The following is a 531535-nucleotide window of genomic DNA, read 5'->3' on the forward strand; positions in this document are numbered from 1 at the left end:
GAAAATGTAGAAGCAACTTCTTATTCTTAGCAGATGCATGCATAAATATTTGATGATAAAGTGTCATGATGCCTGCAGCTTACTTTCAAATGATTCAGAATGCATGTATATATATATGTATATATATACACACAAACATATATACATATATAGCTACAAATACTTATAGACACATGGCAAATTTGAACTATTCTTCATTCAAAACATTGATTATAGCAAGTTTAAGCTTTAGAAAAAAATGTTTTTAATCCAGACTTTTCAGTTGTTCAGTACTGTGGACAGTTTTTCTGCTTACTTTAAGATATACTTATAGCACATTATAGATGAGTATAATTTTATTTTTAATTATTATTGATAAATGGTCTAGTTTTATAATTCATCCAATTATTTTTTTTATTTTTACATTTTTTAATGCTTATTTATTTTCGAGAGAGAGAGAGAGAGAGAGAGAAACAGAGCACGAATGGGGAGGGGCAGAGAGAGAGGGAGGCACAGAATCAGAAGCAGGCTCCAGGCTCTAAGCTGTCAGCACAGAGCCCGATGTGGGGCTCGAACTCACAGATCACGAGATCATGACCTGAGCTGAAGTTGAACACTTAACTCAGTGAACCACCAGATGCCCCAATTCATCCAATTATCTTAAGTTATTTGCTGTGTCCTTCAGAAAATAAGTTGTTAAAAACCAGTGTATGAATTTACCTTTAAAGAAAATAAAGTTAATGTTTCCATAATGTAGACTCTAGTTTATTGAAATGTGTTATAACTATATTGTGGAGTACATGATATATGTCAAAACATGTGTTTATAATTAATATAATTAACACCAATCTTTCAATAACTACATGTTTCCATTTATCACATTTTATTTGTTAGTACATATGTTATTCTTTTTACCTATTATTTAAAATTATATAATATTTAACATACTTATATTTATTTAGACAGAAATTGACTTCCATTTATTATAAACAAATAATATTATTCCAGTTTGGAATATTTTTTCCCATAAAAGTCTTTGCCATATATTTTTTCTCAATTTCCTACTAAGAGGGATGTGTAATTATTAAAAATACAGCAATTAATGGAAGAATAATGAGAAAGATTAATTAGAAATTATACTTAGAAATTTTCCTAATAATTTGTGTCTTTAGGTATTCCTCTACTACATGGCTATAGCTGTCGTTAGATAAAAATACTAAGTTCTCTGCTAAAAGTATAAAATTCAAATATTTTAAATTCCAAGTAAATAATCATTTCAGAAATAGAAATGACTTTAACGATAATTGAAAAGCTTAGTGAAGACAAACACATTGAGGTTTAATAATAAAGGACCTAAAATAATGAAACTTTGGTTATTTTTACTTCATATCTTACCTAACAATTGGTTTTTGACTCTTTGAGTTGTTTAATTAAAGTCGTATTTAATTTGTGAGAGATTGACTTCCTTAAAACAATCAATTTTACTCTCAGAGAGAGTACACTACATCTAAACAATATATTTTTGTGTCTCATTACTCTTCTTTTTTTTTTTAAATAATTCCGCAGATTGTACAACACACTTGAAGCCTTCAAGGAAAATCCATTTCAAATACCAGTGAAGTCATCTCTTTTCTCTATGAGTACCTGGAAAGTAGAATTCAAAACACACTGTATTCAAATAGATTCTGTGTTTCCACTGAAGAAGAAACACTCGGAGGTGAAGGAATGCCTTAGTTTCATTCTCGTGTTTTAAATTTCTCTTCGAAACAGTGACCAGCTAGAAGAACTCTTCTTTATTAAGAGGTGAGAATAAAACTCATGCAGAGTAATTCATATAATTGTAAAACAGTCAACATTCTTTTTTTTTAAGTTTATGTACTTATTTTGAGAGAGAGAGAGACCGCCTGTGAGCGGGAGAGGGGCAGAGAGAGAGGGGGAGAGAGAATCCCAAACCAGCTCTGCACTGCCCAGTGCAAAGCCCGATGCAGGGCTCGAAATCACAAATTACAAGGTCATGACCTGAGCTGAAGTCAGACGTTTAACCGACTGAGCCACCCAGGTGCTCCTGACACAGTCAACATTCTTAAAAACAAATAACTTCACAAATAATTTTAGATTAAAACAAAATAAACTACGAGTCTTGTTTTCCTAGTTGTTTTTAAAAGGTCAATATTAGGGCAATTTTAGGCACTATTTTAAATTCAACTTTTGTTCACTAAGAATTTAGGAGCAGCAAGATGGGCTAAGTAGTAAGGAAAAGCATGGATTCTGGAATCAGAATAGCCCTGTGAATTAGATGAGTTCTCATGCCAGTTTCCTCATTTCTTGACAAAGAGACACAACTGTGCCAACGTTCCCTACATGTTGTTTCCCTGTTGAACTTGGCAATGACTTAACTTCAATGTAAGAATCTTAAGTCACCCTTGGTTAATGCACACCTTAGTACCATCCCCGTGGTTTCAGCAGCTTCCCTCGCTCTCCACTTTTCCTGCTACATATCTCCTGTCCATCAGTACTAAAGACAAAGCTCTCCAAGGCCCAATTTATTTTTTTCTTTCTAACAGAGCTACTATTCTTAAAATGTTCATTCTGTTATCACAGATGAGCACTTAGTAGGTTTGACATTTAATGATTTTCCTATAGAGGTACCTCCAGATTTTCGTAAGTCAAGCTATGTGTATTGCGGAGCGACGTCCCTAACTTTCCTTTTATGGGCCAGCTTTGAACAATTTGTTCATTAATTAAGGTATGAATGTTTTATACTGTCACCTAGTGGTGATTGCTTGTCTACCAACAGCTTAATTTTGGCAGACTTACCATTGTTATACAAATGCTTGTATGATTATTTGAATACTCTAGTCAACCAATTTTTATTGAGTGGCTAGTATAAGTCAAGTTCTGTTCCAGACACTGGGGCTACGGTAGAAAAAGAAAAAAAAAATCCCTGTCCTTTGGAACTTACTATATGGTATTGCAATGTGTTCTCTTTTCTAAATACAAATGAGAGAAAAAATAGAAAAATAAAGAAATCTTTAATAACATGAAATATGAAAGACACATAATTTTATATAATTTTATATAACTAGTCACTAAAAGTGGAAAATTTTAGACCTAAATGGGGGATTATGGACCTGAAGATGTTCACCAAAATATATTAAATAGCAATACAAAATTCCAGAAACATGTAATTAAGTGAAAAACATTAAGGACTTTACAATATGTTTGTCTAAATGCACTATACACACAAACTCTAGACTGTAAATTTATTTTCTTTTAAAATTTTTTTTTAATGTTTATTTATTTTTGAGAGAGAGAGAGAGACAGAGACAGAGAGACAGGCAGGTGGGGGAGGGGCAGAAAGAGAGGGAGATGCAGAATCCAAAGCAGGCTCCAGGCTCTGAGCTGTCAGCACGGAGCCCTACGCGGGGCTGGAACTCACCAACTGTGAGATCATGACCTGAGCCGAAGTTGGATACTTAACCGACTGAGCCACCCAGGTGCCCCTGTGAATTTATTTTCTACAGAGGTATGTGTTAGCAATTCTGAAACTATGTGTATTCTGGAACTGAGAAAAAAGAAAGTTAATGTGGATAATGAGAGCCAGACTTCTTTTTTCCACGGGCAATAGTTATAAATCAGGAAGCGGTTATGGCTAGAACGAACCATGTAGTGTTTGGTTGGAAGTGGAGGTGTCAGTATTAACTATGATTTCATATGTACGTAGATAGAGCTAGATGTAGAAAACGACATAGGTGCATATATTTCTTACCTCTCTCCATTGAGACGGCCTAGAAGCAAGGGCACCTTAGTGGCAACAAGCATACCTCATGCCTAGATCTTACTTTCTAAATATTATTCTTCAAAAATTTTTTTTCATTTAGTTTTATCATCATGATAAGTATACTCTTCAATCCCCACCCCCTAAATATTATTCTCTAGTAAAATAAACTCGTGCCTTTTGGAGAAGCGACTGACAAGAGTTGGGATGGAGAAAGTACAAAATGAACTGAGAATAAGACGTCGTATCAGAAAGTAAGCAAATGTTCGAACAATGATGCCAGCACATTGAAAGGATACCGGAACCAACTTGGAGTTCCTGGTGGCTGCACCAGGACCATTTGAGCACCAAAGTAGGTAATGATAGTGGTGGAATATAACCTATAAAATAAAATAAATTTTTACGAGCTTATACTATACAAATATATAACTGAATACCCAGTAAAGGTAGGTAAGGGATAGCTCTTCGTTACAGTAGAATTGCAATTAATAAATGAACAATAAATGGAATTAAAAAATGACTATTTGGTGACAACTACGGTAATAATTATTGTAGACAAGAATCCTCAGGGGATCCTAAAATTAATGGAAAAAGTATCATGAGAAACAGAATATTTCCCTAATTACAAAGTATTTGTCCCATAAGGTACTTATTAATTTTAAAGGGAAAAAATAGTAACTTTACATGGATAAACCTGGAAAACATCACCTTAACCAAGTGATAAAGAGAACGGCACCCATAATAATATTGACATGATGCACTGAGGAGGTGTAATTCCATTGCAGGACTATTCTTGTCAAAAATGCAGGGCTTGAGTTTAATCACAAGAAAATACCTGACAAACCTAAATTGATGGATATGCTGCAAAATATCTGGCTGACCTACATACCCACTTCAAAAGTTTCAAGGTCATGACCAACTGTCCCGAGTTAGAGGAGACTGAACACACATAGCAACTAAATGCAGTGTATAGTCCTGGTTAGAGCTTGGATCTGAAGAAGGACATTAATGTAACAGTTAGTGAAACTTGAGCAAGGTCTGTAGGTGACTTAATGGTATTTTCAGTTTTCTGGTTATGATTATTGCAGTATGCTTATGTGACGTATTAGTTGTAGGGGTGGCTGGAAGAAGGGCATATTGAGATTGTTTGTACCATTGCAAGTATGAAATTATTTCAAGATGATAAGTCTAAGAAAAAAATAAATTGGTAAATGTTTTAATTAGCAAATATTTTACCTTAAAAAGGGAACCTTCCCTTTCAGTTTTAATAAGATGTAAAACTTGTAAATTTGCTATTCTGTTTTCACACATTCAACCCTTGTATGATTTTGGGAACTTATTTGGTGACTGCTTGAGATAACCTCCAGGGTAATAGAATCATTAATAACGACTAATTGAGTAACATTTTCTTTTAACAACAGGTACAAAGCTAACAGACAATTTAATTAGAAAATTATAACTGTATTCCAGTTACAACTGCAATTATAATTTAGTGTTGATCATCTGTAGTTTTCAAACTTGAGATAGCACCAGAAGTGCCTGGAGGGCTTATTAAAATGAAGAGTTTTGGGATCCACCCTCCTGAGTTTCTGATTCAGTAGATCTCAGGTGGCGGCTAAGAATGTGAATTTCTGACAAGTTTTCAGCTGAGGCTGATACTACTAGTCCTGGGACCAGACTTTGACAAACCCTGGTCTAGACAAGAGTTCAAATTGTAGAATTAATGTCTCACCACATCTCTGTTATTTCTAATGTATATAGTTACATATAAAAGGCTTTTTTTCACTCCATTTTAACCCAGTTGCTGATCTAGAATATAAATATTGCAGAACTACAAACTGCTTTCATGGCGACTTTAAAATTCTAATGCCCAAAGTCATGATATTCGTAGGTGGGGCTTTGGGAGATGTTTGAATCATGAGACTGGAACCTTCTTGAATGGGATTAATGCCTTATACAAGAGGCTCCAGAGAGATCCCTAGGCTTTTCCACCATGCAAGGACACAGTAAGAAGGTGCCAGCTATGAACCAGAACTGGGGGCCCTCATGAGAGTGTGACCATACTGGCACCTTGATCTTGGACTTCTCAGCCTCCAAAACTGTAATAAATAAATGTTTGTTGTTTATAAACCATCCAGTCTATAGCATTCTGTTATAGCTGCTCATATGGATTGGGACAAGGCTTGCTATGTAAGGTATCTGGAAATCCCCATCCTGTCCTTATAACAAGAAAAAGCTGGACAAACTGAAAATCAATTACTTCTTGGATCCATCAGAGAATTGAGGCTGCAGGACAAATTGCCAGCCTAAAAATCTGAAGGGACACTTTGATTCTGACTCAGGCATTGACCTTGCATCATGGTGCTTTAAAATAACCTTCCTTCATCCTGAAGAGAGCCATTTAAGAATAGGTCATAGACACAGACTATAGATTTTTTTGTTTAGTTTTGCTAAACATTTTTTTTTTCTAAACAATTTTTACTTCTTTTCACTTTCATATATCTACAGAATTCTCGAGATCTGTGTGTGATTCTAAGATTCTTATGGTGTCCAAAGACCATACAAACAGCATTTGTTTTTTAGTGATGATGAATACTGGAAAGGAAGTTATGTTCTTCTATCACTGGGGGAGCTGCAGTTTATTGACAAGTGGAGTGATGGAGGTAATTTAGAAGATTCTCTTAGTTTATTCATTCATTCACAAGGCACAGAGCATTTTACTGGCCAAAGCACCTTACTGGTCAGTCAAATTTTCCAGCTTTGGCCATCGGGAACTTTTGCAATTAGTCCCTGTATTCCTTTGATATGCCCATCTTTGTTTTCTTTTGTTTTTCTCTTACTTTTTGGAACTACGAGAGACTCCAGGGTTATATTTTCTATTTCCTGTTATATTTTCTATTTCCTGCTCCAGTCCAATAATAAGCCATCTCTCCAAGGAACGCTGGTTCCTTCTATTTTAGAAAGGTATTAAAACCAGCATGTGGATGTTAGGTATGCTCATTGCTACTGGGGTGTTGTTGTTCTAGGCCTTCTCAGATAACAGAACGGGGGAATATATACGTGTATATACTAACTTGTGTATATACATATCTATAAATATGTCCATACTACAAACATATGTGTCTATAGTAAGTTAAACATGAGCTCATATTGATGCCTTCAACTCTAATTCAATTAATCGTAATATACAAGTAATTCTAGCCTCACTTGTGTGTAAACTCCTACTCCAACAGTGAGACATTTGGCTCCAACAACCCAACTTAATTGTTAATTTAATTGGAATTTTTGTTTGTTTACTCAATTGTTAAATTCAAGTATACAGGTACAGAAGTATCAAAATTATTAACCCTTACCCTCAATGTGGTTATCAACCAGATAAATGATTTTTTGCCTTTAGTTTCATAGAATCCATTCATTTCCAAGGTTACTTAGGTCAATATCTCTTTCTCCTTTAGGGAGATTGTATTCATACTTTTGTAATACAGTTAGGTTGTTTTGTTGTCGTCCACATTTTATCCTGGGATCCCTTGCCCTCCGAAATGATTTAAAATTTGCATACATTAAAGTTCATTCTTTGTGTGGCAAAGTTCTATGAGTTTTCAACAAATGTGTAGTGTCTTGTATCCGTTCTTATACTATCATAGTGAATGGTTTTACCATCCTAAAAAATTCACCTATTCATACCACTGCGATCCCAAACACCAGGAAACCACTGACCTTTCTACTGTCCCTATAATTTTGCCTGTTCTAGAATGTCATACATTTAGGAAGAGACAATATGTGAGTTTTTCAGACTGACTTTCACTTAGCAATATGCATTTAAGATTTATGCCTTTTATTTTTATTTCTGAACAATATTCAACTGTACGGATGTTCATTTATAACATTTATAAAATGAAAGTTTGTTTTATTTATTTATTTATTTATTTATTTTTAATGTTTATTCATTTATTTTGAGAGAAAGACAGAGAGAGGCCGTGTGTGAGAGGGGCTTGATCTCATCAACTGTGGGATCGTGACCTGAGCTGAAATCAAGAGTCAGATGATTAACCCTCTGAACCACACAGGGGCCCCTGTTTTATTTTTGAGTCAAATTCCATCGTATGGACGTACCACTGTTTGTTTACCCTGTTAGGTATATCACCTATAAAGGGGCTCTTGGTTGTTTCCAGTTTGGTGTGATAAAGCTGGTATAAACTTTTCCAAGAAGTTTTTGTGTGTGGACATAGATTTCCAAATCAGTTGAGTAGAAGCCTAAGGATGTCTGTCATAGCTGAATTACATGGCAAATCTATGCTTTGCTTTGTAAGGAACTGTCAAACTGTCTTTCAAAATGATTGTACCATTTTGCAATCCCACCGGCAATAAATAAAAATTCCTGTGGCTCCCCATCCTCCCCAGCAATTAGTATTGTCAGATTTTTTAAATTAGCCATTCTAATAGGTGTGTAGTGATATCTTACTGTATTTCAGTTTACAACTCACTTATTATAAATGATGTTGAGCATCTTTTCATATGTGTATTACTTTCTTGGGTGAGATATATGGTTAGACTTTTGGTCCATTTTGAATTGGATTGTTTGTTTTCTTATCGTTGAGTTTTAAGTATTTGGGATGCAAGCCCTTTATCAGATATGGGTTATGCAAATCTTTTCTCCCAGTCTGTGGCTTGTCTTTTAAAAGTCTCCTAACAGTATTTTCATAGAGCAGAAGTCTTTTATTTTTAATGAAGTCCAAATTACATTTTTCTTTCATGGATTGTGCTTTTGTGTTATATCTAAAACCTCATTGCCAAACTGAAGCTTACAGAGATTTTTCCGTTTTCTTTTTCTAGACATTTTATAGTTTTAGGTTTTTCATAAAGTTCTATTATATATTTTGAGTTAATTTCTAAGTAAAGTGTAGATTTTGTGTCTAGGTTATTTGTGTGTGTGTGTATGAATGTCCAAGTGTTCCAGCACCATTTGTTGAAAAGAGTATCTTTTCTCCATTAAATTTCTCTTCTGTCAATATATTCTGTTGGGTGCATTTCTAGGGTCTATATTAATTGATCTATGTGTCTATTCTGTAGCCAGTACTATGCTGTCTTGATTACTGTGGTTTTAAAATAAACATTGAGATTGGGTCTTGTGTTTCCTACATCTTTTCTTTCTTATTATACTGTTGGATATTTTAGATCTTTTGTCTTTCTATATAAATTTTACAATCAACTTGTTAATTTCTACAAAATAACTCAGAATATTATACTTTTCTACATATAGATCATTTATATATTTTGTTACACTTATGCCTAAGTATTTCATAGATTTTTGGTGCTATTATAAATGACATTTTTAAAATTTTGAATTGAAAATGTTCATTACCACTTTATAGGAGCACTTGGCTTTTGTTTCTTTGACCTTGTATTTTGCAGTTTTATTATAATTGCTTATTTGTTCCCGGATTTTGGATTTGTAGATTACCTAAGGTTTTCAACACAGACAGTCTGCTATCTGTGGAAAAGACAGTTTTATTTCTTCCTTCCCAACCTGTGTACTTTATATTTGTTTCATTAAAAAAATCTTTGTATTAGATAAGACTTATAATGCAATGTTGAATAGAAGTAGTGAGATAGGACATTCTTGCCTCATCCTAAAACTTAGGAGAAAAGTGTCTAATTTTTCACCATTAAGTATGACGTTAGCTTTAAGGGTTTTGTAGATGTTCTGTATCAAGCAGACAAAGTTTCATTTATTCCAAATTAGCTGAGAGATTTTATTAAAACGGGGGTTGGGTTTTGTTTTATCTGTATCAATTAACATGGTTACATGATTTTTCTTTGTTAACCTCTTGATGTGTGATGAATAACAATGATTGATTTTCTAACGTAGAACCAACCTTCCATATGTGGAGTAAATTCCACTTGATTGTGGTGTATAATTGTTTTACATATTGTAGTAAGCAACTGCTAATATTTTGTTGGGGATATTTACATCCATGTTCATGAGATATCATTGGTCTCTAGGTTTTCTTTCCTGAGATGTCATTGTCTAATTTTGACATTGATGTAGTAATGGCCTCATAAAATAAGTTAGGAATTCTTTTGTCTTCTAGGTTTTAAAAAATTTTTTTTAAATGTTTATTTATTTTTGAGAGATTGAGAGAGAGAGAGAGGCAGAGAGAGTGATGGAGACACAGAATCCAAAACAGGCTCCAGGCTCTGAGCTGTCAGCCCCAGGGCTGGAACTCAAGGACCGGGACATCATGACCTGAGCTGAAGTCAGATGCTTAACCCACTGAACCACTCAGGTGCCCTTTTTCCCTTCTAGTTTTAAGAAGAGATTGTAGAGTTGGGATCACTTCTTCCTTAAATAGAATTCAATAGAATTTACCAGTGCAACCAGCTGGGACTGGTGCTTTCTCTTTTGGAAAGTTATTAATTATTGATCCATTTCTTTAATACATATAAGTCTATTTAGATTATCTATTTTTCCTTGTGTAAGCTTTGGTAGTTTTTGTCTAACAAGGAATGGATCCACTTTAAGTTATCAAATGTCTGGGCATGTGGTTGTTTATAGTATTCCTTTATTATCCTTTTAATGTACATGTGATAAGTATAATGACCTCTCTTCCATATTTGAATTTGGTAACTTATGTCTTGTATTTTTCTTGGTTAATCTTCTGGAGGTTTATTGCTTTTATTCCATTTTCCAAAGAACCAGTGTTTGGTTTGTTGAATTTCTTCACTGTTTTCCTATTTGCAATTTCATTTATTTTTGCTCTAATTTTGTGTTATGTCCTTTCTTCTTGTTGTTTTTGCTTAATTTGTGATTCTTTCTTAGTTTTCTAAGGTGGAAAGTAGGTTATTGATTTTAGAATTTTCTTCTTTTCTAGTGTATGTACTTAATGCTATAAATTTCCCTCTATGCGCTGCTTTTACTGCATCCAACAAATTCTGATGAGATATAATTTTATTTTCATTTAGTTTAAAAAGAACTAAAAATTTTTCTTGAACTCATCTGTTATTTATAAGTATTTTGTTAAATCTCCCAAATTTGGGGGTTTTCTAGCTCTCTGTTATTGATTTCTAATTCACTTCCATGTGGTTTAAATTTTTTTTTAATGTTTATTTTTGAGAGAGAGAGAGAGACAGAATGCGAGTGGGTTAGGGGCAGAGAGAAAGAGAGACACAGAATCTGAAGCAGGCTCCAGGCTCTGAGCTGTCAGCACAGAGCCTGATGTGGGGCTCAAACCCATGAGCTGTGAGATCATGACCTGGGCTGAAGTTGGACGTCCAACCGACTGAGCCACCCAGGCAACCCTCAAATCCATGTGGTTTGAGGACATATTTTGTATATCTCTATTCTTATAAATTTGTAAGTTTGGTTGTTTGGCCCAGAATGTGGTATACCTTGATAACTATTCCATGTGAGTTTAAGAAGAATGTGTATTCTATCTGGTGCAGTCATTATAGAAAACAGTATGAAGTTTCCTCAAAAAGTTAAAAATAGAACTACCCTGTAATCCAGCAATTTCAATACTAGGTATTTACAAAGGATATATAAATATTGACTCAAAGGGGCACATGCACCCCAATGTTTAGAGCAGCACTATCAACAATAGCTAAATTATGGAAAGAGCCCAAGCATCTATCGACTGATGAATGGATAAAGAAGATGTGGTGTGTGTGTGTGTGTGTGTGTGTGTGTATACACACACACACACACACACACACACTATGGAATATTACCCATCAAAACGAATGAAATTTTGCCATTTGCAATGATGTGGATGGAGCTAGAGTGTATTATGTGTATTAAATATGTATTAGGTATGTATTACTTACTAAGCTTAGTAAGTCAGAGAAAGGTGAATGCCACATGATTTCATTCATATGTGGAATTTAAGAAACCAAACAGAAGAACATGGCGGGGGGGGGGGAATAGAGGGAGGCAAATCATGAAAGACTTTTTAAAAAATATTTTTAATGTTTATTTTTGAGAGAGAGAGAGAGAGAGAGATAGAGAGAGAATGAGCGGGAGAGGGGCAGAGAGAGAGGGAGACACAGAATCTGAAGCAGGCTCCAGGCTCTGGGCTGTCAGCACAGAGCCCCACATGGGGGCTCGAACCCAAGATCTGTGAGATCATGACCTGAGCCCAAGTCAGACCCTTAACAGACTGAGCCACCTGGGTGCCCCAAGAGACTTTTAATTATAGAGAACAAACTGAGGGTTGCTGGAGGGGAGGAGGACGGGGGGATGGGCTAAATGGGTGATGGGTATTAAGGGAGGTACTTTTCGTGATGAGCACTGGGTGTTATAGGTAAGCGATGAATCACTAAACTCTACTCCTGAAACCAATATTACACTGTTAACTAACTAGAATTTAAATACAAACTAAAAAAAAAAAAAAGAATAATTTGCATTCTGCTGTTGTTGAATAGTGTTCTATAAATCTCACTTAGGTCAAGTTGAGTGATAATGCTGTTCAAGCCATCTCTATCTTCACTGATTTTTTGCTTGCTTTATATACTGGCAAAGAACTGTTGAAGTCTCAACTATACCAACAGGTCTCTTCATTTCTTCTTTACAGTTCTATCAGTTTTTGCCTGACAGTTTCTGATGGTAGGTGTATGTGCATTAAGGGTTGTTATGTGTAATTGGAAAAGTGATCCCTTTATCATTACATATGCTCCCCTTTATCCCTGATTTTTATTGTTCTGAAGTTGCACTGTTCAAAGTTAACACAAATCAGCTTTTGATTATGGCAACATGTTATATTTATCTCCATTCCTTTACTATTATTCAATATGAACTCATATTTAAACCCCATCTTGTAGACAACATACAATTGGGTCTTATTTTGTAATCCATTCTGACATTCTCTGGCTTTTAATTGGCATATTTAGACCATTCACATTTAAAGTGATTATCATTGGATTAATATCTATCAGGTTTATATCTTTTCAGCATTTTTTGTGCTAATTTTTTGTGTATGTGTGTTAGTTTTTCTGTCTTTCTGGTTTTAATTAAGCATTAATTGCCTTCTTTCTTAGCATATCAATTGTACTTTAAAAAATATTGTTAGCCATTGCTCTACACAGTTTGCATATTTATTGCTTTTTAAAAGTAAATTTCTTAATTGAAGATTAATATATACAGGGAAAAGTGCACTAATGACAAGTTTATAAATGAATGGATTTTCACAAAATAAACCGCCTGTGTAATTAGCATAGACGTTAGGAAACAGGATGTTACCAGCATTTTTAAAAACCTCTTAGTGTCCTCTACCAGTCCCTACAACCAAAGTAACTACTATCCTGACTTCACCTACCAGAGATTAATTTTATCTGTTTCTGTATAAAATCTTTGGAAGTTTACTTTTGTTGTTACTTATGCTGGCTTTTAAAGATGATATTTGTTCTTCTTGTACTTGGCCATTTCTAATTATATGCTCGTATCTGGTAGATCTTAATCTGAGATAAGCCTAGTTGCTCAAATTGTGGGTGTTTTTTCCTATGGAGAATTTATATTTACTTTTACTATGAGCTAAGTGGCAAGGAATCCTTCAAGGACCCGTCTCTGGCTTAATACAGGAGTTTTATACACAGACCCAGCACTGTCATCCTGATCAGCAGCCAGATGAGTCTTCCTGCTGCAATGTTGGTTTTTAGTTTGCTCATAAGATAATCTAGTGCTTTAGGTGTGTTGACTGCTCACTGTACCATTTTCAATAGAATCTTTTGGGGGGTATGGAGAGGGAGATGCTTTCTACACATCCTGTGAACCTAGTCATGCATTCAAACTTACCCATTATGCATTCTTGAGTTGTTTTCTTGAAGAACGTTCTCTTAGTTTCTAGTTAGCCATAGCACTAAAAGCTGAAATCCATTTTGTTCTTGAAATTCTTCTTATTGGGGCGCCTGGGTGGCTCAGTTGGTTAAGCGGCCGACTTCGGCTCAGGTCACGATCTCGTGGTCCGTGAGTTCGAGCCCCGCATCGGGCTCTGTGCTGACAGCTCAGAGCCTGGAGCCTGTTTCGGATTCTGTATCTCCCTCTCTCTCTCTGCCCCTCCCCTGTTCATGCTCTGTCTCTCTCTGTCTCAAAAATAAATAAATATTAAAAAAAAAAAAGAAATTCTTCTTATTGATTTAGCTCGAGCTAAAAAATCACAATTCATTAATAAATGGAATTATGTCACTCCCGTGCTGGTGCTCTGCTTTTCCAGGCCAGCAGGATGACCCAAGTGGACAGTTTACATTGAATTGCCAGAGGTATTTTTGCATTTTTGACTTTTATTTCTAAACTAATATAAACTATAAAAAGAAGGTAAAAATTTGGAAATTCTAAATGACTGTGCTGCTTTTTGATCAAGAAACCTAATTAAACAGTTTCCTAAAAACTTGGGAGATGTCCATTTTAACAGATAAAAGAAAAGAAAAATCTAGAACTTTTTTTTCTGTCTTGCTTTTTCAATGCCTATGAGATAGTCCCAGAGAAACTAAGGGTAGCTATTCCTTCGGCTTCTTCTTTCCAAAGGACAATATTTTAACATTGTTACAGCTATTTTATATATTCTGATGTTTGAACTTAGATGTCTCCCCTGTGAAAACTATTTATAGTCTGTGGTTTTAGCCAAGAAATCTTTGTGTCTTGTCACTTTTACTCTGCAAGTTAGAGAAATATCCTAGAAGGATTAATAATGTATTATAAATAAGATATAAAGGTTAGATGATGATGGTTAAGATATTAACTGGTTGACTCAACAGATATCAGAATAAAAAACTGGAAATCTGGAAAAGTATAATGGGAATTGGGCAGAAGGGATTGGAGAAGGAATTGCTCCCTCTCTCCCAAAGAGTTTTTATTTCCTATGACAGAATAACTATTCTAAAAATAATGTAGAAATTCTACAATAGTACTGTCCACTGAGTTGAAGATGAATATGTGGATTACTGTTTTAAGACATATATTTTGGAAGAAAAGACAAGCCATATGGCTAGTGGGAAATAAAGCAATATTTGGGGCCAGAAAAAATGTATTTTCTTCTCTTATACAAGGGACATGAACACCAGACTGTTAACTTTGGGCTTTATCATAGTTATAACAGCTAGATGAAAATGTTGGGTGGATGAATGTTGAATGAATCCATATGTGGCTATCACAATGTAAGAACTGACTGCGCCATGGACTTGCTTGTACAAAGATGTTAAAGGTAGTGATTAAAGAGAAATTCAGCGAATCCATTAGGTTGTCAAATCTAATTTGTTCTTAGTGTGCACGCTTTAGTATTTATAGAAATAAACTTCTTCCCAGTGTATCATGTTTAATGATGATCATACCAGGCATAAATATCAGTCAATTTGGGGCTGAACAACAAACATTAAATTTCTATACTTTTTTTTTCTTTAAGTTAGAAAATGGAATAAAGATACTGATACTATAGCTTACAAATAGAAAGAAATATTTTCAGCATCTTAGTAATGACAGCTATAAAGATCAGGACACTATTTTAACTCTCTCAAAAGCATTTCTTTTCTGGACCAAAGGACAGCTATAGCATATTAAAGATAGACTGTTTTCAAAATTATCTGGGAGAAGAGTCAATAGATGGAAGTCAACTAGTAAAATCAGACTTGCGACCCTTTTTTTTTTTAATTTTTAAAAAAATATTTATTTGTTTTTGAGACAGAGAGACACAGACCATGAATGGGGGGGTGGGGTCAGAGAGAGAGGGAGACACAGAATCCGAAGCAGGCTCCAGGCTCCAAGCTGTCAGCACAGAGCCCGACACGGGGCTTGAACTCAGGGACCTTGAGATCATGACCTGAGCCAAAGTTGGATGCTTAACTGACTGAGCCACCCTGGGGCCACACTTGTAACTCTTTTTATGCAGTCCCCAATTTCTCTATCCACAGGAGCTGTACATTCCTGGCTTTGTTTTTGCTTTATTTTGCAAAGTTACCATGCTATATGTTAATGAAGTTGCTGATTGAGTTGGCCATTTGCTTCCTTCACAAATTCCTGTCCCTGGAAGAGTTATTAATGGACTGTTAAGCATTTGAATACATAATGTTGTTCAGAACTTCCAGGTTTCAAAGTGACAAGTCATATCTATCACAATCTCTAGTACAGCTAAAGGGCTCAAATTCTCTTATGGACTCAACTCAAGTAACCCAAATCCCTATTCGATCCATTCAATGATAGATTTGCTCACAGACCATGCTCAAATTTTAGATTCCTATTTTGGCCCACCTCCAGCTCCTGATCTAATCTAGAAGAGGACTAATCCAATGTTTTCTATTTTTCCTTTTTTAAATTTTAGAGGATTTTTAAAGCCCCATCAATTTTGGAACTCACTAACAATTTGGGAAGAGTCAAGGATTGATCCAATGGCTTTGCGATATTTCTCAGACTTTCCCATTATGTGTATAGCAAAAGAAGCCAAGTTCTGCTGTTCAGTACCTGACATTCTATTTTAGCCATGGAGTATTAGTTTATAAAAAATCAATATCTAAAGATGAAGGTGTTTCCTTTTAGGGGATGGAGGAGTGTGGGTAGAGGTGATGTCATTCATTCTTATGGCTTTAAAATCCCTGTATTTATATCTTCAGCCCAGACTTTTCTCTGTAGTTCAAGCTTCTATATTCAAATGCCTACATGAACAACTCTCCTGGTATTTCAAATTTAACTTCTCTGAAATTAAATTCTTTCTTCCTGCCTCTCTACATCAACCTACTTCTGCTCCTACCTCAGCCTCCAACTCCAATCTGTTCCTCCTCAAACACCCCTCTCTAAGTCAATGGCCTCACAAGCCGTACTACAAAAGCCAGAAGCCATATGGTCATCCTTGACTCAGTCTTTTCCCTCACCTGCCACATGCAATCCCTCAGCGAGCCCTATCTTTAAAACCTATCTGCCACCCATCACGTCTACCTCAACTGCTACCTTCCTAATCTATCGCAGTGATACCTCACCGAAGCCACTAGAACTACTGCAAGTTTCCTAACTGGTCTTCTTGCTTCCACACTTGCTCTCTTCCAATCCATTCTCCTTCCGTTTGGCCAGAGAAACATACACATGCCTATCACGTCACATAATTCTCCTGCTTTAAATCCTTTATTAATTTTCTGCTGGATCAATAATATAATGCAAACCCTTTATCCTGGCAAGCACTGTCCCACAAGATCTGGCCACAGAAGACTACTCAGACCTTCATTCCCCTATTTTCCCTCCCAAACTCAGTAAGCTCCAGTTGCATTGACCTTCTTTCTATTCCTCGAATGTGCCACTAACTCTTGCGGTAGGACTTCTGCGCTGTGCCTATAGTTCCCCTTCCTGGCTCTTCAGATGGTTGCTTCCTTTGTATCCTTCAGGTCTCAGGATAAACATCACCTACTCAGAGATCTTCCCTGAGTTACCAGGTCCCTCCACTCTGCCATTGTTTTCTATTACAGCACTATTTCCCCCCCTCCTGGCATTCACCTCAAGTGCTATTTACTTCCTTATTTTCTGTTTTCCTGAGAAAAATTTAAGTCCCATTAGATGGGTACAATGCATATAAACATGCCTTGTTGGCTGCTTGAAACTTAAAGCCTATCAGAGTAATTGGTGCTCAGTAAATATTTGTTGAATAAAAGCATAATTATGTGATGACGTTTCTTTTACTCTTTGAACACAGGCTACAGGTTATATGTTGTTTGGATTGTAACATTTTGCTAATGAATATGTGGTGTTGCATAAACATTTGTGATTGATATTAAAATATAAGATTTTCCAGATTTTTATGTTATTTTTAAATGTTTTTATTTTTGAGAGAGAGAGGGATTTTGAGTGCATGCGTGTGTGTGTGTGTGTGTGCACGTGTGTGGGGAAGGGGCAGAGAGAGACAGGGAGGCAGAGGAAATGAAGCGGGCTCTCCAACTCAGAACAGTGAGACCATGATCTGAGCTGAAGTCGGACACTTAACTGAGCCACCCAGGTACTCTGTTGTTGTTTTTTTTAGGTTTATTTATTTATTTTGAGAGAGAGAGAGAGCGAGAGCAGGAGCAGGGGAGGGGCAGATCCATATTTTTAAAAATGTCATACACAAACTGACCCTGAAGTTGGAAGAAATTTTTCTTTCATAACAAAATCATGTTTATCGTAGGTCAAAATTTGGATAATTTGGACTATCTTTAATGAAAATATTATTTTCTGATAAAATGCCTTCTGATTTTCTCTCCCTATATATAGCAGACAGGACGCTGAGCAGGGATTAGGAACTGGTGTTCAGATATGGGGGTGAAAAGTCTCTTTTTGGAGAGATATGCTCTGCAGAGAGGCAAATCTGAATAATGTATCTTGGGGAAATGCCAAATTAAATTCCAAGCAGCCTGTCAGATGAATCATATAGCTGAAAGAAAGGGTCAATATGACCCTCCAGGTGGAGCTAGGAAGACTTGGTTCTAGAAAAGCAAAAAGGAGAGAAATGAGTCTAGAGTGAGTCGCTGAAGCGCATTTTAGATTTTTCAGGTGCGTGTGCCCTTAAGTAGGAAAGATATGGTTAAAAAAAAAAGTTGATTTAGATCGTACAATTAATAAAGAGTATAAGTATAGAACAGAGCACACTTTAGTTTTCACTGGAGGCATGAGAATCTTCATGGCTCTGAGAAGCTTGGCCCTAAAAGTCCTAGGACTCTAGGACTTCTTTAGCCCCGTGTGAATATTCTTTCCATAGTGATTTACTTTTTCCTTCTAAAAAAATGCACCTTCTATAATTGTTTAATCTTTGTGTGTTTTTTTCTTTCTTATTTATTTTATTTTTTGCTTTTATACCAAATCTAGCTAACACAGCTGGGTGTTGGTGACATATTTGCTTGTATACTATGAATTCTTTATATCTATAGTGTTTTATTTTCCATACATTAGAATGCCAAGTATAATCATAAATATAATGAACGCAGTGCATCGTAAGACCTTGGTATCTCATTAAGCGGGAACCAAACACTACCCAGCAAAAGCCAACAGGAATGGCTAAGGATTGTGCTTCCTGCTTATTTCTTCCTTTCCTCTCTTTCCCTTCCCTTTATTAACTCAGTATATATTTACTAAGCATTTACTATGTGCATTGTTCATTGTGGTGGAGTTACTCAGAACACCAGAAAAATCTAAACTCTCAGGGGTTTCCCAATCAAGATTCTATTTGAACAAACATACTCATGTGAAACTATGTTGTATAAGGAGTGGTATAGCTCATATGATCTAAAACAAGGTTTTCCACACTATAGGTTGCCAAGCATCCTTTGCTGCTTTATAAATTTATTGGGTTAGGACTGTTTATTGAGTTACTACTATTACCAAAGAGTAGTAATATTAGTAGTAATACTAATGATAATAATAATAATAGGAGAAAATGGGGTAGATATCAGTGTGTATTCCATGCAGTAAAATATATTTTTTTCATAACATTTTTGGAGGACAGCTGTATGAAGTGTAACGTATATGCCTTACTATGAGACAAGGTTAAAAAAATGGTTGAAAGACACTTCTGCAGAGGAGCATAGAGAGACAGACTGTTTTAAATTGAGTAGTCAAGGAAAGAAGAAGGCTTTATAGTTCCGAAAGTACTTGAATGAGGCTTAGAGGAGAAGAGGTGACTTTTTCAGATGAAAGAGCTACTAAAAAGAATTCTGAAATTGTGAATTAAGTTTTAACCATAAGAAAAAGTGAACTCTATAGAACCAGCTTACTCTTGAATGAATGACCACCCCAGGATCAACTATACTTCCAGAATCTTCTAGGAAACATTTCACTAACATACAACGCAATCTAGATCTCCCAACTTGGAATTACCCTCTATCTCTGATGCCACTAGATAAACTTTTAATAGTGTTCCTGTGAGGTATATCACTTATGAGAGTGATTCAAAATATGCTTCTGATTGCTTAGTCCACATATCTATTTAAGATACTAAAAAAATTTTTTAAATGTGAAAGGCCTAAAGATAAATACCTAATTTAAAGTGTTTTTTTCCTTCCTGCCACCCCCCCCCCCCCCCCATATTAGATCCACTTGTCACTTGTATTAGTGGACTCTGAGCTCTACTGGTCTAATATTTACTGGGCAAAAATTCAAGGACTCAGGACAACGGATTTGTTTTAGCATTTTTTAAAATACAAAATAAAGAAATAAAAAGAATAAAAGCAGTCAGGGTGGCCTCTGGAGAAGGGTAGCTGTTGTTGCAGGAATCTTGCAAGTTAATGAGAATTCACCCGGGACTCAAGAGCGACTGAGAGGGGAGAAAGGAGGAGATGGGGCGGGGAGGGGGGGGGGGAATAAAAACTCTTCCTTTGCAGCTGGCCCTCTCCCTCATTTGTTGCTCCAATAAGCAGTAATTAGGTCCTGAGCTAATGGTGTCAGCTGATCTGCTGTTTTTAGGCTAGACCCAGAGGAATCTCCATGGAAACCCTGCTGGAGTCGTCCCCCCACCTGGATGCTGAGTGCTCCTTTCCGCCACCTGGCTGCCGCCGCGCCCGCTGCTACCTCCTCCTGCCTCTAACCTGCAGCCTGCAGCATGCGCACTGCCCCCGGGATCCCTAAATGGGACAATTCTGCCCGTGACGTCAGCGCCCAGCCGTCTCCACAGAAACTTTTGTCCCATTGGCCAATCAGAGAGCTTGGAAGAGGCCAGGGAGGGGGGGGGTGGGAGGAGAGGGGAGTGGGAGGGGTAGGGGTGAGGGGAGAGGCGAGAGGTTTAGTGTGTGGAGCTGCTCGCGCTCCGCCCGGGCTGTCAGTCCCGGCTCCAGCCGCCGCGAGACCTTCCCGGAGACGCGCGCACACACAGCGCACCCCCCCCCGCACACCGCACACCCTCGCTCCCTTGCTCACACACACGCACGCACTCAGCCTGGCCGAGCAGGAGCCACTGACCATTTTGCAAGTGCCGGGACCAGCTGCGGCGCAGTGGGTACAAACACTCAGCGTTCCCATTCGGGGCTTTCGTCTGGGAGACGACGACGAGGGGCGAAGGTGGGCTAGGACGCGGACCAGGCGCGGGGCACTGGTCGGGCCGCCTTCCGGGCAGAGCCGCCTCCCGGGACGGGCGCGGGCCTCCGCAGAGAGTAGAATAAAGAGGAGCGGCCGCAATCGCACGCAGCGCGAGGAGGATGGGAACTCCCCTATTTCCAGCTCTGTAACCAACGGGTGGAAATCCTGAATGGAGAAGCCGCCGATTTCATTTGCTTGAGAAAATCGTCCAGAGGAACTCATATTTGGCTACTCTGAGCAGTGGAGGGGTGTCCATGACGTGGCAGGGGGAAAATAGATATACGAAACCTCCTGTGTGAACTGCAAACTGTAACCAAGCAAGGGGAAAATAATTTCTCTGTATATTTTAATTTCATGCAAAGGGTTGTAAGCATCTGTATTATAAACTTACTTCTATGCCTTGTACCCAGTCCAGCAGAAACCAGAGGAGTCCTGTCTGGGGACCCCGTCATTATCCGGGAGACCCGCCGCCCGCGGCCTGCCTTCGTTTACCCACATCCCCCTGGAGCGGCTATCTGTTTGGGGTATCACAGCCTTTCCTATAAAACTATGGCCAAATATCCACGAATGTTTTGTTAATTCTGGGACTTAACTCCTGGAACCTACCTGCAGGATTGGAATTTAGCCTAAATGCATATGAAGAAATGACATTTTAAACCATTAAAAAAAATACCTTAATGATTTCCTGTGTAGCAGGATTTGATAGGCTTAACAACATGACAGGTAAGAACTTTCTCTCTTTCTAGTCCCTTAACGCCCCACGCAGGGAAGGTCGAAGCGTAACGGGACCCTGGGGGAAGGAGAGCCCGGGGACCCGGGTGCCCTTCGGGGCTCACAGGCGCTCGGCCGGGCGGCTGCTTTCGAGAGAAGCTCAGCCCTCGCTCCTGCACGGTGGGGCCAGCGGCCAGGGAAGCTTCTGGGGCGCGCGCTGGGAGGCGGCGCGGCGCTCCACCTGCCTTGCCCCGGACACAACCCCGGGGTGAAGCGTCCAGGGACCACCCCAAGTCAATATTGGGATTTTTAATAAACCAAGGAATGGGATTTTAATTATTTAAAACCCAGCTCCTCTGGGCCAGATGCTGTTGGGATGGTCCTAATCACACAATATTAAAGAGACCCATCACTAAGAGGACGAGAAAAGCGTCCGAGACCAGCGTCCGAGACATCCGTTGCAATTACGAATGAACCAGAGACTTGGTAGCACGGGGCATTGATTGCTGGTGCCCAACCGGACCCTCCTCCCCTCTCCCCGTTCCTCCCCCCACCCGAGGCAGGCTCCGGCGGCGGCCGGGACCTCGCGTCCCTACATCGTGGCCGTGGCCGCATTTTTCATGAGCCCGGGGTGAACAGGTGCGAAGTGCGCTGGGAGCATCCAGCCAACGGCCGGGAACCGGGAACATGGAGAGCGAGCGCGACATGTACCGCCAGTTCCAGGACTGGTGCCTCAGGACTTACGGGGACTCAGGCAAGACCAAGACGGTGACCCGTAAGAAATACGAGCGGATCGTCCAGCTCCTCAACGGCTCCGAGTCGAGCTCCACGGACAACGCCAAATTTAAATTCTGGGTCAAATCGAAGGGCTTCCAGCTGGGCCAGCCGGACGAGGTCCGCGGGGGCGGCGGCTGCGCCAAGCAAGTGCTTTACGTGCCGGTCAAGACCACGGTGAGTGACTCCCCTTCCTCTGTTATTTGTCTGCGGGAGCAGCCGGCGGGGAGGGGAGAGAGAGGGGGGAGAAAGGGGGAGCCGTGAGCCACCGTTGGCTCGTGTGCCCCCCACCTTTCTCAACCCCCCTCCCCAAGTCGTCCCCACTCGCATGAGCCAGGCGCGTTTCCCCCACGGTGGAGTCTTTGTGGTCCTTTATTTTAAAGCGGCAGCGCACCACCAGAGCTCGCCGCCCTCCTCGCCTCCCAGGCTCCTGAACCCGCTCCTGGAGCTTCCATCCCCGGGTCGGGCGGCCTCCAGCGTCCTCGGGTCGGGCCATTGTCCCGTGTCCTTCGCTGGGCGCCTGGCGCGTGTCCCGCTTTTGCCACCAAGCATAAAGGCCACGCTGGAACCCCAGACGCACGCTCTGATAATAGACGATTCTGATCGATCGTCTACAGTGTCTCCTAACTGGCACAAAGCCCGGTTGTGGCGCTGGTCAGAGATGTGGGGTTCCCCCCCTCCCCCGCCCCCCGACACTATCCGGTTTTATTGTTAGACCGCCGCCCGGGAGACGCAGGGTTATCCGATCGCCTAGAGCACTCCCAGAGATCTTGCCACGACTATTTAGATTGTGGATGAGGTCCGGGAGATTCCTCCTCCCCGCCCCCCATTCCCTTCCTCACTTCCCCCTTTCACAAATAAAGCCGCCGCTACATGATGAACAACAAAGAGACATGGGTTTGGGCGCAATCAAATGGTATATGTGTTTGCTCCTCATTCTGGGATAGCTCTAGTCTCAGGGCCACAAAGCTCTAAGCCCAGGCGCAGCAAGGTGCTGGGCACTGAGAGCCTGGTGTACAGGGCAGAAGGCTGTGAGGCTGGCGAGCGGCAGCAGCGTCGATTGCCTTTTTAAGAAGATGGGAACTGTGGGCTACAAGTAGGATTGCAGATCAGATCCATAAGACCTCTTTCTCCGTCATGGAACGGTGGGTACTCGCCTGGAGTAGGGGTGGGGGAGGGTATCTGGCATCCTTTGCATTTTTGCCTGGCTTTGGGGTTTCTTGAGCATTTGCTCCTGTTCCACCCGCTCCCCCACCCCCCATACTGGCAACCCTTTCCCGTGCAGTGTTCCTGGAGGATGCTAGAAAGGAGATGTCTTGCAAGCTATTCTTCTGTCTCAAACGGAGGTATATGCAATTGGAAATCTGTGCATGGAAGGTTTTTCAGAGGATTATTTGGAGCGCTCTTTTAGGTTTGGAAAACCAGTTAGTGGTTTTCTGAGATTCGTTAGGGGTAGTTTGAAGGAAGTGTGTTTGTTTTGGAATGTATGTGGAAAACGGGAAACGGAAATAAAGGTGAAACAGAAACACACATGAAAGTTCTGGTTTTTTTCCCAAAAAGTACTGTTGTTGGGATTTTCTGGGAGGTAGATCTACAAATACAGCCTTCTCTTTGAACGTGGCATTGCTAAAGACAATGGTGAGATTACTGTCTTGCTTTACTAAATAATGAGAACTAGCTGGGTCTGGATTAGAACTGAGGTTTATTTACATCTGGATGAGCAGAAGTCTGTTGTAGAGAATTAAGTGCTTTGATTCATTTGTATCAGGAGTAACTTAACCTGATTTTTAAAAATAACTTATTGTTAGACAAAGTAAATTAGAATTCAGAACATAAGAATGTATTCTCCTTTAGGGGAACACTGGGCTAATTGAATAAATAAAATAATAATTTAAAGTATATTTACCTAAATATTTAATAATATTCTATATGTTTTTCGTAACAATTGCTAGCTGGGAGGTTTGTTTTTCATTCCTTTTACATTAAAGTCAGGTTCCTGCATTTACCTGTCAGATAGTTTCCACCCTGTATGAATTGGTCCAATTTATACTTTGGGTATATCCACTATATGCATAAACAGATGTGCCCTTTGAAAACATTAACAAAAAATTGTAAATAACACAAATTGTGTAATGGCTGTAGAGGCAGTAAGATAAATATGGATGCCAGTAATTCAAATCAGAATTCACATGTTCAGATACCGATATTTTCATTCAAAAATTTTTGCAGAGTTGATAAAGAATTATTGCTAAGACATCTATCAGAAAAACAACTTCAGGGTGAATACTAAAGTAACACATATTTCTCTTTTCAGTAAAGATTTCATATATTTATGGGAGAAAATGTAATTCATCAGGTGATATTCTTAGATAGTGGTTTCCATGTAGTAGTATTTAAGGGCTTTGCTCTTCATTCAAGCCTGTTTTGAAATGTTGAAGAGGTTTTTAATTCATGAACTCTTCTGTTGCTCTTTATGAAAATTTTATGCTGCTCCTCTCATAGAATTATAGGCTCCGCCTTCCCTGAAAGACAGCCAATCATCATTTCAACAAGTTAAAAAATAAATAAAAGGTTCCCCTTTTATCATGTGTTTCTCCGCATCTCAAATTATTTCTTCCTTAAGAATGAGTTTTTCCTTGTAGTAGCGGGAGTACAATCACCAGAAAGACAAAAAAAAAAAAAATTTTAAAGTCAAAGGCATATCTTGGCTGAAATAAAGTACTGTTTTTGGTATTTGTAAGTAGACGGAAGAATCATTCTAGCTGTTTGAGGTTTGAGGGTTTGCGGCTAGCTTTGCTGTCAGCGAGAGAGATTTGCGCCTGATGTTGCAGTAACCCACTGCTGCTGGTAATTAGACATCATTACTACCTTGAAAAGGGACAGACAGAAGGGAAGAGGACAGGCTGGGGCTAATTAACTGCTTGTGTTTAATGAAAGAAAGGGGGACTGATCGCAACTGGGAGGTCGTACCAGAACAGAGTAGACACAGCACATAGACTTAATAGAAACAGGACTAGCTTTCAGTCTGAAAGAAGCTTGTTTCTACCTCTTTTCTTAAACGAATAGCTGTAGCTTTGCAAATACTCTTTCCCCTAAAATCTAAATTTAATTGATGACAAAATCAAGCAAGTGACAACAGACTTCAAATGAAAATGTAGGATACTAGAAAGATAAACATGCCCTTTAATATTTGTCCTGGCCATGCCCAAAGCTGAGGGGGGCATATCTATCACTGTTTAGATTACTCTGTGGCTGAGGAGATACTGTGTGGTCGCCAAGCAACAACATCCTGCAACTCAGCCATTTTAGGTCTGGAGGAGGATCTGCGTGTGTGCCTGCATGCACGTGCACACACGTGTATATGCGCGCACGTGCAGTTTGTTGAGCATTGCATCTAAGTTTTGTTCACACCACCGCCATTATTTTTATGTGTTCTTTCATTAAAGATATCATAAATTTAAATGAGTGAAGTGAATAACTTAAAACAGTTCTGAAAAAAAATATGGCAAAGGTCTGATGTTGACTATAAAATATGTTTCATCAGTGATCATTTTAAATTAGTGTTACTTTGGTTATTCTGTTTTACATTTTTGGTAGTTTCAGTTTAGTTTGTTTTTAGAAGCTTTCCATCCTGGTTGACATTTTGGTTTTGGCCACAATTAGTTGAAACATCGACTTGTAATTCAAACTACCAAAACACATTATAGATACCACTTGGTAGTATGAAAGATAAACTTAGGAAATAACCAGAAAATTCATTATTTTTCTATTCGTATTGGATGAATGCATTATTGTGTATTTTTTAAAGGCCCGCCACATTGTTTAAAACAGGCAATTTGGCAAACTCACAATTTTATTTGTTTTTCTGTCTTAAGCAAACAAAGCAATGAATATCCAATTATGTGAGTATGTAGGATATGTATATGTATATGTAGGAATGGACACTTAGGTCCAATTTTTGCCTTCTGTGTATGTAGTCCACTAGGGAACATAAAATGAATTTTCATCCAGAAAGAAAAATGTATTATCTTTAGTTATGTCATTTAAAAATGATGATGTATTCAGTTCTGCAATCTGTAGACTCAGATTTCATTTTGTTCTTACTGTGTATACTAATTGATTAGTACATAGTGATTAGAATGAATATTCATGGACTGGTTTATGAATAGTTACTGCTTTCTTAGTTCTCTGTGGTTTTGGTTACAAATTCTCTATGCTTTATCAAGAGTGAAGGAAATAATTCCTCATAAGGAGTTCATATACATTGCTATCAGGCCTAACTTCACTCGTGAGGCACACATGCATATTAGGCCTTGATCTGAAATTTGCTACAGAAATTCCAGAAAACAAAACTGAATGCTAGCCACACATTAGGATACTTTATGTCTCTGACACAGACAAATCATAATAATAGTAATTAAGATATAAACAAAGTTTTGCTTATCTCCTATACTTTCAAGACAGGCAGTGCTGTTGATAACCAATGCATTTTTCTCTATATTCTGGTATTTTGGAGAACTCTATAGCAGAGGTCTTTGGGGGTCAAATAGATCCCAAGTACGAGTCTCAGCAATGTGGCTTATAAGCTGACTTTAGTGGTTCCTTGAGAATTGTGAGGAATAACTCATCTACATCAAAACGCTAGCACAGTGCCAATTAAGGCTGTCAAGAATAGTGGGTATACCCTTATAAGAGGCCAATTTGGCATGTGTATTTAGGGACAAGGGCTTGTAGAGATAATTCCCTTGAATTTATGGAGGAAATCAGACTCTGTTAATATATGAAGACTATCCCACACATATTTCCTAAAATACCAGTTCTTGACTCTTCCATTGGTTCTTCCTTGTCTTGTTAGTAAGTATAGTGGGCGGGGGAAGAGGGGCAACACTCAGCACTCATTTATTTTCCCTCAATAACCCTCCTAACCAGCTGAGATTCTACTTCTCAAGATTTTACACTCTAGACTTCATGCATAGTATAGAGGAAAGATGAAGAAGCAAATACAGGGATATGGCAGAACTTGTGAGAATTTCAATCTCCTGTCAAGACTACAAAGACCTTTCACTTATATCTGTTGTATTTATATAACACTTTATTTATACAACATAAAATGAATCTGCTGTGTTTTAGATTACATTCATTTTTGATAGTTCTGGGATAATAAGATAAACGTCATGAACAGCAATAGATGGCAGGAAACATGGCATAGTGGGCAGGGTATAGATTTTAGAGCAAGATTTAAATCCCGATTCAACATTTATGATAGCTGCAAGTAAGCAGAAGTTTCTTGACTAAAGACACTGTTTCCTCTTTGTAAATGCCACTAATAATACTTGTCTAACTACTTTTGGGTAAGAGTTAATAATAATTCATAAGCATATAGCATATGTAGTATCTGTCTGGCACATAGTAAATGCTAAAAAAAACCCCAAAAAACAGAAGCTCTTCTAAGTATTACCAAGAAAGCAAGGACACCATGATGTAATTATAATTAGGTATATGTTATAAACTCAAAATTACACTGCCACGAGGAGTTAAAATACATCTGTATGAATGTATATTTATTCAGATATTTATTTTTAAAAAAATAAAAATGACTTTATTTTGTAAAAGTGATACATTTTCAATATTTAAAAAAACCTAAGTGAAAAGGAAAGAAATTTTAAGTCACATTAAATCCCTCCATTCAGATTTAACCACCATTAGCTAATTATGAGCATCATTATAGATGTCTGTCTAAACATATATACCAAAAGAAGATTAGATATAGTGATTAATTGATACACTGATTGATATGGACACGCAGAAATAATTTTCCAAAACTGGGATGATAATTGTATGCTAATTTAAGTAAGAGGCATAAAACATCAAAATGTAACAAAGAAAAATAAAAACGTAAAATTAAAAAAGTTGCTAATTAATAAATGCTTCTCAGAGGTGTTTTTCCTGAAGTTAATAGAAAACATTAAGAGATTGAATTCCATTCATTGTTTTTAACAACAGATTTCAATTTCATTCTTATTGACTTTCTCCAATGGTAGGTGAAGAGTGAGCCTATTTCACTGTTCTTCTGTTTTGTTACATTTATTATATTGCCTGTATTTATTACATCTAATGTTATATTTATTGTAATTATATATTTTATTGTGTTATGTTCATTATATCATAATATACTATATTTGGTTTTATTGTTAAGGTTTTGTTATAGTATATAATTTGGTTCTCACAATTGTTTTTCCTTTGGTATATTTAAATACTTATTTATTCTTTTACCTTTTTTTTTTTCCTGAATTCTTTGATTGGATTCATCACTTGATTGGCTACAATTCCTGGTCATTTTTCTTTTTCTAAGGAAAGGAATATGTGTTCTATTCTTTGAGGTTTGTATGCAATTAAAAATATTTGCCTTTTGCCTTTGTAACTAAAGAACAACTTGACTAGGTGTGATTTCTTTATTTTACTTTACCACCAGAACATTGTTGATAATGTGTTTGTTACGTAAAATCCTAAGGCAAACCTATTTTTCCAAATTTCATGGATTGTTTACTTCTTTATCCTTGAAATCAAATAATTTAACTGGGATATGTTTTGAATACCTTTTTTCACTGAGTAATTACATTCATGTCCATGACTTCAGTTACATTTGTTTTGGTGACTTAATGCATTATCTTCTGAGGTTCAGATCTGAATTTTCATGATTTCTACTGGTTGTTTCTGCCAGGATATCCCAAAGCACCTCAAACTGAACATAACCCCAAATGACTTTTTCTTCTCTCCATTCCTTCATCCTAGGTCTTCCAAGCTGATACCTTTTTTCTTTTGTATTATCATTTTTAATAATTATGCTGAAATATATCCTATTATTCGACTGAATCCAGCTGAGCATTAAAATAGTTAACCAAATGACATATTTGGTTCCCAGAATAAATGACAGTTCATAAATCATTCATTGTAATTTCAGGGTGGCAAATAGAAATTAAAATGATTTGAAGCCATGCCATAATTTGAAAGACTTAGAAAAAGTTATTAGCACTGTACATTGGAAGAGGAACAGAAAAAAATGGTAAATTCAATACAATTTTATAATTTCCCTAAGCCAATACAGTAAAGTTTTACGAAAAAGAAGCATTTACTATTTTGCCTTTCTATTTTATAACTGAGTATAGCATTTAACATTGTGAATTTAGAGAACAGCAGAAATGTGACAAATGGTACATTTTTCTCCTGCTTAAAAAAAGTACCTGTATTTCTCTCCTTTGTTTAGAAATTGAAAGCACTAAAATAATAGCTTGCCTATGAATCATCCAATGGACACTCTGAAAAATGTAGAGGCTCCTTTTTATGATAATTTTCCTGGGAATATATTCCCTCCCCACCCCCACCCCCACCCCCGCTTCCTGTCTATATTTCATTAGAGTCATTGTGTCATTTATGTCCATTATTTGGTGCACAGCAAATGCTCCTTTAAAAACAGTATTGAATAAATGAAAGCATGAATATTTGTTGTAATCCCTACCTCTTTTTTAAGGATTATCTTTTTTTTCAATTGAGTAATAATTGACAGACAATATCATTGTAGTTTCAGGGGTACAACATAATGATTTGATATTTATGTACATCATAAAATGATCACAGTGTCTACTTACCTGTCAGCATACAAAGTTGTTACAATATTATTGACTGTTCTGGACACTATGTTCCCATGTCTTATTTATCTTCTAACTGGAAGTTTGTCCCTCTTAATCCCCTTGTCCTTTTCATCCATCTCCCTATCTCCATCTCCTCTGTCAACCATCAGTTTGTTTTCTGTATCTGAGTCTCTTTCTTTTTTGTTTCCTCAATTGTTTTGTTTTTGGGATTCCACATATAAGTGAAATCATACAGTATTTGTCTTTCTCTGATGTATTTTACTCAGCAAATATCTTTTAGGCCCATCCATGTCGGCGCAAGCAGCCAAGATTTTATTCTTTTTTATGGCTGAGTTTTATTGTATATTTATAGGTACATCTTTTTTATCCACTTATCTATCAATGGACATTCAGGTTGCTTCCATACCTTGGCTATTGTAAATAATGCTGTGATGAACATGGGGATGTATGCATCTTTTCAAATAGGTGTTTTTTTTTTTTTTTAAATAAATACCTAGAGGTGGAATTGCTGGATTATGGGATCCTATGGTATTTCTATTTTTACTTTTTTTGAGGAACCTCTATATTGTTTTCCATAGCGGCTGCACAATTTACATTTCTACCTATAGCACGTAAGCCTTCCCATTTCTCCACATCCTTGTCAACACTTGTTATTTCTTGCCTTTTTGATACTAGCCTTTCCAACAGGTATGAGGTGGTCTATCATTGTGGTTTTGATTTATATTTCCCTGATGATTTTTAATTGGATTTTGTTTTGTCAATACTGAGTTTTATGAGTTCTTTATATATTTTAAGTGTCAGCCTCTTATCAGAAATGTCATTTGCAAATGTCTTCTCCCATTTAGTAGATTGCCTTTTTGTTTTGTTGATGCTTTTCTTTGCTGTCAAAAGGCTTTTTTTTCTGGGGCGCCTGGGTGGCTCAGTCAGATGAGTGTCCGACTTCAGCCCAGGTCATGATCTCGTGGTCTTTGAGTTTGAGCCCCGCATCTGGCTCTGTGCTGACAGCTCAGAGCCTGGGGCCTGTTTTGGATTCTGTGTCTCCCTCTCTCTCTGACCTTCCCCCGTTCATGCTCTGTCTCTCTCTGTCTCAAAAATGAATAAACGTTAAAAAAAAAAAAAGGGCGTTTTTTGTTTGATGTAGTCCCATTTGTTTATTTTTACTTTTGTAAAAGGTAAATGTCAAAAAACTTACTGCTATTGTTTTCTTCGAGGAGTTTTCTGGTTTCAGGGCTTATATTTAAGTCTTTAATCCATTTTGAATTTATTTTTGTGTATGGTGTAAGAAGGTGGTCCGCTTTCATTCTTTCCCATGTAGCTGTCCGGTTTTCCAAACACCATTTATTGAAGAGACTATTTTTTCCCCATTGTATATGCTTGTCTCTTTTGTTGTAGATTAACGGACCATACAAGCATGAGTTTACTTCTGGCATCTCTGTTCTGTTCCACTGATCTATGTGTCTGTTCTTATGCCAGTATCATCTGATGGGATTGCTATAGTTTTATAGTATAGTTTGAAATCTGGGAGAGTGATACCTCCAGTTTTCTTTCTTTTTCTCAATATTGCTTTAGCTATTTAGAGTCTTTCCTGGTTCCATACAACTTTTAGGATTATTTATTCTAGTTCTTTGAAAAACACCATTGGTAGTTTGATAACGATTGCTTTGAATCTCTAGATTGCTTTGGGTAGTATGGACATCTTAACAGTACTTAACAATACTGATGTTTTGCTTTTTTTTCTAATTTTTTAAGGTTTATTTATTTATATTGAGAGAGAGCATGCACACAAGCCAGGAAAGGGCAGAGAGAAGGAGAGACGGCGTCCCAAACAGGCTATGCACCATCAGCACAGAGCCTAACATGGGGCTCGAACTTACAAACTCTGAGATCATGACCTGAGCTGAGATCCAGAGTTGGATGTGTAACCAACTGGGCCACCTGGGCGCCCCCTCTTCTATTTTTTTTCTAATTTGGATGCCTTTTATTTATTTTTCTTATTCAATTGCAGTGGTGAGGACTTCCAGTACTGTACTGAATAAAAGTGGTGAGAGTGGGCATTCTTCTCTTTTTCCTGATCTTAGAGGAAAAGCTTTCAGGTTTTGAGTTGTCATAGATGGCCTTTATTATTTTGAGGCATGTTCCCTCTTTACCTACTTTGTTGAGAATTTTCATCATAAATGGATGTTGAATTTTGTTAAATGCTTTTCTGCGTCTCTTGTGATAATCATATGATTTTTATCCTTAATTTTATTAATGTGGTATATATCATGTTGATTGATTTTGCAGATTTGCATCCCTGGAATAAATCCCACTTGATCATGGTGCATGATCTTTTAAATGTATTGTTGGATTTGGTTTGTTAAAGATGTTTGGGTCTGTCTTCATCAGGGATATTGGCCTATACTTTTCCTTTTTGTGTCTGTCTGGTTGGTACACCAGGGTAATGCTGGCCTCATAGAATGAGCTTGCAAATGTTCTTTCCTCTTTAATTTTTGGAGTTTGAGAAGGATAGGTATTAACTATTCTTTAAATGTTTGGTAGAATTCACCTCTGCAGCTGTCTGGTCCTTGCCTTGTGTTTGTTGGGAGTTTTGTGATTACTGATTCATCTTCATTACCAGTAACCACTCTGTTGAGATTTTCTGTTTCTTCCTGATTCAATCTTGAAAGAGTATATGTTTCTAGGAATTTATTCATTTCTTTTGGGTTTTCTAATTATTTGTTCTATAATTGTTCATAATAGTCTCATATTTTTGTATATTTCTGTGATATCTGTTATAACTTCTCTTTTTTCATTTCTGATTTTATTGGCCCCGGTCTTTCTTTTTCTTGATGAATCTTGCTGTAAGTTTATTATTTTGTTCATCTTTTCTTTTGCTTTTTCTTTTTAAATTAATTTTCTGTATGCATGACAATACAACTTATCTATCCAAAGGCAAAAATCAATGGGACATTTTTTATTTCCCCCTTTTCCTCCCCTTTCATAGTCAGTACTCAACAGAATACTATTAACTCTGTGAACTTAATATCTCTTGAATCTATCATATTCTTACCATACCATCCATACCAAACAATATAACCATTGCATAATAATTTGGTAATTTTCCCAAAAACCTTTGAAGGAAGGGATTTGATCTCCAGTGCTTGAATAATGTGTGCTGTATCCTTAGTGCTCAGTATAAATGGAATAAATGAAAAACTTCCTAGACCAGCACCACATGATGGGACGTTCTTATTTACCATCATACAATAGCTAGTTTCATAGCTAAATTGGATGCTTTTTTCACTCAATGTAATTAATTAATTAATTAAAATTCGTGTAAAAACGCATAACAAAAAAATTAATCATAACCATTAAAAATTTTTTTAAATATTTATTTATTTTTGAGAGAGAAAGAGACAGGGACAGAGAGACCGAGCAGGAGTGAGGAAGGACAGAGAGAGACACACACGTAGAATCGGAAGCAGGCTCCAGGCTCTGAGCTGTCAGCACAGAGCCTGACATGGGGCTCGAACTCATGAGCTGTGAGATCATGACCTGAGCTGAAGTCAGATGCTTAACTGACTGAGCCACCCAGGTGCCCCAATTATAACCATTTTTAATTGTACAGTTGAAAATATTAAGTACAGGGGCATCTGGGTGGCTCAGTCAGTTGAGCGTTTGACTTTGTCTCAGGTCATGATTTCACCGTTTGTGAGTTTGAGCCCTGCATTGGGCTCTCAGCTTTCAGTGAAGAGTCTGCTTGGGATCCTTTGTCCCCTCTCTCTCTGTCCCTCCCCCACTCATGCTCTCTCTCTTTCAAAAATAAATATATTTTTTTTAAAAATACAGTTTATTGTTAAATTAGCTAACGTGCAGTGTATACAGTGTGCTCTTGGCTTCAGGAGTAGATTCCCAAGGTTCATCGCTTGCATACAATGCCCAGTGCTCAACCCAACAAATGCCCTCCTCAGTGCCCATCACTAATTTTCCCCTCTCACCCACCCCCCCATCAACCCCCAGTTTGTTCTTTGTATTTAAGAGTTTCTTATGGTTTGCCTCCCTTCCTCTCTGTTTGTAACTACTTTTTTCCACTTCCCTCCCTCCATGGTCTTCTGTTATGTTTCTCAAATTCCACATATGAGTGAAAACAGAAAAAGAAAAGTATTAACTACAGACATATTATCATACAACAGACGTCCACAACCTTTTTATATTGTAAAACTGAAACTCCGTACTCATTAAGTAACAATTTCCTCCCCTTTCTTCCTTCTTCTAGTCCCTGGTAACCACCATTCTACTTTCTGTTTCTATGGATATGACTACGTTAGATACCTCTTATAAGTGGAATCCTACAGTATTTGTCTTTTTGTGATTGATTTATTTCACTTAGCAGAATGTCCTTAGAAGCCATCCATGTCATAGTATATGGCAGGATTTCCTTCCTTTTTAAGGCTGAATAACATGCCATTCTATGTATAGATCATATTTTCTCCATCTACTCATCTGCTGATGGACATTTGGGTTCCTTCACCCCCTTGGCTATTGTGACTAGTACTGCTATGAACATGGGTGTGGGAATATTCCTCAAGATCCTGTTTTCAATTCTTTTGGATATATAGTCTTTATATCTATAGGTAATAGATACTACCTATAGATATTTTCTTTTAGATCTGTAATTCTTTTTAGATACCCCACAAGTGGGATTGCTGGAGTAGTTCTATTTTTAGTTCTTTTGAGGAACTGTCATACTGGTTTCCATAGCAGTTGCACCATCTTGTAGGGCCACCAGCAGTGCACAAGGGTAAGCACTCTTCAAGACTGGAAACTGGTGACTTTGCTCCTCATCTAGATCTCTTCAGTGGACATGCTTCTTTCTTAGGCGATGCAAGTATTGAATGTATCACCATTAATAACAATAATAATAATGCCTCACATTTATCAAGTCCTTACCAGAGGTTAAGGATTAGGATAATCACTTTGAGGGAAATGTCCCCTTTAATGTTGGCAATAGTCCGATGGTCGTTAATGCTTTTTATTACACACTTGAGAAAATTGTGGTTTAAGATGACTTTTTATTGTATTATTTTCTAATGCTTGTTTTGAGAGAGCACGTGCATACTCACATGAGTAGGGATGGGGCAGAGAGAGAGAGAGAGAGAGAGAGAGAGAAAGAAAGAATCCCAAGCAGGCTCCATGTAGTCAGAGCAGAGGGATGCAGGCCTCCATCCCATGAACTATGAGATCATAATCTGAGCTGAAATCAAGAGTTGGACACTCAACCGACTCAGCCAGTCAGGTACTCCTAACGTGACTTTTTAAAGTCACATAACTTCAAAGTGTTCAGATGGAAGAGTTCAGGTGGAAACCATTTAAGTTGGATTCCAAAGTCCTTGACATGATCTTCAGACTTTGACAATAATGCACTCCAGTTGTTAAAAAAATGAACATGTCCCTGATATATATATTTATTTTTATAGGTTATGTAGATATACTACTGTATCAATAATTAACACAATAATAATTAAAATACTTAAAAATATAAATATATAGTACTGAGATAAAAGTTTTGGGCCGCCTGGGTGGCTCAGTCAGTTAAGCAGCCAACTTCAGCTTGGGTCATGATCTCCTGGTCTTGTGAGTTGAAGCCCCACGTCAAGCTTTGTGCTGAGAGCTCAGAGCCTTGAACCTGCTTCGGATTTTGTGTCTCCCTCTCCCTGCCCCACTCCGGCTTGCACTCTGTCTCTATCTAAAAACTAAATTAAAAAAAATTCAATGCATGTTTTAATATTTTCTTCTTCACCTGGGGTATGCATATACCAATTTATAAATAATTAATCTATAGTGCAATTTTGCCTCACGGTAGAACATTGTGTTTAAGAGCTTACCCTTCAACTAAATTATCACCTTTTTTATTACAAAGGGTGCCTCTGTACTTAACCAACACAACATAAAAATAATATCTTGGCTATACAAATCCTTGACATCCACAAAACAATGGTATGTGTTTGGTGTTGGTATGATGGGAGAGGTTGTTTCATCAAAGGCACGTTTAGGGGATGGTGCACAGTCAAGAATAGTTGAAGTGTAGGGTATGATGAAAGATGAAGTTGGGAAATTAGGCTGGGGCAAAATTATGGGACACCCCTATTGTCATGTTAAAATGTTTGGACTTCATTCTATAGGGAATGACAGCTCCCAAAAGTGTTTGAGCAGGGATGTCATGATTTAGGTCTTATAGGTAGAAACTTGATGTCTTTCAGCAGTTTATATTGTGGAATATATATCAGATGAGTAAAACAGAAGCTAAATAGTTCCTTTGACTCGCCACACTGTTTGAAATGTTATAGTTACAGATTATATAAGTATTCAAAGTATCAAGCAGTTTGTGATTAAAATTTAGTAACCTGATGTTATAATCGAATTATGTATAATTGAATCAGGCTGTACAAATCTCAGACAAGTCCAATCAAATGTTAAAAATAGAAATTATGAAATGTAAGAAAAAATTTAAAGGCACTAGTAGGAATATGAATCAAGCCATCTTATAATAAACAGGATTTTTTGTTTCTTTGCTCTTGGAGTGGAGGAGAAATGATTGTTCATCTTTTAGTTGTTACTATCTCCACAATTATAAAGACTTCCCAGAGAAATCCTTCTAAAAACCCAACTGGAACATTCTGTATAGAATACTTAAGAGGCACCTAGCTGGCTCAGTTGGGAAAGCACGTAACTCTTGATCTCAGGGTCCATGAATTCAAGCACATGTTGGGTATAGAGGTTACTTAAAAATCTTAAAAAAAAAAAAAAAAAAAAAAAAAGAATACTTATTCAAGCTCAGGCCTTTTCAAAGTCAAGCTAATGTTTCAAATATTTATTAAAATGGCCGTTATGCTTTAAAGCAGTATTTTAAATCTTGCTCATACTTCATTGATTTTATACCCACCTGCCTGTCTCTGCCACTGTGAATCTTCCCTGTTATCCTTTAATTTTTGTACACTGTGATAGGCAGGATTCTGAGATGACTTCCAAATGACCCTCACACTAGTTTAATCCCCTCCCTTTGTGAGTGCGGGTAGAACCTGTGAATATGATGAGCTGTGTCACTCCCACAGTTTTGTTATGTTATATGGTACTGTTGACTTTAAGAAAGAGGACTCTTTCAGTAGGTTTGACTTAATCATATTAGCCTGTTAAAAGCAGAGAGTTTTTCTTTGGCTCATTGCAGAAGAAATAGAGTTTCAATGTCTGAGATGGAGGGGACCATGTGGCTAAGAGCTGACAGCAGTCTCTAGGAGCTGAGAGCATGCATGCTTTGAAGACAGATAGGAAAACAACAGGGATTTAAGTCCTACAACCACAAGGGAATGAATTCTGCCAACAACCAAAGGAAACTTGGAAGTGAGCTTCGAAATGAGAATGTAGCTGGCTGACACTTTGATTTCAGCTTTGTGGGAACCTGAGCAGAGGACCCTTAAAATGTGCTGTACTTCTGACCCACAGAAATTGTGAGATAGTAATTTTGTGAAGTTTCAAGCTACCCGATCTGCAGGTTACACAGCAAAAGAAAACTTGTACATAGTTCCTTGGTACAAATCTTCTCAAAAGCTCATGCACAATTAAAAAGGTCAACTTTGGGGTGCCTGGGTGGCTCAGTTGGTTAAATGTCCAACTCTTGATTTCAGTTCAGGTCAAGATTTCATGGTGTGAGATTGAGCCCCACATCGGGCTCTGTGCTGACGGCCTGGAGCCTGGTTGGGATTCACTCTCTCCTTCTCTCTCTCTCTCTGCCCCTCCTCTGCTCATGCACATGTGTGCTCTCTCAAAATAAATAAATAAATAAAGATTAAAAAAATAAAACAAGTCAACTTTTTAAAAAGCATATTTGACTATGACTATTTATGGTTTAAGATACAGATGGGAATAATTTAAATGTTCTTTCCACCTATTGCCTAATGTCTTGCTATTTTTATGATTTTTGATGAGATGGTCCATAATTCAGTAGTAAAATACAAAATTCTAACATCATTTGAAAAATTTAATGATGGCTTATATTGTGAATATATACATATATGTTCCTAATAATATATGTATATATATGTGTGTATATATATGTATGTATATACACATATATATGTGTGTGTATATGTATATATGTATGTATATACACACACATATATCCATATATATTATTAGGAATATATATGTATATATTCACAATATGAGCCATCATTAAATTTACATATGTGTATATATATGCATATATGCATATATACATATATATAACTTTGCTTTTTCTCTTAATGTCTTTATTTTTAAACGATTTTTATTTCATTATATTTCATCTATCTCCTGAAGAGAATACAAGGTAGCTTACTGTTTTAGGTTTTTCATGGGAGGATCAAGACAGAACAGTACACATATCAGAAGAGATTATTATTATTTACATAATTATATTAATGTATGTTGAAGTATTTTTGAAAAAAATACACAGAAGATACAGCAAAACATAATATCCTTTATGAGGCATAACCATTCTATAATTTTATAATAATTATTTTAACATAATATGCATTTTATTTTATTAAAATTTTTTTTTACTGTTTATTTACTTTAGAGAGAGACAGCAGGAGGACGGGAGGGGCGGAGAGAGAGGGGGGACACAGAATCCGAAGCAGGCTCCAGAGCCTAATATGGGGCTCAAACTGCTGAACCTGAGATCATGACCTGAGCCAGAGTCAGATGCTTAACTGACTGAGCCACTCAGGTGCCCCAAATATGCATTTTAAAGGAGAACCACCTAGCAATTGTGGGCTAGGAAATAGGAAATAACACTGATAGGTATCTTCTGTTTTAAAGTCTTCCTGGGAACTGGAAATCCTTTTCCCTTCTCTATGTTGAGAAGGGAAAATCTTTGTTTTGATTTTCTTTCTTTCTATCTGAGGTTTATTCAGTGGGCTCTTAAGTTCTACTCTTCCTAATGAATCAAGTATTCATTTGTGGTAGTTTCTCTCACAGTTACAGATCTTACCACTGTTGGGAGCTGTTCGAAACTGGAAGGTCGAGAAGGAGATTCAGAAGATACGTTCAGTAACTGGGAAGCTTAGTTTTGGTAATAAAAAGGAATAACCTGTCTTATAAGCAGAGAGCTAGTGTTTTGTTACTAGCAGTTATTTTTCTTCCTTTTTAAAAGTTATCATGTCTTTTCAGGAAATATTACTTGCAGATGTATGAGTCATCATTATGTATAAAGGTAGCAGTTATTGGAATAAAGTTCAAATATTTTTGAAGTCTTATTCTCTGATGGAGTGCCAAGATGAGGGGGTTCAAAGGAGGATGCTTACATTTGGACCTAACTGTACTTGCCAGATGGCTAGAGGGCTTTAGAGGTTTAATCTAGAGTACAAAGCTAGGTGGCATATATGAGGATCTAATGACTAGCTGGGCCATATTAGCACCATGCTGTAACCAATTGACCTAATTAGATGAGATGTTCAAATCTAATATCAAAGGTTTGGTTGAATTGGAGATGTGGGTCATTGTTCCCTTAGTAGTCTCTGCTTACATACTCTTTGGTGTTTACCTGAGGTCATGAAGGAGTTTTGGTATATTTGTTTGAATTAATCTTGCTCTATAAAAGCTACCATTATAAAGTAAGTCATTTGATGATTTGTTTGGTTTCACTAATTTGGAATATGTTAATTTAAAATTAGAGTTAATGTGAACAGGGGTAGGATGACATTTACCTTGAACTACCTATTAAAGGAGGATTTATCTACAAATTCATAATTAATAAGATAGCAGAGGGGGCATGCTTATCTACTATAATGAGTAAAAACTTTTTCTTAAACCATCTCTATCCTCATATAAACAATTCATAGGTCCATTCCATTATACATGGATCTCTACTTAATAAAGGAGGTATTATGAATAAATACCCTTCAGCTAATTTGCATTGCTCTGTTGTTGATACATAGAGTGTAAGAGTAATAAGTCCCCTAGAATTTTCAAGTAAGGGAAAAAAGATCACCCTCTAGAACTTAAACTTTAAAATCAACACGGTTAATTAATATGTGATATTCAAAGTCATTTTAAAGTGACAGAATGGCAACTAAACTGTAAGACTAAGTGGTATTTTGCTTGAAAATATGATAAAAGATCTCATAATAGAGCCTCACTAGCTAATGAATTAACCAAAGCTCTATCGCTCTTCCCTCTATAACATACTGATTCCCAGGGTGTGAACAAACTTGTTTATAGTAGTCTACCCTGTAGTTACTTGTGCTTTGTGCTCATGAAATTGAATTGTATGCATATTATTGTTTATATGTTGTTCCCACATTCTTTTTTTTAATAACTTTTTAAATGTTTATTTATTTTTGAGAGAGAGAGAGAGAGATCGAGCAGGACAGGGGAAGAGAGAGAGGGAGACACAGAATCCAAAGCAGGCTCCAGGTTCTGAGCTGTCAGCATGGAGCCCAATGGAGGGCTTGAACTCATGAACCACGAGATCATGACCTGAGCTGAAGTTGGAAGCTTAACCAACCGAGTCACCCAGGTGCCCCTCCCACATTCTTTTTTGGTGGTTTCATTTGTTATAATCATGCGATTTGAATATTTTATAAACTGGTAAAGTGAGTACAGTAACTTAAATTCAGCACTTTATAAAGTCTCAAAATAAATGTGAATCGCTAAAAACAATGGGGAAATAAGAAAGAATCAGAAAACTTAGGTTTCTGCACCATCTAGTTTACTTTACAAGTAATGACTAACTCCTTTAACTTTAAAACTGGAAATCATAGACACATTTTCAAGGGCTTATACACTTGGGATGTTGATTAGTAGGTTCATACTTAAAGAAAAGATCTTTGTCCTATCACAAAAGTTTAGCAAATAAGTATAAATTAGCATGTATTAAATGAAAAAAAATTGATATTTACGTGTGTGTGTGTATCATCTACACCTTGCAGATTTAACTTTTTTTGTATACTGAGCAACTTCACAATGGCTGAAGAGCTTTATGTATTATTATAGAAAGTTACATATGGTATTTGATTAGCCACAGAAGTATGAGTTAAAGATGCACACATTGGTGATGCTGATAATATACTGTCATGAAGACAGAAGAACTTAGTGTTTCCTAAAGATATGTTCTTATTATATGCAAAAATGTTTCTATCCAGATGAGCCTGTTGCCACAACTTAATCACTTGGTATCATTATAACCTCATTCAGTCCATGTTTAGCAAACCACTTTTTGATTATTTGTATTTCCATGTGGCTTGAATAAAGAGAGAGAGAGAGAGAGAGAGAGAGAGAGAGAGAGAACACTGGTTGAACTGTTACCATTGTTGGGAATACTGAAGTTACATTTCTCAGTATAAGTTAGATGCTTTTAGGTTTTATACTATAATCTCTTGTGGGTTTTAGTTTAGTTCAGAGTCTAACCAACTTATATACACTGATATCTGCAAAAAATATTAGAGAGCTTGAGAAGGGGAGGGGATAATGGATACTAGAAAGGGAACAAAATGGTGTCTACCATAATCTGACTTATTTAGAACTCTTTCTTCTAATCAGCCATTCCTCTTGGTTCCGTTTCCATGACTTCCTGGTTGCTTTCTTCTGAGTTGATTATTTTCTAAAATATAGTAACTGGCATACTTTTTAGAGTTATAACAATAGTTTAATATAACTGTGAATTGTGCTTTTTCATTTAAAATTATTATCATTAACATTTCCCAATGTTACTAGTCTTGATTATTTTTGTGGCTTTACAAATACCCACTCAAACATCTCTACCATGATTTTCTTTACCGTTTCCATATGATCGATCATTTTATTTTATTTTTTTCTGTTTCAAGCTCCCCTTCCCACTGAATTATGATAATTATCTTTTTATTTTAAAAATACATTTGTTTATTTATGTGTGTTTGTGTGTTAGAATTTATATTTTGGACCTCATTGAAGGATTTGCGTGAATCTTCTTAGATTCCAAGACCTGTTTGAATCCTATTCCAGGGTTCTAGCTCAGGACATTTCTTCGTTTAATGTGCTTACTGGTTACCTAGGGAACTTGTTAAAATGAATTAGGGATTTAGGTATGGATAGGACTCAAGATTTTTTGTTTCTAAGATGCTGCCATAAACCTTATCATGGACTATCGCTGTCACTGATTACACTGAAAACTCTGGAAGCAGTATAAAGCACAACTGCTTGAGAACTCTGAAAAACAAACAATAAAAGGTAGCATGGGGTTGGAAGCGAACAACAAGCACAATAGTCCAAGGGGTGAGTGTTCAGGTTAGTTTTTCCTGCTGTTTTATCTCCTGGGTTTAATTGCAAGTTAGTCTCAGTCATGGAACTGCAGGATGACAGCAGACCATACAAATTCTAGGGTAACTTCTGGCCAGAAGATCAGAAAAAAAGGGCCCCTGCCACCTGAAGAATGTGGGGGAATCACTTTTTTCCCTTTTACTGAAAAGCCCAGAAAGCCCTACGATGGGGGCCGCCCCGGACATGGGACTGCATTGCTCTGGTAGAGGCAGTGCTTCCAGGGAGGGACCTAAAACTCTGAGTGGAACACCTGTCTCTTTGTCCAGAGGAACAAGGAAAACAGGCCCCTGTGATCCAAAGAGTGTGTGTGAGATACCATTACAATGTTTTATCTCCCTGTTTTCCTGATACCTTTTTCTGAAGATGGCCCCAGTTTCATGGAATTGCACATAGCGCAGAATGCTAAAGGAATCAGAAGGAAAGGGGGATTTAGGGAATAAGAGAATGTGAGGAAACTACCAGAGGGGAGATATCCTAAATCGTTGTGTGAGCTGAAGTCATTGTCAAGCTAGGAATGTGAAGAACCTAGACAACGCACCAAGTATTTGAGAGCTGAGGTATGATATAAACCACTGCCCAAGGCCCAGATTAACCCCTGAGCTGCCCATATGCAGAGCAGACCCAAAGAAGCATAGCAAAATTTGAAAATTGAACTGATTGTTGGCATCACTGTTGAGAAGGCAAGATGGAATTTGTGTTCTGAATCTAACAGGGTTTACTGCATGCTGTAAATATAGAACAATTTCCAGAAGATTTTAATAGATCCAGAGTCTCCCAACATAATATTCAAAATGTTCGGGCTACAGCCTGAAGTCACTTGGCATATCAGAAGACTGAAAATTGGATAATTGATTTTTTTAAAACATACTTGACATGCAGTGTTACATTAGCATTAGTTTTAGGTGTACAGCCTAGTGATTCAACTTTTCTATACATTAGCTACACTTACCACAAACATAGCTGCCATCTGTTACCATACAGTGGTATTACAATATCATTGACTGTATTCCCTGACCTGTGCCTTTTATTCCCATGACTTACTTTATAACTGGAAGCCTGTATCTCCCACTCCCCTTCAGCTCTTTTGCCCATCTCCCCATCCTCTTCCCTCTAGCACCCGTGAGTTCGTTCTCCGTATTGATAGGTCTGACTCTGCTTTTTGTTGGTTTGTCCATTGGTTTTGGTTTTCAGATTCCGCACAGGAGTGAAGTCATACGGTATTTGTCTTTCTCAGTCTGATTCATTTCACTCAGCATGGTACCCTCAAGGTCCATCCATGTTGTTGCAAATGGCAAGATCCTATTTATTTTTATGCCTGCATACTATTCCTGTGTGTGTGTATCACATCTTCCTTATCCCCTCGTCTTTCAATGAATGCTTAGGTTACTTCTGTATTTTGGCTAGTATAAATAATGCTACAATAAACATAGGGGGACATTTACCTTTTTGAATTAGTGTTTTCATTTTCTTTGGATAAATACCAGGTAGTAAAATTATTGGATCGTATGGTAGTTTAATTTTTAATTTTTTGAGGAACCTCCATATTGTTTTCCATAGTCGCTGCACAAATTTACCTTCTCAGCAGTAGTGCATGAGGGTTCTTTTTTCTCCACATTCTTACCAATACTTGTTATTTTTTATCTTTTTGATTTTAGCCATTCTAACAGGTATAAGGTGGTATCTCATTGTGGTTTTGATTTCTGTTTCCCTGATGGTTAGTAGTGTTGAGCATCTTTTCACGTATCTGTTGGCCATCTGGATGTCTTCTTTGGGAAAATGTGTATTCAGTTCCTTTGCACATTTTTAATTTTTTTTTTTTTTTTGGTGCTCAATTGTATATATATTTTTTTATATGTTTTGGATATTAGCTTCATCAGATTAATCATTTGCAAATATCTCCTCTCATTCAATAGGTTGTTTTCTTCTTTAGTTGATGATTTTCTTCACTGTGTAAAAGATTTTGTTTTGATGAGTCCCAATAGTTCACTTTTGCTTTTGTTTCCCTTTCCTTAGGAGATAATATCTAGAAAAATCTTACTAGAATTGATGTCACAGAAATTACTGCCTGTGTTCTCTTCAGGGGTTTTTATGGTATCACATTTAGGTTTTTAATCCAGTTTGAGTTAACTTTTGTGCATGGTGTAATAAAGACCAGTTTCATTCTTTTCTTAATTTTTATTTATTTTTATTTTTTGGAGAGCTCAAGCAGGGGAGGGCAGAGAGAGGGGGAGAGAGGATTTGAAGCGTGCTCTGTGCTGACAGGCTGACAGCAGTGAGCCTTATGTGGGGTCCAAGCTCATGAACCACGAGATCATGACCTGAGCTGAGACACTCAACCGACTGAGCCATCCAGGTGCCCCAGTCCAGTTTCATTCTTTTGCATGTAGATGCCCTGTATTTCCAGTACCCTTTACTTAAGAGACTGTCTTTTCCCTGTTGTATATTTTTGTCTCTTGGACAGATTTTAGTAGGAAAAAAATCAACAAATGCTAACTCTGAGTTGAGCTAGATGTTGGAATTACACAGAATTTTGAAGCAGCTATTATAACTGTGCTCTGTGCAGAAAATGCAAACCCTCTTGAAATTAATGGAAAAATAGACATTCTCAGCAGAAGAGGAACTATAAAAAAAGAATAAAATGCCAATATTTAAAGTGAAAAAAAAATGGAGTAAGTGATAAAAATTCACTGGGTGGGCTCAAGAGTAGAGTGGAGAAGGCAGATGAAAGAATCAGTGAATTTAAAGATAGATAAATAGAAACTATCCTGTCTAAAAAACAAAGTACAAAAAAGGTTGGGGGAAAAAAAAACCCAGCCCCTGAGTGATCTGTGGAACAATATTTATACAATATTTAATTTAAATATTAAACAATATTTAAACAATATATTAAACAAAAATATTTAATATTTGTGCTAATGAAATCATATAGGAAGAAAAGAAAAGAAATTGGTGTAGGGAAAAAAAAAACGGTTGGAAAAGTAATGGCTGAAAATTTCCCAAATTTGGCGATAGTCCAATTCAAGATGTTTAGTGAAACCGAAACAACGTAAGTTGAAAAAAATTATAATAGAACACAGAATAATGAAACTGCTGAAAGAAAACAGTCTTGAAAGCAGCCATAGAAAAACAACCCCTTATATGTAGGTAAACAAAAATTAAACGATTGCAGATTTCCCATCAGAAACCATAACGTGTTCTAGACAAGAGTACATTTTTTTAAGTGTTGAGAGAAAGGAATTGTATATCCGGTGATAATATCCTTCAGTAAAGGTGATATGAAGATATTCTCAGATGAAGGAAAACTATGAATGATTTTCCGGTAGACTTGCTCTAAAATAAATACTGAAAGATGTTCTTGAGGATGAAGAGGAATGATGCTAAAAAGAAATGTCAAGCTTCAGTAGTAAAGGAAGAGTGCCAGACATAGTAAATAGACTATTCTTTGTCTTCTAAATTCTTTAAAATGTGTGTGACCACTGAACGCAAAAGTTACAGCATTGTCTGCTGGGGTTTTAAGACTATGTAGATGTGATGCTTGTTACTATATGTAACTCACAAACGATGTGCTCTGACCACAAAGTATTTAAAAGTGCAAATCAATAAGAGAATGTTATGCGGTAATTCCCCAAGTACTTAAAGATTAAACTACATACTTTCAAATAATCTACAAGTGAAGGGAAACTCCAAAGGGAATTAGACAATATTTTGAACTGAATGAAAATGATAATGTAGCATATGAAAATTTATGGGATGCACCTAAAGCAAGGCTTTGGGGAAGATTTATGGTAGTAAATACTTACATTATAAGAGATGAAATGTCTCAAATCAATAATCTAAACGTGCACCTAAGGGACTAGAAAAAAGAAGCGCAAAGGAAGCCCAGTGAAAGCAGAAACTTAATTTTAGTTCATTCCTGATAATCTCATTAAGTCTAAAGAACTCCTTTACCTAAGGTTCTAAGGATTAAGGGTCATTCATGTAGTGTCACAACCTCAGAGTGCAGAGGTAACTAGGTAACTGCTGATGGCAGTAGGCGTCTACTGAGATGTAGATTTCTTCAATTTGCTGCTATCATGTTGATGGGTAATGTGGTACACATTGCTTCTGAATATACAGAATATGCAAGTAGGGGACCCTCTTCATGTTTTGGTGTCATTCTTGATGTCGTGGGATGAATTCACCTACTCTCCTGTGAGACCATTTCACACCAATATGCATTCAAGGCTAGTTCTCAGACACTCATAAATATATAGGTTATATTTTCTTCCTTCCATGTCTTTTTATACCAACCGAGAGAATTATCTCCTTGGAAGTGTGAAAACTGTTTATTACTTTACCAGTGTTTATTCAGGTCTGTTTTTTTTTGTGCATAAACATTATATGATGAGTTCTCCAGGCTTCATGTTCATGGAGCTCAAAAGCTCAGGCTTTACAACTCCAAGTAAATATCTGAAACTTAAAACCCAAGACTTAAACATTTGTAAACAATGTGTGCCACCATAACAACCTTTCTCTAGGGCAATGATGGAATGCCCTGACAACCTAGTTTGGGAACAAGGCCAGAATACACAGAGAAATGCAAATGAAAGAAATCAGTTAACACTTCAAAAATTCTCCCAACGTGTGTGAAATGAGAATAAATGATACTTATTTTACTTGGGTATTGTAATGATTAAATGAGTCAATACATATGATTCATATGTCAGTTTTGACAACTAAATATTGAAATGTAAATTTTCCTTTTTTTCTTTGTCATCATCACGTCTTCCTTTTTCTCAATAAATACAACTGGTATAAACATACAAATTCTGAAATATCCTCTCTGTGTACAGAGAACGTAAAGATGCCTTAGGGTTTATTCAGTTATCGATGAAACAATTCAGGGAAATAATACGCATGGAGAGAGGCTCAGGCCCATGGGACTAGAGGAGAACACAACTGGCCAAGGGGAGGGGGAGGGACTTCATTTTCCTTTACTCCTTCTTTTCTTATCCATTATCCAGTATGGATTTGGACCAAAAGGCATTTTAACAGTCTCTTCATGTAAACCAAATGATTACTTTGAAATGCAGTGTATTTAAAGTTATAAAACTCCAAGGATTAGGAAACTTCAGAATATTGAAATGAGGAGGAATGATATGACAAGTATTATAAAAAGCTTTATTATAAAGATTGCCTTAAGGAACAGTGGATTAAAAAAGATGCTTATTGTAGATCATATGAACTACTTACTGGCTAAGATTATTTGTGATAAAACATCTAGAACTCACTGTCAAAGAGTACAGATTCTCCTCTTATTGCAGAGACTATAGAACAATTAGATCATCAGAGGAATATCATGTATGCCGTAGGGTGTCATAGATGTGCATTTTGTATGCACATATTCAGGTTTTGTTGAGAACTATTTTAGGAGCAAATAGCACTTTGAATGAATCAAAACTATACAAGAGACATCAGATGAAGTAGTTTGTAATGAGGAGAGGCGTATACTGTCTATGACGCCTTATCAGCACTTGTCAGATTATGTTCATTTTTCAGACAAGGAGTTTATTTGTCTCTCATTCAAAGGGAGGTCAAAGACAGGTAGTCTAGGGATGACATGACAGAGCCCGAGTGTCTTAAGGGCCCAAGGCTCCTTCTGTTTTCCCATTTCCCATCTTTATTTGAAGTGTTCATCCCCACTTGCTGGAGTAGCTCTAGTTCTGGTAGACATAATGCTTTCCAGGCAGAACATTGTGTGTGTGTAAGAGAGAGACAGAGCCAAAGGATAGACTGCTCCAACTCTCTAATCGTTCTGTTCTGAATTGAAATTTTTATTGAGATTATTGTAGATTCACACACAATTTATGAAATATTACAGAGAGATCCTTTGTACCCACCACTTCCTACCAATGGTTAACATTTGCAAAACTGTAGTATAAGACATCCCGGGTAATTATATTAATATAATCCACCAATCTTATTTATATTTCCCCAGTTTTACCTTGTACTTATCTGTGTGTGTGTGTTAAGTTCTACACAGTTTAATTCTGTGTGTGGTTGTGTATCCAGTACCATACTAAAGATACTGAACATTTTAAACAATGCAAGGATCCCTCAGTCTACCCTTTTGTAACCATACCCACCTCTCTCCTGCTTCCCTTTCCTCAGGGCCCCAACCTTAACCCTTGGCAATCACTGATCTATATTACATTTCTAAAACTTGTCATTTCATGATGAAATTATGCAGTATATAACCTTTTGGAAATGGCTTTTTTTTTTCAATGAGTGTAATTCCTTGGAGATTTATCTAAGTGTAACATGTATCAAAAATTTTTATTACTTTTTTTTTTTTTTACACTAAATAGTACTCCATGGTATAGATGTACCACTATTTGCTTGACCACTGTTGAAGGCTATCAGGTCTTATTTCAGTTTGGGGTTGTTATACATAAAGCTGCTATAAATATTTGAATACAGGTTTTTGTGTGAACCTAAGTTTTTATTTTTCTGGGATAAATATCCAAGGGTGCAACTGATGGGCCTCAGAGTTATTGCATGTTTTGTTTCTTCAAAACTATGTTCCGGAATGTCTGTACCATTCTTCTTTCCTACCAGCTTGTGTACGTGACTTTCCTATCGTATCCATTTTTTAAAAATTTTTTTTAATGTTTATTTATTTTTGAGACAGAGAGAGACAGAGCATGAACGGGGGAGGGTCAGAGAGAGGGAGACACAGAATCCGAAACAGGCCCCAGGCTCTGAGCTGTCAGCACAGGGCCCGACGCGGGGCTCGAACTCACGGACCGCGAGATCGTGACCTGAGCCGAAGTCGGCCGCTCAACCGACTGAGCCACCCAGGCGCCCTTCGTATCCATTTTTTAATGTGATGGTAATAATGACTTATGTCAATAACAACATGAAGTCATTTTCTTCAAGCAATTATTTAGTGTTTGAAGGTAACTTTCACTGATACAAACACAACCATAGAGAGGTGTCGTTGTGATATTTTCTCAGTTTTTATTTTGAAAAAGTCATGGATATTTACTGAGTTTGTTCATCTTGCACATCAATATCTATTACCTAGAAGGCTGTGATTAACTTTCTTTGAAAAGTTTCCTGATAATGCTCTCCTATATAGTCAAGGTTAGAAACATTGACATATGTAAATAGCTAGCCAGCAACTATCTTCATAAAATGGGAGCTGTAGAAGCAAATACTTGTGGTACGAATGTTTATAGGCAATGAAAGGAAGGGTGTGATTTATAACTTTAGGACAAAGATACCAAAGTGAATAGTCTATATTACAATAAATTTTGCAGCCATGAAATTTATCACTTAACAATTTTGGTCTGGCGGACTAAGTAGGATTTGCCGGAATTTGACTCTCAAATGTATCTTTAAAACAAATTTTTTTTAATGTTTATTATTTTTTTTTCAACGCTTTTTAATTTATTTTTGGGACAGAGAGAGACAGAGCATGAACGGGGGAGGGGCAGAGAGAGAGGGAGACACAGAATCGGAAACAGGCTCCAGGCTCCGAGCCATCAGCCCAGAGCCTGACGCGGGGCTCGAACTCACGGACCGCGAGATCGTGACCTGGCTGAAGTCGGATGCTTAACCGACTGCGCCACCCAGGCGCCCCAGTGTTTATTATTTTTGAGAGAGAGACAGAGAGCAAGCAGGGAAGGCGCAGACAGAGAGGGAGACACAGAATCTGAAGCAGGCTCCAGGCTCTGAGCTGTCAGGACAGAGCCCGACACGGGGCTTGAATCCTCAGACCGCGAGATCATGACCTGAGTTGAAGTCAGTCACTCAACCAACTGAATCACCCAGGCACCCTGACTCTCAAACCTATCTTAACAGCAGCAACGCTTATATTAATCTTAGTATCCCTAGAATCTGTGTGGTGCCTCCTTCTTGGTAGCTATGTGATAAATATTTAATTGAAGAATAAAATTGTGGCAAAAGTAGGCTCTGGGCCTTTCCTTTTAGATCACTACAAGTCGAAGTCAACTTTGTTAGTCCTAAATCTGTAATTAATTATTAGACTCAGGACAAATAGAATTTAATAATGTTGTTTACTTTTACTTTTTTTAATGCTCAAAATTTTAAATAGGAAAATACACTTTTTGATAATAGAAAGATGTTCATACAAACCTAGTTAATTAGAAATGTTTCCATATAGCTTAAAGGCAGATCTAGATGAGAGGAGCAGTAGTTTATTTTTTTACTAGAACAGCATTATATAGAATGTTGGTATTCTCATGACACTAAATATAATATTTGTATTTATGATATAGATAAATTTAAATTATACGTTTAAATTAAAAATTTACAAATATTTTTAAAATGTAATTCTAGCCTTGAAAGAATTTTGAAAAATTCCAAGACACTGTTACTGAACTGAAAACCCAGATAAAAGTTTTTGAACTCAGACGTCTATTGGATATGGCCCAGCGTTCACTTGGGTGGGCTAACAGGTGCAATTGTAAAAGAATGACACAAATTTTATATCTAATGGAGAAAGGATGCTGAGGAAAAGTAGCAAACAATTAGGAGTTATTTAGTATACTTTTTATTAATGCTGTACAATCCTTAGGTGTGATTATTTTGCTTTTCTGATTCTTGGGGTATATAATTCCCGTGATTAATTCATGGTGACAGCAATGGTGGTGGTTAAGAGCATAACACTAAAAGTAGGTGACTGCCTGGGTATGCTTTCCAGCTCTCTCACGGATTAGCTGTGTGACTTTTGGCAAGTTACTTAATATCTCTGTGCCTCACTTTATTCATCTATAAACTGAAGGTAATACTTCATAGGATTTTTATGAAGATTAAATGAGTTAGTATTTGTAAAATGGAGAGATGCCTTGTTATGTAGTACATATTGTAGAAGTAATGGCTAACTAAAACTTTTGTATTTAGAAATGATAATGAAAAAGCTGAGTATCATTTTCGTGTGTGGGGGGGGGGTCTTTCTCTTCTGTCTCTGTCTCTCTGTCTGTCTCTCTGTCTCTCTCAATCTCTAATCATACAAAACATAACCCTATATCTAGATTGAAACTTAGAAGGGAAGTGTATTAGTAAAGTTAATAATTTCTTCAAGATAAAAGCGAACCTTTTGTTACAGGCTGATCTTCAGTTCTGAAATTTCCTCTACACGGTAAGAACTCTTCTTGTTGGTTACGTACGTTCTAGAAAAAAAAATTTCCTTATGGAATTTTTATCATCACGTGGAACTCTCACATTGAATACTTTCACTGAATTATCCACTTATAAAAATGTTTCTTATTTCTCTCTACTGGTCAACTCTCTCCTATTGGCAGCTGACTTTTGGTACTGTGGTGGCATGGCCTAATTTCTGACCTGAATGGGTTCAGATCCACTGTGTAATACATCAGTACGTTGCTCTCCCAAAAGAGGTTCCTGGAGACCTTTTCCTTTTATGGATTAGTAAATTAAAAAAAAAAAAAAAAAACAAACATTGAAACATGAGACCACAACTAATATACCACATTTTTGTTTTCCCGTGTAAGGATATAAGAACATTAAAACTGAATCAAACCACACCTCTGTCATCCATTATACCAACATTTTATAAAACAAGAGGCATTTTAACCTAAAAAACAACACAGCAACAACAAGGAAGCTAGGGGGGATTTAATCTGAGAATCAAAAACAGCTCATTAAATTGAGTTAGTATAAGTTGGTGGAAAACTCCCTCCATTTTTACTTTACTATTTCTCTTTGAATGGTGGGAACTACATCATGGATTAGTACCAGAACTTGATTTGTTTCTTTCTTTAAAAATTTTTTTTAATGTTTATTTATTTTTGAGACAGAGAGAGACAGAGCATGAACAGGGGAGGGTCAGAGAGAGAGAGGGAGACTCAGAATCGGAAGCAAGCTCCAGGCTCTGAGCTGTCAGCACAGAGCCTGACGCGGGGCTCGAACTCACAGACTGTGAGATCATGACCTGAGCCGAAGTCAGACGCTTAACCAACTGAGCCACCCAGGCGCCCCAAAGTTGATTTGTTTCTAAGGATCTAGTGGTTATAGAAGAAATGCCAGTGAAGTGCTATCAAATCAACATGGCTGTGTGCTCCAATTTATAAAATGGCAAAAGCCCTGACTCAAAATGAAGTTTCTAGAGAGCTCTTCTTCACAGTAGTGTTTTTCCCTTCTCTGATGAAAAGTAACACATTAATTTTCCCGTCACTTCTTAGTTTGCTTACTGCTGTGATGACACTCTGTAGATGGTGCCAGGAGATGAAAGACAACAATTACTAAAATCGTTAAAAACTGAAGAAAAAAGTAGAAATTGTAAATGGAAAGGTAAATATATACCCTTTCCCTCCAGTTTAAGACACTGCTGCTCTTATTGTTGGTATCTAGTGATGTGAATAGGCTGGAAGGAGTTCGTTGATAACAGCCATTATATACCATTGTGTATTTATAGCTAGCCTCCTCCTTCCTCTCCTGATTGTGCCAATTTGGTGTGAAACTATTTTGAAATGCATAATTAAATAAAAGCTTAGTTTTATTCATTGGCATTTTGTTTATAGGAAAACTTCTCACCTCCTAGAGTTAACTGATGTCACTGATACATATTTTTTACCTTTTGCCATAATAAGGGATTTTCCAGAATATCTAAGTCTTCTATGCACCAACCCAGTCATTAACCTTTGCCACTTATTTCTATACTTGTGTCATTATAGCTGCAAGTATACATTGATAGAAGTTTGAAGAATTCATCTTCCTGTGTTATGTGAAAGTTTTATGTGGTTTTTATGGTTTGGTCTAGTAGAGAATAGTAGTGGAAACTACTTTTAATGTTGTGCATACAGAGATAAATAAATCTAGATTTTTTTCCCGTAAGGAGCTCAATTGTTTTGTGTGTGGACAGGTAAACGTGATTATGCTTTAAATCCTTTTTAGAACATTCTTGCCCTTCAAATGAAATTTGAAGCTATCATTCTATTTTAACCAGATTTCACTACTTAAAGGTAGCTGCAGTTAAGCTAGAGTTTAGCATTTTAACATCTGTCTGTGGGCCAGGAGATAGGACTCATGGGTCCACATTATATGGTAAGAAGCTAGAATTGAAGACCTCATAAAGCTGAAACCATCAAAGAATTTAATTTTCAGTGAAGGATGAACAAGGATATAACAAGCGAACTTCTATATTTCAGATGTGGCTCTGGAAAGGAAAGAAAGTTTCTCATGAAAGCTTACTACCATAGATTCCCTACCACACCCCGCCCCCCCCCCCCCGCCCCCCGTATGTTGATTTGGGTTCACATCTCCCACAAGAGTGTGGTCTTGGAGATCCCAAACTAACAAATTAACATAAGTGAATGAAGGTTGTCCTCACTGAGGGGGACTGGCAGAAGCTAATTCACACTGTCTATGAAATGATGCACTGTCAACGCAGGCTTCCCAGGATTCCAACAGCGAAAGCTCAACTGTACTTGAATTTGTCAAAACTACATATTGTAAAACAACCACCTATAACTGAGAGCAGAAATTTTAAAGAGAAAAGTTAGATCTCCAACAACATAGGATATTAGAATTTTTGTGTATAGCGTGTAGGGGGAATATGTTTTAAGTGCCTTTCAAAATATAGGATCAAAATAGAAGAATGAAATGAGATATTTACATGAAAAAGACAGGAAGATTTTCAAAAGAACCAGTCACTTCCAAAAATGAAAAAAAAAAAAAAAACACATGAAAATCTGTACTAATTTCTGGAGGCTAGAAATCCTGAGTATAAGTGTCAGCAGAGGGTGAGTCCTTCTGACGTCTGGAAGGGGGAGACTGTCCCCTCACCTCGGCTGGTTTTCAGACACCTGCAAATCCTTAGCCATAGTAGCACACATCCTTCACAGAATGGCATTCTCTCACTGCCAACAAAGAAGTTAAATAGCAGATTTGACACAATAGAGAATTTGTGAACTTAAAGATAAGCTTGGGTAAGTTTCCTTATATTTCAGAGATGGCCATAGTGATAAAAAAAAAAAATAGGAAGAACAGGTTAGGACAGAGAGAGAATAGAATGTGAAGGTAAAAAAAAAAAAATGCATTTAATTAGGTTCCAGAAGCATAGCATAGGAAATAAGGGAAAACAAGCTTTTCTTTTTTTTTTTTTAAATGAAACTATTTTTTTATTTTTTATTTTATTTATTCTGAGGGAAGAGAGAGTGGAGGAGGGGCAGAGAGAGAGGGAGAGAGCAAAATCCCAAGGAGTCTTCACAATGTCAGCACAGAGCCTGACACAGGGCACAAACTCACAAACCATGAGGTCGTGACATGAGCACAGGTCAGGAGTCAGACACTTAACTGAGCCACCCAGGTGCCCCCGAGCTTTTCAAATATACATTTGATTAGAATTACCAAGAACCTTTGAAAGAGATGAACCCACAAATTCAGGAAGGACAGCAAATATGAAACAGGATAAATATCAAAGAAATCCCTAACATGGCCCATAATAGTGACATATAAAACCATAGACAAGAAGAAAAACTTTAAAAGTACATAGAACAAAAAGTGACTTAAGAATGATTTATTTAGGAACAATTAAGTAAACAGCTTTCTTTTTAAGATCAAATGACTTCAAAATACTGAGAAGAAAGAAGATGCAATGAGAAATTTTCACATGAGAGATGTTACTATTAATAGACCCTCACCCAAGGAATTTTGATGATATGATATGTTTAAGGAAAAAGGAATACAGGGATCTCAAAAGGAAGAATCAGGATCTCAGAGGAAACGGTGAACGTAAAAATGAGAAAACGTGAAGGCGTAGTAAATATTATGAAATGGTATTATTAATATGTTGATAGTGGGAAATGAAGAAAATGTGGTAGTAAAATTCTGGACAAAAGTAACATTTTAAATGAAATATGGCTGGGATTTAAAACAGTTTAAGCTTGTATTGAATAAAAAGAGGGCTGAAATATTGCTTAGGTTTGGACATAGGTATGCATTTAAAAGTATAAATTTAATCACTACAAGAATAGAAATAATGTTCAATTTGAGAAAAAAGTGAAATATGAAAGACAACTTCAGTACATTGTAAAAATGATATAAAGAGAGAAAAAGCATGTAAAGGAGAAAGAATAGCACAAAATGAGCTCATTGAATTAAGTTCAGGGGCACCTGGGTGCCTCAGTTGTTTAAGTATCCACCTCTTGATTTCAGCTCAGGTGGTGATCTCACAACTCATGAGTTTGAGCCCTGTGTCAGGCTCATGCTGACAAAAGGGAGCCTGCTTAGAATTCTCTCTCCCTCTCTCGCTTCTCCTCTTCCCCTCAAAATAAATAATAAACTTAAAAAAATTCAAATATATTATTAAATACAGTAAAATATATGAACTAAACTTGTTGGCTAAAAAGGAAAAATCAGCATGTTAGATTTAAAAACATGTGTGTCCAGCTAATATGCTTTTTACAAGGGGGACGCCAAATTGTAAAGTTAGAGGTTAAAATTAAAAGATTGTAACAAATATTAACATAGCAGGTAGATGTGTATTTATGCCAGACTAAACAGACATTCCTTATTCATAACCATGTTATTGTGGATATGATACATGTGGATACATGTTATGTGGAAACATAAAAAGGAAACATATTTCTAAACTTGTATGCTACTAATAATATAGCCTTTATTATATACAAAGCCAAATTTGACAGAATTGCATGGAACATTTGACAAAGCCACCGTAACAGTGGGAGTTTATCATATATCTCCCATTTAATTTTTGTCTGATTTGATTATATTAAATACATGATTTATTCCAACAGTAAACAGACATGGTCTAATGAATATATATTTAGTCTCTACCTAGCAGATACAGCATTCACGTTGTTCTCAAGAGTATATAAATCATTTGTAAAAATTGGGTATGCATTATAATGTAGGGACAGGTATCAGTTTCTAAAACTCTGATTCATATATGCCATTTTGACCAAAATTAAGTTAAAAATTGAAAGTGAGTTACTGAAACACATAGTTGGAGATTTAAAAACTTTTAAAAGTTAATAAAAGGAGGGACAGAGACAGTGTGAGTCAGGGAGGGGGGGAGAGGGAGAGAGAGAATCCCAAGCAGGCTCCGCACTGTCAGTGCAGAGCCTGACACTGGGCTCAATTCCATGAACTGTGAGATCATGACCTGAACCAGAACCAAGAGTGGAATACTTAACTGACTGAGCCATCCAGGTGCCCCCTAAAACTTACTTACTTTATTTATTTATTATTTAATGTTTATTTTTGAGAGAGAGAGAGAGCAAGCACACAGGTGCGGGAGGGGCAGAGAGAGAAGAAGACACAGAATCCGAATCAGTGTCCAGGCTCTGAGCTGTCAGCACAGAGCCCGATGTGGGGCACGAACCGTGGAGCTGTGAGATCATGACCTGAGCCAAATTTGGACACTTAACTGACTGAGCCCTCAGCCAGGTACCCCAAAACTTAAATAACCCACATATCAAAGAAAAACTCAAAGTGGAAATTAGAAAATATTTTAAACTAAATAATAAAAAACACCGTGTCAGAAATTTTGTGATGCACCTAAATTGGTGTTTGTCACTTTAAATGCTGCTTCTCTATATATAGAATCCAGAAACAGAAAATCAGTAAGATATCCTGTTCAACTTAAGAAGTTAGAAAAATAATTTAAAGGAAGTAAATAATAAAAGAATAGAAACTAATATTTTCAGAATGTTCAGAAGATACTTTTCCACTGACTACGAGCTTTCTGATGAGAAATTCAAAATAATCCAGTTGTTACTATTCTGTATGGAATGTGCTATTTTTTATTTAATTGTTTTGAAGATGATTTCTTAGTTTTGTTTTTCAGAAGTTTCACTATGATAAGACTATGTAGAGTTTTGTTTGTATTTCTTCTGTTTTGGGTTTGATGAGATCTTTATCGTCAAAAAATTTTTCATCTAAGTTTAGGTCTTTCACCAAATTTGAAAAGAAGTTATTGCCCATGATTTCTTGAGAACTTTTCTTTGCCACATCCTCTGTCTTCCTTCTGGGACTCCCATTACTCACATAATAGAACTTTTGATATTTTTCCATAAATCTTTGAATCTGTGTTCATTTTTTCAATTCATTTCCTCTCTCTCCGGATAAGGTGATTTCTAATATTCTATCTTTATTTGTATCCTTAAAATACTGATGCTCTCTCACCCAGAAAGCCTTTGCATATTCTGTTCCTGCTGCCAGGAACTCAAACCGCCCTCCATAACCCCTTTTACCTACTTTCCTATTCTGCATTCTTCAGGTCTCATCTCAAACAGTGCCTTTTTCAGAATTCAGTCTCATTCACATTCCTTCCTACCGTTTATTTCACTTTATGATAATGCATGTGCTCGTGTGATTAATTAAAGCTTGCTATTCCCATGAGATAAGTTTCATGAAACAAGCAGAATGTAAGTTTCCCCCACTATCGTTTAGCCCCTTGGCACAAAGCAAGCATACAATCAATGTGGAGTAAAAACTTACAGCTTTGTTCTTTTATATTATTATCAGCTCCCACACATATGTTTACTGTAGACAAATATTAATTTGCCTCTTTCTGACCTCACCTTGCTGAACTGTAAAATGAAGGGATTGGATTAGATTCACCTGTGTATCTGTTCAACTCTGAAATGCCATTTGTCACTTATTCTTGGTTTAAAAGGATAAACTTACAAGAAAAAGGACAAAGATCATAATTTTCAGGTTTCTTTCCATTTTCTTAATTGTTCAGGTACAATGAAATGGAATAGTATATTGCCTGCCCCTGAAACTTGTTTAATTCCCAATGTTATATATTATACTTTTATATGAGTTAGTGCTCTGTTGTATTGTTTTCTCCATCCGAGTAATGGATCTGCACAAATCCGTTATTATGTTCTCCGCTCAAAAAAACAACAGAGCTCAAAACCTTAGCCAGTTTCTAAGGACGTTTGAGAGACTGCAAGTGCAGCAGAAATCCACCTTCAGAAGCTCTAAAGTATCTGCCTATCAATTTAAAGAGTGTTATCAGAAACATCTAAGGAGATATATAATTTTTGTACCATATATAATTAAACTACAATCATTCAATTTGGAGGAAATATTCATTTGTTGAATACACTTTAAGGGTGGCTTCTTTACATGGAGAAGGCAAAAGATAATGGAAAATAAGGTAAACTATTGCAAGGGAAAAGTCCCTTCCTGTCAGATTCTGGAAATGCCAAATAATCTTTACACTGCATGAAAATTTGCTACACATTCATATGTTTTGCAATTGACAAAGTGTGAATAAATCTCCTTAAACATGTTTGCTTGAGGGCTCTCAAATCCCTGCCGTGAACATCTAATCAAAATTCATGTTTTACAGATCTTCTTCCACTTATGTACTGATAAACCCATCGTAAATTGAAGATATCCTAAGTCAAAAATGCATTTAATATGCCTAACCTATCCAGCATCATAGCTTAGCCTAACCTACTTTAAATATGCTCGGAACATTTACATTAGCCTCCAGTTAGGCAGAATCATCTAACACAAAGCCTATTTTATAATAAAGTGTTGAATATCTCATGTAATTTATTGAATACAGTACTGAAAGTGAAAAACAGAATGATTGTGTGGGTACAGAATGGTTGTAGATGAATTGGTTGTTTACCCCGGTGATGGTGTGGCTGAGGAAACCACAGCTCATTGCCACTGCCCGGCATCTTAAGAGAGGATCTTAGGACATACTGCTAGGCCAAAAAGGGATCAAGATTCAACGTCTTGTTTCAACTGAATGCCTATCACTTTTGCACCATTGTAAAGTTGAAAATTGTAAGTTGAATCTTCGTTAAGTTGGGGACCATCTGTATTGACAATAGTTTCGTAATGCCAACTTCACTTCTAGGACAGACCATTTACTTTTTTATGTACTGAATTATGTTGTGGGATAAAACCACTTGTGATTCTGATGCTGCATATTTTACAGTGTTGTTAATTTGTGTAGTTTCCAGTCCCAGATGGCTCTGTGTATATATGCATGTATATACATATATACGTATATGTATACATATACGTATATGTATACATATATATGTATATGTACATATATATGTATACATATACGTATATATGTATATATGTATATATATGTATTTTTTTTCAGTATCATGTAACTCACTTTTCCAACCATTTAGATAAATCAGCATGAGGAGAATTAATTTAGCTGCTGACAGTATGTTCTAAAACGACAAGGTTATTAGAACTGGGTGGAGATACACTCAAGTTTTTGTGGAATTTTTCTACTTTATCATGTATGTCCAGGGACATCTGAAACTGCATGCTATAATTATAGAGCCGTCTCATTAAGAAAACAGAGCTACAGTTGGGTTCTTGTTTCTGTGCTGTGATTTCAAGCTGATGTGTATTAGCATATTCAGAGATTTTTGAGCAATATCTCCATAACTTTTAATAACATGGTATACTTATGATTCAGGGGCCCCAATGGGCTTCTTTGGCTCTGTTAGTATATTTTTGTAATTTCACAAGTAACATTTTTGCATTGTGTACCAGGCCTACGCATAGAATACCATTTATAATTGCTTTAAAATACAAATTCCTATATAATGTACTGATCTGAATGATATCAGAGTACTTCTTTAGAGTGGGAAATATACAATTATAATAATATATAAAATAAGCTTAAAAGCATTGTCAAAACATAGTTATTTGTGTATTTAAATAAAAATATGAGTTAAAGTTTAAGCTATCAAACCTTAAAATTCTATTCAATATATTTGTATCTTTGTGTTGTCCCACTCAGTTCCACAAGGAGGGACTGAGTCACTTTAAACTGATAAATCCTACCAACAATTCAAAGCACACATTTTAATCATAGTGACTGGATAATTCTACCTTCATTTAGAAAGGACAGCACAAGATATAAACATAATAGAATTTTACTGAATTTATAGTTTAAAATTATATATAGAAAAGCATTTGGGAGATACATGAAATCGTATGTATGTATATATGTGTATATGCATTTATATGTAAATATGTATATATGTGTATATGTACATATAAGTATACACACATATACATAAGTATACACACATATATAAATCACTTGTCCAGTTTTATTACATCTTAAGAGACTATTTAAAAAAAAAATTTTTAGCGTTTATTTATTTTTGAGACAGAGAGAGACACAGCGTGAATGGGGGAGGGTCAGAGTGAGGGAGACACAGAATCTGAAACAGACTCCAGGCTCTGAGCTGTCAGCACAGAGCCTGGCGCAGGGCTCGAACTCATGAACCGTGAGATCATGACCTGAGCCAAGTCCCTAACCAACTGAGCCACCCAGGCGCCCCTTAAGAGACTATTTTAATTTAAATTTCAAGCTTTTATTTGCACATGATCTGTTACAGATGGCCTTTAGCCATTCTTATCAAGAGATAAGCATTCTCAGCTCTTATAAATTATGGTGAATGAATATCAATCAATCTGTTTTGCCTCTTTTTATAGACTATAATTCCAGACGGAAGCTTGCTGTTTATAAATCTGAATTCTTGCCAAAACAGAGATGTTGAAATTCATTTGGATATTATCTGTATGCAATGGATCATATATATGTATATATTTTCTCCCTACTAAATTATAACTGAAAAAGCCCACAGTCACCCAGTGTGTAGTTAGGATAGGCAACCTGATGAGGTCATAGCAACAAGCAAAAACCTCTTTAAAAATGTATCTCCAAGTCCAAATGTGAAAGTGAGTCTTCTGGGTTCAAATGTCTCACAGTCATATGGAAATTAAAAATATATGTTTATTCTGCAAATGAGGAATGGAAAGAAAGTAGTTTGAACATAGTTTAAAGGATTTTAGCCTTAATGTTTTCATGACTGATTTATTTCTAAACTACAATAAGATTAATTTAAAATATACCAAATGCCATATGATCCTGAAATATTATATTAGATAGGGGGGAAAAACTGAAATGTGTATCTTAATAATCTCTAACTTTATCATTATAGGAAGTGATTCTGCTCACTGTCTATTCCTTGTTTTGGAATAGTGCCTAATGTATAGTAAATGCTCAATGAATATTTGCTGAATGAATGAACTTTGAAAGTCAAATTGCCATTATTTAGGGGTTTTGGAGGTCTTGCATAGGACCCTTTAGTCTCTCTCAAAAAGTAACACTAATACAAACAAAGCACCAACAGTAGTACATTAAGGCCATGTCCCGTGGGCTCGCAAACCAATTTTGTGACAAGAAAAAGTATCGTCTGTGAACAAATATACCAATACATAGTCACAAAAATACAAAATTACTATAATTCTAGCAATGGCTGACTCTTGTATTATGTCTTAGACACCGCTGAGGCTGAATTCATCTTTCCAGTCAACTGAGACAGTTGTTTTTCATTTCTTTTATTTTCCCTCCCACGCTAGCATTTATTTAATAATTTTTCAAGGCTTTATATTACATTCAGTGGGTGACAAAAAGGTGAATAACTCTGGCTACCCTTAAGTCTACAATTAAAAGGGAGGTATAATGTGTACAAAAATAATTATTGAGTTATAATACTCAACATCATATGATATTCTGGAATTGCAAATTAAAACAACAAGGTACCGCTATACCCTATTAGAATGACAAAAGTCCAAAACACTGACAGCACCAAATACTCATGAGGGTGTGGAGTAACAGAAACTCTCATTCATTGTTGATGGCAATGCAAAATGGTATAGTTACTTTGGAAGACGGTTTGGCAACTTCTTATAAAACTAAACGTTCTCTGATCATATGGTCCAGCACGTGTGCTCCTTGGTATTTACACAAAGAAACAAAAATTTTACATCCACACAAAAACCTGCACATAGTTGTTTATAGCAGCTTTTTCAGAATTGTCAATACTTGGAAGCAACCAAGATCTCATTCAGTAGGGAAATGGTAAATAAACTGTTGTATCCCTTGACAATGTAATATTGAATATCAGTGCTGTAAAGAAACGAACTATCAAGCTATGAAATGACCTGGAGTAACCTTAAATGTATAATACTAAGTGAAAGAAGCCAATCTGAAAATACTAAATAGTGTCTAATTCCAACAATATGACATTCTGGAAAATGCAAAATTAGGGAGACAGTAAAGGATCAGTGATTCCTAGGGCTTATAAAGGAGGAAGGGATGAAAAGGTAAAGAAAGCATGAAGAGTTTTTTTTAATGTTTATTTGTTTATTTTGAGAGAGAGAGAGAGAGAGAGAGAGCACGAGTGAGTAGGGGAGCGGGGCAGAAGAAGAGAGAGAGAGAATCCTAAGTAGGCTCTGTACTGAGTGTGATGTGGGGCTCAATCTCACAATCTTGAGATCATGACCTGAGCAGAATCCAAGACTGAGACGCTTAACCGATTGAGCCACCCAGATGCCCCAGTGCAAAGAGTTTTTAAGGCAGCAAAACTACTCTGTATGATAACTATAATGATGGATATATATCATCATACATTTGTGCACACCTATAGAGTGTATATTTGTCCAAACCCAACAGTGAACCCTAATGTAAACTATGAACTATGAGTAACAGTATAGTTTCATCAGTTTTAATAAATGTACTACTCTGGTGGGGCGTGTTTGATAGTGGGTAAAACCGTGTATCTGTGAGGGCAGGGAGTAGGAGGGAAATATCTCTGTAACTTCCACTCGGTTTTGCTTTGAACCTAAAACTGCTCTAAAAATATATGAGTTTTTTTTTTTTTTAAAGCTACATTATAAAAGAAAGCTGGCAGTGTTCCAAGAAAAGCACACTCTACATGCTTTGGGAATGTGTGGAAGATAATCATTCTGGCTTAGAAAAATTTTATGAAAGATGTAACCATTATGTATGGATAATATTTTATTAGGGGTAGTAGTTAAATATTGCACACAGAGAAGAATGACAAGGGCAAAAACATTGGCAGATATACATGCAAAGTCCTCTTCTGTGGAATGGCACATAGTTTCTTTCCTTGGCCTGGAAACCAGGGAACACTTAGAGTAATGGAAGCTAAGATTTGGAAGATATACTTGTATAATTCTGCAGTTGGCTAGAATATTTTTTTTATTTACTCATTTCTGAATCTATAGATAAATAAGAAGGCCTAGAGGTATGATCACACTATTAGTAATAAAGAAGTTTGTTCACCTAATTGCCAGACCAGGTTTTCATTATTTAATGCTTTAGCAATGATAGAAGATTCTTGAACATTAAAATAAAGAGTTTAATTTTATTCAATGGGCCATCAGTGAATTTTTTTTTTTTTTATATGTTGGAGAGTGGCAGAATGGAGCATGATCTTAATTAAGATAAGTGTGATAAAAGTAAGCAGAATGGGTTATGGAAAAAGTGGAGAAATTCAAACGTGGAAAATATTGTCATTTTGTAGTGTAGTTGCAGTGGAAATGGAAAAGGGGACCTGGCATGATTTGGGGTTTGAAGAAGTCATTGTACCATAGACCAACCTTTAAGCACTGTGCAAAAGGAACAGGACATGGGCATTGGGGTTGAAGTATTAACAATTTTATAATGCAGCTTTGTATTGTATTAACTCTTAAAATAAGCCCGTAGTACATTTGTAATCTAAGGATAACTATAAAGAAAATAAGCATTTTAAAAAGGATAATAGGGCTTTAATATTGTACAAAGTGAGCAAAAATGTTACAAGTGGCAGGGGAAGTATGAGGCAGATGTGTGTCTGATGTTAAGCAGTACATAAGCATGAGTTTATTTTGGAAATATTACACTCGAAGATTTTTACCACATAAGTAAGACTTTTCTGGGGAGTAGCAGTAAGAGTTAGGAATTCAAAAAAGCCGAACTGGATTGGTAAGTCATGCTTACAGAAGTTGTGTTGTTGGAGAAAAAGGGATGTTAAGGTGAGTAAAAAAAAGGACAGAAGAAACATACACATGTAAGGACTGTGGACTTTTGTTGGGCATATATTCATTCTTAGATGGTCTAGGTATGTGACAGTCAATGGGTGAAAATCTTTGCCTTCAGGTAGCTAGTGAGACTAGTGAGTATTTCTCAAAGTAGTATCTTTGACCTACTTTATAACCTGGCTGAGCATCAAATGGCCCACGGGTAGTTTAGCTCTTCCAGAGGAAAAGGAAACACTTGTTAAAATACATTTAATAAATATGAAAAGCAAGATTAATTATGATGTAATTATAAGATTACATTCTTCACACATTCTCAATGATGGTTCGTGAGTATCATATACTTGATTGTGCAAGCACTATGAAGGAGATTTGGTCACTGGTCTTGGCAAATATTCAGCTAACAGGGAGCAAGTCAGGTTGGCTAAAGGGCTTTCATGCTACTGTTTATATTTGTGAAATTTGCATAATATTGTATTGAATTACATCCTCAATTCACAGAAGTGGTCCAGGAAATAAAATGATTTGTTGACATATAAAAGTAATATAATTCACAACGAAGTAGGCAGACTAGGGAATACAGGTATACATATGTAGAATTAATGGATTTGCAAGCGTAACTTTTCCACAGAGAAGCCCCAAAAGAAAAATTACCTAGAAAATATGATGATGAATATCTTAAAATTGGATTTGGACTGTTTATCTGTGTCCTCTTTCCCTTGCACATTGGCAATGATGAAACTTTTTATGTATGAATAATATTGTATGGATGTGCCAGATTTTGTTTATCCATTCATTAGTTGATGGACACCTTGGGAAGTTTCTACATTTTGTCTGTCGTGTTCTGCCATGAACATTTGTGTACAAATTTTTGTGTGGTTTTATGTTTTCAGTTCTCTTGGCTATATACTCAGATGTGGAATTGCAGGGTCTTAGGGAAACTCTGTTTAATGTTCTAAGGAACTGCCAAACTATTTTCCAAGTAGCTGTACCATTTAAATTTCCACAGCAATGTATGAGGGGTCCAAATTCTCCATATCCTTACCAACATTTTCATGTTCCATTTTTTGTATTGTATATGGAATAGAATCATCTTATGGCTAGTATTTCCCTAATGACTAATCTTGTTGAACATTATTTCATGTGCTTATTGGCCAGGTATATATTTTCTTTGGAGGAATGTCTATTCACATTCTTTGCACAGTTTTAAAATTGGTTGGTCTTTTTATTTCTGAGCTGTAAGATTTCTTTATATATTCTGGAACTACTCTTATCTGATATATTAAGAGTAAATATTTTCTTTGGGTTGAGTTCTTATCAAAGCATTCTTTGATATGTAAACATATTAAGTTTTGATAACGTCCAACTTATCTATTTCTCTTTAGTTGCTTGTGCTATAGGTGTCATATGTAAGAGACTGTTGCCTAGGGGTGCCTGGGTGGTTCAGTCTGCTGAGCATTTGTCTCTTGATTTCATTTCACGTTGTGATCCCAGGGTCATGGGATTGAGCCCCGTGTAGGGTTCCACACTCAGTGTGGAGCCTGCTTAAGATTCTCTCTCTTTCTCCCTCTGCCCCTCTCCTCTGCTTGTGTGCTTGGTCTCTCTGTCTCTCAAATGGAAAAAAAAAAAGAAAGAAACCGTTGCCTAAAGCAGAGTCATAAAGGTTTGCACCTATGTCTTTTCGTAATAGTGTTCTACACTTAGCACTTACTTTTAGGTTGTTCATCTATTTTGAGTTAATTTTTGGATATGTAATGAGATGGGTTATCTAGTTCATTTCTTTTGCATGTGCATATCCAGCTGTCCTTGCACCGTTTGTTGAAGAATATTCTTTCCCCAATTACATTGGCTTGGCACCTTTGTCAAAAATCATTTGACTATAGATGTATATTTACTTATGGATATTCAGTTCTACACCATTGTTGTATATGTCTGTCTTTAAGCTAGTTCCACGCTGTCTTGATTCTTGTACCTTTGTAATAAGATTTAACATTAAGAAGTATGATTTATCCAAGTTTAACTTTGTTTTTTAGATTGGTTTGGCTTTTCTGAGTCCCTTGAATTTCCATATGAGTTTTAGGATCAACTTGCCAGCTTCTAAAAGGAAAAATAAAAAAGGCAGTTGGAATTTTGATATAAATTGTGTTGAATCTGTAGATTAACTTTGGGAGTATGGCCATCTTAACAATATTGTCTTCCACTCCAGGAACCTGGAATATCCTTACATTTATTTGTCTTTTTTTTTTTTTTAAAGAATTTTAGCTCTACTGAAGTAAATTGACATACATACTTAAAAGATATTTAAAATGTACATCCTGGTAATTTGATATATGTATACATTGTGAGAGGATTCCTCCCATCTAGTTAATTAACACATCCATCAGGTCACATATTTATCTGTGTGTGTGTGTGTGTGTGTGTGTGTGTGTGTGAGTGACATAAGAAAACAGTTAAGTCCTATTACCTTAGCAAATTTCAATGATATGATACAGTATAATCAATCATGGTCACCATATTTTACATTAGATCCTTAAAAAATTATTATTTTTGAGTTATCTATTATACACTTCAATTCTGTTCATTTTTTCTTTTTGTATTTTGTGGTTCTGTTGCTTAGCATATGTATATGTTAATAATTGTTATACATTACTTAAAAATTTTTTAATGTCTATTTATTTTTGAGAGAGAGAGAGAGAGTGGGAAGAGAAGAAAGAGAGAGAAACACAGAATGTGAAGCAGACTCCAGGCTCTCAGCAGTCAGCACAGAGCCCTGTGTAGGGCTCAAACTCACAAGCTGTGAAATCATGACCTGAGCCAAAATCAATACTTAACTAAATGAGCCATCCAAGTGCCCCCATATATTACATTTTTTAAAAAAGTTTATTTACTTATTTGAAGAGAGAGAGAGGGAGGGAGGGAGGGAGGGAGAGAGAGAGAGAGAGAGAGAAAGAGAGAGAGAGAGAGAGTTTGGGTGGGGAGGGGCAGAGAGAGATAGGGAAAGAGAGAATCCCCAGCAGGTTCTACACTGTTAGTGTGGAGCTGGACGTGGAACTCAATCTCATGAACTGTGAGATCATGACCTGAGCTGAAATCAAGAGTCAGATGCTTAAACCACTGAGCCACCCATGCACCCCTAATTGTTATGTATTCTTGAAGGATTGACACTTTTATCGTTATAAAATGTCCTTCTTTGTTTCTAGTAATAATGTTTATCGCAAATTCTATTTGGTCTATTACTAGTATAACCTCTCACCTATCTTTTGCTTTCTGTTTGCATGCTATATCTTTTTCCATCCTTTCACTGTCAGCATTTTGTGTCGGAATGTAAAGTGTGTCTCTTGTAGATATACTTTTGGGTGATTTGTAAAATCCTTTCTGCCAAGGTCTGTCTTAATTGTTGTTTTTTAATCCATTTACATTTAATGCCACTACTGATAAAAAAGAACTTATTTCTATTTTACTATCAATTTCTTCTTCATTGTCTTCATTTGTGTTCAATAGTTACCTTCCGGGGTACCATTTTAATTTCTTTTTTTAAAACTATGTATTTTTGTGTTATTTTCTTAATGGTTTCTGTGGGGATTGCCATCAGTTTCTTACTATATAACAACATAGTAGGGGGGCCTGGGTGGCTCAGTTGGTTAAGCATCTGACTTGGTTTCAGCTCAGGTCATGATTTCATGGTTTTGTGAGTTCAAGCCCCGTGTTGGGCTCCATGCTTACAAGTGCAGAGCCTGCTTGAGCTTCTCATTCTCTCTTTCTTTCTCCCTCTCTCTCTGCCCCTCCCCTGCTTATGCTGTCTCTGTCTCTCTCAAAATAAGTAAACGTAAAAAAATAAAAAAAATATATATATATATATTGCATAATATATATATAATACAATATAGTTAGGACTTTTACAAACATAATTTGAATAGTATATAAAACTTTGCTCCTCAAGAATCTTACCCCTTATGCTGTTATGGCCACAAATTGTACCTCTATACATAGTGTCTCCATCAACATACATTTATAATTACTGTTTCATGCAGTTATATTTTAAATTAGGTAGATGAAAAAAATTACAAAAAAAATGCTTTTTCTGTACCTCTTTTTTATATGTATTTATATAGCTACCTTTACCACAGCTCTTTATTTTTTCATGTGGATTAAAGTTACTGTCTAGTTTCCTCTCATTTAATCCTAAAGAACTCTCTTCACTTTTTATTTTAGGTCAGATATGCTAGGAACAAATTCTTTGAGTTTTGGTTTGTCTAAGAACATTTTAATGTCTTCATTTTTTAAAGGATAGTTTTGCTGGGTATAGAGTCTGGTTGACTTTTTTTCCCTTTAGCACTTTGAATATATGGTTTTTGGCTTTCTTGGTTTCTGATTAGAAATCAATTATTTGTCTTACTAGGATCTCTTGTTTATTATGAGTTACTTCTTTCTTATGGCTTTCAATATTTTCTCTTTGTCATTGCTGCCCAGTTTGATTTGGTTTCTTGGCGTCTTAGTCTGCTTGGGCTGTCATGACTAAATACTATGGACTTTGTGGCTTAAACAACAAAATATTATTTTCTTACAGTTCTGGATACTAAAATTCCAAGATCAAGGTACTAGCATAGTCAGTTTCTAGTGAGAATTTCCTTCTTAGCTTATAGATGGCCACCTTCTTGCATGGTGGGAAAAGATAGCACATGCTCTCTGATCTCTCTTCTTATGAGGGCACTAATGTCATCATAAAGTTCCTACCCTCATGACCTCATCTTATTCTAATTACCTTTCAAAGGCCCCATCTCTAAATATAATCACATGGGTGTTAGAGCTTTAGCATATGAATTTGGGGCAGACACATCTACTAGGTGTGGATCTATCTGAATTTAACCTATTTGGAGTTGAGTGAAATTTCTGATTACATACATTCTGTTTTTTCACCAAATATGGAAAGTTTCCCCCCATGATTTCTTCAGATATTCTTTGTGCCCTTTTCTCAGTTCTTTTAGTCTGGGATTCCCATTATGCATTTGTTTGTATGCTTGATGATGTCCCACAGCTCTCTAAGGTTCTGATCATTTTTCTTTATTTTTTCCTTTTGTTCCTCAGAATGGATAATTCTGTCAACTTATGTTCAGTGATTCTTTTTTCTGCCTGCTCACATAGCTTCTGTCTTTTCTTCTCCTTTCTTCTGTCAAGCTCTTCTACTGAATTGTTCATTTTAGCAATGCTACCTTTCAAATCCAAAATTTTTCTTTGTTCCCTTCTTAAAATAAATTGTCTGTCTCATTATTGATATTTCCAGTTGGTGTGATATTGTCCTTATATTTTTCTTTGGTTCTTCATACATTATCTTCGTTCTTTAACTATGTGTAAATATTTTTAAAAGCTGATTTATTTTTTTTTCTAGTAAATCCAGTAACTGGATAACAGTTTCCTCTGAGATAGTTTCTATTGATTGCTTTTATTCTTGTGTATGGGCAATACTTTTTTGTTTCTTTGAATGTCAATTTCAACATCTTACTGAAAAATGGACATTTTAAATAACATTATATGGGAATTCTGGAAATGAGATTCTCTTCTTTTTTTTTCCAGGGCTTGTTGTTGATGCTTTTTATGGTTATAGATGTTTTTTGTTTAGTGGATTTTTAAAATTAATTCTGTAAAGTCTATGTTGCTTGTCAGATGCAGCCACTGAAGTATTTTTTCAGCTTAATAAAAAAGAATGGTTTCCTTAAATTTCTGGAACCAGCATTTGCTAAGGGGCTCTCTGTGTTAGGGTAAGACCTTTGACACTCAGCCAGTTTGCTTACAGCTCTTCCCTAGACTTTATTTCCTGCTTGTGCAGAGTCTCAAAGTCAGTTAGAGGTGAGACCTTAGGGCCTTCTTAGACTTTTTTGAGTGTGCAGATGCCTCTATGCATGTGTGTGTTGTCTTGGATTCCTAGGGAATATGTTAGAGCCTTTCAAAACTATGTGGATGTCTTTTTCCCTAGTTTTTACTTGTAGGCTTTTGTTTAGTCTATTGTTTGAATCAAACGCTATTCACTGTTGTAGGCAGCTGTGAAGATAGAACATTTTCCTGTAATTGTTTTCCATAAATGCTCATGAGGTGACGGCTTTTCACACTGGGTGAGTTCCAAGTCAGGTCAACTTCAGACAGCTTGTTAAGTGGGGTCTTCCAGGGAACCACTAGACGGGTAAAATAATGTGAGTATTCTTTGGGGCAAAAGCTTTGAAAAAGCTCAGGTTCCATTCTCTTCCCTCCGGTGGCTAACAGGCAGGTGTAATAATGTGGGCTGTTATTTTCAAGGCTACAGCAGAGCAACACATTAGGAGATGGAACTAGAGCAAGTTAAAACACCATAAATTTCACTGTTCTTTTCAATATTTAGCTCCTTTTCTGTGATAAGTGCTTGCTGGGTTTTTAAGGCTTTGATGAGCTTCCGGTATTTTATAAAAGTGGATTCTGACCATTTTACCCTTTCTTTCATGGCTTTTAAGAACAGATTTTCAGAGGTTCTTACTCAGGCATTATAGTTTTGATGTCACTTCTGTACACTGAATTTAAATAGTACAATTTAAGCTCCCTGCCAAAAGTTTTGGGTATTGGGCTGGAACTTTAGTTCAGGATCACTCTAAAGGGGCAAGCAAACTGGCAGGATGCTATTCACTGAATAATGCAAGGCAATTTTCCAAGCATCATCCACTCTCTTCATTGTTACATGGTGTTGTACTGTTGAGTTGCTCAGATTCACTCTGTGAGGTTGTGTGTTTCCCAAAGGATTTTTAAACTTTAATAAAAAAGTCTTAATTGCATTACCTTCCCAAATGAGGATATAGTCAAAAAGTATTATGATTGAAGTTAAAATAAATATTACCATTCACACTGAGATATCCCATATCAACATATCACCCAGGTTGAGAAGATACTTTTCCTTAGTAAAAGTGTTTACTTCTTTATTTTCACAACAAAAATTCTTTTTTTTTTAATATTTATTTACTTTTGAGACAGAGAGAGACAGAGCATGAGTAGGGAAGGGGCAGAGAGAGAGGGAGACACAGAATGTGAAGCAGGCTCCAGGCTCTGAGCTGTCAGCACAGAGCCCGATGCGGGGCTCGAACTCACGAACTGTGAGATCATGACCTGAGCCGAAGTCAGACATTTAACCGACTGAGCCACCCAGGCACCCCCAAAAATTCTTAAAATAACATTTTATATGATTTGGAAGTATGATGATTTTTTATTTTAATTAGCACTTAAAACTGGATAATTCAAAATTACATTAGTATTAGATTAATATTAATTAATATATTGATGTCATCCAAAAATATTTCATTCATTTGTAGTTATAATGCTGGGTGGTGACATAGATATGTGTTAATAATTTCAAATATATAACAGAACCTCACTCAGGTTGTCAAAAGTATATTATGTAATAATTTGATTATATATATTTATTTGTATAAATATATGTATGCATATATACAGTGTGTATATATACGTACAAAGACATAAACACATACATATATTCATAGATGTAAAATCCTAGGTTAGAGATGATTGGAGTTTTAAATAAAATATTTATCTCAGGGAGTACCTTATCCGGATTGAAAGAGAAAATATATATACTTTAACATCAGAACCATAATAAAGTAATGGATTAATTAAATGACAGGTGATATTATATTCTTAACCTCATCAACAGATCGAGGCCTTTGATTCTGGAAGGAAGGTCAGGATTGAGGAGAGCATGATAAAATGTAGTTTAGATGATTAATAACTCTTGAGCATTTTCTATATTGTAAAATACTATAAAACTCCATTCTTTTTATAAATCCTACCTAAGTTGTATTGCGGGCACAATGTCTGACAGAGAAAACAACATATAGTTTTGATATATGTTTGTGATAATTGTCTATCTGGCATTGATATTTCCCCTTAATGGCTTACCCAGTGCTTGAATTAGTAACCTGTTTAGATGTTTAAAACTAGATAAATAGAATAGAACACTAGCCGGCAATGTATCAAGAATAATAACCATTTTAGTTGCGACAAAGACGGCAGGCTTTATCTTCAGAGATTATTGATGCTTATTGACATTTGGCTATAAATGAACAATCTTAGAATTTTTCTTTTAATTATTATTTAGTATGTAAACTACACATGTTTCATAAAGTTTGTAATTGACAAAAGTTAATTTTACTTTGATATTTTCCTAGTGAAGTTATTTTATTTTTCCTAGAGTGCTTAAAAATAGCTTGACATGTTAGAAAATACAAAACCTATCTTCCTTTATTCAACAAAAATATTTGAGCACAGAATAATGGCCTCAAAAGATGTCCTCGTCCTGATCTCCAGAATCTGTGAATATGTTAAGGCAAAAGGGACTTTAAAGATGTGATTTAGGATTATAAAATAAGAAGAGTATCTTGAATGGTGGGCCCAAGGGTTTTTATATGAGGGAGGCAGAGGGCTTAGAGGTAAAGAAGGAGTTGTGAAGACGGAAGCAGTTTGGAATGATGCACTTTGAAGATCTAAGAACACATCATGAACCCAGGAATACAGGTGACCTTTAAAAGCTGGAAAAGCCAAAAAAAAAAAAAAAAAAAAAAAAAAAAAAAAAAAGATTCTCCCTGAGACCTTCGAGATGGAACCTGAAGAAATTGTGGGTGGGGTGAAGTGAAAGAAGAAGCATGTACAAAGACTAAGAAACAAGAGAGAAAATAGATTAAGAATTGAAAAAAGAGGAGTGCCTAGGTGGCACAGTCGCTTAAGCATCCTACTCTTGATTTCCTCTCGGGTTATATAATCTTACAGTTCATGGGTTCGAGCCCCATTTTGGTCTCCCCATTGACAGTGTAGAGCCTGCTTGGGATTCTCTCTCTCCACACCTCCCCTGCTCTCTCTGTTTCTCTCTCTCTCCCCCTCTCAAAATAAGTAAACTTAAAAAAGAAGTATTGAAAAAAGAATGGCATGGCTGGAGAGTAGAATAAAATGGGGAGACTTGCGACAGACGCTGTTCAAGATTTCACAGGGCCAAACCATGAATGCTTTGGCAGTTCATATTGATAAGTATGTATTTTACTTAAGTGTGTATTAAGTATAAAATGTAGCTAAATGTCCTTTATTCTGTTGAGGAAGTTTCCTTTAATTTATGCTTTTCTGACAATTGTTATTAGGAATGGATATTAGATTTTTCAAATGCTTTTTCTGTGTTATTAGGTGAGCATATTGTCTCTTAGTTTGTTAATATGGCAGAGTGACATTGACACTGACTGACATTGATTTTGAAATATTAAACCTACCTTGCATTCCCATCTTCCACAGTGTTAACATGGTTTATCTTTTTCCACTCTTTTACTTGAAAACTCTTTGTGACTTTAAATATAAAGTGCATTTCTTGTAAGTAAGCATATAGTTGGGTGTTGCTCTTTAAATACATGTCTTCCTTTCAATTAGGTATTCATTACATTTATACATAATGTGATTGGCGTTAAGTTTATTATCTTGCTGTTTGTTTTCTATTTGTCCAGTCTGTTCTTTGTTATTTTTACCCTTTTTCTGCATTTTTGAAGTAATTACATATTCGTAGTTGCATTAGAGCTTATAGTGTACATCTTTAACTTATCAAAGTACGTGTTAACTTATCTATTAACTTCAAGAATTATACCATTTGTATAGCTAAGAAGCTTATAATATTATACTTTCAATTCCCCCTCCTGACTTTTATGCTATCATAGGTTTTCTCTATAGATATGTGCTAAACCTCATAATACAGCATTTTGTTCGTATATCAATAATCCGCAAAGATATTTACATAATAAGAAAAATATTCTAATATATTTACCCATGTGGTCATCACTTGTACTCTTCACTCCTTTTTATAGATCCGTATTTCATTTGATATCATTTCCTTTTGCCCGAAAGACATTTCTGCCTGGAGGATATCAACATTTCTTGTACTGTAGGTCTGTTAGTAATGAATTCTTTTGGCTTTGTATGTCAGACAATGTATTTTGCCTTCATTTAAAAAGGTACTGTAATTATATGTGTCTATATATTTTTAATATACTTCAATTTTTTTTTTTTTATTTTAGAGAGAGAGTGAACTTGAGGGAGGAAGGGGGACAGAGGGAGAGAAAGTATCTTAAGCAGGCTCCACTCTCAGTGTGGAGCCCGAAATGGGGCTCGATCCCATGACCCCACCCGAGATCATGACCTGAGCTGAAATCAGGAGTCAGACTTACAGCTGACTGAGCCACCGAGGAGTCCTTATGTGTCTATTTTTAACATTCCATTTTTTGTTTTCTATTTACCTTGTTCTTTTTTAATGTTCCCTTTCCTACTACCTTGACATTTTAAATTATTTTTTTCCACTCACCTTTTCCTTTTGCTGATTTGGAATTTATACACTAGATTTATCTTAGTGATTGCCATTTAAATTTGATCATGCATAATTATTATATTCTACACCTTGACCTTCCTGCCTACCATATTGGACATGAATTACAGTCTTTTGTTATTGAGGGTTTGGTTTATAGCCTTTTATCTTTTGAACCCCAGAATGTAGACAGTATTATTGTTCTTTTATGTAATTATTTCCTTAATATATGTATTCTATATAACATATATTTATCTTTATTTTGTAGATCATGTTGCTTTTATACTATCTTCAAATTAATTAGTTTCTTTCTATATTTCTTATTCCAGTTTCTTAGGCTTTTTCTCTAGAGACATTTTTTCTTCCTTAAATTAGTGCTTTAGAAGTTCGTTTAGTTAAAATTCTGGGTGGTTAAGTTTCTTAATTTTCCAGGTGAAAATATTTTTACTCAGATCTGTTATTTTAACTTTTTAAATCCTTTTTTAAAAGGTCCTTGTGTTTTCCACATTATATTGTACCTCCTGTTGAGTAATGTGCTATCACTCCTATTGTCCATTCTTTGTAGATGATCTCTTTTTTGAAGGTGTTCAGGTCCCTCTCTTTCTCTTTCCATGGTGTTCTACAGACTTACTCCAATGTATCTAAGTGGAGATTTAAAAATCATTAGCCTGTGGCACCTGGGTGGCTCCGTTGGTTGAGCATCTGACTTAAGCTCAGGTCATGATCTCACAGTTTGTGAGTTCAAGCCCCGTGATGGGCTTTGCACTGACAACGTGGATCCTGCTTGGGATTCTCTGCCTCCCTCTCTCTCTTTGCCCCTCCCACCTCCTTTCTGTCTCAAAAATAAATAAACACTAAAAAATAAAAATCATTAGCCTTTCTGATATATATTTCTGAATTAATGACTTTATCAGTTGTGGAAAATTCTGTTTTTATTTTCTTAAATTGGAGGGAAAGAAATGATATAAAAGGGACTGGGCAGATCTAGAAAATACTTATTTTAAGGGAAAAACAACAAATGTGGCAAGTTAGGAACTCAAAGGTTTCAATAGAAATTTTGATAACATTAAAAAAAGAGTTGGTGAACTGAAATCTGGATGTGAAGATATTGCCCCCAGTGCAATCTTTTTTCCCCTATCATTCCTTTTCCTCTAATTCCTTGCACTCACATATCAGCTTTATTTACCCTATTTTGCCAGAATCCAAGGTTGAGTTTCTTTCTCTGATTTCATTGTATCATTTTAAAATTTGAATTTGTGGGTCCTGAGGCTTTCTCCTACTCATGTATAAAGTCAATAATACATTTAAAATATGTATGACAGAGAATAAGTTGGCTCAGATTTTCATTTTAGATAGATACTTTAGGACACTCTGAAAAGAATAAATTGTTCTACTCTGAGTAGAACAAGGAGTAATTGAATAAGTAATCCAAGCAAGAGATACAGGCAAGTGTTGGCAGACTTGAGAATAGCTTAAAAGCTATGCTTAGTAATTGGATATGTGGGAGGGATAAGAAATCCAAAATGACTTATTTAAAAAAAAATTAATGTTTATTTTTATTTTTGAGAGAGTGAGCATGGATGGGGGAGGAACAGAGAGACACAGGATCTGAAGCAGGCTCCAGGCTCTGAGCTGTCAGCATAGAGCCCCATGGGGGCTCGAACTCATGAAACGTGAGACATGACCTGAACTGAATGCAGATGCTTAACTGCCTGAGCCACTCAGGCACCGCCAAGATGACTTTTTTTTTTTTTTAATTTTTAAAAATGTTTTATTTTTGAGAGAGAGATAGAGACAGAGCGTGAGTTGGGAAGGGGCAGAGAGAGAGAGGGAGACACAGAATCTGAAGCAGGCTCTAGGCTCTGAGCTGTTAGCACAGAGCCTGATGTGGGGCTCAAACCCACAAACTGCAAGATCATGACAGGAGACAAAGTAGGATGCTTAACCTATTGTGAGCCACCCAGGCACCCCCAAGATGACTTATTTTAAAGCTTAACAGCACTTTAAAATGCAACTGTTCCATGACTGTTTTAATAACAGCCTAAGTGTTACAAATTTATAAGCTTTGGTTAGTATTGTTCTGTTTCTTTAGTGGACATTATTGTAGTTCTAGACATTTATTATCAGCTCAAGTTTAAATGATATGCCTCTGATATTGGGACAGTGGGGAAATAAACATAGACAAGTTTTTGTGTAATCTGTTTACTGTAAATGACAAACATCTTTCAAATCCTGCCTGCTTGCCTATGACAGAATGTTTATTTATTTCAAATCCATGTGCAACATCCATTTTCTAAACTCGCATACCTTGTTGCACTGGAAATTATAAGGTGGCTATTTTTATATTGTGTTCTTTTATTACTTTATTAATATCTTTCTATCAAACTCTTTAACTCCAGCTTATGAATTAGTTGGTACCTATTGGCCCAGGTAAGCTATAATGTGGTTAAATTCTGTTGGAGTAGTGGATAAAAACTGTCAGCTTTCGATCATATGATGCTTGGGAGGTTTGACAGTCTTATAACAAGGTTAATAAATATTTTAAATGTAATGATTTCTTGTAATATAATTGCTTAGTGAGTAACCTGGGTATGTACACATAGGTTTCTCTGGCTGTATTCTGTGTTAAGAATCTCTGAAATGTTCCCAACTCTTGGAAAGACATATTTTGAAATTTTTCATTCAGTTGGCTTTTTTTCCTGGAAAGATTTTAGACATTGAAAAAATATAGGATTGTTTGTCACAACTAATACCATTAAAATAAACTTATGCTTTAAAATTTTTATTTATTTACTGAGAGAGAGAGAGAGGAGAGAGAGAGAGAGAGAGAGATGGAAGAAGCAAGGGAGGGGCAGAGAGAGAAGGGGACAGGGGATCTGAAGTGGGCTCCGTGCACACAACAGAGAGCCCAATGTGGGGCTCGAACCCACAAACCATGAGATCATGACCTAAGCCGAAGGCACCCACTTAACTGAGCCACCCAGGCACCTAAAAGAAATGTATGCTTTTAGAAGTGTAGACATTTATCAATTTTAAAAATATTTATTATTATCTAATTAATACCTGCTTATTACAGATTTATTGAAAAGTAAAGAAAAACAAAAGAAAAAAACCCCTTTGGTTCTATTATCTAGAGACATGTAGCAAAAATGGCATACTGAGTGTATGATATATGCTTCTTTCCAATCATTTCTTAATTCCTCAATTCTCATTCCTCAATTCTAGCGTGTACTAACATTAAATGACCAGATAATTATTCACTTGGAAAGTTTTAGTTAGCAGCTCTGTATTATGTTCTATATTTTAATGCCCTAATGCGTATTGTACCTTGAGAAAATAGAACAATACTTGAATATGCAAAGATTGAGACCTAGCTGAAAGCATGCCAGACCTGCCGGGAGCTAATCATACCATGTGAAATAATAGAGTGAGCAGCTAGGTCTTTTCAAATGGCAAAAGAAGCAGTCCAGAAGTCCCAAAACTTTTCTGTTTACTTCGCATTCAGTGAAACCTCTACATACTGGAACATGAGGTACTCTGATCATGAGCCTTCTTCTGTGAGATCCTGATGATATAAAGTGACATGTTAAACATTAGTCCATATACATTCTATGACTTACATACAGACAGATCTAGCTCCCAAATGAAAGATACGTTTGCCTTTAATCAATGTGGACAAAAAAAGGCGCTAATTTGGCACTTGAGGGCATGGATAAAACTCAGTGATAGAGAACAAACTGAGGGTTGATGGAGGGAGGTGGAGGGAGGTGGGTGGGAGAGGGACAACTAGGTAGGTGGTGGGCATTAAGGAGGGTATTTGTTGTGATGAGCACTGGGTGTTGTATGTAAGTGGTGAATCACTGAATTCTACTCCTGAAACCAATATTGCACTGTATGTTAACTAAAATTTAAATTAAAAAAATCCTTAGGGAGATAGTAGAAACATGTCTGCCATTACAATAATAACTACAGTAATAGTTTGGCAGTTTGGAAGATGATTAAAGATGTATTGTCTTTATTGTTCTATTCAACTGTATCACATTTTTTTTTATTTAAAAAATTAAAAAAAAATTGTTTTTGAGAGACAGAGAAAGAGAATGAGCAGGAGAGGAACAGAGAGAGGGAGACACAGAATGCAAAGCAGGCTCCAGGCTCTGAGCTGACAGCACAGAGCCTGACGCGGGGCTCAAACCCATGAACCGTGAGATCATGACCTGAGCCAAAGTCAGTTGCTTAACTGACTGAGCCACCCAGATGCCCCTCAAGTGTATCACATTTAAAGTGAAATTCTTCAGAAGAATCATCCTTGGAAATAACTGCCTTGTAAAATTAAGTATTTCAGTGTAAATATACAAGGACATACCTGAATGAATAACCATATAACACTTCAGTTTGCATTTTAAGGCATATGACTAATCTCAGAACTCTAATTGAAAGATCCTTTATGTTTTAGTATCAAGTTTAGTATCCAAATATATATACATATATATATATATATGAAAATTTCTTAGGCAAAGTATTAAATCTCATTGAGAAATGCTGTTCATTTCCCTGTGAATTTTCTCCAGTTAAAGATTATCTTTGCCATAAGTTGTAAGTAACCAACAATTATTTAACAATATGCTGATTCATCAAGTAGCTCCATAAGTGTTTGGAAAAATCAGTGATACAACCTATATTCAGCAACAGATGTATTGCTTACAAATTTATTTTCAAATTTTGTGGATCTTATTTAAAAGGTATATATGAAAAGCCCTGGTTATAGCAATAACATATTATTGTTCAAGAAGAGAATAGATCCATATTGTAAACTATATAAAACTGTCCCGAAAATTTCAAAATTTCAACTATTTCTCCACCATGGTTCCTTTTGCTCCAGTAAATAAACACGTGATTCAGTTCGGTTTCTGTATGCAATTTTGTTTTATTTTATTTATTTATTTTGGAGAGGGAGATATTGTGCGCATGAGCAGTGGAGAGGGGTAGAGGATGAGAAAGAGAGAATCCCAAGCAGGCTGCATGGTCAGTGGGGAGAGGTCGGGGACTCGATTGGCTCAATCCCACGACCCAAACCAAGAGTCAGACGCTTACCTGGCAGAGCCACCCAGGCACCCGTGTGTGCAATTTTGAATCATGGTGCAGGGTGCCTCTAACGGACAAGGTTTATCTGGCGGGGGGCGGGGGGAGGGGCGGGCAGGGCACCGCCTGCTGACAACACCCCCTCCCCATGCCCCTCTCCTGGGAGTCCCAGGGCAAGCGGAGCTGCTGACCCTGGGAGAAGTCTGGGGTGCCCTAGGGTCCCTGGCTGCAGTGGCCGCCTTCTACTGAGTGGCTCAAAGGGAGTCTACTCTTCTCTCCCCCAAAGCCAGGAAAGGGCAGAGTAAAGGGCGAGGACTGGGTATCCCAGTGGTTGGAGATAAACCTAGGTGGGCGTGAAGGGCGGGCAGCGGGCTTTGCAAAGGGGTGGGAACGCAGAGTGAATGGGGGGAAAATGCCCGCAATCGGCGGCAGCACCCCCCGTAAGGTGCCTCGCCCCAGCTTGGATGTGGGGATGGCCTGGGGTGGGGCAAGCTTCCATCGTCTCTCGGACCTTTGGACGGTGGCACGCAGGACCCTCGCTCCTCTGGGTGACTGTGCCTCAGTCCCGAGAGAGCAGATGCCTCTCCTGGTCAGAGAGGGCGGGGCGGGAGAGCCTCTTCCCAGGCGGCTGAGGATCCAGGGCGGGTCTCCAGCCCCCGCCTACTTCTTCCAAGTGCACCACTAGGCCCAGCCCCCGAGGGAAAATGGCCTTCCCTCCTCACCCCCCCCCCCAACTCCCGCCCCCGCCGTTGCCCGGGCAACAGGGTGTTGGGCAGGCTGGTGCTGGGGAGGCTGGCGTGTGGAGTGTGGTGTGCACGTGGTTGGAGGACGAGACGGGACCCCGCCTGAGGTCTGGGGAGGCGGGGCGGGTGCTAGGGGGCCGGAGGGCACCTTTCTCACCTTCCCCCACTCCCCAGTGTTGCCATGGAGACTGCTCCGGTACCCTCACCTGTACTTGCTGCTGCGGGCACCGCAGCCTTAGAAGCTGCAGCTACCAGAGCTCTCCTTTGCCCCAGAGGTCTCTTCCAGGAACTCTAATCCGGCACCTGCCACAGCTCCCCTCCCACAAACAGGGAATGACAGGGCAGACTTCCAAAATTCTCCCGGGGTTCCTCCACCACGCCTTCCGTTATTCGGCTTTCCACCCAACATTTTATATATCTCAGTGTTTTGCACAGTTAAAGGTCTGGGGGATGAAAAAGTGGCTCCCTTTATACTGTGTCTGCACACATCTCTTCCTCTGACAAACAGTTTATTCCACAGAACACTGGCCTGGCCCAAATCTAATTATCAACAGAAAGAGATTTAAAAAGATTAATTAGATATGTGAAATTCCTGCTTTTTCTTGATAGGATATGGCTCATTTAGGAATGTCCTCTTGCTGAATTAACCACTCTTTGACAAGTGAGTGGAATAATTATGTGTTGGAATATCTGCGGACAGAGAAAGAATGAGCTGTTCAGAAGCCACTTCCCTGTGTTATTATTTATTTATTTATTTATTTATTTATTTATTTGCAGTCTGTATGCCAATCCAGTGCTAAAATGTCTCATTTCTGTGCTCCGTACAATCTATGTTTGAGATCAGTGTTTGGCTTTGCAGGGGAGGTTATTTAGCATGGGTCTGCCTTTGAACTGGGATGGGAGGTAAATTAAACACCCTAGAATATTTACACTTAGTTCAGGTTCAAGATTTAGTGCATGGATGCATCTCTACTGACTACCGGCATGAACGCGCTTAGGCAAGGAGGTCTCTCCCTGATTAGAGCAAGTTGAGGCATCTGTGATCTTGAATCGCCAGCCATACCCTGTCAAGCTCAATGAACAGCTGGCGGTCTCAACCCCTTGCTTCTCAAATTTCTTTAATGTTTAATGTGTATATTGTACGGCTTTCATTCCCTGGAAGCACCCTGGTAGTTTTTGCTACTGATAATCATGAGTTTCCTTACATAGTTCTGTGATTTTGAATAGACTAGCCTTTTCAACTGACTTTAATACTCCCTCTTTAGAAAATTCCAACAATGCAGGGTAACTATTTCTTTCCTAAAGCTGCTAGGTGAAGTACTTACTAATTTAGTTTTGCCACACTTGCTGTGTCATGGGGTTTTCAAAGCCACCAAAAAAGATTTCTGTGTAGTCCAAGCCCTAGGTAAAGCTATGGATTTGAAACACGTTTGTTTTCAGTCTCCTAATTTACTTGGTTGCAGCCTCTTGGGTTTCCTAAACACCAACTCTGAAACCCCCCTTTCATTTGTCTTCCTACTTAGCTTCTCCTAAGAATTTGACTCTCTTCACTTAACCTCTCCTCTTCCTTGCAAATCTGTCTCCATCTTCTTCTGCCTTGTCTCTGATCTCCTTCAAGGCTTTTTATCATGCTTTCCATTTTCCTCTTCCTTCTTTTATATTGCAGGTTGGTCTTCTGCTTTATCCATTCTTCATAGCTTCCTGGGCCTTCTCTTTCACATCCAAAACTAATCCTGCCTCATTATTCTCTCATCTTCTAAATCGGTGCTATTGTGTCCAATTTTTTTTCTCTAAATGCTAGACTCTTATTCCTACCTATGGACATTTCTACTGGTCTTTCCTTCAGGCATCTCAAATTCAACCTCTTCCTCACTGAACTATGTTCCTCTTCAAAACTTCCTTCTCCTTCTGTATTTCATATCTCAGTTGATGACCTTACTATCCCCCCAGTTACCCCAGATAAGAAACATAGAGTCATTTATTGATTTTTGCATTCATCTCATCAAATTTCTTATTGGTCTCTAGTGTATGCCAGGTAGACACCGTCACGAAGGTTAATTCTAGTGAGGAAGATAGATTAATACACTTATGCCTAAGTAATACAATTACAGCTTTTTAGAAAGTCTGCCACAGAAGTAACCAGGGTGGTATATGATAACGAAAAGTTCTTGTATTAAGTTAAAGGATGAGAAGAAGCCAAACATTTAAGTTTCTGGAGAAAGAACAGGTGAGACAGAGAGAATAGCAGTCACAAAGATCCTGTGGTAGAGAAGGACTTCTTGTATTCAAGGCATTGACATAAAAATCACCGTGCATAGTGAGAAGGGAAAGTGGGGAGCGGTGAGGGTGGAAAGAGAAGCTGGGGTCAGATTTTGTAGGACTTGTTGGGCCCTGAAAAGAAGGAGTTTGGAGTTTATCCTATGTGCAGTTGGAAGCCATGAAATGTTTTTAAGAAGACTGACATGAGCTGTTTTATAATTTAAAAAGATTATTCTGGCCACAGGGTGGAGAATGAACTAGAGGAGGTGACAGTTTAGAGATGGAGAGGAAATTGAAGACTACAGAAGTGTCCGTGGTTAGAAAATTAGTGATAGATAATGGCGGGGGAGGGGGTAGAAGTGGAGAGAGAGAGATGAGTGAACCGACATGAGGTATTTTCAATAGTCCTTGTCACTCAGATTGGGCCTCAATTTCATTTCTGTCTTTAGATTACACTATGCCATATGGGACTTTCCACATTTAGGTACTTACTACCAAATCCCAATTGTTATGATTCTTATTCTTTTATGGCCTTAACTGTCAGTGATTGTTACATGATAGCTGGCAAGGAGAATATACAGAACAACAGATATGGAAGAAGTTCTAGAATCAAGTTGCCTTGGTTCGTGTCCAAGATCCATGACTTACTAGTCATGTCACTTTGAGCAAATTGCTTAAGCTTCTCTTTTATAGAATAGCAATAATAGTGTAATACTTATTTTCAGGACTTTATAGGGATCAAATAATGCACATTAATATACAGTGCATGGCAAGTGCTCATTAAAAGTTAGATGATGATGTTGGTGCTGATGATAATGATACAGGACTTGATATCTCATTCTGATAAGGGTTTTTATGAAGGCAGTTGAGGGAAGTTTAGCAGCCTTTACTTATAACTCATTTGTAAATAATTCTAAGAATCAGAAAAGGAAAGGCATTTTGTCTAGTCTTGAGGGTAGGAAGAAATGGGAAATGTTTTGACAACCTTAGAGTTGCTACTCCTCAAATATCCCTTCTTGGGAAAATTCTCCTTGAGGAGTTTTCTGTTCTTTTTTTGATTATAAAAAAATTCCTTTCTTTAAGCCTATGTTTTGCCATTTTATCTTTCCTTGAGTGATTTGAAAAGAAAATGTATATGGTATTGTTAATCATGACAAGAATGATAAAATGCCTTTAAGTTGGGAAACATTGGGCCTTGCTGCTACTTCATGTGGTCATTATAGTAAAGACTAATTCCAAAGTAAACACTCTTCAGTAATTCAAAACTTTCATTTTCCTAAGTTCCTAAAACCAATATTTACTGCATTTTATCAAGTGTTCACTATCCTTCATAAATGGCCTATAACCCATATTTTTCTTAATCACTTATCAAGTCTTCTCTGTATTGAATAGATGAATTAATCCTTTGTAAAATATCTCTCCAATCTTTTTCCTTTCCTTTTTATTATCGTTACCCTCTATTTAAACTAGGCTATCACTATAAAATTGCATTATCAGGAAATATATATATATATATATTATCCTTTTAACATTTCTCTGCTTGACTGTTTCATATTCATGGCAGATGAATTTTCTCAAAACATAGAACTATTCTTGCCACTCTCTCATTCAAAAAATTCAAAAGCTGTTCACTGAGAAGAAAGTCACAAACTGGCAAAGGATTCATATTCAGGCTATCTATGGAGCTCCTATAAATTAAAAAGAGCACCCAATGAAAAACTGGGTAAGCAACTAGGAGAGATACTCAACAAGAGTAGTTCTCCAAATGACTAATAAATATAAGAAAGGGTCCTCAACCTCAGTAGTCATCAGACAAATGAAAATTAAAACCACTAGAATAGTCATCAGACAAATGAAAATCCCAACTGCCAGAATGGCTACAATGAAAAAGAATGACATTCCTAAGTGTCTGTGAGAATGTAGCGTAAAGAGAATACCAGTATACTTCCAGGGAGACAATACATGATACAGCTACTTGAGAAAAAAACAAAAAAAAACAAAAAAAACTATTTTGATTTACAAAAGTTGAACATAGGTATATCCTATGAAGCAATTCTACTCCTTGGGTCTATAGCCGAAAGGAATGAGTAATGGGTGCACCAAAAGATGCAAGGAAAACTGTTATAGCAGAATTATTTCTAATAGCTGAAAAGTGCTCCAACGTGGATCTTGAGGACAACAGTTAGATAAATTGTGGCATGTTCTAGAATGAAATACTGTGCAGCAGTAAAACACTAAAAAATCCTGCTACATACTACATGTATGAATCCCACAAACATGTCATGACAAGATAGGCAACACTAATCCATGTGGAGAAGTCAGGTAGTGGTATCTTTGAGGTGAACCAGGTTAGTGATTGGGATGGGCATGGAGATACTGGTGGGTGCTGAAACTTACATTTCTTGAGTTGAGTGATTCTCACATGGGTACGTGGATGTAAATTTAGCAGTCTGTACATTTATGATATGTGCATTTTGACTCTTACATTCCAATAAAAATACTTATTTTTAAAAAAGCTTTCGTTAACTACCATATTAAGTCACTCTCTCTAGATGGGCATTCAAACCTCCCCCAACTGGATTTTACACCTGCTTTTCAAGTCATTTCCTTATTACATCTTGGCACATGTCCTGTATTTCTTTCAGGTCTCACTAGTAAATGAGGCAGAGGTTTCCACTTTTTCATATTCATTGCTGTTTTTTTTTTTCTTTTTAAAAATAGGACCCTCTGAATTTCAGCTGGACACCTGACTGCCTTTGACCAATTTACTGACTACATTTTCTAGCTTTCTTTGCCTCTAGGGGTGGTCCAATGATTAAGTGTGGACCAATGCTGCATGAGCAGACTTGATGAATGCAGTTTGTTTCTTGTGTTTTCTCTTTCGCTTTTGCTTCTGGCTGAGAACTAGCGAAGTCTAGAAAATGCTAGGCAGTCACATGTTTCTGATAGCAAGACTACTGCACTTGCCAGCCCGCTGAACTATTAGATGGGAGGGAAATGCATTTCTATTTTTTTAAGTTACAGTATTTTGAGATCACTTTATTATAATATAGTCTCTGTTAGCACACCTAATCTTCTATAAGCATTGTGATTCATATTGCCTCTGCATTTAGTGAGGCTAGTTTATCCAGAGATGCCCTGACCCTAGGATTCTTCTACTGAAAGGGCCTCCAGGCTGTACCTTATTCATTGTTTTTTCTGTGGCAATGCATTACATTTCCTGTATATGTGACCATGGAGAATGAATTCATTTATCTGAGCCTCATATTCCTCACCTGTGAAATGAGAGTTGTACATGATTATTATGAAGATTAAAACATATAATATATGTGAAGTGTTTAGCACAGTTTGGGACACATATTAGGCACTCAACAAATATAAGCTTCTTTTCACATCCTAGCTTTAATATACATCAGGACACTATAGAATTAGCATAGCCATAGCATCAAAGATCAATGTAGGTTGGGGTAGATATCCAAGTTAAGGGTATTTTAAAAACTAGCTCAACTTGCTTTATGATTCCAGGCCTTCTAGGAATTTTTGATTATGTCATAAATATTGGAAGTTGTGCAACGTGAACATAAGTATACCTTATAAGTAAGCATTTCTGCTCTTAAGTTATATGTCCAAAATAAATAAACACATGGGTATATTAAAAATATGAAAAAAATATTCACAGAAGCATTATTTTTAATAACCAAATGGAAATAAATCACTTGTGTCCTAGATACAGGAGCAAAATTAATTCTTAATTTTGGCCTTTATCTTTTAACTGTTCCATGCTTCTCTTTCCTCTTAAATCTTGGGGGTAATAATTCCTTACTATTGACTTCTTAAGGATCTGACTTATCTATTAAAAAGTGCTTTGGGGAAAATTGCTACAAAATCTCTAATGTTACAAATAAATTATGCTTGTAATCTTAGTATTTCCTTTCCAGAATCGCCCAGCAATTTTCTTGAATCTCAAGTACTTCCTTTAAGTTCCCTTGATAAAGGTGGTAAATGCTTTTGGTTTTTGTTTCAAAGTTCATTCTTGAATGACAATTTACTTGATTATACAATTCTACATTAATATGTATTTCCCCTTAGAGCCATGAAACTATTATTCTACTGTCTTCTGAGTTTGTGATTATTGAGAAGTTTGCAGTCAGACAAATAGCTGGTCTTTAAGAGTAATAACATGTTTTATCTTTGTGGCCACTTGTTAATATGGTCAGTCTGTGGATATCCGCAGTTTAACTGAGATGTATTCAACAGTGGATTTTTAAAATATGAAATTATCCTGCTCAGAGTTCATTGTATTTCTTAAATCTGAATAGCTCTATCTAAATAGCTCTATCAATTTTTCTCCATTGTTTCCCCAAAGGTGAGACATTTTTTTCTCAATAAAGAGACAAATTAAAGTAAGACAAGTCACTTCGTCATCCCTGTTTTCAAATGGGCAGATTTTTCCTATTCCATTTTTTTTTGCTACATGTGTTGACCTTTTTTTGAGGGTCTTGTTTTTATGTGGAGGTTTCTGTCTCAAGTACTGTGCCCCCCACCACCCCCCCCACCCCCCCCCCCGCTCACGGGACCCTAGAAATTTGCCTTACTCTAAGAACTGTGTATTTTTTATTTTTATTTCTTTATTTAATTACTTATTTTGTAAACTCTTTTACTTTAACTCCAGTTAGTTAATATAAAGTGTTATGTTAGTTTCATTAGTTATATTAGTTTCAGGTGTACAATATAGTGATTTGGTGGTATTTCATACACCACCCAGGTGTATGAAACAACACTAAGTGCTGTTCTTATTTAATAAATCACCTATTTATTCCATTCCCCTACCCACCTCCCCTCTGTAACCATCTGATTGTTCTCTAATAGTTAAGAGTCTGTTTTGTGATTTGTCTCTCTTTTTTTCATTTGTTCATTTATTTTGTTTCTTAAATGACACATGAGTGAAATCATGTGGTGTTTGTCTTTTCTGACTGGCTTATTTCTCTTAGTGTTATACTTTGTAGCTCCATTCATGTTGATGTGAATGGTAAGATTTTATTCTTTTTTTATGACTGAATAATATTCCATTACACACACACACACACACACACACACACCCCACATCTTCTTTATACATCTATCGATGGACACTTGGTCTGTTTCCATAATTTAGTACTGTAAGTAATGTAGCAGTAAACAGAGCGGTGGGTGTGTCCTTAAATTAGTGTTTTTGCCTCTATGGGTAAATAGTAGTGCAAATATTTAGGGTAGTTATATACTTAAGTTTTTTAGAAACCTCCATACTATTTTCCACAGTGGCTGCACCATTTGACATTCCAAGAGCTGTGGATTTTACACTGTGGTTGCTATTAATCATTTCTAGTTATTTTATGGTAAAAAGTCTTTCTTTTTTAAAAGAATATTAATAGAAGTGAATGTTTTATATCCTTGGAAATTTTCTTTATTTTTCAATATGAACTATTTTAAAATATGAAGAAGTATTTTTTAGAAATACATCTAATTTGGGGCACCTGGGTGGCGCAGTCGGTTAAGCGTCCGACTTCAGCCAGGTCACGATCTCACGATCCGTGAGTTCGAGCCCCGCGTCAGGCTCTGGGCTGACGGCTCGGAGCCTGGAGCCTGCTTCCGATTCTGTGTCTCCCTCTCTCTCTGCCCCTCCCCCGTTCATGCTCTGTCTCTCTCTGTCCCAAAAATAAAAATTAAAAAAAAAAAATGTTGAAAAAAAAAAAGAATACATTTCTTTAAAAAAAAAAAAAGAAATACATCTAATTAAAAGAGATGTAATCGATTTTGTTATATTTTAATTTTTGTGAATTTTCAGTTGATTTTTTTAATTGACCAAGGGTATTTTGCAAAAAATTCCTTGAGCTGGTTTTTGGTCCACTTAAATATCTTTCCACAGTGGTTACACAAAGAAGCAATGCTTTCCTTCTCAAAACCAGTCCATGGCCTTTTCTTTTAAATAGACTTTGTTTTGGGGGCACCTGGGTGGCTGAGTCGGTTGAGAGCCCGACTTCGGCTTAGGTCATGCTCTCACAGTTCGTGGGTTCAAGCCCCTCATGGGGCTCTGTGCTGACAGCTCAGAGCCTGGAGCCTGCTTCCGATTCTGTGTCTCCCTCTCTCTCTGCCACTCCCCTGCTTGTGCTCTCTCTCTCTCTCTCAAAAATAAATAAATATTTAAAAAAAATTAAATAGACTTTGTTTTTAAGGTCAATTTTAGGTTTGTTTTATTGAGCAAAAACTACAGAGATTTCCCATATATGCCCTGCCCTCCCACATGTATAAGCCTCCCCCCTTATCAAAATCCCACACCAGACTGGTGTATTTGTTACAATCAGTAAACCTGTGCTGCCATACCATTATCATCAAAAGCCCATAATTTTACATTAAGATTCATTCTTTGTATACATTCTGTGGGTTTTGACAAATGTGTAATGACACATATTTACCAATACAATATTATAAATAATAGTTTGCTTTGAAAATGTTATATGCTTCATCTATTCATCCTTCCTTTCCTCCCTCCCTTCTTACCCCTGGCGACTGATCTTCATGACGGCAGCTGTCTCCATAATTTTGCCTTTTCTAGAATATTCATATATCTGGAATCATACAGTGTGTGCCCTTTTCAGATTGTCTTATTTCACTTAGTGATATGCATTTACATTTCTTCCATGTCTTTTCATGGCTTGGTAGCTCATTTCATTTAGCACAGGTTGTACCACAATTTATTTTCCATTCACCTACTGAAGGATATCTTGGTTGCTACTAAGTTGTGGCAATTCTGAATAAAGCTGCTATCAACTTCCGTGTGCAGGTTTTTGTAGCCGTAAGTTTTCAACGCCTTTGGATAAATACCAAGGAGCACAAGTGCTGGATCATATGGTAAGAGAATGTTTAGTTTTGTTAATAAACTGCCAAACCGTCTTCCTAAGTTGCTGTACCATTTTGCATTCCTGCCAGCAGTGAATGAGAACTTCTGTTGTTCCACATCCTTGCCAGCATTTGGAGTCGTCAGCGTACTGAAGTTATGCCACTCTAATAAGCGTGTAGTGGTATCTTCTAATTTTAACTTGCATTTTCCTAATGGCATATGATACAGAACATTTTTTCATATGCTTGCTTTCTGTCTGTACATCTTCCATGATGAAGCATTTGTTCAGATATTTCGCCCATTTTTAAATCAGGTTATGCATTTTCTTATTGTTGGAATTTCAGAGTTCTTTGTGTATTTTGGATAACAATATTTTACCAGATATGCCTTTTGCCAATATTTTCTTCCCATCTGTGATTTGCCTCATCAGTCTCTTGACAATGTCTCTCAGGGAGCAGAGGTTTTTAATTTTAATGAAGTCCAGCTTGCCAGTTATTTCTTTCATCCATAGTACCTTTGGTGTTGTGTGGAAAAATCATTACCATGCCTAAGGTCATCTAGATTTCTTACTGTATTATCTACTAGGAGTTTTATTGTTTTGAGTTTTACATTTAGGTCTGTGATCCATTTTGAGTTAATTTTTGTGAAGAGTGTATGGTCTCTGTCTGGATTAATTTTTTTTTTTTTTTTGCATGTGCCTATCTAGTTACTCCACCACTATTTGTTAAAAGGACTCTTCTTTATTGTATTGCCTTTGCTCCTTTTTAAAAATTTCTTTTTATTAAAAAAAAATTAATGTTTATTTATTTTTGAGAGACAGAGAGAGACAGCATGAGCGGGAGAGGACAGAGAAAGAGAGGGAGACCCAGAATATGAAGCAGGCTCCAGGCTCTGAGCTGTCAGCACAGAGCCCCAGGCGGGGCTCAAACTCATGAGCCGTGAGATCATGACCTGAGCCTAAGTGGGACGCTGAACCGACCGAGCCACCCAGCCTTTGCTCCTTTGTCAAAGATCAGTTGACTATATTTATATGGGTCTGTTTCTGCACTTCATCTTCTGTTTCATTGATCTGTTTGCCTTTTCTTTAGCCAGTGTGACACTGTGTTGATTACTCTAGCTTTATATTAAGTGTTGAAGTTGGGTGGTGTTAGTCCTTTGACTGTTCTTCATTAGTATTGTGTTGGCTCTTCTTGGTGCTTTTTATTCCCCCTTTTTTTTAGGAACCATACCCAAAATCCATCTCTTTATCTAAAAGGCTTACTCAGATATTTGAAGGACACAGATTATAATAGAGTTGAGTGCTTATTAAATTCCATGCATACTTCAAGTAAACCTCAAATCAAACCAATTGGATAAGTGCTATAATTATCTTCATGTTATAGATGAGGACACCAAGTCCCAGAGAAATATAAGGGAATTGCCGAAGGAAACTTAGGAAGTAAATGGAATATGGTAGTTTGCCTCAAAGAGGCATAACTCACCACTTACCAATACTGATAGCATGAGCCAACTGTTTGGCAAAGAGATTCTACAAATATCCTGGCTAGAGAGACACAAGCTATACCCTAATTGAATGTTTACTGATCAAGTATTATATACCAAAGACTACTGTAGGTATTACAATTTCAAAATAATTATCAAAAATAATTATCACCAAGCATCTTCTGTGGGTTCATTGTGCAAAGTAAGGATCTTATAGTGATGAGATCATTTAAAATACAACATAGTAGCTATTTTTATAATAGTGCCAAACTAGAACCAACCTAAATGCCCATCAACTGGAAAATGGGCAAAATATGGCTTAGCCATGCAAGGAAATATTATTCAGTAATAAAAAGAAGGGACTAGTGATATAAACAAAAACATGAATAAATCTCTAGATTATTATGCTAAATTCAAGACATGAGACATGAACAAGTACACAAATACGCATCTGTCATCTCAGATGACTTATATAAACATTTGGAACAGGCAAATAGTAACCTCTGGTGATTGAAATCAACGGTGAAGAGGTTGACAAAGAGTATGAAACGTCTATCTAGTGGAATGGAAATGTTTGTTGTTTGATGCATTTGCCTAAACTGGCTGAACAGTATACTTAAGATCTGAGCATTTCACTGTATGTAAATTATAAAAAAGAAAAAATGAACAAAAATAGCATATTAAATGCTAAAAACAGGAATGAACAGAGGGATATAGAAGCACAGGGGAATTAGTAGGTAACTTAGATTTAAGGGGTCAAAGAAAGCTTCCTGGAAGACTGGACATGTGAGTTGGGTTTTGAAGGGTAGACAAGAGCTTCCCAGTTGAAGAAAGACATTCTAGGGAGAAAGCAGAAAATGTTAATCTATTCACGTCTTAATTCATTCATTTTTCTGCTCAAAATTATAGTGCATTTATTCTCTGCTCGGTACAATTTTAGGTCCTTGGAAAAAGACAAATTCACTCTTTGCCCATAGAAAGCTTAGATTCTAATGGAGAAGTCATATCATGAGTTTTACAGCATTTTCAGGGTAAGTTGAGAAGGTTAATGTGATTAGAGTGTGTTGGAATGACAGGATATAGGGAAGTAGTGGTAAATAAATTGGGGCCAAATTAAGAAGACTTAAGTGTATAATAAGTTAAGGAGTTTGAGCTTTGTTTCATAGGCATGAGAGTCAAGTAGAAATTTATAAATCATAAGTTGGCGTAGTTATAATTTTTTTAATTTTTTAATTGTTTATTTTTTGATGTAGTTATAATTTTTAAATAAAGATCATTTTAGCAATTTGAGGACACATTGGAACAGTAAGAAATTAATGGAAAAATGATAAAAAGAATACTGTTTCCATAATCTAAGCCAGCGTTGGCAGAAGCTCAGTACATATGCCATCTCAGACTTTTGAGCCCGTGGTAGACAATACTAACCTAACCCATAAAAGCATTCTTTTCACCAAGCCAAAACGAGGCGTTTACATACTGGTAGCCAGTGTCAAAAATATATTTGGCACATGTAATGAAACCTATTTGTAATTCCTGGTTTAGGCTCCCAAAATCATTTCCTGGGCTAGTAAATAAGGAATCCAGTAGAAACAGGGACAAGAGTGGATTGGAGAGCCAGTACAGAAGTAAAATTATTTGATTACTAGATGAGAGAAAGATTCTGAATTTTAGATTGTGAATCTAGGTAACAATACCATTAATCAAAGTGATCATTATCATAATGATAGAGTAACACATAACATAGAATGTGTTTGGATTCTTGGGGAAGAATGATACTAAAGTTTTGACAAAGATCTCACACATCTCACTAGTTAAGTCTTCACCTTGACTTTTCAGTGGAACTCTTTTGTAGGTCTTCTGATCAAGTTAGAAGTGAAGAATCTTTCTCTCCAGGCTCTAATTCCTTTCCTTGTAATTAGGTAAAAAATTCTTACTTTGTGTCCATATGTACCTAACTCAATTACTATTCTTGGAATTTTCCTAAAACTAAGTCTTTCTCTCTTTATTCTGGGATTATGACTCACAAGATTGGCTTCTTAACTGTAGAGGCTTTACATTATTTTTTGTTGTCCTGTTAGCATCTCCTTACAAATATACTCATGCATTATAGGCCATTGGCCATGGGCACCATACATCTTTGATCTATTAATTGTTTAAATCAAGTTTGTAATGAGTATTAGAATCTCTAAAACTCATTTTTATTTGCCTTGCTCTGGTTGTTAGTACTAAAGGAATAAAAGGGATTTAGCAGTGTTAGGTAATGAATAGGTCTGCTAGTGAAGGAAAAATGCAAGAAGGTACTGTTGTGCTTCCCACTTACAACCAAGTACTGAATTATCCATAGTGATGACCAAAAAAGGTAGTGCAAATGATTCAGTCTTTGGATGAACCCTAAATTTATCTTGAACACATTGGTTTTCAAGGGGAGAAAATTAGTTTTTTACCTTTTTGCTCAAATGCTGCATAAATCATTAATGAGGGTAGTGCAGTGAAATAATCGAAAGCCAGGAAATAGGCAACCTAAATAATAACTGGTTAATCAGTACTTCAGAATCACAAGTTCTTTGTATTTCCAGGGCAACAGCGGTCTGGGTCAGGGAAGTGGTGAAAAGTCACTACTGTAAAAGAGTGTCTGACGAGTAAAGTTCATTTTGCCAGCATCTGAACATATGGCAAATCAGTGTTTTTCCAGACTTCTTTGTGCTGGCAGGGATTGGCCTCCTAGTAACTTGGATTTCTGTTTGTGCCAAAGAGAGGATGAATATTCTCCATAAATAATTGTAATTATCTTCTCATTGAAGCAACATAAACTTGGAATTCAGTACTGTTTTCTTGAATAGATCATCAATTTTGGAAAGAAGTGGAATTAAATTTTCTGTTTTTACAAATGAATTGCTGGTACAAAAATTAATAAATTTTGTATAGGTTTGCCTTTCCCAAAAACATATTTTTCAGTTGAAGTACTTTAGGTTGAAATACTACATTTTTCTCTTTATGCTGCTTTTATTCTGCAGTGGTTCCCCCCCCCCCCCACACACACAAATACTGTCCATTTAAAATTCTACAAGTTACCTTGTCTCCTTTTTAAAAATACAGTTAGTAACTTAAACACTTTAGAAGATGTTAAAGAATGCTGCAACCTAAAAGTTCTTAATTTGGGTTATAAACATTTTACTTAAAATTAGAGTGCATTTCTTCAGTAACTGATAAAATCAAAGTTTTGTGGAGTTTTTTGTTTTGGTTTTTTTTGTGTGTGTGTTTTGTTTTGTTTTTTTTGTTTTGGTTTTTTTTTTTTTTTTTTTTGGCTGAAGGTGTCTTACAAAGTATTTACTCTACCAGAACTTGTTTTTAAATATATGAGTGAACTGAAGAGGAAGAGGTGAGGGCCAAATAGCAGGATCTTCCCCTAAGGTTAAAAAAGGGAGGTTAGGGCTGCAGATGACCACTTTGAAAATTAGCACTTTGTGCTGGAATGAGAGTGGAAATGTATATTTCATGTCTCTTTCCTATTACTAGGGGATGACTGCTTGAGCCCCCAGCCCTGGATTTGTATCCTAGCACAACCTAGTGATTGGAGAAAGTTACTTATATTCCCAATGCCAGCTTTCCTGTATGTAAATTGGGAACAGTAACTGAGCCTGCCCCAGAGAGTTGTTACAAGGGTGAAGGACCTTGCTTACACCTTGCACCATATCAGCGGGGACTGCCTGAGCACAGGGACAGCTTCATGCACAGCAGCAGCTGTTGCTATCACTCGTTCCACTCCCACCTCCCATGCTGTCCTCAGCCTTGTAGTTCTTATTTCATCTACCAGTTTTACTCTTTCATTTTACTCTTTATTTTTCCCTTTTTTTTGGGGGGGGGGTCTCATTCATTTCTCTCCTTCGTAAATTCATTCATTGATTTCTTCAATAAACCTTCACATTTAGTCCCCAGGAATGGCTGAATTTTTCCTTCCCAAAATTTCTCTCACCTGCCCCTTCCCTTCCCCTCTTGTTACAATCGCTCTTATTTAATCTGGATATGCTGTACACGTTACTGTTATAGTAGTTGCTTTAAAGCACTGGTCTGATTTTGTGATTCTCATGTTGAAAACCATTGTAATGGTTTCTCACTACATCTTCGATAACGTATTAACTGAACTGACATCCATGACCACATCGGGTCTACCCCATAATTCTGCTTCATTCTTTTTTTTTGTTTGTTTGCTTCAAATGTTTATTTATTTATTTTGAGAGAGAGAGAGCAAGCAGGGGCAAGGCAGGGAGAAAAAAAGAGAATCTCACGCAGGCTCCGCAATGACAGCATGGACCCCAATGAGGGGCTCAAACCCACAAACTGTGAGATCATGACCTGAGCCGAAATCAGGATCGGTCCCTTAACTGACTGAGCCACCCAGGCGCCCCATGTTTCATTCGTATCTGTAACTAACTCCTCTCCTGATTTCTCAACCTTTACTGCATATTAGAATCCCTGAAGATGTTAAAAACTCCCTTGCCCAAGTGCACCCATGATCTGTTAAATCACATTCTCTGGAGAAAAGACCTAGGTATCAGAAATTCAAAGTTCACCAGGAGATTTCAATGTGCAGCCAAGATTGGGAACCAGTTTTAGAGCATGTTGGATTTATCATGCTCTACTTGTTATAGTCTCTTTTGACCTACTCATCTAAACTAATGGTAGACTGCAACCTCCTTCAGGAAGGGAAACAGCTTATGAGTTTTTCTTTGGAATTAGCTAAAGTAATCTATCACAGTATCTTGCACATAGTAGAGGTAATTTCTTAAAAAAAAATAAAAAGTTCTTTATCTTGAAAGAAAGATGGAGCATGAGCAGGGGAGGGGCAGAGAGAGAGAGAGAGAGAGAGAGAGAGACTGAGAGAGAGGGAGAGAGAGGGAGAGAGAGGGAGAGAGAGGGAGAGAGAGAGAGGATCCCAAGCAGGCTCTTGTACCTTCAGCATCAATGCAGAACCCAAGGTGGGGCTTGGACCCACCAACCATGAGATCATGACCTGAGCCAAAACCAAGAGTCTGACGCTCAACTGACTGAGCCACTCGGGCAACCCAGTAGAAGTAATTTCTTAAGCCTTGCCAATACTTTATACTTACTCATACTGCCCCACTCCTGGACTTTCTGATTGCATCCGTCCTGCAGAATTATATTCCAAGGGATCACCCTTAGGTAGTTACAGCAAGTTACGCCAAATTTGGGTCCCTTTCCATATTCATAGACTGAATCCTCCTCTTCTCCCATTCCCCCATTGCTTTATCTCAGCATAGGACAACAGACTTGCCAATGGAAAATGAACTTATACAGTCAACTGAGTAGAGTAGGAGCACAAGGGTACCTTTCAGTTTAGGTGGCACTTTGAAAAGTATTGGCAAAATTTCAATTTTTTGCAGATGGTCTCTATAAATCTTTGAGTTTAGGACTCTTGAATATTGAATGTTGGAACCCTTTTTTTCTTTATTATGTTGTTTTATTTGTTGTTTATAAATTGACAGAGCTTCATACTGCTTTTATTTGTAAATATTTCACTAAAATTGCCATCCCATCAAATTTATCATGATAATTTTGTCATTTAAGATAGCTGTTTGATAACAACTAGACTGAAGAAGGACAGGTGAGATCACTATTTTCACTCACTGATTCCTAAACAGTAAATGTGTTATATTGGCCTTAGTTTGAATTGTGTAATATAATTATGCCAGTAGATGTTTTATTTGATGTATCAAAAATTTGACTTTCAAATATTTTTCTTTAATGGAGCAGAAAATTCTCACAAATTATCTGAATATACTTGAGTGACATATTAGTGTCAATGTCTATGTGTATCTTACCAGAGCTTAATATTGGTGCAAGCAGATATACCCCTCTGTGGAGAATGGGAGTCAGGAAGGATTGCAGGAGAGAGATCCCTGAATGGTTGTGTTCCCATCAGTTCTTGTTTAGCTTCATAATGTAATTGGAAATGAGGAATTTCGAAAGAAGTTGAATTTGAAACTTAGGAATAGTGTTTTCTAAATAGCTCCTGTAAGGCCAAGAAAAGACATGAAAATCTTTTACGATAGTCTTTTAACATAATGGCATATTGATTTCACTATAATCATGTTAGTGTCTCTAAACTTTGTGTCTCTCATTTACCAAATTCACGTTTGCCTTAAATTTTTTTGTGTATGTATGTTATCTGACTGATGGGCTGTTAGTAAGCTAGCAGGAAGTGAAGTAAGGGTGATTCATTTTTGAGCTTAACTATTATCTTCTTTCAATAGCATTTTAGTGTGTTAATATAATACAATTAGGACATTGAATAAACCATAATTTTTTGAGCACAGACCTGCCATCACACATTCCATTTACAAATTTGATTAGTTTTGCTATCATGTTAACTTTAACATAAAATTTTTCCAATAGTACCTATGTTTTATAGCACCCTCAAGTGTTATGTTAGATTAGTTAGTTTTTTGAATTCTTGTTATCTAAGGCTTTTTATGTCAATGGTTGACTACAGGAACTGCGCTATAAAATATTCACTTAATTCGTTAAATATGTCACTCATCTTGAATGACATAAAAACAGTGGTATCCTGGGGCTAGTTTGTACAATTTGAGAGAGCTAATTGTTACATTTTCAGGAATTTTATAAGCCATTTGTGAAACAGCCATTATTAAACATTAAGGGATATGAACTTAGTAAGCTATTTACTCTGAGAGGTGGTAGAAACTCAAAATGTATCACTGCCTAGTTATGTTATTATTATTCATACTCTTGTTTTTTAAAGTTTATTTATTTTTGGTTTGAGGGAGACAGAGACAGCATGAGTGGGGGAGGGGCCGAGAGAGAGGGAGAGAGAGAATCCCAAGCAGGCTCTGTGCTGCCAGCACGGAGCCCGATGCGGGACTTGAACTCATGACACTGTGAGACCATGACCTGAGCTGAAATCAAGAGTCAGACACCTAACTGACTGAGCCACCCAGGCTCCCTATTATTCATATTCTTGAGGTAGCTTTTCTGGTCTATTATGTGGTATTTTCACCAGACTGCTATGCTGTCGTGCATCTCTTCCTAACTCTGGGCTCGGTGACTTCACACTGGTATCTTGAAATATTCTTCGGTGGAAGTACTTACGCCACGGAAATCAGCAAGTACCACACATCAGGGCTGGATTTATTGTTCTGCTTATGGCCATAGTGCTGAAGCTCAAAGAAGTCTCAGTTTAATAAAATTTATACAAGGGAGAAATAGTACAACAGTAAAGTACATCCCATGTCAAGTTACAAAAGAACTTATTAGGAAGAAGTCTGCAATGAAATTCCATTTGACATTATCATGGTTTGAATAAAATAGGCTGGTTTTGCTGACCAAGAATTGAACACAAGTCAATGAAAGCATTCTGTGAGAATTAGTTGTCTATATGGAATTTACAGTAAAAAGTATTACGTATTTTGCTATTATTTATAAGTTGTATGCTACACATCCTTATGTTATTAAAATTTATAAGAACCTTGTGTATGGGGCACCTGGGTGGCTCAGTCGGTTGAGCGTCCGACTTTGACTCAGGTCATGATCTCGCGGTCTGGAGTTCGAGCCCCACGTCGGGCTCTGTGCTGACAGCTCAGAGCCTGGAGCCTGCTTTGGATTCTGTGTCTCCCTCTCTCTGACCCTCACCTGTTCATGCTCTCTCTCTGTGTCAAAAATAAATGAACATTAAAAAAATTTTAAAAAAACCTTGTGTATACCAACGCACTGCTATAAGCCTTGGTGATTTAGCCGTTTCCATTTTCACTCTACATTTATGGGTGTGCAGACTGTTAGAATTGTATTGTATGAACTCCTTTTTTGATGTTTTGCCTCTTTGAAATTAAGGTTTTTTTTTTAATGTTTATTTATTTTTTAGAGAGAGAAAGAGCGTGAGAGGCGAAGGGGCAGAGAGAAGGAGTCACAGAACCCGAAGCAGGCTCCAGGCTCTGAGCTGTTAGCACAGAGCCTGACGTGGGGCTTGAACTCACGGACTGTGAGATCATGACCTGAGCTGAAGTGGGACGCTTAACCGACTGAGCCACCCAGGCGCCCCTGGCCTCTTTGAAATTAAAATCTGTGTTGTTGCAAATGGTAATAGACAGCATTACGTTAAGTGAAATAAGTCAGATTGAGACGGACAAATGCCATGTAATATCATTCATGTGCAATGTATAAAACAAAAGAAATGAATAAACAAACAAAAAGCAGAATCACACCTATAAATATGGAGAAAAAACTGGTGGTTGCCAAAGGGAAAGGGGTTGGAGAGATGAGCAAAATGGATGGGGAGAGTTGGGGCAGATACACGTTTCCGGTTATAGAATGGATAAGTTACAGGAATAAAAGGCACAGCATAGGGAATATAGTCAGTGATAGTGGAATAGTGTTGTATGGTGACAGATGGTAGCTACATTTGTGGTGAGCACAGTGTAATGTAGAGTATTTGAATCACCGTGTTGTCCACCTGAAACTAATGTAATATTGTGTGTCAACCATACTCAAAAATTTTTTTTTTATTATTATTTTTTTAACGTTTATTATTTTTGAAACAGAGAGAGACAGAGCATGAACAGGGGAGGGGCAGAGAGAGAGGGAGACACAGAATCTGAAACAGGCTCCAGGCTCTGAGCGGTCAGCACAGAGCGTGACGCGGGGCTTGAACCCACGGACCGTGAGATCATGACCTGAGCCGAAGTGGGACGCCCAACCGACCGAGCCACCCAGGCGCCCCTCAAAAATTTTTTTAAAATTTAAAAATGCATATTTAAAATACAATAAAATAAAACAAAAAAGAAATTAAAATTCAAAGCTATTGGAGACTGCGTATTTCCACGGTGTTTTTGAGGCATAACACACACCATGTAATTCATCCACGTAAAGTACACAATTTAATGTTTTAGTATATTCACAGGATATAAAACCATCACCAACATCATCTAATTTTAGAACATTTTGTCCCTACTAAAGTCCCTTCTTTGTAACCAGTAGCAGTCAATCCCCATACACTCCTCTTCCTAGTTCAAAGCATCTGCTTCACATCTGTAAATGTGCCTTTTCTGGACACTTCTTATAAAACGAATCAAGTAATAGGTGTCTTTTGTTGTGTCTGGCTTCTTTAATTTAGCTTTATATCTTCACATTTCATCCATGGCATAGCATGGATCAATACTTTATCCCTTTTTATGTCAGAATAATATTTCCTAGTATGCTTATACCACATTTTGTTTATATATTCAGTTCAGAGGCATTTTATTATCTCTATTTTTTTGCTGTAATGGATATGCTGCTGGATTTTGTACAATTTATTTTCTGTGGGCCTATGTTTTAATTTCTCTTGAATATATGTGTGTACTTAGGGCTTTTTCAGTCATCTGGTAAATCTGTTAAATTTTCAAGTTCCTGTCAGACTTTCCAAAGCACCTGCATCACTTTGCATATCCACCAGCAATGCATGAGAGGTCCAAGTTCTCCATATCTTTGCCTATACTTATGTTTGATTGTAGCAATCCTAGTCAATGTGAAGTAGTATCTCATTGAAATTTTTATTTATGTTTCCCTGATTACTAATTCTGTCGATCATTTCTTCTTGTGCTTACTTGCCATTGGAACATCTTCTTTGGGGAAATGTTTATTCAAAATCTTTACAATTTTTTTTGTTTTAGGTATACAACATAATGATTATGGTGTAGATATATAATGATTATATGATTACAATGATTATATGTAATGAGACATGTATCAAAATGATCACCACAATAGGTCTGGTTAATATCCACCACCACCCATAGTTACAACTCTTTTTTTATGATAGGAACTTTTAAGATCTTAGCAATTTCAAAAATGTAATACAATATTATTATCTATAGTAACCATGCAATATATTATATCCCCAGGATTTATTTATTTTATAGCTAGAAGTTTATACCTTCAAAATTTTGACCATCTTTACCCATTTAATCCACATCCTACTTCCTGACCCTAGTAACCACCAGTCTGTTCTTTGTATCTATGAGTTTGGTTTTTTGTTTGTTTGCTTGTTTTTTTACATTCCATATGTAAGTTAAATCATATGGTATTTGTCTTTGTCTTATTTCTCTTAGCACAGTATCCTCAAGAACCATCCATGTTGTTGCAAATAGCAAGATTTCCCTTTTTTTTTGTGGCTGAAAAATATTCTATGTGTGTGTGTGTATAATACCACAATTATGTGGTAGCACAAAATGTGGCTTATATACATATGACCACATTTTCTTTATCCATTTGTCCATCAACAGATAGATACTTAGGTTGCTTTCATGACTATTTTCTCCCAACACTCATAGCTATTGTAATGAAAATGAGGGTGCATGTATCTTTTTGAGTTAGTGTTTTTGTTACCTTTGGATAAACCCAAAACTGGAATTGCTGGATCATATGGTAGTTCTATTTTTAACTTTTTGAGGAATATCCATACCATAGTGTTTTTCATAGTTCTGCACCAGTTTACATTCCCACCAGCAGAGTGCAAGGGATCACTATTCTCCACATCCTCACCAACATTTGTTATTTCTTGTCCTTTTGATAGTAGTTATTCAAACATGTATGAAGTGATATCTCATTGTGGTTTTGATTTGCATTTACTTGATGGTTAGTGATGTTGAGTACCTTTTCATGTACGTGTTGTCTGTTTGGGTGTCTTTGGAAATGATGATTCAGATCCTTTACCTATTTTTGTAATTGGAATGTTTGTATTTTTAGCTATTGAGTTGAACGTGTCCTTTATATATTTTGGCTATTAACCCCTTATCAGATATATGATTTTCAAACATGTTCTCCCAGTTCTGTGGGTTATTTCACTTTTTTGATGGTACCATATTCAGCATAAATTTTTTTTAATTTTAATACAGTTCAATTAATTTTTCTTTTGTTGTTTTTACTTTTGATTTTATAACTTGGATAACTTTGCCTTACCTAAGTTTAAAAACATTTACTTCTCTGTATGGTTTATTTTTTAAAGAATTTTAAGTTTTAGCTTCTACATTTAGGTCTATGGTTCATTTTGACTTAATTTTTATGTATGGTGTGAGGTCGGGATTCCATGTCATTCTTTTGCATGTGGGTATCCAGTTGTTCCAGTACCATTTGTTGAAAAGACTATTTTTTCCCTGCTGCATTGTTTTGACACTCCTATTTAAAATGAATTGAGGGGCGCCTGGATGGCGCAGTCGGTTAAGCGTCCGACTTCAGCCAGGTCACGATCTCACGGTCCGTGAGTTCGAGCCCCGCGTCAGGCTCTGGGGCTCTGATGGCTCGGAGCCTGGAGCCTGTTTCCGATTCTGTGTCTCCCTCTCTCTCTGCCCCTCCCCCGTTCATGCTCTGTCTCTCTCTGTCCCCAAAAAATAAATAAAAAACGTTGAAAAAAAAAAAATAAAATAAAATGAATTGAAAATGAGTGTAAAGGTTTATTTCTGGAATCTCAATTCTGTCCCATTGATCTATATATCTGTTCTCATGCCCAGTACCATGTTGTCTATTATGTAAGATTTATAGTAAGTTTGAAGTCAAGAAGTATGAGACTTCCAAATTTCTTCTTTTCAAATATTATTTTGGCTATTCTAAGTAACTTGCATTGATATATAAACTTTGACTTGTCAATTTCTGCAAAAAACTAGCCAGAATTTTTAAATGGGGATTACACTGAATTTGTAAGTAAGTTTTTGGAATATTACCATCTTAACAATATCAAGCCTCCGCTCTGTGAGCATAGGCTATTCTTCCATTTATTTGGGTCATTAGAAGTTTTTATAACAATGTTTTGTATCTTTCAATGTATGAGGCCTGCACTTTTTTTTAAACTTTTTGTCTAAATTTATGTCTTGTATTCTAATTTTTAGATGCCATTGTAAATGAAATGATTTTCCAAATTCATTTTTGGGTTTTTTATTGCTAATGAACAGAAATGCAATTGATTTTTATATATTACTTGTGAACCTCAAATTTGCTGAACTCACTTATTAATTCTAACAGTTATTTGGTGGATTCCACAGAGTTTCCTATATACCAGATCATGTCATATACAAATAGAGATAGTTTTTTCTTCCTTCTTTTCAATCTAGGTGAACTAACTTTCTTTCCTTCCTTCCTTCCTTCCTTCCTTCCTTCCTTCCTTCCTTCCTTCCTTCCTTCCTTCCCTCCTTCCTTCCTTCCTTCCTCCTTTCCTTTTCCTTTTTCTTTTTCTCTTTCTCTTTCCCTTTCCCTTTCCCTTTTTCTTCCCCTTTTTCTTTTTGTTTTCCTTTTCCTTTTCCTTTTTCTTTATTTTGCCTAATTGTACCTCCAGTAAAATATTAAATAGCAGTGGCTAGAGCAGACATTCTTGTTTTGCTCCTATTCATAGTGGGAAAGCATTCAATCTTTCATTATTAAATATTGGTCATGGGGTTTTTATAGATGCCCTTTATCATGAGAAATTTTCTTTCTAGTTTATTAAGAGTTTTTCTCAGGAAAGTATGTTGGTTTTTGTCAAATGCTTTTTCTGCATCTATTGAAGTGATCGTATGCTTTTTGTCCATTATTCTTTAATATGGTGTATTACATTAATTAATTTGGGGGGCACCTGGATGGCTCAGTCAGTTAAACATCTGAATGTTGATTTAGGCTCAGGTCATGATTTCGGCTCAGGTCATGATCTCGCAGTTCGTGAGATGGAGCCCTGTGTTGGACTCTGTGCTGACAGCACAGAGCCTGCTTGGGATTCACTCTCTCTCCCTCTTTCTCTGCCCCTCCCCAGCTCCCACATGCACACACTCTCAGAATAAATGTATAAACTTTAATTAATTTTTATATGTTAAACCAATCTTGCGTACCTGGGATTGTCCTACTTGGTTATGGCAATTTTGAGTTTTAATGAGTGTGGATGTAAATTGAACTTCATCACAATTGCAAGCAGATCCATATGACAGAAGGATAATAGTTGATTTCCCTTCCCCAATGCATGTGATTTCAATATTATCTTGATTAACACTGATTTCTTGAAAGTATACTAAATGTTAACCACTGATGGTGAAGCATTTCCTATATATGTTCCCATAGCGCAATTTATACCTTCTGTACTCTAATTCTGTACTCTAATTCATACAACCTGTAGTTATATGATAGCCACCTAAAAATTTCAAGTCTTAATCCCTGAATTTTGTAAATGTTACCTTGTTTAGAAAAAGAGTCTTCAGAGATGCAATTAAGTTAAGGATAGCGAGTGAAGAGGTTACCCTGGATTATCTGGTTAGACCTAAATGCCTTCAGATAAAATGAGTCATTAAGAGAAAGAGACACACGGAGGAGAGACACATCAAAAAGAAGAAGGCAATGTGACATGGCCTCAAGGCATGGAATGCTAGCAGCCACAAGACTGGAAGAGACCAAGAATGGATTCTCCTGTAGAACTGCCCGAGGGGGTGCAGCTCTGCCACCATCTTTGAATTTGGACATCTGGCCTCCAGGCCTATGAGGAAATAAATTCTCTTGTTTTAAGCCTCCTATTTGTACTAATTTATTACCAAAGTCACAGGAAATCAGTATACACCTCTAACAATTATTTGATATTTTTTTTCTGTACTAGACTGTGAACTCCACAAAGACCTTGATCATCTGTCTCATACACATTGGTAATTTTAGTGCCTAGTAGAAGGCTTGGCGATGTATTTGGTCTTTCTGGGATAATTGTTGAAGGCGCGAGTAAGTAGGCTGTGATTCCTACGTCGCTCATATTTTATTAACTGTATACAGTCACTATGTTTCTGATTATCCAGCAAAGGAAACGAGAGGAAACTGTAAGTTTTATGAGTTGGAGAAAAGACAAAATTTTATGTGTGTTTTTGCTGGTGGGAAGAGCTAAAATTTGGATATCTAGCCTAGGAACAGTGGATGTTCTCTGAGGAGTGGGTGTAGGTTGGAGTGATTGGGGGATGGGCATCTGAAATGGTGCTTCCCAGGCACTGTACTCTAAGCTACCTCAGTTTTTCGGGGTAGTTACGGCCATGCTTCATGCAGTTTCTCTGTACTTTCACTACATATGCTGGTCTTGTATCACAAGACAATAAGGGATTATCCATGAGACCCAGTATAGAAGAAGAGATGGCTTAAGATGTTAAAGGAGATAAGTGAGAAAGATATAAACCTAATGAAGAATCACCTGCATTCTAGGTAACTGTGGAGGAGTGCTTCAAATTTAACAGATTGTGAAATACACAATCCACATATATTTGAATATATATGTATTTGAATATATATGTAGTTATTTAAATATATACGTATAGTTATTTAAATATACCATTTGACTCATTGACTGCATAATAATTTAGCTCAGATTAATCACTCTCTTATGCTGTATACCAACATTAATGCCTACATCATGTTATTTCAGATTATGCCTCGGGGTCCACGTAAGAACATTGTGTGTGTATGCACGTGTGTGCATGTCTGTGTTTGCAAATAGAAAACGCTTTCATATAAGATTAAATGTCTTTCTTGTCTAATTCCTAATTTCTTATTCTTTTCTTATGAATTTCTTACTTCTCATCATTTATGGGAGCTTTTTGCTACACTTTGTACCACCATGGCTTTTACCCTGTGTGAATTCCCACTCACATCAAATTGTGTTTCTTCCAAGAAGCTACCTCAGCCGGAGGTGATACCTTTATTCTTTCAACTCCTATAGTATGTTGTTTACATTTTTATCCCAATCATTAAAATGACAAGAGCTGCTATTTGTCAAGTGTTCACTATATGCCAACCAATTGGGTCACATCCTTTTCCTTTGTTACTTCATTTGATTACAATTCTGTGAAGCGGCCTCTATTATCTCTGTTTTCCAATTGAGAAAACTGAAATTTGAGAAGAGTGAAATTTAGGGGAATTTCAGTGATTTGCACAAAACATCCAATTTCTGAGTGGAGGGTCCAAAGTTCACACCTAGACTATCTCTAGAGCTTCCATTTTTAACTTGAACACTTAGTGCCCCTTAGTCTAATCTTAAATTATATGGTGTTTAAGGTTAGGGATTTCATATTATTTCTTTTATTTCTCTAATAACAGCTTCCAGTACCCAGCAACTCAATAAAATTGATTGGACGAATGAATCAATATTTAGAATGAAATTATTGTAATAAAAATTACTAAGCCTTAAAATATGTTTTAGAATAATTTAAGAATGTTATGCTGATGGCAAGAAATAAGTCATTATAAAACTTAAAAGATGTTATTTATGGGTAAGCATGATCACTATGCCAGATATCTTTTTTCATATTTCTTTTTTTTTTTAAATTTTTTTTTTTTAACGTTTATTTATTTTTGAGACAGAGAGAGACAGAGCATGAACGGGGGAGGGGCAGAGAGAGAGGGAGACACAGAATCGGAAGCAGGCTCCAGGCTCTGAGCCATCAGCCCAGAGCCCGACGCGGGGCTCGAACTCACGGACCGCGAGATCATGACCTGAGCTGAAGTCGGACGCTTAACCGACTGAGCCACCCAGGCGCCCCATCTTTTTTCATATTTCTTAAAGTTCTATATGTAAATGTGTGAAATTATGCAATATTCACTCACAAGTTTTTAAAGTTTCCTATCAGATGATTTGGCTCAGTTTATCAACATGTTTTTGTTTAACTACCTCTTTGTGGTGAATATATATTTCTTTATTAATTTTGTGTATTTTATTTATTTATTTTTTTTTTTGGTTTTGTTTCCAGGATGGTGTAGGGGTGGATGAGAAGCTGTCTTTGCGGCGGGTAGCTGTGGTTGAAGATTTCTTTGACATTATCTATTCGATGCATGTGGAAACAGGGCCAAATGGAGAACAAATTCGGAAACATGCTGGACAAAAGAGAACTTACAAAGCAGTAAGTTAAAAAAAAAAAAAAACACAGAAAATAGAAAGGCATGCATTTTGGAATTTGATATTATGTATGTTTGTTGAAAATGGTTTAAATATTTATAAATAGTCTATCTTTAGTATAAATTAGACCATATCATGGTCACACCCAACATGTAAACTATTATTATTACTGATTCTGTTTTGGTCGTATATTCACTAAGTCTGTTGCATATAATCTAAATCTGTCTCTAGCACTCTCATTTTGTTTTCTTTAAATATACGTAAAATGTGGTAGTCCCAGTCAAATGCCCACAAATGGAAAGATATATTTGTGTTACACATTCAATACATAATATATATTCAGATCATAAATATATGATATATGGACTGGGTCATATGAACTTTTGTACTACCACTATAGTCTTAACATTCCTTCCTTTCAAATCATATTGTGTATTATAAGTATTTCCATTTAATACTTATATTCACATGGATAAGAAAATTTGATGTACTTTTCTTGTGTCACCTTATATTAAATACATTTGTCCTGAAGAATATGCATTTCTTAATTTTCCGGAGTAGAGGATTAAAATATATGTGTTGTTTTCATAGATCCAATGCCCTTGAACATTTTAAAATGAAAATAGACAATTATGTATATCGTAAATTATGTGGAAAATAGATTTAATTAATTGTTAGATATTGCAATATTTTCAAAATGGAGTTATATCTTATTTCTAAAGTTTCTAATTATATATACAGTTTGACCTAGACATTTTAATCTAGCTTTTATTTAATCAAACATTTTATGAAATCATCTTATAGATATTTCATCCTTTCTGGGAAAATTGAACAGTAAATTATTCTTTTCCAATATGAGCAAAGTATACATCAGAAGTGTTTTATCAGCAATCAAAAATAATATCCTTTTTTAGAATTCTTATTGAACTTTGCTTTTGGCTACCTTTTTATTGACTGTTTTCAGCTATATTGATACACAATATCAGTCTGGATCCATTTTTTTTTCAGATACAGAAAAATGTGTGAAATGCTCAAAGTTTCAAATACAGGTACATATGTTTGAAAATTAGCTACTGAGCATAAGAAATAGCTTCTTTTCCATAACTATTTTTTGCTATATTTCCAGGGTCATATTGAATCTTTGTAGTTGCATAATAACCCCTAATACATGTTGTATTTATCTCTCCTTCTCTATGGTTTTGTTTCTTGGCTGTTTCCAAATTGCATGGTTTGTGGGCAGGCACTATTGTAAGTTTCCTTACATAATTCTGCCACATAAACTTTCTTTTGACTTACATATCCTAGGAGACATTCTTATCATGACTAATGACAATGGCCTAGCTTCTTAAAATATTTTTATGTAGACTAATATTACTGAACATACTCATTTTGCTTGTCTCCTAAGCCAGGGTTTTATCTTTGGATATTGGATATTAACAGGAAAAAATATACATCGATCTACTAATATCACTAACTGTGTACCCTTAAGATAATGCATTTTCATGAAATAGCTACCTGAACTTGATAGAACTTCGTACGGTAGGAATGGATAAGTCCAGTTGTGAAATGGAAACAAACGTGTCAACAAAAAAGTGGCTTCATTGTCAGTAGTAGTGTGGCAGCCAAATCCGTTTAGGTGCCAAAAGCAATTTAATATGATTTAATCTTTGAAGTGTATTTATTAGACACCTTTAACTGAAACGGAAACATGATGTAGACCCAACTCTCACCGTTTTCTTAGATGAAATGTAGGGAATGTGATCCCTTGCCATGATTCTTGCTAGACACTTCCAATAAATTGGTAAACATGTTTCCAACATGTATTATTTTGCATTAACATTATGAAGATATTGTATGCATTTTGGGGTGGAAATACCAACTTTGGACATATAAGTAGCACTGAAACATCATCCATTCCCTCTTGAGAACATCCTATTTGAAGATCCTTTCCCAAGTTTATTTTTAATTTCCACATCTAAGATATTTTCACCCTTCACTAATATCATGAAGATTCTTCTTGGCATAATCTTTTACCTCCTGCTTTCTCTTAATTGAATCCTAATTAGGAAAGATTTCCATTTTATAGAGTAATAATGCATCATAGAACAAAAAGAACCACTGCAATGCCAGCAAAACTGTGCATATCACTCTATAATAAATTAAGTCTAATGTTAAAATTTAATATAAATGTTCAACTAACAGGGCATAAAACTAAATGCAATTTGAAATGGAATGGTTTAGTGGTACTAGGGCCCTACACTGTTGGGTCAGTGTTTAATTCTCAAGACTAATGCTAGAATTGGCTAGTCATTGGTAGAATTAGCTAGATACCAATTGCAATTACAATGGTTCCCATTAAGTTTAAGATTTTTTTCTACTTCTAACACATTAGTCATAGCGCATGCATGATTATGTTTATTGACCTTTTTTCTCCCTTTTGCTACATGGCCAAGAAATCATACTTATACAACTAATCATTAAAGCGTTTCATATTGTTTTAATAATATTATCAATAGATTTAGTGATCATTTTATTTACTTTGCCTTTTTTGCAAATCTTTCTATGTTTTCACTCTGCAGGAAATGGTGGTCCTTTAATATTGGATTAACTTTTGAATGCTATTTGTTTTTATCTATCTGCGGTATTGTCATTCCTTGAAATATCTAGGCATTATACAACTTAACTGTTATCACAATCTGACCTGATTATAGATAAAATTGGAGGGTATGTGTCCTACTCATGAGCTCTTTTTAAAAATCCACATAAAATGACACATTTTAGGAATATGTAAAGGCTATCATAATTATTTTGTTCAGTCATTGGGGAATTCTAGTGTCTTTTAGGTCTTTGCTTTTTTTCTGCATTTTTCCTTGCATATACATGAACTATTATTGCTGCATTAAATGTATTTCCTTCCTTATATTTGACGATAGTCCACTCTTGATTATCTGTATTAACAGAATGGAGAGGAGGAATGGCTCATTCAAATATCACTTACATTTGAATTGAAGATAAATCTTAGTACTGAAAATTGAATGTTAAGTGTGTTTAGTAATTTGGAAGTTTACTCCAAAATTAATGACGTAACATTATAAGAAATAATTGTGAGATGTCTAGTCTTCTAGTACTTAGTTCTTCCCAACTTCTGCCCGCACTTGACCTTTGGAAATATGTCACTCTTCTTCAGTTATCTTTTGTCACTTGTGTTTTATCACAGGCTAAGCACAGCTGCCCTTCCAGTAATATTTCTTACGTTAGGGTCCAATTAAAGGGTTAAATTTCAAACTCTTTCTTCTACATGTAAAATAGGAGGAACTGGTAGAAATCTGGGAACTAAGGGGAAAAGTTGGTGTTTTCAACAGAGAGAACAGTCTGCATATAAATGTGTACACACACACACACACACGCACACACACACAATTTGTAGTGTGATACAGTAAACCTACATGTATTATTCACATACATAGCTGCCAATAATTACATTCATTTAATTCAGAGTGGAGAACATATGCTGTAGCTAAAAAAAAAAATAGGCTAGAAGCCAGACAAACTCAGTTTCACATTTCAAATCTAGCACTTCCTATCTGTATCAGTTTTGGCAAATTATTTACTTTTTTTTCTCCTCCTGTTTCAAGGGCGGTAACAATATGCATGGTGTGGCGAAATAAATCAGTTCATATGTGTAAAGTGCTTGGTACATGGTAAAGTTTGGAATAATATTATTTGTCCTTTATCCAATCACTACTCATGTTCCAGGTAGAAGAATAAGCAGGACGATTCCCATAGATCTGTCATTGCCTTAGTTACAATTATGGACATAATCTCCTCTGCCCGCCCCGATGCCTCTGTGTTGGGAGATAGGAATAGTAATAACTTTTCATGCATTCTTTTATGTCCCATTCTAGACATCAGCATTCCTGGAAGTCCACAGTGTAAGTTTTATCTGAGGTTTCACTGGGCAGAAGGGAGGCATGAAAGCAGGCCAGGGTTTCCATGTTCAAGAGGTCTCCTGCTTCATGGAAGTTTATGAGAATTCCATTCTTTTTATTTGCTCTTTCCAAAGTTTGAGTCTGTTAAGTTACTTTCAGATTAATTTTTTGAAAAAATTTTAAAACTGGCTCTCTTTAAGGAATGTGTTTTCAATATGAATTGAACATCCGTTTCTAGGGATGTACTATAGAAAAATAATGTATCGTGCAGAATGTATTGTGCATTCCTACTCTGAGAATTAAAAAGGTACATCTTTATTCTGTGAGACCTAGAATACTTAACCTTAGCTTTAATTAGCATAATTTTTGTTCTGTTCTTTTTATAAATACCTATTGGTTTGGTGTTTCCACTTCTGAATAGGACATCTTAACTTGCACCAGTTTCTCATGATATGTATGTAAAATTTTCTAGAATTCTTGTCAACTTATGAGACTAATGAGAAAAATTTGTAGCCAATCTGGTGTGAAAAAATAATACTACACTAAAATTTAAGAGTTCTAAACAATTAATTTAACCACTTTTTGGCTTAGGCTACAGTTTACTCAGATACGAAATGAGGGGGCTACATTTCAGGTTTCTTCAAACTCAAAGAATAACTCCAGTGTTAATGGTGTGTATGGGGCCGTCACTGTGCTGGAGACATAAGAGATAGTAACCAAAGTGAGTAAACTGGTTTGCACCAGAAATGTTCAAACATAGGGAATGTATCCTGCTGTTACAAAGGCAGATTGGCTGATAAGCGTAGAATAGAGATAAAATATTCCTGCTCCACTCTGATCCAGAAAATTCTTCTATAAATAATCATAATGATGATGATAAGAGCAATAATGAAAAGGATCTGTAGTCACTGGACTTCATATTTCCAGGAATTTAAAATAGTAATCAAAGGAGAAAGTCCATAAAATATTATCAGTGTCAGCAAATCTTCACTGCACTCCATTTTTGTTAAAAATTTTGCAGTAATCTGAATCATGTGACGAATGAGCAGCTCCTTAGTTATTATGGGATTTTAAGCTGCTGCACCACACATACGGCTATACCCCAATTGCATTTATTCTTGTCTAGAACGTGATGACTTTGCTATATATCCCTTTTGTTTATTTGTGGTTTTTCTTCTGTATCTTTATTGTGAACATGAATGATCGTGTGAAGACCAGTGTTACCTGTCTTACGGTCCTATAGTCTGAGACAGCGTTTAATAGGATTTGCTCAATCTTACTATTGAAATAGGGGGCTACCTATATACTTCTGTGATTAGTGCCGGAGAGGCTTTCCTCTCCAAATATTTTTCCCTTCCCTATCACAGTGCCTCAAGTTTTACAGTTAGGATTTAATTTACTTGGGTTAAACCATGGCCCCTGTATCTTTATACAGGCTTCAAATATCCTTGAGCAAGAAAAGCTGGAGAGTAAATTAGGCTTCGAGCAGTCATCGACACTTTGTGTGATCACTTTACACATTTGCCTCTGTCTCTCGTATCTAGCTGGGTTTAACTCAACCATAGAGAAGTATACTGGATGGGAATGTGTGTTGCCCTAAATTAATGTTTTTTTTTTTTTTAATTTTTTTTCAACGTTTTTTATTTATTTTTGGGACAGAGAGAGACAGAGCATGAACGGGGAAGGGGCAGAGAGAGAGGGAGACACAGAATCGGAAACAGGCTCCAGGCTCCGAGCCATCAGCCCAGAGCCCGACGCGGGGCTCGAACTCACGGACCGCGAGATCGTGACCTGGCTGAAGTCGGACGCTTAACCGACTGCGCCACCCAGGCGCCCCTTAATGTTTTGATATCTGGCACCCCAGGTAGCATAGGATCTGCTGGATTTTTGTATGAGCCCTTAGTGTGGCATTACACTTACATACAGCTTTTGAAACATGTATGATATTTAGAAGTTGAGATCTCATGTCATCAAGGCAAAGATGAAAAACCTTTACAAACCTCATTTGAAAATATTTTCCAAAAAGAGGATACCATTTATTTTGATATTTTTAGAACGTGAGAACAGTGTTTAAAAATATGTTAGAAAGGTTGGGGTGCCTGGGTGGTTCAGTCAGTTGAGCCTCCGACTCTTGATTTCAGCACAGGTCATGATCCCAGGATCGTGGGATCCAGCCCCTTGCCGGGCTCCACGCTCACAGCGTGGATTCTCTTTCTCTCTGTCTTTCCCTCGGTGCCTTTCTCCCTACTTGCACTCTCTCTCTCTAAAAATAAAAGAACGGAAAAAAGGGCACTTGTTGTATGAACACTGGGTGTTGTATGTAAGTGATGAATCACTAAATTCTACACCTAAAACTGATATTACACTGTATGTTAACTGGAATTTAGATAAAAATCTAGAGAAAGGAAAAAAATTAAAAATTGATGGGAAGTATTAGATTTAAAACTCTGAAACTTAAATCGGATTTTCTAGTAAAAAGTACTATCCAATCATGATTCACTATAATACAATAAAAAAGTGTATGCTTCTGTCTCTTCTCAATCCCTTTTAGTATTTTCAATTCTCTCCTTCCCTCTCACAGATTCAAGTGCATGGATAGGGTGTTACTGAAGCAAAGTGTTGAGGAAAATGTTCTCTGGGACCTAGAAGTTAATATTATGCTGATAAGCCATCTTCTTTGACTTAATGCAAAGAAATTTCAAAGCAAAGTAACATAGCAAATGAATATAGGTTCCTGCCTTGTTTATGCAGGGAACATTTTTTATTTCATTATTATAAACTACAGTGGCTTAAAAAATTTTTTTTAATATTTATTCATTTTTGAGAGACAGAGACAGAGTGCAGTCAGGAGTGGGGCAGAGAGAGAGAGAGAGGGAGGCCCAGAATCCGAAGCAGGCTCCAGACTCTGAGCTATCAGCACAGAGCCCAGCATGGGGCTTGAACTCACAGACCTTGAGATCATGACCTGAGCTGAAGTTGGACACTTAACTAACTGAGCCACCCAGGCACTCCTACAGTGTCTTAAATAAACAACTGTTCTGGATATCAGATAGAGATAGAAAAAAACCTTAAAATTATTCTAGCTTCAAATAATTTTGTAGACATTCTCTAATATTGAATTCAACGATGATATTATGAAATTATAACTAGTTTATCCTTGAGAGTTTATGAGTACAAAACATTTTCAATGATAGATATTTTATGCTACTTGGATAAGGTTCCTTTTTTGTTTGTTTGTTTTTGCGTTTTATGACTGGGTAGATGTTGAAATAATCACACAGTTCTTGATGATGGGGGCACCATATCTGTTTCTCATACCACTGTGTCAAAGAAGGCACTCACTTGTCGAAGGAATAAATTCTCCTTGTCTTTGTGAAGCCCTTGCCTTTTTGATACCAACTAAAGAGTATAAAGATGTTACTGTCACTGGGAATAATGAAATAAGATTAGCAGTGTATCCCATGGCTGTAAAGACTGTGGACTGCACAGCCCATGTTGACCTTGAAAAGAGCCCCAGATTTATGCAATTTTGTAGGTTATGAATAGGGTAAAAAAAAATATTTTAACACAAGTGCTTCTCATTTGCTTTTCAGGCAAAACTTGAATGCTCCATTAAATAATGCTATCATCTTTGGGGTGTCTGGGTGACTCAGTCAACTAAGGGTTGGACTCTTGATTTCCGCTCAGGTCATGATCTCATGGTTCGTGGGTTTCACCCCCGCATCGGGCTCTGCACTGATAGTGCGGGGCCTGCTTGAGATTCTCTCTCTCCCCCTCCCTTGTTCTCTCTCTCTCTCTCAAAATAAATAAACATAATTTTTTTAAATGATGTTATCATCTTTGAGGCAGGATATAAACACTACTTACTTTTCCAGACATTGGTTTATTTTTATCAGATACACACTTACACCTACATATTCCACACATACACACATATATAGGTTTTAGGCAGGTGATTTCTAAGTATTGAAAACATCTATTAAATTTAAACATGGTACACATGTTAGATCTACTTTTATATTAGAGCAGCCATACTATTGTTGAAAACTAAAAGTAATTTTCAGCCTAATAAGTCAGATGGGTGAAACATCTCAGAAAGAAAAAAAAATCAATGGCAAGGCAATTACAGTTATTATACAACCATTCTGAAACTGAATACTAGTGTACTGCCATTCATCAAAATTGATTTATTTCTCATATAGGTGTAGTTAAAATTATCACAGGTGGGCAGATTAATAGTGCAAATCCATTATACTCTGAAGCTGTCTTTTTGGTAGTGGAAATCGTCAAAAGACATAAGAACTCACCGAAACCAGTTAATCATCAACTAATGTCACAAGCGCTGTCGTTAACAATTTTTGTATTAAACGATAATGTCCCAGTGAGTAGATCTGTTCCTTGAAAGGGAATTAACCTTTTGGAGAAACTATTAACTCTTAATGTCCAGCCTGGTAAATTGCTACTTCGGCGCACCCTTGTGGTGAAAGTGAGCCAATGCAGCTTTACAACAGGATGATTAATGCCTACCAGCTGGTGATTCTCACTCAGATCCAGAGATTTAGGTCTTCCCTGGTGTGGTGATGGTATAACAAACAAAAATCTCCCGAGTTTCTTCAAGCATATGCATGGGTGCACCTATGTAAATACTTACATAAGTATTTAAAAGGGATAAACTATAACAGGAAGAAGAGACAGGATGTGGATGACTAGGATGAGGTAGTAGAGAGAAAATGGTTCCCGTTTTGATGTCAACCCGTTTTGTTTTGTTCTTAGTTTTATTTTTTTCTCTACTGTGAATAATGCTGCTCTAAGCATTTGTGTCAAGTTTTTTTGTTTGTTTATTTTTGAGAGAGAGAGAGAGAAAGCATGAGTGGGGAGGGGCAGAGAGCTAGGGAGACACATGATCCAAAGCAGGCTCCAGGCTCTGAGCTGTCAGCACAGAGCGCTACCTGGGCTCGAACTCACAGACTGTGAGATCAAGACCTGAGCCGAAGTCGGATGCGTAACCAACTGAGCCACCCCGGCTAAATCCCAGATTAGGTAACAAGTTGGGCTTGTATTATGTGAAGGATTTTTTTTTTTTTTTTTGAGGCTCAGAAATAATATATGTAAAAATTTAAACAGTAATTCCTTCAAACATGGTACTATATTGATATTGAAGGGAATGGAAACTTGTTTTTTTTTTTTTTTTGATGTGGAGTTTTTGTGGGGTGACAGATTCTATAAACAGCTTCTTTAAAAAATTATTTGTTTATTTAATTTATTGATTGAATGCAAGTGAGTGAGGGGGAGACAGAGAGAGAGGGAGGGAGAGAGAATCCCACCAGGTGCAGAGAGAGAGAGAGAGAGAGAGGGAAATAGAGCGTGGAGTCTGGAGCTGGGCTCCAGCTCACGTGAAGCGGGGCTCCAGTTCACACGATGCAGGCTCAAACTCATGAACCATGAGATCGTGACCTGAGCCGAAATGTGATGCCTGACTGACAGAGTCAAACAGGTGCCTCTACGTAGCTTCTTACTAACTAGATTTTGAAAGATCTTTTTCTTTGTATCATCTGTGCTCCTCTTTGGCCTATGGCTAACACTCCCCCATGTCTTTCATGCTTGACTTTCCCAGAATTGAGATTATGATTCACTGGCTTTATCAGAAACAGGTGTCCTTTCCTGATAGGTAAAAAAGAGACCAGCCTTCACCTATTCCTTGTCTGTTCACCTGCCCTACTCCTCCCCAGCCCCCTCTTTTTTCCGGGGAAGTCCTCTCCAGTGAGTACATGGCACAGCTGTACTCTACTCCTTGGCTACAGTAATGGGAAAGGAGGTGAATCCCAGAAGAAACTGACTTAGCTGCCACTTTTGAGAATTTGGAACTTTGACCAAGAAATCTCTCTCTTGGTATGCTTTTTCTCTTAAGTAGAGAACGGGTAAACATAGTATCTTTGACCTATGTATCCATTAGTTATTATCTGTATAATCTAAGACAACATTTCTCAGTCGGGCTCTGTAGGTCTTTCGGCGGGCAGTTGGCTTTGTCCAAATACTCCAAGCCATTTACTGTCCTTCACCCCTGAATGTTATGTTCCAGCAACACAAGCCCGGCTTCCTGTGAGAATCAGAATGCATCCCTATTCTCTATTTCTGGTCACCTCTGTAGCACAGTAAACACACCAAGTTGAGAGATGTTTTCTTCTTTGTTTAAAAATTTTTTAATGTTTATTTATTTTTGAGAGAGAGACAGAGCAAGAGTGGGGGAGGGCAGAGAGAGAGAGAGAGGGAGACACAGAATCTGAAGCAGGCTCCAGGCTTAGAGCTTTCAGCACAGAGCCCGATGTGGGGCTCGAACTCACAAACCATGAGATCATGACCTGAGCTGAAGTTGGACGGTTAACCAACTGAGCCACCCAGGCGCCCCGAGAGACATTTTCTGAAGGACACCATGTGGCCAGTTCTCTACTTAGTATCTCAGAAAATTGTTATCATTATTTGCCGGTTGTTGAGCAATTCAAGAATTCAGGCTATGATTTCTGCATCCGTGGCACATAGTTATCCTCTCATGACTGTGCACTTTGCCTGCACAGATCTTTGAGGGTGCTGTAACTTACTGGACTCCTGAGTAGTGAAGTCTAACCTTCTGCATTTATTCCCATTTCCCCTAAGGTGCCTAATTCTTGCCTGCTTTAAGTACCTGTGGCAGTGGTATTCTTAGGTACCTGTTTCAAAAGAAACACTGCATCCCCATTGACCAGCAGCACGTAGTAGTAAAGGTAAAGTTTAACAGAGGGGATTGCAGTCAGAACCAAGGGAGAGCTTGAATGTGCTGATGAATTCTAGACCAGGAAGTTTGAATTCTTTTTTTTTTAATGTTTTTTGTTTGTTTGTTTGTTTTTGAGAGAAAGCATGAGTGGGGGAAGGACAGAGAAAGAGGGGGACAGAGGATCCAAAGAAGGTTCTGAGCTGACAACCGCAAGCCAGATGTGGGGCTCAAGCTCACAAACTGTGAGATCATGACCAAGGGCCCTGGAAAGTTGAATTCTAACTGGTCTTTCCTAACCCCAGTAAATGCACTAATATTTCATATTATAAACACTTTTCAGAAAAAATCAAGAGAGGAAGTAAATTCTCCACAATTCCCATGTGTGTAATTGTGTATTTTAATGTAGCTCTTCGTACGGCAAGTAATTATATAAGCATTTGCTTTGCTGAGTCATTTTATTTACATGCAATATTTAGGGATTCTCTTTATTTTACTATTAGGAAATGTGCATGAAGAAAAACTTTTCACTGCCCATCTGCTCATTTTTTTTCATCTAATATAAGAATTCTCTGTTACGACAATCTGTTCCATAACAGGCAAATATTCTGACATAAGAAGTGACAAAAATAGCATTCACAACTTTAGAGATCTATCGCCAGTTGCTTATCTCTCTTTTTGATGGTGTCTCATTTGCTCAATTGATGATGACTATTTTAATTATTGTAAAAAATACAGCTCCAAATTAAAGATGTGCATCATTATAAGAGAGAGAAAACAGAAAGAGAATAAGGTTCTTTTTTCACAAAGCAATACAGCGAAGTTTGAACTGTAATCAATGAAGCAAAAACTGTTTCCAGGAAAAGTTAATGAATTAGAATTAAATTACATCGCATGCTACTTCTTTTTTTTTTAAAAAATTTTTTTTCAACGTTTTTTATTTATTTTTGGGACAGAGAGAGACAGAGCATGAACGGGGGAGGGGCAGAGAGAGAGGGAGACACAGAACCGGAAGCAGGCTCCAGGCTCCGAGCCATCAGCCCAGAGCCTGACGCGGGGCTCGAACTCACGGATCGTGAGATCGTGACCTGGCTGAAGTCGGACGCTTAACCGACTGCGCCACCCAGGCGCCCCATCGCATGCTACTTCTTGTTTGCCTATGCCTTGATCTCCTAGTGTGTGATGTTGTAGTGCCTCATTCATGTGCTTTGCCCTGGAATGCTGTTCCCTCTCTGCTTACCTCCTCAATTCACGTCAGGTGGCGGTTTTCTGTGCTTCTGCCCAAGCTGAGTGTCTTTGCCCTTCGCCTCTCATTCTAGCATCTCCCTGTCCCTGGAGGACACTGACTTCTGCCACTGTTCTGCCTTCACCATTCATTCCCCTCATACTACATCCGATGCATTTGCTTCTGGTTTTCAGATCACTTTGAGCTGTCTACAGGTTGACCTGAACTGTCTAAAAATATCCCTGCCTGCATTAGGCCTCCTTTGGATTTTCCAGCCTTCATTTTTAAATTTGACCGCCTATGCAGCATCTTCTCTCAACCCCATAACAAAAATCTTTGCATTGACAGACTGCATTCTTCTGCTTCAGACCCATTGTTTGCATTACCTATCACAACCCCTTAGTGAGTCATCAAGTCAATTTAGTGGGTTGTAAATCCTTTAAAAGGATAAAATGGAAGGAAACAGAAATGATCAGTTTTAATTTATAAATGTGTACATGTGCTAGCTTATCATATAAACTATATTTACACTTGTGCTGTTGGTCTTAAAAGTTGGAAAGCATCACTTTAAATGGGGACTGTGATTTCAAATTGCCTCCATACTTTCCAGTAATCACTTCCACTCCCCTTGGCTCTCACTTCAGCTCTCGGTACATTCTTATATTTTCCTGACGTAACAATTTGTTTCAAATTTAAAATCATCTTCAGGCTCTAACCCATATTTTCACTCATTTTAGATAAATGTATCCTGTGAGATTACCAGATTTAATGAATAAGACAGAGGATGCCCAGTTATATTTGAATTTCAGATACACACTAATTTTTAATATGTTTGTCCCAGTATTGCATGTTTATGTGGGATTTATATTTAGCTGGGCATGCTGTGTTTTATCCACTATCATTAATCCTATTTAAAAATCAACACTAGACCCTAAGGGTAGAAAAAATTGTGGTGCCTCCCCTATCTGTAATTAAAAATAAAAACAGTCATCGGGGCGCCTGGGTGGCGCAGTCGGTTAAGCGTCCGACTTCAGCCAGGTCACGATCTCGCGGTCCGTGAGTTCGAGCCCCGCGTCAGGCTCTGGGCTGATGGCTCAGAGCCTGGAGCCTGTTTCCGATTCTGTGTCTCCCTCTCTCTCTGCCCCTCCCCCGTTCATGCTCTGTCTCTGTCTGTCCCAAAAATAAATTAAAAACGTTGAAAAAAAAAATTTAAAAAAAAAAAAAAATAAAATAAAATAAAATAAAAACAGTCATAAGCCCCAGATACGTGTAAGGATGATCTGAATTTGCCATGTTACACTCAGTTGCCTTTTTTTATTAGAAATTAAATTCCTCCAGTTGTGAAAAATAATAAAGTAAAACAATCCTAAAACTCAGCACTAGATGTTCCTTTCTGGGCCATCCCATCCCCCTCAACTAAGTGAAAAAAGCAAGGGGAGCTGGTGAATGATCCAAGAAGAAAGAAAATGATCAGACAAGAAAGAAGGAAAAGGAAAAGCGGACCATGCTGTGACTGAAAATAGCAAATGATAACAGCACCAGAGTCGTAGCAAATCAAGCAATAGTGCAGGATTTATGGGAACTCAAAGCAAAACAAGAGATTCCTGTCGGGGAGCAGTGGTGACTTTGGGGATGGAGTGCAAGTGCAGCTTCAGCTGGTTTCAGTAGTGGAGACATTATTAAGGTACGGGGATTCAGCTGGTTGTTTAACAGACATTTAGGGGTCAGACAGATACAAGCTAGCACCAGATGTTTCCAAACATTACTGAGGGTTTTGACCCAAAAATTGTTGAGGTCCAGAGTGAATGCAGTTTTGATGTAGGTAAATGCCTACAAGCCAAATGCCTGGCTTGCAGTCTATTTGAATCTTACCACACATGCACTTTTTACCTAAGAGCATTTATGTTGAGTCCTGATGAAAGCATTTTTCAGGATGACTTTAGAATGAATCAAATAGTTACTAATAGGCGATTCCAATAATTTGATATATCCAGGCACATTAGTGGTATAGAACCAGATGTAGAAGTAGTCAGGGATAAGTTTACTATCTGTGCACTTTGGTAGGTATTTGTTGAATAAGTAAATGTTTAGGTGAAAGGTGAAGGATGTCTTCATCTTTGTTTTTTCTTTTTTTTTGAGAGAGAGTGTGAGCGGGGGAAAGGGGCAGAGGGAGAGAGAGAGAGAGAGAGAGAGAATCTTAAACAAGCTCTGTGCTCAGTGTGGAGCCCAGTGTGGGGCTCGATCCCATGACCCTGGGTTCATGACCTGAGCCGAAATGATGAGTCAGATGCTTAACTGACTGAGCCCCCTGTGTGCCCCATAAATGTCTTCATCTTTGAAAGACAGCTTCCATATGCACCTCTGCAAATTAATAATTATCTCTGTGGAAGTGCAATGATGCTCCTGCTCATCTTTTCTCATGCATAAAATGGGTAAAAGAGAATCCATATAAATATAAGAGCAAACCACTGGCTGGACATTTCAATTTCACAATACATGTGGAAAAATGTCTGAGCCAGGTGTTAGAGCATTTGCGGGATTTTTTTCTTTTCTTTTCTTTCTTTATTTCTTTTTTTAGCCTTAATTCCTTCCTTTCAAATGTGTTCAAAGATACACAATGTGTAAAGTAGATAAAGGCAGGGTAGCCCTTGTTGAATAGAAGATATTACCCCGAACTAAGGCTTCCCTTCTCCCAAAAGAGGTGTGCTGCTATTTCTTTATGAATCCGGACCTATGGGGTCTTCAGTAGCATTTAGAGTTATAGGCTTTATTCAATTATATTTCAATTTTATTTTATTTTTGGAAAATTTTATTTATTTTGAGAGAGAGAGAGGGAGAGAGAGAAAGAGAGAGAGCGTGCACACATGAGCAGGGGAGGGGCAGAGAAAGAGGGAGAGAGAGAATTCCAAGAAGGTTCCATGCTCAGCGCAGAGCCCACTGTGGGGTTTGATCTCATTACTGTGAGTGAGATCGTGACCTGAGCTGAGATCAAGAGTCAGACGCTTAACCGACTGAGCCACCTGGGCAGGCCTAAATGTTATTACTTTTTAAAACTGCAGTTTCTATAGTTGTATTATCCATTTCTATACATTGCAGGTGGTTTGTGATAGAGGAGCACAGTATTAAATATCACAATACCAAATATAGCAAGGTAAACAAATTTCACCAGGAGAAAACTTCTAATTTATTTTTTGTTCAGAATCTCAAGAGTGTTCATAAGAGAAAATAGCAAAAGTTTATCTCCGAGGGCAAATTCTTCCACAAGTTACTGCATGGTATTCAGCAACAGACATGGTTTTAATTCCAGTAAAATAAAAGTATTATTGCTACTCTCTAAAATCATTTTACAAAAAAGGCAAAAGTAATTTTAAAAATAGTATGATTAGGCCAGTTTTATTTCCTTCGAGACTCAGTATCTGAAATGGAGCACACTATACCAAGACATCGAGATGAGGAGTAATGTAACTTACGATGAAATTCAGCACTTGCCTACCAGTTTTCCAAATTACTGATACTCAGTAACATTAATTCTGGTTTGTTTTGTTTGGGAAAACCTTACTGAACCTAGGACAAAATGGTGTGATTTTGGTGGATAAATCGTTTGACGTTAGCTGTTTTGTTTTGCTTTAAGAAGTGTTTGCTAATGCTCATGATTTCCCAGCATCATGTAGTGTCTCCGTTTCAGCTCATGTGGCAGGCTTGAATCTTAAGCCAAGAATGCCTTCTCCACTGGTGAATTTCCTTCAACAGTTAGAATTCTTACTCCTTTAGAAATAGGCTACTCATAGTCCTTCTCGTACATTCTATTAAAAGCAGAAGCCCTATGCATTTTGTTCCCGGCTGTTAAATGTGACGGCATTGTCTCGAAGCCGTCACTTTAGCCATGGGTTCTGCTGAACAGCATGTTGTTCATTTCCTCCAGGTGGAGCTCTCCGTCGTTACTGCACAGTCTGATGTGTTTCTTGTGGAACTTTGTAACCTGAGCCAAGGTACAGAGAATTGGACTGCCCCCTGTATTCAGAATGTCACCTCAAACCAGTTACAGCATCTTAATATTACAAAGAACCGCACACTGGGGGACATGATAAATATTTCAGCATGTTAGCCTATGCAGTGACTAGGAATTAATATTCCAACTCTTTATGGATGAGACAGTCTCTCTCTATTTCTTTTTGAATGCTAATAAGCAGGAGAGGCTATATATACAGTGATTAAAAGGATCGTCTCTGAAACCAGATAGTCACCTGAATCCTGTCCCTTTACTTGTTTGACAAGTTGTACAACCTCTCTGGAGCTTAGTTTCCTCATCTTCTAAACAGAGACAGTAATCTCTTCCTGGGATCGTTGTGAGGATTAAAGTGTAAAATCCATGTAAAATCCTTACTTAGCATAACCAGTGCTTAAGGACTCAATTCATGGAAAACTTAAATGCACACGTATTGTTCAGGAAACATTTCCTTTTGTGTAAAACAGCAACAGTGAGTTATAGTTGGCATACATTGAATGATATCTTAATTTTGAGAATTGTCCACTCTACAATTTCAGGAACCAGAGTATTGCGGATATATGTACAAACTGAGTACATTTAGAGCACTTTTCTGCTGAAAATGTTCAGAAATTAAACGGTTAAAATTAGAGAAGAAGAGGCTTGGGACCGAGGAAAAGAGACATAGAACAAAGAGCCCTGTTTTAAAATCCTTCTCTGTTAGCCATGTTGCTGTCACAATTTTATGGCTCGCGTTAATGAGCTGAACTTGCATCCTATAACCGTGAGACACACAGTCTCAGAAACAACAGCAAAGCAGCAATTTATTATTAAAATGTTTTGATTAACTTCTTCCATTTTTCCAACTCAATGTTACTTCAAGTATTCAGATCTAGGTAGGAAAGATTTACTTCTGAAGACAAAGCTCTGCTCATCAAAAGTAAATGTAAGAAAACTTTAGGAATTATATACTATTGAATTTGTAAGATAATATTTGCAAATCAATTTATGGTTGATCTTTTAAGTTTTTTTTTAATTTTTAAATTAAATTTTTACTAAAGAGCATGAGCCAGGAGAGAGGAGCAGAGGGAAAGAGAAGGAGAATCTTAAGCAGGCTGCACATCTAGCATGGAGTCCGATGCAGGGGTCGATCCCACAACCCTGGGATTATGACCTGAGCTGAAATCAAGAGTCGATGCTCAATCGACTGAGCTACCCAGGCACTCCTATTTTAGTTCTTTTGGATCACTGACATTTTGACCTTAACTGAGCTGTGCTGAGAGGAAGCCAGAATTTGGCTTTATAGTTGTAAGGTTTTGAAAAAATGTGGTTTCTTCTTTCTTCAGAGTGGCAGGGACATTGGCAAAGTAAAATGCCCATCCTCTTTTCAATCATACAATTTGCCAGTAAACTTTTCAGAAATGTGTCCCGCATTTTTTTTTTTTTTTTCTGTTGTTGTTTTAACCCACAAGTGGAAGATTGGTAGCAGTGCCCCTTATGGCCCTGGATCATTAGGCCTTCATCGGGTAGATCTGTTTATCGTTAGATTACTAACGTCATACTATCTTTGCTATAGAGGCCGAGTTTATTGTATAATCCATCAAAAGATGCCTCAGTTCAATTATTTTTATGTAGAAGTATTACCATATTTTTTTGTTGTTGTTGGGAGAGGTCATTTCTATTCCTAATGTGTGATAATTTGGTTCATGATATTCTGCATTGTTGACGAAGTCCAGTTTTTTTTTTTTTTAAATATATGAAATTTATTGTCAAATTGGTTTCCATACAACACCCAGTGCTCATCCCAAAAGGTGCCCTCCTCAATACCGATCACCCACCCTCCCCTCCCTCCCACCCCCCCTCAACCCTCAGTTTGTTCTCAGTTTTTAACAGTCTCTTATGTTTTGGCTCTCTCCCACTCTAACCTTTTTTTTTTTTTTTTCCTTCCCTTCCCCCATGGGTTTCTGTTAAGTTTCTCAGGATCCACATAAGAGTGAAAACATATGGTATCTGTCTTTCTCTGTATGGCTTATTTCACTTAGCATCACACTCTCCAGTTCCATCCACGTTGCTACAAAGGGCCATATTTCGTTCTTTCTCATTGCCACGTAGTACTCCATTGTGTATATAAACCACAATTTCTTTATCCATTCATCAGTTGATGAACATTAGGCTCTTTCCATAATTTGGCTATTGTTGAGAGTGCTGCTATAAACATTGGGGTACAAGTGCCCCTATGCATCAGTACTCCTGTATCCCTTGGATAAATTCCTAGCAGTGCTATTGCTGGGTCATAGGGTAGGTCTATTTTTAATTTTCTGAGGAACCTCCACACTGCTTTCCAGAGCGGCTGCACCAATTTGCATTCCCACCAACAGTGCAAGAGGGTTCCTGTTTCTCCACATCCTCTCCGGCATCTATAGTCTCCTGATTTGTTCATTTTGGCCACTCTGACTGGCGTGAGGTGATATCTGAGTGTGGTTTTGATTTGTATTTCCCTGATAAGGAGCGACGCTGAACATCTTTTCATGTGCCTGTTGGCCATCCGGATGTCTTCTTTAGAGAAGTGTCTATTCATGTTTTCTGCCCATTTCTTCACTGGGTTATTTGTCTTTCGGGTGTGGAGTTTGGTGAGCTCTTTATAGATTTTGGATACTAGCCCTTTGTCTGATATGTCATTTGCAAATATCTTTTCCCATTCCGTTGGTTGCCTTTTAGTTTTGTTGGTTGTTTCCTTTGCTGTGCAGAAGCTTTTTATCTTCATAAGGTCCCAGTAATTCACTTTTGCTTTTAATTCCCTTGCCTTTGGGGATGTGTCGAGTAAGAGATTGCTACGGCTGAGGTCAGAGAGGTCTTTTCCTGCTTTCTCCTCTAAGGTTTTGATGGTTTCCTGTCTCACATTCAGGTCCTTTATCCATTTTGAGTTTATTTTTGTGAATGGTGTGAGAAAGTGGTCTAGTTTCAACCTTCTGCATGTTGCTGTCCAGTTCTCCCAGCACCATTTGTTAAACAGACTGTCTTTTTTCCATTGGATGTTCTTTCCTGCTTTGTCAAAGATGAGTTGGCCATACGTTTGTGGGTGTAGTTCTGGGGTTTCTATTCTATTCCATTGGTCTATGTGTCTGTTTTTGTGCCAATACCATGCTGTCTTGATGATTACAGCTTTGTAGTAGAGGCTAAAGTCTGGGATTGTGATGCCTCCTGCTTTGGTCTTCTTCTTCAAAATTACTTTGGCTATTCGGGGCCTTTTGTGGTTCCATATGAATTTTAGGATTGCTTGTTCTAGTTTCGAGAAGAATGCTGGTGCAATTTTGATTGGGATTGCATTGAATGTGTAGATAGCTTTGGGTAGTATTGACATTTTGACAATATTTATTCTTCCAATCCATGAGCAGGGAATGTCTTTCCATTTCTTTATATCTTCTTCAATTACCTTCATAAGCTTTCTATAGTTTTCAGCATACAGATCTTTTACATCTTTCGTTAGATTTATTCCTAGGTATTTTATGCTTCTTGGTGCAGTTGTGAATGGGATCAGTTTCTTTATTTGTCTTTCTGTTGCTTTATTGTTAGTGTATAAGAATGCAACTGATTTCTGTACATTGATTTTGTATCCTGCAACTTTGCTGAATTCATGTATCAGTTCTAGCAGACTTTTGGTGGAATCTATCGGATTTTCCATGTATAATATCATGTCATCTGCAAAAAGCGAAAGCTTGACTTCATCTTTGCCAATTTTGATGCCTTTGATTTCCTTTTGTTGTCTGATTGCTGAAGCTAGAACTTCCAGCACTATGTTAAACAACAGCGGTGAGAGTGGGCATCCCTGTCGTGTTCCTGATCTCAGGGAAAAAGCTCTCAGTTTTTCCCCATTGAGGATGATGTTAGCTGTGGGCTTTTCATAAATGGCTTTTATGAACTTTAAGTATGTTCCTTCTATCCCGACTTTCTCAAGGGTTATTATTAAGAAAGGGTGCTGGATTTTGTCAAAGGCCTTTTCTGCATCGATTGACAAGATCATATGGTTCTTCTCTTTTTTTTTTGTTAATGTGATGTATCACGTTGATTGATTTGCGAATGGTGAACCAGCCCTGCATCCCAGGAATGAATCCCACTTGATCATGGTGAATAGTTCTTTTTATATGCCATTGAATTCGATTTGCTAGTATCTTATTGAGAATTTTTGCATCCATATTCATCAGGGATATTGGCCTGGAGTTCTCTTTTTTTACTGGGTCTCTGTCTGGTTTAGGAATCAAAGTAATACTGGCTTCCTAGAATGAGTCTGGAAGTTTTCCTTCCCTTTCTATTTCTTGGAATAGCTTGAGAAGGATAGGTATTATCTCTGCTTTAAACGTCTGGTAGAACTCCCCTGGGAAGCCGTCTGGTCCTGGACTCTTATTTGTTGGGAGATTTTTGATAACCGATTCAATTTCTTCGCTGGTTATGGGTCTGTTCAAGCTTTCTATGTCCTCCTGATTGAGTTTTGGAAGAGTGTGGGTGTTTAGGAATTTGTCCATTTCTTCCAGGTTGTCCAATTTGTTGGCATATAATTTTTCATAGTATTCCCTGATAATTGTTTGTATCTCTGAGGGATTGGTTGTAACAATTCCATTTTCATTCATGATTTTATCTATTTGGATCATCTCCCTTTTCTTTTTGAGAAGCCTGGCTAGAGGTTTGTCAATTTTGTTTATTTTTTCAAAAAACCAACTCTTGGTTTCGTTGATCTGCTCTACAGTTTTTTTAGATTCTATATTGTTTATTTCTGCTCTGATCTTTATGATTTCTCTTCTTCTGCTGGGTTTAGGCTGCCTTTGCTGTTCTGCTTCTAGTTCCTTTAGGTGTGCTGTTAGATTTTGTATTTGGGATTTTTCTTGTTTCTTGAGATAGGCCTGGATTGCAATGTATTTTCCTCTCAGGACTGCCTTTGCTGCGTCCCAAAGCATTTGGATTGTTGTATTTTCATTTTCGTTTGTTTCCATATATTTTTTAATTTCTTCTCTAATTGCCCGGTTGACCCACTCATTCGTTAGTAGGATGTTCTTTAACCTCCATGCTTTTGGAGGTTTTCCAGACTTTTTCCTGTGGTTGATTTCAAGCTTCATAGCATTGTGGTCTGAAAGTATGCATGGTATAATTTCAATTCTTGTAAATTTATGAAGGGCTGTTTTGTGACCCAGTATATGATCTATCTTGGAGAATGTTCCGTGTGCAGTTGAGAAGAAAGTATATTCTGTTGCTTTGGGATGCAGAGTTCTAAATATATCTGTCAAGTCCATCTGATCCAATGTATCATTCAGGGCCCTTGTTTCTTTATTGACCGTGTGTCTAGATGAACCATCCATTTCTGTAAGTGGGGTGTTAAAGTCCCCTGCAATGACCACATTCTTATCAATAAGGTTGCTTATGTTTATGAGTAATTGTTTTATATATATGGGGGCTCCGGTATTCGGCGCATAGACATTTATAATTGTTAGCTCTTCCTGATGGATAGACCCTGTAATTATTATATAATGCCCTTCTTCATCTCTTGTTACAGCCTTTAATTTAAAGTCTAGTTTGTCTGATATAAGTATGGCTACTCCAGCTTTCTCTTGGCTTCCAGTAGCATGATAAATAGTTCTCCATCCCCTCACTCTCAATCTAAAGGTGTCCTCAGGTCTAAAATGAGTCTCTTGTAGACAGCAAATAGATGGGTCTTGTTTTTTTTATCCATTCTGATACCCTATGTCTTTTGGTTGGTGCATTTAGTCCATTTACATTCAGTGTTGTTATAGAAAGATACGGGTTTAGAGTCATTGTGATGTCTGTATGTTTTATGCTTGTAGTGATGTCTCTGGTACTTTGTCTCACAGGATCCCCCTTAGGATCTCTTGTAGGGCTGGTTTCGTGGTGACAAATTCCTTCAGTTTTTGTTTGTTTGGGAAGACCTTTATCTCTCCTTCTATTCTAAATGACAGACTTGCTGGATAAAGGATTCTCGGCTGCATATTTTTTCTCTTCAACACATTGAAGATCTCCTGCCAATCCTTTCTGGCCTGCCAAGTTTCAGTAGAGAGATCAGTCACGAGTCTTATAGGTCTCCCTTTATATGTGAGGGCACGTTTATCCCTTGCTGCTTTCAGAATGTTCTCTTTATCCTTGTATTTTGCCAGTTTCACTATGATATGTCGTGCAGAAGATCGATTCAAGTTACATCTGAAGGGAGTTCTCTGTGCCTCTTGGATTTCAATGCCTTTTTCCTTCCCCAGTTCAAGGAAGTTCTCACCTATTATTTCTTCAAGTACCCCTTCAGCACCTTTCCCTCTCTCTTCCTCCTCTGGGATACCAATTATGCGTATATTATTTCTTTTTAGTGTATCACTTAGTTCTCTAATTTTCCCCTCATACTCCTGGATTTTTTTATCTCTCTTTCTCTCAGCTTCCTCTTTTTCCATAACTTTATCTTCTAGTTCACCTATTCTCTCCTCTGCCTCTTCAATCCTAGCTGTCGTTTCCATTTTGTTTTGCATTTCGTTTAAAGCACTTTTCAGCTCCTTGTGACTGTTCCTTAGTCCCTTGATCTCTGTAGCAAGAGATTCTCTGCTGTCCTGTATACTGTTTTCAAGCCCAGCGATTAATTTTATGACTATTATTCTAAATTCACTTTCTGTTATATTATTTAAATCCTTTTTGATCAGTTCATTAGCTGTTGTTATTTCCTGGAGATTCTTCTGAGGGGAATTCTTCCGTTTGGTCATTTTGGATAGTCCCTGGAGTGGTGAGGACCTGCAGGGCACTTCCCCTGTGCTGTGGTGTATAACTGGAGTCGGTGGGTGGGGCCGCAGTCCGACCTGATGTCTGCCCCCAGCCCACCGCTGGGGCCACAGTCAGACTGGTGTGTGCCTTCTCTTCCCCTCCCCTAGGGGCGGGATTCACTGTGGGGTGGCATGGCCCGTCTGGGCTACCTGCACACTGCCAGGCTTCTGGTGCTGGGGATCTGGCGTATTAGCTGGGGTGGGTAGGCAAGGTGCACGGGGGCAGGAGGGGCAGGCTTAGCTCGCTTCTCCTTAGGTGATCCACTTCAGGAGGGGCCCTGTGGCAGCGGGAGGGAGTCAGACCCGCTGCCGGAGGTTTGGCTCCGCAGAAGCACAGAGCTGGATGTTTGTGAGAGAGCAAGTTCCCTGGCAGGAACTGGTTCCCTTTGGGATTTTGGCTGGGGGATGGGCGGGGGAGATGGCGCTGGCGAGCGCCTTTGTTCCCCGCCAAGCTGAGCTCTGCCGTCCGGGGCTCAGCAGCTCTCCCTCCCTTTGTCCTCCAGCCTTCCCGCTCTCTGAGCAGAGCTGTTCACTTATGACCTCCCAGACGCTAAGTCGCGCTTGCTGTCGGAACACAGTCCGTCCGGCCCCTCCGCTTTGGCCAGCCAGACTCGGGGGCTCTGCTTGGCTGGTGAGCCGCCCCTCCCCTCCGGCTCCCTCCCGCCAGTCCGTGGAGCGCGCACCGCCTCTCCGCCCTTCCTACCCTCTTCCGTGGGCCTCTCGTCTGCGCTTGGCTCTGGAGACTCCGTTCTGCTAATCCTCTGGCGGTTTTCTGGGTTCTTTAGGCAGGTGTACGTGGAATCTAAGTGATCAGCAGGACGCACAGTGAGCCCAGCGTCCTCCTACGCCGCCTTCTTCTTCAATCCTCCCGACGAAGTCCAGTTTTAATGGACTTAGAATGTAATATTTTCATTGTAAAAACAGTATTAATAATGTCCAATATGGAGAAGAATTAAGGTCTTTAGAAGGGGTAAGTAATGAAAAAATACGTTGTGCCCCAACATTCCCACCCCGGAACCACAAACTTAAGAGGAGTAACAACAAATCTTCAGCCATAACTCAAGTTTAAGGACGTTTCACAAGTGCTGACTTTGTCCTGTGAGACACTTTGAAATCTACAATTAAAAAAAAAAATCTATTTCAATGTTTCTGCTTTCTTTGGACCCCAAGCATTTGTCTGTCAGTCAGATAAGCTCATCATGGTCCGTTCAATTCATAGAGATAGACTAGGATTTGGGAGACCCAAAGCCCTCTGCTTTGTCCTTTGTTGCATAACAATGGCAACTCATTTCATCTCTTTTTTTTTTTTTTTCAACGTTTTTTTTTTTGTTTTTTTTTTTATTATTTATTTTTGGGACAGAGAGAGACAGAGCATGAATGGGGCAGGGGCAGAGAGAGAGGGAGACACAGAATCGGAAACAGGCTCCAGGCTCCAAGCCATCAGCCCAGAGCCTGACACGGGGCTCGAACTCACGGACCGCGAGATCGTGACCTGGCTGAAGTCGGACGCTCAACCGACTGCACCACCCAGGCGCCCCTCATTTCATCTCTTTATACCAGTCAATCCACTTATCAAAAAACTACTGTGAGATCTGTTCAGTTACCGTCTAACGTAAGGAATGCAAAAAGTCAATGAAAAATACAAAGCATTACATAAATCTAAGAAAACAAGTCTGGATTCATAGGAAAAACATCTTCTGAGGAAGAGATGCCTCACAGTAGTTTACATGAAAACTGATGTTTGGTATGACTTCGTAAGTTTCAGTGTGGCTAGGTTCTAGTCCTTCCTTTGGATGTTAATTTCTAGTATAAGCACTGTATGTGGTTTGTCATAAGGCAGTTGTCCTTTTAGTGTTCAGTGCAGAGAGAGCAAGACTAATATCCATTCATGTTACGTTTTGCTTCTTATTACCAAAAAGATGCAGTGTTTCCTCATGGAAAAATTCAAAGTAAATACTCTCTATCATTCCAAAATATAAATATAATTCTAAGAATACATTTTCAAATGACGTGTTATCCTCATCAGTGTTCTAGAAAATGTTCCATACTCGATTCAAAGTTCAATTTCTATCCTAGAAACAAGTAAGTGATTCGATTTGAAGACTGGGTCAAGGAAATAGACATTTATGAATGATTATAGCATTTCATATAATTAATTATAGTGTTAGTAGAATGGTATTTCAAGTGTCTGAATCAAAATATTTTTTCAATTTTCGTCCCTTCGAAGTTTTATTTGCAACTACTATTACATACTGCATGAAGGATGTTAGGACTTTGATGAATGGAGAGCCTAGAAGAACACATCCCTGTGTTTTATCACCATTTATGAATATCTATTTGAAGTTGGTTTAGCATTTCCAACATTCACTCCCAGCAAATGGAAACAGGGCCTTTCATTAGAGAAGGAGCCATAAGGGCATTTTGCCCCTGCCTCAGTTTCTAAAGAGGCTTCACATGTGGGCTTTCAATGTTATCTCTAAATGGGGTTACGGGAAGATACCGACAGGATCAAAAGACAGGGCTTTAAATGTGAAATGTATTTATTCAAATGTACTGTAATTTAAGAGCTTTTTAAGAGTATTTCTTCATTTTTACAAATATTCTAAGAACTTCAGCCATGAAGGTTGCCTAGGATCCTTAATTTCAAAGAGGCCTGGGAGGAAAAATTCTAGATAAGGAAAAAGAAATTATTTTCCTTCTTCACCTCCATGGCAGGAGAAATATCATTTCAGAAATAAGTGTAAGATGTGAAGAATCTGTTCTGAGGGTCTTTTCTCCTTGGGCTTAGGAAGACTCCGAGGTCTGTGTGCCCCAGTGAGCATGAGGTGGGGAAAAAGGATTCAAGGAGAGTGGGATGCCTTGCCTGGTCTCCCCATAAAGTGGATTCTGAACACCAAGAAAAGTACCCCCAAATAAATGCTTTTATCCACTGATATAACATGTGGTGGCATGGCAAGTGCTGTGCCAGCATAATACCACAGAGAATGATGTGATAAAATACTTGCTAAAATTTCCTTTCTAAGATACAAAGCAGGATTTTATATTTTTTTCCATGCCCACATGTACACATGAACACAAACATATTTGTGACCGTTACAGTTACCCATTTCTCAGAGTTAAACTATTAAAAGAAATGTAATGTGATTAATTACAGAGTTAAACTATTAAAAGAAATGTAATGTGATTAATAACGATTCTAAAACCATTGGTTTGGAGCTAAGTAATGCCAGGACAAGTAATATGATAATCCATATCCAGGACAAGTCAATGATAAATCCATCTAGAAGGGATTCCTACACAAGCGCCTGATTAGCATTGGGAAATGGGAAGATTGTGGAGAGCATCAGGATGCTGGAAGCAAACACAGGGTGTCTTCAACTCCACATTTACTCATCAGTTTTTCAATGGAAGGTTTGCCTTTTATATAAGTAGATAGGGTTGTAATAGAAATCCTCTGAAAATCAGTAGAACATTCTACTCAAATCCTGTTTGTTGAAGAATTTACTGGACAGCCCCATTAGTTCCAATGGACTATAACTTCATGTGAGTTAAAATATTAGGGCCAGGCATGCATCGTGGACATTTGTTTGTAACTTCTGAATTACTTTAACATAGGTTTTTGGAGTATCAGAAAAATGATCTCCAATCAGATTAATAAATCAGACAAAGGTGTGAGTTCCTTCTATAAAACAGATGAGTAATAATCAAAAGTGTGTGTGTGTGTGTGTGTGTGTGTGTGTGTGTAGTTAGGAAAATAGCATAAGAGAAAGGGAATGAGAATTTAACTTGTGTATGTATTTCCTTATTCAATAACTAATATAAAATAGTTTGATGGGGGGCACCTGGGGGGGGCTCAGTCGGTTGAGTGTCCAACTCTTGGTTTTGGCTTAGGTCATGATTCCAGGGTCGTGGGATAGAGCCCCACATTAGGCTCCACACTCAGTGGAGTTCTTCCCCTCTGCCTCTCTTCCCCACTCGTGCTTGCTCTCTCTCTCTCTCTCTCTAAAAATATAACATAAATAAAATAGCTTGATGAAATACTTTCAAGTTGTTCTGTTTATTTTTCTCTCAAAATTCTTTTGTACAGTATGAAGTATTTTTTTTTTTTAATTTTTTTTTTCAACATTTTTTATTTATTTTTGGGACAGAGAGAGACAGAGCATGAACAGGGGAGGGGCAGAGAGAGAGGGAGACACAGAATCGGAAACAGGCTCCAGGCTCCGAGCCATCGGCCCAGAGCCTGACGCGGGGCTCGAACTCACGGACCGCGAGATCGTGACCTGGCTGAAGTCGGACGCTTAACCGACTGCGCCACCCAGGCGCCCCTGAAGTATTTTTTTTAAACTGGACAACATCTGAATTTACAAATGATAGTAAATTAAAAACCCTAGTAAAGTTGAATTTTAATTACCTGTATATGGATCATCCATGATAGACTTTAATTGTGGGCCTGTGCCTTCTCTTTGGTATTCTTGTGGCTTTTTTGCCCTGATCTAGGCTAACTGATACAAACTGACTTTATTATTAAATGCAAGGCAAAGTTTGCTTTATAATTTTGGATTTTAGTGCATGGGATTTCTTCAATGTTGTGCTCTTTCTACAGCATGAATAAGTAAAATTTGACCCCATCATCATTAACAGAATTGGTGTAGAATTGTACTCAATTATACACAAGGTGCATATTTCCTTTCTACAAGCTTCAAGCGTGGTAGTGTTCATAACAGCTGTACATACACCTGAGAAATTTTCTTTGGCATTTATGTCTCACTTACAACTCACCTTGTTTATTCTTCTTCTTTCTGGTGTATTTCATGTACGAGTGTTAGTGCTGTGGTGGAAGATTGATGCCCTGCATCACACTTCTTAGTAGCACTGTCCGAGTCAGTGTCCGCTTTTATTTAGAGATATTTAACAATCTGTCAGCTTCACTTAAGTCATTGGCTTTGATGAGAGAAATACCTTGGATTTTTAAAAATTAGTATTTTAAAAATGACTGATAGGAGTATTGATTTCTAATGGGATCTAGATCATGATTCTGATAATAGAAACTCTATAGAGTGTACCGGAGAAGCTTGCTCTGCTAATCAGCCTGAGCTTTTGTGGACATAAATTTTGAAACACTGACGTAAAATAACAAATGAAATAAGTGGCCAAAATGCATTTCCAGGTGTGTCATTTTCTGTGGAAGGGATGATTCACTGTAGCAAATATATACATGAGTTCTCTTAGAATTTTCTGTTATTTTGACTTAAAATGTTTTAAAAAGCCATACTGAAGAAATGCTCACTAATGCAAAATCCAAAGTTTAGTGTTTCTAGTTGGGGCTAAATTTTTAAAAAAAATATATGTAAATTGGATAAAACTTTGATGGTGCTAGCAGTAAGTCTAAAAAACAATGTTGGCAATTTTTCATAGGAAAATTCACTAGAATATCTGCACACTGTGATTACGTTTCCTAAAAGAAATGCAGAAACCTAAACAGATATCCATCCAGATGTGGGTGATGTTTTGTTCTCCACATCACATTATTAGCTATTACTAAGAGACATGCAATCAAGTTGGATAGATATTTCTTGAAATGATGCATGGTACGCAGTGCATGCTTTCATTGTGCTTCCTGCCATTATGGAATAATGCGTCTTACTGGGAAATACAGTGATCATTTCTGTTGACTCATGTGCAGTCAGCTTATATAATAACACCTCTATTTTGTGAATCATTTCAGATTTCAGAGAGCTATGCCTTCTTACCAAGAGAAGCGGTGACACGGTTTCTAATGAGCTGCTCAGAGTGCCAGAAAAGAATGCATTTAAACCCAGATGGAACAGATCACAAAGGTAGCTGTGGTGTCAAATAGTGAGACTTAAAGTCATTTTACTCATAATGGCAGTTTATATCCGACATCTTTATACACATGTGGTAGACTGAAATAGTTCAACAAGTCCGATCGTCTCGTTGATTCAATCCAGAGGCAGTCAATTTTGAATATCCACTTTCAGAGTAATTCTGTGCCCATTCTCAGAAGAAAGGCGGTTTTGACTGTGGCAAATAACTTTTTTCCCTATAATAATATTTTAATTTTCACATATCATGTGTATTTCATGGGATGTTAAACATAGTTAGCAAGGAACCTGATGTTCCATCAATCTCCTTTTAAATCCACCAGTTCCTTATTTCTAAAAGTGAAGAGTATAGTATGGAGCTCCTCTGCTGAACATTTTCACATGAAAGTTATCATTTGACTTTAGTTCTCATTGAAAATTACTTATATGATTTTCCTAATCGTGAGTTTCTCTGCGAGTTTAAAATAATCTCAAAGAGACATTTAGATTAGTTCATTCCCGTGTGTTGGGGGATGACTAGACGCAGAAGAAAAAGATGAAAGGAAAAAATGTGCGAATTTCCTTTTTTACTCGAGTAGCACATAGGAACTGTAGGTGTGCAGCAAAGGAGAAAAATTCAAAACTACCAATGGTTGTGTTTAATCACTGTATTGGGTTCACCCTTTGCTACCAGGGTATCAAAAAGCTTTCCCGGGGGCGCCTGGGTGGCTCAGTCGGTTAAGCGTCCGACTTCGGCTCAGGTCACGATCTCGCGGTATGTGAGTTCGAGCCCCGCATCGGGCTCTGTGCTGACTGCTCAGAGCCTGGAGCCCGTTTCAGATTCTGTGTCTCCCTCTCTCTCTGACCCTCCCCCGTTCATGCTCTGTCTCTCTCTATCTCAAAAAAATAAATAAATGTTAAAAAAAAAAAAAAAGCTTTCCCGTAGTTAGAAATCACTAGTTTCTCCATAGCGTTAGTTTGTCCCATGTACCTTTGTATGGTTACTTTTTCCTACCATCCGTCCGTAATGCTACCAACCTCCTAAAGACTTGGTGTCTAGAACCGGATTTCAATTTTGACAACGTGGATCGCTCTGAAATTACAGGTGGAATGCAGTATCACTTTCACACCCATGAAAAATGTTTTATTGCAGATAATGGAAAACCTCCGGCTTTGGTGACCAGCATGATTGACTACAACATGCCAATTACCATGGCCTACATGAAGCACATGAAGTTGCAGCTGCTGAACTCACAGCAAGATGAGGTAAAATGGAAATGCCGACTTCCAAGTCGGAATGAAGTTTGATAACCATGACTATCGTATTAAGCGTGATGGCATTTCGAAGATGGCAATTTATTCTTTAGTGAAAGGAAGGTTACTGGCATTGCACAGATGGAAAAAACAGGCAGAAACTTCTAGTCCCCGACAGAGAGTCCCTGTCTCAACACATCTACCTCAGCGCTGGGTGGGAATGTGTTCCTTCCCAAGAAAGCTTCTTTTTCCTTAATGGACCACCATCAAGCTAGCCTTGGCAAAGTGCTAGAAAGTTCAGGGGAAAGTAATCCCAAATGAGTGAGTATCCAAGGAAAGTGTCCAGTAGTACTCAGGCTATTTTTCCTGGAAATCACAAAAGTCGATTTAATGGGCATTTCAAGTATAATCATTTCTCCACCATCTAAATCTTTTGTATGTTTTAAGGGTTTTTTTTTTCCATTATTCTCTATACCAGTGTGTATTTTCTAGAGAGAATTTGTTGCGATTCTTCCTAATTAGGGGTATTTTGCAAATTATCCTGTTTAATTTGTAGAGTAGAATCGAGATGTGCGCTTGCTGGCATGTATTAGACACAAATGCACACTTGTTGAATATTCTTTAGGATACTAATTAAGTGTTCAGTTTGGTGGAAGTATCTCGAAGGTAGGGACCAAGTTATATATATTCTGCCACCAAAACTTGTAGCAGTAGGGGCTTGGGAAATCCTTGTTAACTAGTCAGTTAACAAGCCGTTAATCAATAGGCACGTTCAGATGATCAGTATTAGGAGTGGTTTCTCAGGCTACTACATACAGTCCTTCTTGAAATTTCTCAATAACAGGAAATGTGGTTAAATATTTATTTTTCAAACACAGCGTTATTTGACGAAGTGTTATAAAATTCACTTTGTTGAGCTTACTTTATTTAATGAAACTCATATTTTTTGTTTTCCTCTTTATTTGAGCAGGTTTAATCTTAAAACTATATTATAAAATTGTTTTATCTCAAAAAACCATTGAGAGTACACTTTGTGAGAAGATCTGTATTTGTACAGTGGCAGACGTGGATTTCATATTATCAGGTGGCTACATATAAATGATTAAGTAAATAGTAATAAAATCTTTGGGTTAAAGATATGAAAGACAACTAAAAAAATACTAATGTCTATCCATCCGGGAGAATGGAAAGTTATTCTCCTGATTTATTATATAATTGGAAAAAAAAATTAAACCTCATAAACTAGTTGGAGCTGTCAAATTATTTGTAGGAAGCTCATTTAGATGTTGGTACATTTATTTCTAGGCTAAAAAGTAAGAAAATCAACTCTGTGCCAACAGTACAGCCCACACATGCCGAATCCTTCTGGCTTCGAAAACATCATAAGTATTTCACACAAAGGGAGTAGATCCTTTTAATTTATAACTGGATTAGGAAAATAGCTCTCATCCTTACATCTTGAAAATACCAATTGGATGCACACTGCCTTCAAAATATTCATATAAATGGCTAGATTATTTGTAAAGTTTTAGAAGTTGTGATTATTGAAAGATAGGAAGGTGATTAAGTAAATTACATTAAAACGGAATTCAAGTGAGATATTTCTTTGTGCTCAGTTATATTTAAATTTTAATGTGTTATTTCAATTAGTTCAACCAATATTTACTGAGTACCTTCTATGTAACTGGTACTCTTGTAGATAATGGAGATAAACTTAATAAATTGACAAAAATATTGCCTTTATTAAACTTCTAGTTGCAGGGGAGAAAATAAAGGACATAAATGATAAAAGTATGTATAGAAGAAGATGCTAAATGCTATTAAGAGAAATAAAGATGGCCAGGAATGAGAATCAAAATACTTTATCTAATGTAAGATCAGTTGACCTTCTTACAGACTGTTGATGGAGTTTGAACCAGAATAATCTTACAGGGGGAGAGTTTGGCAATAATTATTAAAAATTTTTCAATGTTACCCATATGCTTGACTAGAAATTTATACTAAGGAATGTGATGTATGGAACAACTCAAGTATTAGGATGTTTGTTGCATTGCTAATAGTGAATGATTGGAAATATTTTCAAGATCCAACAATGAGGAATTGTTAGATTTTCACTGCCCCATATGGTAGCCATTAGCCACATGTGGATATTTAAATTTAATCGGATATTAATTAAAATTACCTAAAATTAAATTTTTAGTTCTTCAGTTGCACTGGCCATGTTTCAAGTGCTCAATAGCCAAGTAAAGCTGGTAGTCACCTTACCGCATAGGGAATATTATAGAGTAATTCCATCAGCACAGAATATTTTTCTGAACATTACTGGCTACATAACCAACGTCAGGGGCACCCGCGGAGCTCATTGCATTGCATGTTGCAGAACCCCAGCCCAAGATTCTGATTCTAGACATAATGTGTGACACGTGGTGATCTGAATTTTTAACAATATCTACACTCATGCACACTAAGGTCTGAGGTGGTGCATTCCATAGAAAGGCTAATAGTATGGGCTTTGAGTTGGTTTGAGCATAAGGTAAGTGAAAAACAACAAAGATTAGATTGTGGGAGCGGGTTTCAAGCAGTCTTATGGAAAACCCTTAATGTTTGACTGAGCAACTTACACATTACTTGGTTGATTTGGATTGATGACTATAGCTGCAAATTTATGAGCAGAGAAGTGGCACTTTCTGAAGTGGAAAGGTTCATTTAGCAGTAGATGATGAACAGGACTGGTGGGGAAGAAATTGGAGGTGGATAGAAACCTAGGAGACTATAATTAATCATTCAGGAAATGGGAAAATGAGATCAGGACAAATAGCAATGGAAATCAGGAGTCGCAGGGTAGAGACCTCTAGAGGTAAAATCTGGAACTTGAAAACTAAAATAAAATATGGAATGGATCAGAGGATCTAAATTCCATGCAATTGTCTTAAAAGGAAAAAGACTGGGAATAAAATTATTTGTTACAGTAAAATATTTATTCTAATTTTTAAAAATTAAGCCTTAGGGAAGCAAATTCTATGGTAGTTGGCCATGGCTTTCATTATCCTAAGATTTTAATAACATAAGGAATAAAGTCAGATTGAAGACTCTCTTTCTGATTGTCATATAGAATAAAATACCCATAGGGGAAGAATTCAGATGAATGGCCTACAGATGATCATGAATAAAATAAAATACTTAATATCATATCAGTCAAGTTTTCCAGTTCTTCATTCTTAGAAATATTTGGTAATTTCTTCCTAGACTTAGCATTCCTAGACAATTAGCGTTGTCTCTCTGTTGATAATAAAAAACCGCAACATTAGGTTTTAGGCACTTTTTCCACCTCTTATCAAAGATAGTAATTTAATCAGTCAATAATTTGAATAGAACTCACAGAATGAATACATGCACTTAGTTTTGTTAAAGCTCTTTATAAATGTAAGCAATTGGATAATTTATATTCTAATAAGGAGTAGAATTGTGAAAAATAAAATGTATATCAGAGGAAATCATAAAGGAAAATATTTAAGATAGTCACAATCATTAAGACACCTATCATTAATAGAATGGTGATTTCTTTTAAAATTAAAATACACAGCAGGTACAGTTGGTTGTATAACCATTTAATTTGTTGTCCACATTTCTTAAAATATATACTTATAAGACTGTTACTTATTGATGATAAAATGTGTATTGATTATTCATAATGTGCTATAGCAGTTTATATAATCATTCCATGGATCAGATATTATCTCTTTGTATCTAGCTTTCCTTTAAACTCACACATACATTCTGACATGTACATACATTTACACACACACGTGTGAATACACACACACACATATATTTAAGATGGTATATATTAGAGATGAAATTTTACTGGACTATGTATATTTAGCTATTTTTAGTATATATAATAAGTGCTGATTCTACAGACTATGTTTATATAAAATACACAGCTAGTTTATAAACACATATTTAAATTTACTTTATATTTTATTTTATATTTATATTTTTTACTATTATATTTAATATATTTAAATGTATTTACTATTATATTTAATCTTTACTATTATATTTAAATTTATTTTTGTATGTGTTCATAAGTCCTATTATATACTGCAGAGTTTCCTATGTATTCTACATAAAAATATTAAAACAGTTTTGTACTTATTTATCTGACCTTGTCCTAAGTACTTTAAATATTAGTATATTTGCTTAACCTTTATATAGCCCTATGAGATTGATACTATTATTCCCATTTTATAGATGAAGAAATTGAGGCACAGAAAGGTTAGGTTACTTATTTAAGGTAACACATCTAAGTGGCAGAGCTGGATCTGAATCAGTCAGTCTCGCTGTAGAGAATGTACTCTAAAATGCCATCATGTCAGACACTATATATAGTGCATATAGTAAATATCTGTATCACCTACGTGTGTGCATATATATGTAGGTATATGTATATGGTACACACTGATAAGATTGATGTGCACATTGAATTCTGTTATTTTTTCCCTTTTTAACATATATATTTATTTCAGATGCTTTGGATTTTCTTAGAATTTAGAATTTGAGAAAACATAATGTACCAAGAGAGAGGGCATGCCGCTGGGAGAAGTCTATGTGGCTGATTGCCCAGAGGCCTCACAGGGTGGCATTTCCTTGCTGAATTAATGAAGAGCTAGTTCTACTCAGTATACCCGGGCATGATCAGACCTTTCGTAAAGGAAGAACACCAAAATCACCTTGACCTGACCTATGGATCAGAATGCCAATTTGTTAGTCTACTAGAACGTTCCTGTCCCCTAACCATAGCAACTTCTTTGCTGATACCAAGATGTCATTTAGGAAGCCAAGGGAACTCTTCCTGTTCAAAGAAGTTGTTTTCTCAAGCATGAGTGACTTCATATGAATCCCAGTTCTGGTGTATTATAGTGGGATGCATTCTTTAACTGCTCTGTGCCTCAATTTCTCAATCTGTAAAAGTGGATGAATCCTGGTACCCAATTCACAGGTTGTGATAAAGATGAAGTGAGTAAACAAGTGTAAAGAACAGTTACGTGTCACATAAATAACACTACTGCTATGGCGATTGCTGATTTTTATATTAATGCTAAACTTTGAGATCAGACATTTACAAATTAAAGTCAAACCTGGTGATTTTGAGTAAGTACTTGCAATATGTTACACAAGTTTCTCAGGCCTTTCTGCCTGCATAAGCATACCATTTGGCTGAAAATCGGTTCTCTAAAAGGAATTTGCTTCAGTGAAACGATTTACAGCAAAATATCTTAGACTTGGTTTAACTTAATTTGTGACAGGTTTTGATGAGTTGGGCATTTGGAAAACTGGCCTTTTGGTAATTTAGCCACTCGGCGAACTGGCTTTTGGTAAATGGATCTTTCACACTTCTACCTAGAACTTGTTTTTGTGGTTGCAGTACAGCATATATTCACTTATAAGGAAAGAAGGGAGGTGTTAAAATCTTGCTTTCAGGAAATGTGGATTTTCAATCTAGCCATGTAAGTTTGTCAATTATTAGAATCCGTCCTGTTTGCCAAGGAAAATTTTTTGTGTAAGGTTTTCTTATCGCATCCTAAGATTTTTGCTTATAATATTTTATTAGGTCATTTATTTTTGGACTCAAAACATATATTTCTCTATATTTTATGTTTTGTGACTGACTGTCCTAGGGAAGTTTTTACTAATTAAAAAAACCATTTTTTCATTGTTTAGGATAATTCTCCCAAGTACATCCTTCCTAAACATGTTATTTTGCCTTTTAAATCTGCCTGTACTTAGATACATTGTTTGATTTTTCACAAGCCTTGAAATTCCTTAAAGAGAGAAATTATTACATTATTTATTTCAAGTATCTATTAATATGTAACACAATTTACTGAGTTCTGTAAAAGCTAACTTACTGGCTAAACTCTAATTGACCCTGTAGATATAATGGTCACTATTTGAATGTGTTATATTTTATGATGCTTGATGATATTTTAAAACCATTTTCAGGATGAAAGTTCAATAGAAAGCGATGAATTTGATATGAGCGATTCAACACGGATGTCAGCCGTGAACTCTGATCTTAGCTCCAATCTTGAGGAGAGAATGCAGAGTCCTCAGGCTCTTCATGGGCAGCAAGATGGTAAGCCTTTCAAACTGAACAAACAAATCAACAAAACAACAAAAACCCAAGTCAGAGTTTATTTAAACAACAACCACCTCATGCTCTTGTGCGGATTGTTTTTTTATCTGTTCCTGTGGGGACTTTTCTGTAGACTCAGGTTCCATTATCTACTTCCTTATTTTTGGATTCAAGTACCTTGTTCAAAACTAGGGTGATAGACTGGTTTATAAACAGATGTTAGTTATAAAAATCCAAGCTTTCCCGTGTTTTGCTCCCTGAACTTAATTAAATGTGTTGTACCAGTGTAATTTGGGCTTCTGCAATGTTTCCTAGCTTTGGTTTCTCAGGCCATAATAGTAGAGTTTAAAATGATCAGAAGAGTAATTTGGATGTTTTGATTTTTCTAAAAGACAAAGTTGTAATTAAAAACAATTTATCTAAAAGAATAATTTTACCAGAGTGATTTTGCTGGGGTAAGAAGATTTTTGCTGGGATTTTGAGCTACTTTATAAAGCTGTAAGTGAAAAATCAATCATAATCTCTTATTCCTGGGTCCATTGAAAATTCCAGAATTATCCAGTTGTTGTTGGTAGGAAGAAAACTGGATAGGTAGAGAAAGTAGACCAGGCAGTTAATATTTTAGGTCTACTGTTTGCAGAGATCTTTAAAAGTTATCTTTGTAGATTTCTGTCTTTGTAAATATAAAGTTATGTATGGAAGTAAATGTGCCTTACTAAGGTAATTGTGAGTGAAAATTACGGGTTGTAAATAGAAGGCAGTTGGCCAATTTCATCCAACATTAGTTTATTATTCCTGTAATTAACAAGTTTACATGAACTTTTTGACTATATAGTTTTGTGCCTACATCTCTAGGTAGGGAAATGAAAAGTTTTCCTTGCTTTCTCTGACGCTTGCTATTAAAAACTGGTTGTAAAAGATTGCTGCATTTCTAGCTGCTGATCTGCTTTTGCTGTCAAAGTTTAAGAAATCCCTAGTTTTAGGTATACCCAAATTTCAAAAAAAAAAGGTGGCAAACATGTTTCTTGTTCACAATTCAGATGAGCCTAAAAGATTTTGGTGTCCTTGTTGGCATGAATTACAAGGAATGGCGCGTGCACTGATTGATCGGTGCCTTTAAAATCTTATTTTACCTACCACACAGTGGACTAGCTATTGTGGTAGAAAGGACATTTACTTGGGAAATTTGTTTCTTTTTTAATGCTTATTTATTTTTGAGAGAGAGACAGAGAGAGTGCGAACAGGGGAAGGGCAGAGAGAGAGGGAGACAGAATCTGAAGCAGGCTCCAGGCTCTGAGCTGTCAGCACAGAGCCCAGTGCGGGGCTGGAAGCCAGGTACTGCCAGGTCATGACCTGAGCTGTAGTCGGAAGCTTAACTGTCTGAGCCACCCAGGTGCCCCAACTTGGGAAATTTCTAAGAATGAAATTTTTCTGGTTTAGATATAGATTATCTTTTCTCTTTTAAAATCTGAGCAGACATCTTCAGATTTTGACTTTTTATTGGACATTGCATAGCACTGGGATCATAGAATAACTGAACTATATATCAGTGACGAATATATTTATATTTATGTATATATCACTCTACTAACATTTGTTCGTGTACTTTGCCTATTTGCACCATCGTCTTTTTTAGTCTATAATTTTGGAGCATGTACATAACAAGAGAATGTGTCTCACGATGCAAATTCATGGTTTTCTTGATTGAAGTTGTCAGTTGTGGATATTTTGCTAGGGGATAGCTGATGTGATATAAATCTACATTGATTCTAATACAATTCAGTGGAATAATTTCAAATACTGTTTACTCTTGGGAGAAAACACTTTCTCATCGTATATGGATGCATGCCTCAAGGATAAGGACATCGCTAGTCATTCCTTCTCCAACCTATCCCTAAGTCTTCTCTTATACAAATGCCTTTTCCTCTCACTTCTCATTGAGTTTTCTCTTGCAAGCATTTCTTTTGTTTTCCTGCATCATAGCTTTTCCCCAGGATGAATATATAAGCATGGTGTGATAAATGTCCTCTATACAAAGCTTCCGTTGATCCCATGGTGCCCTTCCATTCAGTGCCCCATTTCTCTGTACCATTCCCGCAATACACTTTCCAGAAACACTCATCTAAAGAGTTGTCTCAGCATCTCCACTTTCTCTCCTCTACTTCTTTTGCTCATCTCGGTAAGCTTCCATCCTTGCCACTCCCTGTTGGAGTGCTCTAGGGTGCAACCCGGAACTCTCTCCTTCCTTACACTTAACTCTCTAAATGATCACATTGACTCGTGTAGCACCCTGATGAATCCCAGATTTGCTTCTCTAAGTGCTGATATCTTTCCTGAGCTCAGGACTATCTCCCCCAAACACCTAAATTTTAGTATTCTTCAGAGGACTCACCGCTGTAGGAAGTATTATTTTTCGTATTTATTAGCTATTTCTCTTCTAGAATACAAATGCCATATTAATGGATAGATCTTATGCTTTTGATTTTCCTTTCAGTTGCTCTATTTGAGGTAGTTCTTAAATACGCCATTATTAAAAAAAAAATGAAAGTATAACTTTTTACCATTACCACGAATTTTTGCCTAAGTTTTACATATTTTTTTCTTTTCTCCTTTCCCCTGACAATAGCACTCCCATATGTAATCTTCATTGACAAACTACTGTATCATTTCATTTTTCTCTGTACTTACAGATAGATACATGCATCAATGAACATACCTAAGCATACAAACACATAAACAAAAATATGTACATACTGGGAAGGTTTGATCACCATTCTTTTATAAAAATATGTTCATTCTCTCTCTCTTTCCCTCCCTCTCTCTCTGCCACTCCCACTCTCTGTCTCTCAAAATGATAAAAAAAAAATAGTTCATATTATTTGCACTATACTGTATCTTGTTTTTCTCATCCAGTGTTACCTTTTAGAGCTTTCTATATGGTGCATATATATGTAGATGAAGGAAAAAAACACATGGTCCCTACCTCCATAAAACACACAATCTAAAGGAATAAAAGTATACGTGATACCACCCACATTTGATTACTGTTCAATTAACCAATGTGGGAAAATGCCAGTCTCTGTAAAAATAAGAATTCAATGTGGTAAAACCTGTAGTTTATGTCTACTTTTCTAAAGTCAGTGGGGACTCTGGGTGCTAGACCTACATTGGATCTGAGGGTATTACTTTCTTGTACCTGGTGTACGTGATATTTGGGAGTAGTCAGAAGGTAGGGACTTATGATACAACAAATCCACTTTTGGGTGGGCAATCCAGATGCACCTCCAACCTAGTCCCTCCCAAAATTTCTCAACTTGGGCACATCATTTGTGGTTGTGGGGGATATCCTGTGCATTGTAAGATGCTTAGCAGTGTCTCTGGCCTCCACTCACCACATCACTATTAAAACCTGTCTCCCAAGTTGTGACAACCCAAAATGTCTCAGACATTTCAAATGTCCTGTGGGGAGGGGCATAAAGTCCCTAAGTTGAGAACAACTGGTATAGGCAGAAAAGGCAAGTCTGGGTTAGAATCCTGTAAGATGGAGACTGAAGAGACCCAATAAAGAGAAGTTTAGAAGTGGAGTTTGGGGAGGAGTGAAGGAAGCGTGTTCAATCCACTTTCTGAGATAATGGAAATGTTCTGTATTTGTGTGTTTTATACTTGTGTTAGTCACCAGCCATGCTGCAACTATTGAGGACTTAAAATATTGCTGGTGCAACTGAGGGACTAATGTTAATTTAATCTGATTTCATTTTCATTAATGTTAATTTAGATTAAAAGTCACATGTGCCTAGTGGCTACTGTATCAGATGTGTAGGTCTAGAATATTGTTTTGCTCAGACTTGGCAGTTAAATTCCTTTCTCTGTAGCCACAGGTTTGATGTGTCTGAAGTTTTTGTAGAAATTGAGAAAAATCTTATATTTTAACAGTCAGCTGGAACTCTAGTTTAATATTTATAAAATATGAATAACAACATTTTAAATGTTAAGTTAAAAGGTTCCATTTTCTTTAATACAACATGATTAATTTATTATTGTAAAGAAATTAACATATCGTGATTTTAGAAATCCTTACCTATAAATATAACACAGGTAGGTACAACAATGTCTTTATTGGGCACCATATAAAAGGGAGAGTTAAAAATCCCTTTTAAGAGCTTTTTTTTCTCACTGTGGTTATGAAGGATTTGCAATATATTCATTAAGGGAAATAATGTAAATTCATTGGGAGATATTGTATATTATGTGTGTTGGAGAAAGAGAGGAAAAGGAGAAATGTCTTGCCACTGGGCTAGATAATTAGGTGAAGGTCAAATAAACACAACTGGAATGAAGAATTTAGAAAAGGAAAGATCGATGTATGATATTCAGCTTTTTTGTTTATTTTAAGCTTCTAGTGCTTTCCTAAGTCAACAAAAATATAAAGATAAAAATGTGCAGAAGCTCTGAATCTTAGCATAGTACTTAATCTATTTTACATTTGTTTGTTTGTTTTAAGTTTACTTATTTATTTTGAGAGAGAGCATGAGCATGTATGCACAAGCAGGGGAGGGACAGAGGGCGAGGGAGAGAGAGAATCCCAAGCAGGCTCTGTGTTGTCAGTGTGAACCCCATGTGGGGCTTGACCTGAGCTGAGCTCAGGAACCAGACGTGTAACTGACTGAGCCGTCCAGGCCCCCCAAACCTATTTTACCTTAAATAAGTGTGCAACATAATGGCTCGATATAGGTAGTTACTGTGAAATGACCACCACAATAAGGCTAGTTAACATCCATTACCATACATAGTTACAATTTTTTCTTATGGTAGGAACCTTTAGAATCTACTTTTAGAATCAACTTTGAAATATACAATGTGTAATTATTAACTATAGTGACTATGCTGTACATTATATCCCTAGGACTTATTTATTTTGGAACTGGAAGTTTGTATCCTTTGGCCACCTTCACTGGATTTTGGGTAAAATATATTAAGCTATGTAAAACTTTTTGAAAGACTTAAAATAATGCCTGTAGGTTAAAATCATTTAAAGATTGCATAATCCCTTGAGTTAATCATAAAAGCAGGAGGTCCTTGAAGCTATCGTGAAATATAAGTAGCTTATCATAAAAGAGGCTCTCCTGTGCCATGGTTGTTGTTTACAGAATTCCGAAAAGCATTCCCAGATCAAGAAGCTTAAAGATGTTCTGTATTCAGGTGTTTGTCGATTTGTAAGTGTCTAGTTCTGTCATTTAATTGGATTAGAAGTAGAACTGTGGTCACTTAGGCTTCTGTCCTTGAATCCAGATTCTAGAAATTCGTGGGAGCTTGTAATAGCTCAAGAAAACACTCTTTTTTCTTAATTATTTTCTTCTGAAGTTGTACATTCTATAAACCGCTGATTTGTTTGTTTTGTTGTTGTTGCTGAGGTTATTTATTAAAGGATGTCTGGCAAAAGAGAAGTGTCAGATTTAGAGACAGACTTGAAAGTTTCAGTTCAAAATAAACATTCAATTTCATTTGATAGACGTATACTTTTATAAGAACCATTTTAATTGCTTGTCTGAGTCAATACTATATTGTATATTATTGATAGTTTTGCCAGGGAATATTTGTACTTTATTAATCTCAAAAATATGTTTACATAAGAGCAAAGGATTTCTGTATTTTTGAGTCACAAAAAATTGTTGTATTTCTCCCTGTTGCCCATTTTCTTAAGATTGTTGGAGTAGAGGGGCACCTGGGTGGCTCAGTCGGTTAAGCATCCGACTCTTGATTCAACTCAGGTACTGATCTCAAGGTTTGTGAGTTTGAGCCCTGCATTGGGCTCTGCACTGACAGTGCAGAGACTCCCTGGGATTCACTCTCTCCCCTTTCTCTGCCCCTCTCCTGCTTTCTTTCTCTCTCTCAAAATAAACTGGAAAAAGATTATAGAGTACAAAGGTAAGTTGAGGTACCCCTTTAACTCTGCACATTACTTTAATCATCTTTAAAAGTAAGGGATTGCAATAGAAAAAATGTACACATTCTCTTCAGCCCTCATTTTTTTTTATGGTTTTGGTGGTGACATCACAGAATATATTGCTTTTAAGTGCGTGTTCAGTGTCCCCACATTGTTTCTTGACTCAGTGGAATAATAGAGACTATTTTAAGCATAGTTTTTTTTTTTTTTTGCAGTATTTGGTACTTCATTTATGCATCAAACAATGACTTCTTTATACATTTGAAACCTTAACAAATAACATCCAATGTACCAGGCAAAGGGCTATGATAATGTACAGAAACAAAAAAAGAGAGAGAAGGACTGCCTTAAAGAGTTCATTAACCCTTCAATGTCTACCCATGACGGATGGAAGAAGTATATTCAAGGCAACTTTTTCATTCAAGGATGTGTTCAATAACTCTGTTAGCACGTGGAAATACATAGTTGATTTGCTAGAATTTAACCCTCCCCCTCACTTTCTGCATAATATTTATATTCTAGAAATGTTTTGATATGTTTCACTCGGTCAGACTATTTTTGACAAACAGGAAAAATTTGAATTTGAATTTAGTGATAACCTGCATACAAATATTAAACTATTACATATATATATATATATATATATATATATATACATATATATATATATATATACACACACATATACACACATACAAACACACAGTCATCCTTAATTATAATAAACTGAAGAATTTTGGGTTTTACTTCACTGCTAAAAACAGGCCAATTGTTTACCATAAATATCAGTTTAGTGAAAACAAAAGAATTTATATAAGTTATAAATATCTTATAGGGTAACTAAATAATAGGTAAATGCTCTGCATTCTAATCATTTGAATTGCATACCTTTGAGTAAAATCATAATTACAAAAAAAATGTGGTTCTCAGGTTCTAAAGGCCAGAAGGCAGTTTCTGAAACTCAGAAAAATATCTTGTTTTGAATCTTGTTGGGAAAAAAAAAATTGAATCTCACTGATGTCCACTTAGTCTTTCAAACCGTAGTTTGATTAGAACAAATATCTCTCTGTAGAAGGTAGGGTTAAAATCAGGAATGCATAGATATTTTGTTTGATAACATATCAGTCTAGAACACTTTTCCTATATAACAATACATAGTGTACTGGTTTCCAAAGAATGTTAGCAAGAAACCCATTGAAATAACATTTCTATGTGAAATATTTTTCCAAAATGTTTTCAGCTCCTTTGGCTTCGTAATGGGGATCTTCACCTCTCACTAACACTTATATGATACAGCATTAACCCCCAAAAAGAGCCATATTCAGGAGCTAAGTAGACAACATGGAGGCACATGTCCCATTCAGGCATATAATTTTAATAAGTATCTTACATGGAGCCTTGAGCATCCTTAGGCAAGGGTAAGGGGTGAGAGACCCAGTATTTCATTATTAAGTCAACAAATACCTATTGAAACCTAGACTGAGCTACACAATGGGGTTATAAGGACAGACCTGACATGTAAGGTTGAACCATATGAGATTGCCAGATTGGTTCAACCTAATAGGTCAAGCTCTAAAATAAAGTAGAACATGAAGAATATGAAAAGCAAACTGTTTTTGAAATTGGGATTTCTGTTTCAGAACAATGATGCATACACATGGGCATTGCGTGTATCTTGACTTACACATTTGTAAAGACCAGACTCATGGGACCACCTCAAATGAGGTAACTAAGACAATCATAAGGGAAAGGTATGGAGCCAGTGTTCCAGCTGTACTTTTATTTTCCTCACATTTCTACCTGGAAGTTTGGGAGGGTCAGGATGGCAGGGGTCTAAAAGGTAGTGAGTCATGTGGGTATAGTCATGCTCAAATGCTGTCTTTAGCCAGTGTTACCTTCTGAATTACCTTCAGAGTGAGGATTGATATGCATGGGTTTCATGTAGCCCTGTTTTCTTCGTTAGGACAGCTGTTATATATTGCATTTCTTTAATATTTCTGAAAATGTTCCTCTACTCACCTACTAAATTTTACAATTTTTTTGCAGTCTTATTTATCTGAGTATCATACACATTTGAACTTAATTTTAGAATACACACAAACATAACACTCTTTTACTGCTGTATATACGTGAATAAAATTTTATTAAAAGTATGTTCATGACTAAAATTGCATCTAATTTAGCTGAATGGGATGGTTCCAAGTAATTATTAAAGCATATAAACTGGCAATAAAAGCAATAACTATTCACTATTTAATTTAGTTGGAAATCTAATAAAACGTGTTTTTAATAAAAATGATGTAAAACAGTATAGTTAATACAAAATTAAATTTAGTGTTTCATTTTTTATGATGTTGAGTTTTAATTAGAAAAGTTATTAACATTTTTTTAGGTGCAACACTAAATTCCCTATTGACCTATTGTCTTGCGTAAGTAAGGCACTTTCTTTGTTCCAAAACTTTGTTTTCCTTTAATACTTTATAATTGTTCAGGATATTTTGCATAAAGCAAAAAATATTGAAAAGAAATTTTTTGCATAAATATAATAAAATATTTTACTTCCCAAATTGAAACTGCCTTAATGGTGTTATTCTCAAATTTTAAGTTGCCATACACTTCTTCAAATACCTGAGAATTATACACTGGTGCTACTTTTTCTTAATCCAAGTTGTTGTAATGCCAAATTAAAAAAATAATTTACGTGAGAGATTCATTATTCTGGGTTGAGGTGGTTACACGGATATTTTTAAAAAAATTTTTAAATGTTTATTTACTTTTGAGAGAGGGGGCATCGAGGGGCAGAGAGAGAGGGAGACTGAGAATCCCAAGCAGGCTCCGTGCTGCCAGCACAGAGCGCTCCTCATGGGGGCTCTGAGATCATGACCTGAGTCAAGATCAAGAGTCAGGCGCTTAACTGACTCAGCCACTCAGGCGCCCCACACCGCTGAAGTTTTCAGAAAGCTTTCTTTTCATGGCGGTGGCTCTATGAATAATTATATCATAATTTTCAGAAATATAAAATATCTTTATAAATAAATGAAGACGGTAGATAATTAAATGGAGTGTTTCTATGAACTGGAGGAAATTTTGATTGCTAGGTTCTGTTGTAATATTATGTATGCTTGTGTGTGTGTGTGTGTGTGTGTGTGTGTGTGTGTATTTAATCATTTGAAATTGCTTTCAGACAGTTACTCGACGTCCAAAAGCAGAAGAAATAGCAATTTGGCTTACCTGTAAAATGTAAGTGTGGAAAAAATATGTTTAGTTATGTATTTCCTTTAAATGCTTTTGTAGGGAATATTTTCTTGTATTTAGAGTGATAATATTTGAAAGTTTACTTTCCTTTTAAGTTGAAATTCCACTTCTTCATATTTTACTCATATTGCATAAGTGGTTTTTCATGTAAGTGAGTGCTTGTTTACAAATTTAGCTTATTGATTTCAGGATAAAGCTTGCACACTCAGGACACCAGTCTAATCTTAGCTAGGTCCTAGATCTCTGGAAAATTAAGGGAAATTGGCTAGGCTCCAGTTTGATTTGGGGAGTCTAATCTGATCAGTGAAGGATGTCAGATTAATTTGGAATTTTACTTCTGGGGTAATTCTTTGTTTTGAAGTATTGTTCTTGTGCTTGGTCATTAACTTCGTGGCAATATTCACTGGTCCATGAATGATTACATGGATCCAACATTCAATATTTTAGCACCTCCAGGAGACGCCAAAATTCCGTTGGGGCTAAATAGCAGATACTAGACCCTTTAGTCCTTGAATATTGAGTTTTGCCTGCCTGATAAGGCATAAATAAGGTAAGAATGCACATGACACTGGAGAGATGTTAGAAAGCATTTATTCAAATAAATTTTGAGCCTATAAATTCACGTATCCAGCTATATTATAGAATCGTAACTGCTTGAATTGTACAAATTTGAGTCTAAGTAGCTAACTTTTTTTTTCTAAATTTTTGTTTTTACTGTCACCCCTTTTATTTTTTTTATTTATTTTTTAAAATTTTTTTAACGTTTATTTATTTATTAAAAAAATTTTTTTTTCAACGTTTTTTATTTATTTTTGGGACAGAGAGAGACAGAGCATGAACGGGGGAGGGGCAGAGAGAGAGGGAGACACAGAATCGGAAACAGGCTCCAGGCTCCGAGCCATCAGCCCAGAGCCCAACGTGGGGCTCGAACTCACAGACCGCGAGATCGTGACCTGGCTGAAGTCGGACGCTTAACCGACTGCGCCACCCAGGCGCCCCCGTTTATTTATTTTTGAGACAGAGACAGCGCGTGAACAGGGGAGGGGCAGAGAGAGAGGGAGACACAGGATCGGAAACAGGCTCCAGGCTCTGAGCTGTCAGCACAGAGCCTGACGCGGGGCTCGAACTCACAGACCGTGAGATCATGACCTGAGCCGAAGTCGGATGCCCAACCAACCGAGCCACCCAGGCGCCCCATGTCACCCCTTTTAAACTCTCACTATAAAGTCAACACCATGCTGTGTTTCTTTACAACTCTCTTGTCAGTGTGGGTCAGCTAGCTATTACTTAAAAGATAAACAAGCAAACAACTTTAGCCTTTGGATACAAATAATTTCAGGGATGAATTATTTCAGGGCTTTGAAGCTGGTGTTGCATAAGAGTTGTAGAGACAGAAAGCAGTTACAAAATGGTGCTAAACTGACCATAAAAATCTTTATTTACTAGGTTTACAAAGATCATAAACTGGATGATTGGTTCATGAAAGAATGGTCAGAGGATATTGAAGAAAACAGTTAAAAGGGTATTTCATTACATTCATTATAAATTTGTAGTATAGTTGCTTTCTTATCACTCTTACCTGTTTGACCGGCAGTGCCTGCAGGTGGGAGACCGTACATCTTCTGAATCCCTTCACCCTGCCTTTGGAGCCAAGAACAGTGTTTGACATATCGTAGAATGTAGTTTTTGAACTGAAATAGTGTTTGAAATTTCTTCTTCATCTGATTGCTTCGGAGGTGAAAGTGGACTCAACTCTTACACTCAGTCTTTCTCACCAAACATTAGACAGGCAGTGGATTTCCTTGCCCGTGAATGAATATTCTGTCCTTTCGACATCTCACTTTGGGGTTTCTGATGCCAGTTGCTGTCTTCCTCCCAAACCCAGTCAGGAGCAGTGGAACATTAGGAAGCTTTGAGTCCTAAAGTGAATTTATGAAGGAGGCAGCATGAACAATCTCTTAAGTTCAAATCTTGACACCTGGCTTCTTGTCCCAGCTCTTACAGTAAATGAGTCTTGCAGCCTTATTTAAGAAGTATTGTCTTCAGGCAACCGTTTCTACATCTGTCAATGAGAAGCTCAGATGACCTCTCTCTAAGACTTATTCTGGCTCCGGAACACTCTGACTGTGCACGGTTTTAGGATTCTCTCTTGGATCTGTAATATTTTCTGTTGTTTTCATCCTGACAAAACATTTTCCTTTAAAAGATATCATTTTCTATGTATCTTTAAACTGCTTTAAATGTTTTCTCAGGCTAGAGGAAGGGATTAAAGAGTGATGTAGACATCCCCGTCCTTCTCCCAGCTAGCACTTGGCATCTTTTTTTTAAGTTTATTCAATTATTTTGAGAGAGAGAGAGAGAGAGAGAATGAATATGAATGAGAGCAGAGGGTTGGGGCAAAGAGAGAGGGGGAGAGAGGGAATCCTCTGTGCTGAAGCCTGACACAGGGCTCGAAATCATGATCTAGCCGAAATCAAGGCACCCCCTAGCCCTTGCCATATTTAAACAGCCATTTTATTTATTGGCTTTTTCTTTCTTATTTAAATTCCAGTTAGTTATCATACAATATAATATCAGTTTCAGATATTGTAATTCCAAGGTACATGTATGAAGAGTACTTAGGGAATCAGGGTGATTGCTGACCACTTTCCCTCCAGTCTTGACTGCAAGAATCTTCCAGGGTTATTTTCTGTCTTGTTTTTGCTGCCAATCTTCCATGCCTTTGGCAAGAAACTGTAGTCAGCACAAAGGCTGGTAGGTATTGCCAATATGTGAAATGAATGCTCCCATTTTCCCCCCTCTTCTTCATGAACATCGTTCATAAGAACCCTTATCCCTTATTCCTTCCTAAATATATGTATATGTGTATGTACATATATATGTATGAGTGGCTGTGTGTGTGTGTCGAGAGAGAAAGGAAGGGGGGTAGTGGCTGTGTGTGCATGTGGAAGGGATGAGAGAGAGGGAGGGAGAGAGGGAGGGAGGAGGAGTTAGTTCTAGTACTTCCAACAATTATGATTATCTTCCTTCAAGCACTTTTCATAACATTTATCCTGAGCTCCTGAGGTACCGGAGGGTTTCCTAGGATTTCTTTTAACAGCAACATCATTGAAGCTTTGACAACCTTAACTGTCTGTATACATTTCAGAAACTTTGCGATTCTTGGCAGTCAGGTGTCAATCAGCCCATCTCTCAGTCTGGGGATTTATTTCACTAACCTATCATTATTGCCACTGCCTAATAACATCCTGGAGAATACATTCCAGCATCATACAGAATAAAAATTACAACTCATCACTGCTTATCTCTGTTCTTATTCAAATCTGTGATAAAGCAATCAAGAAAAATCAGATTAGCATTATAGGTACAGGGGAGTTTGGTATACCAAACAATGATGCCAGAGTTCTAACTTGGGCTCAGTGAGGACATGCTTACTCAATGCATGTCAGCGACATCAGCAGTTTGTTTATCTCAAATGTGATGTGCATAATTCTATTTTTGAATTGATGAAACACATCTAGACTCTCATCTGAATTTAACCATTGAAAATCAAATCGTGGTAAGATATTTCCAATAGAAAGTGAGGATAAGCGATGATGAGAACTGTCTTGATTGCTTCCTGTACATGGCGCTGCCCCAAGAATTAACTTTTCAGATTTTCACAGCAATCCTATGAGGCATGAAGTGTTGTTATTTTTATGGTAGAGGTGAGGACATGGAGGCTAAATAACTAGTCTGTCGTCACCCAGCTGCAAAGTAGTGGAAGAAGGATCAGAACACGGACATTCCGGATCTGGAGCCTGTCTCTCTAAAGATGAGTTTCTAAGTTGCCACAAGCCCACGTCTGTCACCACCGCATTTATCATATTCTGTAACTTGTGCTTGCTTAACGCAGATTATTTTATGCCAGACATGCTCAAGTGTCCCATCGTGTTCTTATTTTCCGAACAGGGAATTAATATTCTGGCTCGTGTTTTAGTAGTACCTGTGCCTTTAAAACTGTATAATAGCTACTTGCAGATGTTTTCTCATACTTTCCTATTTTCGTGCATGTAGCTTCTTTGTTTCTGCATTGTTATAAAGAAACTAAAATGCTATTTCTAGCCCTTGAAATCTGTTAGTTTCATCAGGAGTAGCAAACTCAAGATCTGTTTATTTCAATAACACCTCTTGACAATAATTGCCCTGTGTTTAAAATTCATATTTCCTTTTATCTGTTAAATGTGTAATTGACTTTTGACAATTTCTTTCATTTCCCCCTATTCTTCCCTTGTTGGAAAGGACAATAAGAAATTATGATTGACCTCCTCTGCTGCATTCATTATTTCAAATCTTCTCATTTTACTTTACTTTATTCTGAATAATAAGGCCAATATTTGGCAGAAAAGGGAAAAAAACCCACTTTTCATTCATGACCATCCAATTAGGCCAATAGTGATTTACCTTATAAGCTTTTTTTGGGTAACATTTCAGTTTTGCTTTGTGTAAATTAACAATAAAGTGTACACTTTTTGATGAAGAATACTGTTTTCCTGCATAAAGCATTCAGATGAATAGGCTCTTTTGAAAATATCAATCATACAAGGCACATCTTAAATTAACATACTTTATAACAATAATACTCATGTTAATGTAATAAAAACATTTTTGAAAGAATGTTAAAGGTTGCATAATGTGGAAAATATCCAGATTAAGTTAGGGAAACTTATATAATAATGGTATATTCAGCCATACCTAATGTGAGTAAGCTTTAAAAATGAAACAGCAAACTTCAAAAGAAGGCTTCTAATATTATGAATTGAAATTACTGTACTGCATTTGTGAAAAGAACACAACTAGACCCCATAAAGGTTATTAAATGCTGGTAAGATATTGTGGCTTTGAGAACTTACATTGAGTGAATTGAGGGCTAATAATAGAACCAGTTACCACTTGGGTGTATTTTTTGTCTAACGATTATGAATATCCCTACTTGTTCATAGGGCTTATTAACTGGCCAATCTGTAAATTGGCCAGCTTTTGCCTCTGCATCTAGAGATGAGGATCAATTCATATTTTCTTAAAAAGAAGACTATAAAATGTTACTCTGGAAATGAACTTTTTAAAAATAAGCTCCAGATAGACTAGGTATTTTGACTTTCTTTTGAAAGTGTTTCTGGGGCGCCTGGGTGGCGCAGTCGGTTAAGCGTCCGACTTCAGCCAGGTCACGATCTCGCGGTCCGTGAGTTCGAGCCCCGCGTCAGGCTCTGGGCTGATGGCTCAGAGCCTGGAGCCTGCTTCCGATTCTGTGTCTCCCTCTCTCTCTGCCCCTCCCCCGTTCATGCTCTGTCTCTCTCTGTCCCAAAAATAAATTTTAAAAAGTTGAAAAAAAAAAAAAGTGTTTCTTACCCCATTGTGGTGATATTTATAATAATGTCGTTCATTTTAATGATCAATATTACTCTCATTTCAAAATTAAACCTGTCTTTGGTTTTCTTTTCATTAAACCATGCTGCTTTTTTGTTACTAAAAGTATTGTTTTACCTTATTAAGCAAATGTTTTACTAAGAATTATTTATAAAGCCGATTCCGAGCCATTGTTAATGGTAACAATGGATAAGGATGTGGTATAATGGACAGCAGTAGGCCAAGATTCATAGGACCAAAGTATAGATCCCATTTCTATGACATAAAAATGTCCTGATGCATGTCATTTCATATATATTAACCTAAGGGTTAATTAACCTAAGGTTAATTTGAAGGTAATATTTGCCTTATTAACCTCACAGAGTCTATGAAGGGAACCAATAAGATAATATGACCATTTACAACAATTACTTATTGACCACCTACTGTATAAAGTGCTTGGAATTCAGTAGTGCGTAAAACATAAAAAAGGTCTACACTGTTGATGTTGATGTGTAGTCTAGGAGGGTGGGGACATAAGACTAAGTTTGTGAGTACAAATTGTGACAACCGCTAAGAATGGAAGGAGCCCCATTAGAGAGGATAGCAGTGGCACTGACTTAACCTGGCCATGGGAGAGCTGGAAATGCCTCTCAGAAAAAGTGACGTAGATCCAGAAGGTGCAAACCAGTTCATAGGTGAAGAAACGCACAAGAGCACTTCAGAAAGAAGCAATCGCATGTGCCAAAGCCATGTGCTTTATACACTTTTAGGTATAACGGGGCGATTATTTTGATGTTAAACTGTGTGTGCGTGGTTTTTCAAATCCTCTTCCGCTCACCACATCTCCTTTCAAGCAGAGTCCAGGGCTTTTCAATGAACTGCCCTCAGGCTAAGCATATTATAGAAAGAATAAAGAATCAATTGTTTGGCTTTTGAGGGCTTAAGTAGATATTTTAAAATTAATAGCATAGATATACATCTTTAAAACCATGGCTTTCACTGGCAAGATCCCAACATAGAGTAGAATTCTAAGAAATTCACTTTAAATAGGAGCAAAAGCCTAGAGGTCTGAATGAATACATTATAGAAAGGACGAGAATGCAAAATTGCACAAAACTTTTGTTTCCTCCCCAAAATTAACCTTCCTACTATATGTGGGAAAGAGCAATTTAGAGATATGAGCTGCAGGGTTCTCTGGGAAAAGCCTAGTGGCCATGGCCAGGGCAGCAGAGTAATCGGAATATGCTTCAAGGATAAAAGAACAGAGTCTCATTACCCAGGGTATATAGCTAGGAAGACTGCAAACCTCCCAGAGAAATGCCCTGTGTCCAACATGGCATCTGAAGAGGGCAGCAGGAATCCTGTGAAGTACTTAGGCAATAAGCTGAGGGAAAATCTCATAGACTCGCTAACATGGGGTAGGTAGAAAGAAGCAGCTGAGAGGTCTGGCGAACCAGAAGAATCTCTGAGGTTGGGGAAAAAAAACATCCTGATTCTACAATTTGGAAGCCCTCGCAGACTCATGGTCATCATCAGCAGACTCCACAAGGATAGGCATCTGATGAGAAAGTTCCTCTTTCCATGGAGGAAAGTTATCTTCCCATGGAGGACAGTGAGCACAGAATAAATTGGCCTCCTTTTTCTTCTCCCTTTTCCTGAGGAGAAGAATATCATGTCACTGAGATCCCTGGGAAAAAAGGGAAGGAATGCGTGTCATTAGAAACCTCATGAGTTCACAAGACAGAATGGTTCTACGACCAAGACTCGAGTTTTCACTGGAAATGACTGAACATCCTTCAAGTGGCATAGATTTCCTTCCCTCGCCAGGAGTGGGGCAAATAAACCGAATTCAATTTAAAAAGGAAAATGCCCCCTTTTTGTACACATGAGTTGGTGACCGTGTGGACTTAAACCAGTTCTACGTGGAATACAGATGTCAGCAGTAATCATCATTGAATTTGGGGCAGAGCTTGGAAGTTGATGTTTCTAAGGTACCCTCACAGTTGTCTTGAATTTACATTCCTGAGCAATGTCCTTCCTTTTTTAATACCTTGTAGGAAATTGGAAAGCAGGTTCATTTTGAACCTATGTTCTTTTTATAAGTAGTCACTAGACATTTCCAAAATCCTTTTTCAGATCAAAAGATGTTTTAAAACTATGCTGTTTTGATCCCATGTGAGTAATTGTTGAATTACTGTTGGCTTGTTGTTAGATATACACAGTTGGCTTGAACATGACTTATTAAATGTTTTATCTTCTCCTACACTTACCTATATAAAATGAATTATTCAAGGGGTGCCTGGTTGGCTCAGTCAGTTAAGCATCCGACTTCTGCTCAGGTCATGATCTCACGGTTCATGAGTTCGAGCCCCGTGACTGTGCTGACAGCTCAGAGCCTGGAGCCTGCTTCGATTCTGTGTCTCCCTCTCTCTCTCTGCCCCTCTCCTGCTCCCGCTTTGGCTCTCTTTCTCAAAAAGAAATAAATGTTAAAAGTGTTTTTAAACGGATTATTTGACGTGTACAAAAGAAACACATTCTTGTGGGAGGTAAGTTTTTAGTTATTGTTAGCGTGATATCATTGAGGGTGAGTGCCTTTGTCTCCTGGGAGTTGTTCTATGGCCACAACATGTACTGTCACCTGGAGAATGCTGCTGCTTGAAGACATCCTTTGCATTTTACCAATTGTCTTTATTAATAAGGGGCAAAAAGTCATCATTAACAAGAATGACTTAAATTGGGGAGAAGGAAATTGATGTCATCTGAGACTTTTCACTTTCAATTAGAATATAGTTTACATCTACCTAATGCGAATTTCTGTGACCTGACCAATGTTGAGAGGCTTATATCCATCATCCCCCAAAAGTGACATTTTCATTTTAATATAAAGAAAAAACATGTTATATATTGCCTCCCCTGCAAGTAAAATCATGTATTCACAGCTCACAGATTTGAATTTAGACTAAAACACCTTGACTAACGAAAATGGTCACATTTCAATTATCTGAGATGAAAAGCAATAACACATATGTGCACTGGATCCCTCTTTGCATGGAAATTATTTTACAATTAGAAAGGCCGATCTCTGGATTTAAAAGCCTATAATGGTTTTTCAAGTGTAAAAATAATACACTGTCTTTAGGTAATAGTTGGTGGCCAACCTACTTTGGAAGTTAGTTTTATATTTTTTATTTTGTTTTGCTACAGATATGAAAAGATATCTGATACTCTTTGCACCTTTGCCATTGAAAGTAATATCCTGGAACACTTGAACACTTCATGTTTTATGCTGAAAGGGGCAGTAATGAAAAATACTAAAATCACCAGTTACTCTAATGACCACTAGAGGTCTACTGATATCAAATTTCTGCCAACCTCCTTCATTTCTACAAATATTTAATTTCATACGAATTAAAGTAAATTTCCCGTTTTATTTATCTTTTTTTTCTGTGGGCTCCAATTCCAGTTAAAATTGAGGGTATTTGGTGGTTTGTGGTGTTTTGTTTTTGTTTGGGTGTTTTTTTTTTTCAAGTTAATTTGAGAGAGAGAGAATGGGCTCATCCATGCACACATGTGTACAAGCAGGAGAGGGACACAGAGAGGGAGGGAATGAGAGAGAATCCCAAGGAGGCTCTGTTCTGTCAGCACAGAGCCCAACGGGCGGGGGGCTTGAACCCTTGAACTGTGAGATCATGACCTGAGCTGAAGAAGTCAAGAGTTAGAGGCTCAACTGACTAAGCTACCCAGGTGCCCCTATGTGTTGTTTTTGTTTGTTTTGTTTTCCTCTGAAGTTGTATTTAAATACTATATCATGAGTATTAACTTTTAGGGAAAGTTAACTTTTAAGTGGTTAGTGTGTGTGTGTGTGTGTGTGTGTGTGTGTGTGTGTATGTGCATATATATCACATTAGTTCAAATGAGACTGGCTTACTTTTCATTCAGTAGATTTTATAAATTCCATTTGCAAGACTTTACTCCCTGGTATGACACATTTTCACAATGACTTGTGAGTACACCTTCAGGGAGTTTGCGGTCTGCATACATGTCAAACGTAAACAGAGTTCACTATTCAAGGACTCATGCTGTAGTCAGTCCTGCTGCTAAAAATAGATGGCTTCTATTTTGTTAGAAGCAGGTAAGTGTTACTAGCCACCATTTTGTAGAAAATTTGTGTCTAAGACCCCTGGAAGTATTCAATGTTGTGCTATTCAGATAATCTGCCTGCAATTTAAATCTGTGTGGAAGAACTAAGGAGCCCATCTCTAAGATCTGGCGCTTAGGAAGAGTTCCGTAAATGCTGTTCAAGTGACTTGTCTGTCTTGGACCACAGATGACATCTGGAACTCAGAAACACCCTATAATCAGAGAGTCTCCTGTATCTACAGTGCTTTAAAGAGTCCCAGCTCACAAAGATCAGTAGAAATGTCGAGTTTGTTATTCTCTCATTCCAACACATCCAGTTCTGGCTCCATTCTCTTGAAAGAAAGAATAGTGAAATTAGAAATGTGCAGTCATCTTGTTGGAACAAGGAGGAAGGGAAATGTGTGAGTTCTGGAATTTTCTTCTGATTAGTCAAAATAATTATGAATACATCTGCAATAAAGAGAAAACCTCATCTTGAGGAAACATTACATCTACACTTTTTGGAGCATTTAGTGAACTGCCCCCGAATTTATTTTCGGACAGCATTCTGTCTAGGAGACAGGAGTCAGATTACAAATGCGGCGAAGGGATGATTTTCATTCAGTCCAGTTGGTGCTAATGATTTTTTGCCATATGTTGTTGGGTAAGTGTATTTTACATCCGGGATGGCCCTTTTTTTTGAGTAAGCAGAATAGGGCTGCTGTTGATGTAAGGGATTTGGAGGATGCCAGAAATGGCTCCCCTGGGCTGCCGTGTGTAGATTTGAAGTGATCAAGTTTGTACACTCTCCAAAGGCTACTGTTGACCATGGGGCGAGTGAAAGCTGATTACAGGTCATCTTCTGCTCTGCCAAGCCAGATGTGCTGGTGCAAGCTGTATTCACCCAGAGGAATGGGCATCTTGTCATCTGACAAGACAAGCATGTCTTGCAAGTAGCCAAGGCCACTGTCGTTTGCTCAAGGCTTTCCCTGCCTGCCCCCTACTAAAGTATCACTCTCATTCGCCTGTCATGATATGTAAGACTTTACCATTATCTTTGGTATCTGAACTTTCTCCTGTTTCCCCCTTATACATAAAATCACATACACCCCTCAAAATATAACCTTTGCAACTGTGAAGGAACACCGAAATTTAAATTACCAACTACTCACTGGGAAGACTCAGGAGGAACTTAAAGGTTTTGAAAAAATTATGAAATGTATATGTTGTGTTACAATATATATTATATAGGAAATATGTAAAAATTTCAAACAAACACAAAAAGAGGAAATAGTGAAGTACGTATGTGTTTATAGTAGGATGTACTTACCACCCAGATTCACAATTATTTGCTTATAAACTCTTTATTTAAAAAATTTTTAAAAAATGTTTGTTTATTTTTGAGTGGGGGGAGGGGCAGAGAGAGAGGGAGACACAGAATCCAAAGCAGGCTCCGAGCTTTGAGCTGTCAGCACAGAGCCTGACACGGGGCTCGAACTCACAGACCGCGAGATCATGACCTGAGCTGAAGTTGGAGACTTAACTGACTGAACCACCAGGTGTGCTGCAAAGTCTAAATTGGGGCATGAAGAGCCCCAAAAGAGAACGTACTTTTGACTTTGGAGAATTCTGCTTCACTTTGGCCATGCCCTTCATGGTTTACATGGAGACTAATCCCTTCTCTCCTTTTGTTCAACTGTGATCTAATGAATGAAAATTTTTATTTCACTTACTACTTCTGGAAGCATTTCATAAAAATGATTGAGAAGCCTTATGATTGCTAATATAATGGGTTCAAGAGTAATTCATCCATTCTTCTTCAATTATTAAGCCCTTACTATGAGGCGGAAACTTTTTTTTAAGTTTATTTATTTTGAGAGAAAGGGCGGGGGTTGGGGAGGGGACAGAGAGAGGGAGAGAGAGAATCCTAAGCAGGTTCCATGTTGTCAACGAAAAGCCTGACACGGGGCTCAATCCCACAAATCTGAACCCTGAGATCATGACCTGAGCTGAGATCAAGAATCAGATGCTTAACGGACTGAGCCCTCAGGCACCCTGAGGCAGAAACTTTTTTACTCTAGGACCATAGCAATAAACAAGGCAGACAAGATATCTGTTACATTAGAATTTATATTCTAACAAAAGAAAGGCCTAGTTATATAAAATAAACTAAAAGACTAAATCCTATATATGAAAGGAAGCATGGACCATTAAAACAGCTTTTTTTAAAGAAAGAAAATTAGAAACAAGTTTTTCTTTTAAGAGGAAATTTATTTTTATTAAAGTTGTTTAATAACTAAGGGGGAAAAGTCCAATAAAGTATTTATTACAGTGTGCTCTGCTCTTTTCTAGGTATCTAAGAAACATCAATATTACTTGGTCTATGAAACTTGTAATTCTCATTCCCCCCCCACCATAAAATACACTTAATGACTCTTCATTCTTGAGTTAGTTTCATACTTTATGAAATATTGCTTACAAAATTAGGTAAGCTATGAAAGAATGACCATTGTAAAAACTGGTTATTCAAATGTTATCAGTTGAGGTAAGTAAAACTATGTAAGAACTTGGACTTCTTGTGGTTTCATAGGGTAGTTCATCCTCAAAGCTATAAAAAATACTACATACTTGTGATGGGCAAAAGGAACATGGCTACTTGGTATTTTCCTGCTGCAAAAACTAAAAAAAAATGATTTTGCTGTTGTTTTTTTCTGAACACCAAATATAAAGCTTTATATTTTGTTTCTTATTTTTTTAAAGCTGTTTTTTGAAGCAGTTTTAGTTTTGGACTTCCATATACATCCTGCCCCCACACATACATAGTCTCCACAAGAGAGGGAGGCAAATAAGAGACTTTTAAATACAGAGAACAAACTGAGGTTGCTGCAGAAGAGGTGGGTTGGGGGGATGGGTTGAATGGGTGATGGACATTGGGGAGGGCACTTTTTGGGATGAGCACTGGGTGTTATATGTAAGAGGTGAATAACTGGGTTCTACTTCTGTAGCCAAGACTACGCTGTATGTTAACTAACTTGAATTTAAGTTAAAAAAAAAAAAAAGAAGGTGGCACTTGGAAGAAGGTCATCTCCCAAAGAGGAGAAAAAAAAATCACCCACCAGAATGGTACATTTTTTTTTTAACCAAGGGTGAACCTGTATTAACTCATAATAATCACCCACAGTCCTTGGGGTTCACTCTTGGTGGTATATGTTCTGTGGGTTTGGATAAATGTAAAATGACATGATCCATCATTATAATATCATAGAGTGTTTTCACTGCCTCTGTGTTCTGCTCATTCATCTCTCTCCCTACCCACCCCTGACACACAGTGGTCTTTTATTGCCTCCACAGTTTTGCCTGTTCCAGAATGTTATGTAGTTGCAATAATACAGTATGAAGCCTTTTCAGATTGGTTTCTTTCACTTCGTAATATGCATTTAAGATTCTATCATATCTTTTCCTGACTTGATAGCTCATTTATTTTTGGCAGTGAATAATATTTCACTGTCTGAATGTTCCACAGTTTAATTCTCTTATCCACCTACTGAAGGCCATTTTGTTTGTTTCCAAATTTTAACAATTATGAACAAAGCTGTTATAAACATCCATGTGCAGTTTTTGTGTGTACATAAATTTTCCTTGGGATAAATGCTAGGGAACATTATTGATGGATTGCATCATAAGGGTGTGTTTAGCTTTTGGAAACCACCAAACTGTCTTCCAAACTGGCTATGTTATTTTGCATTCCCACCAGCAGTGAATGAGAGTTCCTGTTGCTCCATATCCTTATCAGCATTTGATGGTGTTGGTTTTCTGGATTTTAGCTATTCTAATAGGTATGTGGTTGTATCTCATTGCTGTTTTAATTTACATTTCCCTTATGACATATGATTTGGAGTATCTTTTCATGTACTTATTTGTCACCTGTATATCTTCTTTCTGAGACCTCAAGTCAGGTCTTTGGCCCAATTTTAATTAGTTTGTTTTCTTATTATTGACAAAATTTTAAGAGTTCTTAGTATGTTTTTGAATAATAGTCCTTTATTATATATGTCATTTGCATTTTTTTCCAGTCTGTGGCTTGTCTTATCATTCCCTTGATATTGTCTTTGGCAGAAAAGTTTTTTTTTTTTTTACTTTTAACAACTTGTCAGTTGTTTCTTTCACAGATCATGCCTTTGATGACTTGTGCGAAAAGGTCATCACCATACTCAAGGACATTTAGGTTTTCTCCTGCTTATCTTCTAGAAGTTTTCTAGTTTTCATTTTATGTTTAGATTTATGATTCATTTTGAGTTAATTTTTGTGAAGGGTCTGGGCCTAGATTAATTTTTTTTACATGTGGACATCAGTTGTTCCAGCACCATGTATTGAAGACACTGTCTTAGCTTCATTGTATTACATTTGCTACTTTGTCAAGATGAGTTGACTATTTATATGGGTCTATTTCTGAGCTGTCTATTCTTTTCCATTGATCTATTTATTTAAACTTTGGCCAATACCACACTCTCTTGATTCCTGTGGATTTACCGTAAGTGTTTAAGTTGGGTAGTGTTAGCTCTCCAACTTTATTCTTCTCCTTCAATATTGTATTGGCTGTGCTAAGTATTTTGACTTTCTATGTAAACCTTAGAATGGTTTTTCAATATCCATTAAATAACTTGGTGGGATTGTGACTGAAATTACATTGAATCTATAGATCAATTTTAGAAAACTGGCATCTTGACAGTATTGAGTCTTTCTATCCATTAACATGGGGTATCTCTCCATTTATTTATTTAGGGTTTTTTTTACTTTGCTCATCACAGTTTTGTAGTTTTCCTCACTACAGGTAGGTAGGTAGGTAGATAAGTAGGTAGATATTGTACATACTTTGTTAGATTTATACCTAAGTATTTCATTTTGGGGGATGGATGTTGTGTTTTAAATTTCAAATTCCACTTGTTCATTGTTGTTATATAGGAAAACAACTGGCATTTTACACACAATTTGTTTCACAACCTTCCTATATTCACTTAGTTTCAGGGGGCTTTTGTTGATTCGTCAGATTTCCTAATACACAATCAAGTCATCTGTAAACAAAGACAGTTTTGTGTTTTCGTTTCTAATATGTATATAATTTATTTCCTTTTCTTATTGCATTAACTAAAACTTCCAATATGACATTGAAAGGCACAGGTGATAGTTTATATTGTTTTCTTGTACCTGATATTATGGGAGAGCTTTCAGTTTCACACCATTAAGTATGATGTTAGCTATGGGTTTTTTTTTTGTAGACAGGCTTTATCAAGTTGAAATATTGCCCTTCTATTTCTAGTTTACTGAGAGTTTTTTATCATGATTAGCTTTTGGATTTTATCAACTGCTTTTTCTTGCTTCTATTGATATGATTATGTGATTTTTAAAAATCTACTGATGTGAAGAATTATGTTAATACACTTTGGAACGTAGAATTAGTTTTGTATACCAGAGATAAATCCCACTGGTCATGGTGTGTAATTAATTTTATGACTTTTTTAGATTCAATTTGCTAATATTTTGTTGCATCTATGTTTATGAGAGATATTGGTAGGTAGTTTTCTTTTCATGTGATGTATTTGTCTGGTTTTTGTGTAAGGAAAATACTGACCTCACAGAATGAATTAAGATGTATCCTCTCTATTTATGTCCTCTGAAAGAGATTGTAAAGGATTAGTATAATTTTTTCTTTAAACATTTGGTGGAATTCACCAATAAACATATCTGGTCCTAGTGCTTTTGTTTTAGAAGGTTATTAATGACTTATTCAATTTCCTTGATAGATATTGGTCTATTTAGATAGTCTGTTTCTTCTTGTTTGAGTTTGGCAGCCTGTGTCTTTCTAGTAATTGGTCCAGTTCATCTGTGGATTACCAAATTTGTGGGCATAGAGTTGCTTCATATTATTCTTTGTTATCTTTTTAATGTGTTGTTTTTTCCTCTCTCTCTTTCTTTTTCATTAGTCTGTTGAAGCTTATTGATCTTTACAGAAAATTATTTTTTGGTTTCTTTCATTTTTTTTATTGAATCCTGTTTTCAATTCCATTGGTCCCTTCTCTAATTTTTATTCTTCTCTTCTGTTGAATTTGAATTGAATTTTTCTCCTGTTTTACTTTCAGGAAGTGGAAACTTGTTAATTTTAGATCTTTCATATTTTCTAATATATATATTCAATACTATAAATTTCACCCTAAGCACTGCTTTCACTCTTTTCCACAAATTTTGATAAATTGTGTTTTAATATTCATCTAGTTCTAAATTTTAAAATTTTTCTTGAAATATCTTCTTTGACTTATGTGTTATTTAGAAGTGTATTGTTTTTGTGGCTCAGTCAGTTAAGCGTCTGACTTTAGCTTAGGACATGATCTCATCGTTAGTGCGTTCGAACCCACATTGGATTCTGTGCTGACAGCTCAGAGCCTGGAGCCTGCTTCTGATTCTGTCTCTCTCTTTCTCTCTGTCCTGTTCATGCTTTGTCTTTTTCTCTCAAAAATAAATAAACGTTAAAAAAAATTAGAAGTGTATTGTTTTGTTTTATTTTAAGTTTTTATTTAAATTCCAGTTAACAGAGTGTAATATTAGTTTAGTGATTCAACACTTACATACACCTGGTGCATAAGAAGTGCACTCCTTAATCCCTATCACCTGTTTAACCCATTCCCCCCCCCCCTGCCCCCACCTCCTCTCTGGTAACCATCAATTTGTTCTTTATAGTTAAGACCCATTAGGCTAGCTGCAAGGTTCTCAGGAAACATGGCAAGCCAGAAGGGACTGGCTTGATATATTCAAAGTGCTGAATGAGAAAAATTTGCAGCCATGAATACTCTATCCAGCAAGGCTATCATTCAAAATAGATGGAGATATATAGAGTTTCCCAGACAAACAAAAACTAAATGGGTTCATGACCACTAAGCCAGCCCTGCCAGAAGTATTAAATGGGGGACGCTTTGACTGGAAAGGATACAAATGTATTATTTAATTGTCACATATTTGGGTATTTTCCATTGATCTTTTATTGATTTCTAGTTTAATTCCAACATGGTCTAAGAGTATACATTATATAATTTCTATTCTTTCAAATGTGTTAAGGTATGATTTATGGCAGAATGTACTCTAACCTGTTGAATGCCCCATGTGAGCTTGAGAAGAGTGTATATTCTGTTGTTGTTGGACGAAGTAGCCTATAAATGTGAATTTAATCTAGTTGATTGTTAGTGTTGTTGAGATCAACTGTGTCCATACTGATTTTCTAGATGCTGGATCTGTCTATTCCTGAGAGGGAGATGTTGAAATCTCCAACTCTGATAGTGGATTCATCTGTTTGTTGTTCCTTACAGTTTTATCAGTTTTTGCTTAACATAGTCTGACACTGTTGTTAGGCACATACACATTAAAAATTGTGGAGAACAATTGTGGAGAACTTGGAGAACTGAACTCTTTATCATTATGTAATGCCCTTCTTTATTCCTGATAAATTTCCTTGATTTGAACTTTACTGTGTCTGTAATTAATATAGACCCTCTGCTTACTTTTGATTATTATTAGCATGGTAAGTGTTTTTTCCATCCATTTTCTTTTAATCTATATGTGGTTTTATATTCATATTTAAAGTAGATTTCTTATAGACAACATATAGTTGGATTGTGTTTTTTGATTCACTGTGACAATGTCTGTCTTTAACTGGTGCATGTAGACCATTCACATTCAAAGTGACTATTGATGTGGTTGGATTAATAACTAACCACATCTGTCACTCTTTATTCCTCTTGTTCCTTTTCTTTTTTTCTCTTCTACTCTTTTTCTGCCTTTTGTAGCTTTAATTGAGCATTTTAAGATTCCATTTTTCCTCCTTTTTAGTATATCAGTTTTACTTCCTTTTTTACATTTTTAAATGGTTTCCCTAGGGTGGACAGTGTACATTTATAGATAATCCAAGCCTACTTTCAAGTAACATGTACCACTTCACAGTAGTGTGAATACCTTATAATAATGTGTGTGTGTGTGTGTGTATGTATAACATATATGTGTATATGTGTGTATATACATGTATATATGTATGACATATGCTTTTTTGTGTATGTATATATAGATACAGATACACACGTGTGTGTATACAAAAACAGACATATTTGAAAAATTGTAGGAATTATTTTGTATAAACTGTTATCTGTTGGATCAATTAAGCATAAGAAAAATACAATTTTTTGTTTTACCTTATCTTATTCTTTCTTTGATGCTGTTTCTTCCTTTATGTAGATCCAAGTTTCTAACCTACATTATTTACCTTCTCTCCAAAGTTCTTTTTTTCTTTTCTTTTTTTTTTATTTTTTTATTTTTTGTAAGATTACTGAAAAAATATTCCCTCATTTTTTGTTTGTCTGAGGAAATCTTGGTTTCTCTTTCACTTTGAAGGATATTCGCAGGGTACAGAATTCCAGGTTGATGGGTTTTTTTCCTCTTAACACTTTAAATATTTTACTTCACTCCCTTCTTGCTTTCATGGTTTCTGAGAAGTAGGAGTAATTTTATCTTTGTTCCTCTATAGGTAAGGTGTTATTTTTTCCCCTCTGGCTTCTTTCAGAATTTTGTCTTTCATTTTCTATTATTTGAAAATGATATGCCTAGGTGTAGTGGGGTTTTTTGTTTGTTTGTTTGTTTTTAATTCACCCTTTGGTATTCATCTTGCCTGTTGTTCTCTGAGTTTCCTAGCTTTGTGGTTTAATGTCTGACATACATTTGGGGAAACTTTCAGTCATTCTTATTTCAAATATTTCCTCTCTTCCCTTCTCTCTTTCTTCTGTTTCTGGTACTCCCATTATGTGGATGTTATACCTTTTGTAGTTGTCCCTCAGTCCTTGAATATGCTTTTGTGTTTTGTTTTGTTTTGTCTTGGTTTAGTTTTTGTTCTCTTTCCTTTTTTTGTGTTTGAGGATTCTATTGATATATCTTCTAGCTCAGAAATTCTTTTATCAGCTGTGTCCAGTCTACTAATAAACCCATGTAATGCATTCTTCATTTCTGTTACCTTCTTTTTTTTATATAACCTATAGCTTTTCTTTTTGGTTCTTTCTTAGCATTTCTATCTCTCTGCTTATACTTCAGTCTGCTTTTGCACATGCCTACTTGTCTACTTTATTAACTAGAGCCCTTAACATATGAATCATAGCTGTTTTCCATTCCTGGTCTGATAATTCCAACACCCCTGCCATATCTGGTTCTGATATTCTGTCTCTTAAAATTGTTTTGTTTTTGTTTTTGTTTTTTGCCTTTTGGTATGTCTTGTAATTTTTTCTCGATAGCTAGACATGATATAATGGGTAATAGAAACTGTTACAAATAGGCCTTTAGTGATATACTGTGAGGTGGGGGTGGGGGGTGGGAAAGTATAGTCCTGTGATTAACTCTCAGTCTTTTAGTGGCCTTGTGCCCAGGTGTTTCTCAGTTTTCTTCTCCCTGCCCTTGGTGGGGCAGGATAGCAAAATAGGGCCGGATTTGGGTATTTCCCTTTTGCAGCAGATTTTACTCTGGTTAACTCATTTTTCCTGAGTGCAGGCTTTGTTTAGAAGAGCCTCTCTTTTATTTCAGAATGGTTCCTCTCCCTCCTGCTGCCAGATACCCAAGGGGATTTTTCTCTGGTATTTACAATAGGAATCTGGTTGAGCTCCATTGGTAAATCTCACAATATTGTGTCCCCCTCCCTACACCCCACCAGGCCTAGATCCTCCTGGAGTTATTCACTCTCAGAGTTATCAACACTGAGCCTCCAACAATTCATCATTTACAGTTCATGTCTTCCTACCCTGGCACTAGCTCCCGTGGCAGTTTCCTTTTATGTGTCCGTGTCCTGGTAAGCTAAGACTCCCTGCATTCACGTGTTGATTGTCCAGTCTTGGTGGCTGCTATTTGCCCTGTGTCCTGTCCCCTCTAGGTACCCAGAAGATTTGTTTATTTCAATCTTCTGGCTTTTTTCTCATTAGGACACAGTGGTGACTTCCAAGCTCCTTCCATGTAGAACAGGAAACTGGAAATGATTTCATTTTGTTTACTTCCTTTAGCTAAAAACCAAAAACCAAAAACAAACAACAACAACAAAATCCACAAACAAAACAAAACACAGTAGTTGTGAGATAAAAGACATACTCAACCCTCTAAGGAGTAAAATAACAAAGAAGAGCAGGTAACTAATATGAGAAAAAATTTCAAACTAATAAGTAAAAGAACAGAAACTAATGAAAGAATTATTTCCCCATCAAATTGGAAAATATTTTTAAAAGATAATGAAATTGTTATGGTATGATATAATTTTGTAAAGCAGACACTCTGTAACACACTGATATAATGTAAATTGGTACACTCTTTCTAAGACCATTTGCGAGTATGTTTCAAGAAACTGTAAAATATTTGTAAGTCTGAATTATAAGTGAAACTATAATTCCAAGAATTACTCTTAGAAACATAATCTAAACAGTAATTATAGGTACAAATAGATATATATTATCTGACAACAGAGATGTTTACTGAAACATTATCATAACAACAACAAGATAAATAAACCTAAATGATCCACTAATGGACTAGTAATGGATAGCAAATGCCTGTTTTTTCACTGATGTATCTCAAGTGCCTGATCATATTAGATGCTCATAAATATTTGTTTAATTAATGAATATTATTAATAGAAAATTATATCACCATTTAAAATATTAGCTTTGGGGGCGCCTGGGTGGCGCAGTCGGTTAAGCGCCCGACTTCAGCCAGGTCACGATCTCGCGGTCCGTGAGTTCGAGCCCCGCGTCGGGCTCTGGGCTGATGGCTCAGAGCCTGGAGCCTGTTTCCGCTTCTGTGTCTCCCTCTGTCTCTGCCCCTCCCCCGTTCATGCTCTGTCTCTCTCTGTCCCAAAAATAAATTAAAAACGTTGAAAAAAAAATTAAAAAAAAAAAAATAAATAAAAAAATAAAATATTAGCTTTGAAGACTAGTCAATGATATAGGAAAATATCCATATATAATTTTAATTCACAAATATGATTGTAAAATTTATATATACAGCATATTTCCAACTTAGTGATTTATTTTTTTCCTTATATGTTTATTATATGACATTACACAATATTACTACATATGAAGAAAGGCTAGCTCTAAGTTCTATTAAATATGATTCTTACCTTTAGACTTTATACTGTTTTTAAATGTATAATGAACTTATAGTATCTTAATTTGTAATTAATTTAATTTATATAAATAGTTTAAAATCTCAATTGTTAAAATAGCATGTACAAAAATATATCAATGCCTTACCTATTCTCTCTTCTTGCTTCACACAGGTAACTGCTTTCAAATATTTTAGTGGTTTCTTTTTCATTTCTAACATGTTTCTTAAAAAAAATTAATGTTTATTTATTTTTGAGAGCGAGAGAGAGAGGCAGAGTGTGAGCTGAGGGGAGGCAGGGCGGAGAGGGAGACACAGAATCCGAAGCAGGCTCCAGGCTCCAAGCTGTCACCACAGAGCCTGACACTGGGCTCAAAACCACGAACCACCAGATGGTGACCTGAGCCAAAGTTGAACCCTTAACTGTCTGAGCCATCAGGGCACCCCCATTTTTAAATAACCACTTCTTCTTGCTATTTCTTGATTTTTTTAGTTTACATTTTAGACATAATATATTGGTTTTCTATAGCACTCTCCTATCCTCTCTCTCCTGACACTTCCCAATTTAGTTACTTCACATTTTTTAGTTAAAAAATAATTGAATTTAATTCTCATGTAAATGGTATCCATAAGTGACCATATTTTCTTTCTTATAGAATTTTTTCTATTATTTCTTTCCTGGAGAAAATAAGTCCCTGCTTTTTTATTTGATTGTATTTCTAGACCTCTGTTATTTTGTAGATCCATTATTAAACACGTACATAGATATTTGGATTTATTATTTCTTTTTTGTTACAGTTGTAGTTCTAAGAAATGTATCTATTTCATCTAATTTACTTAATTTATTGGCTTAAATATTTAGAATATCACCTTATTATTGTTTTAATGTTTGTAGAACCTGCAGTGATGCCATTTTTCATTACTTATATTGATAATTTATTTTGATTTTTATTATTTTCATGAAGTTGTTCCAAGGGATTATGAATTTTATTAATATTGTCAAAGAACCAACTTCTGGAATATTACCTCTTCTCTATATTTTGTATATTTTCTACTTACATGATAACCACTGTGAATTTTTAATAATTTATTCTTCTTAGTTTTCATTTGTTTTTCATTTTCTAGCTTCTTAAATAATTTTAGCTTCTTCACATGCACATTTTGTTTTCATATTAGTTAAAATGAGTATATTTTTAAAATTTCCTTGTGATACTTGACCCACGGATTATTTGGAAGTAAATATTCAGTTCCAAATCTTTTGTGTGTGTGTGGGTGTGGATTCTTTTTTAGATTTTTAATTGTCTTCTATATGATTTGTGTACTTTTAAATTTACTTAGACTTGTTTCATGGTCCATTATATGATATGACTTGATGGAAGGTTCGGGTACACCTGAAAATAAGAATATTCTATACTTATTTTGTGTAGTATTCTATATATGTCAATTAAATCAATTTGGTTGATAGTGTAGTTCAAATCTATATCCTTACTAGTTTTTATCTACTTGTTTTATTAATGACTGAGGAACATATATTAATCTCCAACATAATTGTACATTTATCTGTTTTCTCCCTTTAATTCTGTCCATTTTGTGCTTCACATATTTTCAACCTTTGTTATTAGATGTATACACACATTCAGGACATCCCTTCTTGATAAATTGACCTTTTGTCTCTATAAAATGTAATTTTATATCACTGGTAATACATTTTTATTTTATTATATTACCGTTACATTTTTTGTAATGTACAATTTTATTGAAGTACATTTTATTATATTGAAATCTATTTTGTCTAATGCTAATATAGCAATACCAGTTTTCATATGAATGATGTACCATGTTCTGTCATTTTTCTTCTCACCTACCTGTCTCTTTAGATTTAAAATATAGCTCTGTATGACATATGTAATTGGTTGCCTCTCACTACCTCAGTCTCTCTAGACAGACAGACAGATAGGTAAGGAGGTACGTAGGTAGGTAGGTAGGTAGGTAAATAGACCTAACTCTAGATGTTGGTATGTATTTCCAGTCTGATAATCTCTAATTAGAATACTTTTAGTTCTAATGTTTTTTCACGGTTATCTGGGAACTTCAGTATGTGTCTACCATATTATAGCACACTTAGGATTAATACTTTGTTTTCATATGTTTTACTTCATAACTTAGAAACTCCATGTTTATATTACCATTTTTGCTTTTAATAGCCTTTTAAATAAAGTAAGAAAGATTAAAAATAGTCTATTTTCTACATGTTTATAATTTCTTTCAATTCTAAGCTGAGTTTCCAATTATTTACTTTTATACTGAAGGATTTACTTTATCATTTTGTTGTGCACATTCTGCTAGGGACAGATTCCGTCACTCAGCTGTTGCTTAGTGGATATATCTTTATTTTGTATTCATTTCTCAAGGACTTTTTCACTGTAGAATTTTAGGTTACGAGTATTTTTCCCTCCAACACTTTAAAGACGATGTTTTTTATGTTCTGGGTTGAATTGTTTATTATGTGCAGTTGGCAATCATTCTTGTTCTTCTGTACATTATGTGGAAATAAATGAAGACCAAATGAGAACAGGCAAAGGCTATTTATTCAGAGCTGGCTGTAGCAAGAGTCAGCCACCATTACTGATGTTTGCAGAGACTCAAAGACAGGCAGAGGAGAGGGAAAGCTTTACAGTGAAAGCAAAGGAGAGCCTTCAAGTAAACCCTGATTAGAAGCTGTTGGCCTGGGGAAGCTGGAAGTGGGCTAATTAGAAGTGGTACATTCTGTGCAGTTAGTTAGGGCTGCGTAGGGCTTTCTTTGGTTAGTCATAAGTTGGATGTGGGACAGAAATTAGGGAAGCTGTCAGTTACTAATCAGGTCCTGGCCAGTTTGGACCAGTTGTATAGAGGTTATTGCTGGGCTTTTTAGGCTGGTTTCTAGAGAAGGACATCTGATTGCCTCCACATCTGGCTTACAAAGTAGTCTGACTTTCTGGGCTAGTTACTGTAGAAAATGAGTTGGTTTCCTGGGATGGTTGCTGCAGATTGTGGGTCCCAGTTCTATTTTTGTATGTGGTCTGGCCATTATCTGTATGTATATTCATTCTTTCAGTTATGTGTATTTTTGTCTCTGTCTTCTCTTAAGATTATCTTATATTTTTGGTTTTCAGCAGTTTGCCTATGGAATGCTCAGGGGTGTGTGTGTGTGTGTGTGTGTGTGTGTGTGTGTGTGTGTGTGTAAATTCTGGTTATGGTTTGTTGAGTCTTTTAAAACTGTGAGTAGAGATTTCTTTCAGTTGCTTCAATTTTGCAGACTTCTCTTTTCCAAAAACATTTTCAGCCTCATTTTCCCTCTGATCTCCTTTGCAGATTTCAATTGCATGATTGCATGTGTATTATTGATATTATGTCACAGATCACTGACATTTTTACTGTCACTTTTTTCCAACAGTCTTTTTGCTTCTATGCTTTTAACTTAGATAATTTCTTCTCACTTGACTTCAAATTCACTTATCCTTTCTTTACCCATGTTAAGTCTTCTCTTAAACACGTCAAATGAACTTTAATTTCAGACAACATATTGTCTAATTCCATAATTTCTATTTAGTGCTTTTTTAGAGCTTCCTGTTTTCTGCTGAAATATGCTATCATTACACCCAATATATTAATCTTTTGCTATAAGTTGTTTAACATGTTAAACTTGTTTAATATGACTAACAAGTTAATAATGATTATTGTAAAGCCCAGGCATGCCAATTTCAATAATGAATTATCTATAGAGCTATTTATTTTGCTTTCCCTTTATTATGGGTAATATATCCCTCCCGTATCTTGTAAAGTTTTATTTTTTCTGGACATTGTTATAAAAGAATGGTGGAAACATTGTTTCGATTCCTTTCCCAGGTAATAAAACCCTTTCACTTGTCTAGTGGTTAGGGTAAGGGGCTAATCATTCCAAGTTCCTCTGATCGATGAGCCATAGTTTTAATTATATTGAGTTAATCTTTGGTTTGTCAGGCTACCACCCCTTTTTTCATCTTATCAGTATTTGGGCAGAGAGGGTATTGTATTGCAGCTCCAAGTTTGTTCACTCTTTAATTCAAATTGGAAAGCATTTTGAGATATAATTACTTCAAGAATGCTTAGGAATTAGCAATTTCTCTTTCCATTGTTCCTTCCTCCACTGCTGCTTCCTGGTAAAATTTGAGGAGGCGAGGAAGAAGAATTGACATACTCAGGTATTTGTTTTCACATTTAGGGCTCTTTTCAGTTTTTAAAGCATTCTGCAAGACCCAACTGTCGTCTAGTCTTGCCCGACTTGTCCTCATCTCTGCAGAGCCTCTCCATCTGCAGTGGGTCTGTACCTGCACTGACACATTCGTGGCCACCACCAGGCGGTGCATGGCGCAGGTGCAGAAACTGCAGCACCGCTTTGCTCACCTAGTTTATTTAACTCTTAGCTCACTGGCTTTTCCTTCTCACGTTGTTCCTTAGTTTTTCATCATTTCCCTTCTCTCTTAACTTTGTAGCACCTTGTGGCTCAGTGTTTGGATACTTCCTGTTTTCTGTGTGCAGTCACTCCTTTGGTGATAGCAGACTCGAACATTTGCATATCATCTGTGTAGTGACGACTCATAGTTATATCTCCGAACTAGGCTTCTACTGTTAACCCCAGACCTGTATTCCCAAACCCCCATTTGGCATTTCCATCCGGACATAAAATAAGCATCTTGATCCATCCACAATTTAGCTCTTTCTAAAATAATCAATCAGTCAATCAGTCTTGCTTCACCTGCATCCTCGTCTGCCTCAACTCCGTCCTCTTAGTTGCTCAGACCAGAATACCCGGAGTCAGGTATCACTTCCTTCTTTTTAGCATTCAGCATTCGATCAATCAGATAACTTTCTGGTTCTTTTATCTTCAGAGTATATCCAGAATCTGGACCCTTATCTCCCTTTCCAAACCTACTCTCCTAGTCCAAACCACCAACCAACATCATTTGCCTGTTTTTTTAAAGTAACCTCCTATCTAGTCTCCCTGCTTCCACTCGTTTCCTTTTCTGTCCTACAGCGTATTCTCAGCCTGGGTGATCCTTTTGAAACCTGGGTCAGATCATGTTATTCTTTTGCTCAAAACCACAGGCTTCCCCATCTCTCACTGTAAAATTTGAAGTCTTTGTATGGCCTGGCTACAACGAGCTTCCTGCTGTTCTTCAGACATGCCAGCTGTACACAGGCCTCAGGGTTCTTCGTGCTTCTTACTAACTTTGCCTGAAACTTTCTTATCTGCACATTTTGCCCCATTACCTCCTTCGAGGGTTTGCTCAAATATCATCTTCTCAGTGCATTATTAAGTGACCAGTTCATTTAAATAGCAAACTCGATACACTTCCCCCACTTTATTTTGCCCTATAACACTATTTTCTTCAACTATCTATGTAATTTACTTTAGTATTTTTTTTTTTTCTCCCCCACCATTGGAATACAAGCGGGGCAAAAGGGATTATTTTCCCTGTTTCGTTTATGCCGTATCCATAGAACAACGCCTGACACATAGAAGGTATTTTGGAATATTTCTGTATATTAGTAGTTGTTCTTTTGTCCCTTGGCTAGCTGTTCATATTGCCAGTTTTTGTCCTTTACATTATGACAGTCTAAAGGTGAAGAGATTTCTTTGTTTTACAGTGACCCTTTCCTTGTCCCCGTTATATATCGTTATATTGATTATTTTAGAGATCTGGGATTATTGTTACAATTAGAAAAAGCAAACACAATTTTCTTGAACAAAGGTTAAATGTTATACTAGGGAAACAGAACATATATCTGTATTCCGTCTTTGAAAAACTACTTTGCAAATATTAAAACACTTTTCAAATATAAGGAATTAAAATATTGTGCATAGTAGACAGCTTTTTAGTACTGATTTGACGTGCCAGCTCTCCACTAGCAACTACACGCTGCTTTTAAATATTGTGGAGCCTATGTAAAGTGTAAGTAAAGTTTGAATATTCAAATTTCATGTAAATAATTTAATATTTTTATAACAGAGTTCCAAAATACTTTTCCCTTTATAGCATATTCACGGCTATTTAAATTCATAGCAAAACCTATGCTCGTGGACCAATTTTAATCAGGTGTAAAGACTCTTAAATAATTGAAAAATCCAGAAAATTAAGAGTAACTGCTCATGTTTAATAACGGACTTACAGAGTGGAGGTGGGTTTGGCGATGGGTGAAATAGGCGAAGGGGATTAAGGGTACACCCATCATACTGAGCACTGAGTAATGTACACAATTGTTGAATCATTATATTGTACACCTGAAACTAATATAACACTGCATGTTAACTATACTGGATTAAAATAAAAACTTAATTTAAAAAAGAATGGAATTAAAGAACTTTGTATTTTAATGTAATAAAATGGTAAAATCTCTTGAGAGCTATTTTGATAATTCTCAAGAGTGAATGAACCATCTAAAATAAAGAGATGTTCTACCATTATAATTTTGTAATGAGTAAAAAGTATATCCCAAATTAAACTTCTTTTTTAGGTTAATTATTCATGACCACTATTTAAAAATTTATGCAGACATTATTTTAATCTCTGTGTAAATATCCCAAGCAAATTTCAAATTGTTATTTTTGTTGTTAGAATATATACATGAAATCAGTTTATCCTAAGAGATGGCTTATGTATTTTAGAGATTAATAATCCCCAAGTTAAGCTCTTTTAACAAGAGTTGTGTTTTGGAAATCTGTTTAGATATTTAAAACCACTCAAAGTGTTATATATCATTTAATGGCAAAAATTTGAACTTTTTGCTTAGAAATTTCCTGAAACATTCAAGCAGAGTCCTCAAAGCAAATAAACCAATGCTGTAAAATTTCCTACAAATTAACTACTTAGCATTTTTTATATCTCCTAATTTTTTATATCTCCTGTCAGAAATTCTTAGCCTTCATGACTATCATCAAACTACGTAGTTAACAATTTATTCAAAGTTATAAAACAGTTATTTTACTAATCAGGAAACATAGATGTGTATGTATCTTCAAATTAAAATATAAAATGACGAATCATAATTTTAGTGCATTTTATAGTATAAACATCCTTTGCAGAATATTTTTTAAGGGGAAAACTCATTTGCAGGCTGAAATCCTTGTTAGTATCACAAATAATAAAAGTTACGCATTTTAGCCTTTAAAAAAAGAAAAAAACCTCATTTCTTTGATGAAACTGTTGGGTATTTAATTTTAGAATGTCTGATAATTCAGCATTTCATTTCAGGATTTTAGAATGCATTGTGATATCACTTTAACTTCAGTGAACATGTGGGGAGAATACATGTAACTGAAAGAGATATAGAAAGCAATATATGTGAATATTAATAAACTGCTATTGGCTTTTAGTTGATTTTATAACTTTCAAACAAAATTGATAAAAGCTAAGTGTCAAAGATACACAATCAAATGGAATTATGAGATGATTAGCGATGTTTGAGAAAATTGTGTGTGTGTGTGTGTGTGTGTGTATGTGTGTGTGTGTTTTCTTTGACACATCTGCTTTCCCTTCTAACACTTCCTAAAAGTGCACTAAACTAGATTTCTAAGCTAATTTTTAATGAGATTTTACTTGTTTCTGTTCTAAAGAATGCAGTGATATCCTTATTTGAATAGTTTTTATCATTCAAGTTAATTGCCTGTTTCATTGAGTTGGTTTAGTAAAATCAAATAACTTTCTATGTAGATTGTGTTATCTAGCACGTGAGTAAATATTGTATATTTTAATTTTTTGCTGTAAAAACAAGATGTTTATAAATTACATGTATCCTAAAAACATCATGGGGAATAAACGTTAAAATTTTGGAAATTTTTATGCATTAGGATGGTCATAGTAGGATGCTTTTCAGGTAAACCATCTAGAATATGGTTGGAAGATTTGTAAGACTTGAATGAGTATTTTCTCTTAAAAATGTTTTTAATGTTTATTTGTTTTTGAGAAAGAGAGAGATAGAGTGCAAGTGGGGGATGAGCAGAGAGAGGGGGAAACACAGAATCCAAAGCAGACTCCAGGCTCTGAGCTGTCAGCACAGAGCCTGACGCAGGGCTCGAACCCATGAACCGTGTGAGACCATGACCTGAGCCGAAGCTGGACACTTAACTGACTGAGCCACCCAGGTGCCCCATGAAGGAATACTTTCAAGTCTAGGGATCAAAGTTACATAATGACAATCTATAGAAATGTATTTATGCTAGATTATATCATGACTAATAATACTATTGAATTATATTTCACATTTCAGAAGTAAAGCATATGTATTACATCTACTATTAATAATACCACCAATTTGTTTTCCATTTTGAAATTTCAAAGAGCAATTTTCATTATAATGATCCGGGAATGTGGATATTTCATAATTTGGAATGTGTGCTAATCTACCAAAATAAAATATGCTCTAGCATATGATCTTCAAAAACAGTTCTTTATGAATGGTTAGAAGTCAGACTGTGTAATTTCATTGACACTGCTTCTGATGAACTTAATAATGGAGATAATAGGATCCAAGGCTTTTATGATATTGTAGTATAAGTGGAGAGAAGAAAAGGACATGTGCCTTGGGGCTGTATACAGTCTCTATAATATAATACAGTGAGTATAATCATAATAATATTGTTTACATAAAGCATTGATGACAATTCCATATTACAGTCTTTATTTCTTTTTATTCCTTTGACCTGCTTCATTTAAGTTTCAACAAATAAGAGGAATTGGCAAAAGACACTGTGTAGTGTGTCCTGCTTTACTTTTCTTGGACTCATTTGATCCTTCACTGGTGCTCATCCTGCACTATGTTTTGCTATTCATAGGTGACAGTGTACTGATTGTATTCTGTAAATTGTACTTGACTTCTTATGATGGCCTTTGTGTCATAATTATTAATTCTTTCTAAACACATGAACGATTTAGTCACACCATTCAATATACAGCAAGGAAGAAAAAATGGCATTTTCCAATTATGTAAATAAAATTAATTGTTGTCTGTGCATAACAAAGTCTTCTGTAGAATTGCTACAATGTGTTGCTTTTGAGAGAAAATAATTGAGCTTTAGTGTAGCATTCAGTGATATAATATTGGTATAACTAGTTTATTAATTAATTACTGTCACATAATATGGCAACGTATAATGTCTGGAAACAATAATATTTGTTTACATTTTTGTTGCATTGGTTTATTAAATGCATTCACAGACATTATTTTATTTGGGCATGAAGGTAGACAGAAGGATTGGTTTTCTCACATGTCCACATAAAAGATGTAAAAGCTCAGACTTGAAGAGATGACTGTGTCCAATAACACACTACACATGCAAGAATAAAAGTCTCCATCTATTTATTTATTCTAATATCCAGTCTTTTTTTCTTTTAAAGCACAATTTCTATTATCAATTAGAAGTTTGCCAAATTTTGATATAAATAATTCCACATATGATATCATAAATGTATATTTGGGGGGAAGAAACAATGTAAGACAGTTAATGAGTAAAGTCTAGAACACAAAGTAAAAGGATGATAAAGACCAAAATTGTCACTTAATTTGTTTTTGGAAGTCAAACTCTTTGGTCAATGCTTACCCCTGTTAGGGAGTCATTGCACTGAAACTTTGGCTGGTGGTTTCACACTGCCGCTAATGTCAAGGTTGCTGTCTTTTCAGATTAATTTCCCATGGTCTGATCACCTCTGTTGGGTCAAATCAAGATATGACACGGCCTTTCTTCTCTATTCGTTTCATGTGGGTTTAGTTATCCATCTTTTGTCTATGCCTCACCCAGGAATACATGAGGAATGAATGAGAAGGTAAAAGTTACCAAACTGAACTGGTGGAATGGAATGGAAATTCACCAAAGGTGAATGACCTCTTTAGAAGCAAGGATCCATTACTGATATAAAGGGCAATATACTTTATAGCATAAAGTAACTTCTCTTTGTGTTTATATGATGTAGTTGATTGAAGGATGAATGGAATTTTACCTGATAAATTTAGTGATGATTAACCAGTTCTGTAAATTGGCTGTCTTTTTGGTTCGTGATTTGCATTTACTTCACGTATTTCAAACATCTCATTCTGGATACAGTTAATTTTTTTATATGAATATGCACTGTTGCTTTCTATTTACTGGTATCAAAGTCCAGATTATTTCATTCTGTGATCTCAAATTGACATAGTTTCAGTCCACCTGCCTATTTTAATTTTGATATATAAAATGTATATCTATGTATATATATATATATATATATATATATATATATATATATATTACATGTAAAAATGGATATTTGAGTATATTATTACTCTTTTAAAAAATTAGATGATCTCCCTTTGACACATTCTCAAACTTGATTAAACTTGTCTTTTAGAAATGTTGAGAATTTGGGGGCACCTGGGTGGCTCAGTGAACTGAGCTTCTGACTCTTGGTTTCAGCTCCGGTCATGATCTCCTAGTTCTTGTGATTGAGCTCTGCCCTGACAGTGTGGAGCCTGCTTGGGACACTCACTATCTCTCTCTCTCTCTCTCTCTCTCTCTCTCTCTCTCTCTCTCTGTCTCTCTCTCTCTCTCTCTCTGTCTCTCTCTCTCTCTCTGTCTCTCTCTCTCTCTCCTTCCCCCACTCACACTCTCTCTCACAAAATAAATAAATAAACTTAAAAAAAGAAATGTTGAGCATTTTAAGTGAGGAGTGGAATGGAAATAACAGGGACTACTACTCCAGCATATTACTTATATATGAAGAGAAGATAATGTTTATATCTTTAGTTCATTTATAATATTCTGGCAGAAGTATAGTAGAAGGCTTCTTTGGGAAAGAATTCATGCTTGTTGAGGTTCTGCCACAGCCTCTTCTTGCCCCTCAGGTGAGGTTCATGTATTTAACTGAAAATTAAGGTCCATCACCCAGTGCTATATTTTTATACCTATCTAAAGTATCTAGCTATTATCTTTCATTATCTGTCTTTTATGAGACATCTACAGATCTTTATCTTCTTTTGTCCCTTCAAATGGATCTTTAGGTTACTTATTAGCATTCCAGGCTTTGATATTTGTTATTTCTTATTTTAACCTCATTTTCTTCTTTTGCCCACTTTCCTTATCTCACATTTCTATTTGTCCCTGCTTTATCTGTTATCCAATTCTGATAGACTTAATGCCATTTCTGGTATGTATCATTCTAAATAATACATAATTAGTTGCTTTGGTAATTGAAGCAAGAGTTTCTAATAATGTATCCAGAGGAGTTGTAGCAACTATGATAAGCAATATTAACCCTCTTCTAACTGTTCACTCTTTTTACGTACTGTAAGATACAACAGTTATTTAAGACAGGATCCTTTCACCTAATGAATTTATAATATTCCTGGTTAAAAATTTCACATTACTTCCAAATAAAATAAACTGTTGATGTTAAAACAAACAGGCTATACTTTCTTTTCCTTCATTTGTGTATAGTTCTTATGAGTTACCAGTCCATTAATGTAGAGCTTATGAAAACAATGAATGTAACGTCCCCTCAGCCAACCCAACAGTGTGACTCCGGCAGACTAAGCCTATGTGCCTTGAAAGGATATGTTTAGAGAGACCACTGGTCAACCTTCTTGTAGAAGCATTTTAGCATCCTGGTCACCATCCCATAAGGTCACTTTGTACACGTGGTATTCTTCCAAAGAGCTCTTGAGCTGTGTCTACTTAGAATCACTATAATAAATAGTATAAGAGACTAATATGCTCTTCTCTCCCCATAGAGCTAGATCTGTAGGATTAGAATGTTGGTGATAACACCTCATTGAATTTTTCTCATTCACCATATCTTTTTTTTTTAATTTTTTAATGTTTATTTATTTTTGAGAGAGATAGAAACAGAGCACGAGTTGGGGAAGGGCAGAAAGAGAGGGAGACACAGAATCTGAAGCAGTTTCCAGGCTCTGAGCTGTCAGCACAGAGCCTGATGAGGGGCTTGAACTCACGAACTATGAGATCATGACCTGAGTCGCAGTCAGATGCTTAACCAACTGAGCCACCCAGGTGCCTCTCTCAGTCACCATATCTTGAAGAGTACCATTGAGGTAATTTATTATTGGGGTGGGTGGGTGGCTCAGTTGGTTAAGCATCCGACTTCATCTCAGATCATGATCTCAAGGTTTGTGGGTTCAAGCCCCACATCAGGCTCTGTGCTGACAGCTCAGAGCCTGGAGTCTGCTTCAGATTCTGTGTCTCCCTCTCTCTGCTCCTCCCCCACTCATACCCTGTCTCTCTCTTTCTCTCAAAAGTAAATTAAAAAACATAAAAAAAGATAATTTATTTTAATAATAAAGATTATTACAAAAATTATTGTATGGAAGATAAGTGTTTATTCATTCAACACTGATTCAGCAAACATCTTTCAAATATCTATTGTGGACTACTGACTAAGCTAAATACATGTGTGTACTCCTAGTTCTTAATTATATTTTCTCTGCCATTTTTATACCTTATATTCAAGTGACTGAAATCTTAGGATTTCTTTCTGCATGAAACTCAGGCCAGTTAAGGCATGTCAGCCTTGTATATTCCTTTAAGTTAGTTTGAAGTTCTGTTTTCTGAAGAAAAATACTAAATACCTTGACAACTTGAAATAGTCACACAACAAGGCATGATGTGATGTCTCCATCTACGTAGCACCTTTATCCTGAAGAGGTCAAGATATTTCATAAACATTTATCTCCTTTCCACCTAGAATTCCTTTCTGCACTAATTGCTAAAACATGGAGAAGTAAAATTTCTTGTCTTGGGTCATGTAGTCCTCTTCCTTAGACACCAACTATATACCTTCTCTATGTCCTGGTTTTCTCTACAGCATGGTTCATGAGTATGTCCAATTTCCTCCTAAAATAATGAATTAGGCCAACCAGCAAATATTGTACATCTGCTATTACTAGGCATTGTTCTAGGTATTCAGGATAAATTGCTAAACCAAACAGAAGAAAAAAAAAACCTTTCCTTGCCCTCCTGGCACTTATATTTTGATGGGAGGAAGGGAATAGAACAGGGAACAGAGACAATAAACTTCATAAATGAATAATTTATAGTATTTTGAAAAGAGAAAAATTCAAAGGCAAAAACAAAGTAGTGAGGAAAAAGTTAGACAGTGGGGTGGGAACATGTAAATAGATTAATCTGACTGGTGCAGAAATAATTTAAGTTCCCAACTATGTAAAGCAACGTCACTAAAAGTTGGCTCAGAATTGAAAATTAAGAGCTGGATTGTTTGGGGGTGGGTATTGCACATTCAAATGGCGGAGACTTGAGTTTACTAGTTCAATTTCATGAACATTTATGAGAACCATTCTGTACGAAGTACTTTTCTAGTGGTTTTGAGTACAAAGGTAGATATAGTGTGGCTTCTGCTCTCAAGCTGCTCAGACTTTGAAGGACAAGCTATTCTGGTATCTGTTTCTGCATAAAAACACCACCTCCAAGTACAACTGTTTAGAACAATAACCATTTTATTAGCTCATGATTTATTGGGTTGACAGAGTTTACCTGGTGTTGGTTCTCCTTCTTCTGATTGCAGTGGTCCGGGGGCTTGATTGGCCTGGACCATCAGAGGGGGCTCGCTCATTTGGTTGCTGCCTTGGTGGGGGAGGCCGGCAGGCTTATTTCAGGTAGGACATCATTGGGTCACTGAGACTGCCTGTGGGTCACTGTCAACACCTCCTTGCCTCTCAGATTGTACTGCACATGGTTTCTCCGCATGGTTCTTCCAGCAGGTAGTGAGACTTCTTATGTGTTGGCTCAAGGGTCCACAAAGTGCAAAAGTAGAAGCTGACAGATCTTCTTAATTGTTAGGTCCAGAACCTACACGGGGTTACTTTCTCTGCATTCAAGTGGCTAAAATGAGTCCCATGCCAACTCAGATTCAGGGAGAATATTTCACGAGGGGCAAACTGTGGGATACACAGATCATCTAGGGCCATTTTTGGAGATCAACAATTCCAGAAGACAGTGCTTACGATATGTGCAGGGTACTGTGAAAACCTCGACAAAGGGCACCTGTCAGTCTGGAGAAGCTCAGATGAGGCTTTCAATAACAAGAGAATGCTGCACTGGACCTTAAAGGAAAAATCAGAATTAGCCAGTGAATGAGGAACAGAAGGATATGCCAGGCAGAGAGAGAGAGAGCGAGCAAGAGAGAAAGCACGAGGCATTTTACAACACATGTTGTCAGAGGAGAGTATGATGTGTTCTGAGAACTTCCAGTTATTCGGTATAATAGAGTACAATCTTTTTTGGTAAATACTGAGAAAGACAGCTAAAGAGGAAGACGGTGCTTTGAACCAAGGGCATTTTATAAACTCTATCTCAGAAAGTTGCTGTGAGGTTTACATTATATCGAATATCCAGTGTGTGTGTGTGTGTGTGTGTGTGTGTGTGTGTGTGTGTGTAATGTGTATATATAATATGTATATATTCCATATACTAGGAATACTTCAATATACTAGGTAACTTCTAACACTTGTTTTGTGATGATGGGGGTTTGAAATTCACCAGGGAACTGATGGGAAGCCAAGTGTTCTTTTTTTAAAATGTTTGTTTATTTATTTTGAGAGAGAGAGCCAGAGAGTGAGTACAGAAGGGGCAGAGAGAGGGGGAGACTGAGAATCCAAGCAGGCTCCGTGATGTCAGCATGGAGCCCAATGTGGGGCTTGAACTCAGAACTGTGAGACTGTGACCTGAGCCAAAATTAAGAGATGTTTAAACGACTGAGCCACACAGGCGCCCCAAAATGATTCTGAAAAAATCATTTTGCTCTATGGAATTTACAACAGAGAATATTATATATTTTATTATTATTATTATTATTATTATTATTATTTATAACTTGTGTGTTACATAGCCCTTATATTCGTGAAATTTATATGCACACTTTTTTGGAGAGCTGGTTGTTAAACATTTACCAGCACATCACAGGTAATAAATAATTTGCCTGTTTCCTATATGTTCCAAAAAGTCATTTCTCTCCTTGTCATGCATTTAACTCACTATTTCATCCTGGATATTTTCTACTGATCTGTATTCCAGTTCACTAATCCTCTCTACTTTTCTCTCAAACTATTGTCAACAAATCTATCTTAAATGCCTAATTTTAATGCTCCCTTATTTAAAATTCTTGAATTTCCTTTTGATTCCCTTTTATAATTTCCAGTTGGGTGAAATTCCCACCTCTTTTCATCTGGCCACTTAAATATAATAATCACAGTCATTTAAAAAATTTACTTATGTATGTATGTATGTATGTATGTATGTATTTATGACAGAGAGAGAGTACATGTGCATGTGAGGGGGGGAGGGGCAGAGAGAGGGAGAGAAAGAATCCGAGGCAGGTCCTGCCCCTCCATCCAGCCCAAAGCCCCATCAGTACTCAAACTAAGGAACTGTGAGATGACTTAAACTGAAATCAGGAGTCGGACGCTTAACTGACTGAGCCACCCAGTTGCCCCAATATTCATCATTTAAAAATTTACTTCTGATGACTCTGGTAACTGGTTATCTGTGTCTTTCTATTGTCTGTTTTCTATAAAATGTTTTTTTCTCTTGATCCTGTTTCTTGGTATGCCTTACCATTTTTAACTAAATTATGGATATTGTGCATGAAAAATAATATGTGGTCTTAGGAGTGTTGTCTGGCTCAGAGAGAGTTTCCCTTATCTTCTAGAAAGGCAGATAAGGAGGCACAGATCATTTCAATCAAGTCAAGGATCAGACTGATTTGATGCTGCGTCTCAATTCTTATAATAAGCTGCTTTCCCCATCTGTTTTTCCTCCGGTGAAGGGTGTAACCTTCCAGAGGTCCCAGCTGATAGCCTGGATTATTTACAAAAAGTCCTTCCTCCCTCTGGGTCCTTGGGTTTTCAGTCCAGTACAGGACTACAGCAAACACTGTCATGTGTTTGCTTGTTTGTTTGTTTAGAGGTTTCCTGCTTATCTTCTTGGGCTTTTGCTGTGTGCAGCTTATAAATAGGCAGAAGTCTCAAGAATAAAACCACAAGTTGTGGTTTTGCTTCCATGCTACTACCCTTTCTCTGGGATCTTGACTACCTCACATCCTGGCTACCTTTTTCAATCTGAAATCCATTTTTTTTTTCTTTACAGCGTTATGAGATCTTCAAAAGTTCTACTCTTTTTTCTCTGCCTCTTCACAATGTATGCTCATATTCTTAGTCTCTCTCTTCACATGAATATCAGCATTTGCCTGGAGGAAAAAAACTGCTGCTTAGAGAATGTTGGTTCACAGTTCTCTGATATCCTTCTCTCAGGGATCTTGGGCTCTCAAATCCTGGTTGCTGTCTGATGACTTCAATCGGATTTCAGGCATACATTTTTTTTTTTAATGAGCTTTTCTGCCTATTCTCAGTGATAACATTGGCTTGCTCGAATCTTTTCCATTCTGGCAACTACACGCTCCTTTGATGATTTCATATGTCTGCACCAGGATAAAATTCTGTCCTAGATCCTCTCGTAGCATTCTGTACATAATTTTCTAATAATTATACTCTGTTGTGATAAAGACTTGTATACGTCTCTGTCTCTATTGCTTGACCATAAACTTCTAGAAGGCAGACTATCTCATTTTTCTTTGAATTCCCAATATCTGACACATGATTGCACTGAATAAATTATTGTGTTATAAATAATTTAGAAGTGGTTATGGATATCTATCTATATCTGTATATCTATATCTATCATCTCTCTCTCTATATATATTATAATTATATATAATTATATATATAATTATATTACATATATATTATATATAATATTTATATATTATATATAATATATTGTATATATATATAATATATATATAATATATATATATATTATATATATATATCTGTAGATTTCTGGGCCGATCAGGATGTCAATTATATGACAGGTATTTCAGAATTTGTTTTCCTCTATGTTTATTGTTTTTAAAATCTCAATTTGTTTTCCATGCTTTTACAACTTTATTCTCTTTAAAAATTTAAACCATCTGGAATTTATTTTGTTGTATAAAGTATAATAGAGTTATAATTACGTTTCTTAGTTATGTTTTACCTTAGGAAGATAAGAAGAAAATTGCTTTTTCAAAGTAAGGGGGAATTACTTTTGTAGATTAAACATATATTATTTCAGTTGCTAGAATAACATGTTTTTTGATTGTGAAATTTTTGAACATTCTAAACTCATAATAGTTAATGTATATTGCTCTTTTGACATATTTGAGTATTTTTAGATGTTATATATTCATTTGTTGTGTTAAGTATTAGACAGATGATAGAAAATACTGTTCAATACATAAATAAGAACTTTTATGTATTAATTTTTAATTTTTCTAGTTGGAATTTGACCACTCCTTCTATGAAGTCTTCACAGATTCCTTAGGGAAGAGTTAGTCATTCCCTTTTGTAGCTTCCCATGGTCCTATGTAGCTCTTTTATGGCTGTTACTAACTTGCATTATATGTATAGGTTTAAAATTTAAATCTTGTCCCTGTTTCTACCACCCTTTCTATTTTTCAACTTTGCTTTATTTTCCTCTCAAGTAGCTATATTCTACTTACATACTCACATTTCCCACATCTAACACACACACACACACACACACACACACACACACACACACACACACAAACATGGGTAACCTTGAGAGTAGACATTTCTCTCTGTTTGGTTTACTGCTGTATCTCCAGCACCTGGAACTGTGCCTCACACATAGCATATATGTTAAGTGGATATCTCTTTCCTACATTATATTGTGAACTCGCTGAAAACAGAGACCATGATGTAAGTCTTAGTACCCTGGTGTCTAGCATAATATCTACTAAAGCAAGTGCTAATACTTTTGCAATAAGTGATAACTCATTCTCTCATAAAACTAAGGGGATTATGGTGCTCATATTCAGATAATCCTACTTGCTGTGATCTGTAGCTGTTGTTCAGCAAATAGTTCCTAAACTAGAATTAGTATGCAAGAGGGCTACATATTGAAAATCTACTCCGTTCATTTCTTGAATAAGTATTTATTTACTTATTGAACTTTATAAAACCCATAATAGTTATATAGAGAGATTTATTATGTCTCTTCTGTCATATTTTAGAATCCTTAGATATTATATATTTGCTTTACTCTATTATATATTGAAGTCATACAGATGATATGAAAAATCATCTGAACATTTAGTGAATACATATCCTATAGCAGATACTGTGTTAGGAACAGGAGGAACAAAATGAATGATATTTCATCCCTGTCTTCAAAATCCTAAATGGTACTTAACATTTACATAGTATTTTCTGTATGCTAGGCCCTGTTATGATAACATTAGGTATCTATTCCTTGAACTTGTATGAGAATTCCATGATATAAGTAGTATTATTTTCCCCATTTTGAAAGTGAGGAAACTGAGGCACAGACTAGTGCAGTTTGTCATTAGAATCTGTACTCAGTGTCCAGCTAAAGTCTAGAGACTGTACCTAAGCCTTTGTACAAAAGGCAGCCTCTTCGAAAAAAAAGGTGGTTCTTGACCCACACTTTGCTCCCCTTGCTGTGGACTCCAGTATCTCAGTCTCTTTCCTCAGAACTGCCTTGGGGTTCATCTTCAAAACTTGTTTTGAGAAAAATGTTCCTTCCCCTACTTTCCCTATCTCTATTTCCCAAGACAAAGTTATTATTTTAGTTTAACAGACATACTGATTATTATGTTGAAAAATAGAAGCTCAAAAGTAATGCATAGGAGACAATCATAAAACTCATAAATTTCTGACAATAGTGATTTCTGGCATTCGTATTATATTGGTTGGCTATAATCTGCTTGCAAAATTCAAATTTAAGTTGTGGCACTCTAGCATGACCTACTTAAAATCTTTTTAAATTAATAATATTGGTTTTTTGGAGTGCAGGGTAACTGGAAAATATATATGATTGATCTCCAGGTAGTTAGTCTTAAAGGAATAGCAGATGGTAAACATTAGCTATTAGAGCAGGAAATTATTTCTTCAACATATTTTTTTTTGCTAAGAGATTCTTTGAAAATGAGTAATTCTGGTTGGTTGATTTTGAAAGTAAACCATATGTTGTTTACATGTTTTGGCATTTATCCAGTTTCCCTGAAGATGAGAGTGAAAATGGGGGGAAAAAGCGCCTTTTACTAATTAGATAATAATGAACATAATGAAAACAGGTGCCATAACTTCTTGAATTATGAGAATGTATCTTCAGAACCAGCTCTGGGAATAGGATCTTGAGGGAAGAATATTCTGTACATACCCATGATGTGAGCATATATGTGTCTGGGAGTGTATACCCAGGCACACATTAAATAAATTTAACTATTTTTTACTATGATAGAAATAAAAAAACATGGATCAAAATGTGTTTTCAAATGCCCTGTTCATTTTATATGAATTATTCAATATAAATACATGCATTATTTGCAATCAGGACGTCCTAGTTAATATCTTAAAGCTTTTCACACACATCTGAGTGAGAACCAAGAAGTAACTAAAGATAGCCTAATGATTCTCCTAGAAAGCCAGTAGGACATTGAATCCTTGTAACCTATAGATCCCCTCACTTCTGAGTGACAACAACACCCTTGAAGTTATATTCTCCCTCCACAATCAGAAGAATGCATGTAGGTGATGCAGATTCTATTGCTTCAGCCACAAAGGAGAGTAATTACAGCCTAGTGTGGGGGAAGGGTGGTGTGTGGTAAGAGCTGCTCCGGACATAAAGGATTGAGAAATGGAGGAGGTGTTGGGGAAATCAAGAGGAGCAGATAGAGTTTGGATGACTCTCTGGGTGAAAGCCTCACTCATGGTACGGTAGCAAACCGAACGTTTGCTGCTGAGAAAGGGAAACTTTTCCTGCCCTGTGTCTTTTCCTTCTAGTGGGAAAGATGGACATGTTTGAATTTATATGAATGCCTTTTGAAGAAAAACAAATATCCCAAACGGTACAAAGTTAGGACTATTAAAATGCATTATCAACTTTTAAAAATACACAATAATGTGCGTGTTAATTATTTTCCAAAAAATATAACCGCTGTGTTTGAAAATAATATGTGAAATCTGCCCTCATACGATATGACCCAATACTAGATCTCTTCTGCTGTTGAAAGGCACTTAAATTCTACTGGTGATTATTTTTCTAAATGATTAACGCTTATTGTGATTATTCTCCAGCTAATATATGTATGCAAAATGTGGCTGCAGGGATTTGCTTTTGTTAGCATATCCCCTCCCCCACCCTGAAACCTCAAGGCTCCAGATATTGATGCTGGAGAGAGAAAATGGATGTGTGTATGTGTGTGTGTGTGTGCGTGTGTGTGTGTGTGTATCTAACCTTCAAGTTGATACATTGGTGATGATATGCAAACAAACAAAAAAAGATAAAGCTTTCCCTTTGATAATGCCCTTCTCAACACATTAATATCATTTTCAAAAAACTTAACAGTAAGCAGAATGGTTTAAATTTAAGTGAGGCTAGTGTTCTAAAACAGCTATACAAAGCAGTTACAACTGGAAATTTAATATAACTGAGAATGGCACTTTTATTAAATAACTCTGTGATCTTCCAGCCATGTTCTTAATCAGTGATCTCCCTGTAGCAAAATGCATAGGTAATCAACAACTCTGTCAGTAAACTTGTTGGGGGATTAAATCCTAAAGGAAGGAGCCCATAGCCCTGGAGGAAAACTGAGTACATGTTTCCCTGAGTCTTTGAAGGCTCATCTCCGTAGTCCCACTGCTAGAATGTGCTCTGTTGTCATAGCAACACCATCTCCTGCTTCATACAGGAAAGATTAGCTCTTACTGTGCAGAGGAGAGAATTTAGGGGAAGTCAGACTAATCCCTGGGTGCACTTGGAGAGAAAGGTTGGACCTCGCCTGAGGGATGCTGTCTCTGCAATGATAGAATTGGCTGCCACAGACACTGGTATTTAAGTTGAAGAGCAGAATTCACAGTAAGTGTCAGCTCCTCCAGAGTAGAATATTGATGAATGAGGTTTGTCTAAGTCTTGTTGAAGACTGTCCCATGCAGCAGTGGAATGACAGCAGGAGACTCTGATAAGACTGCCAATGTTTTCCTAGTGTAGGTGGTATTTAGAGGGTTGACCACATCAGGAACTTGAAAATTTTTAGATACTTTTGAAACATCAATCTAAAATCCTGGCAGCATATCAAAATTAGATAGGCAAAAAATGTATTATATATTTTTGGCGCTAAATTTATTTACCCTAGATTTTTATGCACTTAGATTTAAAATTCCATAGAGATAAAGCAAAAAAAAAAAAACTCATGAAAAAATTTTATTATTTCTAAGCAAGTGTGTTTTTCTAACACCAAAAGTAATGAGATTTCATTTTAGAAAAAAAAAATGATTTCATTTTAGGATTTCAAATGTTTGTTTTCAATAATATACACTGTTTTTGAAAATTCTTTTAGAAGCCTACAAGTGGTATAATTCTTTTAAGATAGTTGGAATATGATAAAAAGATATTCTTTGGGGAAGATTAATTTATTTAGGTCTTTGGTGCTGTTGCTTCAACTTGTCAGCATAAAGCATGTGCAATGTATAAATCAGGATTTTCTACTGCTTGTCTCAAATGGATTTTGTTCTGGGGGGGGCTATGGGGTTTTATTTTGTTTTTCCCTCTTGATGTGTATTGGCACAATTTTTTCTATAATTAAAAGAGTTGTATGAATTTTAGCTTAAGCACTGGGAAACCTTGTTATGGGTTTGAAATGTTTGATATGGATATCTATTGTGGTGATATCTACTCATTGAAAACTTAATTACCTCAAAGTACACTTTAATCCACATCCAAAAATAAAAAGAATATTTCAGGAATATGTAGATTTTATGTACTGTATTAGTGATATGTAAACTGTGTGGTTTTGATGATCAGTGTGTATTTCCCTGAAAGTATGTATATTTTTTATTTAAAGTGTTCCTGGTGAAATTTGAATCATGCTGCATTGATCATGTTTTTCACTTGCTTTGATCATGGCCCTATATTTAAAATGTGTATTTAAAAACTGGGTTTTGGTGCCCATGTACAAAATCCTAGGCTACTGATGTACTGCCACACTGTAACTAACATTGCAGTCTGTGCTAAATATAGCCAATATCATAAAATATATTTAATTATTATTTGAAGTATACTGCTTTGATTTACCAAATGAAAGAGATTTGGGTATTGGCTGTCAAGCAGAGCGCAGATTACACATAAACTCCTTTTCTCTGAAACTTAATGTTAGAAGAGACCATGGGTCTTAGACTTGAATGAGCAGTTGTATTAAATGGCTACATAAAATTATTCTCTTCATATGTCAGGAAATGCACACAAAACCATAAGGGTCACAATTGGCTTAATAGCATTCAAATTATAACTACGCAGAAAGCCTGATGCTCTTAAGAAAATGGAGACAAAGCTGGAAGTCAGGGAGCCCCTCTCAGTGAATGATTGCAAATTATTACAGCAACCTCCTCTTTTCCAGCATTTCTGTCAGTTTAGGGTAGGGCCCTTAGAAATCACAAAGAGACAGAGGCACATCTGCTAATTTCTCCTGAGCCTCCTCCCCTTCCTTCATCCACCCCCCCCCCCCCCAAAAAAATAAACTGGAGTAACTTATTTCTCTTCATTTATAGACTTTGGGCAAAAATAAGGAAACCAATGAACTTATTCTAAAAAGGGAGAGAAACTTAGGGTTCACTATATGATGTGAGGCTCAGAATGAACAGAACAGAACTGGGAAAGGAGGAGGGCTGAGTCAAAATGGGCACCACTCACTGAAATAACAAAGTATGTAAATAGATAATAATAATTGAAAGGTAAGGCAGGGATTTAGCCCATTCACTACTTTAACTGAAGTTTTTCAAGAGGTAGTCCTAACTAGTTAAAAAAAAAACAAAACAACCTTGTTATATCATTTAGAGTTTTCCATTTTCTGTCTTCTGGGCTTATTTCTTTTGTAAATACAGTAATGATTGAGCCAAATGCTGTCAGCTGAAGACTTGTGGGGATTTATCACCTCCCTGAGGCAGTTTGTTTTGGGCTGCTAGAATGTCAGGGTCTTGCTTGGTGAGGAACAGGTCATATTCTAAAGCCTAATTATCTCTTGAAAGGCATTGCTTCAGGAATCTTTGAAAGAGCAAGTTGTTCTATTCTTGAACTGATCTCAGAGGTTTGGAATATCTTGTGGGAAGTGCAGAAGTCAGTTTAAGATTAAAAATCTTCAGGACATCAAAATCTTGGGGCTAGTAGGTGATCTGGAAATGGTCTGAGCTTTTGTGAGGAAAGCGAGTACAGAAAAGAGAAAGAGGAAGCAACGTCCTGGAAAGATCACAACACAAGCTTCTGCTAGGGAATAATCAGCAATCGCATGCATGGAAGGCATTGTTTTTATGATTGTGATATATGATATATGATCTAGTATATGATTTTGCATATGATATATGATTTTATAATGGTCAGTTATCATATATACTAAGAATAGCTTCTAAAACTACCTGGTATGGTTGATGGCTGACATGTACATAACAATAAATACTGAAGATAAAAATATTTAGCACAAAAGGTAATACTCTGATATAAACACTTTTTGTATTTGCTTTTAAATAGCAAATTAAGGGGTCGCCTGGGTGGCTCAGTCGTTTGAGCATCGACTTCGACTCAGGTCATGATCTTGTGGTTCATGAGTTCAAGTCCTGTGATGGGCTCTGTGCTGATGGCTTGGAGCCTGGAGCCTGTTTCAGATTCTGTGTCTCCCTCTCTCCCTGCCCCTGCCCTGCTTGTGCTGTCTCTCTCTCTCTCTCTCTCTCAAAATAAATAAACATTAAAAAAATTTTTTTAAATCAAGTTAAGATTCAATCTTGACTGTAGAAGTTTCAATTCTATGACACATTGTTGGGTTAGAGGCCACTTTAAAGAGCTGTAATGTAGCAATAATTCCTCCTTTTTTTAATTTTGGGATTTATGTTCATGTAAAAATATTCTCCTTATATTCTCTAAGTTTTACTCTATATGTCTCAGGACAAATATGTAAGATGCTAAATTTGTCTGTTTTCTTAGGATTGTCTGCAAGCAAATAGGTAGCATGATGTATGAGAAGGTGGCTGGAACAGTTGTTGAAATTGGGTTGTATGTAGAAAGACCAGAATATTCATTGGGGCTATGTACTTTTGGTGATATACACTTTTGAAGGCAGATGGGAGCCAATGGAGATTTCTGAACAAAGAGTGAGAAACAAGGAGCAGGACTCTGCGAAGATGTATCCTACAAACGTAGAGAGGACAAATAGATGATATGGGCAATAGTTAATGGAAGGTGATTTGGACTGAGAGCCTTAACTAGCATAGGAAAACTGGGAATTAAAGGTAGGGAACTGATGAGAAAGAAATCATAGCCATATAATCTGTGGAATTTCATGTATTAATTTATTCAACCAGGGTTTATTTGGCCACTGCTAAGATGGATGCTAAGAATTACAGAGCAAAATGCTTATGTTCAGGCATTCATTAAAAACACTCGGTCTGGTGGGAATGACTGAGAGATAGCAAATCAGAGTATCTCACGGTTAGAGGTGTGATAAAGCAAGCACTTGGCCATTGACTGGATAGCATTAAAGAACCTTCAAACCTGGAAGTTGATGGGTGCCATTACTAGACATAGAGAAAGTCAATAGAAAGAGAGGGTTTATGAGGAGAGCAGTGACAGTAATGGAGACAGCATTCAATTTGATTTTAGACATCTTGTTTGATCTTTAAGCCTTAAAAAACAAATACTGCATTTAATTATAAGAGTTAACCTACCCATTATGTAGTTTATTTTAGAAGGTCATGCAATGCCTTCAAGTTCATAGCACCTTTAGCATTTGTTTTACTACTCTCTATTTTGTTTCCTCTGTAATATTTGTAAATAGCAATTAGAGTATGTAAAAACTTGACATGTGTTTTCATGTTGAAGTACAACTTTTTAGTATGACCACAAAGAAGTTTATCTTTCATTCCTGGGGTCTGACACTTCCAAAATTTAATACTTTTTATCTTTGTATTCTTCTCTTGGCATTAATATAAGATAGAAATAAATTTAATACAAAGGAAAAATGAATATATTCAGCTGAAGTTTTGAGAAAACCACTTTTGTAAAACTTAACCCAATGAACTAGAGAGAGAACTATTTTATTGTCTTTTCTATCTGAACGATGGCATAATTTTCTATAGTCTTGAAATGATAATAGTTATAATGATAACAACAACCACATCAACCCTTACACTTTACATTTATAATTGTTGAGGCAATGAATACAACCCTGCCCCCTAAAGACCCCTCCATACATGTATAGAAGAAAGAGAGAAAACACTATTATAGTGTAGGGATGTATGGTGACATCAACGTGACTGCAAGGTCTGTACAGAATTTCACACGTTTATACAGGAAAGTAACATAAAGGACAATGACAACTTGTCTGTTTTCTTGAGAGATATATAGATGTACCTGATCATCTCCTATTTATCTTGTGAGGGAAAGCCTAAGCTAATTCTGGAGGCTCACATATACAAGTCTGAATGGTCAGAAGTCCTAATGCTGCAGTGGAAAATCAAAAGGTTGGTCCTGTTACACCTGTTCATTTTCAAGAGACTGTAAAGGGGATAGTAGGGAAGCAGCTCCCTGTCTCCTTGAAGAAAATCCATCGTTTTATCCTTGCACAGTGCACTTTTTCTATACATTATCTCATTTAATAATCACAATTCTGTTAGACACACATAATTACCATTATGTTTCAGTTTTACGATTGAGGAAACTCATGGTTGAAAAGGTCAGGGAATATTTTTAAAGTTGTATAACTAACAGCCTGAGCTTATCCAGCTCGCTCTTGATCTCACATTCTCATTTCCTAAATGAGGCATTGTAGAAACTCATTTTTGGATGCTACATGGAGAGGTAATGATAAGGAAACAATCATTTTTATTGTTCTTGCCTTAGGTGTCTGTGAACACTTATAAATAAGCAGGCCATTGGATAGAGTCTGATCCAATTTTTCTGTATAATAATTATTTCATGGAATTGTTTTGGAAATTAAAAGAGGTAAGTAATACAAAGAAACCTACACTGCACTAGGTGCTTAATAACTGATAAGTCACCATCACAGAAACTTATTCCACTCCAGGAAGAGGAGAATGATGGAGGCAATTGGAGCTTTAGTAAAAATAGTGCATAAGTACTCTTAAATACAGAGAGCAAACTGAGGGTTGCTGGAGGGGAGGTGGATGGGGGGTTGGGCTAAATGGGAGGACACTTGTTGGGATGAGCACTGGGTATTGTATGGAAGTCTTGAATCACTGGGTTCTACTCCTGAAACCAATACTACACTGTATGTTAACTAACGTGCGTTTAAATAATTTTTTTAAAAAAGAAGGAAAACCAATGAGTATCAAAAAGAAAAAAAAATGCTGTCCTGGAGAGTCAGATCATCCATCCATCCATCCATCCATCCATCCATCCATCCATCCATCCATCCATCTCTTCACTCATTATTCATTCAGCAAGCATTTAAAACCCTTTCCCTGGGCTTCCTTCGGCACAGACACATTGTAGGAAAATGAAGAAAACCAGAAGCTGCCCCTCCCCTCAAAGATAATGCTAAGCTCTTCCTTGTTATGGATTGGGTATGGGATTTAAATACTCTGCAAACATTAACTCATTTAATTGTATCAGTTATCCTCTAATGTAAATCCTAAACCTGCCCCTTTGTTCCTGTGGGGAAGCTTAGGTTCGGAGAGTGTCCAAACCACCCAACTTATAAGTGACAGACCTGGGTCTGAATCTAAGTTTTTCTAACTGCAACACCCAATCTCTTAACCACAGTTTATTCCCGCTGTTGCACACGTGTCAAAGGTGTTATGAGGAAGGGTAGTATAAGATACAGAGCTGTCCCAAAGGACAGTGGTGACAAAGTGGGGGTGGTCACATGGGGAGGCCTCAGAAGATACAATCTCTCTGTATAAGAACTGTTTCATGGAATTATTTTGGGAATTGAGGGAGCTAACTAACACAAAACACTTGCACGGCACTAGGCGCTGTACAGGCTAGCAGCCACTTACTTTCTGGCCAGCAGCCGGAACTGAAGTTCCGATTTCAATCTCAGTTACTGCTCAGGGTTTGTTTTTTTTTTTTTCTTTTTCTTTCTTATTTCTTTGATTGTTTCATAGACAGTCTGTCTTCTTCACTTTGTCTAACAGTTTGAGAGATGATTAAAGATTCAGAAAACAGAAAACTTTCCCAGCATTTGACCTTGACCTTCCATGTGTATCCATTAGGGTTCCTGTTTTCTGTCTCAATTTTTTTCTAACTTAACAGAGAGAAAGGGGCTTGAATATCATGAAAGTTTTTCGTTTTTTCAAGTAACAATGCCACTACTGGCTAGGGAGCTTGCCTCTTTCTCTATGCAGTCTTCATTCATAGGTTTCGTTGAATGTGTGGCAGAGAAAGGTAAGAAAATTAGTGCCACAGAAAGGAAGAAGCAGTGTTTATAATCAGGTCTTCAGAAGGATCAGTGGCTCAATATCTGAGTCAAAACATTAAAATACACTGAAGAATATTCACACTTTGTAACCTATAGGAAAAAGTTTTCCCATATTGGTCCTGAATGCATATCTATGTATATAACATTACATTGCAGCCTTTTAAATCACAGGCAAAACTTCACGCAACAGAAAACTCTCTGAAGGCTGTTAACTTTATCTGTGACAGCATCACTTATAATCTCATACCTTTTAGTAAAAGCTAACAATATGATTTTAAAGTTTAGCCCTGTATAATAAATATTAATAACATTCACAAATCAATATGAGCTAATACAATGATTTGTGGAACAAACCTAAGGTAGATTTTAAAAGGAAAATGAGAAATTGACTTTGACACTGCCTGTACCTTCTGACCTTGTCTAATAATAATCACATTAATTAGAAAATGAAAGAAAGAAAGAAAAGAAAGAGAAAGAAAGAGTCACATATCATGCTTTTCTAGTGCTTGGAAAGAAGCTTAGAAATTTAGAAAATCCCAGAAGCCATGACTTTATTAGAGAATGCTGCACATGTGTATCTTCTCTCTAGAAGTTGCTTTAAGCGAGTAGGGAATTTAAGGGTGATAACCAAGTTTTTTTTCTTTTCTGTAGCTAATAAGGTCTCAAGGGATGACTATCTATACCCATATCAGGAAGGAGGCATGTGCTTCTCTTAACTCTTGCCAATAGAGAATACTAAGGATCTTCTTAGCCTTTAGTTCTTTAGTCTGGTCGCCATCCTACACAGGGGGAAGTGGGGAGAAGAAAAGGCCCAAGACTTTGATTTTTCCTTTCTGCACATTTTTTGCTGCAAATTCTCACACTATTTTCCTTAAGTTCTCTTCAGATTTCTTTAGAGCTTAAAATTTTAACCTGTTAATTTAGCATTGTTTCTTCTTGACCCCAAGACATGGTTTTCTTAGTGGCCCCTCCTCTCTTAAAGCAAATGTCATAGGTTTTCTTTTAAGTTTCTTTATTTATTATGAGAGAGAGAGAGAGAGAGACAAAGAGAGAGAGACAGAGACAGAGAGACAGAGAGAGAGAGAGAGAGAGAGAGACAAAGAGAGAGAGACAGAGACAGAGAGACAGAGAGAGAGAGAGAGAGAGAGAGCTGGGGAGGGGCCAAGGGAGGGAGAGAGAGAGAGAATCCCAGACCTGTTCCACTCTACCAGTGCAGAGCCCAACATGGGACTTGATCTCACAAATCTTGAGATCATGACCTGAGCCTAGATCAAGTTGGATGCTTAAACAACTGAGCCACCCAAACGACCCACAAATATGGTTTTTAACTGGTCAAGAGAAAAAGCAGTACTGGGACTAGCATGATATTGTTAGTAACTTTCTAATTTTAAATATCTTAAGTATTGGGTTTGTTTTTTAAGAAATTATCAGTTACAAGCAAATTATATGTTAATGGACCTGTGGTTTAAAATTGGGTCTTTAATCTGGCAAATATTTACATTATGCTTTCTCCATCATAGAATATTTTTGGTTATCAGACAAAACTAACATGTGACCTTTGCCAACTTAAGGTGTTCTCTGTACCCATCTCTAACGTTTTAGAGACTAAATGAATCTCTTACTGAGATTCCCCCTCACACCAGGGGAAAAGCTTGGTAGGGTAATTAAAATATAAAATATACTTCTGACCAAACCTACTTGAACAATTTTGGCTCAGAACTACCTCGAATTCTGGGTTGTATCACTGTCACAGTTCATGCTTCACATGGTCCTTTTGTTGTGTATTTACCCCAGTGAGATATCTAAGTTAGAAATACAAGAAGATTCCATTAACTGATGCAATATAGTTATTTGTCATTGCCCTGCAGCATAAGGAAGTGGGAAGCTCAGACTTTGACCTTACACATATTTCCCTTGGAATCTCAGCCCTCTACCTCCAATGTAGTTCCCTCATTTATCTACTAAAGGGCTAAGAACATGCCTTACATGTTGCTCTATTTCAAAGTTCAATGGGTAAAGTAAGAAAATTTATTAATAAAATATTACACAATTGTTTTAAATATATATTCATGTTTAAAACATTTAGACTTCCTAGAATCACTTCCATCACCAATATGTTATTAATAAAATATTACATATTCATTTGGATACATATTCATGAGAATGTGTTTTTAAGGTACAGAAATCTATAAAGAAGGAAGGGTCTCCTATTCTCTACTCCTAATCTGCTGTATTCCCAATAGATAATTTCTGTTAACAATTTGGTATGTACTTTTCCAGAAAAGATAAATAGCTAAATGATAGCCCATTCAATAGATATCCTTTTAAAAGAAAGGGTCACCAAAATTTTGAATTTGGGTTTCATTTTTATCATTTTGAATCATTTGTTGAAAAGGACATTTTGTTAATGATTTGCTGAAGTCGTCATAGATTTTATGTTGTTTTTACACGAGCTCTTTTATACCAGTACTACAAAAGACATAACAATTTACAGACTAAAAGAAAAGTGGAATGGGATTGACCACCACCCATCTTTTGAGAAACATTATTTGTGGCAAGATCTCTTCTCTTCTGGAATGACAAGTAAATACACATCTTAACGTTATAAATACAGAAATGGATGCTAAGCCAAATTAAAGACTAGCTCTTAGAATATTGGTCTGCAAACGTCTGCAGAGCTGAAATGTGTAAATTAGAGATTCACTGGAGTCTGCTAGCCAAAAGCGAAAACGAAAGTGCTTACAGCTCGCTAATTAATGCCGCATGTCCAATTTGATTGCAGAAAAAAGAGCCACCGAGGCCTATGGGAAAAAGCAGTGGCCTGGCAGTCAAGAGAACTGAGTCCCCTTCTATTCTGCTACTCAGTGTGGGACCATCCTCGAACAAGCCTGTCCTTTGTCCTCAACGCAACCATTTAAAAATAACGGTCATATTCACCACCCTGTTAACTTCTCAGAACTGGCAATAAAACGGGGGGAAGAGAGAGATTGAATTCCAGAAAAACCATGATATAACTCTAATTTATTGCAGAACTGTTAATGTTCTTATGTCTGTATTGTTTAGGTATTTCACAAATTCTTAATGAGTTTCTACCACGTCAGGCTCTTCGAGGAGCACTTCGTGGACCTCAAAACTCTTACTGGTGCATGACAAGATGAAGTGCTTGGTTTGAAACCACAATTTTATGCCTGTAGAATTTAATAATAAATGGGTTTGTATTTTGTACGCTCTGTTTCAAGCTTTGGTGTTTGTTTTTACAAACTATTTGTCCGTGACAGATTGGAGATAAACAGATTGATTCTTCATCACACATGCTTTGAGAAGCACTGTAGTTGGGAATTGGAGCTGTGGGTAGATAAAGCAAAGAGCAAAAATTGACCTAATCACTGCTCTTTCAGAGCTGGAGGTCCTGGGGGAGACCCAGATATTAATCAAGTAACCGCATCTAAGTGATTATGTTATTCAAAGTGAAATAAATTGTTCTCCTCAACCACGCTCCTCCTCTCTCCTCTTCTCCTCTTCCCCGCCACCCCCTGCCCCCGCCGACTCTCTCTGCCTTCTTTCCTTCTCTCTTCCCCCTCTCTGCCTTCTCTCCTTCTCTCTCTGCACTCCCTACTCCTCTTTGCCCATTCACCCCTCATCCCTCCTCTCCCTTCCCCTGCTATGACTCACTGTCCCTACTGTTCCCTTCATTTATTTTCACCTACTCTGAATTCTATATCTGAGAACCTTTATCAATCTATACGGTAGAATAAATAATTACCTTGATATCAATCATAGTCAACAAGCAGAGCTCTTCAAATATTCCAGTTTGGGGGCAGTATATATATTTTCTTTCTGATTACTATAGAGTATGTGCTTACATCCCTGTGTGTTTCTTCCTCTCTCCTTTTCTTCTTTCCTTTCATCCTTTTAGATTTATTTAGATTATTTAAGTTTATTTAGAATTTGTTAAGCCCCTAGTATGTGGCAAGCATTGTGCTTTGCATCCCACTATATCCCTGCCTCCTATTCCCTATTCCTACCCCTAACATGAAAAATCAGCAAAAGTAATAAGAACTGGAAATAAAGATTCTATGAATATTTAACCTCGGCATGCGCTATCTTAGGATGTGTTCTTGTATGTACCCTTTAGAAAAAGAGAGATACTATTAAGATGAAGCATGTAGAAGTTGAAATTCAAAGCTTTTGTCATTAACAATATAAATACAATTGGCATGATTCCTTTTTGAATTCCAGAAAACTGTAGGCAAACTACAATGTCACTTAAGTCATTGCTTTCCTTTGCCTTTAGGATAGGATTCTTATGATAAAAAGGAAAAAAGAATTTATTTTCTGAGGCACGAAATCACTCAATCATAGTAGATTTTGCACTACTTAGTAACAGCTGTAAATAATAGCTGAAGTGATTTGTATGTGAATAAATGTGAAATTGTGCCCTGGTTTCATCCATTAACTTATTTTCAGTTGTTTTGTCACTGTTTACCCCTGCAGATTGGTCAGTATACCTTGGTGGCTGCAGGAAAAAGGCACATTTTGGGTGAAAATATATCTCCGTAGAGTAAGATAAAAAAATTTCCATGTCTTGGTTCAGTATAATCCAGAAAATAATTTTCAATCCATATCTGCAAAGCATCTGAAAAATAGAGCATAGCATCTGAAAAATAGAGCATAGTATCTTATAGAAAGAACTTCTCTGCCTTCAGAGACCATACATTTCTTTTTCCAAGGCTGGTGTCTGCACCATCACCAGAACAATTGGATGACATGAGATTATGTCCTAGAGAGGTTTGTGGGAGAGGGAAAAGGACAGTGGCTCTGGACTTAGCTTCCCTGAGTGTGAATTGGGCCTCGGGCCTTGTGGTACCTTGAAAAAGTCATTCGATCAAGATCCCAGAATATGCCTCTCTGATAGTAGATTAGCTGGGCCTGCTTTGAGGATTAGATATAATGAAATAAGTACCCAGCACATAATTTTAAATTATTTTTAATGGCAAATAGCACTAATTAAACAGTGTACTTCTTTGTATCAGTTACTTCAAATAATGAGGACAGAAGGGAGGTGTCAGTTTTTATAAGAATGATGTCACAGTAAAGGAGACAGTGATTTAAGGAATGCAAGGATAGGAAGTCTAGAACAAGCCTGGCCATGACTTAGCCTTGGCCTTATTGAGTTATATACAGGATTATCATGCAAGTTATTGTCCAAAGCAAAACACAGTTAGAGTCAAAGGGGGGATAATTAATAATTGTACTGATGCCAAGATGTGTGAAGCCAACCTGCCACATATGTAGTCCCTCTGTTGTATACCTTTTTTTCTGTGTCCATCTGTTACCCCCACTCCAGCCTCTGGCTTTCTTTGATGAATTTGGCTTGTTCACATTCCCTGGCAACCTCTTCAGTCCAATGCTCCCTTAATGGTTCTTACTTTAGCTGTGGTTACTAACCATGTTAGGAGTTTGGGCTTCTGAGATTTTTGTTATGCACAGGGATTGTCTAGAAGTCTTGTTAAAATGCAAATTCTGGGGGTGCCTGGGTTTCTCAGTTGGTTAAACGTCTGACTCTTGATCTTAGCTCAGGTCATGGTGTCACGGTTGTGGGTTCAAGCCCCACATTGGGCTCCATGTTGGGTGTGAAACCTTCTTAAATAGTATGTGTGTGTGTGTGCGCGTGTGTGTGTAAAACCTGTGTGTGTGTGTAAACCCATGATTTCTGATTCAGTAGGTTTGAAGTAAGGCTTGAGATTTAATAGTTTTAACAAGTTCACAGGTGATTTTGATGCTGCTCATCATTAGCCCACATGCTGAAGAGAAAGCTGTTAATTCAAATTCCAAGAGATGGAATTTTTTTGAGCTACTCACCTTTCTGATTTGACCATAGTGGTTGTGGCTTTGAACTCTTATGGTATGTTGGTTCTTTGGTCAGGTGCCTACCTTGGCAGATTGAGCCTGGGGAGGACATATGGCTACCAAGACAGTAGGTAGGGTAACTTGTTCTTGAAGGGAGTATAGAGAGGAGATTCATACACTAAAATATGTTCAATGTAATTAGTTGTCCTGTTTCTTTTCATGGAGAGCCAGAGGAAGGAGCTTGAAAAGGTGCCATCAGCACTGGATACCCCTCTAAACCAGGCCAGTCAAAACTCAGTAAACATTTCCTCTCTGCTAAAGTCAAGAAGCAATGGCTTTCAAACTAGAATCTACTGGGGCGCCTGGGTGGCGCAGTCGGTTAAGCGTCCGACTTCAGCCAGGTCACGATCTCGCGGTCCGTGAGTTCGAGCCCCGCGTCAGGCTCTGGGCTGATGGCTCGGAGCCTGGAGCCTGTTTCCGATTCTGTGTCTCCCTCTCTCTCTGCCCCTCCCCCGTTCATGCTCTGTCTCTCTCTGTCCCAAAATAAATAAAAAAACGTTGAAAAAAAAAATTAAAAAAAAAAAATAAAATGCGAAAGATCTAAAAATCATTCTGATTTCAAATATGTGTTAAAAAAAAAAAAAAAAAAAAAAAAAAAAAAAAAAAACTAGAATCTACTGTGCTTTATCCAAAGCAAGATTTTATGGATGGCCATGGTCGTGTAACATTAGTATAGCAGCATGAGACATTGGGGACAGGGAGTTTATTTTGAGCAGCTCTTGGCTAATAAGAAATAATCACACTGTTAGAGCTCTTATCTTGGTATTATTCAGAGAGTTTAAATTGGTATAGTCAGTACAGAAGTTTAGAGAAATTGGTTTTTTTAATGGTCAACCAAGATGGATTTTTAAATTTTGATTTCAGGAGAATTCAATGAGTTGCTATGATAGAAAAAGTATTAATGAAAATAAGCACATATATCACTAATATAAAAAGAATATAATCATTACCTGGGAATCCTTTCAATTCTGAGCTCATTTTTATTTTTTTCAAACTCATTCTGACATTACCTCCTGCCAATCCTTTTACTACGAAAAATAAAACATCAGCAAACCCAAAATGTTTTCTCTTCTTCTTTGAATTTTCAAAAAACATTATGTTTCTACTTGGTGGTTTTGAACTATGCAAAGCAAGAGGTTAGAAAACAGGATCAATGTAAACAGTGTTCCGTGGATATTGGTAGCAGTCGGTCTGTGAGAGTCTGTGCTCTAGAAGGAGGATTTGGGGCAAGATGGCCGCCCTGATGTTGCCCAGGCTGCTCAGGTAGAGTTGACCTAATTCCTCAGCCATCCACTATTTGAGAATTTGCTTGGTTTCAAACTAGGTGATGACTTTGAGAACGTTCATGTTCTCTTGAGCCATAATCCTCCTTTCCCCCCAAATCAGTGCTAGGACTACCTATTGGTTATTTAATTTGGTATTAACAAAATTAAATATTTAAACTGGCTCAAGTATACTGAGTTTGAGAAATGTAAAGTGTGGAAACAAGTCTTCCATCTTTACTATTTGTTAAGGTCTTGCAATTAATGTAGCCAAAGCAAGTACTATTTCTGTTATTGAAAATAGTTCACCTTTTATTCTTGGGTGGTGACAAATATCCAAATGCTATGTGGACTCATGATGTGTAGTCTAGGATTCTGCTATTATGAAAGCATTTCACTCTCAAAGTACCTGCTTTACAATTTCCTCTCTAGCAAGTGCAGTGCTTGCTATTTTTTTTTTTTTTACAGAGCACTTTATTTTAGAGTTGAGTAAGTAGTTCTTTCTTCCGTTCTGCCCATTTCTTCTGTATTTACTCACAGTCCTTTTCAACTTGGCAACTAGAAGTATATATGCACCTTATGCACTTATGAATACTCACACACAGAGATGAAGCCATCCATAGTCATTCAGATTCAGTCATCCTTTCCCATGAATGTGGCCATTAGCCCTTGTCTATCGTTCAGTTATGCTCTCGTGATCTGTGTGATGGGAAAGATGGGTGTGGGAATGTTAGTGGTATCAGAGATTTACTTACCCTTTTGGGATGGGCGTAGGACTCCTGGCTTCTTTGTGCTTTGAATAAACTAACTGTGGCCTATGAGTAACACCTTACTGATTTTTTTTATATTGAGGTATAATTGATATATACCATTGTATTAGTTTCAGGTGTGTAGCATAATGATTTGATACATTTGTATATCATGCAATTGTCAGTATGATAGGTCTAGTTAACTTCATCACCACACATAGTTTCAAATTATCTTTTCTTGTCATGAGATAAAATCACTTTTCAAATAGAAAAGCAGCAAATGTGTTACTGTTCTCTTTCAAGAGTAGGACTTTAATTTTCCATATCCTCCAAATACTGATGTTAATGTTAGCTTGCTTTTATCTCATATATTCGTAAATTGTGTTATTTTTTCTCCTCCTATTTATTTAAAGCTTTAGCACGTTTCCTAAAATGATATCATTTGATAGCATTCAGCCCTGAATGTCAAATACAGTTGTCTTTGGTTATAAATATCGTGTAATTGGTCAGCTTGTACTTATAATCATGGTGATATTGAAAGTTCATCTGCATCTATAAAAACATCAGAACTACTCAGTTTATGCTAATTGCAAGAAGGGTAGGCAGAAGGTCTTTGTTACAGAAAGTAGAAGGTGGTAGCAGGCTATTCACTGTGATTTCTGATTTTATGAAGTACTACAAAACAGGTAACCTCAGATGACATCTTTTAATTTAGTGTCTCTAAGAGCTCCCTAAATCCAAAGTTAACTTGTCCCCCCCACCCCCCTGCCTCCCCAGAGCATATTGCCTGTCTTTTACAGGCTCTTCTCTTCACAATACCTAGACAGGTGTTTCCTGCTGAGGTGTAGCTACATGATTTAGACAGACATTGGTCTGGAATTAAGGATAGGGTGTTTGATCCTATATTTGTCACTATCAGTGTGACTTGAGCAAGTTCTCCATTTTATGTTTATCAAGCTGTTTCAATTAGTAAAACTGGTAGTGTTATTTTATTCCTAGATCTGTTTTAAATATTGTAAATATTTAAATATGTAAATACCAAAATGATTTGTATAAGTAAAATGTATAATGAATGAAATCAATTGATATTATTCAGATGAATCTAGAATAAATTAGTCTTAGTTAGAAAGATATTAGTACTTTCACAAGTGTCTAAATAATAATGCTTTATAATTTGCCACCAAAACTCTTATTGGCTTAGAATCCTTTAAGATGACCAATAAATTCCGTGATACCACTGTTACTGATGATGATGGATTCAGCACCAGAGGTAGAAATCGTAAAGAAAGTTTGGTGCAAATCTGTTGGATATCAAACAGTGAATTAATATTAACAAGGAAAAAAGAAATCACAGAACATTTGCTATAATACTATCAAAGATGCTAGAAAACAGAAGTCTTGAAGCCAGAGTAAGGCAAATTGTATCAATTGTGATCCAGTCTAGAAAATCGAGGCCATTACAGGTTACTCATCAGAAAAACTTAATACTAGGCACTATTTATAATGGTGTGAGAAGAGCTCAAAGGCTAAACAGGATAGTAAAGCAATATAGGAATTAATAGCAGAAGGAAGCCACTGCTACAACTAGAGGTGGAAAAGTTGAGAAGGAGTTGGTGTTAGTAGAGCCCAAGAGCCAGAGGACCTACCTGGTTGCGTGAGATTCACAGAAGATACTTCCTGGCAGGATTTGGGATGTGGAGAAGATGCATCCTGAGCTAGAGACCTGAATCAGACAGGATGTGTATATAAAGTGGGGGTAGGGATACCCAGCCATTTTCTCTTTCTCCCATCCTCAGTCTTTGCCAGCATCTCCCATCATTTGATCTAAGCCATAAAACAATAAGCAAAGAAATCTAGGAAATGGTTTGCAAAGAAAGGGGAAGAAGAGATCAAACCAGCAAATGACCAAAGTGTAAGATGGAACGTATATAGAAGCCTTTCATTGTCCCGTTTTAGGATTTGTTCATTTTTTAGATCCAAGAAGTGCTTAGTGGCTCCGGTTTCTTGCCATCTCAGGATGTTGTGGATGAGATCTTCACTTTCTTTGTTGAATAGTCCTGGCTCACCCACTGCACTAGGGAGAGGAACTTACGGGGTTAGGAGGGCTTAGGAGAAAATATCATGGAGCATGCACTCTAACCATCAGCCTCTAAGTTACTCAAAAAACATGGGCATTAAATAGGTCTAGTATGGTTACAAGATTTCTCCCTTTACACACACTCCCAAAACACATTACACTTCTTCACCTGCTTGCTAATGGCTGAAAATATCAAGAGTAAAAGCCTTTCGTTCCACAATTAGAGATAAGATGTTTAAATTAACAAGTGCCTAGCTGAAATGATTTTTTTCTATGGGGAAATTTCAGTCAAAGATCAATCAACCAATCAATCAGTCACTCTCTTCCTCAGTAACATGACTTACAGAGAACCAGTGTGCACACAGCTGGAAGATTGACCATGAAGATGGGAAGAGAACATGAGGGACCCAGAGGAAAAACTTGGAAGGTTTTGACAAGTTTTCCTAGAATAGCACTGTTTACCTACTATATGAGCAATGATAACAATGATTGCAGCACATGCGAGCACACAGGTGATATGCAGCTCTGCTTTAGGGGCTGAGTAACAATTCTTGATTTCATAAACACGCACTTGACATTGGTAAAGATCTTCTTTCCTAGGAGTTTGCTAGTCAAAGTAATTGAGGTGATCTTCCCTGAAAGAATGCCTTTAGTTCTGCAGTTACATATTTCCATTCACTCTATGGGGAAAAAATCCTATTCTTTCCTGAGTCTTTTAAAAGTGGGGCCACACTGGCAATAAGTGTTCTTGGTTATTTGTTTTGATTAAGAGAGAATATTTGGCTTGCTGGCATCTTTTTCTGAAAATGTCCTAAAGATTTATTAAATGGGATTGAAATGGTAGATCAGTCTTACTAAACTCAGATTTAATATTCTCTTGACATCAAGAGTTCCCTCCCACAATTGCGTATGTCACCAGTTAGTTGTTGGAGATGATCTACATGAATTTCTCACATGTGGCCCCAAAACTCTCATATGAGAAATGCTTCTAGATGGCTGCCCCTTAAGATAAATTAAACCAAGGTTCCTGTGTTTTGTTGGGTGAGAGGTTTTTAGTGCCCAAGAGGATTTTCATTTTTAACAGTTTCCCTGGAAAATTCAGAAGCAATTGAAGTTTGAGAACCACTGATAGGTACCTATCATATGAAATATGCCTTGAATAATTTTGAGTGGTGTTACCTATCGTGAGCCACCATAGAAAATCCTTTATGTTTGTTTCTGTGTTCATTTCAGATTGCTGTATAACAAATTATCACACACTTACCAGCTTAAAACAACAGCTATGTCTCACAGTTCAATAGGTCAGAAATCTAGGCAGCCTCGACTGGGTTCAATGCTCAGGGTATCACAAGGGCAGAATCAAGGTGTCAGGCCGTCTAGCCTTTAAAATAGGGACTCTGGTAAATAATCCACCTCTAAGCTTATTCAAGTTGTTGGCAGGGCGTAATTCCTTGTCGCTGTAGAACAGAGGTCCCTGTTTCCTTACTGGCTGTTGGCAGAAGTCTCTCCCAGCTCTCTACAGCTGCCTGCATTCTTTCTATGTGACCTCCTTCATCTCCGGGCCATCAGTGGCAAACCGGAACCCTTTATGCTTTGTGTCTCGGTGACTTCTGCTACTCACCAGAGAAAGCCCTGTGCTATTAAATGCTCATGGGATTAGATCAGGCCCACCCAAAGAATCTCCCTCTTCAAGATCCACTGTGCTGCATGACATTTGTATAATCACAGGAGTGATATCTCACCATGCTTACAGGTTAGGGGAATTAGGGTATAGAATCTTGAGGGGGAAGGCACTATCTAGATTCTTCCTACCACAGTGCCCAGTGTACTAATGCTTTCAATGAGTAGCTCAGTAACATATATGAGGACGTAAAAAGATGTGATTCTTTTTAAAATTTTTTAAAAATCCTATGTTTTGAGCAACATTAAACAGATATGTGATTATGGCCTCCTGTGGTTACCTGGTTCAACAAATAGTTATTGAATATTTACTATGTGGCAATCATAAATTCATAAAGGAATAAGAACTAGATCTTTCCCTTCAATACCTCACATTTCATAATTAAACATCTCTGGAGATAGAGGAACTTCTTTGATATTTTGATAATGTGTCAAAATGTTTTCCCATATACTGATTCTGTGTAACTTCTAATCTTTGATCTTCTGACAGGTAAAAAAACACATTAATATTTTTCAATTTGATTCAACCATATTTCTCCTCATAATCTCTGACAGTGTTCTTTTCAGGTTTAGAATCCTCTTGTTCTTTGAGTATATTTTATTACATGATTTCAAGTCCCTTCCACATGTAAGTTATATTTTTAGTAAGACATAATCAAGTCACTTAACATTTCTGTTCCTCAGTTTTTTCAGAAGTAAAACAAATATTATGCATTAGTTAACATTGTTTTTTCCACGTTAAAAAATTATCTCTGGCTAAACTAAGTGAAAACAATGCAAAGAATGGGAAGCTAATGGAGAGGTACTGGAATTTCTGACAGAATCACAGAAAAGAGGTAAAAATTAAAAACAGCCTCAATTTTAGAGAAATGGTGATAACTCCAGTGATAACAATTTTTGTATTTTCTTTCTAGAGGTTAAGATAAAAAGACCTAGTTCCAATGACGCCCTTTTTCTGTCTCACAGCTCCAAATTGTTCTAAGGTAGGAAGGGATTATGGCTTCTAGAGCCTATATGCATATTAGCAGGGTATCATCTACCTAGGTTTCCATCCCATTGGGTGCTTGGTACATGCCATCATTTGGCTGCTAAAACACACACATACGTACCACACCAGTGCACATCACACATCACATTAACTTTTTCACATAGCCAAAGATAATCCTATTGAAAACTTACCACCTATTTCACATGAACCTCAACCAATCTCATTCTTCCCCAAATGGAATGAAACCTAAGCCCAGCTATTGCACTCAGAGATGGTGTTGGGGAGCCCCAGTTTCTCAGGCCAGATTACCCATGGATGTTCGTTTCTTCTTTCGTTCTGTAACCATTGAAATTATGTAATTAATGGACTAATTAGCATATTTATCTACCATCACCACACCATATATACACAATGGAAATAAAACTTCCGGATGCCTGGGTGGCTCAGTCAGTTAAGCGTCCGACTTCACCTCAGGTCATGATCTTGCAGTTGGTCCCTGTGTTCGAGAGCCCTGCATCGGGCTCTCTGCTATCTCCCTCACTCTCTGCCTCTCCACCCTCCCTCTCCCCGCCCCTCTCAAAAATACATTTGAGAAAAAAAAAATTAAAGAGACAAGAAACATGTTTTAATCTTCAGACACTTGACAGCAAAGAAATCCAGATAAATACTGCACTCCTAGTTTCTGCATCTGATTCCAAAGCCAAAGATAGTATCACTAGCCCACTCCACTACTCATTCCACGTTTTCCTTTCTTTAGCTGGCAGTTGGATTACTTGGAGTATTTTCCAGGTCAGATATCGGAGGGGAGGCGGGGGAGATGAGATTTTATCTCTACCTATAAGGATTACCTTGACAGTATTTTCCTTTTGGCAAAGTAAAATGAAAAATGCTTCAGGTACTCGTTTGGGCCTATCTCCCAACCCATTTTCTTTTTTTGATACCTTTCATTCCCTTGGTATTCAAGATGAGTGACCACGGCCCATACATAGCTCTCCTTTTGCCTGTTCCCGTAGTGGCCCACGTGGTGTGAAATGGTCACTTGTCTGCTGTTTTTCTGGAAGCATCCTTCTTACAGGCCAACAGAACGTAGAGCTGTAGAGAAGAGTTGTGAGAAGTGTCACTAGCATCTCAGAAAAGCCTTTTCAGACTGATGTTGTGGCTAAGAGAGAGGCAGCCCCAAGAGTCAGTAGCTGGTTTAGAGCATATATCACATCCTGAAAGGCAGCACCTCAGGCTCAGATTGTATCTTTCAGTGGCATCACGGCTGAGTTTTTTATTTTTATGTTTGTAAACATTTTTTGATGTTTATTTGAGAGAGAGAGAGAGAGAGAGAGAGAGAGAGAGCGACAGAGCATGAGCAGGGGAGGGGCAGAGAGAGAGAGGGAGACACAGAATCTGAAGCAGGCTCCAGGCTCTAGGCTGTCAGCACAGAGCCCAACATGGGGCTTGAACTCACAAGCTGTGAGATCATGACCTGAGGTGAAGTTGGATGCATAACCGACTGAGACACCCAGGCACCCTGGCATCATAGCTGAGTTTTTTAAATAATAGTTTATTCCATTATTTTATAAGGTACATAGTTTGTCAATAATGGAGTAGAGAATAAGAATAATAGCTCCATGGCAAATCTTCCACCTGTTTCATTTATTTTAGTATGATGTGATTTCCTTAATTAAAATTAATGTTGTGTGGGCAAAAAGAGTGGTATATACAACATTATGAAGTTCATATGTGGTGGTGTTGAAGGAAGAATGAGTGAGTAAAATGCAGGGCCAAGTCAAAAATAAGTGTCCATTCTGTTGAGGACAACTAACTACCCCCTCTAATTAGAGGCGTCTAATACAATTGCTCTGCCCTGGACTATTATGAAAGGTCTATCAATATCATCCTTCCTTCACCTTCTATTCAGAAGTCCTTCAGACATTCCTTTTCCAAGTATCTATACCATTTGGCTGCAGCCAAAGAGATACTAAAAACAACCTCTGAATATCTTTGTTTAAAGAGAATATATAACCAGACTTATTGCTAAAGGTCCTGTCCTTTTAGTGGATTTCATTCTTGTTTGGACCTATCCATGAAAGCAACTGTACCATTGCAGAGTGTTACAGGAAACCAGGCTGACATTTTTCATTCCCGATTTTTCAAAAAGAATTTCATTTAAGACAGGAGACAGAGATTTACAGAAGGAAATCTTGTATGGCAGATTGTGCTCATATGGCACTGGGGCATGAACAGGCTTGTATATTGCTTTCACTCAACAAAGGAGGGCTACTGAGAATGCACAGATTTAGCACCGAATGAACCAGGTGGTGCTCAGTTGGTAATGGTCAGTTGGATAAAGAGTCAGAGGCTGTTATCAAAAAGTCAAGTTACCCAAGGAAGAATGCAGTGCCCTGCACTAAATCTTGTTCTTTACTGACAGAATTTCTCCGGTTGGAGATGACCCCAAGCTCCATGCCCAATCCCGAATGGCTACAGATCTAGAGTACCATTTCATCTACTTTGTCTTCATGAAGGCCAAGTGGAAAAGCCACTCTCATTACAGTCTAAACCAGATGAAACCTACTTGGTGATGTGCCTTCTTCTTAGTGATAAACAGGTCAAGTTTTAAGAACTTCTCCTTCACTGGGGAGGGGGAAAACTGAATCTCTCTGTTACTTTCTTACCCTCAGTATTGGTTCTATCATTTTAAAATCAATGCTGTTTAATATTTTAGTAAGAGTCATACCTATATATACACACACGTATATTTATTTACATTAGTAAACTCCTTACTGTGAATGTTTGACTTCAAAATGTAGCATCATTTTTTGTACATGTTTAAGATAGCAATGGGGCGCCTGGGTGGCTCAGTCGGTTAAGCCTCCAACTTCAGCTCAGGTCACGATCTCACGGTCCATGAGTTCGAGCCCCGCGTCGGGCTCTGGGCTGATGGCTCAGAGCCTGGAGCCTGCTTCCGATTCTGTGTCTCCCTCTCTCTCTCCCCTCCCCCATTCATGCTCTCTCTCTGTCTCAAAAATAAATAAACGTTAAAAAAAAAAAAAAAGCATTACTAGGAATGCCTGAGTGGCTCAGTCAGTTAAGCACGTGACCTTGGCTCAGGTCATGATCTCATGGTTTGTAAGTTCAAGCCCCACATCAGGCTCTCTGCTGTCAGCACAGACCCTGCTTCAGATCCTGTCCTTCTGTCTCTCTCTGTCCCTCCCCCGCCCTCGCTGTCTCTCTCTCTCTCTCTCTCAAAAATAAATAAACATTAAAAAAATAGCATTATTAAATAGTATATAATGTAGATTATAGTTTTCAAATGCAAATAAAAACAGACAACTGCTTTTGCTGATTATCTTTTCAAAGATGTTTGTGGTGTTGAGGACTTGGAAGTGCAGGACTATTGTAATGAACGATTACAATTTTTGCGTATAAGAAAACAAAAGATAGAACAGGGCTGTTTACTGAAGTTAATAACAGTAATATAGAGGATGAGTAAAGTAGAAATAAAAGAATGGAAAAGTCATCAGAAGGATTTGAAGAAAGGAATTGAGAAAAATGAAGAAGGAATTTCTAGGTGACAACTGCAAATGGACAAAGGGTGATAAAGGCAGGAATGTGTCAGAGTCTTGGGCTGGGGGAGGGATGAGCTGCCCAGCAAAGGATCGATCAATCGATCTATCGATCACCTATGTATCTATTCATTTTTGTTTCAAGTTTTTATTTAAATTCTAATTAGTTAATATATAGTGTAATATTGGTTTCAAAAGTAGAATTTAGTGATCCATTATTTCAATATAACACCTAGTGCTCATCACAACAAGTACCCTCCTTAATACCCATCACCCACTTTAACCTGTCCCCACCCACTTCCCCTCCAGGAACCCTCAGTTTGTTCTCTATAGCTATTAGTTTCTTATGATTTGCCTCCTTCTCTTTCTTTTTTTTCTTCTGTCCCCTATGTTTATCTGTTTTGTTTCTTAAATTCCACACCTGAGTGAAATCATATGGTATTTATCTTTGACTGACTTATTTCTCTTAGCATAATACACTCTAGCTCCATCCACATGATTGCAGATGGCAAGATTTTGGCTGAGTAATACTCCATTGTGTGTGTGTGTATGTATATGTATATACATATGTATATGTATATGTATGCATATGTATATGTATACATATACATAAATATATACATATATATATGTATGCATATATACATATACATATACACACACACACACATCTTCTTGATCCATTCATTAGTCAATAGACATTTGGGCTGTTTCCATATTTGGCTAATGTTGATAATCCTACTATAAACATCAGGGTACATATGCCCCTTTAAGTCAATATTTTTGTATCTTTTGGGTAAATACTTAGTATTGCAATTGCTGGATCATAAGCTAGTTCTATTTTAACATTTTCAGGAACCCCCATACTGTTCTCCAGAGTGACTGTACCAGTTAGCATTCCCACCAACAGTGTAAGAAAGTTCCCTTTCTCTGCATCCTCAGCAACAACTGTTGTTTTCTGTGTTGTTAATTTTAGCCATTCTGACAGGTGTGAGATGGTATTAATTATAGTTTTGATTTGTATTTTCCTGATGATGAATGTTGTTGACCATTTTTTCATGTATCTGTTAGTCATTTGTATATCTTCTTTGGAAACTTGTCTGTTCCTGCCTTCAGCCCATTGCTTAACTGGATTGTTTGTTTTTTGGGTGTTGAGTTTGGTAAGTTCCTTATAGATTTTGGATACTAACACTTTATCTGATATATCATTTATAAATATCTTCTCCCATTCTAAGGTTGCCTTTTAGTTTTGATGATTGTTTCCTTCACTTTGCAGACGTGTTTTATCTTGATGATGTCCCGATAGTGCATTTTTGCTTTTGTTTCCCTTGCCTCCAAAGACGTGTCTAGTAAGAAGTTGCTGCCACTTATGTCAAAGAGGTTGCTACCTGTGTTCTCGCAAAGGATCCATTTAGACTGTATTACTTGCTTCATGTTGTAGAGTAGCCCTAGGGTGCTGTGGTATAAGATGTAGGGTATAAATCTATGATTTCACTCATGTGGAATTTAAGGAACAAACAGATGGACATGGCGTGGGAGAGAGAGGCAAGCCATAGAACAGACTCTTAACTATAGGGAACAAACTGAGCGTTGATGGAGGGGATTGGTTAAATGAATGATGGGTATTAAGGGGGGTTCTTGTTGTGATGATCACTGGGTGTTGTATGTAAGTGATGAATCACTAAATCCTATTCCTGGAACTAATATTACACTGTATATTAACTAACTGGTATTTAAATAAAAACTTGGAGGAAAATTAAAAAGATGTAGGGTATAGTCTAGCAATGAATGCACTTTCATTTTTTTATAGGGGACCCTAGGCTGGGAGAAGACTTAGAACAGAGGCCAGGAGTAACAAAGTGAGGAAGAAGGCTGGCACCTAAACTCCATTTTGCAAATAGATTTTGAAGGATTTTAAAAAAATCTACTTTTTTTGGATATTAAGGTACCAATCTTTTGACGTAAGGTTATTTACAGCTGTATTTTGGATTTAAAAGTTAGCTTTATGGTGAGATATCAAAGGGCAGTTTTCTAAGGCGGAATCAAAAGGCTAGAGGTAGAAGATTGTGGTGCATTTGAGGAAAAATGGTAAAAAGCTTTTTAGACCCTGTAAGCATCTGACCTGGATTTTAGGACTAAATTTCCAAATACTAATCTTAAAATGATTATTATATAAATTTTTTTCCTATTCATTTTGCCCAAGGCACTTGGCCTAAAGGCCATAATGAAGAGCTACCAAAAGTAAATGAATAAGAATGTAGGTCAGGTGTTTTGGGAGATTCCAAATATATATACATCACATTATGTTTATATAGAGAGATATAGATATGCACACACATATATGGATATTTATATACTTAAATACACACACATCATACATACTGTTATAGGTTAATTCTCTTTAAAAAATATGTTTTAATCATTTATTTTTGAGAGAGAGAGAGAGAGAGAGAGAGAAAGGGAGGGGGGGCAGAGAAAGAATGGGAGACACAGAATCCGAAGCAGGCTCCAGGCTCTGCGCTGCCAGCACAAAGCTCAACGCAGGGCTCCAGCTCAGGAACCACGAGATCATGACCTAAGCTGAAGTCAGAGTCTTAACCAACTGAGCCACCCAGGCGCCCCATTGGTTAATTCTCTTTATATGGAGAGAGATAACCATTGAATCTGGTTCTGATGCAACTGCTTCACACAAAAGGCTTGTGACGACATTAGACATAATTGAAACAAATAGTATTTCTAGAGTCTGTACCAATTGGTGGAGGGAGTGGGAGTAGGGAAGGAGAAAGAAGAAAATGAACAGCTTGCCATTAGGGTTAGTGTCACTGCACCTTACAGGCAAGAGTCGCAGCTGAGCTAACTTGGATGACCCTCTCCACAACACTAAATCCATCCCAGCAAAACTAACCACAAAGCAATGGAACCCAAACATCCATCAGCCTTCCTGATGTCACTGGATTGCCACACTACCTGTCATCACATTCCATGTTCTCTTCTGTTGCTAGGTACCCTGGGCACTCTTAATTTTCAAAGCTCCAGGTGCCGTTTTTTCCCTTGGTACTCACACATAGAGTTTTGGTTCCAATGCTATGGTGCCCAGGCTGAAATTTGAGAGAAGCACCATTGCTCTTGGCCTGTGAAGCTGAAGGCCATACCTACAGATCTCAGCACCATACCCTCTGTGTAGCAGCTCTCGACCTGCATGCCAGCAGCCACTTAGGATGGAGCAAACTATGTTGGGTAAGGAAGCAGATTTCCCCTTGAGAGCAATAAACTGCTGTGAGTCGATTATGATAAATAGAGGAGTCTGAGATTTGTGGTTTCAAATTCTGGAAAAGTATCTTCAAGGAGGAGAAAATACAAATCGTTAATATGGTTATGAGAACCCAGACAATCAAAAATGCTTCATTTAGTTTCAGTTTAATGTCTGCTCCCTCTTTCTGTTGAATTTTTCTAATATAGACAGCAAAACTTTGTTTCAAATTTTGATTGATAAAACAGTGGCATGTGACATTACTCGTTCTTTTACCATTTAAATGATAAAATGGTGTGAATATATATTATATACAAATAAGTAAATTATTCACTTGTTCTTTATGAAACATACCGATTTACTCAAGAATGAAATATGTAAAGCTGTGGAATTTAGTTACCTTGGTAACATCTGGAGTGAGGTACTCTGTCTAAAAATATTTTCTCCTTTATTGTTTATACTTTATACCAAAATTACAAATACATGAGTTTTATTAAAAATTATCCTGAGGTAATAATGTTTATCTTATTTAAAATGCGAATAAATGGTACACTAGTTACTAAATATGTATGATGATTTTAGATTAAAGAAACAGTTGTAGCATGTTAATTTCTTAACTGTAATAGACGTTGGATTTGTTTTCTGCTAGTATCCATTTTGTGTATATAATATACTTTTAGGGTTATTCATTCTTTTAACATATTGACAAAATTTTTATTACATAAAGTGTTTAGTATTTTAAGGGATTCTAGTGCACAAATGTTACATTACATTTTTCTTCATGAATTTAAGAACTGGACTTGAATATGTACCTTCTGCTTTTCTTTGGACTTTCGTGGAAAGAAATAACTTAAATAATCCGAAATGATTTAGCATACTTTAGCATAGGATTTGACTTCACATAAAGAGCATGTGCAATTTTATGGGTTGCTTATATAAATCACACCCCTAATTCTTTATTTCAAAAACCTTCTACATTTCATGGTTAAAACAAAAAGAAGAAGAACGTTTTTGATTTTCTCAATAGCTGTGGAAAGTGATATGTCATGTTATTTATGACCAGTTTCTTAAATTCTCTTATGTATGTTTTCTCTCCCCATGAAGTCTTTTTTTGAATGGAAATGTACAAAGAGGAATTTATGAGTAGAATCTTGCCATTTGAATGTATTTTAACTTCTTCACAAAGCGGTTTTAGAAAATTTTTAAAAATATCATTTTACTGAAAATTAAACTTAATACCCTTTGTTTTCATTTCACATTGGAGCTGGAGATCTGGGCTTCCTCCCAGACCCTTGTCTGCCCTACTCTCAGTCTTACTTGTTCTTTTCTTAGGAGTTTTTGAGTCTCCTCTTGTTCTGCACTGTTGCTGCTTTGGTTTGGGCTTTCAGCAATGCTGAGCCAGTGGCTTATAGAGCTCTGAACGGTCCCACTTTTGTTGCCTTCATCCCATTCTCCTCATCAGTCAGAGTAATCTCTTTAAAACACAGTCCTGTTCATATCACTTCTGCATAAAATTGCTCCTATTCACTCCCAAGGTACGATCCACGCTCTTAGTTCAACAAAACACATTCTCTGCCTCCCTTTCTTATTCTCTTGTTTGCACTCAGCACCCCAACCTTACTTCCCATCTGCCCTGCACTTTCCTTCCTCTGAGGTGTTGCCCCTGCTGATCTCTAATTGGGAAACTCTCTCCCCCCACCTTCATCACCGGGTTAAGGCTTACTCGTCTTTTGGAATTTAGCTCATATGCCACCTTCTTTAGGAAAACTTCTGTGATGTGTTTACCCCTGGTTTTGGATCAAAGCCTTTTCCCTCTGCATTTTAGTTGCATGTTTGTTTGTTTTTTCTGTCTCTTTTAATTATTTATGAAATTATTGAAGACACAGTCTCTATTGGCCAAATATTTAACCCCCTTTTGGCCAAGCTTAGGCATTCAATAAATGTTGAATGAATGAATGAACAGATGAGTTATACCACTTCTTCAAATTTGTATATTCGTTTCATGAATTTAATTGATTAGAAGGCATAACTTTTTCATTGCATCCTACAAAAATAAAGCACACTGGGGAATATTCAGAAATCAAAATATTACAAATATGAATATTGTTACTCTTGTGTGTTCATATTTTTATGGCTTCATCAATAGACTTTAACTACAGGAAATAATCTAACACCTTTGCATTTCATAGTCCTTTAACATTAATAGGAAATTCTTACCATAAATGCAAAGATGAAATTAAGAGAAATAGAATTTTCCTGTTTCATCTAAATTTTGTTTTTTACTCTAAGTAAATTGTTATTGATATGTTTTACTAAACAAGTTTATCATTTATTTTAAAGCCAGAAAATTTTGGTTAATTCTACTTCTTCCCCTTCCTCCCTGTTTTGTTTTTTTCTACAGTTATTTTATTTATTTTTAGATTTCTTTATTTAAATTCAAGTTAGTTAATATACAGTGTAGTATTGGTTTCAGGAGTAGAACCCAGTGATTCATCACTTATATATAACACCTAGTGCTGATCCCAACAAGTGCCCATCTTAATGCCCATCACCCATAAGCCTGTCCCCCGACATCCCTTCCAGCAACCCTCGGTTTGTTCTCTGTATTTAAAAATCTCTTGTGGTTTGCCTCCCTCTCTGTTTTTATCTTATTTTATTTTTTCTTCTCTTCCCCTGTGTTTATGAGTTTTGTTTCTTATATTCCATCTGTAAGTGAATATCATGATATTTGTCTTTCTCTGACTGACTTTTTTCACTTAACATAATACATTCTATCTGGTTCCATCCATGTTGTTGCAAATGGCAAGATTTCATTATTTTTTATTACCAGGTAATATTCCATTGTATATGTAGGCCACTTTTTTTTTTTTTTTTTTTTATCCATTCATCAGTCAACGGACACTTGGGCTCTTTCCACAATTTGGCTCTTGTTGATAGTGCTGCTATAAACATTGGGGTACATGTGTGCCTTCAAATCAACATTTTTGTATCCTTTGGATAAATATCTAGTAGTGCAATTGTCAGGTCATAGGGTAGATTTGTTTTTAATTTTTTGAGGAACTTCTATACTGTTTTCCAGAGTGGCTGCGCCACTTTGCATTCTCACCAATAGTGCAAAAGTGTGTTCCCCTTTCTCTGCATCCTCACCAACATCTGTTGTTTCTTGAGTTGCTAATGTTAGCCCTTCTGACAGGTGTGAGTTGGCATCTCATTGTGGTTTTGACTTGTATTTCCCTGATGATGAGTGATGTTGAGCATCTTTTCATGTATCTGTTAGCCATCTGGATGTCTTCTTTGGAAAGTGTCTATTTATGTCTTCTGTCCGCTTCTTCACTGGATTATTTGTTTTTGGGTGTTGATGTTGATAAGTTCTTTATAGATTTTGGATACTAAGCCTTATCAGATATGTCATTTACAAATATTTCTCCCATTAGGAAGGTTGTCTCTTAGTTTTGGTGATTGCTTTCTTCGCTGTGCAGAAGCTTTTTATCTTGATGAAGTCCCAGTAGTTCATTTTTTGCATTTGTTTCCCTTGCCTCTAGAGACATGTCTAGTAAGAAGTTGCTGTGGCCAAGGTCAAAGAGGTTGCTTCCTGTTTTCTCCTCTAGTATTTTGATGGTTTCCTATCTAAAATTTAAGTCTTTCATCCATTTTGAATTTATTTTTGTGTATCATATAAGAAAGTAGTCCGGGTTCATTCTTCTGCACGTTGCTGTCCAGTTTCCCCAGCACCATTTGCTGAAGAGACTGTCTTTTTTCCGTTGGATATTCTTTTCCACTTTATTGAAGATGAGTTGGCCATACATTTGTGGGTCCATTTCTGGGTTCTCTATTCTGTTCCATTGATGTCTGTGTCTGTTTTTGTGTCAATACCATACTTTCCTGATGATTACAGGTTTGTAATACAGTTGGAGTCCGGATTTGTGATGCCTCCAGCTTTGTTTTTCAACATTACTTTAGCTGTTCGGGGTCTTTTCTGATCCCATACAAATTTTAGAATTGTTCGTTCTAGCTTTGTGAAGAATGCTGGTGTTATTTTGATAGGGATTGCATTGAGTGTGTAGATTGCTTTGGGTAGTATAGATATTTTAACAATATTTGTTCTTCTAATCCACGAACATAGAATGTTTTCCATTTCTTTGTGTTTTCTTCAGTTTCTTTCATAAGCTTTAAATCATATATATGTTGTAAATATTAGAGAGTATTAAAATATCCAGTGCCATACAGTTAAGAAGAAATTAATATTAACATTTGAGCCTATATTTTTCACTATTCTCCCTCCCATATTCCACATTTCCCATATTCTAATCATTTCAACATATATTAAGCCAATTTTTTATTTTTGGTAATTTCTGTCTCTTCTAGATGTTTGCTATCGTAAGAAACATTTTTGTAAAGACCTTTTTACCTGCACAGCAATGCACACAATGATTGCTGTCTTTAGGTTTAAAGGTCCCAGAAGTGTAATGACTGGAGCAAAGGTGATGAGCTCTTTTAATGTGTTTGATGTGTATTAAACACTCATAAAGCTTGAACCAACATATGCCCTGCTAGCATATAGACAATGCTTTTATCAGAGAATTTCCCCCAAGTCTTGACATTGTCGCTTGAAAAACAAAAAAGTTTCTGCAAACCAATGAACAAGTTTTCTTTGTTTAAATTTGCTTTTCTTTGAGATTGCATTTGAGATCAAACTGTTTTCCCTACTTTATCTTTTTCTTACTTCATTTCTTCTTGTGCCTAAATGTGCCTACTAGATTACAAATAACAATGGCTGCTTCACAAGTTATTGTTCAGGATGGAACTGCGCAGGATATGTAAAATTAGCACCGTGGCAAGCACGTAATAGGAGCTCAGTGAATGTGAGTTGAAGTAGAAACCGAATGGCGTGTTAATTAAAACCAAAATATTCTTTTCAACAGATGATTCTGCTGCAGAGAGCTTTAATGGCAATGAGACTCTGGGGCACAGTTCAATTGCTTCAGGGGGAACACACAGCAGGGATATGGGTGACTCCAATGGCGATGGCAAAACTGGGCTGGAGCAGGACGAGCAGCCACTGAACCTGAGTGACAGCCCCCTCTCCGCTCAGCTGACTTCGGAATACAGAATAGATGACCACAGCAGTAATGGAAAAAACAAATATAAGAATCTTCTAATTTCTGACCTCAAGATGGAACAAGAGACGAGAGAAAATGGAAGCAAGGTAAGGTCATGTTACGATTTTCAGAGGTTTTGAGTTTGTCATGAAGGTCAGAAAGAAACACATATTTACACAAGAGATGAAGATTATTTTCGCTAAAAATATTTTAAACAAGTCCTCGTAATATGCTGCCAAGACATTTAGAAGCATAGATATCATGTGTCCACATGAGCAATAATTTCCCCGAGTAACAGTGAGCAGAATGAATAGTGTTTCGAGCAAAGCTGTTGGTGTTTTCATACATGATGAAATCACTTGATTTAATGTTTCTCCTTCATATAATCTTCTTATGGATCTGTCTCTGGGAGTTTGTGGAGCTCATACCTGAAAATATAGCCCTGAGAACACGATTACAGACCTTAAAAAGATCACTATCTAGTTTCTACTAGAATGGATAGGTAGACACAGTAATAAAAGTTTCAATTAGACTCTCAAGTTTGCTTTAGAGACCCAGGGACTTCAGTCAGTAATTTACTCCCCATACCTGGGAGAAACGTAAGTGTCAGTGTTCTAGATGAAATATGCAGATTAAATAACTACTGCAACACATAATGTATCACACGCTGTATTATACAAAAGACACACACATGTTTCAGACATATCTAAATTTCTAGATGCTTTATAGCAAAATAAATTATAATCCTCCCCATTCCCAATTGATTTATTATTTTATTTTTATTTCTTGGTCCTTCTGTTTTTATCTCTTTATCTTCACACCCGTTTTCAGAAATACTGCCCATTCTTTTTTTGTTTTTATTTAAATTCCAGTTAATATACAGTGTAATATTTCAAGAGTACAATATAGTCATTCAACACTTCCATACATCACCTGGTGCTCATCACAAGTGCCCTCCTTAATCCCCATCACCTCTTTCACCCATCTTCCCCCCCCACCGCCCCCCCCCCCCGTCACCGTCCGTTTGTCCTGATTGATTTAGTAAAAAAAAATAAAGTTTCCATTTCCACCGGTTTGAAATAATGCATGCTGGTGACTTTCGCTCTATAATTTTTCAAGGTATACTTTTGACCACATGAGGATTTTTATGGAATGTACATTTTGACTCCTTCCCCCCCTACCCTCTTATAAATCAGAGTTGAAGAACTGATCTTTTGACATAGCAAAATGTCTTAATTTGGATTAATTTGTGAGTTTGCTGAGGCACTGTACTTCCTAAATTGGCTCCATTCAGATCCTCTTGCTTGCCTGAGGGTATGTTGTTTCATCCTCTTTTAAGCAAGTCATTGTACATCATCAGACACTTAAACACTTCTGCCTGAGGGAGGCTGCTGCAACTTTTGCTGGGGTAAATGTGCAAATATTCTCCCCTATCGTTTAAAGCCAAATCACTCAAACACAAATGATTTTATATTCACTAGCATGATCTGAATCAAAGTTGCATTTTACAGAACAAAATAGCCTTTAAATTCTCAGGCCATCTGCAACATCCGTCCAGTCTTCATAAAACTTAAATGATTATGAATGTCCTTTTCATGCTATGTATCTGTTGAATATTTTTCTAAAATTACTCAGTGGTTTGCTCTTCTGTTCCTTAACCCCTTATCCATTATAATGATAGGAACTATGCTCATTGGAAACACATTGTTGCACATTTTAAACAGTGAAGTTACTTTTCTACTCTATTAAAATGAAGTTGCGAAAAGCACAGATTGTTTGGGTTGTATGTGAGGAGTAAGATGAGAAGTGGGCCTGGGGAGGAGACCTCCCTAAGGAACCTAAAGTTTAATGGTTTGGATGGGGCGCCTGGGTGGCGCAGTCGGTTAAGCGTCCGACTTCAGCCAGGTCACGATCTCGCGGTCCGTGAGTTCGAGCCCTGCGTCAGGCTCTGGGCCGATGGCTCGGAGCCTGGAGCCTGTTTCCGATTCTGTGTCTCCCTCTCTCTCTGCCCCTCCCCCGTTCATGCTCTGTCTCTCTCTGTCCCAAAAATAAATAAAAAAAAAACGTTGAAAAAAAAAATAAATAAAGTTTAATGGTTTGGTAAAGGAATAACAGTTCCAAGGGCCGACTGAGGAGTAGCCAGAGAGGCAGAAAAACAATCAGAGGGGTATAGTGAATGGAAGCTAAGGGTAGTATACCTTTCAAGAAAGAGTTGTCAGCTCTGATGGGCAATGCTGATATATCAAATAAGATAAATACAGAAAATAATTGGATTTATGTGAACAGTTTTGGAGCACTTTGAGAGCAGAATCCAGAGGGACTCTTTATTCGCTTCTTCAAAGATTGAAGGATATATTAGATACCTGTCATACTTGCATTAATGGAGTAGGTATCAGAGACAACTCAAAGAGAGGACTCTTTATTCATAAAACCTTTGATAAATAGTTTTGGTACAAAAGGGTGCATCTACAGAGAAAAGTTTCTTAGTAAAACTATAGGCAAGTACCTATTTCTGTGTTAGAACATTGGGCATTCAAAGTAAGAAAATACTATTTCTATTGAAGTAATAAAGAGGGCTTCCTAGAGAAAGTCAATCTTGAACTTTGAAGGAAATGTAAGATTACCATTTTTTTCAGAAAGGATCTCCTTTTGGACATTGTGAAGGCCCTGGAATGCACAGGAAAGATGAGTTGGTCTCACAGGTTAGGGAACCATTGCCTATTTGGAGCTAGGTAGGACTTAATAACATCGTACTTGAAGAAGAACACAGTATCATTATTCAAGATAGACTATTTGCCACCAATAAATTTATTCACTGAATATTTACTGAGGGACTCCTACATGCAAGGCACTGTTGTAGGAAGCAAAAACATGGAAGTGAGCGAACTAGGGTCCTAGCCCCTCAAAAGCTTAAAGTCTATCAGGAAAGAGAGGCAAACCTCTGATTATAATCAGATTCCGTAAGTAATATTATGGGCATATGGCAGGGTGAAGTGAGAGATGAAAAGTAGTGCACCCACGGGACTATAATGTTCTTAAGGAAGACTTTGGAGAGAGGTCGATGCTAGGGATGAATGCAAAGTGTAAGTAGAAGCTATTTAGACGGGGAGGATTATTTATGGTAGAACATGTTTGGAGGCATAGAACCGCAGGAGAGCATACTTGTCATGGAGATTTGCAAGGAGCTTAGCATGGCCACAGTAGAGAATATGTGTGGAGAAATGGAGTATAGAGTGGCTCCATCAATAAGGGCTTTATAGGCTAGTTCAAGGACTTCGGACTGTATCCCATAGGTAAGCTTAGCATGATAAAGTTGTGGTCAGCTTGGAATTTTAGAAAGATTATCTTGTCTACATAAACAGGGTAAACAGGATAGGGACTAGAAAGTATAAAAAAGACAGAAAACTGGTTATAAGCTATTGTGGCATTCCAGGAAGAAAGTGATGTAGGAATATATATATATAGGAATATAGGATTATAGGATTATAGGAATATATATATAGGAATATAGGAATATATATATATTCCTATATATATATATTTATATATATATATATTTTTTTTATTTATATATATAATATATATATAAATATATATATAAATAAAATATATATATAAATAAATATATATATATTTTATTTATATATATAATATATATATATATATTATATTATATATATATATAAATATATATATATTTTATTTATATATATTATATATATATATTATATATATAAATAATATATATATATATATATATATATATATATATATATATTATATATATATATATATTAGGGCTCCATAGGTTGTATATTGCCAAACTCCTGGGAATGTCTTTCACATAGACTACAGTATGAATAGCCTCTTTATACATCCCAGCAGGATATAAATTCTATGACTATAAGAATGATACCTACCATGGGTGCCTAAGTGGCTCAGTCGGTTAACCAGCTGACTTCAGCTCGGGTCATGATCTCATGGTCAGTGGGTTTGAGCCCCATGTTGGGCTCTGTGCTGACAGCTCAGAGCCCGGAGCCTGCTTCGGATTCTGTCTCTCCCTCTCGCTTTCTCTGCCCCTCCCCCCACTCACTCTGTCACTCTCTCTCTCTCTCTCTCAAAAATGAATAAATGTTAAAAAGAAATTGAAGAAAAAGAATGATATCTACATTATTTACTGAGATGTGTCCAGCACCTGGCTTAATATCTGGTACATAGTAGCCTCTCAAATATTTTGAAGAAATGAAGTTTGATCGAATGTGGGAAGTGGAGCAGAGAGCATTCTAGAATGACTCCAGGCTTATTGGCTTGGTTGCCTAGGTAGATGGTGATTCCATTTACCAAGATGCAGAAAGAGAAACATTTGAAGAAGTAGTTTTTTGATAAATAAGGTTTACCATGCCTATGCAGTATCCACTGGATATATTTAATAGGCATCAGGGATATATGTGTCAGCTCAGAAGAAATGTCCAGGTTGGAGAAAGAAACACATGAAAGGTTTTAGAGCAGAAGTGCAGCTTAAAGCTGTTGTGGTTGACCGGATCACCTCAGAAGAGCATAGAGCGAGGAGAGGAGAGGATCAAAACATATCAACCTGGAGAATAGCACATCAAAAACAAGTGGCATAAAAGGAGCTTGTGGGTGAACATAAAACCAAAGGAGAAAATGAAGGCAACCAGTAAGGAGATGTTTTAGAAGCCAACGTGTGGGGCAATTTCAAAATTTATATGTAGCTAAAATGGAGTAACGGTTAGGTGAAGTGATATAGGTCTAAACCCAGATGATACTCGGAAAGTTAATGCTAAGAGTTGAAGTCAGAACACATGGCACAAGAAGAAGCTGAATTAGTAGGGAAGTGGATTGGAGACATTTTTAGAGGCTGGATAGGAAAACTAAATCATTTTAATTGTAAAGGAGACTGTGCCTGGAATTTTGTTTTAGGAATTCTTCTTGCAATGCAAATTTGCATGCAGAGTGCCCTGGGTTCCTGGCTTTGGATCAATACTTGCTCTGCCTGAGGCTATCTGGTGAACTTCATCCTCAAGGTTTATCACTCCTATGTTCAGTTAGTACTACTATTTGTAGTCCTTAGAAATGTTCCAGTACTTTTGTACAAATTTATAAAGTGACAGTACCAATTTTTTCTTCCAGTATTTTTCAGTCTAGCCTCTGTTCTGCCTTGAAGGAATATTAAAGTTTAATTATACAGCATCTTTGAGAAGCGTAGATTGCTGTGAGTTTGATATTGACCTATTTCACAATTTTATTGTGAATAATACCAAACAAAAATAATTACAAAGCATTTAAAAACCTGAACACTGGATCCTTGGGAAGATGGCGGCGTAGGAGGACGCTGGGCTCACCGCGCGTCCTGCTAATCACTTAGATTCCACCTACACCTGCCTAAAGAACCCAGAAAACCGCCAGAGGATTAGCAGAACGGAGTCTCCGGAGCCAAGCGCAGACGAGAGGCCCACGGAAGAGGGTAGGAAGGGCGGCGAGGCGGTGCGCGCTCCACGGACTGGCGGGAGGGAGCCGGGGCGGAGGGGCGGCTCGCCGGCCAAGCAGAGCCCCCGAGTCGGGCTGGCAAAAGCGGAGGGGCCGGACGGACTGTGTTCCGACAGCAAGCGCGACTTAGCGTCTGGGAGGTCAGAAGTTAACAGCTCTGCTCAGAAAGCGGAAAGGCTGGAGGACAAAGGGAGGGAGAGCTGCTGAGCCCCCGGACGGACGGCAGAGCTCAGCTTGGCGGGGAACAAAGGCGCTCGCCAGCGCCATCTCCCCCGCCCATCCCCCAGCCAAAATCCCAAAGAGAACCAGTTCCTGCCAGGGAACTTGCTCGCTCCGCGCAAACACCCAACTCTGTGCTTCTGCGGAGCCAAACCTCCGGCAGCGGATCTGACTCCCTCCTGCTGCCACAGGGCCCCTCCTGAAGTGGATCACCTAAGGAGAAGCGAGCTAAGCCTGCCCCTCCTGCCCCCGTGCACCTTGCCTACCCACCCCAGCTAATACGCCAGCTCCCCAGCACCACAAGCCTGGCAGTGTGCAAGTAGCCCAGACGGGCCACGCCACCCCACAGTGAATCCCGCCCCTAGGAGAGGGGAAGAGAAGACACTCACCAGTCTGACTGTGGCCCCAGCGGTGGGCTGGGGGCAGACATCAGGTCGGACTGCGGCCCCGCCCACCAACTCCAGTTATACACCACAGCACGGGGGAAGTGCCCTGCAGGTCCTCACCGCTCCAGGGACTGTCCAAAATGACCAAACGGAAGAATTCCCCTCAGAAGAATCTCCAGGAAATAACAACAGCTAATGAACTGATCAAAAAGGATTTAAATAATATAACAGAAAGTGAATTTAGAATAATAGTCATAAAATTAATCGCTGGGCTTGAAAACAGTATACAGGACAGCAGAGAATCTCTTGCTACAGAGATCAAGGGACTAAGGAACAGTCACGAGGAGCTGAAAAACGCTTTAAACGAAATGCAAAACAAAATGGAAACCACCACGGCTCGGATTGAAGAGGCAGAGGAGAGAATAGGTGAACTAGAAGATAAAGTTATGGAGAAAGAGGAAGCTGAAAGAAAGAGAGATAAAAAAATCCAAGAGTATGAGGGGAAAATTAGAGAACTAAGTGATACACTAAAAAGAAATAATATACGCATAATTGGTATCCCAGAGGAGGAAGAGAGAGGGAAAGGTGCTGAAGGGGTACTTGAAGAAATTATAGCTGAGAACTTCCCTGAACTGGGGAAGGAAAAAGGCATTGAAATCCAAGAGGCACAGAGAACTCCCTTCAGACGTAACTTGAATCGATCTTCTGCACGACATATCATAGTGAAACTGGCAAAATACAAGGATAAAGAGAAAATTCTGAAAGCAGCAAGGGATAAACGTGCCCTCACATATAAAGGGAGACCTATAAGACTCGTGACTGATCTCTCCTTTGAAACTTGGCAGGCCAGAAAGGCTTGGCACGATATCTTCAGTGTGCTAAACAGAAAAAATATGCAGCCGAGAATCCTTTATCCAGCAAGTCTGTCATTTAGAATAGAAGGAGAGATAAAGGTCTTCCCAAACAAACAAAAACTGAAGGAATTTGTCACCACGAAACCAGCCCTACAAGAGATCCTAAGGGGGATCCTGTGAGACAAAGTACCAGAGACATCACTACAAGCATAAAACATACAGACATCACAATGACTCTAAACCCGTATCTTTCTATAATAACACTGAATGTAAATGGATTAAATGCGCCAACCAAAAGACATAGGGTATCAGAATGGATAAAAAAACAAGACCCATCTATTTGCTGTCTACAAGAGACTCATTTGAGATCTGAGGACACCTTTAGATTGAGAGTGAGGGGATGGAGAACTATTTATCATGCTACTGGAAGCCAAAAGAAAGCTGGAGTAGCCATACTTATATCAGACAAACTAGACTTTAAATTAAAGGCTGTAACAAGAGATGAAGAAGGGCATTATATAATAATTACAGGGTCTATCCATCAGGAAGAGCTAACAATTATAAATGTCTATGCGCCAAATACCGGAGCCCCCAGATATATAAAACAGTTACTCATAAACATAAGCAACCTTATTGATAAGAATGTGGTCATTGCAGGGGACTTTAACACCCCACTTACAGAAATGGATAGATCATCTAGACACACAGTCAATAAAGAAACAAGGGCCCTGAATGATACATTGGATCAGATGGACTTGACAGATATATTTAGAACTCTGCATCCCAAAGCAACAGAATATACTTTCTTCTCGAGTGCACATGGAACATTCTCCAAGATAGATCATATACTGGGTCACAAAACAGCCCTTCATAAGTTTACAAGAATTGAAATTATACCATGCATACTTTCAGACCACAATGCTATGAAGCTTGAAATCAACCACAGGAAAAAGTCTGGAAAACCTCCAAAAGCATGGAGGTTAAAGAACACCCTACTAACGAATGAGTGGGTCAACCAGGCAATTAGAGAAGAAATTAAAAAATATATGGAAACAAACGAAAATGAAAATACAACAATCCAAACTCTTTGGGACGCAGCGAAGGCAGTCCTGAGAGGAAAATACATTGCAATCCAGGCCTATCTCAAGAAACAAGAAAAATCCCAAATACAAAATCTAACAGCACACCTAAAGGAAATAGAAGCAGAACAGCAAAGGCAGCCTAAACCCAGCAGAAGAAGAGAAATCATAAAGATCAGAGCAGAAATAAACAATATAGAATCTAAAAAAACGGTAGAGCAGATCAACGAAACCAAGAGTTGGTTTTTTGAAAAAATAAACAAAATTGACAAACCTCTAGCCAGGCTTCTCAAAAAGAAAAGGGAGATGACCCAAATAGATAAAATCATGAATGAAAATGGAATTATTACAACCAATCCCTCAGAGATACAAACAATTATCAGGGAATACTATGAAAAATTATATGCCAACAAATTGGACAACCTTGAAGAAATGGACAAATTCCTAAACACCCACACTCTTCCAAAACTCAATCAGAAGGAAATAGAAAGCTTGAACAGACCCATAACCAGTGAAGAAATTGAATCGGTTATCAAAAATCTCCCAACAAATAAGAGTCCAGGACCAGATGGCTTCCCAGGGGAGTTCTACCAGACGTTTAAAGCAGAGATAATACCTATCCTTCTCAAGCTATTCCAAGAAATAGAAAGGGAAGGAAAACTTCCAGACTCATTCTATGAAGCCAGTATTACTTTGATTCCTAAACCAGACAGAGACCCAGTAAAAAAAGAGAACTACAGGCCAATATCCCTGATGAATATGGATGCAAAAATTCTCAATAAGATACTAGCAAATCGAATTCAACAGCATATAAAAAGAATTATTCACCATGATCAAGTGGGATTCATTCCTGGGATGCAGGGCTGGTTCAACATTCGCAAATCGATCAACGTGATACATCACATTAACAAAAAAAAAGAGAAGAACCATATGATCCTGTCAATCGATGCAGAAAAGGCCTTTGACAAAATCCAGCACACTTTCTTAATAAAAACCCTTGAGAAAGTCGGGATAGAAGGAACATACTTAAAGATCATAAAAGCCATTTATGAAAAGCCCACAGCTAACATCATCCTCAATGGGGAAAAACTGAGAGCTTTTTCCCTGAGATCAGGAACACGACAGGGATGCCCACTCTCACCGCTGTTGTTTAATATAGTGCTGGAAGTTCTAGCATCAGCAATCAGACAACAAAAGGAAATCAAAGGCATCAAAATTGGCAAAGATGAAGTCAAGCTTTCGCTTTTTGCAGATGACATGATATTATACATGGAAAATCCGATAGACTCCACCAAAAGTCTGCTAGAACTGATACATGAATTCAGCAAAGTTGCAGGATACAAAATCAATGTACAGAAATCAGTTGCATTCTTATACACTAACAATGAAGCAACAGAAAGACAAATAAAGAAACTGATCCCATTCACAATTGCACCAAGAAGCATAAAATACCTAGGAATAAATCTAACCAAAGATGTAAAAGATCTGTATGCTGAAAACTATAGAAAGCTTATGCAGGTAATTGAAGAAGATATAAAGAAATGGAAAGATATTCCCTGCTCATGGATTGGAAGAATAAATATTGTCAAAATGTCAATACTACCCAAAGCTATCTACACATTCAATGCAATCCCAATCAAAATTGCACCAGCATTCTTCTTGAAACTAGAACAAGCAATCCTAAAATTCATATGGAACCACAAAAGGCCCCGAATAGCCAAAGTAATTTTGAAGAAGAAGACCAAAGCAGGAGGCATCACAATCCCAGACTTTAGCCTCTACTACAAAGCTGTCATCATCAAGACAGCATGGTATTGGCATAAAAACAGACACATAGACCAATGGAATCGAATAGAAACCCCAGAACTAGACCCACAAACGTATGGCCAACTCATTTTTGACAAAGCAGGAAAGAACATCCAATGGAAAAAAGACAGTCTCTTTAACAAATGGTGCTGGGAGAACTGGACAGCAACATGCAGAAGGTTGAAACTAGACCACTTTCTCACACCATTCACAAAAATAAACTCAAAATGGATAAAGGACCTGAATGTGAGACAGGAAACCATCAAAACCTTAGAGGAGAAAGCAGGAAAAGACCTCTCTGACCTCAGCCGTAGCAATCTCTTACTCGGCACATCCCCAAAGGCAAGGGAATTAAAAGCAAAAGTGAATTACTGGGACCTTATGAAGATAAAAAGCTTCTGCACAGCAAAGGAAACAACCAACAAAACTAAAAGGCAACCAACGGAATGGGAAAAGATATTTGCAAATGTCACATCGGACAAAGGGCTAGTATCCAAAATCTATAAAGAGCTCATCAAACTCCACACCCGAAAAACAAATAACCCAGTGAAGAAATGGGCAGAAAACATGAATAGACACTTCTCTAAAGAAGACATCCGGATGGCCAACAGGCACATGAAAAGATGTTCAACGTCGCTCCTCATCAGGGAAATACAAATCAAAACCACACTCAGATACCACCTCACGCCAGTCAGAGTGGCCAAAATGAAGAAATCAGGAGACTATAGATGCTGGAGAGGATGTGGAGAGACGGGAACCCTCTTGCACTGTTGGTGGGAATGCAAATTGGTGCAGCCGCTCTGGAAAGCAGTGTGGAGGTTCCTCAGAAAATTAAAAATAGACCTACCCTATGACCCAGCAATAGCACTGCTAGGAATTTATCCAAGGGATACAGGAGTACTGATGCATAGGGGCACTTGTACCCCAATGTTTATAGCAGCACTCTCAACAATAGCCAAATTATGGAAAGAGCCTAAATGTCCATCAACTGATGAATGGATAAAGAAATTGTGGTTTATATACACAATGGAATACTACATGGCAATGAGAAAAAATGAAATATGGCCTTTTGTAGCAACGTGGATGGAACTGGAGAGTGTGATGCTAAGTGAAATAAGCCATACAGAGAAAGACAGATACCATATGGTTTCACTCTTATGTGGATCCTGAGAAACGTAACAGAAACCCATGGGGGAGGGGAAGGGAAAAAAAAAAAAAAGAGGTTAGAGTGGGAGAGAGCCAAAGCATAAGAGACTGTTAAAAACTGAGAACAAACTGAGGGTTGATGGGGGGTGGGAGGGAGGGCAGGGTGGGTGATGGGTATTGAGGAGGGCACCTTTTGGGATGAGCACTGGGTGTTGTATGGAAACCAATTTGACAGTAAATTTCATATATTAAAAATAAATAAATAAATAAATAAATAAATAAATAAATAAATAAAAAAAAAAAAAAAAAAAAAAAATAAAAACCTGAACACTGAATAGAAATGCTTAAAAAGAATAGCCGAGCTGGACTATGCCATTTACTGATTGCTTATTATTATGCAAATTCAGTCACTAGACTAACAAATCTTATTAACCAATCTAAAGAATAAATACATTGCATTGAAAACTTTTAGGTGATATATATTTTCTGCTTGCAGATGTCCATATTTTTAGAGGACAACAAGTAACATTAGAACTCAGAAGGAAGTAGAAATGTTGATTAAAGCCTTGGAAAATGAGATTCATGAGGAAGTGTCAAGGAACAATTTAGATAGGGAAAGACAGGCTAAGAAGACACAAATTTGGATATAAATATGTTTAAAATTATTAAGTGAGAATAAAAACAAAACTTGAACTCTAATGGAGAGAAATATGTAACTTAAAAACACTATCATTGACTTTTGTTTTGTTTTTTTTCTCTTTTTTTCTTTTAGTATTTGTGATCTAGCTGAATTATACTTAATATGGTAAAATATTCTGAATCAACATCCCCAAAGAATAATGTTTCAAGTAGTAACTGTGGTAGGAGGGTGATTATTATTTGAAGGTTAATGTGTCACTGCGGTTACTGCATATTAGGTTTGGTTTTGGGCTCAGTTCCCAAGACCCTTCAATCTTCATTTTATTAAAGTAATCTTTTTTCCCCCAAAGGGTCCATGTGGCATTTTTTCAATGAATCTTTAAGTTCTTACCAAAATGGATATTACCGTTCAAATTAAAGCTTATAAAATATTTATCATAATTACCATTAATAATTGCTATGCAGTTTTATTTAGGCATGATGAATGGAAGTAGCACATTTTTTGAAATATCTCTTAGTAATATTTAGGTGTAATGAGATTGTCTTTTAAAGCATAAGAGCCATGGATTTACTTTTGGAACAGTATTATCTTGGTCTTTGTTGTGTAGGTATTCCAGCTCGTTGTTGCTTTAATTTGATGATTTTCAATATCTAGCTTCTTGGTTGTTGTATAAAGATTTGGGCGCAGACCTTCCTCAGAGTAGAAACAGCAATATGTAGTCAACAAATGTTCCTCATATATGCTAGGAACTGTCCTGGGTGCTAAAAAAAAACCACACAAAAACACAAAAGGTCTCTGTCATTAAGAACTCACCAGAAAGGTAGACACAGAAGTAAATAAGTGTGTTATAATACGGAAATTAATTGATATGTAGATGTGCCTTCTAGGCTTACTAACTATGTCTTGGAAAGTTTCCCCAGTTAATTTTTAATGGTTACATAGGAGATAGCTACTTGTTGAAAAGGGAGTAGGAAATTCTCAAGGAACACACCATTAAATTAAGACCTAGAAATGTTGAGGACTGAAGTGGTGAGAGAGAAGTCCGGAGAGGTAGTTCAGGGCATCAGATGAGAGTAGGCTATAGATACACTGTTAAAGTTTGAACTTCACTCTATAGTTGACAGGGAACTTCCTAGGATGTAGGCTAGGAAAATATCATGGTCAGATTGTGTTTTGGGGTAGATCATTGTGGCATCTTTGTTACAAGATGACTTGAAGTGGCATGGAAAGGGAAGAAGCTGCTAACAGGATGAGGTACTGCCATGGTGAGGTGATGGTAGGGATGGGAAAGAGAGCAAAGACTTAAGAGATATTTACAATGTTAAATGGGTGGAATTGGGAGTTTGATTCGGCAAGTGATGGAGGGCATGAAAGAAACTAAGAGCCAGAAAATAACCGATATATCAGTTCTGATATTTGGATGTCACGTCAACTCTAACAATGATGAACACTTGTGTAATGTTTCATATTCATAACTCAGACTAACTCCGTGTGGTAAGGAGAGAAAGTATAATTATCAGCCTTACTTAAACATAAGGGCATAAAATCCAATGGATGCTAAGCTATTTAATATTAATTATGCAGTTAGTTAAGTGATAGAGCCTGCTATTGAACCCAGGTCTTCTGACTTTGCAGCCTTGTGCTTTTCACTATACTCACACCCACACACTTGTTGATGTTTGTAGGACTAGTTACTCTATGGACCATATAGTGACTATGTTAAGCAAGCTATCCAGAAAGGCAGATATTTAAAACAATCAGTGGATAATTCCTTGGTAAGTGGCACATATTTACAGTGGCATTTATTATACAGATATTTGTTTTGCTCTTCTATATGGATTATTTTACAAAATAAAAATAATATACTAGGTGCCTCTATTGGAAAACTAAGCATGTCGCCATTTGTTGCTTTCATGCACAAATGTAAATAAATGGATAGTAGTGGGTCCTTAAAAGCCCTAAGGTAAATTTTAGACTTACTTTTTTTACTGCCAATTTAAAATGACGTCTTCATGTATTTTACCTAGAGACATATATATTTTACCTAGATATATATATATATATATATATATATATATATATATATATACATATATATATATATGTATATATGTATTAATGTATAGATACATAGAGAGAGCATGTATGTGTTTCATATTTTACATGAGTTACATGGGCCTCATTTCTTCTCATTATTGGACACATTTTTTTCTTCTGTCCTTAGTGGATCTTTTTTTAAATCAAAAGATATACAAGAAGAATATAATATCATATGATTTTCTGTAGTGTCTATCATATTTTCAACCTAAATTTAAATGTGTATAGTGCTTTTTCACTGTATAAAATATAGTATATTATGTATACCATGTAAAATATATGTAAAATATATACATATATTAAAAATATGTGCCTTATTCAGGAACTGTTAAATTAACTCTCTGTAGAATAATATAATTTTTAAAACTGCTTCATTTTATAGATGAAGCAATTGAAACTCATTCAAGTGACTCCTAACATGCAAATCAGTGTCCTTCTGAATCATTATGCTGTCATGGTTACCAGTGAATATGCTTATATTCTTGATATGTTATTAAGGAAGAGAAAGGGTAAAGTCAACATATGTGAATATCTATGCATGATCCAGTCTATGTTTGCTCATTTCACATTTGTTATGTTAACCGAATGAAGAAGACAAGGGGCTTCTAAAATTTATACCCTGAAATGTGCAAGGGGTGGTTGATTTTAATTCCCCATATGCAGCAAAATATACATTTTAGGTTCCTTTTTAAACATATGAGTTCATTTGGTTCAATACAAAATTTCAACTGATCCTTCAGCCATCAATGCTATGTATTGATAAGTAATCTGGTTAGAGTAATATGCGACATTTTTGGCCAAACTACAAAACAATGAAAACTGACCAACTATTGTCTTTGTCTTTATTTAACAATTAATCTATAGCTCAAAAAGAAATAGGAATTTTATCTTGTATGCTTTTGTGTTCAATGTTTTTTTGGTTAGGGGGTGGGTTTTTTGTTTTGTTTTGTATGTGTGTTTGTTTTATATTTGTATTCTGTCATTTGGAATAAGATACAAGGGTTAAAAATATCATTAGGTCCATGGGTATTTTGAGAATGGTAGAGGAACTCTGAGAGAACTATAGTTAATATACCCATAAGTAATTCATACGTGTCTCAGAATAGTTGGTATTACCGAGACTCATTGAAACACTGATACTGACCCAAATTTGGTGAAAGAAGGAAGGAAGAAAATCAATACCAGAGACCAAGAGTAATACATTCTAATTTGCCTCAATATAATAAATTTACATTGTTTTTGTTAATATTAAATATGTGATGAATATTAAAGTGTATTCCTGAAAGCAGTTATCTGTAATCTTGTTATTAGTATGATTTTTAACAAAAAATATTGTGAAATGGAAATCTTGGGTTTATTTGGAGTCAAAAGGATAAGATGGAGGAGAGCTTAAAGAAAATGATTAAGTAATAAAAAGTCATAAACTTTCGTCCCAAGAAATAATAATGAAAAGTAACCTTACTGAGTTCTTACCATGTATCAGGCACTATTCTTAAACTTACTCATGTAGCCCTCATATAACCCAATGGACTTAGCTCTGTTATTATTCCCATTTTTACAGATGGGAGAACTAAGACCCAATGATATTATGATTATGATTACACTAAGAATTTCTAGAATTTGGACTTAAACCCCCCAAAGTTTGGCCCACATTTCAGCCATGCAATTTAAGTTGAGATCATGGGGAAGGGCCTGAAAATGAGCAACAGCACATTTAACTTGATGCTGAGACCCCCAGCTGCTATTTTATGGCTCATAATTACTCCTTGATCAGAAGCCACTCTGATCAACTCTGTGACTTGGAGCAAGTCTTTACCTTATAAGCCTGAATACTTCATTAGTTACAGTGAGATAATAATACTTAACCTATAGGCAATCGGGGCAATCAAATAAGACTGTATGCATTTTTATATAAGTAGATAATAAATGGAATTGCTGTAGTGGTTGTTATTGCCTCGAGTTTGGGGCTTAGCTGAGTCTTGCAAAAATGTTTTCAACTCATAATATTTATTTGGGAAGTTGAATGTCCATTTTTAATAGCTTACCAAGTACTTACTGAGACTGGCAGTTTGGAGAAGCATATTACTTTATTTCATCTAGTAAATACTACTGTCTTTTATTCCTCTCTTTATCCCTTCTTCCTTCCTTATTTCCTTTTAGTTACACCCGTTTTCTAGGAGTCTGGAATATATAATACATTCCCAGAGGTGTTTTATAGGCATTTATTCTAGGACCTATTTCTGTGAATATATAACAGGTACTCATAGAAATAGATCCTAGATTCCTTGCAATTTCTGCTTGTTAAAATCTTCCTGACCCTGTTGGAATCTGTCCAACTCAAATGTCACTTCCTTTATAGCATCTATCTTGATTACCTCAGCCGGCGGGGGGCGGGGGGGGGGGCAGGGAACATCTTTTTTTTTTTTTTTTTTTTTTCTGAAATCCTAGGGAAAAAGATCCATGAGGAATAAGGACAAGGTGGTTTGATGTAAATTGTACAAGTGGTGGATTTTATGGTCACACCCTAAAGTGATTTAAATGCATAAAGCTTACTCCTTACAAAATGTTTGTTGAACAAAAATATGATGTTGGGATACATCATATTGATCTCATCTCACCCATTTTCTTATACCAACACTTTTTTCACATTGCCACCTGACTTCCCCCAACTTCCCACTATGTAGCTGACTCTTAACTTAATCTGGCATATGAATACTATCCCAGGTAATAGGTTTATAATCTTATTTTTCTTGGCTTTAGATTCTCATTTGAATATTTCACCATAAATAGTGACTTAATTGAATATAATACTAAAAACAAACAACAAAAGCAAAAATCAACAAATGGAGTTGTGTCAAATTTTAAAACTTCTGGACCACAAAGGAGACAACCAAAATGAAAAGGCAACCTAGAGAATGGGAGAAAATTTTTTCAAACCTTATATTGGTAAAAGGTTAATATCCAAAATATATGAAGAATGCATAACAACTCAGTAACAAAAAACATCAGATTTAAAAGGGGCCGAGTAGCTAAATAGGTATATTTCCAAAGAAGTCATCCAAATGGCCAACAAGTACATGAAAGATGCTCAACATCACTTATCATTGGGAAAATGGAAATCAAAACCACATTGAGATATTATCACACACCTGTTAGAATGCCTATCATCAAGAAGACAAAAGATTATACGTATTGGAGAGGGTGTGGAGAAAAAGGAACCCTTGTACAATGTTGGTGGGAATGTAAATTGGTTCAGCCACTATAGAAAATAATATGAGAGTTTTTCAAAAAATTAAAAATAGATCAGGAATTCCAGTATTAATCAGGAATTAATCAGGATCAGTATTAATCAGGAATTCCACTTCTAGGTATGTATCTACAAGGAATGAAAACAGGGTGTCACAAAGATATACTCCCAAGTTTATTACAGCATTATTCACAACCTAAGTGCATATCAATTGATGAATAGAAAAATAGGATGTGATATATACAGGTGAATATAAATATATATGAATATATAAATATATAGGATGAATGGATAAATAGGATATGACCATATATATAATATCCTCTATATATTAATTATATAGAGGATATATATATAATATTATATTATTATTCACCCATGACAAAGGACATTTTGCTGTTTGCAATATGGATGGAACTTGAGGACATTATGCTAAGTGAGATAAGTCAGACAAATACTATGATATATCACTTACATGTGGGATATAAAAAAAATTTAGAATTCCAAACTTGTAAAAACAGAAAATAAGATGGTGTTTACCAGCGGTGGGGGATGGACAATGGGACAGGTGTTGTTTCAGGGTACAGATTTGCAAGAAGTAGTAAATAAGTCTTAGAGATCTAATGTACAGTATAGTGAATATAGACAATACAATCATATTATAATAATCAAACTTGCTGAGAGACTTGATCTTAATTATTACCATCACTGAAAAGTAATGATAATTATACAGTAGGCTAGAGGTGCTAATTGTTGCTATAATGGCAATCATATTGCTATATATGAATGTATCAAATTAACATGTATACACCTTAAATTTACACAACGTTATATGTCAAATATATTTCAATTAACAAAAAACCAGCGACTTAAATGGATTGGATTTCCAATATGGTAATTAATGAGGATAGCATCATTGCAGACAGGTAAAGGAGATACTTGGAGGTTTATATGAGGTCTTGTGATTCTCACATGTGCGCACTAAATATAAAGACAATTGATTGTTTTTAAATTGGTTTCGCTTTGGTGTTTCAGACAATATTTTGAAGACTTAATTTTCTTAGAGTAGTTTTAGGTCCACAGAAAAATTCAGAGGAAGGTACAGAAACTCCCCATATGTGCCTTGCTCCCACACATGCATACCCTTCCCCAGTAACATTCCCTACCAGAGTGGTACATTTATTAAAATTGATGATTCTATATCGATACCATCATAATCACCCAAAGTCCATAGTTTACCTTAGGGGTCACTCTTGGTATTGTACATTATATGGTTTTGGACAAATGTATAGTGACATGTGTACATCACTGTGGTGTCACAAAGAGAGCTTTCACTACCTTTAAAAATCCTCTGTGCTCCCCCTATTTATCCTTTAACCAGTTTAGAGCAAAATTAAAAAATTAATGTTTATTTATTTCTGAGACAGAGGGAGACAGAGCAGGAGTGGGGGAGGGGCAGAGAGAGCAGGAGACACAGAATCCAAAGCAGGCTCCAGGCTCTGAGCTGTCAGCACAGAGCCCGACGTGGGGCTCAAACTCACAGACCGTGAGACCATGACCTGAGTCCAAGTCAGATGTCCAACCGACTGAGCCACCCAGGCACCCCAAAAGCAAATTTTTAAAGACCAAAATTAACCAGTGATACTTATTTCTACATTTTTATTAAGTGAGATATTATTCCTAGTGTTAGCCTTCTCATCAGAGATGCCTCTGTAACACTGAAAAGCTCAACAAAACTAGTATTATTTGAGGAAATCACCTCTGGGTCAGAATTGTCCCAGTCATCAACTGTTCCTCCATTCCTGTATAAGCAGGGTTCCTACCAGTGACTGTGGGTGCTATAGACTTGCTTCTGAAAGAGCTACCACATAAACAAAAACAAAAGGTAAAAATAGATGAATGTCAATCATTATGTACAAAACTGTTGGCGAAAACACAAAGTAGGCAATTAAAGATGGTTTCATAGAGGAAAGAGTTTGCGTCAACCCAAAGAAAAAGGATAGTCATGATGAGAGAAGTTTGAGGAGGTGCAAAGGGAAGAGTAAAGTCACAAACATAAGAAGGTCACCAAAATAACCTAGAAGCAAATAGCCATGGGTTTGGATGGACTAAGGGTGCATAAAAGCATATGGGGGTGGGAATATTTTCCAGGGCCAGTCCTGATACACTACTTGATTTATGTCCTTGAGCATGGAGAACCATGGAAAGATATAAGCATGAGAGTGATGCAGTGACCATGATCTTGGGCAGGAGGATGGATGGATGTTTCAGCACTTCATGGAATAGTTTGAGGATACGAGAGACCGGAGGTCCAGAGAACTTTTCCAAGGGAGAGGTACGAGCAGTGCCAGTTTTTTTGAGTTTGCAGAGTTTCAGGTGCTAGAGGGTCAGTTAGGCATGAATGGATGACAGGTGGAAATGTGAAGCCAACAGAGAGGAGAAAGACTAAGGAAGAAAGAAGCAGGGGTCACCTGCTGTGTAAACAGGAAGCCAGGCAGGAAGTGGCCAGCCAGCAGACCCAAGCCTTTCTCTATTGGCTGAAAGAAGAGAAAGCAGTGAGGATGGATGGATGTGAAACTGACAGAGAGGCAGAAAACAGAGAACCTGGCTCATCCAGTCCCAGAGTACAAGAAAGGGTGGTGATGGATCATTTTGGGTATAGAGGAGAAGGAAAAATGAAAGAAACCTTTGACTTGGATGTCCCCGGAGACCATCCAGAAGGCAGTTTCATTTGAGTGGTGAGAACAAAAGCACATTTCAAGGAACTGAGGGATGATCCAATACATGGTTTCCTCAGAAAAAGACATGTATAGTAGAACAGTTCATTGGCTTTGTGTGCTTTTTTAAAAAATTCAAGGTGGTTACAGTAATAGTATTATGGAAATTAAATATAAGTTTAAATTGATATTTTAACACAGTATCTTAACACTGACTTTTCATCTGAATTTAGGAAATAATTTTGGGTACCAATTACATACTGAACACTGGGCATAAAGAAATGTAAAGAGGTTGGTGCTCCAGGAGCATCAAGAAAAAGAGGGAGACATTAAACACATTACAGTGTGACAGTCCACCACGTGCAGTCATTTAGGATTGTAAACAAGCCACACGTATAAGAGAATGACTCACTTTATTGAGATGAGTGGCGGGAATGAAAGTTTGGGGGGAACAGAAAAGATTTTTTTTTTCTGAAAAAAATCTCACCTTACCTGGATCTTAAAAGAAAAATAGTTTCCAACCAGAAAAGGGAAGAAAGATGGTTCAGATCTCTGCAACTGACTAAATTGGGTGGGTTCAAAGAAATTAACTCAAATTTAACTCAATTTACTAACTCATAAAGTGAGGGAGTCATCTTTATTGCTAACGATCCTTCGTTTAGTCATCAACAAGTATTTGCTATTTACTATGTGCCAAGCCCTGAGTTAAGTGCTAGGCATTTGGCAAATGCAATGAGAATCAAGTGGGGGAAAAAAAAAACTATTACAAAATATTTTATTTGGGCTCAGGACAAAATGAAAAGGATCTGTCATTATTCGTAATAGGAATGCAAGTGAATGAAACAATGCAGGAAGTTAAGGAAATGATAAGCAGGCAGTGGTGCTAAAGAATAGGAAGAATGTATAGTACACCTGAGATGATAGGTGGTCGGGCTGTGCTTAGGACCAGAGGAGAGAGAGGCAGGAAAGAGATGAGACAGGAGCCAGATCATGAAGGATCTCTGAAGGGTTTGAACTTTATATTACAGGGAAAAGGAACAAGAAGAGGATTTTTCAGCAGGGACAAGATGTGATTCCATTTGCATTTTAGAAGACCAAATAGTATGCTCTTCTAATTCACTAAGGTGTTTAATATGATCGAAGTACTAGATTTGCAAAGTTGATAAGTAATCTTGATTCTATCTGTTGAACGAGCATGTGCTGAGGATCTGCTGTTTGCCAGGCATCATTCTGAGCTCTGAGGATGCAGAAATGAATAAAATGCGTTCTGCTCTAAAAGAAATCCAGCCCATTGAGTGAGGCAGTTGTATACATAGATAATTGCCTATCGTAGAACACATGCAATAATAAAGATATGTGCTGGGCATGAATGTTTCACAACACTGGAAAACATCAATAAAAACCAAAAGATAATCATATACTTTAACATTTGTTTGTAAGAAGTTCACAAATGGGTAGATTTCAAAAATGCCAAAAGAAAAATGTAAAATAAACTTATTTCTGCACCTCCTGAAAAAAAATATTATTATGTAGGGACACAGAATGAGTATGACCGAGTTTTCTTGGAACTCCCCTTTTTGGAGAATAGGGATAATGTTTACTCCCATAGTATTTCACATAGGTTTGATAAATATAATTAAAGAATGTCTGTCTACATTAGGAAGGACTGATTCCAGGTTTTGACCTGAAATACAAAGCATGATCATTTCAAACATTAATTTTAATAAAGTGACAGTTGCTTCTTAATGAAACTTTCATTAAGGAACCGTGTTCCCAAGTCATGTAGTAACTTTTAATGAGTGAGAAAGTAAATGGGGATTGATTTACTATTTACTATTTGTACTGGTAGTTCTTATTTAACACTTATATTGGAGCTTATATTTAATATTACATTTTTTAAATCTGTTTTCCATTTTATACATCATTTACCATTTATTGATCCCCTCCTGTCAGCCAAGTATTATGTTGACAGTTATAAATGCAAGGGTGAAAAAGACAGAGGTGGTCCCTGTTTCTCAGAGGCTGGTTGGGTCAGGTTGTTCATCAGAGAGAAGTTGGAGGCAGGATAAGAGGACATGCTGTGGTAGGAGCAGAGACATTGATTGGGATTTGGGGAGTCAGGACCTCCTTTGTGGAAGAAATAAACATCTAAGTAAGAAACTGAAGAATAAGTAGGAGCTAGACAAAAGAGAAGCCTTGTATTCTGTGCTGAAGGACTGGTTCCAGGCAGACACTTAGAGGAAGACAGAGCATGGCAGGTTTGAGGAGCTAAAAGAACTTCAGTACGACAGGATTTTGGGAGTGTAGGGGGACATAGTGGTGGAGATAAGTCTGAAAAAGGAAACAGAGCCATATTTCAAAATCTTTTGTAAATTACGTTTATTAATTTGGACAGTGTCGCTATAGAAGTCATGAATTGGGCTAAGATCTTCATTTTTAGGATATCTTAGTCTGTTGAGTCTGAACCTGGATGAACCAAGGTAGAGTCAAGATAATCTCCGCTACCTTTGAAATAATCTAAGCAAGGGATTTTGGTGACCTGGTTTCTATCATGAGGACCTGGGTGGATGGTAGTGCACATCACTAAAGTAGGTCTCTGTGTAGATGTTGCTGTCCCCACAGAGCTGTTTGACATCCATTTTTGGGATACTTGCCTTTCCTACTTCACACTCCCATAATACTTTTGGTTCCTCCTACTCCCGTGCCTAAGAAGTATGTTTAAATTTCAGCATTAGTGCTTAACACTCCCTCTGATGAAACCTGAGTTCCAGCCATTTTAATACTGTGTTTGAACATGAACTTCCTTCACTCAGAATATTCACTGTGTCTGCTTTCCTCATTCTACCCAATTTCAGCTCCCCAATTGCCCCCCAACCCTGCACACGCACGCGCGCGCACACACACACACACACACACACATACACACGCATACTTCTTTGACCTGGTGTACATCTATTACCTATGACTGGTTCAGGTATGTGAAATCTTCCCTGATAATGACTGTAACTAGCTTCTTCTGTCTCTTAGAACTGGTATATAGTTCTATACAAATTACATTAGATTCTGAATATAGGTTGTATATTTTTCTCCTATGTTGAACCAGAGAAGAAATGTGCAATAAAACTTTGGTTTGTGAGCATAATTCATTCTGGAAACATGCTTATAATCCAAAGCACTCATATATCAAAGCGAATTTCAAGAACCATTGGCTCCATTGTGATCATGTGACATTCTGCTACTTGTTATGCAACACATCACTTGCTTATCAAATCAAGATTTATTAGAACTGTTTTCTAGGGGCGCCTGGGTGGCTCAGTCGGTTAAGCGGCCGACTTCGGCTCAGGTCATGATCTCACGGTCCGTGAGTTCGAGCCCCACGTCGGGCTCTGTGCTGACAGCTCAGAGCCTGGAGCCTGCTTCAGATTCTGTGTCTCCCTCTCTCTGACCCTCCCCCGTTCATGCTCTGTCTCTCTCTGTCTCAAAAAATAAATAAACGTTAAAAAAAAAAAAAAAAGAACTGTTTTCTAGTCTTGTGGAACACTTGCATAACAGCTTACTCGTAATCCAAGGTTTTACTGTATATCATCCATCTCTGAGGCGTTAGCATTTAGTGCAATTTCTCACAAGTGTATATTGAATCAGACTGGCTGGAAGATGGCAAAGTGTATGTTGTTCTTAGCTAATATTGTATGTATGGAAAGAAAAAATAAAGATGAGGGCAATTAGTAGGGATTATCTGATAGGAAGAACTGTAGTCAGATATGAGAGAATTTAGTTATCATCTACAGTGCTAAAGAAGTAGTGCTTGGGAATACTAACTTTCTCAGGTATATTTAGGAAGAATTCAAGTAAAAAAATGTATTGAAGTGTACCTTGCTATGCTAAAAATAATTAAGCTTTCTGAACCATCTATCTTATAGTAACTAGGAATAACTGAACTAAAATAATTTTTGTGCTGACATTCTTTTTTTTTAATTTTTAATTATTTTATTTTATTTTTGAGAGAGAGAGAGAGAAAGAGACAGAATGCCAGCAGGGGACGGGCAGAGAGAGGGAGACACAGAATCCCAAGCAGGCTCCAGGCTCCAAGCTGTAAGCACAGAGCCGGACATGGGGCTCCAACCCATGAAACGCGAGATCATGACCTAAGCCAAAGTCGGATGCTTAACTGACTGAGCCACCCAGGCACCCCTGTGCTGACATTCTTGGCCTGCCTATTCTTGTCCTAATTTATAAAGTCAAAAAATTTATTTTTTTCTTTAAATTTAGCTTATTATTTTTTCTGTGAGGACTTTACATTTCCTAATTTAAGTTCTTTACATTGTGTTTTAGCTATATTTTTTATATTCAGGTTTATAGTTCCTTAATATTAGGAGATAAATTCAGTATCAAATCACATTCTCCCTCAAAGCCATTGTTGAATTTTAAGAACTTCTTTATTATGACAGCATTGTCACTATTACTGAGTACAGAAAATAGAAATTAGCATTCCATCATGTCTGCGGAGGAGTTTCTGGGCACTGAGAATGATATAGATATTATCTTTCCCCCAAAAAGGAGCACACATTGTCAAGTATTCACACTGTCTTGAATTTTAACCCCTTGGGATTCTAAGATTTAATTTGGATATCATGCCAAATCTGAAGCGTGTTCTTGGGACTTTCAGATTTTGATCCAATTATGGTGGCAGATCTCTCCCTATTTTCTCTTATCAAGACTGAGACAGGCTGACATATTCAACAAAAATTTTGCCAGAGATTAGTGGAAAATAAAGAAATAGTAATAGGGAAAAAGACTAGTATAAAAACCAATATCTGGAGGGCAAGTATGTATAATGTTTTGTTTGTAGTTGAAACCTAACTACCCAGCACAGTGTTGAGATCAACGTTAAATATAGTCTATGTTTTAAATAAATTCTGGAATTGAGTTAATCTACAGTAATTACCAAAGATCTGGCTGTATTTTATAGGCACTTTTGCCTGGTTTCTTGGTCTTCCAGCAATTGACCAACTATTGAGCAGGTTGACTTGAGGGGCCATACTATAGTTTTGGAATTGTATTATTTATGGACAGTCAGATTAAATACCAAATGCCTGATCATGTCTCCAAAACTATTTCTTATCTACCTAATTTACATTTCTTGCCTGAGAGATGTTCTAGCCAATATGGCAATTGAATTATCTTTATCCTATAATGAAAGATAGATTTGACTTTTTGTTTTAGTTGTAAATACTTGGTGGTAACTGCTTGGTCCAGAGATACATTTTGCCCAGGTTCAGTAGAAAAAATGATCAATTAAAAGGTGTGTCCCAAGCATGGGTTAGGAGAGTAGGAGCATCTTTGCCAGTCCTGAGATAACCCTATTCAGCTTAAAATTATCATCATCATCTGACTCTGAAACATCTGGTTTCAGTTCACATACTTACATCACGCTCACCACACTCAAGATAATTATCAACAATCATTAATCTATAATGATAAGTCCATGATAACACTAGTTAGTAAACATTACTCAGAGTTGCCCTAGACAATTTTCAGATATTTTTTTGTGTTATAGTATATTTCTTAGTGTGTCATATCCATAGTAAATATTTAGAACTCTTATGCCTATTAAGACACAATAAGATAAAAGGAAAATTAGCATTTTCTAAATCAGTTTCGAAAAAAAAATGATGAGGGAATATGTACTTATTTAAATTCTCTGTGATTAATTTTTTTTATTTGAGTATGGTTGGCACACAATGTTAGATCAGTTTAAGTTGTAAAACCTAGTGATTCAGTTTCTCTACACATTATGGTATGATCGTGACAAGTGTAGCCACCATCTGTCACCGTACAATGCCAGCACAGTATTGACCATGTTTTCTATGTTGTGTCTTTTATTCCCATGCCTTATTTACTCCATAACTGGAAGCCTGTATCTCTCACTCCCCCCCCCCATTCATTTTTTTTCCCATCTTCCTAACCTCTTTTCTCTGGCAACCATTAGTTTGTTCTTTGTATTTATAGGTCTGATTCTGTTTGTGTTTATTCATTCATTGGCAACAGTATGGATGAACCTAGAGAGCATTATGCTAAGTGAAATGTCAGACCAAGAAAGACAAATACCATATGATTTCACTCATATGTGGAATCTAAGAAACAAAACAAATGGATAAATTCTCTGTAGTTTAAATACAATAAAAATGGTGGATTTGGAGTACGTGTTCTCTTCAACTCAAAAATCCCCTGTACAAAATCCACCTTATGATCTCTGAAGGCAGGTTAGCAAGCATTTCAAGAAAACTGTGTCTTTCCTCTCCATATTCTTTTACATTCCACTCAAAAGTGTACCATTATAAAAATGTCAATGAAACATGTGGAAGAGAAGAAAGAGTGAGAAGGAAAATAAATATTTGTCAAGGGCCAACCATATGATGGGCATAGTGCCGTGTAATGTAGTAAACCTGTGAAAGTTTTCTCTCTACAGATCCTCTGCAACACATATCCCATTCATCATTCATTCAGTCAATTGGCAAGTAATCAAACATTTATTAATCACTTATTGTGTGGAAATACTGAACGTGCATGCATTTTTAGGTGTGTTTCATCAATAAAACATGAGCTCTTTAAATTTGATATATTTGAAAAATGATGTACAAAATAAAACCATCTGTATGCTTGTCTACTTGTTTGTGACGTAGTATTTTTCTCTTTTCCAAGTCAGTTTATTTAGGATTTCATAATAAGAAACCAAGTTTTCTCCAAAAATTGTGAAATAGGTGGAAAAATGGTTTTGTTAATAGTTTTGTTAAAACTTAAATAAACAATGTAACTTTACACTTTAAGGAACTAGAAAAGATACCAAGTTAAGCCCAAAGTTTGTAGAAGAAAGGAAATAACAAACAGAGTAGAAATAAATGAAATAGAGACCAGAAAATAATGAAACCAAGAGGTGGCTTTTTGAAAACATAAACAAAATTGAACAATTTTTAGCTTCTCTAAGAAAAACAAAGAGAAGACTCAAAATCTGAAAGAAGAAACATTACAACTTATACTACAGCATTTCTCTGATACCAAAGCCAAATAAGAACATTATAAGAAAAGGAAACTACGGGCCAATATCCCTGATGATTATAGATGCAAATATTTTCAACTAAATATTAGCAAAATGAATTCAACAGCACATTGAAAGGATCATACACCATAATCAAGTGAGATGTATCCTTGAGATGGAAGGTTGGTTCAATATATACAAATCAACAAATGTGTTATATCACATCAGTGGAATGAAAGATAAAAATAATATGATAATCTCAATAGATGCAAAAAAAGCCTTTGACAAAAAAAAAAACATTCATTATAAAATTGCTGAACAAATTGGGTATATAAGGAACATACCTGAACATAATAAAAGAGCGTATATGACACACATACAGCTAACATCATACTCAACAGTGAAAATTTGAGAGCTTTCCCCCTAAATCACAACAAGACAAGGGTACTCATTTTACCACTTCTCTTCAACATAGTACTGGAAGTCTAGCTGGAGCAATCAGGGAAGAAAAAGAAATAAGAGGCATCCAAATCAGAAAGGAGGAAGTAAACTTCTTTTTTTTTTTTAAGACGGCATGATCTTAGATGTAGGAATGCTAAATGCTCCACCAAAAAACTGTGAATTCAGTGAATTCAGTAAAGATGCGGATACAATGTTTACATAGAGCAATTACTGTATTTCTATACACTAACAGCAAAATAACTAAAAATAAAACAATCCCATTTACAATAGCATCGAAAATGGTAAAATATTTACAAATATATTTAACTATGGAGGTGAAAGATCTATACACTGAAAACTATAATACATTGATGAAAGAAATTGAAGACACAAATAAATGGAAATATATTCTGTGTTTGTGGAAGAGAAAAATCAGTGTTGTTAACATGATCATACTACCTAAAACCATGTATAGATTCAAAGCAATCTCTATCAAAATTCCAGTGGCATTTTTCACAAACATAGGGAAAAAAAGATATTATAAGATGTGAATGGAACCCAAAAGACTGAATAGGTAAAGCAATCATAAGGAAGAAGAAAACTGGAGGTATCACACTTCCTTGTTTCAAAATAGACTACAAAGTTATAGTAATCAAAACAGTATGTTACTGGAATAAAATAGATGTAGATCAATGAAACAAAATCAAAAGGCCAGAAATAAACTCCATATATATGGTCAATTAATATTTGACAAGAAAGCTTATGCTTAATGAAGAAATGATATAGCTTCTTTAATAAATCATGCTGGGAAACCTGGACCATTGCATGCAGAAGAATAAAATTGGATCCCTATCTTATGCAACTCACAAAAATTAACTGCAAATGGTTAAAGACTTAAACATAAGATCCAAAACCATAAAATTCCTAAAAGAAAACAAGGGAAAAGCTACTTGACATTAGTCTTGGCAACAGTATTTTGGATATGACACAAAAAGCATAAGCAACAAAAGCAAAAATCATTGAATATTTCAATATCAAACCAAAATGTTGCTTAACAGCAAAAGAAACAATCAACAAAATGAAAGGCAACATACAGAAAAATACTTGCCAATCATATATCTGATATGGGGTTTATATCCAAAATATATTTAAAAAAAAAAAACTCGTACAACTCAATAGTAAAAAAACAAACCAAAAAAAAAAAAAAAAAGACTAATAAGTGAGTAGAAAAACTGAATAGACTTTTCCCAAAGAAGATATACAAATGGCCAATGGGTACATGAAAAGATGTTCGACATCACTAACCATCGGGGAAATGCAGATCAAAACTACCATGAGATATTAGTTCCCATCTATTAGAATAGCTCTTATCAAAAAGACAAAAACTAACATGTGCTGGTAAAGATGTGAAGAAAAGGAAACCCTTGTGCACTGTTGGTAGAAATGTAAATTGATAGGGGCACCTGGGTGGCTCAGTCAATTAAGCAACTGACTTCGGCTCAGATCATGATCTCACGGTTCGTGAGTTCGAGCCCTGCGTCAGGCTCTGTGCTGATGGCCTGGAGCCTGGAGCCTGCTTTGGATTCTGTGTCTCCCTCTCTCTCTGCCCCTGCTCATGCTCTGTCTCTCTTGCTCTCAAAAATAAACATTAAAAAATTTTAAAAAAAGAATGTAAATTGATAAAACCATTATGGAAAACAGTATGGGAGTTTCTCAGAAAGTTAAAAATAGAACTACCATGTGATCCTGCAATTGCACTTCTAGGTATATATCCAAAGGAAATAAAATCAGGATCTTGAAGAGATATCTACACTTCCATATTCACTGCAGCATTATTCACAATAGCAGAGATAATAAAAGAACCTAAGGGTCTGTCAACATATGAATGGATAAAGACGGTGTGTCTGTATATAAGTACACATGTATAATTGAGCCATGAGAAAGAAGGAAATTCTGCCACTTGTAGCAAATGTATGGTATCATTGATTTAAAAAGCCCAGCTCATAGAAACAGACAGTAGAATCATGGTTAACAAGGGCTGGGGTTCAGGGAAATGGAGAGATGTTGGTCAAAAAGGACAAACTTTCAGTTATAAGTTGAATAAGTTTTGGGGATCTAATGTATAGCATGGTGATGACAGTTAACAATACTGTATTACATACTTGAAAATCATACTTGAAGAGTAGATCTTAAATGTTCTCACCATAGGGGCGCCTGGGTGGCGCAGTCGGTTAAGCGTCCGACTTCAGCCAGGTCACGATCTCTCGGTTAAGCGTCCGACTTCAGCCAGGTCACGATCTCGCGGTCCATGAGTTCGAGCCCCGCGTCAGGCTCTGGGCTGATGGCTCGGAGCCTGGAGCCTGTTTCCGATTCTGTGTCTCCCTCTCTCTCTGCCCCTCCCCCGTTCATGCTCTGTCTCTCTCTGTCCCAAAAAAAATAAATAAAAAACGTTGAAAAAAAAATTAAAAAAAAAAATAAATGTTCTCACCATAAAAAAAAAAAGAAATGATGTACTTGTGAACTAACCCTACTGTGGTAGTCATATTAACATTTTACACCTTAAACATACATAATATTGTATGTCAATTATATCTCAATATAGAGGGAAAAAAGAGAAACCCTATACCATTAAACTATGACTTTCTGTCTCTCTATTTCTCTCAGCCCTCAGCAACCATCAAACTACTTTTATGGCTCAGTAGATTTCCCTATTCTGGATTTGCATGTAAATGAAACGATGTAATATGTGGTCTTTGTGATAGGCTTCTTTCATTTAGGATAATACTTTTAAGGTTCATCCTTGTTTTAGCATGTATTAGTATTTCATTCCTTCTTATGACCAAATAATATCTCGTTGCATGGATATACAATGCTACATTTTGCTTAACCATTCATCAACTGATGCACTTTTGAGTTTTCTCCTTTTGTCTATTATGAATAATGCTGCCGTAAGCATATGTGTACAAGCTTTGTGTGGACATATGCCTTCATTTCTCTTGGACATACATTTGGAAATAGTATTGCTGGCTTGTCATATGGTAACTCTATGATTAACCCTTGAGGTATTGCCATACCTAAATTGTGTGTATCATTTTACATTTCCAGTAGGGTATATGAGGGCTCTGAGTTCTCCATATCCTCACAAACACATATTATCGGATTTTTTTATTCTACCCATTTAGTAGGTATGAAATGGTATCTCATTGTGCTTTTGGTTTGCATTTCCCTGTTGAGTAATAGTGCCAAGCATCTTTTCATTGGTTATTTGTATGTCTTTTTGGGGGGGAAGTGTCTATTTAGATCCTTTGACCTTTTTTTGAAGTTGGGCTATTTGTCTTTTTATTAAAAAGTTTTGTAAGCTTTTTGTATGTTCTAGATACAAGTGTCTTATCATATACAGTATATGACTTGCACATATATTCTCTGGGTGGTCTTTTCATGTTCTTGATAGCACCCTTTGAATCACAGAAGATTTAATTTTGATGAAATCCAAGTTATCTATTTTTCTCATATTGCTTATGTTTCTTATGTCATATCTATGAGTCCATTGCCAAATACAAAGGCATGAAATTGTTTTCCCCTATGATTTCTTCTGAGTTTTATAGTTTTAGCTCTTTTCTCCAGTTGTCTTAGCACCATTTGTTGAAAAGAGTGTTCTTTTCTCATTGAGTGGTTTGGCACCCTTGTTGAAAATGAGTTGACAGTAAGCGCATGGGTTTATTTCCGGGTTCTCAATTCTATTCCATTCACTTCAGTGTCTATCCTATGTCATTACTACATTATCTTGATTACCACAACTTTGTGGCAAGTTTGGAAACTGGGAAAAGTGAGTACTCCCATTTTGTTCTTCTTTTTCAGAATTGACTTGCCTATTCTGGGCTCCTTGCAATTCTGCATACATTTTAAATCAGCATATTAATTTCTAAAAAAAATTCAGCTTGGATTCGGGTAATAATTTCATTGAATCTGGAGATCAATATGGGAAGTATTGCCATCTTAACAATTTTAAGTATTCTAATTTATGAAGAGGGTATTTTTTCTTGTATATTTAGTTTATTTCAAAAATAGTTTGTACATTTCAGAGTATAAGGTTTACACTTTTTCGTTAAATGTATTCTTAAGTATTTTATTCTTTTAGATGCTTTTGTAAATGTAATTTCTAAAAGTTTTGTATCTGGTTTGTTCATTGCAACTTTACAGAATACTATTAACTTTCGCACTTGGATCTTATATCCTGAAAACTTGCTGAACTAAGTTTTCAGTTTTAATAGAGTTTTAAGAGATTCCTTAGAAATTTTTACATACAAAAGCATTTCAACTGCAAATAAGGATAGTTTTACTGCTTTTCTAATCTTGATACTGTAATTTATTTCTTAAATAAAATTGCTGTAGCTAGAACCACATTTATGGTTAAAAGTGACTACATTTATGAATAGAAATGACAAGAGTGTATAGATCCTTGTTTTGGTCCTGATCTTTATTAAAGAATCCATTCTTTCACCCTTCAGTTAGCTGTTAGCTATGGGTTTTTGTACACGTCTCTTCTGAGGTTGATGAAGTCCCCTACTCTTCCTACTTGGTTGGATTTTTCTAATGAAAGAGCGTTGGACATTGTCAAATGCTTTTTTGGGTATCTATTGAGTTGATTTTATGGTTTTTATTTCTCATTCTATTGATATGATTAATTGCTTTTCAGATGTTAAGCCGACTTTATATTTCTGAGATAAATTTCGGTAGATCATGGTGTATAATTTTATTGACATGTTGCTGGATTTGGTTTGCTGGTATTTTGTTGAGGATGTTTATATCCATATTCATGAGATATCAGCTGCAGTTTTCATTTCTTGTGATGTCTTTGCCTGGCATTCAGACGAAGGTAACACTGGGAAGTGAAGCCATAGGAGCGTGGGCCTTCCTTTGTAGGTAGTTTTGATTAGTAATTCAATATGTTTACTTTTTATAGGTCTATTCGGATTGCTTATCCTTGACTCAATTTAAGTATTTTATGTATTTCTAGGAATCTTCCCATTTCACCTAAGTAATTTGTTAGCATACAATTATTTATTTATTTTAATCTTTTTTATTTCTGTGAGGTCAGTAGTGGTGACCCCTGATGCATTTATGTTTGTCATTTGAATCTTCTTTTCTTTTTTCTTTGTCAGTCTAAGTAACAGGCCATCGATTATGTTGATGTTTTCAAACAGCCTTTTGGTTTCATTCATTTTGTCTATTGTTTGACTATTTTCTATTTAATCAGTTTCTGCTCTCATTTTTGTTATTTATTTCTGTTTCCTTGCATTAGGTTTTATCTTTTTTCCCCAGTGTCTTAAGGTAGAAGGTTAGGTTATTGGTTAGAGATCTTTATTCTTTTTTTTTTTTTTTAATATAAGTTTTTACAATTGCTCTCTAAGCACTGCTGCTTTAGCTGCATACTATGTTTGGGTAAGTCATCTCAAACTATTTTTTAACTTCCCTTTGATTATTTCTTTGACCAGTTGGTTATTTAGAATTGGATTATTTAATTTCCACACATTTGTGAGTTCACCACATTTCTTTTTGTTATTGATTTCTAATTTCATTCCATTAAGATCGGAGAACAATTTTTTTACTTATTTCAAATTATTTATATTTATGGATATATGCTTTCTGGACTAGTATATGGACTATTCTGGAGAATGAGCCACATGCACTTCAGAAGAATATATATACCACTGTTGCTTGGCGAAGTATTCTGTTGATGTCATTTAGATCTAGTTGGTTTATAGTGTTGTTCGATCTTCTATTTCCTTTTTGATCTTCTGCTTAGTTGTTCTACCTTGATTGAAAGTGAGGCATTGAATTCTCCAAGTATGATCCAACTATTATTGTTATATCTTCCTGATGGATTGACCCTTTTATCATTGTAAAACACCTCTCATTTACTCTAGTAGTATCTTTGTAGTAGTATCTTAAAAAGTCTATTTTGTCTGATGTTAGTATACTCACTCTAGCTTTTTTGTGCTTCTTGTTTTCATGATACATCATTTTCCATTCTTGTAATTTCTATCTCTTTCTATCTTTGAATCTAAAACATGTCTCTTCTAAAAAATATTTAGGGATGCCTGGGTGGTCCAGTTGGTTAAGCATCCAACTTCAGCTCAGGTCATGATCTCGTGGTTCGTGAGTTCGAGCCCCACGTTGGTCTCTGTGGTGACAGCTCAGAACCTGGAGCCTGCTTCAGAATCTGTGACTCCCTCTCTCTCTCCCCCTCCCTTGCTCATGCTCTGTCTCTTTGTCTCTCAAAAAAAAAAAAAGTTAAAAAAAATTAAAAAAAAATAAAAGTTTAAAAAATGAAATGTGTCTCTTTTAAATAGCATATAGTTGTATGTTACTACTTTGTTTTTCTTTGAATCCAGTCTCATAAACTTTGTCTTTTAATTGGGTTATTTAATGAATTCACATTTAATGTTATTATTGATGTTGTTGGATCTATACCTGCCATTTTGCTTTTTGTTTTCTGTATGCTTCGTGTCTTTTTTTGTTCTTTTATTTCTTCTTTACTGTTTTCTTTTGCATTGAAAAAATATTTTTAATATAGTATTTTAACTTCTTTAATGATTTATTTTTGTTCTTTTTTAAGAAAAAGTAGTAGTTGTTGTTCCAGGTCTTATCATGTATCTTTTTTTTTTTTTTAATTTTTTTTTTTCAACGTTTTTTATTTATTTTTGGGACAGAGAGAGACAGAGCATGAACGGGGGAGGGGCAGAGAGAGAGGGAGACACAGAATCGGAAACAGGCTCCAGGCTCCGAGCCATCAGCCCAGAGCCTGACGCGGGGCTCGAACTCACGGACCGCGAGATCGTGACCTGGCTGAAGTCGGACGCTTAACCGACTGCGCCACCCAGGCGCCCGGGTCTTATCATGTATCTTAAACTTACTGGCATCAGCTTTAGATTTATATTAACTTACTTCAAGTGATAAATAGAAATAGTATTCCTATATAGCTCTATTCTCTTTTCCTCTTTTTTATATTATTGTTACATTATGTCTATAAACATAAAACATTGCTATAATTACTACCTTACGTAATCTTACCACTTTTAAAGAATATGAGAATGGAAAGGAGAGCCAATATATATAGTGTTTCCTATATTAACCTTGTTTATCTTTTCTGGCTCTCTTCCTTTGTTCCTCTGGACTCAAGGCTGGTGTCATTTTTCTTAGCCTAGTAGAGCTTTGCTTCCATCCACCTCCTTTGTGCTATGATAGATATCCCCTACTTTGTGAAAGTTTGCATTTCACCACTTCACTTTCATGAAAAACTTACCTTAGTACCCACCTTCACTAACTGAAAGAAATCTAAAGAGAATTTTCTCTTTTGTGTAAAAAGGCAAAAAAATGAAGATAGCGTTCAGCATTTGTTTTTCAGCAAGCTGTGTTAGAGGCACACACACCCTGAGCGACAAGCATGCACTACCAAGCTTCTTTCCTGGGAACTGCACTCAGTATTCTCAGCATCAAGCCATCATAGCTTTGAACTCTGTCTGTGAGCATGTGTGCTTTATTTAAATTTATTATTCATTTTGAAATAATTTTTTTTTGATTCCTAGGAACTCTCATCATATCTCTTAGGTTAAGTTTGTATATGACCAAGATCCAGTACAGATGGGATAGGAGAGCTAGGTCAAAACTCAACTTCAAAGAAAGCTAACATTCCTTTGTAGATTGCATTTTGTAGAGAAAGAGCATTGCTCTTATCAGGAATATTTTGTAGGGCTAATCATTTATAAAACAAAAAAGAAAACTAAGCAAATATGAGGTTAAGTGGAATTATTAAATTGTTAAATGCATTTTTAGGGCAATATCTCAATTTATTCTACATCACCACAAATTTTGAGCTATAAAAGAAAAATAGACTTGAGGTTAAGAATTCAAAAAGATTTTATTTAATTATAAATAAAAACTTAAAATTATGCAAACGCTAAGTACAATTTCAAGTTAAGTAGATTCAAATGAAGAGAAAATAGATTTTCATAGGAAAGCAAGTATTCTCATGTCGATTTTAGAGTATTTTTCATTAACATTCTCCCATTAACATTTATAGAAGATTTATGCATGCACTGATGGGAGAATTAACCTCTGAATCTGTAATGTCAAGTGTTTTCCATAAAAAGCTTACAGATATCTGCTTAAAGAATTTGGCTGTTTACAATTAGAGATGGCAGTACTAATTTTACAAAAATGATTTTATTAATTTTACTTGCAGATGTGTCAAATGTGCAAAAACCTAGGACTTAATTTTGTCTCAGTTTATGTCTCCATAGATACCTATCCATTTATGGTATAGACTTCAGTTTAACTGGAGCAGTACTGTCCAGCAGAAATTTCTGTGATGATGGCCATGATCTCTACTGTCCAGTATGGTAACCATTGGCCATGTATGGCCATTGAGCATGGGAAATATGGCTACTATGACTAAAGAACTTGATTTTTAATTTTAGTTAATTTAAATGTAAATAGACTCATGTGGCTAGAAGCTATTTTATTAAGCATCACAGAACTAAAATAATTAGTTAATGGTAATTCTACCCTATACATTCGTTTATTCTGTACCTATTTATATTCCTTCCTCCAGACACACACAGACTAACACTGACCATCACCCACAATTGTAAAAAAATAAATGCTATGTTATTATTTCAATTTTAAAATAACAAGATGGGATTAATAGTTATATTATTTTTTGTTGAATAATACATTTTATTTATTTACTTATTTATTTGTTTTTTAAATAATTTATTGTCAAGTTAGCTAACATACAATGTATATAGTGTGCTCTTGGCTTTGGGTGTAGATTCCTGTGATTCATCACTTACATACAACATCCAGTGCTCATCCTAACAAGTGCCCTCCTCAGTGCTCATCACCCATTTTCCCTGCCCCGCTGCTCTTTCACCCCCATCAACCTTCAGTTTGTTCTCTGTATTTAAGAGACTCCTATGTCTGCTTCCCTCTCTGTTTGTAACTATTCTTTTTCTTTCCCTTCTCACATGGTGTTAAGTTTCTCAACTTCCACATATGAGTGAAAACATGATATCTGTCTTTCTCTGACTGACTTATTTCACTCAGCATAATTACCCATTATCTTACATTGCTCTACATTTATTGGACATTTCATGTAGAAACTCACCCAAATAAAACTTTATAAATTAATGCATATTTTCATTTCAAATTTCAGTTTGCTTTAAAGGATGGTGCTGAAAATAAGAAAAAATAATCTAGTACATTTATCTGTACTCTTTAACAACCATTGGGATGATTAAGGCAGAATAATATTGCATCCTGGAGTATGTGAGCCAGATAGAGGAGGTATGGCTCTTGGTTGCATAGTTTGCTTATCAAAGGCATGATTCAGGCTAAGCTCTGTGCTATCTCTAAGAATTGGCTTGCTCGGGAAGAAGCAGTTTCTTCCCTACTCAGACAATAAGACATTGGTCTCAGGGAGGGCTGTGTTTAACTTATAGTGAAGAAAGGAAGGAAGCATATTCTCTTCTGCAAAGATTAAAGTGACAGGATGTGCTTGCCATAAAATGGGAGGTTTCAGATATGGGGGAGTATAACCTATGTGAAAGATGTATAGCATAATAGGATGTTCAAGAGAATGAATGAAATATTTATATATTTATGCAGTGAACAAAAATGATTATAAGTATGGAAAATTAGCTGGCTTATATTTTCTGAAAGGAATTACTTTATAAAGCTGTTTTGATGCTGCTAAACTGATAACTTCAACCTTCCATTACCATTACAATACCTTATCGGATTTTTTTTTCCTTATACTTATCAATGTCTGAAATTATCCTGGTTAATTATCTCCTGGTTATATTCTTTTCCTGGTAGAAGATAGTCTCCCATGAGTATAGGATCCTTTGTTACACATTGTTATTAGATCTCTAGTTTTCAGAACAGTGCCTGTACATAGTAAGTGCCCAATAAATACTTTTTAAACAAAATAATTAGCTCATTTACATTGTTATGTTATTATAAGTGGGAAGAAAAAATGGCTAAATAGGTTATACCTAACTTACTGGACACCGTATGTGATATTATGCATCATAATCATGCCACAGCTATAATGAGGTGTCAATACAGAAGTACCTGTAACATAGTTATTTTTATTTTGCCAGACACTTATATAAGTGCTTCTATAAATAATAATCAGAAATTATTCACTTTACTATTAACTCATTAATCATTAATTGTTATGCTTCCTTAATTGTTCCCTAAGACATTTGCTTTGGGTTTTATAACAATTTGACTTTAACCATTGAAATAGGCTGAGCATAAAAATGTCATCTACCCCGTGTCTGTACAAAAAGTAAACATTATTATAAAGTTAAGTGAATATTCTTAGTAGCTCTTTGCTGGATTAGGCACTATTCATGAAAACACATTCTTTTTGTCTGATTCCATACAATAACCATTTACAAACCTATTAATAGATCTTGTATTAAAAGTTATTTATCTATTGATTCAGCATCTAGCAAACTATCTTCATTGTGTTGTTTAGAGATATTGTGTGTTATGGATTTCTATTCTTTCTCCTACCCAGCTGGTTCATAATTATTAACAGATGCTATCATTCATCACGCTAAGATGCAGTGTTGAATTGCAGCAAATCCTTTTACACCGATCAGTCTGTATTTTAGGCTTTAATTCAGGATGACTTTTGCCATTGGTTTTAAACGTGTAGTTCAAATAATTCTGATGGAGTTTTCCAAATTTTACTTGGTGCCCTTGTCTACAGAAAGGGAAGATGGTATGTATAGTGTAGGGGCTTTCAAAGTACTTTTCATTCTTAGCCTCTTACAGAATTTCACTATACAAAATGTATGTACCATGTGGTGTGTCTTCTTTTCCTTCCCCATAGTATGTATGTGTAGTTGCCTTAGTTGCAATTTATGTAAATCTGAATAATCATTCTTACTCTTCAGCTGGGTCCTAATCTACATCATCCATAGTGGTGGTTTCTCGTGGCCCCAAATCCATAATTATCTTTAGGTGGATGCTTCTTGTGTTTCAGTAGTCCACAATGAGCCTGGTACTCATGATCACAATGACTACGAAAGAGGGCTTCCTCCTACTAGTTCTCAATACCACCTACCCTGACTTTTCTTAAGTGAGCAGGGTTTCACTGCATGGGCCATTTCCTGGGATGAGTTGTCTTTCCCTAAAGAAATGATCAAGATTCAAGTACATTCTTATGGTTAAGCATTTCATTCTTCTGGCATCCTCTGAAACTCTCCACCTCTATCTGGTTTCTTGGGCACTCCAGAAGAGGAGAGTATTCCAAAGGAGAAGAGAGAGGTCTGATGATAACCTGTGTAAGATAGGAAAGGTGGGAAGAATAATATTGACAAATATCCATTTTACTTCTCTGGCTAAGGTCTTATTTGTCTCAGAAGTGTGAAGTGAATCAAACCTTGCTCCATGACCTTATTTCTCCCAAGTCCACTTTATGGTCTACATGAGAATTTTATATTTCACTCACAACATGTGGACCTTAATTTTTGATCTGGAAACCCAAGTCTTTATACCTAAGTGAGCATTTGCATCACTTGTATTGCCTGACCTCCTCCAGAAAAAGGCAAGAAATTAAGTTATTTCTTGAATAGAGTGGGGAAAGCAATTTAACTTCACTCTGATTTGCTGATAAAAGAAAAAATCTTCTGGGGCTCCTGGGTGGCTCAGTTAAGCATCCGACTCTTGATTTCAGCTCAAGTCATGATCTCATGGTTCATGAGTTTGAGCCCCACATTGGGCTCTGTGCTGACAGTTCAGAGCCTGCTTGGGATTCTCTCTCTCCCTCTGTCTCTCTCTGCCCCTCCCCCATTTGTGTGCACCTGTGCTCTCCCTCTCTCTCAAATAAACTTAAAAAAAAAAAGAAAAGCAGAAATCTTCTGATTTTACTATGCCTTGGACAATAGGGCAGTTCCAGGTCTCCCCAACTCAGCCTGCCTATTGTTGCCCACACGGTACAATAGTCTTTCCTCTAAGTGGCCTCTGGTGCATAGGTGGCTGGATGGAGATCACTAGTATCTAACCTGAAAACTTGCTATAATCATGTGTTAGTTCCAGGGTTTTTTGTCAGTTCTTTCAGAATTTTACATAGGTGATCATATCATTTGCAAATAATGACAGTTTTAGACCTTCCTTCCCAATGTGTATACTTTTGTTTGCGTTTTTTTTTTTTTCCTTACTGCATTAGCAAGGACTTCTAGTAGAATGTTGAAAAGGAGTGGTGAGAGGGAACATCCTTGCTTTGTACCAGATCTCAGTGGAAAACTTTCAAGTTTCCCACCATTAAGTGTGATGTCAGCTGGTTTTGTTTTTGTTTTTGTTTTACTATCTTATCAAGTTGAGAACATTTCTCTCTATTCCTAGTTTACAGAAAATTTTTATCATGAATAGGTATTGAGCTTTTCAAATGCTTTTTCTGCATCTATTGATATGATTTGATTTTTCTTTTTTATTCTGCTGATGTAGATAGATTACATTAATTGATATCTGAATGTTGAACCCATCTTGCAACCTGCTGTAACTCTCACTTTGTTTTGGTGTAAAACTTTTTAATACTTTTTTGGACTAAATTTGCTAATATTTTGTTGAGAATTTTTTTTCTCCATGTTCATAAGAGATACTGGTCTGTAGTTTTCTTTTAATGTTTTTGGTCTTGGTATTTGCATAATGTGGACCTCACAGAATGAGTTAGGGAATATGGTCTCTCTGCTTCTATTCTCTGAAAGTGAGTATAGAGAACTTGTATAATTTCTTCCTCAAATGTTTAGTAGAATTTACCAGTGAACCTATCTGGGCATCATTTTTTCTTGTGTGAGTTTTCACACTGTCTTGCAAGGAATTGGTCCATCTCATCTATGTATTTGAATGTATAGGCACAGAGTTGTTCATAGTATTCTTTTATTGTCCTTTTAATGTCTATGGGGTTTGTCGCAATGTCCTCTCTTATTTCTAATATTAGTAACTACTGTCCTCTCTTTTTTTTTTCTTTATTACCTTGGCTAGAGCCTCATTGATTTTATTATCTTTTTAAAGGACCATCTTTTGATTTTGTTGATTTTCTATGTTGTTTTCCTGTTTTCAGTTTCATTGCTTCCTGCTATAATTTTCATTACTTCTTTTCTTCTGGTTACTTTGAATTTAATATTCACATCTTTCTCTATTCTTTAAAAAAATTTTTTTAGTGTTTATTTATTTTTGATAGGGGGAGAGAGACAGAGCCTGAGTGGGGGAAGGGCAGAGAGAGAGGGAGACACAGAGCCTGAAGCAGGCTCCAGGCTCTGAGCTATCAGCACAGAACCCGACACGGGGCTTGAACTCACAGACCATGAGATCATGACCTGAGCCGAGATAAGACACTTAACCGACTAAGCCACCCAGGTACCCCTCTTTCTCTAGTTTCTAAGGTGGAAGCATATATTACTGATTGTAGATCTTTCATCCTTCCTAACATTCAATGTTATAAAATTCCCTCTAAGCACTGCTTTAACTGAATCTCACAAAGGTTGGTAAGTTGTGTTTTCATTTGCAAAATATTTTGAAAGTTTTCTTGAGATATCTTATCTGACTCATGTGATTTAGAAGTGTATTGTTTCATCACTGTGTTTTGTTTCTAGTTATCTTTCTGTTACCAGTTTCTCATTTAATTCCCGTTGTTGTCAGAGAGCATTGAATGATTTCTGTTTTTTTAAATATGCTAAGGTATGTTTTATGACCTTAAATGTGGTATATGTTGATGAATATTCCAGGTGAGCTCTAGAAAAATGTGTATTCTACTACTGTTACATGAAGTAGTCTGTGGATGTCAATTATATTCAGTTGATTGACACTGTTGCTTCTGACTGCTGGATCTGTTTCTGAGAGGGGTGTTGAAATATCCAACTGTGATAGTAGATTCATCTATTTTTCCTTGCAATTCTATCAGGGCTTTTTTGTTTTGTTTTGTTTTTTGCCTCATGTAGGTCAATTGTTGTTAGGTGCATACATGTGAAGAATTGTTATGTCTTCTTGGGTGAATTGACCTCTTATCATTATGTAATATCCTTCTTTATACTTGATTACTCTCCTTATTTTGAAATCTGCTTTATCTAACACAGCTACTCTGGCTTTCTTTTGATTATTGCTATTTTTTTATCCATCCATTTACTTTTAATTTTTGCATCTTTATATTTAAAGTGGGTTTGTGGTAAACAAGGCATTAGTTGGCTTATCCTTTCTGAGCCACTTTGACAATCTATGTCTTTTAATTAGTATATTTAGACCACTCACATTCAATAAGATTCTTGATATAGTATCTACCGTATTTCTTGCTATATTCTATTTATTGTTCTTGTTCTTTGTTTTTGCCTTCCATTCCCTTTTGCCTTTTGTGGTTTTAACTGAAAATTTTACATGATTCCATTTTGTCTCCTTTCTTAGAATATCAATTATACTTTTTAAAAAACTTTTTTTTCAGTAGTTGCCCTAGAGTTTGCAATATACAACTAATTCAAATCCACTTTTATTTTTTTTAATTTTTTTTAATCTTTATTTATTTTTGAGAGAGGCACAGTGTGTGAGCAGGGGAGGAGCCGAGGGGAGGAGCCGAGGGGAGGGAGACACAGAATCAGAAGCAGGCTCCAGGCCCTGAGCTGTCAGCACAGAGCCGGACACTGGGCCTGAACTCACGAACCCTGAGATCATGACCTGAGCCGAAGTCGGACGCTTAACCGACTGAGCCACCCAGGTGCCCCTCAAGTCCACTTTTAAATAACACTATATCACTTCATAGGGAGTGTGAGTCCCTTAAAATAACAAAATATCCTAATTCCTTCCCCCCACCTTTTATATTATTGCTGTCATTTATTTCACTTCATGGACACATGCATATATATATATGTTTAATTCCAACATCCCTGTCACCCTGTCATGTCTGATTCTGATGCTGCCCTGTATCTTCAAATTGTGTTTTTGGATTTTTGGCATGCATTATAGTTTGTTTTTGTTTTTGTTTTTTGTGTCTTTTTGTTTTTCCAGGTAGCTGGATTCAATTTGCTTAGTAGAAGAAACGACTGTCAATAGGCCTGTAGTGATGTGTTGTGAGGTGTAGGGGGAGGGGCATGTTCTATACTCCTTATGATTAGGTCTCTTTCAGTACCCTGTGCTCCTGGGCTGTGAACGTCAGAAGTGCTTCTCAGGTTTTGCCTCCCTGCTTAGGTGAGGCAGGGGGACAGACTGGCTTAATTGTGTAGAGTGGGCATTTCCCTTCCCTGTGTCAATTAGGCTCTGACAAAACTCCAGCAGGTTACACTCTGGTTAATTAGTTTCTCCTGATGGCAGGCCTATTTAAGAACAGACTGCTCTGGCTTATTTCAAAATGGTTCCTTTTCCCCCTCCCTCTGCCGGAAGTAGGAGGGGATTTTTTTGTCTGATATTTATGGCGGGAATCTTGGGCAAACTCCTGGACGTAATTCTCGCAATATTGTTGGGTTCTATCCTATGGCCGAGTCCTCCTAGAGTTTTTAACTCTCAGAGTCACCCCTGAGGCTCTAGCAATTAATCAGTTACAGTTCAGGTTTTCCTACCCTAGCTCTGGTTCCTGCACTGGTTTCTGCTTGTGGAGAGTCTGCTCAGGTAAGCTGGGAGTCCCAGGATTCACCCCTCTGTCTCTAATCTTGGGGGTAACATTTGCTCCGTCTTTGCTGAGTTGCTGAGATATATATACATATATATACACACATATATATATATATATATATATATATGTATATATATGTGTGTGTGTGTGTATATGTATATCAAGTATATGGATTTATCAATAGTGAGTCCATCATAACGATTTTCCAAAACATGAAACTTACTTACTTTCCCCACAAAACATTATGTAATCCCTCATTAGGTTTTTGTTAGTTTTCCCTAGTCAAAAAAACATGAAAGTAAAACTATGTGACTGTTTCTCATTTCTTTAAGACATATAGTAGATTGTATGTTAATACTATGCTAAAATCCTTTAAATGGGTCAGAATAGCTGTATCACGTTATCTGTAATACAACCAAGGCTGGAGAATAATTTGAAGATTTATACTAGGCTTTTATGAAGTAAGGATTGGCTCTTCTGCAAAACGTTAAGTAATAGACAGCAATTTGTAGATATTGTAATCCTTATTAAACTCACTGTAAAGATCAGTATCTTTTTGTGGTTCAACAAAGTATTCCACATCTGCCTAAAAAATAGCTTAACTTTTACTTTCTAGATAAAAATGGTCAGTGTTCTTATTCAGTTCATGAGCCATAAAAACTTTGTAAGCCAGAAACTTTGGGAGAAAAACATTATTTCAGAGCAATGCGATGTATTTTAGTTACCAGCTGCCATAGGACAAAAACCAAACCAAGGGTTTTCTTTCAAACTTCTCTCTAATAACAGGAAGAGTCAAACTGGAGAAATTTGGCCCAAAATTAATTCTGTTGCAGGAGGATTATGCCTTTATTTAGACCTAAAAAGAATACATCTATGTAATGAAAATAATAAACTTGGTGGTTAATTCTGGTTTCAAACTCAATTTTCCTTTTAAAATAGTCATTTTCATAAAAAATTAAGTACATGACTTACACTTTATTTAGCAGACTGTTGTTTGGACTATCCTGTTTCATGTAAATTGGCACTATTACATTATACATTGGATTACAGCTCCTCCCAGTTGTAAAATAAAATTATTTGGTCTTGTCCCGAAGTTATTGGAAGAGCATTAATAGACTTTAAATCAATATGTCAAATAACTACAATTACTGTTATTACAAATATCTCCTTCAAACTGATAAATATAAGGGAATACAGCACAGTTTATGCTATAAAGTACTTAAAGTCCATCATAAGTAGAAAGATATTTTTATCAGGCACACTTATTTTTCTTAATTGATTTCTTTTATATTGTCTTAAGAATAAAGTAATAAAAGGTAGTTGATTTGATTAAAGGCTTAGAACCAACCCCAGAGATTATTTATTTATCTACATATCTACATCCCAATTTCTTTATCTGTAAAATCCAAGTGGGTATAATGTTTGGCTGTTGGCTGCATCATCCTAGACTTGAGCAGATAATCAATTGAGAGAGATTAAGGAAACCAGAAATTCATTTAAAATCTATGTATTTCATACTTTCCCTAACACACACCAAAGATAGAACATGGTTAGAATTTTACCTAAAATCCACTGAATGTACAGTCTTTGCTGCAAAACTAAAATGGTTGATTGCATTTTATTTTACTCAGTATTGTTATTTAATGTGTTTCTCTAGAATTAAAAAAACACGAATACTAAGACATGAGAGTTTTAAAATATTGGTCTGGAGGAAAAACAAATTAAAGTGTCTAAAGGGAGATTTTTGAAGATCAGGCATAACTGAGTAATAAACCATTCAGAAACTATAGTGATGGCCATGAAAGGTTGTTTTTTTCCCTCAATAGAAGACATAAAATAAATTTTATAGCATTTTAAAATACAAAAACAAAATCCTAAAACTCAAGCCATCAAATGTTGGAGGGTACAATACTTAGGCACTCACAATTAAGTGCCTGTGAAGGTTTTATTTTCCCCATCTGTCAGAGGGTTGGTGCTGCCTCAGTAAACACTTTCAGATGCCTGAATTTCCCAGCTGTCAAAAACAGCTCTCCAAAATGATCTCATGTGAGGTTTTACAACTAGTGTAACCATTTAGGGTTGATTAGTTTAAAAAATTATCTTAACAATTAAATAGCCTTTAAAATACTTAATCCAATTGTAGCCTATACCTTAGTCACTAGTTGGCATTATAGCATTTTTCTCTTAGGGAAATAATTTTCAATCAGTTTTTGTTCTTAAAAACCATCTCGTTTATTTCTCATTTCTGTGCTTCAAGGTATAGGTACTAGTAATACCCTGTTTTAAATGAGAACCCTGAGATTTAGAGAAGTGAAGTAAATCCTCCAAGGTCACATAGATAGCAAATGGGGGAGGGGGAATTGAGTTGGTTAAATTAAAGATAGCCCTTGGACAAATGTTGACAATTTGTAAAACCTTGAGGCCATATTATATTTCTCCAGAGTTGATAAAACAATAGAAATCACTAGGTTTTGCGTTGTATTTTGGTTTTTGGGTTTTTTGTTTGTTTGTTTTATTATTACAAAATTGACCAGTATTGGGAAGTTTACAAATTCACACGTGCCAACCCAGTAGAATATTTGTACGTAAGTGTGATGTGGTGTCTATCTAGAGGTATATTTCCCTGTATATTTGGACATAAGGTAGGTTAAAAGTGAAAATTGGATACAGACTGAGTTTATGTTACGTTTCATCATAATTCCTTGTGTTTTATAAATTTACTGTGACTTAATTTGTTGGAAAAAATAATATATTCTTTGTTTCCCTATTACTCAACAAATATGGCCCTATGGCAAGGAAAAAAAAATTGGTCTGTCTCATATGTAAGGTGTGAGGCCGTTTCCTATGAATTTGGAACATATTTTCTCACAGATATATATTGGTTAATGCTGAGATTATTTTATTATGACTCAAATCATGTGCAAGCAAGACAGAAATAATCTTTAACAAATTTATTTTTTTACAAGTAAAGCACTAGCTTCTGTTCTGTAGTTCAGTATTAATTTTAGCTTTGTTGAAATTGCTGAATATTTGACTTTTTTATTTATAAGAAGTGGCAAGTTCATAGGATCCAATCTAAAATAAACGAGAAGAGGAAACTGAATATTGGCTTAGCTGAATGTTAAAAACATTGAAGAAAGGAAGTAGGGGAAAACAAAAAAAACAAAGATCCAGTGAGTAGTTTGGAAGCAACAATTGTTTATATCAAAACAAAATTATTTTTGTTGTTTGTTTTTAAAATCTACCTTATTTTTAGAGGAGTTTTAGGTTCACAGCAAAATTGACTGGAAAGTACAGAAAGTTCCTGTAGACCTCTTATCTCCACACACAACCTCCCCCACTATCAATATCCCTCACCAGAGTAGTACATTTGTTACAATTGATGAAACTATATCATTATCACCCCAAATCCATAACTGTGCATTAGGGATAAATCTTGGTGGTGTACATGCTATGGGTTTGGACAAATGTATAATGCCCTGAATTCACCATTATAGTATCATATAGAATACTTTCTCATTACCTTAAAAATCATCTGTGCTCTACCTGTTCATTTCGGCTGCCCTATGACTCCTGACAAACTGTTCTTTTTACTGTCTTCATAGTTTTGCCTTTCTCAGAAAGTCCTGCAGTTGGAATCAAAAGTATAGCCTTTTCAGGCTGTCTTCTTTCATTTAGTAGTATGCATTTAAAGTTCATCCGTGACTTCTAGTGGTTTGATAGCTTTTTTTTTTTTTTCCTTTGCATTGAATAATATTCAACTGTCTCTGGATGTACCACAGTTTATCCTTTTACCTACTGAAAGACATAATGGCTGCCTGTAAATTTTGGATATTATAAATACAGCTATTGCAATAATTGGTATAAGGGTTCTTGTGTAGACTAAGTTTTCAACTCATTTGGGTAAATACCAAGGAGTATGATTGCTGGATCATATGGCAAGATCATGTTTAGTTTGGTAAGAAGCTGCAAACTGTCTTCCAAAGCAGTTACAACATTTTGCATTCCCACCAACAATGAATGAGAGTTTCTCTTGCTCCACGTCCTTGCCAGCAATTGGTGTTGTCCATGTTTTAGACTTTTCACCATTCTAACAGATGTGTGGTGGTTTCTCATTTTTGGTTTAATTTGTAATTCCCTGATATATGAGATTGAACATCTTTTCATATGCTTATTTTCTATGTTTTTATCTTCTTTGGTGAGGTGCCTGTTCAGATCTTTTGCCCATTTCTTAACTGGATTGTTAGGTTTCTTACTGTTGAGTTTTAAAAGTTCTTTGTATATTTTGAATAGTCTTCATCAGATGTGTCTTTTGTAAATATTTTCTTCCAATCTGTGGTTTATCTTCTCATTTTCATGACAGTGCGCTTCATAGAGCAGACATTGTTTTTATTTTAATGAAGTCCTGTTTATCAGTTATTTTTTCACAGATTATGTCTTTATTATATGTAAAAAGTCATGGCTATGGCCAAGACCATCTAGGTTTTCTCCTATGTTGTCTTCTAGGACTATTTTTTAATTGAAGTATAATCAGCGTAGAATGTTAGGTTAGTTTCAAGTGTACAACAATTTCATACATTACTCAGTGCTCACTAAGATGTGTAGTCACCATCTGTCAACCATACAGTATTATTATAATACTATTGACTATATTCTCCACACTATACTTTTAATTTCCATGACTTATTTTATAACTGGAACTTTGTACATCTTAATTCCCTTTCTCTATTTCACCCATCCCCCCTGCCTAATGGGAACCACCAGTTTGTTCTCTATAAGAGACTGTTTTGTTTGTTTTGTTTTTTGTCTTTCTCTGTCTAAATTATTTCACTTAGCATAATACCCTCTAGTCCATCTGTGTTATTACAAATGGCAAGACCCCATTCCTTTTTATGGTTGAGTAATAATCTCTGTGTGTGTGTGTGTGTACACTACATCTTTTTTCCCCTTTGCTTTGGTTTTCATTCCCATGACTTACTCATTCAGTAACTAGAAGCCTATGTCTCCCACTCCCCTTTACTCATTTTGCCGTACCCACCAACACCCTCCCCCTTGCAATCAGTTATTTCTATTTATAGTTCTTATCCTGATTTTTGTACATTTTTTTAGTTTCAGTTAATGAGTGGAATTATATGGTATTTGTCTTTTTCAGTTTGATTTCTTTCACTTACCATAATGTCCTCTATGTCCATTCACATTGTCTCAAATGGCAATATCTCATCCTTTTATGTGACTGTGTTATATTTCTGTGTGTGTGTGTGTGTGTGTGTGTGTGTGTGTGTGTGTATGTGTGTGTGTGTGTGTATGTATACACCACAGTTTCCTTATCCGTTCATTCACTAATGGACATTTAAGTTGCTTCCATGTCCTGGCTATTGTAAATAATACTGCAATAAACACAGGGGTGCATACATATTTTAGGGTTAGTGTTTTTGTTATGCTTGGGTAAATACCAAATAGCGGAATTACTAGACTATATGGTATTTCTATTATAAATTTTTTAAGCAAACTCCATACTGCTTTCCACAGTGGCTGTTCCAATTTACATTCCCACCAATAGTGCACAAGTGTTCTTTTCCCCCACATCCTTACCACCACTTGTTTCTTGTCTTCTTGATTCTAGTTATTCTGTCAGGTGTGAGGTGATATATTTTTGTGGTTTTGACTTGCATTTCCCAGAAGATGAGTGATGTTGAGCATCTTTTAATGTGTCTGTTGGCCATCTGTGTGTCTTTGAAGAAATGTCTATTCAGGTCATCTGCCCATTTTTAGTTGGATTATTCATTTTGGGGGTGTTGGGTTTTACAAGTTCTTTATATATTTTGGATACTAACCATTTATCACATGTCATTTGCAAATATTTTCTCCCATTCCATAGCTTGCCTTTTAGTTTTGTTGATTGTTTCAAACATTGTGCAGAAGGTTTTTATTTTGATGAAGTCCTAATAGTTTTTGTTTTTGTGTCCCTTTCCTCAGGAGACATATCTATAGAAAATGTTACTAAGGACAATGTCATAGAAATTATTGCCTGTGTTCTTTTCTAGGATTTTTATGGTTCTACGTTTCATGTTTATGTCTTTTCTGCATTTTAAGTATTTTTGTGTATGGTGTTAAAAAGCAGTCCAGTTTCATTTTTACGTGTAACTCTTCAGTTTTCTCAACTCCCCTTATTGAACAGACCATCTTTTCGCTATTGTGTATTCTTGCTTCCTTTGTCATATATTAATTGATCATATAAATGTGGGCTTATTTCTGGGCTCTCTATTCTGTTCCATTGATCTATATATCTATTTTTGTGCCAGTACATACTGTTTTGACTACTACAGGTTGATGTAATATTCTTGAATCTGGAATTGATACATCCAGCTTTATTCTTTCTTAGGACTGCTTTGGTTATTCAGGATCGTCTGTGGTTTAACACAAGTTTTAGGATTATTCTAATTTGGCGGACAATGCTATTGATATTTTGATAGGGATTGCCTTGAATCTATGGATTGCTTTGGGTAATATGGACTTTTAGGCCATATTCTCTCAATTCTTGATCATGTAATATCTTTCCATTTGTGTCATCTTGAGTTTCTTTCATGAGCGTTTCATTGTTTTAAGAGTACAGGTGTTTCACCTCTTTGGTTAGGTTTATTCCTAGGTATTTTGTGGGGAGAGGTCCGTTTTAAGTGTTTTTCTTTTTTAATCTCCTTTTCTGTGACTTTGTTGTTAGTCTATAGAAATGCTACCAATTTCTGGATATTAATTTTGTATCTTTCCACTTTATTGAATTCATTTATTACTTTTAGTAGATTTTTGATGGAGTCTTTAGGATTTCCCATGTATAGTATCATGTCTGAAAATAGTGAGAGTCTAACTTCTTCTCTACCAGTATGGATGCCTCTTATTTCTTTTCTTTTTTTTTTTTTTTTTTTTTTTTTGTCTGATTGCTGTGGCATACCACATATTCTTTATGCATTTATCTATCAATGGACACCTGGGTTACTTCCTTATGTTGGCTACTGTAAACAGTGCTGCAATAAACATAGGGATGCATGTATCTTTTTGAATTAATGTTTTTGTTTTCTTTGGATAAATACCCAATAGTGAAATTACTGGGTCATAGGGTATTTCTATTTTTAATTTTCTTCTTTTTAGAGAGAGAGTGCAAGCAGGGGAGGGGCAGAGAGAGACAGAGAAGCTCAAGCAGGCTCCATGCTCAGCTTGGGACTGAGCTATGGGACGCTCGGCTATGGGGCTCAATCCCATAACCCTGGGATCATCACCTGAGCAGTAATCCAGTGTTGATTACTCAGTCAACTGAGCCCCTCTGTTGTCCCTCTATTTTTAATTTTTTGAGGATCCACCACACTGTTTTTCACAGCGGTTGCATCAGTTCACATTCCCACCAACAGTGCTTGAGGGTTCCCTTTTCTTTACATACTTGCCAACACTTGTTTTGTCTCTTTTTGATTCTAGCCATTCTGACTGGTGTAAGGTGATATCTCATTGTGGTTTTTGGTTTGCATTTCCTTGATGATGTTGCTGATGTGGATCATCTTTTCATGTGTCTTTTGGCCATTTGTATGTCTTCTTTAGAAAAATGTTTAGATCCTTGGCCTATTTTTAACTGGATTGTTTGTTTTCTTGTTGTTGAGATTTGTAAGCTTTTGATATATTTGGATATGACTCGTTTTGGGTATATCATTTGCAAATAACTTCTCCCAATTAGTAGTGTTGCCTTTTCATTTTGTTGATGGCTTCTTTTACAGTGCAGAAGCTTTTGCTTTTGGTATATTCCCAATGGTTTATTTTTGCCTTTGTTTCCCTTGCTTGAAGAAACCTATTCATAAATAAGTTGCTAAAGGCAATGTCCAAGAGATTACTACCTATGTTTTCTTCTAGAAATTTTATGGCTTTAGGTCTCATATTTAGATCTTTAATCCATTTTGAGTTTATTTTTTGTGTGTGGTGTGAGAGAGTTGTCCACTTTCATTCTTTGGCATGTATCTGTCCAGTTTCCCCAGCACCATTTATCAAAAAGACTGTCTTTTCCCCCATTGTATATTTTTGCCTCCTTTGTCATAGATTAATTGACCATATAAGTGTCGGTCTGTGTCTGGGCTCTCTATCCTGTTTGTTAGATACATCTGTTTTTGTGCCAGTTCCTTGCTGTTTTGATTAGTACAGCTTTGTGGTATATCATGAAATCTGGAGCTGTGATACCTTTAGCTTTGTTCTTCTTTCTCAAGATTGCTTTGGTTATTCGAGGTCTTGTGTGGTTCCATATAAATTTTAGGATGATTTCCTCTGGTTTTGTATAAAATGCTATTGATATTTTAAAAGAGAGTGCATTGAAACTATGGATTGCTTTGGGTAATATGAATACTTTAACAATAGTCTTCCAGTACATGAATATGTTATACCTTTTCTTGTATTTGTGTCATTTTCAATTTTTTTCATCAATATCTTACAGTTTTCAGAGTATAGATTTTTTTATCTCCTTGGTAAAATGTACTCCTAGGTATTTTAACTCTTTGATGAAATTGTAAATGGCAGTGTTTTCTTACTTTATTTCTGCTACTTTATTATTAGTGAATAGAAATGCAGATGATTTCTGTATATTAATCTTTGTCCTGCAACTTTACTGAATTATCGGTTCTAATACTTTTTTGATGGAGTCTTTAGGGTTTTCTATATATATTATCAGGGAAGCTAAAAATATTGAGTTTTACTTCTTTACCAGTTTGCATCCTTGTCTGATTTCTGCAACTAGGACTTCCAGTACTATGTTGAATAAAAGTAGTGAGAGTGGACATTCTTGTTTTGCTCCTGATCTCTGAGGAAAAGCTTTCAGTTTTTGATCTGAGTAGGATGTTAGCTGTGGGTTTTATATATAACCTTTATTGTGCTGAAGTATATTCCCTGTAAACCCACTTAGTTGAGAATTTTTATCATGAGTTGATGTTGTGATTTCTCAGATGCTTTTTCTGCATCTATTGAGATGATCATGTGGTGTTTATCCTTATTCCGCTAATGTAAAGTATCGCATTCATTTGGAAATGTTGAATCAACCTTGAATAAACAAATAAATCCCACCTGATCATGGTGAATCACTCTTTTAAAATATATTGTTGAATTTGGTTTGGTAATAATTTTCTTGTTGAGGATATTTTTGTCTCTGTTCATAAGAAATACTGGCTTGTGGTTTTCTTTTTTTGTAGTATCTTTGTCTCATTTTGGTATCAGGGTAAATTAATGCTGGCCTTGTAGAATGAATTTGGAAGTTTTCCTTCATCTTCTAGCTTTTGAGATAGTTTGAGAAGAATATTTATTAACTCTTCTGTAAAAGTTTGGTAGAATTTACCTGTGAGTTGTTTTGTAGCCTAACAAGTGATCTATCCTGGAGAATGTTCCATGTGCACTTAAATGTGTTTTCTGCTTTTGTATGGAATGTTCTGTATATATTGTTAAGGTCCATCTGGTCTAATGTATCACTCAAAGCCACTGGTTCCTTTATTTCTATGGGGATGATTAATCCATTGTTGTAAATGGGGTGTTAAAGTCCCTACTCTTGTTACTGTCATTTTCTCCTTCTATGTCTCCTAAAAATTATTTGCTTTATGTGTTTAGGTACTCCTCTGTTGGGTGCATAGATACATATAATTGTTATATACTCTTGTTGTATTTATCCCTTTATCCTTATATATTGCCCTTCTTTGTCTATTGCTACTACTACTGTTTTTGTTTTAAAGTCTATTTTGTGTGATAGAAGTATTTCTACCTAAGCTTTTTTCCTTCCTTTGATTTGCATGGTATATGTTTTCCTATCCTTTCACTTTTAATCTGTATGTGTCTTTAGGTCTGAAGTGAGTGTTTTGTAGGCAGCATATAGATTTTTTTTTTTATTTTTGTTCTCCATTCAGTCACCCTATATTTTTTACTGAGGATTTAGGACATTTACATTTAAAGGAATTAGTGATAGGTGTATAATTACTGCCATTTTCTTAAGTGTTTCCTGGTTGTATTTGTAGTTATTCTGTTTCTTTCTTCTGTTGCTTTCTTCCCTTGTGTTATGATGGTCTTCTTTAGTGTGATGCTTGGATTCCTTTCTCTTGATGTTTTGGGTACCTATTATAGGTTTTTGACTTGGAGTTGCCATCAGGTTCACATATAATGTCTTTATGTGTTAGTCTCTATTAAGTTGATGGTCGCTAAAGTTTGAACACAGTCTAAAAAAACTAAATTTTTACTTCTCCGGGTTTTATGTATATGGCATTATATTGTACATCTTTTTATTTTATGTACCCCTTAACTAATTTTTGTAGATATAACTGATTTTACTACTTTCGTGTATTAGTTTTCATATTGGCTTTATAAGGGATTAATCTGCTACCTTTTACTATAGGTTTGTTTTTACCTATGACATTTTTTACTTTTACACTTCTAGTTAAAGCCTTTTCTTTCCAAAGAATTTCCTTTAATATTTCTTGTAATACTGGTTTAGTGGTTATTAATTCCTTTAACTTCTGCTTGTTTTGGAAGCTCTTTATCTTTCCTTCATTCTGAATGATAACCTTTCTGGGTAGAGTATTCTTGGTTGCAGGTTTTTCCCTTTCAGCACTTTGAACATATTATGCCACTCCTTGCTAGCCTGAAAAGCTTCTGCTGAAAAATCTGCTAATAGCCTTACAGGGTGTTTCTTGTATGTAACTGTCTTCTCTTGCTGCTTTTAAAATTCTCTTTTTATCATTACTTTTCCTATTTTAATGATTATCTTGGTGTGGACCTCCTTGGGTTAACCTTATCAAGATCTGTCTGTGTTTACTGGACCTGAATGTCTGTTTTCTTCCTTGTATTCAGGAAGTTTTCAGCTGTTATTTCTTCAAGCACGTGTCTCTCTTCTTTTGGGATTTCTATAATGTAAATGTTGTTATGCTTTATGATGTTGCTTAGTTCCCTTAACCTATTTTAACTTTTTATTCTTTTTGCTGTTTAGCTTGGTTGCTTCCCATTACCTTGTCTCCCAGATCACTAGTAAATTCCTCTTCTTCATTCTCTAATCTGCCAATGATCTAGAAGTTTCATAGTTTGCGTTTGAGTTTTAGGGCCACATACTGCTTTGAGTTAAGGTTTGTGAAGTGTATAATGCCTGTGTCTAAATTCTTTCATTTGCATGTGGACGTCTAGTTTTTCCAGCACCACTTGTTGAAAAGGCTTGTTTCTCTGTTGTATTGCCTTTACTCCTTTGTCAGAGATCAATTGACTATATGTGGGTCTATTTGTAGACCTGACCTGTTTAATTGATCTATTTATTCTTTCACCAATACCATGCTGTCTTGACTTCTGTAGCTTTAGAGTAAATATTGAATGCAGGGAGTGTTAGTCCTCCGACTTTGTTCTTCCAATATCGAGTTGTCTTTTCTGAGTCATTTGCCTTTCAATATAAATTTTAAAATCAGTATGTTGATTTTCACAAAATAACTTGGGATTTTGATTGGGACTGCACTGAGTCTCTAGATCAAGTTGGGAAGAATTGACTTCATCATGATATTGAATCTTATCAATGAAGATGTAATAGCTCTTTTATTCAGTCTTTCATTTTATCAGTTTTGTACTTTTCCTTATATATATCTTATTTACACTTTTACATATGTGCTTGAGTATTTCATTTATTTTAGTGCTAATGTAAATGGTATTGTGCTTTTAATTTTGAATTCCACTTCTTCACTGCTAGTATATAGAAAACAAATGACTTTTATGTATTAACCTTGTAACCTGCACCCTTGCTGTAATCACTAATTAGTTCCAGGAATTTTTTGGTTGATTCTTTACAAATTTCTACATAGGCTGTCCTGTCATCTACCAGCAGAGACCATTTTCTTTCTACTTTCCGAATGTGTTTACAGTTTATTTTTTTCTTGCCTCATTGCATTAGCTAGGACCTCCACTATGATACTGAAAAAGAAGGGTGAGAGGTGCTATCATAGTCTTGTTCTTAATTTTATCAGAAAAGCTTCTAGTTTCTCACTATTTTGATTTTTGTGGTAGGTTTTTTGTAGATGTTCTTTATCAAGTTGAGAAAGTTTCCCTCTATTACTAGTGTGCTGGAAATTTTATCATGAGTGAGTGTTGAATTCTGTCAAATGCTTTTTTACATCTATTGATATGACTGTGTATTTTTTCTGCTCTTGTAATTGGTCTGTTCATGTGATGGATTACCTTAACTGATGTAAATATTGAACCCACTTTACATATCTGAGATAAATCCAATTTGGTCATGCTATATAATGCTTTTTATACATTGTTGGATTTATTTTGCTAATATTTTGTTGCGTATTTTTGCATATGTTTATGAGAGGTATTGAGTTGTAGTTTTGTCTTTTTTTGTTTTTATTTAAATTCCAGTTGGTTAACATAAAATATATTATTAGTATCAGATGAAGAATACAGTTATTCAGTACTTACATATATCACCCAGTGCTTATCACACGTGCACTCCTTAATCCCCATCACCTATTTAACCCATCCCCCCACCCCCCACCCTCCTGGTAACTAGATATCGGGGAGCCCTCTTGCCATGTTGGTGGAAATGCAAACTGGTGCAGCCACTTTGGAAAACAGTATGGAGGTTCCCTCAAAAAGTTAAAAATAGAACTACCCTACAATCCAGCAGTCACACTACCCAAAGAATATAAAAATACTAATTCAAAGGGATACATGCACCTCAGAGTTTATAGCAGCATTATTGATAATAGCCAAATTATGGAAATAGCACAAGGGGGCCTATAATTGATGAATAAAAATGTGGTATGTGTATATAGTGAAGTACTGATCAACCATAAAAAAGAAGGAAATCTTGCCATTTGCAATGACATGGATGGAGCTAGAGAGTATTATGCTAAGTGTAGTTTTATCAGTTAAAAATGTGTTTAATTTTTAGTTTTTAATTAGGTTCCATGCCCAACGTGGGACTTGAACTCCATTATCCAAGATCAAGAGTTGTATGCTCTACCAACTGAGCCATCTAGGCACTCCAGTTTTGTCATTTTTTAAATATAGCCTTGGTATTAGCATAACATTGACCTCATAAAAAGAGGAAGTATTTGGAAGTATTCTCTCTTTTATGTCTTCTCGAAGTGATTGTAGAAAATTGTTAAAATTTCTTTCTTAAATGTTAGAATTTCTGGACATCATGCTTTCTGTTTTGGAAAGTTATTGATTAAATTTAAAAAAAAAATTTTTTTTTACATTTATTTATTTTTGAGAAACAGAGTGAGACAAAGCAGAGCGGGAGAGGGGCAGAAAGAGAAGGAGACACAGTATCCGAAGCAGGCTCCAGGCTCTGAGCTGTCAGCACAGAGCCTGATGTGGGGCTCGAACCCACGAACTGTGAGATCATGACCTGAGCCAAAGTCAGACGCTCACCCGACTGAGCCACCCAGGCTCCCCTGATTAAATTTTTAAAACAGATACAGGTCTATTCAGATTGTCTACTATTTCTTGTGTGAGTTTTTGCAGATTGTGTCTTTGAAGAAATTAGTCCATTTCATATAGGTTATTGAAATTGTTGCCATAGAATTGTTCCTTTAGAATTGTTTTTGTAGTATTTCTTGATTATCCTTTTGATGTCCATGGGGTCTGCAGTTATGTCCCTTGTTTCATTCATGATATTAGTAATTGGTATCTGTTCACCTTTTTTCTTTATTAGCTTTTTTCTTTATTATCACTTTTACTCCTTTATTAGTCTTATGACTAGAGGTTTACACATTATACTAATCTTTTCTAAGAGCCAACTTTTGGTTTCATTGCTTTTTCTCTGCTGTTTTCATGTTTTGAATGTAATTGATCTTTTTTTGCTCTGATTTTTATTTATTATTAGTTTGGATATAATTTGCTCTTCCATTTTGAGTTTTCTTCAAGTGGAAGCTTAGATCATTGTCTTTAGATTTTTATTCTTTTCTAATATATGTAGTCAATGTAATATATAATCTAAACACTTTTTGCTGCATCACACAAATTTGGCCAAATTGTATTATTATTTTCATTTAGTTCAAAGTATTTTTTAATTTCTTTTGAAATTCCTTCTTTCATCCGTGTGTTATTTAGAAATATGTTGTTTACTCTGCAAGTATTTTGGTATTTTTCAGCTATCTTCCTTTTGTTGACTTCTAGTTTTATTCCGTTGTTACTGAGAGCATATACTATATGATTTTTATTCTTTTAAATTTAAGGTACTTTTTAATGACCTAGAATGTGGTCTATCGCATTTGGTGTTTATTCTTTTGCAGAATCATCTGTCTCTGCTTATGTCATCTATCTCTTCCTGCATGTTATCTATTTTTCACATTAGAGTCCTTAGTGTATTATTCATAGCTGTACATTTCTGGTGTAATTATTTAAACATTCCTGGCACATCTGGGGTCTGGTTTTAATACTTGTTTTGTCTCTTCAACCTGTTTTTTGCCTGTTAGTATGCCTTGTAAATTTTAATTGAATAGACATGTTGTACTAGGTTAAAGGAACTGTAGTAAATAGGTCTTTAATAATAGAGTAGCAAGGTGTGTGAGAAGTGTTCTATAGTCCTGTTGTTATGTCTTAGTCATTTAGTGAACCTGTGTCTTTCAACTGTGAACTCCATAAGCACTTCTCAGTTTTTTCCTTTTTTTTCACCCCTTTAAGTGGTATTGGATAATTAGGAGGAGTCAATATTTGGATATTTCCTTTCCTAATTTGTTCTTGCATGTATTTTTCTTCCCCCAATTAAGTTTTCTTCCTGATAAAACTCCAGTAGTTTAGGCTTTGATAAAATAGTTTCTCTTGAGAGCAGGACTTGTTAAGGTCAGAATACTCTGGCTTATTTCAAAGTATTACTTTCCCTTTTCCCCTGGAAGCCCAAGATTTTATTTTGTTTTGTTTTCCTCTGATTTTCACTGTAATAACCTGGTAAAGTTTCTAGAAGAATAAATGCAAATTGGGGAACCTCCTCCCAGTAACTGTCATGACTAGGTCCCTCTGGGGTTTTTATCTCTCAGATATGTCTCCTCTCAGCCTCCAGAATTTCATCTATTACAGTGCAGGTTTTCCTACCCCAATACCAGTTCCTTTGGATGTGAGTTTCTGCTCTAGTAAGTCATGATTCTTTCTATACACCTGTTTGTCTATCTGATTTTTGGGGGGAGGGGTTGGGGACAGTTGTTTGCCCTCACTTCCTTGACAGATACAAGAAGTGTTGTTGACTTTTGTTTCTTTGTCCACTTTTTACTTGTTAGCTCCTTGCATGCTGGGTCAGAAGCCACCAAAAACAATTTTTATTTGACCATACAATAGTTATTTGGAATTTTTAAGCTATTTAAACATTTGTAATTCATTAAAAGTGCTTCATGAACAGGGTGCTTAGAAACAATATCTAATTTAAACCCTGAATATTTAATTGTATTATGAGCCCATAGTTTCTTTTTCACAATTCTAAAATCCAAAGGCTCTTAAAAATAAAAATTTTTTACGTAAATTTGTGCCAAACTCCTTTTTGGCAAAACCTGTTCTAAATTGACGTGTAGCTATTTGTGGTCTCTATTTACTTCAGTATATTCATTTTTTCTAGAGAAATGTTAATGTATTTTTACAGTATTCTTCTAGGATATTTCAGACTATATTAGTTATGCTCCACATACTATATGTAAATTTTTTAAAAATCTAAGTTTCAAATATATCTAGAACCAAGGGTTTCTAATAAAACATTATGAATCAGCATTTTTTAAAATAAATACCTAGTAGTGCAATTTCTGGGTCAGAGGGTAGTTTTATTTTTAATTTTTTGAAGAGGAAAACGGTATGGAGACACACACACACACACACACACAATGCAATATTATTCAGCGATAAAGAGAATGAAATCTTGCCATTTGCAACAATATGGTTGGAAGTAGAGTGTATGATGCTAAGTGAAATAAGTCAAAGACAAATATCATATGATTTCAGTCATGTGGAACTTAGGAGAAGGGAAGGAGAGAGAAGATAAAAGCAGAGAGGGAAACAAACTGTAAGAGACTCTTAAATACAAAGAACAAATTGAGGGTTGCTGGAGGAGTGGTGGGTCAGGGAATGGGCTAAATCGGTGATGGGCTTGAAGTAGGGCACTGGTTGGGATGAACATTGGGTATAAGTGATGAATTACTAAATTCTATTCCTGAAACCACTACTACACTATATGTTAACTAACTTGAATTTAAATTAAAAAGTGAATCAGTTTTGTATAACAATTTAAAAAAGATTATTAACCTTTAATAATAATGTTATGAATCTCAGATTCCAAGACCTTTCTTTAGTAGATAGTATGTTACTGTATAATTTTTTTTTATTTATTTATTTTTTTTTTTTATTTTTGGGACAGAGAGAGACAGAGCATGAAGGGGGGAGGGGCAGAGAGAGAGGGAGACACAGAATCGGAAACAGGCTCCAGGCTCCGAGCCATCAGCCCAGAGCCTGACGCGGGGCTCGAACTCACGGACCGCGAGATCATGACCTGGCTGAAGTCGGACGCTTAACTGACTGGGCCACCCAGGCGCCCCTGTTACTGTGTAATTAACTAGACATGGTATCAGACATTATGGTTGGGGGCATTTAATGGATGGGTTAAAAAGGAGTACATAATTTTTAAAATAATTTAACTTAATTTTTTTTAATGTTTATTGTTTTTGAGAGAGGGAGAGAGAAAGAGATAGAGCATGAGCAAGGGAGGGGTAGAGAGAAAGGGAGACACAGAATCCAAAGCAGGCTCCAGGCTCTGAGCTGTCAGCATAGAGCCTGATGCAGGACTCAAAACCCTGAACTGCGAGATCATGACAGGAACTGAAGTCAGATGCTTAACTGACTAAGCCACCCAGCCGCCCCAATTTTTTTTTTATTTTTTTTTTTAAACATTTTATTTATTTTTGAGACAGAGAGAGACAGAGCATGAACAGGGGAGGGGCAGAGAGAGAGGGAGACACAGAATCTGAAACAGGCTCCAGGCTCTGAGCTGTCAGCACAGAGCCCGACGCGGGGCTCGAACTCACGGACCGTGAGATCATGACCTGAGCTGAAGTCGGACGCTCAACCGACCAAGCCACCCAAGCGCCCCGGGTGCGCCCCGGGTGCCCCAATTTTTAAAATAATTGTAAAGGATAAGATTGAGCCTGGCATATTGTTTGATCATGAATAAACCTTGAAATGTCAATAAGGTAACTTATAGAAAAATACTTTATTTATCATAGTCTTCCCATAGTCTTCTTTTTGCCCTTTGATTCTAATTTACATCTTATGGGAAATGTGGGGTTGATTTTTAATTTTGTTCCAGAGATCTAAGAACAAGCATGCTTTAATGTCTGAGTCTCGCTTTTCAGATTTTACATTTATAATCTAAAAGTTCATGTGCTTAACATATCAAAAAGCATTGCTCTACAATCAGCTACATTTCCTACACACCTACCTTCAAAAGAAAATATGAAAGGAAAACAGTATAATCCTTCTGTAAGCCTTTAATTTAGATTCGTAGTTTGGATTCTCTCTTTACTCCACAATCAAAACCAATATTGGCCAAGCAATAATCCACAAACTTCTATTAAGCACTTGCTATGTTCCTGGCACTAAGTATGTACAGAGCACATTGGCACTAATAATGAACAAACCCGGGATGCTTACTATATGTCAATTACTGATCCAGTCAAAAATCTCAAGGAATTCCATAGGTTCTCAAGGGAGCTAATATCTTGTATGTAACAAGGACAGATAAGAAAACAAAGATTTAGCAGATAAGGGTTTTTTTGTTGTTGTTGTTGTTGTTAGTTTTGTTTTTTGTTTTGTTTTGTTTTCTGGAAGAGGAAAAATGTCTTCAGTAAAGACGTGAGTAATACATCATCTAGCTTTTCTCTTGACACCCCAGATCTTCCCTTTGGCAAGAATTTGGCCGTTTTTTAAAATCCTACTCTACCTTCATAACATCCTTTGAATATACTGGTATCATTCACTTTGATATATGCGTTATGGAGTTCCTAGAAAAGATAGATATAGTGACTGGTATAATTTATTTTGAAATATGTATATAGAGTCTCTAAAAAAGATAGATATAGTGAGTGGTATCCACTTTTTTTTTTTTTTTTTTTGGGACAGAGAGAGACAGAGCATGAACGGGGGAGGGGCAGAGAGAGAGGGAGACACAGAATCGGAAACAGGCTCCAGGCTCCGAGCCATCAGCCCAGAGCCTGACGCGGGGCTCGAACTCACGGACCGCGAGATCGTGACCTGGCTGAAGTCGGACGCTTAACCGACTGCGCCACCCAGGCGCCCCGGTATCCACTTTTTTAAAACGTTTATTTTGAGAGAACAAGAATGAGCAGGGAAGGGGCAGAGAGGAGGGAGAGAGAGAATCCCAAGTAGGGGCTTGATCTCACGAACCTTGAGATCATGACCTGAGCTGAAATCAAGAGTTGGACACTTAATCAACGGAGCCAACCAGGTGCCCCATCATTCACTCTGAAATATGCTATAGAGTCTCTAGAAAAAATAGATACAGTGGACTAAATATTAGTTTCAGAGTCAAAAAGTATGAGTAACACATCACTAAGAAGATAGGCGTAGACCAGTGTAGGAGATACTGGCCAGCTACTCACCAACCCAGTTTTCTCTTTTTCCTGGAACACACACCTCAACAGCATTTCCAAGTATTCTTTGTCCCTGAAATGGAGTTCTGGGCAATGGAGACATAGTAGAGATGAAATGCAGTAGTTCCAGTGCTGGCCCCTCGTAACTTCCCATGTATGATCCTTCTTTCCTTCGGACACAAGGACTCCAAGGTCCTAGATTTCCACAAATGGAAAAAACCTAGGTCCCTGAATTACCACATGTGAAGTCCCCACCAGTCATGGAAACCATTTTGGACTTGATTTGAATGAGAAATGAATTGTGCTTAGTCACGGAGATTTGGAGGGTTTGTTTTTTATAGCAACTAGCATTATATTAGCCAATACAGTTATGGACATACCATTTAAGCATAGATGATGTCTGTCACATAGTATCAAAATAATCTCAAACCAGAAATTATATCCATTAAATCTTGTGTGATATAACATAATGTATGTGGGTGGACAGCATTGAAGCCAGACTGCAAGGGTTCAGATCACAACTCCACCATTCATTCTCATTTTTCCCACCAGTAAAATGAGTCTAACAGTATTTATCTCAAGGCATCCTTGTGAGAATGAATTAATATGTATAACATAATATGTAGAAAGGTAGAACATAACTAACTCTAATATTGTGCTTATTATCATTGTTACTGATGTTACTGTTAGTTACAACTAGACTTATTTTTAAAAAATTTTTTAACGTTTTTTTTTTTTTTTTTTTTTTGAGACAGAGATTGACAGAGCATGAATGGGGGAGGGTCAGAGAGAGAGGGAGACACAGAATCTGAAACAGGCTCCAGGCTCTGAGCTGTCAGCCCAGAGCCCGACGCAGGGCTCGAACTCACGGACCGAGAGATCATGACCTGAGCCAAAGTCAGACGCTTAACCCAATGAGCCACCCAGGTGCCCCTCAACTAGACTTATTTTAAAAATTAAGACAATTGAAACAAAGTTTAAATATGTAATCGACAAGTTAAAAAGCACTTGAATAATACCAGGCTTGGCATCTCCGCCTTTTAAACCTTTAGTCTTTAGTGTCTGAAGCCTAGGCTGTGAGATTTTTACTAAATATTGGTAAAAAACCCACCTCTTTCCCTTGTGAAGAAAGGTGGTAATAGTGCCTCAAAACCTCTAACACTATTGTAATTACTTGAATTGTTGGTGATTTAATTAATGATCAGGAATTCATTTCACTTTCAAGTCTCAATTTCAACTGACATTTAACTCAAAAGGAAAAAACGTTACTCTAAAAACAATAAAATTAGCAATTGGGGCAAAAATACATTAACATTAATAGTATAACATTTTTCATCTTTGTAAAGTACTTGAACAAAATCTAATTGATATTCACGAGACATTCTGAGATCTGATACCTACATTTACCTTTATTATTTTAATGGTAGAACTAAACTGAGATATTAGAAGATGACTTTTGCCATTTGGGATTTCTCTTTCATGGTGATGAGTTAGTAACTTTAATAGTTGTGTTTGAAATTTTGAAAGAAGGGTTAAATCAGGGATTCATGTTTTTACTGTGTCACAAGGCTTCTCTAATATCAGTATATTCTAACCTGGTCATAAAAGATCAAATCAATATCCCTGACAGCATCTATTTTTGAAAGCTTCAGGAACATAAACTTTGTTGGTTTCTTTCTCTTAAAAGTGGTGTAATCATAGAAACTTGGAGTTAAAGAAACTGTGATGTCATTCCTACCACGTATATAATAAAAATAAAAGCCTCAGTAAATTGGTTAAAATATATATCAATTCTCTTGTGGGAAGTTCTTTCACATAGAAGTGTATTGTAAGTTCAAATAAAAATGTGTTGCTTTTGACTTAGGTCTTTTATTCCTAAATGAAATCTGCATTCTCCTAAATGAAATGAAATGATGGGGCAGATTTTTTTCTCAGGTGGGAAAAACTTCAGTAACCATTTAGCATACCAGGAATGCGTGCCGGGAGACAGTCATTAGAGTCCCCTGTGTGCCAGGGGACATGTTCTGAACCCATTGTAGAACGATGGCTTATACTTTCCTCCCCGCCTCTACTCCGTGAGCACTAATATTTCTCTTCTTTGTCTTGGCATGTGTATTAATATCCAGGATTAGCTGTTTAGTTTTGAATCTCTGTATGATCTCATTGCATGTTTCTGAGGTTGTACATCCTCAAAAAAACTCTTTCTCATAGATAACTTGCTGTCATTGATGGATCAAATTATATATGTCAGAATTAAAAAAAAATTTTTTTAAGATCCCAGGAGGGATAGCTGTCTTCTCTACCTGTATCTCATCTTCTTTTAAAAAAATAAACATTAATTTTATTTTTGAGAGAGACAGAGCGTGAGCCGGGGCAGAGGGGAGCAGAGAGGGAGACACAGAATCCGAAGCAGGCTCTAGGCTCTGAGCTGTCAGCACAGAGCCTGACGTGGGGCTCAAACTCACGGACCATGAGATCGTGACCTGAGCCAGTCAGACGTTTAACTGACTGAGCCACCCAGGCAGCCCTACCTGTATCTTGTTTTCTAAAAATGGTACCCAAACAATGAGACATGCTTGACACGATGTTTTTCCCTCGTATCTACTAATTTCATCATTGATTTTGTCTTTTAATAACCCTACATGTTGTTAGTGAGGAAGAGAGAGTTGTGAATACTCAAACATGAGAATTAATCACAGCAAAGAGAAACAGGAGATATTCCTTACCTTATGTTTAGATGTCTTTTCTTATACAAATTGTGGAGATTTTTTCATTAAAATATTCTTTGTTTTTTTAGAATTGTGCTAAAATAAAAACATCTATCATAAAAATTTACCATTTTAACCACTTTTGAGTGTACAATGGTATTAAATGCATTCATAATGTGCAAACATCACTAACATCCAGGTCCATCACTCTTGTAAAACCAAAAGTCTGATCCATTAAACAATAACTTCCCAATCCCCTCTCCTCTCATCTCCTGGAAACAACCATTCTACTTTGTATGATTTTGATTGCTCTAAGTACATCATGTGAGTGGAATCATAAAGTATTTGTCCTTTTGTTACCAGTCTATTTCACTTAGCCTAATGTCTTCAAGGGCATCCATGTTGTAGAATGTGACAGCGTTTCCTTCCTTTTAAAGCCGAATAACATTCCATTCTAGGTGTATACCACACTTTGTTTATCCATTTATCCGTGGATAGATGCTCAGGTTGCTTCTACCTTTTAGCTATTGTGAATAGTGCTTCTATGAACATGGATGTGCAAATATCTCTTCGAGACCCTGCTTTCAGTTCTTCGGGATACATACCAACAAGTGAGATTTGGTAGTTATGTGGCAGCTCTATCTGTAATTTTTTGAGGAACCAACATGTTTTTCAAAGCCATCACACTATTTTATAATCCTGCCATCAGCGTACAAGGGTTCATACTTATCCATATACCCACCAACACTTATCATTTTCTGGGTTTTTGATGGTAGCCATCCTAAATGGGTATGAGGTGATATTTTATTACAGTTTTAATGTACATTTCTCTGATGATTGATGATATTGAGGAACTTTGCATATGCTGCTGGCCATTTGTATGTCCATTTGGGACAAATGTCTACTCAAGTCCTTCACCCATTTTTTAATTAGGTTGATTCTTTTTTGTTGTTGAGCTGTAGGAGTTCTTAATACGTTCACAGTGTATTTTTAAAACTTGCAGTATATCATGAGTGATTTAATCTTGGGGCTAAAAACTATTTTTCTTTTTTAATTCAAATATCAATTTACTCATCAAATAATTTGGCATTTGTAGCACTCCGGGATTTCAGTGGCAGGTAACTAACAGCAGCAGAAATAAAATATTTCTATAAAGCCATCTCTGGGTGGGGTGGTGGTGGTGAACACTCGGGCTTAGACTCTTCATGGGCAGGAATGAGTTTGTAATTTGCATTGCACCAGTTACCTGTTGGAAATACCTCAAGACTGAGAATAGGCAATTGACCCGTGGAACCATGGATACTGCTGCCCCTGGAACTAAACAGAAAGCTGCCCTCTGGCTACCACCTGGTCAGACTGATCTCTATTTCTTTACATACTACCTTGCATTTAAAGTGTGTGGTGAGTAAATCCAGTAGGTGGAGTCTGGATCAAGGGTCCCCCCCAACGCAGGCATTTTAAGCTTCTGTGTTGGAAGGTGGGCTCTGCTCATAAAAAGGGGGATTCTTCAAAAATAGGAAAAAGTATCAAATTTCTACTGTTTCTTTTCCTTATTTCACCCAATATCACAAACTTACACTTCTAAAAAATTGTTTTCCCACATCCTAAAATGTACTTACTGCTACTCAACTGAAAACATGCCCTCTACAAAATAAAAGTCCACTCAGAATTTCATGGTTACTGTGAAGGGATTGATCAAAAAAACTAAAGGGCAACCCTTCAGAATGGGGGAAGAGAGTTGCACATGGCATATCTGATAAATGGTTAGTATCCGAAATCAATAAAGAACTTAAACTCAACACTCAAAAAAACAAATAATCCAGTTGAGAAATGGGCAGAAGACATAAATAGACATTTTTCCAAAGAAGACATTCAGATGGCTAACAGAGAAATGGAAAGACGTTCAACATCACTCATCATCAGGGAAATACAAATATACAGTGAGTACCACCTCACACATGTCAGAGTGGCTAAAATAACACCTGAAACAACAGATATTGGTGAAGTTGCAGAGAAAGGGGAACCCTCTGACACTGTTGGTGGAGATGCAAACTGGTGCAGCCACCCTGGAAGACATATGGAGATTCCTCAAAAAGTTAAAAATAGAACTGCCGTACAACCAGGCAATTGCACTGCAAGATATTTACCCAGAGGATACAAAAATACTGATTCAAAGGGATACCTCCAGCTCGATATTTATAGCGACATTATCAACAATAGCCAAATTATGGAAAGAGCCCAAAAGTCCATCCACTGATTAATGGATAAAGAAGGTAGATGTGGTGTGTGTGTGTGTATATACATACGATATATGTATATGATATGTATATGATATATATTGATATATGATATATGATATATGGTATATATATATGATATATATGATATATATACATAATATATATAATACATAAATATATATTTATATACATTTTAAATATATAAAATACATAATATATATGGTATATATAATATATATATGTAGTATATATAAATATATACCACATCTGTATACAATGTAATATTATGCAGCCAACAAAAAGAATGAAATCTTGCCATTTACAATGACATGGACAGAGCTAGAGTGTGTTCTCAGTGAAATAAGAATCCTTTTGCATGACATAAACTTATAGCAGATCTGAGAATAGTTCATGTATCCACAGGTGAAGGTAATTGTTGTATGCCTCTCACATATCAAAGTGGACCTTAGCATACTGCATCAAGCATATAATCTGTCCAGAGCAGGCCTGGAAGTTACAGAAGAAATGGCATGCAAAGTTGCCATTGACAGGTTGAAATATCTTGAAGAAATAAGTTTTCCAGTAACAAAACTCTACACAGATTCATCAAGAACTCCAGTGTATATGGTATAAGGACAATGTGGTAATACAGTTACATAGCTTAAAATAACAAGTGACTTAGAAATGTATACATCTTAATTGTAAATTAATTTTATATATTCAGAATTCTTGATCATTCCACAACTGATATATAAAGGTAAGGGAGGCTTCTATCAAAAATCCAAAAATAGAGGAGGACCTGGACGTCTCAGTTGGTTAAGTGTCTGACTCCCAATTTTGGCTCGGGGCATGATCTCCTGGTTTGTGGATTCAAGCCCCTCATCAGGCTCTGTGCTGGTAGTGCAGAGCCTGCTTGGAATTCTCTCTCTCTCCCTCTTTCTCTGCCCCTCCTCAGCTTGTGCTTGCTTTCTGTCTCAAAATAAGGAAACTTAAAAGGGGGGGGGGGAAGATTGGCAGAAGCTTCACAATGTCAACATGTCAAAAAACTATTGTAAGAAAATTCTGATGGTCAAAACAATAAAAATAAGGAAAAGAATGACAAAAGATAAATATGATGAAAATAACAGGAGAGATAAAAATAATGAGATTCAAGACCCTTTCTAACAGGAAACAACAAAATAAAGATTAAAATAAAAATACAATTTGTTAGGGTAACAATATACATAAATGTCAGCAGTGATTTTGTTTGGACTTTGATAAATAATGCAATAATTCATTATGGCACTAAATTTTTTTTTTAATTTTTAAAAATTTTTTTGAGAGAGAACATGAATCGGGGCGGGAAGAGAGTGAGAAAACTTTAAGCAGGCTCCACTCTCAGTGCAGAGCCTGATGTGGGGCTCAGTCCCACGACCTTGGGATCATAACCTGAGGCCAAATCAAGAGTCAGATGCTCAATCAAATGAGCCACCAGGTGCCCTGATTATGGCATTTTAAAGATAAATTGAGTCCATTCAATACAGGCTAAGTGTAGAAAGGTTTTTTTCTCTTAAATCTTGTTCAAATATTATTTAAGGATATTCAACAGTACATTGATGACAAAAATAAGTTCATTACATTTAATGGAAAAAAATAAAGAGGTGGTCAAAGTGATGAAAGATGCTGGCCATTTTATTTGAAAACCAAAAGTCACATATACTATTTTGCTTGTAAACTATTTTTTAATATAATTTATTATCAAATTGGCTAACATAGAGCATATACAGTGTGCTCTTGATTTTGGGGGTAGATTCCCATGATTTGTTGCTTACATATAACACCCAGTGCTCATCACAACAAGTGCCCTCCTCAATGCCCATCACCCACTTTCCCTCTCCCCACCCCCATCAACCCTTAGTTTGTTCTCTGTATTTAACAGTCTTACAATTTGCCTCCCTCTCTCTCTGTTTTTAACTATCCCCCCCCCTTCCCCCATGGTCTTCTGTTAAGGATCTCAAGTTCCACATATGAGTGAAAACATATGATATCTTTCTATGACTGACTTATTTCACTTAGCATAATACCTTCCAGTTCCATCCATGTTGCTGCAAATGGCAGGACTTCATTCTTTCTCATTGCCAAGTAGTATTCCATTGTATATATAAACCACATCTTTGTTATCCATTCATCAGTTGATGGGCAGTTAGGCTCTTTCCATCATTTGGCTATTGTTGAAAGCACATCTGTAAACATTGCCCCTGTGAATCAGCACTCCTGTATCCTTTGGATAAATTCCTAGTGGTGCTATTGCTGGGTTATAAGGTAGTTCTATTTTTAATTGTTTGAGGAACCTCCACACTGTTTTCCAGAGCGGCTGCACCAGCTTGCATTCCCACCAACAGTGCAAGAGGGTTCCCATTTCTTGACATCCTCACCAGCATCTTTTGTTTCCTGAGTTGTTAATTTTAGCCACTCTGACGTATAAGAAAGTGGTCCAGTTTCATTTTTCTGCTTTTGTTGTCCAGTTCTCCCAGCACCATTTGCTAAAGAGACCGTCTTTTTTCCATTGGATACTCTTTCCTGCTTTGTCAAAGATTAGTTGGCCATACATTTGTGGGTCCAATTCTGGGTTCTCTATTCTATTCCATTGGTCTATATGTCTGTTTTTGTGCCAATAACCATACTGTCTTGATGATTACAGCTTTGTAGTAGAGGCTAACGTCTGGGATTGTGATGCTTCCCACTTTGGTTTTCTTTTTCAACATTACTTTGGCTATTCAGGGTCTTTTGTGGTTCCATACAACTTTTAGGATTGTTTGTTCTAGCTTTGAGAAGAATGCTGGTGCAATTTTTATTGGGATTGCATTCAGTGTGTAGGTTGCTTGGGGTGGTAGTGACATTTTAAAAATATTTATTCTTCCAATTCATGAGCATGGGATATTTTTCCATTTCTTTGTGTCTTCTTCAATTTCCTTCATAAGTTTTCTGTAGTTTTCAGCATATAGATCTTTTACATCTTTGGTTAGGTTTATTCCTAGGTATTTTATGTTCTAGGTGCCATTGTAAATGGGATAAATTTCTTGGTTTCTCTTTCTGTTGCTTCATTATTGGTATATATAAATGCAACTGATTTCCATACATTTTTTGTATCCTGTAACTTTGCTGAATTCATGTATCAGTTCTAGCAGCTCTTTGGTAGAGTCTTTTGGGTTTTCCACACAGAGTATCAGGTCATCTGTGAAAAGTGAAAGTTTGACTTATTTGCCAATTTTGATGCCTTTTATTACATTTTGTTGTCTTATTGCTGTTGCTAGGACTTCCAATACAATGTTAAACAACAGCAGTGAGAGTGGACATCCCTGTCATGTTCCTCATCTCAGGGGGAAAGTTCTCAGTTTTTCCCCATTGAGGATACTAGCTGTGGGCTTTTCATATATGACTTTTATGATGTTTAGGTATGTTCCTACTATCCCGACTTTCTTGAGGGTTTTTGTTAAGAGAGGATGCTGTATTTTATCAAATGCTTTTTCTGCATCTGTTTACAGGACTGTATGATTCTTACCCTTTATTTATTAATGTGATGTATCACAGTGATAGATTTTCAAACATTGAACCAGCCCTGCAGCCCGGGAATGAATCCCACTTGACCATGGGGAATAATTATTTTTATATACTGTTGAATTCGATTTGATAGTATCTTGTTGAGAATTTTTACATCCATATTCATCAGGTATATTTGCCTGTAATTCTCCTTTTTGGGGGCAGTCTCTGTCTGGTTTGGGAATCAAGGTAATGTTGATGTCCTAGAATGAGTCTAGAAGCTTTCCTTCCATTTCTATTTTTCAGAACAGCTTGAGAAGGATAGGTATTTACTCTGCTTTAAGCATCTGGTAAGAGTCTGTGACCCTTGTTGGGAGATTGTTGATAACTGATTCAATTTCTTTACTAGTTTTGGGTCTGTTTAAATTTTCTATTTCTTTCTTTTTGAGTTTTGGTTAGTTCTTTTGAGTTTGTGGGTGTCTAGGAATTTGTCCATTTCTTCCAGGTTGTCCAGTTTGTTGGCATATAATTTTTCATAGTATTCTCTGATAATTGCTTGTATTTCTGAGGGGTTGGTTGTGATAAGACCATTTTCGTTTGTGATTTTGTCTGTTTGTGTCCTATCTCTTTTCCTTTTGAGAATTCTGGCTAGAGACTTATCAATTTTATTTTTTTCAAAAAAAACAAGCTCTTAGTTTTGTTGATATGTTCTGGTGTTTTTGGATTCTATATTGTTTATTTCTGCTCTGATGTTTATTATTTCCCTTCTGCTGGCCTTGGGGTTTCTTTTCTGTTCTGCTTCTAGTTCCTTCAGGTGTGTGTTTAGATTTTGTATTTGGGATTTTTCTTGTTTCGTGAGATAGGCCTGATTGCAATGTATTTCCCTCTTAGGACTGCCTTTGCTGCATCCCAATGAGTTTGGACTGTCGTGTTTTCATTTTCATTTTTTTCCATATATTTTTTTAACTTCTTCTTTAATTGCCTGGTTGACCCATTCATTCTTTAGTAGGGTGTTCTATAACCTCCATACATTTGGAGGTTTTCCAAGCTTTTTCCTTTGGTTGATTTGAAGTTTCATAGCATTGTGATCTGAAAGTGTTTGTAGTATGATCTCAATTATTCTATATTTATTGAGGCTGTTTTGTGATTCAGTATGTGATCTATCTTGGAGAATGTTCCATGCGCACTTGAGAAGAATGTGTATTCTGCTGTTTTAGAATAAAAAGTTCTGAATATATCTGTCAAGTCCCTCTGGCCCAGTGTATCATTCAAAGCCATTGTTTCTTTATTGATTTTTCTCCTTAGATGATCTGCCCATTGTTGTAAGTGGAGTATAAAGTCACCTGCAATTACCACATTCTTATCAATAAGATTGCTTATGTTTGTGATTGTTTTATATATTTGGGAGCTCCAAATCAGGTACATAAACATTTATAATTGTTAGCTCTTCTTGATAGATCCCATAATTATGATATAATGACCTTCTTCATCTCTTGTTACAACCTTTAGTTTAAAATCTAGTTTGTCTGATATAAATATGGTTATATTCCAGCTTGCTTTTGACTTCCAGTAGCATGATAGATGGATCTCCATCACCTTTCAATCTGAAGGTGTCCTCAGGTCTAAAATGGGTCTCTTGTAGACAGTAAATAGATGGGTCTTGTTTTTTTATCCATTCTGATACACTATGGCTTTTGATTGGAGCATTAATCCATTTACATTCAGCATTATTATTGGAAGATATGGATTTCCTGTCATTGTGTTATCTGTAGGTTTCATGCTTGTAGTGATGTCTCTGGTCCTTTGTAGTCTTTGTAACATTCCACTCACAGAGTCCCCCTTAGGATCTCTAGTAGGGCTGGTTTAGTGGTGATAAACTCTTAAAGTTTTTGTTTGTCTGGGAAAACCTTTATCTCTCCTATTCTGAATGACAGTCTTGTTGGATAAAGGATTCTTGGGTTCATATTTTTCCTATTCAGCACATTGAATATTTCCTGCTACTCCCTTCTGTGCTGCCAAGTTTCAGTAGAGAGGTCTGCTACTACCCTTATGTGTCTACCCTTGTTTGCCTCTAGCTGCTTTCAGAATTCTCTATCTTTGTATTTTGCTAGTTTCACTCTGGTATGTGGTGAAGATAGATTCCTGTTACATCTGAAGGGAGTTCTCTGTGACTCCTAGATTGCAATGTCTGTTTTCTTCCCCAAATTGAGGGCGTTCTCAGCTATGATTTGTTTAAGTACACCTTCTGCCCTTCTCTCTCTCTCTCTCTCTCTCTCTCTCTCTCTCTCCCTCTCCCTCCCTCCCTCCCTCCCTCTCCTTCTTCTGGGACTCTTATGATACGGATATTATTGTTTCATGGAATCACTTAGTTCTCTAATTCTCCCCTCATGGTCTAGAATTTTTTTTAAATCTCTTTCTCAGCTTCATCTTTTTCCATAATTTTATCTTCTCTTTCACTTATTCTCTCCTCTGCCTCTTCAATCCTCACTGTCACCACATCTAGTTTATTTTGTACCTCACTTACAACATTTCTTAATTCATCCTGACTAGTTTTTAGTTCCTTGATCTCTGCAGCAATAGATTCTCTGCTGTCTTCTATGCTTTTTCTAAGCTCTGAGATTAATCTTATGACTATTATTCTAAATTCTTGTTCAGTTATATTGTTTATATCTGTTTTGATCATTTCTTTAGCTCTCATTTCTTTCTGGAATTTCTTTTGAGGAGAATTCTTCCATTTCATTATTTTGGCTAGTTTTCTGTCCCTTATGTGTTTTAAAAGCTTGTTATATGTCCTGCACCTGTGAGCACTACTATATTATTTTTTTCAATATATGAAGTTTATTGTCAAATTGGTTTCCATACAACACCCAGTGCTCATCCCAAAAGGTGCCCTCCTCAATACCCATCACCCACCCTCCCCTCCCTCCAACCCCCCCATCAACCCTCAGTTCTCAGTTTTTAAGAGTCTCTTATGCTTTGGCTCTCTCCCACTCTAACCTCTTTGCTTTTTTTTTTTTTTTTCCTTCCCCTCCCCCATGGGTTCCTGTTAAGTTTCTCAGGATCCACATAAGAGTGAAACCATATGGTATCTGTCTTTCTCTGTATGGCTTATTTCACTTAGCATCATACTCTCCAGTTCCATCCACGTTGCTACAAAGGGCCATATTTCATTCTTTCTCATTTCCACATAGTACTCCATTGTGTATATAAACCACAATATTTTTATCCATTCATCAGTTGATGGACATTTAGGCTCTTTCCATAATTTGGCTATTGTTGAGAGTGCTGCTATAAACATTGGGGTACAAGTGCCCTTATGCATCTGTATACACCTTATGCCCTGATACACCTGTATCGCTTGGGTAAATTCCTAGCAGGAGCACTACTATATTAAAAAGTGGTCATGCCCTGTTTTGTGCCTGGCTCTTCAGGAAGTGTTTTTTGGAGTGTGTTACATGTTGTCTGTTGTTGGGACTCTGGTTGCTTTATCTCCCTACTTATAGTGATGTTTTGGACCCTCCACCAGGTGTGCTTTGATTGTTCATTGAAGTAGCCCTATGGCCTGCCAGGTTGTCCCCATGGGCCCCTGGAGATACTCTGTCACGTAGCAGCCTGGACTCTTGGAATTCAGAGTCCTCTGGGCTTAAGACTGCTGTGTCTGAGGGACAAGGGAACTTTGGATCCCCCTATTTCTCTGCCATGTTGGATCTCACTTGTAAACTATTTTGAAGAAAGACCTTATTTATTGGGATTTATAAAATGGATAAATGTCTTATAAAGAAAAAATAATCTTAAAGGTTACGAAGATTTCATGGAGCTCATGATGGCTACGGTTATTTGGATTACCGTGGGGGGAAAAATACACTAGCTTCTATAAGTGTGTTCCCCAGATGAGCAGTGTTACAAAGTGAATGTGTCCTCGTGTAATTCCTATGTTGAAATCCTAACCCTCAGTGTGATACTAAGAGGTGGGGCTTTGGAGAGGTGATTAGGTTATGAGTGTGGAGCACTCATGAATGGGCTTTTTCTTCTTGAGTTAGGCCTGACTTGATGTATGCTTCACTCTTATGACCACTTTGCTGCATTCCAAGGTTTTGGACCCTCGTGTTCTTATTTTCATTTGTTTCTGTGTATTTTTTTTTTATATCTTCTTTATTTTTTTGATTGACCAATTCATTCTTTCATAGGATGTTCTTTAGCCTCTTTGTATTTTTGGTCTTTCCAAATTTTTTCCTGTAGTTGACGTCAAGTTTCATAGCACTGTGGTCAGAAAATATGCATGGTATTATTTCAGTCTTTTTGAACTGTTGAGGCCTGATTTGTGACTTAATATGTGATCAGTTATGGAGAATGTCCCCTGTGCACTTGAAAATAATGTGTATTCTACTTTAGGATGAAATGATCTGGGTATATCTGCTTAGTCCATCTGCTCCAGTATGTTATTCTAAAGCCATTGTTTCCTCGTTGATTTTCTGCTTAAATGATCTGTCCATTGCTATAAGTGGGGTGTTAAATCTAATACTATTATTATTATCAATGAGTTTCTTTACGTTTGTTTTATATATTTGGGGTTCTTTCAAGTTAGGGGCATAAATATTTATAATTGTTAGATCTTGTTGGTTATGATGTATTTCCCTTCTTCATCTCTTGTTACAGTCTTTGGTTTAAAAATCTATTTTGTCTGATATAAATATTGCTACTCCAGCCTTCTTTTGATGTCCATTTGCATGGTAAATGTTTCTCCATCCCCTCACTTTTAAGCTGGATGTGTTTTTCAGTCTAAAATGAGTCTCTTGTAGGCAGCATGTAGATGGGTCTTGTTTTTTAATCCATTCTGACATCCTTTGTCTTTTGATTGGACCATTTAATTCATTTATATTCAGAGTGATTCTTGATAGACATGAATTTAATGCCATTGTATTACCTGTTAAGTCATTTTTGGAGATTTTCCCTGTTTCTTTCTAGTCTTTGTCACTTTTGGTCTTTATTTCCCACTCAGAGAGTACCCTTTAATATTTCTTACAGGGCTGAATTAGTGGTCACGAACTCCTTTAGTTTTTGTTTGTCTGGGGAACTCTTTATCTCCTATTCTGAATGATAGCCTTGCTGGATAGCGTATTCTTGACTGCTTATTTTCCCCATTCAGAGTGTTAAATATATCATACCACCTCCTTCCTGCCTGTTAAGTTTCTGTGGAGAGATCTTCTGCTAACTTTGTCTTCTCTGGTAAGTTAGGGACTTCTTTTGTCTCCCTGCTTTTAGGATTTTTTCTTTATAATTTGCAAATTTAACTATAATATGTCTTGGTGTTGGCCTACTTTTGTAGATTTTGATGGGACTTCTCTCTGCCTCCTGGATTTGGATGTCTTTTTCCTTCCTCAGAGTAGGAAAGTTTTCAGCTATTATTTGTTCAAGTAAACCTCCTGCCCCCTTTTCCCTCTTTTCTTCTTCTGAGACTCCTAGGATACAAATGTTGTTATGCTTTATGGAATCACAGAGTTCCTTAAGTTTGGCTTCATGATCTAAGATTTTCTTTCCCCCTTTTGTGCAACTTTATTATTTTCCATAATTTTATTTTCTACATCACTTATTCATTCCTCTTCTTCTTCCACCCTTGTCGTTGTTACAACAGTTGATTTTGCATCTTTGTTATTTTAATTTAATTTAAGAATTTTTTAATTTAAGCCTGGCTAGTTTTTAAGTCTTTTGTCTTTGTGGAGAGAGATTACCTGGTGTCTTCTATACTTTTCTCAAGCCCAGCTAGTATCCTTATGATTGTTGTTTTAAATTCTGGATCAGACATATTACTTATATCTGTCTCAATTAGATTCTTAGTCATGACCTTTTCTTGTTATTTCTTAGGGGATGAGTTCCTCTGTCCTGGAATTTTGCTTATATATCTGTCTTCTTCTGTGTGTTAGGAAAGCCTGGTATGTTTCCTGCTCCTGAGAGTAATGTTTTTACGCAGAAATAGTCACATACTGTCCAGGTTGTGGCGCTTCAGGAAGTGTGTCTGGTGCTGCATGTCTCTGCTGCTGTGTTTTGACTGGTTTGTCCCTTAGGCCAATCCTCTGCAGAGTTTTTGCTTTCCTGAAGTGGGGAGTGTTTGGACCTTGTCCAGAGTGTGGTGAGTTTTAACTGGGTGTGCTCTGGTCTGTTTGTTAAAAGAGACTTGATGCTATTTTCACTAGAGCTGAAGATTTGCAGAACTCTATGTTCAGTAGATGTGGTGTGGCAGGGATTTGTGCTGGTCTTTTGGGGGGTGGAGCCCACTGCTCTGGTTCTCAGGCACACTGGCCAGAGAGAAGCAGCACCTGGAGAGCACAGGGTGGGCAGGGCTTGCTGTAAGTGTTTTAGGCCACCATTGTTGGCCCTGTGCTGCTTACTGAAGTTAGTTCATGCTATAGGTGAGGGAGGGAAATGGTGCTAGCCAGCTCCTTCTTCCCCAGAGATGAGAGTTCTCACGTGCTACTATCAAGCAATCCCTCCAAGAAGACAGAACAGTTTCCCCTTGGGTGTCTCAGATGTCTTTCAGATCATCGCCTTAACACTGTGTCCAAGTTGCTTGCCCACCTGGAGCAGTACAGTGCACTTTTGACTCTGTCTCAGCCAGGCCTGCTGACTTTTAAAACTCAAAACGTTAGGGACCTGGTGTGGCAGTATCCATGCTGGTCTTCTGGGGGAAGGTCTTTCATGCTGGAACTGATACAGGTTTGACCCAGAAGGTCAGTCACCCCAGAGCACAGGAGAATATTTTTGTAATAAAGCACAGTAAAGATCCAGTGTCCAGGTTAGCCACCATTAACTTGTGTGTCTGCATCTATGCTGAGAGGTAGAAGAGGGAAATGGCACCCACTGGTTCCTTTGTTTCCAAAGAGGCAATGTCATGTTTCTCAGATGCACCGCAAGGAGGAATCATATCTCCCAGTGTATTTAGGTGATGCTCAGATTGTGCTGTCCCCCCTCCAGGTTACTTGCTTGTCTTCTGTAAAGGAGCACTGCAGCACCCTCAGGGCTCTATATCAGCCACTCCATAGACCTCTAAAACTCTAGTCTTTGATCCCTATTGGTTGCAAAATCTCATGAAAATCAGCTCCTCTTGTTTTCCCAGTCAATGGCTTTGGAAAAGTGTTTTCTTTGTATAACCTCCTGTGCACCCCTCTGTCCTTTTGTCTCCTCTCTCTCCACCTGGACTCCCACTCCTCTGCAGTATCCATGATCCATTTCTCCCATAACCACATTTCTGCACCTCCTTCCTTCCACGGTGTGGTCTCCGCTCTCTCTCTGGTTGTACAGTTTGTTCTGTCAGTCCTCAGATTGATTCCTTGGGTATTCAGAATGATTTGATATTTATCCAGCTGTGTTTGAGGGATGAGATAAGCCTAGGGTCTTCTTACTACACTGTCTTAGCTCCTCTCAGCTGAGAAAGGTCAGTATTAACTCTTCTGTAAATGTTTGGTAGAATTCACCTGTGAAACCATCTCATGCCACACCTTCATTTGTTGGGAGTTTTCCTATTACTAGTAACAAAATTGAATCAGTAATAAATCTGTTTAGATTTTCTATTTCTTCCTGATCCAGTTTAGAATTATTGGATGTTTTTAGGAATATATCTATTTTTTCTATATTGTATAATTTGTTGGCATATAAATTTTTGAAGTAGTCTTATATAATCCTTTGTATTTCTGTGGTGTTGGTTCTAATTTCTCTTTCATTTGTGGTTTTGAGTCTTCTCTTTTTCTTGATAAGTCTGGCTAAAGGTTTGTGCATTTTATATTTTCAAAGCACCATTGATTTTTTTTCTGTTATATGTGTCTCTATTTCATTTACTTCTTTTCTGATCTCTATTATTTTCTTCTACTAACTTTGGGTTTTGCTCTTCCTTTTCTAGTTCCTTTAGGTGTACGCCTAACCTGTTTGTTTGAGATTTTTCTTGTTTCTTGAGGTGTGCCTGTGTTGCTATATACTTTCTCTTAGAGCTGCTTTTGATGCATCCCAAAGATTTTAGTCTGTTGTGTTTCCATTTGCTTTTGTCTCCAGATATTTTTTAATTTACTCTTTGATTTCTCCATTTGCTTATTGGTTTAATAGCATATTGTTTAGCCTCCATGTATTTTTGTTTTTCCATCTTTTTTTTCTTGTGACAGATTTCTAGTTTCATACCATTTGAGTAGATAAGATGCTTGATTTGATTTTAGTCTTTTCAAATGTATTAAGATTTGTTTCATGGCCTAACACATGATGTATCCTGGAGAATGTTTCATGTGCAGTTGAGAATGTCTGTTCTCTTCATTTTGGATGAAGTGTTCTCTAATAATCTATTAAGTCCATCTAGTCTAATGTGTCATTACAAATAACTATTTCCTTACTGATTTTCTGTCTGGGTGATCTGTCCATTGATGTAAATGGGGTGTGAAAGTCCCTAATGTCATTGTATGACTTTGAATTTCTCACTTTATGTCTTTAATATTTGCTTTATATATTTAGGTGCTCATAGTTGGGTGTACAGATAAACAAAATTATTTTGTCCTCTTGTTGGATTGATCCCTTTATCATTATGTAATACCCTTCATTGTCTCCTGTTGCAGTCTGTTTTAAAGTCTGTTTTGTCTGATGTAAGTATTGCTCCCCTACCTCTTTTCTTTTTTTCAGTTCATTCATTCACCCTTTGTTTTTGATTGAAGCTTTTAGTCCATTTATGTTTAAAGTTAGGTGTGTACATATTGTCATTTTCTTAGTTGTTTTCTGGTTGTTTTTATAGTTCTCTGTGTTCCTTTCTTTTTCTCTTGCTTTCTTCCCTTGTGATTTGGTAACTTTCTTTAGCCTTATGCTTGGATTCCTTTCTCTTTATTTTTTGTGTATTTATTACAGGTTTTTGGCATGTGGTTACCATTAGGTTAATATATAATAACATATGTATGTAGCAGTCTGTTTTCAGTTGATGGTCACTTAAGTTCAAATACATTCTAAATACGCTATATTCTTACTTTCTCCCTCCCCACATTTTATGTATATAATCTCGTATGTTACATCATTTTATTTTGTGTATCTCATAACTAATTTTTATAGATGTAATTGATTTACTACTTTTATCTTTGAACCTACATAACAGCTTTATAAGTAATTAATCTTCTACCTTTACTATGTTTCCTTTTATCAGTGAAAAATTTTCCTTTCATAATTATTTTTACTTGTACTTATGACCTCTTCCATTGAAAGAAATCTTTTTAATCTTAAGGCTTAGTGGTGATGAACTGCTTTAACACTTTTTTGGGGGGTGGGAGGGAGTCTGGAAAACTCTTTATCCCTCCTTCAATTCTGAATGATACCTGCCAGGTAGAATAACCTTGGCTTTATTTTTTTGTTCTTTGTTTTTTGTTTTTATTTTTGTTTTTGTTTTTAGCACTTTGAGTTTATCCTGTCACTCCCAACAGGCCTATAAAGTTTCTACTGAAAAATCAATTGTAATAGCCTTATAGGGTTTCCCTTGTTATAGAATTACTTGCTTTTCTCTTACTGCTTTTAAAATTCTCTATTTTTTGGGTGCCTGGATGGTTCAGTCAGTTAAGCATCCAACTTTGGCTCAGGCCACAATCTCATGGTTTGTGGGTTCAAGCCCTGCATGGGGCTCGGTGCTCACAGGTTGGAGCCTGGAGCTGCTTCAGATTCTGTGTCTCCTCCTCTTTCTGCCCCTCCCCCACTTGTGCTCTGTCTCTCAAAAATAACTGTGAAAAAAAGATTCTCTATTTTTAATTTTTGGCATTTTACTTATTATTTTTCTTGGTGTGGACCTCTTTGTGTTCATCTTGTTTTGGGCTCTCTGTGCTTCCTGAACTACGACATCTATTTTCTTTATCAGGTTAGGGAAGTTTTCAGCTATTATTTCTTCTTGTAAATTTTTGCCCCTTTTTGTCTTTTCCTTCTGTGACCCTTATAATGTGAATGTTAGCATGCTTGATACTGTCCCAGAGGTCCCTTAGCTATCCTCCTTTAAAAAAAATTTCCCTTCTCTCTGCTGTTCAATTTGAGTGATTTCTAATACCCTGTCTTCCAGATTGCTGATCCATTCTTCTGCTTCCTCTAATCTACTTTTGATTTCCTCTAGTGTATTTTTAATTTCATTTGTTGTATTTTTCAGCTTTGATTCATTCTTTTTTATATTTTATATGTCTTTGTTGAAGTTTTCACTGAGTTCATCCACTTTTATGTCTGGTGAGCATCTTTATCACCATTACTTTTAAGTCCTCATGAGTCAGATTGCTTATCTCTATTCCATTTAGTTCTTTTTTCTGAGGTTTTGTCTTGCTTTGTTTGTTTGTTTGGAACATGTGTCTCTGTTTCTTCATTTTATGTGACTTTCTGTGTTTGTTTTATGTATTAAATAAGTCATCTATATCTCCTGGTCTTGAAAGTAGTGGACTTATGTAGAAGATATCCAAGGGGCCCATAATACAACCTCCCTGGTCACTATAATCATGTGCTCCAGGGGCATCCTTTGTATGGGCCGTGTGCACCCTCCTGTTGTGGCTATGCTGATGAGCAGGGCTTTTTCTGGGCTTGGCCAGTTGCAATGACCAGTTGCAATGAGCAATTGCAACTACTGTGAGTGCACCATTGGGCAGGGCTGGCCCCAGTGTAACTGGCTGAGAAGCCTAGCTATAGCTGCTGTGGGCATACTGGTAGGTAGAGTTAGCCCCTGCTTCAGCTTGTTGAGAAACCAAACCATACAATAACACATACCAATCCAGGGCTATACAAATGGATAATTGCAGATTCACATGCAGTTTTTAGTAGTAATACAGAGATATCTTGTATGTTTTTCACATAGCGAAATATAACGTTTCAACTATCATATAGAAAAATCTTTTATGAAGTTTATTTTGATAGAGCAGAGGAGGGGCAGAGAGAGAAGAAGAGAGAATCTCAAGCAGCCTCCATGCTATCAGTGCAGAGCCTGATGCAGGGCTCAAAACCATGAACCATGAGACCATGAATTGAGCCAAAACCAAGAGTCAGATGCTTAACCAAATGAGCCACCCAGGTGCCCCAAAAAATCTTTTTGATAAAACAAGTGAGAAGTTACAAATGCCTAATTTGAAATATATGATGACTATATCATTTTGTCTTTATACTTATTTAATAAATTATTGAAAGAAAACTGAGATAAAATATTCTAAAAAAGAGAAGGGAAATCAATAGACATTCTGACACTGGAAGTAACTGACTTATAATTTCAGATCTTACTAAAGGCAGTATATAGGAATAAGAAAAATGCAACTAATGAAGAAGAATTAACACATTGGGAGAAGATACTAACACATTGGGAGAAGATTTAAATTTCATATTGAATTTGACAGAAAATGCCAATATTAAGAAAACAAACTCATAAAATGTCACTTTAATGAAGACATCAGTCACTTCCTAGGAAAACTTGAAATGCTCTAAAAATTCATGGTTTAGACATAAAAGGAACTTGATTGAGGGTTTCCCTGACAGAAAACAATGTAACAATTTACATGATATTAGCAATAATTAATTTGAAGAGCAAAGGAAAGTTTCTAAACTATCAACAGTACAAGACACGTTTCCATCAGACAGACTGAAGTAAAGACAGAATCATTTTTCTGTTCTCAATAGGATATGATAATACGAAATAATTGTCATATGAAGAAGCAATCAAAGAGCATGCAGCCAAGAAATGTGAAACAGTATTACAGAGATGTGTTAAGGAGTTACTTAATTTCTGAAATATTATTTTTTTGCATTTTGTGATGATTGTAGCATTTATAAGCTTTTTAGTTTCATAATTTACTTTTTCTCTTATTATATCTCTTTGTATCTAATTTTTTCAAATAAGTGTGCCCTGTCTCCAACTTTTCTAACTTTCAGGCCTCAAAAAACCTGTGTCAAGTCAGTCCTATGAGCCTAGAATGCTGCTATGAGCATAGATTAATGCTTCTTTAAATGTTTCATGAATTATTGTTATGAAAAATACTTGAAATGGAAGAGACACCAAACTAAAACTTACAAATTTTAAATTTTATTTTGAAAGTTTAAAGTGTATTGAAAAATAGAGAAAATAATACACAGAACTGCTAATATCCGTCAGCCATATTCAACAATGATTAAGACTCCATGCTTTTTTTCACTTTTTTCCTTTCTTCTGTAGTATTTTAAGGCAAATCTCAGATACCTGTGTCATTTCATCTCTTATACCTAAATTCATGTCTCTAACAAGTGTGGGCATTTTCTTACATAAACATTTACTTAACCAAATGTTAGGTCTTACCTCTTGTAAAATTAATAAGAATTCAATGTTATCATGTAATACCCTCCATAGATAGTCAAATAGTCCCAAATGTTTTTCAAAATTTTTGCATTGGGTTTATTTGAATCATGATACAAGCAAAGTCAGCACATTTAATTTTATTAAAAGCATAACCTCAGATGCGTTACAGGTTCAGTTCCAGGAAATCACAGCAAAGTGAACATCACAATAAAATGAGTATCATAATAAAGCTAGCAAATAAATTTTTGGTTTCCAGTGCATAAAAAAGTTATATTTGCAATATACCATAGTCTATTAAGTGTGCAATAGAATTATGTCTAAAAAACAATGTGATTTTTTTTTTTTTTTTTTTTTTGAGAGTGTGAGCAGGGGAGTCGCAGAGGGCAAGAAAATCTTTAAGCAGGCTCCATGCCCTAGCAGGGAACCCAATACAGGGCTCCATCTCATGACCATGAGATGATGACCTGAGTCAAAATCAAGAGTAGGACACTTAAGTGACTGAGCCACCCAAGGCACCCCACAATGTGCATATTTTAATTAAAGAACACTTCATTGCTAAAAAATGCAAATCATCATCTGAACTTTTAGTGAGTTGTAATCTTCTTGCTGATGGAGGGTTGTGCCTTGACATTGATGGCTGCTGACTGATCAGGATTGTGGTTGCTGAAAGTTGGGGTAGCCTTGGAAATTTCTTCAGATAACAATGAAGTTGGCCAAATTAATGGACTCTTCCTTTTACAAACAGTTTCTCTCTCGTACAGCGCTGTTTGATAGCGTTTGAGCGCAAACCTTCTTTCAAAATTGGGGTCCATCCTCTCAAACCCAGCATTGCTTTACCAACTAAGGCTATGTAATATTCTAAATCTTCTGTTGTTATTTCAACAACTTTCACAGCATCTTCTCCAGGAAGAGATTCCATCTCAAGAAAGTACTTTCTTTGCTCATCCATGAGAAGCAAGCCCTCATCTGTTCAAGTTTTATCATAAAATAAATCACCAATTCAGTCTCATCTTCAGGCCCCACTTCCACTTCTAGTTCTCTTTCTATTAATATCACATCTGCAGTTACTTCTTCCACTGAAGTCTTGAACCCCTCATTGTCACCCATGAGGACTGAAATCAGCTTCTACACTCCTGTGATGTTGATATTTTAACCTCTTCCTATGAATCACAAATGGCTCTGAATGGCATCTAGAATGGTGAATGCTTTCCAGGAGGTTTTCAATTTACTTTGCTCAGAACCATCAGAAGAATTACTGTCTATGGCAGCTATAGCTTTATGGTATGTATTTCTTATAATAAGACTTAAAAGTCAAAATGACTCCTTAATCTGTGGACTCTAGAATAGATGTTGTGTTAGCAGGCATAAAAACATTAATCTCATTGTACATTTCCATTAGAGCTCTTGGGTGACCAGATGCATTGTGACCAAAATGCAGTATTATTTTGAAAGGAATCTGGTTTTCTGAGCAGCAGGTCTCAACATTGGGCTTAAAATGTTCAATCAACCATGTTGTAAACAAATGTGCTGTCATCAAGCCTTTGTTTTTCCATTTATAAAGTGAAGGTAGAATAGATTTGGCATAATTCTTGAGGACCTTAGGATTATCCTACTGGTCAATGAGCTTTGGCTTCAACTTAAAGTCACCAGCTGCATTATAACCCTTAACAAGAGAGTCAGCCTATCCTTTAAAGCTTTGAAGCCAGGCATTGATTTCTACCTAGCTATGAAAGTCCTAGATAGCATCTTCTTCCAATATAAGGCTGTTACATCTTACATTAAAAATTTGTTATTTAGGGGCGCCTGGGTGGCTCAGTCAGTTCGTGAGTTCAAGCCTTGTGTCAGGCTCCGTGCTGACAGCTCAGAACCTGGAGCCTGCTTCAGATTCTGTGTCTACCTCTCTCTCTTCCCCTACCCTGCTCATGCTCAGTCTCTCTCTCTCTCAAAAATAAAATAAACATTACAAAATTAAAAAAAAAGAATTTGTTATTTAGTATAGCTATCTCTATTTTCTTAGGTCATCTGAATAATTTCCTTCTATGTCAGTGCTTGCTGCTTCACCTTGCACTTTGATGTTAGGGAGATGGCTTCCTCCCTTAGACCTCATGAACCAACCTCTGTGCTAGCTTCAAACGTCTCTTCTTTAGCTCCCTCACCTCTCTCAGCCTTCATAGAATTGAAGAGAGTTAGGGCCTTTTCTGGATTAGGCTTTGGCTTAAGAGAATGCTATGGCTGTTTTGATCTTCTATACAGACCACTAAACTTTCTCCAAATCAGTAATAAGATTGTTTTACTCTCTAACCATTTGTGTCTTCACTGCAGGAGCACTTTTAATTTCCTTCAAGGGCTTTTCCTTTGCATTCACAGCTTGGTTAACTGTTTGGCACAAGAGACCTAGCTTTTGGCCTGTCTCGGCTTTTGACACACCTTCTTCACTGAGCTTAATCATTTGTAGCTTTTGATTTAAAGTGAGAGACAAGTGACTCTTTCAGTTGACACTTAGAAGCCATTATAGGATTATTAATGGGACTAATTTTAATATTGTTATCTTAGCTAATAGTAAGGCCCAAGGAGAGGGAGAGAGATGGGGGAACAGCTGGTCAGTGGAGCAGTCACAACAGACTTTCTCAATTAAGTTAACTGTCTTCTATGGGCATGGTTTGTGACGCCCCCCCCCCCAAACAATTACAATAGTATCCTCAATGTTCACTGATCTCAAATCACCATAACAACTATAATAATGAAGAAAAAGTTGAAAATAGTGTAAGAATTACCAAGTGTGACAGAAAGTGAGCTTAACGCTGTCGGAAAAAATGGTGCTGATAGACTTGCTTGACACAGGGTTGCCCCAAACCTTCAATTCGTAAAAACCACAACAACAACAACAACACAGTATCTGTAAAATGCAATAAAACAAGGTATATCTGTATGCTTCTTAAATCTCTTCTGATATGTCACCTGTTTTTCTTGTGTCACTTCTTACAGAACTGAAGTCAGTTGTCGTATACAATGTCTCGTATTTGGGTTTTATCTGTTTTCCCTGGTGTCATTTAACTTGCCGTTCTATCTGTCTTATTTCATATAAGTGGAAGTTAGCTCTGGGATACTGGTTCTCACACTTGAGAATGCAGCAGAATATCCTGGAAGGCATGTTAAAACACAGATTGCTGGGTTTAGCCCCAAAGTGCCTGATTCAGGTGGTCTTGGATGGGGGCCAATAATTTGTGTTTATAATAAGTTACCAGAAGATGCACTTACTACTGATATAGCAGGAACTCTTTGAAAACCACTGCTTCTATACTGTTCATATCTTTAATTTTTCTAAGATTGCCCATTTTATTCAGTAATGAATAAGATTTTTAAAAAGCTGAATGAATTCAGTAAAGTTACATGATACCAAATCAGTATACATCTGTTGTGTTTCAACTATGCTTCAATTAAAAAAAATTTTTGTTTTTTTACACTAATACCAACTATTAGAAAGAGAAATTAAGAAAACCATCTCATTAACAATTACATTAAAAAAATACTTAGGAATAAACTTAACCAAGGAAGTGAAAGATCTATGCACTAAAAAATTTGGGACATCAATGAAAGAAATTAAAACTGACACAAACAAATGGAAAGATATTCCATGCTGATTGGAAGAAATAATATTGTTAAAATGTCAATACTACCCAAAGTAATCTAGAGATTCAATACAATCGTTATCAAATAAGTTAAATTTATTTAAATATGTGAAAATTCCAATGGCATTTTTCATAGAAGTAGGACAAGTAATCCTAAAATTTGTATGGAACCATAAATGACTCCAAATAGCCAAAGAAAAACAAAGCTGAAGGCATCATGCTCCCTGATTTCAATATATACTACAAAGCTGTAGTAATTAAAAATGTATAGCATTGGCATAAAAACAGACACACAGGGGCGCCTGGGTGGCTCAGTCAGTTAAGCGTCCAACTTCAGCTCAGGTCATGATCTCACGGTCCGTGAGTTCGAGCCCCGCGTCGGGCTCTGTGCTGACTGCTCAGAGCCTGGAGCCTGTTTCAGATTCTGTGTCTCCCTCTCTCTCTGACCCTCCCCCGTTCATGCTCTGTCTCTCTCTGTCTCAAAAATAAATAAACATTAAAAAAAATTTTTTAAAAACCAGACACACAGATCAGTGAAACAGATAGAAAGACTAGAAATAAGCCCATGCGTGTATGGTCAACTTAGGATAAAGCCAAGAATAGACAACGGGGAAAGACCATGTCTTCGATAAGCAATGTTGGGAAAATTGGACAGCTGCATGCAAAAGAATGAAACTAAACCACTATCTTACACCATACACCTAAACAAACTCAAAATGGATTAAAGACTTGAATATAAGACTTGAAACAATGAAACTCTGAAAGAAAATACAGGCAGTAATTACCTTGATGTCAGTGTTGGTGATGTGTTTTTGGATGTGACACCAAAAGCAAAAGTAAACAAGTCGGACTACATCAGACTAAAAAGCTCTTGCACACTTAAGAAAACCAACAAAACAAAAAGGCAACCTGTTGAATGGGAAACCATATTTGAAAATTATATATCCAATAAGAAGTTAAGATCCAAAATACATAAAGAACACCAAAAAACAAACAAAACAAAACAAAACAAAAAACCAATCCAATTAAAGAATGGACAGAGGATCTGAGTAGACATTTTTCCAAAGAAGGTGTACGTATGGCCAATAGACATCTGAAAAGATGCTCAACATCACTGATCCTCAAGGCAATGCAAATCAAAACTACAATGAGCTATCACCTCACACCTGTTAGAATGGCTACCATTACAATCAGAAGAAATAACAAGTGTTGGCTAGGATTTGGAGAAAAGGGAACCCCCCGTGTGCACTGTTGGTGGGTATGTAAATTGGTATAGCCATTATGGAAAACAGTATGGATGTTTCTCAAAAAGTCAAAAATAGAAGTATCATATCCACCAATTCTGCTTCTGGATAATTGTCTAAAGAAAATTAAAACACTAGCTGTAAAAGATATATTCATTCCCTTGTTCATTATATTATTATTTATAATTCCCAAGACATGGAGGCAACTTAAGTGTCCATTGATGGGTGAGTGAATCAAGAAAATGTAGTGTATATATATACAATAGATTATTATTCAGCTATAAGAAGAAGGAAATCTTGCCATTTGTGATAACATGGATAGACCTTGAGGACATTCTGCTAAGTAAAAAGAGAGGAAAATACCAATCATCTCACTTACAGGTGGACTGTTGAAAACAATCTCAGAGATAGAGAAAACGTTTTGGAAGTGCAGTGGGTAGGGAATAGTTGGAGAGAGTCAAAAGGTACAAACTTTGAGTTATAAAGTAAGTCCTAGAGATGTAATATACACCATGGTGGCTATCGTTAATAATATTATATGGTATATTTGAAAGTTGTTAACGTAAATTTTAAAAGTTCTCATCACAAGAAACAATTTTATAATTGCCTATGTTGCAGAGGTTAACTAGAATTATTTGGATCATTTTGCAATACATCCAAATATTAAATCATTGTTATATACCTGAAACCAATATAATATTGTATATCAATTATAACTTGACCAAAAAAGAAGTAACTGGCCAAATTTCTAAATTGCCATTTAAAAAATTAATTCAAATTATTTTCTGTATAGCTCTAATGTGTAAGCAGTCACTCAGAAAACATTTACTTTATTCCCACTATGTGCTTGACATTGTCCAAGGTTATAAAGGTGGAAAAGTCATGGTCTTGAAGTGTCTCCAACCTCAAGTAACTCTTAGTCTTGTGGAAGATGGATATATAAGCTAACTTGTATAAGACTTCACGATCAGTGCTGTGACAGAGCTACATACAGACTATAATGAAACCATGATTGCCTGGCACTAAATTCATGAGATTCTTCCCTTTTTTAGGGTATAATAAAGAAATGAAAGGTTTTTCCTTATTTTCCTTGGCTGCATATATCAGAAATGGCCCCTCTAGCCTCAGCTGCATCTCCTATCAAGCACTGTGATATTGCTGTCTTAGCCATTCTATATGCTCTGACCACAGAGTAAGCAAACAGATGGAGCTTCCTTTTTTGGGGGGGGGTGGAGGTGGGGGATGGGGTTCAAGGTCCAGAGCTGGCAGTTTTATTAGGGTGGTAAAAATGTTAGAAAATGGAAGAGCAAATGTATTTTTAATAGGTCTTCGCTAAGGAGAGCCACAGGTTATGTCGAAAGGAAAAAAATGGAGTATATAATTAAGGCAAAAATACACCTTTGGCCCCATGGCAAAATTGAGAGGAAGGTATAGAGATTTCCATACACCCACTGCCCCTAGGCATGTATAGCCTCCCTCATTATCAACCTTACTTACCAGAGTGGTACATTTGTTATAATTGATAAGCCTACCTTGATGAATTATAGATACCCAAAGTCCATGGTTTATATTAGAAATCATGGTGTTGTACTTTTTATGGGTTTGTACAAATATATCATGACACGTATCCTATAGAGTATTTTCAGTGCCCTAGAAAGCTTCCATGCTCTGCCTATTCGTCCCTCCTCACACCCCAACCCCCGGTAACCACTGATCGTTTTACTGTTCATAGTTCTGCCTTTTACATAATGTCTTGTAGTTCAAATCATGTGATATGTAGCCTTTTTAGGTTGGCTTCTTTCACTTGGTAACATGTATTTTCATGACTTTTTAGCTCATATCTTTTTAGTATCAAATAATATTCCATTACCTGGATGTACTACAGTTTATGCCTCCATTCGCCTACTGAAGCACATCTTGACTGCTTTTTTAAAAATTTTTTTAACATTTATTCATTTTTTGATAGAGACAGAGCACAAGTGGGGGAGGGGCAATGAGAGAGGAAGACACAGAATCCGAAGCAGGCTCCAAGCTCTGAGCTGTCAGCATGGAGCCCGACGCGGGGCTCGAACTCACAGACTGCGAGATCATGACCTGAGCCGAAGTCGGATGCTTAACCGACTAAGCCACCCAGGCGCCCCTTGACTGCTTTTAAATTTTAAAAATTATGAATAAAGCTGCTCTAAATATCCCTATGCAGTTTTTTGTGTAGACATAGTTTTTAACTCCTTGGGTAAATACCAAGGAATATGACTGCTGGACCATATGAGAAGAGTATGTTAATTTTGAAAGAAAAAGCCAAACTGTCTTAAAGTGGTTGTACCATTTTGCATTCCCACTGGCAATGAATGATTTCCTGTTGTTCGTCATCCTCATCAACATTTGATGTTGACAGTGTTCCAGATTTTGGCCCTATAAGGGCATCTCCTTGTTTTAATTGGCATTTCCCTGATGACATATGTTGTGGAACCTCTCTTGATAGGCCTCTTTGCCCTCTGATTATCTCCTGTGGTGAGGTACCTCTTAAGGTTTTTGGCCATATTTTAATCAGGTTGTTTTCTTTCTTATCATTTAGTTTTTAGTGTTCCTTGTATATTTTGATTAATGGTCCTTTATCAGATGTGCCTTTTGCAAATTTTTTCTACCAATCTGTGGCTTGTCTTCATTCCTCCATTTTTAAAGACCAAATAGTTTTGTAGAAAATTGGGTCCTGCAAAAAGTCTTAAGTGCTATTTCTGTAGAGAGCATTTCTTTGTTGCTGTAGGGAAGAAGCAGAAGGTCATGTGCTATTGAGATTCCTGTCTCCATGTAGCTTAAAAGAAAATGCAAATTAACATGAGAAGTAGAGAGCAATGATAGTCTTTAATTTTATGTCAAATGCCATAGCATATTAAGAGTTCACAGTTTAGAGAAACATTGAAGTAGACTGAGGTAGAAGAGGGAATCTGTGGAAATTGAATTTACTCAGAGTGGCCTTGAAATCTAGTTCTGTCTTCAACAGTGGCAGAGGCAGAAAATGACATTCCAGCTGAGAAACGATTCAGAGTTATAAAAATTTCAGTTTATATTGTAGAGGGAAAAATTGATTATGCTTTAGATTTAGATTCTGAATATTCTCAGATCTGTAAGACTGGATTTTTTTTTAGCTAAAGGGACTAGAGGTATAAATCCTACATCATTCCAAATGGTTCTATTTATAGCAGATGGCTAGGTTGCGTGTTTCACATGGCAATAGAATATATTAGCCCAGCTTATTTGCATTCATATGAGTGTATTATAACACTTAAAATGTTGTACTTTAGCATTTAAAAAAATATATATGCTGTATTTTTCAAACCTATGGAATATTTGCTTCATGTTTTTATTTGGTAAATCTACCTTGTTAACAATTTGAAATATTCTTATAATATTACAATGATATAGTGTCAAATATACTGGTTTTTAAATTTTAACTTTATTTTTTTAATGTTTTATTTATTTTTGAGAGAGAGAGAGAGACAGAGACAGAGAGTGAGCAGGGGAGGGGCAGAGAGAGAGAGAGAGAGCGGGAGACACAGAATCCGAAGCAGACTCCAGGCTCCAAGCTGTCAGCACAGAGCCTGACATGGGGCTTGAACCCATGAACTGTGAGATCATGACCTGAGCCAAAGTCAGACGGTTAACCAACTGAGCCTCCCAGGCACCCCCATTTTAGCTTTATTTTTAGTATCAGTGACCTATTCTAGTTTTATTATTCTTCCTCTGATTATGTAGTAATAGTAGTGTGATCTTTAAAACATACTACACATACGTTATCATTGCACACAGGCATTTTTGAACACTGCTGATTTAAAATTTTCCATTGTAAAGTTCTTTCTAAAGCCTTTTACTTTGTTAATTGGAAAATGCTGCCGCTGTTGACAGAGATATTATCCATTTAGCTGAGGCCACCTTTGTACCTAAATTACCGTATGTGAAATTTGGGTTGTTCATCTGGACTTATAATAATTTCTGTACCACTCCAGACTAAATTGCAAAGGACTAAAACTCAGATTTAGGCAAAGAAAAAAAACTAAGGGGGTGGTGTAGAAGATGTACAGTATCACACAGCTGAATTCAATTGTGGGTGAATTTCAGGCACAGTTGAATCTAGAATCTCAGATGATGTTATTAGGAATCTTGTTCTGCTTAGTCCTGTGGGATTCAACTTGATTTCAGTTACATAGGGGTAAAGTTGGGGCACCTCTAGGTTAGAGAAGGCTGATGCCCTATAAATGGCACTTTTGCCTGGAGAAGCAGAAGCTATTTCTGAAAGGAAAAGGTACTTCCCTGACAAAGAAGTAGAAGTTTCCACGGTGGGACCCATGGTTGCTCTTGAACACAATTATCAAAGTTTGTGAAAACTGTTGGTTGGCATTCATCTACTAAGCTTTAGAAAGCATTCGACTTAAAAGACGATTCAGAGGATACCTGGTTCCTTTTCTCTAGACCAAAGTTAGATGCCATCCTAAGACTCACAGACCTTTTAAAAACTGATTTTCAAGCCTGTGGTTTATAAATAGCAGCCTGGTATCAATATTTTGTATAGTCCTTCTTGGGCAAAGTAATTAAACATATCCACCCCTCAGTTTCCTAATCTGTTTAAAAAATACTAAAGCAGTTAAATTGACTAAGCTCTGAGGTCATTTCTGTTTCTAAGAATATATGATTCAATGATTCTCTTGCAAAAGTGATTATAGGTTGGCTTTCCTGTCTTTTTTCTTTTTTCTCTCTTTTCTAGACTATGTACATTGAGTGGAAACTATCTTTGCTCTTGAAAAGCCAAATTTGGTAAAAACTTCCTACAGTGATAGAAATGATCCATGCAGCTATTGAAATGTGGCTGGTGTATCTTGGGAAATGAATTTTTAATCTAGTCGCAATTACTTTTGATTCAAATGAAAACAGCCCCAACTCTGGCACTAACTTTTTTCAACAAGATTTTTACGTAATAGTTGAAATTTTAAAATAAAATTTATAAGCTATGTGATGAATTTCAAAGCAGCAATCCCCCCTCCCCCCACTTTCTTTTCAGTCTCCCGCACACAGCTACTCAAGCTACGACTCTGGCAAAAATGAGAGTGTAGACCGAGGTGCCGAGGACCTGTCTCTAAACAGGGGCGATGAGGATGAAGACGACCACGATGACCACGACGATTCTGAGAAAGTTAACGAGACTGATGGCGTTGAGGCAGAGCGGCTGAAAGCTTTCAATGTGAGTCCCACCACCGCCCCCCCTCCCCGCCCCTGTGGGTTACTTTTTACCACTTCACTTTCATGTTGTTGCTTGTTGGTAAACGTGGATATTCTAGAGACGTGTTTGTTTAATTTACAGAAGGATTTAAAAAGTACATGAAACTCTCTTTGCCAACCAGACACCAGAATTGCTGGGTTTTGTTTAGAATTTTACAGCCAAATGTGAGCTGAAAACTGGATTTGTGTTGTGTGAGTATGCATGTTTACCTAGAGGATGAGGGGGTCTCCGCTTATTCCTCGCAAGAGTATGCCTGTCATCAGTTATTTCTTTTGCCTTCCTGGCTTATCTAATTATGCATGACAAAAGAGTCCCCCTTGTTATCAGAGATTAGTACACTGTGCAGGGTAGCAATGTAGCAGCCATACTGATCATTAATGGAGAATTTTATGGGGTGCTTAATTGTCACAGTCTGCTGTTATTTCCTGAATTTTTTTTTCCTACATGATAGTCTATACTTTTCTGTCTGTCTGTCTGTCTGTCTGCCTCTCTCTCTCTTTCTCTCTAGTTTTTTTTTTTTTATCCAACCATTTAAAAAGCCTTTAAAAGGTGTTTGCTTAAGATCTCTGGCTTTCCATTGCAAAGTTCTCCAGTGCATAAAGCAGAAAAGAGTATTTTCCTATCGGTAATCAAGACAGGAAGCTAGGAACAGCAGAGAGCAGCCCTCCAAACCCTTCTCCTCTGTCTCCCTCTTGCCAACAGATGTTTGTCAGGCTGTTTGTAGATGAAAACTTGGACCGAATGGTCCCAATCTCTAAGCAGCCCAAAGAAAAGATCCAGGCTATCATTGACTCATGCAGGCGACAGTTCCCTGAGTATCAAGAGCGTGCCAGAAAACGTATACGTACTTACCTCAAGTCCTGCAGGCGGATGAAAAGAAGTGGTTTTGAGATGGTGAGTTTTGAATTAAAACACAGCCCTAGATTCCATCAAAATCCCACATGTAAACCATGACACTATTTTTTTTTCATCTTAGTGTCTTTTTTATTTTTTCCATAATGTCAGGTCAAAGGGGTTTTTGTTTGCTTGTTTGTTTTTACCCCCTTCTCCTTTTCATCTTCCCGAAGTATTTATCCCCTTTGTTATTCAATAAGGCATAGCTGGTGAGACCAGCTTACAGGCCCACATGGTACCATGTCACAGCAAATGAGGGCAATCTGCGTAAAACCCAGTGAGAACCAGCATCTCATTCGTGTTCGTTTTCTGTCACTACCAAAGTGGGTATAAGGTTAATCAAGGCTTGAAGCACCAGTTGCTGCTTTAGGTGGCACGTGAGAATGGCTTTGTCTGGAGCCAAAGGAAATGGATGACTCCACCTAAATAATACTGTTTTCATACCAATGGTTAACAAATTGCAAGCCTTGAAAGTTAAAGATCAGTAAGATAAGGCTTTGTTGTACTCAGTGTATTTACGCGCTTGTGGATGGTAACATGAGCTTTTATATTCCTCTGGGCTCTCTAGATGGACGAGATTATGCTGACATTAGATCCTTATGGGTGGAAATCAGGTATCAGTGTTTTTTGAACTTTATTTCACCTTTCTCTAATTGTTATGCCCAGAAATAGCGTATTCATTTACAATGTATTTTTTTTTATTTTTGTTTTTTGTGTATGTGAGCAGAGATGTATTAAAAATTCTCTGAATCGATTTATTTCCCTTTCGTGGGTCCATCAAAGCCAAGGCTGATAGTGATGGCGATCGGTGCCTGTAATGTGTTAGTTGCGAAGGGTGATGTTAGTGAAGCTACGAGAGGTTTCAGAGTATGTCATATAGGAGAAATAGGTTTTTCGATCTGAATGAAATGACCAAAGCAGTAAGTCCACTATCGACTATTAATTCTTCTTCACTGGCTTGTAAAAATACCTTCGACATTCTTTAAAACCGAATGGCTGTTATTGAGAGGCATGTGCCTAGACGGAGCACAAGGTTCAGTCCTCAGAGAGCCCGGTTTGGCATTCTGGATCCATCACTTTGTAGCTGTGTGTGACCCGGCAAGTCAGCTGCCTGTACTTAGGTACCTCCTCTGGAGATGATCACTCCTGATTTATAAGGTCATGAGGATTACATAAATTGTCACTTGGAAAAGCTCTGCGAGCCATTACTGACAGATAGTCACCACTCAGTAAATCTTAAATCCGAAATTATTTTCAAACATTATTTAATCTATCATTTGATAAAAGCTTCCCAAAATGTTTGTGTTAAACAATCACAAAATACTCCAGTTAAGTATTTGCTTACTTCTTGGAAGTAATAACCATATTGAAGTCAGAGATTGTGGTGCATGTGTCATTTTAAGGGGCACATGGGTGGCTCAGTCTGTTAAGCGTCCGACTTCAGCTCAGGTCATGATCTTGCGGCCGGTGGGTTTGAGTCCTGTGTCGGACTCTGTGCTGACAGCTCGGAGCCTGGAGCCTGGTTAGGATTCTATGTCTCCCTCTCTCTCTCTGCCCCTCCCCCTTCCCCTCAGAAATAAACATTAAAATTTTTTTTAAATAAAAATGGCATTGTTATGCCTGATCAAACTAAATTTGACAGAAAGGCAGTATGGTATAAGAGAGAAGGAGAGTTTGCTTGAAGAAAATAAAGTTATTTCTCCCATTATTGAATTATTTAAAAATTATTATTACCTACTCCACAGGAGAGAGATGACAGACAGAAAGGGTATCTAAACATGTATAGAAGCCTAGAAGAGTCCTGGTGTTGACATTTGGTTCAGGACCACTTAACAGCTGATGTGAAATTGCAGGTGAACATAAATGTGTCTCACAGAGTATGATATACAATATATACTCTTCTTTTTCAGTAACAAAGATGATGTCATATACCAAGATTTTTATTTACCAGCATCTGGCATTACTATTTTTTTCCTAATCTTGTCATATTTTTTAGAGATTTTATGATAAAATTTATCTTCTTTTACATTAATTATTCTTTAAGAGAAAGAAATCATTGTTCTGTAAAATTCTTGATTTCTCTAAGACATACCTTACACTTTCAAGTTTTTCTGTTGATTGTACTTATATGTTTACTTTAATATGCACATCTATTGTAACTTATGTGCTATGCATAGAGAAAACAAATGTTGACTAATTCAAAGTCAAGTAGTTTTACTAACTAATGCTAAAGAAATATGCTGTAAGAATTCATTTATTCAACAACGCACATAACATTATATAAAGTAATAAGCAAAAATATTAGAGATTTCTACCCACTTAATTAGAAAAATAAAACATGTTCCCTGATCATTATGATTCATTGAGGTGACAAGTTGTGGGAAGTAAAACAGTCAAGTAACAAGGTCGAATAAAATTAAATGTTACGTGAACAACATGAATGAAAATTTATATTGTAGATTGTAGGTTCTTTTTTTTTTTTTTTTTTTTTTTGAGAGAGAGCACATGTGAACATACACGTGTGTGAGCAAGAGGGGAGGAGCAGAGGGAGAAGGAAAGAGAGAGAGAGAGAGAGAGAGAGAGAGAGAGAGTCTTAAGCAGGCTTAATGCCCAGGACAGAGCCTGATGCAGGGCTTGAACACACAACCGTGAGATCATTACCTGAGTGGAGTTGAAGTCTGGCGCCTAACTGACTGAGCCACCCAGATGCCCCAGTTTATTTTTTTAGACATTTACTTAGTAATGTACTACTGGCAATAATAAATTTAGCATCTAGTTGATACTTGGTATCTTGATTTTTTTTTTTTTTTTTCCTTAATGTATCACTTTATTGTCATGGGGCATGGGGAGGATCATGTGTCATTTTGAATACTTACCCTTATCTAGAGCAGATAGGAAAATGTATGACTACTCCAGATAGTAAGTACAACTAAATATTGTATTTGAATATCTTTTGTCATCACTTTTTAAATTTGATATAATACCCATCATTTCTTTTTTATTGAGAAATCATTAAATAAAAGAATCTTTCCTCTAATGTGTTTTGTGTAGTTAGACATGAAAAAAAAATCTCAATTTCAGTGTGTAGTTATTTTTACACTCAAATTATTCTGTAGTATTGAACAGGTCAACAGAGAAACATAAAGAATTTTTAAATATGTTTATTTAAAACATAATTAAAAAAATTTTTTTTAATATTTTAAAAAATTAAATTTTTAAAAAAATTTTTAAATATGTTTATTTAAAACATATTTTTTTAATTTTTTTAAAATTTTTTTAAAAATTAAAAATTTTTGGGGCGCCTGGGTGGCGCAGTCGGTTAAACGTCCGACTTCAGCCAGGTCACGATCTCGCGGTCCGTGAGTTCGAGCCCCGCGTCAGGCTCTGGGCTGATGGCTCGGAGCCTGGAGCCTGTTTCCGATTCTGTGTCTCCCTATCTCTCTGCCCCTCCCCCGTTCATGCTCTGTCTCTCTCTGTCCCAAAAATAAAAATAAAAACGTTGAAAAAAAAAAAAAAAAAAAAAAAATAAATAAATAAAAATAAAAATTAAAAATTTTTTTTAATGTTTGTTTATTTCTGAGAGAGACAGAGACAGTGTGTGAGTGGGGGAGGGGCAGGCAGAAAGGGAGACAGAATCCAGAGCAGCCTCCAGTCTCTGAGCAAGCTGTCAGCACAGAGCCTGACACGGGGCTTGAACTCACAAACTGTGAGATCATGACCTGAGCCGAAGTCGGACACTTAACCAACTGAGCCACCCAGGTGCCCCTAAATATGTTTTTAAAATGAAATTATTAAGTGTAGGATTATTTGGTAGGGGATTCCATATTCTAAAACAAAAGTGGCATTCAGTAAGCTTAGCTCTTCCAATTATTTGGGGTGTCTAAGCCAGAAGATGCCTTAAGTAGAATGAAACACAAAATATTGAATTATATATTTTGTGCTGACTGTAAGAAATTCAAAGAGATAATCCCACAGAAGTGGTTTATCACGACATATATTAGTACTGTACTTGAGGATCTTGGCATTTACTTTTATTAATTTCCTGCTATCATTAATATATGTAAAATTTATGTATGGTTAATTATTCTACACTATCGCTTAAGAATTTAGATGCTGACGTAAACACTTTTAATTGACTTCACTGAATGGATACAAATATGAGAGTATGTGTTTATGAATTTCTTTTTCACTACAATTATCAAGACCTTACAAATCTTGATTGCTTAAGCAGCCAAAATTTCATGCTATTACTCCAAATAGTCTCCAAGTAATAGGTGAAGGACAGTAACTATATTATGATTCTTTTCTATACATTGTCACTAACACTGTTACCAATAATCTGAAATAATAAAATCCTCCGTGTTGAATATAAAAGGGCATATTCTATGAAAAATAAATCTCATAAGTTTGATCTAGAGTGTTTCAGTTTTCATTAGATTTTTAGAACTCAGTGAGTTAAGCAGTCATGAAATTAATCCTTTAACAAATATATCAAATCACTACTGATTCATTTGTGCAGCTTAGACTCTCAAATTACTTTGGCTAGTTTTCTAAAAAACATATGATGATTTTTCTAGAAAAAAAAACCTATTTCTCCAAGGTGTCCTGATCTTAAATTCAAGAGCATCTATAACAGATAAGTTCATAAAAGCAAAACTTTATGAACAAGTTAGGGTTGGTCCATACCTGAGTATAGTCTGAGTTATGTGATTTATCTTTTAATTTTCTGAGCTTGTATTGTTAGAGACTTTTTCACCATGCTGCATATGTTTAAATGTGTTTGTATAAAACCCAAAGGTAATATTTAGGAGAGTCAGCCTAAGATGCTTGCAGCCCATCATTCCTACTGTATCCCAAATTTTGCCACTATACCAAGTTAGATCAGGTTGCCTAGATATTTGAATTCAGTAAATTTAGCCTCTTGAAAAATTTCCTGCTTACTTACTTTTTAATTCATGTGATTAACTATGTTTGAAGAAATGAGTCTATGAAATTTTTGTAATATTTTGCCGATGACATTGTCCATTAGGCTACTAAATGTCCATATTAAATTACCTTAGCTCAGAAACTTCTTTTAGAACGTAATACAAGAAAAAAAAATGCTTCTCCTGTGGAAGTAGAATGCTTTCTGTTTTCTCTCTGCTAGGACAATGCTACTAAATATATTCACATTTGTGCCTCATTGCCACGAAGTTCAGAGCCAAAGTTTATCCGAGGTTCCAGTCATCTTTTTGTTCAGTTTATCATAGAGTATATATCATATCATAGCATAGCATAGAGTACATAACAGTTTTAAGAAAAATGTGGGATGTAAGTTTTAAAAAGTATTTAAATCTGATTATGGAAACAAATTTTAGTACTATAATCAAAGCTCTTCATTATAGTATTTTCTTAAATTACATCCTATAATATCCCTGTTAGCTATTTTGATATCTGGCCTTCTGAACTCATGATTCCTTCATTAGAAAAGAAATAATGTTTAGGAAATAGTACATTTTTTTTCCTAGGGAATTTCACTAATTACATCATTTGCCTTGAGTTGTCTCATGCAGATGAAAGTAGAGAGATCAGAATTTGTTTTCAATTTAAAACTTCGCTAATATGAGCATTGCAAAAACTACAGTTGATACTTGCTATTCATTCTTAGCTAATGGAAATATGAAATAGGAATTAAAGTGCTTCTTTAAACTAAAACTTTGATTAAAGGTATACCCATCCCTTCATACAAGGTCGTGATTAAAAACTCTCTAATACCTGTGCAGCCATTATTTGTGTTATTATTCGCACAACTATGTACATTTCTGTCTTTGTGACCAATTAACTTAATTGATGCTAATTAGCAAACACATTTTGTTTGAATTCCCCACCTGCTACTTGTACCAATTTATGGGCTCTTTTTCATACAGGTCATCTACCATCCCCTGGGACACTTTCATATCATCTCCTGAGTCCTTTATTCATGGTATTTCTTTTTAATTGTATCTTCTAATACTCTGCTTAGTAATTTTGCTATCTGGTCTTTCGAATTCACAATGCTTTTACTTTCTCAGTTTCAGTGATCTGCATCTTTGTTTCATGTTGGCTGTCGTTAACATGGATGTACCTTAGTCTTAGTTATCACTCAGCCTGCACAAGCAATATGAAGAACTTTCATGGTCACCTAAAATTTTTCAAGTATTTGCCACTGTCTTTACAGAGGAGATGTCCTCATTGTGTTTGCCCCTGGATGACCCTGCAGCCTCTGTTCCCCCCTGTTCGGTCTGTTTCATAAAGCTGCTTCATCAGCCATCCCAATGCTCACATTCTCAGTTTTCCCTTTTCACTGAGAGAGGGAAATTTCTTCTCTTCTGCCTTATCAAAAGGTCCCTAGACAAAGAAAATATTTCATCTTGGATCTTCTCTTCTACAGTCTGAAACCATCCTTCTTTGCCAGGTTTCCTGAAAGATTATTTTATACTCACAGATCACACTTATTACAACCAACTCCCCCACTGGTCCCTCTTCCAGACTCTGGTTCTCACCAACCCATTGAATTGATTTGTTTGTTTGTTTGTTTTTTTCTTTCCTCTTTCTTTCTTTCTTTCTTTCTTTCTTTCTTTCTTTCTTTCTTTCTTTCTTTCTTTCTTTCTTTCTTTCTTTCTTTTTTAATATATGAAATTTACTGTCAAATTGGTTTCCATACAACACCCAGTGCTCATCCCAAAAGGTGCCCTCCTCAATACCCATCACCCACCCTGCCCTCCCTCCCACCCCCCATCAACCCTCAGTTTGTTCTCAGAGCCAAAGCATAAGAGACTGTTAAAAACTGAGAACAAATTGAATTGGTTTTTTAAAAGACCACATGACTGCCTTTGCACCAGATCAAACATTGTATTCTTTTTTTTTTTTTCTTAATGTTTTTATTTATTTTTGAGACAGAAAGAGAGCATGAGCAGGGGAGGGGCAGAGAGAGGGGGACACACAGAATCCAAAGCAGGCTCCAGGCTCTGAGCTGTCAGCACAGAGCCCGATGTGGGGCTCGAACTCATAGACTGTGAGATCGTGACCTGAGCCTAAGTCGGACGCTTAACTGACTGAGCCACCCAGGCGCCCCCAAACATTGTATTCTTAATGAACTCGCCCCCATTTTCTTGAGCATCTTGTTGCTCTCCCTCCTCATTTTTTTTTTTCTTGCTTTGGGGCCACTTCCTGAGATCCTGGCCTTGGCCATGTACTGTGTCTTACCTTATCCACAGCCGCAGAGATCTGTTCTGTATAAGCAACTCTGGCAGTGGAAGTCCAGTCGCCTGCAGAGTTTTTGTATTTCACTCCAAATGTCAGCCAGATGCTGGACAAATGTATTGTTATATCTTCACTGAACTCTTTGTATTTTCCATCATCCATCCTCGCCACTGGTCTTTCACCTCATCTACCAAATCACCTGTAAGTTCCTCTTGACTTGCCTTTTTCTGGCAATAGCACCACTATTGTGATTTATAGCTGTATTCATACACCTGAAATGAGATTAGACTTCCTTACACTTATGGCTTGCATCCTACTGCTCATTGAATTCTGTTGATTCTTCCTTTACTATGTTTCCCAAATCAGTCCAATAATTTTGAATTTTATTGGCTACCATTTTAGTTCTATCCCTTCACACCTCATACCTGTACTCATACAGAATTCTAACTCCTCTATTTGCATCTTACCCTCCCTCCCTCCCCCCCCCCATCTGAGGCAGGAACAGAACTAGGATTTGTGCCTGAAATTTATAAAATTGGGGCCTTATATTAAAAGAAAAATACTATAAAATTGTGAGCAAAAAATTATGTAGAAGGATGAATATTTGTTTATAGTAAGAAAACACCAAAAATTTTAACAAAACAGAAGTCTTGAAGATTCAGACCCTTTTCCTTTGACATCTCTTTTGACAATTTTCAGACACACATATGAATAGTTACTGATTTTAACTTGACTTCCCCTCCCTACCTAGAATGCTTACAACATCCAGAAACTCTGGAAGTCCCATCTAGTTAAGGAATCCTAGTATTTAAACTTCACTGGCTTTATGAGAAACCTGCTTTTGCTCCTAGAGTAGTCTTCCTCAGTTCTGGTTTTGATGGTGTCAGACTTTTGCCATCTCAGAACAAATTCTAAATTTCTTAGTGTAATAGAGTATGGGCTCTTGAAACTGAGAGACCTAGGTTCAATTCCTGTACAACTTTGTGTGATTTTTTCTGAATCTCCAGTTTTCTAAAGAAGTTGGATGTTGGGGTATTATATGTAATGATGTATAAGAAACATTGAGAATATAATCTAGCCTCTTTCTACTCTTTCTTCTAATATGCTCAATTAGTTCATTTCTCACCTTAAGCCATCACATGGGATTTCTGGTACTTTTCTCAGTGTGTGCTCTTTTGGCCCACTGATTTTTCCTTACTTAGGAACTATGGGTACTGTTCTCTCATTATTGACTAAATATACTAAGATTGAAGAGTAAATAGAGTATAAGGAATATAGCCAACATAGTTGTCAGAGTTACTTAGCACTGGATCTTTTAGCAAAATGTTGACCTAAGCCTTATGGAGTACCCCGCATAGAGCCCACCCACCTTCCCTCTACAAATACACAGATACTAAGTAAAATATAACAACCTTTTAAATAACTAGATAAGATCAAAAGAAATAAAAGGAAAATTTCAGGCTATGAAACTGATAGAAAACTCATAGCCATAATTGTAAGTCTTTAATTTGGTAGGGTAACAGACTAGGAAGATAGAAAAAGTGAATGTAGGCCAAAACAGGTCAGGGTTGTAGTCTGAATGCCCACTTAAGTTCAGGAGATGTGTATTTTAGTTTGCAACTAGACAGGAACATGAACTGAGAATTATATAAAAAACTGGGACTCTGAAAGAGCTACTCCTCTATCAAGGGGAAATTACAGAAAAAGAGAAGAGAAATAGGAAAAAGGAGTTAAGGTGGAGAATAGACTGATAAAGATAGATCTAATAGGCACTCTAGAAGAGAAATTAGAATAAGGACAACAATTCAAACAGATGAGAAGGGAGAATTTTATAGACTTGAGTAAACCAGTGAGTCCTAAGAGCAGGGAAATAGACCCGTGCTGAGCAGTATAAACAGAAACAAATCTGTACCTGTGTGGATCCTAGTGAAAGTACAGCAGTCTCAAGAAATCCTTTTTTTTTTTTAATTTTTTTTAACGTTTATTTATTTTTGAGACAGAGAGAGACAGAGCATGAACAGGGAGGGGCAGAGAGAGGGAGACACAGAATCTGAAACAGGCTCCAGGCTCTGAGCTGTCAGCACAGAGCCCGACGCGGGGCTCGAACTCACGGACCGTGAGATCATGACCTGAGCCGAAGTCGGACGCTTAAGCGACCAAGCCACCCAGGCGCCCCTCAAGAAATTCTTTAAGGTCACTATGAAGAAACAAGAGATTATCTAAAACGTAAATGCAGAATGGACACACATCTTGTCTTCAAAATAGATGCCAGAAGACCGTCTGTAAGGGACCAAGGACAAAAAGTCTCGATTTTTTTTTTTTTTTGGAGAAACTAGTTTTAATTCACAAATCAAAGCCCAGCTAAACTGTACTTCCAGAGTGAAAAACAAAGCACTACTTCAGTGACCAAGGTTCCCATTTACAGGCTGTCTATGGAAAAGCTGAAATGTCCTCCAAGCAGAAGGAAGCTGTGCCCTGAAGGAAACAGTGGAAAATTAGCACCATTGGTGAGAAAATCTGAAAAACAAAACAAAACAAAAAACCTTGATTTTTAAAGTCAGAGGGTCTTGGTTCTTAGCCCTCCTTTACCAGTTACTGCCGGTGGACCTTGCATAAGTAAGTTTCAGCTTCCTCATGGGAAAAACAGAAACAAATAGCATTTATTTTGCACATGAAAACCAACATCACTTGGTCACTGGAAATAACAAATGGAAAAACTCCCACCTCGCATAGTACCTGGTATCCAAGGAACATGATAAAATGCAGTCTAATCTGAAATTGTGTGCCATGGCTGGCTTTACTGGAACACCCTGACTATCTCAGTCTCTTGAACTATTTGGAAGACTAAATCAAATGTCTCTATCTAGACAGCGCTCACTTCTCACTAAAAGCAGCCTTAAATCTCTCTCTCTTCTGTGTGCAAATTGTACTTTGTGGTACATCTTTTGTAGTTTGCTCCTGTCTCATATTGCTGTTATTTATATATGGGCCTTAGCTCCCTTACAAGAAGTTATGTTCCTTGAGTATTATGCTGCTTAACCTGTTCATGTCTGTATCACCTACAATGTCTTACCGAGAGTGCAGTTAATTGCTCAGGAAAGCTGCTCAGTTCCTGCTCAATTCAACTGAATTGAAATTGTCAAGTGAAAGATGAATGAATGGACATTGACTAATGTGTTCCTTTGTGGTAGAAATTAGTTGGGAGATAAGCTCATTTTTATTGTGTGCTATGTGTTTCACAGTCTTCCATAGTTGGCATTTCAAAGTGCTTATATACAATGGAGTATTACTCAGCAGTCAAAAAGAATGAAATCTTGCCATTTGAAACAACGTGGATAGAACTAGAGGATATTATACTAAGTGAAATTAGTCAGACAAAGACAAATATCATATGACTTCACTCATATGTGGAATTTAGAATACAAAAGAGCTGAACATAAGGGAAGGGAATATAAAAACAGAGGAACAAAACATAAGAGACTCTTAAATACAGAGAACAAACTGAGGGTTGCTCTAGGGGTTGTGGGTGGGGAGATGGGCTAAACGGGCAAGGGGCATTAAGGAGGACACTTGTTGGGATGAGCACTGGGTGTTATATGTAGGGGATGAATCACTGGACTCTACTCCTGAAATCATTATTGTACTATATGCCAGCTAACTTGGATGTAAATTAGAAAGTAAAAAATAAAAAAAATAAACAAAAAAAAGTGATTGCTGACTGAAAATCTAATAGGGAAAAAAATATATCCCTGAAGAAAAAAGTTACATTTAATTTTAACTCTTTTTAACTCTTGAAATCCTATTTTAAAAATATTTTCATCTATTTGGCAGTTTGTGTGAACAGGTAGTGACATTAACCAAGTGACTAGATTTTGTATACAGTTTTAGGTTTCACAAATAAGCTATTAGGGCCAAAGATGCCATGATCGGCAACAATCATAAGCATATCTAGTCAGTTATTTTCAGAATTAAAGGATGTTTCCTAGTGGATATTTCAAGTAGTCACTGAGTTAAAAATGAAAATATGTCGGGGCGCCTGGGTGGCTCAGTCGGTTAAGCGTCCGACTTCAGCTCAGGTCATGATGTCACGGCTTGTGAGTTTGAACCCCGCATCGGGCTCTGTGCTGACAGCTCAGAGCCTGGAGCCTCTTCAGATTCTGTGTATTTCTCTCTCTCTCTGCCCCTCCCCTGCTCACGCTCTGTCTCTCTCTGTCTCTCAAAAATAAATAAACATTAAAAAAAAAAAATGAAAATGTCACTTTAGTTGATAATTCAGTTTTTCTGGTCTTGATCAAAAGTATTATCAGATGGGATTAGCCAAACTGGGCTTCTGAGTATTAAATATGACATAAATCCTCATTTATTTGTGAAAGATCATTATTAATGGCCAATGATGCTCTAAAATTAAGGCCAAAGTGCATACTATTAATTCATAATTGTTGTCAAAGCTTAGATGAAGACTAATTAGCATTTTTGTTGAAAATACACTTTCAAACTCCTTTTAAATAGGTCAAGAGAATTTTCTCAAACTGGAACATCCAAGGATTCACACATAGCTGGATCCATGGGGCCAGACGTCAGCAGCTTGCTGATCCCCTATTTCTCAACCAGGCTTCTTCCTCTCAGATCCTTGCTACCTGCTGGAAAATGTTGCCGTCAGCAGCTCTAAGCCCCTCTTCTTACTTAGCATCCAAGAGCAGTCTTCCAGCTCCAGGTCACCCTTCCCATGAAAGGACTTTAGTCCTATTTAGATCATATATCCATCTCTTGGATGGATGAGCCCTTATGATAGTCATGGCCAGGGTGAGGTCAATGAGGCTCTTTTCTCATAATGTCCAGCAAAACCATCTAGGATGAGGTAAGAACAATTGAATTGTGTTTTTAGTCCATATCCACAAGCTTTACCTGAAACCTTGGATCACATGTGGTCCAAAATTCAGAACTTTTCAGATTTGGGGAACATGATAGAGTATATATTCCAGTTATTGCATAACACTTGCAACAGAGTCTGGGAAAGCAGCTCATATACAAATATATTAGTATTTCTGACATAAAAGATCGGAATATTCACAGAAAGTAGGGAAAAGGCCATATCAGTTTTTTTCTGCCAAATTTCCCCAAATTTTTTGGAACAATTTTCAGTTTATACAATATTAGCATTATAGAATTGCTGGTAAAAGGTTGCAAGTCTGTAATTAACATATTCTGTTGCAGGTGTATTACACCCTACATGCTAGGCATATATTAGATTGTAAACTATGATGGCTGAGACAGTATTGATACTGTTTATATATCTGAACATGACATACTTTCTGACATATAGAATGTGCTTATTAGATATGTTTGTTGAATAAGTGAATGTATCAGTGACTTTATGTACATTACTTCATCATGGAATTCCAAAAATTAGCCCATGATATAGATATTATTTTTCTTATTCACAACTTACTGAATGAGCCTTGGTTTTGCCATTTGCAAAAATAGAATTAATGATACCTAGCAGAATGAGTGAGGCTCAGAGAGATTAAAAAGCAAAAGCGGTCAGATTTCAAGTAGCTGATTTCATAATAATATTCAAGTCAGTCACTTCATCACTAAACTATTACTTTATTCCACTGATGGATACAAATGAAGCTGCTTGATTAATTGAAAGGATCCCTTAGGAGCTACAACTTTCTACACAGCCTGTAACAATTATCCCTTTAGGTGTAGATATATCATTTGGTGGAAAATAAAATATCCATATCATCTAAGCTGTAGAATTTTTAAATTATGTATTCTAGAAAGTAACAAGATTAGGAAAAATAATTTAGGGTCCTATGTCAATTCTGAGTAATGTATCATTTGCTTTAATTATCTTGAAAGAGCTCATTCTACATAAAATCTTGGGTAGATATCACAGTTGCTCCAAATCTGGTCTCATTTATTACTTGATTTAGTTATGCTTAAACCCTGGAGGCTAGTGAGCCTTGCCACAAATAAGTACTATAAATCCATGAATACAGTTTTATAGTCATGATTTATTTTTTTAAAGTTTATTAAACTTAAATTTACGTTTCTTGTCTATGCAAGTGGGGGAAGGAAAGAGAGGGAGAGAGAGAATCTCAAGCAGGCTCCGGACTATCAGCACAGAGCCTGACATGGGGCCCAAACCCACGAACTGTGAGATCATGACCTGAGCCAAAATCAAGAGTTGGATGCTTAACTGACTGAGCCACCCAGGTGCCCCCATTCATGATTTATCTTTACTTTTTTATAAAAAAAAAAAAAAACCTGGAGCATCTTAAATGTACAGCAGAAGTTCTGAGGACACTAACGTTGTGTAGTTTATAGTTTTGAGATCAAAAAGTGGACTAGTTTGTTGATGTGGTATTAAGTTTTACATGTATCTATAAGGAAAGGCACATGTATGTTGTGCCAGCAGCAATCACATCTTAAGTCCCCAATTAAAATGTGACTTTTTAAACTCCAAAAGTTCTACGCGACAGCTGAGCCATCTGTTTAATGAAACAACCACTGATTTGGTCATAGATAATTATTGCAATAAGAACAGTGCTAGGGAAAGTTCAACTCATGACAGTTAATTACGAAGAGATAATTAGCGAGGGTAGTTAGCATGATCTCCTCTCTAGGGTAAGAAATAGGTAACAAATCTCATTCCAGGTGTAGATCATGTAAATGGTATAGTTACATATATTTTTGAATCATCATTTAAAAATCTTATTAGATACCAAACAGTATATTTACTGAGCTATGTTTAACCAAAAGGAGAAGTGTTGTTTTTCATAAATTATCTATTGAATTCTATGCATTTTTTTGTCAAAAATATCCTTAGGTTATCACATGGAGGCTTTTGTGTTTCATGGGCACTCTTACCAATGTAAGAGGGAAATTACGGCACTTGTCCCTGGTGGAATCCATGACTACGGTCCTTAACACATTCTGCTAATTACCTTCCAGGAAGACACAAATGCGGGAGTATTAGAGTAAGCTCTCTACCATCAAATGTGGTGAAGGAGAGTTCTGGTGAAGATAGTTCTCAAAACTCACAGTAAATAATAGTTTTAAATTCCTCTATGATAAAATCACTTTGATAAGGAGCAAAAATGATTAATTTCCTTCTAACTGTCTTGGTATAAGTACTTCAGAGTTGTGAAGTACTTATGAAAGTACAAATTATGAAAGAACAAATTATGGAGGGACAATAAGCAAAAGACTTGAAATTTTAGTATCTTCTATCCCAGCGCAGCATAATGGAGCTCCAAGGGTGGTGAAAGCATTGGCATTCATTATTGGCTCATCAGTATTAGAACCAAGGGAATTTTTAACAGATTGCCTCACAGGAAAGAAAGAACCCTGCCTGGCTCCTTATTCTCATTTTGGGCACAAAACTAAGGTTCTCTTATGTTTCACATACAGTGATGTCTTGGCACTTCTGGTTTCTCCAACATGAAAACCGTGTGAGTTTATATTGCGTCCGTGCAGAGTATGTGACAGAACTGAGAAAAGTTAAACTTATTTTTGTGCTATTAGTGAAGAAAGGTTTTTAAAGAATTAATAGGAAAATATGTTAGGAGAATTTCAGTCTCTTTAAGAGAAGAATTTTTGTGAGATCCTAATATACTCTTTGCTTAAATGCAAAATAGAGTTAGCTGTAAATGGATTTCTCTGTAGGAGTGTGTAGTATTTAAGATCTCTAACTTTGTTTAAGCTACTGAGACCTTCGGTGTACTTTGGCAATAATTCTTTACTAGGAATTAACTATTACTCCCAACTTATCATCCGACTTAGATATGAATTCAGGTATTTCCACATATATAGCTGTGTGATCTCAGGCAAGTTATATGATTTCTCCGAACTTCAATTTATCTTTCCTCAATAGGAGTATTATAAATATTTTTCTCAAGAGTTGCTTGGAAAATTAAATTAGATAATGAATCTCAGCTTCCTATATTATGTCTTCCCATCCCAACCACTCAGTATGAGTCAGGTGTTATATTTATCTTAAAATTTGGATGGTAGTGGTTTCTACTTAGGGGTCTATATTTTATTATTCACTTAAGATATAGGAAATTCTTTGAAAAATACATGTATATTAAACTGTAATATAGATTTTATTCATTCTGCCTTTCTTTCCAATGAGCACGACTGTAATATACACATATAAGGGTTGTCTTTGGTCTGCTTATTGAACACAACAGAGTGTGTGTAAGGATTTTTTTCTACAATATTTTCCATTCATGATAAATTACATGAAAGTACTAAGTATACAACAGAATTTAGACAATGGAAGGGTTGAGAATTAGGAGACAGGAACCTTGGTTTCTATATCTAGTCAACTTGTCCTTTAGCAAATCACTTATCTAGGTTTCAGTTTCTTCAAACTTCAGAGAAGAAACTTGTACTGAATGATTTCTATGGCTGTTTACAGTTACCAAGCTATTAATTCTACAATAAGCTCAGAACAACTGTATTTTCAAAATTATATCATTTACCTACTGGCAATGTTTATCATATATCTTTGCTTCTACTTGTTTTTTTGCACTTAATAGGAAAGAGTACATGATTGCTTTATCTTGAAGTTGATTTTTTTTTCCAAAATCTTGAAATATTAGGCTATCCAGTGACCTTAAAAATGATCTAGCCTCTCACTCGGCCAGGACATTATTCTAGTTTCTAAGAAGACCAATTTCCTTTATCTGGAAAAGATCCAACTTTCTCTGTTATGTTCTCTGAAAAGGAAATTATATAGATTATCATGCCTAATAACTTTCACTGTTCTAGTGAAAGTTATTTCCCATTTTATTTTTAAAAATTAAAAAGAATTTGAAAAGAAAAGCTAATTTTAATTACAGGGATATTTTACCTTTTGTTTTATCTGTTCAACAAACCTTTATGTGTTTAAGAAGATGTGTGTTTATTGCTACAATCGAATCAGCTGAATAAAGTTCCACAGCTTTATATATTCCTAATTTTGAATGGAGATACCTGATAGAAATAAAGATAATGAAGAGCAGAAATACATCTCTCTGAATTTCATGTGTCTGTCAATAATTACATCAAGAAAAGAGAGGCTGCTGATGTTTTATTTAGATTGTGTTAATTCAGTCCCTAGGACCAGATGAAAGGTCTAATAATGTAGTTTATAATGATGTGAACTGTCACTTCTATTTGAATAATGTTAGCTACAATCAAATAATTTTTCCTTTTCCATAATGGAATGTTCCTATTCTCATTGTTTTCTGTAATATCTTTGCCTCCAAGTAATTCATTTGAGGAAAAACAACATCGTGTACCTAATTCCTGTGTGGTTTAGATTATAGTTTTGAGCCAAGCTGTGGCCAGAGTTGTGTCCTTTCATGAGACACTGATTTTGTGGCTCAATATGTTTTTGGTTCTGAGCTAGATTATCTTATCCATACTCAGGGAAGTACAAATGAAATAAAGGAGCAATATGACTTTTGAAATTATATTTACATCTTTATGACTATTATTTTTTTTTTTTAATTTATCTGATTTGACCCTCCTCTCTGTTCCCTACACAAATTCTGGCTTTCTGATTTCCTTCTCAAAATGCATCTGCTGCTTTTAACTGCCACCTCAGGGGCCTCTCTCTTTTCTTTCTTTTGCAAAAAAATAGCATTTCCAGATATCTTAACGCTTTATTATCAAAGTTGTCCAGGTGTCATTTCAGGCATCTCACAGGGTTCACAGTGGAGACAGTACCCTGTACCTTTCTTACCTTTTGTCTATAGAGGTGACTTTGCAGGTGGAAGCATGAGGAGGGCGGCTGAGGCAGCTACAGAAATTGTTTCCTAGGTCACGCAAGGTCAGAGCCTGGTCTCTTCGTACACTATACAAATTCCACTGACGAATATCTGTGAAAACATTGATGGTCTGAATTTAGCTGTCCTATAATATTGAGATATAAACCCTATGGGTCAATTTGCTAAAGCACATTTTACATGCTAGACTTAGCAAAATGAATCAAATGCCATAAAGGCATGCTCATATTCACTTAAAAAAAATTAAAAGTTATCTATTAGGTCAGAGGCTTCTAATAAATGGCATCCATACATATTTGAGATTGAGGCTTTGAAAACTCTAAGGTGGCATGTCATTATATAGGCTAACTTCCCAAAGGGCATTTTTATTTTGTAATTGCATCTTTGGCTAACTTATCTGGCTAAATTGTCATGTTATTTCTTATCTGTCATTTGCTTATCTTCATTAAAAAACTGTTCAATATCATTAAGCACTTCATCTTTCAGTTAGATGATTTTGCACGTAATTAGGGGAAAAGAAAATGGAAAAATTTTCTGATTATCACAAATGATATGGAGAGTTGCAAACAATTTGAAGTTAATTACGAGCTTAGTTGGGGGGTTAATTAATTTCTGCGTGGACTTTACAGAAGATGGATTTCCAACATGTATCTATTAAGTTAATAATATCGACTCCTATTTTATAAATAAAACATGTAGGTACACATACAGCTCAGATGAAAATATCAAACTTTTATTATATCAAAATTGTTCTAGGACTGACTTTTTGGTTTGTATTTAAGCTTTTTTAGAGGATTTTAGTCACACCAAATGTGTCACAACTTCAACTGTAAATACTCATATTTCATATTAAGATTGTTTGACATGGTCTGAGTGTCTGTCCATTTTTCCAGCTATGTTTCAGCCTTGTCACTTGCTTTTGTTTTGTTGTGCATTGTCATGTGTTTTGAAAGAATTAAGGCACTTCTTTTATTTGCAAAACCCAGTCAGCATTTTGTCACCGCCTGTTCAAGTTCCAGCGTAATGGCCCAGACCAAATACTTGGGAATGTGGAGGTCTGGGAATGACTGATGCATCTGTGTAGTAACTATACCTTAACCTCTAACTAGCTTTCATTTTTCATCTTTGCAATTTCCATTTCCTCTTTTTATCAAAATTAATTTAGTCGAAATAAATGGATACTCCTGCACATCCTATGAGCTCTTCTGAGAATTGCACGGGTCTGTTAATAATTTTTCATGTCTCTCTCTCTCTTTTTTTTCTTTCTTTTTTTTTTTTTTTAGTCTCGACCTATTCCTTCCCACCTGACTTCAGCAGTTGCAGAGAGTATCTTGGCTTCAGCCTGTGAGAGTGAGAGCAGAAATGCCGCCAAGAGGATGCGCCTGGACAGACAACAGGTACCGAGGAGCCTCGGGGTCGGTGGACACCAGCTATTGCAAATATTGTTCAGTTAGTCTGATTCAGGTAGAAGGGCGAAAGCTCTGGGATTTTGAAGTACACTGAGGTAGAGTTTTGAGGTCTTTATGATATGAATTGAAAGTTGAAAGTGCAGGATCATGAGATCAGTGGGCATCCATTACATTTTCCGTGGTGAAAAAATGGACAGTTGTGGGGCACCTGGGTGGCTCAGTCAGTTAAGTGTCTGACTTCAGCTCAAGTCGTGATCGCACGGTGTAGTTCGTGGGTTCAAGCCCTGCATCGGGTTCTGTGCTGACAGCTTAGAGCCTAGAGCCTGCTTTGGATTCTGTGTCTCCCTCTTTCTCTGCCCCTCCCCTACTCACACTCTGTCTCTCTTTCTCTCAAAAATAAACAATAAAAAATTTTTAAAAATGGACAGCTGTAAAATCAGGAATTCTGGCTAGTATCCAATTTGCAGGCTAATTACTTATTTAAATAAATGGTTCTAACTGATCATTTGTGTTCGTTTTGTACATTTACCTGATTGTTTATAATAGTGACATGATTGTGTTCATTTCGAGTGAAAGTGAACCTCTCTTTAATCTCCCCTGCTCTGCTGCTAAACGTCAGTGAATTGCTCTGGGAATCTTGAAAGCACATACTTTGAAAGACTGGAAAGCTGTAAAATGGGGACAGAAAATAATGAAAATATATGTCCTGGGCTTGCTTCCGTATTAATGAATCATTTACTGTATACCCATTAAGTATCCTTCTATCTGTGTCTCCTTCCTAGGGATGTAGCTGTATGTGGTGTGGGCGTGTGCATTTTGTGGGCATTGTGCGCTTATGTCTTGCTCAGTTTTCCCTTGGTTTATGTGCCTCTGTCGGTCTCCCCTCCTCAGGTCTGAATGCCTTTCTCTGTGTTCTTTTTATCTCTGGCCCTCTTAATTGTCCATAATCAAATACTAAAGTATAGCACACAATATTAAATACTACACATAAAAGTATGTTGTGTTCTGACTTTTAAGTTATTTTTACAACAAATGATCTTGTGCTTCATATCTTTAGTTGAGTTTGGGATGAGAAGACTAAATTTTCAGTCTAATTTTGTTTTTTCCTACGGGCCAATGAGCTTCTTAAAATTATATATATGTATATATATGTATGTATATATATGCATACATATATATACATACATATGCATATATTCATACTATACATATATATACATATATACATGTATATATATGCATACATACATATATACGTACATATACATATATACATATACATTATATATATACATTATACATATACATTATATATGTATATGTATATGTATGTATATATATGTAGGTACATATATACATATATGTATGTATATGTACATATATATAAAACAAGTATTTCCAGTCCAGGACCAAAATATTTCAAAATGTTTCAGAGTGGCAGTATTTTAAAATTGTATGTGTTTATTATTAATATGGCATGTGCTAATAATTCTAAACAATGCAAAATATGAAATCCCTGGTTAATATTTTTTTATTTAAAAAAATTTTTTTAAGTTTACTTATTTTGACGGAGACAGAGACAGTGCAAGTGGGGGAGGGGCAGAGAGAGGGAGAGAGAGAATCTTAAGCAGGCTCCACACTGTCAGTGCACTCACTGTCCACGTGAGGCTCAACCCCATGAGCTGTGAGATCATGATTTGAGCCAAAACCAAGAGTCAGACACTTAACCGACTGAGCCATCCAGGCACCCCTAGTTAATATTTTTTAAATGTAGTATTAGCCTCAGATAAAATGTATATGAAAATACTGATTTTGAGTTTGTTAATCATCCTTGGCCAGTCATGTTTATGCACATATGCATTCCTCCGTGAGACTTTTATCATTATTATAAGCCTAGAATCTATCTTACTTGGAACAAGTCAGAGCCCTGTATACAATACCATATAGCACAGTCATTAAGATGGCACATTCTGGAGTTAAGTACATCTGGTTTGGTTTCTCAGCCCTGCTCTTACTAATAGCCCTTCAGAAAGCTACTCCATTCTCTGTGCCTCAGTTTCTTCATGGGCACAATAACAATAACAGTTCTAATCCTAAAGGTTGTTGTGAGCACGCTAAATGACACATTTATGTTAAGTACTTAGCCTGGCATATAGTAAGCATCAACAAATTTAGCCTAGGAAAAGATTGTAACTGATGTTCTGTCATTGCCTTGGCATCAATAAATCTAGAAAGAAACATTAATAGTAGTATCTCAGATATAGGAATTTTGAAGTCAGACGAAGTCTATTTGAGAAAATATCATAATTCTAGAAACCAACATAATAGAATTCTGGGATTGAATGCGCTTTTCTGTGTTGTCTTGACATATACCCCACCTCATCTACACTCTAGAATGGTGTCGGTCATATATACAGTTGTCATGAAAATTAAATGACTGATTGGTGCTATGAACTACCTGTGATACTTCTATGTATCCACCAATATTGGGTCCAGTAACTTAACCACCGTTGGCCTAATCTATCAAATCGAGGTTACATATATCAAATTCATAGGTTTGTTTTGAGGATTCAATAAGGCAAGGCATATGAAAACATAGCTCATTTAAAAAGTTTACATATACTGTCAGAGCTATACTGTATTCAAACTCCTATGTATATGCTTCCATACATACCTAAGTGGTAGGAAAATGTTACCTCCAGTCCTAAGATCGTCTATTTACTAACACACGTGTCCTATTATCAGAAGGGAATACTCATTTGTGCAGTCTTTAAATTGAGATCAAAATTGCTTCCTAGAACTTCTACCCATTGAAGAAAAGCTACTAGCAACTTTTAACTATTAGCAATCATGAGAACAGTGACTTCTCACTACTGCCCAGGGTCCAGGGGGCCAGAATGGGTGGGGATCAGTGGTCCTTGACTCTGCTTCCCATGTTACCTATTTCCTTTTTCTGTCCTCCTACACAGTGGTCATTTATTGCAAAGCTCTGTCACCTGGGAATAGGGGATGTCCAATATTTTCCCCACAGAGGAACATTCTTTCCAGGTTTTAAAAGTGTTCAGTGGGCCTGGGATTTATGGGGGATATGGAAGAAAATATTTAAAAAAATACATTTTGTGATTTATTGGCAACCTAATAGGTGCTTTGTGGGACTTTATTTTTCCTATTTAGTAATTTCAACACCCCATGAAAAGCGGGTGTTATTATTCCCATGTCCATGTACGGAACCTAAGGCTCAAGGAAGAGGGGTTATTTGTACAGGGTCACCCCGCTGAATGAGCAAATCAGACAATGAGTTTCTACTGTGTGAGGCGGACACTCTAGATCTCTCTACAGTCTTACTACCTTCCATTGATTATATTCACTGAGGGAAAACCCGTGTCCTGGAACAAACTCTTAGGACTCCTGTCATGTGTGCCTCTGCTTGTAATGTTTTTGACAGTGCAGTGTTCTGTTGGAAAACCATCTGTTTTAATCATAAAGATATTTATGCTCTTTCATATCTAGCAAACCAGGTTTCCCCAGTAAGCAAATTATTCCAGGAAGGACATTTTTGCCTCAATATCAGCTTGAAAAAGTGCCTCACTTCATCGGGGAAATGAGTTCTAAACTGTGAACACTGATTGAGTGTTTAGTATTTCAAAATAAATAAAATATATTACACACAGATATTTAAAAATCCATGAATTATTTCTGCTTACTCTGAACTCATATTTCATTTAACATGCCACACAAAGTGTTCCATCAAGTAATTGTGCACTGCCAACCAAAGCATGCGAATGGGACAGCCCTCTCCTAATTAGATCTAGACCTTCTTTACGCAAGTAAGAGACAGAAGGATTCTTTTGGGTGTTGGCGATGAGATCATCCTTTTCTGTGCACATTCTTAACCCAACTCACAATTCTTAGAATTTGCTGGTGACTCAGAGATTCTGTATCACATCCTTGCCTTTCTGTAGGTGCATGGAAGCTCAAAAACTGGACAGTTAAATCTGGATTCTGTTAAGCCCCATATCTGAGTGCTTGCTGCCATTGCGTAGCCACACGGAGAGCTATAATTATGTATGTCCTTCAGAGTTTATGAAGCTTGATGAATTAATTGGATTTTATAAAGCTGTTTGAGCTATGAACATGAAAGGTGTTATGGATGTGTTAAATACTTTATTTCATATGCCCACCTTGCACCACGATCCAGACGAGTCTGGTTATTATGCAGCCTGAGCCCCGGAGCAAGCCAGTGGCAAGGACAGGAGACTACCATTTCATCCGGAATCAGATTTCACAGAGCTGAGGTCAACCCTCAATGCATTATAGAATATAGTCCGCATTTCTTTTCTTTTAACGTGAAAATCTGGAATTTTTATGGTACGTAGGAAATTCTTCCTCACTCTGACAATTCAAAAAACTGGTCAAAATCAGACTTCACTTTTATGATTCTATGTCATAGCTTATCTTTCAACTAAAAGATTGCCTTTGTTCAGTCTTTATTTCATTCCTCTTTCCTTAAAAACAAAGATCTCTCAAGGTTCTTGGTTACAGTTCATCTGGATAGACAAGAGCAGAAAGTGAGAGATTAGAACCTGCTACTTGCTGATGATTTATTTCCCATTGGTGTATATTTTTTGCTGTTTTTTTAAGGATGATATATGTTTCATTCCTGGGCTTGATGACTGATAAACTTAAGGTATTCATGAATAATATGAGTTTCTTTGGTTTCTTTTCTCTATCCCCAGTTCTTTCAGTTAGTTTGTAGTGCCATATTGGGGATCACATAAAACCAAGGGGTAAGGGCTGTGACAGCATCAGTGCAACAGACACGGCCCTCGTGAAGGACAGCACAGCACACGTGCTAGGTGACTGCTTTTGCAGTGATGAGGACAGATGGGAAGTCAATGGTAGGCTGTGATGTGACCTCTTTGACTCTATTGAAAAGAACATAGTGAAGGGGGCAAGGGGACATGGCTTGTTAGTTGCTTGTGACATAATAAAGGGTGAGAAATCAAGGGAAAAATTACTGAAAACTGGGTGTTTTGCTAATTTAAAAAGAAAAAAAAATCAGAGCTAGTAAACCAGCATGAAAGCACCAGCCAGGACCTACAAACACTGAGTGAGCCTAACATCGTTCCTGCTACTCTGTTTTCTTTGGCAGTGCTGAATTCCCTGCGACCTGCTTCTTGTCATGATTCTTCCTGTGTTCTGTTAGGGTGGACATCTTAGTGAGCATATTATCAAAAAAAAATGTAATTGTGGATACAAAGTTGAAAATATAGCTGTGTAAGCATGGTGGCAGTTTTGACACAGACTTTATTTTCTCAAGGACATTTTTGAAAACGAGCTGAAGCCCCCCTGGTCAAGACAGAGTTTTCAAGACACGCAGCTTTTCTTGCTTTTCTTTCGTATTTCATTCTGTCTTGTGTGTCCTTTTGGTACCACTTATAAACTGTAACAAATGCACAACTTAAAGCAACATTTTTCAGTAGGGTTTTATGCTTAAATTGAAACAATGTGATAGTAACTGAGATGCAGCTGGAAACCAATTTCTGTTCCTTTCCAGCCCACACCCCCAGGCTCCCATTCTTAATCATCCTCAACTCGTATTCTGCTCCCACCATTTTTCTTTCATATTTATAACATGGTATTTTAGAGAAAACCTGACATCTTTGAATCTTTCAACATCTGTTTCAGCACACTCCTCTCATCTGAAGGAGAAAATACACTACAGAAGGACAACAAAGTGCCATAGAGGGTAGTTCTTGGATTACATTGTATTTCCTTTGTGACGTGTGTAATTTAAAACTATTTAGATAGAGGGGCGCCTGGGTGGCTCCGTCGGTTGAGCGTCCGACTTCAGCTCAGGTCATGATCTCGCTGTCCGTGAATTCAAGCCCCGTGTCAAGCTCTGTGCTGACAGCTCAGAGCCTGGAGCCTGTTTCAGATTCTGTGTCTCCCTCTCTCTCTGATGCTCCCCCATTCATGCTCTGTCTCTATCTCTCTCTCTCTCAAAAATAAATAAATGTTAAAAAAATTTAAAAAAAACTATTTAGATAGGATAAACTTCCCAAAGTCATCTCACTATACGGGACCTTATTCTCCTTACTCATGGTAATGTTAAGGTGAAGAATAGCATCAGAAGTGTTTGGGGATGCAGTCCAGTGCGAGGTGTTTTCCAAGCCTATTTTATGTCATTGTCATGGCTTTTAATGAAGTGAGGAAACTGAGGCTAAAGCTAACTTCTCCCAAGAGTGCAGAGTTGCTCAGGGTAGAGCCCTGCTTTGATCCAATCCTTGTGCTTTTTAAAACCACTTGTTCCATTTAAAATCACTGAAGAAGCGGCAGCTACAGCTGTCCTCTGATATACGTGTGATGTGACAACTCACCGCTCTTGGTGACACGAACTTTCCAGATGGTGAAAAACTATTGGTAAAGTTCCAAACAATACACAGTACAATATTCCCTTGATTTACATAGTAGTGATATGCCTGAAATAATGCATATTTAAAAGCATGCATAAAAACTTTGTGTTCATACCTGAAGTGAACTTTTAGGCTCAGGTGATTGTATGTAGGCTTCCACCCACCCAAAATATCCAGAAGGACTTATTTTAAAATCCACATGGGAGGAGAGACAGCTCTTAGTCAATCAAGACTGCCTGGGGTTTCCAGGAGACTGGCCCCCACCCACTTCGTGCCTGTGTCACCTGCTATATATTTTCCAAATGTCCCCTCTGAGTGGTTGGTAACACTCTTTAAGAAGCATCGACACAGACAGATAAGTCTAGGGTTTGAATAGGAAAGGGAACCATAAATTCACAGATACATTCTTTGATAGTGAACCCCTAACTTTGTAACTCCCATCTGAAGAGGACTGGCCTTGAGCTGCAGAACCCACAAATTTTCCATACGTTTTGCATTTATCATATTACATGAATTTTCCCTCCATCCTTTTCTCCTTCTTTTACTTTTTGTTTTTAAATTCACCAGACCCTATAAATAAAAATTCCATGGTGTCAGATAAAAATAATGGGGTCCCTTGATTTAATTTTTATTTCTTCGCAAGTGTGAGGCAATTAAGTATCAATGGCCATATCAGTTATGCCCTCAGTTAAAAAAAAAACTAAGCCATATGTGATTTCTAATTCCAGTTTTATTCTTGAAGTACAATTCCATTTTGTATCCATCATTCAACTATTTTAAATCTTTCCCAAAATTACATTTCTATTCTTTCCAATTTTGAAGTCACCATCAATTAAATTTTTACTTTAGATATTTATAACAGGGGTGCCACAACATCCAGTGCTTGGCTACAGATAGAACTCCACAGAAAGATAAGGCTCTGTAGTCTTCAGAAACGCGTAGTTCATCCATTTGAATCATCCATAAATACGCCATTTGCACACTCACCATTGGAGGGCATCACTTGACGGCTCTTCTCTTTCTGTGATGGGTGTGCGCTGAACGATCTGCTTACATCATCTCTAAAAGACCTGGCAATATGTAGTGAATAATCATATTCTAAAGGAATAGAGTTTTTTCCTATATGGGAAATAGCTAACACAGTAGATATCAAACCGTGACCTTGAATTCATGAGCACCAAAGAATAGACCAATCGGTAAACCAATCCAGAGAGACACGATGGCAAGCATTCTCACTACTGCAGACCTATCATCATACCTCTACTAGACCAGAGCAGACTCTAGAATGGGTATAATCACATTTTTCAATAATAAAAATATGGTAATATTATATGTTCCATTACATTTTTGTAAACATACAAAGTTTTAGAAGTATAACAACTAAAGAAAAGTAAAGATATATGCCAAAATAAAATGCTTTACAGTTACATAAAATATCCTTTGTGGATCATTATAATGCATTTTTACCACTCCAATTTAAAAGTTTGAGCTTACTGTACACATTATATAATATTTGAGAAACAGGGTTAAAATACTTTCACCGGAATTTTTATTTGCTCTGTGGGGAGGAATACTTGACCTGAATTCTGTTGATCTTTTGTAAGCAAAATAATTGCTTTATGAGTTTGTATTCTTCCCGCATTAGCTTAATGCAGCTGGACATCAAATATGAATTAATTCCAACTTGAGTTTTTGCAAGATACCTTTTTAATGGAAAAAGTTTTAAACTTTATTCTTTTTCCATGCTTTTTTAACTTCTCTGGGTACTTATTTAAATATTTCATTTATCTGTATCAGCAAGGAATATGAATAGGAATGTTAATAGGAGAAAATTGCTTCTAAATAAGTTCTAAAGTGGTTTATTTAGCAAATATTCATTGTATGGAAGATATTTTGCTATATACAGAGGCCATGAAACAAGTAAGAAGAGGGGAACCTTTACTGAGGGTTTACTAAGTGCTAGATTTAGTAGCACTAGATTGGTTTTTTTGTAGATATTCCATTATTTCTGACAATATTGCTGCTGAACAGGTATTTTTATTCTCCCTTTACAGATGGATAAGACATAATACTTTTCCTCAAGAAACTCACATTCTATTAAAGATAAGTGAAATTAGCATGATAAATCAAATTATAAGAGCATGACCAGATTGCTGTAAGAGCCAGGGGACAGCACTCCTAATTCTGCCGAGGGAACCCAGGAGGGCTTCCCAGAGGAGGCACTATTAGATCCGGACCTTGGGAAGTAAAGGAGATTCTGACAGACAAAAAAGCTAAAGGATGATATTCTGGATACATGGAGCATTTCCATGCATGAAAACTTCTTGAGTGTTAAAAATCACAGTCTCCTGTGAGGGAAACAAGATTCTTGGGGGGAAAAAATACAAGGACAGGAGATTGGACATGAAGATTTAAACTAGGTTGTGTAGGCACTTTATATGATGTTATTTGGACTTTTAATGCATGCCAGAGAGGAGTGTGAAGGAGACTGAAATGTCTTATTTTTACAAAGCTTCAGAAGCCTATGGACAAGGAGTATTGAGACTTGAGGGCAAAGGTGAGGTCCTGATTCAGACAGGAATTACTTTCCTTACCACCTATCATTTCAAACTTGCTATTGATTTTTTTTTTAAGTTTTATTTATTTGAGAGCGAGCACAAGCGGGGGAGGGGCAGAGAGAGAGGGAGAGGGAGAGAGAGAATCCCAAACACTTCTCTGTACTAACAGCACAGTGCTTGGTACAGGCTCAATCTCACAAATCGTGAAGTCATGATCTGAGCCGGAATCAAGAGTCAGACACTTAACGGACTGAGCCACCCAGGCGCCCCTCAAACTTGCTATTTAAATGAGATGATATGCAAAGCTGAGCATATGCCAAAAAGTGATTGTGAAGATGAATCTTCTGCAAAATAAACAGATGGTTTCAGGGTATTTCTAAGTTAAACATGAGTGACCTGGGCTTACCTGCTCTTCTGTGCCAAAACCTTAGCTCAGCGAATTAGAAATCAAAGTTTAATGTTTTCCTGTAGTTTTAGTTTATGAAATTATATGCAAAGATTATTCTTCTGTCTTAAAGATCTTTTTATCTTTATGATGTCTCAAAAAACTGACATTACAGTTTTCATCAATCAGTGATTTTTAAATCTTTTTTTCTTAAATTGAGAATATGGTTACTTTTGTATACAAGTTTTCCTTAGCGTACATATTTTCCTCGTGTAATGGTATATCAATTTATATCTGTATAGTAATGCAGAGAGCATCATTTTATTGGCCCCTCATAATATTGTGAAACATGTCGAGTAAATGGTTTCCTTTTTCTATGGATGGGGAATCTGAAGCTGAGAACCTTTATCCTTTTGGGTGATATCCATGTGGGGTTTTTTGCACTCAGTCTACTTTACTGTTGGGTTTTCTGGCTTCATCGAGAATTCTTGCACATTCTTTTTTATTTTTTAATTTTTAAATTAATTTAATTAATTAATTAATTAATTTAGAGGGAGAGGGGTAGAGGAAGAGGGAGGGAGAGAAGCTTAAGCAGGCTCCACACGCAGCACAGGGCCTGATGCAGGCTCTTTCCAACAACCCTGAGCTCATGACCTGAGCCAAAATTAAGAGTCATACACTTAATCAACTGGGTCACCCAGGCACCCCTCCCACATTCTTACAGAAATGATTTCTTTTTAGATTTTTAGGTACATCTTTGGATTCGGATGTTATTAGTTTCTGGATAAGTGTCAGGATATGGGTAGGTGGTTTGAATTCAGACGGAGAAATTCACATACTATGTTTATACACTTCTTGGTGCCAAAGTCAGGCGAACATATGGTTAACTTCGCTCTCTGTGAATACAGCATCTTTGTTAATATTGATTTTAAAATGAATTATTTTTAGGCTTAGTAGATAAATGAAAATCTGCCATATTCAATTTATGCCAAATATACTCATTTTTATAATTTATTTCTCATAATATATTCATTTTCTGTCCTGTCTTTTCAACCACTTTAAAACCCACTAGGTACTCTGAAACAACAATATTGTGTGGATTGGGGAAATTTAGCCATAGTCACACATTTATTATGAAATTAGATAATATAGTGGCTTGACAAATTGGACTGTGCTTCCTAAAGAGATTTATGATGACTGACATGACTCACGTGGTAAATACAATGAGACCCGTGGCCTCAAGAAACACATTTTTCTCTCAATAACTCAGCACTTTGGGAAGTGGGGTTTCTGCAGAGCTGAGTATTTGGGGTAGCTGAATATTAGCTTTCCCTAAAACATCATTTTACTTTTGTTTCTGTTTCACTTATTTTACTTTTCTTTTTTTCATTTCATTTTATTCAAAACTTTCAGTGTGTCTTCATTTCATGACAGAAGTCTTCTGATCGTAAATTTTAAGCATGGATTTCGTTATTAATCTTTACCAAGGCTTGGGCAGTTCTGATATTAGAGCCTTACCTATAGGCACGGGTACTGCAGAAGAGGTGAGCGTATGAAATATGTCCTAGAGAAAACCCCGGAGGCAGGTCAGCCTGCTTTCTTGGTAATTTTCCTCTTTCTCATAATGGTCAAAAGAGCCTGGCTTTCTGATAGGCTTGCTGGCAATATTGATCTTTATTGACACCCTCCTCCTCCTAAGTTTCTCACCCTCGGGAAGGAGCCACATCTTTCCTGCACTATCAGTGTTCTTTGCCTTGTCAACAATATATTTTTTTTAATTATTTTCTGGGGCACCTGGGTGGTTCAGTTGGTTAAGCGTCTGACTTCAGCTCAGGTCGTGATCTCACGGTTTGTGAGTTCAAGCCCCACGTTGGGCTCTGAGCTCTTAGCACAGAGCCTAGAGCAGCTCAGAGCCTAGAGCCTGCTTTGGATCCTATCTCTGTCTCCCTCTCCCCTGCTGGTGCTCTGTCTCTTTCTCAAAATTAAATAAACTTTAAAATTTTTTTAATTATTATTTTCCTTTAACAACCCAATGGCTTCTAGATGTCGACAGGACATGCCTGTATTTGTTCTCATTTGCACCCTGTTCATGGGATATAAGAAAGACTACCTCTCACTACTGTTTGAGGAGTTTATGCACACCTATTTTCTAAGAGGCCTTGCCCGCACCCTTTCATCAAGAGAAAAATGATGCGGGGCGCCTGGGTGGCGCAGTCGGTTAGGCGTCCGACTTCAGCCAGGTCACGATCTCGCGGCCCGTGAGTTCGAGCCCCGCGTCGGGCTCTGGGCTGATGGCTCAGAGCCTGGAGCCTGTTTCCGATTCTGTGTCTCCCTCTCTCTCTGCCCCTCCCCCGTTCATGCTCTGTCTCTCTCTGTCCCAAAAATAAAATTAAAAAATGTTAAAAAAAAAAAAAAGAAAAATGATGCATATATAGATCAAAAAGCAAGTCACATCTCTAAGTTCTTTTTAATGTTTGCCTTGAACATAAACAAGATCAAAATAACACTTTAAATGATACAATCAGGTTGAAAGCCCAGTGATCTTCCCATGTTAAGATCAAACTTCTCATTAAATCACTTCTAGTCGTATGCCATGTTCTTATCTTGCTTGGTTCTGGTGCTAGTTTTGATACATAAGAAAACGTAATAGTGCATTCTGGTCCCGATATTCAAGGGCACTCGGGGAGCTCCAGCACATGGCAGGAACAGTCACCTCTTTCATCTCTGAGGTTTGTGTTTAGTCTCCCGCTCCAAAATCCTCCATGAAAAGTTAAGGGAGATTTAATAGACGTCATGGTTCTGAGTTCCAGAAAGAAGGCAGAGAACAAAGGTACAAAAAGAGGTCATGGCTATAACTGTAAGCATAAATAATAAAATAGGTAGCTGTAGGTGAAAAGTTTATCTGAATCTCAGAGGCATTATGATTCCCATCAAAAAGCAGCGATTAAAGCTTTTTTACTATGCTGGTGTCTTTCCTACTGGTTATTTATCAATGAGCCACGATTACTTCTAGGTGAGGGAACCTGAGAACTTAGGGGCAGAAGGTAGGCTTTGATTCAAAACAAATAGGGGCACCTGGGTGGCTTAGTCAGTTAAGCGCCTGACTTCGTCTCAGGTCATGATCTCGTGGTTTCATGAGTTGGAGCCCCGTGTAAGGCTCTCTGATGACAGCACAGAGCCCACTTCTGATCCTCTGTCTCCCCCTCTCTCTCTCTGCCCCTCCCCCACTACTCTCTCTCTCTCTCTTTCTCAAAAATAAACATTAAAAAAGAAACAAATAGTGTCTGGAGAATGAGAAACAGCCGGATGTTTTAAATACATGTATGGAATATGTAGAAAGTCACTACACTTGGGGATTGCTAACCTAACAACTTTTCAGAAGAGCCTCTTCTTCAAGTTATTAAATTACCATTTTTACTATGGGACATATTCAACTCATTTTAAAAAGTCAGAGCTCCTGGGGTGCCTAGGTGGCTCAGTCAGTTAAGCGTCTGACTTTGGCTCAGGTCATGATCTCACGACCACATCAGGCTCTGTGCTGACAGCTCAGAGCCTGGTGCCTGCTTGGGATCCTGTGTCTCCCTCTCTCTCTGCCCCTCCCCCATTCATATTGTCTCTCTCTCTCTCTCTCTCTCTCTCTCTCAAAAGTAAACATTTTTAAAAAAAGTTAATTTCTGGTTAGACTTTCTTTTCTCCCCCCCCAACTCCATTTTTCTTCCTTCCTTCAGTGATTTTTCCATATTTCACTAGAAGCAGAATTTCTCTTTAAAAAGAAAAAAAGAAGACCAATACAGTACAAAGAGTTTAGCTCCCTTTTTATTTCAGGGTAATGTTCTGAATAATGAAAATCAGAATGCTTCATAAATTTCAACTCTTAATGCCATCATACATTCATAACATGCAAGAATTTGAATACTACTTCAGATGTGGAACTCAGAAGGTCACATTAGTTTAATGGAGTTGCATTTTTCTATCCTTTATTATTGCTTATGAAGCAAGTTTGAGAAGTCCAATGAAGCTGTCAAACTTTGTATGTCTCCATGTGTGTGAGGAAAATTTCCCTTCTAGGGAACTGCCCAGTTATTAGTGTATTTTCTTAAATTCTTTATAAAGGATCTGCATGTGAGCTTTTTAAAACTACAGAACCTTTTCTGTAACTTTTTACATTTATTTCTTAAATGGCTATTTATTGGGTAATTCTTATTCGAAGAACAATATTTATTGAAACCATTTCAAATATCCAGATTCAGGTTTAAATTCCAAGTTCTTTACCACATAAGGTATCATCCCCACTATATTTGGGAAATAACCAGGACATGTCTAGGAAGAACATCACACATAATTATACTAATGTTTGTGTGTTCTTATACCTTAATGTTGAATTCACATACGTTTTCCCACTGAATTTTTCTGCCCAAACTCAGTGAGGTATATACATCATGCCTATTATTCATGACTCAGACTCGCACACATAAGTGCAGCCCCTCATTATTGCTCCTGTTTTCTTTCTATATGCATGAAATATTGAGGATTTAGAGGTGTGTGAATGTAGAGCCAGATCTCAGTCCTTTGAAGACACCGTAATTCTTTCCACCCGAGTGCCTTTGCTCAGGCTCCTTGTCAGGGCCAGCTCCACACCTGTCCTTATTGGTACCCATCTCAAAGTGCATCGGTTTGAAGAAGCACCTCCTGGATCAGATCAGCCCAGGAAACTAAGTCCTTTTCATCTTCTCTAGGTAGCAACAACTATCCACCCAACATATTGTACTGCTTGATTAAATACCCGGCTAACACTGGCATGGCCTCCAGATGTCTTTTGGAATATTGACTCTTCAATTATATATCGCTCTGTAGGATTAAAACGGCTTTGGCTTTTCATCATTTTGAGCCTCAGAGATCTACCTAGTTATATACTGGGATGAGGTTATGCACTCAATATCCACATGTGGCTTGATGTAGCAGGGCAAAAAGTTCAGTTTTAGGGAAGGAAAGAGCCTGTTGATGAGATGCCTGCCACACAATAGAACTTCGCTCAGGCCCAACAATGGTAATACGTAGCCTGATAGAGTGGTAATCACTGGAATTAATGCTATCATTTGAAACGTCTAACAGCCCAGTACACAATGTCAGCACCAAATGGGGAAAATCAAAAATATTATATGACAGGAACCAAACCTGTAAACTGGGGAGAGGATAAAGAGTGTCTCAACATTTATTTCCATGCCCCCTGTTGCTTTTAACTATTTGGTGAGAAAAAGAAGGCAGCTATTGGGTTTCTGACGAAGCAGTTATTGGGAGAGACAGATTCTGGGAGATGACTTGAGGTTTGCCCCCGACGGTTGTCATAGCAGCAGGCTGAATAGAGCAGCTCGATACACGTGCTGTTGCAGGCTCTGGGGGAAGTTCCCCCCTAAATGGAACACATTAGAACATGCATATACAAGGATATCAAGCATTCCTTAGTGGTGGCCATCTTCTTCCTTTATCTGGTGCTTGTCTAATTTTTAAGGACTCAAGACTTAAGGAGTCCATGTTTAAGGGCAATGACAACCACAGGCCTTTGGGATGAATGGCAGCACCATCCCCCATAAGTTGACACCACGTATCTAGGGTGCCGTTCCTTGGGGAGAAGGTATTTCAAAGTGTTGCTAACAAAGGCTTGGATGCTAAACTGGATGTAGCCTTTTTTTTTTTTTTAATCTATATATGCTGTGTCTATACTTAGCAAGTTTTGTCCTTATTTACTCTTCAATTACTCACAAATACATGCATGCACGCCTTTATCTCTGTCTTAGACATGAAAGATAGCGACTTACAGTTATGTATAAAAAGATGTGTACCCATGTAAATATATCTACATAAAGGAGAGGGTATCTGTCAATAGGTTTTTATAAAAAAAAAAGGCTTTGGGATTGTTAGTGGGGTACTCATTTGAGTTTTGAAAATGTTACTTTTGGTTTAGTAGGCTAGATTTGGTATTAAATGTGGACACGTCTTTCTAAAACTGAAGTCTTAATAGTAACATTAAGTTCTATATCACTAGACAACCGTATTTTATAGTTACAATTATTAACGCATCCATAATCTCTAAATGCTCAGATTAACTATTGACAATTACATAATTTTCAGCAACAATATGATTTCTTTCCAATGATAAGTAAGATGTGTGATAATCTTGGATGATTCTGCCTAAAACATTAAGAATAAAAATCCTGATCCTATGCATGAACAACAGAGAACCTATATATTCTAAACCATGGCCTTAAAAAAATGTCTAAATATTTTCTAAACCATGGCCTTATGTAATTATAAAATAGATATAGGAAAGAATAAAAAAAATTAGTAGAACCACAACGATGAGGGTGTTTTTTTTTCTTTTTATCAATCAGCATATATTTAGGAGAAATTGGAAAAATTTAAATTTTCACTCAATTTGACCTGATGAAAACACAAGTAATGTTACTGACAAAAATACATAATCTGAACGGTAACATTTTGGTTTTGCTTAAAGCTTGAGAAAAATTATTATAATATATTGACTCCATAGTAATTTCAAACCAGCACTTCAGGAATTACAAAAGAATGGATGCATAATAAACTAAAAAGAATATAAACTAAATGGAAGACTTGGCGTCAAAATTGCATTTTGTCTCTGTCATGAATCAAGTTGGAAATTGGGAGTTTTCCAAAAAAGCTTGGAAGCACAATCTGTGTGGACACAGGATATGTGAGCACTGAAATATAGTTTATTAGTATAATGAACTTACCTTTAAGAATGTATTTAAAACATACAGTATATTCACCTTAGGGCAGGGAAGTTGGAAATCTATCTGATCTAATCCAAATCCACGCATTTTAGTAGGAAGAGAGAGGCTCTTCAGTACTCTCCCCCCCCCCCCCGGGAGAAAGTTAAGCAACATTTGTCTGTTCTCTCGGGTCACTGAGACACATACAACTGATTGAGGGTCTCTACCGTGCAGACACAACCAGCAAGACTAAGTCCTAGGTGTGAAAAGCATCCAAGGTGGTACACATTTAGAGATGAGGAAACCTAATGAACTTTTTTTTTTAACGGAGATAACCCGAATTAGGAATTTTCAAAGCATTGACTTCATTAAGTACTCAGTGAAACATCAGACCAAAAGCTTAACTTCATTTTCAGGTTGAGAAGTGGCCCAGGAGAGCGTGATCCTGGCATTCAGTGACTGTTGAAAGGAACTGAAGGAGGACAGTGCCAACAACTAGGAGATCTAACACCCAGAAATCTCTTACTTCACAGTGGTAGAAAATTCAGTCATAGAGGGGGTGAGCAAAACGGAATTGATAAGCTCAGGCAACCAAAAGTTCTAGCAACAAGGCCGGCTTTATACAGGGTTGATTGTCTTGTAGGTGAATAGGATTCTCCCTGAGATCTCTTGGCTCTGCTCCATCTTTGCTGTTTCTATTCTCAGACAGGTTATCCCTCGTGGTAGCAGAATGGCAGCGGCAGCTCCAGTTTTCCATCTTCCCCACTGACTAAGATTGGATTACCATTCCTCCCTAAAGTACATGCTGAGGCCCAGAGAGCAGAAGAATGCGTAGATCACATGCTCAGTTTTGGATCCATGAGTGCAGTCAGCTCTGCAGAGCACGTGGAATAAGAGTGGGAGGGGAAAAGTCAGACACAGTAACCGAAAGGGAGAGGGGGGAGATCAATGCTGAAAAGCCAGAGAAGAACAATATTCACTACAGTGGGTTGTGCTAGTTTCCTAGGGCTGCCATCCCAAAGTTCCACTAACTTGGTGGCTTAAATCAACAGAAATTTATGTTCTCGGGGCGCCTGGGTGGCGCAGTCGGTTAAGCGTCCGACTTCAGCCAGGTCACGATCTCGCGGTCCGTGAGTTCGAGCCCCGCGTCAGGCTCTGGGCTGATGGCTCGGAGCCTGGAGCCTGTTTCCGATTCTGTGTCTCCCTCTCTCTCTGCCCCTCCCCCGTTCATGCTCTGTCTCTCTCTGTCCCAAAAATAAATAAAAAACGTTGAAAAAAAAATTTTTTTTTTTAAATTTAAAAAAAAAAAAAAAAAGAAATTTATGTTCTCGCATCTCTGGAGGCTGGAAGTCCAAAATCAAGGTATTATAGGGGCCACGTTCCCTCCAAAGCCTCTACAAGAGAATCTCCCCTTTCATCTTCCAGCTTCTGATAACCCCAGGCATCCCTTGGCTTGTCTTGTGAACCATCACCTCATCTTCATTTGTCCCATCTTTCCTCGGTGTCTGTATCTGTTCTTTTCTCTTAAAGACACCAGTCACACTGGATTAGGTCCTACCCTAATTCAGTATAGTCTCAACTAGATTACATCTGCAAAGATCCTATTTTCAAATGAGGTCACACTGGCATGTATGAGGGGTTAGGACTTCAACATATGTTTTTTTTTGGGGGGGGCACAGTTCAACCTGTAAGAGTCCACTCCCTGCCCTCTTCACCAAATTCATGTCTTTTCCGCTTGAAAAATGCAGTCACTAATTGCAACTTCATGAGAAGTCTTAACTCATTCCATTATCAGTCTTGAATCCGAAACCCCCCCAAATATAATCAACTCAAAAAGTCTCAAACCTTCTAAATCATCTAAATCTGGTACGAGTGAGACTGAGTATGGTCCATCCTCGGGCAAAACTCCTCTCCACCTGCAGACCTGAGAAACCTGGAAAACAAGTTAGATGCTTCCAAAATACAATGATGGGACAGGCGTAGGATAGACGTTCCCGTCCCTAGAGGGAGAAATGGTCAAGGAAAACAGGGTTACAGACCCTGAGCAAGTCCGAAACCCAGCAGGCTAAGTGCCATTCGATTTCGAGGCCTGAGAAGAGCCGTGTGTGGTGCCCTGCTCTGTCATCCTTGTCCCCCCCTCCCCTCCCCGGCAGCAGCTCCAGGCTCCTGGCCCACCTGCTTGGAGGTGCCCCATCTTAGCCCAAGGAAGTTTGGTAGGCTGGCCTCGGTCAACTCCACCCTGTCTGTCTGATCCTTGTGTCTTTCCTGTGTCGTACAAATCCTCTTTCTCATTCCATCCCTGTTCACGCTTGCAGTTTTTCTGCTGGCATAACATTCTTGAAACATTTGTCAGAGGTGAATAATGTTATTTGACATGAAGGTTCTTTGCATGCCATTCCTGGATGATCTCATCTCTATCCCTAGCCTCTGCTGAGATGGTTGATTGGACTTCTGTGTCACAGTCAAAATCTTTAGCATAGGGTTGTCCAGCCACACCCTTTTTTCAAAGCATGCTCTCTAAAAGATTTTCCAAATCAACTGCCAACTCCTTTTTCTTAGCAAATTCAACCCACAACATGGGCTAACTCCAATTTTTGCATTCAAGTTTTTGAAGAATGTGTGTATGGCTTTATGTCCATGAGGTGATAGTATACCTAATAAGAATTTACCAACAGAACTTTTGAAGGCATAGAATTTACAGTGTATGTGTAAATGCAAAATATGTAACTGCCTCCAGTGCTATTTAAATGAGGAAAAATGTATAAACTATCTTTGAGTTTCACTTAAAGATTTGAGGTAGGACTAATATTTCCACTTGTTTGTTTTTTAAATTTATAGGAGTTTTATTATCAGGAGACAGGCATATGGGGCACCTGGGTGGCTCAGTCAGTTAAGCATCTGACTTCAGCTCAGGTCAGGATCTCATGGCTCATGGGTTTGAGCGCTGCATCAGTCTCTGCGCTGACGGCTCAGAGCCTGGAGCCTGCTTCAGATTCTGTGTCTCCCTCTCTCTCTGCTCCTCCCCTGCTCGCGCTCTGTCTCTCTCTCAAAAATAAATAAACACTATTTTTTTTTAAAATCAGGAGACAGGCATAGATATTCTCTCTCTCCCCCACAGACACATGCACTACAGATAAAATAGGTAAACTCTTATACAAAATTATTTTTTTTAATTTTTATTTAAAAAATTATTTTTGATATTTATTTTTGAGAGAGGCAGAGTGCAAGCAGGGGATGGGCAGAGAGAGAGAGAGAGAGAGAGAGAGAGAGAGAGAGACATAGAATCCAAAGCAGGCTCCAGGCTCTGACCTGTCAGCACAGAGCCTGACGCGGGGCTCAAACTCACGAACTGTGAGATCATGACCTGAGCCGAAGCTGGACATTTAACCAACGAGCCATCCAGGTGCCTCCCAAATAAAATAGTATATCAAAATATGAAGAAATGCTAATAATCTGCATCACTGAGAGGTATGAAGAGTATAAACATTGGAAGTAAAATTCAAAAGGAAGGTGAAGATAGTCCTATTGCCCATTGATACGTGCTTTACTCTTTCATGAATGTAGCAACTGCATATACTCCATTCTGTTGCTATTGTCAAACCCATAAAAGTACTTTACATACTTCACATTCCCACACCCAGAAAATCTGTCCTTTTTTAAAAAAAAAAATTCAGTCTTGTGTTTTTCCTAAGTATTTTGCTTAGTTGTAATAATTGTTAAGTATAAGATGGGAATACTATGTATATTTAAATGTTTTTTCTGCTTTACCGACAAAGTGATTCATACATACGTATCATGTACGCATCCCTAATCAAGGCCGTCTATAATTAGACGAATAATAAGTGCTTCTTAATGATGAGAAGGAAACCAATTATTAATGAGCTGTCTCTTAAAAAGTACAGTCCGTTCATTAGCTGTAAAGTGCTGACCAAGCTTAAATGTGTATATTCTGATCTAAAAATCAAACTAAAATTAATGCATAAATGTATTGCTCTCTTTTGTTTCTTATTTACTTTGTTGGTCTTCAATGAATACTGAAAGCACAGTAGAAAATTTGACAGTGATTTTTTTATAGAAGTACCCACTTAAGGCAGCTTCTGACAAGTTATATGTATCTTAGTGTGGAGGCAAGCACACTACCAGCCCTGACTCTCTCCTGTGCAGAACTGAGGGGTAAACATCAGGGAGACTGGCCTCAAATTCCTTTATTTAATCCCTTTCTGAGCAACCCCCCTCAGGAGGAGGAAAGGATCTGGTCTCTGTCTTTGTAACCTGTCGGGGCCCTGTGTTCTTCGAACCTCAGATGTGTTGGATGCTCTTGTATCGAGTAGCTTAGAAGCTTCTGTCCACGAAGCACAAACCAGGAACCCAGGGCTGGGCTGTGGCTGTGAGCACAGGGCCCGGTTCAACCGGACACGCTCATGACGTCTCAAAAGTATTCCCAGGAATAATTCAGCATCCCCCTGCGCTGTGACACGTGACTTGCTTCAAGTCAGGAGCACACTGCTCCGACAATTCTGAAAAGAAATACAAATTAAAATGAATTGAATCATTTCTCAGTACAGTAAACCTAGGTAGGCATCAAAAGCATGTAGGAGGGTGGCAAATAGTTAGCAGAGCACAGAAGTGACGATTTTGCCCTAGACACTGCTGGAAAATGTTTGCATTTGAACTTTCTTCAGGGCGCCATGTGCTCTTGGATTTACCACTGGCCCCACAACTTCCCACTGTCCTATAATCGGACCCCCTCTCTCGTTGATGTAATTTTTTGGGTACCATGAGGCAGTCTGGTGTGCCATCTATGGTAATAAAAGCCTCCAAAGACTTTTGATTGACCTCATATTAGCTGAGTCTTTTATCACCCACACATATGTGCCAACATTGTTGCTGTAAAAATTAAAGCTTTGCTAATCCTCTAAAAAATAATTAGGATGAGAAGTAAAATAGTCTTTAGATGTCTTACCCATTCCAACTTACACATGTGCGTAAATACTATCTCCTCTACACATTTTGATAGTAGAATAGAAAGAGTGTTAAAAGAATAGGAATAAGAAAACTATTCAGATTTGGTTCTTCTCTTTTTCTGTATTTTAGCATGGAAGAATATGTGGGTTCGCCCTGGTGGGGATACTGGCTGGTATGAGAAATAATGCACATATCAGTAAGAATATACTAATATAAATTAAACTCAAGCTGAGTTATCAACCTTGTCTTAACGAATCACTGAATTAAGGTTTAGTTCCTTTTTATTTTTAAAGTTTATTTATTTATTTTAAGAGAGAGAGAGAGAGAGAGAGAGAGAGAGAGAGGGAGAGAGAGAGAGAATCCCAAGCAGGCTCCACACTGTCAGCACAGAGTCCGATGTGGGGCTCAAACTCACTAACTCTGAGATCATGACCTGAGCCGAAACCAAGAGTCGGACGCTTTAACCAACTGAGCCACCCAGGCGCCCGAAAGTTTACTTCCTTTTTAAAATTCTAGCTGTGTGATTTCTGTGAGCTACTTGAAACCAGCAGCCTTGCTTGGTGCAAAACATGAAGGGGAAACAATTAGGCAGGTTTTTTTTTTCCCCCACCCCAAATGAATCTATCCGTATTCATTTTGAACTGAGTTGCTTGTTGTTCCTAGTCAGTTATTCAGGAAGATAAGCCTCTGGGTCCCCAAATAAGTAAATACATTATTTATGTTTGGCCACAGCAAAGACATGTTTTGTTTTAAAAATGGGGCCATGGGGCGCCTGGGTGGCGCAGTCGGTTAAGCGTCCGACTTCAGCCAGGTCACGATCTCGCGGTCCGTGAGTTCGAGCCCCGCGTCAGGCTCTGGGCTGATGGCTCGGAGCCTGGAGCCTGTTTCCGATTCTGTGTCTCTCTCTCTCTCTGCCCCTCCCCCGTTCATGCTCTGTCTCTCTCTGTCCCAAAAATAAATAAAAAACGTTGAAAAAAAATTTTTTTAAATGGGGCCAGAGTCCTTAGGCTAGAGTTATAAGACATTTATAAAGCAGACAAATAACTAAATTAAGCCACTTAAAATGAAGGATTCCTGGGATTAATCATCTTGAAAGCGCACAGCTCATGAAATACTATGAAGCCATGGAAAGAGTGAGAGAGGCAGCCTTCATTAAGCAACTCCCAAAAGACCTCGTATGAGAATGAGGCTCACATTTCTAATTAGCCTTCTATAGAGTTTGAGAGGATCGTCCTGTTTTTTAGGTAGTGGTGTTGTTAAATACCTATACAGCATTTTCTTCTACAGGACTCAAAAAGCTGTACGAAGATTAATAGACCTTATTTAGATGGGTTCCACAGGAAAGATAGAACTGCACCCTTTTGTTCACCCAAACACAGCAGGAGACAAAAAGAGTGAGGGCTGGGCACCATTTTTCTGCAAGTCTGGATGAGCCGCTGACCGGAAATGGAGCATTCTTACCTGCCGTTCACCGGTTGGTACACAGCACTATATCCTATCTTCCCTTTGCAAGGAAGGGCCCACAAAGGAGAGAGGAGGAGGAGGAGGAGGAAAGAAAGTTGTAGTTCATTTGCATAATTTAGGCTTCTGAAATTAAAAAGTATTAATCACCTTGCTGATTTGGTTCTGTAATGAAAAAACTGCTTATCAGCAAATCCAGCCTCCTGCACAGTGCCTGGGTTAAAACAAACACCAAATCCCATCAAAGGGAAATTATGAAGTGAAGATAATGCTGAATTTCTGATGAAATATCCTTGTGCGGTTCCATTATTTTTCACTTCACTTAATTTTATTTTAAGGGCCATTTTAGAATTAAAACACTCCTTCCTTAATAATCGAATGTTGTTTGTCCTTGAAGCTATAGTTTAGGGCAGTTAGCAAATTTTAAAAGATTAAAAAACAAGTTTGAGTGTTTTCCTATAAACATGTGAAAACATACATAAAAATATGTTTAGCACTAGGCATACCAAAATACATCTTGATGTTCAGTACCCGTCAGAGTAAGTACTGTTGATTAAGTAAAGAGATAAAAATAGAATATTTTTATTTGAAAAATTTCTCATTTTACTGTCACATTGTTTCACATTCAAATATATAAGCATGGAATATTAAAATGATATAGCTAGCTATATTTCTTTTTTGCCTTTTGTGCCTTAATTGCCTAACAAAATTAACTTAAACTGTGGAACACTGAGTGGGTAAGATCTGCTTTGGGTACCATTTTTCTGCCACCCATAAAAGAGTTTCCAACAGTATTTGACAGCCTAAGTCTGTGAAAGAGGATTCCCCGGTGAGTGAACAAATGAATATTATTCTTTTTCTTCTCTAGTTAAACACCTCCTGTTCCTTTAAGTTCATTATAAAGTTTTGAGAATCTTCCAGCAACCTGGTTTGTCTTGCCTAGACAGGTTCAGCTCATGATGGCTCCCAGTGTGCCTACCAGTCAGGAAGGTTTGACTTGCTGAGCACAGTGCGAGCTCTGGAGTCAGAGTGCCTATGTTTAGATCTCAGTTTCAGTACTTACCTCTGTGTAAACTTGGATAAGCCACTTCGCAGCCTTTGTGCCTCTGTTTTTCCAATGTGTAAAATGAGAATTTAATAATATATAACTCATTGGTATGTTATGTGGATTAAGATAATATGACAGTCCATTAGCACAGTTCCTGGCATATAGTAAATGCTCAATAAATATTACCTGGTAATATATTTATCTCTCTCTCCTCTCTCTCTCTTTGTCATTCTTTATTTAAAGAATAATTAAATGCAGGCAGCTCAGCATTCTGGGAGTTATGTACTTTTATTAATGCAGCTTAAGATGACATTAGATAATTTTTGTCTAATTCATCTATACATTAGGTCCCTTATTATATGCAATCTAAAAATAATCTCTTTTGTTATACTTAAATCATTTACAATTAATCTACAGTCTTAACCTGTTTCACCTGCTCATGTGTAAGTTCATGGGAAGCAGGCAATCATTCTGTATCATTCGTTACAACAGTGTGCAGTGTCTTGCACATTGTGTGTCCTCAATATTTTAACAAATGTTTTAAGTTAGTTATAACTGTACATTTTTCCAGAGGTCCTAATGTTACAACATTTCTTCCTCGCTTTGTGTGTAGAGGTAGTAGTTTAGACTTAAGGATAAGGATACACTTTCAGCCCTGTTGAGTTCGTCGTATGAAATATCAGCCTGTCCAAAGCCTGTTGCTGTTGATTTTGCATATTGTTTAGACTTCCCCCTCCTTCTTCACATCCTGCATCCGTTTCTCGTTATTACCCAAATTATTCAGTATTCTATCAATATACTTAACGTGTCTCAGTTTAAATATCAAATGGCGTAGGCTTGGGGCAAAAATTCATGGCATGCCTTCTAAAAACCTCTCTTCTAGCTATTCCAGTGCATTCATCTGTCTTTGGATGTGGTCATTCTGTTCAGATATGAACTGTCCTCATGGTGCTATCTTTCAGCCTACTCTGCTTTATTTTGTCATATGCTTTGTTCTTTGTCTAGAAAATCGCCATGATCTGCATTTTTAAGTTTTTTTCACCAAGAAAGTGTGGTAAGTTTAGGTGTGAGTTGGTTGTTACCCATTTTAACAAGTATTTTAAAATATTTTTCAACTTTAATGACTTACTGCCTTTGTATAGAGACAGTGTGGTCTTTCTATTCACATATTTTAAGTTTTCCTTTTCTATCAAAGAAAACTTCCAGGTAGAGTTTGCCATCTGATGTATTAAGACCATTTCAAATGACAAGAATCTGAGATTAAAAGATATACTTAATGTATCTATCCAAATCCTAAACATACTGCATTACTTCCCAAAGTTTTCCTACCTGTAATCTTAGATATATTAAGGTTTGAAGGTGTACATGTCTTTTGGCATGGCAAATTAAATTTTTGCCTTTATCTCTGCTTCCTTCCAAAACCCCATTAAAATTACTGTAAGTGAATATAAAGAGTTGAATACTAAAGGAGATACAGAATGAGGGAGCATTCAGGCAAGGATGAGAGATTTTATCTCAACTTTGGAAAATGGAAATCTGACATGCAGATGATGGTAGGGATATACCAGCAAGAAGCCACTGAATCCCCTCTCCCCCTGAGCAGCCTGAGGTGATCTCTGAAAACGGCTTGCTAATTCACTTGACCCGGAAAACCCGACAAAGTCATGCAAATCAAGAGGTTCAAATCTTCGTGTTCACTTTAAGAACGCACACGAAGCCTGCCCAGGCCATCAAGGGTATGCATATCTGAAAAGCCACCAAGTGTCCAAAGGATGTCACTTTACAGAAGCACTGTGTGCCAGTCCGTCACTACAACGGTGGAGTTGGTACATGTGCCCAGGCAAACAGTGGGGCTGGACACAGGGTCCGTGGCCTAAAAAGAGTGCTGGATTTTTACTGCACGTGCTTAAAAATGCAGAGAGTAATACTGAACTTTCAGGGTTTAGATGTAGATTCTCTGGTCATTGAGCACATCCAGGTGACAAAGCCCCAAAAGATGAGACGCAGAACTTACAGGGCTGGTTCCTGGTCGGATTAACCCTACATGAGCTCTCCATGCCACAGTGAGATAATGCTTGCTGAAGGAGAGCAGATTGTTCCTAAACCAGAAGAGGATGTTGCACAGAAGAAAAAGACCCTTCCCAAATTCTAGGGGATCTCTGCCTCTGACCACCCCAGTAGAAGATGAGGGGTGTATTCTGTAGAGAAATAGAAGCAGAAGGAAGGCTCTAAGCCCAGGCAAGCTAGGTATAAAAGCAGGAACAATGTACTGAAAATGGGCAGAATAAATTCTTCATCCTGAATGTTATATATCTCTGCTACAGGCCTTTTCACATTTTAGCTCCAAGAACAGAGGAAGCCTAATAATTTTCTCCTTTCAGGAAACTTGGAATCTTCTCTCAAAAATTGAGGATCCAGAGAGGAATAGAACTATATGAATCCTGGCACTCAAAGTTCAGAAGCAAAGCAAAGAACAGAAGAAATTTTTGAAGCAAACATAATCTATATCCTCAGAGAGATTTTTTTTAAAAAAGGTTTTTCCTTGAAATAAGAAATGAATGCACGAAAAAGAGCAATAAACAAAATCAAACACGTAGAATATGAAAAAATATATATGATAGTCAAAGGTTCTTTAAGGATTGGAAGACCATTTGGGAAATTACTCGGAAACTTTAAAATAATAGACATAGAATGGAAAATTAAGGAGAAAATTTTTGTTTTGTTTTTAACATTTATTTATTTTTGAGAGAGAGAGAATGAGCAGGGGAGGGGCAAAGAGAGACAGAGACACAGAATCTGAAGCAGACTCCAGGCTCTGAGCTGTCAGCACAGAGCCTGACGTGGGGCTTGAACTCATGAACTGTGAGATCATGACCTGAGCCGAGGTTGGACACTTAACCAACTGAGCCACCCAGTCACCCCAAGGAGAAAGTTTTTTAATGTTTGTTTATTTTTGAGAGAGAGAGAGGCAGAGAGAGGGAGACAGAGAATCCCAAGCAGGCTCTGCGCTGTCAGCGTGGAGCCTGATATGGGGCTTGAACCCGTGAACCATAAGATCATGACCTGAGCCAAAATCAAGAGTCGGATGCTTAAGCGACTGAGCCACTCAGGTGCCCCATGGAGAAAAGTTTTTAAAAAGGATGATCATTCTAGGACAGCCAACACCTGGCTAATTAGAGTCAAGAAAAAGAGAAAATATGAAGAAATTATTTTTTAAAAATTCAGAACTAAATAACACACATTACCAGAATGAAAGAGCCCATAAATTATCAGGACAGTAAATGCAAGCCAAGATCTGAGTTAATCACATTATCATGAATTTTTCAGAAGTCATGATATGAAAAGAAAATCTTAAATACTCAGGGAGAAAAAAGGGCACATACAAAAAATTAGAAAGCCAAAGGACATCACCCAGGAAAAACTGTCCTCAACGCTAAAATATATGGGAGTAAAACCGACAAAATTCTGAAGACCGTTCTATATCCAGCAAAATAAGCAACCAAATATCAGAGTAAAAATACTTTAAAATAATTTTCTGGTATATATCTTCTAATAGTCTTCCTCACAAAGTTATCGGAAAATATTCTCCACTGAAACAAGAATATAAACCAAGGAAGAAGTCACTGAATCTAAGAAGAGGAGCTCCAAAATAGAAGGGGATAGAAGAATGTCTGAAATGACACTATGGAGCAAGCCTTGGAGAGTAATCTTTGTAGATTAGAGTAAGAAGATAAACAGTTCCAGCAGACAGGTGTCCAGGGGAAATACAGAACTGATGGGGCACCAGATGGATTTGATGATATGGAAAATGTTCTGAGGGGTTTATTCTGTGTTAGAGAATTTGGGGAAAATGAGTACTAGTGCCTTAGAATACTTGCCAATTAGAAATAGCGGCTTGGAATACGAAGAATGCCAAAGGAAAAAAGAAATGAATATCAAGGGAATAAAAATCCAGAGAAGAACATATACTCATTGTTCAGTGGTTGGGTCAGTAGCGAACAGCACTGTGTCATTCTGGGTCCCAGCAGGGGAGAGAGAGCACAGTGAAAAGAGTAATTAAAGACTATTTAGTAATAGGACTACGTACGTAGGCATAAGATGGCCTAAGGAAATGAAGAAGAAGATGATGAAGCATCATCTGGGGCTGGCAAGTGAGAGAAGCATGGAGAAGCAATGGAAGGGAACTGTTAGCAGAACCAGACTAAAGCCCTGGGAGAGCGGCTGTTTCACAGGCTCCAGATTCAGCCACAGAGGAACACAGACACGCCACAGCATGGCAGGTCAGAAAAGGCTGCCGGGGGGATAAAAACCCACACCCTGTCATTTCTCAACCTCTGAAGCATGTTAGGGCTTCCCGTTGACCAAATCCTAGCATCCAGAGAGCAAGAAGCCCAGCGAACTAACTTCATACTGGTTAACACTGGTTCTAGAGAGTGCATCTGAAGTGGAGGAAATAAGAATATTCAATTCAGTAGCAAAACTGTGTGTTGTTTAAATATTTTGTTAGGACGCAAGTTCTAGTCTAAGCAATGTGAATGCTTCTGTGCAATAATGAAACAAAACCCAGGGATCATAGAAATCTTTGGACGTGAAGAATGTTTCATGTCAAGTGTAGAATGATTTGTGTGTAATGTTCATATGCGGACACACACACGTCCCCCGTATCTTCATATGACTGCCTCTTTTCTATCAGTTTTACCTTTTGGCTTATGTACTTCTTTCAGAAAGGCCTTCCCTCTTGGACACCCATCTCCAATTACTCTTTTACATCACCATGTTTTCTTTCATTATTCATGGTTACCACTGTCTGAACTTATTACATATTATAGTTTTCATTTCTTCCTCTTGCCTACTCTCTTCCTCCTCCCCTACCTCTATAGGTCCCTTGAGGGCAGGGATTCTGCCTATTTTATCTGATGATCTATCTTCAGCACCTAGCTGGATGTGTAGCCTAGCAAATAAGACTAGAACATTGGGGTCAGTGTTCTAGTCTTATAGAACTAGAACACTGTTCTATTTCTAGTTCTATTGAATTGATATTCAATAGAACATTGTCTTAAATAATTGTATGAGAATTCATCCTGTGTTGTACATATGAGATAATAAAAACAGGGCCTATTCAATATGGCACCGATCTCTAGCTCAGGAGACTGGATGAAGGTATCATTAACAGAAATCCAAAATTCAGGAGGCAGAGCAAATTATGGATGGAGACGTGAAAGTATGAGAAGAAAGTGTACAATTTTGACGTACTGATTAGGAAGCACATGCGGGGTATTCAGGTATTTGTGTCCAGTGAGTAGTTGAAAATGACTCGGGAAAAGGTCTTAACTACAGATTGAGATTTAGGGGTCTTTGGTATAGAAGGGATAGATGAAGGGATAAACACAGCTGAGATCTTCAAGGAAAATTATGCATAGAAAATAGCAGACTCAAAGAGAAGCAAAATGGAAGAAAAGGAGAAGCTTAGTTATACCGTTTCTACCAAAATTTATTATGGAGAAGGATAACATAAGCCAATATCTTAAGGAAGATAATACCACTACAACAAATACACAGCCGCCAAGAACATCAGTGGATTTACTTGTATTTTTGAGAAGTTAGAGCACTCCTAAAAATTAATGACTTCTTGAACAACAAATCAGTTTTTCATCATAGATGTAAATAAAATTGTAAACTTTAAACCTGATGTATGAAGAAATATGCCAATGGTGCTATTTCTTTTCTTACTATATACGCTACACCCACAGTCAACATGGTACATCAGCGCACATTACATAACTAAGTGACAAGTGACGGAAGTAGTACTATTCGGGAGAGGAACGTTAACAAAAAAACATAGTGTTTTGTTTATGTATACACATACCCATACATAGTCAGGCATAAACACTGCATGTTAAATTTATCACTAGGTTATTTTCAGTTCATTTCATGTTATCTCATGCATGTTCCCTTTAAAAGTTAATTTCACACTAATATAAAGGCATTATGACTCGGTGATTCAGGCATCACCATTTTGATGGCTTTTCTAATTACTTTAGTTTGACTCTCTCATAATTAATACACTTAAAATATCCAAATGGGTGGGTAATTTGTACACCCAGATGAAATCAAATTAGAATAACCTGTAAGCTTTTATTCCAACGTGTAGGTGTTAACATCTCAATTATGTGGCTCCTTCAAGGTACACAATTTGGATGGAATTATGTTTACTATATGATTGAACGTAATGTTTGACAAAAGTAGCTCTGAAGGAATCCATCATGTAGAGTGACGTTAGGAAGGGATTGTTCTTCATTCTGCTCAGGCAACCACACTGGCACGCCTGTTTCTAATTTTGAAATCATCTGGGATTACCTCGCAACATCAGTGTGGAAATAGCATCATTAGTCAAGTTTCTCTGTTTGCTCAAAAAGAAATGTGGAAAGATGAAAATTATCTGCCATGGCCACTTGTTGTTGTTGTTGTTGTTTTTAACTTTAATTGTATTTTTCATATCTCTGCTTTCTAGTTCAGTCTAATTTTCTTAAGCCCATGATGAAAACTCCCAGGACCATACTGAGAGGATTTTGGGTAACTGACATCCGGGATATATAAATAGTATGTGAGGGCTCCCTTTTAAAGTTCTTAGCCTGAGTTTTGTTGACTTATGTTTATGTAGCCATTTGTGAGAAGGAATCTAAAGTTTCAACATAACATAACATAAAACTGTGTTAAAACATAGTTTTAACATAAATTGCAGCTTAGTCGTGTATTTTAGAAAAACTGATACCCACGGAAATGAAAAGAAAGTTTGTTTCTCTTGTCTTTGAACGTGACACACATTATTTTAATTTGTACTAAAACGTTAATCACAACAGTATTAATACCTATTAGTTTATTTCAGCATTAGCCAATAATATATGGATATTCTGTATGGATAAAATAAAATAAATATCAGAATTGATAACTGCCAAAATCTAATTAAATCCCTTTATGAAGCCCCTTTATGGATCACAGATTTGATTACATTGTAGATAAAATAACATACCTCTTCAGGCTGCCCAGCATCATACCCTAGGTGGCCAGTGTGCAGATTTAGCCTTAATCTTCTGATACTGTTATGTCAATAGGATTCTTAGGTAGTAGCTAATGGTTAACTGCTCTAAAAAAAATCTTAATGCTTCTATTGTGCTTCCCAAACTTTAAATTTTTTTTTAATGTTTGTTTATTTTTGAGACCGAGAGAGACAGAGCATGAATGGGGGAGGGTCAGAGAGAGGGAGACACAGAATCCGAAGCAGGCTCCAGGCTCTGAGCTGTCAGCACAGAGCACGACGTGGGGCTCGAACTCACAGACTGTGAGACCATGACCTGAGCTGAAGTTGGACTCAGCTTAACCAACTGAGCCACCCAGGCGTCACTGTGCTTCTCAAAGTTTAATACTAAAAATACTTGTTCTAAATTTGGTTAAAGCTATAATATTCTGAATTTTTATGATAGCTATAATGTTTTTATAGCTAGAGGTTTTGACATAGCCATCATGTTTAGGTCTTTGCTTTGAGGGAAATTTTAATTGTTTGAATATAATTGTCTTGACACTTTGAATTTCCCATCTTCTGTAGGATATTTGGTTCAAGGTCTTTTGGTCTATAGCAACCTGAGGACTGAAGAGCTCATTTATATACATTTGAAGTCTTTGTTCTCTCCTATGATATCTTTTAGTCTGTATTTGTTATTCTTGCATTTTTTTTCATAAAGATAATTGTATACAGAAGAGGTACAAGAATTTCAGATAAATAGATCTTGTTTCTTTTGTTTAATGGTGGCTGGGGGATATTATTAGAGATTTAAGGAGAAAAAATATTTTGTTACTCTGGAATTTAGGTTAGAATATGAAGAAGGAAATACTATCTTTCTCCATTAGTTTGATGAAAGCCGTAGCGAAGCCTGATTTATTCATATAACACTTTCTGATTTCACACAAAAAGTAAACTTAATTTTTTTTAACCTTTATTCAGTTTTTCTGAGAGACAGAGACAGAGCATGAGACAGAGAGAGACAGGGAGACACAGAATCCAAAGCAGGCTCCAGGCTCTGAGCTGTCAGTGCAGAGCCTGACGCAGGGCTCGAACTCACTAACAGTGAGATCATGACCTGAACCGAAGTTGGCCACTTGACTGAGCCACCCAGGCACCCCAAGAAACTTTAAAATGAGTCTTTTAAGAAAAAAATTTTGTTTGCTCTTCAACATGAGATACATACCTTAAAGTTTTGCGAACAATATTAAAAATTAAATGACAAACCATCATCAGATATAAAATATTCAAATAAAACCTAAAACCAGCAGAAGTAAGGAAGTAATAAAGATTAGAGCATAAATAAAAGATGTGGAAACTAAAAAACAAAATCATATGACAGATCAATGAAACCGGAGCTGATTCTCTGAAAAAATTAATTATTGGAAAATTCCTATGTATTGGTGCCCAATGGCACATTTAGATGACTCAGAATATTTCCCTGCCTTTTTTTTTTTTTTTTGCCACTTTAAGTTATGACCAGAGTATGGAGTGTTATCAGAGGAAGTGACAGAAAATGTGGCTGCCAGGATTGTTCTCAAACTCTGAAGAGCTTTGGATGCCAGCAGCTCTGGGTTTTGTTCTCCAAGAAGAAAGAAATCTCAAACTCTTGAAAGAGAATTCAACATGATACATGATTTTAAAAGATAGGTTTGAGAAGATGTGGACAAGATGTCAAGGGGAAAGCACTGGTCAGGAGGTTATCACATTAGCCCAAAGGAGAGACTATGGGGCTCTGAACTGTGTATTCTCAGTGAGGGTTTCTCAGATGTATGCCAATGAGGGTCCTTTCCAAAATGGAGCCACGAGGACATGGGTGTTGTTTGACTGAGAGGAGCCTAGTGTAGGAGAAAAAATAAATCTTGGTGTGATGCATTAACAGAACAAGATACATTCATTGGTGATAGAACAGGTCTTGTTTTGTTTCTTAATTAAAAATGTTGGCAAGAGATATCTGGAGGAAAGAAAACATAAATTTAAGTTCAAGATATTAAATCTGCTATGCCTGCATTTCCGGTTGTTCAGGCATGAGCCTCAGAGAGAAGGCCAATATTAGAAGTAAGAATTTGAGTATGACAGTTACATTGGTAATATCTGAAACCATGCCTGCCATGGTATCACCAGGTAGAGCATTGCAACTATCTTACCAAAAGAGAATATTAGGTTAAAGGGGATTAAGAAAAAAATAATTTAAGAAAGTTTTTTTTTCTTTTTAATCAGTAGAGCCAAAATTGCAAGTAAAGGTATAGTTTTAAAGATGTTTTGAGTTGTTATAAATGTAGATTTTTAAAATATTTTAAAAACTCAGGAGGAAAAATATCTCAGGAGAAACAAAAATATCATATGATTAGGAAAATACATTTTTATTCCCAAAATATATTAAAAGTTAACATTTAAGATGCCAATTTGGTATTGCTTTGTTAAAATTGATTTTTCTGCGGGCCAAAATTAATATAATATGCATATAAAATCAATGACCAGGGCACCTGGGTGGCTCAGTCGGTTAAGCGTCTGACTTCAGCTCAGGTCATGATCTCAAGGTTCATGGGTTCAAGCCCCGCATGGGGCTCTGCACTTGGAGCCTGCTTGGGAATCTCTCTCTCTGTCTCTCTCCTCTCCACCTCTCTCTCTCTCAAAAAAAAAAATCAGTGACCAAAACATTTGTATCTGCTGTCCAATTTTACTACCTCAAAGGAACATTACTTTTACATTTCATTATGGTCATATTAACAAAGGAAACCAAAGTTGAGTGTTAGAAACCTATAGAAAAAGCTATTTTTTAATATGAGTTTTTGGGTCAATAATTAAATGGCAGACTGTTACATGTAAAGTTGAGATTCTTTTGATGTTTGTCAGAGGGTATATGTGCATGGAAGCAGGGGGAAGGGCAGAGAGAGAGGGAGAGAAAGAGAATCCCTAGAAGGCTCCAGGCTATCAGCACACAGCCCAATGTAGGGCTCAATCCCATGAACTGTGAGATCATGACCAGAGCCAAAATCAAGAGTCAGACACTTAACCAACTAAACCTCCCAGGTGCCCCAAAGTTGAAATTTTTAAATGCTAAGTCTGTACGTTTATTTTGGTAATAAAACTTTATGGCCATTAGGAAGAATTTTAGAGCAGATTACTTTGCGATGTAATTCTTGCCATTCTTGCCAACCATATATCTATGTTTACTGGGTTGGGGACTATATTTATTTTGTGTTTTATATTTAAGCCAATAGTTCTCAAATCTTTATTGTTTAAAAAATTGTGTGTGTGTGTGTGTGTGTGTGTGTGTGTGTAAATAATGCTACAAAGAGAGTCTGTTAATGTAATAACCTGTTATTCTAAGAGTTTGATAAAACTCTGAGTAACAGCTATCTTGCTGTGGTTGTGGTTTCTCAAGTCAGAAACACAATCTACCTTCTCTCTTATTTCACATCTTATCTTTAGGCTACTTGGATTTGGTCAAAAGATATTTTTCCTTATTGTCTTAGTGGGTTTGGGAGCATCTTTGCAAAGAACAGTCTTCTGTGTTGGCATCTTAATTATTTGTGTGGCCAACAGGGGGAGAAGATTGTATGGCATGCTCCTAACTGAACGAAATAAATGACTCCCTGAGTGTTACTATATATATGAGAGAGAGAGAGAGAGAGAGTGTGTGTGTGTGTGTGTGTGTGTGTGTGTGTGTCTGTTGTTGGCATCATCAATCACTTCTCATCATCTCAAATAATAAGTACATTTGCTTTAAGTGCAGACTTTTTTTTTCTAAGCAGTTTTAATGGAAGCTTTGATTCTCTCAGATCTTTTATGAATTTCCCCATAAACTCTTAGCAATGTACTTAGTTCTGGAACACTTGCTATCAAATGGAAGAAGAGAAGCTTTTAGAAAGTGGAGATGTTTTCCCGTAGTTTATATGTGAAATAAATTGTACTTTCTTGCCCCATCAGTACTAATAAATCAAAGGATAAATTTAGAGCTTTAACTTAAGTAAAAACGCTTCTGTCATATAGACTACAAAGAGCATGAAAAGATAGGAGAAATCCAATAACAATCTTGCAGAAGGCTCAGGCAAATTGATGCCTGAATTATCCATATGTTTACTATTTTGCAGTGATAAGCTTCTTTGAAGTCTGTGCAAGCTTCTTCACCTTAAAAAGGTGGATCACAAGTTCCTTGACCAATGATGAACTAAAACTGTAATTCAATATCGATGCAACATTGCCTTACAACTTCTAATTGCCATAACGATGTAAGGTAAAAGGCAAAAAAGAAGAAAGGTATCTGAATTATTAAATCTAGCAGTACACTTTACTGGAATTTTCTAACTCTAGATAGAGAAGACTTAATGAAAACACACAATAAACATGATAGACGGTAGAAAATACAGTCTAAGAAAACGTAGAATTCTTGGGAGACATAATAAAGACATTGTAACATTTTCCAAGCAAAGTTTTTTGGAATCTATTGTCAAAAATTTGAGTGGAACCAATCAAATTTCTTTTTTTTTTTTAAGGATCTGTCTAAATTACTTGAGTAAAGAATTCCTTAGGCATCTGCACTTAAGGAATTCAATCTATATGGCCCAAGTGCCAATCAGGTTCTGCAAAGTCTAGTTGTCTCTGTCCAGTTTCTGAGGATAAGGTACAAAAGAGTACAAACCAGTCTTCCCAAAGACAGTGACAATGTCAAATCATTCCCAATCTTGCCTTCCATCTATAAGTAATCACACATCCTATTACAAGCCTATATTTTGTGAAATGTGCATACTTCAATACATCAAGGCTATATTTATCGATAAGGCCAAAGCCTTGTTACAGAAGTTACTATAAGCATTTCTTTAATTTGTTGTATATTTTTAATCAAAGAAATCTGAATCAAAGCAACACTGCATTATCTAGTACACTGCTGGTGGTCCTTAAATCACTGATGCCATCTTATTTTTATGGAATTTTTAACAGAAAATTGAAATATGTCTCATAAAAGCCGGGATAGGATTTTGTCTGATTTTTGAGGAATGAAATTTATTTCAATGCCTGAATATGCAGTCTTATAAAATATTGATATTATCCCATTTTAAAAATAATCTTCATAGCAACCCAGGGGCAAGCTGTCAGCCTTGAGAAGTTTGGGAACTAATAATTAAAAGTTGCTTACAGAGGTAAAATGTGACTCTAGGGGATATTTATTTTTTTATTTCATTAAAATCTATGCTTCTTTGAAACCAGTAACAGCAATTGTTCATAAGAAAAACACGAATTAACTTTATATTAAACTTTTGCCCAAAAGATACTGCAGACCAGATTTTATTGAGGCTTTCATATGTTTTATTTCTCAGCATATAGTGGACTGCCAAGAACATTAATAATGCAAATCTGTGTTTGAACACAAATGACTCCCTACAAGGCCTGTTTTGATTATTAATGGAATTAATTATCTGCCTGCTCTATGCAGTTACTGTGGTTTGGAATAACAGTTAATAATGAAAGACTAGGCAAATTTTAAAAATAGCATGTTTAATAATACGAATTAATTCTATCCTACAAAGAATCAGTGAGCAAATATTGTGGAGACAATGCCTTCTCTCTTCTCTCTTTTTACTCATCATGAAGAAACTCCTCCTATAAGTGTATTTTATTGTCATTTTTCAAACACAGAAAAATAGACTGGGATGTTCAGAAAGGCCACCAATTTTGCCAAACTGGGAACTCAGATTTTATCATGTTGCCCAAGTAATTTTCAATCAGGAAACTGGGAAGTTAGGCAAGTAGTGGAATTGTTTGAGGCTAGCCCCTACCAGGGACCCCAAAATTTCTTTGAAGAATCGAATATTCTGCCTTCTTTCAGAGTTTCAATGGCGACATGTCTTTACAGAAAGAATACTTCACACAGCCTGGTGGTTTTCAAAATGCTGTAGATGCAGTGACTTTATGAATGTAGATCAAACACGGCATAACGGCACGTCTTTGTGCCCTCGTCCCACAATCTCTGGAACACTGAGTCATCTCCCCCCAGAAGCCTTACAGTTCCATGGAGCGTAGTTAAAATCTATTTCTTTATAGAAAAGAGAAGTCATACGCATAAAAAAAAATCCATGGGTAAACATCATGGATTCACCTATCAATGTATATATAAGAATGAATATATAAGACCTGTCTGTGTTCTACTGTGGAGGAATATATATGTAATATGTAGGATAATGACATAGTGTATATAATATTATATTATATATATGATAATAATATACATTTAGGTTGATTTCACCTCTGGGCTATTGTGAACAACTCTCTTCATGTAATTTTAAATTCAGTTGGAAACTGCTTGCAAATTTTGCTCCACCTCCAATCTGTCTCGCATCATTACTTCCTTTTAGCCAAGTTGTTGAAAACGTGCATGTGTGCCAACCTGATGTTGACCGTATATGTATATTTTTTTCTTATTCAGTGCTGACCCGTAGATAACAACGAGATGGTCGTAGTCAAGGCGAAATAGTACAGTGACTTGACAAATAATGGAATGCTGTTGTCATTGCAGGACGAATCTGCCCCAGCTGACAAACAGTGTAAACCAGAGGCGGCCCAGGCCACTTACTCAACCTCAGCTGTTTCAGGCTCCCAGGAGGTGTTGTACATCAACGGCAATGGGACCTACAGTTACCATAGTTACAGAGGTCTAGGAGGGGGACTGCTTAATCTGAATGATGCTTCCAGTAGTGGTGAGTCTTTACTATTTATTGTGCTTTTTCCGTCCATTTGGGGATAGCAAATTCTCTAAATCTGAGAGAAGAAAATGAATATGCTTGATAAGCAACAGTGCCAATCTGCTAAAAACAAGACCATTTAATACAGAATATTTGTCTCCCTACGCGGATATCTCCCTATTCTGTTGCTGTTTCTGAAAGTGGCAGCACAGTTACGCAACTGGAGAATTGGTATTTTGTACTCAAAAAAAAAAAATCTCAACTAGTGAAATAGCAAAACAAATTTTTTACCAAATAGTTATACATTCTTCCCCCCAAAGCTGTAATGCACTATTCATCAAGAATAATGACACATTTTCTCAGTGTTCAAAGAGGTTTTTGGTTTGGAAAATATGAGGCACCAGGAACTTTACTTGATAAAACACACACAGTAAACCTAACATACACGTGGAAACAACACAGAGAAACGACCAGTGGCTATCCATGCCCCACCAGCACTGAATGGTGTACTGGGGCCAGCTCATACCAGCTCATTCTTCGTAAATTGTTAGGAATTTCTTGAGCTTATATACCAAAATGAATTGCAAATATGTAATATAAAAGGAATAAAATACGTGGGTGAATTTCTTATTACTGGGTTGTAGGAAGTGCTTTCCTAAACTATACTTAAAATTCAGGGAAAAAATAAGTTTCATTACACAAATGCATGCACACACACACACACACACACACACACTTTTGCATGACAAAAAAACACTATGTGTTTATGTGTAAAAATAAATCATAAATTGGTAACATTGTCAGCTACAAAAGGTTAATAAGCCAATACATGAAGTTCTTCTAAAAAGAAAGAAATACCCAAAATTATATATTACAACATAAGGCTAGAAAGTGAACTCACAATTCCCAAAGAAAGCCATGCAAATGTCCCTTAAATATGGGTAAAATTACTCAACCCCAGTCACTTCTAATAAAGAGAAATGAAGATTAGCAAAAATCCAAATATTTACACAATATTCCTTTGACAAGGCTGTGGGGGAAATGAGGACTCTCATGCACAGCTTGTAAAAATGCAAAAAGTTGGGGTGGAATTTGGCAGTATCTAGAAAAGTTAAGTATGCATTTACCATTCAGTCCAGCAATTTCTTTAGGAATCTCTTGTTAGGAATTTATCTCAAGCACATATGGGCAAAAATACAAAAAGATATATGCGGAAGGGTATTCATTGTAGTGTTATTTACAAATGCAAGAAAAAAAGGATTACCAGTAAAAATGTCTATCAATTGATGGCTCGTTGACTCATTTTGAGTGCATCCAAACAAGAGAGTAATATGCAGCTATATATACTCCAAGTGGTGAAAAGTACCACAGTTTGCTAATATTCATTAAAGAAGGACTTATATAATTTTTTTAAAGTGTATATAGAGGCAGGAATGGGGGAGAACAGTTTGGAGAAAGGAATATAAGCAGAATTCTGAAAGCATAGTTGGTTTTTATATTTTTATTTAAAAAAATTTAACTTTGAACAGTTTAAATACATAATTGTGAAGCAAACTGACTTGAAAAATTCCTGATATCAAAAGTAAAATGATGCACATGAACTTTATCTGTGTTCACGAGCAGTTGGCATAGCCCCCCACACAGAGGAAATTTTCCAAGTGATCTCAAAAACCATAATTTGATTCCACAGCATGCAAGCCTACGATAAAACCTTAAACTATTTTCAGTAATCATATTATTTTGGGCTGTTGTCTGTGTATTGTGATTTAAAGCAAAGTTGTAATTATTTTGATGTCTGTGAAAGTTGGGATTTTTAGCAAGGGGCAAAGTAGATATAGATGTAAAAGCAATATGTTTAAGGAAAAACTCCCATTATCGTGTATTTGAATTGGTAGTATCAGTGAGAATTCAATGCATTTTTTTTTTAAAAAAAACATATTTCTTCTTCCACTGAAAATTGCCTGAAAGAAATACCAATTTTAATTTTAATATTTAATTAGGCTTGTGGGCTTTTAATAGATTTCGGAGCAAATTGCATTATTAATGTCAAAGGAGTATATACTCAAAATCATTTACTTTTATAATACTGCAAATATGCTCTGAGTGTGTTCGGGGATTACTCTTCCTTGAAGGCTGGGGCTATTTGGTCTGCTTTAAAATTAAAGGTGCTCTAAGGACAGAATCACTGAGCTTTCGTCTGAAGCAGTTACTTTCAACTCAAAAGAGGGGTGCCCCAAGTTGAAAGGAAAAAAAGAAAGCATCTCATTTGGGAAGGAAACTAAGTTTTAAGTGTATATTCTGTTTTTCCAAAGCTAGGGAACCTTATCAGCTTTTTTCAAGTTTTGTTTGTAGTTAGTGCACAAGTCAGAAGGAAAGAGAAAGTTTAATACCAGAAGGGGAAAACAAACAAAACCTGAGCATTCCTTTTAGCCTACAAAGCTGGAAACTGACAATTCTTTTTAAATATTCGACATGGGAAGTAAGACCTGATAGGTTTTCAGGACTTATCAAAACCTTATCAAAAGAATTGGGGGGGGGGAGTGCATTGGCTATAGGTTTTAGAGATAGAAACCGTATTTTTTAGTCTTGAAAAATCATTTATTAAATTATTTAGCATCAACTAATAACAATAGCTACCATTAGCAAGTCCTTCTGGAGCTTCTGCATAATCTCCGTTGAATCCTTACACAGTCCTCTGAAGATATGTTTTGCAATTTTGTGGAAAAATTAATTGAACTTGCCCCAATTAAAAAAAATAATAATGCCTAGACACCACTTGCCTTTTTCCTAGCATGATTGAAACCTATTTTGTGAGGCTCAGAGAGATGAAGTGATTTTCCCAAGGTCTCTCCTTAATAAAGGGAGGAGCCAGGATCGGAGCACAGGCTTTCTGACATCAGAGGCCACGTTGTAAACCACTGAGCTAACAAACTGTGTAAAGGAAGCAAGTACTAAAGTATGTGATATCCTTAGGTATGAACTAATCTACTTTTTGTCTCCAGAAACACTCCCGTTCTGGACATTTTATATAATGAATGGATCATACAGTATGTGGTCTTTTATGTCAGACATCTTTCATTTAGCATGATGGTTTAAAGGTCCATCTACATTATAATATGTATCAATACTTCATTCTTTTTTTATTGCCAAATAATGTTCCATTCTGTGGCCATGCCATATGCTGTCTAGCCATTCATCAACTCATGGGGACTAGGATTTTTCTCACTTTGGGGCTACTACAAATAACGCTGTAAACATTTATGTACAAGTTTGTGTATATATGTTATGATTCTTTTGGGTATATACCTACAAGAGGAATTGCTGGTTTATTCGTATGGCAACGCTATGATTAACATTTTGAGGAAATAACTCAAAATGAGATAGATGTCTTTTCATTTATTATCAATCTTTAAAAATTTTTAACTATGTCTTGTCATGCTTACACTACAAGCTTTATACTTCTTTGATTGCTGTTTCCTTTTGTGATGCTATTGTAGATGGAATGCTTTCCTTAAAATATTATTCTATATCTTTTCTACTTTTGGAGAGTGGGTAAAGTAGTAGTATTAATCATTTAAATGTTTGGTAGAGTTGAGGAGTGATGATATCTGTGCCTGGGTTTTTCTGAGAGGTTTTCAATCACAAACTCTCTTATTATAGGTTCACTTATATTGTCTCTTTCTTCTTGAGTCAGGTAGTTTGTGTATTTCCAGAAATTTGTCCATTTCAACTGAATTATCTAATTTATTGACACAATTATTCATAGGATTCCTTTGTAATCCTTTTTGTTTTCATAAGGTCAGTACTGGTGTTCCCTCTCTAATTTCTGATTCTGGTTACTTGAGTGTTCTCACCTTTCTTCTTGGTCACTCTAGCTAAAGTCATGTCAGTTTTCTTCATCTTTTCAAAGAACAGCTTTTGGCTTTATTTATTTTCTGTATTTTTTTTCTATTCTCTATTTCATTGATTTTTTACTCCCATACTTATTATTTCTTTCATTTTGCTTACATTAAGTGTAGTTTGTGCTTATTTTCCAGTGTCTTCAGCTGAAAAGTTAAGACATTTATTTTTTTCTTCTTTATATATAGCCATATTGTGTTTTTGTCTTCATTTACCTTAAAATGTTTTCTAATTTATTTTTTCATTTCTTCTTTGACCCACTGGTTATTTAGGAATATTTTCTTTAATTACCATATATTTATAAATTTCCCAATTTTTCTTAATGATTTCTACTTTTATTCCATTGTGACTGGAAAGCATACTTTATAGATTTCAATCCTCAAGTTAAAAGTTTGTTTTATGACCCAGATTGTGATCTGTCCTAAAGAATGTTCCATGTTTACCTAAGAATGATGTGTATTCTGCTAAACACAGAATATTTAGCACCCCATCTGTGGTGGGGTCTTTGTAAATGTACATTATATCTAGTTGGTTTATAGTGTTGTTCAAGTTTTCTATATTCTTGTTGATCATCTGCCTAGTTATAATATCCATTATTGAAAGGTTATTGAAGTCTCCCACTATTATTATTGAATTGTTTACCTTCATTTCTAACAGCCTTTCATTTATTTTGGGACTCTGTCATTGTGTGTGTGTGTGTGTGTGTGTGTGTGTGTGTGTGTGTGTATATATATATGTGTGTGTGTGTGTATATATATATATGTGTGTGTGTATATATATATATATATGTGTGTGTGTATATATATATATATATATTCTTTTTGTTATATATTATTAATGAATTGACTCTCTTATCATTATAAAATATCCCTCTTTATCTCTAGTAACTTTTTTAATGTTTATTTTTGAGAGAGGGTACACCCATGCATGAGCAGCAGAGGGGGAGAGAGAGAGAGAGAGAGAGAGAGAGAGAGAGAGAGAGAGAGAGAGAGAGAGAGGGAGAGAGAGAGAGAGAGAGAGAGAGAGAGAGAGAGAATGAGAATCTCACACAGGCTCCATGCTGTCAGCACAGAGCCTGACTCAGGGCTCAATCTCACCAACCTGACCTGAGCCGAAATCAAAAGTTGGATGTTTAACCAACTGAGCCACCCAGGCGCCCCTCTAGCAACTTCTTATATCTATGTTGCCTAGTATTAGTTATTTCTGTAACACCAGAAAAAGTCAGTGGTAACTTGGATTATAGGTAGTGGTAGTACTGAAAATGAAGAGAAGTGGGCAAAATTTTGGACATGGAAGTGACATATAAAAGAATGCAGGACAAATTGAATATTGCTTATTACCTCTACTCAAATACAACCAAAATAATTTACCTTTGCTTCCTAAATGGCTATGTAATTTTGGAAACCCAATGCCAAATGAAAATGTGGAGCCTCTTATTTAAAAATTAATATCAAGATGGTGATAACAGAGCATTACACAAAGCATGGTTAGTTTTTGGTTATTTTTTGTTTGTGTGTGTGTGTGTGTGTGTGTGTGTGTGTGTGTGTGTGTGTGTGTGTGTTTTCATTGTTTGTTTTGCTCTGTTTTGTTTTTGAGAGAGAGAGAGAAAGCCTGCATGTGCACATGAGGAAGAGGGGAAGTGAGAGAAGGAGAAAGAGAATCTTAAGTGGGCTCCACACTTAGCATGGAGCCTGATGTGGGGCTTGATCTCACAACTGTGAGATCATGACCTGAGCCAAAATCAAGAGTGAGATGCTTAACTGACTGAGCCACCCAGGCACCCCACATGGGACTCTTCTGAGCACAGGATGTTGTGAAACACATACATGCCCCACTTTGTTCCTTTGATTTATTTAGCAAATTGGATGAACATTGTGTTTTCATAAAAATGGCAGATAGTTACTAGCGGGAAGAAAGATAATATATGCAAAGATGGAAAAGATTAAAGATACAAGTGAGGATATTTTGAGTTTTTTGAGGAGAGGAGAAAACGGGCAACTGCCAGTCGTGAATAAATACTGAAAAGGACTTTAAAGGAAAAAAAATTGCTATGAATTATTAATGAGCAATGATCCAAAAAGAAAAAAATTTGGTTCTTCTTGGTTCTATGGCTCTCTTTCTTTTTAGGAAAATGATGTTATCTAGCCCTTTTATGCCTCAAGGTTCACCCACCTGAACTTTTCTTTGACCTGCCCTTTTCACCCCTATGTCCCTCATTTACTAGTCATCTTTTAAATCCTGAACTGAAAGCCTGGATAAAATGTAGTCATAATTTTCAAAGCATCCTGAGTTTGTCCTTTGAAGGATGTACCACAGCGTATGGCCACATACACACACCACATGCCCCTACACACATTCACACACATATGTTATCATACTACGTTGGTATCCATTCCTCAGTTTTATTGCTCAGTGCTACTTAAAAGCCACATAGGGAATCTGGTATAGATCCTCCATATGCCACCATATAAGTGGTTAGAAAGCAAGTTTGATAAATTAGAAGTTTAAATGTAGGTATTGTAATACTATGGTGAGGTTTACCTTGTATGTAAGTTACCCCCCAAAACCTATCATAGCATGAAAGGTCTAAAGGGACCTGAGAAATAATTTGATAGCAACCTCTATTTTTTAAAGGCTATAGAGAAAGAAACAGGCCAGGAAAGTTAGGTACCTTGCTCAAAGTGACACAAGCTGACTTTTTGGTTATTTAGTTCATATGTCTTTTGGTTTTTATGTATTGATATAATTATCTCCTGAGGACACAGCAAAGGACAATGCTGAACAATCCAGACTGTGTACTGAAGCAAAGAAACAGGACTAACAGAATAACCAGTGTGGCGTGCAACATGCCAATGTTCAAATGGGTGGCTTTCTTTGAGCATTAGCTTTGGGATGAGTGTAGGAGAGTTTAAGAAAAGGAAGGAAGGAAGGAAGGAAGGAAGGAAGGAAGGAAGGAAGGAAGGAAGAAAAGAAAGAAAGAAAGAAAGAAAGAAAGAAAGAAAGAAAGAAAGAAAGAAAGAAAGAAAGAAAGAAAGAAAGAAAAGAAAAGAAAAGAGGCAAAAGACTAGTCTTGATAAATAACAGCTTCAGGCTCCAGCCAAAGAGAATTTCTCTACCTCACATTTGAAAAATGACTCTAACTATAGTAACGGTAGCACCACAAATGGCTAATTACAGTTGTGAAGGAGCTCTCATTACTGGTTTTCTTTTTCTTTTTTTAATTTTTTTAACGTTTATTTATTTTTGAGACAGAGAGAGACAGAGCATGAACGGGGGAGGGGCAGAGAGAGAGGGAGACACAGAATCGGAAGCAGGCTCCAGGCTCTGAGCCATCAGCCCAGAGCCTGACGCGGGGCTCGAACTCCCGGACCGCGAGATCGTGACCTGAGCCGAAGTCGGAAGCTTAACCGACTGAGCCACCCAGGCGCCCCTCATTACTGGTTTTCAAAAGTCCATACTACCTGTAACACTGGCAGTGGCTACTGCTATTTTGATAGTGCTTGGCTTTTGCTTGTTTTTTTTTTTTTTTTTTAATTTTTTTTAATGTTTTTTATTTATTTTTGGGACAGAGAGAGACAGAGCATGAACGGGGGAGGGGCAGAGAGAGAGGGAGACACAGAATCGGAAACAGGCTCCAGGCTCCGAGCCATCAGCCCAGAGCCTGACGCGGGGCTCGAACTCACGGACCGCGAGATCGTGACCTGGCTGAAGTCGGACGCTTAACCGACTGCGCCACCCAGGCGCCCGCTTTTGCTTGTTTTTATCACAGAAAGGCATCCTGATTGGTCAGGCCCACAATTTCCTTTATTTGGGGACTTTCTTCATAAATTCTGGAAACCCCAAACGTTCTGTCTTCTAAACACAGTATTATCTTTAGCTTCTTGCTTCATTTTTTAAGACATCAGAATAGTCATTCCCTGTAACAGATTTGGAACGATGGAGAAAGGATCTATATACATATACATAAATCTCGAGAGCTAAAAAGGACATAGCAGAAGATTAGCATTGTATGAGATGCAGCATCACATCTGATGGCTGAGAACTCCAGTTAATCTAAGTTTGAGAATTCTTGATTTGGGGATTTGTAGAGATCTTCTGAAAAGTGTAGAATGGAGCAGCTACTTTCAAGAGACCTAAGTGAATTAGCTACACATCTGAGTTTCTTTTTTGTAATGTTTATTTATTTTTGAGAGAGAGAGAAAGAGTGAGTGTACCAGCAGAGGGGCAGAGAGGGAGACACCGAATCTGAAGCAGGCTCTAGGCTCCGCACTGTCAGCACAGAACACGACATGGGGCTCGAACCCACAAACTGTGAGATCATGACCTGAGCCGAAGTTGGACGCTTAACCTACTAAGTAGTCACCCAGGCAACCCACTGTACCTCTGAATTTCTAAGGCAGATGAAGACAATAAGAATTTAAACCATTAACTGGGAAGCATGATGTGGGTAGGCAGCCTAAATAGGAAGGTGAAGATTGAAGGAGACAGATGTTTGTGAAACCTTTTAAACTAATATAATAAGAACACAAACCCTATACATTGTACCGTGTTCAAGAAGAATGGGAGGGCAGAAAGATGAGAAAGGATACCTCACGGCATTTGCACTTAATAGTAGTTTTGGGTCCTTATTTTCAAATCACTGTAAATAGGTACCTTCTTAATCTATTCAAGCTGCTATAACAAAAATACCATAAACCGGGCAACTCAAACAAAAAACATTTATTTCCCGGAGTTCTGGATGCTATGAAGTCCAAGACCACAGTGCTGGCAGATTTGTTATCTGGTGAAAACCTACTTCCTGGTTCATAGCTGGCCATCTTTTCACTGCGTCCTCCCATGGTAGAAGGAGTGAGAGAGGTCTCTGGTGTCTCCCTTATAAGGGCACTACTCCCACTCGTGAGGGCTGCACCCTCACAAAGGTCCTACCTCCAAATACCGTCACACTGGGGATTAGATTTCAATATATGAATTTTGACAGGATGGCAAACATTCAGTCCACGGCAGGCACTTTAAGAGAAACAAAGTTAGGGGCGCCTGGGTGGCGCAGTCGGTTAAGCGTCCGACTTCAGCCAGGTCACGATCTCGCGGTCCGTGAGTTCGAGCCCCGCGTCAGGCTCTGGGCTGATGGCTCGGAGCCTGGAGCCTGTTTCCGATTCTGTGTCTCCCTCTCTCTCTGCCCCTCCCCCGTTCATGCTCTGTCTCTCTCTGTCCAAAAAATAAATAAAAAACGTTGGAAAAAAAAAATTAAGAGAAACAAAGTTAAATAAGAATCACTGATCTCAGGGAACTTACAGATCAAAATGAGATAAAATATTTTTTTCTTTTCCCGTCTAAACATCAGAATCCTTTAAGATTCTGATTGAATAGCACTTCCTCTGGGAAACTTTACTGTACCTTGCCACCTTGTGGCCCTTTGGGAGAGTAAATTATTCTCCTGGATATGTCTCTATTCTAGCACTGTACTTTTTTTTTAAGTTTATTTATGTTGAGAGAGAGAGAGCTCAAACATGGGAGGGGGAAGAGAGAAAGGAGAGAGAGCGAACCCCAAGCAGGCTCAGTGCTTGTCAGCTCAGAGCCTGAGACAGGGCTCGATTTCCCAAACCTGGAGATCATGACCTGAGCCGAAATCAAGAGTCAGATGCTTAACCGACTGAGCCACCCAGGTGCCCCCAGCACTGTACTTGAAAGCAGAAATTCTGTCTTGCTCATGATTACATCCCCTGAATAAATATAATAAGTGCTCAACCATTTTGGCTTAATGAATAATAGATTTTTAAAAATAGAACACGTAGTGCCAAAAGTGAGAAAGGTGTAAAGAGAATTATTTATTGAATGGCAGGGGTGAAGGGTTTATTTTAGATAAAGCAAAGGAATCTGAGGCAAAAAGAAAGACTATACTGAATTTGAAGATTCTATGGGTAAAGGAGGAAGCCTCCAAGAAGTTTTATAAACTTCTGCTTTATTTTGAATATGGTAGCAACAGGAAAAGCTTGCCCCTGTTGGAGACTTCCATAGCAAGGAAAGGATGCCCTTCAAATCTTTTGTTAGCCAACCTCCATTTGTTTAGAGCTGGCAAGGGTCTGCACCCAGTGATCCAAATTTTCAAGTTGGAGTGTTATCCAAATGACAGCAGTTACAATTTGTGTAAAGAATTTATTCAAATTATCAAACTGAAATGCGAAGCAAGCAAGCAGCCAATCCTCCCGTTATTATCAAATCCAATTACATAGGACTTTGGAATGCTTTCTTTCTATCCGGAAGTTCACATTGAGCTGTCTAAAGAGGGCAATTGTAGTTTGCTGCAGTTATCCATTGGATCTCTTGAGTCTAAATTATATGCATAATGCATAAGTTAACTACTGATGTTTCCTCTCCACAAACTCCATCAGGCAGACTTTTCAATTTGTTTTTCAACTCTGATATAAACTGGGCTGATATACAGACCGAAATTTAACAAGACCAAATTGTAGTAATAATGGCCATAATAACTAACATTTGTGTCGTAATTTCTAGTTTGCCCGAATCTTTACATCCATTATCTTCTTTGCTCCTCACTAATATTCAGGGTTGTTGGCCATAAAGATGCTTTGGATCAGAACCTATAATTATGAGTCTAAGGAAGCTCGGCCATAAGATTCACCACATTCTAGAGCTCATTGATAGTGATACGACTGACTTTGTGTATGGATAGTGATGTCCCTAGGCATCAACATTCTGAACATCACTCTTCATCTGAAATTTTCAGAGGACTACTTCTATTCATGTACAGTCTTGACTTCTCATCTGTCATTCACTCTTCAATCCACTGTAGCTGGCTCCTCCCCACCATTTTGCTGAAACTGGTCAGGGAAAATTTGTCAATGATTCCACTTATTGTCAAACTATAGGTGATTTTTGTTTTACTGGATTTCCTGGCTATATTTAAATGTGTTGATGTTTAGAGCTTTGAAACATCCACTCTCTTGGCTTCTGTGATAATACACTCTCATTTCACTTTGCTCCTCAGATAATTCTTCTCCTGCCACATTCCTGGGCTTTCTCTCTCTCTCCTCATGCCCTCCACACTGGCATTCTCCTCGCCTCCTGCTCTTGTCCCTTTAACCCTCTTATTCTGCACACTGCTCAGAAGGAAGCCGACTAGCTCTTAGGGTTTTTAGAATATGCTAAGAGTGGCATATCTCACCCATGTTTTGCCCTGATCTTCAGATTTTATATCTGGTTATCTACCAGGTAGCTTGATCTAGATAGCCCAAGAAAACTCATATTCAATTACTTTAAAATAAATTCTTCATATCAACACCTACTGTTGCCTGTCTTATGGGGTTATCTCATGCAGGAATGCCTTCCTCTTCACCTGACTCATATCAGTTATTATGTTCTCTATGATAATTTTCTAGTTGCCTCCTCCATTAAGTTTTCTTCCTATATGTTCCCATGATACCCTGGGCATGCCTCTTATTTAACCAGTTACCTGCTTTTCTCTATACTGGACTGTGCACAGTTTGAGGACAGGAAAGGTGACTTTTTTTGAGTCTCATATCACCAGCGTTGATAGATAACTGGCTTATATTCATGTTCAATGAATACTAGATGGATAAATGAATGATTCATAAAGGAATTGTTCCAATAAAATACTGTACCACTTTTGAGAACTTAATTAAATCTAACTGAGCACAGTAATAATCAGTTGAGGATGTCTTCTTACAGTTCTCTTTTTCTCTTAATACCTTGAAAAGCACAATAATGGAAGAAGAGAAGTGTTTCGGATCAAACATTTAAGACAAATGTTTTGAAATACACAAATTCTGTTTTAAACTGTATTCAGCTTTAAGTCCTCTGACTCGAGAGAAATGTTTACATAGTTACCTGGGGAACCGTTTTTACCTTTACCTTATCCTCTTTATAACCTCTTCTGGTTCACTAGCCATATGCAAAGTAGTGTGGAGGCATGGGGAGGGATCCCTCATCATCCTGCTCCAGAAGATCAGCTGGGTGTTTCTGTTGTGTGAAAAATACATAAGATCTATTATGTAAAATTGTGTATATAATGATTTTACAAAGTAGAGCCTAAAAGGGACTCACAGAGGTTAAGCCATCCCCTATGGTTAATTTGTATGTCATTTACACAATGGAAAGATCTACATGATGATAACATGTGAAAAAAGATGACGATGCGATCTAATTAAAGTCAACATAATTGGGATTATGCAGTTATTATACCTCAGTAGATTCCAATAAACCTGAGTTAGTTTTCAGTGCACATTCTATGGCCCATAGTGGAGACTTCATTTGTATCTGGAGATTGTGCCATCGGGGTGTCCAACTTGTGGCTCTCTATTCTTAGAAAGCCCATTTCTTCCATGTGAATTCCTCTGATGACCTGTCTCGATTAGTCTATTTTCCTCTCTTAAATTCTACTCTTTTCTGTCCTTATTTTGATTGCTTTTCTTTTCTTATAAATATAAGTTTCTCCACTTCTGCGCTATCCAATACAGCAGCCATTAACCACATATGACTATTGAAACTGAAATTAATTAAAATTGAGTAAAATTTAAAATTCAGTTTCTCAGTCACAGCAGGACACATTTCAAGTGCTCAACTGCCAAAGAGGTGGGTGGGTACTATATTGAATTGAACATTTCCATCACCACAAAAAGTTCTATTGGAAGAAAAAAAAGTTCTGTTGGATAGTGCTGATTCCAGACACTACTCTTCTTACCTTACACCATTACACTGACCTTTGGATGGTTTTATTATTTCAGAACTTTTTCTACATTTATTCCATTAAGCTCCTTGCATTTAATTATATATGTGTTTTTCTCTCAATAAAATGAGTGAGGTCAATGAATAGCTTTATGGAAACCTAAATGGTGATTCTTAAATAGTAATGCTTTCATTCAAACTGCTCAGCCTTTAATTAACTTTGTAGCTATGTAGGGGCTCCAAGAAGAGCTACGAAGTTGTACCATAGGTGTTGAAACCTTCTTTGGTAGAGGCTGGCATTGCTTTAAAACTAGAAACAAAACCAATTTTAAAAGAATTTCATTGTGACAGAATTTCAAATTGTGTGCCATCTAGAGAAAGCAAGACCAAAGTGAAAATGTTTGAAATGCCACTGAGTTCATTCTATTTTCCAGCTTTTCCCACATGGACCATGATAATAACCTAGAACTCAGGTGAGACTATGGAAGATTTACACACATATGTACTGAGATAACATGGAGCTTCAGAGAGACGATGCTTTTCTGTAAACTTTAATGATTGGAAATTATGTTAATCAGTTGGAAAAAATGGAAGGGAAATGATAGGAATTGTCTGCAAAATAAATGGAAGCAGCTTTCAGTTTCTCTGACTGAGCCCTCAAATCTTCCACCAGGTTATTGTGAGGTCTGGGAGCCACGGAGAAGGGGCTCTAAAAGAAAGGAGCGGCCCTGTGCTTTCCCTGGACTACCAAGCATATGTAACTGGTTTTACAGGTCAATATTGATCAGGCTTTCTGGCAGCAGGTTCTTAAAAGCCCTTCTTGACAGTAAAATGGGTCTTTATTTACTCTTAAGATCCTCTTTTTGTTTTGTGTTTTTGTGTTTGTGCCTCCTCACCGAAGGGAAGGAATGAAAAGGCAACTCATTAGAATTCTGGGACCTTTCTCTAGGATACAGTTCAGGGCTATCCAGGTGTTATGAGTGCATAATGGTTGGTTTGGCTTGTTTTCCTTCTACAACCTCCTCTGAACTTTGTCATGTCCTCTGGGAATCTGTCTACACAAACCGGTTAAATTTTACTGGCTTCACCAGCCCGCTGCTACTCAGGAAGGAGCTCTTTGGGGAGTTCAGAATGTTCTACTTTTCTAGGAAGTCAGAAATATCACTCTCTGTATGAAAATTGAATTAGCCATTTTCTACATTCCTCTTTCCTGGGTTCAGGTACTGATGCACCTTCCTGAAATAGGCACCAGGCTGCTCCCCTGCCTCAGTAGAGATCTTGAGTCTGTCTGCCTGAATCACTCCAAGAGGGTAGGAAGGCCAGAGTTGCCTTATTTTTTTCTCTTTCATGTTAACAAATTTCAAATGCCAAATATGATTACAATTACAATGCTAATATTTTCCTTTTGTGGTTTCAAGGCACACAGTCATTTTAAATGACATTTGGTTCTTGGCTAACATACAAATGCTTTTTCTGAGAGCCCTGCTTCCATCCACATATAGTTTCTGGAACTAGTGGAAGTATGTGGGTCCACAGAGTGAAAGGTGCCTTGTGTCATTGTTTGGTCCACTCACTCAAGTTCAGAATTAACAAATGATTAATGCGTGGTGACTAACATTCTGGCCAATATCTCAGTGGCCTCGGGGAAAAACAAATTATATCTGGTGATTTAAACTCATTAGGGAATGATCCTCTTGAGTACAGTAGTCCCTCCTTATCCACAGGGGATATTTCCAAGACCCCTAAGAGATGCCTGAAATTATGAATAGTTCTGAACCCTAGATGTACTATGTATTTTCCTCTATTACATACCTATGATAAAATTTAATTTATAAATTATGTTTTAAGTGTATGTATTTATAAATTTAGTAATTTATAAATTAGGCGTAATAAGTAAACAATAACTAATGAAATAAATTAATTATACAATATACTGTAATAAGTGTTACATGAATGTGGTTGCTCTCTTACCCTGTTTGTGATGGTTTGAGACGATAAAATGCCTATGTGATGAGATGAAGTGAGGTGAATGACACTGGCATTACGACATTAGCATTAAGTTACTATTGACCTTCAGACTATACCTCAAAAGGAGGATCATCTGTTTCTGGATGAAACTGATTCCAGGTAACTGAAACCCTAGAAGGGGAAACCATGGATAAGGAAGAACTGCTGTACTCTGAATGTATCTAAAAGCAATTTTTACACTACTTAAATTTAGAAATTTTTTTCTGGTTCCTATTTCTGGCAATATAAGTGACTCTATTGTTTCTTGGGGCAATATTGTAAAAATAAACTTTTTTTTATTTTAATTCTGGTATAACATAACATAGTGTTATATTAGTTTCAGGTGTACAATGTAGTGAGTTGTCAGTGCTCTATATTCAGTGCTCATCACCATAAGTGTACTTTTAAACCCTTTCACCTATTTAACCCATCCCCCCACCCACCTCCCCTCAGGAACCATCTGTTTGTTCTCTATATTTGAGAGACTTTTTTTTTTTTTGGTTTGTCTCTTTTATTCTTAGTTTCTTTTGTTTCTTAAATCCACATATGAGTGAAATCATATGGTATTGTATTACACTGACTTATTTCACTTAGCATTGTATCCTTTAGTTCCATCCATGTATTGCAAATAGCATGGCAAGATTTCATTCTTTTTTATGACTGAGTAATATTCCATTATTCGCACGCATACACATATCAGTGGATACCTGGGCTGCTTCCATACGTAGTCTGGCTATTGCAAATTATGTGGCAATAAATATAGAGGTGCCTGTATCCCTTTGAATTAGTGTTTTTGTATTTGTTTCATAAATACCAAGGAGAGTGATTACTGGATCATAGGGTAATTCTATTTTTAACTTTCTGAGGAAGTTCCCTACTGTTTTCCACAGTGGCTGCACCAGTTTGCATTCCCACCAACAGTGCAAGAGGGTTCCTTTTTTCCACATCCTTGCCAACACTTGTTGTTTCTTGTGTTACTGAGTCTAGCCATTCTTACAGGTGGGAAAAAATGCCTCATTGTCTTTTTGATTTACATTACCCAGATGATGAGTGATGTTGAGCATCTTTTCATGTGTATCTTGGCCATCTGTATGTCTTCTTTGGAGGAATGTCTGTTCATGCCTTCTGCCCATTTTTTAATTGGAGTGCCTTTTGGTGTTGTATAAGTTCTTCTATATTTTTTATACTAACCCTTTATTGGATATGTCATTTGCAAATATCTTCTCCCATTCAGTAGGTTGTCTTTTAGCTTTGTTGATTGTTTCCTTTGGTGTACAGAAGCTTTTTATTTTGATGTCATCCTAATAGTTTATTTCTGCTTTTGTTTCCCTTGCCTCAGGAGACCTAGCTAGAAAAACACCGCTATGACTGATGTCAGAGAAATTACTGCCTATGTTCTCTTCTAGGATTTTTATGGTTTCAGGTCTCACATTGGGGACTCTAATCCATTTTGAGTTTATTTTTGCATATGGTATAAGGAAATGGTCCAGGTTTCCCAACACCATTTGTTGTTTTTTTTGTTTTGTTTTATTTTTTAGATTTATTTATTTATTTTCGTCGGGGGGGTAGAATTCCAAACAGTGAGTCAACCATGCCATATTCAGCTTTGGACAGACAGCACAGATCCCAACATGGTGCTCAATCTCCCAAACAGTGAGATCATGACCTGAGCCAAAACCAAGAGTTGATCACTTAACTGACTGAACCACCCAGGTCCCCCCTAATACCATTTGCTAAAGAGACCTTTTCCCATTGTCTATTTTTGCCTCCTTTGTTGAAGATTAATTGACCGTACAATCATGGGTTTATGTCTGGGTTCTCTATTCTGTCCCATTGATCTATGGGTCTTTTTTTTTTGTACCAGTACCATACAGCTTTGGTTATGATAGCTTTGTAGTATATCTTGATATCTGGTATTGTGATATCTCCACTTTCATTCTTCTTTTTCAAGATAATTTTGACTATTCCTGGTCTTTTTTGATTCCCTACAAATTTGAGGAGTATTTTTTCTAGTTCTGTGAAAAATGCTATTCGTACTTTGGTAAGGATTGGATTAAAACTGCAGTTTGTTTTTGGGTAGTTTGGACAGTTGAACAATATTCTCCAAAATCATGAGCATGGACTATGTTTCCATTTGTGTCATCTTCAGTTTCTGTTATCAATGTTTTAAAGTTTTCAGAATACAAGTTAAGTTTATTCCTAAGTATATCATTATTTTTGGTGCAGTTGTAAATGGGACTGTTTTCTTAATTTTTTATTCTGCTACTTCATTATTAGGATCTAGAAATGCAACAGATTTCATATATTGATTTTGTATCCTACAACCTTACTGAATTCATTTGTCACATCTAGCAGTTTTTTGGTGGAATCTCTAGGGTTTTTTTTTTTATATACAATTATCAGTTCATCTGCAAAGAGTGACGGTTTTACTGCTCCCTTACAAATTTGGATGTTTTTCTAGTTATTGTCCTTGTTTGATTTCTGCAGCTAGGACATCGATTACTGTGTTGAATAAAAGCAGTGAAAGTAGACATCCTTCTCTTGTTACTGACCTTAGGGGAAAATATCTGTTTTTCAGTACTGAGTACAATGTTAGCTGTGGGTTTTTCATATATGGCCTTTATTATGTTCAGGTATGTTCCCTCTAAATGTATTTTGTTGAGGGTTTTCTCATAAATGGGTGTTTTACTTTGTCAAATGCTTTTCTGCACCTATTTGAAATGATCATATGGGTTTTATACTGTCTCTTGTTGATGTATCCCATTGATTGATTTCGAATATTGAACTAGCCTTACAACCATGGAGTAAATCCTACCTGATCGTAGTGAATGATTTTTTAATGTATTGTTGGCTTTAGTTTGCAAATATTTTGTGGAGGATTTTTATGTTCACCAGAAATATTGGCCTCTGGTTCTCTTTTTTTGCAGTGTCTTTATCTGGTTTTGGTATTAGGGTAATGCTGGTCTGGAAGGTTTCCTTTCTCTTCTATTTTTTGGAATTGTTTCAGAAGAATAAGTATTAACTCTTCCTTAAATGTTTGGCAGAATTCACCTGTGTCTGGTCCTGGACTTCTGTTTGTTGGGAGTTTTCTTTTATTACTGATTCAATTTCATTGCTGGTAATTGGTGTGTTCAAAGTGCTATTTCTTCCTATTTCAGTTTAGGAATTTATCCATTTCTTCTAGGTTGTCAAGTTTGTTGGCATATAATTTTTCAGAATATATTCTTATTATCCTTTGTATTTCTGTGGTGTCCGTTGTTAATTCTTCTCTTTCATTTCTGACTTTGTTTGAGTCCTCTATTTTTGATGAATGTCCTAAAATTTGTTAGCTTTGTTGATCTTTTCAAAACCTAGCTCCTGGTTTCATTAATTCATTCTATTGTTTTTTTTTTCAGTTTCTATTTATTTCTATTCTAAAATTTATTATTTCCTTCCTTCTACTGGTGTGGGTGTTGTTCTTTTCCTAGCTCCTTTAGGTGTAAGGTTAAGTTGTTTGAGATGTTTCTTCCTTCTTGAAGTAGGCTTCTATTTCTATCAACTTCCCTCTTAGAATGGCTTTTACTGCATCTCAACGATTTTGGTCTCTTGTACTTTCATTTTTATTTATGTACTTTTGGATTTCTTCTTTGATTTCTTGGTTGACCCATTCATTGTTCAGTTGCATGTTATTTAACCTCCATATATTTGTGTTCTTTCCAGATTTTTTCTTGTAGTTTATTTCAAGTTTCATAGCATTGTGGTTAGAAAAGAACATGAAATGAGTTTTATCTTTTTGAATTTATTGAGACTTGTTTTGTGTCCTAACATATGATTTATTCTGGAGAACGTTCTGTGTTTGCTGTTTTAGGATGGAATGTGTTTAATATATCTGTCAGATCTATCTGGTCCAATGTGTCAATCCAAGCCACTGTTTCCTTGTTAATTTTCTGTTTCATTAATGTAAGTGGCTGTTAAAGTCCCCTAATATTATTGTATTACTACCGATTACTTTCTTTATGTTTGAATAGTATTTTCTTGTTGCATATTTCCTTTATTATATAATGCCTTTCTTTGTCTTTTGTTACAGTCTTTGTTTTAAAGTCTGTTTTGTCTGATACAAGTTTCCCTACCCCAGCTTTCTTTCCACTTCCATTTGCATGATAAATGCTTTTCCATCCCTTCACTTTCAATGTGCCAGTGTCTTTAGGTCTGAAATGAGTCTCTTGTAGGTAGCATATAAACGGGTCTTGGTTTTTTTATCCATTCTGTTCACCCTACATCTTTTGATTGGAGCATTTAGTCCATTTACATTCAAAGTAATTATTGATAGATACATATATATTGCCATATTGTTACTTGTTTTATGGTTGTTTTTGTAGTTCTTTGTTCCTTTCTTCTCTTTCATGGTTTGTTGACTACTTTAGTAATATGCTTGGATGCCTTGCTCTTTAATTTTTGCACATCTATTACTGGTTTTTGATTTGTGGTTACCATTAAATTTACAAATAACATATTATGCATATAGCAGTCTATATTAAGCTGATGGTGACTTAAGTTTGAGCCCACTCTAAAAGTACTAAATTTATACTCCTCTCCCCCTCAAACATTTTAGATATATGGTGTTCCACTGTATGATATGCATTTATTTCATGAATGCCTTGACTGATTTTTTAGATATACTTAAGTTTACTGCTTTTGTGCTTCCTATTTTCCTTATTCCTACTCATGATCTTTCCTCACTACTCAGAGTCAGCCTTAATAGTTCTTGTAGGGCTAGTTTGGTGGTCATGAACTCTTTTAATTTGTGTTTGTATGGGAAATTCTATATCTCTCTTTCTATTCTGATTGATAGCCTTTCTGGATAGAGTGTTCTTTTCCCTTTCAGCACTTTGAATATATCATGTGACTCCCTCTGGCCTGCGAAGTTTCTGCTGAAAAATAAGCTGATAGAAAGCTTATTTTTGAGGGGTGCCTGGGTGGCTCAGTCAATTGAGCATCTGACTTCAGCTCAGGTCATGATCTCAGGGTTCATGGGTTTGAGCCCCGCATCGGGCTCTGTGCTGACAGCTCAGAGCCTAGAGCCTGCTTCCAATTCTGTGTCTCCCTCTCTGTCTGTCCCTCTCCCCCTCATACTCTCTTTCTCTCAAAAATAAATAAACGTTAAAGAAAAATTTTTTAAAGGAAAGCTTATTTTTTTTTATTTTTTATTTTTTTTTGGGACAGAGAGAGACAGAGCATGAACGGGGGAGGGGCAGAGAGAGAGGGAGACACAGAATCGGAAACAGGCTCCAGGCTCCGAGCCGTCAGCCCAGAGCCTGACGCGGGGCTCGAACTCACGGACCGCGAGATCGTGACCTGGCTGAAGTCGGACGCTTAACCGACTGCGCCACCCAGGCGCCCCCAGGAAAGCTTATTTTTGAAACACTTTATTTTGAAAGCATTTTTCCTTGTATGTAACTGTTTTCTCTTTCTGTTTTTAGAATTCTTTCTTTATCACTACTTTTTGCCATTTTATGTGCCTTGGTGTGGACCTCCTTGGACTGATTTTGTTGTGGGCTCTCTGTGCCTCCTGAATCTGGATTTTTGTTTCCTTCCCCATATTCAAGATGTTTTCATCTGTTATTTCTTCAAATAAATTTTCTGCCCCCTTTTCTCTCTCTTCTACTTCTGGGAAACCTATAATGCAGATGTTATTACACTTGATGATTTTGCTGAGTTACCTTAATGTATTTTCATTTTTTATTATTTTTTTTCTTTTTCCTGTTCAGCTTGATTGCTTTCCATTATTATGTCCTCCAGGTCACTGATTTGTTCTTCTGCTTTTTCTAGTCTACTATGTATTCCATCCAGTGTTTTTAATTGTTAATTGAGTTCTTCATCTCTGATTTTTTTTAATGTCTTCTATTTCTTTGTTGAGGATCTCACTGAGGTCCTCCACTCTTGTTCTCAAGTCCAGTGAGTATCTTTATGACCATTACCTTAAATTCTCTATCAGACATTTTACTTATGCTTGTTTCATTCAGCTGTCTTGCTGTGATTTTGTCTTCTTTCATTTGGGACATATTCCTCTGGATCCTTATTTTGTCTGACTCTCTGTGTCTGTTTCTAGGTGTTAAGAAATTCAGCTACATCTGTTTCTCTTGAAAGTAATGGCCTTTTTAAGAGGTCCTATAGTGTCTTGCAGTCAATGTCCCCTATTCACCAGAACCTGATGCTTCAGAGTGGTTTCTTATGTGTGTTGTGTGCACCCTGCTATTGTGGCCGAGCCCCATTTGTCTTCATTCCAGTCACCTGCAATGACTCTTTTGGCCTATTGTGGGCAGGATTTGGTCCCTGTATTATTGTTAGGCCAGACTGAGGCCACCTTTGGCTTGAGTTCAGTCAGACCAAGCATTGTCAGATCTGCTGTAGCACCAAATTGCAGGGCCCGCTCCCTATATTCTTTCCTGTGAAGCTTTTGATGGTGGATGTGGCCTGCAGTCAAACCAGATGTCTGCCCCCAGCCAACTGCTGGGGCTGCAGTTGGACTGCTGTGTGTGTGTGTGTGTGTGTGTGTGTGTGTGTGTGTGTGTGGTTCTCTTCTCTTCTTCCTGGGATGGGAGTCACATTGGAGTATTTTGGTACCCTATGAGGCTTGTGTCACTACTTTGGATGGTCTCTTGCCAAAAGCATGTTGGAGAGGGCATGTCCATAAGAGAATGTGGGGGTAAAGTACATGATGCCAGCAAGGTCTGCACCAGTTCACTGTGGGAGGGGACCCACAGCCCTGTGGGAATATTCCTGCCCAGGCTGAGATGGAAGGGGTGAGGCACACTGTTAGCAAGCCAGGTGGAGGGTGTTTCCACTGTGCCACCCAGGCACCTCTCTGAGTGTAGTTTTGATTCCCCTTTCCCTAATGATAAGTGATGTTGAGTATCATTTCATGTACATGTTGGCCATTTGGATGTATTCTTTGGAAAGTATCTATTTAGTTCTTCTTCCATTTTAGATGTAGATTGTTTTGTTATTGAGTTGTGTGAGTTCTTTATATATTTTAGATATTAACTGCTTATCAAATGTGTCTCACAAATACTTTCTTCCATTTTGTAGTTTCTTTTTATTTTACTGATTGTTTATTTTGCTCTATAGAACCTTTCTAATTCATTGTAATCCTACGTGTTGATTTTTGCTATTTTTGCTTATGCTTTTTGTGTCATACCCATCACTGCATAGACCAATGTCAAAAACTTCTTCCCTATGTCTTTTCCTAGGAGTTTTATGGTATCAGGTCTTAGATTTAAGTCTTTAATCCATTTCAAGTTAATTGTTGTAAATGATGTGATATAGGGTTCCAATCTGATTTTCCTGCATGTGGCTCTCCAGTTTCCCCAGCATTATTGGTTGGGGAGTCTATCCTTTCCCTATTGAGTATTCTAAGCCCCCTTGTCAAATGTCAGTTAACTGTATAGGGAAGAATCTAGTTCTGAGTTCTCAATTTTGTTTTATTTGTTTATGTGCCTATTATGCTAGTACCATACTATTTTAATTACTACAGATTTGTAGTATACTTTGAAATCAAGAAGTACAATGCCTACAGCTTTGTTCTTTCTCAAGATTACTTGCATTATTGGGAGTCCTTTTGTGGTTCTATGCAAGTTTTAATATTCTTAATAGTTCTGTAAAAAGAAATGCCATTGGAATTTGGTAGTAATTGCATTGAACGTATAGATGGCTTTGAGTAGTATGGGCACTAACAATGTTAACTCTTCTCATCCACGAGCATGGATATATTTACATTTGTTTGCATCTGCAATTTTTTTTCATCAAAGTATTTTCATTTCCCTTGTACAGATATTTCACTTGGTTAAATTTATTCCTAAATATTGTTTTTTATGCTACTGTGAATGGGATAGTTTTATTTATTTTCAGATGTTTTGTTGTTAGTGTATAGAAACACAACTGACTTTTGGATGTTGGTTTTTATATCTTGCAACTTTACTGAATTCATTTATTAGTTTCAACAGATTTTTTTTTGAGTCCTTAAGATTTTCTATATATAAGATCCTATCATCTACAAGTAATGAGAGTTTTACATCTTTCAAATGAAAAAAAAATAAGATTTTAGAGAGAAATAGTTGGGGGGAGTAACATATGGGGCGGGGGGCGGGGGTGGAGAGAGAGCGAAAGGGAATTTTAAGCAGTCTCCACCTAAGCACTCAGCCCAGTATGGGACTCAGTCCCACGACCCTGGGATCATGACCTGACCTGAAATCAAGAGTCAGACACTTGACTAACTGAGCGACCCAGGCACCCATTTCTTTCTCATTTGTATACCTTTTATTTCTTTGCCTTGTCTAGTGGCTCTGACTAGAACTTCCAACCATACATTGAGTAAGAGTAGTAACAGTGGGCATCCTTGTTTTGTCCCTGATCTTAGTGGAATATCTATCTATAGCATTCACCATTGTGTATGATGTTAACTGTGGGTTTGTCCAATAAGGTCTTTCTAATGTTATGTTCCTTCTATACCCAATTTGTTGAGGGTTTTTATCATGAAAGGATGCTGTATTTTGTCAGATGCCTTTTCCGCATCTCTTGAGATAATCATGTGATTTTTATCTTTCATTCTGTTAATGTGATATATTGTGTTTATTGATTTGCATATGTTGAACCATTATTGCATCCCAGGGTTAAATCTTGTGTGGGCATGGTATATAATCCTTTTAATATGTTGCCAAATTTGGTTTACTAATATTTTTTGAGAATTTTTGAATTTTTGAATTTCTGAATTCTCTGTTGAGAAATCAGAAATTTTGGTCTGTAGTTTTCTAGTAGTGTTCTAATCTGGCTGTGGTATCAGGATAATTCTTGCCTTGTACAATTAGTTTGGAAGTATTCCCACCTCTTCAATTTTTTGGAAGCATTTGTGAAGGATTTGCCTTAATTCTTCTTTAAATGTGTGGTAGAATTTCCTATGAAGCCATCTGGTCCTGGGGTTTAGGGTGGAGGTTTTTAATTACTGATATAATCTCCTTAGTCATTATTGGTCTATTTAGATTTTCTAGTCTGCCTTTTTCAGTCTTGGTAGATTGTATGTTTTTAGGAATTTATTCATTTCTTCTGGGTTGTCCAGTTCTTTGGTATATACTTGTTCATAGCAGTCTCTTCTCCTGTGTTTTTCTGTTTTATCAGTTTTAACTTCTCTTTATTTTCTTTTCTTTATTTATTTAGGGTGTAGTCAGTTTGTTTTATTTAATGTTTCAAGTTTTTATTTAAATTCCAGTTAGTTAACATATAGTGTAATATTAGCTTCCGGAATAGAATTTAGTGATTCATCACTGACATATAACACCAGCTGCTCATTACAACAAATTCTATCTTTAAAACCAATCACCCATTTAGCCCATCATCCCACCCAGCTCTCCTCCAGCAACCTTCAGTTTGTTCTCTATAGTTAAGAGTCTTTTATGGTTTGCCTCCCTCTCCTTTTTTTCTTTCCCCTATGTTCATCTGTTTTGTTTCTTAAATTCCACACCTGAGTGAAATCATATGTCATTTGTCTTTCTCTGACTCATATCACTTAGTATAATACACTCTAGCTCCATCCATTTTGTTGCAAATGGTAAGATTTCAATTCTTTGGCGGCTTAGTAATATTCCATTGTATATATGTACCACATCTTCTTTATCCACTTATCAGTCAGTGGACATTTGGGCTCTTCCCATACTTTGGCTATTGTCGATAGTGCTGCATTTATAGCAAAATCAGCATTTTTGTATTCTTTGGGTAAATAGTAATGCAATTGCTAGGTCATAGGGCACTTCTATTTTTAGGTTTTTTGGGGAACCTCCATACTGTTTTGCATTGTAGCTGCACCAGTTTGCATTCCCACCAACAGTGCAAGAGGATTCCCATTTCTCCACATCCTCACCAATACCTGTTTCTTGTGTTGTAATTTTAGCCATTCTAACAGATATGAGGTGGTATCTCATTATAGTTTTGATTTGTATTTCCCTGATGATGAATGATGTTGAGCATCTTCTGACTTCTCTTTCATTTCTGATTTTGAGTTCTCTTTTTTTTTTTCTTGATGAGTCTAGCTAAAGGTTTGTCCATTTTTTTTCTTAAAAAAGAAAACAAAAAACTCTTGGCTTTTTTTCCCCTTCTGCTAACTTTGCGCTTAGTTCTTTTTCTTTTTTAAAATGTCTGTTTATTTAGAGAGAGAGAGAGAGTGAGTGAGCAGGGGAGGGGTAGAGAGAGAAGGAGAGAGAGAATCCCAAGCAGTCTCCACATCAGCACAGAGCCTAATGCAGGGCTAGATATCGCAACACTGATATCATGACCTGAGCTGAAATCAAGACTCAGATGTTCAGCCTACTGAGACACCCAGAAACCTCAGTTCTTCTTTTTCTAGAGTCTTCATGTATAAAGTTAGGTTGTTCATTTATGATCTGTTTTCTTAACATATGCACATATCATTATAAACTTCCCTCTGATAACTTATTTTACAGCATCCACAGGTTTTGATGTATTTCCTTTTTTAAATTTTTTTTAATTTCCCTTCTGATTTCTTCTTTGACCCATGGGTTATCCAGAAGTTTGTGTTAAATTTGCACATATTTGTAGATTTTTAAGCTTTCCTCTGGATTTCTACTGTTGTGATCAGAAAATATACTTCATATGATTTCAGTCTTCTTACATATGTTGAGACTTGTTTTATGTCCTATAATCTTATCTGTCCTGGAGACAATGTCATGTGAAATTGTAAAGAATGTGCATTCTACAGCTGTAGGATAGGATGTTCTGTAACTGTCAGGTCCATTTGGTATAATGTATAGTTCAAGTCTAATGTTACTTGGTTGTTTTTTTTTTTAATTTTTTTTAATGTTTATGTATTTTGAGAGCGAGCGAGAGGACAGTGAGTGGGAGAGAGGCAGAGAGAGAGAGACATACACACACAGGATCTGAAGCAGGCTCCAGGCTCTGAGCTGTCAGCACAGAGCCTGTCATAGGGCTTGAACTCACAGACCACAAGATCATGACCTGAGCTGAAGTCGGCCACTTAACCAACTGAGCCACCCAGGCACCTCATGTTGATTTTCTATCTAGATGATCTACCCAATGCTGAAATGAGGGTGTTGAAGAGCCCTGTTATTACTGCATTGTCTCTTTCCATACTTGTTAATATTCACTCAATATATTTATATGCGCTGATGTTGGTAGTTATATATTTACAAATATACCTTTTTCATGAATTGATACCTTTATCATTATACAGTAACCATTGTTGTCTCTTATTAAAATTTTTGGTTAAAGTCTATTTGTCTGGTGTAAGTATAGCTAAACACACTTTCTTTTGGTTTCTGTTTGCATTGAAATTTTTTTCATCCCATTACTTTGAACCTATGTATGTCCTTAAAATTCAAGTGAGTCTTGGGAGCCTCATGTAATTGGGTCTTTTTTTTTTTCATCCAGCAAGTCTATAGCTTTTGATTAGTGAATTAAATCCATTTACACTCAATTATTGATATATGTGGACTTGCCAGTGACATTTTATTAATTGCTTTCTGGTTGTTTTAGATTTCCATTTTTTATTTTTCTCTGTTTCTAACTTCTTTTGTCAATTGGTGATTTTCTGTGGTGGTTAGCTCTGTTCCCCACCCCCTTTTTTTGTCTTTAGTAATCTATTCTAGGTTTTTCCTAGAGGTTTATGTAAAACATCTCCGATAAAAGAGCCCAATTTTAAGCTTATAGCAGCCTAAATTCAGTTGCCTACAAAATCTTCATCTTATTACTCCCGTGTTTTATTTTTTTGGTAGAATTATTCATATTTTGTATTCATTAAATTAAAGTAGCTAGAATTATTTTTAATTTTAAGTGGTTAAACATGATCTTATAGATTGAAGTCTGACTGTATATTTACCTTTACCAATGTTATATACTTTCCTATGTTTTCATGTTGCTGATTAGCCTCTTGTCAGCCTAATAGTCTCATATTAGAATTTTTTTCATGGCAAGTCTAGTTGTGATTAACTCCTTCAGCTTTTGTTTTCATGAGATTCTTTATTTTTCCTTCAATATCTGAAGGATAACTTCAGATAACTTCCATACAGGTAACTTCCATATAGAGTATTCTTCCATATAGAGTATTCATGCTTGGTAATTCTTTTCCAGTACTTTCCTAGCCTGTAGGATTTTTCCTGAGAAATCTACTGATAGCCTAGTGGAGGGTTCCTTTGTAGGTTAAAATCTTTTTTCCCTGGATTCTCTTCTATCTTTGACATTTCCCAGTTTCATTATGTTATCCTAGGTAATGTCTTTTTACATTGAGATAATAGGTTGAGGTATTATCTTTCATGAGCTTGGATGCCCAAGTTTTTCCCCAGCTTTGGGAAGTTCTCAGATATTATTTAAGCAAACTTTTTGTCCCCTTCACCCTTTTCTCTCTCTCTAGTATATTAATTTTTTCAATATTTGTTCTTTTGATGAAATTTCATAAATCACTTTCTTCACTCTTTTTAGTTTTTCCTGCTCTGATTGAGTTATTTCAAAATCCCTGTCCTCTTATTTACTTATTGTGTCTTCCATTTGCTGTACTCTACTGCAGATGTTTTCTATTGCAATTTTCATTTTATTCATTGAATTCCTCAAATCCAGAATTTCTTTGTTCTTTTTTATGATTTATGTTTCTTTGGTAAGTGTGTCATTTTGTTCATGTATTTTTTTTCCTGAATTCATAGAATGGTCTTTTTGAGTTTTCTTATAATTTATTGAATTTCTTCTAATAGCTATTTTGAATGCTTTATCATTCAGTGTCATGCACCAGAGCTTGGTAATTTAAAAATTGTTACCTTTGGTGATGCTGTGTTTTCTTGATATTTCATATTTCTTATAGTCTTGATCACTGCTTTCACATTTGAACTAGCAGATACCTCCTTAAATCTGGACTAGTTGCCTTCAGTTGGGGTTTGCTATTTACTGGTGCTTTTATAGTTAGGGTTTTCTCTGCTTTCTGGGTTTAACAGAAGGTAGTGCTTTAGTTCACATTTGTGGTTTCTCCTTTGTCCACAGCTCCCAATCTGTTTTTCTGATAGCATTCCATTTATAAGACCTGCTCTCAATGCTGCATTCTGGAATATGCACAAGGAGTCAACTACAGAGTGGAGTGAGGTGTGGGTTCAGCATTTAGGGCACTAAAGGTATCCAGGAACCCAGTGGGAAGATCCTTGGGTGAGATGCTCCCAGACACCATGGGCAGATTTCTTGCTGAAGTCTTGAGCTTAGTTAGCAGGAACCCTGTCACTTTAATGTCTTGATATTCTTATTTGCCTCTTCACCAGTCTTCCTTTCCACAGTTACTGCTGCTGGAAAGAAATGGGTTTCTCAAGCAGCATTTCACACAACTGGGTTAGCCAGGCATTCACTCACCACTCTCCTTTTTATCTGCTAGAGAGGTTACCACTACTGGATAACTCAGTCCTTGCCGTGTTGTGGGGAGTGAAGTACCTAGGGCAAATTCCTCTTACTGTCTCCAATGCAACCAAACTCTTTTTTTCTCCCTCCAAAGACATGCTAGAATCTCTGCTTGGGATGGCTGGACATATGCAAATTCTCTCTCTTCTGTGGCTATTTGTCCAGCTCCATGCTCTCCAGTTTTTTCATAACTTTAGTGAGAGGGGTTGGGCCAGGTTTGCTGGCTGTGTTGTTTCCACAGCCCAGACCAAGGTCTGTTTGCCTATTACTAGATGCACAGGTGGGTGAGATTCCTCCTAGTCTCCTGATACGTATTCTGGATCCTACACTTCTAACAAAAGTGCTGCTGTTCATAGATGTATATCTAACTCATTGTTCAAAAGAAAGAATAAAATAGAAGAACTTCGTACCCTGCCATGATGCTGATGTAAGCTCTGGACATTCTTTTTAAACATACAGAATAACCAGTTTTGCTGACCTTAGCTTCAGTTTAATTACAAAGTTGATTTAATTTTTGTCTGCTATTTGCTAGACTTCTAACTCTTTTACAAAGTTGGTTTTTTCTCTTCTTAACCTTTAATTATTAGATTGAGTGAAATGGATACTCCAGAGGTAGCAGGGTCCGCCCAACCCGTTTCACCCATACTCCCAAGGAAAAGACTTTTTTAAATTACCACGGATATATACCATTTAAGCATCTTAAAATATGTTGATTAAAATTTGTTGAGACTATTTGGGAAAAGAGTTAAACATAGAAACCTCAAATTTTAAAAACAATGGATCAGACAAAAGCATCTCACTCATACTGTGTATTACAAATATATAACCTAAAGTTATACATGGAATCCTATAAATGTTATATACTGTGATTTCCATAATTAATATGTTCATAGTGAATTTTGAGGGATTTAAAACACACGAATAGAAATGATCTGTCATAGACATTACATTTTTAGATTATCAGTAGTGATGAGAATATTAGAAAGATTCTTTAATTTTGTTTTTTAAAATAGATAAATTAACTCTTCTATAAGGAATTTTTTCTAAAACTTATTGTCCACTATAATAATGACCAAGGTAAATCAGTGTTGCATTTTTATAATATTGCAGTATAATATTACAGTTATTAACTATAAAGTTTATTAATTATTAGTAATCCTAATTCCAGATGGGTCATTATTTCACTAGTTCACATATGTCTTACCTCATGAGCCATCAGTATTTCTGCTATGGTTGTTGTAATGCTACGTTTTTTAATGACTGTGGTATTAACACTGTGTGTGGGTGTATGTTTAATATCCTAAATTCAAAGTAATTTATCTGTGTATAGTTGACATGCATGTTAATTAGTTTCAGGTGTACAACATAATGATTCAATCACTCTGTTATGCTCACCACAATTGCAGCTACCATCTGTCACTATACTCAAATTTTTAAAAATGTAATTATTGAAAACAAAATGAAAAACTACAAAAGAGAATCTAAATGAATAGAATGCCAGGCTGAATTTCATTTCCCTTGAAAAGAAATAACTCATTTTACCATTTTACTATTGAGCATATAGAACAAAAAGCAACTCTTACTATTTGTATAATAGACATTTATCTTATAGTAAACATGTCTTATATAACTAACTCAAAACATTAAAATGATTTAGACTAGGGGCGCCTGGGTGGCGCAGTCGGTTAAGCGTCCGACTTCAGCCAGGTCACGATCTCGCGGTCTGTGAGTTCGAGCCCCGCGTCGGGCTCTGGGCTGATGGCTCGGAGCCTGGACCCTGTTTCCGATTCTGTGTCTCCCTCTCTCTCTGCCCCTCCCCCGTTCATGCTCTGTCTCTCTCTGTCCCAAAAATAAATAAAAAACGTTGAAAAAAAAATTAAAAAAAATAAATAAAATAAAATAAAATGATTTAGACTATCTTCCATTTGGGATATCAGAGTCAAAATTATATGAGGGTTCTGGGAAAGATGGTAGAATAGGAGGACCCCAAATAGATAACATGGATACAACTAGATAATACATCAATGCCCATAACCCAAAAAATGACATCACGACTGGCAGAACAAAGTCCTTAACCAAATGTAGAGAAGAGGCCACATTAAAGAGAGTGGGAAGGTCAAAGACATGGGGAGCTTCAGGTATGGCCACCAGAGGGAGGGATATGCAGGCATTGAGAAGGGTGAGAAACAGACTATTCCCATTGCATTTGTTATTGAAAACCAGAGGGACCAAATTTCATGAGTTCTTACTACCAGCAGGATGTAAAGCCTGGAACTCTGAAAGTCAGTGGGCTTGGCTCTAAGAGAGCTTGGAGGATGATAGGAAGCTGAGTCCCTGCCCTTTAAGGGACAGCACAATAAATAGGCCAAGGAGATACAGCTTAGAAGCAGCTGTTTGAAAAACACCTGAGGAATACAAGAGGGAACATTAGTTACTAACCTAGGAACAAAGGAGCTGGCGGGCACCAATTCCCTCCCTTGCCCCCACCCCCAGCATAATTCTATATCCACCTGCAGGAACCAATACTGTGCAGGCATTCACTACCTTACACTTGTGCTTACACTGTGTCCTGCCTCTCCAGCTGGTCCTGCCTTAGTCCTGGCCCTGCAGGCCTATCTCCCAGAAGACTACAGCAAGCAACCCTTGCCAACACTGCCTCTCCCAACCTCCTGTAGAAGTCACATGCACCTTGTTAAAACTGCACCACCCTCCCCGTACTGACCACATTTTGCAGAGCAGCTTCAGCCAACCTAATCTTAGCAGGAACTGTGTGTCCCCTGTGGAAGTGGACAGGTACATCACCTTGTTAAAAGTGTGTGCCTTGTCCACTACTTTGAAGAACAAGAGACACAGCTGACTGTCCTAAAATACAGGAATGGATACAGTTAGGAAAAAGAGGATATAGAGGAATATGTCCCCAGTGAAAGAACAGGACAAAATCACAGCAAGAGACCTAAACAAATAGGAGATAAGTAATATGTCTGATGGAGAATTTAAAGTAATTATCATAATGATACTCACTGGACTTGAGAAGAGTGGATGACATCAGTGAGACACAACACAGAAATAAAAAAAGACCCATTCAGATATGAAGAATACAATAAATGAAATTAAGAATACACTTGATGGTTGGGGCACCTGGGTGGCTCAGGGGGTTAAACATATAACTTTGGCTCAGGTCATGATCTCATGGCTCTGAGTTCGAGCCCTGTGTAGGGCCCTGTGCTTACAGCTCAAAGCCTAGCGATTGCTTCAGATTCTGTGTCTCCCTCTCTTGTTATCCCTCCCCCACTCATGCCCTGTGTCTCTCTCTCAAAAATGAATAAACATTTAAAAAGTAAAGCAATAAACAAAACAAAAAAACGAATACACTTGATGGAATAAGTAGCGGGCTAGAGGAACAAAGTAAAGACTTGGAATACAGTGATGGAAAGTAATCCAGCTCAGCAAGTGAGAGAAAAAAGAATTATGCACAATGAGAACAGGAACTCAGTGACTCCACCACAGTAACATTAGCATTAGAGGTTTCCCAGAAGTAGAAAAGTGAGAAAAAGGGGCAGAAAATCTATTTGAAGAAATAACAGCTGAAAACTTCCCTAATCTGGGAAAAGAAACAGATTCCCCCAACAAAATCCACTCACTGAGGTCTGTACCAAAACACATAGTAATTGTAATGGCAAAAGTAGTGATAAAGAATAAATTTTAAAAGCATCAAGACAAAAGACAACAGTTACATACAAGGGAAACCTCATAAGGCAATGAGCTGATGTTTCAGCAGGAACTTTGCAGGCAAGAAGGGAGTGGCATGATATATTCAAAGTGGTGATGGAAAAAATCTGCATTCACCGGTACTCTATCCAGGAAGGCTATCTGAATAGAAGGAGATGCAGAGTTTCCATAAGGAGAGCAGGAAAAGTAGAAAACACAAAAGCAGTAAAAATAAGCGTATCTGTAAAAATCAGTGAAGGGATTCACAAAGTAAAAAGATGTAAAATATGACACCATATATGTAAAATGTCAGAGGAAGAGGAGTAAGGAATACATTGAAACTTAAGCAACCACAAACTTCACATAGACAGCTGTATGCAGATGATGTTATATACAAACCTAATGATAACCACAAACCAAAAACCAGTAATGGACATACTTAGATTCCTTTCTCTTTATTCTTTGCATGTCACTAAAGAAAGCCAGTACACCATGAAAGAGAACAAGAAAGAAGCAGAGAAAACTACAAAAACAACCACAAAACAAATAACAAGATAGATACATATCTATCAATAATTACTTTGAATGTAAATGGACTAAAGACAGAGAGTGACAGATTGCATTAAAAACAAAACTTATCTTGGGGCAGCTGGATGGCTCAGTCAGTCCATCTCTTGATTTTGGCTTAGGTCCTTATTTCATGGTTTCGGGGATCAAGCCCTGTTTGGGCTGCAAGCTGACACTGTGGAGCCTGCCTCGGATTCTTTCCTTCTCTCTGGCCTTCTAGCAATTGTGTACTCATTTTTGTGAGCACTGTCTCTCAAAATAAGCAAACAAGACCTATCTGTATGCTACCTACAAGAGACTCATTTCAGATCAAAGGACACCTGTAGATTGAAAATGAGGTGATAGGGAAACACTTATTATGCAAATCGATCTCAAAAGAAAGCTGGAGTAGCAAATACTAATATCAGACAAAATAGGCTTTAAAACAAAGACTGTAAAAAGAAACTACACTACATATATAATCATAAAGGGGACAATCCAACAAGATGTAACAATTGTAAATATCAATGCACACAACAGAGGAACACCCAAATACAGTAAAAAGTTAATAAAGAAAGGAACTAATCGATAGTAATACAATTACTATTATACCCCTATTATTAACACCCTACTTACTAATGGGCAGATTATCAAAACAAAATCAACAAGAGTGGCTTTTTTTAAACTCTTATTTTAATTACAGTTAACATAGAGTGTTATGTTAGTTTCAAGTAGTCAATATAGTGATTTCAACAATTCTAGAGGTCACCCAGTGCTCATTACAAGTGTACTCCTTAATCCCCATTAACCCATGCATCCACCCCTGCTCTCCTTTGGTAGCCATCAGTTCTCTACAATTAAGAGAGTTTCTTGATTTCTCTTATTTTTTTCCCTTTGCTTGTTTGTTTTGTTTCTTGAGTGTAATAATATGGTATTTGTCTTTCTCTGACTTATTTCACTTAGCATTATACTCTCCAGCTCCATCCATGTTGTTGCAAGTGGCAAGAATCCATTCTTTTTTAAGGCTGAAAAATATTCCATTGTATAACTTCTTTATCCATTCATCAGTGGATGGACACTTGGGCTGCTACCACACCTTGGCAATTGTGCATGTAGCCCTTTGAATTAGCGTTCTTGTATTCTTTGGGTAAACACTCAGTAGTGCAGTTGCTGGATCATAAGGTAGTCCTCCTTTTAACTTTTTGAGGAACCTCCATACTTTTATATATATGCATACAACTATATATATATATATATATATATATATATATATATATATATATACACACACACACACACACACACACACACACACACACATACTGTGTGTGTGTGTATTTACTTTGGCAGTATTGTTTTATATGGGTCTTTTCTATCAAAATGAAGCTACATTTTATTTATGCATCTACCTAAGAACCTGTCCTTTAACAAATAAGGATTACAACAGAACAGGGTATGATGTGTTAATATAAGATCTGCAATCACTCCTCTTTAGCGAACTTACCCTTTGATTAAGAAAGGCCAGATGCTACGGTTTAGTGAGAACTGTTTGTCTCTTCTGAAGTCTTTATCAAACTCAAGCCATTTTCAACTCATTCAGATCTACTGTAAGCCTAATAGATTGTGCTGTCAAGTACTTAACTCTCCTTGATCTCATCCTTTTCTTACTTAATAAACACTGATTGATCAGTATTAGGTTACCAGGGAACAGGGTATTTATTCATAAAGTACGTACCAAATTGCTGAGATACATAGTCTACAGACAACTAAGAAAACACAAAAAGCAAGATATTTATCACTGTCAAGTAGCTGTTTAAGGCTTTATGCAAGGGAGAAAAGAGCATATGGATCACTTTTCCTCTCCCCCGAACATCTACTTTCTATCAAAACTAAAGATCAAGCACTGACAGCAGTTATAGGTTGGATATGATCTCCCATTATATATTCCCGTGTTGATTTGAAAGCATTTTTGATTGTTTACTTCAGACTTTAATTGTTGATATCCCATACAATACAAAAAAATTATACATCACTGTCCTGAGACAAATTTAGCTGAGTCCTTACATACTTCAAAATGCAAATCTCTTAGATCTGCTTTTAAGATTCATCTTTAAAATTTTTCCTTTACCAGGTCTTTCTGTATTTAATATTTTTTTCCATTGTCTTAAGCCATTTGTTTTCATTTTTCTTACCTAATTGTACCTTGTTTTTAAAAAAAAAAAAGTAAAATTTCAGTTGAACATCTCAGCATTTTTGTTCTCCTCTTAGAGTTTTTCTACACAATTTGAAAAGACTCAGTTCTTTCCCACATTGGGAAGACCAATCTCTCCTCTATTTATATTTGCTAACTGCTGATACTCAGCTCTGCAAACTGCCTTAGTTTTTTCATTGTGTGGCCTTTCCACTTGAGCCTCAGATTCAGCATTTTGTAGAGACCTGACTAATCATTCTGATAAACTACAGGATGACTTGGCAGTATGAGTCATCATCCCAGCAGAGTCTTAGAAATTTGTGAGGGAAACAACTCAGCATGCTTCTGTTTTGTGCTAGTTTTGGCTTGTGGGAGAGGACACAAACACTGCAGTAGAGAGTTGTTTTTAATTTCAGTTGAATCAAACATACTACATGAGGGCATAATGAATTAGTGTACTATGTGAGTTCATGCATTTTCATACATGTATAGTTATTTTTCCAAGTAACAGGAAGCAATCCCTAAAAAATCATGTGACCAGAACATCAATTTATTATTTTTCAGAGCTGAGGTCAAAAATATCTTAATTGCTTAGACTATTGAGTTCTGCCTTTTTTTTTTCTTTTGCCATGGTTATTAGGAAGTTTAGGAAACAAGGGGCAAGAAGAGATAAAAATCTCCAGAATGCCCAAGAAAAGACTAGATATTTGTTTTTATTCTTGTATACTTTGACCTTGTTCCATTTTTAAATTTTTTTATTTTTTTTTAATTTTTAAAAATTTATATCCAAATAGCATACAGTGCAACAATGATTTAAATTTTTTTTAATATTTATTTATTTTTGAAGAAGAGAGGGAGAGAGACAGGGCATGAGTGAGGGAGGGGCAGACAGAGAAAGAGACAGAATCTGAAGCAGGCTCCAGGCTCCGAGCTGTCAGCACCGATTCCAACACGGGGCTCAAACTCACGAGCCCTGATATCATGACCTGAGCCAAGGTTGGACACTTAACCAACTGAGCCACCCAGGCGCCCCTATCTTGTTCCATTTTTAAGTTAACAGAAAACCCCAATAAGTCACAATTTTAAAATGTCAAGCTGTAAAGTATGTCTATGTGTATTTATTCAATCTACTTCCAGAAATATTTGAAGACACTTTAAAGATATAAATTAAATAGAAACAGTACCTGTGTTAAAGCACTAATAAAAATTCTAATGAATTTGGACTTGGACACAGGTTTCATCTTCACATGATGAAATCCCATTTAATATACACATATAAAGATACAGCATTTAGTTATAAGATCATAAAACTAACATGTGAAATATATTCAAGTCTAAATATAGAAACTTTCTAGATACGTGAACTGTAAATTTGGGCAAGTCATTTATCCTCTGAGATTCACGAGTAAAATGTGAATGCTGCTACCACTTTTGTCCATTTGTCAGGTTGTTGGAGCAGTGGAAATGAAACTATAAATGTTAAATGAATGGTCCAATGAATGTGAGATCTTATTCTTAACGGGGATCCTGCCCTTGCCGTATCTTCTCAGTAGTAATAGAGGATTCATGGATTATTTATGTTAAAGTCTAAGGATTTATTCAAGTTGATGTAACTCATTGTATTAGTCAAGGTTGTCCAGAGAAACAGAACCAACAGCTGTGTATGTGTATGTATATAATATATATCATGAGGAATTGGCTCACTTGATTATGGAGGCTGGGAAGTCCCAAGGTGTGCAGCTGACAGGATAGACCTCCAGGAAAGCTGAATGTGTAGCTTCAGTCTAAGTCTTAAGGCCTGAGAACCAGGAGATATGACCATACAAGTTCTAATCTGAAGGTTGGCAGGGTCAAGCCCCCTGACTTGCTGATTTTTCAGTTCAAGTCCAAAATGTAGAGTGGACGGCTATCCAGCTCAAACAGGTGGAAGGATTTCTGACTTAGCCTTTTTGTTCTAGTCAGGTCTTCATCTGATAAGATGATGCCCACCCATTTTAGAACGTATCTCCTTTACTTAGGCTACCAATTCAAAAGTTAATCTGATTCAGACAAATTCAGAATAATGTTTGGCTAAATGTCTAGGCACCCAGTGACCAGTCAAGTTGACACCTAAAATTAACCTTCATATTCATGTATCTCTTTTATTAAGTTTTTAAGATTTTATTCTAGTATAGTTAACATACAGTGTTACATTAGTTACAGGTATAGTGATTCAATTGTTTATATACTACTCAGTGCTCATCATAATAAATGTACTCTTTAATCCCCTTCATCCTGCCAACCTCCCCTCTGGTAACCCTCATTTTGTTTTCTGTAGTTAAGGGTCTGTTTCTTGGTTTGTCAGTCTCTTTTCTCATTTGTTAGTTTGTTTCTTAAATTCCACATGTGCGTGGAATTTATCTTCCTCCGACTTACTTGGTTTAGTATTATATGCTCTAGCTCCATCCATGTTGTTGCAAATGACAAGATTTCATTCTTTTTCATGGCCAAATAATATTCCATTGTATATATCTATATTACCTCTTATCTACACCACTTTTTTATTGATCGATTTAACAATGGACACCTGGGCTCCTTTCATCATTTTGTTATTATAAATAATGTTGCAATAAACATAGGGGTGCATGTATCCCTTTGAATTCATGTTTTTTTGTATTTGCGGGGTATATACCCAGTACTGTGATTACTGGATCATAGTGTAGTTTTATTTTTAACTTTTTGAGGAACTTCCATACTCTTTTCCACAGTGACTATATCAGTTTGCATTCCCACCAACAGTGTACAAGTATTCCTTTTTTGCCACATCCTCACCAACAGCTGTTGTTTCTTGTGTTTTTTATTTTAGCCATTCTGACAGGTGTGAGGTGATTATCTCATTGTGGTTTTTATTTGCATTTCCCTAATGATTATGAGCATCTTTTCATGTGTCTTTGGCTATTTGTATATATATCCTTAGAGAAATGTCTGTTAATGTCCTCTGCCCATTTTTCAAAAATGTTTACTTACTTATTTTTGAGAAAGAGTGAGAAGCAGAGAGAGAATCCCAAACAGGTTCTGCATTGTCAGCGCAGAGTCTGATGCAGGGCTCGAGCTCACGAACCATGACATCATGACGTGAACTGAAAGCAAGAAATCTGACACTTAATCGACTGAGCCATCCAGGTGCCTCAATGTCCTCTGCCAATTTTTTAATCGGATTATGTTTTTTGGGTGATGAGTTGAATCATTTCTTCATGTATTTTTCATACTAACCCTTTAGCAGATATGTCATTTGCAAATATCTTCTCCCATTTAGTAGGTTGCCTTTTAGTTTTGTTGATTGCTTCCTTCACTGTGCAGAAGCTTTTTATTTTGATTTAGTCCCAATAGTTTGTTTTTGTTTTTTATTTCTCTTGCCTCAGGAGACATATCTAGAAAACTGCTGCTATGGCCGGTATCAGAGAAGTTACTGCCTGTGTTCTCTTTTATTTTGGGGTATGATATAAGAAAGTGGTCCAGTGTCATTTTGTTGCATGTAGCTCTCCAGTTTTCCCAACATCATTTGTTGAAGAGACTGTCTTTTTCCCACTGTATATTCTTACCTCCTTTGTTGAAGAGTAATTGATCGTATAATTGCAGGTTTCTTTCTAGGATTTTTTTTTAATTTTTAACATTTTTAATTTATTTTTAAGAGAGACAGAATGAGACAGAGGGCGAGTGGGGGAAGGCCAGAGAGAGAGGGAGACACAGAATCCAAAGGAGGCTCCAGGCTCTAAGCTGTCAGCACAAAGCCTGATGTAGGGCTCGAACTCATGAACTGTGAGATCATGACCTGAGTTGGATGCTTAACCTACTGAGCTACCCAGGTGCCCCTTAGGCTTTCTACTCTGTTCCACTGATCTATAAGTCTATTTTTGTGCCGGTACCATGCTGTTTTGATTACTATGCCTTCTTAATATAACTTGAAGTCTGTAATTGTGATACCTCAGTTTTTTTCTTTTTGAAGATTGCTTTGGCTTATTGGAGTCTTTGGTGGTTCCATAAAAGTTTCAGAATTGTGAAATTCTAAAATGCTGTAGGTATTTTGATAGGCATTGCATTGAATCTGTAGATTGCTTTGGGTAATATGGACATTTTAACAATGTTTGTTCTTCCAAATCATAAGCATGGGAGTCTTTTCATTTGTTTGTGTTGTCTTCAATCTCTTTCGTCAATGATTTATAGTTTCAGAGTACAGGTCTATCACCTCCTTGGTTAAGGTTATTCATAGGTATTTCATTATTTTTAGTACAATGGTAAATGGAATTGTTTTCTTAATTTCTCTTTCTGCTGCTTCATTATTAGTGTATAGAAAGGCAACAGATATCTGTACATTGATTTTGTATGCTCTGACTACTGAATTCATTAATCACTTCCAGAAATTTTTTGCTAGAATCTTTAGGGTTTTCTATATACAGTATCATGTCATCTGCAAATAGTGGAAGTTTTACTGATTTCTTTCTTACCAATTCAGATGCCTTTTTTCTTTCTTTTTGTTGTCTGATTGCCATGGCTAGAACTTCCAGTACTATATTGAAAAAAGTGGTAAGAGTGGACATCCTTGTCTTCTTCCTAAACTTCTGGGAAAACCTCCCAATTTTTCAGCATTGAGTATAATGTTAGCTGAGGGTCTATGATATATGGCCTCTATTAGTGAGGTATATTCCCTCTAAACCTATTTTGTTGGGTGTTTTTAATCATAAATGGATGTCATACTTTGTCAAATGCTTTTTCTGCATTTGTGGATATGTTCATATGGTTTTTATCCTTTCTCTTATAGATGTGATATATTGATTGATTTGCAGATATTGAACCAGCCCTATATTCCCAGGAATAATTCACACTTGATGGTGGTGAATGATTTTTTTTTAATGTATTGTTGGATTCTACTTGCTAGTTGGGGATTTGCATCTATGTTCATCAGAGATATTAGCCTTGTGGGTCTCTCTTTCTGTGGTGTATTTATCAGGTTTTAATATTAGGGTAATGCTGACCTCATAGAAAGAATTTGGACGGTTTTCCTTCTCTTCTATTTTTTGGAATAATTTGAGAAGAATAGGTATTAAAGTTTCTTTAAGTGACTGGTACAATACACCTGTGAAGCCAGGTGGTCCTGGACTCTTGTTTGTTAGTTTTTTGATTACTGCTTCAATTTCATTTGTGGTAACTGGTCTGTCCAAATTTTCTATTTCTTCCTGCTTCAGTTTTGGCAGGTTTTATGTTTCTAGGAATTCATGTATTTCTTCTAGGTTGTCCAATTTTTTGGCATATAATCTTTTATAATATTCTCTTACAATTGTTTATATTTCTATGGTGTTGGTTTTTACCTCTCCTCTTTGATTTGTGATTTTGAGTCCCCCCACCCCCAGCCCTTTTAATATGAGTCTGGCTTAGAGGTTTATAAATTTTGTTGATATTTTGAAAGAACCAGCTCCTGGTTTTATTTAATGATTCTAGTGGGTTTTGGGTTGTTTTTTGTTTGTTTGTTTTAGTTTCTATATCATTTATCTTTATTATTTCCTTCCATCTGCTTGTTTTGGGTTTTGTTCTTTTTCAGCCTCCTTTAGGAGATTGAAAAGGTTAGGTTGTTGGTGATTATTTTTCCTTCTTGAGGTAGGCCTGTATTGTTACAAATATCCCTCCTAGAATAACTTTTGCTGCATCTCAAAGATCGGGATTGTTGTGTTTTCATTTTGTTTCCATGTAATTTTTTATTTCTAATTTAATTTCTTGGTTGACCTATTCAGTTTTAAATAGCATGCTTTTGGGGCGCCTGGGTGGCGCAGTCGGTTAAGCGTCCGACTTCAGCCAGGTCACGATCTCGCGGTCCGTGAGTTCGAGCCCCGCGTCAGGCTCTGGGCTGATGGCTCGGAGCCTGGAGCCTGTTTCCGATTCTGTGTCTCCCTCTCTCTCTGCCCCTCCCCCGTTCATGCTCTGTCTCTCTCTGTCCCAAAAATAAATAAAAAAAAAACGTTGAAAAAAAAATTTAAAAAATAAATAAATAAATAAATAAATAGCATGCTTTTACACCTCAATCTATTCGCGCTCTTTGTAGATTTTTTTTTTTCTTGTGGTTGATTTATAGTATCATAGCCTTTTGGTCAGAAAAGATGCACTGTATCACTTCAGTCTTTAATTCATTGAGACTTCTTTTGTGACCTAATATGTGATCTGCCCTAGAGAATGTTGCATATACATTTGAAAAGAATGTGTTTTAGGATGGAATGTTCTGAATATATCTCTTAACTCCATCTGGTCCAACATGTCATTCAAAGCCACTGTTTCTTTTTTTGTGAAAAGCTAACAACATATTTATTTATTTATTTTTATTTTATTTTTTTTTTTTTCAATATATGAAATTTATTGTCAAATTGGTTTCCATACAACACCCAGTGCTCATCCCAAAAGGTGCCCTCCTCAATACCCATCACCCACCCTACCCTCCCTCCCACCCCCCACCAACCCTCAGTTTGTTCCCAGTTTTTAAGAGTCTCTTATGCTTTGGCTCTCTCCCACTCTAACCTCTTTTTTTTTTTTTCCTTCCCCTCCCTCATGGGTTTCTGTTAAGTTTCTCAGGATCCACATAAGAGTGAAAACATATGGTATCTGTCTTTCTCTGTATGGCTTATTTCATTTAGCATTACACTCTCCAGTTCCATCCATGTTGCTGCAAAGGGCCATATTTCGTTCTTTCTCATTGCCACGTAGTACTCCACTGTGTATATAAACCACAATTTCTTTATCCATTCATCAGTTGATGGACATTTAGGCTCTTTCCATAATTTGGCAATTGTTGAGAGTGCTGCTATAAACATTGGGGTACAAGTGCCCCTATGCATCAGTACTCCTGTATCCCTTGGATAAATTCCTAGCAGTGCTATTGCTGGGTCATAGGGTAGGTCTATTTTTAATTTTCTGAGGAACCTCCACACTGCTTTCCAGAGCGGCTGCACCAATTTGCATTCCGACCAACAGTGCAAGGGGGTTCCCGTTTCTCCACATCCTCTCCAGCATCTATAGTCTCCTGATTTGTTCATTTTGGCCACTCTGACTGGCATGAGGTGATATCTGAGTGTGGTTTTGATTTGTATTTCCCTGATAAGGAGCAATGTTGAGCATCTTTTCATGTGCCTGTTGGCCATCCGGATGTCTTCTTTAGAGAAGTGTCTATTCATGTTTTCTGCCCATTTCTTCACTGGGTTATTTGTTTTTCGGGTGTGGAGTTTGGTGAACTCTTTATGGATTTTGGATACTAGCCCTTTGTCCGATATGTCATTTGCAAATATCTTTTCCCATTCCGTTGGTTGCCTTTTAGTTTTGTTGGTTGTTTCCTTTGCTGTGCAGAAGCTTTTTATCTTCATAAGGTCCCAGTAATTCATTTTTGCTTTTAATTCCCTTGCCTTTGGGGATGTGTTGAATAAGAGATTGCTACGGCTGAGGTCCGAGAGGTCTTTTCCTGCTTTCTCCTCCAGGATTTTGATGGTTTCCTGTCTCACATTCAGGTCCTTTATCCATTTTGAGTTTATTTTTGTGAATGGTGTGAGAAAGTGGTCTAGTTTCAACCTTCTGCATGTTGCTGTCCAGTTCTCCCAGCACCATTTGTTAAAGAGACTGTCTTTTTTCCATTGGATGTTCTTTCCTGCTTTGTCAAAGATGAGTTGGCCATACATTTGTGGGTCTAGTTCTGGGGTTTCTATTCTATTCCATTGGTCTATGTGTCTGTTTTTGTGCCAATACCATGCTGTCTTGATGATGACAGCTTTGTAGTAGAGGCTAAAGTCTGGGATTGTGATGCCTCCTGCTTTGGCTATTCGGGGCCTTTTGTGGTTCCATACAAATTTTAGGATTGCTTGTTCTAGCTTTGAGAAGAATGTTGGCGCAATTTTGATTGGGATTGCATTGAATGTGTAGGTTGCTTTGGTTAGTATTGTGTTTAGAAAGATTTACAATTAATGAAGATGAAAACACTACACATTAAATTTGTGGGATGGAACTAAAGTGGTATTTTGGCACACACGTTAGAAAAAAAAAATTAATGAGCTATTCGTTTTACCCAAGAAGTTAGAAACAGAACAGAGAAAATAAATGCACACATTAAATAGAAAAAACACAATAGAGGAGACCAATAAAAGTAAGATCTTTGAAAGGACTTAGAAAATATCTAGCAAGATTAGCCAAAAGCAAGTAACATAAAATAATAAGAATGAAGGAACAAAATATTTTTAAAAATTAAAATACTAATACCTTTATAGTAATATATTTGAAAATGTAGAGTTAAAGACTGTTTTACAAAAACATAATTGGCAAATATTGACGCAAAAAATAGGTATTCCAAATGAACTTACGATGATTAATACATTGAATCATGTATAAAAAACCTATGCATTAAAAAATAACAAAGACTCAGATAATTTTACAAAGGAGTTTTACCAAAGCTTTAAGGATGAAATAATACCAATTTTAGACAAACAGGTCTAAAAGAGGGGAAAACAGATCTAAAAGCACTGTGCAGTGCTTTTTAAATTAGGAAAAGAAATAGAAAGCACACAGCCCATTCTGTGATGCCATTATAATCCTATTACCAAGAACAGTATTAAAAGAACAAATTCTATTATAATCACTTGTGAATATAAATACAATTTCTAGTATGTTGAGTTTAGGAATATGTATCTGCTATAATACAGGCCCTGTGCTGGCTGCTTGGTATGTATTATCTCATTTAGCCCAGATGCTAAAGAATAATAAATTTTTTCACTCATTGGCAGAAAAGTATGAAAATATTACCAATAAAATACTGTTAAACATGTGATCAAATATAAAGTAGAAATAAACCTGCAACCAAAGTTCAGTTTCTAAGTGGCTCATGTATTTGTGAAGCAGGGAAAGTGACTTCACGTATTCAGATATTCAGTTGATTAAAATGTGTGTGATTGCAGCAGTCAACGAAATGTGTCTGTAGCAAATAAATTTGCTTCACTATTAGCATTATGGCAAAAACATTATGGCTTGAAGAACTGAAGAAATTGAAATATTGGCAGTATTAGTAACCAATTAAAAAACAAGGCAACTGATTAAAAGTGGTTTTGTCCCTTACTAAGTTGAGATGTTACTGATACTGCTCGAGTTCTTTTGAGTAATTAATGATGAGTTTGAAGTGACAGAATAATTGGCATTTATAAATAGTATAAATCAAACACCTTTAGCTGAGAATGTTTTCAAAGTAAAGAACGAGATAATTCAACAAAACCTGAAGTGGAATCTGCTAAGATGTTTGAAGCAGGAAAAAAGGCTTTAAAAAGTTTATTAAAACATAAAGCATATGGCTATTTCTTGAACTCTTCATTTCTTGCATTAAGTACATTGTGGAAAACATTTGAACGCATCATGTGATATTCAAACAGTAGTGTGAATTTTAAACTTTGTTTTCAATTTAATCGTCAGTCCTGTCAAAAATAGAATCAGAATATTCTTACTTATCCTAAAACATAGCAGCTTGCTGGCTCAGTGGGAAATTTTTATTACAATTTTTTTTCAGGTCAGGGCTAAGATTGAAATTTTCCTGATCAAGAAGAACTGCCCTCAAGCTTTCTTATCAAACACTAAATGGCTTTGGAAATTAGATTATGCTGCAGAATGGACAATGATTCTTAATGAATTCAATCTAAAATTATAAGACAAAACAGTATTTATATGTGAAGATTATGCTGTGGTAATACCATTTTGCCGATGACCAACACTTTTTGAATACCGTGGAACTGCTAGCTGCTTTATAAATGCATACTGTTGAAGCTAAAACAACAAGGTAAATCTACACTTCAATACACATTTCCAGTGGATATATTTACTGAGCACATACTACAGGCTCAGCAATGCTTTATGGGACTTCATGCTAGTGCAAAATAAATTCCCATATTTCAGAATAATTTCACCATTCAGTTGAAGAGCTGCTGGCTTAATTGTCTATTGGAAGTGATTAACCTTCAATGCATTGACAAATTATGAGGTAATAAGAAAATCTAGAAGACTATAAGTGATTTAAAAATGATGAACACACTCTAAAACTCACAAAATCCCCATATAGATCCACATTAACAGGGAACATAAATTTGAAACCCCAGTTAAGCAAAATGCTGTCCCCCCTCCTAAGAAAAAGAATTTCATTCTTAGTAGACATATATATTTTGTAATGTATTTATCAGTTGTTGTATTTTGAGTTTTGTTCATGAAAGTTTTGTGAAATCTTGTAACAGCAATTTTAATATTTGTGAGGGGATATATCATTGTGGCTTTGACTTGCATTTTCCTGATGATTAGGTCATTTTTAACACCTTTTAAGGTATCTGTTGGCCATATATATATAATCTTTGAAAAATTGTTCAGATCATCTACCCATTTATTAATCAGATTTTTTTTTTGCTATTGAATTGTAGGAGTTTGTATATGTTTTGAGTATTAACCCCTTATCAGATCTAGGATTTTCAAATATTTTCCTCCCATTTGGTCAGTTGCCTTTCATTTTGTTGATGTTTTCCTTTGCTGTGCAGTGTTTTTTAAATTGATATGGTCCCATTTAGTTAGTTTTGCTTATTGCCTTTACTTTAATGTCAAATCCAAAATATCATAGCCAGATTGATTTCATGGAGTTTATCATCTATTTTTTCTTTTAGGGGTTTTATGGGTTCAGGTCTTTAACCTACTTTGGGTTAACTTTTATGTAGAGTTTAAGATAGAGGTGCAGCCTCATTCTTTTGCATGTGGCTGTCTGATTTTCCCAACATGATTTATAAAATAGACGGTTCTTTCTGCACTGTGTATTCTTGGCTCTTTTGCCATAATTAATTGACCCTATACGTGTGTATTTAGTTCCAGGCTATTTTGTTACGTTGGTTTCTGTGTCTGTTTGTGCCATACTATTTTGATTACCCTAGCTTTGCTAATATTGTTTGAAATCAGGGAGTATGTTGCCTCCAGCTTTGTTCGGTCTCAGGCTTACTTTGGCTATGTGAGGTCCTATGTGGTTCCATACAGACTTTGTGATTGACAGTTTTACGTTTTCCTTTCCAATGTGGAATGCTTTTATTATTTTTTTTCTTAATTGCCCTGGCTAGACTTTCAGTACTATAGTAAATACAAGTGGGGAGAGTCAGCATCTTTGTCTTATTCCTGATCTTAGAGGAAAAGCTTTCAGCTTTTCACCATTGAGTGTGATGTTATATATGGGCTTGCTAGAAATGGCCTTATTTTGAGGTACATTCCTCTCTAGGTCTGCTATGTTGAGAACTTTTCAAATATGTTGTATTTTATCAAATGTTTGTACCTATTGAAATTATCATGTGTTTTATATACATTTTGTTAATGGAACATCATTGATTGATTTGCAGATATTGAACCATTCTTGCATCCTTGGAATAAACCCACCTGATCATGCTGTGTGATCCTTTCAATATATTGTTGAATTTGCTAGTCTGTTGAGGAGTTTTGCCTATATGTTAATCAGAGATATTGGCCTGTTATCTTTTTTTACTGTGTCCTTGTGTAAATTTGGTACTTAAGCATACAATTACAGAAAATCAAAACACAAAGACAGCAAGAAGAGAGGAACAGAGGATTTGCAGAAAGCCAGAAAACAATTGACAAAATGGCAATAAATATGTGCTTATTGGTAATTACTTTAAATATAAATGCCTAAATTCTCCAATCAAAAGACACAGAGAAGCTGAGAGATAAAAAATAAAACCAATTTTGAAGCTCCCTACAAGAGACTAACATTAGATCGGATCTAAATATATATATAACCTGAAAAGGAAGGGATGAAAAAAAGATATTCCATGCACGTAATGGAAGCAAAAACAAAGCTCGGGTAGCAATACTTGTACCAGACAAAATAGACTTTAAAACAAAGACTTTAACAAATAGACAAAGAAGGGCATCACATAATGAAAAAGGGATTGATAGAACAAGAGAATATAATAGTTGTATATACCTATGTATCCAACACAGAAACACCTAATTATTAAAAGCAAATATTAACAGACAAAGGGGAAAATGGACATTCATACAAAAATAGTAGGGAACTTTTTTTAAATTTTTATTTAAATTCTAGTTAGTTAACATACAGTGCTATATTGGTTTCAGGAGTAGAATTCAGTGATTCATCACTTACATACAACACCCAGTGCTCATCAGAACAAGTGTCCTCCCTAATACCCACCACCCATTTGCCCCATCCCCTACCCACCTCCCTCCATCAATCCTCAGTTTGTTCTCTATCCTTAACAGTCTCTTATGGTTTGTTTCCCCTTCCCCTCTCTTTTCCCCTTCCCATATGTTTTATTTCTTAAATTCCACACGAGTGAAATCATGGCACTTGTCTTTCTCTGTTTGACTTAGCATAATGTACTGTAGCTACATCCACGTCCTTGTAAATGGCAAGATTTTATTCATTTTGACAGCTGGGTAATATTCCTATTTGTTTACACACACACACACGCCACAATACTCCACAATTTCTTTATCCACTCAGCAGTCAAGGACATTTGAGCTCTTTCCATAATTTGGCTATTGTTGTTAATGCTGCTATAAACATTGGGGTACATGTACCCCTTCAAATCTGTATTTTTGTATCCTTTTGATAAATACCCAGAAGTGCAATTGCTGGATCATAGGGTAGTTCTGTTTTTAATTTTTGAGGAACGTCCATACCATTCTCCAGAGTGGCTGTACCAGTTTGCTTTCCCACCAGCAGTGCAAAGGGTTCCCCTTTCTCTACATCCTCACCAGCACCTATTTGTGTTAATTTTAGCTCTTCCTACAGGTGTGAAGTGTTATCTCATTGTGGTTTTTATTTGTATTTCCCTGATGATGGGTGGTGTTGAGCATCTTTTCATGTGTCTGTTAGCCATCTGGATGTCTTCTTTGGAAAAATGTGTATTCATGTCTTCTGCCCAGTTCTTAACTGGGTGATTTATGAGTGTAGATTTTGTTAAGTCCTTTATTATAGATTAGGGATAATAACCCTTTATTAGATATGTCATTTACAAATATCGTCTCCCATTCCATAGGCTGCCTTTTAGTTTTGTTGATTGATTGTTTGCTTTGTAGACGCTTTTTATCTTGATCAAGTCCCAATAGTTCATTTTTGTTTTTATTTCCCTGGTCTCCAGAGATGTATCTAATAAGAAGTTGCCCAACTTATGTCAAAAGAGGTTTCTGTCTGTGACTCCTCTAGGATTTTGATGGTTTCCTGTCTCACATTTAGGTCTTTCATCCACTTGGAATTTATTTTTATGTATGGTGTAAGAAAGTGGTCCAGTTTTATTCTTCTGTGTGTTGATGTCAAGTTTTCCCAAAACCATTTGTCGAAGAGACTTTTTTCCACTGGATATTCTTCCTGCTTTGTTGAAGATTAGTTGACCATATATTTGTGGGTCCATTTCTGGGTTTTCTATTCTGTTCCACTGATCTATGTGTTTGTGCCAATAGCATACTGTATTTATGACTACAGCTTTTTAATATAACTTCAAGCCCAGAATCATGATGCCTCCAGCTTTGTTTTTCTTTTTCATGATTACTTTGGTGATTCCGGGTCTTTTGTGGTTTCATACAAATTTTAGGACTGTTTGTTCTAGCTCTGTAAAAGATGCTGGTGGAATTTTGATAGGGATTTCTTTAAATGTGTAGATTGTTTGGGGTAGTATAGACATTTTAACAATGTTTGTTCTCCAACCCATGAGCATGGAATGCTTTTCCATTTCTTTGTGACCTCTTCAATTTCTTTTATAACCTTTCTATACTTTTCAGACTCCACGTCTTTTACCTCTTTGGTTAGGTTTATTCCTATGTATCTTAAAGTTTTGGTAGTTTTAAATGGGATCAGTTCCTTTTTCTGCTGCTTCATTATTCGTGTATAGAAATTTTGTATCCTGTGAATTTGCTGAATTCATGAATTCTATCAGTTTTTTTTTGGTGGAGCCTTTTCAAATAGTGCAAGTTTGACTTCTTCCTTGATGATTTGGATGCCTTCTATTTCATTTTGTTGTCTGATTGCTGAGGCTAAGACTTCCAGTATCATGTTAAACAGTAATGGTGAGAGTGGATATCCCTGTCTTGTTCCTGACCATAGAGGAAAAGCTCTCACTTTTTCCCCATTGAGTATATTAGCTGTGAGTCTTTCATATCTGGCCTTTATGATATTGAGGTATGTTCCATCTATATTTACTTTGTTGAGGATTTTTATCAAAAATTGGATGTTGTATTTGGTCAAATGCTTTTTCTGCATCTATTGAGAGGATCATATGGTTCTTCTCTTTTCTTTTATTGATGTGTATATCACGTTGATTGACTTGCAAATATTGAACCACCCCTGCAGCCCAGGAATAAATCCCATTTTGATGTTGAATAATTCTGTTGGATTCAATGTGCTAGTATCTTGTTGACAATTTTTGCATCCATGTTCATCTAGATATTGATCTGTAATGCTCTTTTTTAGTGAGGGTCTTTGGTTTTGGAATCGCGGTAATGCTGGCCTTGTAGAATGAGTTTGGAAATTTTCCTTCCATTTCTATTTTTTTGGAACAATTTGAGAAGAATAGGTGTTAACTTTTCTTTAAATGTGTGGTAGAGGGGTGCCTGGGTGGCTCAGTCGGTTAAGCATCCAACTTCAGCTCCAGTTACGAACTCCTATCTTGTGGGTTGGAGCCCCGCATCAGCTCTGTGTTGACAGCTCAGAGCAAGGAGTCTGCTTCAGACTCTGTTTCCCTCTTTCTCTCTGCCTCTCCCCTGCTCACACACACACACTCTGTCTCTCTCTCTCTCCAATATAAATAAACATTAAAATTTTTTCTTTTAGTGTCTGGGAGAATTTACCTGGGAATCCATCCGGTCCTGGACTTTTGTTTTTTGGGAGTCTTTTGATTACCAATTGAATTTCGTTGCTGATTATGGGTCTGTTCAAATTTTGTATTTCTTCCTGTTTCAGTTTTGATTGTATGTTTCTAGGAATTTTTTCATTTCTTTTTTTTTTTTTATTTTTTTTTTTTAATTTTTTTTTTCAACGTTTTTTATTTATTTTTGGGACAGAGAGAGACAGAGCATGAACGGGGGAGGGGCAGAGAGAGAGGGAGACACAGAACCGGAAGCAGGCTCCAGGCTCCGAGCCATCAGCCCAGAGCCTGACGCGGGGCTCGAACTCACGGATCGTGAGATCGTGACCTGGCTGAAGTCGGACGCTTAACCGACTGCGCCACCCAGGCGCCCCGGAATTTTTTCATTTCTTCTAGATTTCCCAGTTGGCTTATAATTTTTCATTAAAAAAAAATTTAATACTCCACTTAGTAGATAGGTGATCCAGACAGAAAATCAATTTTGTTAATGGCTTTAAATGATACATTAGACTGGATGGACCTAACAGATATATAGAATGTTTCTTCTAAAAACTGAATACACATTCTTTTCAAGTACACATGGAGCATTCTCCAGAATAGATTACATGTTAGGCCATAAAAAGTCTTAATAATTTTAAGATTGAAATTATACCAAACATCTTTTCTGACCACAGAAGTATGAAACTAGAAGTCAAATACAAGGAAAAAAACTTGGAAAAAACCACAGACATGTGGAAGCTAAACAATGTGTTGCTGAACTGCCAATCGTTCAACAAATAAAGTGGAAATCCAAAAATACCTTGAGACAATAAAAGTATAAACACAAAGTTTCAAAATTTTCAGAAGCAAAAGCAGTTCTGAAATAAGATTATAGTGATACAAGCTACCTAAAGAAACAAGAAAATTTCAAATAAATAATCTAACTTTGCACCTAAATGAATTAGAAAAAGAACCAACAAAGCTCAAAGATAGTATAAAGAAGGAAACTATAAAGCTCAGAGCAGAAGTAAGTGAAATAGAATCTAGGAATAAATCTAATCAGGATGTTTAAGAACTGTACTCTGGAAACATTAAATACTGATAAAAAGAAATTGAAGACAATACAGTGGAAAGATATTCCATGCTCATGGATTGGAAGAATAGTGTTAAAACGCCCATACTACCCAAAGCAATCCACAGATTTAATGCAATCCCTGTCAAAATACCAATAGTATTTTACACAGTACTAGAATAAATAGTACTAAAGTCTGTAGGAAACTGCAAAAGACCTCAAATACCCAAAGCAGTCTTGAGAAAGAAGAATAACGCCAGAGATATCATGACCCCTGGTTTCAACATATACTACAAAGCTGTAATAATCAAACCAGTGTGCTACTGGCACAAAAACACGTAGGTCAATGGAAAAGGACAGAGAACCCAAAAATAAACCCGTATTTATATGGTCAATTCATGACAAAGCAAGCAATGGGGGATAAGACAGTCCCTTTAATAAATGGTGCTGGCAACACTCAGCAGCTACATGTAAAAGAATGAAACTAGACCACTTTCTCACACCATATACAAAAAATAAACTCAAAATGGGTTAAAGACTTGAGTGTGAGACCACAAACCTTAAAACTCCTAAAAGAAAATAGACTATAAACTTTTAGTGGTGTTAGCTATATTTTTTGTATGTGTCTTTTCAGTCAAGAGCAACAAAAGCAAAAATAAACAATTAGGACTACATTAAAATAAAAAGGTTTTGCAAATCAAAGGAAACTATCAAGAAAACAAAAGGAAACCTGGTTGGGAGAAGATATTTGCAAATCATATATCCAATAGGGGGTTAATATCCAAAATATATGAAGAACTCCTGTAATGCAATTAAAAAAACATCAAACCAATTAAAAATGGCAGAGAACCTGAATAAACATTTTACCAAAGAAGATATACAGTGGCCAATAGACCCTTGAAAAGATGCTAATGAACTCCAGTCATCAGGGAAATGCAAATCAAAACCACAGTGAATTATCACCTCACACCAGTTTAATGACCAGTATCGAAAAGACAAGTAAGTTTTGGAGAGGATGTCTAGCAAACAGAACACTTGTGCAGTCACTATGGAAAACAGTATGGAGGGTCCTTGCAAAACTAAAAATAGAACATCATACAATCTAGCAGCTCTACTTGATGTTTACCAAGGAAAATGAAAACCCTAATTAGAAAATACATTTGCACCCAATATGCTTATTGTAACATTATTTACAGTAGCCAAGATATGGAAGCTACTTAAGTACATATTTATCAACAGATGAATGGATAAAAATGTATATATACACAATGGATTATTCAGCCATTAAAAAAAATGCAATCTTGGCGATTCATGATAACAACATGAAAAAACCAAGAGGGTATTTTGCTAAGTGAAATAAGACAAACTAATACCATTTGATGTTGCTTGTATGTAAAATCTAAACAAACACACAAACAGAAATATATTCATAATTACAAAGAACAAACTGGTGGTTGCTGTGAGGGGTGGGGTGAAGAGAAGGGCAAAGTACAAACTTCTCGCTATAAAACAAGTTAGGGGGATGAAAAGTACAGCATAGGGCAATAGTCAATATTTTACTAACTTTAGTGAAACTGTGGCTATTGTGGTATATTGCAATGTATATAAAGTCCAGGCACTTTGCTGTATACCTAATACTAATCTTCTATGTCAGTTATACTCAATTAAAAATTTAACATGTAGGGCCACCGAGGTGGCTCAGTTTGTTAAGTGACCTGACTTCAGCTCAGGTCACTCTCACATTGTTTGTGGGTTCAAGCCTCACGTTGGGCTCTGTGCTAATAGCTCAGAGCCTGCTTCGGATTCTGTGTCCCCCTCTCTCTGCTCCTTCCCCATTCATGCTCTTCCTATCTCAAAAATAAACATTACAAAAATTAAAAACGTAAATGGACTAGGGGTGGCTGGATGGCTTAGTCGGTAAAGCATCAGACTGCAGCTCCGGTCATGATCTCATGGTTCATGAGTTCTAGCCCCATGTCGGGCTCTGTGCTGACAGCCTGGAGCCTGCTTCAGATTCTGTCTCCCTCTTTCTCTGCGCCTCCCCCACTCATGCTCTGTCTCTGTCAAAAATAAATAAAAATATTAAAAAAAAATTTTTTTAATGTAAATGGACAAAACTCTAATCAAAAGAGTTGCTAATGGGTTAAAAGAAAAAAGATCCCATCTAGATGCTGTCTACAAGAAACTCACTTCAGATAGAAGGATACACATAGACTTAAAGTGAAGGGGATAGAAAAGATATTCTATGCAAATGGAAACCAAAAGAAAGCTGAGGTAGCTGTATTTATACCAGATGAAATATACTTTAAGACAAAGACCATAAAATAACAGACATGTAGGACATTATGTAAGAGTCAATCCAACAAGAGAATGTAACGTGTAAATATTTATGCAACCTACATAGAAACACTTAAATATATAAAGCAAATATTTACAACATATTGTACCAGAGAAATATGTAGCAGTACAATAATAGTAGAGGTCTTTAATAAAACACTTTCTTCAATGGATAGATTTTCCAGATAAAAAGAATCAATACAGAAAAATTGGCCTTAAATGACCCATTAGACCAGATGGACTTAAACAGACATATACAGAGCATTCCACTCAAGGGCATCAGAATACACATTCTTCAAGTGCACATGGAACATTCTCTGGGGTAGATAATATGTTAGGTCACAAAACAAGTCCTAATAAATAAATTTAAGATATTAAGCATCTTTTATAACCACAATGATATGAAACTAGATATAACTTAAAAGAAAACTGGAAACTTCACAAATATGTAAATATTTAAACAACATGCTGCTAAAAAACCCATGTGTCAAAGAAGAAATCAAAACAGAAAAAAATACCTGGAGACAAATGAAAATATACCAAAACTTATGAGATACAGCAAAAGTAGTCCTAAGAAAAAAGTTACTAGCAATCATGCCTATATCAAGAAACAGGTAGGATCTCCAACAACTTAACTTTATACTTCAAGGAACTATAAAAAGAACAAACAGAGCTTAAAGTTAGTGAAAAGAAGAAATAAATACTACAGCAGAAATAAGAGAAATAGAAAGTAAAAAGACAATAGAAAAGACCAATGAAGCTAAGCTCTTTTTTAAAAGATAAAATTGATAAACCTTAGGCTTGCCAAAAAAAAAAAAATTCAGTAATGAGAAAGGAAATATAACTGATACCACAGAAATACAAAGGATAAGAAAATGAACAATTACATGCCAACAATTTGGACAACCTTAGAAGAAATATATAAATTCCTAGAAACTTACAACCTACCAAAACTGATTCATGAAGGAATAGGAATCTGAACAGACCAATTACTAAGGAGTTATCAGTAAGAAGACTGAATCAGCAATCAAAAAACCCAACAAATAAAAGGCTTCACATGTGAATTCTATAAATATTTAAAGAACTAACACCAACCCTTCTCAGACTTCTGCAATATATGTAATTGTATATATTCCATCATATATATATTATATATATGTATGTATATATGTATATATATACTATACATATGTATATATGTATATATGATATACGTATGTATGTATATATAATATATATGTATGTATATATATGTATATATGTATATATAATATATGTATGTATATATGTATATATAATATATATGTATGTATATATATGTATATATGTATATATAATATATGTATGTATATATGTATATAATATATATATGATGGAATATATACAATTCCATATATATATACAATTCCAAATATATACAATATATACATATATAATATATATATGTCTTATTTCCATAAGACCAGCATTACCCTGATACCAGATGAGACTCTTCATAATCTCAACTACCCAAGCTGATAATTAGCGGACCTGGTTTCCAATAATTCAAGAAGGATGTTTGAGTCTGCTGGCATTTTGTCATTGTTTCTGGTATTGCTTTTTAAATCCTTTATGGACTGATGGCCATTTATGAAAGATGCTGAGAATCAGAGGAAATCACCACTATCCAAATAGAAGAATTATCAGGACATGTAATTAGCCAGGATCAAATTGAGGCTCAATGGAAGAACCAACAGACATCACCTCAATATAATATTATATTAAGGCCTTTTTAAAGTCTCTTGAACAGTTTTAAATATAAATTAATTTTGTAATAAAAATAATACCCCCAGCCTGATCCCCACTTGGCCCTAGCCAGCACCTCCCATTGTCCCCACACACCATGTCCTGCCCTTCTCTACACCTTTGCTTCTTCTGTGGAGATATTTGTTTGTTCTTCCCTGCCCAACTGCTCTTATCTCCTCTGATCTGATACAGCATAAATAACCAGAAGCCATCCATAGTTTTGTCAAGCTAGTGAACCTGTCTGGAACTCAGTTTCCCCAACTGTAAGATGGGAGCCAGTCATCCTGCTCTGAGTCCCCATTGGACCATTGAGAGGCTTCAAGGGGGACCATAGGAGTCCCTAATGAAGAGAGGTTCCAGGAGGTAGTGTCATTGCTTACCCCTCACCACCACAGTCCTTACTGCACCTTCATTTCCTCTCAACCCCCGCAGCCCTCACCTGTACTAACAGATTTGGTCTTCATTAAACACAGTTTCATTACAATTAAAAAATTATTTATCTCTCCCACCCTCTTCCCAGAGCACTAATCAAGAACTCTGAGAAGGTACACAATGAATGGGACTCAAAGATCCATGGTTATTTCTCCCTCACCTTCCTAAACTGTAAGGTCTCTATCTACTTCAGCTCTAAGCCAAACAAATCATTTAGGTGTGGCCATATATGTTTTTTGTCTTTAAAAAGTCTTCCTTGTGAACATTATTGCTTTGCCCTTAAATAAATTATAACATGTTTATGTTTTATCAGAATCAGATACATTTGACTAATTCTTTATCATATGATCCACCAATTCCACTTCTGGGGATTTATCCAGAAAAAAAACACAAGTATTAATTCAAAAAGATGTCTTCACCATGTTCATTGTAGCATTATTTACAATAGCCAAGACATGAAAACCAACCAAAGTGTTCACTGATGAATGAATAGAATAGGTCAAGAAAATGTAGTGTATGTGCACATATATACATGTACACATGTAATAGAATGTTATTCGTATGTGGAATCAAAAAAAAAAAAAAAACAACCCTGGAACTCATAGAGAACAGGCTGTGGGAATGGGGGTAAACAAAATGGGTGAAGGGGGGGTGTTAAAAAACACAAACTGCTGGTTAAAAATAGGCATGGGGATGTACAACATGGCAATTATTGTTAATAATACTGGATTATATATTTGAAACTTGCTGAGAGTAAATCTTTAAAATCTGGGCACTTGGGTAGCTCAGTCAGTTAAACTTCTGACTTCAGCTCAGGTCATGGTCTCGCAGTTTGTGGGTTTGAGCCCCACATAGCTCTGCGCTGGGGTGCATAGCCTGCATGGGATTCTCTCGCTCTGCCTCTCTCTCTTCCCTTTCTCTACTTGCATGCTGTCTCTCTCAAATAAATAAACTTTAAAAAGCTTAATAAAAATTAATAAAATCACATCATAAAAATAATTTCCAACTATATGTGGTGATCGATGTTAGACTTACGGTGGTTAATACATACAAATACTGACTCGTGTATACCTGAAACTAATTTTATACGTCAGTTGTATCCTATTTTTAAAATTATGTAAATTTACTTCCTTTTTAATGAAGTATGCCTCTTGACCTATAACTGAAATATTTACTGTCTGGCTGTTTGTATTAAAAGTTTTCCAAACCCTTTTTTATTTATTTTTTTTGTTTAAAAAAATTAATGTTTATTTTTGAGAGAGAGAGAGAAAAGGGGAAACACAGAATATGAAGCAGGCTTCAGGCTCTGAGCTGGCAGCGCAGAGCCCTATGTCGGCTTGGGCTTGAACTCACAAACCCTGAGATCATGAACTGAGCTGAAATTGGACACTTAACGGGCTGAGCCACCCAGGCTCCCCTCCAAACCCTTTTTTAAGCATAAATCTGAAAATGTCACTCTATTTAAAACTTGTAAATGGCCAATTATCCAAACAATTCAGAGTTCATAACACGGTAGTGGAGAAGGGAAAAGAGAAGTTTGCATGTAGCCAGGACCAATTTTATGCCCGATTCAGGACTCATCTACTGAGATTATGTTTTTCACAACTTTGGATGATGACTTTTATGCTAATAAAAATATCCCCATATCAGAGGTAACCCTGTTTGAATAAGCTACATTAAATCCACTGTGTTCTATATCTAACTAGTTTTCTTTTAGCAATAATTGGGCATTACAAGTGACATCATTCATTCTCCATTTCTTTAATGTTGGCTATAGAAATATCTGAAACTTCTCATTCATTTATTACACAAATATTTATTGAGCCTTATTTTGTGCTATGTACCATCACAGTCCCTAGCACAGTAGTAAGCCACAAAGGGTGACTGCCTTCATGGGCCTAGCCTCTGGCCCCCAGTATATGTAAAAAACATGGTTATCCAAGTCTTTTAAAAAGAACTCACTCTGCAAAACAAATTAAAAATTTGTCCTATATTGGGGTCTCTATTATTATTGGGGTCTCTATTATTTGAGTATAATTGACATTGAAATAAGCCCACAAAAGTGAATCTAATTTTAAAAAGGACCAAAAATGCATCATAGATAGGGGTATTCAATTGATAGTTTAAAAAATACAGACTTCAATAAAATATTAGCAAACTGCATTCAAAAATTCATTAAAATGATCATTCACCATTATCAAGTGGGATTTATTCTGGGGGAAGCAAGGATGGTGCAATATTTACAAATTCATCAGTGTAATACATCACATTGTATGAAGGCTAAAAATCACGATCCTCTCAAGATGCAGAAAACACATTTGACAAAATTGGACATCTGTTCATGATAACAACTCTCAAAGTGGGTTTACAGGGATCATGACTCAACATAATGGCCATATATGACAACCCCCAACATCATACACAGTGGTGAAAAACAGAGCAATTTTCCTAAGATCAGGAACAAGATAAGGATGTGTGCTCTCATCACTTTTACTCAACATAGTACTAGAAGTTCTAGATTCAGGAATCAGGCAAGAAAAGTTATTCAAATTGGTAAGAAAGAAGTTAAACTATTTGTGGATGACATGATCCTAAACATAGATCCTAAACATAAGGACTCTACCAAAAATCTACTGGAAGTAATAAATTAAGTCAGTGAAATTTCAGGGTACACAATTAATATAAGGAAATAAGTTGTTTTATATACACTGATAATATAGCAGAAAGAGAAATTAAGAAAGCAGTTCCACTTATAATTGCATCAAAAAGAATAAAATACCCAGAAATAAACTTAACTGAGGAGGTAAAAGATTGCACTCGGCAACTATAAAACATCGATTAAATAAATCACAGATATACCATGATCATGGGTTGGAACAATTAATATCGTTAAAATACCCATGCTACCCATAGCCATTTACCCATTTAATGTGATCCTTATAAAAATACCAACAGTATTTTTCACAGAACTAGAACAAATAATACTAACGTTTGTAGGGAACCACAAAAGACTTCAAATACCCAAAGCAATCTTAAGCAAAAAGAACAAAGCCAGGGGTATCACATTCTCAGATTTCAAGTTCTACTACAAAGTTGTAGTAATAGAACCAGTATGCTACTGGCACAAACACAGGCACATAGATCAATGAAAGAGGAGAGAGAGCCCTGAAATAAATCCACCCTTCTACGGTCAATTAGTCCATGACAAAGGAAGCAAGAATTTACAATGGGGAAAAGCAGTCTCTTCAATAAATGGTGCTGGGAAAACTGGACAGCTACATGCAAAAGAAGTAAACTGGACCACTTTTTCATACCATACACAAAAATAAATTCAAAATGGGTTAAAGACCTAAACTTGATACGTGAAACCATAAAACTCCTAGAAGAAAATATAGGCAATAATCTCTTTGACATTGGCCTTAGCAACATTTTTCAATATATGTTTCCTCAGGCAAGGGAAACAAAAGCAAAAATAAACTATTAGGAATACAGGAAAATAAAAGGCTTTTGTGCAGCAAAGGAAACAATCAACAAACCAAAAAGGCAACCTAGTGATTAAGATATATGCAAATGCTATGTCCAATAAGGGATTAATATCCAAAATATGTAAAGAACTTATACAACTCAACACCAACACACGCCAAACAATCCGAATAATTAGTGGGCAGAGGACCTGAATAGACATTTCTCCAAAGACATACAAATGGCCAATAGATACATGAAAAATTGCTCAGTGTCACTAATCTTTAGGAAAATGCAAATCAAACCCATAATGAGATCACAACTGTCAGAATGTCCAGAATAACAAAGACAAAAACAGCAATTGTTAGTAAAGATGAAGAAATCCTTGTGCATTGTTGATGGGAATGTAATTTGATATAGCCACTATGGAAAATGGTATGGAGCTTCCTTAAAAAGTTAAAAATAGAAATGCCATATGTTCCAGTAATTCACCCACTTGGTATTTACCGAAAGAAAATACATCACCAACTTGAAAAAGATATATACCTCTAAGTTTACTGCAGCATTAACAATAGCCAAGATATGGAAGCAACCTAAGTGTCCATCAGTAGAGGAATGGATTAAGAATGGTGAGTGTGTGTGTGTGTGTGTGTGTGTGTGTGTGTGTGTGTAATGGACTAATAACGATAAAAAAAAATGAGATCTTGCCATTTGAGACAACATGGATAGATCTGACCTAGAGGGTATTCTGTTAAGTGAAATAAGAGAAAGTCAAGTACCGTATGATATCACTTATTTGTCAAACCTACAAAAACAAAACAAATAGGGGCACCCGGGTGGCTCAGTCAGTTGAGCGTCCGACTTCAGCTCAGGTCATGATCTCGCAGTTGGCGAGTTCGAGCCCCGTGTCGGGCTCTGTGCTGACAGCCCAGAACCTGGAGCCTGCTTCGGATTCGGTGTCTCCCTCTCTCTCTGCCTCTCCCCCGGTCATGCTCTCTCTCGGTCTCAAAAATAAACATTAAAAAACAAAAACAAATGCAGAAACAGACCCATAAATACAGAGAACTAATGATTGCTAGAAGCATGGGAAATAGAAAAATGGAATAGAGTAGAAGATTCCAGTTATGGAATGAATAAGCTACAGGGAAGAAAGGTACAGCTTACTGAATATAGTCAATGGAATTGTAATAGTTTCTATGGTGATGATGGTACCTACACTTACAGTAAACAGAGCATAACATATAGAGTTGTTGAATCACTATGTTGTACACCTGAAACTAATATAGCATTGTATGTCAAGTATATTTTAATTTAAAAATATCTTTAAAATATTAAATATGAATTTTTTATATATATTTTCATTTAATTAGAATTTATTTGTAACTTAAATATGCCCCCAAACTTAAAAAAATAATTCAAAGATTGGTTTAAGTGGGTCTTAATTTTTTTTTAATATCTTTTTTTAACGTTTATTTATTATTGAGAGACAGAGACAGAGCATGAGCATGGGAGGGGCAGAGAGAGGAGGAGCCACAGAATCCAAAGCAGGCTCCAGGCTCTGAGCTGTCAGCACAGAGCCCGACACAGGATGCGAACTCACAAACTTCGAGATCATGACCTGAGTCGAAGTCAGATGCTTAACGGACTGAGCGACGCAGGCACCCCATGGGTCTTAATTTTTCTAACATTGCATGTTAACCTGAAATGTATCTATCTCTTCCTCAGATTTTCAGAGTGAACATAAAGTAGGTGTGCATCATTTGGTTAAAATGTGGGTGCTTATTTTAAAATGACTTTGTCGAGTTTTCTGATTATTTCCTTTCACACTTGATATTCAAATCATTTTCTCTTGAGGTATCTATTGTGTCATTATTTGTGTTTGTTTCGTTAACAGGTCCCACTCTTCCAGAACCATACTTTTTATTGGCTTTGTGATTTAAGCAAATCTCCAAGAATATTTTCCTGGACTTCATTCAATTCAACATCTTCATAAATTTTGAGCTTTTACTTTACATTGATTGTTGTTTGGGTTAAGCTATAAGCCAGTCAAGTATGACATTGTCTGAATGAGGCAGATAAGAATACTAATGACAAGGAAAGGGCTGGTTGAGTAGATACTAGTTATGTAATTTGATCATTTGTGAATATTTTAATTTTTTTGCTTTCCTACTCAACCTCTTAACTTTGAGGATTTAAATAATAGCAAAAATAATTCCTTCTAGTTTTTATGTATAATACTTAATCCTGATCCTGTAAATGGAAAAGAAACCAAGAGAAGTCAACTTTGTTCCAGAAAAATAACAAAGGTGTGAATGGCTTCTGTATTACTGAGCTATCTAGAATTGGCCTATGTTGGGGCACCTGGGTGGCTCAGTCAGTTAAGCATCCAGCTTCAGCTCAGGTTGTGATCTCACGGTTTAGGAGTTCAAGCCCCACATCAGGCTCTATGCTGACAGTTTGGATCCTGGAGCCTGCTTTGGATTCTGTGTCTCCTTCTCTGCCTCTCCCCCACTCACACCCTGTCTCTCTCGCTCTCAAAACTAAATAAACGTTAAATTTTTTTTTTAAAAAAAGAATTTGCCTATGTTAATAATCATCTGAAAGAAAGTGAAAGCCACGTCTTGGTTTAGTAACCATACTTCTCAGCCAGAAGTAGAGAATTATCTGTAAACAGCAGTGTTAGAATAAAATCACAATATCTTTTACCCCAAGAGGAACTGGAGCCCTAGCCCCCTCCTTTCTCAATTGCAGTTAAAGGCGTCAATCACCAACTTGGCCTGTCAGCAAGAACATCACAAAATATTACACCTTCTAATAAAATGATAATCAACCACATGCCAAATATCTGCATAACTGAGGAAAATCCTTTCTATTTTCTTTTGTAATGATTCTTACCAGGATTCTTAAATATTAAAGGAACAAAACCCCCAGATTTTAAAGTTGGCTCATCTATAGACCTGAACCCATTATGTCATGGGATTTTTTTTTTTTATGTTTATTTTCAAGAGACAGAGAGAGAGAGAGAGAGAGAGAGGGAGAAAGCACACAAGCTGGGTTGAGCAGAGGGAGAGGGAGACACAGAACCAGAAGCAGGTTCCAGGTTCTGAGCTGGCAGCACAGAACCCCATGCGGGGCTCGATCCCACCAGCCATGGGATCATGACCTGAGCCGAAGTTGAACACCCAACCGACTGAGCCACCGAGGCTCCCCCTTTGATTTCTTAAATGTCACGTTAGTTTCTTAATCCACGCAGAACTTTCCGGAAAAAAACTGGTTGCTATGACTAATTTGCTTGAATGCTTGTTCACTAATTCCCGTTTGCAAGGGTGACATCCCTACATCTCTCCTTTTCAGCTTGCTATGTCACACTCATGATTTTGTAAACAGCACGACAAATGGAGGCTAACTCCTGCTAGAAAACCAAGGCTTTGAAAGGCCGTGGCGGAAGTGGAAATACGTCTCTCTCAAATGTCAGAGTTCTTATGTGCAAGTCTTGTCTCTGTCCTAATTAAATTACAAGTAAAGCTGTTTCTGTCTCATGGGACATCTGCCTCCTCGCTGACAGGAGCCCTCTTTTCCCTCCAGGGTAGAGGGTGGAGGAGGTTGGGTCTTGACCTGTCTCCACCAGGCCTCAAGAAGAACTAACAGGATAAAATAACATCCCTCATTTCAGTTCATGAAATGAATACCATTATCTGAAAAGTTATGTTTAGGAGAAATCCGTGAAAATATCCTCAAGGTAGGGCATCACTACAGTTTTGAGCATGCCTTTAGCTATGTTGACAGTGAGACTTATTCAAGGATTTTAAATGTATTGCTCATCGCAAATGCAGTAATTATAGCAATTGCTTAACGAAAGGTAAGAATTATAACAATGAACATTTTGGTATATAATGAAACCTTAATAATCTAAGAATAATGGATGCAAAGCATCTTAAAAATCTTTAACTCAGGGGCCCCTGGGTGGCTCAGTTAAGCATCTGACTCTTGGTTTCGGCTCAGGTCATGATCTTGGGGTTTGTGAGTTCGAGCCCCAGACTGGGCTCCCCACTGACAGCATGGAGCCTGCCTGGGATGCTGTCTTCCTCTCTCTCTGCCCCTCCTTCACTCTCTGTCTCTCAAAATAAATAAACTTAAAAAAATTTTTAACTCTTCTATGTTAAATAAATTGTTTTAAAGTAAAGATTTATAAAAAACAAATAAAAATTTATAAAATGTTGTCAAAAGGCAGACCTATCTGATTTGGTTTAATTATATGTAATAAAAAAAAATCTTTTGACATCTAAATGTTTTATGTAAATATAGAAGCAGCTTTAGCAAGACCTAAAGCAGTATTCCAAGTCTAGTTTCTTTGCAAAATTGTACTGATCATTTACTTGCTGTACACTTCTAAAAGAAACTTTAGTATTGAAAAATACCAGACTGATTTATACTAATACCCATTTCTCAAAAAAATAAAAAAGATTTTGCCTATGTTAATAATCAACCTGATGGAAGAAAAAGCATTCACCTGAAATGAAAAACAAAATATGCAACTCACACCTTTACTGTATCACTTAAAAGTTGAACTCCCCTGTCCAAAATTTCCTTTCTTCTAAATAAAGTGGTTTGTAATCTGGAGTCATTAGCATCACAATCTAGGATAGTTCCATGTCAGAATTGGTGGGACCTAAAATCATTTGTTCACCAATGGCACAAATTCAAAGCATTCGTAATTCCCAACTTTTGACACAACTGCAGAGAAACTTCTACTACGTGTGTAAGATAGACTTAAAATCGATTTTTCCAAAAAGCACATGTTGGGAGGTCTTCACCGTGTTTCCACAATGAGAGGTGATTGCCCGGACAAGGAGTCATACTCAGCCACTCATTTCACATCAGGTTGCTTTTTGTTATTTCTGTGAACGGATGTATTTGATTAAAGGTATCAGTGGCTTCTCACAAAAGAGTAAGTGAATCAAGTCAACAGTTTAGTGCTCGTGTTCAAAGTACCGGAACAGAAATTGTTCCTGTTAATTTTGTGATTATTTTTTCTAGGACCCACCGATCTCAGCATGAAGAGGCAGTTGGCGACTAGCTCAGGATCCTCCAGCAGTTCAAGCTCCAGACCCCAGCTGAGTCCAACCGAAATCAATGCTGTGAGACAGCTCGTTGCAGGATATCGAGAATCAGCTGCATTTTTATTGCGTTCTGCAGATGAACTGGAAAATCTTATTTTACAACAGAACTGAGTCAAATGACGATCCTATTCACTGAGGTCTAAATTTGCAGTTTCCACTAATGACATTTTGATTTCCCAGCAGAGATGCTTCTGGTCTTACTGCACAGTCTTAAGAGAAATACTTCCATTATGCCACATTGTCCTTGATCCATAAAGTGATGTATTAAGGTGCTTCAAAGGAAGTCTGACCTCTGAAGTACTTGAGATACAGTAATGTGTCCAGCTCACTGCTTTTTGTTTTAGTTTGTCAGCATAAATATCAGGGGCAAATAAAGGCTGTATATTCCTAATTCAAGGATAAAACAGAAGAAACGTGTGGTATTAATAGTTCAAGATTCAACTGAAATATTAGTGGAAACTGCTACTGACTTACTGAACTGAAAGTTGCAGTATCTGGCAAAAAAAACAAAAAACAAAAGCCAAATTTCTTGTTGCTACAGGATATAACAACAATGAGACGGATCTTGTATTTTAAAAAAATATATATGTAGTTTTTATAAAAAGAAAACTTGTTTTTCATTCAAAATGGTCATTTTTACTTTGGTAACTTTTTCATAGGTCCTAAAAAAAACTGTTTTGAAAAACTACTGTAAGTACCTTTTCCACATCCCTTTGCCTTCTCCTCTTTCCAAATTCTTTCTACAAAAATAACGATGCTGGAAAACAAATCCTTGCTACGTTCTTTAAATCGTCACATCAGGAAGTACTTCCAAGAGAAGCCTGCGTTTCTGCACCCGTGCTCATCAACCCACTCAACATTGCAGTTGCGCCATAGCGGTTTTCATCACAGAATTTTTTAATATTAAAAAAGACATATCATTGAAACAAAAAAATATCACACCTTGGTTCCTTACAGCTGCTTGCCCGGGATTGACGCTGCTGTCTTATAGGCATGCCTCCAGCAGCAATGGGATGTAGGTGGCTGAATGTTAAGAGGTTGCAAGTGACAATCTGAAAATGTGCACTCATGTGGTTTTTCTTTCTCGGTTTCAGAAATCGTTTCCAAAAAAAGACCGTTCCCCTCTCCTGATAGGATTTGTATAATTTACAATTCTAGGTGAAAATGATGTAAAGAACTCTCAGTGGATGCAGCTGCAACTTTAAATGAACTGCCCCGTCCTATCCACCCCCCCCCCCCACTTTGTCCTTCTTTCTTATTTTATAGTGTTGGATACACATGAATGGTGTTTTCTTTGTGCACTGAGGCGAGCTTATTTTTAAAATATTTAGGGAGGAGTACATCTGTTTATGCTTCTTGTACGATTCTTTTTCTGTTGTTTAGCTTTGGTTGGATTACAGATTCTCTGTGCATTCCTGGATTTGCCTTATTTCATGTAGAACTTATGTCATTCCATTTTTGGTAATGAGTTTAAGGCATCAGTGATATTTCTTATCTACTTGTTACATATAGTTTTTCAAGTAATGACTGTGATTGTGACCAAGTAATGTGCACTTTTTCTTGTAACTGTGGACATTGCTATGCTTTTTTCTTCTAGTGTTTCTAGAATTACTGTTCCTTACAGTTACGTAAGCAAAACAAACAAAAAAAACAAACAAAAAAAAAGAACTTTTGTGATACTGTTGGTGAATATAATGTGAAAATCTTATTGAAATATGAGTATTTTGGAAATACATAGATGCACAAACATCTTTTAAGGTGTGGATTTAGAGTTTGCTTATTTAAATGAAAATTCAAAAATCGAGGGCTGGTATAATTTTCTCTGTTTTGTTTGGTTTAATAAACAGATTTCTGTGTTAAAAACAATGATTGTGAAAAATTATAAACTTTCGAATGATACAATACTTAGCTTTTAGCAGTTTGCCTCTAAAATATGCAGTGCTACTTTGTATCTAACATTCAGCACAAAAAGGACAGTTTAGCCTTTTAAGATTATCCCCAAACCCCCTTGAGTCTCAACATAGTCTAATAAAGAATTTATTCTAAGACAGGGTAAAGCAAATTAGCAAACCAAGAATATTTCACTTGATCATTTAAAACTGGGGCGCCTGGGTGGCGCAGTCGGTTAAGCGTCCGACTTCAGCCAGGTCACGATCTCGCGGTCCGTGAGTTCGAGCCCCGCGTCAGGCTCTGGGCTGATGGCTCGGAGCCTGGAGCCTGTTTCCGATTCTGTGTCTCCCTCTCTCTCTGCCCCTCCCCCGTTCATGCTCTGTCTCTCTCTGTCCCAAAAATAAAAATAAAAAACGTTGAAAAAAAAAATTTTAAACTAAAATTTTTTTTTTATTATTATTGGGGTGCCTGGTGGCTCGGTTGGTGAAGCGTCTGACTCTTGATTTTGGCTCAGGTCATGATCTCACAGTCACTGGGATCAAGCCCTGTGTTGGGCTCTGTGCTGTCAGCACAGAGCCTGCTTGGGATTTTCTCTCTTCCCTTCCCCTCCTCCCTCTCTCTCAAAATAAGGTCTTTTTTTTTTTAAAGACAATGTTTATTTTTGTGAGGGTGAAAGAGTGCAAGTGGGGGAGGAGCAGAGAGAGAGGGAGAGAAAGAATCTTAAGCAGGCCCCCCTGGAGCCCAGGAAACTAGGACCTGAACTGAAATCAAGAGTCAGACGCTTAACCACCCGAGCCACCTAGGCCCCCCCAAGTAGTTATTTTTTATTGCTCATGAGTGAGCCATCTGGCTCTTTTAGTCACCCCTGATTTAACAACTTAGGAGAAACATTTGCCTGCTTGAGGTGCCTGTTTCCTGCTTTGGCTTTCCTTGCAATGGTCTTTGAAGATTTTGACAGGGTTGCTGTTTCACAAAGTAACAGGTTTGAGCTCTGCATCCACATAAAAAATCCTTGATGGTGATTAATGAAGCAAACGCAGTAGAGGAGGTAAGTTTCAACACGGTTCTCTTGTCTTCCTTACATTTCCACCTTCAATTTTAAGTCCCAGGCCTGCCCACCAAGAACTAGAGTCCCCCAAAGTTTCTGCTTTTTGAACATTTACCTAAAGCACGAGGGTCCTGGGACTCGCATTATTTCTCTGGGAGAGGTCAGAGGCCAAAATCAAGCACTGTTTTTCCTTTGCCTTTAAGACTCGTACCTAAAAACACCCTGATCCTCTTTTAAACTCTGTCACAGCAGAATAAAGAGATCACATCCCCCTTTAGAAAGCATTTTGGAGAAACTAGGTTCATACTCTCCTTCCACTGAGCTGATAGAAAACTATCATCAGAAACACAGGTCAAACACAAGTTTCGGCCACTTCTATCAGTTAACTTCCCTGACAACAGCAGTCCCTTGTTACATGTGTTACTTTTTCACACTTCCTAAGAAAACAGGCCTTGAAATGACCAGAGAACACCAACACAAGCAGTTACTGAATTTTCTTAAGTTGTGCAGTTCAAGCAACAATACTCAGTAAGAAAGGGCATTCACATATGATAGCCACCGCTTCACTCATCCTTTATACAGAGAGAGGCATTTTGTTTCCTCTCCCTCTCACATCTGTAACTGTAGATGATGAGGACAGTCACAGTCCCTTTTACAAAGAACGCTCGAGAAGTTGAAGTGACTCACCGGGAGCACAGACACAAGTGAAGGCTGCAGCTGTCATTGGAAGCCAGGCATAGCTGATGCCGGAGGTCCGTGCCTGGTCACTGCCGTCTGCTGAGTCTGCTGCCTCCCAGGTACCGAATAATTGTATTCCACCCTGTGACTTGGAACCAGGTCTTTGTATTCAAGTTTAGCAGTTTTGTGTGGTAGATAAGTAATAGTTACTGAAAATGCTCTTGACATCAAATAAAGCATTTGACTTAACGCCAGGAGTTTTATCCTGCTTAGAGAGGTTTAATTTCCTTTAAGTTACGTTCTCTGCAAATATAAAAAGCAGCAATAAAACCCAGCACTAATGAAAATCAAATACACGAAGAAGGAGAGACCGTGGCTTTTTAACAGTGATGGTATCAGCAGTAAATCTGGTCAAGAAACATGAAAGTCATTATCCGTCTAAACCCATAAAGGTTAAGTTCTTTCACCTGAGATTTTAGTCTTAGTGTCTACATAGTTGGTTATCCTGCTATTGTAATTAATCTTTGCACCATTATTACAGATATCAGAGATTAATCTTTGCCAAAAAATATTTTCTAATTTCATATTGCTCTGGTTTCAAACTTCATTAAAAAAAAATCCAAAAATAAAGCAGGGAGACACATTGAAAATATGTTAATATGTTTGAGATGCAGAGATTTGGCAAAGTAAGGATCGAGCACACGCTAACCTCCAAGAGCTTACTGTATTAATTGGAGCTCATATCCACTCTTAAAGATTTTGAAGGGAGATAAAACGCTGTGAGTAACCGATCTCCAGTGTTAATTAAAGTCAATGATATTCAACATTTAATTTTGTTTTTTGTTTGCAAAAGAAAGTTGGGAAATAAGACAGAAGAAAAATAGTCCATAGAAAACCATTACCTAAACAAGTATATAAGTATTTTCGTGCAACTTTACTGTCATATAGTGTTACCTCAGCTGCTTTTCTAACCTAACATGCCATGATTATTTCCCACATTACATGTTCTTTTTTCTTTTTAATGTTATTTTTGAGAGAGAAAGAGACAGAGCATGAGCCGGGGAGGGGCAGAGAGAGAGACGCAGAATCCAAAGCAGGCTCCAGGCTCTGAGCTGTGAGCACAGAGCCTGACACAGGGCTCAAACTCACGAAGCTGTGAGATCATGACCTGAGGCAAAGTCAGACGCTTAACCGACTGAGCTACCCAGGTGTCCTACATGTCCTTCGTAAGCATTATGTTTTAATGACTGTGTACTATCACATCGTCTGACTGTACCTGTATTAGTGTTCTATTGGTGCTGTAACAAATTACCACAGACAACAGAAATTTATGACAAATATATTTTAGTCCATGAGACTTCCAACCTAAGTTTAAGTAAAAGTGTTCCTCTCTAGAGGCTCTTGAGGAGAATGTTGCCTTGTCTGCTCTGCTTCTAAGGGCCCTCGTTGACTGGTGGCCCCTTCTTCCATCTTTAAATCGAACTCTGACTTCTTTTACCCTCCCCTTCCACATATAAGGACTTTTGTGAGTACCTTGGGACCACGTGGGTCAAACAGGATAATCTCTTTATATTAAAGTCAGGTAATTAGAAACCTTAAAATCTTCTTCAAACTTAATTCCTTCATTTGACATACAAGCAAACATTGACAGGTTCTGGTGATTAGAACGTAAACCTCTTGGGGGGCATTATTCTGACTACAGTACCTTAATTTCTTTTAAAAAATACTTCTCTGTGCCCAGATACTAGAGACGCATTTTCCAGTCATCTGTGTAGTAAAGATCCTAAGTGAGCAGCACAAACGTTTTTCAAATACTGGTCAGCGGCTGTACCACACTTTTTTCCCCCTGTATAAAGGATATACTCTTTTGGAAATTTTAATGGAATTTTCCTCAAATGTGTCATATTCAAACTAAATATAATGAACAAATAAATATGGTAAAAGTACCACTAAATTTTCCAAGGGAAATAAAAACAAAAATACCTCTGAACCCTTTCTTCACTTTGATTTCTTAGAAGGTGGTCCACCTAAGAAATTCCCTGATAGATGTGGAGAAGCTTCCAATTCATTAGGCCAGAAAGGGTACAGGAGAATCTAAGCTTCACTGAATTCAACTGCATTTATAAAACTTCTAGTGCTAATTCCTAGTGGCGTTTTATTTACTCTGAACAAATGATATATTTAACACTAAATGTTATCAGGTGCAGTTCTTTTTAAAAAGGAGAGTTTCGGGGCGCCTGGGTGGCTCAGTTGGTTGAGCATCCGACTTCAGCTCGGGTCATGATCTCGCTGTCCGTGAGTTCGAGCCCCGCGTCGGGCTCTGTGCTGACAGAGCCTGGAGCCTGCTTCGGATTCTGTGTCTCCCTCTCTCTCTGACCCTCCCCCATTCAAGCTGTGTCTCTCTCTGTCTCAAAAATAAACATTAAAATTTTTTTTTAAATAAAAAATAAAAAGGAGAGTTTGGCAATAACAAATATATTGCATTTAAGATGATCAGCTGAGTTTAAAAATTAAACCTCTTTGTTTCCTTGCTGGGACAACTATTTTTATCTACATGTTAAAATTTTTCTTTACTTTTCTTTACTGTTTTTCCCTTGAAAGGCTAGCCACCGAATGAAAGAAGATCAAGATAATTCAAGACCATTTTTAATGCTATGAGAGAAAAAAATGCAATAAAAGCATAGACCACAGAGACCAAATGCTATTACTAACTGTGTGGGATTGGCACCATTCCTTTTTTTTTTTTCCTTGAAAGTTCTGATTTCTCATATCGTTTACTGGACAACGAATTAGATCAGTCTGCCTGCGAGAAAAGTTTTCTACTTGTTGAAGGTGCTCCATGATGGTGACCCAAGTGACCAAATCCCAGCATAGATTATTTATTCGTAAACCCTTCACGGATGGAACGATTCCGAGGTCTGCTCTTCTTGGAGTAGTAAGCCTCTTAGCTCGTTTTAATTTTTCATGTTAATGAATATATATTCTTTGACATGTGCTAGACATTGTGCTGTCATACAGAACTATTCCTGCTTCAAGAGGTCCCAGCTAGTGGAGAAGAGGGACAGATAATTACAATTCAAAAGGATAAAGATTAACAGTGCAACATGTCACGATAGAAACATGCCAGACAGATCAGAGGAGAACACAGACCCTGCCTTGGCAGTAGAGGGGTGGGCTGGAGCTAGCTGGTCACCACAACTGGAGCTGTGGGCAATACCTGGCAAAATCGTCGGTTGTGCTTAGGGAAGAAAGAGGAAGAAAGATGCATCAGCGAAGGCCATTTCAACTATGGGGGCAAGACAAGGAGAGCATAGAGGAGATGCGAAATAACACGATGTGCACAGTAACTCAAGCAGCTTAATGTTGCTGATCGGTAGGGTTCAAGAATGGAGAGAGATTCCTGCCAAGGAATAAAGGAGGCCTAGCATGCAGAGCCAAAGAGGCCTCGCCTGCCACGCCAAAGAGCTGGGCTGGGAGCTGCAAAGGATGAAGAAGCAATGTCCTATTAGTGAGATGGTTAAATGGCATATGCTGCCTCCACTTTTGACTCTGAAATTCTGGGGCAGGAAATGAACTAATGCTGGATCATAGGACCTCCCTTCCCGAGAGAGTTAAGTAAAACTCTTACTGGTAAGGGAAAAAAAAAAAAAAAAAAAAAGTATTACATGAGCAGCATGCCGACAAGGAAGGACGGGCTTTGTCCCATAACCGTTGAGAAGTAAGAACCAGGAAAATTCAGGAAGGGTCACAGATTAATGTGACTTCTTCCTCAGAAGGCAAATCCAAGAAAAGACAGGTAAGTAGAAGGAAATTGTGAGAAAACTCCACTATGAACTCCTTAATTTGGAAAAAGGGAGAATGAGGGGAAGGTGGACCACCTGGGGAAGTAAGGACACAATGCTTCAAGAATGCAAGTCCCTCCCTGTCCCCACGGGTCTCCCCAAAATAGAAGCACTGGCAAAACTTGCTATTTTGTGCATCCTCTGGTGGAAAAAGAAAGTCTGAAGAGTAAAGGAAGGAAAATGGTGATACCCAGGGCAAATCTCCTATAAAAAATGAATTAAGATTTCAGCCAACACCCCATCTTCCTGTCCTGTCTTCGTTCTCCTTTCCTTTACCTCCTCCCCACCCCTGACAACACGGTAGCCAAAACTTACGAGCTCAATTTTTCTTGCTTGATTTTCTCTGAGAGGGAAGGGGGGGCGGGGGAGGACATTAAGAGAAATGAATGATTGGGTTTCATTGCCCCGGTCAAAAGCAAAGTTTCAAAGGACCCACCTTGAAATTGAGCAATTTAGAAGTCTTCAGATTAATTTCCCAGTCCTAAATCCTGGTAAGATGAAGTCCTACCCAAGTGGAGTTATAAACCAAGGACACTGCAGAATAAAATTGTCATAGACTGCTGTTATCATCTCAGTGACTAGCAACACCTCCTAGGACGGATAGTAAAACAATGAGCATATCCCATGAAAATGAGTAAGATGTAAAGAAACAGCATGACCCCCAGATATCCAACCGATAGCAATGAGTGGAAGGCAGGCAGGCAGACAAGAAAGAGTTCATAAATGTGAAAAACAAAATACATTTGAAATAAAATAACCTCTGAATACGTAATTTTTTCTGCAATAAATACTTGGCTTGCAATAAACTGAGACCAGGGAAACTTTTTTTTTTTTTTATCTCATTTGACAACCTGAAATTCTAACAATGTCACCCATGACAAACCTTTCACTTTAAGAATCATTCTTCCATACTTCCTAAGTACAGAAATGTCTTTTACTGCACACGTTTTCTATCCACTATAGAAACAGATAGGGAGGATGCCTTCTACACCACACCAGACCAAGGCATACGTGTGGCGCCTCTGGAAACTGGATAAAGATCATCAGAGTTGCTGTAGGGAGCATGGCATGGGAGAGGGTCTTATTTGGCATAGATCTTGCAACCTTATAACATGGTGTGCCTGGTGGGATTTCATTTTATTTTGTTTTCTACCGGTGCTATGAACATTACTAATGAGTTGTGTTTCCGTTGGGAGATGTGACAGTGTCACATTCCACGTGTCACTTGTGTTCTACACCTCCCATGCAGAGAGCAGAGTAGTGGGACTTCAGACCAAGCGGCAATGGGAGAAAGTGCCTCTCTCACTCCTAAATCAATTATTCACCTTCTCTTCATTATTATGCAGCTCAGCCGCAGATACTGCCAACGCCAAAGGTCAAATTCAATTTTCTACATAAGATCTTTCAATTAAATAGGAAGTCATACTCCAGACTGGTGCCTTCAATGTCATGTTTGGATAGGATTTCTCTCTCATAGGATACGCCCCATCCAGGACTTAACCGGTATATCCTTTCCAAAGCCACTTGCAGTCTGGGAATCTTCCCTCTTATTCTACATTTATGGGCAGACTGGGATGGGTTTGACTTTGCTGAGCTATCCGAGCTCAGATTCTCAGCAGCCCACTCTCACCGGCTCTTGGGTCCTGGGTGAGCGATTGCAGAAGGCTTAGCCAAGTGACCCCATGTCCAATCAGGGTATGGCTTAAGCCCGGAGCGTGAGGAGGAACAGCTGGAAATGGAAAAGACCTTAGTGAACTGTGGATCTGTCCATGTATAACTGGGCACCTTGCTCCATGGCCAAGGTTTCAGGCCAGCAATGTGTTCTCCTCATTAAACACTGCAGTTGGTGTTGTGACAGAAAAGGCCCGCTCTACTGACACTTGAAACGAGTCCCAAATATACAGTTGTGGATGCTCAGGAAAGGAGAGCCCAGCTCGGCTTGGCAAACCAACAGCACCCATCTCACCACCTCATCAAGTCCCTCTCAGGACCTCACTGAATCATAGGCAGAATATCATAACTTGTGAACGGATTCTGATTATACACGTAATAGCACATTGTGTTTGTGTTTAAAGATAAAACTTTAATGGGCAATTTTGAGAGCTTTTAGAAAGTACCCCCCTAGACGTGGATTTATTCAATCCATATTATAGGGAAGACAAGATTTTATCATCCTTTTCTGAAACTGAAGCTCAGCATTTTGAGACTTCTAATTATTACAGCCACGAAGAGAAATCAGGTCTTCTAATTCTGAATCCCGTGTTTTCCTTGGCCCCTACCCCATTATTTCACAGTGCACTTCGAAGAGTTGTTTCTCCCGTGTGCCACAAACATGCATTATCTGGGTTTTCCGGCTCATTTCCGATACCCATTCTCTGACATGGTCATAACCTCAGAGACATTCAGACCAGAATATCTTTTGATTTTCTCTCCTCCTTTGCCTGTAGGTTTGTCTTTTTCTTAATAAAAATTCATTAGGAGAGTCATCCAAGCAGAATATATGAAATACAGAGCCCCGTGCTATTCTGGCGTCGGAGGCGGGGGGTTTCTATAGAAAAGAGGTACATGTTTATGTGGAGTCTGCAAGCCAGCAGTGAGGGTTTTAGCACCAGGCCCTTTGCTGACAGCCACTGGGCTGGATCTGTCTGTCCATGTGTAAAGTGAGAATAAGCCTCTTCACAATATAAACACGGCAGTGAATATGAAGGGAACAGGTTCTGAGGCACACACTAAATAAAATTTAGAACCTTAGAGTGCCACTCCTTACATTTCCACTTGAAGCCCTCGGCAGTGTTACCTGTAGAAACTAAGACCGACTCCTGCCACACCAGTATAACCAAACGAGAACCAACAACATTAGGAACCTGTCCCCGTACTTGGCAAGACACGTGCTTCTCTGTGCCCCTTTCCACTCCTAGGCAGCCCAGTGATGGTCCTGAACATTCCAGAGGTCGCTTACACCAGGTCTCTGTTGGGTCTCCATGTACACTAAAAGCACCATGAGTCAGAAAAATAAGGCACGCTTGAGCCAAACCTAATGTTCCGTTGGTTTGCTCCATTTTAGACACAGATATTTAGCAATTGGACATTTGAGAAAACAGCATCACGGGGCGCGTGGGTGGCTCAGTTTGTGAAGCGTCCGACTTCGGCTCAGGTCATGATCTCACATTCCGGGAGTTCGAGTGCTGACAGCCCGAAGCCTGGACCTGCTTCAGATTCTGTGTCTCTCTCTCTCTCTGACCCTCCCCCTGTTCATGCTTTGTTTCTGTCTCAAAAATAAATAAACGTTAAAAAAATTAAAAAAAAAAAAAAAAAAGAAAACAGCATCATGCATAAAGTTTCAATTCCTATTTAAAACCTGGGTGGGTTGCTTTGCTAATTCTTTAAGGCTATAATCCAGACAGACCCCAAACCTACGTCCCTCACCTATAAAAGTCACCAAATTGGTTTTAAGGAGTCCTCTCCCTCTCCTTGCTGGGCCATGGGATTCTCTCCGTGTCCCCTTCCTCTGTCCGTCACCAACCCCTTGGCATTAAAATAATGCCAATAACTAATATCTGGTGAGCTCTTACTATGAGGCAGGAACTAAGGGTTTCCCATATTTTAGTTCTCAAGCTCACTGTGAATTCAGGAAAGCTTGTATCATCCCAGTTTTGTCCCTGGGGAAACTGAGGCACCAGCAGCTTAGCAGTTGTGATACCCTGGTAAGTGGTGAATATGTGATGCGAGCTACCGCTGTCTAGCTCCAGAACCCATGATTTTGGCCACGCTGCTGAAATGCCTTTGCCATGTATATGCCACAGAACTGCATCTCTGTATGAAACTCCCACCAAACCCTAAAAACGTAGCTCTTGTTCCTTTTGTTTTTAAATGAAAAAGGAGAATCAGTGCAGGACTTACTACATTAAATGAAGAGTTATGATGCTCCAGTCCATGATAGCCAGTGTGCTTTGAACAGTACCATGTGTCAATTCTATTCGACTGGTGTAACTTATTACCCTTTTATCATATATGTGAGGGAGACAGCATGGCCTTCATTTTACAGACGAGAAACTTAAAGCACAGACAGGTAAAATTAGCTTTTCCAATGCCATTCAGCTAAGAAGTGGCGGTCTTAATTACCACACTACTCTGCCGAATAGTTTAGTTCACATTAATGAAAAATCCTAAAAGTTTTACATAAAACCTTATGATGAGAAAATAACATGAGCTCACTATATAAACACAAAGGCACATGCCAAGTTTCTAGTCCTAATTCTTAAATTCCCCTAATTATGCCTTTTTTTCTGCCATAAACACCATCTTTATGCCATCGCACATCTGATTCCAGCTCATTTTTTACCTTAAAGAAGCCTTTCTCAGAACATGAGAGTAAAATTAGTTTTGACTAATCTTTTGATTAGGTTTTTGTGGGGAAGAGGGCAGGGGGAGGCGTGCAAGGTAGCCATGTTTACTTGTGAAAATGTTTACGCTTTCTCTCGCGATCGATAGATGACACCCGGTGCTTCTCTAGCCACAAAGAGGTGGCATCTAACACTGGGCAGGTCTCTGTGGGCTGGGCCCAGCCTCCAAGGCGTATTAAAGGAAGGCAGCCCGCCAGGCTGCACATCTTCACACATGCTTCTACTTCTCTTCCCTCCCAACTCCCTCTCAGGGCCCTCAGTTCCCTGTGTGCTTCCCTGGGTGCCAAACTTCCTAGTTAAGGTGATGAGAGGTAGTTCTGTGGCGTCAGAATGGCCTGGCGAGGAGAGAGAAAGGAAAGAAAGAAAAAGGATCTCTTTTTCTCTCCTTCAGAGAAAGGGCCTTGCCGTTACGCCAGTCCATAGTTCTCCAAAGGCAAACAATTGTTTGAGGTAGCGTCTGTTCCCATCATTACACAGGGAGGCCATTGCTGCAGCAGCCTACGTAAACAAGTCAAAATCTAAGCCTGTCAATGCCTCGTGGCTACAAAATCAAACTCTAAGGACAACCAATCACCAACAGCCCACTAGGCTTTAAGCTATCATCAGTTTCTTTTCTTTGCTTCCACACTTTCTCTGCGTAAGTCTCTCCCCGCACCCCTGTTGGCCGAGTGTGCCTAAACACTTCTGGTTCAGTGCTGCCCTATCGAGTCACGTTTTGTTGAAATGAATTCTTCAAATGTTGACTATGCCTCAATAGATCTTTTAGCAATTTATAGGTGTGACTAGTCTAGACACCTGAGCACCAGCATAGTGGTATCTGAGTCAGAATGGGGCAGGTAGGGGTGGGTGGCCTAACAGTGTAGTTAGGGTAAAGCAATCTGCCTTTTTTAAAGTTCTCCCAAGTGATTCTGATGCAACTTTATCATTTCAAAACTAACCGAGACCGGAGAAAAGGAGGAGAGAGGGGGCCAGTAGGTGGGCATGTTTGAAGGAGAATAAAGGGATGCCCAGAAAGCTCAGAGTTACACAGCATTTCGCAGAAGTGACGCCGTAGAGAAGATTTGAAGCCCATGGCAACTTTCCCCACAAGTAAATCACCTCTCACTCATCCTACAGATTCCACTATATCCCTGAGCAGTTCTGCTCTGACAGAAGCACAGCCCTGGGGCCATGGACTACTTCTGACTTCTAGCAAGAAAAGACTGGGGAGGTAGGAGAGTCGCTAGCTCTCCAACAGGCTAAAGGCAAGTTCCTGGCACAATGGGACACTACTGAATGCCTTTTACCACAGAAATAGTGCTACACCGGGTGATTTGGTTCCGTTTTAATATATTCCAGTTACAAGTACTTTTATCAATAGTTACATATACATATATTCCAGGGCAGGGGTTATAAAATTATGGCCAGCTGGCCAAATCCAGCCTGCGCACTGTTTTTATAAGTCAAGTTTCACTGGAACACAGCCACGTTCATTCACTTACATGTTGTCTATGGCTGTTTTCACACTGTAATAGTCAAGCAAATGCAACAGAGACTAAATGGCCCATTAAGCCAAAAAATCTGACCATTTATAGAAATGCTTGTCAACTACTGGTCTACAAGATTATATTATGGACCATAGCTGTTCTCCACTATATGCCTGGCAGTCTACTAGGCCCCTTTCTTAAGTTATCTTTAATGTTCCCAATAACCTTGCTAATTATGGTATTTTCATGATCTTACAGGTGAGGAAAGAATCTTAGGTCAAATGAGCATCTAAAGCATACTAGGATACTAATAAGTATTCCAACCAGAATTCAAACACTGTTTTGTTTTGCTTCGTTTTGTTTTTTTCTGACTCAGTTCTTTTACGAGCTGTTTTAGGAACATAATCCCCATGTTTTATTTTTAGTGGGAAAAGTGGTTCTCAGTGGCAAATCACGGACCCAAAAATGAGCTAGTAAAAAGCAGCCCATTTAGAATTTGGGGACTGCCTCCTAGTCCAGAAAGCTCTTCCCGACCACCTGATCACTTTCCAACCTATTTCATTTTGTAACAATTATGAGTGCCTATATATATTTTATTTAGGCAACAATTTCTGTGTGGATCTGTTCTGTAGAATGTAGGCCGCTCACAGGCAGAGCCTTTGCACCATTCACTTCTGTGACCCACAGCCTGGAAGAGGGCCGGGCAAAGCACCTCATATGTGAACCCCTCTAGTTAAGAATAAACATCTACGTGGTCTTCTCATCCTAACATACAACACCTGGGTAGAGCCTGGCATGTGTAAAAATTTCCATTTGTTTATTTATCAACAATGGAAAATACTCCCTTGAAATCTGTGTAAGCGTATAGGCATTCTGGAAGAGAACTGGGCTACGTGTTAATTTGTTACAATACAGTATTTTGCAAATTATCACAATCTCACTTTGGGGGACTTAATCAGAACATATATATCAGAGAAAAAATAACAGCTTTTTAATTAAACAGTAACTTCAAATGAAGGTGATACTGCTCCTCATTTAACCCCTGAGAAGTTTGAGTTTACAGATTGCTAGATCCTGCCCCCTACTGGAAGAGAGACTAACAACAAATAGTAACTAGCCAAAAAGCTAGTTTTTCAAGCTTTTACAAAATTTTTCTTTTTGCTAAAAGAAATTACATGCTCAGTTGCCTTTTTACCCACATCTAATACTTTCTACTTCCAAAATAAACAGTGAAACAAGAAGGAACATAAGATGGCTACCAGTAAAATAGAGGGAAAAACCAATATATATATTTTTTAAAGCCCCTATATATATACATATATATGTATATATATGCATATATATATATATGCTTAAATATTATCTATACACACACACAGATATATATATATATATATATGACCCATTTTTAAAATTTTTTAATGTTTATTTTTTGAGAGAGAGAGAGAGAGCACAAACAGGGGAAGAACAGAGAGGGAGACACAGAACTCAAAGCGGGCTCCATGCTCTGAGCTGTCAGCACAAATTCTGACGCGGGGCTCAAACTCACGGACCACGAGATCATGACCTGAGCCAAAGTCGGTTGCTCAACCGAATGAGCCACCCAGGTGCCCCAGACACGTTTTGAAAATAAAGATGATTTGTTATTTCTGTAGGGTTATTTAAAATGTGACCAGTTTAATAATTAGCTCTATATAAACTTACCATATAGCATAACCTGAAGGAATGTAAATGTAAGGGTGAACTTCTAAAAATCAAACTCTTTCTGAATATTAAAGGCAACACATATTCATTATTTATTAGTATTAACTAATTTATTTCAGGTTCTTTTTAACTCTTAACTAATGGAGTAAATTTCATGTGTAATATAATATGTACAATCCCTGATTTTAAAATGCATATCTTGTAGGATACTTTCTTTTATAGATAAGAGCATTTAATTACATAATTACACTGGACGTTTTTTTTTTCCTGCCCAAATTGGTCCCTTCCACTTCCATAACTCCCCATACCAAACCCCACGTCTATGTGGAGATAAAGCAAGCCATCCCTAACCATTACCCAGTGCTCATTGAAATAACACCATTCTACAAACCACCATCGTGACTTTTATAGGTACAGGACTTTAATCAATAATCTAGACTACATAATTTTTTTTTAACATTTATTTATTTTTGAGACAGAGAGAGACGGAGCATGAACAGGGGAGGGGCAGAAAGAGAGGGAGACACAGAATCTGAAATAGGCTCCAGGCTCTGAGCTGTCAGCACAGAGCCCAACGCGGGTCTTGAACTCACGGACCGTGAGATCATGACCTGAGCCGAAGTCGGACGCTTAACCGACCAAGCCACCCAGGCACCCCAAGACTACATAATTTTAAGCATTGGCTAATCTGTGCTAAGTTATGACGTTATAAAGCCAAGTGTGTACATCTCTAAGTTAATTAGCTGTTCCCCTAATTTTAAGATAGCAACACAAGAAGTTGCCATGTGGAGAATGTATTGTTTCTCTTGCGCAACTGGGACCAAGATTTTGATTTTCATTTTTCTATTACATTCTACTCTATTACATTTCTATTACATTACATTTTCTATTACATTACATTACATTACATTACATTACTGAATATATTTTTCTTAAACTCAGGGCAAGAAAGTCTTTACCTCATGGTGTTCCCTTACTGGAGAGTAAGAGGAATCATTGTGCTTAAGAGGATAAATCCTCAAGTCAGATTACGTCAGTTCAGATTCCAGCTCTCAGGTACTAGCTGTATTACCCTGGGCAAGTTATTTACCTCCCTCTGCCTCAGTTTACTCATCTGTAAAATGTGCGTGTCAATAACCCTTGCCGCATAGGGGAGTTAATGGGAGTAAAAGAAATTCACACATAAAAAGACCCTTAGAATTGGGCCTGACACATGGTAAACATTCAACAGATGTCAGCAACAACTCAAATCCATTTATACATCTGACCCTGTGGACAGAAGCCTCAAAGCTGAAGCTCCACGCTTCTGTCATAACTAACTCATCCCAGATACCTGCTTCTTCTGTCTCCCTCCTTTGTGATTCACTTATAATTGTTTTCTACCACTGTAATAGTAGCTATCTTTAAATATTTTAAGGAAATAAACAAGATCCGAATTAAAATAGACTAAATTGACCTTGTCCTCTTTAGCCAATTATTTCATACCAGATTACTTAATTTTCTGCTTTGGAAAATACTCTTAAATTAGGTCACATAAATTTCCAAAAGCACATCTTAAAATATGATTATCTTCCATGTGCAGGAAAATCCAGAATTGAATAAATCTCGCCTTCACATGAGGCTACTTTGATGGCACACATGGCTGTTAATGGTTTAATAAATCCATAAAAAGAGCTCTCAAAACATCACATGTGCTGATGGGTTTTCACGCTCATTGGCGCTCACATGGATAAGGAATAGAACAGAACAGTTATAGACCACTGGCCCTGAGCTTGGAATAAATTGAAATCAAGCTTCCAGCAGAGTACAATTCCAGTGAAAAGTGTAAGAGGGAACCCAGTACGGAGTTCAAGTGCACCAGAACAGATTGCTCTGGCTTGCATGAAACCCTTAGCACCCCCAGGAGACGTGTGCAGAACACTTTTCCAAATGGATAGCTGTCCTCAGAACTTAAGCTCTTGAACACAAGTTAGGAACAAAGGCTTGTTCCCTCTCCTCCTCCACCAACCCAACTCAAATATCTTTACCACTTATTAGACAAAGCGATCCAATACTTCCTGGAGAGTGCCCTTCCAGATGAAGGAGGATCATTCCTCAAGGGCTCTACTCTGGACACCTCATTGTTGAGATGGAAAGTTCGGGTTGCATAACAAGAAGCATTAGTTTTAATGTACTCTGATTTGTCCTAAGGAAATATCCCAAAATTTTCAGAAAGAATGTGTCTGAACATGAAAAAAATTGAAAGAGGTGAAGCACAAGAGGTATCATCAGCAATTGATGGAACAAGGCTGGCCCATTAGGATCGCTGGGAGTGGTGATGGCAACAGGGTTACTCATAAAAGAAGAAAACAACAAGAAACATGCATTTTCACTGTGGACTATCAGCCGGCTGAGTGTGGCTAAGAGAACTGTTCGGGAATGCTCGCCGGTAATGGCTAAGGAATTTTTTTTGAGGCGAGTGTAAAAAGAAAGTGCTGAGATTCCAGTGGTTTCACTTGAGGGAGTTCAGAGACAAACACTCATATCCTTCCTACCCTGGTTATTATTCTCTTAGGCCATGAAAGCTACAGAGTGTTTTTTTTTTTACAGTATCAGTAACATACAGGTGCTTCCTTCCTGATTGTTAAAAGACACAGACTTGCAATTTGAAGTCAGCTGTCCCCACAAATGGTACTTGTACCCCACACTACACTGAAACAGATCTCAGTACCCTGTGGCACCAAACAGGTTATTCATAAAGTACACTTAGTCATCTCATATTGCAGGTGGGAATATGGGAAGGTTACAGCACTGAATTACTAGAAAAATACTTAAAATCTTAACTAGATGGGACTGTTTTCTAAAACTCACTATTTGCAGTACCAGCGATGAGTTCCTTCTATGCTCGGCCTCCTTAACTTTTGTCTTTTCCCTCCTGGACTCTCCCTCCTCCTCCTCCTCCAACCCAACTCAGATAGCTTTACCACCATGCAATTCAATGCCTCTAATTCTACATACCATCATCACTATCCTCACCCTTCTGGCCATGACCATAGCAAACATTCTGTACTTAAATGTCTAATACTCCACGAATGGACTCATTTCATCCTTGTGAACGTCCAATGGATTAGGATTTACTATCATCATATGCATTTTTATACTTGAGGAAATTAATGCACCGAGGGGAGATAACCTGACAAGATTACATAGATGGTATGGTTGGATATAGAGCAGGGCTATCAGATGTGGGCAGCTGAAACTAGTCTGTGTTTTCAGCCATGGACACTGTTTCTCATATGGTATACCCCATACTGCTCAGTGAACAAAGGCCCGCTGGTCAACAGTATACACCTGCCCCTAGGAAACAAAAAATTTTAAATTCATTTTTATGCTACACATATTAAATAAAAAAGAACACAGAGCAACTGAAACTGCCAGAGGGAGGGACTCTTCGGTCAAGTCTACATAGGAAGTAAGCTGAGCTTTAAGAGATGCATAGAAGTTCAAGCAAAATATAGCATAGCTATAAGGCCATGTGGAAATGTGTGGTTTATGTTGGAACTGGCTGGATGTGATTGGAGGAGGCATTATTTGAGGAAGGTGCAAAAGATGCAGCTAGGAGAAAGACAAAGATTTGATGCAAGGTAACAAATTGGCTTGGAAAGATGATATTAAACATGTAGTTAATTTTAGGTTGTAGGAATTCAGAGATTTTTAGCACAGAAATAATATAATCAAATTCATATTTTGGAAAATTCTCTGAGTGCTTAGTGGGGGACAAATTGTAGGGAATCAAGAAGTGTGTGCATATGAGGATTAGGATTGATGCAAAAATACTAGTTAGGCTACAATGCCTGTTAAAACTATAGCCTTAAATTCATTCTCAGTTCCAAATTCTCCCAAATATCTGCTTTTCCTTTGGTAAAGGGAGGTGACTGCAACAACCATTTTTGTTAGACTTTTTTTTTTTCCCCCAATTTACTTTTCCCTCGTATTCTGGAAGTGAGCTCATCAGAAAGCACTCAAAACCAACTTACTATCTTGTCTCAAATCTACTTTCCTCTGCTTCAAATTTCTAGACCTAGTTTCATTCATTCCTCAATTCAACAGATGCTTGCTGGGTATCTACTACCCAGTAGGCATATACATTTATTCCTTCCAAATTGTCTTCTGCTTTAAGGTGGATTGTTGCCTTTGGGGGAGGGCTGACCGGTTGAGACCTTGAGATGATTTTGCAACACAAGGTAGAGGGTGAATGGCCCAATGAAAGGAACCCTCATATGAAAAGGCCACATCTCCAGCCAGAACATGGTTGGAAGGCTTTTTCACTTCTCTCTGCCAATGTCTTTGGTCTTTAGTAGATTGACAAACATTTGAGAAGACTCCAAGGGGTTGGGGAGAATCACCTTTGCCACAGAGAAGCTACTGGAAGATTGGCAAAGAGGTCATTTGCAGGCAATTCTAAACTTACATGAAGTAATCTGTATCCTGTAAACCACATAATATTTCTGTGATGAAAATTTCCCTGTGTTATCTTCAAGTCTTTTTAAAAGTCTTGCTCCAAAGTTGCAGCAGTCTCCATTAAGACTATAAAGTGTCTTATTTCCATACTTAGGCCCAGTAATTGAAGAAGAGGAATGTCCCCTTAAGGCCAGTAGGATGAAGATAGAATTACTTTTTAAGCAGTGAATCTTACCAAATAAAAATCAAGGGCAAGAAATTTCCAGTTTTAGCTCTGCTGTATAAAGAGCTTAGAGACTGTGTTTCCCATACCAATAACAAGAAAATACTGGGCTGATAATCACTTTTCTTGGACCCAGAGAACTGAGGACTCGGGGCCAACTGCCACTCAGTAATGTGGAAACACAGACAAAAATAGAGGGCCTTGGCCAAGATCTACTTACTTGGAACAGCAACCACTAGCATAACTGGTAGGAATACCTAAATGATAACTGACAAGTTTCTGGAGGCTGAGTGTAGACTAGCATGACAGAGAGAAACTCTGGAGGGTTGCATTCTTATGAGAGGGCCAATAATCAGCAGTAACCAGTGACTTTATCTACAAAAACTCCATTTGGCTGTCCTGGTGAAGATCTAAGCAAGATCCCCTTGTGACTTAGGAAGAGAAAAAGAATAATCATTGTGAAATAAGGGGCATTTGCCATAGCAGCAGCCTTCTTTTCATGGGGAAAGGATTTATCAGAGTTTTATCCCAACTGTGGGAAAGACATCCCTCCCATTCTTCCTCTACACCCAATCCTTCTGGTCTTAACTTGGGGTGGGGGTGCTACCCTACAGTAGAAACTCTGCAAAGATCAAGCCTGGAGACAAAAGCCCACTTAAAGGCTGAGATTGAACTATAACATAGGAAGTGCCCCCTCCCATGCACCATGGCACTATACCAACAGGGTTTTAGTATAATAACAGTGGGTTATAGCTAAACAAACAGCAGGATGCATACTCTCTGAGAAGGAGAACTTACGAAAGCCAAACTCAAAAAGAAATTAAGACCAACAACAAATAAAAACAAAGTTACTAGAGGAATTTGAAGCCCTTGACACTCACTGCCTTAGCCAACATTAAACACAGCCTAATACCTAGAGACATGAACATAAATCCTAACAGTAAAAGCCTATTTACTTCAGTTCTCATTATCCAATAAAATATGTCTAGCTTTCAACAACAACTACTAACAAGGCATAGGAAACAGCAAAAAAAACCCACCTTTTGAAGAAATACAGCAAGCATGAGAACCAGACTTGGATATGGCACAGATATTAAAAGCAGAAGATGTGGAATTTAAAATAACTACAATCAATATGTTAAGAGCTCCAGTGGACACAGAAGACAAACATGAAAGAATAGGTAGGTAAACAGAGTTGGAAACTCTAAGGAAGAATAAATATTAATGCTATAAATCAAAAAACACAGAAATGGAGCAGCTTTTGCTGGGTTCATCAGTGAAGTGGACAAACTGAGCTTGAAGACAGGTCAATGTAACCTTCTCAAACTGAAATGGAAAAAAGAAAGAAACTAAAATTATAAAAGTCTAATAAATGTGGGACAATCTCAGAAGATGTAACATATGCATAATTGAAACATAAGACAAAGAATGAAGCAGAAAAAAATATTTGTATTAATAATGGCTTCAAATTCCCCCAAATTAATGACAGAAGCAAAACCACAGATACAGGTAGTTCGGGTACAACAAGCTCAGATACAGGAATACATAAATTGCAGGTTAATCAAGCTGATGAACATTAAAAACAAAACAACAACCAAAAAATTAGGAGACTTCCCATTCCCAGTTAAGCACGTAAGAAAAACTTGGCAGTTGCCACTCTATACTAGTAAGTAAAAAGTTGAAAAAACTGAAAAATCAATAGGTCTCCTTGTATTCTTAAAGAGAAGTGAAACCACAGGGTAAACCACTGCCCCCCAAATTGGGGAAACCAACAGTAAATACAAAGAATCAAAACTTACTGTACCAGAGCCCCATGAAAGAAACCTGGGCAGGAACCAGTGCTAAGGTAGGAAAACCTGAACTGTAATGAATCGCTAGAGGCTCAGTGTGGACAAATCTGAGAGTTGTAACTCCAGGGAGATCCAGTCATAAAGCAGCCTCCATACTGTTGTGAATTTTATCCCCGGGAATTCTATCAGGTACTCATGATGAATTGTAGAGAAAAATCCCCTCGTGCTTCCAGTAGGAAGAGGGGAAAATAAAACATTTTGAAATACACCAGAGCATTTTGTTCTTCTTGAATCTGCCCACAGGAGAAATTATTTCACCCACGCCTAGCCTGATGGGGTTTTATCAGAGCCTCAACAACCTGGGGGACAGTAAATACCCAACTCCAGCCAGCCCTAACCCTTCCACATGGAGGAAGGAAAATAGCAAGCTCCAGCCATCCTGTCCCACTGAAGGGGGCAGAAATCTGAGAAGCACATATGAAGTTCACAATCCAGAGACAGAGGCTCCCTTGAAGACTGAGAGCTGAATATAGGATTATAGAACACACCCCTCCCCACCACACCTCACCATCTATTACTAAAGGTCTATTTATAGCAGTTCATTTTACCCAGATCCAGCTATCAAAAAGACTTACAAGGCATACCAAAAACCCAAAAGACACAATCTGGAGAGACAGCGCCATAGAATCAGACATGGTAGAGATGTTAGTGTTACCGGGCTGGGAATTTCTTTTTAAAAACTATGACTGGTATACTAAGGCCTGTAATGGATTAAAAAAAAAAAAAAAAAAAAAAAAAGGAGTTCCGGAAGATGGCGGCGTAGGAGGACGCTGGGCTCACCGCGCGTCCTGCTAATCACTTAGATTCCACCTACACCTGCCTAAAGAACCCAGAAAACCGCCAGAGGATTAGCAGAACGGAGTCTCCGGAGCCAAGCGCAGACGAGAGGCCCACGGAAGAGGGTAGGAAGGGCGGCGAGGCGGTGCGCGCTCCACGGACTGGCGGGAGGGAGCCGGGGCAGAGGGGCGGCTCGCCGGCCAAGAAGAGCCTCCGAGTCCGGCTGGCAAAAGCGGAGGGGCCGGACGGACTGTGTTCCGACAGCAAGCGCGACTTAGCGTCTGGGAGGTCAGAAGTTAACAGTTCTGCTCAGAAAGTGGGAAGGCTGGAGGACAAAGGGAGGGAGAGCTGCTGAGCCCCCGGACTGCAGAGCTCAGCTTGGCGGGGAACAAAGGCGCTCGCCAGCGCCATCTCCCCCGCCCATCCCCCAGCCAAAATCCCAAAGAGAACCAGTTCCTGCCAGGGAACTTGCTCGCTCCGCGCAAACACCCAACTCTGTGCTTCTGCGGAGCCAAACCTCCGGCAGCGGATCTGACTTCCTCCCGCTGCCACAGGGCCCCTCCTGAAGTGAATCACCTAAGGAGAAGTGAGCTAAGCCTGCCCCTCCCGCCCCCGTGCACCTTGCCTACCCACCCCAGCTAATACGCCAGCTCCCCAGCACCACAAGCCTGGCAGTGTGCAAGTAGACCAGACGGGCCACACCACCCCACAGTGAATCCCGCCCCTAGGAGAGGGGAAGAGAAGGCACACACCAGTCTGACTGTGGCCCCAGCGGTGGGCTGGGGGCAGACATCAGGTCGGACTGCGGCCCCGCCCACCAACTCCAGTTATACACCACAGCACGGGGGAAGTGCCCTGCGGGTCCTCACCACTCCAGGGACTATCCAAAATGACCAAACGGAAGAATTCCCCTCAGAAGAATCTCCAGGAAATAACAACAGCTAATGAACTGATCAAAAAGGATTTAAATAATATAACAGAAAGTGAATTTAGAATAATAGTCATAAAATTAATCGCTGGGCTTGAAAACAGTATACAGGACAGCAGAGAATCTCTTGCTACAGAGATCAAGGGACTAAGGAACAGTCACGAGGAGCTGAAAAACGCTTTAAACGAAATGCAAAACAAAATGGAAACCACCACGGCTCGGATTGAAGAGGCAGAGGAGAGAATAGGTGAACTAGAAGATAAAGTTATGGAGAAAGAGGAAGCTGAAAGAAAGAGAGATAAAAAAATCCAGGAGTATGAGGGGAAAATTAGAGAACTAAGTGATACACTAAAAAAAAATAATATACGCATAATTGGTATCCCAGAGGAGGAAGAGAGAGGGAAAGGTGCTGAAGGGGTACTTGAAGAAATTATAGCTGAGAACTTCCTTGAACTGGGGAAGGAAAAAGGCATTGAAATCCAAGAGGCACAGAGAACTCCCTTCAGACGTAACTTGAATCGATCTTCTGCACGACATATCATAGTGAAACTGGCAAAATACAAGGATAAAGAGAAAATTCTGAAAGCAGCAAGGGATAAACGTGCCCTCACATATAAAGGGAGACCTATAAGACTCGTGACTGATCTCTCCTTTGAAACTTGGCAGGCCAGAAAGGCTTGGCACGATATCTTCAGTGTGCTAAACAGAAAAAATATGCAGCCGAGAATCCTTTATCCAGCAAGTCTGTCATTTAGAATAGAAGGAGAGATAAAGGTCTTCCCAAACAAACAAAAACTGAAGAAATTTGTCACCACGAAACCAGCCCTACAAGAGATCCTAAGGGGGATCCTGTGAGACAAAGTACCAGAGACATCACTACAAGCATAAAACATACAGACATCACAATGACTCTAAACCCGTATCTTTCTATAATAACACTGAATGTAAATGGATTAAATGCGCCAACCAAAAGACATAGGGTATCAGAATGGATAAAAAAACAAGACCCAACTATTTGCTGTCTACAAGAGACTCATTTTAGATCTGAGGACACCTTTAGATTGAGAGTGAGGGGATGGAGAACTATTTATCATGCTACTGGAAGCCAAAAGAAAGCTGGAGTAGCCATACTTATATCAGACAAACTAGACTTTAAATTAAAGGCTGTAACAAGAGATGAAGAAGGGCATTATATAATAATTACAGGGTCTATCCATCAGGAAGAGCTAACAATTATAAATGTCTATGCGCCAAATACCGGAGCCCCCAGATATATAAAACAGTTACTCATAAACATAAGCAACCTTATTGATAAGAATGTGGTCATTGCAGGGGACTTTAACACACCACTTACAGAAATGGATAGATCATCTAGACACACAGTCAATAAAGAAACAAGGGCCCTGAATGATACATTGGATCAGATGGACTTGACAGATATATTTAGAACTCTGCATCCCAAAGCAACAGAATATACTTTCTTCTCGAGTGCACATGGAACATTCTCCAAGATAGATCATATACTGGGTCACAAAACAGCCCTTCATAAGTTTACAAGAATTGAAATTATACCATGCATACTTTCAGACCACAATGCTATGAAGCTTGAAATCAACCACAGGAAAAAGTCTGGAAAACCTCCAAAAGCATGGAGGTTAAAGAACACCCTACTAACGAATGAGTGGGTCAACCAGGCAATTAGAGAAGAAATTAAAAAATACATGGAAACAAACGAAAATGAAAATACAACAATCCAAACGCTTTGGGACGCAGCGAAGGCAGTCCTGAGAGGAAAATACATTGCAATCCAGGCCTATCTCAAGAAACAAGAAAAATCCCAAATACAAAATCTAACAGCACACCTAAAGGAAATAGAAGCAGAACAGCAAAGGCAGCCTAAACCCAGCAGAAGAAGAGAAATCATAAAGATCAGAGCAGAAATAAACAATATAGAATCTAAAAAAACTGTAGAGCAGATCAACGAAACCAAGAGTTGGTTTTTTGAAAAAATAAACAAAATTGACAAACCTCTAGCCAGGCTTCTCAAAAAGAAAAGGGAGATGACCCAAATAGATAAAATCATGAATGAAAATGGAATTATTACAACCAATCCCTCAGAGATACAAACAATTATCAGGGAATACTATGAAAAATTATATGCCAACAAATTGGACAACCTGGAAGAAATGGACAAATTCCTAAACACCCACACTCTTCCAAAACTCAATCAGGAGGAAATAGAAAGCTTGAACAGACCCATAACCAGCGAAGAAATTGAATCGGTTATCAAAAATCTCCCAACAAATAAGAGTCCAGGACCAGATGGCTTCCCAGGGGAGTTCTACCAGACGTTTAAAGCAGAGATAATACCTATCCTTCTCAAGCTATTCCAAGAAATAGAAAGGGAAGGAAAACTTCCAGACTCATTCTATGAAGCCAGTATTACTTTGATTCCTAAACCAGACAGAGACCCAGTAAAAAAAGAGAACTCCAGGCCAATATCCCTGATGAATATGGATGCAAAAATTCTCAATAAGATACTAGCAAATCGAATTCAACAGCATATAAAAAGAATTATTCACCATGATCAAGTGGGATTCATTCCTGGGATGCAGGGCTGGTTCAACATTCGCAAATCGATCAACGTGATACATCACATTAACAAAAAAAAAGAGAAGAACCATATGATCCTGTCAATCGATGCAGAAAAGGCCTTTGACAAAATCCAGCACCCTTTCTTAATAAAAACCCTTGAGAAAGTCGGGATAGAAGGAACATACTTAAAGATCATAAAAGCCATTTATGAAAAGCCCACAGCTAACATCATCCTCAATGGGGAAAAACTGAGAGCTTTTTCCCTGAGATCAGGAACACGACAGGGATGCCCACTCTCCCCGCTGCTGTTTAATATAGTGCTGGAAGTTCTAGCATCAGCAATCAGACAACAAAAGGAAATCAAAGGCATCCAAATTGGCAAAGATGAAGTCAAGCTTTCGCTTTTTGCAGATGACATGATATTATACATGGAAAATCCGATAGACTCCACCAAAAGTCTGCTAGAACTGATACATGAATTCAGCAAAGTTGCCGGATACAAAATCAATGTACAGAAATCAGTTGCATTCTTATACACGAACAATGAAGCAACAGAAAGACAAATAAAGAAACTGATCCCATTCACAATTGCACCAAGAAGCATAAAATACCTAGGAATAAATCTAACCAAAGATGTAAAAGATTTGTATGCTGAAAACTATAGAAAGCTTATGCAGGTAATTGAAGAAGATATAAAGAAATGGAAAGACATTCCCTGCTCATGGATTGGAAGAATAAATATTGTCAAAATGTCAATACTACCCAAAGCTATCTACACATTCAATGCAATCCCAATCAAAATTGCACCAGCATTCTTCTCGAAACTAGAACAAGCAATCCTAAAATTCATATGGAACCACAAAAGGCCCCGAATAGCCAAAGTAATTTTGAAGAAGAAGACCAAAGCAGGAGGCATCACAATCCCAGACTTTAGCCTCTACTACAAAGCTGTCATCATCAAGACAGCATGGTATTGGCATAAAAACAGACACATAGACCAATGGAATCGAATAGAAACCCCAGAACTAGACCCACAAACGTATGGCCAACTCATTTTTGACAAAGCAGGAAAGAACATCCAATGGAAAAAAGACAGTCTCTTTAACAAATGGTGCTGGGAGAACTGGACAGCAACATGCAGAAGGTTGAAACTAGACCACTTTCTCACACCATTCACAAAAATAAACTCAAAATGGATAAAGGACCTGAATGTGAGACAGGAAACCATCAAAACCTTAGAGGAGAAAGCAGGAAAAGACCTCTCTGACCTCAGCCGTAGCAATCTCTTACTCGGCACATCCCCAAAGGCAAGGGAATTAAAAGCAAAAGTGAATTACTGGGACCTTATGAAGATAAAAAGCTTCTGCACAGCAAAGGAAACAACCAACAAAACTAAAAGGCAACCAACGGAATGGGAAAAGATATTTGCAAATGACACATCGGACAAAGGGCTAGTATCCAAAATCTATAAAGAGCTCATCAAACTCCACACCCGAAAAACAAATAACCCAGTGAAGAAATGGGCAGAAAACATGAATAGACACTTCTCTAAAGAAGACATCCGGATGGCCAACAGGCACATGAAAAGATGTTCAACGTCGCTCCTCATCAGGGAAATACAAATCAAAACCACACTCAGATACCACCTCACACCAGTCAGAGTGGCCAAAATGAAGAAATCAGGAGACTATAGATGCTGGAGAGGATGTGGAGAAACGGGAACCCTCTTGCACTGTTGGTGGGAATGCAAATTGGTGCAGCCGCTCTGGAAAGCAGTGTGGAGGTTCCTCAGAAAATTAAAAATAGACCTACCCTATGACCCAGCAATAGCACTGCTAGGAATTTATCCAAGGGATACAGGAGTACTGATGCATAGGGGCACTTGTACCCCAATGTTTATAGCAGCACTCTCCACAATAGCCAAATTATGGAAAGAGCCTAAATGTCCATCAACTGATGAATGGATAAAGAAATTGTGGTTTATATACACAATGGAATACTACGTGGCAATGAGAAAGAATGAAATATGGCCTTTTGTAGCAACGTGGATGGAACTGGAGAGTTTGATGCTAAGTGAAATAAGCCATACAGAGAAAGACAGATACCATATGGTTTCACTCTTATGTGGATCCTGAGAAACGTAACAGAAACCCATGGGGGAGGGGAAGGGAAAAAAAAAAAAAGAGGTTAGAGTGGGAGAGAGCCAAAGCATAAGAGACTGTTAAAAACTGAGAACAAACTGAGGGTTGATGGGGAGTGGGAGGGAGGGCAGGGTGGGTGATGGGTATTGAGGAGGGCACCTTTTGGGATGAGCACTGGGTGTTGTATGGAAACCAGTTTGACAGTAAATTTCATATATTAAAAAATAAAAAAATAAAAAAAAAGACGCTATGCAAGACCATATGAGCAATGTGAACAAAGATGGAAGCTCAAAAAATAATAATTGCTAGAGATAAAAAAACACACTGTAAACTGAAATGAATAAATGCCTTTGATGGGCTTATTAGTAGACCAGATACACATGGCTGAGTAAAGAATCTCCAAGCTTGAGGATATCTTAGTAGAATCTTCAAAAACCAAAAATCAAGGAGAAAACTGAAAACAGAATATCCAAGGATTGTGGAACAATTACACAAGTTGTAGCAACAACAATAGAAATACCAGAGAAGAAGAAAGAGAAAGGAACAGAAGAAATCTTTGAAATGAGAATGCTCAACTGACAATTTCTCCAAATTAATGTCAGGCACCAAACCACAGACCCAAGAAGCTCAGAGACCAAGCAGGACAGAGGCCAAAAAAATTAAACCTGGGCATATATCTTCAAGCTAAGAAAACCAAATGGTTTTTTTAAAATGCTGAAAGAAATCAGAGGGAAGAAAACATTTATAGAGGAGCAGAGAATTGTATTCAACTTCTCAGAAACCATGCAAGGCAAAGAGAATAGACTGAAATAGTTTAAGTGTTAAGAGAAAAAAAGCCACCAACCTATAATTCTACCTAGTAATGCCTCAAAAGTGAAGGAGAAATAAAAACTTTCTTGGAAACATAAAAATTAAGGGAATTTGTTGACAGCAGACATTCCTTGCAAGAATTGTTAAAAAAAATAGTCTTTAGAGAAAAGGAAAATGACATAGGTAAGAAACTCAGATCTACATAAAAAGAGCATCAGAGAAAGAATGAAAAAAATTAAAAGCTTTCATTATTTCTGTTTTTTAATCGATCTGAAACGGGTTTGTTCAAAATTTAATAGCAACAATATATCCAATGATGTATGCTTACACATAAGTGCATTGAATGACAGCAATGATACAAAGGATAAGAGGGAAAAATTAGGATTATTTTGTTATTACTAGGTACTTGAATTATCTGTGAAGTGGTATAGTTTTATATGAAAGGACACTTGAATTAGTTGTAAATCTATTACAAATTATACAGAAAACACTCAAAAAATTAAAAGAAACAAGTATAACTGATATGCTAAGAAAGGAGAGAAAATAGAATCATAAAATGCTCAACTGGAACAACAAAATGCAGGGGGAAAAGTGGAAGACTAAACAGTAGCTAATATCATAGATATTAATCCAACTATATCAAGAATCCACTGTGAATGTCAGTGGCACAAATGTACCAATTAAAACCCGTATTATTAGAGTGGACAAAAAGACAAAATTGAAGTGTTTGCTGTCTACAAGAAACCCACTTAAAAAATAAGGACACCTATAGATGAAAAGTAAAGAGATGAAAAAATAAATATCATGCCAACAGTAATCAAAAGAAAACAGGAGTAGCTATATTAATTGCAGGCAGAGAAGATTCAGAGGAAGGAAAGTTATTAGGAATATAGAGGAGCATTAATGATAAAGGGCTCAAGTCTCTAAAATGGCAGAATAATCGTTAATGTGTACGTGCCTAACAACAGAGCATCAAACTACATGAAGCAAAAAACTGATAGAACCACAAAGAGAAATGGATGAATCCGCTATTATAGTCAGAGGCCTCAAAAACACTCTATCACAAAAGGATAGATTCTGTAGGCAGAAAATCAGTAAGGACATAGTTGAACTCTACAGCACCATTAGTCAACTGGATTGACATAATTGACATTTATAAACTATTTCATCCAACAATACCAGAATACACATTCTTCTAGTTCACATGAAACATTCACCAAAATAGACCACATTCTGAACCATAAAACACTCCTTAACAATCATTTAAAAAGTGAAGTTAGGGGCTCCTGGGTGGCTCGGTGAGTTAAGCATCTGACTCTTGGTTTTGGTTCAGATCATGGTCTCATGGTTGGTGAGTTCGAGCCCCACGTTGGGCTCTGCACTCACAGTGTGGAGCCTGCTTGGGATTCTCTCTCTCCCTTTTTCTACCCCTCCCCTACTCGCTCTCCCTTAAAATAAATAAATATTTTTTTTAATGTTTATTTATTTTTGAGACAGGGAGAGACAGAGCATGAACAGGGGAGGGTCAGAGAGAGGGAGACACAGAATATGAAGCAGGCTCCAGGCTCCAAGCTGTCAGCACAGAGCCCGACACAGGGCTAGAACTCACGGACCACAAGATCATGACCTGAGCCGAAGTCGGCCGCCCAACCGACTGAGCCACCCAGGTGCCCCTAAATTTTTTAAAAATTAAAAAAAAAAAAAAAAACCAACCCTGAAGTTACACAACATATGCTCTCAGACCAAAAAGGAATCAATAACAGAAAGATAGCTAGAAAATACACAAATGGAGATTAAACGGTTCTAAATAATGTACAGGTCAAATTAAAAAATTACATACTTTGGGGGTGCCTGGGTGGCTCAGTCGGTTAAGCGTCCGACTTCGGCTCAGGTCGTGATCTCGCGGTCCGTGAGTTCGAGCCCCACGTCGGGCTCTGTGCTGACAGCTCAGAGCCTGGAGCCTGCTTCTGATTCTGTGTCTCCCTCTCTCTGACCCTCCCCCCATTCATGCTCTGTCTCTTTCTGTCTCAAAAATAAATAAACGTTAAAAAAAAAATTACATACTTTGAATTAAATGAAAATTCAAATTTATCAAAATTTGTGGGATACAATGAAGGCAGCCTTTAGAATGAATTTATAGCATTAATGTATATGTTTAAAAAGTTCTAAAATCAACACAACATTCAATTTTAGGAAACTAGAAAAAGGATAAATTAAATCCAAAGTGGGTAGAAATAACAAAAATTAGAGGAGAAATAAATGAAATTGAAATAGTAGATCAACAGAGAACAAAACCAAAAGATGATTCTTTGAAAGATCATTAAGATTTATAAGCCTCTAGCCAAGGTAATTAAGAAAAAAGAGAGAAGATGCAAATTACTAATATCACAAATGAGGAAATATCACTACATATCCCAAGGATAACAAAAGGACAAGAAAGAAATAGTATTAACAACTTTATGCCCACAGATTTGATAACCTCAATGAATTGGATCAATTCCTTGAAAGACACAATCTGCCAACACTCCTATAAGAACATATAGATGATTGGACAAAGTCTTTAACTATAAATGAGTTCATAATTAATAACCTTCCATAACAGAAAGCACAGGTCGATACGAGTTCACTGGTAAATCCTACCAAACATTTAAGGAAGAAATTATACCAATTCTCTACAATCTCTTTTAGAAGATAGAAGTACAGGGAATTCTTTTAATGAGGTCAGAATTATCCTAATACCAAAGCCAGACAATGATTTTACAATAAAACTACAGACCACTATTTCTGATGGGTATAAGTGCAAAAATATTCAGTAATAGCAAGTAACAAATCAAGTCCCACAACGTTTAAAAAAGGTATACAACACTACTCAGTGGGATGTAGTCCAGGTATGCAAGGCTGGTTCAACATTTGAAAAATTAATATAACCCATCACATCAACAGGTTAAAGAAAACTTACATGGTCATATGAATAAAAAATTACATGATCAGAGTTGAACTCTACAGCACCATTAGTCAACTGGATTGACATAATTGATATTTATAAACTATTTCATCCAACAATACCAGAATACACGTTCTTCTAGTTCACATGAAACATTCACCAAAATAGACCACATTCCAAACCATAAAACACTCCTTAACAATTATTTAGGAGAAACATTCAGCTCCCACTCATGAAAAACTCTCAGTAAACTAAGAATAGAGGGGTACTTCCTCAACTTGATAAAGACTATCTACAAAAACCCTCCAACTGGGTGTCCCTGTGGCTCAGTCAGGTAAGTGTTAGACTTTTGATTTTGGCTCAAGTCATGATCTCACAGTTCATGAGATTGATCCCTGCATCAGTGCTGTCAGGACAGAACCTGCTTGGGATTCTCTTTCTCCCTCTCTGTCTGCCGCCCCTAACCCACTTTTGCTTTCTATCTCGCTCTCTCTCAAAATTAAATCAACAAACAACAGCAAGAACAACAAAAACCCTCCAGCTAACATCATACCTAATGGTAAGAAACCTGAAGCTTTCCCATAAGATCAGGTACAAGGCATGGATATTCTCTATCACCACTCATTTTCAATATCATACTGGAAATCTTTGTTAATGTGATAAAATGAAAGAAGAAAATAAACTGTATACAAATTGGGATGAAAACATAAAATTGTCTTTGTTTGCAGATGACATAATCATCTATATAGAAAATTTAAAAGAATCAATGAAAATACTCCTGGAACTAATAAGTAATCATAGCCATGTTTCAGAACACTAGTCAAAACTGACAAAAGTCAATTGCTTGCCCATATTCTAGCAGTCAACAAGTGGAATTTGAAAATAGAAGCAATACTATTTATATTGGAATCGCTGAAACTGAAATACATCGGCATGAATCTAACAAAATATGCTCAAGTTCTACATGAGGAAACCTATAAAATTCTGGTGAAATGAAAGAAATCAAAGAATTCAATAAATAGAAGGATATTTCATGTTCATGGAAAAGACTCAAGTTCTTCCCACCTTAAGCTCAATCAAAATCCCAGCAAGTTACTGTGCAGACTAAAACAAAGTGATTCTAAAGTTATTTTAGAAAGGCAAAAGACCCAAAATAGCCAACAGAATATTGAAGAACAGTGTTGAAAGAGTAACAATATCTGACTTTGAGACTTATTTCAAGGGGACAGTAAATATTCAACAGTGTTTCTTTGGCAAAGAATAAACAAATCAGTGGAATAGAATAGAATCCAGAGACAGACCCCTATAAATATAGGCAGTTGATCTTTGACAAAAAAAGCAAAGGGAATGCCATGGCAGAAGATAGTCTTTTCAAAAAGTAGTTCTGGAACAACTGGACATCCACATGTAAAAAGGAATGAATCTAGACACAGATCTTATAGCTTTCACAAACATTAATTTAAAATTGATGAAAGATGGACTGTCTGGCTGGCTGAGTTGGTAAAGCATGTAACTATTGATCTTCAGGTAGTAAGTTCAAGCTCCACATTGGGCGTGGACCCTACTTTAACTAACTGATTAAAAATTTAAATTAATTAAATTAAATTTAAATTAAATTAAATTAAAATTAAATTAAATTAATTAAATTTTAATTTTCATTAAATTTAATTTTTAATTAAATTTAATTTTTAAATTTAATTTAATTTTTACATTAATGAAAACTAAAATTTAATTAATTAAAAATTCAATAAAAGTAAAATGGATCACAGACTTAAATGTAAAATGCATAACTATAAATGTAAAATGCATCCCTAGAAGGAAAAAAAATCTAGATGACCTTGGGTATGATGATGACATCTTAGATACAAAACAAAAGACACAATACATAAAAGCAATAAGTGATTATTTGGACTTCATTAAAAATTAAGAACACTGGTTCTGTGACAGGAATTATCAAGAGACTGAAAAGTCAAATTAAAAACTGGGAGGGGTGCCTGGGTGGCTCAGTCAGTTAAGCGTCTGACTTCAGCTCAGGTCATGATCTCTCGGTCCATGAGTTCGAGCCCCGCGTCGGTCTCTGGGCTGATGGCTCAGAGCCTGGAGCCTGCTTCCGATTCTGTGTCTCCTTCTCTCTGCCCCTCCCCCATTCATGCTCTGTCTCTCTGTGTCTCAAAAATAAATAAACTTTAAAAAACAAAAAACTGGGAGAAAATATTTGCAAAATGACATATCTGAAAGAACTGCTCCAAAATATACAAAGAACTATTAAAACTCAACAAGAAAACAGACAACTTGTTTTAAAAAAAAATAGGCCAAAGAGCTTAAGAAACACTCCAAAGAAAATGTACAGATAGAAAATAAGCGCATGAAAAGATGTTCTGTATTACGTCATCAGGAAAATGCAAATTAAAACAATAATCCAATACCACTATGCACATATCAGAATGGCTGAAATCTGAAACACTGCCAAGACCAAATGCTAGTGAGACTGGAGTAATAGTAACTGTCATTCATTGCTGGTGGAAATGCAAAGTGGTATAGTCACTATGGAAGGCTGTTTGCATTTCTTACAAAAATAAACATACCCTTACAATGAAATGCAGCATTCATGCTCATTGGTATTCACCCAAGGAAGGTGAAAACTTATGTTCACCCAAAAATCTGCTTACAGGTATTTATAGCAGCTCTGTCGATAATTGCCAACTTGGTAGCAACCAAGATGTTCTTTAGTAGGTGAGTAGATAAATGAACTGCAGTACATCCAGACAATAGAATATTATTCAATGCTTAAAGGAAATGAGGCTTCAAGCCATGAAAATCCATGAAGGAAACATAAATACATATTACTAAGTGAAAGAAGTAATCTGAAGGCAACTTACTGTATGATTTCACTCATATGACACTCTGGATAAGGCGAAACTATGAAGATAGTAAAAGAATCAATGGTTGCCAGGGATTAGATAGAAGAGAGTGATGCATGTGTCAAACACAGGATTTATAGGGATATGTGGCAGGAAAACTACTCTCTATGACTCTATAATGGTAGATATAGGTCATTATAAATTTGTCCAAACCCATAGAATATACAACACCAAATATGAACTCAAATGTAGACTATGGACTCTGAGTGATAATGACGTCAATGCAGATTCATCACTTATAACATAAGCACCACCACATGCAGGAAGTTGATATGGGAGAGACTATGCATGTGTACAGACAAGGGATAAATGGGGAATACCTAGCTTCTACTCAATTTTGCCATGATCTTGAAGCTCCTGTAAAAAGTAAACTCTTAAACAAACAAACAAAAAGCTATAGTTAGGCATAACATATTCAAAAGGAAGAAATCAAAAGACAAATTCTTGAAATAAACAAGGGGACTTTTGAAGCCTCTTATGGAATAACATGAGTAAGAGTTAAAGCAGAACAGAGAACCCAGAAATGGACCCACAAATATATGGCCAACTAATCTTCGACAAAGTGGGAAAGAGTATCCAGTGAAAAAAGACAGTCTTTTCAGCAAATGGTGCTGGGAAAACTGGACAGTGACCCATAGAAGAATGAAACTGGACCACCTTCTTACACCATACACAAAAAATAAACTCGAAATTGATAAAAAAAAAAAAAAAAGAAAACTAAATGTGAGACAGGAAACCATCAAAATCCTACAAGAGAAAACAGGCAGCAACCTCTTTGACCTCAGCTGCAGCAACTTCTTACTAAACATATCTGGAGGCAAGTGAAAGAAAGCAAAAGTGAAATATTGGGACCTCATCAAAATAAGAAGCTTCTGCACAGTGAAGGAAGCAATCAACAAAACTAAAAGGCAACTGAAGGAATGGGAGAAGATATTTGCAAATAACATAGCTGATAAAGGGTTAATATCCAAAATCTATAAGGAACTTATCAAACTCAACACCCAAAAAAACAAATAATCCAGTGAAGACATAGACAGAAGACATGAATGGACACTTTTCCAAAGAAGACATCCAGATGGCTAACAGACACATGAAAAGATGCTCAAAATCACTTATCATCAGGGAAATACAAATTAAAACCACAAAAAGATACCATCTCACACCTGTCAGAAACTCATGAAGCAGATGTTGGCAAGGATGCAGAGAAAGGGGGACACTTTTGCACTGCTAGTGGGAATGCAAACTGGTGCAGCCACTTTGGAAAACACTATGGAGGTTCCTCAAAAAATTAAAAATAGAACTACCCCGTGACCCAGCAAATGCACTACTAGATATGTATCCAAAGAATACAAAAATGCTGATTCAAGGGGGACATGCACCTCAATGTTTACAGCAGCACTATCAACAACAGCAAAATTATGGAAAGAGCCCAAATGTCCATCAACTGATGAATAGATTAAGAAGATGTGGTATATACATACAATGGAATATTACTCAATGATCAAAAAGAATGAAATCTTGCCATTTACAGCAACATGGGCGGAAGAATCAATGATGGGTGATGGGTGGAACTAGAGTGTATTATGCTAAGTGAAATGAGTCAGTCAGAAAAAGACAAATATCCTATGATTTCACACATATTTGGAATTTAAGAAACACAACAGATGAACATAAGGGAAGAGAATGGAAAATAAGATAAATACACAGAGGAAGGCAAACCATAAGAGACTCGTCAATACAGAGAACCGAGGGTTACTGGAGGGGTGTTGGGTCGGGGGATGGACTAAATGGGCAATGGGCATTATAAGGAGGGCAGTTGTCGGGCTGAGTACTGGATGTTATATATAAGTGATGAGTCACTGGATTCTACTCCTTAAACCAATGCTACACTGTATGTTAACCAACTTGAATTTAAATAAATACATTTTAAAAAAAGAGTTAAAGCAGTCAGTAGCCATGCAAACAAGTTAACAGGTAAGATATTTATAGTTTTGAAAGATATCAAGCCCAACCTATAATTCTGTCCAGCAAAAGTTTTCTTCAACAATGAAGGAAAAATAAAAACTATCTGAGGAAAAAAAGAATAAAACAAAACCTGAGGGAAGTCATCTCCAGCTGACCTGCCTTTAAGAAATGTTAAAGTAAGGGGCGCCTGGGTGGCGCAGTCGGTTGAGCGTCCGACTTCAGCCAGGTCACGATCTCGCGGTCCGTGAGTTCGAGCCCCGCGTCAGGCTCTGGGCTGACGGCTCGGAGCCTGGAGCCTGTTTCCGATTCTGTGTCTCCCTCTCTCTCTGCCCCTCCCCCGTTCATGCTCTGTCTCTCTCTGTCCCAAAAAATAAAATAAAAAACGTTTAAAAAAAAAAAAAAAAAAAAAAAGAAATGTTAAAGTAAGTTCTTTAGGAGAAAAATTAAAGATCAGAAATATTGGATCTAGACAGAGCAATAAAGAGTACTGGAGAAAGTATATATGAATGTAAAATAATTTCTTCTCTAATCTAAATGACAACCATTTATTTCAAATACTAACAGTAGTGATGTATCAGGCCATCGCCACAGATGGGATAAGTGAAATGAATGACAAGGTCATAAGGTCTGGAAGGTGGAATTAAGAATACTCTGTTATATGGTATCTGTGTTACAGGAAAAATGATATAGTGTTATTTACGGCATGCCTTTGGACACTAAATCACAGTATCCCGAATTCATCTTATATAAATTTTTCTTATGGTTTTGTTTTCTTTTTCCACTTTTTTTTTACCATGTTATATTCTGTGGATATTTCTTTTTTTTTTTTTTTTTAATTTTTTTAACGTTTTTATTTATTTTTGAGACAGAGAGAGACAGAGCATGAACGGGGGAGGGGCAGAGAGAGAGGGAGACACAGAATCGGAAACAGGCTCCAGGCTCCGAGCCATCGGCCCAGAGCCCGACGCGGGGCTCGAACTCACGGACCGCGAGATCGTGACCTGAGCTGAAGTCGGACGCTCAACCGACTGAGCCACCCAGGCGCCCCTCTGTGGATATTTCTAAGGTAACTCGAAACAATTCAAAATAATATGAGTAAATGAATCAGAATTGTTCTAAAGATACTCCTGAGGAACAGAACAAAGTTAGAGCTATCACTTAGAGTGAACCTAATGGCATTGCTCCTTTCAGTCACTGATGAAGTTATTTTTAGTTGCATCATCGTCTTTGAGCCACACTAAGGGAGCAATAATGCCACTATGGTTTTGTCATCTTTTGATATAGTTTTCTTATGTCACACAGTCATTATAGTACTTGTCACTCTGGGAAGAATTAATTGCCAGCAAAATAAAAAGTATTATAATTGTGATGTGGTTTATCGTCATTATTTCACAGAAACAATTCTAGAGTTGGAATCTATTTCAAAGGATCAGTTGTTCTAGTCCTTACTATCAGCTGATGATTATTTATAAAGCTCCCAATTACAAAAACCCTGCAGGTTCTCTTAGGGCTTTTGAAGGATCTTTACACTTTTTTCATCCAAGAAACTCAGACTGAATATTGAATGCCTTAATTTACACACACATATGAACTGTCCTTACCTGCAGTCAACACTTTAGTGTTTCTCAAAAACGTTTAATACCATAATCAGTAAACATCGTCTGTTGCTGGGAAATGGCCATTAGAACTCTTAGTTGAGGAAAAAGAGGAAAAAGAAAACTAACCACATTTTAAAGAGAACTATAAAAATTGAAGTCAGATTACCCTTGGACACCTGCGTTTACTAAGAGGCTGCCTCAAAATATTCTGATACCACCGTATGAGAATGCCAGGTCTCCCTCAACTGCCCCTAGGCTCTATGAGGAGAAAACTCAGGCTTATACCAAAAGGGACAATCATTGGCCCATGGGGAAGTATGGTGGTGTCTGCATTCCCTACACATGTCCTTTATCACAAACTGTGAGAAAAGCTGTCTGAAAAATTCATTTGCAAAGACTGAGGATGCTTCAGTTCATATCTGGGTGGCCCCTCAAAAACTATTTTTACAGAAAGCAAAAAAAGGGGTGCCTGGGTGGGTCAGTCAGTTAAGCACCTGATTTCGGTTCAGGTCATGATCTTGTGGTTTGTGAGTTCGAGCCCCACATCAGGCTCTGTGCTGACAGATTAGAGCCTGGAGTCTGTTGCAGATTCTGTGTCTCCCTCCCTGGCCCACACTCTGTCTGTCTCTCTTGGAAACAAATGAACATTAAAAAAAAAAAATTTTAAGTAAAGAAAAAAAAAAAAAGAATTCTTGCAAGAAAGACAGAAGAAAATTTCATTCCTTATTTGGACTTAGGTTTAAGAAACTGCCAATTATATCATCTCAAATTGATGGGGACTCTTGAGTTGCCCCTGTGTGCTCATCCTGGCTTGTCTAGAGAATAGAACCCATTCATTTTTGTATTCCCTCTCCTCCCTCAAAATATGAAAATTAGAAAACAAACATGAAGTACAAAATCATTTACTTGTAACATGTATTTTACAGATGACTTGAGGAGATAAGAGGGCAAACTGTTCATTTCAAGGAAGGGCAATATAATAAATGTGTTTCCCCATTTATGAAATCCTTGGATTTCATTTCACAGATCATATTGTGGGACTACTGTACTATGGAGTACATGTTGGAAAATGTTGCACTAGACATTAAAGTTAGCAGCAAGAATGTTCAACCACTTCTCATTATTACTATTTAATATTCTTTTACATTTTAATCAATGAACTAAAACCAATGAAACAAATTTAAAAAGCATAAACCTCACTGGTAAAGGAAAATATTTAGTAAATGTAGATTTAACCTTCATATTACCTTTAAAAGTGATAAAAGACAAATGTAGTGAAAATACAATTAAAATAATTACTAAATATATAAAAGATAAAAAGATGTAAAATGTGACATCAAACCAAAACATGATGGGAGAGTAAAAACGTAGAGCTTCAGAATGTGCTCAAACTTATTTTGTTATCAACTTAAAAGACTTAAAAATATAAGTTGCTATATGTAAGCCTCCTGGTAACGATAAAGCAAAAACCTATAGTAGATACACAAATAAAAAGCAATCTAAGGATAACACTAAAGGAAGTCATTCACCACAAAGGAAGAGAACAGAAGAAAAAGAGAGGAACTACAAACCATCCAGAAAACAATTAATAAAATGGAAGTGCATACCCTCAACAATTAAATGTAAATGGACTAAATTTTACCATTAAAAAAAAAAAAAAAAAAAAAAGAGTGGCTGAATGGATTAAGAAAACAAAGCCCATCTAGTTACCACCTATAAGAGACTTCAGATATAGGGACATACAAACTGAAAGTAAAAGGATGGAAAAAGATATAAATGCAGGTGAAAATCAAAAGAAAGCTTTTATCAAACAAAGTAAACTCCTATCAGACAAAGTAGACTTTAAAACAAAGACTGCAATAAGAGACAAAGAAGGTCATTGCATAATGGTAAAGTAGTCAATCTACCAAGAGGATATAAGACATGTAAATATTTATGCACCCAATATAGAAGCACCTAAAGTAAATATTAAAGGAAGACTAAAGGAAAAAAATAGACCTCAATACAATAATAGTACTGTAGTAATACTACAATAATAGTAACAATACAATAATAGTAACAAATTGATAGATCATCCAGACAGAAAAATCAATAAATACTGGCCTTTAACAACACTTTAGCCCAGATGGACTTAACAAACATATACAGAACATTCCATCTGAAAGAAACAAAACAAGAGCACACGAAGCATTCTCCAAGATAGAGCATATGTTAGACTACAACTTTCAATAAATTCAAAAAGACTGAAGTCATATTAAGCATTTTTTTCCAACCACAAGGATAGTAAACCAGCAACAAATTATAAGAAGAAAATGAAAATTCACAAATATGTGGAGATTAAATAACATACTACTAAAAATAATGGATCAAGGATCAAAAGAGATTTTAAAAATACCTTGAGACAAATAAAATTGGAAATACAACATACCAAAACTTATGGGATTCAGTAGAAGTAGTTCTAAGAGGATTGGTCATAGTGATAAATGTCTACATCAAGAAATAGGTAAAAGAAACATTTATCATACAAATATATGTCAAAGAAAACCTGGGGTAGCAACACTTATTTGGGACAAAATAGACTTTAAAACAAAGACTGTAACAAGAGACACAGAAGGACACTGCATAATAAAGGGGCAATCCAACAAGATAATAGGACAATTGTAAATATTTGTGCACCCAACATGAGAACACCCAAATACATGAACCAGTTAATAATAAACACAAAGGAAATAACTGATAGTAATACAATGATAGTAGAGTAATTTAATATTCCACTTACACTGATAGAAAGATCATCCCAACAGAAGATCAATAAGGAAACCGTGGCTTTGAACAACACATTGGACCAGATGGATCTGACATATATTCAGAACATTCCATCCTAAAACATCAGAATACACATTCTTTTCAAGAGCACATGGAATATTCTCCAGAGTAGATCACATATTAGGCCACAAAACAAGTCTTAAAAAATTAAAAAAAAAAATTGAATACCATGCATCTTTTCTGACCAAAACACTGAAACTAGAAATCAACGCCAAGAAAAAATCTGGGAAGAGCACAAACACATAGAGGTTAAATAACATGCTACCAAACAATGAATGGGGCAACAAATAGATGAAAGAAGAAATTTAAAATTACATGGAAATGAAAATCAAAACACAAACTTCCAAAACCTTTCAAATGCAGCAAAAGTGATTCTAAGAGGATAATTTAGAGCAACATAGGTCTACCTCAAGAAGCCAAAAAAATCTCAAATGAACAATCTAATCACACACCTAAAGGAGCTAGAATAAGAACAAACAAAACCCAAAGCCAGCAAAAGAAAGGAAATAATAAATATTGGAGCAGAAATAAAGGATATAGAAATTTTTTAAAAAGAACAGATTAATGAAACCAGGAGCTGGTTCTTTGAAAAGATCAATAAAATTGAAAAACATCTAGCAAGAGGAGAGAGAGAGAGAGAGAGACAGAGAGAGACAGAGAGAGACAGAGACAGAGAGAAATAATAAAATCACTAATGAAAGATAAGAAATAACCACAGAAATACAACCAATTTTAACAGAATATTATGAAAACCTATATGCCAAAAAATTGGGCAACAGAATAAACGGATAAATTCCTAGAAACATAATCTGCCAAAATTAAAACAGGAAGAAATAGAAAACTTGATGGGGCGCCTGGGTGGCTCAGTTGGTTGAGCGTCCGGCTTCGGCTCAGGTCATGATCTCACAGTCTGTGAGTTCGAGCCCCACGTCGGGCTCTGTGCTGACAGCACGGAGCCTGGAGCCTGGAGCCTGCTTCGGATTCTGTGTCTCCCTCTCTCTCTGCCCCTCCCCTGCTCATGCTCTGCCTCTCTCTGTCTCAAAAATAAATAAAAAAACTTAAAAAAAAGAAAAAGAAAACTTGAACAAACCAATTACCAAAAATGAAACTGAATCAGTAATCAAAAGACTCCCCAAAACCAAAATCCAGGACCAGACATCTTCACAAGCAAATTCTACCAAACACTTAAAGAAGGGTTAATACAGATGCTTAAACTATTCCAAAAAACAAAAGAAAACAAAACAAGAAAGAAGAATAAAAACAAAACAAAACAAAACAAACATACAAAAAACCTTCCAAATCCATTCCATGAGGCCAGGATCACCCAGATTCCAAAACCAGATAAAAAAGAGAGAACTATAGGCCAGTATCTCTCATGAACAGAGATGCAGAAATTCTCAACAAAATATTAGCAAACTGATTCCAATAATACATTTTAAAAATTCATCTATCACAATCAAGAGAGATTTATTCCTGGGATTCAAGGGTGGTTTAATATTTACAAAATAATCAATGTGAGACTTCACATCAACAAGAGAAAGGATTAAAATCATACGAACACTTCCAGAGATGCAGAGAAAGCATTTTACAAAGTACAACATCCACTCATGATAAAAACCCTCTGCAAAGTAGGTTTAGAGGGAATATACCTCAACATAATAAAGGCCCTATATGAAAAACCCACTACCAACATCTTATTCAATGGTGAAAAACTGAGAGCTTTCCACCCAAGGCCAGGAACAAGACAATGATGTCCACTCTCACCAATTTTATTCAACGTAGTACTGGGAAGTCCTAGCCACAGCAATTAGACAACATAAAGAAATAAAAGGCTCCATACTGGTAAGGAAGAAGTAAAACTATTTGCAGATGACATGATATTCTATACAGGCAATCCTAAAGATTCACCAGAAAAACTGCTAGAACTAATAAATGAAGTTACTGAAGTTGCATGATACAAAATCAATATACAGAAATCTGTTACACTCCTATACACTAATCATGGAGCAGCAGAAAGAGGAATTAAGAAAACAATCCCATTTACAATTCCACCAAAAACAATAAAATACTAGGAATAAACTTAACCGAGGAGGTCAAAGGCCTATACTCTGAAAATTATAAAAGACTGATGAAAGAAATTCAAAACAATGCAAATAAATGGAAAGACATTCCATGTTCATGGTTTAGAAGAACAGATATTGTTAGAATGTCTATGTTACCCAAAGCAATCTACAGATTTAATGTAATTCCTATGAAAATACCAATAGTATTTGTCACAGAACTAGAATAATCCTAATATTTGCACAGATCCAGAAAAGACCTCTAACAGCCAAAGCAGTCTTGAAAAAGAAAAAACAAAACAAAACAAAAAACAAAAAACAAAAAACAAAAAACTGGAGGTAACACAATTCCAGATTTCAAGTTATTTTGCAAAGCAGGAGTAATTAACACAGGATGGAATAAAATAGACACATGGATCAATGGACCAGAATAGAAAACCCAGAAATAAACCTACAATTATATGGTCAATCAATCTTTGACAAAGGAGGAATGAATATACAACGGGAAAAAAGACAGTTTCTTCAACAAATAGTATTGGGAAAACTGGATAGCCTCATGCAAAAGAATCAAACTGGAACACTTTCTTTCACTACATACAAAAATAAACCCAAAGTGGTTTAAAGACGTCAATGTGAGACCTGAAACCATAAAAATTACTGAAGAGAGTACAGGGAGTAATGTCTCTGTCATCAGCCATAGCAACATTTTTCCAGATATGTCTCCTGAGCCAAGGGAAATAGAAGTAAAAATAAAATATTAGGACTACATCAAAATAAAATGTCTCTGCACAGAAAATTAAACAATCAAGAAAATTAAACAATCAAGAAAATTAAACAATCAAGAAAATTAAAGGGCAACCTACTGAATGGGAGAATATATCCGCAAATGACATATCTGATACAGCATTAGTATCCAAAATATATGAAGAATTTCTACAAGGCAACACTAAAAACAAAATATCCAGTTGAAAATGGGCAGAAGACATGAACACACATTTCTCCAAAGAAGGCATCGAGATGGCCAACAGACACATGAAAAGATGCTCAATACCACTCATCATCAGGGAAATGCAAACCAAAACCACAATGAGATATCACTTCCCACCTGTCAGATGGCTAGAATCAAGAAGACAAGAAACAGCAACTGTTGGAGAGATATTAATGAAAGAAACTGAAGAAGGTATGAATAAATACATTTAAAAAAATCATTGTAGGGGCGCCTGGGTGGCTCAGTTGGTTAAGCGTCCAACTTTGCCTCAGGTCGTGATCTCACAGTCTGTGAGTTCGAGCCCCGTGTCGGGCTCTGTGCTGACAGTTCAGAGCCTGGTCCTGCTTCAGATTCTGTGTTTCCCTCTCTCTCTGCCCCTCCCCTGCTCATGCTCTCTGTCTCAGAAATAAATTTTAAAAAACATTAAAAAATTTTTTTAAATCATTGTAAAAATGATCTATATTAATTGTCACCATTTTCTCACTTCCTGCTCCATTTTCTCACTTCCTGTTCAATTATAAACCTACTTTAATCTGGGCTCCACTCTTATCTTCACCAAAATGACAGTTGCTAAAATGCAAATGACTTTTAGCATACAAATTTCAATAAATTTTATTTTTCTGTCTTTGTCTTATTTGACATCTGCCCAGTATTAGACATCTGTGAATATCCACTCCTTTTTTTGACCCTTAATTTCTTCAGCCTCTCAGACATCATGTTCTTCTAATCCCTCTGGCTATTTCTTTCCCTTTTGGCCTCCTTTGCAGAATTATCCTTTATCTGGCTTGAATGGAGTCTTCCAATGCCAAATCCTAACATTCTCCTTGTCTCATGCTAGACTATCCTCTGAAGGAATTTCATTTATCCCTACAGTGTGCATTACCACTATAGACAGAGAACTCAAAATTTTAGGTTCAAGCTCCCCTATCAAACTTTTCATCTCCAAAGTCTTTTAAAAAAATTTTTTTAATGTTTATTTTTGAAGGAGAGAGAAACAGAGTATGAGTAGGGGAGGGGCAGAGAGAGAGGAAGACAGAATCCGAAGGAGGCTCCAGGCTCTGAGTTGTCAGCACAGAATCTGATGCGGGGCTTGAACCCACAAACTGTGAGATCATGACCTGAGCCGAAGTCAGACGCTAACTGACTAAGCCACCCAGGTGCCCCTCCAAAGTCTTATATAAAACTCTTCCCTCACCATCTCAAATTTGAGGTCTTAACTATTATCTTAAAAAAAAAACAAAACACTTTTTTGCAAAACCAAACTCAAAATATATGCCCAAATATTACCTCTTTCCAGTATTTATTAGTGATGGGTAACACCATTCTTGTTACACAATCCTAGCCACCAGAAGTTATCACTGACATTTCCTACTTCCTTGTCCATTACCAAGTCCATTATCCAGTCCATTACCAAGACTTTCAGAGTCTTCCGATTATATCTTCGATACTCTCCTCGAATGTACATATACTTCACTATCATTGCATTTGTTATAGTTATAAATTAAAAATCATAGTAATATATTCATTATATTTAATGTTCATGCAAATTACAACTTATATGGGAATTTCTGTTGGAAGTTTTAATAAGTATCTGAGTAGACTGTGCATGAGGGCACTTCCATACCTGTTTATCTTTCTATCTCTACGAACTGTTGTAGCCCCTGACAATAGTACATACCCCAAAAATTTATTTTGATAGAATTAACACATACACCTCAGTAGACACTGAGATCTCTTTCAAAATAGCTTTAAGTACTGTTTCTGCCAGGACAAGAACTGTACTACAATTGAACTCTCTTTATCCGATGTCTAGTAGGAAATATGTGAACTGTGATTCCCCTTCTTTTGCACTCTTCATTTGACTTCTGTTCTGAATAGTCACAGCTTTCCTGTAGCTTTAAGTGTCCATTATTTTTCTATTTTTTTGCTTTATAATGAGAAAATATCAGGAAGTTCATTGTCTACTTTGATTAAACTCTCTACCCTATCATTTTGGCAATTTATATAGTTCACGCACTGTGCTAGTTGCTGGGAAGTGGCTCAAGATGATGTAATATAAGACATAAAGCCCACACCCCAAGCCACAAAATCTAGTATGAGAGATATACTTTAATAAAGGTATGATGGTTAGAATTCAGTTTCAAACGCAAATGACAGAAAACTCCAAATAACAGAAGCCCAAATAAGATAAAAATGTATCTTTCTCATTAAACATAAGTAGTACAATATAACTATTAGAGTCCTAGGATAATCAAGATCATGAACTCCTACAAAGACAAGAAATAGCAAGTTTTGGCAGGGATGCTGAGAAAAAGGAACCCTCATGCACCATTGGTGGAAATGTAAATTGGTGAAGCCACTATAAAAACCAGGATAGATTTTTCTCAAAATACTAAAAATAGAACTACCATATAATCCAGTAATTCTACGTTAGTATTTACTCAAGGAAACCAAAAACACTATTTCAAAAACACATATGCACCCCTATGTTTATTGCAGCATTATGTATAAAAGCCAGGATATGGAAGCAACCTAAGTGTTCATCAACAGATGAATGGTTAAGATGTGGTCTGTATACAAAATGGAATATTACTCAGACATAAAAAATAACGAAATCTTGCCATTCATGGCAACATGGATGGACCAATAGGGTATTATGCTAAAATAAGACAGAAAGACAAATACTGTGTGATTTTACTTCTCTGTGGAATCGAAGAAACAAAACAACAATTTAAGTAGTTTAATACACATAGAGAAAAAATTAGTAGTTTCCAGAGAAGTGGTGGGGAGATGGGTGAAGGCGATTAAGAGGTGCAAATTTCCAGTTATAAAATAAGTAAGTCGTGGGGATGAAAAGAACAATGTATGGAATATGGTCAATATTGTAAAAACTTTGTGAGGTACCTCATGGTAACCACTCTCATAGTGAACATTTCATAATGTATGTAGTTGTGGAATTACTGTTAGTACAAATGGAACTAGTATATTAAATACTGACCATCCTTCAATCTTAAAAGAATCACAGATGCTTTTCTCCTCCTAGCCCAACATGGCTACTCCTGTTCCAGAAATTTTATCTATATTCTGAACAGCAACAAGATAGAAAGAAAGAAAAAGGACATGAGTTTTTCCTTTCATGACATCTTCTAGACCTCTTACATGTCAATTCTAATTGTTCCCTTTTGACAAATTTTAGCCACAAATCTGCTCTGGGCTGAAATGGTGCTTGGGAAACCATCCGTGAAAGAATAACGAGTTCCAATATTGAGGAAGAAGGTGAAAATGGATAGTGGGAAACCTTCTCGGCCACAGTAAGAAACTCTAAAATAAAAGGGAAAATGATAAATAAACTAGGAGTATAAATAAAATGTAATGAGTGAACATAGGAGACTTCTTACTGACTTGGAAAACATTTCACCATGACGAGAACTAGTTTTTGACATATGAAAAACATTTTAACAAACAGGTTAAAAACAAAAAAAGAAGAAGGGCAAAGAAGGGACATAATCAAGGTATGGAATCCAAACACTACTAAGTAGTGAAGAGAGAGAGTAGTTCAGAATGGCCAGAGCCCTGGAGGTAGTGCATGTATAGCAGGGGGAGTAGAAGGTCATTGTTATAGAGACATAAGGATGAAAAGGTGGGTTGAGTTTAAGATATTAAGAACTGCAAATGACAGACTGAATACATTCTTGGCACTCATTAAACAGTCAAGAAAATGTAACCATTCTATTTGTAGATGGTTAGCTATTAATTTGTCTATTTTTTTATCATTCTTCCATTATTTCTGGAAACTTGTAGCTAGTACATTCAATGTTAAATCTTGTAGATGGTGGAAATTTGAGCTTTGCTAATAATCCAGGTATGACACCTTGAACCATCATTGTTACTTTATAACAGAGAGGAAGTCACAGAACGGAAACCATTATCACTACCCTGGTTCATTCTGTCAGGTTGAAATTCTATTCCTCAGAGGCACAGGCACCAATGAGAACACGTGTAACAAATTTGAGATGTGCTCTTATGACGAACCAGCTTTTTTAAAGTAAAGCAACTGATTTCTCCCTTCCATTCAGTCCCCAAAGCCTTCTGCTCCTTCAGCCAGATGAGGAACATGCCCTTTTTTCCCTCAGGATATTGATAGGGAGAGAATGGCATGGGATAAGAAAAGATCAACAGCTGCTTCTTGTCAACCTCCAGGACCAGCTTGTGAAAATAACCATCTGAAAAGGGCTCAGGCTGAGCTGCAGTCATTGGCTACAGACACGCATTATTAGGAAAGCTGGCAGGGAAGCGGTTTTCTTCCTGGTGCATGAGTATTTGGATCAGAGGCTTTTGTTTTAGCTCTCTCGCTGGGAGGAGCTCAGACTGGTAAAGTCAAAACAAAACATTCATGCCTCTGATATTTATGTTTGCCAGTCACTTTTCTGCTTCCTGTAATTACGCAAGACATGACTAATACCAGTTTTGCTTTCTGACTCATTCTGCAAGGAAGATCCTATTTTCTTCTGGCCTGGAAACTGGGTGAGGTCCCAGGACCTCCATAACTTTCTCCTGGAGACAAAGACAATGCTGTTATAGACAGAGCAAGAAGCTTGGCTTATAACAATTGCCAAGTACAGAAACATATCCACCATGCAAGGTGGAAGGCCATGGCGATATGCATCATGTAAAAGAGGTCCACAAAGGAAGAAGTCGTGGAGGTTTTCATTTTTCACTTTATTTTTTATGTAAGGTAGAGCCTTTCAAACTGTTCTTCAGTCAGTTAATTCCTGAGCCCGGCTTTTGAAATTCATTTAAACGCATACCTTTTTCTAATCAAACTCCCTGATGAGGAGGTAATGTCTCTACCAGTTGAGAGTTTTTCAGGTATAACTCAGCTTTCACCAGGTCCCCTCTCCCAGTGGGTTTGAGAGACTGTATTAGGACAGCACTGAGCTGATAACTACCTCACCACCGGACCTCACCCACAACCTGTGGGCGCCTCACTTGCCTCTGGGAGCCACAGGAGATCCTCCCTGCGCTCCGGGAGTGGACAGGCCCCATGGTGCATCTCAAGTCACGTGACAGAAGAGGCCCTCATTCTCCGGGCCAGTAACACGCGCATGCTCGGTGCCAGGTTCTGCCGGTTCAAAGCTGCTGTACGACCATGGTGTGCGATGCTTTGCTTTGATGCTTGGTTGTTCCAAAGCCGCACTACATTCCTTACAGAGAATTTGGGTCTCTCCGCAACTCCTGTTGCACTGTTGTCTGCTAGGATCCGAAGCAGCACAATTCATGCCAAAATGTCCTTGGTAAAAACGGTCTCGTAAGTTTTTCTTTGTTGTGGTTGGTTGGTTTTTATAGCCTCTCCCTGTCTAGAGCGCAAGCTTAGTCCCCATGGGCTGAGTTGGGAGACCCATCACAGGGGTCTTGGATTCACCCAAGTTTCCCATTTCTGTCTCCAGGCACCGAGCATAACCATAACCGGTCATCAGACCAATGTGCGCATACTTACCCGGAGGGACTGGGGAGCTGCAAGGTAGGGTCAGTTAAGATCACACTTCCCATACTAATTAATGCAGTATTTCCCAAAGCACTCCTGCCCTTAGAGGATTATTTTTAAAATGCAATGCTTGTCTCTCTCGGCAGTTAAAAAACAAATTTGACTCTTTCAGTCCATCACAAGAAATAGTGACAGTCACCCTGGATTACTCCCCCAGGTTCTAGCAACTGATGGGAGACCTGTATGGTAGCCTCTAATAATGGACTCCTCACAAGACTTATTTTCTTGGTCTAGGGCCAGCCTCCCTATGATTTCCGTGTTCCCACCTATTACATGACACCTGGTTCTGTGTGCGGGTTGGGGGAAAAAAATCCCTATTTAGTTATCTGGGCTGAAAACCAACATTACTTACATGTACTATCTCACCCCATCCCACATGCAAAAGATGCCCCCAGCTTCTTCCTGCCATGCCCCAGCTCTGGCAGGGACCTCTCAAACCCTACCTCCGCTTACCAACCAGCTCAAAAAGCAATTTAAGAAAAGATTCACACAAGAACTCAACATCATGATCCACTAAGGTAATGCAAATCAAAACCATCATGGGATACCACTGTGTCAATTCTAATTTCAAAATGGCTAAAATTACAGGGGAAAAAGCTAAAATATCAAGTGCTGATGAGGATGCAAAGTCACTGGGACTGTCATGAACTGCTGATGGGGAAGCAGAATGGCACAACTACTCAGGAAAGCAGTTGAGTGGTTTCAGATAAAGTGAAATGGACGTTTACTATGTAACTCACAACTCAGCCCCTGGGTATTTTACCAAAAGGAATGAAAGCTTAAGTTCCTCCAAAAAAGTTCTGTTTAACCTATATTTATATTACTGTTTATTGCAGCTTTATTCATAATTGTCAAAATATGGAAATAATGCAGAATTCCTTAACCCAAGAATGGATAAACTGTGCTCGGTCATGTTAATGGCACACTACCCAGCAGTTATAGGAAGCAAATTATCGGTTCACACAGCAACATAGATGACCGCTAGGTGCATTTTGCTAAGGAAAAGAAGCCAGACACGAAAGGCTTTCCATGCTTTCATTCCCTTTACATGACAAGGCAGAGCTTTAAAGATGGGAGCCAGTCATTAGTTACAAGGGATGGAGGGTTGTGTTGATTGTAAAAGAGCAGCACAGAGAATTTTGGGGGTTGATGGAACTATTTTGTAGTCTATATTTGTCAAGGCGAAAGAACTGTGCTCCACAAAGAGTGAATTTAACTGTATGTAAACTTTTTTTTTCTTTTTTTTTTTTGAAGAAATCAGGCTCTGTTTCCAGCTCCTCATGTAAGGAGCTTAGAAGTTTCCATTCCATCCTAATAAATAAAAGCTGAACAGACAATAAATAAATAAATGAATAAATAAATAAATACATAACAGCAACTGTTCTTGGGTCCCTAAGAAAGGGGAGTACACAGGGTAAACTGTTAGCCTCAGGATTGGAGAGAACAACAGAAAAATAGAATAACGACCTACCAGAGCAGGGAGTGCCGAAAGGCATCTGCTGTAAGATCCAGGGCTGGGTCAGGAAAATCTGAGCTCTGAATGACTTCCTGCTGGAGGCTCAGTGTGGACAATTCTGAGAGTTACAAAATCCAGGGGGACCCAGTCACGACGAGGCCTCCACAGTATGTGAGATTTACTCCAGGAGTGTAACCAGATTCCCACGGTAAATAGAGAAGAATCTCCTTAGGCATCAGGCAGAGGGAGAGTAAAAGGAACCATTTTGAAATATGCCAGATTACTCCATCCTCTTTAAATAGGCCTGCCATCAGGAGGAACTAATTAAAAGCCTGACCTGCTGGGGTTTTGTCAGAGCCTAACTGGTATAAGGAAGGGAAATACCCAAGGCCAACCCACTCAAGCCAACCTATAACCTTTGGAGGGTGGGGGGTGGAGGGAGGGGATGAGAAACACTTGTGAAGTTCACAGACCAGAGGCACAGGCTCAGTATAAGACTGAGACCTAATCATAGGACTAACAAATATGCCCCTTCCCCCACATCTCACCACCACATTACTAAAGGCCAATTTACAGCAGTTCCCTTTACCCAGTACTGAATGTCATGTTTGTCTGTCAAGAAAAATTATAAAGCATACCAAAAGCCAAAGCACAATTTGGAGAGGCACCTGGGTGGCTGTCAGTTAAGTATCCAACTCTTGGTTTTGTCTCAGGTAATGATCTCAAAGTTTGTGGGTTTAAGCCCTGCGTCAGGCTCTGGGCTGACAGTGAGGAACCTGCTTGGGATTCTCTCTCTCCCTGTCTCTGCCTCTCTGCTCATGCTCTCTCTCAAAATAAATAAAGAAACTTAAGGGGGGGGGGGAAACATAATTTGGAGAGACAGAACAGCATCAGAATCAGAGATTGCAGGGAGGTTGAAATTATCAGACTGGGAATTTTTAAAACTGTGATTCATATGCTGAGAGCTCTACTGGATAAACTAGACATCAGAAAGATGGAAAAACTTAGAAAAAAACCAAAAGGCAATGATAGAGATAAAAAAAAAAAGTTGTAACAGAAATAATGCATTTTATAGGCTTGGACACAACCTAGAAACAAAAAGAATCTATACACTAGAATTTTCAAAAACAGAAAAGCAAAAGAACAATGAGTGAAAAAAAGGGTAGGATATTTAAGGACTATGGGGAAACTACAAAAGGTGTAATGTACACATAATAGGAATAACAAAGAAGAAAAAAGGAATATTTGAAACAATAATGATTGAGAATTTCCCCCAAATTAATGTCAGACACCAAGCTTCAGATCCAAGAAGCTCAGAGAATACCAGACAGGATAAATGTCAAAAAATAAAAATAAAAAATACAGGGAGCCTGGGTGGCTCAGTCGGTTAAGCATCAGACTTTGGCTCAGATCATGATGTCATGGTTCGTGGGTTGGAGCCCCACTTTGGGCTCTGTGCTAACAGCTCAGAGCCTGGAGCCTGCTTTGGATTCTCTCTCTCTCTCTCTCTCTCTCTCTCTCTCTCTCTCTCTCATTCTCTCTCTCTCTCCCCCCCCTTTCTCAAAAATAAACATTAATTTGTTTAAATAAAATAAAAAATACACTTAGGCATACCATTTTCAAATTACAGAAAGTCAAAGATAAAGAAAAAAAAAAAACCCTGAAAAAAGCCAGGGTGGGTGTGGGGCGAACACCTTAACCTATACAGGAACAAAGAGAATAATTAAATCTGACTTCTCAGAAACTATGCAAATAAGAAAAGAGTAGACAGAAATATTTTTAAAACTCCATCAACCTACATTGCAAAATTATCCTTCAAAAGTGAAAAAGTGAAGGGGAAATACAGATTTTTCTCAGACAAAAATTGAGGGACTTTGTTGCCAATTGACTTGCTTTGCAAGAAGTTCTTTAGAGAGAAGGAAAGGAATATAGGTCAGAAACTTGGATCTGCATAAAAAAAGAAAGAATATTGAGGAAGAAATAAGAGAAGGCAAAATATAAACTTATATTTTTCTTATTAATTGATCTAACACATAATAGTTTATTCAAAATAATAGGAACCATGTATTCAATTATACCCATGTATATATTATATATAATACATATATATAAGATATACATATATATAATACATATATACATATACACACACATATGCTTATATAAATGAAATAAATGACAATACTACAAGGGATAGGAGGAAGAAATTAGGATATTTATTATTATAAGATATTCACACTACCTGTCAAGAGGTATAGTGTTATTTGAAAGTGGACTCTAGAGCAACCACGAAAGAAGAAAGAAAGAAAGAAGAAAGAAAGAAAGAAAGAAAGAAAGAAAGAAAGAAAGAAAGAAAGAAAGAAAGAAGAAAGAAAGAAAGAAAGAAAGAAAGAAAGAAAGAAAGAAAGAAAGAAAGAAAGAAAGAAAAGGAAGGAAGAAAGAAAGAAGGAGAGAGGCAAGGAGGGAGGGAGGGAGGAAGGAAGGAAGGAAGGAAGGAAGGAAGGAAGGAAGGAAGGAAGGAAGAAAGGAAGGAAGGAAGAGGGACTGATATGCAAAGAAAGGAGAGAAAAATGGAAAAATAAAAGGCTCAGTTAAAACCACAAATGGCTGGGAAAGAGTAGAAGACAAAAATAGGAACAAAGAACAAGAACAAAAAATAGCATATAGCAAGAAATACGGTAGACATTAAACTGACTTTATCAGTAATCATGTTGAATGCCAATGGTCTAAATAAACAAATTAAAAGGTTATCAGAGCAGATCAAAAAACACAACCCAACTTTATCTTGTTTACAAGAACCCTGCTTTAGATATTAAGATACACAAAGATTAAAGGTAAGTAGATGGAGATAATATATCATGATAGCAACTATAAAAAGATACAATAACAATAAAAAGCAATAGTAGCATATTAATTTCAGACAAAGTGGACTTCAAAGTAAGGAAAGTAATCAGAGATAAATAAGAAGCACATTACCTAATGATAAGAGATCAATTCTCCAAGAAGACATAAACATTCTTAACGTGTGTGCCCCTAAACAACAGACTATGGAACTACATGAGGCAAAAAGTGATAGAATTGCAAGGAGAAATAGAGGAGTTCACTCTCATCGTCGGAAATTTCAACAACCTTCTTTCAGAAACAGACGGATCTGGCAGGCAGAAAATCAGTAAGGGCACAGTTCATTTCAGCAACAGCGTCGATCAACTGGATATAAGTGGCACCTATAAACTACTTCATGCAACAGCAGCAGAGTGTGCATTTTTGTCAAGCTCACATGGAATATTCACCAATATAGACCATGTGGCCTGTAAAACATACCTTAGCACATTTAAAAGATAGAAATCACACAATACCTGCTCTCAGACCACGGTGGAATTAAATTAGAAATCAATAACAGAAAGATAACTAAAAAATCTCCAAATATGTGAGGATTGATCAACTTACTTCTAAATAACACATGGGTCGAAGAAGATATCTCAAAAGCAAAAAATTAAAAATAGAACTACCCTATGACCCAGCAATTGTACTACTAGATATTTATTCAAAGGATACAAAAATGTTGATTCAAAGGAGCACACGTACCCCAATGTTTATAGCAGTGCTATCAACAATAGCCAAATTGTGGAGAAAGCCCAAATGTCCATCTACTGACAAATGGATAAAGAAAATGTGGTACACACACACACACACACATATATAATGGATATATGTGTGTGTGTGTGTGTGCATATATATATATATATATATAATGTGGTATATATACACACACACATATATAATGGAATACTACTCAGTGATCAAAAAGGATGAAATCTTGCCATTTGCAACAACATGGATGGAACTAGAATGTATTATGCTAAGTGATATAAGTCAGAGAAAGACAAATATCATATGATTTCATTCATATGTGGAATTTAAAAAACGAAATAGGGAAGGGAAGGGAAAATTAGATAAAAATAGAGAGGGAGGAAAACTATTAAAGACTCTTAAATACAGAGAACAAACTGAGGGTTGCTAGAGCGTGTTGGGTTGGGGGATGGGCTATTTGGGTAATGGGCATTAAGGGGGGCACTTGTTGGGATGAGCACTGAGTGTTACATGTAAGTGATAAATCACTGGATTCTACTCCTGAAACCAATACTATGCTGTATATTAGCTAACTTGAATTTATATTTAAAAATATATTTTTCAGTCACTAGTTTTATTTTTTAATTGAAGTATAATTAACATATATTATATTAGTTTAAGGTGTACAACATAGTGATTTGACAATTATATACATTATGAGATGCTCACCATGATAAGTGTAGTTAATGAAAACACAACTTATCAAAATTTGCTAGATGCAGTGAAATTAGTGCTTAGAGGAAAATTTATAGCACTGAATGTATATATTACAAGAGAAGAAAAAACTAAAATAAAGGATTCAGAAGAAAAGAAATAGTAAGAATTAGTGCAAAATCAGTAAAGTTGAAAGCAAGAAGTCATTAGAGAAACTCAACAATACCTAAATATGGTTATTTGTAAAGATAAGTAAAATTAATAAGCTTCTGGAGAGGCGAACAAAGAGAAAAGAGAGGACACAGGTTACTAATACTAGAAATAAAAGAGGGGCTACCACTACTTATCCCATAAAAAGCAAAAGAATAATGAAAGAACACTATGAACAACTCTACACCCACAAATTTGATAACCTAGATAAAAATTGAATAATTCCTTGAAAGACACAAGCTGCCAAAACTTACACAAGAAGAAATAGACAAGCTGAATAGCTCTATATCTATTTTAAAAATTGAACTGAGATGCTGGATGGCTCAGTCAGTTAAGTATCTGACTCTTGATCTCAGCATGGGTCTTGGTCTTGGGGTCATGAAATCAAACCTCACAATGGGCTCCATGTTGGTGAAGCCTACTTAAAAAAAAAACTGAATTAATAGTTAATAATAATAAGACTGCGCCAAAGGGTTGGTGAAGAAAAGAACTACCATACTTATGTAGGAAAACAATATTTTGAGCAGATACACAAAGGCTGAAGACAAAAAGATCTGTATACAACTATTGTACTTTAGTTAGCAAATGTGTTTTTCATGAGAATATGGGTTACCAATTCTGAAGATACTTTATGTATATAGTAGAATTAGACAAACATGTAAATATAGATAATGAGAGCCAGGCTTCTCACTGTGGTACAAAGAAGTTACAAATAAGGAAAAGGGAAAGTTTGGAATGAACATTGTGATGTTGGATTGGAATGAAGAGTATCTGCCATTAAAAAAAAATATTTAGAGATAGATGCAGAAATAAATATAGATGTGTTTGTATACGTGGATTAGGGCACATATACGTATTCCAACCTCTGTTTGATGACAGGTTTATAAGTAATGACCCTGAAATGGCAAGGAACACATCTAGGAGCCCAGATCTTGGTTTATAAATATTATTCTCCAATAAAAAGAACAAGCGCTCCCTGGAGAAGTGGTTGATTCTAGGGCTGGGGCATAGTTTAGTGCCAGAAAGTTAAGTATTTCTCAAATAGAATGGGGCTTGTTGAACAGGCACAGGAGTCAACCTTAAAGAGCCCCCAGGTGGCCAGAGCTGGAGTGATTTGAGCACATAATAAATAGCTATAATTTTGAATTATAAGACAGCATAAAATAATACCCATAAGTCTATACTGACATATGTAAATTAGTGAATAAATTACGGATTTATGGAGGCAGGGAGAATTCTTCCTTACAGAATTCTGATTAATGAACGTTGAAGGAATAAGAGAAAATCACCTTTAGAATGCCACAGTAATAATTATTATAGGCAAGATCCCCCAATGGGGGTAAAAGTTTAAAAATAATGGGTATTTATATAGTGGCAAACAGAGAAGGAAGTGTGAGACCTGACAAACCCTTGGTCTAGTGACAAAGATTAACATCACCATTGATAAGACATATCAAACTTACATACCCTGGGATGTGATGAAGTACCAATAAAGTCACATCACTTTTGGGATATTCTTGCCAAAAATTCATAACCTCAAACTAATCATTACAAAACATCAGACAAACTCAAATTGAGTTACATCCTATAAAACAAAACCAAAAAAAACCTGATTAATATTCTTCAAAGTTATCAGGAAAGACACTGTCACAGTTTTGATAATTGTGCCGTGGTTATACAAGATATTAATGTTAGGGAAAACTGGTTAAAGAGTATACAGAAACTGTGGCATTTTTGCAAGTTATCTCTAAGTCTAGTATTTTTCCAAAATACACATTTAAAAAAAATTCTTTGCAAACATGGGAGAGTTCAGGGAAAATATGGTCCTAATTAATAAACTCCAAAACATTTTATCCCCAGCTCATGCTCACAGATATATAAATATAATATGACCAAAATAAACATTTTACAACTGTATTAAGGTCAAGAAGGAAATGGCATCCTGCCTCACAACATGTATGTATGTTTTATATTTGTGTAACTAAATGTTTTATATTTGTGTAACTAAATGGTTAATTCCTGGAATTTCCTTAACGCAAAAGACAAGTCTGTTCCAAATGTGAGTTGAAGGCTCGATTTCTAGAGAAGAGAAGAACCACTGGAAACTTGTAAATGACAGTTTTTTCCCACTTCCTGTCATCAAGATTCCAAATCTTTACGTCTGGATTCCTCCAGGGCAACCTGTTAACAATAATGTAATTTGGAACTTCTCTATGTGCTATATATATTGTACCAAAAAAACAAAAATGAAAAAAGACCACTCTCTGTGTGGGTAATTATAGAGCCTTATGATATCTCTGCAATGAAAATGAGATTTTATGATAAATGCCAAAGCCTCCATTTCAAAAATTGAACAAAATTTAGCTAGCTAAATTTAGGGCAATAAAATAAGAGTCCAATCAAGAGAATTCTTTGGCTTTAGGCCCACCTCATTCATTTGATTGTGAATAGAATACATTTCCATTTACAATAATCACTTGCCTTCTAGCACTCGGTTATTCTGAGACAGGCAACAAGAATCAATAACCGTATTTGGTCCATGATAGCTGCCGTTTTACATGAAGGATCTATTTACATTTATTATTGCCGGCTCAAGCTGGCCACGTGCTTGTTGAGGGTTTACCTGAACAATCCATCAAGACATGTTTTTCTTCCTTGGTTTGCAGGGCATGCAATTTATACCCAGGCAGCCCCACCCCTTCTTCTTTTTGAAATGTTTCTCCTGGTCCCAGCGCCTTACTAGAGACAGAATCCAAGATTCAGCATGCATCATACATTATTGTTGCAATAGAATAAGATGTATATATATAGAGAGAGTACACACCCACACACACACATATATATATATGAAGAGTATACTATCATCTTTGACCTTGGAACATTTTTATGGTTAAAGAAGTTTGACACTATAATCACCCTAAATTTTACTTGTTTCACCATGGACCCCATCATCCAGAAGCAGGTAATGTTTGGGGTTTTGGAGAAATATTCTTTAACAAGTTGAGGAAATTCTGTCCTAGCTTGCTCAGCATTTTCATCATGAATGGATATTGAATTTTGTCACTTTTTTTCTTGACAAATTTGACATTCATTTGATTCACTAATGTTTTGCTGAGAAATTTTGCATCTATGTCCATGAAAGAACATGTAGTTTTCTTTTCTTGTCCTTGAATTTGTAAATACGTTTGCAAGTAATCCAAATCCTCTCTCAAGTAACACTATACCATTTCACAAGTAGTGTGAGTACCTTACAATGACAAAATATTCCTGATACCCCTCTCCCATCCCTTAGAGTATTGCTGTCATTAATTTCACTTATCCATATGCCATACATTATTGTTATTAATATTTTAAACAGTTGTCTGTTAGACCAATTAATATTAAGAAAAACTAATTTTATTTATTTTTTTAATTTTCAAAAATTGTTTTATTTATTTATTTATTTATTTTTGAGAGGGAAAGAAAGCACAAGCAGGGAAGGGGCAGACAGAGAGGGAGATGCAGAATCCGAAGCAGGCTCCAGGCTCCAAGCTGTCAGCACAGAGCCCCATGCGGGGCTCGAACTCACAAACTGTGAGATCATGACCTCAGCCTAAGTTGGATGTTTAACCGACTGAGTCACGCAGGTGCCCCTGATTTTATTTTTATTTCTTTTCTAATACTTTTCTTTTCTTTATGTAGATCTGAATTTCTGAATCATTTTTCTTCTCTCCGAAGAATTTCTTTAAACGTTTCTTTCAAGGCAGGTCTACTGGCAATACCTTTCCTCAAGTTTTGTTTATTTAGAAGGTCCTTTTTAAAAAAAGTTTATTTATTTGAGAGAGAGAGACAGAGAAAGAGAGCACGAGAAGGGGAGGGACTGAGAAAGAGGGAGAGAGAGAGAATCCCAAGTAGGCTACGCATTGTCAGCGTGGAGCCTGTTGTAGAGCTTGAACCCACAAACCACGAGATCATGACCTGAGCCAAAACCAAGAGTCCTGCGCTCAACCACCAAGCCACCCAGGTGCCCCTTGAAGGCAAAATTCCAGCCTGGTGTTTGCTTGTTTGTTTGTTTTCTTTCGTCACCTTAAATGTTTCACTCCACTCTTCTTGCTAGTATGGTTTACTAAGAGAAGAGTGATGTAATTCTTATACCACATAAGACACATACATTATGTGTCTCCTCTCCTTAGTTTCAAGACTTTGGCTTTGCTGTTTTGCAATCTGAATCCACTCTTCTGCAATCTATGTGTGTTGTTTTGGCATTTACTCTGCTTGTTGTTCCTTGAGCTTCCTGGAACTGTGGTTTGTTATCTATCATCACTTTTTGAAAATGTTCAGACATCATTGCTTCTAATATTTCTCTTCCTTTCTCTCTTCTCCTGGTGGTCCCATTATTACAGTTCCTGGATGTCATGTTCTGTCCTTTTTATTTTTTTTCTCTATGTGTTTAAGTTTTGAAAGTTTCTACTGACATTTCTTCAAGCTCAGAAAATTTTCCCTTGGCCATTGAAGTCTACTAACGGGTCCATTAAACTCCATTAATTCATTTCTGTTACAGTGGGGTTTTCTTTTCTAGCATTTCCTTTTGATCCTTTGACTTTCTATTTCTCTGATTACACTGCTCATCTGTTCTTGCATGTTTCCCACTTTTCCACTATAGCCCTCATCATATTAATGATAGTTGTTTTAAATTTCTATTAATTCCAACATCTTTGCCATATCTGAGACTGGATCCAATGCTTGCTGTCTCTCTTCATACTATGTTTTTGCCCTTGGTAGGCCTTATAGTTTTTGTCGAAATCCAGATACGATGTACCTAGTTAAAGGAACTCGGTTAAATAGTTTTTAGTATGAGGTTTTATATTTGTCTGGCCAACGGTTTGTGTTTACGGTTTGCTATAGCTGTGGGTGCCAAAGGCTAAAATTTCCTCTGGTTTTATTTTTGTTTTTGTTGCTGTCTTTGGATTTCCCTATTGACCTCTTCTTAAATAAAGTCTTAGACATGTAATAATTTCTGTTATATTTTCCTGTTATTACACAGGAACGCTACTGATGTAGTGTATATAGGGAGAGGAGGAGCATTCTATAGTCTTATAATGAGGTCTCAGGCTTTTAAGTAAGCCTCTGGTCTATAACCTTTACCCATGTTTCTCAGATTTCCCCCCCCCCCCTTATATGAATCAGGAAGGCTAGGAGGGGCTGGAGTGGGATAGTTGCCTTGCCTCAGGTCGGTTAGGCTCTGATAAAACACCAGTTAATTACACACTGGTAAAGTAGTTTCCCCTGATGACAGACTTTATTAAGAACCAAATGCTTTGGACATCCTTCAGTATGGTTATTTTCTCTTTCTCCATGCCACAAGCACAAGGGAATTTTTTTGGATCTTTCCTGTGCAAACCTGGTGGGGCTTCTAAAGGTAAGCCTCACTGTCATCTCTGGTCTCTCTGGGCCTGGATCCTCTAGAGTTTTTAACACTCAAATTTGTCTATCCTGAGCCTCCAGCAAAGTGTCCATTGCAGTTTAGGCTTTTCTACTTATTTCTTAGAAGATTTCTTCTCCTGAGCTTCTGCTCCAGTAAGATGTGTTATTCTATGTACACCTGTCTCTTTATTAGTTTTGGTGCTAGCAATTTGTATTGTGACCCCAATTCTCTTATGAAGCTAAGAATTCTGCGTTTTTGATTTTCAGTGTGTTCAGCTTTTATGAGGATGGGAGCAATGATTTCCAAGCTCTTTACATGTTGGACCAGAAACCAGAAGTTCTCAACATGTATTTTTAGTTATGAATAATTAAAAACATACAAATGTCCATTACTGGGGGAGTGAATAAATACATCGTGTTATATTTATATAACAAACTACTTTACATCAAAAAATTAAAAATTAATGAACTAGAACTTTCTATCTCAATACTGATGAATATCATAAACATTTTGCTAAGGAAATAATCAAATATATTTTGATACTATTTATATAAAGTTTAGAAATGCAGAAAAAATACGTTTAGGCATACATAAATATATAATAAAAATTATAAAGAAAGTATAAAGAAATGCAAAGGAATAGTCAACTCCAAATTCAAGTTTGGAGTTATTGGAGGAGGGAAGGGGGTATGATAAAATCATGGAGGGTTACACTGGGAACTTCCATGAGGTTGGTAACATGCAACTTCTTAAACTGGACAGGGTTTTATGGGCAGAAATATTTATATATTTTATTTTAAATATTGCCAAAAATGAACATACATACTTTGTAATACTATACAGCTATTAAAATGGATTAATTAGAATGATGTGTACAGACTTGGAAAGATTCCCCCCCAAAAGCAAGTCATATAACCATATGAACGAAATGAGCATAGCTGGGTATATGTAGATACCGTATACATGAGAGTTTACATATCAAACTTTTAATGGTGGCTACCTCTGAAGAGTACAGTTTCGCTTTGGAGGAAGAGAAATTAAAAAAAAAAATTATGTTGGACTTTGCCTATTTATGTATTATTAGATTCTTTTATACAAAAGAAGGTATTTACTACTTACGTAAAGAACAAAATGGCATTGTTCCTCTGTCTTAAAATCAGCTTCGATCCTCTGTTTATTTGAATCATATCAGTGAGAGGGAGAAGCTCATGAAGAGCAAGGATATGGGGAGAAAGTGAGAAGGTGAGAATTACCAGGAAAACAAAGATTCAAAGTTCCAAATTGAAACAATAAAGTTAAGATGAAGAATTCCCTCTGTGTTAAAATTCATTACTGTATGGGAACCTGGGTGGCTCAGTCGGTGGAGCCTCTGACTTTGGCTCAGGTCATGATCTCCCTGTTCAAGAGTTCAAGCCCCGCATTGGGCTCATTGCTGTCAACCTATCAGTGCAGAGCCTGTTTTGGATCCCCTGTCCCCCTTTCTCTGCCCCTCCCCTGTTTGTGCTCTCCCAAAAATAAACAAATAAATAAATAAAATTCATTACAGTAGACTAATCAAGGTACGGAATACCCCAGAATCTGTGAGCAGTAAATACTGTGATGAGTGCAATGATGGTTCAACAACCCAGGGACCTAAATTCTTTGGAAAAGAAATTCCAGGAATATCATTATAGTGCCCTATTAAAAGCCTAGTGGTTTTCTTTGCTGTGTACATTTGTAGAGTAAATCATGGATATCACCCAATGAACACCTCATTCAAAGAGATTCAAGGAAAGAATCTGCTGTCTGAAAAAAGTTTCCTTCCTTTGTAGTTGGTTAATAAATCTCAAAGAGTCACTGACTCCATATTTTGGATCTGCCTAGGAAAAGGACAAACACGTCACTGGATACCTGGTTATGCTCTTGAGTGATTTGCTTAACATTTAAAGTTTTACAAGAGTTAATACTCACATTTGGGAAATAGAAATTATAACCTTAAAATTTTGACCCAGTGTTGTTAAAACTAAAATATAGATCACAGAAATATTTTATAAACTTAGGAGGAAAGACTATTATTTATTGATACTTTGACATTTCAAAGTTATGATGACAGAGTTAGAATATTTATATTCAGTGACCATAGACTCAGAGTAAACTAAGTGCATGATAAGAGACAAGTCAGAAGGGAGAAAAGGCTATTTACATTTATGAAGGCTCTATCTCTTGCCATGTCCTCGCTATAATATTAAAAAAAGAGCAGAAATCTCCAGGAGATATTCAGTGGGAATTGTAAGTTAGTTTAGTGTTTGTTTTTCCTGGGATTTTAAATCGTTATTGTTTCATCTTCCAGGAACAGAACACTCGACCTTCATGAGGCACGCAAAACGTTGTATTTACAATTTTGTCTACAGAATGTATTTGCGACAAAAAGTGGAGTGTTTTCACTTAAACTGAAAATGAACTGGCCAATGGCTTGTGTTTCAACAGGTAAATTACGTCAACTACTCTGTTAGTCTGAAAGACACTCAAACCTCTGGGTCTAGTTTTCTCCTGCAGACTACAAGTAAAACATAACAGAGTCTCTAGCAGAACACAATCCTACTTCAACACAAAGTTCTTTGACGATCATGCCCCAAATCACCCTCTGTGTATATGTTGGCCTGATTTTCTTTGTTTTTTCTGTAAGTCAAAACCATTTAAGCTAACTTGGATGGTAACTTCCGCATGACAAGGTAATATGCCTTTTCTAATTGGCTGTTCCATTCCACTCATGTCCACAAGTCCTTAGGCATTAATATCATTCTTTTAAGTATAAAAATCACTTTTTCTCAGCACTCATTTTCTTTTCTTACTGGCCATCTGACATGAAGAGTCCAAAAATATTAAGATATTAACATATTAATATAAATTCAATTTCATCTTCATTGATAACTGCATTCGGAGAAAACAATTTCGAGATCTCTTCACATTTGCAATGTGGGGTTTCCACATTTTCACCTAAAAGGGAGAGAAAACTTACTTTCTGGATGTCAGAAAGCAAGCCAGAAGAAAAAGACGGTGTGTTGTGCTTTCTGTAGAAATGATTTCTTCTAAGAAAATTACCTGTTAGAAGCAAGTAAATGAGCTAAAATCTAATCCTAATAACTAATAACAATAGTTAGCAATTAGTATTTATTTACTGAGAGCCAGGCTTTATTTTAGAATGCTTTCCTTGCATTATCTATTTAACCTTTTCAGTAAACTTATGAGGTATAAAGTGCCATCTCATCTTACTAAAGACAAAACTGAAAAAGAGGGGAAATAACTCACCCAAAGCCCTGAACTCGCGAGAAATCAAAGCTAGTTTGGATCAGGTCGGTCCTTTGTTCTTACCATGACTGCTCCCAACATTCTACTCAGAAGTGTATGGTAGTGTCCAATCTGCACCCAGGATCCTTATTCAGTTGCAGTTGCTGCCAGTAAAACAATAAATCCACTTAAAATTGCAGTATGGGGGAGCCTGGGTGACTCAGGCGGTTAAGTGTCTGACTCTTGATTTTGGCTCAGGCCATGACCTCATGTTTCCTGGGATCAAGCTCTGTGCTGGGTTCTGTGCTCACAGCATGGAGCCTGCTTGTGATTCTCTCTCTCTCTCTCTCTCTCTCTCTCTCTCTCTCTCTCTCTCTTTCTCTCTACCCATTCCCCATTCACACGTGCTCATGCACTCTCTCTCTCTCTCTCTCTCTCTCTCTCTCTCTCAAGATAAATAAATAAATAAATAAAAATTGCAGTATGAACATCGAAAACAAACACATGCCAAACCTACAGTACTGTCCCCCTTTATTTCTAATACTTAGAAATGGAACCTTAGGAGCTTTCTAAATGTAGTTTTTCATATTTTTTCTCTATCTTCTTTATAATCTTTTTGTTCACCACATAGTTCATTATTCTTTTTCTTCCTGCTTCCCTACCTAGAAATTGACTTTGGCTCTTTTATGTTGTTTCCTACAAAAACGCTGCCCTGCTTTCCTTTTAAGATCAACTGTCCCACATCTCTGTCTGATAATGTTAACTTCTTATAGCATCCACGATGGAGAATATCTTTGAACTGTCATGGAAAGAATTTTATTTTCCTGTGTAAATTCTACTTGCTTCTATGCCACATCCTTTTATCCTTCTTTCCCATGTCCAACAATGGCAAAAGGCCAGTTCTAGTTTATATAAAATGTATATTTGCCACCTGGTGCTTTTCCTGATTTAAAAAATCAGTTTCTCAACATGGTTTAAAATAATTTTTTTTTTTTATGGAGGCAATGTAGGTTCTTAGCAGAAACTTGGAAATGGTAAGGTATAATAACCTCTAGATTATTCAGTGACAGCTTTTAAATGCTACCTTAATCACAATGGTGAACATTAAGGAAGGTTTTTGCCGATGAAATGGGAAGTTGAAGGTCACAGGAAGCTTGATATACTTAATAAAACCAACTTTGAGTTTCACAAGCATTAAATCAGATGGTTATGAACTGTTTCCTTGAAAGATGGGGAGGAGATCATCAAAGACTCACATTTCACACAGCAGTCTTTTCCCACAGAAAGTAATAAATCCTATGCTGAGTGGTCCCCGATAACTACAAATGCCAAGATGTGGCCAGTTTCCACCTCAGCGAACACGAACCAGCAAGGGTGTTCTTAGAATGGACTTTATCTACTGAAGAAACTTTGACCAGATCTGAATGTAATCAAAGAAAGAAGACCACAATTTCTCTAGTGTTTTACCTGTGTCCAATCCTGTCTTGGGTGGTTTCATACATTGTCATTTAATTGAAATCCCCTCAGTAACCTATTGAAGGTGCTGATACTGTTGTTTCTGTTTATGTAGATGACAGAACAGAGGCTTAAGATGCTAAACTTGGTTGGAAAATAGAGGAATGAGGATTCAAATCACTGGAATCTAAACAACAAACAAATGAAGAGACAAAGAGCAGAATCAGACCTCTAAATACAGAGAACAAACTTGGTTGTCAGAGGGGGGAAGGTGAGGGAATGGGCAACATGGGTGAAGGGGAGGGGAAGATACAGGCTTCCAGTTACAGAATGATTAAGTCACAAAGATAAAAGGCACAGCATAGGGAATACAGTCAGTGGTATTATAATAGTGTTGTATAGGGTGACAGTGGTAGCTGCACTTGTGATGAGCACAGCATGACGTATAGAGATGTCAGATCACTATGTTGTACACCTGAATCCAATGTAATGTTGTATGTCAACTATACTCAAAAAAAGTAAAAACAAAAACCAAATCACTGCTCTATCCAACATTCAGCTGCCCCTCAGAAAACACAAGTGAGCCTCATTAACGATTGACACAGAAGGACCAAGCATTAAGTAAGTGCATGCAAACCAGAAATGTCTTTGTGTCCCCAAATACCAACTCTTTATCTTCGTTGATCCTTAACATGGCAGAATAAGGTAGTTTTGTGTTGTTGTTTTTTTACTCTTGACATAATATTAGTATTTTCTCCTAAAATGTAAATGTTCTAGAAACAGGTTACAGACTATTCTATATCAGTCATTGATGTTTTAGTATGAATACCTGTTTCAACTTCTTTCTGGAAGGCAACTTTGAATAGAGGAAAGTAAAAGGGGTGCATTATGGGTAGGTTGAAAACACACTTTAAATACCAAACTGTAGGGGCGCCTGGGTGGCTCAGTCGGTTGAGCGTCCGACTTCGGCTCAGGTCACGATCTCGCGGTTCGTGAGTTCGAGCCCCGCATCAGGCTCTGGGCTGATGGGTCAGAGCCTGGAGCCTGCTTCCGATTCTGTGTCTCCCTCTCTCTCTCTGCCCCTCCCCCATTTACGCTCTGTCTCTCTCTGTCTCAAAAATAAATAAACATTAAAAAAACAAAACAAAAAAAAACCTGTTAGCTCTGTATGGCTAACTTGTGGACAGAATACCAAGCACCTTCTCAATGGAATATTAGAAATATAAAGAATATTGTTCTAAGATACCATCATTTAGACTTCTTTATAGAATTTATTGAGTTTCCGCAGTTCTAAACTTGATGGAGGAAATCCTTCCCGGTAGGTGGCTAACACTTGTCCAGTATGTTTTAAAAGGAAGTCCATGTGTCTCCTGTCACCTGGGTTTATTTTACCAAAGAGAAAATAGTTGTGATCTAACCTTTGGAAAACCTCCAGATTTCTATTTCTTTTCCAAGGAGCTTTCCGCTGTTTGTGAAAAGGAAAACTAAAGAGCCCAAGTCACTTACGTGTTATAAATAAATAAATAAATAAATAAAATCCAAAACTGTAGTGATTCTTTTCACTCGTTTATCTCTAGTATGAGTATTAAGGTACTTTTCCTATGTCAACTAGTGTAAGAACAAAACTGTAACTAAAGGGAAAGACAGTGAGGAGCTTTTCAGCACTGGGAGAACAGTGTTTGATAGTATTTATTGCTTCATAAGTCAGTTTGGTAACCATAATTAATAATTAACGTTGTATCTCTAGACAACCTTTTTTTTCTATTTGGAGGGTTTTCTATGCTCTCCAAACACAGCTGATAAATGGAAAGCCCCGAAATCTACTTAATATCTAAAATATGCTTGTCTACAGTGGCAAGCAAGAAAGTGCTTACATATCATATCTCTCAAGCCATGGTGGAGGGTATTGTAGCTATGCTTCCTGCTCTGTCAGCTAAACCCACAGAAGATTAAATGCTATGTACATAAGAGCCAGTTAGCACAGGTCTGTCTCAGAGGCTGACAGGTGTTTCCATGAAATTTTGCCCCACCTGTCATAGTGCACAGGGAAGCCGGCACCTGGCAAACTAATAAACAGCACACTCTTTAATTGCATTGAGACGGCACAAGCGGCAGCTGCTGCGGCCAACATTGTTAAGTAAACAACAGGTTTTGCACCTGCTGGAGCAAAATCCTGACCTTACTATGGTCAGTCATGTGACACCAGGTAACTCAGGCAGCCTGTCCTGACGACGCAAGTGGCCTAGGAGATGAGGAGCAGTCCATCTGCACTGATTTTTACCCTGGGTCATGTGATATTTGCCCCCCGGTTGCCTCTAGCGGTCATTTAATTCAGCCCCTTCATGTGAAAATCAGAATAATTATATTTGGCTTGTGGACAGTTCCTTTTAGTTCTTCCTTCCTTCCTCTGCCTTCTTTTGAGGATGATAATGAGAAAAAAATGACTTAGGTCTAATTTTCCATTTTCTATGTTATCAACAATACCTATTTACAGATCCAGAATGGAAGATGCCAGTCGGCCAGATGAACATTCTACCAGGGACTGCTCAAAGCTTTCAGACCATGACCAGAAACATGAGGCTGAGGCAAAATATATTTGTAAACAAATAGGACAGGCACCTTTTGCAAAAAGAGATCGTTTTCTCTGTTTTTAATGTTTTATTTATTTTTGAGAGGGAGAAAGAGAGAGAGAAAGAACAGGCAGGGGAGGGACAGAGAGAGGGAGACAGAGGATCGGAAGCCGGTTCCATGCTGACAGCAGACAGCACAAAGTGGGGGTCTAAACCATGAACTGTAAGATCATGACTTAAGCCAAAGTCAGATGCTTAACTGACTGAGCCACTTAAGCACCCTCAAAAGAGATAATTTTCAGTGTTTTATGACCTTGTATAGATATCCCTTTACTATGCACTGAGACTGGCCAGCTCAGTTTTTATCTGCTGACACAAGAGTGAAGTCACATTTAATTCTCCCTCCTACTGGATACTCCCCCTTACCCTCCACAAACACACATAGGCTACGCTGAGGTTTTTAGCAGACCTGTCCCAAGGCTTAGTGGCAACACAGGTCAGGCTTTAGGGAATACAGGCCAGAAAGTGGAACACAAACAGGGAATGGAGAAACATGGCCCCAAGGCATTTATGAGAATTTGACCCCTTGTTCACAACTTCCGTATGCTGTTGAAGTCTCTTGTAATGGATGAGGCATTGGTTTTGATTGAAACACACATGCGCGTCTAGGTGGGAAAATATAAACTACATAAGGCTATTTCATATGCCAAATCATTTGGTTCTCTCAAACTCAGCATATTATATATGCTGAGCTCAGCATATTATTATATGCCATGTAATCCTCAGAAGTCTCTGACTTGACTATTTTCTGAAAACAGTAAAGGAAAAGGCTTTGGTTGATCAGAGAGGTAGTACATTTCCAACAAGTGAAACACAAAATAAGCAAAGCCTTGAGAAGGAAAGAAAAAAAGGAGTATTGTGAAGCATACACGTGAACATGCGATGTGTTTGATTCTCCTATTTTAATCATCACAAGCACTCAGAAAAGTCAACCGCGTAGAACAAAGATCAGATGGGCCTGAAGGCAAGTGATCAAAAGTCTGTTTCAGAGCCTAAAGCCAACAAAGTGTTTGCCTATAGCTTGTTTATGCATGTTGATCAAAAAGAATAATGCAATTGTGAGCTAGTCTAAGTTGGAGAACATTTCCAATGAGATAAATTAATTATTTATTACTATTGATTCGGGACATTTCTGCAAAATCAAAGTATATTTCTTTTTCCTTAACATTTCCAAGAATCTTGTAATAACTCCACAAAGTTGTTACTAAACCAAACAACATTTTTTAAATAGCATTCGTGAAGTAGCTGGTCCAGTTGCCATATCAAACACATGTATTCATATACTTAAGATAACATACAACTTATGTTCCTCATATATAATAAATGAAGCATAATGATAAGAATGTAAATTTTCATGTTTGGGCTCTCTGCTGGGTCATACTAACCACATTAGAAGCCTAGTAGTGTACAAATGGAGAGAAACAAACCCAGAAATGAATGGGGAAAGCTCTAGGGGCCTGTTGAACCCAATCTACTGAAGTTCCAAAGAACAATTAGATTATTTTATCCAATATTTATAGATTATAAAAGTGAAGTGTGAAGAAAAGAATGAAAAAAAAATCACTCCAATTTTTTCCTCTTATTCCTTTTTTTAATGTTTTGTTTTTTAATGTTATTTAGTTTTGCAAGAGAGAGAGAGACAGAATCCAAAGCAGGCTCCAGGCTCTGAGTTGTCAACACAGAGCCCAACGCAGGGCTGGAACTCACGAACCATGAAATCATGACCTGAGCCCAAGCCAGACACTTAACCGACTGAGCCCCCCAAGCACCCCTATCTTTCCTTTTAATGCAGCAACATCAAAAGGAAAACAGACATTTAAGATACAAAGGAGGGACCAGTTTCATGATTTGGATTATAGTTGGACAAGAGTAGCACTACTTATTCCTGAAATGTATTGACAAGTATTTGAAGTATATAAATAAAATTATACAATGAAAACTAAGTTTTCATAAATATGAAAGGAGGGCATCATGACACCTGAATCTTAGAGTTTTTGTGTCATGGGTTGTGAGTCTGAGAACATTATTTGGCCTGAGCTTTAGTGTTTTCATCTATACAACAACAAAAACAAACTTACATTCAAGTAACTATTGTATGAAATAACTTGTAGGAATGACAATGAAAGCTGGGCACTTACCTGTTCATCTCTCTAAGTGTACCAGTTTTTTAAACATAGATGTGGCTACATCTTTTCAAAACTAACAAAACAAATAAAACTTCTTAAAATCGATTGTTCCTTATATCAAAACACCTTAAAAAAAGTAAAAATAAAAACTTGGGGCACCTGGCCAGCTCAGTTGAAAGAGCACGCGACTCTTGACCTCAGGGTTGTGGGATCGAGCCCCATGTTGGGTATAAAGATTACTTAAAAATAAAATATTCAAAATAGAATAAATAAAAACAAAGGCAGAGATAAGTGATACTGCATGTGGGTGAGAAACGTAGATGGCAGGAAGGAGGGAACACTAAACATAGTTTTAGGAGAGGCTAATATCTATAGAGCAAAGAAAAATCACCTTTTGTGAGGAACAGGAAATGGTATGTTAAGGCTTTGTAGCCAAAATTTTGTCTTACATGCACTAGAACCTAAATCATTATTCAATTACAAATTTTATAAGTTGTGATGAGGTTTGATTTACCTGCAGTAAGTTGCACATTTAAAATATACAACTGAATGAGTTTTAACAATTGTGTATACTTATATAACTACCACCTTAATCAAAATACGGAGCATTTCTATTACTCAAAAAAGTTCTCTCATGCCAACAATCCCCTGCTCCCCTCTCATCCTCAATAGGCAACCAATGATCAAAATTCTGCAACTATATTTGATTTCACCTGTTATAGAGTTCTTTCTTTTTTTTGTTACAGACGTTCTTATAAATGGAAGCATGCAGTATATATATATATATATTTTAATTTTTTTTAACGTTTATTTATTTTTGAGACAGAGAGAGACAGAGCATGAACAGGGGAGGGGCAGAGAGAGGGAGACACAGAATCTGAAACAGGCTCCAGGCTCTGAGCGGTCAGCACAGAGCCCGATGCGGGGCTTGAACTCACAGACCGAGAGATCATGACCTGAGCCGAAGTCGGCTGCTTAACCGACTGAGCCACCCAGGCGTCCCATATATTCTTTTATCATACTTTGCCCAACATGTTCGAAAGACTCATCTATGTGACTGTATCAGTATCTTACTTATTGTTATTGCTGACTAGTGTTCCATTGTATCAATATGCTGTAAATATTTTTCATCTATTAACAGACATTTGGATTGCTCCCAATTTTTTGGCTACTATGAGTAGGATGCTACAAATATTTAAATACAGTTATATGTGGACTGCATTTTCATTTAGGTTATCTAGTTTATTGGTATAAAGTTATTTTAATATTCATAATATTTCCAATTTTTAATTTTAAGTTTTCCTGCTTCCTTTGTTTTAATTGAAGACTATTAGGATTTCATTTTATCTCTCTCTGGGTTTTTTTTTGTCTTGTTTCTCTGACTTTGGTTCATTTGTTCGCTTGTTTTGTTTGTTTGTTTGTTTGTTTGTTTTTTAATGGATGAACCAGAGTTTATACTTCTAAGGCATTTACTCTAGTTAGGGTTATCAAAGAGCTCTCAAATAAAAGAAGGCTAATTTTCTGAGGCACTGGAGTTGGAAACTATCCACTGTGATGGAGTATAGTATTTCATACACAAAATGAGAATCTTTCCACTTCCTCCTATGCTAGCTATCACTGTATTGACTTGGCTCCAAATTCATCCCCCTTCTGCTGCTCTTTAATAATATAGCTGACCTATAAATATTTTTCTTTTGTGAACTGACACCATGTTAAGCTTTGTCAGGTGAATGTATTGGAGAGATACTGGAAGAGGAAGGTCTCCTTCCCGGGTTCCGATGTATCTTCTTTCCTCTAGGCTCCTGCACTGTGTGATTTCTCCAGCACCCAGCAGCCAGCAGTTCCCCTGGCATCCACAGGAGGTCCTATGGGTTCAGTAGTCAGTTCTCTGAGGGCAGCTTGCTCCATCACGACAGAGGGCAGAGTACCAGCAATTTCCACCAGTACAGCACCTTGGTGACTTCTCTGTCTTGCAATGACCTACACCATGCCATGAGTGACAAGTTTTGGATACTGGGTTCCAGGACTGGGTCTCTTCCTTGGGCTCTCTATCTTAGCCCTGGGTGTAAATGGAATAAGTAAAAAGTGTTCTTTTATTTCTCCCTAGACCCTCCCCTCACTACATTCTCTGTTAAAGGTAATAATACAGATTTAGCATGAGGGGAAAAAAAAACAAAAAAAAACTCTGGGCCAGGTAGCTTGAAATCTGACTTGGTTTACTCTCCTGTTGGGTCCAGTTTCCAGCCCTGAGTTAATTCACAGACCCAGAGCCCCTGGATTGAAGAAAAATTCTGGCCCCCATGAAGAAGGATCCTGCACCATTGTTACAGCTGCATACTATAAATCTTTACTGAAGGCTTCCCGCAGGGACCTGTGGTCATTTACTAGAGGTATGGTGCATTCATGAACTGGAAATACCCAAACCTTTGGAGAATAACTGGACTTTGGCTCTGAATTGAAGGTAATACCTGGGGACCCAAAATGCCAATGTGGTCAGGTGATAGATGGAATATTAGCTCCAGTCCAATTTAAAATGATCCAAGTTAGTCCCTAGACCCATCTTGTGAGTATGTACCCAGCTCCTAAATGTAAAATTAGAAGAGAGAAGTGCAATGGTCAGAATCCGTATATTGGCTCTCTGGTTCATAGAGTTGGGACCATTATTATATAAAGGACCAAGAGAAAGCCCTTGGAACTTCTCCCTCCCTACAAAGGTAGGATACCAGAAGCAACACTGCATCACTGGGGGAATTTCAGATATTAATGTCATCATCAGATATTTGAATGAAGCAAAAGTGGTGAAATCTGTAATATCCATATATTATTCCACAATTAAACCTGTAGAGAAATCAGGCAGACCTTGGAGAATGAGTATAGATTTCTGTAAGCTTACTAAGGTGGTGATTTCAATGGAAGCTGCTATCCCAGACATAATATCTTCACTGGAACAGCATGGGTCTTACCACTCCATACGTAGCTATTCATGGTCAAGCCAGAAGTATACCTTCAGAGACCTCTCTTAGGTCTCCTGCTCTTGGAAGAAGTATGATCTGTAAATATCTTGATCTTCTTGACATTCAGTAAAATACTGCATCGGTCTACTATATTGATGGTATTTGCGTATTAGATGTAACCAACTGAAAGTAGCAAGGATATTAGATGCCTTGGTAAGATATATGCGAGCTAGAGGGGGCCATGTCGACAAAAATTTAGGGGCCACCTCAGTGAAACTTCTGAGGGATCGGTGGTTTGGAGCACGTAGAGATACCTCGTTCAAGGTGAAAGATAAATTGCTGTACCTTACATCACCTGCCACGAGAAAAAGATACTCAGTAGGCCTTTTTAGATTTTGTTGGTAACTTATATTACATTTGAGTGCAGACCTCAATACATTTAGAGACTTGTCCATGAGACACCAGTTTGTGGTAAAGACGAGAGTCAGAGAAGGCTCTGGTACAAGCTCATTGTGCCGCCCAATCTCCTCTATCACTTTGGCCTTATGATTAAGCCTGTCTTATGGTACTCAGGAGCAAATAAGGCTGCTGCATGGAGACCCTGGCAAGAACCACAGGGGAAAACCACAGTGCGTATCTCTAAGATACTGGAATATCTATATCTTCATCTATATACTTCTATACATCTATATAGACTTATAGCTATATCTAATAGAGATGACTACTCTTTTCTTCAAAAACAGATTCTTGTTCTGATTTTCTACTGAGCCTTGGTAGAGACTAAACACCTCAGGGTGGGACATCAGGTGACTGTGTGGGTGGAGTATACCTTCATGAACTAGGTTGTTGGAGCCACACAGCCCTAAGGTGGGAAACCAGCAGCCACAACAATCTATCATCAAATGGAGATGGTATAAAAATTGTGTATAAGAGACTATGCTTGGGCAGGTCTAGAAGGTATGGGTAAGTTGCAGGAGGCGGTGGCATGGACTCCTTCAACATCAAGTAATGTTGCGTTGCCTCTCAAATTCATACCTGTGGCCTCCTGGGATATTTCCTATGACCGGTTGTCTGAAGGGGGGAAAAAAAACACCTCAAGTCTGGTTTCCAAATGGGTCTCTACAAGATGATAGTTCTAATTTAAAGGGGATAAATACAGCATTTGAATCCCACAGGACATCCCACTAGAAGCCCTGAACGACATTAGTGACATTAGTGAAAGAAATCTTTGCAATGGGCAGGACCTTGAGCAGTTCATCTGGTGTTCACTCTGTCTGGAGTGAGAGGGCCAGAAGTCCAAATCTATGTGATTCCTGAGCAGCTGCTAATGATTTGGCTGAAGGGTCAGGAACTTGGAAAGAATATAATTAGAACATTAATGACAAGTATTCTGGGGAAGAAGTTATGGATGGGGAGCAAGGGCTGTTGCAAGAAAGGCATGACATCCTACCCAGGTCCTTCTCTCCCCATCTCCCCTACTGAACCAAAGTGTTAAATGAGGCTGGATGGGGATAAGTCAATGTGGACAGCCTTAGAACACTAGACAGAAACTTTTGTATCTGGGGAAGGAAATGAAAGTTACCTTTCCTCTTGGCAGTTGGGCAGTGCTGGGCCCAGAATTACAGCTTAAAGGGAGACAGGTGCCCTGGGAAGGCCACCCTCATGCCACCCAAGGACAGTGTCTGCCTAACTGAGACACTGAGACTGAGGCATAACAAGAACCATTCCTGCAGGCATTTTTTGTTCTTCATATCTATCAATAAACTAGTTCTAAAATTTAAACACAGAGCCAAAGGAGCTAGAGTAGCTGAAACAATTCTGGAAGGGCAGGCAGGGATTGGAGGCATTTTGTTGGCTTTTTTCTTTAGCCTACTTTTAAGATTTTTCTCTATATCACTGGCTTTTCAGCAGTTTAACTAGGATGTGCCTGGATGTGGTTTTCTTTGTATTTATCCTGAATACGGGAGTTGTTATTTTCTTTTTAAATCAAATCTGGTCATTTTTATCCTATATTTGTTCAAATATTCTTTTCCTTTTCATTCTTTCTCTTGTTTTTTTTTCTCCTATTCCAATTATATGAATATTAACCTGCTTGATATTAGCTTATTGGGGTTCTGTTCTCACGGTTTTAATTTTTTTCTCTCTTTGCTTCCATTGGATGATTTCTGTTGGCCTGTTTTCAATTTCAATGGTCCTTATTTCTGTTTAGTCTGGTGTTAGCCCCCCTGCCCACCCCGCCCCAGTAGATATTGTTATTCCAAATATATATTCATCAGTTCTCGGTTCTCCATTTGGTCTTTTTATAGGGCTTCAAATTATTTCCTGAAATTCTCTGTCTCTTCATTCACTGTATCTATTCTTTTCTAAGGATTTTTTAACATTTATTACAGCTATTTGAAAGTTTTGTTTGATCATTTCTATATCTTAATTATCTATATGTTTGTATTTTATGACCAATTTTTCTCATTAACTATGAGTTTTCCTGCTTTTTTGCATGTCTTTTTTATTGTATGTTGGGCAGTCCACCTAAAGACTGTGTGTGTATATTATTTGTTCCTTTTTTTGTATTAAAAAAGACCACTTTTTTTCTGTTAATGTTACATACCTAGGGTGATATAGGGTAAAAAGCTGTTCAACCTGATTCGGTCAAAGGCTGAGTTGGTTTGGAATGAGGTGGCTTTAATTCCTTTAGCAGAGCTTTGGAATTAGAACACCAGGAATTTAATAGATCTCTCTATCTCTCTCTGCTTGTCAGCCCCATTTCAAACAGCACTGATATATTTGATCTCATCATAATTTGACTTGGGTAGTAGTTGGTTATGACTTTCATTAGACTCCCTTCATCTCCGGCTTCAACTGGCTTGACACTGAGTTAGTTACAGTAGGATCCAAAACGCACAATACTGGAAGACCTAAAGACTTCATATCTGTGAAACCATGAGATTATGAGACCAGGAGGCTTCAAGACTATAGGAATGTGGATCATAAAGCTGCAGAGATTTTCCTCTTTTCAGCCCCACTCCCAGCTTCCCCTGACTCATCAGAATTCCTATGTAATAGCAATACTTGGTAGAAAGAATTGTCTCTGCTTTTGAAGCTCCGGCAGTTTCAAATCCAGCATGCTAGTACATGGGCATGTTAAAAGGTAGCTGGTTTCTTCTTTTTCCAAGCAAACACTGTGCAGGCTTGATCATCTACCAGTCCTACTGCCTCCCTCAACAACTGTCCTAACTACAAACACATGAGCTGTCTCTTTCTCACGTAGAAAGGGCTTGCTTCTCTGGAGTTTAGTTCTTTTAGGTTTATTGGTATCCAAAGATCTTTACTAGCTTTAAAGAAATATATGATCTTAAAAAAAGGGGGGGGGGGGAAAGGGAGTGCCGGGGTGGCTCAGTTGGTTAAGTGTCCAACTTCGGCTCAGCTCATGATCTCACGGTTTGTGGGTTCGAGCCCTGCATTGGGCTTTGTGCTGCAGGCTCAGGGCCTGGAGCCTGCTTTGGATTCTGTGTCTCCCTCTCTCTCTGCCCCTCCCTCGCTCACGCTCTGTCTCTCCCTTTCTCTCAAAAAATAAATAAACATTGAAAAAAAAATTTGTTGCTGTTGTTGCGTAGAGATGTCTTATTGTTTCAGTGAGAGTAAGGATTATCAAAAAAGACTATAGATATAGAGTGTCCATGCCTAAGCACAGAAAAATACCTTTATAAAGGTAAAGGTCAGATACTGAAACTAATAAAAGTTAATTTTTAAAAACAAAAAGCTATAAATCCCCCTACTTCCTTTTTAAGTATTTATGCTGAGAAGTAAAATTATCACTGATTTCAGACCCCAAAGGTAATCATTATTAACATTTTGGTGAACATAAGTTAAAATATTTCTCCCCTGGAATTTTTTGCTACTTCTTATATGGATATAGCCATATGTTCATATAATCATATCTATATATTTATTAAAAAATAGAATAATACAACACATATTGCTTTTAACTTGCTTTGCTCGCTATTACCTTCCAAATCAAAACATACAGATTTTTTTTCTTAATTGCTATGGAGAGAGCCATTGCACTGGTAAGCCATAATTTATAACGGTCCTCTACTGAGAACCTTTTATGTTGCCTCCACTTTTCACTGCCTTTAATATTCTTATAATTATATATTTAAACATTTCTAAAAGAAGGATTTCTAAGACATAAAATGCAGGTTTTAATAGATAAAAGGGCAGTTTTGTAAGTTCAAGGAATAAGGTGAAGCTATTGCATCTGATTTAATGTTTGAGCTATTTTTTTTAATTTTCTTAACATTTTTTTAATGTTTATTTTTGAGACAGACAGAGACAGAGACAGAGCATGAGTGGGGGAGGGGCAGAGAGAGAGAGGGAGACACAGAATCTAAAGCAGGGTCCAGGCTCCGAGCTGTCAGAACAGAGCCCAACGTGGGAGTCAAACTCATGTACTGTGAGATCATGACCTGAGCAGAACTCTGATGCCCAACTGACTGAGCCACCGAGGCACCCCTTAATGTTCTAGCTTTCATGTCTTCTACCTAGTGGTTATTCATATAAATGCCTTAATCATTGTTTACAATAGCCTGTGGTTAAGCTTTCTTTTGGGCCAATTTTTTTGGTTTCTAAAATATTTAATACATAATCATAAATGCTTGAAATATTACAGTCAAGTGCAGTAGAAAGAACAGGGGCTTTATGAGGTGTATGTAGCCATGAATCCCCAGTGGGTGATGCACCTGCTGTGTGTAAAGTGGACATAGTGACAACTCTGTGTTTCACAGTTGTTGTGAGGAATAAAGGAGTATATTTGCAAGGCACTTAGACACTGCATAGGTATATACTCAGTAATTTGTAGCAACCATCACTATCTTTCTGGAACTGTTGATCCCAGTGGAAAGAGGGTAAGGACCAGAAAAAATTAAATTGAAAAAATTAATTATTAACAACTAACATATGGCTAGAGATAAAAATCAGTGCAATAATACATAAGAAGGATAAATCAGGGTAATGACGTGCCAATTTTACTTTTACATTTCTGAAGTGGTTAAAATCAATACCAAGGAAATTGGATTGAAATAATGGGTAATCAATTCCCTTCTTGAAAGGTAAGACCATCTTAAAAGGACTTGGATACAGAAAAGAAGTTTTAGGAAAAATATACTTTCAAAAGAGCAGAGTAAAGCTTTTGATCTCAGAGATAGAAAAAGCTGATGGCTGGGAAAATAGACAATTTAAAAACAAATGATGTCCTTATATACGGGGTAGATTTGTTTACTAAATATCCAAATAAACAAACAAACAACCCCCGTTTCATACTGTACTGCTCAACTACAGAAAGCCAAACCAAACAAACAAATTGCATTCTTTTCCCTTTTTATAACATGGAATCAATCCAAATTAAAGTCCAATTTATAGATGTTTTCTGCCAAAATTACCAGGGCTCAGTGACTGTACTACACCCGTCTTCCTGTAGAGAGTGGAGTCACAATGGCTAGAGAAATGGATCCTCCTAAAATGAGGCCACGAGGGGAACACTCCCCTGAGACACCATATGACATGGTGAGATGAGAAGGAGCCTGACCTACCGGCCATCCCCTCTTAAGTAACAAAAACACCTGAGATATTCAATTCTCTGCTTCTGCCCATTGGAGCCTTTGCTCAACTGTTCCTGCCAAGCCCAAGAGAGAGAGGCCTTCTAAGCAAGGACTGACAGTCCCTGCCCACTGTCCTCTCTGACGCATTCAGAATGTCAGCTATGATTTCCATTTCACCAACAGAGTAATTCATTGCAAATGGAGGGAACAAACTGAACTATGGGGAGAGATATGGGTAGCAACTCCACCCAGATCCCTTTAGTGGGAACAGGAGAAGGGCATCAGAATCCAGCTGTCTACTTTCACCAAATTTCCCCTTGCAAGTCCAGATACAGTGAAGTAGAGAATGGCGAGTGTTGCAAGGATCCACTAATGAGCCGGCAGTGCAGACAAGGCCTCTGCAAGCAAATGTTGTGCTCCCTCCCACTCAACCTCATTCTGTGCATGGAAAACACAGCAACCACCACTCAGTGACCGTGCTGTTACTGAATTTCTCTGTACATGAAGAATAAATAATAAATTAGCTGTAACCATGGAAATATGGCCTGATACTAAAAAAAAAAGTATTTTCTCTGCAAGGGTTAGCATGCACATTCTCTGTATTGCAAACTCTCCCCTCACTGAGTTTTTGATAACTCAGGAACAGGAGCTTTTAACCAAGCTAGATTTTACTCAGATTTCCTTGGGAGCCCTGTCTTACAGTGTTTGGGAAAGTTCTTCTTTTTTTTTAATGTTTATTTTTGAGAGAGAGAGAGCATGCACATGAGCAGGGGAGGGGCAGAGAGAGGGAGACACAGAATCTGAAGCAAGCTCGAGGCTCTGAACTGTCAGCACAGAACCCGACATGGGGCTCGAACTCATGAATCGTGAGATCATGACCTGAGCTGAAGTTGGACACTTATTTGACTGAGCCACTCAGGCACCCCTGTTTGGGAAAGTTTTAACACAAAGCAGGGAGAATCATATTATCTCAATAAGTGTTGTTTTTAGGTCTCACCAGTAGGCTAGAGAAGAAACCCCATAATGAGAAAAATTGCACGGAAAACAGATCCACATACAGTCCACTGTTATTTGTTATTCAGGGCTATACTTGCACAGTGTATGTGCTGTGCTTTTCTTCTTCACCTTACACTATCCATTAGCTGTCCTACCAGAGAATATACCAAAATTAAAAAGAAATGGATAGAGTTATATTTCATTAGGTGTCAAAGGTATGGTTAGCACAAAGATACCATCTTGAAAGAAAGTTACTGCATACCATTGTGCTAGGCAGGGAGGAAATGTCAGGAACCTGAAAAGCCTCTACTTTTGTTCAAAACAAATCGGTGTATTGTTCTCATTAAGATTTTCTTTTTAATTATAAACTACTAACAGTTGTAGAACATCCTTAATTCATTTATTTGTTCATTCAACCAATCAACCACCATTCACTAAGTGTGTGTGTGTGTGTGTGTGTGTGTGTGTGTGTGTGTACCCTGGATTATGCTAAGAGCTGAGAACTAGGACTAGGACACTCCCTGCTCTTCATGGTTCACAGCCCAGGAAAGGAACTAAAACTGACAGCCCTAGTGAGTTTCAAGCCCTGGACAATATTCAGGGATTGTGTCTTGCAGCAAACATGCAGGAGGTTTCTGAACTGTATTTTATAAATGAGGACACCAAGGCTCCGAGACGTGAAGCCATTTACTTGGGGACGTTCGGCTACTAAATAGAAAGGGTGAGATGCAACCCAGTCCTTGTGACTCACGCTCTTCCCACTGTGCCACACTGCCTCTAAAGGGAGACACGAAGGCGGGCATAGGACAGCCCAGGGGGAGATGGACAGCTGGGCAACACAATGCACTGTGTCTTCTGCCCTCTAAAACAGTACATGCAGGTTAATCAGAAGGAAAGTCAGTATTAGGCCTGCGTGTTTTTATATTTCTGCCTGACATTCCAGATAAAAGTCTTTAATTCTGAGCATCTTTGAGAACACAAAGCCTTGGAGCTCTGAAGCATTGATTCACTAAGTGCTTCTAATTAAATGGTTTAATAGGCAGTCCTTACCTAGTAACAGTCATGAAAAATTTACATATGCTGTCAATGCCCCACCCCCTCACTCTCTACAGATTGTGTCTTTTCCAAGAGCGAGTGGACTGTGCTCTCCCCTGCCCCCCAGACTTCTGTATTTGTGCTCTCCTAGCTTCTTTTCTTCTAATCGAAATCCCTCTAAAGGCCAACATTAACAACCCACTTCTACTCCACTTTTCCCAGTTCTTTGTTCCTCTAGTATCTCCTCACTTCCCTCTATCTTCAACATCTGCCTCCCACCAACAACCCCTCCCACCCCCCTCCCCAGCCCTGGAGGAAATTCAGTTCAATAAACATGTGAAAGTCTCTTCCATTTAAAAATAAAAAAGAAAGCAAAACAGAAACAGAACCAAAAACCCTCTTAACTTTCCATGAGCCCTTTTCTATTGTCTTCCTTTTTTTTCTCAGTTCTGGGAAGTTTTGTCCATATATGCTGTGTTCAATTTCTCACATTTAACTCACTCCTCACCACTGGTGTTGTTGCCTCTGGCCATTCAAAAAAACCCAAACAAACAAACAAACAAAAAACACCTCTGAATTATTGTAGAACTCTGTGTGTGTGTGTGTGTTGTGTGTGTGTGTGTGTGTGTGTGTGTGTGTGTGTGTATAAAATGTATCACAAAATGCTTTGGAAAATCTCAACCCCATGATTCCAAATGTTCTGGACATCTTTAGATCCTGACTTCTACTGGTGCTTTTAGCTGCGTATGATCCTGCTGATAACTTGCCTTCTATGACATGTCTTTTTGCTCCTTTTTTACTCAAACCATCACTTCTTAGTCATATTTTGGAGTGCTTATGCATCCTGTCCCATTTGTGTAGGGGTTCCCCGAGTTCGGTCCTCAGACCATCAGTTTCTTCTCTCTACACGCTATCCAAGAACATTCTCATTGATTCTAATGTTATGAATAATTATAAGTTGATGACACTCTAATATTTAGGTTTTACAAAGCTTCAGAATCATTTGTTCATTTGCATACTACAATTACAGTTTTCATGTCTCACAAGCACATCAAAGACAATATGTATCAAGTTGAATTTTACACCATCTCCCTACATGGGTTCTCCCCCTTTGTTTGATAACCCAGCTCTTGATGTTATTCTCCGGTCAACACTGAAAGCCAAGGGTTCCTGTGGTCTCATCCTTCCCTGTCCTTTATCCACCCCTTTTCCATAACACTCATCCTCTAAAGGGGTTCCCAAATCCTATTTAGTCTAGCTCTCAAATCTCCCCAATCTATCTCTTATTAATTCTGCTACCATCTCTTTCCTGAACTACCACAAGGTTCTCTATGAGCACCTCCGTCCTTACTTTCCTTGTTCTCTGCAGTGACAAGAGAGTAGTTTATCCAAAACATAAAACCAACCATGTCTCAGCATTGCTGAAAATCCCTCACCAGCTTACACCCACCTCTGGGATGAAGCCCAAACTCCTAAGTGAGGCACAGGAGGCCCTCTGGTCCCCGCCTCCCGTATCCCTCTCCAGCCTCCACCCCATCACCAGCCTTACTTGTACTTTACGCTCCAGCAACAATAAATTGCTTAAAATTTCCTGTCTATGCCATACTCTCATCTATCTTTATACTCTTCCTTTGCTTGGAATATTTATCTCCATTTTCTTTGCCTGGATAAGCTCTACTCAATATTCAAGTTTCAGATTCAGCATTGCTTCTCCAAAAGCGATTTTCACCCCCAAATCTAACCTAAGTGATAATTTTCTGTGCTCCAATAGCTACCCCTCTATCATAGTATGTATCACATTATTTTGAAATTTCTGTTTCAATGCCATCTTCTCATCTAAACTAAAACATCTTGAGTACACTGACCATTTGTAATTAGTTGCTTATTTTTGTAGCCTACCCCAAGGGCTTGCCTATAGTAGGAACTTTATGCTGAAATATCCATTAAAGCTTTGCTGAAATGTCCATGGCAGCTCTGCTCCTGAGGAATTTGTTCTTCTATGTTTTAGTTATTAAAAAATGAGTCTAGTTCTGTGGTCTAACTGAACCAGATGGAAGATTCACAACATTCCCAAAACAGCATACTGTTTCTTTGATTACTTTTAGAATAATCAAAAACATCATGGCTGGTTTGCTATGAGTTTCCTTTTTGGAATCTCTATTATTTCTTCTCAGGATTATTTTGAGATATCCCCAAAGATACCTAAGGCATAGTTCTCCAAGGGAGAAAACAACAACCACCACAGAACTTTATCCATTATTAATGCTTTGAGGGAAAACAAAGAACTTTACAATGAGTAATAGGCTAAAACATTATTGAGATAGCTCTCTAATATTTGCTACTATCCTTTTACTTCATAATTAAAGTATCCAGTTTAAGAATATCTAGAAATCTAGATGTTAGCTACTTCTTGGCTGAAAGTTTTCCATTCAGTGCCCAAACACACATAATATATATTCTTGAATTATAGGATTAGTATTATTTTATGTGACAGTGATTAGTGATTATTTTTAGAGTCTCAAATAATAAAACCTCATTTTTGTGATGATTAGAATTTTGCAAATGGTTTGCAGAGACATTATCCCATCTTTAAGAGAACGCTTTAGTAGATATTGATGTACCTATTTTATAGCTGTAAAGCTGAGAGGCCATTGAGAATATTAAGCCAATGTATTTTATTCCCTCCATTGAGTCATATTTCTACGTGGTGTTCTGCCACTATAATTTCTAAAAAAGAAAAGGGATGAATGACCCACTTGGAAGAAAGAGGCCATCCTGTAGGGTAAAGCCACAGCAAAATGACTGAACAAGAGAAGAGTCCAGACTTTTTGGACCTGGGCAATTCCTGGGATGAAGAAGGATATACAGTGTTACAGCTGATGAAGAGACAAGATTCTCATGGCCTCCCTCCTTTTGAAATAAAAGTCCACAAACAAAATTGTTAGAAATGTTGGGGGGAAAGTCAGGGACAGAGGGGCTTTTGGCCAATTGACTAAGATTCTGAGAAAGACTTGTCTCCCAGATGAGCCTCTGCCCTGATTGGAGTTACGGGAAGGAAGGTCAGATGCATCCCTAAAGAGGCTGTGCAGGTCTGAAGTTTCATCAAGGTTAACGTGGGGCTGGGTCAGCAGAGAGGACTACCAAAGGTCATGGACCCACCAGCCACAGACCTCAGCTGTTGACATTTGCTAACCAGGTATGCAAGTGACACCTCTGGGAAAACATGATAAGAAACAGAGCACAACAAAAACTTGGGAACATATATAAGGACTCCATTATATCTCTCTACTATAGAATCACATATACCCCTTCTCCCAGATGCCCAGTTTGGTTTGCAGATGGATTTTCATGCACGGTATTGAAGTATGATTCATAGAAGAAGAAAAAGTTGGATTTATGAAAAATTCCTACTCTGCAAAAGACATTATAGGATAATTAAAACACAAGCCATGGTTTTGGAGAAAATATTTCTGAACACAATTTGACAATGTACGTGTATTGAAACTATATAAACAACCCTTAAACCTCAACAATAAACAGATAACTCAGTCAAAAAATGGACAAAAAAATCTGAACAGAGGAATTACCAAAGACCATATGGAGATGGCAAATAACCATATGAAAATACAAACATCAAATGCCATTAGGGCATTGTGAACTAAAACCACAAAATGCCATTATACATGTATTAGAATGGTTAAACTTCAAACCTGACAATACTAAACACTGGTGAGAATGCAGGGCAACAGCAATTCTCATTCATTACTGGTGGGAATGCAAAATGGTACTAGATTTGGGAAGATAGTTTGGCAAATTCTCATAAAGTTAAATGTAGCTTGACTATGTAATCTACCAATTATGCTCTTATTTACCCAACTGATATTTAAAATTTAGGTTCACACAAAAACCTGCATGCAAATGTTTAGAGCAGCTTTATTCATAATCATCCAAACTGGAAGCAATGAAGATGTTATTTAATAGATGAATGGATAAACTATGGTACATCCATTCAATGCAATATTATTTGGTGATAAGAAGAGATGAGCTATCAAGCCAAGATTCCTTTCAATTATATGACATCCTAGAAAATATATAACTATAGAGTCAGTACAAACATCAGTGGTTGCTAGGGGTTTGGGAGAGGAGAAAAAAGGTGAATAGGTGAAGTACAGGGTATATTTAGAGGAGTATAATTATTCTGTATTATACTGTAATGATGGATATATAACATGCATTTATCAAAATGCATAGAACAAAGAGTGACACTAATGTAAGCAAATTACAAAATAATAATTTATGAGGCCAGGGGATTTCAGGATAGTGTAATGTATGAAATAGGATATATATATAAATGTATATATGTAATATACGCAGGATATTACAAATGTGTAAAACAACTTCACTGATAAGGGTTGTAGGAAAAGGTGCTGACCTAAGTGAATTTGGAAATGAATGGTTTGTTAGACTAAAGGTAAGATGAACTTGCCTTGTACTCTAGTTGATAAAATTGCTTCCTATTTTGGCACAGGAATGCACTTCTGATACTGCTATACATGTATACTGGAGCTGGCTATTAAATAAATGGATGGCAGATGGAGGGAGCCAGCTTTCTCACTGTAGAGTGAGAATTTAGAGATAAGCAAGGAGAAGAGACTAGGATGATCCATGGAATAATGGATTCGAATTGGAGGTATTACAACGAAGTTACATTTAACTTAATATAGAAATGGATACTTACCCGTAAAAAAATATTTTATATAGGTGCACATAAGTTAGAATACCCCCTTTTTTACATGCTCTAGAACCAATGACAACCCAACAGCAATGAGCACACCTACTGACTAGATCTTGGTTTCCAATACTATTCTCCAATAAAAGGAATAAAGATTCCTTGGAGAAATGGCTGATTCTAGGACTGGAGCAAAAAATATACAATATGAGCCTTCAGCAACTTTTAGTACCAAAAAGTAAGCAAATGCCCCCCATCCTCCCTGCCAAAAAAACAAAAACAAAATTCTACATTAATGTAAATATTCCAAAGGAATACAAGAGACAGCTAAAGGAGCTCCGCAAGGCCAAAGCTGAAACAATTTGTGTAATAAAATAAATACAGTAGTACTGGATTATAATTTAAAATATAAAATAAATATCAATGAGTCCATACTGATATAAATAAATGATTGAATAAATACATAAATGGAGAAAAGAGACAAATCTCTCTTGAAATAATTTATATAGATACTCCAACTTCAAGAAGGATATAGTGAATTGACTTCACAGATGACATGACACTTTACATGGAAAACTCAAAAGACTCCACCAAAAAGCTGCTAAAACTGATACATGAATTCAGCAAAGTCACAGGATACTAAATGAATGTTGCATTCCTATACACCAATAATGAAGCAACAGAAAGAGAAATCAAGAAATCAGTCCCATTTACAGTTGCACCAAGAACCATAAAATACCTAGCAATAAACTTAACCAAAGATGGAAAAGATCTGTATGCTGAAAACTATGGAAAACTTATGAAAGAAATTGAAGAAAACACAAAGAAATGAAAAAACTTTCCATGCTCACTGATTGGAAGAACAAATATTGTTAAAATGTCAATACTACCCAAAACAATCTAAATAGTCAATGCAATCCCAATCAAAATTGCACCGACATTCTTCTCAAAGCTAGGATAAAGAATCCTAAAATTTGTATGGGACCACAAAAGATCCCAAATAGCCAAAGTAATGTTGAAAAAGAAAACCAAAGCGGGAGGCATCACAATCCCAGACTTTAGCCTCTACTACAAAGCTGTAAATCATCAAGACAGTATGGTACTGGCACAAAAACAGACACATAGACCAATGGAATAGAATAGAAACCCCAGAATTGGACCACAAATGTATGGCCAACTAATCTCTGACAAAGCAGGAAAGAGTATCCAATGGAAAGAAGAGTCTCTTTAGCAAATGGTGCTGGGAGAACTGGACAGCAACATGCAGAAGAATGAAACTGGACACTTTCTTATACCATACACAAAAATAACCTCAAAATGGATGAAAGACCTAAATGTGAGACAGGAAACCATCAAAACTCTAGAAAACAGGCAACAACCTCTTTGACCTCAGCCACAGCAATTTCTTGCTTGACACGTCTCTGAAGGCAAGGGAAATAAAAACTAAAATGAACTATTGGGACCTCATCAAGATAAAAAAAAAAAAAACTTATGCATTGCAAAGGAAACAGTAAAAAAAACTAAAAGGCAACTGACAGAATGGGAGAAGATATTTGCAAATGACATATCAGATAATAGGGTTAGTATCCAAAAATCTATAAAGAAGTTAACAAACTTAATACCCAAAAAACAAATAATCCAATGAAGAAATGGGAAGAAGACATGAATAGACACGTTTCCAAAGAAGACATCCAGATAGCCAACAGACTCATGAAAAGATGCTCAACATCACTCATCATCAAGGAGATACAAATCAAAATCACATTGAGATACCACCTCACACCAGTCAGAGTGGCTAAAATTAACAACTCAGGAAACAACATATGCTAGTGAGGATGTGGAGAAACAGGAACCCTCTTGCACTGTTGGTGGGAATGCAAACTGGTGCAGCCTCTCTGGAAAAGAGAGTGGAGTTTCCTCAAAAAATTTAAAAAATAGAACTACACTATGACCCAGCAATAGCACTACTAGGAACTTATCCAAAGGATACAGGAGTGCCGATTCATAGGGGCACATGTACCCCAATGTTTATAGCAGTGCTTTCAACAATAGCCAAATTATGGAAAGAGCCCAAATGTCCATCAACTGATGAATGGATAAAGAAGATGTGGTTTATATATACAATGGAATACTACTTGGCAATGAGAAAGAATGATACCCTACCATTTGCAGCAACGTGGATGAAACTGGGGGTATTACGTTAAGTGAAATAAGTCAGTCAGAGAAAGACAGGTATCATACGCTTTCACTCATATGTGGAGCTTGAGAAACTTAACAGAAGACCATGGGGGAAGAGAAGGGGAAAAACAGTTTCAGACAGGGAGGCAAACCATAATAGACTCTTAAATACAGAGAAAAAACTGAGGGGTGATGGGGGTGGGGGGACAGGGAAAAATGGGCGATGGGCATTGAAGAGGGCACTTGCTGGGATGAGCACTGGGTGTTGTATGTAAGCGACGAATCACAGGAATCTACCCCCAAGACCAAGAGCACACTGTATATACACTATATGTTAACCAACTTGACAATACATTACATTAAAAAAAAAGAAGAAGAAAAAAAGAAGAAGGATGTAGTGAATTGAATGCTGGCTTGACAAAAGATATATCTGCCTGGAATTTGTTAGTGTGATCTTATTTTGAAAAAAGGTCTTTGCAGATGTAATTATGTTAAGGATCTTAAGATGAAATCATCTTAGATTATCCAGGTGGGCCCTAAATCCAATAATAAATGTCTTTATAAGAAGAGGAGAAGACAGAAGACAGAGGAGAGGGCTCTGTGAGGATCACAGCATTGATTGGCATTATGCTATTACAAGCCAAAGAATGCCTGGAGCTTGAAGATGCAGAAAAGTGTTCTCCCCTAGAACTTTCTGAGGGACCCTGCTAACACCTTGATATCAGACTTCTGGCCTCTAACACTGTGAGAAAATAAATTTCTATTGTTTTAAGCCACCAACCTTGTCATAATTTGTTATGGAAAGAAACTAGCATTGGAAACTAACACAGATGGAGGCTCCTTTAGTGTTGTATTTGCAAAGTGACCACTTTTCAAAGAGTATAGTACAGAAAGGAAAAAAAATGACTAACTTTGTAGTAAAGAAACCCAACAAACACTACCTCAGCCACATGATCAAGGTCAGCATCAACAGTGATAAATCATGTTGATAGTGTTAACTCTTAATATTGTGTCATGAGAATGGCATTTTACCCCTGTTCTTTCTCCTCAAAACCCATATCACCAGTCTAATCATGAAAAAGACATAAGACAAATTATTGCAGTGGGGATTTCTATAGAATACCTTACCAATTCTCTTCAATACTCTTACAGTCATCAAAAATTAGGAAAGTTCCAGGGAACTGTTACAGCCAACAGGAGCCTGAGAAGACATGATGACTAAATGCAATGTGATATCCTAGATGGGATCCTGGAACAGAAAAAGACATTAGGTAAAATTAAAGAAATACTAGGGACTTTAGTTAATACTAATGCATATAGTTTCATTATAATGAATATACCATACAAAATAAGATGTTAATAATAGGGTAAAACTGAACACAAGGTATATGCAAATTCTATTGTCTACTTAATGTTTATATAAATCTAAAACTGTTCTAAAAAATAAAATCAATTACTGGGACGCCTGGCTGGCTCAGTCAGTAGAGTGTGCAACTCTTGATCTCAGGGTTATGAGTTTGAGCCCTATACTGGGTATAGTGATCACTTAAAAATAAATAAATAAACAATTATTTTTAAAAAATAAAATCCATTCCAAAAAAAAAAAAAACCCTTCAAATAATTAGATCAGACTAAGATACCATGTTGGACTAAATTTAATTTCTGAACTTCCCTCAGCTACAACATAAAGACAATACATTTTAACCAAAAATAACACACTCTTCTTTCAAGCAAGCTACATTATGCTTATAGAAAATCCTGTTGAATATGTGAAGGAGTAAATTTCAGATAATCTGAGAAAGGCATGCTGTATATTTCAGGAGGACAGTACAGAGAGAAACAGTGTGGACACAGAACATGCAAGATATATAGTGAAGACAATGAGTCAATTTCATTTCTGTAATGGTTCAAAGAACCATAGTCAGGAATGAAATGAGAACAAAGTGAACTCAATTATTCACATCAAGAGAATCTTTATTGCTGTGTCTTTTATGAGCTTTTCCCAGTGTCTTCTGGTCATTGTGGATCAAAAGCTTAAAGGTCTCACCTGTAATTTAAATTGTTATGGTTTGTTACTGTTTTATAATCTAAAGGCTAAGAAAAGTGTAATTAGTTCACTTTACCACAGTAAATTTTTAACATTGCAGTAAGTATCCAATATCTGAAATATCCTCTTGCTTTCAAATTCTAACCATCAGTACTTATTTCAAAGCATGAATAGTAAAAGTAGAGAAGACAAAACTTAAAATTGTTTAAATTGCCTATTAGTAGTTACAAAGGCAAATGTTATACAATTAGCCAAAATCATGTTTAGTGATTAGCTCTGCAAATTCAAAAGTTAGTTGAGGATATTATGACTATAATAATATTAACCCTATGAATGAAGTGCAATAAAATTAACTCCATATTAAATGTATAGTATATGATTTCACATATATGTAAACAAAAATGGTACAAGATATCTAGAATAATACATATTTATTAAATGATGGCAATTTCCTTTCACCAAATATACACTTTTAGTTTTTAAAAATAAATAATTACTTAACTCTAGTTGATTTAGCATAAGAGCTGATTACAAGCTAGAAAATAAATGAAAGCTAATAAACTTCACTTTTAACCAGCAGAACACATTTGCTTTTCAAGTAAGATGCTCTTCAGTTAAAAGGCTAATAGAAAACAATATTAAGTACATGAAAACTCATTCAGTGGATTTAATTTGTCAAAAACTTACCTTTATCCCTTGACTCAAATAGCCTATGGGGTGAACAGTCAGATAAATTATAAAGGCAAAATGAAAACACAGAAACCCAGGATCTGAAACTAAATTTAAAAAGCAAGGAAAAGGAAAAATATCATTTGTCAATGTGCGCCACTGTGAAATGAACTCATTTCATATATTTGGAAATTCCCAGCCCATATGCTTTTCCCACAAGTTCAACAAATTATCCTCCTCCATGTAAGCTTACCTGTCAGAGGTATCCATATTATGGCTTTCACTGTCCATTTTTTCCCAGGAATTATTAACTTCTAAAAGAGATTATTAGAGTTACACTACCAGCCAGACTATAGTAAAAGCAGATGACAATCACATACTTCAAATCTCTAGACTATGTATATCAGAATCACCTGGGTTGCCCATTGCATATATGGATTCTTGAGTTCCATTCCTGATATACCAACTATGATGGCAGAGACCCAGAATCTACCTTATCAATGAGCATCCAAGTTGATTCTTGGCACACTAATACTTAAGACCTTTGCTTCATGCTAATATAATTGATTATAATGTAAGATAGTTGAATCACTGTATTATACACCTGAAACTAATGTTACACTGTATGTTAACTAACTGGCATTTAAATAAAAACTTTTTTAAAAGGACATAAAACTAGTGAATAGGAACTAAAAGTGGTAACAAATAAAATATAAAGGTTTAATCAACTAACACCTGTATTTGTTTGTTCACAAAGTTAAGTGAGAATATGTCTAAGAACAGCACAATACAAATTAAGTAATAGTGATAGGGATCAAATCCCAAATGTTTTCAGACTGGTTGAAGACAGTTTGCATTTAAAAATATGCTTCTTTCCTTCTTTTTTTCATTCTTAAGAAAAAGCAAAACAGTCTCATATTTGAACTGATATTGAGATCAGAAAAATAAACAGTGCCATATTTATGGTATATAACTGATTGCTTTGTTTTTATTGTTATCCCAAACCATTATTTAAGCTTTGTCTTTGGTAATGATGGTTATTCAGAGGAAAATAAAGCATGGTGAGGGGAAGAGAAGGAGGTGAGTGGGGAAGCCTATTTTATACAGGTGGTCGGCAAGCATTTAACCTTATAAACACATAGAAACAAAAATTTTAATTGGTCTTAACACATTTCCTCTGATTTTTACTCAGTGTTAGTAGTTTCATCAGTGATATAAATAAATGTATATCAACCATTACACTAATAAATTTTTACACTAAATAAAGCCTTACACTAATAAATTTTGATTAATTGTTTTTCAAACAGCTCAAAAATGTAATTTAAACAAATATGCGCTAAGTTATTTTACATGTTCTTAATTTAAAAACATAAATCGCCTATGTTTCTAAAGTGGTCAATAGAAGTCAATCAAAAGTTTACCTCTTTTCAGTATGAAAGGAGTTAATTCTCCAAGAAGAAAGAAGGAAAAAACAGATCTCAATATATCTTTGCGGTTACAGTCTTTCAAAATCAATATCTGACAGCAACAAGCCAAACAAAAAGGGTATCATAGAGACAAGAGTCCTAGGATATACACATACAAATTAAGTGAAAATCATGCATATCCCTCTAAACTTAAATGACAGCTTTGTTCAGAAAGCATCTTTATAGGAATAAAAGATTCCGAGACCCAAATCTCTACAACTGACCAATCCTTGCCCTACTCTCCAAATCCTCCAAAGTCCACTTCCCTGCTTCAGAATGAATAGCCCGTAGGCACCAGTTTATCTGTAGGATTTTCACAATTCCTGAAGGGTTTTCCATTTTGTCCTGTTCGGAGCAACCGTTGTAGGTCACCGTGGCTCAATCAGAATTTGAAATATGCCATTTTTCCCTATGAGTACTTTTTTTATTCATTTCCCTTTAGTTCCTAAATTACTTTTTGACATTGCCCTTTCAAAAACTTGATTTCATATTGGCTTCAACTGTGTGAGTTACTTTTCAATCAAAAGATATTTCCATTTTATATTTGTTTGACCTGGTTCTACTGGGGCTCCAAATTGCCTTGCTTTGTGTTGAGGCATCTCAACCTCTATCCTTTCCTGCATTCATGTCTTCTTTGGGAAAAACAACCCTGTTACAGCCCTGAAGACAATTCAAGTTTGCTTTACCCTCCTACCCAAATACAAGAAGGAGCCACCAGACCAGTTCTTATTGTATTTTCCTTCATTTTACATTAAATATTTTATAAGCTTTTCCAAAAAAAAATTATTGTTATGTCTATTCACTCTAACAATTAAAAAAATAGAGAGGGAAGAAAGATCATTTTCCTTATTCCAGCCACATCATGTATCCAGTGATAATATTTTGATGTGTATCTCTCCATTCTTACCTCAAGGTTTTGGCAAACCTCTGCAAATACTGATTTATATATTTGACCTTTACTCTTATTTGGTTTTCTAGATGTGGCTTGATTTCTAAAATTTATTTGCACCGGGATTGGGACTGTTCCTATATTGTTTTTTCTTTTTTTTTTTTTTTTCATGCTTTTGCATGTTTTCTTTTAAATCATACTCTTTGCTTCAGCTATTAGCTGACCTGCCAGTACCTTTTTGTCTAGCTATGCCCTATTGAACTGCAGCTGTCTGCCTTCTGGGGATGTCCAAATGTAGTTTGGCCTTATCCTTAGCTTTTCTTTTCTCTGAGGGTTAAAAGTGACTGGATCCAACTCAGTGTACAGGTGTTAACGATTGCCACTGTGTGGCAAATGTCTCTTGCATAGGACTCCTGAAACATTAGCTTTAAGAGGCACTCTTAATACAGCAAGAAAGAGGTTCCAGAATTTGTGGAACAAACAGGGTATATGGGGAAATTACTCATGTGGACCCAAAATGTCTTAGTGATGATCTATTGAAACGTTTTTCTATTATTTGATATAGTTTAGCTGGTCATTTTTAGAGCTAAATAATCACTCTTTCTTCAAGATAGGCTGATTTTTGCCCACGAATGTATTCCTCAAGAGCAACTTTGCTGCTCAATTAGCTAGGTGAATGATATATGTAAAACAGATTGGGCAGCCACTGGGTGGCAGCAGAAATTTGAAAAATACACAGCATGAATGTATTTTCTTATTGTTTTATTCTATCTCTTACTGTTGTGCATACTAAAAGACAACATTAGCTTCCACAAAATGTCTTGCGATACATAAAATTCACTCACTTATTTCTCTAATGTAAACTAGCATATTCAACTATGAGAAAAAATATAAAACATTAAACCTTATGAGCCAATATTCTATGACTATAATATACATTTTTAATATTACTCAGGATGACTTTAGATGGACATGTTATTTTCCAAATAACTAAAAATTGGCTTTAGTTCTAAGAGCTTTATAAAACTGCTAACAGAACTCTTACATACTCAAAGAAGAAAACTTAAGAATTTACAAAAGACAAAGAAAAAAATTACTAAAAACTCCCAAATCTAAATTAATGATTGACAGTCACTATATATATATATATATATATATATATATATATATAATATATGTAGATATTATATATATGTATGTTATATATAGTATATACAT

General features: G+C 36.9%; 1 protein-coding gene across 10 annotated transcripts; it reads left to right on the top strand.

Moving 5' to 3' along the window:
- Positions 1 to 21597: 21597 nt before the first annotated feature.
- NOL4 (nucleolar protein 4) lies at positions 21598 to 439148 on the top strand. Of its 10 annotated transcripts, XR_009250991.1 has the most exons (12): positions 21598 to 22424; positions 106634 to 106783; positions 135189 to 135300; positions 136439 to 136551; positions 142546 to 142678; positions 224533 to 224816; positions 316867 to 317046; positions 317788 to 317979; positions 336269 to 336382; positions 373548 to 373728; positions 387537 to 387626; positions 437204 to 437307. XR_009250991.1 is itself a non-coding variant. In XM_058692399.1 (11 exons), exons 1-11 carry the CDS (start codon positions 22161 to 22163, stop codon positions 437395 to 437397), a joined length of 1788 nt encoding a protein of 595 aa, XP_058548382.1. In that variant the 5' UTR covers positions 21598 to 22160; the 3' UTR covers positions 437398 to 439148. The 10 variants fall into 10 exon arrangements, 9 of the variants coding, with proteins under 9 accessions (XP_058548382.1, XP_058548374.1, XP_058548375.1 ...); XM_058692399.1 differs by lacking the exons at positions 317788 to 317979; positions 387537 to 387626 and adding an exon at positions 107766 to 107828 and having other exon boundaries at positions 437204 to 439148; XM_058692391.1 differs by lacking the exon at positions 387537 to 387626 and having other exon boundaries at positions 437204 to 439148.
- Positions 439149 to 531535: the final 92387 nt, after the last annotated feature.

Source organism: Neofelis nebulosa, chromosome 11, assembly GCF_028018385.1.
Source record: "Neofelis nebulosa isolate mNeoNeb1 chromosome 11, mNeoNeb1.pri, whole genome shotgun sequence".
Taxonomy (NCBI): domain Eukaryota; kingdom Metazoa; phylum Chordata; class Mammalia; order Carnivora; family Felidae; genus Neofelis; species Neofelis nebulosa.

What these genes read in the sequence shown, in the direction of transcription:
- NOL4 (XM_058692391.1), top strand. Translation starts at nt 22,161, where the DNA reads ATGGAGAGCGAGCGCGACATGTACCGCCAGTTCCAGGACTGGTGCCTC. An exon ending in TGAACTCACAGCAAGATGAG is followed by an intron (nt 136,552 to 142,545) that starts GTAAAATGGAAA and finishes AACCATTTTCAG; the next exon opens with GATGAAAGTTCAATAGAAAG. An exon ending in CGAGAGAAAATGGAAGCAAG is followed by an intron (nt 224,817 to 316,866) that starts GTAAGGTCATGT and finishes CTTTCTTTTCAG; the next exon opens with TCTCCCGCACACAGCTACTC.